Genomic DNA, 482,824 nt, shown 5'->3' with positions numbered 1-482,824 from the left:
TCAATGTGAATGTACTATGGTCATTGTTTTTGAAAAGTCAAATTACTGATTTATAAGTATATACTAGAAACACTTTGATTCCTCTTTTTATTTGGAAGTTCCACGAGGGCAGAAACCATTATTAATTCATCTGTAAATTTTTTAGCAGTACTTGCTTTTTCTACCTTCCTTTCTTTATTAGAGAAAAGGGATTAAGTTTGAGAGCCCCACTTTTTTCAATTTTAATGTTTACTAATTTGTTATTTTTATATTTCCTTATGGTAAACCTTTTAGAAATATTAATTTTTATAAAATATTATACAAGCACTGGGTACAGTCAGAAGTGCGGGAGGGTGAGAGAATTCACCAGAGCCAGAGCGGGTAACAGAACAGGCAGACTGACGAAGTACACTGCTGAGGGGAGCAGCAGGCGCTGCAGGAGAGGTCTGTCGCGCCATGTGGGACCCTCGCTGGCGGCTGGGAATCGAACCGGCGCTGCAGAGGCTGTGGGCAGCTTTTGCAGCCCAGCGCTCAACTGCTGTGCCACCAGGGAGGCCCTAGAAGTATTATTTTTTTAGGGCCTCCTGGTGCTCAAGGGGTTAAGACGCAACCTATGAAGCTGTCCACAGCCACTGCAGCACGAGTTTGATCCCCGGCCAGGGAGCAACCCACATGGCACAGCAGACCTCTCCTGTCACGCCTGCTGCTCCCCTCAGCAGTGCATTTCAGTCAATCTGCCCTTTCTGTTCCCCGCTCTGTCTCTGGTGGATCTCACACCTCCCCCCCGCCCCACCTCTGACCTGAACCCAGTTCTTGTATGCATAAATAAATCTTTAAAAAATTAATATATATAGAAATCTTTAAAAATTAATACTTTTTTTTAAGATTTTATTTATGCATACAAGAACTGGGGTACAGACCAGAATCACGGGGGTGAGAGGATTCACCCAGAGACAGAGTAGGGAACAGAACAGGCAGACTGAGTGAAATACACTACTAAGGGGAACAACAGGTGAGACAGGAGAGGTCTGCTGCGCCATGTGGGTAGCTCCCCGGCCAGCCGGGGATTGAACTGCTGCTGCAGAGGCTGTGGATAGCTTCATAGTGCTGTGCTTAATTAACCCCTTGTACCACCAGGGAGGCCCAGAAATATCAATTTTTCTTAAAGGAGGGGAAATTCACCATAACACTACCACCCAAAGATCACCACTGTTAGCAGTTGAGTGTGTATTTCACATATTCAAAAGACTCAAAAGTAGTAGCTTTCTTTTTTAAATCAATTTCTAATACTCACAGAAAACTACACATTTAGTAGTACACAAAAGTATGATAAAAACAACTTAGCCCCATCTTAGCCACTTAATTCTATCCCACTCCCCAGAAAGAACGTATTTTGTAGATACTGCTTTCCAGACTGATTGCCTTCATAACTCTTGATCTGTGCTGTCCACTGTATGGGCTAATAGCCACTTGTGGCTTTTTAAATGAAAATGAATTTATTTATTTTTAAAGATTTATTTATTTATACAAGAACGGGGTATAGGCCAGATGCGCGGGAGGGTGAGGGGATTCACCAGAGACAGAGTGGGGAAGAGAACAGGCAGACTGACGAAATACACTGCTGAAGGGAGCAGCAGGCACGACAGGAGAGGTCTGCTGTGCCATGTGGGTTGCTCCCTCGCTGGCCAGGATCGAACCAGCTCTGCAGAGGCTACGGACAGCTCACAGAGCTGCACTCGACCGCCTGTGCCACCAGGGGAGGCCCAGAAAATGAATTTAAATTTCAGGGTTTTTAGTCTCAATAGCTTCAATTCAAGTGTTTAATAGCCACATGTGACTGGAACCTACTGTATAGAATAGCACAGATAAAGAACATTTATCACAGAAAGTTCTAATGGTCAGAACTACTGTAGATAAAAATATGCTTTAGGGCCTCCCCGGTGGTGCAGTGGGTTGAGCGCAGCGCTGTGAGGCTGTCTGCAGCTTCTGCAGCGCCTGTTCAATTCCCAGCAGGCCATGGAGATTCCCACATGGTGAGGCAGACCTCTCCTGTCTCACCCACTGTTCCCCTCACCAGTGTACTTCGGTCCTTCTGCCTGTTCTGCTCCCTGCTCTGTCTCTGGTGAATTCTCTCAGCCTCCCGTGCCTCTGGCCTGTACCCCAGTGCCTTACATAAATAAATAAATCTTAAAAAAAAAAATGTTTAAAAAAATATGCTTTAACCTTAGTTTTTGATTTATCAACTTTAGTTTCAATTACCTTGTTTCTGTTTAGATATAGTTTCATAAATTTAAAGACACGTGTAATATCATTAAATAAATAATATGTGTATTATATGTATATTCATAATATAAATGTGGTGTCACAATAAATATGCTAAGTATATCTGTTATAAATTTAAATTTTTAAATGACTTATTGACAAGTAACCCAAATTTCCTCATGCTTATTCCCAGTTGCTAACCCCTCCCTCTCTCAGTCTCCTGCCATCAGTCATCATGGATTGGTCTTGTCTGTTTGTAGCCTTTAGTATCTGAGTTCTTTCATGACAAGTATATATGTGGGATTCCTCTACTCTATATTGTTGTGCGAGAAAGAAGTCATTCTTTGGAATAATGTTACTGTATTGTACGAATAGGCTATAATTTCTTTTTTTTTTTTTTTTTTTTAAAGATTTATTTATTTATACAAGCACTCGGTACAGTCAGAGGCGCGGGAGGGTGAGAGAATTCACCAGAGCCAGAGCAGGGAGCAGAGCAGTCAGAAGGACCAAAGTACACTGCTGAGGGGAGCAGCAGGCGGCAGGAGAGGTCTGCGCGCCATGTGGGACCCTCGCCTGGCGGCTGGGGATCAAACCGGCGCTCCAGAGGCTGCGGGCAGCTTTGCAACCCAGCGCTCAACCGCTGCGCCACCGGGGAGGCCCTAGGCTATAATTTCTTAATCTATTCTACCATGCAGAGACATTTGAGTTGTTTACAATATGTGGCTATTATGAATAATGTTTCTGTGAACATTCTTGTACAGCAATTTTACATTTCAGTTGTGTAAACTAGGAGCAGAACTGCTATGGAGTATGATTAAGTTCAACTCTAGTAAATCCTCCTAAAGGAGTTGTTTATACCTAGCAGATAGTACCTGCAGTTGTTCCACATCTTCAACACTTGGTAGTCTTAACAATTATGTCATTATGTTTTATATTGCATTTCCCTGATAACTAATGAAGTGTAATGTCTTTTATCTGTCAAGTATTTGCAGATTTTCTTTCTGTCAGCTGTCTAAATTTCTTGCCTATTTTACTACTGGATTTTGTTGGCTTGCTTTTTTGATTCATTTGAAGGCATTATCAGTATTTTCTGGTTTTGAGCCCCCTTTTAGTTATATATTGCTAATATCTTCTCAGACTGTACCTTGACACCTTTTAATCAACAAAAAAATTGTAATAATTTAACCCAATGTACCTTTAGGTTGGTTATTACTTTTTGCATCTTCTTTATCTCAAGGTTAAATCTTTCATTACTTCAAGTTCATGAATATATCTTATATTATTTTCTAGATGCTTTATTATTTGAAGAACTTTTTTTTTTAAAGATTTATTTATTTATGCATACAAGAGCTGGGGTACAGGCCAAAGATGAGGGGGTGAGAGGATTCACCAGAGACAGAGTGGGGAACAGAACAGGCAGAATGACTGAAATACACTGCTGAGGGGAGCGCAGGCAAGACGGGAGAGGTCTGCTTCTCCATATGGGAGCTCCCTGGCTGGCCGGGGATCAAACTCGTGCTGCAGAGTCTGCGTATTGCTTCATAGTGCAGTGCTTAACCCCTTGCGCCACCAGGGAGGCCCTATTTGAAGGCCTTTCATTTAAAAGAAATCTTTATTTTGGAAAATTTCAAATTTATAAAAGATTGGAAGACTAAGCCTCCCTGGTGGCACAAAGGTTAAGTGTCAGTATTAAGAAGCTATCCACAGGCACTGCAACATGAGTTCAATCCCTGGCCTGGGAGCTGACCCACATGGCACAGCAGACCTCTCCTGTCTGCCCACTGCTCCCCTCAGCAGTGTATTTCAGTAGATCTGCCTGTTCTGCTCTTCCCACTCTGTCTCTGGTTAATTCTGTTACCCACCCCCACCCCCCATACCTCTGGCCTACACTGCAGTTCTTGTATGCATAAATAAATTTTTTAAAAATAAATTTTTCTTTTTTTTTAATTTTTTTTTTTTTTAAGATTTATTTATACAAGCACTGGGTACAGTCAGAAGCGCAGGAGGGCGAGAGAATTCACCAGAGCCAGAGCGGGGAGCAGAGCAGGCAGAAGGACCGAAGTACACTGCTGAGGGGAGCAGCGGGCGGCAGGAGAGGTCTGCGCACCATGTGGGACCCTCCTCTGGTGGCCAGGGAGCAGCCGGGATCAAACCAGTGCCACAGAGGCTGCGGGCAGCTTCGCAACCCAGCGCTCAACCGCTGCACCACCGGGGAGGCCCAATTTTTCTATTTTTTTTTTTTTTTTAACATTTATTTATGCATACAGGACTGGGGTACAGGCTAGAGGTGTGGGGGTGAGAAGATTCACCAAAGACAGAGTGGGGAGCAGAACAGGCAGACTGACTGAAAATACACCACTGACGGGAGTAGTGGGCGAGTCAGGAGAGGTCTGGGCACCATGTGGGTAGCTACCTGGCCGGGGATCGAATTTGTGCTGCATGCAGCTTCATAGGTTGCGTCTTAACCCTTTGCATCACCAGGGAGGCCCAAATCTTTTTTTAAAAATGTCATTTTTTTTTTTTTAATCTTTATTTTTCTGAGTGCTTCTCCCTGATATTAACATGTTCCTCAGACTCTATCTTGCCTGTAAATTGGTATTTCTATCTAATAAATGGTCAAAAAGAGACTTGACTTTCGGGAGGGGAATGAAGAGGTAGGACTATTTTCTAGGTTGTGTGTATGGTATATTTCCATCAGAGGGCACATAATGTTTGCTTGTCTTTTTGTAATGTCATACTCATTGATGATATTGTCGAGCCATTCATTCAATTACATTTGAAAAATACTGGTATTCCAATTCTGTCATTCTTTATTATATAAAAGTATTTTTATAAAAAGAAACTTTCCTTTATCAATTATTTGTTCACCCAAGGTCTGGTTCATATGGTAAAGCCAGGATAAATACTTGATTCTTTTGTTTTATTTTTCAATTTTAAGAATAATTTGGTGGCTTCCTAGCATCTCTCAAAGAGGGTGGTTTAATTTTTGTTTTGTGCTTGTTTGTTTTTTAAATATTACTTGTTTTGTTTTTGTTTTTATGCATACAAGAGCTGGGGTATAGGGCCTCCCCGGTGGCGCAGCGGTTGAGCGCTGGGTTGCGAAGCTGCCCGCGGCCTCTGCGGCACCGGTTCGATCCCCGGCTGCTCCCCGGCCACCGGAGGAGGATCCCACATGGTGCGCAGACCTCTCCTGCCACCCGCTGCTCCCCTCAGCAGTGTACTTCAGTCCTTCTGCCTGCTCTGCTCCCCACTCTGGCTCTGGTGAATTCTCTCACCCTCCCGCGCTTCTGACTGTACCCAGTGCATGTATAAACAAAACAAACAAATAAAATAAATAAATAAATAAATAAAAACATGCCTCTATAAAAAAAAAAAAAAAACCTAAAAAAAAAAAACATATTTAAAAAAAAAAAAAAAAGAGCTGGGGTATAGGCCAGAGGTCCAGAGGGTGAGAGGATCACCCGAGACAGAGTGGGAGCAGAATAAGCAGATCTACTGAAATACACTGCTGAGGGGAGCAGCAGATGAGACAGGAGAGATCTACTGTGCCATGTGGGTCACCTCCCTGCCCGGGGATCTAACTCGAGTTGCAGTGGCTGCTGATACTTAACCCCTTCGCTCCACCAGGGAGTCCCTAATTTTTGTTTTTAAAGCATTGTAAACTCATAGATAAAACTTTAAATTTTTCAATCCATTGTACTAATTATCTTTATTGGTATACTGGTTGTGTCCCATCTGTGGCCATGGGAAATTTATTCAAGTTGACTCCTGAAATTTTTTATCATGACTAGTGGTCTTCAGTAGCTTCCTTGTTTGCTCGTATAGCACATTGTTCCTGGCTTTTATTTTTTTTCTGTCCCAGACCTGGAATCAACCATTTCTCCAAGGATATCTGGTTTGTTTTTGGTTTTTTTATTTTGTTTTGTTGTTTGTTTGTTTTTTTTTTAAGATTTATTTATTTATTTATACATACAAGCACTGGGTACAGTCAGAGGCGCGGGAGGGTAAGAGAATTCACCAGAGCGGGGAGCAGAGCAGGCAGAAGGACCGAAGTACACTGCTGAGGGGAGCAGCGGGTGACAGGAGAGGTCTGTGCGCCAGGTGGGACCCTCCTCTGGTGGCCGGGGAGCAGCCGGGATCGAACTGGTGCTGCAGAGGCTGTGGGCAGCTTTGCAACACAGTGCTCAACCGCTGCGCCACCGGGGAGGCCCGATATCTGGTTTGTTTTAATGGGAAATGTTATTTAGAAGTATGATATTGATCTGGGCACTAGCTTGATCATTAATGGGCTCATCATTGTTGCTGGCCTTTCTTATTTTGTAGAGGTTGGAATTAATTTCTTTTTAAAGATAAAATATCTATTTCATGCTGATACTTTATAATCAGTTTCTACTTATCATTTGTTTATAGCTGCCATTCTAAAATTCCATGCCACAAATCTTAGTCCTCAACCCTATTAATATAATTACTCATTTGTTTTGATCCATGACACCACAGGTTTCAAAAATGACTTGTGAAAATAGCAATTATGTTCTTTTTTGTCCTTATTCACTATGTCATGATGAATTTTAAAGTCATTTGGAATATTTCCTCCTTGTGGATTTATGCCTAACTATGGCACATAGTTAGGTTTGTTTGTTTCATTTTACTTTATATTTTTAGGGACCACTGTATTCATTACTTAATTTTGCTTTATGTAAAAGATTTTCACATGTTTTTCAAATCAAATCTAATTATATATATAATAAAATCAAATCTAATTATATATATATATAATCAGAAAGCTAGCTTCTTTCTCTTGTCACTTTGCCCTAATCCTTTACTTCTCTGTAGGTTACTACTTAATGATTTTACATTTAGCACAACAAATGAAAAACAGCAATTCAGTTTGTTGGGGATGATTTCAGGAGATTTTAAACACATGTCAGGTTAAGATAACTATGGAAATGCCTACCAAGCTGTTAATAAGAAAACTATGTCCTTACATAGCAAAATATTCAGTTTACTTCATGGCAGCAGAGTGACGGGTATTTGAATAAGGCACAGTCCTGAGATAGTGTGGCTGCCTTTCTAGTGTTACAGAGCAACCCCGATACAAAACGGGTTGCCTGACAGCGGGTCCTTACCCACACACTTATAGTGCACTTATTAATGCTAAACTGCAGACACACACAAAAGGTTGATAAAAGGTTTGTTTACAAGGGAAGGGGAAATGGGGAAATGAATAACTCAGGGAGAAAAAGAGGGAGATAAGTTCATAAATGCGTCCTACCCGTTCTGCTGACCAGGTGAAGAACCAAGCGAGCTGCATGGCCAAGAGAGCGACACCCCAGCCACATGGCCAGTAAAATACTCAGTGAACATAGTTGCTTAACCCCACCCTCAGGTCCTCGCAATCTTCCCTTTGGTGATCATAGGATTTGTAGTTCCCAGTGTCTTGATGGAGTGGGGTTGGAGTACACATAGCCTGTATGGAGTTTGCTCAGGACATCCTTTACCCCTAACACTAGCACACCTGATGTCTGTCAGTATTAGCTGTGAGATATCATTGTTGGCCCCTTGTCTCCAAATAATGATAGCCTGTACTGACTCTCAGCACCTAGGCATTCTACCTGTTTTTGGAGGCCTTGCAGCAGTAGCCATTTGGAGGATGGCATGGACCCCAGCCAATGGCTAGGAGCACTCCTACCCCCTCAAGACCATTCTAGAAGCAGCTTTACCAAAACAAGGGTGGTGTGGCTTCTTGCTCAGATGGCCTTCAGTGAGTGACTCTGCTTTTCCTGCAGATGCTAGAAAGAACTTAATGATTTAATGCAGCTTGTGGCTTTGTTGAAAATTTTTGCTTTTGCTTTAGTTCACAGCAGAGCTTTGGCAGCATAACAGATGCTACATTTGTGTCAAGTTACACCTCATCTGAAATTCTCTTGACTGCACCACTGAGATCTAGAAATTAAAGTAAGAACTGGGATGTGAGAAATTTATAGACAGACCTGCAAGCTGAAGCATATTTTAAAATTTAAGAATGATTTTGCCCACTGGTTTCAGTCTGATGTGTTTTTAATAATGCCACAAAATAACACTTAAAGCACACCCCCCTTTTGATTATTATGCATTGGATACTTTCTTAAAATTCAAAACCCCTGTAGGATTTGCAGCTCTCCACCAATTTTTCAAGTTGAATTTCAGTTGAATTTCACCTGGGTGGTGTAGTAGTACATTTTCTATTCTTAAATAAGTTGTAAATTCACCTTCTGGCTCTTTGCATTAATTAGCCATTATAAATGATTGATTTTTTTTTAACACTTTGAAATGTTGAATTATTTCTGTTGCCTCGATTGCTAAACTAGATTATGACAGTTTGAGTGTAGCACTCTTCATTTAAAATATTTGTGAGGGTCTCCCTAGTGGCGCAAGGGGTTAAGACACAGCCTATGATGCTATCCACAGCCACTGCAGCATGAGTTCGATCCCCAGCCAGGGAGCTACCCACATGGCCCAGTGTAGACCTCTCCTGTCTCGCCCACTGCTCCCCTCAACAGTGTATTTCAGTCAGTCTGCCTGTTCTGCTCCCCACTCTGTATTTGTGATTTGAGATTATAAGCATATTAGCAAAATAAGATCATCTCTATTGAGGAAAAACAACTTGTATTTTCTAGTGTTGTGGCAAGGTATGAAATTATCCTCTACTAGAGATCTGGAGTTAAATTTACCTATTAATTTCTCAAGATCTCCTTTACTTTACTCTTTTTTTTTTTTTTTAGGCATGCTTTATTTATTTGTTTGCTGGTTTCTTTGTTTGTTTTGTTTATACATGCACTGGGTACAGTCAGAAGCGCGGGAGGGCGAGAGAATTCACCAGAGCCAGAGCGGGGAGCAGAGCAGGCAGAAGGACCGAAGTACACTGCTGAGGAGCAGCGGGCGGCAGGAGAGGTCTGCGCGCCATGTGGGACCTCCTCCGCCGGGGAGCAGCCGGGGATCGAACCGGCGCCGCAGCGCAGCTTCGCAACCAGCGCTCAACGGGAGGCCTACTTTACTCTTGACCCTGCCATGTTAACTGTTGCAGTACAAACAAGATGGGGAGAGGAATAATTGCTGTAAACCAAGCTTAAGTTAATCTTCAATCATTTAAGAATGTTGCCTGGGAATTTCTAGATTATAAATTGTCTGTCTCTTGAGTGACTCATTTTCTATAGTAGAGTAAAATCCTAAAGCAATCCTGAGATTATGTATGTGTACCTGTGTGTTAAAACAGTTAAGTAAAAATCTTCAGAAATACCAAATTTGTTGATTGGCAGTTGTATGTAGAAAATTGGCACTCAGGTGCCTTTTTTGAGATAGGGAAGTCTTCATTTTCCTCCAGGGATAACAGGGTAATAGTCTGTGTTGTTTCTGACTCCCTCAGAACTTGGAAAGTAGAGTCTGATAGCACTCTTACTAGGTTTATCTCTCCTTTAAGTTCTAGACATGATGTTGAGTCTTTTCTAAACTTTCGGAGAACGTATTGCAGGCCAGCTTTAGCACAACAAATGAGAAACAGCAATTCAATTTGTTGGGTGGAATTTATGGGCACAAATGACTGTCATCCTCTGTCAGAAGAGAGATGGGGTGTTATATCCTTTTAACCATATTTGTAGATGACCTTTGGTATGCTAGGATGGCTGTTAGGGATGGCCCTGTTACTGTGACCTCTCCAAGGTAACAGCCTCGGGTGTTGGTTAAGTGAAATTGGAAATTTGATTCTTGTCCCCCATTCTTCTCTTACACACCACCATCTTTCTTCCTCCCCACCTTAATAATCATATTTTAAGCTCCTTAGTGTAAAGTCTTCGGCTCTTAGTGGACTGTAGAAATATTGTATCTTAAGTTGGATGATTGAGTAATAACAATACTACTGTGTTAATGTCAATGTGAATTTGTATCATCTTGTTTGAAACATTAACTGAACAAGTTCAGGCTCAGACATGGCTTAGAGTCCACTATTAATTTCTCGAGCAGGTTCTTATACCCTTTGTGTTTGATACTATTCTAGTTTCCTTTTTTTCCAATTAGTTGCTTTCTGGTATAAAGAGGAGGTATACATTGTTTCTTAGAAATTCTGTTTCTGGGCCTCCCCAGTGGCACAGCAGGTTGAGCACAGTGCTGTGAAGTTCTCTGCAGATTCTGCAGCGCTGGTTCAACTCCTAGCCGGCCAGGGAGATACTCACAAGGCATGGCAGACCTCTCCTGTCACGCCTGCTGCTCCCCTCAGCACTGTATTTCAGTCAGTCTGCCTGTTCTGCTCCCCACTCTGGTGAATCTTCTCACCCTCCCACGCCTCTAGCCTGTACCCCAGTTCTTGTATAAAAATAAATAAAATCTTTTTAAAAAAAGAAAGAAATTCTGTTTCTGATACTACTTTACAAGCTTTCTGGCATGGAGCCTCCTGGTGGCACAAGGGGTAAAGTCTCAACTCTTTCAAGCTATTGCCAGCCACTGCAGCATGAGTTCGATCCCCAGCCAGGGAGCTAACCCACATGGTGCAGCAGACCTTTCCTGTCTCACCCACTGCTCCCCTCAGCAGTATATTTCAGTAGATCTGTCTGTTCTGCTCCCCACACTACCTCTGGTGAATCTTCTCACCCCCTGCACCTCTAGCCTACACCCAAGATCTTGTATGCATAAAGACATAAAAATAAATCTTTGAAAGTTTTCTGGCATGGAGTAAGCTTTTTTTTTTTTTTTTTAAGATTTATTTACTTTTCAGGCCTCCCCGGTGGCGCAGTGATTGAGTGCTAGGTTGCGAAGCTGCCCGAAGCCTCCGTGGCGCTGGTTCTATCCCCTGCTGCTCCCCGGCCACCAGAGGAGGGTCCCGCATGGTGCGCAGACCTCTCCTGCCGCCCGCTGCTCCCCTCAGCAGTGTGCTTCGGTCCTTCTGCCTGCTCTGCTCCCCGCTCTGGCTCTGGTGAATTCTCTCACCCTCCCATGCTTCTGACTGTACCCAGTGCTTGTATAAATAAATAAATCTTTTTTTAAAAAAAAAAAAAAGTAAACATCCTATTAAAAAAATTATTTACTTTTATTTATACAAGCACTGGGTACAGTCAGAAACGCGGGAGGGTGAGAGAATTCACCACACCAAAAGCGGGGAACAGAACAGGCAGATGGACGAAATACACTGCTGAGGGGAGCAGTGGGCGTGGCAGGAGAGGTCTGCGCGCCATGTGGGACCCTCGCCCAGTGGCAGGGGATCGAACCAGTGCTGCAGAGGCTGCGGGCAGCTTCGCAACCCAGCTCTCAACCACTGCGCCACCGGGAAGGCCCTGGAGTAAACTATCTTATGTATTTATGGAGTATATGGTGTTGCTGGCTAATTCTTGTAAAATCTTACCCAGTAATTGGACTTTATTGTGTGTATAGGTGCATGTACTCTGTCTCTGTTTCCAGGTAGAATTGTAGGTAGCAGCACAATTATCAGATGCCCTTTTTTCAAGAAAAGATCTTCAGAATTGATTGATGTTTTCTCTTTTGGGAAATTTATCCTTTTAATTCTTACATGCTTATTTTGAACCTGACCTGAGAATTAATATTTAAATGTTTTGATAAGTTTTATCAAGCAGGTACAAGTTTATCTCTTAAAACAACGTGCCTATAATGTATCTGACATTCACTAACAATACTTACAAAAAATGTTTAGTAAGTTTAAACTTTAAAGAAAGCAATTGTAAAAATAGTTGTGTCATTTGATTTTTTTAATGGAACCTGAGTCCCCCTAGTGGGGAGAATATAATTCACTTTTCAAGCTTGAAATAGAAAAAAGAAAGAAAGAAAACAAAATTTATGTGGAATCAGCTTTTATATCCATTGTTCTCATTAGTACTGATATCCTCATATCCACTCTCCCTGGCTGAGCTGCAATGCTCGGCTAGCCATTGACTTGGCCCTAACTTTAGCCAAGATTCAGCAATCTGCCTCTCCCCTGCTCTCCATCCTAGTGGCTGTTGCCATTCCTTGCTGTGATCTCACAAGCTGTAACTGACTGCTTCTGTCAAGCCTCAGCAAGTATAAACTCATACTAGCAGTTAGTGGTTTTTAAGCCATGCAGTTCTTTATAGGAGAGAACACAGTGCCCCCCAGAGGTTTCTAAAGTTGCTACAGAAAAGAATAATTTTAAGGGTCTGCTTTGGGCAGAGTAGGTAAATTAAGAACAGTTAGTAATGGGAGGAGGTACGTACTGCTGGCCAGAACACGGGCAGCATGGTATGGCAAAGGGTACCTGGGTTTTGGGTTCAAATAGTAATTTTGTAATTACTAGCTGTCTGACTTGGAACCGATTATATAACCTCTGTCTTAGTTTTTCCCTCTGTAAAGTGGGAAGATGGAAAGCTAGTTTCCAGGGTTGTTGTAAGTTTTGAAAATAAATGTGCAAAGGATTTTGTGTTTTTAGTGCTCTGCATTTGGTAGCAGAAATAGGAAAATTTTTTTCACTGGTGAGTTCATCATAATGCATGAAATTTCGTTAGTTGGATAACTTTCTCTTCTTCATGCCTTTTTCTTTCAGTCACCACCAAGTAAGCGAAGAAAATTAGAGAAGCCAAGGAAACCCATTACATTTGTAGTGTTGGAGTCTGTGATGAAAGAATTATCTCTCAAAGCCTCATCCTTGGGTTCTGAGACAGTGGAAGGCATAGTAGTTGTGACAACATGGATTGAAAAAATTCTCACCGATCTCAAGGTACTTGGTTTAATCCCAGTGAAGTGCTAATAAATAATCTTCACTGTGTGAAGAAGTACTTACTATCTTCCTTTTATTCTCTTCTTTATTTAAAATAAGTTTCGCAAGGAGAAAAGTGATTTTTCTATAAATTGTGTTTTTCCTCCAAATAGGTCCAACATAAAAGAGTTCCCTGTGGAAAAGAGGAAGTTAGCCTTTTCCTAACAGCCATAGAAAACTCCTGGATTCATTTAAGGAGAAAGAAAAGAGAACGAGTGAGACAATTGAGAGAAGTTCCCCGAGCTCCTGAAGATGTCATTCAAGCCTTGGAAGAGAAAAAGTCTACTCCCAAAGAGTCTGGCAGTAGCCAAGAGTTGGCCAAGGGCCCCCCGGAGAGTGCCCTGTGTGGGCCTGCTCCACTGGAGGGCGAGCCTGTCACAGTTGAGGGCCACGGCCCAAACCAGGATTTGCTTTCCCAGGATGAAAACCCAGAAGTCATGGAGGATGAAAGGAGTGAGGAGAAGGGAGGGATGGGGGCTTTGGAAAGTTGTAAAGGCTCTGGCAGTGGATCCCAGGACCGAGAGACTTTTGAGCAGCTCAGCAGCCCAGTGTCTGAAAAAGGGAATCATCTCCAGAGAGTGGCTGGACATTACCTATTTAAGTGTTTGATAAACATTAAGAAGGAGGTGGATGATGCCTTAGTTGAAATGCATTGGGTTGAAGGCCAGAACAGGGATTTGATGAACCAGCTTTGTACCTATATACGAAATCAAATTTTCAGGCTTGTTGCTAGTTAACTCCAATTTTTTTTTGCGTAGTTGGGAAGGTTTCTATGTACAAAACAGTTTGCTTTGGAGTTACCAGTGGGGTAGCAAGAGGAATTCTACCATTGGTCCATTGGTAGCATTATATGGAATTACCTTAAGAAAAAAATGGAAACAAATTAGTCCATTTTAAATATTTGTATTCTCCCCCTCGCCCCCTTTTTTTTTTTTTTTTTTTTTTTTTTAAGTTATAGAGCATTGTAGTATGGCAGTTCAGGAAGAATCGTGGTTGTCAACATCAACAAAAACCATCAGTAAACTTTTAAGGGATTTAAACCTGACTTAAACTGACCACCTTGCCTTGAGACTGATTCTCTGAAACTAAGAAGATTGTTTTTGGAATCTGGTCTGAGTTAGAACTGGGCAGAGCATCATGCTCACTCTTACCCATTGTTCCTCCTTCAAGAAGGTGGAGTGGCTTTCCCATCCTCCAAATGGAGGCAGTGTATCCCAAGACTGAAGACTTTCTGTGGGTACATATGATTGGTTACCCCTGCATCAATCTTGAGAAAGGAACTGACCTAGAAGTAGGTGGTAGGAGAGAAAATCCCTGCTATTGCCAGGAAGAAGTATTGGTGAGCACCTGGCTGTATCACATACCTGACTCATCTCTGTTTTAGTGTTCCTTATTTCAGAAACAGAATTAAGTAAGCAAAACTCCCAGATGTATTTGAAATACAACAGAATGAAACCATACCCTTACCTCCACCCTGTCAAAAGTATCATTTTGTAGCAATTTTCCTGCTGTATGACTTAATTTGTTTTGACATTTGAAGTGGAGATCAGTTTTGTTTTTAATATGAGAGTATTGGAATTGAAAACTCTTAGTCCTTTTTGAATCCAGGGGTAGAGGAAATATTTTTCTTGGCATTGAATAGGTAATGATCAGCGATAAAAAATAAGAAATGAAGCAACAAGGGTGTGTGCTGTGGGTTGCTTAAGAAAGTTTCATCAGTTGGCAGATAAGTTGTAACTGATCAAATACTACTTTTTTCTGGGTTCTGTTGTAATCTCCTTTGTTAATGCTTATCATTAACAGAGAGTACTGAGGCCAAGGAAATCATGTTCTTAAAACATGTTTTTAATTGGCTTGTCAGAGCTCAACAGGAATGCCTCTGGAAAAGGAATTCCTTTTCTTACTCTCTTAGTCACTCTCTGCCATGCTGACTTTCACAGCTTGATTTTACACCAGCAGCCTAGGGTTCTGTTTAGACTGAAATCTGAGTGTGGTACCAGAGTTCCTTGCCATTTTCAAGGAAGCCTGGGATTGAATAGATAAGCCACTTTGTTTTTTTTGAGAGGTGGCTATCCGTTAGAACAGAAAGATGATGACTTGGCCATATCTTGGCAGCAGCTAGAGCTGACCTTAAACAAAGATAAAAGAAATGAAAATATTTCCCTGAATATTGGAGACAGGTGTAAAAAGAGAACATGTGACCAGTCAGTGTTTATAAACTAGCCCATGCACCTTCCAAGAATCCATAAACCTCTGGCTCTGTGAGCAAGGTGTTCAAGCCCTCCCCTCCACCCTCGAAATAAGGGTCTCTGTTTTAGAGAGGGAGTGTCACTAACCAGATGAGGACTAAGAACCATTGTACTCTACAACCTCTCATTTGATAGGATGAGGAAACCAATACCCAGGCGTACATAGAACTGAGATTCAATCCAGGGCCCTGGATTCCATTGTATGCGTGGAATTATAATCTCTACCCACCTACACTGTACCAGCCGTGCTTGCCTATCATGACTATCACGTTTTGAATCATGCTGAACCCAAATCTATTTTCTATCTTAATAAAATTTGAGGATGATTGAGTTTAAGTAGCAACTATTCATTTGATAAGTAGTCAATAAGAATTGTTTGCTTAAAAAAAAAAAAAAAGAATTGTTTGCTTATCTGACTATAAAAGAATGAAACTGTACCCTTACCTTGATACCCATGCTCAGTAGATACTGGGAAAATGAAAGCTGAAGGCAAAAACAGTAATGAAATCACTCTTAGCCTCAGTCTTCTCATATACAAGCACTGTTGGTATTTCAGTGTTTCCTTCTAGTCTCTCTTTCTATAGATAGGGTGTGAGAGTGTGTGGACTTAACTTTGGTTGTACAAATGCTATATGCTCGGTTTTACTTCATTTTTTTTCATTTAACCTTTTGTATTTTTCCAGGTTATAACAGTAGTATATTTATTTACACTCCTTGCCTGTTGAAAATGTTCTTTAGATGTGATGTTAGCCTTTGTTTAATACTTAGAGATTCCCAGAGAATATTCTGCATAATTAGAGGCAAGAAAGATGTGTTATTTCTCTATGTGTTTCACTGCCTCAGGTTTAAGACTTGCTATTATGGAGGATTTTTGTAGGTGTTACCCTAATACTCTTAAAATTAAAAAGGTATGTGACAAGGGAATTTTCTACTACTAGAACTAGGTACTATCTTTTCATTAGATATCTTCATTTCCTTGCTGAAAAGATTAGCTTATTACTATCTAATGAGGGAGCCTTGAAAACATTTTTTTAAAACATTTAAAGGGCCTCCCTGGTGGCGCAATGGGTTAAGTCCCAGCACTCTGAAACTATCACCAGCCACTGCAGCAAGAGTTCGATCCCCAGCCTGGGAGCTAACCCACATGGCGCAGCAAACCTCTCCTGTGTCACCCAATGTTCCCCTCAGCAGTGTATTTCAGTCAGTCTGCCTGTTCTGCTCCCCACTCTGCCTCTGGTGAATCCTCTCACCCCCCACACACCTCTGGCCTACACCCCAGCTCTTGTATGCATAAATAAATAAACTTAAAAAAAAAAACCTTTAAAATTTCTTTTGGTTATGCATATACTTTATAATGTGATGCAAGACAACATGCACCTCTGGGATAGGGGAAAAGGAGCAGAACAGGTGAATCTACTGAAATACACTGCTGAGAGGAGCAGCGGACGAGACAGGAGAGGTCTGCTGCCCCATGTGGGTTAACTCCCGGGCCAGGGATCAAACTCATGCCATACTGCCTAGCAATAGGTTAATAGTCCTGAGACTTAACCCCTGCACCACTGGGAAAGCCCAGGAGTTAAATATTTATGGTATCATTGTAAATCCTTTTATGTTCCCTGGCCTTGGCTTCTATCTCTTGATAATGACTAAAGTAGGAACAGAAGTTAACTTGTTTTCCAAGGGGGACTAAAGTTTTGGTTCTTTGGAATCTGCTTTGCTTCCAGCAATTTGGTTCCTTCACTCTATGTCCTTGCCCAATATAATAGCATCACCACTTGTCAGGGCTAGCATCTCTGAGGTCAAGTTTCAGCTAATCTTTTCTTTTTCTTTTTCTTTTTTTTTTTTAAGATTTATTTATTTATGCATACAAGAACTGGGGCACAGAGGTGTGGGGGTGGTGGGTATTCACCAGAGACAGAGTGGGGAACAGAACAGGCAGACTGATCTAAGTACTGCTGAGGGGAGCAGCGGGCGAGACAGGAGAGGTCTGCTGCGCCAGCCGGGGATCGAACTCGTGCTACAGTGGCTGCGGATAGCTTCATAGGTTGCGTCTTAACTCCTTGTGTCACCAGGGAGGCCCTAATCTCTTTTTTTTTTTAAGATTTATTTATTTAGTAGAAGATCTGGGGTGTAAGCCAAAGGTGCTGGAGCAGAACAGGCAGATTTCTAGTGAAATCCACTGCCGAGGGGAGCAGCAGGAGAGACAGGAGAGGTCTAGTGCACCTTATGTGGATTAGCTCTCTTGCCAGTATGGAACTCAGGCTGCCATGGTGGGCCCATCATGGTGATAATGCTGAGACTTAACCCCTAAGCCACTGGGGAGGCCCTCAGCTAATCTTAAGAGTTTATGTTGATGACTGAAAATATTATATTTTTTAAAACATGAAACCTCTTGTCTTGGTGTAATTCAAAGCTTTACCATGTGAGCTTACCAGCTTCTACATTCTGACAAGTAATAAACTTCAGGGTGTGGAAAAGATGCAAAAGAGCCTGTGGGAAATCCAAAGCCTTTTAAAAGGGAAGAACCTGTCTGTCTGGCTTACACCATAGCGTTTTTCTTTCTAGCCACACGGGGGCATCTTTGGCTGTTGTATCAAGTGCCTTAATTGTGAGCACATAAAATGTGCCCTTGGTATTTTCTTGAAATATCCACTAGCTACTCATATAAATATTTTCATGTAAGCAAGTATTTTCACATAAATAAAATTTGGAAAATAATGGTAGGAAAAACGGGGGAAAATCACCCCCTTTTTTTTTTTAAATCTGGGCATTGTCTTTCAGTGTTTCTATGTTTATGGTTCCAGTTGACTGTTTTTTCTTTCCACCTGTCCTGCTACTGTTGAGTATATCATGTTGGGTTAGGTTGGGTCAGTACTTTGGATCACTTTCTTACTGGTATCTACTTAGTGAGGGTACTGGAGCGGGAAATGTTTACTAATCTTAAACATTCATTTTTCAAGGATCTATGTTTCAGGAAGAATGATTTAGAGAGCTTAAGGAAGAAATTGGTTTTGATATTCTCTTGTCTTTTAATTTTTGTTTTGGTGTATTTTCCTGGCTAACAGGCATGTGTGTTAATATGTGTTGTTCACATCAAACATTGGCACAGTTGGTTCTGTGTTGTGTATATAACATAGGTTAGCTGGGTCTGGATTCCCACAGGGAGTGTTTCTGTGTAGAACATGTATTATTACTAAACCTGGGAGTGTGTGAATTCAAGAAATTCCATTTACTCTTATTTTTATGGCACAGGACCAATGTTATGAGTCCAACAGATTTGCACATTAGGAGGAAGAAGGACCAATTTGGAAAGCAAGGATCCTGTGAAAGAAGGAAAGTCTCAAAGGTGCAACAGTTTTACAGCCATCGAGGAGGTGGGAAAGTTCTGTGACCACATCCTTTTTAGGGACATCTTTTTTAGGAAAGTTGGTACTTAGGAGATTGGATCGAAGCATGGACACTAAACCAGTAAAACCCAGAAGAGGCTTACTAGTGAGAATGAGTTGACTTTTGCTTCTGGGAGCAGGGTATTATTGGGCCTGAACCTTTCTATGCAAGTGCACAGAACCTCTTGGTGCCAGTGCCAGCAGTGTTAGAAAGCCCTGCTTAGGGCTCACTGTACTAGCAGCAGGGCTGCAAACACACACTAGAGAGATCCTGCTCTGTTCTGGAAAGACATTCAGATTCTCTGCTGTGACTCACCCAAATGACTAAAACAGCGGTTGGTTTTTTTAATTGCTGGTTGGAACAGTTAATGCTCCCTTTCGGAACAACTCATGCTGCCTTTTGGAGGCTGAGCTTTTACTCTGGAGATTATGTTGTGACTGGGTGAAGGCCTTACACCTCTGAATGAATACCCCTTGAGGTATATATAGCCTGTCATCCTATCTTAGTTGAGCCAGACACTTGAGGGACTCTACTTTCTTCAGGGAAGTGTAGGATCATGGGTCTGGGTTCTGGGTTATGCATAATCCAGAAACACATAGAAAAAGTAGACCAGAACCTGCAGAGGAACTTGGTAGAATTAGCTTGTATGTGATAACTCTCAAAAGGGCAAGTGATGTATAAATCCAAGATGCTTTTCAAACCATGCCAGGGGAATGAAAATCAGGAAACAAAGCTCAGACTTCACAGTTCATCACATCTGGGTTTACATTCCATTTCCACTTACAGGGTAAGTCAATTTCACTTAGCTTTGGCTTCCCCATATAAGAGATGAGAAATATTTATTTCACAGAGTAAGCAGTTAAGTGAGAGAAGTACTTAAATAGCTGGTAGGCATCTCAACTTGCTTATCTTTTATTCTTTGAGTTCTCAGTTTCTGGTCAGAAATCTACCAATGACTCAAATGAAAAAGCTGATTCCACAAGTGTGCATCTGCAGGTATAGAGAGTCACTTACCAATAAGAGCAAAATCCAAGCTTCCATGTAATGGAGGAATGAATAGAGAACCGTTATTGATATCTTGTGTAGAAATCGTCTCATTTGGTGCTCCTGCAAAATTCTGATGTCCCTGTTTGATAACTTAAAGAAATGAAAGCTCAAAAGCTTCAATGTCTTGCCCTAAGGTTATTCACAGTTAAGTCACAAGCAGGATTTGAACTTAGCCCCAGTGATCCAAGACTTGGATCTTGTACCAAATCTCAAGATTCATAGCAAGTGCTGTAGGTGGGTTAGAAATGGACTCCATTCTCATTTGACCAACTTCTAGGGAAGGAGACTTCAATTATATGACACAGGTAAGAGAGAATAAGAATCTCTCACAAACTTCACAATTTAGATTTTTTTCCAGCCTGTGATCAATGAGCAAGATTTAGTAAGTGAAATTGCTTATAATTAGTTTTTAATTTATGCTACCAAATCTTTTTAGAATTTTGTGTTTGGCAGTAGTGGAGATAATTAAGTAGTTAGTGAAACCACAAAATAAAATGTCTAGTGCAAGCACACGTTGGATCAGAATCAATGTAAAATAACATAATTAGGTAATGACTCTTTGACAATACATAATTGGGACTCTTTGACAATACATAATTGAATAGTAAATGGAAGAGAGGTTTTATTTTTTAATAATAGACTACTCAAAATATTTCACTTATAGAACAATACAAAATTGATGTGCTTTTTTAGAGAAGGTAGCAGTTGTCAGAAAAATACGTCGTCTTTCCCCAGGTAGGTTGAATGAACTCGTGTAAAACTGGAGAAAAGAAAAGGCTGCCTGCCATCTGGTGGACCCATTCAGGGAGTGTGGCCCGGGAGTCTAGAAACTAAAGCCAGGAAATTCCCAGCTGAGGAAATTGGCTGACTCCAGCAGCCCGTCAGCCCCCAGGGAAATGGCAACCAGAGCTACTGCTGCCCAGAGAGAGAGAGAGAAGGCTATCCAGAGAGCAGTGCTGAGTTGGACCCCCTCCTGCGTCAGTGGGTGAGCAAGGGCCTTCTCGCAGATGTCTCTTAGTGGGAAAAGAGGATTCTAGTCTGGTCTCACGTAGGTAGGATCCTTAATTCAGATGTTTGCCACAGGAGTCACCCCTTTAAGGCCAGATATGGGAATTCATGGACCAAACTCTGGTCTGTATTTTAGTGAATTGTAGGTGAACACTAGCAATGATCCTATTTGTTCTTTTCTCTAGTTGGCTGACCTCATCGACTCATACACTGTTCACCGATAATATATCCATCATAAACAAATCTGGACCATTCCTGAGCTCTCAGTTTCCACATACCTAATCACCTATTGGTGGGGTGTCTTAAATTCCACTGTGGGAAAAAAAAATATCCACTGTAGCTGTGTCAAACACAACTTATTGTCTACTCCTGTTTCTCTCTTGTATTCTGGAACACCATCTACCTAGCTGTCCAGCTGGAACTCTGTACCTCCCTCTCCTCAAACCAGAGAGTAAAATCTTCCACTTCAGAAATATCTCCAAAGTCCAGCCCAACTTCTGTGTCCCTAGTGCCATTGTCTTAAGGCTTTTTCTCATCACTTGCCTGGACAAAGGGTAGCCTGATCTTCAAAGTTAAGCAGTGAGGGCCCTCCCTGGTGGCCTAGTGCTGTCACCGCTAAGGCCTGAATTCGGTCCCCAGGCAGGGAACTAACCCACATGTGGTGAGCAGACCTCTCCTGTCTTAGACAGTGCTCCCCTCAGCAGTATATTTTAGTAAATCCACTGTTCTGCTCCCCACTCTGTCTCTGGTGAATCCACCCCCCCACACCTCTGCCTACATCCCAGTTCTGCTATGAAAAAGTACAAAACAAAGCTAAGCCATGAAGGAGCAAATTTAGATAGATGGGGAAGGGGGAGTTGGAGAAATCTGCTTCATCTTTGGGAGTGAGGCGGGGTGAAACATCTTCCAGAAGAAAGATCAGGATGGGAAGTAGACCCATGGCAACAGGTCACATTAGTTACGATGAAGAGAATGAGGCACTACCTGATAAAGCACAGGAGAACTTTCCCCTTTCTTTCATTTTACAAAAGTAATGCATTTGCCTAAGAACTTTGGAAAAATAAAAATTTACAGTTCTGCGCATTTTTTTATATTTTGTTACTTTTAAAATTTTTTAAATGCATGTATTTTATTTTTATAGAGATTTGTTTTTATTTATTCATACAAAAACCGGGGTGTAGGCAGAGGTGTGGGGTGGGTGAGAGGATTCACCAGAGTGAGTGGGAAGCAGAATAGGTGGATCTCCTGAGATACACTGCTGAGGGGAGCAGCAGGTGAGACAGGAGAGGTCTGCTGGGTCATATGGGTTAGCTCCCTGGCCAGGATCGAACTGTCCTCCTGTTGCAGTGGCTGATGATAACTTGATAGGGCTGAGACTTTAACCCCTGCACCACGAGGGAGGCCCTGCATTTATATTTTTATTTCTTTTTTTTTTTTTTTTTTTTAAGATTTATTTACAAGAACTGGGGTACAGGTCAGAGGTGCGGGAGGGTGAGAGAATTCACCAGAGACAGAGCAGGGAGCAGAACAGGCAGACAGACCAAAAACACTGCTGGAGGGAGCAGCAGGCGAGGTAGGAGAGGTCTGCTGCACCATGTGGGTTTCTCCCTGGCGGACTGGGAATCAAACCCGCACTGTAGAGGCTGCAGACAGCTTCACAGTGCAGTGCTCAACCTGCTGCGCCACCGGGGAGGCCCTGCATATATATTTTTAAACAGCAAATGTGGAATCATATTAGTTACGTTCTTCATTTAGCAATGTAATTGTGATATAACCTTTATTCTAAGTATAAAATTTATGTCAGAAAACTTGCAAAAATAAAAATTACTAATAATCACAGAACATGAAAACAACCACAGTTAATATTATGGTTTATTCACAACCCTTTTGCTAAAACTGTGAGGGTTACCTCAGTAAACCAATTGTTCCTGGCTGGAAATTCAGGTTTTCTCGTTTTCACTATTGTAAATCATGCTTTAGTGAATATCTTTGTTTTTTCTTACTGTTTTAAGATAAATTTATATATAAGAATTACTGCAGCAGGAGACTGGACTCTTAAAGACTGTATTTCCATTTTGCTCTCTAAGAAGGTTGTGCTAGTTTGTTTCCACAAGTGCCTGTTTGGGTTTTTTGTTTCTTGTTTTTAAAGATTATTTATGCATACAAGAACTGGGGTACAGGCCAGAGGTGTGGGGGGTGAGAGGATTCACCACAGAAAGAGTGGGAAACAGAACAGGCAGATTGAATGAAATACACTGCTGACAGGAGCAGCGGGCGAGTCAGGAGAGGTCTGCTGCGCCATGTGAGTAGCTCCCTGGCCAGCCAGGGATCAAACTCATGCTGCAGATATATATAGCTTCACAGTGCTGAGTTTAACCCCTTGCGCCACCAGGGAGGCCCCCAGTATGTTTGTTTTGTTTTTTTTAAGCATACTTCTGCTAGCACTAGAAGATGAATTTTTAAAAATCCTTTATCAACTGATAGCCAGAAATATTTTTATTGCTTCACTTTTATTATGATAGTCAAGGTGAAACTTTTTTTAATATTTAGATTAATTATTCATATATGTGGATTTAACTGCTTTCATTTTTCTATCCAGTTTTTTTTTTTTTTTTAAGTGAATTGGAAGGGCACATCTTACCAATATTTCCTCCATTTTTTCACACATCTTTTCCTTTTATTTATGGTGACTTTGTTTTGTTTTGCATTTAGGAGCCTTTGGAGGGTTTATGTAATCAAATCAGTCATGCTATGCCTTTGTATTTTCTTTGTTTGCCTTTAGTGGTAGATACCTCCTTCATCACTCTTGGAACAGAAAAATGTCTACCTATGTTTTACTAAGACTCTGACTCTTTTTTTTAAAAGATTTATTTATTTATACATAGAAGAACTGGGGTACAGGCCAGAGGTGTGGGGGGGGAAGAGGGTGAGAGGATGCACCAGAGACAGAGTGAGGAACAGAACAGGAGGATTGACTGAAATAGACTGCCAAGGGGAGCAGCGGGCAAGTCAGGAGAGGTCTGCTATGCCATGTGGGTAGCTCCCTGGCCAGGGATCGAACTCGTGCTGCAGTGGCTGGGGACAGCTTCATAAGTTGCGTCTTAACCCCTTGCACCACCAGGGAGGCCCTCTTTTTGACATTGTTTACATTCAACACTTGAATCTATATTGGTGTATGATATGAGGTTTAAGGGCCTGTGTTTTAACAAATAGTTGAGTTACTACAGAGTAACTCTTTGGCGAGATTACTGGTAAACTCTAGCACTGCCTCTGAGGTGTCTGTGTTGGGAACAGGGACTCTAGCAGGGTGGGGCCTGGGAAGGGTTGTATCTACTATCCTAGACCCCAGCCTGGAAGGGGAGGAGAGGCACAGACAGGTATGTGGCTCCTAGAGTGTTTCTCAATACAGATTCTATAGGTGTTGGGGCCTTGATAAGAAATTTGGTTGTAGTTGTGGAGCTGAGACCTCGATCTAGGTAATTCAACCAGTAACAGGACATTCCTCTGGACCTTACATACTCTTCTGAGAAGGCATCGATTACTAGCACAGATAGCTGATCTCTTGAGTTTCAAAGACTTGATTCTGTAGCTTTGCATTTAGGTGTGAGCTTGGGTTGCTTGGACAGTAGACCTTAGTCCTTTCTGTGGGACACTGATTGCATTCGAGCCCTCTGCCCTGGGTAGGACCTTCCCTATCATCAGTAGCCCCCAACTTCCCGCTGCTCAACTGGCTCTGCACTCTCATGGCAAGACTCCACCTCTCTCTACTCATATCTTTGCTCAGTCTCCCTCTGTCCTGAATTAATTTACTTTCATAAAGCCAACTTTTTTTTCTTCAAAGGAATAATTGAAATCCTCCTCATTTCTCTTGTGCCTTTCCACTTTGATCTACTTTCTCCTACCCAAGTCATCCATAGCTCCCACTCTAGCTGCATAGCTTGACTAGCCTCTTTCGTTTCTCAGAAAAGCTCAGAGTACAGGACTCCTCCCTTTTTCCCCTCCCCCTGAACTGCATTTCTTTGCTTATTACTCAGTGTTCACACCCAGGGTGGTTGCTTGGATAAAAATCTGCCCCTTTAACCAGTCACTTTTTTTCAGGCTGGACATAAAGTGAGGCATGGCTATCTACCCAGGCCCAGAAGCTCGTACAGTAAGTTAAGAAGCTCTAAATTTTCAGAGTGGCCTGAGGTCTTATAGTGTCCTCCAAGTTCTTCTGAGTACCCAGACCATAAGCCTGATTCACTTTCCTTACCTTCTCACTCATCTGCTAAGCTTGTTTATTGGGCACCACTATGCAAAGTTAATGATTATTCCTGTCTTCATCCAGGAGGGGAGAAGTGATCTCCTTACTATCACCCATTTCTGTGAGCTTTTCAAGGACTCTGATCCTACTTTCCCAGGCTGGACTATCCCACACAGTCAAAGGAGGAATAGGCTGACACTAAGCAACTTTGTGACCATGGATAAGACACTGTCTTGGACCAGGTGATCTCAACTCTTGAAGCTGTGACATCATGTGAGGCAAAGAAAAGGGAAAGGATGTGATGGAAAGGTGGAACTTGATTGTACCAGTTTTGTAGGTTCAGGAGAACCCCTTTACTCACTGGGAATAGAGGAAGGTAGGTGCTGACAGGTAGAAACCTTTGGCTCTTCATTTAGGATTTTACTTACTTATCAAAGTAAGTAAAAAATCTTGCTCATTCATTCACAGTGGGCTTGTCAGGAATCAGGTTCAGTTGGTTAACCCAACCTTAAATTCACTTATTTCTTCTTGACCTTAGAAAAATAGGATTATCGGGCATCCCCAGTGATGCAGCGGGTTCAGCGCAACACTGTGAAGCTGTCCACAGCCTCTGCAGCGCAGGTTTGATTCCCGGCCGGCCAGGGAGATACACACATGGTGGCGACAGACCTCTCCTGTCTTGCCCGCGCCTCCCCTCAGCAGTGTTTTCAGTAGATCTGCCTGTTCTGCTCCCCACTCTGTCTCTGGTGAATTCTCTCACTCTCCCACACCTCTGGCCTGTACCCCAGTTCTTATATAAATAAATAAATCTTTATTTAAAAAAAAAAGAAAATTAGGATTATCTGACAACCTAAAATGAGTCAGCACCTTTATGAGACTTTGTAATCAGTAGTACATCCTCTTGTGCTACATCCATTATGGTGGTAGAGAGCAGAGCTACCTTTTGTAGGTATTACTGTGGAACTGAGTTTAGCTCTGTGATCTTTTACCCTCACCAAAGACCTTGTGACCTTGACTACAAGGATATCTAGCCCAGCTCCTGGCACACAATAAATATTTGTAAAATGAATGTCATCTGGTATGTCCCTGAGTATACTAATCTGTCCCTTCCTCTTCATCTCATAGCTAATTTTCTCTTTTTGGTCTTGCTTTAATTGTTAAGTAAGAGTGACTTAAAACCACTTGCAACTTTTGAGAAGTTAGGCCTGAAGAGTTAGGACATCTGGGAACTAGTGTAAATGTCTGCACGTTTGGCTTGGTAGCCGCTTTCTCCCATATCATGGCCTGTACTTTGCAGGGATCACACAACTGATTTTCATAGATCTTTAGAGCTGTGGCCCCTCCATGCTCAACCACAGATGCTGGGCCATTAAATATGCAGAGATCAGGACCCTATATACTATGTACTAGTAATGCTCCATTGGGGTGAATGGTGGAAGATGAAAGATAGTCTCATTAAAGGAATGTCTCTAGTTAGCATAACAAAAAATTTGAGGGACTTAAACTGGGTGTTGAGGTGCACAAGACTAGAGGAAGAAAACTGAAAATAGAAACCCACTCATGAGAGCCCACAATGATGGAAGGCCCAGGGTTCCTTCTGCCCCAAAGGTACTAAGCACCTAGAAGCCATAAAGGAACTTTATGACTTTGATCATTACCAAGACATGCCAGCCTTTCTCCTGAAACATCAAAAAGACTTCTTTTCCCTCTCCCTTGAATGAATACAATGGCCAGCTTCTCCAGTTCCACCCCCTCAGAACAAGAAGCTGGGCTAAAATAAAATGATAAGCAGTCCTATTCATTCCTTTCTCATTTGTTTCCCCTTACAGATACCTCCTATCTCCATTGTCCATTCACCTAGTGGGGAAATTTTGGTTGATGAAGAATTCTGTTTTGGCCACGGTCAAGCTCCAGTAGGCAATGACAGGCCCAGAAAGCCTCCTTTCTAAACCCTTGCTTTTGCCTAACATCCCCTGGCTGCTGTCCCCACATGACCCAAATAAACAGATGATCATGTGAAGCCAGTAAGGCTGTTTGTTTTAAATAGCAAGCATCTCCACTAAGCTCTGTAGCAGATGGGGTATTGCGGGCAAGGGAGAGGCTGGCATTTGAATTTGTTCACCCCACTTTTATCTCCCATTCTCCACCCTTTAAGGAAATGGTGCCTTCAACGTGCTAGTTTTCAAAGGAGTGTGTTCTCTTTTATTTTTTTTAAAGATTTATTTATGCATAAAGAGCTTGGGTAAATGAATGTCATCTGGGTATAGGCCAGGGGTGCAGGAGGTGGGGAGGACTCACCAGAGACAGTGGGGAGCAGAACAGGCAAATTGACTGAAACACACTGCTGAGGGGGGCAGCAGGTGAGTTAGGAGAGGTCTGCTATGCCATGTGGGAAGCTCCCTGGCCGGGGATGGAATTTGTGCTGCAGAGGTCGTAGATAGCTTCATAGTGCTGTGCTTAACCCCTTGCACCACCAGGTAGGCCCAGGAGTGTGTTCTTAATGTCATAGAGTTGGTCTCTGACAAGAGTCAGAAAAACTGGACTTCAGCCTCTAGAAGAAACCTCAGGGCTGTACCAGTGCCATGACCACTTGGGAAAGGCAAAAGGGTTGGGCCAAATGGAGCTCTCTGCATCCTGGACCAGTAGGCAGAATGCTTCCTTGCTAACCCCAAACAAAACAACTTGAACAAGAACCTTATTTCAGTCACTATGTATATTGTTTAACCACACACACACACACACACACACACACACCTATATATTGCATTTAAACTTCCCATTCCCTCTGGTTGTGCAGTGAAACACTCATCCACCCTGATAAGAGGCAGACACCTTAAAGGAAGCAACATCAGGACCTGCACAAATCTAGCCCTCCCAGGAAAAGGGCGTTCCTCCTGTGGAGAATTGACCTATTGTGCTCTAAACCTGCCTTCCCCTTCGCTTTCCAGCTTCATAAGCAAGGCCAGTGGCAGCCTGGCACTTAGGTATGTAGTGGCCTCTCCATGCTCATCTACAAATGTGCAAAGATCAGAGACCTGTGTAGGCTGGTCCTGGGTAACAACCCTGCCAACACCACCCCTTCCTCCTGTTTACTAGGTTTGTGATTTCTAGGATCTGTGCAGATTTTATTAAGACGCACTAGGCCTTAAAAAAAAAAAAAAAAAAAAAAAAGCAAAGTCAGCAAACATGCATTTATACCAACTCTACGCTTCTAGTTCTTCTTTAACTAGTCTCCGCAGTAGAAACATACCCTTCTGATGTTGCAGTGGGCATGGAATGGATGCGATGGATTGACAGGATGCTCTGTCACTCAGCCATCCTCAAAGATTTGCTTTCTGGCTTTTTTATATGGCTGCAGCATCCTTGAATGCAACTGTCATTGCCCCACTCTTTCTATTAGCAAAAAAAGGAAACCTGAGTCAGGACTGAGGGGCTCCAGACTTGCTGGCATTGGAACAGCCATGTTCAAGTGCCCCAAATATGCTTTGAGTCAGCCGGTGCTTGTCCCTATTAAGTCCCAGCGGGGTTTGTGCAGCCTCCACCACAGAAGCTGGCCAGCAGGATTTCAGATAAAAATTTTGATGACCTCTATCAGTATGTTGTTGCCAGACTACCTCCTGTGGGAGCAGTTTGGTATTTCGCCATGACATTCCCCCCCCCCCCCCCCCGCCAATTGGGCAACCTACCCCAGAGCTGCCCTCAAAAGGGTCGTCCATGGGGTGAGGGCTAAGTGCTTCTTCCCACTGAAGAGCAACAACTGAAATACTGAGTGTGTCCTTTCTCGACTATGAGCCTCAGTTTACTTATCTGCCAAAGGAGAGGATTTGGGTGAGCTGACCTCAAAGGTCTAACTTTCTGGTTGTATCCCCAAGCGCCCCTAAACACCAGCGGTAGGGCGAGCCCACCGGGGATCCCCGCCCGCTAGGTGCGCGCTGTAGAGGTCCAGCAGAGCCGCCGGCCCCTGCGCCCCGCCCACGCCCTCTATCGCCCCGACGCTGGCAGGGCCAGGCTTCCGCTCTCCACGCTGTTGTTCCCGATTTGGGCCACACCCCCCTTAGTCCAGGCGTCGGACGCTTCGCCTTAGTCCCCCCCGGCCCTCGAGCCCAGCGCGGCCTCTAGGGTGGCACTGTTGGAGTCTCCGCCCACATCAGAAAAGCGTGGACAAAGACTAGAGTTGAGGAGAAGGAAAGGGAGAGCCTTGGTTTTCACGGGAGGGTGTAAAGGAAAGGGCTGTCCAGGGCATAACTGCAGAATTTCCCGCTCGGGGTGCCGCCTATCGTTAACACTGGCCCCACCGGTACCCACGAATGTGACCCGGCTAAACACGGGCCCTTTAAACGGAAGGCTGGCGGCGCGGGGTGTCCATGTGGAGCTGCTCCATGCCGTGTTGTCCTGCCCGCCCATTGGCTCGCGGCCCGATGACGTCGCCTAATAGGATGCGAACGCACTGCGGGGGGAGGAACGGAGACAAAACGCGGATCCGGATTCCCGCTCCGCTCCCTCCGCAGGCTCCCCGGCCGCCTCGGGCTATCAGCTCCGCCTAGGGGGCGTGTCCCGGGGGATTTGCGACAGCCGGGTGGTTGCGGGAATGAGGTCACGTGCAGGTCGGGCGCGGAGACCGGGGCTTCGGGTTGGCACCCACCTCCCCCAAGCTTCCCCGACCGGGGATATCCTCGTCTGAGGTAATTCGGGTCCTGAGCTGTCGGCCCTCCCTTCCTCCTAGCAGGACGGCTTTCGCCGCGAATGACCCACACGCGCCCCCTTGCTCAACTTGCGGCTCGCAGCCGGGGCGGGGCGAGGCGGGAAAGCGGAAACGCGGGCGGCGAGCCGGGCCGCGCTTGCCCCACCCCCACCCGGGCCACGTGTCCGCGCGCCTTCCACGGTGGGCGGGGCCGGCGCGCCCGGGACCCCGCCCCTCCCCTCGCGAGACGCCGCGGCCCTGCGGGCGGGGGCTCCGGTCCGGGCTTTGGCTGCGGCCCCCGTGTAGTAGCGGGGGCGGCGGCCGGGGGCAGCGCGGCTCCTTCCCTTGTTGTGTGTGTCGGTGCCTCCTCGCCATCTTGTTGCAAAGCCTTTTCTTGTCGGCGGGACTCCCGGGGGCTGCGGGGCGGGAGGCATCAGAAGGGAGGAAGAGAGGGAGGGGAAGGAGGGAGTCAGTGCCGCCTTTTTTTTTTTTTGCATCAGAATTTTTTTGAATTTGCAGATTACATTTTGCAAATATTTGGGGAGACATTGATTTTTCTTCCGTGCTCCCCCGTTCTTCCCTGCGGAGTGCGCTGCGCCGCCCAGCCCTGTCGCCCCCCGGAGGTAACCCCTCCCTCCTGCCTGCTCGCCAGCCTGACCTGTGCCCGGCTCGCGGGCCGCAGCCTCGGCCCCGGCGCGCCCCCGGCCGCCCTCGGCGCGATGAGCATAGAGACGCTACTGGAGGCAGCCCGCTTCCTGGAATGGCAGGCGCAGCAACAACAGAGAGCACGTGGTGAGCGGCCGGGCTGGGCCCCTGGGGCGCCCGGGGAGGGCGGCGAGCGACCCCGGCCCCCGAGCCCACGCGGACCCGCGGCGGGCAGGACCGTCCCCCGGCCCGCCCGCGGAGCCGAGCCGCGCGGGGCTGCGCGCGCGAGCCGCCGCCCGGGAGGAGTATTGTGGGCAGCGGAATTATTTAATGAATTCATTAGCATGCAGCGGGGGGACCAGCCCCTGCAGGCGCCTCCCCGGCCGCCCGCCGCCCCTTGTGCACCTTCCGTGCGTGGCTCCTGGCGCGTGGGCCAGGGACGCCCGGGGCGGCGCGGGGAGTGTGTGAGTCGGGGGATGGGGTGAGCAGCGGCGCTGCGTGGGGGTGCAGCCCCGCGTGTGCGTGCGTGTGTGCACGGGGATGGGAAGCGCGCCTCGAGGAGAGCCGAGGAGCGGACGTGTACACGGGCGAGTGTGGAGTGCACACAAGTGGGCGTGTGTGTAGCCGGGGGGGAGTACTCTACTCCCGGCAGCTCCCCGGTGTCCCCGGCCCCGTGGGGAAGGTGCGGGGGCGCTCCCGGCAGATCTACTCGCCGCCTGGGGCGGAGGCGGCCTTTGCAGAATGAAATGACATCGCGCGTCTTATGATCCTGGCCAGCCCCACCTGACCCCGCCTCCCAGGGCTGGGCTGGGTCCGCGGTCGCGGCTTCGGTCCAGAGCCGGGCTGATTGGGCGTCCGGGAAACCACCCGCGGGTCGCCGGGCGCAGCCCCCAGGCTCCCCCTGGCTGCGCCCCACTTTAGCGGGTGTGGAATGTGGCGTGTCTGCGCGCTCCAGACCCGCTCCGGCTGGAATGCTGCGTGCGCCTGCCGCCCCAGCCCGTTGGTTACACCGCGCGGTGACGTGGCCGGGCCCCGCCCCCGACCACGTGCACGGGGGACACTCCCGCTGGGGACGGCGCGGCCCGGCCCCTCCTCGCTGCCTCGCGCGCGGCCAGGGGCGGGGCCTGGGCGGGGCTGGCGCCGGGCCTGGCGCCGGGTTGGGCCCTGACTCCGGCCGCTGGGCATCTTCCAGGCTGAGCCTTTGCCGGGGAAGGAGGGTTGGCGCTCACCTGTCGGTTCTGGCCCCGGTCTCCTGTGTTTGATCTCGGGGCGAGGGAAATCCTCAGAATCCCTGAGCGGCGAGACACTTAGAGTTCACGTATTCCCACTGACCCTGAGGACGTTCTCATCAGACCTCCTGGCAACACCCCTGGCCACTTTGTAGAGCGAGCCAGACTGAAAGGGAACAAACTTTGTCACGCTCTCGACACGGGGAGAGGAGGGCTCCAGATGCCTCCCGGCCCCACACGCCCTGCTGGTGGCCCCCAGCTTGTGTGCTGCAGAAACAGGGACTGAGGGGAAGACCCCCGCTTTCCCGGCGGTTGCTCGGGCCTCCGCCCTGGATCGTTGTGCCGTATCTGGGCGCTCCTGTCCCCTCCAACCTCCCCCTTTCCACCTCTTCGGCAGGGTTGGTTTTGGTGCTTCGCCCTCCTTTCCTTTTTCTCTGCCTATTGTTGCTTCAATGATGAGTCATGCAGGAGGTAGTAGTGAGTGTTGTGTGTGCGCGCGCAGGCGCGCGCCTGCAGTGTGTGCTGCCGCTGCAGCGGGCGGCGGGGGGGGGGAGGGGGACAGCCACCGGCGAGGGGCTGGCGGACCGCGGGGCTGCTGTCCTGGTCGGTTTGACCTGCCTGTCAAGGTCAAGAGTCACTCGAGATATGTGAGATCTAGATGTAAGGGTTTTTCTGAACTCATGGGCTGATGTGTCACCCTTTCCCCTTGTGGCCCAGGGCAGTCAGGCAGTGGACCTAGAGGGACCAAGAATGGCCCCATGCTGGCCCCGCAGGGGGAGGGGAAGAACATGCACAACATTTGGAGAGGCTGGATCACCTGCTGCCACCATGGACACAGTGTGATGAAAGAGCAGCTATTGTGTCCCCACTGTGTACCAGGCACTGTGCTAGGAATAAGCAGATTCACCCTGCTGTTACCCAGGGGAACACACTCACTTCACCTTCACTTTAGCCACAGGCTGGTTGGCCACATGGGAAACTGGGGAAGACCCCTCACTATTATCTCCCCGTACCCCTTTCCAAAATACGACTGGCGCTGTGGTCAGTAACAAGGACAGGGGTTATGATGTACAACGTTGTGAAGGAGCCTGAAATGATTCCTAAGAAGTTGCAGAGCCCTGTCCCCTCCTCCAGGTGGTGAGAACTGGGGGGCAGGGAGCTGAGTTGAAGGCCGGTTAACCTGCCCAGTCAGAGCTTCTTGGTGGGGCAGGGAGGCCTTAGAGGATGGATAGATGGTGGAAAGCCAAATCTACTGCAAAACTCCTGTACAGATGGCTAGACCTGACCCTGGCAATTTAATCTCCACTATTCTTTTTTTCCTTCTTTCTGAGGTTCTGACCTCTGATTTGCAGTGGGAAGACTGGGAGAGAATGGGTGGTACTGAAACTTGCTGACCACAACTACTTTCCCGGGTCTGTACATGATGAGCAGCTCTGAAGGGGGATCCTCTTGTCCATGCCCCAATTCAACCTCAAAGGTTGCGTTCCTGACCTAGACAAGCCAATTTGCTCACATGATGAAACTGTGGATGTGTGTGCACGTGTGTGTGTGAGGGAAGAGAGGAAATGGCCAGGACTGGACACTGCCAGTCAGTATTCATGAAGGTGACCCTGACGGGCCCCTTTTCTATCTTGATTGGAGGGTGTTGGCTGGAGTGTCCACAGACTCCTGATCTGGGTGCACCCTAACCCTGCCTTATCCTCCAAGCTCCCTGTCAGCGAGTAGCAGGGGAGCATTAGCAAAAACATTCAGGGCGCCTGGTGTGGACTCCTCAGAGCCCACCCTTTGCTGTGTCCCTGAGCCACAGTGGCTTGGAGAGGCTGCAGGGGACGTCGTGCCCATACGTAGTGCCCCTGTGACCCATGGGTGGCACCGGGGGTCCTGCTACATTCTTTGTGGGCTCCCTCTGGGCAGAGCCCAAAGGAGGACCAGAATATGTGTGTGCATGTATGGGAGTGGGAGTCATTTGGGGGAAGTAACACATGTTCTTCAGGGTAGCTCCTGTGACCGCCAGTTTGCTCCTCCTACTTTGCTTCCCCCTCTCCAGGATACAGGGAATAGGTCAAGGGTGGGGAGGAGGCAGGACGTTTTGATGGGCCAAGCTGGCCTGGGGCACCCCCTCTCCTTCACTGGAGGTGAAGCCTTTGCATGCTGATCCACCTGTGACAGAGCTTGGCCATTCACCTGGGGCCTTTCTGGCATCTGTGAGGTGTACCTGGCTGAGTGGAAGAGAGGGAGGTAAGAGGGAGGTTGCTATCTTCTGAATGAGCTTTGAAGATTTTTAAAATATGGGGAATATGCGATTTGCTTTCAGTGTGGGTTCCCAGGGTACCTGTCCTTGAGACCTGGGGCTTTGTGTGTCCCTGGCTCATGGGAAAGTTGAACTCTTGCCCCAAGACCCATGGAAGTTTGCGTCCTGGTACGGTCAAAGGAATAGAGGTAGTAGTGGTGATGGGGCTGTTGGGTGCTGAGCTCAGGGCCTTGATTTGGAAGAATGGGGTGGGGAGCAGGGATGAGGAGTGCACTGGGGCTGTCCCCTGCTGGGGCTGATAAGGGCTCCAAAGCTGGAACTCAGTAGGCTTTCCGCTTGGCTGTGAAGAGCTGGCGCTCAAGAGCTGGTTTTGTCTGGGATTGGAACATAAGCCAGTGCTAACTGGAAACGCCTGGGACATCAAGGCTTCCCCTCACCCACGCAGGCCTGCACCAGCCTGGCATCTCCCCTTCCTGCAAGGCAGGGGAGATAGGGAAGAGGCCCAGACCAAGGCCCAAGCTGACCCGTCCAGCACTTGAACTCTGGCTGCTGGGAAACCACTGAGTGCTTCCCCTCTGAGAACACTCCCCTCTACTTCCTCCTTTGCCTCTTCTGCTCTGTGGGAGGGAGGGCCTCAGCAAGCCTGGCTCACACTCAAGTTGTGGATTGGGCAAAGGGCCCTGAGGCCTCAGGTTTTCTGGGGCCCCTGAGCCCAAAACACAAGGGGAGGGGGGGTTGCTAATGCACATCTTTCTATGAGGCACTTAGCTCACCTTGGGCCCCAGCCCCACCCCTTGTGGGGTGCTGTGTTTGAGGCGTATCCACCCAGTCAGTGCTGTCAGTGCTGTTAGTCAGCAGTGCGCTGAATCCGGGACAGGAGGGGAAGGCAGGTTGACCAGCCTGCTCCCTGGCCTAGGCACCGCAGCCACTCCCTGGCCCAGCCCAGTAGCCAGAGAACCACAATGGTGGGACCAGGGAGAGGATGGAGCAGGGTGGAGATGGGAGAGACTTCTGGAGAAGGAGGGGCTCTCCCAATTACCTCCTGTTCTCAACCAGCTCCTGAGTAGGACTTTCAACAGAGCTACAACCAGGGTGCAAATACACCTGAGCTCATTGCTCTCCAGCTCTCCTTTCTGCTTCTTACCTTCCTAGTGTGTGCTGCTGCTGCTGCTGGAAACACAGCGGGTTGAGAGAAGTGAGTTCTAGTATGACAAAAGGCAGAGAAGGGCCTGTATTTTTTTGTATGGTTCCCTGAGGAAACCAGAGACGTGAGGCCTAGCCTGGGAGCCATGAGCTTGGTTTCCATGTGTGAACTGAAGGTGATGTCCCTGCCCTATCTGGCGTAGGACTCTTGTGAGGATCCAGGGTGTGTGTGTGTGTGTGTGTGTGTGTGTATGTACTCCCAGTGAGCATGTGTTGGATAGCAAGTACAGGTGTCTGCCAGGCTGGGCATAGCCTGCTTTACCTGTGATGTGCTGTGGGCAGCCAATCACCTTGCCTCTCTGAACTAACATATCTTAATTAACTGTGAAATGAAGGTGTTTATCCTCCAGAAGTTATTTGTATGGTTGAAGATCTTCCTCCGGAGCTATGAACTGTCTGGCCCTCTCCATTGTCCTGTGGTGGCCTGTAAAGTATTTTGTGGGCTGGCCTCTGCCCACTTTATCTGTCACACCACTGCCCTCTGCCTTGTTGTTCCTGGCCCTCCCTGCTTGTGGCCTGCATGACCACTCAACCTTAGGGTTGCCAGGCCTCCAGCATCCTCTCTGACAGCTGCTGCTCCTCCTTTTCACAGCTCCTTTCCTTCCCCAGCCTGCATTATTATCCTTTTACTTTGTCCCTCCCCTCTGCCCTCCAGGCCCTGGGCTCCCCAAAGGCTGGGACTGGGTCTATTTCATTTGTTCACTGCTGTGTCTTTAGCTCTTAGCCCAGTGCCTGGCTGAGTGTGGGTGGCTATTTGTTTGTCACTGAGCACTGACTGGGTCAGGGTCAGAGGATGGGTTACAGTCAGAGGACAGGTGAAGCTGGGACCCAGGATTGTTGGCCCTGCTGAGACACCCCTTGTGTTCTCTCTGTGTAGAGGAGCAGGAGCGGCTTCGCTTGGAGCGAGAGCGGGAGCAGGAACAGAAGAAGGCCAGCAGCCTGGCCAGGCTGGCCCATGCCCTGCCCTTGGAGGAGCCCCGCATCGAGGCACCACCCCTGCCTCTGTCTCCCCCTGCACCCCCGCCGGCACCTCCGCCACCGCTTGCCACCCCCACCCCACTGACTGTCATTCCTATTCCAGTAGTGACCAATTCCCCCCAACCATTACCCCCGCCCCCCTCACTGCCCCCTGCAGCCCAGCCTCTGCCCCTGGCGCCTCGCCAGCCAGCTTTGGTTAGCACCCCTGGACTCAGCATTAAAGAATCTGCCCCCCTACCCACCAGGCCACAGGTGCCTACCCCTGCTCCCCTGCTGCCGGACTCCAAGACCAGCCTTCCACCCACTGGCAGCCCCAAGCCTTTGCAGCCCCTCTCCACGCCCATCCTGACCATAGCACCACATCCTGGGGTCCAGCCCCAGCTGGCCCCCCAGCAGCCACCCCCACCCACTCTTGGGACCCTGAAGTTGGCACCAGCTGAAGAAGTCAAATCCAGCGAACAGAAGAAGAGGCCTGGGGGGTGAGTGAGGTGTCGCAGAGTCCAGGCTGGAGGGATGGAGACAAGAACTGTCCAGCCCTGGGCTGTATGTGCAAGATAAAGTTCCTCTCAGGCTAGCCCTCAGAGCCCTTCCTGCGTCCCCAACCGAGAAGGGCCCTACTATGTTTGGACACATTCTCACTGTGCCCATTCCCACACTGAGGAAGTGGGAAATTGTTCCCAGGCGTCTGTCTTCTCTGACCCCCACCTTCAAATTTGGGGTTGTTGGCATTTCCAGACCCTTAGACAGAGTATTGGATTATGGGCCTCAAGAGTGAGGTCTGAGGTCAAGTGACTAGTTTGCGGATTCCCAGGAGCCCTTCTGTCTCCTTACAGGTGGTCTGATGGGATGGAGGATTAAAGGGGTGAATTATGGGCACGCATGTGCCCTCCAAGGGGTGTGTGCACCATGACACAAGGCAAACATACCAAAGGCTTCTTTAATAAAGTATGGGATTTAAAAAAACAGTGGCATTTGGGGTGGGGGGTAGGAAGGCCGCCTAAGCTGGCCCTCCTCCCTGAGCCTCCTGTCTGTCTGGGTTTCAGGATCGGAACCAGAGAAGTCCACAACAAATTGGAGAAGAACAGGTGTGTGTGTGCGCGCGCGCGCATGTGCGAGTGTTTGGGACTCTGGTTCCGCCCTTGGCCCCCCAAGCTCTCCTCGGACCTTCCCTCCTTTTGCCCACCCCCTGCCCTCGCCACCCCACCCCACCCCCGGCGCTGGCTGACCAGCGCTGCTCCCTCTCCCCAGGCGGGCCCATCTGAAGGAATGCTTTGAGACTCTGAAGCGCAACATCCCCAACGTGGACGACAAGAAGACGTCAAATCTGAGCGTGCTGCGGACCGCGCTGCGGTACATCCAGGTACGGAGCGGGGGAAGTCGGCCCAGAGGAGGGCGGGCGGCGCTGCTGGGGCCGCGGCGGCTGCTTCCTCCCCGAGGCCGCGCGCGCCCGCCCGCCCGCCCGCCTCCCGCGCCGCCCCGCCCCGCCCTCTCCGCTCCCCGCCGGCTCCCCCGCCCACCTCCACGCGGGCGCTGAGCACATGGCCCGGCTGACGTCAGCGGGGCTCCCCGCCCGGGAGGGGGCTGGGGCAGGGCGCGTGCGCCGGGAGGGCGGCGGCGCTCCCCTCCCCCGCCCGCGGCTCCGCGGAGCCCCACCATCTGCGCTCCACCCCCCGCGCCCGCGGGTGGGTGTCAGGCCGAGTACCCGGGTACTTCGCCGCGTTAGCGCGCCCGCGGCGGGAAGGGCGTGGGGCGCGGGGCCTCCACCCCGCCCGCCGTGCCGAGCGCGAACCCGCGTTCGGCCCGAGTGTGTAGGTGTGTGAGGAGGGGGGTCCCCTGGGCGTGCCGCCGTGCGCTCAGCAGCGCGCCAGAGGAGCCCCGCACTTTCCACCTGAAGGGTTTAGCTCCTGCCGCGCAGCGTTGGGGTGCCACGACCCGAGCCCGGGGGGAAGCCCGCGTTGGAGACGGGCGGTGGCATGACTGGGTCGCAGACAGCCCCGCGGCCCCCGAGCCCGAGGAAATCACGGTCCTTCCGTCTGGGATTTTTTGTTTAAAAATCCTTTCTCTAGGGGCCCTCCTGACCTTGTGTCCCTTCCCTTTGGGCATAGACTTCCCCCTGCAGTGGGGGGGGCGCCCTCCAGATAAGATCGTTGCCATGGCTGCCTGAGTTTCGGTTTCCCTGGAAACCTCGGAGGGTTCCGCGTGCCGGGAAGGAGGCTGTGGGGGTGGGGCGGGCGGCCACGCTCGGCTGCCGCGGAGACGTAGTCGGAACCGAGCCGTTGGGGAGTGGGAGGGACTTTGGCTCCCGAGCCGCGCTGGGGGCGGGGGGAGGCGGGAGCATCGGGGTCCCCCTGGCTCTCGGGAAGCTTGTGGGCCGGGGGGCGGCACGACCCCCGCGGGAGCGAGTGGCAAAGAGGCCCACTGGGCGCGGAGCCAGCGGCGGGGCGCCACCCCTCCCCCCCGGCCTCGACCGCGGGGGTCACAGTCCTGAGGTAACCGGAGCCTGACTTGTTGAGGGGCGGAGGCGCTGCTGCGCGACTGCTCCCAGCCAGCCGGCGGCTCCCTCCCCGCCTCAAGCAAACGCGGGCCCTTCCGCCCGCCCTCCGGGCGCGCCTCCAGACCGCTTCCCGGCACCCGGGGGGCGGGGCCCTGCTCGCGGATTGGCCGGGCCCGGCGGGCGGGGGCGGGGCTCCGGGGGCGCGGAGGGAGGGCGCGGACGCGGGAGTGACGCAGCAAAGCCCGGGCCGCGTGGGTGCGCGTGTGCCTCGGCGGGGGCGGGGCCGCGCCTTCGGGCCCCGACGGCCCGGGAGGGGGCAGGGATCGGGCTTCGGGTTGGAGAAGGTACCCGGAGGCTTGTTTCCGGGAGAGTTTTGCAGACTATGAGCGTCACTGTTAGTTCCTGGTCCTTCAGTGATCGGACCTGGGAGCAAATCCTTGTCCAGGTGCTGTGTGTATCAGCTTTCTGTCACTACGCTGATGCTAAATGGGGAAAAGATAAGAGGGATGATTGGGAAATAGGATGTAAGTGATAACTGTAGTAATTATAGAACATTAGGAAGGCTAGAATGGCAAATTTCTCTTTGTAATCACATACCTTAGGGAGAGGAGCTTTGTATGATGTAGAATCTGCAGATCTGGACACCTGGGCTGAGTAGGAAACAACACAGACCCAGACAGTCTATAAGACATACTTGTCCTGGTGCTGGTAATGGAAGCAGAAGCAGAAAACTTGAAAGACTTTCAGTAAGTCCTCAGCCTTGCTTATTTATTTAGTCATTTGGGTACTTTTTTTATAACCCCGTCTGATTTTGTGGGTAAAGCAGGGAACAAAAACAAAAGTATGGGTCTGTGTCCTCATAGGCTTGGTCTTTCAGCAGATCATAAACAAGTAAACAAGAGGACCATGTAAGGAGGCCAGAGTAGGAATAGGAACAGCAGGGTCTGTTCTGGGGAGTTAGGAGATTTGTCCTGAGGAAAAGATGTTTGATCTTTGACCTGCACGTCTCAGGGTGTGGACTAGGCAGAGCGGAGGGCAGAGACTCCAGAGCAGACCAAAATTTCTGCATCATGAGGAAGCAGGATGCAGGTTTGGAAATTGGAGATGGCAGGATGGTTGCCATGTAGAGATGGGGCAGGGAGGCGGTTGCCACAGAGCAGCAGGACCATATACACTGAGGGCTTTAGGTGGGAAGCTGTGGAAAGGTAGTAACACCCCACCCCCACCCCCACAGTCTCAGAGTTTGATGAAAGGCACATTGAAGTACTGAGACAGGAAGAGGAGCAGGCAGTTACCAAGCCATACTGAACTTTACATCCATGCACCTAAGATTAAGGTAATCTTAGAAAGCAAATGGGCTTAAAATGAAGCAGTGTGCTGCAATCAATGTTCTGCCACTGAGCTATATCCCCTCTTAAAATGAAGCAATGTGGACTAAAGTTAGACCTGTGAAAGCTTTCCAGGGGCTGCTAGAGAACTGGGCTAGGTGCGAGGAGGTTTTGACCTCTGGCATTCTTTCTCCCTGACCTAGAAGCCTGGCCTCTCTGCTAGCAGAGTTAGGACAGCTGCTTCCAACTCCCAGCAGCCAGGTATGATTAAGGGCTCACTTACCACAGGCCCCATCATTGATGTGGCTTGACAACTGATGTCATGTTGAGCACTGGCCTCTTAGGGTTGAGCCAGGTGAGAAGCCAGACTGGTCATGGTGGTGGTGGTGGTGGAGTCTTTCCTACTGTCTTTATTACAGAAATGGGGGAGGAGATTAACCTCAAAGCCAGGATGATAGGGAAGGCTGTGTGTGAAGTATATATGTAGAAGTATAAAGCTATCAGGTTTCAGGCCCATAGAGCATGGTTGCATCTGGACTGTGTGTTGCGCTAATGGTTTGAGACATCTCTTATTTTTCAGGTGGGAAATACAAAGAGTTTGGGACCTCCCTGGTGGCGCAAGGGGTTAAGTCTCAGCACAGTGAAGCTATCAGCAGCCACTGCAGCATGAGTTTGATCCCCAGGCAGGGAGTTAACCAACATGGCACAGCAGACCTCTCCTGTTTCGCCCCACTGCTCCCCTCAGCAGTGTTTCAGTGGATCTGCCTGTTATGCTCCCCACTCTGGTGAATCCTCTCACTGCCGCCCACCCCCCCCGCCCCATATCTCTGGTCTATACCCCAGTTCTTGGGTGCATAAATAAATCTTTACCAAAAAAAAAAAAAAAAAAAAAAAATGCAAAGAGTTTGGGCAAGTTGGACCTAGTTGTTGGGTGGATCTGAGGAGACAGCCTTGCCCAGGAAGGGCAGCTGAATAGTGAAGAAAGGCTGCCCACAGAAAACAGAATCCAGGGAAATTCAAGTCTAATGGGCGATTGATTCTCCTGTGATGAAGGGGATGGGTGGAGGGAAATTAACATGCTCACATCTTCACAGATTCTTCCTCTGGCGCTAAGATGGCTTAGCTTTGTCCTTGCCATCAGTAGAACAAAGGGATATAAACTAATTATAGAGCAGTCTTTGCCTTCACTCATAGGGTTGGATAGAAACTATGTATTTAGATAGAAAGACAAAACACGAAATACTTTTTTAAAATATTTATTTATGCATAGAAGTGCAGGGGGTAAGAAGATTCACCAGAGACAGAGTGGGGAGCAGAATAGGCAGGTCTGCTGAAATACACTGCTGAGGGGAGCAGTGGGTGAAGGAGAGGTCTGCTATGCCATGTGGGTAGCTCCCTGGCTGGGGATTGAACTCGTGCTGCAGTGGCTGTGGATAGCTTCATAGTGCTGAGCTTAACCCCTTGCGCCACCAGAGAGGCCAAAACACAAAGTATTTTGAGGGTTGTATGATCCAGCATCTGATTAAATACTATTTGACTGTCATTAAATGCTCAGGTGTGTGGTGCCAGTGCGGAGAAGGGCCTGGAGGACAGACAGGAGGTTGTACTGGTGAGGGTGTGGGCCCTGTATCTGGCCATTCCGGCAAGACTTGGAAGCTAGGAGCTCAGGAACAGGACAGGTGAGACTGGGGAAGCAGCTGGGTTGGACTGCCCGTCGTGGCTAGTGGACTTAATAGTCACAACGCGCCTAGGCTGAGGCGAAGCCGACGACAGCGGAGCCTGCAAAACTTAAAACGGTTTAGTTTAAGAGTCAGAAGGTGGTGGTAAGCCAGAGACGTGTGGTATGGAAGCGAGCTAAGAGCTGGGCTTTTCACAGCGGCTGATACGCCTGTGGGAGCGGAAACTGGAGCCCTGCGAGAGGGAGCACAGCCTGCGAGGCGTGGTGTCCCGCACCTGTGTGAGGGGCCAGTCTCAGGGGCACAGGGTCATGTGTGGACCTGGAATAGTTGGGAGGGACATGACCCGGGGGTAAGGATGTCTCCCACCCCCGCCCCCCACCCCATGTTCTTAACAAAGTGGCTGGTGGGCTCAGCGTCACGGGGGTGGGAACAGCCTGGAACCTGTGCTGAAGGACAGACGCCTCTCCAGGCGTGCTCGGTCGGGGGCAGTGCTGCTGTAGCGCAGCCCAAGGGCCACTTCTCACTGGCGTACAGGTGTGGAAGGAGGGGCTTGTTCTGCACCCTGGGGAGCCTGGAGGGCTGCAGGCAGCGTGAAACTGGAGCATTGTGGAGGCGGCACAAGTGGGCACCGTGGCAGTCGCCCGGCTTGGAGAGGAGATACAGAGCCAGCAGCTGCGGGTACTGAGCCGGAGGTGAACTCGGGGGCAAAGGAGATGTCACCAAGTCTGGCGGGTCGTCTTCAAGGACACCGCACACCCAGAAAGATCAGGGAATGGCGCGGAGAGAAGGGCAGGATCGTCTGGGTTCTTGGGGAATGGGTTCCCGTTCCCAGGAGGTCACTTGTGACTGTAGTAGTGACTGACAGAATGGCACGGGTGCTGGCCTGGGGCACGACCTGAGAAGCCTGTCGCCCTTTTTGTCTTTCTCTACATGGAGGGCGAGGCTGGGTGGGGAGTGGGTGGGGCAGGAGATGGTGATGCCTCTCAAGACACAGCTGATAGGGGAGAGGGTCTCCATGCCGGGAGGGACTGACCTGGATCTCTGTTTTCCTTCACTGGCACCTCCCCCAAGCCCACAGTCCCCAGCACACTGAGCCTCACTGGGCAGAGGCATGACCACAAGGTAGGTATGGTGTCCAGCAGCCGGTTGGTTTGAGCCCCCTGGACGCTGCCTGCTTGTCCCTGTGTCCTGGGGGATCTGGTGGTGTGAGTGGCTATTGGGAGATTCTGAAGTTCCCTGGCTGCTGCTCAGGGAGTCGTGCTGTCCCTTGCCCTGTCCTCCAGTCCCTGAAGAGGAAGGAGAAGGAATACGAGCATGAGATGGAGCGGCTGGCGAGGGAGAAGATTGCCACACAGCAGCGGCTGGCCGAGCTCAAGCACGAGCTGAGCCAGTGGATGGACGTGCTGGAGATTGATCGTGTGCTCCGGCAGACGGGCCAGCCCGAGGATGACCAGGCCTCCACCTCTACTGCCTCCGGTGAGCCTCTCTGCCACCTGCTCCGTGTTGCCCCTGCCCCTCGAATGCGAGTCTCCCTTTGCCTACTGGAAAAGATGCCCTCCGCCCCAGCCCCGCTGCCTCCCCAGGCCTCAGGGGCATCTGCTCCTCCAGCCGTTTCCCAAGCCCGTCTGACCTGCCCCTGTCCCCGTGCCCCCCACAGAGGGTGAGGACAACATAGACGAGGATATGGAGGAGGACCAGGCCGGCCTGGGCCCACCTAAGCTGAGCCATCGCCCCCACCCGGAGCTGCCGAAGCCACCGCCCAGCACCGCCCCCGCGCCTCTGCCGCCCCACCCACACCCTCACTCCCAGCCTGTGGCCCTGTCTCCTGCCCACCTGCCTGGGCAGCAGCCGCCGACACAGCAGAAGACACCTCTGCCGGCCCCTCCTCCCCCGCCAGCTGCCCCTGCCCAGACACTGGTGCCTGCTCCAGCCCACCTGGTGGCCGCAGCTGGGGGAGGCTCCACGGTCATCGCCCACACAGCCACCACCCATGCCTCAGTCATCCAGACTGTGAACCATGTTCTACAGGGTCCAGGCGGCAAGCACATTGCCCACATCGCCCCCTCGGCCCCCAGCCCTGCTATGCAGCTGGCACCTGCCACACCCCCCATTGGCCACATCACAGTGCACCCAGCCACGCTCAACCATGTGGCCCACCTTGGCTCCCAGCTGCCCCTGTACCCGCAGCCCGTGGCGGTGAGCCAGCCGGTGGCGGTGAGCCACATTGCCCACACCCTCTCACACCAGCAAGTGAATGGCACAGCTGGGCTGGGTCCCCCGGCCACCGTTATGGCGAAGCCAGCCGTGGGGGCGCAGGTGGTACACCACCCCCAGCTGGTGGGCCAGACAGTGCTCAATCCTGTGACCATGGTCACCATGCCCTCCTTCCCAGTCAGCACACTCAAGCTGGCTTGAGGATGAGGCCACTCAGAGGCCCCCAGTGGGGGCAGCGAGGGGGACCTATCCCCCACTTTCCCACCCACCAGCTCCACACATTCCAGCCAGGCCCAGGCCCGCCCCACCCACACCCACCCCCAGGCCTCCTAGGGGAAGGGGGTGCAGAGACTCTGAGCCAGGGGAGGGAGGGGCCGCCCCAGGGAGCTGGGCACAGGCAGGGGATTCCCTCACTGCACTAGGACTTGATAAAATGAGAGACTGATGAACAGGCTACCCATTGGCCTGGTGCCAACTCCAGTGCTATTCCTGCTTCCTCACCCGATCCCCCGAAACCAGTTAGACGTGGATGTCATGTTTTCTGACTTCCCCTACCCTGTCCGCCTTCCTGTGCTGCTGCTGCTATTGCTTTGTCTGGCGAGGGGGCCCTCCCCTCCCAAGCCTCAGCCTTCTCTTCCCAGACCTTTGGAGGGCAAAGGGGGAAGCCGAACTGAAGCAACTTGGCCCAGAAAGCTGGGGACCATGGGCGCCCTGCTCTGAGTACAGGTAACAGATCCCAGGAAGTGGCTGGTCTGGAGTTCCACCCAGCCCGGGGCGCTCCAACCCAAAGCAGTCACCGTGATTCGTTACAGCAGAAACTAGTTAAGACGCTTCTGCCATCAGCCGACCAAACGCAAGCTGTTGCCAAGCTCCCGAGCCCGCCAAACCTTGCCACCAGACTCTTGTCCTCAGGAGGGCAGGCTGAGGGTGGGGTGGAGGAGGGGCTTGCCCCCCCCCTTCCTCCTCCCTATGGGCATAAATTTTGGCCTCTGGAAGGCAGAGGGGAGGGGCTCTGTCTGGTGTTCAGTCCCCTGGCTCCTTGGCCTGTGCTTGGTACTGTGCACACCCCCCAGCCCCCAGGGGACGTTGCCTCCTGCAGCCAGGGTGACATGGACCAGCATCTGGCCTTGGTTCCAGAAGCCTGCAGCCACGCTGTTGAGACAGTCAGGAAGCTGAGCTCCAGGAGCTTGGCCAGCCCCTTCCCCAATGGCCTGGGAAGCTGTAGAGAGGGAGCAGGGAGCCCTCCAGACAGCAGAGGGCTCGTGCCTCTGTCTCTACTCATCTTTCTTCCTCCGGAATACCCTTTCCTCCCGTGGGCTGTTCTGAGTGTACCCACCCTGGTGGGCTGCTGTGTACCACTGCCTTCCTCTTTAGCTGGGGGCAAGGCTGAGCTTGGGGTGGTGATGGGGGAGGGGCTGTGTGTGGGTTGCTTGCCCTGCCTCTGCCTCTGCCTCAGCCTATGACTTTGGCTTCTTTTATGTGGGTATTCCTTACAAGTGACCTTTGTGTCAGACACTCAGTTACACACACATGCACACTCAGCTCCCCACCCGGACACACCAATGGCCTTTCAGTGTGTGGGGGGGAGGAAAAAAGTGTCCCTAGGTGTGAAGTCTGCGTCGACAGGCTGGGGGAGGTGACCGTGTAGGGGCCCAGAATCTGGAGTGTCCAGCAGGATGAGACAGAAGTCAACAAAGATCTTGAATAGATTTAAACACCTAATAATTCCCTTTCATTTTCTTCCTGGTCCTGGAGACTTCCCAGGGGACTGTTTTCTAGTCTGTTCTCGGGGTGGGGGAAAAGGAAGGCCTTTTGATGCCTTAGAGGCCTCTAGAAGGGAGCCCTGTGCCCAACCCAACTCAGCACTCCCACCTCATAAGCTTGCTGCCTTCCTGCACCTGCAGCCACCTCCACCCTTGTTCTTGGCGGGAGCTGGTTTCACGAATCCCAGTGATTATAGTGAAAAGGGCAGAGGGGGAGATGGCAGGCTTGGCACCCAGGGAACAGAGACGCGTTGGTGAACTTGCCCTCTCAGCTCTGTTCTCCCCGCATCTCGAGGCAGTTCAGAGTGCCCCTGGGCCTGCACAGATACCTCATCTGCCTGCCGCTGCCCCCTCCCCGCGGCAGTGGGGGGCCTCCGACTCTAGTGCCGAATGACTATGTCCAGATTGGTGACAATGGGTGTTGTTGCTGTTGTTTCGTTGTGTTCGTGAATGCTGTGACACTGTGTGCCCAAGAGAGGCAGCCTCCGGCCAGCCCATCCTTGGGCATCTCCCCTCTGAGAGCTGTCCGGACCTTGAGCGTCCTCGCCCTGTGGGACCGCCTGCCCCTCCCCTCTCTAGCCCTTCCAGCCTGGGGGACTCGAGTGTGCGCGCATGGGCATGCACACGCACACACACACATCTTACCTCTCATGCGTGTTTTACTTTTTTGATGTTCAGAGTGGCTCACTGGCTGGGAATCTTTACCTCGGGGAGAGGGGGAGGCTGGTTCCTTGGGGGAGGCCAAAGAAGGGCAGGGAATGCCTGGAGGGGGATGGGGGGGTCATCATAACCCCTGTACTCTCTAGGAGTAGCTTCTCTCCCTCCCAGGGTTCCACCCCCATCCCTCAAAGAGGTGGCCCTTGTTTACAGTGAGGACTCGGTCACTGTGTCTCCGTTTCCTGAAATATAAACTGTAGCGACCCCAGACTGTAGAGGTTTTTATGTGTTTGGATACATCTGCTGTGTGGGAAAAAAAACTACAAAAACCCTAATTTTGTACATATTGTATTTTTACTATTGAACTGTATTCTAGTGGCTGTTCATGCTCCAAGACTTTAGGTATTGAGACATGAATACTCTCCATGTAATAAGCACTTGCCTGGAATAAAATATAAAACTGAAATAAACCTGCACTGAAACCTGAGCTGGAGCTGCCAGCCGGCAGCATCTGGGTCATTTTGTTGCAAGAGGAAGCAGAGACTTTAGCAGGAGAGTTCAGCACACAGCAGGGTCCTTAACCGGTTATGGGGGGCACGGTCCTCAAGCAACGTCCATGTCCGTCTAGAAAAAATTCAGAACCTGTTCCCAAGGCCCAGTGCTCAGCAAGCCCTGAGAACTCTGGCTCTGTTCTTCCTTACACTTCTGCAATACTTTGTACTTCCTCAAACCGTTTTACAAGCAGTATCTTGTTTCATCTCCAGCAGCGCAGTGGGGTAAGTAAGCCAACTCGTCCATTCTGGCAGATAAGGAAACAGGTATGGGGTGGCGGAGTGACTAGGTCGCGCAGCTAGCAAGCTGGGGCCCTGGTGGTGCCGGTCAGACCTCAACCGTGCAGTCCTTTCCCCAGGCCCAGGAAGTGAGTGCCACCCACCCAGCCCTGGGGTCTCTAGTCAGGATCCTGCTGTGCGCAATGGGTGAGGGGCTTCTCAGAGGGGATGTTCTGCGGCTGTGAGAACAGGCCCTATGGGAAGTGCTTACTAGCTGTCTTTTCAGGGAAAGGAACAAGAAGAGGAAGGACTGAAGGTCAGGGCCCAAAAAGCCATGGTCTAAGCTGGGTCTGGAAGACTTGGCCCTCTAACATCTCTGCCCAGTTTAGGGTAAACCAGTTCTTTGGGAGGCTGTCTCTGGAGCAAATGGGGGAGGTGAAAGAACGGGGTCAGGAGCTAAGCTAGACTGGGCGACACCTGGCAGGCCACCTCTCCTGCCTTTTCTAAGTTCCTGACACCTGCTGTATCCCTCCTCTCCCCCCCCCCGCCCCCAACCCGAGGAACTGACTCAGCTTCTGGGAGTGGGTCTGCAGCTGTGGGGGGGTTATCCTTAAGGAAGGAAACAGTAGCCACCAAAGTCTTAGGGTCCCATTCTCTGAAGAAGACCAACCTCAGGAAACCTAGGCCCAGGGCCCCACCCTGTTGCCCCACAACAGCGCCAGTTCCTTTCACTTGTGAGATGCTAGCTCCCTCTGCTGGTAGTTTCAGGAAGAACTGGGTCCGTTCCACTTCAGGGAAGGCAGAGGGTTAGGAGTTAGTACTTTCTGAGCACCTACACGGTGTCAGCACTGTGCCCGGTCCTGGGACAAAGATGAAGACCATGTCCCTGGCAGGAATGACCCCAAATCACCTGAAGGCTACCACTGTATCTAAAGGGTAAGCAAAGCTCCCCTTCCTGTACTCAAAGCACAGTCCCTCAGCACAGCTGAAGCCTACAAAAGAAGCACCTGTGATCAGGGTAATGGAACAAAAATCCCAAACAGGAATCCAGGTGCTTCCATGTGCCAGCTCCTGCTCTGTAAGAGAGGAAGTGTTACCTCCAGAGTAGAGGGTTCCCTACTGGAACCCTCTGGTGTAGGGTTCCAGTGCCCTACACCAACCAGCACCCTAGCTTGTGCGTCCTGCTCTCTCTACACCCTGCCCTCAGCTGCTCCAGCATCTTGGCTGTGCCTGAGCAGGAAGAGGTGGGAGTGTGTGAAGAACCCCAACCACTTCCAGGCTGTTCTATTAAGGGCATTTGGTGAGCTTTCAAGTGGAGTCACCCCTGAGGAATGGGAAGGTATTCTACAGGGCTTTTAAGGTTCCCTGGCTCCAAGATTCCCGACATCAAATGGTTTCCTAGCTTGGGCAGCTCTTAGTGAACTGGCAGCAGGGCCCTAAATGCCCAGAAAGCCAGTGTCCCCGATCCCCTGGCCATAGGGCCCTTTACCTGGAATATTGCACGATGGGGACAGTGGAGCTGAGGGGTGGGGGAAGGCAGCAGAAAGCCCATTCTACTCAGGCCCTTTCCATGCCCCAGCAGTTTTGACCCCTCCTGACACCTCCACCCCCTTGCCCCAGCCTGAAGCAGGCATCTCAAGGCAGTGGTCAGCGGTCAGGAGTCAAAATCAGAGAGACAGGGTCCTTCACTGGCTGGCAGGGCCAAGAGGCTCCTGCAGATTCCCAGTCAAGCGCCAGCTCGCTGTTGCAGGAGGGCAGGCGGACAGGGGGAGGGGCGGGGAAGACCTGCACATCAAGAGGCTGTAGCCACTGCTCGGTGTGTTAGGACCACTGGCTCTGGGTGAGGGGCCTCCAAGGGCTCTCCCTGAGTACTTGGGATCTGGCTACCAAGCTCCCCTCATTCAGTTCATAACTGAGGTCCCTCTCTCCTAGAAACTGGCTCTTTCTGCCGTCCTTCCGCGTCGGGCTGGCCCTCTTGCCCTCCATAGTGTAACTTGCAGAATTCCCCAACGCATAAAATTACTCACTATCCAACGCCAGCCCGCAAGTAGCCCCCAGAGCCTCAAGCATTGCCAAATGCTATGTTTATTGGTCTGTTACATTGAAGAGTATAGTTTCTGAGCCAAACAACAAAAACATACACATTCTGCTCCTCACAAAACCACTGTGTCACTAAGGCAGGTGCACAACAGCCACCGTGTTTGGCGGAGACAGGGTGGGAATGGGGCAGGCGAGCTCCCAAACAGGCCGTGTGGTGCCCCAGGAGCAAGGGCGGGCTAGGGAGGCTGTGCTGGATGCAGAGGGCTGTGGACCCTTCCCTTTTCCAGATGCAGGAAGTCTATACCTTAGCGGCAGGGTGGCCTTGCCCTGGGGCCTAGCCTGCATGTGTTGGTGGGGAGGGGTGGTAGGGAGGGAAGGAAGTGGGGATGACAGAGCAAGCAGTGTGCCTAGGCCTGGGGTCAGGAGCTGGGCCCTTCCTAACACTTCCATAAGTGAGGCTCCTCCAAGAGGGTCTTTGGGTCCCTTGGCCTCTTAGGCATCCTGAGAAGCATGTGGAAGGCAGAGCTAGCCTTGCTTCTCGTCAGAGACTCACCCTCACCTTCCCTTAGCCCCAGGGACTCAGAAGATGCCTGGGCTAAGCAATGGGCTGCCCCCACCAAAAAACTTTGGGCCTATCCCTGAGAGGAGGCTGTGACAGGATTGACTCCCAGAAGAACCATCCTGAGATTCCTTGTGAGAGCAAATGCTCCCACCAGATTCCAGGCATCCAGCTGGCAAAAGCGTCATTTACATTTTCAGGGATGCAGCTAATGCGTAAAGCAAGAGCAGGGTGACAACAGTGAGACTGTACAGATACACGTGGGTGCACTGTACAAGCTGGGGGGTGGTGCATGGGGTCATCTCAGGTGGCAGTGGCAGTGCTACTGAAGTGGGCACTTCCCACCCAGGGCCCACACTTGGCTGCCCGGTCTTGGGAGGGCCCAGAGGCAGCCCAGGTCCCCTGAGGTCCCTGGGACACAGGCCCAAACTGGCAGCAGTCCTGGCTGCTCCAGCGGCGGCTGGTGCGCGTACACGCACAGGACTTGCAAAGGGACTTTCAGAAGAGACAGTAGAGTCCCCTTGCCCCACACCACCCTCGTCAGGTGGTGGGGCCCAGACAAGTACAGCCCCGCTAGCTGCTAGACTGACCTGGGAGATGACATGGGCAACAGTCCAGGCCAAGGCTACAGGTGGCAGTAGGGCTATTCCCAGGCATTTGAGGGGCACAGAGAAGGGGGGTCCCCCAAGAGCCATTCCCTGAGGCCAACCCCTCCCATCCTGGCCCTGACCTGAGGGCATCCTGCTCCCTTACTCGCCCTGCAGGGCCAGCACTGCCCGGAGGCGGATCCCAGGCTCACAGCACTTTGTTAGGAACAGAGATGGGCAGGCAGAGTGGCTGGGGGTTAGGGCTGTCTTGGCTGTGACACCCCTGCATCTCCCTGCAGGGCCCAGAGACCTGCAGCCCGGGCTCTGGCAGGCTGCTGCCTCCTGGCTACAGCCTTCACTTGTTCTCTATGAGCATCTGCACCTTGTGGACGAGGTCCCGGGCAATCCGCAGGATCTCCTGGGCGTCGTGACGCTCAGCCCGTTCTGGGAGAAACAGATAAACTGTGGGGACGCTGGGGCAGGACAGTCGTCTGGGGTGGGGGGTGGGGGAGGCCCTGTGGTGCCCACCCTATTCCATTTCCATCTGCTTATGCAGAAGCAACCAGGCATTCCTGAGAGTCCCTCCAGCCCAGCTCAGGCCAAGAGTAGAGGTTCCCACGTCCCCACCGGGACAGCCAGAATGGCTGGACCAGCTCCTACCATTGAAGAACTTGATAATGTCGGTGAAGTCCATGTTGTTGTCACGGATTATCTCACGGTAGGCCTCCACCAGGGCCAGGGCAATGAACAGGACAAAGTGCTCTGATGAGATGTGCTGGGCCGCCCAGATCACCTCCCACACAGCAAACACATCCTCATACAGCAGCTCTAGGGACAGGGAGGGCCTGAGGTGAGCCTGGCTACCCACAGGCCTCCGACAGAGCCACGTGTGGAGACAGAGCTCCAAGGGCCAGAGTCCTGGGATACTCCCCATTACTCACAACCTGGCCCAAGGTGGGGGAGGGGGCCCATGCCCCAGTGCAAGACCCCACCCTCTGCTTAGAATTCCTGCACAGTGGGCTCCTGCAGACGCCGCTCCTGCATTCTCATCAGCCAGCGCAACCCCAGCACAGGACTTAGTACTTGGGGAAGATTTGGTTTGAAACATGTTCCCAAAACTAGTGTTTGGAACTGCTTTAGCCAGGGCAGTAAAGGTTGAGAATCTCTGACTCTGGGGAAGAGAGACCTCCCCTCTGCCCCTCTTACCTCTCTTAAAATCCAGCAGGAACCAGCGGTAACAGAAGTAGAAGTGGGTGTAGTCTCCATTCTGATGCATCAGTTCAAACAGCTCTGAGTCCAGGATCTGGTGTGCACAGAGACAGGGGGTCGGACCAACCTGATGCTGCCTCCCAGGTGGTCTCCCTCTCCTCAAGTCCCCCTACCGGGCTCTTCCAGGTGGTCTGACAGCTGCACATGTGCCCCCTCCATCACCTTGGGGTGCACTCTTTTTGGAGTTACAGCATTTTCTGGGTGCTTGATTTCATCATTGACCCCACTACTCACCAGAACTTTCTTGAGCACAAGCATTCACAAGCCGGCACTCCTTAATTTGTAACATTGAAAACAATATCTTTTTTTTTTTTTTAAAATGAAATTCAGTTTATACATAAAGGACATTTTTGAAGCTCCCTGGCCTCCCTGTGAACGATGAACAAGCCTGGCGGTGCCCAGTCAGCTGTGGAGTTTACCTGGATGAGGGAGCGCATGTTGGCAAAATGGGTGTCCATGGCACCCCCATTGGGAAAGTTCTGGCTCATCCTCTTCATGAGGTGGCTGAAGCAGCTGTAGGCCAGCTGGTCTGAGGGGAGACTGGAGTGAGATGGCAGCACAGGAGGCCCTGACACCTCACTTCACAGGGGGTGGTGTCCTATGGCCCAGAGGTCAGAGCTGCTTTTTCATCCCCACCCTTCTGATCCTCGCAGGCTTCTTTTCCTGTCACCAGCTATGTCAACCCAATCCCAATCCCACTGGGGGAACCCCTCTCCCCCAAGTCCCTCACCATTGTCCAGGATGACCAGGAGAGGTGCCAGCAGGTCGCACATGCCCTGCACATAGCCCACGTCCAGGTGCTCCCACACGTAGCTGAAATGCCAGGGACAGAGTCAGCGTGGGTGTGCACCGCCCCCTCCCCAGAGCAGCCTTTCACTCGGAAGGCAGACTTTCCTTAAAGCGCTGGGGCAGAGAACAACCCACAGCCCAATGCTCCGGGGACGCAGGGGCTCAGGAAGTGACAATGACCTCCCCTGGGAATGCTGCTAGACTCCCCTGGGAATGCTGGGACTGAGGATCCCTGGGCTGAGGGAAATCAGTTAGGGCTTCCTGCAGAAGTAGGGCAGGAACTGAAAGCTGAAAAGCCTCTAAGAATGAAGAGAGGTGGGGATGTGGCATTACAGGGAAAGAGCATTCCATAAAGAGGGAGCTGTTCATGATTCAGTGGAGGAGAGCGCGGCAGGGCCCCTGCCTCCCGCCGTGAGCCGGGCCCCACAGTGGCACCTGCACATGATGTCTCTGAGCCTCTCGAGGTTGGGGGATGTGAAGTACCAGTAGTTGCGATCACATCGCTGCACATCTTTGTCTATGCGGTGCAGGTTTAAGGCCACAGTGTCCAGTAATTCTATCTGGAAGAGCGGAGGGCCCTCAGGGGTGAGCTGGGGGCTGGAGGTGATGCCCAAACAAAGGAACGCAGCAAAAGCAGGAGACCGAGGGACTCGGGGAAGAGTCCTCTGGGGAAGCTCAGTGCTGCTCTCCAGGACAGTCAGGGCACATCCCCACTCTGCACCCCACCAGCCTATCCCCAAGCCTGGGATGTCAGAAACGTCCACATACAGTGTAGGCAGCAGCACACACAGCCGCAAGCTCCTCCCCTGCCTCCAGCTCACTGGTCCGAGAGGCCTTCTCTTGGGTGGGATCGCCAGGCGACGAGAAAGCGTGGGCAGCAGGGCCCAGTCCGTTGGAGCCTTCCTCTGCACCGCAGTCCTCCTCCTCGAAGCCCACACTCTGGCCCTCGTCTATGCTGGACTGGATGCCCGAGGTCACGGAGTAATTGCGAGAGGAAGGCAGTCCTGAGTCTGGAGAGTCAAACTCTACTGACTGCTGCTGTTCTACCATGGCGGTTCCCAGGGAACCAGCTCCCGCTTCCTGCTCAAGCTCTGGTCTGGAATCTTCAGTGCCTGGGGGCTTTGGGGGCTCCAGTTCATCCACAGAGATAAACACCTGATGGAGGTGAACAGATGGCAGGGCTCACACCTGCACGCAACACCTTCCCTCAGCTCCCACCTCCCTTCCTGGAGTCAGATCTGAGAGGAATGGAGAATTCTCTTCACAACCCCTACTCTCAACCCTTGGGCTCTGACACTGCTTCCCCGGGCACCAGACCTCCCCTTCTGGCCCCTTCCTCAGGCCTCTCCCTAAGGCATGAGAAAAAGTATAAAGCATTCCAGGGCTTCCTGTGGCTACTGCAGGGAAGGAGGACAACGAGCTGGACACGTGGGGGCCAGTGAGAGCGAAGTGTCATTCACAAACACCCAAAGTCACCAAGCAGGGCCTGAGGCTGCCTTGAGTCAGAAGAGTGTGTCGGTGGTTGGTGTGGCTGCTGAGGCAGACTCGGAGGACCACAGGCTAGAGGTGTTAAGAAAAACAAGTTCTTTTATTTTTTTTTCCCCCCAGTCTAATTGTTCAGAAGAAAGGAAAACTTCTTCAGCAAGTACCTCATCAGTTACATTAGCTTCAGAGTAGCTGAGGAAGGGGAAGAAATAAACGGAAACATTCTACCAATTGGAAACCATCCACCACCACGCCACTATGGAACAGTCACAGGGAACATAAGAGATCTATAGACTATTATTTTCTTTTCTTATTTAGGGAAAAGGAAACTAAAAGTAGTTTTCACTTTGGGCAAGCCGTCGTCAGTGTTGCTGGATTTGTATCAAGGGAGGCTGAGAATCTCAGGCAAACCAGAGCCTCAGGATCATGCCAACAAGGAAAGCTACTGCTGTCCCAGCTGAGCAGCTGGGGCACTGGTACAGACTCAGGATTTCACAAATACCCAAAGCCAGAAAGAAAGAGAACAGACACACAAGTGGGAGATGAAGAAAAAGTTCATGGAAAGGAGTATGCCTTGTTAGTTGTATTTCTTTAAGTCTTGCTCCAGCTTAAGTTTTCCATTTACGTTAGCAAGGATTTAGTAAAGTAGCAAGAACATACCCTAGCTAAACTAGCAATTTTAAAGGAAAAGTGTAAGTTAATAGAAGAGTGTCTTCAAAAGTGAAACTTCATATTAGCTCTGCTTGGGCTCTAGTTGGGGACTTGCCATTCACAAAAGAAAGGCAGGGACAACACCCAGAAGAACCAAGCAGGCTCTGAGCTGACGTTGCAGTCAACCCTGAGAGGTGATTAAACACTGTGGTGGGAGGGAGACCTTGCCAGTGGACACCGATGGATCTAACTGCTCCCTGGTTTCTGGTCAACAGCTCCGGGTGAAGCTCTACAATCAGCACAGTAGAGCTGAGAGGGACATTAAGGCCCAGGGGTAACAAGTCAGTCATCTTGTCTTAGTGGACCTGAGACTAGAACCCTGCCTGTTCCAGGCCTTGAGGAGACCTCAAGGAGGCAGGAGGAGGACTTTTTAAAATACCCATAAATCCATTGCCCTTCTAGTCCATTAAAACAGAACACAATGTACTATCTCACGTTATTCCTGCAACACCAGAGCAAGGGGTCAGCCCACTTTCTGGGGGAAGAAATGGGGCACAGACATATTAAGCCATTCTCTCAGGGCTCCGCTGCAGGGCGTACTAGAGATTATGCTGGTGGTCAGGATTCCTGTGAATAAAATGCTCGTGACCCCCACCCTGACCCCCCAGGTTCCATCTGGCTCACGTCATTGCTGATGGTAGAATCTCGGTGGATGAGGCGCTGCACGTGGCTGTCGATGCTGCTGCCTGAGGAGAACTTGGTGAGTGTGGCTGGGTGAGCCTCCCGCTCCCGCTGTCTCACCACCACCTCACAGGCCTTCCACTCTGCCAACACCTGCTGGTACCTCGCTGCCACAGCTGCGTCCACCTGCGCTTGGATCACACCATGACCATCGGGGGAGGTGTACTCCAGCCCTTCTCTGCAGGGTCTGGGACAGCTGGGGACTATGGTCAGGCCCAGGGGTGAAGGGAGCGGGGCTGCTCTACTGACATTTTCTTCTCATTTCTTTCCAGCTGGGAAGAAACTGAGGTTTTTAAAGCCCCCCTCCCTGAGGTCCCTTGGTCCAGTTCCCTAGCTTTTCCTCATGGGAATGGGCTACCCTTACCTGCTCCATTTCCTTCTTGGTCATGCCAAACTTGTAGTGGCCAAGCAGAAAGGGCCAGACTTCCTTGCGAATCTCATGCTCCACACCTCCGTAGTAAACTTGCCGCAGCAGCTCCAGTTCTTTGTAGTTCTAAGGAATCAAGACAGTAAAGAATGTCCCCCTGGTCACTGCAGCCCAGCTGTGTGGCCCAATCCCATGGGTAACTGAGGGGGACGTTAATACACTCCACCAAAGCCCAGGCAAACCCCACTTTGGGGTGGTCACGTCCTCTCCACCCCAGACTAGTGCTGGATTAACTTCTTCAACCCTCTTTCCTTCCAGGGCAGAAAACAGAGCCCAGAGAGATGCAGAGGTTTGCCCAAGGCTGCAGAGTAATGCGGAAGCAAAACAGAACCAGGCTGGGTTCCATGGAAACCCACAGATCCAACTGTCCGAGAGTCTACCGTGACCCGAGCCATGGTCATCAGCCCCAGCCTGCCAAGCTGACAGCTACTGTGTTTTATCCGAATGCCCATTTGGTGTGCAGAGCTGCTCCCGGAGCAGGCTGCTCTGCACTGACTGGCCCCTAGAGTGCGCACCTTTTCATCCTTCTGGTACTTGCTCCACACATCCTTGGTGAGGCCCCCAGAGGCTCCTGGGGGCCGGGCAGGTGGGATGATGTTGTGATGCACTAGCGCTGACAGGTGGGTCCGCACTGTGGACAGGTGGCGGCAGTAGGCCAGCCCTGCGGGGAACAGGGAGAGCCAGGGACCTGTGGCCACTGTGCCTGCCCCTCCCCCACCCCTCACAGCCCCACCTCACCCCACACTCACAGCCATAGAAGGCCCGGGAAACGATCTGCCTCTTCATGCTCTCACATAGTAGCCTAAGGGGCAACCTGCAAAGACAACCTGGCTCAGAGGGGAGAGAGCTATGGCCTCTCTAGCAAGAGGAAGATGAGAAGGGCATTCTAGCCAGGTTCTCAGGGTGGCAGAGAGAGCAGGATCCACGGCCCAGCAGCACATAGCCAGCTCCCCACCCCTGCCAAGCACCTGGATAGAGCTGCTTGGGGCCCAGTGTAGCCTCCAACCACCCGAAGGACCTCAGGCAACTAAATTCACATTAGTGAATCTGGGTTTCCTCATGTGAAAGTGGAGAGAATCATCTCGGGGTCATCAGGAGAACAGGTAAAGAGAGCGCCTAGCAACAACATACACTGGCAAAGGATCCTCACTCAAATGCCATCACACACGTCTCCTGGCAGGTGCCCAGATCGCTACTGCACATCCGCAGATGAACAGTCTGATGGCAGGATGTCCACATGGACAGATGTGCTTACAAGTACTGATCACCTCCTATGGGCCAGGTAGAGCTCTAGGCACTCACATGAGTTACGTGTATCATTCAGTCTTCACAAGTATCTTAGGGAGCAGGTATTGCCCCTATTACACAGGTGAGGAAAGTGAGGCTCAGGAATGTAGAGGCTTATAAAGACTCAAAAACTGAACAAAATCACATGGTAGCAGAAATGAAATTCTAACTCAGACCTGTCCACCTTGAGGCTATCCTGCCAGGCATGTGACACAACCTCTAAGGACAGAATGACACATGCTTATGGACAGACAAACCCAAGAGGAGTTGGTGCTCTGGGCCCTGCCCACTCACCGGTCGGGCACACAGCTGCAGTGGCTGGGGGTTACATATGGAGAGCTGCTGGTAGAGCAGGAGAGGCAGGAAGAGCCCTGGCTGCACAGGGGCTCCAGGTGCCAGGCTGGCAGGCTGGGCCCAAAGCCCTGCATCTCTATCATGTCGCCAGCATCTGAAGGCAGAAAGGGGACACAGTTAGGACCTGGCAGGTCTCTCCCCGAAGCACGCTGTAGTATGCCCACCTCTGTACCCAGAGCTGCAGCATGAAGTCACCATTGGAAAACCATGCCTGGTTCAGAGCCCGGAATGGAAATGGTAGAAAAAGAGGGCTCTTCACACTTCCCAGCTTCCACCTGGCCTTTCTGCCTGTGACAAAATACTTTGAGTCATGGATGATTGTCTTTCCATCTTGCTATCAGCAATGGAATAAACATTAACTTTTCTAGAGGGAAAAGAAAGAACTGAGCCTGAGGAACAATAAAAACCTGAGTTCTCTAAAATGCCGCCAACTAGCTTGGCCCTCAAGGATTCAGCCTGGTCCTTTTGAGCAAACTGAGATGCACAGGCAGGTGCCTGGAATGCTGCAAACTTTGAACCTTCCTATGCCAGGGAGTCTCCCTGAGGAGCCCTGAGCCATCTGTCCTGGTCTGCAAACCTAGCTTCTCTGAGGGGTTCTAGAGTTGGTGGCGAGTTGCTAAGCAGAAGCAATGCGCCCAGGTCAGGCACCCCTGCTGCCAGCTCGGTGAGGACTTCCTGGGTTTACCATCCCCACCTACTCTAACTGCATGGTGGCCTCCCACAAACACATAGGCAGCCAGTAGCAAGGGCTGCCGAACTGCTGTGAGGATGAGGGAGAAGGCTGAGCACACAGTTCCACCATCCAGAAGAATGTGCCCTGGTGCAGCCTCAGAAGACAGCTCCTTGGACATAGCTACACCAGCAGAAGATGGAGCCTGCTCACCCAGCTCAGCTGGTCTGACTTAGAACTCAAGACCCTGAGAGCTTCCAAGGCGGGGTGGAGCAGGGCACTGCTCACGGGAGATGCTCCCGCAGGGCCAGTGAGTCACGAAGGTGAAGGAAAGTGAGGGCAGGAAGTAAAAGGACTGGGAGATGATGCCAGGAGGGAGGAGAGAGTAGCAAGGAAGGAAGAAGAAACAAGCAAGAGAGCTATGTGAGGAATGAAGAGATTTCTTACAAGCAGTACTTTTCCCTGTGAATCCTGGCCTGGGCCCTGGCCTGCTCTGAGTCTGGAGCAGACCTAGCCCCGGTTTTTGTAGGAGCAAGACTCCAGCTGGGTGTGTGTTAATGGAGAGGGCTAGGCTGAGGCCCTCAAGTCCCCTTGGGGGCTACACTGTCTTGGTCCTGGGGCTCTATTCCCAGACCCCGTGACTATAATTGTAAAGATTTGGTCCTTCAGCTCCACCAGGAAGCAAATTAAGGGAACACACTTGGTGAGGAGGGACTGTGGCTCTGTAGTGAGGGCGTGCAAGCCATGCCCGAGACTCTGGGAAGAAGGCAGGGCGGTGGGGCGGGGGGCGGGCGCAGGGAAGATAGGTGAAATGCAGGTGGGGTAGGGCAGGAGCTCAGCTGAGGCCCCTGAAGCAGGCAGGAGAGGCCAGTCCTGGGAGGAGCCAGGTAGGAGCAGGCCCAGCCAGGCAGGCAGCAGGCAGCAGGCGGGCAGGCAGGACAGGAGGGAGGGGCACCAGTACAGAGAGTGGGCACACGAGGAAACAAGCTCATGCCCAGAAAGCAGGACCCAACCAAGGCAAGTCTCCTGGGTCAATGCTCTTCACCTTAATTCTCCAGGAAGGAGCTGAACCAATCAGCACTGAACACTGCATGTCTGAGTTAACCCGGTGCAGACAGCTGGAGTTCTGGAGTGACTGGGCTAAGGGAAGCAGGCTGGATGGGAGATGGGGGTCTGCTGGGCCAGCTTTGACTCTGACTCTCTCCTCTGAGCATGAGGAAAGTTTGAAGCAAAACCATCAGGGTGGTTGAACCCCACAGCCCCTAACACTCCGAGTGAAAGGTGTCTGGCCTGAAGCAGAATTAGAGTGAACAGCATTTCTGCTCTGGGAGTGGCAGCAGGAAAAGTGGGGAGGGGAGAGGAGAGTCTGGACACCCGCCACTTGATTCACATGCACAAGTCAAGCATGTCGCAGGCCTGAAAAGCAACGGCTAGCAGAACGGACTCAACAGTGTTGTCATTATGGACTGGAGTGGAGGTGGAAGCTCACACACCATCCACCTGCTGATTCTGCTCTCCTCCCCTTTCCTATTATTGGGGGTTCAGGGGCTATATACTTGGTTTGCCTAGCACCCAAGTTCCCCAAGAAGATACCCCAGACAAGCCTTGAGGTCTCTGGGCCTGAACGTTTCTCTGGCCCTAGAGGTCATAGCTCTAAGACTACTCAGGGATGGCTTGTTTTCACCAAGTCTGCTGAAACAGGGGCTCTGTTTGGATCCCACAGTTTCCAGCCTGGCTACCAGTTCATGGGGCAAGAAGGGTTCCCTGGCTCTCTTTAGATTCAGCCTTCCCACAGTATTCAGAGTCAGTTAACCTAAGCATTAGCACCAAGCCCAGGTCTGCTTGGAACCAGATGGCAGGCTGTGTGCAAGCAATGAACACCACCAGTGAGGCTCTGCTGTGTTCCTAACTGGAACTGGCCTTCAGGCTCCTATCGGCAGGGCTGGGATACAAGGGCAGGTATGTGGTGGAGAACAGGGCATCTGGCAGGGTTGTGCTGAAAATGTAGGTGGCAGATGTGTTCTAAGCCACAGACCTAGGTAGGTAGGTTGCTTAGGGACTGGGAGACTCATTACTGGCTTGGTGGCTAAACTAAGGAAGTGGGGTTTTTGGCAAAACTTTGTGGATACATAAGGAGAGTATTTGACATATTCTTTAGATGCCCTCTGGAGGGAGAGCAAAAGGGGAGAAGAAATTAATTCTGTGGCATGAGAATGGTTAGGGATGGGAAGTTCCCCTAAACCCAAAGAACTGCCTCAACTCCTTCATAACCAGTCTTCCTTCAGGCATCCCAGCCTAGCCCTCATTTTCTAGACTGATCACTCCCCAAGAAAGAGTAGGGCTTCCTTTCTACCAACCTAGCTCTGTGCAGAGAAAGACAGGCAGTGGACAGAGGAATGAACACTGCGGGCCCTGTATTGTGTTGTCACAATGAAGGGATGGGGGACTTTGAGGTCGATGAGGGTGGGAACACAACTGCTTATAGCCTCAGCACAGAGGGTTCTAGATCTCATGCTAAAGCACTGGGCAGTGCCTACTGCAGCCCTCAGGGCTGTGGGAAACTGCCTTGGGTCTCTTTCCATGGTGACCCCAACTCTCATATGACCCACAGACTCATCCTCACAACCTGTCCAACCCCACCCCTGTCCAGGAAGGATCTGGTACCTCTGTCCTGCCTCAGTTAAGCCAGAAGTCAGAGGAACAGGGTCCAGAGGCTGGTTTTTCCAGCCAGCAGGACAGAAAGAGACAGTCTTGGATTTGCCAGCATGGCCCTCAGGAGTGTAACTAGGGCTGAGAGAGCCATTCAGGGTTCTCTAGAAACAACCTAATAGCCAGAACTTCCTACTGCTGGGTCCTCCCTCAGATGTGAAGCCCTCTCCTTATAGACCCACAGAATTAACAGGGAGCCACAGAATTAACAGGGAGCCCACAGCCAATTGCTCTTTGTCCCGTCTCCTCTGCTTGCCAGCACCTCCTACCACTCACCCTGACCTGCCTCCTATTAGAAGGAACCGCCCCGGTCACAAGTCCCATAATGCCAACACTGCCGTTGGAGCCCCTGCGATGGGTGGCAGGTGGGCCCAGGGGGTGGGGTGGGAAGTGGGGTGGAGCAGGGAGGGGGATGGGATAAAAACCTTTCATCGGATTGGGAGCTGTGAGGTTCCGCGAGCAGATCATTGAGAGCATCGCGTGCAGTTTATCCTCCTCTTCCTCATCATCGTCCACCGAGGCCGCGCGGCTGGCCGCTAGGTGGTGGTAGTTAATAGTGACTGCTCAAAGAGAACAGCGAGAGAGGCAGAGGCATGAGGACCCTCGTCCCCAGACTCCCTCCTGGGGAGCAGAATAGAGTCTGGGTCTCTTTGAGCCTGCAGGGCATGAAGAGGGCATCCTGAGAGCTCTTGGATGATCCATTTGGCAAGTGAGAATTCTACCTGCACCCACTCGGTGATTTATCCGGGAAAGGAGGGAAGAGAGGGGCAGGCAGCGGCCACAGAGCTCCACTCTTAGGGGGCCTCTCTAGGAAGAAGGAGAGAGAGAACTGATGGGGAGGGAGAGTGAAAGGTGGGCACTGCGTGTGGCAGGCGGGCAGCTCAGGAGCTCACCAGGCCTGGCTGAGGCTGGGCACAACTGCCGGCAGATGAGCCTGACCATTCAGCTCCAGTCATGGTCAGACTCGATCAAATCTGAAGACTACTCCAAACCCTCCCTTCAGACTATAAATCCAACCTTCTCCTCCAAGGGTTTTCCCAGAGCTGCTCGTGAAGAGCCTGAGTCACCCACTAGGTGTCAGCTCCTGGGTGCTCTGGCTGGCCCTCCGGGGAAGCGGCTCTTGAAGTAAAATGACCAGAACTGGGAAATGCCAAGGTTTGAAGAGAGGAAGTACAGACTGAATAATCAAAGCCAAGCAAAAGCCTGAGATTAAATGGCAGGTTTGCAAATACATTCTGACAAAAGATGTGTCTCCTAATCAGGCACGTCTGGCAGGGGAATGGGATTCTCCTCCCACCCATGGGTCCTCCAAACTGCGAGGCCTACTTGTGCTGTGGTTAAGTGTCTGCCTTCTAGGGAATCTGTCCATTAATACAGACACAACTTGTTGACAACTTATTGGCACAAGTTAGGAAATTTAGGGAGCAGGTGGTCTAGCAGGCAGTAAGTGATTGCTCTGGGCTGGCAAATTCCCTGGCCTTAACCCCCAGCTCCACAAGTCTGACCCAGAGCAACCCATGAGTAAGTAGCAACAGCATGCTGACCACACAGGGAACTCTGGTGTTGGTAGATACCTAGAGACAGGCCCCTCGGGTCTGGAGATGCGAGTTCAGGGCGGACAGGACCATGAGGGCAAAACCATGTTTCAGTCTCCATACCCCCCAAATCCCCCGGCCACCGCAAGTCTCATCCTCTGCAGATGTACCCCCCAACTCCAGTCGAAGGGCCTCTCATCAGTAGCCGGGATGCGCTACTGTTTCTGGCTCTAGTGGGGTCAGAGGACAATTTGTACTGTCAAAAAAGAAGCACTTGAGCCCACGCCTAGGCTGCCTTGTGGAGGGCAGGAGGAAGGCCAGGGAGAAATGGAGAGCTCTCCACTTTCTGTCTCTAGTCTCCCCACATTTTTTTTTCCTGAGGAGGGACACAAAAGAATGACTAAGAGAATATTGTGATGCCTAGATCTGTGGAGCCAAGAGCCTCAGGGTGAAGAAGCAGGGGAAGAAGCTAGGTGGAAGAGCAACTTTTCAGAAGGATGATTTTTGGGAAAGAGGTCCAGTGAGGGTCTAAGTAATGACCCTCTTGTCTTAAGCTGGCCTGTTCAGTGGGCCTGCCGCCTCCCCTCCTGGGTGACGCTGTGCTCCCCCACCTCCCTGCATGCCTTTCTCTTCTCCTCCACGGACGAAGCTCGGACACTCACTGTGCTCGTGCCTGTGGCCGGGGTAAATGATCCGGAACACGTAGTCTGTGGCCCGCCCCATGCCCATCTCCTCCACGTCTACGGACCGCATGCTGCTGCGTTTCCGGAGCTTGGGGAACACCTTCCCCTGTGGAGGGGGAGGATGGTCAGCTATTCAAGGCAGAGTCTGGCCCAGGGTCCCACCCAAGGCCACCCTTACAACTTCAAGTAGGGAGAGGAAGGGAGGTAGCAGAGAAACCCCCTCACACACACATCTGTCCACTCAGAGCCCCCCAAACCCTGTGGTACCTTTCCCTGCTGGGTCCAGAGTGGGGGCTCAAGCTGTCCTCGAGGCAGAAGCCCATTCTCCAGGCAGGACAGAAAGGACAGGAGATGTCCTCCTTGGGGAAAGTGCAGTGGTGGCCTCTGGATGCCATCCTGGCTCACCAGCACGAGTGTGCCACCGCTCTCTGGGGGTGAACATGGCTGAGTGAGGCTGGGGTTGCCCCGAGATCCCCCAGCCATCACTGCAGCCAAGTCAGTCAGGCACTGCTCAGGCTGAGTAGGAGGACGGTGGGGTTGAAGCATGGTGACAGGAGGAAGACAAATGTCTGACAGGGCATGCACTTTGCACAGCTGGGAGAAGGCGTCTCTCTCCCTTCCCTCCAACGCCAGGACAGGGGAGGCTCACTTTGCTGGTGGCAGTGGATGCAGACGATCTGACTGAAGGGCACAACCAGGGCATAGTCCCAGTAAACACTGGAAAGGAACCAGAATAGGTATGGCTATATCCCAAGACCAGACATCCTGCATTCCACATTTCCCAGCCCCAATACCCACGATACTACCCTGAAGACAGGATGACCATAGCCAAGACAGGACCCCTGCCAGCCAAGTCCCTCTGGACTTGTGCTGTCCTCATGGCACAGTGCCTGGCAGTCTCAGCTGCCTAGAGGTTGGCTCAGAGAAACCTCTTCATGTCCAGGCCTGGCTCAATCTCAGATAGTTTGGGACTCTCTCCAGGTAGCCTCTTCCTTCAATTCTTGGCATTTGCATGAGGAGTGAGGCCTGCTTCCTAGACCAAGCTGGGTCTCCCTAGCCCCCTGCCTGGGGAGGAGGGGGGCATGCCCCCACTCCCCTCCCTGGATCCTGAAAGTGAGTCCCAAAGCCCCCACCTCTTTTCCAGCTCAGAGTCACCCAGAGTCCCATTCATGAGCTGGTTGGGGGTCCACTTCAAAGTCAGACTGTCTGCAGACTGGTGTAGGGAAAGGTAGCCAGGGACGGCCTCCATGTCTTCCTTCTGTAGAGAAGATACACACCCAAAGACAGAGACAGCAAGGAACAATAAGGCTCCTGGGGATAACTGAAGGACGGTAAGCTCTGGGGGCAGCAGGGAGCCCATCTAGACCAGCAACAGAGTCTTGGACTGTGGCTGGGTAGCCACCACAGGAGAGAACACGGGCTACACACAGACTTGGGCGTCTCCCTTCCCTGGCTGACCTGCTGTGACTTGCCCTATCCTCTTAGGCTCCTGCATGTCAGGTGTGTTCTGAGAGAGCCATACCCAAGCTGGGCACTCACCCTGCCTACTGGTCCCCCCGGACACCTGGATCTCAGCTGGCCAGAGAAAAAGCCACTCGTGGCTCCCACCAGCTCAAGGCTGGGCATGAGACATGTGAAGCAGGGGAGTGGCAGAAGGTGCTCATCTCCCTTTCTTTCCAGTCAAACCACTAAGGAAAGGGGTGAAAGTGGCTGGAAGGCTACAGTCCTGGGGCCTTCAGAAGAGAGAGAGGCGTGGGCTTTCCTACCGGCTGCACCAGCACGTTGTTCTTGCCATAGAGCAGTCGCGTCCTTGAGTTCTGATGCAGGGACTCCACATACTCACGGGCGCAAGCAGCTAGTCTGTCCTCCGACGCGCTGCCACTCGAGTGCCGCTTCCGGATCTGCATGTAAAGGCACAGCTCAGTCCACAGCCCTGGGAAATCAGTCCTGGGTGGTGAGAACTCTAGGTTTCCATGCAGATCCTCTCTGGCTGACCTGAGGGGTTTCCTCTCAGCCACCCACTATCTGCTCCTTAGCCGCAGACCAGCTGTGTGCCTCTGGCATTTACATAAGTACCAGTGTAGGGAAAAGGCCATTCTCCCCTCCCTACAGACCCAGGGGCATGGCCTGGAAGAGCATAAGGGGTGGGGCGAGGGGTACCTACTCCTAAGGCTGGGCGCTTTGCAGGGGAGTCCTGGCGATTAGGGGGGCCCCGGATACGGTGCCTCTGGACCAGCTCATCAGCAGAGGGGTCAGTCCAGTAGTGATCAGCTGTCTTGAGCTTGGTATACTCCAAGGCACAGGGTCCCACTGCGGAGACAGGGACAGCCAGCTCAGATGGTGCCCCCTCAGCACCGGCCCTATTGTCCTCACTGGCCCAGCATAGGCCTCTCCACTCCCAGGCTCACCTAGAAGAGAGGCCAAGATGGGGCCAAACACAGGGTCTGCCAATAATGCCTCCTTCTCGTAGTACTTGCTGCCAGGGGGAGAGAAAGACAGGTGACTGCTAAGCTCCCAAACTTGCTCCAGGGCAGTCAAGCTCACCAAGTGTGAACATCACACAAAAACCAAATTCATGCCAGTCACAAAGAAGAAATGGGAGCTTGGTGGGATGCCTGGTGTGGCCTCTGCTTTGGGAGTGCTGTGGGGCCGCCAGGGCAAGCCTACAGATTGTATGGACAGTCGTGCATGATGTGGGCTGGGCTGCTGGGGAGATGGGTGGTCACCTGCAGTTCTCCACAAGGTACTGCACGACCCTATCCAGCACCTTCTCGATGAGCGCTGTCCGTACCCATAAGTGTTTCAGGGCCTGTGGGCTGAGGGCTGGGGCCCTGTTGCTGGCAGAACCCTGTCTTCTCAGGACCTCCTGGTTGCCCCCAGAGGTTTTCCTGCAAAGAAGGAAAGGGCTTCAGGGGCTAAGTCCTAGACAGGGTGCACTGGGAGTAGGTTTGGTGCTACAAGACAAGAACCAGGGGAACTGACTGGGAAGGAGGGTTGAAGGTAAGGGGTAGGGTCTATAGACAAAAGGAGCCAACTCCAACCCTTAGGCTGGTCCCTCATCTAAAAGGCCCTGCAAGAAAGGGGCCCAGGAAGTCAGCCTGAAAGTAGCAAATGCCAAGCAGAGAGAGCAGCAGGGGAAGGAGGGAGGGGCTGGTCCAGGGCTCACCTGCCCTCTGCTTGTTGCTGCAACTCCTGTACCTTGTGGCAAATCTCCCCAGTCACTGGGCATGTCTTCCCCACCTTGGTGAACAGGGCTGCCATCTTGTCACTTCGCAGGAAACCGGCGGCCCGGCGTCTCAGCTGATGCAGGAGACAAGACTCCACTGCACCTGGGCAACAAAGGGAACCAGCATTTTAGCCTGACAAGATCTTCGGCAGGGAGCTATGCCCTGACCTCGTTCCAGAATTCTCCCTCCCTATCCCTTTGCTCCTGTAGAGGGTGGACATGTGGGGGCTCTGACCTGCCACCGAGTCCCCCTCCCTCTCCCACTGTGGCGTACACACGCCTCCTGTGTGCAGCATCAGTCCTGGGTCTGTGAGGACCAAGGCTGTCAGTTCCAGGTGACATGGGGGATCATCCCCTGACCACAGAGAAGCACGGACAGCACCTACAGTGTGGAAGCACAGGGAGCATGCAGCCCGGTAGTCCTCATGGAAAGCAGGGAGAATGTGGTTGCTAAGGAACGGGGCTCTGAGAATGAGCTAAAATATTGATGAAGTCAACTGCAGAGATTGGACTAGATAACCGTCCTTGAATTATTGATGAGTCTAACAGCCAAAAGTTAGAGATTTCAATTTTCCATGCGGGAAGGGCATCCCTTCATTCATTCATGATTTTGGGGGCTAGTTTGATTACCTCTGGATCCTGCGTACCACACAGATGCTGCAGGATGAGGGGTTTGGTAGGATGGATGATTAGATGCCCTGGGCACATACAGACTGAAAATATTAGTGTGCACTGTGGGGTAAAAGGTGTTTGGCCATTACTGAGGCCAAGCTGATTTGTTTTACAAAGGCCGAGGAAAGCCTAGAAAGGGGAAAGGCTTTGATTATGTCCACATAGTGGCAGGGCAGGGACTACAGCCCAAGCCCCCAAACCCTGGCCCAAGTCTTTTTCACCTCTTCCAGGGGAGTTGGGGGTGGGGGAGATGGGAGGAGGTGCACCGGTCACTTCACAGGTGTTTTTCACAGGACCAGTAAATGGTGCGTGCTAGGGGCAGGGAGTCAGACGGGACAGGCATGGGGGAGGTACTTCTGTAGTCACTTGCTATCTCTGGGAAACTGCAGGTGATTTAATGCTCTGAGCCTTAGTATTATCATCTGTGAAATGAGGAATATTGATTAGGATTGGTGTGAAATGTTACTAGAGATAAAGTACTTTAGGTCCTCACTTAACATAGGGGTACGTTCTTGGGAACTGCAACTTTAAGCAAAATGATGTATAATAAAAATCAGTCCTTAAATAATGTTTTGTTCAACATAGGTGGGGATTGTTTTTTTTCTCATCAAAACTATAATGAAACGACCTTGAACAAAATGATGTCATTCAAGGACCAGCTGAATACCAAGGGGACAGCATCTGGCATGCAGGACGACCTCCATCCATGTGGGTTCCTTTTTTGTGGAGATCCTGTTTCACAGCTAATGGTAAGGGATGGGATTTCTATTCTGGCGGGAGGAAGGGAGGACACATTAGGGGAGGATCACAGACTGCCACACAGGAGGGTGGAGATGCTTCTAAAAGAACTCTTAGAAGCAGGGGAATGGAAGCCCCATCAAGTTTATTTTGACTGGCGTTGTGAGAATATGAAAACTGGACTTAAGAATAAATCATGGAAAGCAGTTCTTACCTGGTTTTGCCTTCATTTTAATAACTGTCCTATCAAAGAGTTTTGTTTGAGGCCCTCCCTGGTAGCGCAAAGGGTGAGGTTTCAGTACTATGAAGCTATCCGCAGCCACTGCAGCAGGATTTCGATACCCAGCCTGGTTGCTGACCCACACGGCGCAAGCAGACTTCTCCTGTCTTGCCTGCTGCTCTCCTCAGCAGTGTATTTCAGTAGATCTGCCTGTTCTGCTCCCCACTTTGTCTCTGGCAAATCCTCTCACCCCTGACCTGCACCTCTAGCCTAGATCTCAGGTGTTGTATGTATAAATAAAAATAAATAAATAAATCTTGGGCCTCCCTGGTGGTGCAAGGGGTTAAGACACAACCTATGGAAGCTAACCACAGCCACTGAAGCACGAGTTCAATCCCTGGCCAGGGAGCAACCCACATGGCGCAGCAGACCTGTACTGACTCGCCCACTGCTCCCCTCAGCAGTGTATTTCAGTCAGTCTGCCTGTTCTGCTCCCCACTCTGTCTCTGGTGAATCCTCTTACCCCCTGCAACTCTGGCCTGTACCCCCATTCTTGTATGCATAAACAAATAAATCTTTAAAAAAAATAAATCTTGGGCCTCCCCGGTGGCGCAGCGGTTGAGCGCTGGGTTGCGAAGCTGCCCGCGGCCTCTGCGGCGCCAGTTCGATCCCCGGCTGCTCCCCAGCCACCGGAGGAGGGTCCCACATGGCGTGCAGACCTCTCCTGCCGCCCGCTGCTCCCCTCAGCAGTGTACTTCGGTCCTTCTGCCTGCTCTGCTCCCCGCTCTGGCTCTGGTGAATTCTCTCACCCTCCCGCGCTTCTGACTGTACCCAGTGCTTGTATAAACAAAAACAAACAAATAAAGAAAGAAAGAAAGAAAACATGCCTCTATATAAAAAAAAAAATTAAAAAAAAAATAAATCTTTTAAAAAAAAGGTTTGTTTGACCCTCAAAATATTAAACATAGGTCCTCCCTGGTGGTGCAAGGAGTTAAGTCTCAGCACTATGGAGCTAATGGCAGCCACTGCAGCACAAGTTCCATCCCCCACCAGGGAGCTAACCTACATGGTGCGGCAGACCTCTCCTGTTTCGTCCGCTGCCCACCTCAGCAGTGTGTTTTGGTGGATCTGCCTGTTCTGCTCCCCACTGTGTCACTCACCCCCACCCTGTACCTCTGGACTATACCCCAGATCTTGTATGTATAAATAAATATTTTTTAAAAACATTAAATATAGATTGAGCAATCCCATTCCTAAGTATCTACCTAAAGAATGCAAAGACACTAATTTGAAGGACAGATGCACCCCTATTTTTATTGTGATACTATAATAGCCAAGATATGGAAACAATCTAAGTGCCCAAGGGAAGAGGAGTAGATTAGAAAAATAGGGTGTGTGTGCATACACACACACACACACAATGGAATACTACTCAGCTATAAAAAAAGATGAATCCTTGCCATTTGCAACAACATGGATGGAACTGGAGGGGATTATGCTAAATGAAATCAGTAAGGAGAAGGACCAAAACTGGATGGTTTCACATGTATGTGGAATATGGGGAAAAAAAACAAAGGTCAAATAAAACCATACCAAAAATAAACCACAGAAAACTGACTGGAATGAGGGAAAGCAAAGTGGGGAAGGGGAAATAATGGCTACGTGGAGGAATATAAGTGCCTTTGTGGTGAGTGTGAGGACACGCATCTAAGGAGATGTGATCCTGTACCTCTGAATTACACACAATGCTATAAACCATAGCAGGAATTTAGAAAACCTAAATAAGGGACCAGGAAAAAGACTAATTATAATAAAGAAAAAAATCAAAATCAACAAGCAACTATAAACCAGAGACACAGTACGGTGGGGGTTGGGGGGGGAGAGGGGCGGGGAAAGGAAGGACTAGAGTCAAAATAAGGGGGGGGTGCAATTGTATGGGGAATATAACCAAAATGAAAATGCATACATTGTGTAAAAATGAAAAAAGATGTAAGAATTATATAAAACAAAATATATTAAACATAAAAATAAAATAAAATAAATAAAATCTTAGAAAAAAAACAAACAAGTGGAATACCTGTAAATGGAATTCCAGTTCCTCAACGTGATTTCAACCCTGTGCAACTAGAGGACAACTTAGTTGCTGGTTCCTGTGCAGGTGAATTATGGCTTCAGGAATAACAAAACACTTTGAATTGCTAAATGACTTATAAAAAAAAAGTTAGAGAGTCCCTGGAGGCCTCTAGCCCAGTGAGAACACCAAGGGAAGAGGAAACAAGTCACAATCTTCCCTATGCCTGGAAGCTTCCTATCAGACACTCCTCCTTGGGCCTTGGCAGACTTTACTTAAAAAGCACAGGGCAGGACCTCCCTGGTGGCGCAGCAGTTGAGCGCTGGGTTGCGAAGCTGCCCGCAGCCTCTGCGGCACTGGTTCGAATCCCGGCTGCTCCCCGGCCACCGGAGGAGGGTCCCACATGGCGCGCAGACCTCTCCTGCCGCCCGCTGCTCCCCTCAGCAGTGTACTTCGGTCCTTCTGCCTGCTCTGCTCCCCGCTCTGGCTCTGGTGGATTCTCTCACCCTCCCGCGCTTCTGACTGTACCCAGTGCTTGTATAAATAAATAAATAAATCTTTAAAAAAAAAAAAAAAAAAAAGCACAGGGCATGTTCACACATCTCTGTGCACATGTGTATGCAGACAGGTGTCTCTACAAGTGTATGTGTGGATGGGGGGCATGTGGGAGAATCTTAAGAAAGAAAGCATTCAGATTCCTTTCCATGGCAGTCCCCTTGGATCCTGGAGGGCTCGTGTGGCCCTGGAGTGTCCAAGTGAGTGACCCTTTTGTCCTAGTCTCTAGAGCCTGGGGCTGCTACAGGCACAAATCCACACCTTGTGGTGTGGACAAGCCCAGCACCTTGTGCTGCAGGCACAAGTCCACACCTGTAGGAAGGTGGTGCGCATTTTCTGGGGTTGCACTCCCATCCAGAATGAAACAGAAGTAGCACTGAACAGGCCAGAATGGCAGCAGGTGGCACCAGTCCTGCAGGGAATCATATGCCTCGGTGATATGACTAATTGCTGGGATAATGAGTCATTAGCCTTCCCGCCTTCCCCAGGCGATGCAATCACAGCCAGGCTGGGAGCCTGGGAATGGCAGCAGTGGCACTCCCATCCCACTTGGCCTCAGCCTGTCCTCCCAGGCAGCCTCTGAGCACAGGCCTCGGGGTTCTTGAGGGTGAGCGGAGGCATTCCTCAGCAATTACTACAAGCAGGGAATATTGAAAGAAGCCCAAACATCACGCCCAGTCCCCCTGCTCACCCCACACCCTTAAATTTCCTTCAGTGAAATCCAGGCAATGTGCCAGACAATGTCTGGGCAAAAAGAAATCCCTCTCACCTCTCCACTTTCCAAGCAAAGTAAACAACCTTCCATGCCAGGTATTCTTAGCTCAGTTCCATCTCTAGTCAGTGATCAGACAGACATTTGTCATTCCCCATACCCACAGGGTGGTCGCCCACAGAGAATTAGCACATGCAATGAAAGATGTTATTGTGTGCAGCATGTAGACAAAACAATGAGGAGGAGAAATACACAACAATACTAATTAAGAATTACTCCTGGGGCCTCCCTTCTGGTGCAAGGGGTTAAGTCTCAGTACTATGAAGCTATCCCCAGCTACTGCAGCATGAGTTCGATCCCCGGCCCACCAGGGAGCTACCCACACAGCACAGCAGACCTCTCCTGTCTCGCCCACTGTTCCCCTCAGCAGTGTATTTCGGTCAGTCTGCCTGCTCTGTTCCCTGCTCTGTCTCTGGTGAATCCTCTCACCCCCCTCACCTCTGGCCTACACCCAGCTCTTGTATGCATAAATAAACAAATCTTAAAAAACGAAAACAAAAACAATTGTTGGGGTGCTCCAGAATACTTAGGTGAATGTTTGTTGTTTTTTTTTTAACTAGATGAAAGTTCCATCATTTTTAGCTTTTAAAAGGGGTATCTGATCCCATAAGGCTTAAGAACCCTTGCTATAGTGTTCGGTTGAACAGAAACAGAGACAGTCCCACTGACAGAAACTCAGGAGCTATAAATAAAAGACTCTCCCTGCCCCGTAACCCTGCCCTCCAATATAGAGTGAACCACACTCAGAACGGCAGTTGCAGAGCCAACAGCAGCAACATCCAAGTCTGCCATACTTGCCTCCCAGCGGGGGCAATCACAGACTGTCAACACTGTTCCCTGGGGCACATGTCTGCCTAGAGCTAGTGCCTCTCCTCCTCTGTTGACTGAAGGCCCAGAGCACCAAGCCAGGGAACTCTAGGACCTCACTCCTTTTCCTGCCTCATCTCCAGAGTGGAGGGTGTGGCAGGAGACCCATTATGGCTAAAGCACTCAGCTGAGCCTGTCCCCTTTCTAACAAAGCTGTCTGGGCCCTTTTGTCCCCCCACCCATTTTGAGGTTTTCAGGATTCCCTTGCCCCATGGGAACTGGCACCACCAACATCAACTCTGAATGCACCAGAATAGAGTGAGAGAACTCTGATATCATTTGGCTTATTTCACATGGGGAAAATGCACACTAATAAAAATCAACACTGTTTTTGAAGATTGGCTGCAGTTACCACCACTGGTTAGGGTTTGAGTAAAAGAATCAAAACAGAGAGATACATGACTCAACATGTTTGCCCCTCTTTCCCCATCCTGTCCTTCTGGTAGCCTTTGGAATTATGATGCCAGATGAGCCCAGGATACCCCTCTTCTCTGTCATTCCAGTGCATCCGATCCCACTAACAGTCCCAGAGAATGGCAGCTCTGAGTGGGCAGGAATGGAACTATTTCAACTCCAGCACTTTTCTGTGACTATCTTTCCTCCCCAAAAGATCTGGCACCATCTCCATTTCCCCAGGAAAAGACTGGGAACTACACCTCAGAGGCCCTCCAGCCTCTGACATGCCCCCGAAGTCTACTAAGTTATGTGGATTAACAAACGCTAAATGGATTGGAGACCACAAGTGCTAATGGAATCTGATAATGGAATCCCACAACAATCTAACCACTCCAAGGAGTTCAATTTAGAATGGAGAAGACATTGGTAAGATAGAGATGGGACTTGGGAAGTTACTGAACTATCTTATACACTGCCAGAGTGACTGGCTGCTCAACTCAGCACTTCCCTTACTTGGGTTCTCTATGGCAACTACAACTGAACTGCCCTGTTGCAGAGAATCTAGTCTATAGATACAACTGTAAAGTTACTTAGTTATAAAAGCAAAAGATTGAAACCATCCACATGTTCATCAATAGGGGGGAGATTAAGTAAATATAGCACATTCATACGGGAGAATAATATATGAATATGAAAAAGAATGAGGATACTGTCTAGGAAGTAGTAATTGACTCCAAAAGCAAGATGTGAGGCAGTATGATTTCATGATACCCTTGATTACAAAAAAGGGTAAACAGGGCCTCCCTAGTGGCACAGGGGTTAGTCTCAGCACCATCAAGCTATCGCCAGTCACTGCGGCATGAGTTTGATCCCTGGCCAGGGAGGTGACCCACATGACGCAGCAGACCTCTCCTGTCTTGCCCACTGCTCCCCTCAGCAGTGTATTTTAGTAGATCTGCCTGTTCTGCTCCCCACTCTGTCTCTGGTGAATCCTTTTACCTCTGGTACCTCTGGCCTACACCCCAGTTCTTGTATGCATAAGTAAATAAAAAACAAGTATTTTTACAGGGGTAAATAAAGAATATAATTTTTTAAATGAATATGGGAGGATGCACAAGAAACAAAAGTAGTATTGGTTACCCATGTGAGAACTGGTGAGTGGAGGAGAAAAGGGTGAACAGGGGTAGGGAGGGAGTGAGACTTTTCACTGTATACCTTTTCTATCCATTTGATTTTTTTTTTTTTTATAGAGGCATGTTTTTTATTTATTTATTTGTTTGTTTCTTTGTTTATACATGCACTGGGTACAGTCAGAAGCGCGGGAGGGTGAGAGAATTCACCAGAGCCAGAGCAGGGAGCAGAGCAGGCAGAAGAACCAAAGTACACTGCTGAGGGGAGCAGCGGGCGGCAGGAGAGGTCTGCGCACCATGTGGGACCCTCCTCTGGTGGCCGGGGAGCAGCCGGGGATCGAACCGGCGCCGCAGAGGTCGCCGGCAGCTTCGCAACCCAGCGCTCAACCGCTGCGCCACCGGAGAGGCCCTATCCATTTGATTTTTGAACCAGGTAAATATATTACCAATTCAGCAAACTGGTCCAACCACTATGGAGAGCTGTGTGGAGATTTCTGGACCTACTAAACATAGAGCTTCCATATGATCCAGCAATTCCACTCCTAGGTATTTACCCAAAGGACACAGAAACATCAATTCCAAAGAGCACCTGCACCCCTATGTTTATAGCAGCACTGTTTACAATAGCTAAGCTTTGGAAACAGCCCAAATGCCCAAAAATAGATGACTGGATCAAGAAGATGTGGTACATATATACCATGGAATATTACTCAGCATTCAAAAAAGATAAACACATGCAATTTGCAGCAACATGGATGGCGCTAGAAGGGATCATGCTCAGCGAAATAAGCCAAAAAGAAAAAGAAAAATACCGGATGGTCTCACTCATAGCAGGAATCTAGAAAACTTAAATAAGGGATCAGGAAAATGAATAACTATAAGAAAGTGAAAATCAAAATCAACAAAAAACTATGAACCAGAGACACTTTTTGGGGGGGTGGGGCCGGGAGGGGAGGGATTGGGGTCAGAATGGGGCATGTGCAGTTGTATGGGGGAATATATAAAAATAAAATGTATTATTTAATAAAAAAATATATATATATTACCAATTCAAATATATATATATATATTACTCTGCTCCCCTCAGCAGTGTACTTCAGTATATCTGCCTGTTCTGTTCCCCGCTCTGTCTCCGGTGAGTCCTCTCACCCCCCCGCATCTCTGGCCTGTACCCCAGCTCTTGTATGCATAAATAAATAAATCTTAAAAAAAAAAAAAACAAGATATATGCTCAGTGAAATAAGCCAGAAGGAAAGAGAAAAATATCAGATGGTTTCACTTATAGCAGGAATATAGGGGAACCAAATAAGACATCAGTGTAAAAAAAAAAACAGTACAAAACACAACAAAACAAAAATGGACAATTATAAACCCGAGACATACTGCAGGGGAGGAGGAGGGAGAGGGATCAGAGGGAGGGAGGGAGGAGCACAGGGAGGTGATGGTGCACGGGTGCACTGGTGAAGGAAACTCTATGGGGACTATACCTGAGGGGGTGGGGGGAAGCAAATATTGTTTAAAAAAAAAAGAAAATTAAAAAAAAAAAAACAAGATAGGGGCCCTCTCTGGTGGCGCAAGGGGTTAAAGCACAGCACTGTGAAGATATTGCAGCCTCTGCAACACCAATCTCGGCCAGAAATCTACATGGTGCAGCAGACCTCTCCTGTCTCACCCACTGCTCCCCTCAGCAGTGTATTTCGGTCAGTCTGCCTGTTCTGTTCCCTGCTCTGTCTCTGGTGAATCCTCTCACCCTTACCCCTGCACCTCTGGCCTGTACCCCAGTTCTTGTATGCATAAATTAATAAATCTTTAAAAAAAAACAAGATAGGACCTCCCTGGTGGCACAAGGGGTTAAGCACAGCACTGTGAAGCTATCCACAGTCTCTGCAGCACTTTTTTTTTTTTAATATTTTATTTTATTTATTTATACAAGCACTGGGTATAGTCAGAAGTCCAGGAGGGTGAGAGAATTCACCAGAGGCAGAGCGGAGAGCAGAGCAGGCAGACTGACGAAGTACACTGCTGAGGGGAGCAGCGGGTGTCAGGAAAGGTCTGCGCACCATATGGGACCCTCACCTGGTGGCTGGGGATTAAACCAGCATTGCAGCATTGCAGCATTAAACCAGTGCTCAACCGCTATGCCACCGGGGAGGCCCTCTGCAGCACTTTCAAATTCAACCCCCAACAGGCCAGGGAGCTACCCACATTGTGCAGCAGACTTCTCCTGTCTCACCTGCTGCTCCCCTCAGCAGTGTATTTCAGTCAGTCTGCCTGTTCTGTTTTTCATCTGTCTATGGTGACTCTTCTCATCCCACCCTCCTCCACCACACACCTCTGGCCTGTACCTCAGGCCATAAATAAACCTTGTATGCATAAATAAACTTTTAAAAAATAATTAAAAAAATAAAAATAAAAATAAAGGGCCTCCCTGGTGGCACAGCGGGTTGAGCGCAGCGCAATGAAGCTGTCCACAGGCTCTGCAGCACCGGTTCGATTCCCAGACGGCCAGGGAGATTCCCACATGGCCAGGCAGACCTCTCCTATCTCACCCGCTGCTCCCCTCAGCAGTGTATTTCAGGCCTTCTGCTCTGTTTCTGGTGAATTCTCTCATTCTCCCCTGCCTCTGGCCTGTAGCCCAGTGCTTAAATAAATAAATAAATCTTTAAAAAAATTAAAAACAAGATAGTTGCTCCCCCTTGTATAAAATTTATCAAGAAAATTATCTGCTAGCTATTGCAATCTCTTCCTCCTATGCATTCCTCCTCCACCTCCTCCTCTTTTTAAACTCACTTTATTATGGAAAATTCCAAACATATAAAAAAATCAAGAGAATAATAAACAAAGCTCCACATACTCATCACTCAACTTAAACAATGATCAAGTCACGACTAATCTTGTTACAGCTATACAACCTCCAGCCACTTTTCTGTTTATCCCTAGGTTATTCTGCAGGAAATTTTATTTATTTATTTTTAAAGATTTATTTATTTATTTATACAAGCACTGGGTACAGTCAGAAGCGTGGGAGGGTGAGAGAATTCACCAGAGCCAGAGTGGAGAGCAGAACAGGCGGACTGACGAAGTACACTGCTGAGGGGAGCAGTGGGTGGCAGGAGAGGTCTGTTCACCTTGTGGGACCCTTGCCCGGCGGCCGGGGATCGAACCGGTGCTGCAGAGGCTGCGGGCAGCTTCGCAACCCAGCACTCAACTGCTGCGCCACCGGGGAGGCCCGAAGGAAATTTTAGACATGCATTTTTTACCTATAAATATTTCAGTGTGTATCTCGAAAAGATAACTTATTTTTCCTTTCTAAAAATTTTTACTTTTTTGTACTTTTTATTTTACAGATGACTTTTTGAAAAATATTTATTTGATGCATTTATGCATATAAGAGTTGGGGTATAGGCCAGAGGTGCGAGGGTGAGAGGATTCACCTGAGACAGAGTGGGGAGCAGAACAGGCAGGCGGATTGACTGAAAGCATAGCTGGTGAGACAGGAGAGGTCTGCTGCGCCACGTGTGTAGCTCCCTGGCTGGGGACTGAACTCCTGCTGCAGTGGCTGCCAATAGCTTCATAGTGCTGAGCCTTAACCCCTTGTGCCACCAGGGAGGCCCCTTTACAGATGACTTTTAAAAGAACATGTACATAACACCATTACCGTACCTACAGAAATAAATTTATTTATTTATTTATTTATTTATTTATTTTTAAATAAATTTTATTTTTATATTCCCCATACAATTGCAACCCCCTTATTTTGACCCCAACCCCTCCCCCCGATACCTCCCACCCCCCCATAGAGTGTCTCTGGTTCATAGTTTTTTGTTGATTTTGATTTTCACTTTCTTATAGTTATTCATTTTTCTGGTCCCTTATTTAAGTTTTCTAGATTCCTGCTATGAGTGAGACCATCTGGTATTTTTCTTTTTCTTTCTGGCTTATTTCGCTGAGCATGATATGTACATCAAAGACATCTTTATGGACACATCACCCACAGCAGTGATAGTGAAGGCAAAGATCAGCAGCTGGGACTACATCAAATTAAAGAGCTTCTGCACAGCAAAAGAGACAATAACAAAAACAAAGAGAAACCCCACCAACTGGGAGAACATTTTTGCACCCAACTCTAGTGATAAAGGACTGATCACAAAAATCTACAAAGAGCTGATGAGACTCAACAAAAACAAAGAAAATAATCCAGTCAAAAAATGGGCAGAAGAGCTAAAAAGAAACTTCTCTGAAGAGGAAATGCAAATGGCCAACAGGCATATGAAAAAATGTTCAACATCACTTGTCATCAGGGAAATGCAAATCAAAACTACCATGAGATACCATCTCACACCAGTGAGAATGGCACATATTAAAAAAACTAGCAACAACAAATGTTGGCGAGGATGTGGAGAAAAAGGAACTCTTCTGCACTGCTGGTGGGAGTGCAAACTGGTCCAACCACTATGGAGAGCTGTGTGGAGATTTCTTGACCTACTAAACATAGAGCTTCCATATGATCCAGCAATTCCACTCCTAGGGATTTTCCCAAAGGACACAGAAACATCAATTCCAAAGAGCACCTGCACACCTATGTTTATAGCAGCACTATTTACAATAGCTAAGCTTTGGAAACAGCCCAAATGCCCAAAAATAGATGACTGGATCAAGAAGATGTGGTACATATACACCATGGAATATTACTCAGCATTCAAAAAAGATAAACACATGCAATTTGCAGCAACATGGATGGCACTGGAAGGGATCATGCTCAGCAAAAATCAATTTTTAATATTATTGGATTCTCTGAATGAGTTTGTAGAGTTCAAATTTGCCCATCAGAGGCTCCAAACTCCTGGAAAGATGGTTTCTAAATGGAATCCTGGGGAATTTTCTAAGAGGCTTTATGAGAAAGGTTGTAAGATCAATTTCGAGAGCAAAGCAGAATGTCATAGGTGGTGATGATGAAGAGCAACATTTATTGAGCACCTCCTGCCTACCTGATTCATGCTGTGTGTTTCCCTTCCCCCACCCCACCACTCTCTTAATCCTCACATCAACCTTAGTGTAGGTTCAGAGTTACTGAATAACTGGCCAAGGTCACATGCCTAGTGACACTGTCAGGATGTGAAATCAGGTTTGTCGGACACCAAAGTCTCAACTACAGTCCACCATCACATGCCCTTAGTCACGCCCCAACCCAGGGCAAGGGGTGCCACTCCCCCCTCTGTAGGGAAAGGGGTGCCAGTCCCCACAGGGCAGGCCTTCCACTAGATTCTTTCCAGATGAAGCAGAAGTCAGACATCCTGAGCATCAGCTGTTCATTCAGAGCAGGTGGGAAGAGAAGGAATTCCTTTCACGGAAGAGACAGACTAAAAACTGCCTGGAGTCTGAATCTCAGAATGTGCTAAAATATCTCTGGAGGCACAATCCCAGGTGGGCTACAATCCTTCCATAGCACCTGCTTCTCTCCCAGCACCTCTTCTCTCATTAGCATCTCCTTGCCATTCCCCAGAGAAGCTTGCAGCAACCGACCTTCCAGGCTAATGAAAGCTGCTTAGCAACAAGGAGTGGATTCATAAAGCCTTGATGTTGTTCCCAGCGCCAGACTCCACCCCCACTCCCTCCCATTACAGCTCATCCTCAGCCAGAAGCAACCCTCAGGTTAACCAATCTGCAAAAGAGGGGAGGGAGGGCAGGGAACCTGGAGATTGAGGGGCAGGGCTGGCCTGGTCAGTTTTCTGCTCTGCTCCTGATGCCTGGGTTGGGGGGAAGAGACAATTATGAGTCTGAGAACCTGCTCTGCCAGAGGAGGAACCTCTGTAGGCCTTGTAAATCAGCTCTCCCCACCAAAGGTTAAAATCCAACCTCAATTACCAATCAGAATAAACAGAAATACTATGCAGACGGGCACTCCCAGACCTGAAGGGAGGCAGGCTCAGAGAAAAGATGGCTTCTCCAGGGATCTTGAGTACTGTGCCTCTTTATACACATAAATAACTACTACAAATGCAGAGTTCAAAGGGGAAACTTGGGACAATTTGCTATTTAACCCTGACCTTGAGTTTCCCACCCAGCAAGCATTAAAAGCACCTTACATTCTAGGGAAGGGATAGCAGGAAATATAGCAGCATACGCCGGTGGGTTCAAGAAGCCACTGGGAAAACAGAAAACACTAATTTGATTCAACAGTAAGTCTTTTTTTTTTTTTTAAAGATTTATTTACTTTCATACAAGAATGGGGGTACAGGCCAGATGCGCAGGAGGGTGAGAAGATTCACCGGAGACAGAGCGGGGAACAGAACAGGCAGACTGAAGAAATACACTGCTGAGGGGAGCAATGGGCGAGACAGGAGAGGTCTGCTGCGCCATGTGGGATTCTCGCCGGCTGGCCAGGATCAAATCCACGCTGCAGAGGCTGCAGACAGCTTCGCAGTGCGGTGCTCAACTGCCTGCACCACCAGGGAGGCCCTCAACAGTAGTCTTTGTTAAAAGTTTCAAAGACCATATTGTGGAGTAAACTTGACATGGATTTTTAAAAAAAGATTTATTTATTTATGAGTAGAAGAACTGGGGTACAGGCCAGAGGTGTGGGGGGTTGGAGGATTCACCAGACACAGAGTAGGGAGCAGACCAGGCAGATCCACTGAAATACACTGCTGAGGTGAGCAGCGGCCGAGACAGTTGTTGTCTGCTGCACTATATGGGTTAGCTCCCTGGCTGGGGATCAAACTTACGTTACAGTGGCTGGCAATAGCTTGATAGTGCCGTGTCTTTAACCCCTGCGCCACCAGGGAGACCCTGGACATGGATTTCTAAGATAAAAAGAAGATACCAAAGATACCTCTCCACAGTGGTAGATTTGGGCCTATTCTCCAAGCCCTACCCTCTGTCAGTAAGAGGGGAAGTCACGGGGATCCTCTGACCTAGGGGTTCAGATGGGGTTGGCTCTGGCAGGAGAGTAGCACACTCTCCCTGCCAGCAGCAGCTTGCCAGCAAAGCTCCTTCATAAGGTTCTACCTGCAAGGGCCTGATCAGCAACTGGACAGAAAGGTTTAGGAATAACTTCAGCAAACACACAAGCAGAAGTCTGGCACAACTTTCTTTTCTCTCCCATGGTCATGGATTCTTCAGTTCCATTTCTAAGGCTCTCCAGGAAGGTTCTATTTTTGGTTCCATTGCCTCTATTCAAAGTAAGCTCAGAGTGGCTTATCTTGTCCAGGCCCTGCCCTCCTCAGCCACCCCAGCCCTTCTCTGCTTAGCACAGAGAAGCCACGCCAGAGAGGAGGGACCCAGGATCCCACGTTCCCCAGAATTCTAGGGAATATGCTCACTCCATGGTTAATCCAGTCTCTATAGGCTTCACTCTGCTCCTATCTCTCAGTACTTGCCCTGAATTCCCATTTTTCTTCCAGAATAAAGCTGAATTCTGGACATGACTAGGATAACAGCAAGGCCCAGTATGAGACCAGATCTGCTTGAGACTAAAAATGCATTTCTGAGCATTTTTCCAGGGGATGAAGGAGACTCACATATCAGACTCTCCAAAAAGCCAGAGGGGTGGAATGGAGTTTTCCATCAATTCCCTTGCATCATGCCTCCCCTCCCCAGTCCACCAGAATTCCTGATTATGATTCTACTCTGTGATGACGTAAAAGGATCACAGGCAGAAAAACAAAGGTTGATAATCGTTGCTTTGAACCAACCTTATTTTGAGCCCAAATTGGGATTTAACTCACTACTCAACACCAATTTTGACAAGTATGAGGATTCCTTTTTCTGTGGGTGTCAGATGCCCCAGTGTGACCTTGCTGTGTACTATTGGCAGCTCCTCCTGCTATCGGTCCCCTCAGTGACTGTGCACAGAGGCCAAGGCAGAGGCAGCAAATGGGTAAAGGCTTGCAGATGACTTTTTTTAGGCCCACACAATATTTTTTTAAATGGGAATTATTATCAGCATTTAAAAATTGGGAACTTAAATTTTAAAAAAACCCAGACTTCTGCCTTCTCTTGGAATAAGGCAAAGGCCATTACAAGCTTTCCTGCAAGACCTGAGTAACAGCTGCCCTTTTCAAATAGGGCAGAGCTACTCAGTTCACCCCAGCCCCACCACACTGCTCTCTCATACCCAGGCAGTTTCTGTGAGGACCTTTCATCCGACTGTGTGACCTTTAAGTGTGCACTTCTGACCAGTCACTTCCTAAGAACCAGTATTCTAGGGCTCCTCATGCTGCTGGGAGGACTTTAGAATCCTGGAGACTTGGATTTATTTCACTGATCCTTATTCTACTTCAGCAGCTGAAATGGGCTGAAAGCACAAGGATCATTCCTGTTAAGTAGGATATCCCTGCCTGCTGGAAAGAGCCCTGGGTTTCCAGGCAGAAGACAAAGGCAAAAGTCCCACTGCTTCCTTGGGGCCCCTGGGTCTATCAGGGGAGCGCTGTCAGTTTCTTTTCACCCTAATTGGGACACCCACACACTTCTCCTTGTCTCTCTCCCCCTACTCCCTGACAGCCACCTATGCACAAGCTGTCTGCAGTATTTTATTATTGCTGTGTGTGCTCTGGATGAAGTCTAGCACCAAGCCATACATAATTTGGCCACCAGCAGCACCCTTCTCGTGACAATGATGGCCAATGGCTGACATGAGAGAACACAGCAGAGGTGGAAAGGAATAGCATTCTAATAAACCTCAAAACCACTTACTGCAAGGCTAGCATACTTTTTCCCTTGCCTTGGTTTTGCCTGACAAAAGGTGAGATGGGACTGCTCCTTGCAAACCTGGGAATCATTACATCATCTCAAAGAACTGGGGAAATGTACCCAAAAGGGAGATGATGAGAACTTAAATACCGCAAACCTAGCTTCAGTCTCAACATCCAAAGGGGAAGGAAAGACATTTTCTGCGCTTTTACAATGCTAGCAATATTCACATGGATCATCTCAATCCCCCCCCAAATTCCTTGAGGTGGGAATCTTTACCCTGTTTTTAGAGGAACAAACCAAGGGTGACAGAAGAAACCTGACTAAGACCACTTAAGATGTAAACAAAAAGTCATATACAGTATTGTAAAACAACATCACCACAATGAAAAAAAAAATGGAAAAAGAAGAAACAAGCAGAGCACCAGGATTCATATGAATCATCCATCTGTCACTCAGGCATTGCTCAAAGGCCTCCTTTTTCAGCCCACCCTCCCTCATCTGGGTTACCTTTCTTTCTAATTACGATCGTCATAAAATAAATCTGTGTGTGCATTTGATTCCTGTCTGTCTCCCCACAAAATGGAAGCCCCTAGAGTGTTGGCCCTCAGTGTTTATTGCCAATGGATGGAAGGACACTTCTGTCTCACTAAGCCATCAAAAAGTGCCCCTTCCCATATCTGCTCCTTGTGTTTCTTCCCCTTAGAAATGCACAGCCCTTCTATGAACCCCAAACACCAATCTCAGAGGCCAACAGAGATGGGAGATGACTGCTTGTCCCTTCAGAAAAGGCACTGAAAAGAAGGTCAAATTCCTGGACATCTAAGAAAACTGTTGTGTGTGGAGACAGGATTGCTTCTACAAAGGTAAAAGTCTTCACGCTGAGGCGGAAGTGAAGGCTTATTATGAATTTTCTCCCGTCTAAGGCGGCTTTGGCTATCCTTTCTCTCCTGTACTTATGTCGTTTTGCCTTCAATCCAGTAATTGGAGAGTTAGGATGCTGGTGCAACACAGGTAGGTTAATTAGAAAACAGATGTGACAAAGAAGACTTCCAATAAGTGTAAATCCTTCCCCAAAGTTAAAGGAAGGATAAAAAGCAATGTTCCCAAATCCAAGTTCTGAAAGTGTGGTCCCTGGACCAGCAGCATCAGCATTATCTGCCCACCCGTAACTATACAAGTACCTCTCTTTTCCTTTCTCCTCTTCATAATAACCTGTCCATTTAAAATGTAAAAAAACCCCGCTCTGGCTCTGTTGAATTCTCTCACCCTCCCCGCGTTTCTGACTGTACAATAAATAAATAAATAAATAAATAAATAAATAAATAAATAAATAAATCTTAAAAAAAAAAATGTAAAAAATAGAGGGGCCTCCCTTGTGGTGCTATCAAGCTGTCACCAGCCACTGCAGCACAAGTTCGATCCCCAGCATGGCAGGGAGCTACCCACATGGTACAGCAGACAGCTCCTTTCTCACCCGATGCTCCCCTCAGCAGTGTATTTCAGTCGATCCGCCTGTTCTGCTCCCCACTCTGCCTCTGGTGAATCCTCTCACCCCCACACCTCTGGCCTATACCCCAGTTCTTGTATGCATAAATTAATAAATCTTTAAAAATAATAAAATAAGGGCCTCCCCAGTGGCGCAGCGGTTGAGGGCTGGGTTGTGAAGCTGCCCGCAGCCTCTGCAATGCTGGTTTGATCCCGGGCCACCAGGCAAGGGTCCCACATGGCAGGCAGACCTCTCCTGACACCCGTTGCTCCCCTCAGCAGTGTGCTTCGTCAAGTCTGCCTGCTATGCTCTCCGCTTTGGCTCTGGTGAGTTCTCTCACCCTCCTGCGCTTCTGACTGTACCCAGTGCTTGCATAAATAAATAAATCTTTAAAAAATAAATAAAATAAAATATGAAAAATAGAAATGCAAAATCTCAGACCCACCACAGCCTCAGAAACTTTAGGTTTGACACCCAGAAATCTATTGTAACACGCTCTTCTGATGCACACTAAAATTTAAGAATTACTGGGCCTCCCCTGGTGGCGCAGGCAGTTGAGTGCAGCGCTGTGAAGATGTCTGCAGCCTCTGTAGTGCTGGTTCAATCCCTGCCCGGCACAGAGCAACCCACATGGTGGCAGCAGACCTCTCCTGTCTCGCCCGCCGCTCCCTCAGCAGTGTATTTCATCAGTCTGCCTGTTCTGTTCCCCACTCTGTCTCCAGGGAATCCTCTCATCTGGCCTGTACCCCAGTTCTTGTATAAATAAATAAATAAATCTTTAAAAAAATAATAAAATAAAAAAATTTTAGAATTACTTTCTAGGGAACTAAAAGCAACCTACGTAAGCTTCTTGAGCCCTGGAGATCCTGATTCAGTGGGTATGGGATGGGCCTTCTGAGTTGATCCGATTTGTAGCCAGATTTGAGAATTATTAAGCCTGAGGACTCATCTTTCCTGCCCTCAGGGCAGTGTCCTCAGTTCTTTTTTTAAATTTTCTTTCCTTTTTTTTTTGCATAGAAAAACTGGGGTGTAGGCCAGAGGTGCAGGGAGTGACAGGATTTACCAGAGTAGGGAGCAGAACAGGCAGATCTACTGAAATACACTGCTGAGGGGAGCAGTGGTTAAGACAGGTCTGCTGTGTTATATGTGGTTTAGCAACCTGGCCAGGGACTGAACTCAGGCCATAGCAGTGATAGCACTGAGACTTAACCCCTAGGCCAACAGGGAGGCCCCAGGGTCTCTAGTTCTAAACCAGCCTCCCATTATCCCCCCAGTCACTCACTCACCACACAGAGCAATGATGTGGCTGCTATCCTCATGCACAAACTTCCTGGTGACAGCCTCCTCCATGATTTGCTTCACCTGTCAACAAATGAGAAGCACTGCATTGTTACAAAGGCCTCTGAGCAAGTAGATAGTTAGCTCTGCTTTCCTGGTCTGGGTTCAGATACTTGCAGAATAGAGGACAGGGTAGGAGGAATGGGGTCACAAAGTTTCTTCAGCTCAGACAGCTACAAGCATCTTGGAAAGAGATTCCATAAACCCAATCAGTGCAGATGTTCCGCCTAGGAAGAAACGCCCTGCTGAGGAGATCAGGGACAGGGAATTATTTGCTCATGTGTAACTGGGTGGAGAAATGTTGTAGGCAGACATATTGTCCTTCAGGGACAAAATGTCTCTGTAGATAAACAACCTGCCCCTCCTTTTCTCCCCCTTTTCTGGTGCTAGGGGTAGGTTCATCCAGACCTCAGAGACACTCTTCACACTCTTCTTTGTGTCTAGGTAAGAACTTGATGCTTGGGTTCTGTGTGGATGTAAATGCTTCCAAATAGCCTACAAGGTGAGCAGTTTCTTTAAGAAAACAAAGAACCCTGAAGCATCTTTTAACTAATGTGGAGCAAAGATATAGCAAAGGTGATAATTATACAGCATGATGATGTTTCACAAACTGAACACATTTGGGAAACCAACATCCAGATTAAGAGAAACCCTCATTCTGCCATCTTTCTAGTCACTACTACCACTCCCTTCAGCGGTAACCATTATCCAGACTTCTAACATCAGTAGTTTTGCAAGTTTTTGTACTTTTTATGACTGGGTTTTTTCTGCTCTCTGATGTGACTGTTAGATTTGTTCATGTTGCGTGTAGCTGTGAATTGTTCATTCCGCATTGTGTGAACCCACCACAACTGCCTAGCAATTGAGTAGCTTCTGATTTGGAGCTGTTATGAATAGTGCTATTATGAACATTCTGGACCTGTCTTTTTTTTTTTTTTTTTTTTTGAAAGATTTATTTATGCATACAAGAACTGGGACACAGGCCAGAGGTGGGGGGGGGGGCGGTGAGAGGATTCACCAGAGACAGAGTGGGGAGCAAAATAGGTGGATCGACTGAAATACATTGCTGAGGGGAGCAGTGGGTGAGACAGGAGAGGTCTCCTGCGCCATGTGGGTTACCTACCTGGCTGGGGATCGAACTCGGGCTGCAGTGGCTGGCAATAGCTTGATAGCACTCAGACTATAACCTCTGTACTACCAGGGAGGCCCTCTTTGGATTTATTTCTAGGCTAGGAATTTCTGATGTATATGTTCTGCTTTACTGCTTTACTAGGTTTTGCCAAAATATTCTTCAAGGTGATTTATACCAATTTATAGTCCCATCAGCAGTATATGACATTCTAGCTGATCTTTTTAACACTTAAGCCAAGCACGTTTTTCTTTTTTTTTTTTTTTTAAGATTTATTTATTTATGCATACAAGAATTGGGATACAGGCCAGAGGTGTGGGGGGTGAGAGGATTGACCAGAGACAGAGTGGGGAACAGAACAGGCAGAAGGACTGAAGTACACTGCTGAGGGGAGCAGCAGGCGAGACAGGAGAGGTCTGCCGCACCATATGGGTAGCTCCCTGGCTCGGGATCGAACCTATGCTGCAGTGGCTGCAGACAGCCTTATAGGTCCCAAGCACTTTTTTCCTTCACTTTTTATTAAAGTAACACTAGTAACAACATTGTATACAGTTTCTCACCTCAGCAAGTACACAAGTAAATTACTTTTGCTGTCTTAGAGAAAAATACCAACAGACAGATATTTAAGAATAGAGGGGTGAATAACCTCAAACCCAGTGTAAAATCTTACAGATAAAGGGCCTCTTTGGTGGCGCAAGGGGTTAAGCGTCAGCACCATGAAGCAATCCCCAGCTACTGCAGCATGAGTTCCATCCCGGGCCAGGGAGGTGACCCAGGTGGCGCAGCAGACCTCTCCTGTCTCACCCGCTGCTCCCCTCAGCAGTGTATTTCAGTCAATCTGCCTGTTCTGTTCCCCTCTCTGTCTCTGGTCAATCCTCTCACTCCCCACACCTCTGGCCTGTGTCCAGTTCTTGTATGCATAAATAAATAAATCTTTTTTTTTTTAAAAAAGTGAGCTTTGGGCAAAGTGAGTCTTTGCCATTCTTTGGACAAAACATGCAGTATGTTGAAGCTACCCTTATGCCCAAGACCCTCACCTAAGATGGTAGAGTTTGGGAGCATGACGGGCAAAGGATCTAAAGGCTCTTTCCTGCTGGGAACTGCTCATAGTTAGCAGTTAAAGTAGGATCATGTGGATCCTGTACTTTAAACCACCCAAGATTACTTCTCAAGGGATATTTGCATTAAACACATGTCGCAGCTCAAAGACCTGCAGTCATTTGAAGCAAGCTAGTGGGACAGATTTCTGAGATAGGAGGACCTAAGATGCCCCCCTGACTTACACCAGTGGTCCTTTGGGAAAGGCCAGCCCTGCTCACGATTATCCCCACTTTCTCCACTCGCAGGAGAGGAAAGGATGTTTCTTATGTAATCTCCACTGAAAGGAGGAAGAAAACTAAGAGTTCAGGGCAGGCAACCTTCATCAGGTGACATAAGTACTTGTGGCATAATCTGGACATTTCTCACATTTGCTTAGAATGGTACAGTCTTCTAAGTACTTGCACTGTTGGTGCAAGCACTATTGAGCTATTGCCAGCTACTGTGGCATGAATTCGATACCTGGCCAGGGAGCTGACCCACACACATGGTGCAGCAGACCTCTCCTGTCTCGCCCCCTGCTCCCCTCAGCAGTGTATTTCAGTCAATCTGCCTATTCTGCTCCCCACTCTCTGATGAATCCTCTCACCCCCTCACACCTCTGGGCTACACTCCAACTCTTGTATGCATTAAGAAATAAAAAATAAATAAAAAAATTTTAAAAATCAATCTTTTTAAAAATCTTTCCAATCTTCCCTTAATAAGCCCAAATTGGGCCTCCCCGGTGGCGCAGCAGTTGAGCACTGGGTTGCGAAGCTGCCCTCAGCCTCTGCAGCGTTGGTTCAATCCCCGGCTGCTCCCCGGCCACCGGAGGAGGGTTCCACCTGGAGCGCAGACCTCTCCTGCCGCCCGCTGCTCCCCTCAGCAGTGTACTTTGGTCCCTCTGCCTGCTCTGCTCCCTGCTTTGGCTCTGGTGAATTCTCTCACCCTCCCGCACTTCTGACTGTACCCAGTGCTTGTATAAATAAATAAATCTTTAAAAAAAAAAAAAAAGCCCAAATTTTGGTGACACCAACAATCCTAGCAAATCCATCCACAGTTTGAGTAAGGCTACTTTTTTGCTCTTGTTCATAGAGTTTTATATAAATCTCTGTCCCTATATAGCTTGTTTCCTGAGGAGAAACGCTGAAATTTAAGATTTCTCTTTTCCTTGGTGAGATGAGGGTTGGGGTTTAAATGCTCTTCGATATACCCCTAAAAAGGTCTTTCTTGGTCACCTAACAGCAAAGGTATGATGGGGTTTCTCACAGCTGGAAAGGTGATCGCTTCAATTACTTCTTTGCCAATCATAAGGAACAAATATAGGACACAATAGCCAGGCCATATGCAGTTAATGCAGAAGAACCTTTAGTCTTCCAGAATCTTATGAGAACCCAGAATCACCTCCAGTCCTGAAACTCTAGGAAGTGCTAAAAGAATCAGTGTGGTGAAACGTTTATAAAAAATAGGGTAGATATAATGATCCCTATTTTAAAAATGAAGAAAATAAAAGTCAGAAAAGTTAAGTAACTTATTCAAGGTCACACAAAGCTAAGTTCAGACTATTCCAAGATTTATGCCTTCCCACCAGACCTTGCAGTTTCCAAGACGAGTGGACTTATTTACCCAATGGTCACTGAGTGCCTACTGTGTGCCAGAGTGGATAAGTCAGCCTGGCAGCTACAACTACAGAATAGGTAGGAGGAGTTCATGGCTTCAGAGGCCTTAATCCATTCTAATTCACTGTGTGTTTGAGCAATGGGGGTGAGTCATTCATATGGGTTCCCCCCCACAATGAAACTGAAATTGGCTTTAGGGGAGGGACAAGGTAAAGGACGTTCTCGTAGAGCGGACTCTTATCCTTCTGACATGGGGGTGATCCTTCCTCAAAATGGGTAAAAAATTAGTCTTAAAAACCGTTCCCAATCCCCGCCCTTCCCCCAAAAAACCCCCCACCAAATCCTGGTCCCTAGATAAGGAGGTGGGCATGGAGGGAGAAGCAGTGAGGTGAGATGTGCGGTGAACCCTTCTGCTGCCGCGACTCAATTCCCAGAGATACCCCTAGGAGCTGTACCGCAAACCGGATCTAAGCCCCGTATCACCCGTTCAGCACCGTAGGAGGTTTGCGCCGGGCCCCGCCCCCTCCCCAGGCAGCGCGGGCAATGAATGGGCAGCTCTGCTTCTCCCAGAAATCGCCGTCACCCCTCCCCCGACCTCGGGTCTCCCAGCGCTGCTGCCGTCACAGGGCGGGGAGCTGCGGGATCGTGGAGCAAACAAGCCCCAAACCACCAGCCTAGCCCCCCAGTGGTGCTCTCCTCCGAATCCCGAGAGAGACGCGAGCAGCAGCCAGTTCAGGACCCCGCCCCCGCCCGCCCCAGGCCCCGGCCGGCGAGCGCTCGCACCTGCGGGTGGGCGCGGACCTCCACTCGCCCCGGGCCGCGCGGACCGAGATGCGCACCCCGGGGGTCCTCGCCCCGACTTTACCTCCTTTTTCACGTTCCACAGCAGTTTCTCTTTGACTGAGTCCTCCGCGCTGCCCATGGTGCGGCGGGTGGCGGGGAGGTGGCACCGAGCGGCCCTCCCAAGCCCCCCGCGCACACTCGCCGCCTCCAGGCTCAGCGCCCCACGCGCAAGGCGGAGCCCCCGCCCGCCGCGCTCCCGGCCCGCCGCCGCCACCGCAGCCCCTGCCCGGTGCTCGGCTCCGCAGCCATCTTCCGAGCCCCGCACAGACGTCAGGAGGCTGGCCCGGCCCCTTCCCACAGCCGGGGGCGGGGGGTGCGCTCAGCGATCCGCGAAGGGGGGGCGTCGGGCGGGGGAGGGGCTGCGCGCTCCTGGGGGCGGCGGGCCGGGGCGCGCGCCACGCGAGCCGCTGTCATGGTAACGCACCGGCACCCGCCCCGAGGGCGCGAACCCGCATTGTGAGCGCCCGCGGCACAGCCCCGCACGGCGCCGGGGCGCGTCCTGGAGCGGGTGGCCGAGGGGGGAGTCGGGCGCGGCGAAGCCGGCCTCAGCTCGGCTAGACGCCCCGCTGGCTTCTACCCGCCAGTTTTCCAGACGGGCAAGACCGGGGCCCTTTGAGCTGGCGCCCGGCCACCGGGAAACCAAGCGCTAGACTTCCAACTTCCCGGCCGGCCTGCGCCCTCGGGTGCTGAGACTGTGGGAAAAGGCGTGGGGGCGCAGCCGCCCAGAAGCCGAGGAGGTCGCGCTAGCCCCGAGGGCTCCCGCCCTTCCAGGGGGCGTCGTCCGCCCCGTCCTGCAGCCATGTGGGGCGGGGGCGCAGGGTGGGGGAGCGGGACTTGTACGCGGCCCGTGGTGAGCCAATCGCCCTCTACGACACTCGCCCTGTAGGCTTAGGCCGCCTCCCGGGGGAGCTGAGGGGGCGAAGGAGGCGCCAAGCGCTGAACACCTGCTGCTGCCGCGCCGAGCAGCCGCGCGCTCGCGTCTTGGCGAGGGGAGGGGCCCAGCCCTCCCGGGCTCGAATGGGAGCCTCGTTTAGTATCTCGTGATGCAACCTGATAGTGCAAAAGACGAACGCCCAGGGAGCGAAAACGGCCGTTTGGGACGGAGAGCCCGAGTCTCGAGGCTCCGCCCGGCCTTTTAAAGCCCCCGACCGCAGACGGCGTCACGGGAAAAGTTGCCGCCGCGGTTTCGCCGAGACGCCGGCGGGCAGACCTCGCGAGAGGACGCGGGGCGCCCCGCCCGCTGCGGGAGCCGGAAGCGCAGGTCCCGCCCGGAAGTGGTGCTGACAGTACACGTGAGCCGAGCCATGGCGGCCCACCGCTCCGGCCCGCTGAAGCAGCAGAATAAAGCTCACAAAGGCGGGAGGCATCGGGGTCGAGGATCCGCGCAGCGTGATGGCAAGGGTGAGGAGAGAGGGGGTGAGGAGAGAGGGGTGAGGAGAGAAGGCTGTTTAGTAGGCATTAGCTGCTTTTCTCCATGCCCAATCTTGAACCTCGTCCTACCTCCGGCCTGTTCCAAGGGGGCCGGAGAGGCGTCGCCCTTCTTGACCTACTAATGCCAAGCTCGAGAGCCTTTTTCTCATTTTTCTAGGACGCCTAGCACCGAAAACCCTAAGCAAGAAAGTGAGAAAAGAGCTCAGCAGGGTAGACCAGAGGCATCGAGCCAGCCAGCTCCGAAAACAGAAGAAGGAGGCGGTGAGAGGATCGGGAGTTGGGGAATGGTGTGGCCTCACAATCCTTCTAGGAGGGGAATGCCACCAAGTAGAGACTATGTCCCCGGGAAGGGACCGGTATGGATACTAACCCCAGAACACATGTCAGGTAGCATACAGGTCTGTTCATTAGAGCATTCTTTGCTTTGGTCCACGCTCCAGCCTACTTCCTGGCATACATGTGGCCTTTTACAAAAAAGATGCTCGTTGTGGGAGACATCTGTTCTGCTGGAAATGCAACATGGAAATGGAGTGAAGTCCTGAAACATTTAGATGTTCTCTAATCCTTTCTGTTTTCAGGTTCTGGCTGAGAAGAGACAGCTGGGCAGCAGGGATGGCCCTCCTCATCAGGTACTGGTGGTGCCCTTGCACAACAGGATTTCCTTGCCAGAGGCCTTTCAGCTACTTCAAGACAGAGATACTGGAACGGTACACGTGAATGAGTGGGGAAGCACCCATAGCTTTATGCTGTTATGCCCAGACTTGAAACATCGGTGGTTTTTCACATCAGCAAGACCAGGTCAGAGTTTACAATAATATTTCCTATCATTGTTCTGAGTAGTAGTGATTTTTTTTTAAGTGTAATATGCTTGTGTCAACCACTTCTTTCTACTTTGTCTTCTCCAGGGGATCTGCACACTGTGTTAGATATGGCTAAAGTAGCTGATACCATCCTCTTCCTCCTTGATCCACTAGAAGGCTGGGACAGCACTGGAGATTACTGCCTTTCCTGCCTCTTTGCTCAGGGCCTTCCCACCTATAGTAAGTGAGTTGGGAGTATTGGAGGCCAGGGAAGGAAGTGAATTAGTATTTATTATGCACCTATAATTTGCCAAACACTCTGTCTGATACTTGATGCAGGAATACAACTGTTTGTACTGGCTCGTATTTAGCTGATGGTGGATAATGCACCTATGGCCTAAATTTGGTCTGTTATTTACTATTTCTCTATTAAGATGCTTTTCTATTTTGGGATCCCCTTTGCCCAGGGGAAGAAGAAGAATATGAAATTTGTTTTACTGTGATTTTTTTTTTTTTTTAAGGTAGCTGGGTGTTGGGTTTGCCAGTGGTTTCTGGGCTCACAACTGAACTGTTGACCTGCTTGTGAACTGGAGGGGCAATTTCCAGGGGACATGTAGCACAGGGCACAAAATCCTTTCTTTTGTTCTCAGCTCTAGCTGTCCAGGGAGTTTCTGGCCTCCCACCAAAGAAACAAATAGATGTCAGAAAGAAGCTAAGTAAAGCAGTGGAGAAGCGCTTTCCTGATGACAAACTCCTCCTGTTAGACACTCAACAGGAGGCAGGGCTGTTACTCAGGCAGTTGGCTAACCAAAAGCAACGACATATTGCCTTTCGAGATCGGCGGGCCTATCTGTTTGCCCATGCTGCTGACTTTGTGCCCAGTGAAGAAAATAATTTGGTGGGCACCTTGAAAATCTCTGGCTATGTTCGTGGGCAGACTCTGAATGTAAATAGCTTGCTGCATATCGTTGGACATGGAGATTTCCAGATGAAGCAGATAGATGCTCCGATGGACCCTTTCCCCTTAAATCCTAGAGTGAGCAAATCCAAAAAGGATCCAGGCGTGGCAATGGAGGTAAGACTGATGTTCTTAGAGACTGCATTGTAGATTTAGTCTACAATGCAGTGTAAGCTGGTGCAGGATAGGAATTAACCTCAGAGAAACTAGTCTACACACCTGGATAACTATGAGTCCCTAGAGGTGAGTGAGGCTAGTTCAAAATATGACTGCAAATACGTTGATACATCACATATTTGTCCCACTTTGGAGGTACATGGCATGACAGCTGGCTCTTGATTTTATAAAAGACGCATAAGATGCTTCTCCCCCGCCCCCCGCCCTTAGACAACTTAATTAGTTTAATTAGTTCAGGAAAAAATAGCAGTCATGAAGAAAAAAAAAAAAAAAAGATTGAGAAAGTGTAGTTGAGGTACGGACCTGTCACAGAAGTTGAGAAGGTTGTGATTTATGTGTTGAAATGAGATGTAAAAATATCCTAAAAGATGGAAACATGAACTGAGGCACAGGGATGGGTCAAGGGGTTTCTTTGTAGAAGTGAGCCTGATGGGAGTAAAGTGTGTTAAAAATGGATAGGAATGGAACCAGATTATGAGAGGCCTCCACCCAAGCAGAGGTATAGATTTAAAATGCTAGGAAATAGAAACATTTGAAAATTTTTGGCAAAGTTCTAGCTGTCTGTTTATTCATTCAGTTTCTATTTGAGAACTGTGCTGTTTCCTTATTTTTCTGGTTTACTATGTCTGGGTTAGTAGATTCTTAGTAAGTGTTTAACAGACCATCCACTTTTGTTTTTCAGATTTGTGCTGCAGATGCTGTAGGTGGTATGGAGGAAGACATTAAGGTTCTGATGAAGGCAGACCCTGATAGGCAGGAATCTTTGCAAATAGAAGTGATTCCAGATTCAATGGAGGGGGAACAAACCTGGCCTACTGAGGAGGAGCTGAAGGAAGCCAGTGGTAGGTACCAACAGACCTGTGTCCACCTGTGCTGGCACTGGGCTTGTCCAGCTGCTCGCAGGCCTGTAGGTGGAGCGGAGTGAGGGTGCATTTGCAGGTCCTTCTTGTCCTCTTGTCCCCCAAACCTGTATGTTTACACTAAGCAAACATCAAGCACAGCTTTGCTCCATTTCTTAAGATCATTTATTGTTTTCTAGTTTACAGGATTTCATTGTAAGGGTCAATTAGCTGTGTCTGTATTGCTGCTTTTGAGAGCAGAATTAAACTTGCAAATAGACTGTAGCGTCTGCTTGAGTTTAGAGTGTTGGCAGTAATATCGAGTGTCCTGCCTGCGTGAGAATACCCAGAATAATAGAAGAGAGAAGGTACATAATTTACTTATTTGGATTTTTGTAGACTTCTTGAAGGAAAGACGCAAGGTGGTAAAGAAAGTCCCCAAAGGAACGTCCAGTTACCAAGCTGAATGGATTTTGGATGAGGGTGATGAAAGTGGTGGGGATGATGAATATGATGATACGGAACATGAAGATTTTATGGAGGAGGATTCTCAGGTAAGGAAATGGGCTGGCTACTTCTGTCTACAGTCCTGGATACAAGAAGGCAAAGTGTCATCCTGACCTTGATGGATATGTGCGATCAGTTTCTTAGGACATTTTAGTTGCCAGAAATGAAACTTGTTTTATATCTCAGTCTCTATTAGAATTGATACTGGTTTGAATTAGGTATCTAGTAAAATTTACTTTATTAACTTAGTCATCTTTTTTAGTATAGAGACATATATGGGTTTTTTCCCCAAAACTGTAATCCTTACTCTACAGGATGAAAACAGTGAAGAAGAGGAGGAGGAGGAATGTGAAACTGTAACTATAGGAGAGTCTGTGCATGATGATCTGTATGATGAGAAAGTGGATGAGGAGGCTGAGGAAAAAATGTTGGAGAAATATAAACAAGAAAGACTAGAAGAGATGTTTCCAGATGAAATAGATACCCCCCGTGATGTGGCTGCTAGAATTCGGTTAGTCAGCAAATCTAAAATCAGTCTGTTTTCATTTAAAACTTAAGGGCTGGGCCTTAAGGCTGGTGGTGCAAGGGGTTAAGCACTGCACTATGAAGCAATCCACAGCCTCTGCAGCACAAGTTTGATCCCTGGCCAGCCAGGGAGAAACCCACATGGTGAGGCAGACCTCTCCTGTCTCGCCTGCTGCTCCCCTCAGCAGCATATTTCAGTCAGTCTGCCTATTCTGCTCCCCACTTTGTCTCTGGTGAGTCCTCTCACCCCCCGCATCTCTGGCCTGTACCCCAGCTCTTGTATGCATCAATAAAATCTTAAAAAATAAATAAATAAATAAAAATAAATAACATTTACTGGCCCAAGGGCCTCTCTGGTGGCATAGGTGTTAAGTCTCAGTGCTATCATGCTATCACCACTGCAGCCTAAGTTTGATCCTTGGCCAGGGAATTAACCCTAATATGGCACAGCAGACATCTCCTGCCTTACCAGTTGCTCCCTTCAGCAGTGTATTTTAGTCAGTCCACCTGTTCTGCTCCCCACCCTGTCTCTGGTGAATCCTCTTCCCCTCACCCCCCCTACACCTCTGGCCTACACCCCAGTTCTTCTATGCAGAAATAAATCTTCAAAAAAATAACAAAACTTAAGAGCTCAGAACTATGTTAGTGTGGTATAAAAGAATACATGGTTCTTGCTTCTGAAGGGGCTAACATTTTACATGGAAGACAGGACATGTATGCTGTAAACAGTATATAGAATCAAGTTCTAGACTGCAGTAGAGTAGTTTTACAGTACTTTAATGAAAAAAAAAAATCAGCAGATTCTCCCTGTAAGAGCTAACATTCAGTTGAAATATACAATGTTTGAAATTTGGGGGAGTTGGAGTAGAATAGCAAGAATAACAGCATGAAGATGTAGATGAGCATGTCTGCTCCATAGGTGAGTTTGATTAAAGTTAGAGTTTATATTGAATATTAGAGAGGTAAGACCTTGTTAGGTAAAAGAGCCCCTCCCTGATAGGAACCAGGGGCCACTGTAAATACTTTGTCCTTTGTCAGTGAGAATCTGGAGTTTTTTTCTGAAATACTTGTTATTACAAGCTATTTTGGATTATGACTTTGACTTCTGCTATTAGGTTATTTTGAGAAATCATGATGCGTTTTTTGATCTACAGACAAAACATTTCTTTTTTAAAGATTTATTTATACATACAAGAACTGGGGTGTAAGCCAGAGGTGCAGGGGGTGAGAGGATTCACCAGAGACAAAGTGGGGAGCAGAACGGGCAGATCTACTGAAATACACTGCTGAAGGGAACAGCAGGCAAGACAGGAGAGGTCTGCTGCGCCATGTGGGTCAGCTATCTGGCTGGCCCAGGATCGAACTTATGCTGCAGTGCCCAGCGATAGCTTGATAGCACTTTCTTTAATAACTCTGTGCCACCAGGGAGGCACTTAGAAGTGATTTGAGTGAAGAAGTTGTGTCACATAGATTTGACTGTTAATGTTTTAAAAATCTCCTGTAATTTAGATTTCAAAAATACAGAGGCCTCAAGAGCTTCCGGACATCTCCATGGGATCCTAAGGAAAACCTTCCTCGAGATTATGCACGGATATTTCAATTTCAGAACTTTACTAATACTAGGAAACGCATCTTTAAAGAGATTGAGGAAAAAGAGATTGAAGGGGCTGAGGTATTTGTCTTTCTTTATCTGTTCCTATAATTTGCTTTTGTTTTATGCTGCCCATAGCTGAAAAGAGGAGCCATTGAGTTGTTGATAAGTGATAGTTAGGAACAAACAACTGTCAGATATTAACTGAGAAAGTTTAATCTGGGTAGTTGAGGCATCTATGAAAGGTAATTTGGAACAAGGGTGGGCTTCAGGGTAGTCTGAGAGACTTAAAATTTGGAGAAATCCATCATTGAAACCTTATGGGTAACTGCATGATTGTTTTCTTCTGGCAGGTTGGCTGGTATGTCACACTTCATGTCTCTGAAGTTCCTGTCTCAGTGGTTCAGTACTTCAAGCAAGGCACACCTCTGATTGCATTTTCTTTACTACCTCATGAACAGAAGGTGAGCTAGTGTCTCGTGAAAAATGGGAAGTTATGAAACTTTCCAAACAGATTTCTCTGACATTCTAAAATTTTATTTATGTGACTCACCATTTGCTCATTTAGATGCAAAAAAAAAATTTCTTTTAGGGGTAGGAACTGGAGAAGTCAATGATGGTTTTTCCCAACATGTCTGAACCTGTCTGAAGCATCTCAGTGATGCAATCTCTTTTTGGCTCTGAGACTTCTCTGAGATAAGTTTGCCAGATCAGATTTTAAACAACGGTTGGCAGCCTTAAAAATAAAGAGGGTTTTGGGCCTCCCCTGGTGGCGTAGTGGTTGAGCGCTGGGTTGCGAGGCTGCCTGCAGCCTCTGCAGCGCCAATTCGATCCCCAGCCACTGGCGAGGGTCCCACAAAAATAAATAAATAAATAAATAAATAAAAATTAGTTTTAAAAAAATAAAGAGGGTTTTGGGCCTCCCATGGTGGTACAGGCGGTTGAACACGTGCTGTGAAGCTGTCCGCAGTCTCTGCAGCGCCATTTTGATCCCGGCCGGCCGGTGAGGGTCCCACATGGCATGGCGGACCTCTCCTATCACGCCCGCTGCTCCTCTCAGCAGTGTATTTCTTCAGTCTGCCTGTTCTGTTCCCAGCTCTTTCTCTGGTGAATTCTCTCACCCTCCCATGTATCTGGCCTGTACCCCGGTTCTTAAATAAATAAAGAAGGTTTATTGCCTGCCCCCTTGCCCTCCCCATGATACAAGGGTTAAAGGCAGCGCTATCAAGCTATTGCCAGCCACTGCAACAAAACAAGTTCAATCCCTGGCCAGCCAGGGAGCAACCCTGGTCTCTTGTCTCACCCGCTGCTCCCCTCAGCAGTGTTATTTCTGTAGATCTGCCTGTTCTGCTCCCCATTCTCTCTGGTGAATCCTCTCATACCCGTGCACCTCTGGCCTGTACCCCAGTTCTTGTATGCGTAAATAAAGTAAATCTTTAAAAAATAAAGAGGGTCTCCCCGGTGGCGCAGCGGGTGAGCGCTGTGTTGCGAAGCTGCCCGCGGCCTCTACGGCGCCGGTTCGATCCCCGGCTGCTCCCCGGCCAGCGGAGGAGGGTCCCGCATGGCGCGCAGACCTCTCCTGCCGCCCGCTGCTCCCCTCAGCAGTGCACTTCGGTCCTTCTGCCTGCTCTGCTCCCCGCTCTGGCTCTGGTGAATTCTCTCACCCTCCCGCGCTTCTGACTGTACCCAGTGCATGTATGAACAAAACAAGCAAACAAACAGATAAATAAATGAAACATGCCTCTATAAAAAACAAAAAATAAATAAATAAATAAATAAAGAGGGTTTATGCCAAGGTATAGGTCTTTTTTTTTCTCTTGGTGGCCAGCAAACATGTTGGGGGGGTAGTAAAATGTGAGAGCTCTGGGCCTCCCTGGTGGCTCAGAGGGTTAAGACGCAATCTATGAAGCTGTCTGCAGCCACTGCAGCACAAGTTCAATCCCCCGGCCGGCCAGGAAGCAGCCCACATAGTGCAGCAGACCTCTCCTGACTCGCCCGCTGCTCCCTTCAGCAGTGTACTTCGGTCAATCTGCCTGTTCTGTTCCCTACTCTGTCTGGTGAATCCTCTCACACACACGCCCCCCACACACACACATCTGGCCTGTACCCTAGCTCTTCTATGCATAACTAAATATATCTTCAAAAAATGAGAGCTCTGGCCTTTGATCAGTGTAAGGGTGGAGGAAGAAGGGGCTTGAGTGAGTATAGCTTTGAGACATGTGATGAGCAGATGACTTTAGGGCCACTAATTTTATGGCAGATGTTGAGTTCTTACATGTTAGACACAAATAAGTCATTGAAGCTCAGAAAATCAGCCTACGTGTGACTCAAAAACAGTCTCTGGTAGAGGTTAAAGATGAATCTGTATCTCATCATCTATGCTCCACCATAAATTAGCACTGCCACTTCTTAAAAAGTGAAACTGAATCAGCTAGTTTTGTATGCCTTCTTTCAAGTTAGGCTATTAAATTTGCTTCTATCTATCTACTTGACCTCCAGATGTCAGTACTAAATATGGTGGTGAGCCGGCACCCTGGCAACACTGAACCTGTGAAAGCCAAAGAGGAACTGATCTTCCACTGTGGGTTCAGGCGCTTCAGAGCCTCACCTTTATTCTCTCAGCACACTGCAGGTAATTGTATTACACTGAGGGATTATGACTTTTGGGGTGAAGTAGAGGGGATTTGGTACTGAATGTAAAAGGGTCAGAGGTATTTTTAGTACTCTGGTTAGGAGCCAATGATGTTTTCATTCAAAATGTCTGAACCTGTCTGAAGCATCCTAGTGATGCAACCTGTGTGGTACTGAGGCTTCTTTGCCATGAGTATTTGTTCTAGTGTGGGTTTTGAATAGGGACTGGCAGCTTTATAAAAATGATGTGTTGATGTATGGAATCTTAAGTGTCTGATAATGCCATTGGCAGTGTTGGTAAAAGCTGGGGAGTGGACCACAGTTGGGTCACCCATATTTTGGCTTCTGAGATGTTGAGACTGGGTGAGAGTTAGGAGAGAAGTAACAAGAGACACTTCTGTGGCAAAAAGAATTGTATCTCCCACATATTGGAACGGGAAGATGTGTTGCCCAGCAAGGACTAGAGAGAAATCAGGAAGACAATATTAATGCATGCTCTGGATAATTTCTCACCCATGGGAGATTAACTTCTTGTTCCTTATAGTAATTTACTTCCCTAGATCTTCAGTCTTTAAAAAAGGATAGGGTTTCATTGAAGGTAAAAATGGAAACTCCCCATAGTCCTCAAGACACTTGTCCATCTGCCAGTTTTTGTTGGAACACAGTCATGCTTCCTTTTTTTTCCAAATGTATTATCTATGACTTTTTATTCTACAGTAACAGAATTGAATAGCTGCAAGAGAGACTACATATGGCCATGAGATCTAAAATACTATTTGCCCCTTTATAGAAAGTGATTGTCAATCATTGCCAAAGACTAAGAGCTGTTGATTTAGTGGAGATATTCTTTATTAAAGCAATGATTCTCAAATGAGATAGGGTTGATGAGTGTCAGAATCACCTGGATAGGGGCCTCGCTGGTGGCGCAAGCGGATAAGCACAGCACTATGAAGCTATCGGCAGCCTCTGCAGCACGAGTTAGATCCCCAGCCAGGGAGATACCCACATGGCATAGCAGCCCTCTCCTGTCTCAACCGCTGCTCTCCTTAGCAGTGTATTTCAGTCAGTCTACCTGTTCTGCACCCCACTCTGTCTCTGGTGAATCCTCTCACCCTTCCACACCTCTGGCTTGTATCCCAGTTCTTGTATGCATAAATAAATAAATTAAAAAAAAAAAAAAAAGAATCGCCTGGAGAACTTTTTCAGACCTCAGCTATATAGTCCAAGCTCCAAGATTCTGCTTCTAGTTGAAAAATCACTGGTAGGCTTAGATAACATCTTTCAGTTGTATTGAGGCAGGAAAATATTTTGAGAAAAGGTAAGGTAAAGAAACACAAGGTGAGGGGCCTCCCTGGTGGCGCAAGGGATTAAGACACAGCTCTATGAAGCTGTGCGCAGCCACTGCGGCACGAATTCGTTCCCCAGCCAGGGAGGTGACCCACATGGCACAACAGAGCTCTCCTGTCTTGCTCACTGCCCCCTCAGCAGTGTATTTCAATCTGCCTGTTCTGCTCCCCACTCTGTCTCTGGTGAATCCTCTCACCCCCCGCATCTCTGGCCTGCACGCCAGCTCTTGTATGCATAAATAAATAAATCTTTAAAAAAAGAGAGAGAGAGATAGGACCTCCCCTGGTGGCGCAGACGGTTGAACGCAGCACTGTGAAGCTGTCCACAGCCTCTGCAGCGCCTGTTTGATCCCGGCCGGCTGATGAGGGTCCCACAGGGCAAGCAGACCTCTCCTGTCTCCCCCCCTGCTCCCCTCAGCGGTGTATTTTGCCAGTCTGCCTGTTCTGTTCCCAGCTCTGTCTCTGGTGAATCATCTCACCCTCCCACACATCTGGCCTGTACCCCGGTTCTTGTATAAATAAATAAATAAATAAATAAATCTTTAAAAAACAAAAAGTGAGAGAGACACAAGGTGCTTAGGTTTAAGAGTTGCAGTGATACAGCTTTTCATAGGTCTATTGATTACCTACGGCTTCTCAAAACAGTTTTGATTTTTATTTTGTAACCCTTATGGCAGCGGACAAACATAAATTTCAGAGATTCCTGACAGCTGACATGGCCCTGGTGGTGACAGTATATGCCCCAATCACTTTTCCTCCTGCATCGGTGATGCTTTTCAAACAGAATAGCAATGGTAAGTTGAGTTCACACAGGTGAACTGGTTTGTATATCCTTTCAATAGGTTTAACACTGTTTTCTGCATTTAGATTTGGGTGCCACATGGTATGAAAAAGGTAATGATGGTTTTCAAAATATCCCAGTCTCAACTTTTCATGTTCTAAGGCTAGAACGACAGATGAGTTTTTCCTTGCTTGCAAACCTTAGCTAATTAGTGGGGGTTGCTCAGAGGACTATATCTAGGATAGATTCTGGGTAGGTTCATCAGAAATAACATTTAGTGATTTTTGCCATTTACCCAGGAGGGTAGGGTAGCACATTCTTTTAAGATTCTCTCAGAAGCTCTTACATAGGTGTTTAAACGGACTAGAGCAATAGATGAAGGCTTTGGCCTCGAGACTCCTGAACAACTGCTCTGCTTTTGCCCCGTAGGAATACACAGCCTCATTGCCACAGGTCATCTACTGTCAGTGGATCCTGATAGACTGGTCATCAAGAGAGTTGTTCTGAGTGGTCATCCTTTCAAAATTTTTACTAAGATGGCAGTAGTGCGTTACATGTTCTTTAGTAGAGGTAGGTATGAATAATGGGATCTGATTGCCTTTATGGGGTGAAAGTTGGGTTTATATTTTGTGGGTAAATGTTTCATTTGGTCTTCTATGTGTTTCATTCTAAGAGGATGTGCTGTGGTTTAAACCAGTGGAACTGAGAACAAAGTGGGGCCGAAGGGGGCACATCAAGGAGCCTTTGGGTAAGAGAATGGGATTTAGGATCTTGTCTAGATTTCCCCATTAAATGACAATTGGGTTAGAAAACCTGCTTTAAATGTTTCTATTTCAATAAAACCAACTTAATCTATTTTCCTTCTAGGTACTCATGGCCACATGAAGTGCAGTTTTGACGGGAAGCTAAAATCTCAGGATACAGTACTGATGAACCTCTATAAGCGAGTTTTCCCCAAATGGACTTATGATCCTTATGTACCAGAACCAGTACCTTGGGTGAAAAGTGAGATTTCTTCAGCAGTACCTGACGTGGACATGGAGTAATGGTTTCTGTGGAATTCTGTCTCATTGCTATGACCTAGCACGCTAGGAATAGGAGCCTACAGGTTGTGATTGGGCAAAACTTGTTTTCTATGTTAACCTGGAGGTCTGCTGCCCCTTTTTGCAAGGCTTTTCTTGACCTTGATAGAGTAGCTCAGTAAAGTAGGGATATTTTTCTATTGCTACTTATTCCAAAAAAATTATTAAATTTTGCTGAAATATCCACTCTCCATTAGGATTTTGAAAGCTATTTAAAAGGGGAAGATGGGAAGGTAACCAGAAAACAATGTTTTCTAGTGTCTGGAGACCTGAACCCCATCTCTTCCTTTTGAATAAATTAAACAGAAAGTGATTGGTAAGGAGCTGGCTTTTCAGCCTGCTTCACCCAGGTTAGGGAAGTTAAGTCTACATTTCCACCACTGAGCACAATACAGATGTTCTTTACTTCTGGCGAAACAGTTTGAAAATGCTGAGACAGCACAGCAGCCACTCCAACACCAGCTGTCGGTTCAATAAGCAGTTTCATCCTCTCCCACACTAGCTGGGTTGCATACTGTTGGTACAGAGGGAGCAAGAATTAGTGAAATGAGAGTAAGAGAAAGCTCCTAGTTAGTCGGCCTTTAAAGTTGAAGACCAGGTGAAGCTATATGCCCAATGTGGATTTTCTTGCTGTTACATGCATGTGCTTGCCAGTGTAGAGTGGGGCTTTTTTCCCCCTCTAGCTTAACTCTGCTTCTACTTTCCAAAAAGGGTTATCTTAATACACCGAGGGCACTGCCCCACCTGTCTGTCCTGAGGTCACTCACACCAGTCCCCAGTGAGTCATTTGCTAAGAAGTTTCTCCATTCTGTTATTTCCTTTCCTTTTGGAATCTCACCTTAATTTCATCTTCTGTGACAGTGAAGACATCATCCACAAGGTCCCTTATAATAGGCCAGGTGTTTAAACCAACACTCGATTTGACACCATCTGCTACGGTTTCTGGAGGATGAGTATTAGGAGTCAGTTCCCCTTTCAGTTTGGACTGGTAGCAGTCATCTGCATTTAAGGGTTCAGCAGCATATATCTTCACACTGGGTTTCAGAGCCTGGGAAGAGGAATATTAAAAACATCTCACTTCTAGCCATAGCATTTGCCTGCATGCCTGCAGTAAAATACACAACAAAGGTAACACATTACTATCCAAATATAATCCTTTTCTTTGATAAACATAATAAAAATATGACCTTTAAGCACTTTAAATTGCATTCACAATGCAGGTCTTCAGTTGCCTAAGTTGTTCTACTGGTAACGGGAAAAAAGCACTCCCTGGCTTGGCTAGTAGATTGGTAAGATGGAATTCAGGAAAAGGACTGAGAGTGTCACTTATAACTTTACTATCAAGTTGAGTAAGAGTAGTTAGACAGGGGCCTCCCTGGTGGTGCAAGTGGTTAAGACACAGCACTATGAAGCTATCCGCAGCTACTGCAGCACGAATTCAGTCCCTGGCCATGGAGGTAACCCACTGGCACAGCAGACCTCCCCAGACTCACCCCTGCTCCCCTCAGCAGTGTATTTCAGTCAATCTGCCTGTTCTTTCCCCACTCTGTCTCTGGTAAATCCTCTCATGCCCTACACCTTTGGCCTGTGCGCCAGATCTTGTATGCATGAGTAAATCAATTTTTTTTTTTTTTTTAAAAAGTAGTGAGACAGAAGGACCTTCATCTGAAGTGTAAGGGGTGAATGGGGAATTTGAACAAGTATCCACAATGTACACTGTCAAATAAAATGCCCTACTCATGAAGTGGGAAGTCCTCCGTAACCTGTTCTCTTACCTTAATTGTAATTGCTATTCCGGCGACCATTCCTCCTCCTCCTACAGGTACCACCACTGCATCTACCAAAGGAACCTTTAATGAAAAGAATATAAATATAAATAGGCCTATTAATAAGCAGTGTTATGTGTACATGTAATCAATTGTACTGCCAAACAAAAGCTATACCAGTAGCTAAACAAGAACTAACTAGGCTTTTACCTGGTTCAGCACTTCAACAGCAATTGTTCCTTGTCCAGCTATCACTGCAGGCTCTTGGTTTGGATGTACCATGATTCCTTCTGTTTCTTCCACAATTCTTTTTGTAACACTTTCTCTGGACTGGAAGAGCACATTAAGTTTACTTGGTTCCTGTTCACTAGAGTTCACAACCAGTTAGATTCAATCATTTGACATTGTATGGACCATCTGCCTTTTTTAGACTTTGTTAGGGTATTGGGGATATAAGAATGAACAAAACAGTCCCTGTGCTCAGTGAGGTTTCTAATGGTCACTACATTATGATCCAGGGGACAATACTTCAAGAAGAAATAACACTCATTAACATATACTCACCAAACGAAGGAGCACCAAAATATATCAGACAACTCTTGTCCTCTCTGAAAACAGACATCAGAGAAAACACATACGTAGTGGGAGACTTCAACACACCACTATCAACAATGGATAGATCAACAAGACAAAAAATAAGTAAAGAAACCAAAGCTCTAAATAAGGACCTAGAGCATTTGGGCTTAACAGACATCTATAGAACACTAAACCCCAAAAAAACGGAGTACACATTTTTCTCAAGCGCACACGGATCATTCTCCAGGATCGATCACATACTGGGGCACAAGACAAATATCAACAGATACACCAAGATTGAAATCATATCAACCATCTTTTCTGACCATGAAGGCATCAAACTAGAAATAAACCATAAAAAGAAGGCAAGGAACTTTCCTACCTCATGGAGATTAAGAACCACACTACTGGAAGACCACTGGACTAATGAGGAGATCAAAGAAGAAATTAAAAAATTCTTTGAATTGAACGACAAGGAGGACACCAATATCCTAAATGTATGGGATGCAGCAAAAGCAGTAATAAGAGGAAAATATATAGCAATAGAAGCTCACATCAAGAAACAAGAAAGAACTCAAAGAAGCAACCTAATCTCGAAGCTCAAAGATCTAGAAAAAGAACAACAAAAAAAACCCAAAACCAGTAGAAGAAAAGAAATAATAAAAACCAAAGCAGAAATAAATGAAATTGAAACTAAAAAAACAATCCAAAAGATCAATGAAACCAAGAGCTGGTTCTTCGAAAAAATCAATAAAATAGACAAACCCCTAGCCAGGCTCACAAAGGAAAAAAGGGAGAAAGCACAAATAAACAGGATCATCAATGAAAGAGGAGAAATCACAACGGACACAGCAGAAATCAAAAGAATAATCAGTAACTACTATGAAGAGTTATATGGAAACAAGTTTAACAGTCTAGAGGAGATGGACAAATTCCTACAACTCTACAATCACCCAAAGCTAGATAAAGAAGAAATAGAACACCTAAACAGACCAATTACAAGCAGCGAAATTGAAATGGTAATCAAAAATCTCCCCAAAAACAAAAGCCCAGGACCTGATGGATTTACAAATGAATTCTACCAAACATTCAGAGATGAATTAGTGCCTATCCTTCACAAACTCTTCCAAAAAATTGAGAAGGAAGGGACAATACCAAACACGTTCTATGAAGCCAACATTACACTAATACCAAAACCGAACAAGGACAACACAAAAAAGGAAAACTACAGGCCAATCTCCCTAATGAACTCTGATGCAAAAATCCTCAATAAAATTTTAGCTATCAGAATCCAACAATGTATCCATAAGATAATTCACCACGACCAAGTAGGATTCATTCCTGGAACACAAGGATGGTTTAACATCCGAAAATCAATCAACGTTATCCAACACATCAACAAAAAGAAATATAAAAACCATATGATAATATCAATAGATGCTGAGAAAGCTTTCGACAAAGTGCAACACCCATTCATGATAAAAGCCCTTGAAATTCTTGGGATACAAGGAACATACCTCAACATCATAAAGGCCATCTATGACAAGCCAACAGCCAGTATTATTCTCAATGGTGAAAAGCTGAAAGCAATTCCATTAAGATCTGGAACAAGACAAGGATGTCCACTCTCACCACTGCTTTTCAATATAATACTGGAAGTCCTAGCCAGAGCAATAAGACAAGAGAAAGACATCCAAGGAATCCAAATAGGAAAAGAAAAGTCAAACTATCACTATTTGCAGATGATATGATAATATACATAGAGAACCCCAAAAACTCCACAGAAAAACTAATTCAACTCATCAATCAGTTCAGTAAAGTGGCAGGATACAAAATCAACACGCAAAAGTCAGTAGCCTTCCTATACACAAACAATAAATCTGAAGAAGAAGAAATCAAAAAAACCATCCCTTTTTTTATTGAAACAAAAAAAATCAAATATTTGGGAATAAATCTAACAAAAGAGGTAAAGGACCTATACAAAGAAAACTATAAAACACTGTTAAAAGAAATAGAAGAAGACACAAAGAAATGGAAAGACATCCCCTGCTCATGGATTGGAAGAATAAACATTATTAAAATAGCCATCCTCCCAAAAGCAATATACAGATTCAATGCTATTCCAATCAAAATTTCAATGTCATTCTTCAAAGAAATAGAACAATTATTGATGAAATTCATATGGAATCACAAAAAACCTCGAATAGCCAAAGCTCTCCTGAAAAAAAAGAAGGGAATGGAGGCATCACACTCCCAGACTTCAAACTATACTACAAAGCCATAATCATCAAAACTGCATGGTATTGGAATAAGAACAGACATACAGACCAATGGAATCGAATAGAAAATCCAGAAATAAACCCACAGATTTATGGTCAACTAATCTTTGACAAAGGAGCAAAGACTATGCATTGGAGCAAAGAGAGTTTGTTCAATAAATGGTGCTGGGAAAACTGGGTCGCTACATGCAAAAGAATGAAGCTTGACCACTACCTCACACCATACACAAAAATCAACTCAAAATGGATTAAAGAACTAGACATAAGACCTGAAACCATAAAATATATAGAAGGAAATATAGGCGAAACACTACGTGATTTGCACATAAAAGACATCTTTACAGACACATCACCCAAAGCAGTGAGAGTGAAGGCAAAGATAAACAGCTGGGACTACATCAAATTAAAGAGCTTCTGCACAGCAAAAGAGACAATAACAAAAACAAAGAGAAACCCCACCAACTGGGAGAACATTTTTGCACCCAACACTAATGATAAAGGACTGATCACAAAAATCTACAAAGAGCTGATGAGACTTAACAACAACAAAGAAAATAATCCAGTCAAAAAATGGGCAGAAGAGCTAAAAAGAAACTTCTCTGAAGAGGAAATGCGAATGGCCAACAGGCATATGAAAAAATGTTCAACATCACTTGTCATCAGGGAAATGCAAATCAAAACTACCATGAGATACCATCTTACACCAGTGAGAATGGCACATATTAAAAAAACTAGCAACAACAAATGTTGGCGAGGGTGTGGAGAAAAAGGAACTCTCCTGCACTGTTGGTGGGAATGCAAACTGGTCCAACCACTATGGAGAGCTGTGTGGAGATTTCTGGGCCTACTAAACATAGAGCTTCCATATGATCCAGCAATTCCACTCCTAGGTATTTACCCAAAGGACACAGAAACATCAATTCCAAAGAACACCTGCACCCCTATGTTTATAGCAGCACTGTTTACAATAGCTAAGCTTTGGAAACAGCCCAAATGCCCAAAAATAGATGACTGGATCAAGAAGATGTGGTACATATATACCATGGAATATTACTCAGCATTCAAAAAAGATAAACACATGCAATTTGCAGCAACATGGATGGCGCTGGAAGGGATCATGCTCAGCGAAATAAGCCAAAAAGAAAAAGAAAAATACCGGATGGTCTCACTCATAGCAGGAATCTAGAAAACTTAAATAAGGGACCAGGAAAATGAATAACTATAAGAAAGTGAAAATCAAAATCAACAAAAAACTATGAACCAGAGACACTTTTTGGGGGGGGGGGGTGGGAGGGGAGGGATTGGGGTCAGAATGGGGGGGCTGCAATTGTATGGGGAATATAAAAATAAAATTTATTATTTAAAAAAAAAAAAGAGTTGTTTGCATGGAGTGTTTGGGAAAGAGTAACAGTGGAAGATGAAATCAGAGAGGTAGGAATGAGCCAGACCAGTTAATCTCAACCTTAGATGATTTCAAGTGGTTTCCACTGTATATGAAATGGGAAACCATTGGAGGATTTTGAGCTGACAAAAGACAAGTTCAAAAATACTAAATGGGGTCTCCCTGGTGGCGCAAGGGGTTAAGTGCCACACTATGAAGCAATCCGCAGCCTCTGCAGCACGAGTTCTATCGCTATCGCTGGCCGGCCAGGGAGCAACCCACGTGGCGAAGCAGACCCCTCCTGTCTTGCCCTCTGCTCCCCTCAGCAGTGTTTTTCAGTCAATCTGCCTGTTCTGTTCTCCCCTGTCTCTGGTGAATCTTCTCACACACACCCCTTCCCTGCATCACTGGCCTGTAACCCAGCTCTTGTATGCATAAATAAATAAATCTTTAAAAAAAAAAAACAAAACTAAATGGAGGGCCTCCCTGGTGGCACAAGGGGTTAAAAGTCAGCACTATGAAGCTATCAGCAGCCACTGCAGCACAAATTCCATCCTTGGCTAGGGAGCTAACCCACATGGTGCAACAGACCTTTCCTGTCTTGTCCACTGCTCCCTTCAGCAGTGTATTTCAGTGGATCTGCCTGTTCTGCTCCCCACTCTGGTTAATCTCACCCCACACACACCTCCCCAGCTCTTGTATGTATAAATAAATAAATACTAAAAAAAAACAAAACAAAACACAGGGCCTCCCCGGTGGCGCAGCGGTTGAGCGCTGGGCTGCGAAGCTGCCCGCAGCCTCTGGAGCGCTGGTTCGATCCCCGGCTGCCGGCGAGGGTCCCACATGGCTCACAGACCTCTCCTGCTGCACCCGCAGCTCCCCTCAGCAGTGTACTTCGTCAGTCTGCCTGTTCTGTTCCCCACTCTGGCTCTGGTGAATTCTCTCACCCTCCCATGCTTCTGACTGTACCCAGTGCTTGTATGAATAAATCTTTTTTTTAAAAAAAAACCACAAAAATAATAAATGGATAGCTTTCGTTCTGAAAATGAGCAAGGGTGGAAACAGACCAGATAGGCTACTGAGTTTAGGGGAGAACTAATATTTGAGTCTAAGAGGTAGAGGTAGTTGGATTATGGAAATTTTGGGGCAATTAGGACTAAACTTTGGATATGAAGTATGAGATAACAGTAATGAAAGATCACTCCCAACACTGAACTACTAGAAAAAAGTTGCCATTAACTGATATGGGAAAGATTGGAAGAGGAGCAACACAGAGAATAAGATCAGGAGTTTGGTTTTAGAAAGTAAACTCGAGGGCCTCCCTGGTGGCGCAGTGGTTGAGCGCTGGGTTGCGAAGCTGCCTGCAGCCTCTGCAGCGCCGGTTCAATCCCCGGCCCCTGGGTGAGGGTCCCATATGGCGCACAGACCTCTTCCTGCCACCCGCTGCTCCCCTCAGCAGTGTACTTCGTCAGTCTGCCTGCTCTGCTTTGGTGAATTCTCTCACCCTCCTGCACTTCTGACTGTACCCAGTGCTTGCATAAATAAATAAATAAATCTTAAAAAAAAAAAAAGAAAGAAAGAAAGCTTGAGATTTACTGAGCTATCCAAGTGGGAGAACCATGTTGTATATTTGATACCCAAGTTGGGGTTAAAGTCCAAGGTCAAAGTTAGAGTGTAGGTAATGTAAGAGTGAGGCTAATGAGATCATCTGAATGTAGATACAGAGAAGGTTGGGCATGCCAGCTTTTAGAGATGAAGAGGAAACGGGAGACAAAAGTGGCCAATGAGGAAGAGAAGTTTAATTTGACAATGAAAGCATTTCTTACCTCATCACTCTGCTCACTGTATACTATAGAGGCTCCATAGGCTTGTATTGCCAGTTTTTTACAGTTGGGAGCTGTTTGGGGCACCACAATATAAGCAGGAATTCCTGGGAGGGAGAAACATGTTTAAAGCAAGGAGAATTTAGGATAGAAACTTCTGCTCAAAGACAAAAGAGATGGAAAGACACTATGTTTATGGATGGGAGGAGTCAATATAGTCAAAATAACTTGTACCAAAAGTGATGTGTAGATTTAATGCACTCCCCATTAAAATCAAATGGTGTTCTTCAAAGATATATATTATTAAAAGATTAATATTTATTGGGCCTCCCTGGTGGCGCAGCGGTTGAGCGCTGGGTTGCGAAGCTGCCCGCGGCCTCTGCGGCCCGGGTTCGATCCCTGGCTGCTCCCCGGCCACCGGAGGAGGGTCCCACATGGCGCACAGACCTCTCCTGCCGCCCGCTGCTCCCCTCAGCAGTACTCTTCGGTCCTTCTGCCTGCTCTGCTCCCTGCTCTGGCTCTGGTGAATTCTCTCACCCTCCCGCACTTCTGACTGTACCCAGTGCATGTATAAACAAAACAAACAAACAAACAAACAAATAAATAACATGCCTCTATTAAAAAAAATTAATATTTATTGCTATATGGAGCCATAAAAGGTCTCAAATAGCTAAAGCAATCCTGAGAAAAGAGAAAAATGGGTATGTCACGTTACCTCATTTTAAATTGTATTAAAAAACAACAATAATTAAAGCTATGTGTTTGGAATAAAAATAGGCACATGGATAAGTGGAACAAAATTGGAAGCTTAGAAATGGTGCATATGTCAATAATTCATGATAGGGCCTCCCCGGTGGCGCAGCGGTTGAGCGTTGGGTTGCGAGGCTGCCCGCAGCCTCTGCAGCGCCGGTTTGATCCCCGGCTGCTCCCCGGCCACCGGAGGAGGGTCCCACATGGCGCGCAGACCTCTCCTGCCGCCCGCTGCTCCCCTCAGCAGTGTACTTCGGTCCTTCTGCCTGCTCTGCTCCCCGCTCTGGCTCTGGTGAATTCTCTCACCCTCCGGCGCTTCTGACTGTACTCAGTGCTTGTATACATAAATAAAAATAAATCTTAAAAAAAAAAATTGTTAAAAAAAAAAAAATAATTCATGATAAAGGAGCCACAGGCATACAATGGAGAAAGAAGAGTAATGTGGCTCTAGGAAAACTAGATGGCCACACATACAAGAGTGATTATATTCACACATTATATCACTCTTAACTCCATGCACAAAAATTAATTCAAAATTAAAGGCATATATATATAAGACCTGCAATAATAAAACACATAGAAGAAAATATTAGCAATGTTTCATGATATCAATGCTAAAGATGTTTTTGGAGGGGCCTCCCTGGTGGCATAGGCGGTTGAGCGCAGCGCTGTGAAGCTGTCCTCAGCCTCTGCTAGTGCTGGTTCAATCCCCGCCAGCCACGGAGCAACCCACATGGTGCGGGAGACCTCTCCTGTCTCCCCCAAGCTCCCCTCAGCAGTGTATTTCAGTCAGTCTGCCTGTTCTGTTCCCCGCTCTGTCTCTGGTGAATCCTCTCACCCTCTCACACATCTGACCTGTACCCTGGTTCTTGTATAAATAAATAAATCTTAAAAAAAAAAAAAAAGATGTTTTTGGAGACTCCACTCCTAAAGCAAGGGAGATAAAGGCGAAAGTAAAGAATTGGGATTATCTCAAAAAGCTTTCATAACAGTGAAAGAAAATAAAAGCAGATTAAAAAACATCTTACTGAATCAGAGAAAATAATCACACATTACACAACCAACAAAAGATTAATATCCAAGACATTAAAGAAAAAGCAATAACAACAAAATCTAATAAATGGGCAGTAGATCTGAACAGACAGTTCACTAAAGAGGATGCCCAGAAGCCTAATAGAATTATAGAAATGTTTATCATCTCTTTTAATAAGTGAGATGCATGTAGAAACCATGAGATATCATCTCACTCATGTAAATGGGACATATTTAAAAAGACCCCCAACAATATGCAATGGAAAAGATGTGGAGAAAGAGGAATGATATAAATTGTTGGTGGGAATGTAAACTGGTGCAGCATTTTTGGAAAGTGGTTTGGACTGATTTTACAAAACTAAAACTGGAAATACTATATGACCCAATGATCTCATTTTGGGGCATCTAAAGAACCTGAGGGCCTCCCTGTGGCACCAGGGTTAAAGACACAGGGCTATCAAGCTATCACCTGCCACTGCAGCACCAGTTCGATCCCCAGCCAGCAGGGAGCTAGCCACATGGTGAGGCAGATCTCTCCTGTCTCATCCGCTGCTCCCCTCAGCAGTGTATTACAGCAGATCCACCTGTTCTGCTCCCCTCTGTCTCTGGTGAATCCTCTCACATATACCCCAAACCTATGGCCCAGTTCTTGTATGCATAAATAAATAAATCTTTAAAAAAATAAAGAAAGAATATGAAACTATCAACTCAAAAAATGATATGCTCTAAATGTTTATTGAAGTATTACAATAGCTAGGACATGGGGCCTCCCTGGTGGCATAAGGGGTTGGGACGCAACCTATGAAGCTGACCACAGCCACTGCAGCGCAAGTTCGATCCCCGGCCGGGAAGCAACCCACATGGCACATCAGACCTCTCCTGTCTTGCCCACTGCTCCCCTCAGTCGGTGTGCCTGTTCTGTTCCCCATTCTGCCTCTGGTGAATCCTCTCAACATTCCCCCCACCTGCCCCACACATCTGGCCTATACCCCAGTTCTTGTCTGCATGGAAAGATAAATAAATCTTTAAAAAAAAATAGCTAGGACAGGGAAACAACTTAAGTTCCTACTAGCAGAGGAGTGGATTAAGAAGATTTGTATATCCACACAATGAAATACTGTTCAGTCATCAGGAAATACTGTTCATTGCATCAGGAAAGACACAACATTACCAAATATAGCAAAACAGGAGTTTGAGGGAATTATGTGTAATAAAATAAGTCAGAATGACAAATATTGGACATTTACATTGACAATTCAACAAAGCAAAAATACTTGGGGAATAAAACCTACTGGACACTAAGAGAAAGCGAGGTATCTGAGGTTAAGAAGGAAGGGGAGGGTGAAAGTAACATAAGGGATGGTGGTGGGGTACAAATTCTGTGTAAAGATACATATTTTTAAAAAACCTGTTCAGTTTGCTTATAATCAAATAGGGACTAGGAAATTTGCTTGTTATAGCTTTACTAATCTCACTGATAGAAAGGCTACTTTCCCATTCCTTTCTGATTATCCTACCCAGTACCTTGAGAAATTAGTCAAGTACCTTCCAACTTGGCAGCATAGGCAAGAGCCTGGCCATGGTTCCCACTGCTGTGAGTAACAACAGCTTTGGGCTTCTCTTCTGAAGTGGCAGGAATCAAGCCTCTGATTGCATTCAGGGCCCCACGAATCTGGAAATGATGGATGGTGAATTAATACATCGACTTCAAAGTATCTTTTAAAAAATCAAAGAGGGCCACCCAGGTGGCGCAAGGGGTTAAGATGCAACCTATGAAGCTATCCACAGCCACTGCAGCATGAGTTCGATCCCCAGCCAGGGAGCAACCCACATGGTGCAGCAGACCTCTCCTGACTTGCCTGCTTCTCCCCTCAGCAGTGTATTTCAGTACATCTGCCTGTTCTGCTCCCTACTCTGTCTCTGGTGTCCTCTCACCCCCCACACCTCTGGCCTATACCCCAGCTCTCGTAAGCATAAATAAATAAATCTTTAAAAAAGAGATTTATTTATTTAAGCATAAATCAATCTTTTAAAAAGATTGATTTATTTATTTATATAAGAGCCAGGGTACAGGCCAGAGGTGTGGGAGGGTGAGAGGATTCACCAGAGACAGCCGGGAATAGAGCAGGCAGACTGACTGAAATACACTTCTGAGGGGACAGGAGAGGTCTGCCTTGCCATGTGGGTTGCTCTGCAGCCGGCGGAGAGAAAACTGGCACTGCAGAGGCTGCAGACAGCTTCACAGCGCTGCACTCAACTGCCTGCGCCACCAGGGAAGCCCAAGTTCCTGTATTTTTATAAAAATTCTCAGTTAATGGGTGGGGAAAAGGGTAGATTCTTAAAATCCTAAAGTGACCACTTTACAGGTACCAATACCTGTCAGGCACAGTGCTAAGTGTACCTCTCAGATTCTTACCTGAAAGGATCTTAAAGCTCGGGCCTCCTTGGTGGCGCAAGAGGCTTAGACACAACCTGTGGAGCTGTCCAGAGCCACTGTGGCGAGGGTTTGATCCCCCACTTAGCACAGTGGACCTCTCCTGGCTCGCCCGCTGCTCCCCTCAGTAGTGTGCTTCTGTCAATCTGCCTGTTCTGTTCCCCACTCTTTCTCTGGTGAATCCCCTTGGCCCCCCGCACCTCTGGCATGTACCCCAGATCTTGTGTGCATAAATAAATAAATCTTTAAAAAAAAAAAAAAGAAAGGATCTTAAAGCTCAACCAATGGTCAGAAAAGTCTGGTAAAGAATCAACACAGGGGGGCCTCCCGGGTGGTGCAGCGGTGGAGCCCTGGGTTGCGAGGCTGCCCGCGGCCTCTGCGGCGCTGGTTCGATCCCCGGCTGCTCCCCGGCCACTGGAGGAGGGTCCCACATGGCGCGCAGACCTCTCCTGCCGCCCGCTGCTCCCCTCAGCGGTGTGCTTCGGTCCTTCTGCCTGCTCTGCTCCCTGCTCTGGCTCTGGTGAATTCTCTCACCCTCCTGCGCTTCTGACTGTACCCAGTGCATGTATAAACAAAACAAACAAATAAATAAATAAATAAAACATGCCTCTATTTAAAAAAAAAAAAAAGAATCAACACAGGGGCCTCCGTGGTGGTGCAAGGAGAGTTAAGACGCAGCACTGTGAAGCTGTCTGAGTTCAATCCCCAGCCTGGGAGGTGACCCATATGGCACAGCAGACCTCTCCTGAGTCTCCTGCTGCTCCCCTCAGCAGTGTATTTCAGTCAATCTGCCTGTTCTGTTCCCCACTCTGCCTCTGGTGAATGCTCTCAACCCCCACACCTCTGGCCTGTACCCCAGTTCTTGTATGCAAGAACAGACAAAGAAGTCTGTCTTTATGATTGCAAAGGAGTTCACATATTTTGTGGAAAAAGATCTTATATGAGAATTTAGCTAAGTTTAGATCTTTTATATTCACAAAAGCTACCAATGAATAGTAAGTTGACTCAAAGTGAATGCTTAAATTTGGATATATAGATGGTGATCACACCAGCCCGTTATGCCTGCAATAGTCCAAGTTGATGTCGGTTGTCTTGATTTAATCACTACAGTTACCCACCCCCCTTTCATTCTCAAACATGTCTGAGATTGGGTAATAAAAAATTATATGGAATTTTGAGATTGTATAAAGGTGGCCTACAATCAGCAAAGGAAATTTTCTACAAGTCTTTTTCCTGCTGAAAAAGGTATTAGTTTACTTCTACCTACCTCACTGGGTAGTCAGAAGGATAAATAAATTTTATGTGAAAAGGATTTGAAGGGCCTCCCCGGTGGCGCAGTGGTTGAGCGCTGGGTTGCGAAGCTGCCCGCAGCCTCTGCAGCACTGGTTCGATCCCCGGCTGCTCCCCAGCCACTGCAGGAGGGTCCCACATGGTGCGCAGACCTCTCCTGCCGCCCGCTGCTCCCCTCAGCAGTGTGCTTCGGTCCTTCTGCCTGTTCTGCTCCCTGCTCTGGCTCTGGTGAATTCTCTCACCCTCCTGTGCTTCTGACTGTACCCAGTGCTTGTATGAATAAATAAAATATATCTTAAAAAAAAAAAAGGATTTGAAAAGATAAATGATACACTATCAAAAGTGATTGTTACCTTAAAAGATCCAGTTTTCTGGAAGAGTTCACATTTGAAGAAAAGATTGCGCCCTGCTACTTGATTCAAAACGGAGCTTGTTAGCACTGGTGTGAGGTAGATAAAATCTTGAATGTTGACATGAGCTTTTTCAACATCAGCAAAGGAAATGCAGTACTGAGCACACATGGTTCTGAAACCCAGGAATAAGAAAGGAGTCAAAGCAAAGCCTGAGACAATGTGTTTCATGAAGATTTTGAAAATGCAGATGTGTGGACCTCCCTGGTGGCTCAAGGGGTTAAGGTGCACCCTATGAAGCAATCCACAGCCACTGCAACACGAGTTCAATCCCCGGCCAGGGAGCAACCCACATGGCACAGCAGACCTCTCCTGACTCGCCCGCTGCTCCCCTCAGCAGTATATTTCAGTACATCTGCCTGTTCTGCTCCCCACTCTGTCTCTGGTGGATCCTCCCACCCCCCATGCCTCTGGCCTGTACCCCAGTTCTTGTATGCATAAATCTTTTTTAAAAATGCAGATCTATAGGAAAACAAAGATGCAGATCTAATGCACAAAACCAAGAGTGAATCATAATGTAAACTATGAATTTCAGGGCCTCCTTGGTGGCGCAGGGGTTAAAGCCTCAGCACTATCAAGCTATCAACAGCCACTGTGCCACTGTGGCATGGCAGGAGTTCAATCCCTGGCCAGGGAGCTAACCTACATGGTGCAGCAGACCTCTCCTGCCTCCCCCACTGTTCCCCTCAGCAGTGTATTTCAGTAGATCTGCCTGTTCTGCTCCCCACTCTGTCTCTGGTGAATACTCTCATCCCCTGCAATCTCTGGCCTACACCCCAGTTCTTGTATGCATAAAGAAATAAAAATAAATTTTTAAAACAACCAACGAAAAAAACTATGCCTTTCAAGTGATTACGATGTGTCAATGTAGGTTTACCAATTACCGCCACTCTACACTCTGATTGGGGGAACGTTGATAATGTAGTAGACTGCATGTTTGGGGGCACAGGGTGTGTGGGAAATCTCTGTACTTTCCCATGAAATTTGCCACGAACATTAAACTGCTCTATGAAAAATAAAATCTTAATTGAAAAGAAAAGAAAATGTATACCACAAGAGGGTAGACCCAGGACCTGTAGTGTTAAGGTGGGAACTGTCCTCATTACTGTGGTTCCAGCTTTCCTACATAGAGGGAAACTTGCTTTTGAGGCTGACTTTTTTTTTTCTTCTGGTGAAGCTTTATAGGAAGTAACTAATGGTGATTACAGAAGGCTTTAATCTCACCCCCAACCCATACCACCCATCCCTTGGCTCTGTCACTCTGTCTCCACTATTGTCGTGAAGCTGCTTGAATGAACTGTGTTCAAAATCTGCTATAGATTTTTACTTAAAAGATTATTTAAGGGGCCTCCCTGGTTAAAGTCGTCACTACCAAGCTATTGCCAGCCACTGTAGCATGAGTTTGAGCCCTGGCCAGGGAACTACTACCCCACATGACATAGCAGACCTCTCCTGTCTTGCCTGCTGCTCCCCTCAGCAGTGTATTTCAGTAGATCCACCTGTTCTGCTCCCTACTCTGTCTCTGGGGGATACTCTCACCCTCCCCCCACACCTCTGGCCTGTATCCCAGTTCTTGTATGCATAAAAAAATAAATCTTGGGCCTCCCCGGTGGCGCAGCGGTTGAGCGCTGGGTTGCGATGCTGCCCGCGGCTTCTGCAGCACCGGTTCGATCCCCGGCTGCTCCCCAGCCACCGCAGGAGGGTCCCACATGGTGCGCAGGCCTCTCCTGCCGCCCGCTGCTCCCCTCAGCAGTGTACTTCGGTCCTTCTGCCTGTTCTGCTCCCCGCTCTGGCTCTGGTGAATTCTCTCACCCTCCCGCGCTTCTGACTGTACCCAGTGCATGTATAAACAAAAAACAAACAAACAAACAAAGAAATAAATAAATAAAAACATGCCTCTACCCAAAAAAAAAAAAAAAAAAAAAAATCTTAAAAAATTATTTAACAGGGCCTCCCTGTTGGTGCAGGGGTTAAAGACTGCGCCATCAAGCTGTCGCTAGCCACTGCAGCATGAGTTTGATCCCAGGCTGGCCAGGGAGCGCAACCACATAGTGCAACAGACCTCTCCTCCTAGCCCGCTGCTCCCCTCAGCAGTGTATTTCTGTTAATCCACCTGTTCTGCTCCCCATTCTCTCTGGCAAATCCTCTCACCACCCCCGCACCTCTGGCTTAGACCCTAGTTCTTATATGCATAAATAAAGCTTTTAAAAAATTATTTAACAAGGAAAAAAATTGCCTATATTATCTCTTAATAAGATAACTTTGTTTATTTTCTGTTTCCTTGTTTTTTAAATATACACATATAACAATAGCTAAAAATCAGATATTTTATTTACTCCTATTCCATTTGACCTGGTTTCTTCAGTCTTCATTATTGTAATTTTCAACACGTGCAATATGCTTCCATTTTAGCTATTTTTATTGTAGTAATTAAATATGAAGTTTTTATTTTTCCTTATTACAAAAGCAGTTCATGTTCAATAGAAAAACAATCTGCTTCCTTTACAAAGACAATTGCTATCTAAGCCTTGTGTTTCTCTCTTTGGGCTCACATATATATGTAGACAAAATGTTCTTGACAGGATTGGTAACAGTTTTATCAGAAAATACTATGCATATCTATGAATTAGTTTATCATAGAGGTATTGATGCAACTTTTAAATGACTTAATATTTTTATAAAAATACCATAGTTTGGCATAATTTTTGTTGATCATTTAGATTTTCTACTATAATGATATAATGAGCAGCCTTGTTGCAAGATCTTTGTGAATTTCCATATATCCTTAAGGTAGATTCCAACAAATGACATTTTGCATCAAAAGTCTTGCATGTTGGGCCCCACTGGTGGCGCAAGGGGTTAAAACGCAACCTATGAAGCTGTCCGCAGCCACTGCAGCACAAGTTTGATTCCCCAGGCAGCCAGGGAGAAAACTAGATGGCACAGCAGACCTCTCCTGACTTGCCTGTTGCTCCCCTCAGCAATGTGTTTCAATCTGCCTGTTCTGTTCCCCACTCTGTCTCTGGTGAATCCTCTCACAGACACCCCCACCCCCCCCCCCCACAACCTCTGGCCTGTACTTCTGCTCTTGTAAATAAATAAATCTTTAAAAAAAAAAAAAAGAGTCTTGCATGCTGCTGGGCCTCCATGATGGTGCAGGCAGTTGAGCACAGCGCAGCCTCTTGCAGCATGGGTTTGATCCTGCCCGGCCTACAAGATGCCCACATAGCGCGGCAGACCTCTCCTGTCTTGCCCGCTGCTCCCCTCAGTGGTGTATTTCAGTAGATTTGCCCAGTCTGCTCTGCTACCTGCTGTCTCTGGTGAATCCTCTCACCCCCCGCCCCGAACTTCTCACCTGTACCCCAGATCTTGTATGCATAAATAAATAAATCTTAAAAAAAAATTCTAAATCTTAAAAAAAAAAGTATTGCTCGTTGCTAAGCCATTTGATACCCATTGCAAACAGATTCCCAGAAGAGGTGTAGGGTACATCAGTTTATATTCCCAACAGCAGTTTCTAAGGAATGTTCACTTTCCTTTACCCTTACGGTTTCATTTTTATCGATTGAATCAAATGGGTGTAATATTTTGAATTTACATTTCGTTAATTATTAGTGATTAGATGTTTTTGCTGTGTAATCACTGGCTCTTGTTCTTTAGTGAATCTTGTTATTTTTTTAAAGATTTATTTTTATTCATGCATACAAGTTCTGATTACACTTTGTAAAATCTATTTTTTTTCCTACACATCAATTCTTCCAAATGAAATTTAGAATATCTTTATCAAAGTTGCCAGAAATTCTGCTGTAAAATGTACACAAATAAATGGGGACATAGTTGACATTAAAAATGTTGTTGGGCCCCCCGGTGGCACAAGGGGTTAAGACGCAGCACTGTGAAGCTATCTGCAGCCACTGTAATACCAGTTTGATTCCCCACCTGGGAGGTGACTCAGATGGTGCAGCAGACCTCTCCAGCCTTGCCTGCTGCTCCCCTCAGCAGTGTATTTCAGTCGATCTGCCTGTTCTGCTCCCCACTCTGTCTCTGGTGAACCCTCTCACCCCGCATCTCTGGCCTGTACCCCAGCTCTGATAATGCATAAATCAATAAATCTAATAATGCATAAATCAATAAAATTTAAAATAATCTTCACATTCATGAATATCTTTCAATTTAGTAAAATATTTTAGGTTTCTCAGTAAAAATTTGTTTACTGGTGTCCTGTCTAGATCTGATTAAATTCATGTCCAAGTATATTTTTGGTTCCTTGGAGATTTTTTGAAATGCTTTTAATTACTGATGATGTCTATGAAAGCAAACAATTTTTTAATATTTATCATGTATAAGGATACTAGATTATTGTATTAGATATTTTATAGCTCATTTTCCTTATCCTTTTTTTTTTTTGTGGGACCCTCACCAGCAGTGGGGAGGCCCCTCCTTATCCTTTTCAAGAAAATAATGATGCCATTTGCAAGATATGCCTTTACCTTACCAATATACCTCTGGTAACTTTTTCAGTAGCTTCTTAGTTATTGGTTTATGTAGATTCACCACCTTCTCCTGAATTAAATTCAGTAATTTATATTTTGGCAAAAATTATCTAATTTCAAATGTATTAGCATAAAGTACATCTTAATACTTGTAAGTATTTTCAGTTGTGGTATTTGGTATTCATTCAATCAACAAATACCAAACCCCTTCTATATGTCAGATTGGTCAATAACTGGTTTATAATTGGACATAGTGCTAGAAAATGATTTGTTGCTACTCTTACAAAGTTTACGGTCTAGTGGGAAGATGTACAATATATAATAAATAATCCAAAATAAATGTATTTATAAATATTGATAACTAGGGAAGAGTGTTATGATAGCATACTATGGGGAGAGGGAGAGGTTCATTTAACTGGAGGGAAAGTTAAAGAAGCTCCTCTATTGAAAAGTGAAATTGAGGGCCTCCCTGGTGGCGCAGCGGTTGAGCGCTGGGTTGGGAAGCTGCCTGCAGCCTCTGCAGCGCCGGTTCGATCCCCGGCTGCTCCCCGGCCACCGGAGGAGGGTCCAATATGGCGCGCAGACCTCTCCTGCCACCCACTGCTCCCCTCAGCAGTGTACTTCGGTCCTTCTGCCTGCTCTGCTCCCCGCCCTGTCTCTCGTGAATTCTCTCACCCTCCCGCGCTTCTGACTGTACCCAGTGCTTGTATAAATAAATAAATAAATCTTTAAAAAAAAAAAAAAAAAAAAAAAAAAAAAAAAAAAGAAAATTGAAGTTGTGACCCATAGATGAATGGGCAGAGCAGGGGTGTTTCATGTAGAGGGAATAACACATGTGAAGGAGAAGTTTTGTATATTTCAGGAGCTGAAAGGCCAATGTATTTGAACACTATTATTAAAGGGGATGGTGACAAGAGAGGAGCGAAATTGGCAGGGTCCAGATTATGCAGGACCTTAATTCATTGATTTTCCTTAAGAGGAATGGAATGCTATTGAAGAATTTTGAGCAGGTAAATGTCATGTCAGAATTCATGTTGTCAGAAAAAGACTCCAGTCACATTGTGGTAAATGAAAAGAAAAAATAGTGGAATCAGGAATCTAGTTAAGAAGCATTGCAGTTTTCCACAAGACAACAGGGTTTTGAATGGCAAAGGCGGAGGTAGAAAAAAATAATTCAAGATACATTTTGGAAAAACAATTTAAGAATGATCAAAGGAGTTAAAGACATTTTTCCAAAAAAGATATACAAATGGCCAACAAACACATGAAAAGATATTCAACTTCACGAATGAACAGGGAAATGTATATCAAAACCATGAGATATCACCTTACAACTATTTTTTTAAAAATTTTTTTAAAAAGATTGATTTATTTATGCATACAAGATCTGGGGTACAGGTCAGAGGTGTGAGGGGTGAGAAGATTCACCAGAGACAGAGTGGGCAGCAGAACAGGCACATTGACTTAAATACACTGCTGAAGGGAGCAGTGGGTGAGTCAGGAGAGGTCTGCTGCGCCATGTGGGTAGCTCCCTAGCTGGGGATCGAACTCATGCTGCAGTGGCTGCAGATAGCTTCATAGGTTGCATCTTAACCCCTTGCGCCACCAGGGAGGCCCCCACCTTACAACTATTAAGATGACTGCTATTAAATACAACCAAACAAACAGAAACAAAAACAACAAGTGTTGGCAGAGATTTGGAGAAACTGGAACTTTTGTGCACTCTTACTGGGAATGTAAAATAATGTAGCTGCTATGGAAAACAGTATGGAAGCTCCTCAAAAAATGAAGCAAAAATAGGGGCTTCCCTGGTGGTACAAGGGGTTAGGTCTCAGCACTATGAAGCTATCAGCAGCCACTGTGGCATGAGTTTGATCCCCAGCCAGGGAGCTAACCCACATGGCACAGCAGACCTCTCCTGTTTTGCCCACTGCTCCCCTCAGCAGTGTATTTCAGTTAATCCACCTGTTCTGCTCCCCACTCTGTCTCTGGTGAATCTTCTCACCCCTCCCATCTCCCTGCACCTCTGACCTACACCAGCTCTTGTATGCATAAATAAATAAAATGAATCTTTAAAATAAAAATTAAGGAGAAATATATGATTCACAATTTCATTTCTGGGTATATACCCAAAAGAACTGAGAGTAAGGTCTCAAAAATGTATTTATTTATGTTCATAATAGTATTATTCATGCAAAAAGTATAAGCACCACTTACAAAATGTGTTATGTACATACAACAGAATATTATTCAGCCTTAAATAGGAAGAAAAATTCCGATACTTGCTACAACATGGATAATCTTGATATTAGGCTAAGTGAAATAAACTAATCACAAAGACAAATGCTGTATGGTTACAGTTATGTGAAGTACAGAGTAATGAAATTCACAGAAATTAGAATAAAAAAATTAAAAGAAAAAGAAAAGAAAGTAGAATGGTTGTCACGGGTAAAAGGAAGGAGGAATGGCAAATTGTTTAATGGGTTTAGTTTCAGTTTTGTAAGAGTTCTAGGGATTGATTGTACAACAATGTGAATGAACTTAATATTCAACTATACACTTAAAAATAGCTATGATGATAAATTTTGTGTATTTTACCATAACTTAAAAAATATAAAGGGCCTCCCTGGTGGCCTAAAGGTTAAGTTTCAGTGCTATCACTGCCACCGCCTGAGTTTGATCCCCAGCTAGGGAGCTAACCCACATATGGCACAACAGAACTCTGCTGTTTTGTCTGCTGCTCCCCTCAGCAGTGTATTTCAGCAAATCTGCCTGTTCTGCTCTCCACTCTGTCTCTGGTGAATCCTCTCACCACCCTTGTACATCTGGCCTACACCCAGTTCTTCTACAACAAATATTTAAAAAATAATAATAATAATAAAAAATATATATATGTAGAGAGAGAGAGAGAAAAGGAAAAGATAGATGTTGGAAAATACAATTAGATTGACTTCCAGATTATATGTGATAGAACCCAATTTTGAACTGGCTTAGACACAAGTTGGAAGTGATGAAATTTAGTGGCTCATGGAGTCCAAGGAGGAGGAGAACCATGGGAATGGCAGAAATACGGAGCTTCAGGATCAACTGGAAAGAGGAACTTGAGATTTTCCAAGACTCTCTCATTGTTTCTCATTTCTGCTGCTTTCTTCATGTTGGCTTCATTCTTTTTCATTGCACATCAGAGGGTTCCACATGTATGGCAGGATACATAGTTGCTGACAGCTCCTGTATTTTACATTTTTATGATTTCCACACTGGACTTTTCTTTCTCAGTTTCAATGAAAAAAAATCTGGGTAAGGATTCTGATTGGTCGACCATGGCCCAGTACCAGTGACAAAGGGCATGAAGTCATGTAAGATAATACTACGCAATATCCAGAAGTATTTACAGAAACATGAAAAAGAAACAATGATTTCTGTAACAGTATCAATTATGTACATTTAAAACACATACATACACAAAAGTACTATATATTTTTCAAAGATACATGTATATCCAAGGACATATATAAAACATATTAGGGTGGGTCCCTAAGGGAGAAGCATGAGTGGAAACTGGAATGAAGGAATAAAAAGATAAAATTGAGCAAGTCCTTGATATTGTTAACCAAATAGTATGACTGCTTCAATTCTTGGTACCTGAGGGAAAAACAGAAGCAAACAAATGAAGTAAGGGAAGAAAGAAGAAAAAAAGGAAAGACAAAGTATTTCTGAGAGAGAGTGAAGGGAAATTTGCAAGAGAAAAGGGAGAATGTTGAGGTGATGAATTCCATACTTGCCTACTACAGACACAGAAGAGACATATACTGATATGGAGTTGAATGTGGAGAGTAAGAGAGATGGGGTGTCAAGGACAACTCTTGGTTTTAGATGATGGTATAATTTACTGAGATAACAAGATTAGTGAAAAATTAATATTTTAGGGGAAAATTAGAGACTGAAGACTAAGTTTGAAACTACTTATGAGATAACTGAGAAAACTGAGAGAACAGTCTTTGGGATTTCCCCTCCCCTTTCCTACTTTTTGGCCAGAAATGTGTCCATTTTAACATTTATTTTATTTCTGAAGAAAAAACTCTTCAGTATCTCTACTGTTCTTTCTTCCTTATTAAGTACTGACTTTATCTGGATTTTTTCCTTTTATTTTCTTTCTCTACCTTTGTTGAATACCGAATTTATTAACTTTCATTCATTTAGAATAAAAGCACTCAATGCCACAAATTTCTCTGAGTATACCTTTAACGTAGGTTCTGTTATAAAGTACTTTCATTAATCTTATAATTTCTAGAGAATACACAATTTTAGGTTTACATTTTGATCCATGAGTTATTTAAAATTGGCATTTTAAAAAACGTCCAGGGCTTCCCTGGTGGCCTAGGGGTTAAGTCTCAGTGATACCACCATGATTGCCTGGGCTCTATCCCCAGTCAGGATGTTGACCCACACATGGTGCAGCAGACCTCCTCTGTCTCTTCGGCTGCTTCACTCAGCAGTGTTTCTGTTCTGTTTCCCCACTGTCTCTGGTGAGTCCTATCATCCCCTGTACCTCTGGCCTACATCCCAGTCCTTCTATGCATCAATCAATCAATCTTTAAAAAAAAACACAAAATTTCCAAATTCTAATGAATTTTAAAATTATATACATTTCTAGCTTTATTTAATATTTTGTGCTCAGCTAATGTGACATGCACGATTTTTGTTTTTTAGAAATGGAATTTTTCCCTCCTCCATTACCCAAGTTTGCTTGTTGTCTTTTGGATTACCCACATAATATGACCAAACCCCTACTGTAACAATTTAAAACACTGCAGATATATAAAGCACTTTCACTCTCTGCCATCAAATCTCCCTTTCATAAAGATAACGACTTTAAAAAAAAAAAAAAAAGATAACGACTTTTAAAAAGGTTTGGTGTGTATTCTGCCACACCTTTTTGATGTACTTAGATAGAAATTTACATCTGCAATAAATGGTTTTATTGAGTTCAGCTAAAACAACACTATAAATCCCACTATAACAGGTTTTAAAAACAAAATTTTAACAATGCAACATGAAGACTCTTTCATGCCAATACATATCACATATTTATTTATTTTTTTATAAAGATGGCTTTAATTTTTTTTAAAAGATTTATTTATTTATTTATACAAGCACTGGGTACAGTCAGAAGCACGGGAAGGTGACAGATTTCACCAGAGCCAGAGCAGAGAGCAGAACAAGCAGACAGACGAAATACACTGCTGAGGGGAGCAGTGGGTGGCAGGAGAGGTCTGCGAGTCATGTGGGACCCTCCCCCAGGCGGCTGGGGATTGAACCAGAGCTGCAGAGGCTGCAGGCAGCTTTGCAACCCAGTGCTCAACCACTGTGCCACCGGGGGGAGGCCCCGTATCACATATTTAATTGTGGTACAGGTCTAACTATGGTTGTCTTTTCATTAATTTTTATCCAGTATTTTCAAGAACCCTTTAACCTCACGGTTGTTCAAAAATTTTCATCACCTTAGTAAATTTTCTTCTATTATTTCTTGCTTATTGCTCCTTTTCAGTTCTGTTATCACCTTCTGAAAAATGTATATGATGATTTGTTTTCTGGGTCCATTCTCCATGTTTTCTATCCTTACATCTCATATTATTTACCTATTATCTTTTCCTTTGGAATTCTGGTAAGTTTTCTTGAGCTGATTTAACTTCTGGTATATGTCATCTGCAGTTCACAGACACACTGTTGAAATAATATGGCAATCATACTTTTCCTCTTTAAGATGTTTTTGTTTCAGATTATTTTTCTACCTTTAAAAAAATTATGCAGGGACCTCCCCGGTGGCGCAGTGGACTGAGTGCAGTGCTGTGAAGTTGTCTGCAGCCTCTGCAGCTCGGGTTCAATTCCCAGCCGCCTGGGGAGATACCCACACGGCGCTACAGACCTCTCCTGCCCCGCCCGCTGCTCCCCTCAGTAATGATTTGGTAGGTCTGCCTGTTCTGCTCCCCACTCTGTTTCTGGTGAATCCTCTCACTCTCCCGTGCCTCTGACCTGTACCCCAGCTATTGTATAAATAAAAATAGATCTTAAAAACAAAAATGCAGGGGGCCTCCCCGGTGGCGCAGCGGTTGAGCGCTGGGTTGCGAAGCTGCCCGCAGCCTCTGCGGTGCCGGTTCGATCCCCGGCTGCTCCCCAGCCACCGGAGGAGGGTCCCACATGGCGCACGGACCTCTCCTGCCGCCCGCTGCTCCCCTCAGCAGTGTACTTCGGTCCTTCTGCCTGCTCCTCGCTCTTGCTCTGGTGAATTCTCTCACCCTCCCGTGCTTCTGACTGTACTCAGTGCATGTAAACTCAGTAAATAAATAAATAAAGCATGCCTCTATTAAAAAAAAAGATTAAAATATAATAAAAAAATAAACAAAAAAAATGCAATGTCCTCTCCAATTTCAATGTGAAAACAAATTAGTTTTTAATCTTTTTTTTCCTATTTTCTTTCATATCTATTTAAAAACTTGCCTTTTGCTCTGACCAGTCAACTTACTCCCCTTCTTTTGAAGGGCTGAATCTTTTTATGCATCTATTTTACCACCTGCAGGTGGTGAAGGGTCTGTCACATAAAAGGAATGAGTTCTGTCAGATTGCCCAGACTAAGGAATACACTGGTAAGTATTCTTTGATGAGGTACAACAGACTGCGTAGGACTTAAAGGGAGCAACAGGTGGAGGGAGCCCTTCCGGGAGGGTGTTTCACCACAGTTCAGAACAAGGGTTCATGAACAAGAGGTTAAAGTACCAGTCTTCTCATCCAGTTACTTTTTTTTTTTTTTAAAGATTTATTTATTTATACAAGCACTGGGTACAGTCAGAAGCGCGAGAGGGTGAGAGAATTCACCAGAGCCAGAGAGGGGAGCAGAGCAGAGCATGCAGATTGACGAAGTACACTGCTGAGGGGAGCAGCGGGCACGGCAGGAGAGGTCTGCGCGCCATGTGGGACCCTCGCCGGTGGCCGGGGATCGAACCTGCGCTGCAGAGGCTGCAGGCAGCTTCCCAACCCAGCGCTCAACCGCTGCGCCACCGGGGAGGCCCTCATCCACTTACATTTTAAATATGGGAAAAACAATAACAACAACCTGAGATCTAGGGAAGTCAAGTAATTTTCCTACGAAGCTACGTGATACAGAAATTCCCGATCGATTTAGAATGCCTCCAGATTTACTTCCACACAACCCCTTCTCTCACCGAGTCAACTCTACTGTATTTAAAAAGGACGTCAGGAGATACTCCAGTACTTATCAACCATCTTGGATTCCGTTTCCTCATGCTAAAAAGGGGAATAATAACAACTACTCTAACAAGGTCTTTCAGGTCCGCAGTAAAAGCCTGGGGCACTGGCCCCGGCCTGCGGCGGGGAGACCATGGCCTATGACGGCTGAGGAGGCCGGACAGTGGGGTGTCTCTGTCAACCCGCGCCCCAGCCCCGCACCAGTGTCCTCGATGGCTACCACGGAAGCAACAGTAGCTACCTTCGCGCCTGGCCGCGCCTGGCCGGGCCCGGCGCGCCAAGCCTGGCCTCACCTCACCTCGCAGGCGCCGAGCCTCCAACTCCAGCCTCAGCTCACCTTCCCGAACACACCTCTGCGCATGCGCGGCGCCGGCTTTTTTTTTTTTTTTTTTTTTTCCCCGCCCCCCTCCCCTCCGCCCCCCTCCCCCCGCGCCCTCAGCCTCGCTCTGCGGCTCTTCTCCCTAGTGGCCGAACGTGCGTTCGGCGCTTTTCCTCCCAGCGCGGCCACCGTCGTTTGGGGAGGAAGGCGGGAGGGGCGGGGAAAAGGGTGGGAGGTGGGTGAGCGCGCGCGCCGCCCGTCCGTAGGTCGTGGTTTCCTGGCTGCGCGCGGCGGTGGCGGAGTAGCTGCAGCTTTAGCAGCAGCCACGAAGATGGCGGACGGGCTGGAGCGTGTCCGGATCTCCGCGTCGGAGCTGCGAGGGATCCTGGCCACTCTGGCTCCGCAGGCCGGGAGCAGAGGTGAGTCGCGCCGCCCCGCTCCTGGGCCGGGCCTGCCCGCCCCGCCTCCCTCTCCTCCTCTTCCTCCGGCTCGGTCTGCGGAGCTCCGGTGCCTCCGCCCCTTCCCCCAACAGTGGGGGCGGGGGCCTGGGCGGTCCTCGCAGGGCCCCTCTACCTGCCCGGGGGCCCAGGTGGGGTCGGGCGCAGTGGGCCCGCTCGGGAGAGCCCCTCCACAGTTCTTGCCTACGCCCCCTTTCTCACCGCGAAGGTGACTGTTCTCATTGCCCCAGCCCTCCTAGACCAGCTCGTGGGTTCTCAACCCTGTAGAGATGCGAAAACCCATGAACGCCGGGGTCTGGGGGAGGCCCCCGAGGGTACCACTCCCAGAGGAGCCATCCACGGCCTGACCTTAGCATTAACAAGAAGCAACTGGAGAAATTGAGGAGAAAGGTTTAATAGCTTGGGACTTCCATGCTGAACTTTCCCCGCCCCAAGGCAGGGGTAGGCTTCTTTCTGAAAGGTGCGCCACTGGAGGGATCCAGACCTCAGAGAGTTGACTGCTCTGGCTTGGCCTTGGCATGTGTGGGAGTAGTTTTTATCGGAATGCTCAACTTGCGAGTTAGTGTCCTGCCAAACCAGGGAAGCTTTGAAAAAGAGTCCTGTGTCTCACCTTTCCTTTGTTAGCAGTAGAGTTGTGTAGAACGGTAGCTATGCTTCTTAAGGTTTGTGGTCAAAATCTGTGAAATTGGTTTTCAGAGATTAACTGGATTGGATTATTCAGGTTGTTTCTCTCTGTGCCCCCCCTCTCACCCCCCCCCGGAATGTAGTGGTGATTCTCCCTGTGCCCCCTCACCTAAGTTACAGAGTCTCCTGAAGGTGCGCTCCTGTGGAGTTAAACTGCTTTACCTTTATTCATACTTGATGAAACTGTCTTTTATTTATTTTTTTTTGAAACTGTCTTTTAAACTTATGAAATTACTGAAGTAGTATCTTAAAATTCCAGGGGAGGTGGTGTTTTTTACAGTTTTATTGCACCAATGGATGGAAATGCTGGAGCGTATGATTCCTGTAATGGGCTTGTTTCCATTGTTGTTTATAGAACAATACTAGGATTTTACATAGTATTCTGAGACTGTATAATCTCAGTGATTCCTGTCACTTGCCCACTGAAATGTTTAGTGACTTTTTGTAGGAGTCTCCTTTTCATAAAGGTAACAGATGCAAATAGAAGCTTGCTTATCTATCATTCAGTAACTTCACTGAGCCTAAGGAGTGGTTTCTAAAGTCCTGTAACCTGTTCTTGAATGCCCCTGTCCTTGGTATTTTGAGAGCATGTCATAATACTTTCATCATCTCCCAGAGAAAGCTCTCTTATGGAACTTTTTCTTACTCATATTCCATCATCATAGTAGCAGTTATTCTGAGTATTCTAATGATGATAGTCTGAGCAGTTTTTCCTTGGAATGATTCTGCTGGCTGCTGTTAGAGAGTTGGTGAGCATGAGTGGAGTTGAAGAATGTGAGAGGAACTGCTTCCTGTTCTCTTCAAAAGGAGGTATGTGATTGGATAAATGGTATACTAAAAAAGAGGATTGTCTTGGCCAAGTTCACAGACTGGAGTTGGAAATTTTTTTCTTCAGAAATGTCCAGAACTGTGGATTATTGCATACTCCTCTTTTTCTCTTCCTCCACTCCCTACCCCTGCTAGTATGTTAAAAATACCTAAACATCCTGGAAAAAATGCTGGAGACAAGATTAAGATGAATTCAAGGGCTCCATAGCTGAGAACAGTGTAATGCTTAAACAGTTTGGGTCTTGGTCTTAGAGATATGAGTATGACTTTGCTAACACAGAAGAGTTTGTTTTCTTCCCCTGTTTATCTAAGCCAAGTGTAGGTAGTTCCAACACAAGTTCTTAGCCTTGCCAGTTGCTGACAAATATTGTAAACCTTGTAGAATTTCTGCTTCTAAATTTTTTTTCCTTGCCCACTAATATTAACATTTCGATGTGTAATTCTTTTATTTTTTTTAAAGATTTATTTATTTATGCATATAAGCCTGGGGTGTAAGCCAGAGGTATGGGGAGGGGGTGTGTGTGAGGAGATTCACCACAGAGAGTGGGGAGCAGAACAGGTGGATTGAATGAAATACACTGCTGAGGGGAGCAGCGGGCAAGGCAGGAGAGGTCTGCTGCGCTGTGTGTGTTGTTCCCTGGTGGCCTGGGACTAACTTGTGCTGCACTGTCTGGCAATAGTTAGATAGCACTGTGTTTAGCCCCTGCGCCACCAGGGAGGCCCTCGATGTGTAATTCTTTCTTGACTTCTCTGTTACTTTGCCAGAATGACATTTTCCTTCTTTTCCCTCCCCCTTTTTTCCTTATTTCTACTCTCTGCTCCTCAACACTCTTTTCATTATCACAGAAAACATGAAGGAGCCCAGGCAGCGTAAAGATAATAGGCGTCCAGATCTGGAAATCTATAAGCCTGGCCTCTCTCGACTAAGGAACAAAGCTAAATTCAAGGAACCCTCTGGGAGTGATGAATTTAAGGATGAAATTGTAAATGACAAAGATTCTTCTGCTATTGGAAATGGTACCCAGCTCATTAAAGATGTCTGCAAGGAATTGGACAATCAACAGCAAAATGGTCCTGTAGACCCAGAAAATATTCGGGCACAGGAGTCCTTTCCTAGGACTGCTGGGTCAGAGGATAGAAGTCTAAGAATTATCAAGAGAACAAAAAAACCTGACATGCAGATCTATCAGCCTGGAAGGCGTTTACAGACTGTTACCAAGGAATTGACTAACCGGGCGGATGAGGAAGAAATCCTCAACCAGGTAGAACGACTGAGAGTAGAAGATGATGAGTGTAGGGGAAATACAAAAGAGGAGGCTGTAAATAAAACAGACAAAGGTGCGGCAGAAAAGAGCCTAAATGGTGACAGAGTAAGGGCTTCAAAGGGAGAAAAAGGAAAGAGGACTGAAAAAGGAGAGGGGATGAAAAAAGTAAACGATGAGCCTGCACAGGGGAAGCCCGGTTCTGCAAGGAGGTATTCCCGCTCAGACAAACGAAGGAACCGATACCGCACTTGCAGTACCAGCTCTGCAGGTAGCAACAACAGCGCTGAAGGGGCTGGCCTTACTGACAATGGATGTCGTCGTAGGCGACAGGATCGGACCAAGGAGAGACCACGATTGAAGAAGCAAGTATCTATGTCCTCTACTGACTCTTTAGATGAGGAGAGAATTGATGAGCCGGATGGGTCCCGGAGGAGCTCTGAAAGAAAGAAACATTTAGAAAGAAGCTGGTCTGGCCGTGGAGAGGGAGAGCAGAAAAGCAATGGCAAAGAAAATCGAGGAACTCTTCGTGTCACCTTTGATGCAGAAACCATGAACAAAGATTCCCCCACGGTGAGGTCAGCCAGAGAGGATGTGGATAGGATAAAGCCTGATAAAGCCTTGAGCAGTGGGACCAAAGGCGGTGAGAAGCAGGAGTCCAAAAACCTGAAACAAGAACTTCGGGGTCGGGGCCGAGGCATTCTGATTCTGCCTGCCCATACCAGCATATCTGTCAATTCAGCTGGTTCTCCAGAGTCTACACCTTTAGGACCTCGGCTTTTATTTGGATCTGGTAATAAGGGATCTCGTAGTTGGGGCCGTGGAGGCACCACTCGACGATTATGGGACCCTAACAATCCTGATCAGAAACCTGCTCTAAAGAGCCAGACGCCCCAGCTGCATTTCTTGGACACTGATGATGAAGTCAGTCCTACATCTTGGGGTGACTCACGCCAGGCCCAAGCATCTTATTATAAGTTTCAAAATTCTGATAATCCCTATTATTACCCCCAGACTCCAGGCCCTGCCTCCCAGTATCCTTATACAGGCTATAGCCCTCTGCAGTACCCAATGGGCCCTACAAATGGTGTGTACCCAGGACCTTACTACCCAGGCTACCCAGCTCCATCAGGGCAGTACGTTTGTAGCCCTCTCCCTGCCAGCACAATGAGTCCTGAGGAGATGGAACAGCACATGAGAAACATGCAGCAACAGGAGTTACATAGACTTCTCCGGGTGGCTGACAACCAGGAACTGCAGCTCAGCAATCTGCTCTCCAGGGACCGCATCAGTCCTGAGGGCCTGGAGAAGATGGCTCAACTCAGGTATGGTGTGTTCCATTCTCTCTAGAGGGAGATGGGGATAAGCTGGAGGTGTGTACATCATAGCTGAGGAAGGTAGAAACGTTTTAGGTAAGCCTGAATGAGCACACTTAGTGTTCTCTCCCTTTGACATGGATTTTTGTAAAGGAGGGGCAACTGGAAAAAGAACAGAACAGAAAATTTCATTTCTTTTTTTCAAAATGAACTTCCCACTTTTTCTTTAAGAAGAAAAAAATCTTTAAGAGAGCATGGAATCTGGAAATGGTAAAGGAAAGACTCCAGAATGCCAAGAAATGAACAACATATAACTTGTGGTGAAGATCTTATTTCAATGGTTAAATTTAGGTAGAGGCATATGGGGAAAAACTACTTTGCTAGACACTACTCTCTTTAGAATGACAGTCTGCTGTGCAGAATGGAAACTAGTGTGAGTACTATACCTGATGGCCTTTTGGATTTCCTGCCAAGAAAGGTGTTTAATTTACAGGAAGCTCAAATCTTGGGTTTAGCCTTTCCTGTGGTATATTTGGAACTAGAAGTTGCATGTATTTTATTCCAGAGCTGAACTGCTGCAGCTGTATGAGCGCTGTATTCTATTAGATATTGAATTTTCTGATAATCAGAATGTGGATCAGATCCTGTGGAAGAATGCTTTCTATCAGGTGATTGAAAAGTTCAGGCAGCTTCTCAAGGATCCGAATATTGAAAACCCAGAACAGATTCGGAACAGACTTTTGGAGCTCTTGGATGAGGTAAACCATCATCTAGCATCCTGTACAGCATCCTGTGCGTGTGTTGGGTTTTTGATATTGTAAATGCTATGTTTTGTAACAGAACAGCCATACAAATTGCATGTTGCATGCTAATTTCTTGGGTGTAGGCCTACCCTCCCCCATTGCTTCCTTGTGACCGTAAGTTGCTGACAACTAGAGTTAGTTATGAGCTTAGAAGCTTTCTGAATATCTTTGTCGGGAGAAGGGGGCAAGAGTGTGAGAGTGTGTGTGTGTGTGTGTGTGTGTGTGTGTGTGTGTGTCTTTTAAACTCGGCAGAGACTTATGCCATGAATTTGTCTTGTGTTTAGTTTGTGACCACTGTATACTGTATGTGCCTCCCTTTACATGAGATGGCTAAGCATTAACAAAACTGTGAAATGGTCGCTTGCCCCAGTTTTCTTGTGGGTAGATTGGATCAGAAGGGGTTGATTCAGCTGTTTCTTATTTTTCTCTTTATAGGGGAGTGACTTCTTTGATAGTTTGCTTCAGAAGCTACAGGTTACTTACAAGTTCAAACTTGAGGACTACATGGATGGTCTTGCCATTCGCAGCAAGCCATTACGCAAGACAGTAAGCCAGATTCTTTATCTTAAATTTATTAATTTAGTAAGTGTTTATCTACTGTTAGGCAGTGGGCTGGTATTGAAGATACAGAATGAAAGATGCAGAGCAGTAGGGGGAAACAGGTTAAACCTGCAGTTGTAATGTCTTAAGTACTATGGTAATGGTAAACACACACACTCACACACACACACACACACAACCATAGAGAGAGTTGAGGGGGCAAAGAGGGATGTGCGTTTGATTCAGTCTGGTGGAGTAAAGGAAGGCTTCTCAGAGACTTTTTTTTAAAAGATTATTTATGCATTCAAGAACAGGGGTATAAGCCAGAGGTGTGGGGGGGGTGAGAGGATTCACCAGAGACAGAGTGGGGAACAGAACGGGCAGGTCTACTGAAATACACTGCTGAGGGGAGCAGCAGGCGAGACAGGAGAGGTTTGCTACGCCATGTGGGTCACCTCCCTGGCTGGGGATCGAACCCGTGCCACAGCGGCTGAGAATTGCTTCATAGTGCTCCGTCTTACCCCTTGTGCCACCAGGGAGGCCCCTTCTCAGAGACTGTTAAGTGGAGTTTTCTTTCTTTCTTTCTTTTTTTTTTACAGATTTATTTATTTATGCATACAAGAGCTGGGGTACAGGCCAGAGATGCAGGGGGTGAGAGGATTCACCAGAGACAGAGTGGGGAACAGAACAGGCAGACTGACTGAAATACACTGCTGAGGGGAGCAGCGGATGAGACAGGAGAGGTCTGCTGCACCATGTGGATAGCTCCCTGGCAGGCTGGGGATCTAACTCGTGCTGCAGAGGCTACAGATTGCTTCATAGTGTGGTGCTTAACCCCTTGCGCCACCAGGGAGGCCCTTTTTTTTTAAACACTTTGAAAGGACAGATTTATTAGGAAGAGGAGAAAGAAAGAAAGAGAGGCACCTGCATAGTTACAGTTGGGCAGGAAAGCTGCTTATTAAGTGAAGTCTTGAAATGTGACTAGAAGTGACACTTTTTTTTAAAGGTTTATTTTTGTATGCATATAATAGCTGGGGTGTAGGCCAGAGGTGCAAGGGGTGAGAGGATTCACCGGAGATAGAGTAGGGAGCAGAACAGGTGGACTGACTGAAATACACTGTTGAGGGGAATAGCGGGTAAGAGAGGTAAGTAAGGTAAGTAAGTAGGTGAGTAGCGGGTAAGGAGAGGTCTGCTGTGCCATGTGGGTCACTTCCCTGGCCAGGGATTGAACTCGTGATTCAGTAGTTGTGGATAGCTCCATAGTGCTGATGCTTAACCCCTTGTGCCACCAGGGAGGCTAAAAGTGATATTTTTGATACAGGGCACAGGAAGAGAGAACCAGACCTTGTTGGAAAAGCATAAGAAGTTCAGTATGCTGGTGTGTGTAATGTGGAGTTGAGGAGTAGGAGGTAAAGCCTCATGGAGTAGGAGGGGTAGATCATAAGCTAATATGCCATGATGAAGAGTTTGGACATTATTCTGAAAGCTGTGAGAAGCCATTGATTGATTTTTTTAAAAAAGATTTATTTTTATTTATGCATGCAAGAACTGAGGTATTGGCCAGAGGTATGGGGGCAGGGGGTGATAGGATTCACCAGAGACAGATTGGGGAGCAGAACAGGCAGATCTACTGAAATACACTGCTGAGGGGAGCAGTGGGTGAGACAGGAGAGGTCTGCTGTGCCACATGTGAGTTAGCTCCCTGGCAAGGGATCGAACTCTTGCTGCAGTGGCTGCTGATAGCTTGATAGCGCTGAGTCTTTAACCCCAGTACCACCAGAGAGGCCCCATTGATTGATTTTTAGCAATCGGATCGCATAGATTTGTTTTTAGAACAAATCACTCTGACAAATATATGAATTTGGATCAATCAGAGTTGGGTAAGAGTGAATGTAGGAGAGTAATGGGGAGATGTAAAAGAAGGGAAAGATTGGAAAAGTGGAAGGGAAATAGAATTGAACTACTAACTGATTTGGTGTGAATGATGAGATTTGAGACATGAGGAATCTAGATCATCTCCCAGTTTGTGGCCTAGGAGACTGGCCTGGAAGAGCTTATTTCAGTTTTGGGAAATCTTATATAGAGGAACTTGAAAAAGAATAAATGAATGTTGGTCCATTTGGAGGAAGAGCTTAACTGGTGATACGCCATCAGGAGTCAGCAATGTAAAGGTGTTAGTAAAGCTGGGAGGCTGGAATATTGGGAAGGCTGGCCAGAGAGTGGGAGATGAAATTTCAAGGTGGTGGTGGGTAAAATTGTCAAGTGCTATGGGACATCAAATGTTAAGGCCATTAAAAAGTATTCTTTGTATTGCATGACCTTATCATGTTTTACAGTTTTAGTTTGAGAGAATGAAAGCCAGATTGTAGTTTCTGAAAAGTGGGGCAATAGATAATAATGAGAGAGTAACAATAGACCATTCTTTTAAGAATCTGGGCTTTGAATGCAAGAAACAATGTAGTTAAAAGAGAATATGGGATCAAGAGAAGTTTGTTTTTAAGTTGAGATAGACATGAGTATATTTATTGAGAGAAAACGGTTGGGGGAAAGGAAGAGGTTAAAAATTCATTAGAGGAAGAAGTATGATTGGGCCTTCCTGGTGGCGCAAGGAGTTAAGACGCAACTTAAGAAGCAATCCACAGCCTCTGCAGCACAAATTCTGTGTCCTCAGCTCTTGTATGTGTGGTGCTTAATCCCTTGCGCCACCAGTGAGGCCCAATAAATAAATCTTTTTAAAAAAAGAGAAAGAGGTATGATTTATGGAGCAGAGTATCCCTTTTCCTCGTGATGAATTGCTATGCACAAGTCTATCACAAATTGGCATGTATGGGGGTCTCCCTGGTGGCGCAAGGGGTTAAGCACCGCATTATGAAGCAATCTGCAGCCTCTGTAGCATGAGTTCGATCCCTGGCTGGCCAGAGAGCAACCCACATGGTGAAGCAGACCTCTCCTGCCTCGCCCACTGCTCCCCTCAGCAGTGTATTTCAGTCAGTCTTGCCTGTTCTGTTCCCCACTCTGTCTCTGGTGAATCCTCTCACCCCCCCACACACACCTCTGGCCTGTACCCCAGTTCTTGTATGCGCAAATAAATCTTTTAAAAAAAAAAACACAACAAATTGGCTTTTTTTTTTTGAGACCCTCCTATATGCCAGTGCCATTCTAGGTACATGCAGCCAAATGTGGAACAGGAAAGCCATGATCAGGAATGTTCAATAAGGGGTGTGATGTTAGATCAGTAATTGCAGATGCAGTGGCTTCTGCAAAAGATGGTGTTGGGGTGTATATGATAAAGGGGCTGAGGGGATCATGGAAGGCAGAGGAAGTCACAGTTAAACTGAGACCAGGTGAAGGTGTACTAAAGATGTGAGAACTACCACATTGTGGAGAGAGGGAGTGGAGTGGGAAAGGGCATGATGTGTAGGGGAACTGAGAAGTGTAGTCTGAGTGAGGCACGAGAGAGTGAAGGGGAAAATGGTGCTGAAGAGGTCAGCCGAAACTAGGTCATCTAGAAGAGGGACCTTTCGGGGAATTTAGTTTTTCCTTCCCCTCATTGTAGTATGAAAACATAGCCAGTTAATAATGCTGCTTTGTCATTTTTGACTCCACCCTTGAACTTTGGGATTGAAGTTAGAGTTTCTTAGGTATTATACTAACTGATTGTTTTTCCTGAAGGTAAAATATGCCTTGATCAGTGCCCAGCGATGTATGATTTGCCAAGGAGATATTGCTAGGTATCGGGAGCAAGCCAATGACACAGCAAACTATGGGAAAGCACGCAGGTACTTTTTGCCTCTTGTTCATTGCTTCTCTTGCCTGTGTAGCTTTTAAGATAATCCCTGTTAGGAGCAGTAGGCAACCTGAACTGCCTACCTATGGATGACCTCTAGTTGTCCCTGTTGGTCTCTGTAGTTATGCTTTACTGCTTTAGGGTTATATCTGAGGCTCCCACTTATGCCTTAAAGCGAGAACTATCAAGTGATGAATTGGAAAAGAGTTGATACAGAGCTAGCACTTCTTTTTTATTGTTTTTCTATTTTAGTTGGTACCTGAAGGCCCAGCACATTGCTCCCAAGAATGGACGCCCCTATAACCAGTTGGCTTTGCTGGCAGTGTATACGGTAAGATGAGAAACGTTTTGCAGGTGGTAACTTAAGGATTAAGGATTTTGAAATAAGGATTAAGGATTAAGAAATAAGGATTTTGATAGCATCAGCTGCTATCAAAGATTACATGTGATTACTGTAGCCCAAAGAATATCTCCTTCTGCCTATCATCCTCAAACTCCTTTTATAACTGTTATTTTCAAGGGTAAATTGTCAGGGCTCACTTTAGTTAAATCTGTACTTTGTCCGCTTTCACTGCACTTAAGTTTCAAAGGCAAGGCTGATGGTCTAGTTAAACACCATTCTTTATTTTTAACCAAGGATTCTCCTCTGAACCTTACCTTACTTCCCTTCCCTATCCATTAAATTAGGTTACTTATTTCTAGGCATAAAATAAGATTCCCTTTACCTTTTTCCCTTAAAGTCCTCAACTAGCCCTCAGTAGTCAGATCATCCCCTTATTCTTAGCTTTTCCCCTAATAAGCCTTCTTAGCAGAAACACAGTATCTCTCCAGATCTTATCAAACAATTCTAAATGTGCCTCTAACAGAGAGCAATAGGTCTTGAAGCCTGACTAGTGAGAGACCTGAATCAAAGGGGGCTAATGGGGCCTCCCTGGTGGCACAAGGGTTAAGACGCAACCTGTGGGGCCACCCCTGGTGGCGCAGGTGCAGGTGGTTGAGAGCCACTCTGTGAAGCTGTCCGCAGCCTCTGCAGCACTGGTTTGATCCCGGCCAGCCGGTTTGCTCCTAGCCAGCTGGCGAGGGTGAGGGCCCCACATGGCGCGGCAGACCTCTCCTGTCTCGCCCGCTGCTCCCCTTGGCAGTGTATTGCGTCAGTCTGCCTGTCCTGTTCCCCGCTCTGTCTCTGGTGAATCCTCTCATCCTCCTGCACATTTGGCCTGTACCCCGATTCTTCTATAAAATAAATAAATAAATCTTTAAAAAAAAAAATAGACACAACCTATGAAGCTATACACAGCCACTGCAGCACGAGTTCGATTCCCAGCCAGCCAGGGAGCAACCCACATGCGCAGCAGACCTCTCCTGACTCGCCCCACTGCTCCCCTCAGCATTGTACTTCAGTCAATCAGTCTGCTTGTTCTGTTCCCCACTCTGTCTCTGGTTTCCCACTTTGTCTCCTCTCCCCCCACCTCACACCTCTGACCTGTACCCCAGCTCTTGTATGCATAAATAAATAACTCTTTTTAAAAAAAGGGGTGGGGGGGCTAAATGGTAGGTACCAAACATTTAAATATAAGAAGCAGGTAATGAGATTAGCAGGGAGAAAGTTTTTTTTTTTTTTTTTTCAGTGTAGAAGAACTGGGGTGGAGGCCAGAGGTGCGGGAGTGAGAAGATTCATCAGAGACAGAGTGGGGAGCAGAACAGGCAGATTTACTGAAATACATTGCTGAGGGGAGCAGTGGGCGAGAGAGGTCTGCTGCGCCATATGTGGGTTAGCTCCCTCCCTGGCCAGGGATTGAACTATAGTGGTGATAATGCTGAACTTTAACCCCTAGGGAGGACCCTAAGAAAGTTTTCTTAACGCTGTCAAATTCATTGTCCAAATAAACAGTGCTTGAATTGATATTTATATTTCCCTTTATTGCATAAAAAATTAAAAAAAAATCTCTAATAATTATGGATTGCAATTGTTGATTAAGTATTATGGTTTACTGACCCATGTCCTTCTGAATGTATAGAATTTCTCTTTTTTTTTTTAAGATTTATTTATTTATTCATACAAGAGCTGGGGCACAGACCAGAGGTATAGGGGGTGAGAGAACTCACCAGAGACAGAGTAGGGAACAGACCAGGCAGATTAACTGAAATACACTGCTGAGGGGAGCAGCAGGCAAGATAGGTAAGGTCTGCTACGCCATGTGGGTCTCCTCCCTAGCAGGGGATTGAACTCAACTTCAGGGGCTGCCGACAGATCTATAGGCCGCATGCCAACCCCTTGTGCCACCAGGGAGGCCCTATTTTCACCCTTTTGAGACTTTTTTTCCTTATACCTCATCCATTTTTCCTTCTTTTTTCTTGACTCCAGTGTTTCTTTTTTTTTTCTTTCTTTTTTTTTTTTTTTGTTAAAAATTTATTTAATTTTATGCATATAAGAGCTGGGGTACAGACCAGAGGTACGGGGGTGGGGGTGGGGTGGGATGTGGGTGAGAGGATTCACCAGAGACAGATTGGGGAACAGAACAGGCAGATTGACTGAAATACACTGCTGAGGGGAGCAGTGGGTGAATCAGGAGAGGTCTGCTGTGCCATGTGGGTTTCTCTCTGGCTGGGGATTGAACTCGTGCTTGCAGTGGCTGCAGTTAGCTTCATAGGTTGCGTCTTAACCCCTTGTGTCACCGGGGAGGCCCTTTTCCAGTATTTCTTCTTGGTAATTATTGAATGAATTGTTACATTTCTTGTTAATTAGAAAACATTTAACTTCCCCCCTTTAAAGAATTTAAAAAATTGTGGTAAAATTCATATAACATAAAATTAATCATTAGTTATATGTATAATTTAGTGGCTTTGTATGTTAATAGTATTGTGTAACCATTAACTCTGTCTAGTTCAAAGACATTTTCATTACCCAAAAGAAAACTTCATGCCCATTACTCCTGTTCCTCCTTCCTACCTGCCTCTGGCAACTACTAGTGTGCTTTCTGTGTTTGGATTTTCTTATTCTGGGTGTTTCATATAAGTGGAATCATATAATAATGTAACCATTATGTCTGGCTTTTTTCATTTAGCATATAGTTTTTTAAGGTTTATCCATACATGTATCAGTATTTCATTTTTGTGTCTGAATAATACTCCATTGTATGAATATATCACATAAAAAATCTTTCATCAGTTGATGAATATTTTGGTAGTTTGCACCTTTTAATTATTGTGAATAGTGCTTTTGTGAAATATAAGCATTTGCTTGAACGTCTGTTTTCATTCTTTTAAGTTTGTACCTAGCAGTGGAATTGTTGGGTTGTACAGTAACTTTCTTGAACTTTTAGAACAAACTATTTTTCATAGCAGCTGTATCATTTTAAATTCCAACCAGCAGTGCATGATGGTTCTAATTTCTCCACATTCTGGCCAACATTTGTTACTTTTCATTTCTTTGATTATGAGTAAGCTAGTGGTTGTGAAGTGTACCTCATTGTAAAAGGTTTTTTTTTCCTACTTGGAGATATTTTTAAACATTTTACCTTTGGTCAGCTTTAGGTTTATTTATATCGAGAGAAAATTTGAGCAAGTCCTTCCTCAACCCCTCCCCTCATTTTTTTCTATTTACATCTTGCATCTGTACATTTGTTGTAATTGGTGAGCCAATATTGATACATTAACTATTGATACATTATTAACTGCTGTCTATATTCATTCGTGTTCACTTTTAGATTTGTACATCTATGGGTTTGAACAAATACATAGTAATTACATGTAGCCATACAGAATAATTTCACTGCCCTAAAAATACCCTGTGCTCTACCCTCTACTTACTCATTCCTGCTCCCTCCCTTGAATGTTATGCAACCACTCTCATTTTTCATGTCTCTATAAGAGTTTATTTTTCTTAGAATGTCATATCATATAATTGAGACCATACAGTATGTAGCCTTTTGAGATAGGCTTCTTTCACTTAGCAGTATGCATTTAGGGTTGTATTTGTGGCTTGATAGCTTATTCCTTTTTGTTGTTCAGTAATATTCTATTATATGGATGTACACAATTTGTTTATTCATTCACAATGAATTCATTCACAACAGGACATCTTGGTTCCAAGTTTTGGCAGTTTTGAATAAAGATGCTATGAATGTTGTGTATTGCTTTTTGTGTAGACAATTTTTTTTAAAGACGTATTTATTTATGCATACAAGAGCTGGGGTACAGGCCAGAGGCGTGGGGGATGAGAGGATTCACTAGAAACAGAGTGGGGAGCAGAACAGGCGGATTGACTGAAATACACTGCTGAGGGGAGCAGCGGATGAGACAGGCGAGGTCTGCCGTGCCATGTGGGTCACCTCCTGTCCAGGGATTAAACTTGTGCTGCGGTAGTTGCAGGTATCTTTATAGTGCTGACACTTAACCCCTTGAGCCAACACTGCGGCCCCTAGACAAATTTTCAACTCACTTGGGTAAATGTGAAGAATGTGGTTGTTGAGTCATATGGTAGGAGTATGTTTAGTTTTGGAACTAAAAAAAAGAAGCTGCAACATTGTCTTCCAAAGTGCTTGTACCATTTCACAGTCCATCAGCAATGAATGAGATTTCCTTTTGCTCTGCATTCTTGTCAGCATTTGGAATTTTCAGGGTTCTGGATCTCATTTCAGTTTGTAGTTCCCTAATGGCATATCGTGTTGAACATCTTTTCATATGCTTAGTGGCCATTTGGAGAAATGTTTATTTAAACCCTTTTCCCATATTTTTTTAAAGATTCATGTATTTATGCATACAAGAACTGGCGTACAGGCCAGAGGTGTGGCAGGGGGAGAGGCTTCACCAGAGACAGGGAGGGGAACAGAACAGACAGACTGACTGAAATACACTACTGAGGGAGCAGCAGGCAAGTCAGGAGAGGTCTGCTGTGCCATGTGGGTCACCTCCCTGGCCGGGGATCAAACTCATGCTGCAGTAGCTGTGAATAGCCTCAGAGTGCTGTGTCTCAACCCCTTGCGTCACCAGGGAGGCTCCCCCCCCCTTTTTTTTTTAATTAAAGAAGTCATTGTTGGGCCTCCCCGGTGGTGTAGCGGTTGAACTCTGCGCTGTGAAGCTGCCCGCAGCCTCTGCAGCACCGGTTCGATCCCCAGCCACTGGCGAGGGTCCCACCTCTCCTGTTGCGCCTGCTGCTCCCCTCAGCAGCGTATTTCGTCAGTCTGCCTGTTCTGTTCCCCGCTCTGGCTCTGGTGAATTCTCTCACCCTCCCATGCTTCTGACTATACCCAGTGCTTGTATAAATAAATAAATCTTAAAAAAAAAAGTCATTGTTGTAAAATACACATAAAAGGAAATTTATCGTCTTACTAAGTAAACTGTTGAATGGTATTAATATCTTCATATTGCTGTGCAACAAATTTCCAGAACTCTCCTCATCAAGCTTAAACAGAAATTCTACCTTTCTCGGGTTTTTGCTTCCAAGATGACCAAGAAAAGATGGAATAATTGTTGTGCCAAAAAGGGCCATGGCCACGTGCCTATTTGCTGCACCAGCTGTGTCCCATGTGGGCCCAAGGACAAGGCTATTAAGAAATGTCATTTGGGCCTCCCTAGTGGTGCAGGCGGTTGAGCGCAGCGATGTGAAGCTGTCCACAGCCTCTGCAGTGCCAGTTTGGTCCCTGCAGGCCTTGGAGCAACCCACCGGCAAGGTAGACCTCTCCTGTCTCCCCGCTGCTCCCCTCAGCAGTGTATTTTGTCAGTCTGCCTGTTCTGTTCCCCGCTCTGTCTCTGGTGAATCCTCTTACTCTCCTGCACATCTAGCCCGTACTCCAGCTCTTGTATAAATAAAATAAATCTTTAAAAAAAAGTGTCATTTGAGGGGCTCCCCAGTGACACAGTGGGTTGAGCTCAGTACTCTGAAGCTGTCTGCAGCCTTGGCAGTGCGGGTTCGATTCCCAGCTGGCCAGGGAGATGCCCACATGGTGCGGCAGATCTCTCCTATCTTGCCTGATGCTCCCCTCAGCAGTGCCAGTATCTCTTCCTTTCTACTTCCCACTCTGTCTCTGGTAAATCCTCTCACTCCCACTCCCCAATCACGACCCCCGCCCCCCGCCCTGCACCTCTGGTCTGTACCCTAGCTCTTGTATGCATAAATAAATAAATCTTTAAAAAAATTAAAAAAACAAATTCTATACCTACTAAACATAAGTCACATTCTCTTCTGCCCCCTAACCCCTACCACTGGTACTTTCTGTGTGTATGAATTTGTCTATTCTAGGTACCTAATACAAGTAGAATCTTTTCATAATTGACTTAATTCATTTAGCATGGTGTCAAGTTTTGTCCATTATTTCAGCCTGTGTCAAGATTCCCACCATTTTAGGGCTAAATAATATTAAGTTGTATATATACCACATGATGTTTGTCCATTCATCTGTCAATGGACAATTGGGTTGCTTCCATCTTTTGGCCATTGTGATAATTCTGCTGTGAACATCAGTATACAAAATCTCTTCAGGATCGGGCCTCCCCGGTGGCGCAGCGGTTGAGCGCTGGGTTGCGAAGCTGCCCGCAGCCTCTGCAGCGCCGGTTCGATCCCCGGCTGCTCCCCGGCCACCGGAGGAGGGTCCCACATGGCGCGCAGACCTCTCCTGCGGCCCGCTGCTCCCCTCAGCAGTGTACTTCGGTCCTTCTGCCTGCTCTGCTCCCCGCTCTGGCTCTGGTGAATTCTCTCACCCTCCCGTGCTTCTGACTGTACCCAGTGCATGTATAAACAAAACAAACAAACAAACAAACAAATAAATAAAATAAAACATGCCTCTATTAAAAAAAAAAAAAAAAAATCTCTTCAGGATCCTGCTTTCAATTTTTTGGATTATTTATCCAAACATAGAATTCCTGAGTCATATGGGAATCGTATTTTCAATATTTTAAGGAACTGCCATACTATTTTCCAAAGCAACTCCACATTATTACATTCCCACTGAGAATGCACAAGTATTCTAATTTCTCCACAGCTTTGCCAGCACTCATCATTTCTGTTTTTGGTTTTTGTTTTTTTTTTTTTAAATACTACTTATTCAAATGGCTATGAAGTAGTATGGCATTGTTTTGACTTGAGTCAGTGATAAGTGATCTTTTCATGTGCTTGTTGGCCTTTTATGTATCTTTCTGTTTTCCAGTTTGGGTCGTTGTTGATTTTTGTTTGTTTTATTTAATCTTATTATCCTCATTTTATTTATTTTTTATTTTATATATATTTTATATCATTGTTCATTTTTATTTTTTTTTTTTAAAGATTTATGTACATAAGAGCTGGGGTATAGGCCAGATGCGTGGGAGGGTGAAAGGATTCACTAGAGACAGAGCAGGGAACAGAACAGGCAGACTGGCGAAGCACACTGCTGAGGGGAGCAGCGGGGGAGGCAGGAGAGGTCTGCCGTGCTATGTGGGATTCTGGCCTATGTGGGATTCTGGCCGGTGGGCCGGGATGGAACCCCTGTTGCAGAGGCTGCAAACAGCTTCACAGTGGGGCACTCAACCGCCTTCGCCACCAGGGAGGCCCCATTGTTCATTTTTATTTTTATTTTTTATTTATTTTTTTAAAAGATTTATTTATTTATTGATTGATTGATTTATACATACATTCATACAGGCACTGGGTACAGTCAGAAGTGCGGGAGGGTGAGAGAATTCACCAGAGCCAGAGCGGGGAGCAGAGCAGGCAGAAGGACCGAAGTACACTGCTGAGGGGAGCAGTGGGCGGCAGGAGAGGTCTGCCCTCATTGTTCATTTTTAAATGATGTTTGCTTGCCTCCTCACCCCCGCACCCTGTATAGTCTTCATAGAATTTCCTTCGCTGGTGCACCATCACCACAGTCCCCTGTGCTTCTCCCTCCCTCCCTCTGATCTCTCTTGTTGATTCTTTAAAAAAATTTTATTTATTTATGCATACAAAAGCTGAGGTGTAGGCCAGAGGTGTGAGGGGGTGAGAGGATTCATCAGAGACAGAGTAGGGAATGGAACAGACGGATCTACTGAAATATACTGCTGAGGGGAGCAGCAGGTAAGGCAGGAGAGGTCTGCTGTGACATGTGAGTAACTCCTTGGCCTGGGTACAAACTCCTGCTGCAGTGGCTGGGCATAGTTTCATAGTGCTGAGACTTAACCCCTTGTGCCACCAGGGGGGCCTGGGTTGTTGTTTTTGGAGGGAGATGTAGGAGTTCTTGATATTTTCTGACCCTTAATCATATATATGACTTGGAAATATTTTCTCCTAGACTATGAATTGTTTTTTCACTCTTGTTCTTTGTCTTTTATGCACAAAAGTTTTAAATTTTGATTAAGTCCAATTTTCTGTCTTTCGTAACTTGTACTTTTGGTATTAACTATGAAATCATTACCAAAGTCAAAGTTGAGAAGATTTGTAATATGTTCTGAGAGTTTTTATAGTTTTATGTTTTATATTTGGGAGGTCTCTGATCCATATTGTTTAATTTTTGTATATGGTGTGAAGTGAAGGTCCATTCTTTTCATTCTTTTGCATGTACATATCCAATTCTCCTAGCACCATCTATTGAAAAGATTATTCTTTCCCCATTAAATAGTCTTGGCACCCTTGTCAAAAATCAATGGTATATAGATTCTGGACTCTTAGTTCTCTTTTATTGATCCATATGTCTTCTATTGATCTATATGTCTATTCTCATGCCAGTACCGCATTGTTTTAATTACTACAGCTTTCTGGTAAGTTTTGATATTGAGACATGTGAGTCTTCCAAGTTTGTTCCTTTTTATCAAGAGTATTTTAGCTGTATGGAATTCCTTGTAATTCCATCTGGACATTAGGATTGACTTTTTCATTTCTACAATAATTGTCTTTGGGGGCCTCCCCTGGTGGCACAGGCAGTTGAGCACCATGCTGTGAAGCTGTCCACAGCCTCTGCAGCGCTGGTTCGATCCCGGCCTGCCGGTGAGGGTCCCACATGGTGCGGCAGACCTCTCCTGTCTGCCTGCTGCTCCCCTCAGCAGTGTATTTCGTCAGTCTGCCTGTGCTGTTCCCCACTCTCATGAATCCTCTCACCCTTCCGTGCATCTGTCCTGTACCCCGGTTCTTGTATAAATAAATAAATAAAATTAAAAAAAAATTGTCTTTGGGATTTTGATAAGGATTGCATTGATTCTGTAGATTACATCTTTACAATATCAAGTTTACTCCACAATAGGGTATTTTCCATTTATTTAGGTATTTCATTTCTTTCAGAGATGTTTTGTAGTTTCAGTTCATAAGTTTTAGTTAAATTTATTCCTTAATATGTTATTCTTTTTGATGCTTTTTTTTTTTTAAGATTTATTTATTTATACAAGCACTGAGTACAGTCAGAAGCTCGGGAGGGTGAGAGAATTCACCAGAGCCAGAGCGGGGAGCAGAGCAGGCAGACTGATGAAGTACACTGCTGAGGGGAGCAGCAGGCGCCGGCAGGAGAGGTCTGCGCCCCATGTGGGACCCTCACCCGGTGGCATGGGATTGAACCAGCACTGCAGAGGCTGCGGGCAGCTTCACAGCCCAGTGCTCAACTGCTGTGCCATCGGGAAGGCCCTCTTTTTGATACTATTGTAAATGAAAAGTTCCCTTTCGTATGATTAATTATTAATGACTACAAATGCAACTAATTTTGAAGTATTGATTTTATATCTAGCAGCTTTACTGAATTCCCGTAGTGGATTTTCGCCATTTCATTTAAAATGGACTTCTTACCCAAATCAGTACTTCTTTTGGGCTCTCTTCCTCTGTCCCTTTTTTTTTTTTAAGTAATTTATTTATTCATGCATACAAGAACTGGGGTACAGGCCAGATGTGCGGGAGGGTGAGAGGATTCACCAGAGACAGAGCTGGGAACAGAACAGGCAGACTGACCGAAATGCACTGCTGAGGGGAGCAGCGTGTGAGACAGGAGAGGTCTCCCACGCCATGTGGGTGTCTCTGCGGCTGGCTGGGATTGAACCCGCACTGCAGAGGACAGCTTCAGAGTGCTGCGCTCAACTGCCTGCGCCACCCAGGAGACCCCCCTCTGTCGTTTTTTTAAAAAAACATGTATTTAGGGCCTTCCTGGTGGCGCAGCGGTTGAGTGCAGCGAGGCTGCCCGCAGCCTCTGCAGCGCCAGTTCGATCCCTGGCCGCTCCCCTGCCCCGGAGGAGGGTCCCACATGGCGTGCAGACCTCTCCTGCTGCCCGCTACTCCCCTCAGCAGTGTGCTTCGGTCCTTCTGCCTGCTCTACTCCCCGCTCTGGCTCTGGTGAATTCTCTCACCCTCCCGTGCTTCTGACTGTACCCAGTGCTTGTATAAATAAATAAAAATAAATCTTAAAAAAAAAGATGTATTGGGGGCCTCCCCGGTGGCGCAGCGGTTGAGCGCTGGGTTGTGAAGCTGCCCGAAGCCTCTGCTGCGCCGGTTCGATCCCCGGCTGCTCCTCGGCCACCGGCGGAGGGTCCCACATGGTGCGCAGACCTCTCCTGCCGCCCGCTGCTCCCCTCAGCAGTGTACTTCGGTCCTTCTGCCTGTTCTGCTCCCCGCTCTGGCTCTGGTGAATTCTCTCACCCTCCTGTGCTTCTGACTGTACCCAGTGCATGTATAAACAAAACAAGCAAACAAACAAACAAATAAATAAAAAAAATGCCTCTATTAAAAAAAAAAGATGTATTTATGTGTACAAGAACTGGGGTGTAAGCCAGAGGTGGGGTGGGGGAGAGGATTAACCAGGGAGACTGGGGAGCAGAACAGGTGGATTAACTGAAATACACTGCTGAGGGGAGCAGCAGGTGAGACAGGAGAGGTCTGCTGTGCCACGTGGGTTAGCTCCCTGCCAGGCTGGGGATCTAACTCTGGCTGCAGTGGCTGGTGATAGCTTGATAGTGCTACCTTTAACCCCTGCGCTACCAGGGAGGCCCCTTTGTCCTTATTTTTTTGTCTCCTCCTTATACTACTAATACTAGTCTGATTAAAATCACTTTCTCAACTTTTGTGTTTCCTTCAGTTATTCAGTGACTCTGAGGTAGTTACCAAGAGTATACTTATGGACAATGCTTTGCTACATGCTATGTGTGATAAGTAGGCGATGTGGTTTCTGTCTTGAAAAAAATTTTGTTGAGAAGACAAGTGAATCATATAGACAAGTATATAAATTAAATTTGATTAAATATGCAATTGGTTGCTTTATACTATTATTTTCTGTACTGCTCAGGGAGAAGAATGTGAATTAAAATAAGTCATAATGGTAGATATTGGTTGTAAGTTGTATTTCAATTTCACATGTTAAAATGTGAAAAAAAATCAATATGGGCTTGATAAAATAGTCTAAAATAAAATGACAGGTAGAGGCAGAGATTAGTGTAGATTAGAATAATATTAAAACCAGTTACCATTTAAGGGCCTCCCTGGTGGCTTAGGGGTTATGTCTCGGCCCTGTCACCATGATTCCCTGAGTTCGAGCCCTGGCCAGAGAGCTAACCTAAATATGGTGCTGCAGACCTCTCCTATCTGGTCCCCTCAGTAGTGTATTTCAGTAAATTTGCCTGCTCTGCTCCCCACTCTGTCTCTGGTGAATCCTCTTACCACTTGCACCTCTGATTTAAACCCCAGTTCTTACATGTGTAAATAACTAAAATAAATAATCAAAAAAAAGTTAACATTTAACTGACTCTAATGGTATGCTAGATAATAATATAAACTATTATATATACTTTTATGTACACAATTATATGAAAATCTTTAATTTTCTTTTAGTCATGTGTATGTAGATATCTCTATTTTACTAAAGAGGAAACTTCCTCAGGATGGCTTACTTAGATTTATACTAAGGCTTGGGCAGTTGACCTTAGAACACTCACCTTTAACCATGTTAGTTGAATACAAGATAAGACCTTTTTTTAATTAAAATTTTTATTTTTGTGTAGAACTAGGGTGTAGGCCAGAGGTGTGGGAGGTGAGAGGATTCACTAGAGACAGGCTGGGGAGCAGAACAGGCAGATTTACTGAAATATACCCTTAAGGGGAGCAGCGGATGAGACTGGAAAGGTGTGCTGTGCCATATATGGGATCAAACTCATGCTATCACAGTGATGGCGCTGAAACTTAACCCCTAGGCCACCAGGGAGGCCCATTCATTTTTTTTTTTTTTTTTTTTAATAGAGGCATGTTTTCTTTGTTTGTTTGTTTGTTTGTTTGTTTTGTTTATACATGCACTGGGTATAGTCAGAAGCGCGGGAGGGTGAGAGAATTCACCAGATCCAGAGTGGGGAGCAGAGCAGGCAGAAGGATCGAAGTACACTGCTGAGGGGAGCAGCGGGCGGCAGGAGAGGTCTGTGCGCCATGCGGGACCCTCCTCCGGTGGCCGGGAAGCAGCCGGGGATCGAACCGGCGCCGCAGAGGCCGCGGGCAGCTTCTCAACCCAGCGCTCAACCGCTGCGCCACTGGGGAGGCCCGAGGCCCATTCATTTTGAAGAATGTATAAACTTGGGAGAAAGTAGTAGGTTTTTTTTTTTTTTAAACAAATCTTTTTTTTTTTTTTAATTTTTTTATTTATACAAACACTGGGTACAGTCAGAAGTACGGGAGGGTGAGAGAATTCACCAGAGCCAGAATGGGGAGCAGAACAGGCAGAGGGACCGAAGCACACTTCTGAGGGGAGCAGCGGGTGGCAGGAGAGGTCTGCGCTCCATGCGAGACCCTCCTCTGGTGACCGGGGAGCAGCCTGGGATCGAACTGGCGCTGCAGAGGCTGTGGGCAGCTTCGCAACCCAGTGCTCAACTGCTGCGCCACCGGGAAGGCCCGAAAATAGTATTCTTGATGCAGTTTGAGAAGTTAGGAAAAATGTTAAAAAACGTATATGAAATTGGATAGAAAGACTTTTTGACATTCTTTCCTCTTTTGTTTCAGTGTTTTTCTTTCTCTCTCACCCTTCCCTTTTATTTCTTTTGTGTGTGTGTGTGTGTGTGTGTGTGACATAAACTTGAAATGTTTTAGTTGCTGAATTCTTTTGAGTAGTCACATTTTCTTTTTTCAGCAGTCAGTATGGTAAAATGAAAACATGAACTTAGGAATCAGGCCTTTCTGACTTACCCAGGATTTGTTTTCAAGATCTTGTTGGACAAGTTATGTAGTTATCTTCTTGAACTCCCATTTCTTCATCTTTAAAATAGGAATAATAATCCCAAAGGGGCAGTGTCCCTAGGTTTAGAGACAGCTAGAAAGTGCTAATCGCTTGCCTTATACTTAGTTATGATTAATGGTATTGTTACTGTGATTTAGAATGTTTAAAATAGTACATAGCTAAAAGCTGAGTTGAACATTTCTTTCTCTATAAACAAACATAATTGCTTTATATATTTAAGAGGCTCTTTATTTTTTTTCCTCCCCCTTAAGAGTACTTGACTCAGAATACATCTGCATACAAGATATAGCACTATGCATGAAGAGATCTCTTGCATGACTTTTCCCAAGGTTCTGATTTTTTTAATGGAATTGCTCACATCTTGGGGCACATGTTGGAATATATGTAGTAGGGTTTCCTGGGTGAGCTTACTCAGGTTAATTCCATGTCTCTGGTTTCTTTCCACAGAGGAGGAAGCTTGATGCTGTGTATTACTATATGCGCAGTTTAGCTGCCAGCAACCCGATCCTTACTGCCAAGGAGAGTCTCATGAGCTTATTTGAAGAAACCAAACGAAAGGTGAGTAGGGATGCTGGCAGAACCATTCCTTCCTAGAAGAATGTTTCTCATAGTGCCTCTGTTTCCTCAGCGAATGACTGATAATGGTCTTAAAGGGTCCCATCAGGCTCTGCTGATGGGGAATCAGTCAGCCCCTGTGCAGAAATAAATTCGTCTTCAGAAGGACTCTCATGGAGCCCTTGGGCATGCCTGTTCTACAGTATCTAGTTTATAGAATTAATAATTTATGAGACAAAGCAGATGACATTCTACTTTGGAAGTGTGACAAAAAGTCTTTTTATTTTATAGTCCTTGGGTAACAAACTCAGGTGAGGTGAGTGCTTCTCTTTATTAGCTAAATCCCAGGACACTCTGAATTTATGTTTTTTGTGTTGTATAGGCAGAACAGATGGAAAAGAAGCAACACGAGGAATTAGAACTGAGCCCTGACCAATGGAGGAAGGGAAAGAAGTCTACTTTTCGCCATGTTGGAGACGATACCACTCGCTTGGAAATCTGGATTCATCCATCCCATCCCCGGTCCTCTCAGGGCACTGAGTCTGGAAAAGATTCTGAGCAGGAAAATGGGCTGGTCAGCTTGAGCCCCAGTGATGTAAGTTCCTAAGTGTGATGTAATGAGCCAGACTAGCTAAGTAAGCGTGGGCATCTTGGTACTTAACTGTGTGGCACGTTTAAGACCTTTCCCACTAATCACAGAGAAGGCAAATCACTTCATGCTCCCTGATGTCCTCGTCCAGTCTCTTTCACCTGTGCTGCCTTTGTCTTAACTATGCGTGTTGCTTTCTCACCACTATGTGGCACTGTAGAATTTAGTAAATCATTTTTCTAAATGAAGATTTAGTTAGTATAGGATGAGAAGTTTTGCTGCTTTGGGTTTGAAGTTCTCATTATAATGTTTTAGAATTATGTGTGGGATTTTTGTGACGCTAGTAAGAGAGAACACAGTAGTGGGAAAACTGTAAATGGCTGGTTCTTTGTGCCTTGAGTAGTGAAATTCATAGTGGAGTGGGTGTTGGGGTGAGCTGATATCAGATCTTGAAGGTCAATAAGTAATTTTGATTTTTATCCTGAATGTGCTGGGTACTGTTGAATGCTTAAATAAGGGAATTCCAGATGTGTTTTAGAAATACAATTCTTTTTGCTTTGTGAAAAGTTTGAAGAAGAACAAGTTTAGAAATAAGAAGAATAAGAAAATGCTATAGTAATTGAAGATAGATGTGAAAAGGCTTTGGAGATGGGAAGAGGTAAATAGATACGAGTATATTAGTAAAGTGGAATCCAAAGGATTTAATTGAAAATGGGAGCTAAGGGAAAAGGAGGAATGAAAAGTAATACCTTGGTTTTTGGCTTGGAAACTGGGTAGATGGATGATGGTCCATTCCCTGAGATAAGATATATAGATGGAGCTGGTTTAAGGAGTAAGACGGTAAGTTTAGTTTTGAACATGTTGGGATTTGGCACTTCTGTAGGACATTGAAGTGGAGATATTCAGAGGCTAAGAGATATATCTGAAGCTGAGGAACAGATTATCTGAAGTCTAGGCCAGGGCATAAAATATTTGAAGGCATTTTCTTATATTAATATTAAAGTCATGACAATTGAGTCTGTAACTCAAGGAAAACATATACATGATAAACTTGTTGAAGACCATTGAAAAAAAGGAGATATGGCATATGGCATGGCAACTCTTCATATGGCATGGAGAGTTCTTGCAGAGGACTATAAGTTATTCGCTTGAATGATGGTGAGACATCCTTCTGGTGCTTGAGGGAAAGGAGGAACAGATAACTGGATGCTGTAAGTTTGTGGATGTTATAGGAAAAAGATACAGAAGGGCATTTTTAAGGATTTCTATTTTCTCTTTGAAATTAAAGCCATAGTTGTCTGCTTAGAGTGAGTCACAGGTGACGGGATAGGATGACTTGTCCTTTGGGATTTAATTTAGAATTTCCATCTATCTTCCTATATCCTTAGTCTTCATCTGTTTTCTGGATGACTTGGAGAGCAGTCATTGTTTATAAATGAAACTACCAACCTCCTGTGTGCCATGGTGTGCATGGGGTCTAAACATATCTAGGTGCTTCAGAAGAGTTGCTGAATAGTAGAAATGCTCACTGCTGCCCTCCTATAGTTTAGATAATACAGTCCTAAACTGGAAGCTTGTATGAATAAGAAATAAATTGTTTTATTGCATTAGCTCCACCATCTATCTTTAAAGTAAAAAAACATCAAAAGAGGGGCCTCCCTGGTGGCACAGGGGTTGAAGTCTCAGTGCTATCTAGGCTATCAAGCTATCACCAGCCACTGAGGCATGAGTTTGATCCTTGGCCAGGGAGCTAACCGACATGGCGCAGCAGACCTCCTATTTCACCCGCTGCTCCCCTCAGCAGTGTATTTCAGTCAGTCTGCCTGTTCTGCTCCCCACTCTGTCTCTAGTGAATCCTCTCACCCCCTGCACCTCTGGCCTACACCCCGATTCTTCTGTGCAAAAAGAAATTTACATCTTTTTGGTCTTTTAATTGTAGACCACCAGCACTTGAGGAAGAAGTCTGCACTTTGTTTATCCAGTCAGGCAATGACACTGCCTTTTTTTTAACCTGCTTTCTTTTTTCCCTTGCTTTTTTTTAAAGATTTATTTTTATATTTATTTATGCATACAAGAACTGGTGTGTAGGCTGGAGGTGTGGGGGGTGAGAGGATTAACCAGAGACAGAGTGGGGAGCAGATCAGACAGATTTGCTGAAATACACTGCTGAGGGGAGCAGTGGGCGAAACAGGAGAGGTCTGCTGCGCCATATGTGGGTCAGCTCCCTGGCCAGGGATCGAACTCAGTGTGGCAGTGTCTGGCATTAGTGCTGAGACTTTAATCCCTGCGCCACTGGGGAAGCTCTCCCCCCCCCCCCATTTCTTTTAACTTGATTTCTTAGGCCCAGATCAGCTTCCCATATTCTTTTCTTTCTCGCAGTAGGCCCCAAGAACTCAGCTTGCTTTCTCTTTTCTTGTAGCACACAGTTACAAAGATGAGAAGTGAAGATTTATTCACAGATGTTTAAGTGATTAAGTATTGGGGGTATAAAGATGAAACAACCCCAAAAGATCTTAAACTTCAGGGAACACTCATACTTGCAAGGAAGACAAAAACATAAATGTGTGATTATAATATAATGTGTGTGATTATAATTATAATGCAGTGTGCCAAATACTATGATAAAGGCAAAAATATGAGTCTTTGGAGGCATGCAGTTACAGCACCTAATCTGGGCATATAAAGCTGGATACTCAGGCATTTTGCAGCTAAGGGATGATGTAAGAGCATTTCCACTCCTAGGCTTGAAAGTTTGAAGAGGCATGAAGGTTTAAGGAACTTCAAGTAGTTCAGTATTACTGACAACTAGAGTGTGAGAAGTGTTCTTGCTTAGAGACATGACTCATCCTTTACTCTTCCTTTTCTATATCTCTGTCTCCAGTCAATACCAAGAGCTATTGAATTTACTTCCTACACATAACTTGAATCAATCCACTTTTATCTATTTCTGTTACCACCCATCCTATTCAAAACTGTCATTGTTTTGGTAACCCACATACTATTGAAAAACATACCTATTGGTTGTTCACATTTATTCTTGGTCTTTCTTAGACATTTTTTATTTTAGACAGTAACCCAAATGAACTTCTGGATCATATCCTTTTCCCTGCTTGAAATTATTTATTTGTTTCTGTGTGCTCTTAAAATCAGGTCCAAAATCTTTAACATAGTCTCCTGGGCCCCACTTGATTTGGCCCTGGCTACTTCTAACTTTGGTATACCTCTCTTCCTTCCTTTTGTTCTCCAGCCATACTGGCTGCTTCCTTGAAGGGCTCAAACTCTTTACAGGCCCTTTCTTCCTTCATTGTTCTTCTCTCTTTATCAGTCCCATTCTTAACCTGAAATTCTCACCCTAAATATCACTTTTCCTGATCCCTGGGACTGTTGGTCTTTTATAATAATTTTTTTAAAGATTTATTTATTTATTTATTTTTAAAGAGTCACCCATTTATGCATATAAGAGTTGGGGTACAGGCCAGAGGTGTGGGGGGTGAGAGGATTCACCAGAGACAGAGGGGGGAACAGAACAGACTGCTGAGGAGAGCAGCGGGTGAGCCAAGAGAGTTCTGTTGCACCATGTGGGTAGCTCCCTGTCTGGGGATCGAACTTGTGCTGCAGCAGCTGTGGATTGCTTTGTAGGCTGCGTCTTAACCCCTTGCACCACCAGGGAGGCCCTAAAGATTTATTTTTATATATTTATGCATACAAGAACTGGGGTGTAAGCCAGAGGTGGGGGGTCGGTAAGAAGATTCACCAGAGATAGAGTGGGGAGCAGAACTGGCATATTTACTGAAATACACTGCTGAGGGAAGAAGTGGGTGAGACAGGAGAAGTCTGCTGTGCCATGTGGGTTAACTTCCCAGCTGGGGATTGAACTCAGGCTGTAGTGGTTGGCAGTAGATTGATAGTGCTGAGACTTTAACTCCTGTGCCACCAGGGAGGCCCCAATTTTGTTTTTTTAAAGGAAATATTTTAAATTACGGAAGTAATACCAACATATTATTTCTAAGTTAAACAAAATATATATGAAGCTTAAAGTGAGAGACACTTGTATTCTTGCTTTCAGAGCATCATTTTATTTTTTAAAGATTTATTTATTTATGCATAGAAGAACTGGGGTACAGGCCAGAGATATGGTGGGTGAGAGGATCCACCAGAGACAGAGTGGGGAGCAGAACAGGCAGATTGACTGAAATACACTGCTGAGAGGAGCAGCGGGCAAGACAGAAGAGGTCTGCTGCGCCATGTGGGTCACCTCCCTCTCTGGGGATTGAACTCGTGCCTCAGTGGCTGCAGATAGCTTCATAGTGCAGAGTCTTAACCCCTTGTGCCACCAGCGAGGCCCAACATCACTTTTTACTATTTGATGGAGGTCCTTCCAGAACGTTTCCTAAGCTTTCATAATACACACATAACTGTAGACACATGAGATGTACTTTTTAACAAAAATTGGATTGATAGATGTATGTGTACATACTTACATATGTACGTATATTAATCTACGGTTTGCTTTTTAAAATTAACAATTGGACATACACATCTAGTTCTGCTATAAGGTAACACATGCATTCTTAAAAATCACTGTGGTGTGCAAAACTGCACCAAAAAAACCACAGAACTTATGGGGAAATGAGGTTTAGGGGCAGAGTACTCAAACTTCCTCAGTTCCCTATTAAAAAAGGGGAGGTAGGAACCTGATAAATTGTTCATTATAGATACTCAGTGGTTAAAAAATATACATAAATACTACTTTGAAAAAGACATGAAGTTTTCTTGTGGAAGTGGGTTTCAGGAAGATTGCAGCTTGTAAGTTACTGTGAAGTGATGGAAGGAGGATTATTTGAAATTGAACAGGCAGGTGCAGCACCAGATGTATATAGGTGTGGCTCATAACATGAGTTAACATGGTGAATTGTGGTAGCTGGGAGATGTTTTTTGGGGTGTGTGTGTGTGTTTTGTGTATTCCTGTGTGACTCAGTTGAGCTGGGTACAGTTTTCTGTGTTCATCTGGTGTTCCTTGTGAACACAAAATCATTCATAAGCAAACACAAAATTCATGTTATGCTGAAATTGTTCGTTAACATATTGATCATGATGGAACAAACTGTTCAAAACAAGCACTAGAGTAGAACTGACTATATTTTCTATTGTCTAACATTATCTTACTATGTTCTTAGTTGACTGTGATAATTCATTTTAAAGACATATATCATTTATGTCACTTATTTATGTAATTTAAATATTTTGCTGGGCATTCCTTGATCATTTTATTTTATTTTATTTTTTTACGCATACAAGAACTGGGGTACAGGCCAGAGGTGCTAGGGTTGAAAGGATTCACCAGAGACAGAGCAGGGAACAGAACAGGCAGATTGACTGATATACACTGCTGAGGGGAGCAGCAGATGAGCCAGGAGGGCATCTCCCTGGCTGGGGGTTGAACTCGTGCTGCAGAGGCTGCGGACAGCTTCATAGGTTGAGTCTTAACTCCTTGCGCCACCAGGGAGGTCCTCCTTGATCATTTTAGTTGTTCTTTTTGGGTGATTAACCTTAGTAAGATTTGTTCCTTTGACAACTCCCAAGAGAGTTTCTAGCCCAAACAACTAAAATTCAAGTCCTTGAATTTGGTGCGTTGGCTTCAGGTGTTGTTTGTAATGATAGTAAAGTTCCAACTAGTTTGTTCTCTCTGCTGAGCATGGCTTTTGGATCTCTCTCTGAATGGCTGCAGGGAGTTAGATTGTGGGTTGTTGGTTTGCAGCCTTGAAATGTGGTTTGGGTTGAACATGCAACCTGGGGAGGGACTGCCAACCTCAACTGTAAGTGGCATCCTCTTAAACTATTAAACTTTTCCCCCAGCAAAACTACCCCAGCTCAGGCCACTAGGGTTTTAAACATTCTTTATTTAGTGGATGTGCCTTCTGCTATGCCTCAGCACCCTTTGGAAATCAGAAAAGCATAATGCTTAGCAAATGAGTTGTTGCTGATAGTGAGTTAATTTAGGATATTATTGCATCAGAAGTGTGAGCACACTCTTTCAGCACAATGAAAGGTGAGGCCCTTTGATGGAACTGCTAAGGATTTTCTCAGACCTGATTGCTCTTATCAACGTCTAAAATAGAAATGCAGGATGTATTTGTTTGCTGGCAAGGATGAACAAATGAGAATGAGAACCATCGACAGATGTTTATCTCTGAAACTTTAGTGAGTTCTCAAGTTCGACATGATTTGGTTTACCATTCCCAGTATTTTCCTCAACCTACTGTGACTATTATACGTATAACATACTTGGTACTGTGTGCAGAAAATAATGTATTTAGATAAGTGTAACGTCATTGTATATTTTGCAAAGCTCTTGCAAAATCTTCCTTCTTTTTGGCCCCTCTGAATGTATTTTGGGGTTCAGATTGGACTATATCTCAGTAACTCCTAATACTTGTTATTTAGCCTTTCCTTATTTGACTCTCATCCTATTTCATCCACCCAGTGATCTTGATCTTTTTCCTTAAATTCCTTTTCCTTCTATTACATTCCGTTTTTCTTTTTTTTACACAGTATGTTTTTTGGGGGGAGATTTTTTCAGGTCTGGAATTTAATGCATTTGCTCCTGCATTGTTAATTTAACAAAAGCAATACTGTTCCTTTCATTACATTTGATAGTATGGCAGCTAACTGAATTTCCCCCCTCCCCCTTAGTTTGCTGATTAAAGTTCACAGTTGACTCTTTTAGGTTGTTTTTTAGGCATTCTGAACACAAACATGAAGATACCAGTGTGTTTGGGTCTTGGTTGTAGGAGGAAATTACAAATGCTTTCAAAAATTAAGTAGGGCAAAGCCTTTTCTTCATTTTGATACTTTGTTGTTTTTAAAAGTTTACAAAAGCAACATACATTGTAAAAATGTTGAAAATGCAGATTAATAATATGTTTTTGCCATCTAGAGATAACCACTGTTAACATTTTAGGGTATGTTCTTCCTGCATATATTGGAAATACCTAATACCCATTAATTAACCTGGGGAATGAGAAGAGGAAATCCATTCCAAAATATTAACCCAGAATCTGATTGGAAACATTCTGATTTCTTCAGTCAACACTATTATATGTTTTTTTTTAAATATATTTTTTAAAGATTTATTTATTTATACAAGAACTGCGGTACAGGCCAGATGTGTGGGAGGGTGAGAAGATTCACCAGAGACAGAGTGGGGAACAGAACAGGCAGACTGACGAAATACACCGCTGAGGAGAGCAGCGGGTGAGACAGGAGAGGTCTGCTGCACCACGTGGGTTACTCCCTGGCCAGCGGGGATTGAACCCGCGCTGCAGAGGCTGCGGACAGCTTCACAGTGTGGCGCTTAACCGCCTACGCCACCAGGGTGGCCCAACACTATTATATGTTGCTGTTTATGCAAGTCATATATTTAGAATGACACTATAATATCTTCTCATCTCAAGTAAAGAGAAACTTCTCAAGTCACACGAATAAGGAAAGAGTTCAAGAAAGGTTAGCTGTAATAGGACTGATTATTATTTTGAAAGATTGAGTCTGAAAGGGTCCATTTCATGAGTAAGTATATTGAGTTAATGATAAATTGGGGCATGAAGGATTCATTTGAAGCCCTTTAGGCATAGAAAGTATGTGACCTTATTTAGAAAGCCGGGCTCTTGCTGGAGAAGTTTCCTGGTTAGAAATGTCAGGGTTGGTTTCTAGGTCAGTGGGAGTAGAAATCAAAAGGAATGGTTACCTTTTTGAATATTTTAATAAAAATTTTTTAATAGGAAATATTTGTGTTTTTATATATACATAAATAAATGTCTCCCTTTTCTTACCTTAGTTGCATGTCATACAAACTGTTATTCATCTTTGGGTTTTTTACTTTTTTCATATTTCTATTGGACTTAAGAAATTCTTCCATAAGGTATTTCCTTCAAGAAGATGGTAGCTTGTGTAGCTTTCATTAATTTTGTCCAGTGTCTTATATTTCAGAGGCAAGATAGTGTAGAGGTTAAAAACATGGCTTTGGAAAGTCTTTGTTTTATTAGTTATCACTGTGACACTTTGGGTATGTCCACCTGGCTGAGCTTGTTTCCTCCTCTGTAAGATTGTGATATGATAGGCTAAGTGAGATAGTGCATGTAAAGAACAGTGAGTGGTGTAGTGTAACTTCTTATGTGTTGATGGTGATAGTTATGTACTTGCAAGTTTATGCTTTAGTGATCTTTTAAACTTTTAGATTTATTTTTACATTTTTCACTGTCTAACCAAAGTGAACAGTGAGACTTGATCATTCACAAACTGATAGCCCACTGTCTAAATGCATACCTGTTTTGTTAGACTGAAGAGATTTTATTTTATGTTTTCTATTTATTTATTTTTTATTTTATATATTTCTTACATCATTTTTCATTTTTGCACAATGTATGCATTTTCATCTTGTTTATATTCCCCATACAATTGCACCCCCATTATTTTGACCGCAATCACTCCTCTCCCTGCCCCCCCATTTTATTTTTTTTAAAGATTTATTTATGCATACAAGAGCTCAGGTACGGGCCAGAGATGCAGGGGGTGAGAGGATCCACCAGAGACAGAGTGGGGAGCAGAACAGGTAGATTGGCTGAAATACACTGCTGAAGGGAGCATTGGGCAAGACAGGAGAGGTCTGCTGTGCCATGTGGGTCCTCCCTGGCCAGCCGGGGATCGAACTCATGCTGCAGAGGCTGCGGATCGCTTCATAGTGCGGTGCTTAACCCCTTGTGCCACCAGGGAAGCCCCTGAAGAGAATTTGATAATGAAAAATTTCAAACATAAAAGATAATGAAACCTCCATATACCTGTTACCCATATTCAACAGTTATCAAGATTTTTCCACATTTGTTTCAACTTTTCCTTTTTTCTTTTTCTTTTCCCCCTCTTGGTGAAAGTATTTTAGAGCAAATCCTAGATAACAAGTCATTGCATTCCTATGCATTTTGCTTATATACACATTTTTAAAAGCATGGCCTTGGGGCCTCCCTGGTGGCACAGGGGTTAAAGTCTCAATACTATCAAGCTGTCACCAGCCACTGTGCTACTGCAGCATGAGTTTGATCCCCAGCCAAGGAGTTAACAACCCACATGGCGCAGCAGACCTCTCCTGTCTCGTCCGCTGCTCCCCTCAGCAGTGTATTTCAGTCAGTCTGCCTGTTCTGCTCCCTACTCTGTCTCTGGTGAAACCTCTCACCACCCACTCCGCCCACCCTCTTCTGGCCTGACTCCAGCGCATGTGTGCATAAAATAAAATAAATCTTTTAAAAAAATAAAATTTTAATCATTATCAGCTAATTTGCAAAAATTCAAGATCTGACAACAATGTGCCAGAGCTGAATAGCAGCAAGCCATTTAATGGAGCTTGTATTCTCTAGTTTGCCTCTAGTCCCCGCAACTCTTAGGGCTCACTTACATCATCTATCTTGCTTATGTAGGTATTTAATTTTGTGATCTATGCTTTGAAAGTGCTGCCAGAGTGGGCTATATCATTCCAGGTTTTTAAGACTTAGTTGTTTCTCAGAGAATCTGTTTGGATTGTTAAGTTCCTCCAAAAAGGCCTGACTTCGGACATAGAGAATTGTATTAAATTTTGGACCATCGGTACTTTCCTGGAATTCATGTGGCATTGTCATTTGGTTGACCCAGAAACTAGGTGAGCCCCCTAACATACTGTTCACTCTTTGTCTCTTTCCCAGTAGTGAGCCTAAGGAATCTGAAGGTATTACTTTTGTTCCCTGTTGAAATTTGTACCTCTGGGAATTGAGGCCTACATAAAGAGCTTGGGACATCTGCTTTCCTCAATATCCTGTTGCAGTCAAACTTGGTGAAAAGTGAGAAGTTACACTGCCTAAGTGTGTGAACTGAAAAGTATCAGGCTGTTTGTAGTAAAGTTTGAATGTCACCTACCAAATGAGTTGGCTAGAGAAAAGCTTTCCTTGTCTCATGTTATTTTTCCCTATCCCTAGGCTTTTTAATAGTTACCTGAAATCTCTGACAGAGTGAGAACCTTGTTTCCTTAGTTTTGGAATCTTAATTTCTGCCTAGACCTCTGTGTCTATGTTTCTGTGGTGTTTTTCTTAAAGACTCTGAATTCTGTAAAACAGGACAGTATATGAGTGTATTTTTTCTTACATTTTATCAAAAGTCCAGCAAAGTAAACATTGGCTAACAAAGGAACGCAGCTTCACCAACTAACTCTTAAATCCAGTGGCACAGAGCTTTCATTTGCTCAGCATGTTATATTTGCTTAAAGGCTTTTTTTTTTTTTTGAAGGTGTTAGGCGGGTGGCATTTCTTCACACCCATCATTTGTCTTGTTTGTCAGTGCCCCTTGCATTTGTGCACCTGAGCTGCTGCTGTTGCTACTGCTGCTGCTGTTCCCACAACTGCCACCACTGTCCTGAAGAAAGCTGTGTTGTGTGGGTGGTACACATCTAATGCCTCCTCCCCCCATTTGCTCCCTCTCCCGCCCTTCCCATGGTGGGAGAGATCAGAGCATGGTTTTGGAGGGCATGCTCTCTTGGGCACAGTGGCTTGTCTTGTGTTGGAGTGAGTTCCAAATCCTAGAGTGTATTGTGAACTTTCAGGTTGGCAATTCTAGAACTAGTGCTATCATTAAGCTCAAAGAAGCTTTTAATTTTTTAAAGATTTATTTATTTATGCATACAAGAGCTGGGGTGCAGGTCAGAGGTGCAGGAGGGGTGAGAGGATTCACCAGAGACAGAGTGGGGAACAGAACAGACAGATTGACTGAAATACACTGCTGAGGGGAGCATTGGGTGAAACAGGAGAGGTCTGCTGCACCGTGTGGGTTGCCTCCCTAGCCAGGGATCGAAACTCATGCTGCAGTGGCTGTGGATTGCTTCATAGTGCTGACACTTAACCCCTTGTGCCAACAGGGAGGCCCCCTCAAAGAAGCTTTTGACCTAAATTTTTCTGCATAGAGTAGGCATTGATTTAATCCACAGTGAAAGAGAAGAATTGAGTTCCTATGCTAGTAGGTAAATACTTTATCTGTGATAACGTGATTGTTTCATTATCCCATAATTATAACATCATGGCAGAGAAAGTTAGCTTAATTCTTTTGCCTTATGAATTTGAAGATTTACCTATCTGTAAATGGGTACCATGCAGTTTTTCAGGGTTACCATGAGGATTAGATTAACTTTATATATCTACGTATCTATATTTATATCTATATATCTATATATAGATAGTTCTTTACTTTTATAATATCGTTTGTAGTATGTACCCTCGAAGATTTTTGAAATTATATTTGAATCTATTTGGATTGAGATTTGGCAACATGTGATGACAGAAATTCATGAACGCCTCACTACATAGGGAGAGGCCATAGATTGGCTCTTTTTTCCTTAGACGTTAAGAAACAGGTTAGTGAGATTATGTTCACAGAAAGGCAGAACCAGGGCTGGGTTTTTCAGACACTGATTAAGTACTGTGAGGCATCAACCCTTTCAGGCAAGTACTGGGACTGCTGACCTGGATCACTTCTGGACTATGGGGCTTATGTCTGTCTGTCTTTTTGTGGCTGGCAGTGAGTGGAAGTTTCTCAAAGTACACTGGTCCTACCTACAAACCCTTAAGGCCCCATATGACCTTGGTCACCAAACCACTTCAGGGCTTTATTTTTATCCTAGCCGTTTCGATTCAAGATGTGAGGTTGGTTTCTTTCCTCTAACAGAGCAAAGTTCTCTGGGGGAAGAAACAGAGTGCCAGGGTGCAGTTGAGGCTGGTTAAACACCAAAACCACACTCTTTGTCTTTCTGGGCTTGAGACGTGACATAAGCCATGCTGCAAACAGCAGCTTCCACACTGTGAAGAAGTCTTGTCAGATACTCACTTCGTTTATTTTTTGTTCGTTTTGTTTGTATTTTTAGGCAAGCACAATGTGAAGGAAGGATAGGATATATCTGCTCATTCTGTTTTAGCCGGAAATCTAGTTGTAAGAATGAATACTTTCTTAAAATCCAATATTTCCCAATTTAAGGTTTTTCATCATCCTCAAGGGTGTTGGTGAGAACTCTCACAACTCACCAGGTCTCAGGAAACCGGATTACCAACATATCCTGTTCGCGTGCATGTGTGTATTCTGTGTTACCCACAGGCCACTTTCCACCCCACGTGACCTTTAGTTACCATCCGGAAAGTCAGGACCCAGATACCAGTCAGAATTTCCAGGCTTTGGTTTGGTTTAGACATTTTAGAAAATGTTGACAGTAGTAATTTTAAAGAGACTCTTTGAATGGCATTCAGAGTGAATAGGAAGTAATCTATCCTGAAGAGAGAGGGAAAGGCAGTGCCTATGCTCTTTCCAGTAATATGTTTGAAAATGAACTTTCAGAAGAAGGCTTGTGACAGAAATGCTCTGGGGAGGCAGTAGAAAATAATTAACTGATTAGAGGTCAAATACATGCCCCTGTCTTTAGGTTTTTAAGACTGAATTCTAACTCTCTTAGTTACTGCGTTTTTTAAAATTGTAGTATACATTATTGGAGTTGTTTATAACACTCCATCACATTTTATTTTAATCAACATATCAGTATAAACAGACAGTAATGAGTCATTCATGCTCTAGAACAGGGATAGATAAAAGACTGCCAGTGGTCTGTAAGCTAAGAATGGTTTATTATCTTCTCACATAGGGAGTTTCTTAAAAAGAATATGTGACAGACTTACATGGCCTATAAGGTCTAAACTATTTATTATTTGACCATTTTACAGAAAAAATTTGCCCACTGCCTGCTCTAGAAGCTGGGAAGGGGGTGAAGGTAGTTAATGCCAAGGTGTTTCACTTAGGACATTAATTTTTGTGGGTTTTTTTTTTTTTTAACATTTTTAAAGGACAGGTTTATTAGGAAAAGGAGAAAGAAAAAGAGAGGCACCTGCAAAGTCAGAGGTAGACAGAAGAGCTGCCACTGCTGCTTTGCAAAGGGAAAAGGTTTGTGAAAATAAATGCCTGCAAAGTCAAAAGCAGGCAAGAGAGCTGCTAGGACATTGATTGTTAATGAGGGTGTTATTGCCTTTTGGGAGGTTGGGGAGAGAGGGTGAGGGGATGTAAAGGGGCAGGTTCTTCATTGTGCGGGCCTATCACTACAGGATATTTAGCATTCCTGGCCCCACCCACTAGAAGAAGCCAGTAGTGGCCCACACACTTTTCCAAGCACCATTTGGAATGGGAGGGGCAGTACTATTCTGGTTGAAAATCACAGATTTAGAAGCTTAATGAGGTCAGAAACACCTTAAGATTTTCTGCCTCCCTGGTGGCCCAAGGGGTTAAGCACCACACTATGAAGCAATTCGCAGCCTCTGCAGCACAGGTTCGATCCCTGGCCGGCCAGGGAGCAACCCACATAGCAAGGCAGACCTCTCCTGTCTTGTCTGCTGTTTCCCTCAGCAGTGTATTTCAGTCATTCTGCCTGTTCTGTTCCCCACTCTGTCTCTGGTGAATCCTCTCACCCCCCTCATCTGCGGCCTGTACCCCAGCTCTTGTATGCAAAAATAAATCTTTAAAAAAAAAGAGAGATTTTTCTGCTTCATTTCTTTTTTTTTTTTTTATAGAGGCATGTTTATTTATTTATTTATTTGTTTGTTTGGTGTGTGTTTGTTTTGTTTATACATGCACTGGGTACAGTCAGAAGCACGGGAGGGTGAGAGAATTCACCAGAGCCAGAGCGGGGAGCAGAGCAGGCAGAAGGACTGAAGTACACTGCTGAGGGGAGCAGCGGGCGGCAGGAGAGGTCCGCGCGCCATGTGGGACCCTCCTCTGGTGTCCGGGGAGCAGCCGGGGATCGAACCGGCGCTGCAGAGGCCGCGGGCAGCTTCGCAACCCAGCGCTCAACCGCTGCGCCACCGGGGAGGCCCTCTGCTTCATTTCTTTTCAGAGAAACAGACTTGGGATTTGGCTCTTTGTGGCATAGGGATCAACCTTAGAGAGAATTTCAGTAGCTAATGGAATAGGGAGCTTTCATTCGGGTAGACTGAAGTGTTTTAAGAAGGCCATTTTATGAGTGTTTGTTGCTTATTCACCCTTCAGGAATTTTTGAAATTGATATAAAATTTTGACAAGTTTGTTTTGATGTCCATGCTTTGATAAGCATGTCCCCCTTTGTATGAGAGGAAGAGTGGCCATCTTTGGCCTTGACGTCCAGATATTTTTGTGATGTGTGGGAATCTAAGGTGTACCTGAGAGACTTGTTCAAAGCCAATGTAAAGATGTAGTTTTGGCATCTTGTGAATAACCTGATATCTAGATTTAAGCCAGAAGTTTGGGGTTTGAGAATTTTCCAGCCTGGGAGAGTTGACTGAGAAAAGTCTTCCTTTGGCTTCTTACCAAGTTAGACAAGGGAGCAATCAGCTGTTGAATTTCAGCCAACTAGAATGTATGGGAGGGTGTGCTATAAATTGTCCCTTAGGATTTAGCTCCTAATCTGTGACAACCTTCTAAATAAGAATTAAACCATTATATTGGAACAGGGGTTCAATCTGTTGTTGCTGTAGGAAGGAATAGAGTAGTGGGGTGATGTTATTGTGGGAGCGGTTCATTTATATAGCGACATACTGCTGTCGTATGGGGTAAGAGATTGTACCAACCTTTTGGTTTTCCCCCTATTGTTTTCTCATCAATTTCCTATATTGGCTTTTGTTTCTGACTGTGCTGTTGGGGAGATGTATTCGTAGTTCTGTCATCCCACAATCCTTCTCTTAAAGGCTCCAGAATTTCATCTGTCTACTCTGTTTTCACTCTCTTGGATGTGATGTTTGGACTAAGATAGAGAATATGAAATAGTTGTTTTCTTGGCTCATTGTGATCTTTCCCCAGTCGGCACACTGGCTCCAGGGGGAACTCCGGGTTTTTCCCCTCTTGGAAGCCTTTCACTTTGCTCATGGATACTTAATATTGAAGTTACAGCTCAGTTTTATTTTCCCTAGTGTTAGTGCAACGTAGACCAGAAGGAACTTAATGTACTGTATACTTCTTCTAAATGTTTGAGTTCCTGTAAAATGTATTGACCACAGGGCCTCCCTGGTGACACAGGGGTTAAAGACAGAACTCTATCAAGCTATGGCAGCCACTGCAACACAAGTTCAGTCACCAGCCAGGGAGCTAACCCACATGGCACAGAAGACCTCTCCTGTCTCGCCCACTACTCCCCTCAGCAGCGTATTTCAGTAGATCTGCCTGGTCTGCTCCCCACTTTGTCTCTGGTGAATTTCTCACCTCCTGCACCTCTAGCCTACACCCCAGTTCTTGTATGCATAAATAAAGAAATCTTTTAAAAAATGTATTGACCACACATTTTAATGTTTAAGAGCTTCAGTAATTTTTTCCAGTTGTTTGTTTTTCATCTATCTACTGATCCAAAATTTATTGAGTGTCTGCTATGGAAATCACTAGACATCTCTCCTGTTGTACTTTCCATGACATTCATACCTGGGACCGTCATAGAGCTGTATATCTAGGAGACATATTTGGTCCATATAATATTGCTTTGACAAAATTGTATTTTGAAGCAAGATCGTTAGCTTATATTAAGACAAATCATAATAAAGAGGTAGAGAATCATTGCTATTTGCATTTGTGGAAACCTATGGGAGAAATTTCTGCTTTTAGTATTAGATAGTTGTGTTGTATACATTTTTCCCTTAATCTCATATATATTTATGAATTTGTTACTCATAATAATTCTCTGTTTTAATTGTTTCATAGATTAGAGTTGAATTAGTAACTTCCTTTTATAAGTGTGAAGGACTTCCTGGCATTTTTTATTGACTTTACTACTAGTGACCTCTAATCTTTTTTTCTCTGACTCTTGTTTTAAATTTATCTTGTGGTACAGCATACATACCTTTGCATGCTTCCTTAAATAACTAGCTTCATAGTTTTATATCAACATTTTTCTCCTTTTTTTTCCCTTGTGCAGTTGTAAAATCTCTTTCTCAGGTCACCTAATTGTCTCCGAGGAGATCAAGCTTCTTGATTTCTTTCATGTCGTTTCGTTTAAAATCTAGTGAATACTTCTCTTTATTAATCATTTTTCTAAGCTCTGCATATAGGAAGATAGTGATATTGTTACTTCCCTCAAAGATATAGTCTTGTAGGAAAAATGGATGTATAAATAAATACTTGCAGTGAAGTGTTAGAAGTGTAATAATAGAAACGTACTCTGTACAGAGTTAATAACAGAGGAGAAAGAGATTAACTCATGAACAGGGAGAGCTACCTAGAAAGGTGATTGTCCTTAATTGAAGGGTGAAAGAAGTCCTTTGGTTGTGGGTAGCAGGAGAAACAACATGGATGAAAACATGGTATGGTTAGAAACTCTGAGCTGTTACTTCTAAGATTCCTAGGCAGGCGTTTCCATTTTTAGAATACCTTAGGCTGTGGTACAGACTCTGTCTAATTACTCAGCTGGAAATGAAGATTCATCACAAAGTAGATGCTTTTGGACTTTTGTTTTGGCCCAAGTGTAGAAGTGTATCCTTCAAATAGTTCTTCTCTGCTTTATTTTATGCATTAGCAAAGGTTGAGTCATCCTAAAGTCATGCCTTCCATCATTCTGGAAAGCTTTCTGAGCCAAGCCCAGATTGGTTTAGGAATAAGTTATGCTTTGTGTTGTAACCATTGGCAATAAGTCCTGTTATTACCCTTCACACACACAGTAGGACTGCGACTGCTGAAGCAGATGGGAGAGAGGAGTTGGGTAACAACCTCAGAAGATTTGCATTTTCTGGTGTGTTTGTTTCCTAGTGAAGATGCTAAAACCTTATTCTATCTAATGAGATTTTGAGCTGATTTGTGCCACAAATCTCTGAGATGCTAGGCCTAATTTGTAAAGCAAGCTCTATGTAAGTCAGTTGACATTTTCTCTGAGGAATTTCTTTGGCAGATTTTCCTTTAGACTTCTGGACAGATCTGTAAAACAATATGGCCTTTTAAATACTTCAAAGTGACATATGTCAAAAAGATTGACTAAGGCACTAATAGATGCCCTTGCTGCCCCCAAGAAGCTGTCCCTTGTGGCTATTGTAGACAAGGAGTCAGATCTTCTGGATTCTATTCCTAAATTTATTTTTATTGCCATGAACATATTTCTTAATCTCCTTTTTTTCTACTTCTGTAAAATAGGGTGATAGTCTACTCAACAGATCCAGTGTCTAGATGAAGTCCCAAACTTTTGACACAGCCACTTTTATTTCTAAAATCTCAGAGTTAGAGTCTTGGTGGGGTTTAGGACTTAGGGGGCAAAGGGTGTTATCTGTGGAATAAAGTTTTTTTGGTGCAACATCAGAAAGCACTGTGGTAGTATAAAAAGCTTTGTTATAGTATATTACACATACAGAAAAGTACATGTCAAAATCATTCAGATTGATAAATTGTCACAAACTGAGCATACTTGTGTAACCAGCAAAATAATTGGTTTTTGATTTATACAACTTTCATTCTTTCTTTTCTTTTTAACTCAAAACTCAAATTTTCCCTATACATTTTGTAGTAGCAGTGACAAAGACAAAGTACTGTAAGTAAATTAGGAAGAAGTTAATACTCATGTTTTCCCTGCTTCATGGTATGCCTGTTAAGACTGATTTTCACTGTTAAGGGAAGACTGAAAGAGACTGAAGAGTAGAACTTGGAAGGAAGAGAATTGGATCACAGGGATTTGAAGGTGTTTATCATGTCTTTTGAACTAGGTAGAGTCTGGGAACCAGCACAGAAAAGATATACTTGACAGAAAACTAGATGGAAGCAGACCTTGTCTCCAGTCACAGTGAAACTGAGTCTCTCACCTAACGTCTGTGGTTTTCGACTTTAATGTTTAACTAGGTAGCTGGTGGGGGAGCTGCCTGCTCCTGGAGATGCTTTGGGCATATCTGGGATGTCGAATTTCAGAAGTTCTGCATTGCCATGGCTTTGGTGTCCAGGTAAATGCCAGGCTGTACCAGGTCACGTTGTCTGTGTGTCATCCATTTTTCTAACAGTTTCTAACAGTTTTCTTTTTGTGCTGCTGCCATTGAGGTGGAGGTGCTCTGTTGATAAAAAACAGATACAGAAGTTCACATCCAAACCTGAATAACCATTTTTAACTTTTCCTGGGAGTTGATGCGCCAGAATCCTTCCCTTATTTGGTGCCTTGTTTAAATCTGAAGCTCACACAAGGTTGCCAGAGGTCCCTGTATGCTGGTTATTTGCTTTTTGGTGCCCACAGAAGAGTGGTTTATGAAACCTTTGTGACCACATCTTTCTTAAACTGAAGCATCGTTCTCCTTTGGGTTCTTAATTAGTTTTTGTTCCTCCCTTTCCTGAGAGATTTAGGGATTTTCCTGTATTGTGGTAGGTGGATAGGCAGAGGGGAGGGTATGTTTTCACATATTTTTTCTGGACTCTCACAGTCCCTTGATTATGCGTATATGTTCATTTTCCTTTTTTAATCATGCAGATTGTGGATTGTGAATTTATCTAGAAAACATGTTAGAGTTTTTGTTTTATTGTTGCTATTTTACTGTTATGGAAAGTGAGCTATTTACTTTTTTTCTCTCTTCAAGCTGGCATTATCCTAGGGTGCAGTTGTTAAGTGCTTCTACCTACTTGCATGAATATGATATGGAGTAGAAGTATTTACCTCTTAATTTGGTAGGCTTTTCAGTTGGTTTGGCCTAGTCATCTCTCAGTAAATGATAGGTGGAACCATTGGGTTTTTGCTTGGAGTTGCTTTAGATTTTCGCCTTTGTATATACCTTGCCTGTCATTCTTGGGTCTGCCAGAAGGTTGCCTTTGCTGAAAGTGAAAGATTAAGAACTCACACTCTGGAGCCAGACCTCCTGGGTTGACCTTGGACAAGTCTATCTGCTTAGTTTCCTCTCTCTCTGCTTAGTTTCCTCATCTATAACATAGAAATACTATCTTACAGGATTGTTGTATGGTTAAATGTTTTAAAAGGTACAGTGTGGGGCCTCCCCGGTGGCGCAGCGGTTGAGCGCTGGGTTGCGAAGCTGCCCGCAGCCTCCGCAGCGCTGGTTCAATCCCCGGCTGCCTGGTGAGGGTCCCACATGGCGCGCAGACCTCTCCTGCTGCCTGCTGCTCCTCTCAGCAGTGTTCTTCATCAGTCTGCCTGATTTGCTCTCCGCTCTGACTCTGGTGAATTCTCTCACCCTCCTGCGCTTCTGACTGTACCCAATGCTTGTATGTATGTATAAATAAATAAATAAATAAGTAGATAAACAAACAAACAAATAAAATAAATCTTAAAAAAAAATAAAAGGTACAGTGTGCTTAGAATAATACCTTACACGTAGAAGGGACTGTGGAAGATATGACTATTAATAATACTGTTTTTATTAATAATACTGTGTTTATTACTTGTTTTGTTCAGCTGGGAAAACTTGAGCTTATAATGCTTGAATTGTCTCTGAGTAGTTTGGATGATACTTTAAACTCCTAAAGTACAGAGCTAACTCTGTAAATTCAACTTGGGTTGGGAACTGTCCCCAAGCTTCTGAGTGGTGCAGTCCAGGTTAAAATCAGGTGTTAAGCTACACTCCCCACTTGTGTGTGTTATAAGGTTGGGCAAAAGAGTAGAATACCAGGTAATTTCTTTCAGTCTTTTGTTCCCATTAACTGAACCTTCTTTGTGCTTTAGAATGTGTCTTGCCCCCACCATAAGGATGAGTATTAAATCTTTGAAGCCAATTCTTGCACGTTCCATTCATCTCTCCATTCACGTATTCTTAGGCCCTAGGATATAGAAATGAATCAGTCACTGAAAGAGTTTACAATCTAGAGCTGTTGTTGATCAATATGGTAACCACTGTATTGCTGTCGAAAGTAATTAAAATGAAATTATATTAAAAATTCAATTCCTCAGTCACAGTAGTTACCTTTCAAAAATACACATTACTAATATGTCAGCAGTGGTTGTTGTTATTGGTCAGTGAAGATAAGGAACATTTTCATTATTATCAAAAGATTCTGTTGAATAAAGCTGTCTAAAACCAGACATGGATGTCTGTAACTAAGATGTACTGTGATACCCAGTATATCACAAAGGTATATGAAGTAAATCTCTGAGCTTGGTGGATAAAGTATCAGGTTCAACCTGAGGTAGAAATGGTTTTTGAGGTTTAAGCAAAGAAAAGTAGGATTTTCTTAGATATAGGGAGGCATACACAAGAAGACTTTAAACAGAGAAGAGGGTAATGCAACAGAAAGAACATGGTGGATTTAGAGCACCACAAATAATTCTTTTTTTTTTTTTTAAAGGATTTTTTTTAAGATTTATTTTTATTTATTTATACAAGCACTGGGTACAGTCAGAAGCACGGAAGGGTGAGAGAATTCACCAGAGCCAGAGCGGGGAGCAGAACAGGCAGAAGGACCGAAGTACACTGCTGAGGGGAGCAGCGGGCGGCAGGAGAGGTCTGCGCGCCATGTGGGACCCTCTTGTGGCCGGGGAGCAGCCGGGGATCAAACCGGTGCTGCAGAGGCTGCGGGCTGCTTCGCAACCCAGCGCTCAACCGCTGCGCCACCAGGGAGGTCCACACAAATAATTCTTTCTTAGCAAGGGATAGGCTGTGTCAGCAAGGGTGCAGGCTAGAGGAGCAGCCAACAGCCAGAATGGAAATGCTATTTGCGCAAATATTTATTGGTCATTTTGATCAGGAGAGGTTAAGGTATTCTAGTTATCATTCACTGAGAGACCACTATGAGCCCTCTATGGTGGACAGAATATGCAAATATGCACAGGTTGTGTGTGTGTGTGTATGTATAAAAATTGGTGATAAATGCTATAAAAAGCAGGACAAATTAGAGTAGTGATTCCCCAACTTTGCTGCACAGTGCTATATCACCTAGGGAGCTTTTAAAAATTCTGAGCCCAAGTCTTACCCTCATGCCAATTAAATTAGAATGTCTAAGGCTGAAAGCCAAGCATTTATATATGAAAAAAAAAAAATTGCAGGGCCTCCTAGTGCGCAAGGGGTTAAGCACCGCACTGTGAAGCAATCTACAGCCTCTGCCTCAAGAATTTGATCCCCGGCCGGCCAGAGAGAAACCCACATGGTGAGGCAGACCTCTCCTGTCTCGCCCACTGCTCCCCTCAGCGGTGTATTTCAGTGTACCTGCCTGTTCTGTTCCCCACTCTGTCTCTAGTGGATTCTCTCACCCCTGGGATCTCTGGCCTGTACCCCAGTTCTTGTATGCATAAATAAATAAATCTTTAAAAAAAATTGCAGGCAATTTCAATGCACTGTAAAGTATGGGAACCACCAGTCTAGAGTGTAAATACAAAAGCCCCTGAAGTGCAGGTGTGCTTGGCACATTCAAGGAACAGGAGGCAGCAGAAATAGAGTAAGATTTTACATAGGCTTTTTTGGGTTTTGGCTTTTATTCTGTTAATTGTGGTTTCTCCTTGTCTATTCTGTAGGACTAGAATGTAACAGATGGAACTATTACTACTCAGGATCAGAATCCTTAAATCCATCATGTTAGAACTCTTGTTTTCAATTGAATACTTCTTGTCTGGGTTTTGCTAAATTATCCTCCAAAAGATATAAATTCTCATAGATAGTGATGACTGTGTGATTTTCCTACAACATTTAATTAGTACATACTGTTTTTCTTTCTCTTTTTTTAAGATTTATTTTATTTATACAAGAACCCGGGTACAGGCCAGATGTGCTGGAGGGTGAGAGGATTCACCAGAGACAGAGCGGGGAGCAGAACAGGCAGAATGACTGAAATACACTGCTGAGGGGAGCAGCAGACGAGACAGGAGAGGTCTGCTGCACCATGTGGGTTGTTTTGCAGCTGGCGGGGATAGAACCGGCACTGCAGAGGCTGCGGACAGCTTCACAGCACTGTACTCAACTGCCTGCACAACCAGGGATGCCCGTACTGTTTTTCTTGTAAATTGTTTATGTGTATTATCTGGTTAATCTATTTTATCACTAGCAAATCTATATATGTTAAGAGATTCTTCAGTACTTATTTAATATGTACTAAGTACCAAACACCATGTTAGACTATTTAAATTTTAATATATGTGTACACATACATTCATTAGGTTGTTGGAAAAAGCATGACACATTTTTGCTTGAAAAACAAAAAAAATACATGACTTTTACAACAACTATATATATATATATTTTATATATATATACATATATTTGTGTGTGTGTGTGTGAGTTAGAAATGAAGCTTTATTGTAGGTGAAAGTACACACTTGAAAGTGAGTGCAGGCAGGGCCTCCCTGGTGGTGCAAGGGTTAAGACGCAACCTATGAAGCAATCCGCAGCCTCTGCAGCAGGAGTTCTGTTCCTGGCCAGCCAGGGAGCAACCCATATGGCGCAGCAGACCTCTCCTGACTCACCCCGCTGCCCCCCTCAGCATTGTATTTCAGTCATTTTGCCTGTTCTGTTCCCCACTCTGTCTTTGGTGAATCCTCTTACCCCCCACACAAGAGTTGTACCCCAGCTCTTGTATGCATAAATAAATAAATCTTAAAAAAAAAAAAAAGAGAGTGAGTGCAGGCAGATTCAGAGTAGAGTCACTCATTTAAAAATATTGAAAGGAAATAAAATAATATCTAAATTATTTTTAAAAATGAAATCCGTGGTTTTTTAGTTTATTTTTTTTTTAAAGACTGATACTTGGTTCTGGGCCACTGCTTAGAAACATGGGATTGCCTTCAGTATAGGGTGATTATTTCCTTTATCTGTTTTACCCTCTCTTCTCTGTTTCCATTGCCATTGGATGATGGCAACACTCTCTTAACTGGTCTCCTGGCCTCCTAACACTTGTTCTATCTAGCTGTCCCTCCCCCTCCCCCCCCCAAATAAAAGTTCCCTGGAATTTATAAACAGAAGCCAGAATGACATTTTAAAAATGGAGGTTTGCTCATGTCATTTCACTGACTTAAAGATGAAGCTCTTTTTATTTTTTTTTTTTAAAGATTTATTTATTTATGCATACAAGAGCTCAAGTACGGGCCAGAGATGCGGGGGTGGGGGGGTGCGGGGTGAGAGGATCCACTAGAGACAGAGTGGGGAACAGAACAGGCAGACTGACTGAAATACACTGCTGAGGGGAGCAGCGGGTGAGACAGGAGAGGTCTGCTGCGCCATGTGGATTTCTCCCTGGCTGGCCGGGGATCGAACTCATGCTGCAGAGGCTGTGGATTGCGTCACAGTGCGGTGCTTAACCCCTTGTGCCACCAGGGAGGCCTGATTAAGATGAAGCTTTTTAAGAAGGACTTCTGTGGACCTCCCCGGTGGTGCAGCTTTTTAGCCCTGGGCTACGAAGCTGCCCACAGCCTCTGCAGCGCTGGTTCGATCTCCGGCCATCAGTGAGGGTCCCACAAGGTGCACAGACCTCTCCTGCCTCACCCGCTGCTCCCCTCAGCAGTGTTCTTTGTCAGTCTGCCTGTTCTCTCCCTGCTCTGGCTCTGGTAAATTCTCTCACCCTCCTGCGCTTCTGACTGTACCTAGTGCTTGTATAAATAAGTAAATAAATCTTAAAAAAAAAAAAAAGGACTTCTGCAATTCAGCCCAGCCTGCTTCTCCAGCCTCCTTCCTGCCTTGCCATTCCTATCTACAGTGTAATCACTTCTCAGACCAAATTTTTATAATTTATTCAACCTTCAGGTTTTGACTCGAGTGTCTTCCTCTGAGATCTCTGATGTTCCTGCTGTGGAAATACATAGCATTCTGTAATTTTCCAGTCATGATACTTTATAATTGTGTTACCCACAGAGCAAGGATTATCTCTGCCTTGTTCCTAGTTTGTGTGCAGTGTCTTCTACCTACAAAGTGTCCAGTAAGTTTTTGTTGCATTAATAAATGAATGAGTGGGCAGTGTGAGAAGAGCCTCATCATCCTCACACACTGCCCATTCATTCAGAAGATGGGTTGAGTTTTTGTATGTGCCTTTGGAGAACTATTTTCTAGTTGCCCACCTGATCACCAAGTGGGAGTTTCAGCAGTTTCCTCTTCTCTTTTACTTGGTACGGTTCAGACATGGGGTGTCCCATGGGTGGGTGGGCATAAGAGTTCCCAGGCACTGAGAGAGATGAGTCAGAAAGAAGAATCATTCAGAAAGTAACCTAGTCAGAGCAACAGTGTTGCCCTTTGGGTGAACTTTCTTTATATACCTTGAAATGCTAAACTGGTGGCACTTTATAACTGGTTGGCTATAGATTGTCAGACTGTAACACGGGGATTAATTTACCTCAATCTGACACTTTTCCTTGATTAGGGGTGCTTTGGGAAATGTCTGGCCTAAGTGAAATTTTCTGTTGGGCTTGGGTGTAGTTTTTATTCTCACTTGAAGTCCCATAGTGGATTATAAAGTTGAAAACTATAGAGCCCTGTACATATTTCTCTGTTGTCTTTGGAGACATTTGAGTTCAAAAGCTTTGAGGGTAACAGTCTTTTGGCACTTAGTGTTTTTTGCTATATCATAGGCTAGGATGGTGCTTGCTCAGAAACTGGCAAGAAAGGTTAGATTTAATTAGAATCATTCATTTGTGTTTTTTTTTTTATTTATACAAGAGCTGGGGTACAGGCCAGATGTGCGGGAGGGTGAGAGGATTCACCAGAGACAGAGCAGGGAGCAGAACAGGCAGATGGACTGAAAGCACTGCTGAGAGGAACAGTGGGCGAGACAGGAGAGGTCTGCCTCGCCATGTGGGTATCTCCCTGGCCTGCTGGGAATCGAATCCACACTGCAGAGGCTGCGGACAGCTTCACAGCATTGTGCTCAACCTTCTGCGCCACCAGGGAGGCCCTGTGGGGTTTTAAATTGGAAGGGAACACCATAGATTGATGAGTCTCCTGAGGTAGTAGGAAGTAGGTAGGTATCAGAATATCCTGGGAGGTGGGAGTTATTTTAAACCACGCTCCTCTTTACTGCGCAGCCCATGAGAATCTTTGTTGTGTGGGATAGATGTGTAGGAGAGCCCTCAAGTATTGTTCAGGTAGAAAAATTTTTTGAGACACCACTGTTTTAGATGATCTAGCCCAGTGATCAGCAAACTTTTTCTGTACAAAGTCAAATAGTAAATATTTTAGATTTGTAGGCCATATACTGTCTGCTGTAGCTACTCTGCTCTGTTGTTAAGGGAAAAGCAGTGTCAGACAATAAACAAATAAATGTGGATATATTTCAGTAGAGCTTTATTTATGGACACTAAAATTTAAATTTCATGTTGTTTTCATCTATCACGAAATAGTCTGTAAATACTTTCCAACATCAACCATTAAAAACATAAGTAGCATTCTCAGCCCATGGGCCATATAATATAAAAACAGGTGGCAGGATACGTTTGACCGATGAGCTGTATTTTGCTGCCCCTAATTTAGTGCGGTGGTTCCCAAATATAGCTGTGTGCTTGAAGACCTTTTAAAATGCTGATTATCCCCTTACCGTTCTCCTTGTGGGTTTTGTTTCTGAAGGACCAGGATATCTGTATTTTTTACAAAAGCCCCTCATATACATCTCAGTTACAGAATCAGTAATACTGATCTCACTTAATCTTCTCATTTTATACTTGAAGAAATAGCCTTGATGCGATTTGCTGATAAGTAGCATAACCAAAATTTGAACCCAAGTCTTTGACTCTCAGATCAGTGGCCTTTATTCATACCATTCTATCCTACTTGCAACCCCCAATCCCCAATAAATGAATGAGCAATAAATACAGAATACTTACACATTTGTTACTCCTTTTCTTTGTCTAGTGTGTTTCCCCCCTGAGAACCAGCCAGGTACTCTAAGTCAGCTGTGTCTTTGCTTGCTGGCTGAGTTTTCTGGAGCTGACTGCTGATTTGACATTTAGCCCAATTTCCTTCCAGTCTGCTGGCTTTAAGTAGGAGATATAATGAAGAAATAGGAAGTAAATTGCTTTAATGTTAAGACTTTGTTGAGGCAGCACTAAATTGAAGTATGAGGGTGAGAGCTGTTGTTTCAAAAGGTGCATTAGTTGGAAAAGGTGGTTTTAAGAGACACATTTTACACTTGAATTCATATGACTCAGATCCAGCTGTCTAAGTAGGACATCTCTACATGGAACTTGTGATTAATTAGAGCTAATTGAGCTGTCATTTTGCTCAGAACAGTTCAGGAGTGGAGAAACGAACGGTAAAGAGAATCATCACCATTCTTTCTTTACCTTAGCTGTGGTATAGCTCTGTGTCCAAGAAAAGGATTTGCGAGCTGATTTTGATTTGATTGGTCTTCTCATAATGCATTTGAATTTTGTTTGCCTGAACTTCTTTTTTTATATCCTGGAAAGAGGAACACAGAAAGTCCTAATGAATAATTTTCATCTCTGCTAAATGACTATTGTATTACAACTTACTGATCCAGCTCCACATTTTGCATGCCAAGCCTCCCTTCCTCCATTTTTAAAAAATATTCTTCTTAGGCCTCACCTCCTCAAAGACTCCCTGACTGAGGGATAGTGCCAGTTAAGGCAACACCCTGCCTTCTGGCACCCTCATAGCCAGTAGACCTTGTCTTAGGTTTTGGAGTATAAATGGGTAGTTGGCAAGTTGGTATGTTACTTGTTTATCCTTTGTTCTTGGACTACATGTTCCTTGGCATTGGGGACCGTGTCTTGATGCTTCACTCTTGATTGTGCCTGGCACAGGGATGACGTGCACAGCATCACTTCTATGTCTTTCACCATGTGATCTTAGTGCTTTTGGGAGTGTGTAAGTGGGCTTTGACTGCATACTCTGAATGTTCTGGACATTTACTAACAGTACTGTTGAATTTTGATTTCTGCCTCTGTTGTCTTATATTTAAGAGGATAGAGTCTTCTATTTAAGACACAACAGAGTTGTGTTGTTTTTTTTTTAACAGATGTATTTATTTATGCATACAAGAACTGGGGTACAGGCCAGAGGTGTGTGGCGTGAGAGGATTCACCATAGACAGAATGGGGAACAGAACAGACAGAACAGAATAGAACAGTCAGGCGGACTGACTGAAGTACACTGCTGAGGAGAACAGTGGGTAAGTCAGAAGAGGTCTCCTGCGCCATGTGGGTAGCTCCCTGGCTAGGGATCGAACTTGTGCTGCAGTGGCTGCGACTAGCTTCATAGGTTGCGTCTTAACCCCTTCCGCCACCAGGGTGGCCCACTGTTGTGGTTTTTGATTTTTTTTTTTTTTTAAAAAAACAACTTGGTATATGAAAGTAAAAACATTCCAGACAGAATTATTAGACTAACTTATGCTCCCCAAAATATTTCTAAATTTTTTAAAGATTTATTTATTTATTTATACAAGAACCGGGGTACAGGCCAGATGCGTGGGAGGGTGAGAGGATTCACCAGAGACAGAGCGGGGAACAGAACAGGCAGACTGAAGAAATACACTGCTGAGGGGAGCAGCAGGCGAGACAGGAGAGGTCTGCCATGCCACGCCGGCCGGCCGGGATCGAACAGGTGGTGCAGAGGCTGTGGACAGCTTCACAGCGCAGCGCTCAACCGCCTGTGCCACAAGGGGAGGCCCACCCCAAAATATTTTTTAAATGTATGTTGGGATTCCTTTAAATACTGTGTACTCTTGTATTCCTTAAAATGTTTCATGTTTCAGAAATTTATTTTTCCATGTAGTTATTTAGAAGCAGGAACACCTATTTAGGAATTGAGATTTGGTTTATTTCAGAAGCCTCTCTCTTATGTTATATTGCTGCTTCTGAGCAGCTTCTTTCTCCTTCTTTGCTCCATAGTTCACAAAGCACTTAGGCTTTGTTTAGAATGATAATTACCAAATAACAGGCAAAACATTTACTCCTCAAATGTGGAGAAAAAGGAACTCTTTTACTGGTGGGAATGCAAACTGGTTCAACCACAGTGGAAAGCTGTATAGAGGTTCCTCAAACTACTAAAAGTGGAGCTACCATATGACCCAGCAATTCCACTCCTAGGAATCTACCCAAAGAACAGAAAAATATTAATTCAAAAGGAAACGTACACTCCTATGTTTATTGCAGCACTATTTATAATAGCTGAGGCATGGAAACAACCTAAATGCCCCAAAACAGATGACTGGATCAAGAAGATGCAGTACATATACACAGTGGAATATGATTCAGCAATCAAAAAAAGATAAACTCGTGCCATTTGCAGCAACATGGATGGAGCTGGAGGGTATTATGTTCAGAGAAAGAAGCCAGAGGGAAAAAGAAAAATATTGGATGGTTTCACTTATAAGAGGAATATAGGGGAACCAAATAAGGGATTGGGGTGGAGGAAAAAAAGACAAAACTAGCAGGCAACTATAAATCAGAGACATTTATCAGGGAAGGGGGAGAGAGAGGGATTAAAATGGGCAGGAAGAGCTGAAGAGACTATGGTGATAGTTCATGGGTGACTTGGTGGTGGGAATTTTATGGTTTGGGTACTACCCAAACCATTTTACGCATAATCCCACATTTAATGGTGGGGCAGATTTGATTGTGAGTTTCAAGAGACCTACTCACCCAACTACTGCCATTAGTATCTCTTTAGGTTATTGCTTTTAGATGGTACAAAAGGTTCAGGAGTCCACAGTGAGTTGGTTTGGGACTTGAACTAAAGAGCCAAGGGCTTTTTTAATAATTCCAACACTGTCTTTCAGGGCTATACCCAAGAAATATTTTTAGTTTCTGGTGAACAAATATGTAAATGTTGGAGGAAGATCTGGAAGCAGATAGTCTCACCATTTGAGAAATAACATTTTTTTCTCTACTTGAGGAAGACCATCTGGGTTTATATTAAGAATTAAATAGTTGCAAAAATGAAAGCTAATCTATGGTGATATGTCGGAGAGGGAGGAATTTCAAGCTAAGGCTTTGCTTACTGTGGTCTTATATCAGGTAAGAGTTTTTCAAAAGTTCTTCCTCACTTCTTTCTGACTTCATATTGTTACTTGCAATGTTTCTTAGGTTCGTTTTGATGAACATGTAACAAATCTACTTCCTCAATATAACATACCTTACCTCTTTCTAGGATGTGTCTATATTTTTAGCTCCTTTCCTACTTAAATGTTTTCAGTGACAAAGAGAAAGTAAGTTTAGGATGACATATACTTCCAGACTAAAAATAAAGCAGCAGTTGTCATTAACCATTGTCAGGGAGAATGTGTGCGAATTTTGAAAAAGTTCCCTAAGATTCCCTTCATTCTTGCTAGTTGAAAAACAGTGTATTTAAATCCACTTTTTACTATTGATAGAGTAAAAATTACAGAAAAGACAAGTGTGGATTCAGGTAATTAAGTAGGCTTTAATCCTAAAGGATGGATCTCTGGGAAATATAGATAAATCTACAATATTAAAAAACCTCTTGATTTTCTTATTTTACTCCAGGAGGTATTGTGGGCCACACAGTATGAGATTCCTACCTAATTGTTAAGGAAAACCTTAAGTAAAACTTAAGGATTTTAGTTGCTCTTATTTTCTCACCAGCCCTTCAAGAATAATCTCACCAGTTTTCTTCCTAAGATAAATGCAGTATAAGGGAAGGAGAATTGTATTTGGAATCAGAAGACCTGGGTTCAGGTTCTAACTGCCATTTACTAGTTTGAGTTACTGAAATTTCTGAGCTACCTTGGGGCTAGGGGCTGTTCCTGTTCCTTCCTTTTTTTTTTTTTTTTTTTTAAAGATTTATTTATTTATTTATACAAGCACTGGGTACAGTCAGAAGCACGGGAGGGTGAGAGAATTCACCAGAGCCAGAGCGGGGAGCAGAGCAGGCAGAAGGACCGAAGCACACTACTGAGGTCTGCGCACCATGTGGGACCCTCCGGTGGCCGGGGAGCAGCGGGGGATCAGCCGGGGATCGAACCGGTGCTCTAGAGGCTGCGGGCAGCTTCGCAAGCCAGCGTTCAACCGCTGCGCCACCAGGGAGGCCCTGTTCCTGTTCCTTCTAAAGTACCTTGTATACATAAATATAACCAGCTATAAAGAGTTCCTCCTGGTTATGGGGTAACCAGTTATGCTTGACAACTGTGGAAAAGGGATAATTGGGTTAAAATAGAATATAGAAGGAATATATTCACACACATATATACATCCACTTTTTTATTTTAAAATAATTTCATACATGTAGAAAAGTTGTAATACCAATACAAAGAACTTCAATATATCCTACACCTGTGTTTTCCATTTATTAGCATCTTACCACTTGCTTTATTTCACTAGGGGAGCCTGTTCAACTAACAATTGAATATTTAAAGCATGTCAGACATTTATTTGCCAATCCTATGCACCAACCATTAATATTAACATTTAGATCAGTTGCCTTAGAGAATCTGTAGCATAAGTTAAGTGAGAGGCAGAATTTTAAACCCAAGTCAATTTTATGGGAAATCCACATTTTCCAACACCTTCCTCTACTAGTAGATCTAGCAATGTGCATCCTAGCCCAGGTTTTTCCATCCAGTGGTATAATCATTGGTAATTTATTTTGCAGCAGTTCCTTATCTTTCCTTTGTATTCATTGAACCCATAGTCCCTGAACCTAATTTACCTTACTGTAGAGACAGGTTACCTTCAGTACAGCACCTGAGCCTTTTAACTAATAAGTCAATGTTTTCTATTATTGCTGATTTAGTGTAATTGGTTAAGCAAAAATAGTACATAGAGTTTGGTATTGAAGTCATTAGTGAAGTGAGAATGTACCCTTTTTGCCAAGCTTAGCTTCCATATGAAGTAGATTGGTGTTCGGTTTTGCAAGGAGATAAATCTTACCTTTTGGACAGTTTCCAGGGGTGCTGGACTGTTGCTTGCCCTAACCAACCCCTAGAGATCAAGATTTTGACTTCTCTTCCTATCTGGATACAGGGTCCTGAGCATATTACTTCTAGCAGACCAGGGAGGATGATAAAAAGTTTATCCTTAGATTATCTCCATTTTATTGGAGTCGCACTTTACCCACCATTTTTGTTTTGTTTAGGGGGCTCTCTCCTCTCAGTTTTGATAGATTTTTTAGAACCTTAAACTGAGATTGTCACTTGGTAACTCATGAACCTGATATGACTGACAAATGCGTTGTTTTTGGCTTGTGTAATGTTTAATCTTTTTGTGTTAGTAGCCAACATTTAAAAGAAAGAGACTTTCACATAAGAACTCCCATCTTTTTTTGAAAAGAAAAAAAAAAAAAAAGGAAAGAAATAGCACAGGACTCTCAAACAATGTTTAGTTGGAACTGGAGTGGAATAACCAGACATTGCTACCGTCCACATCAGCTTATTTCAAACCTGGCCCCAATAGACACTTAGATTTTCAACTCTAGATCTATAAGTTTTCCAGTTTTAAAAGCTGGAAAAATCAAGTTTGATGAGCTGCAGAGTGATGGGTAACTTTGTCACTGGTGTTGACCAAAGAAAAGTCCTGCTTTCTTGGATGAGGAAATAACTACCTCATAGATAAGATTGGGGACTTCTCCAAAATCAGTATTATCCCCAGCCCTCTCTCTGTTTCATTTCCATAATTATGGAACTAGAGTGGAACTGTCATGGCTCCTAGATCTCAGAGAGCTGTGGGCTTCTTCCTCTGGCTTAGTTTGAATTCACAGCTTCATTCCCTGCACACAGGCACCGTTGCCAGCAGAGGGTGCTGTCCACTCACCGAGTCTGCTGTCATCTGAGCTCAGCAGAGCAGCAGCTGTTGGGCATGTGCCCTAGGTCTGTGTGAGAGTTTGGGCATGTCCATTTGGTTCCCATCCCTAGTGCCCACCCCTTAGACCCTGGCCAGGTTATTGTGTCACTAGGGACACTGTTCAGTAACAGGAAACTGGGGAAAGTTTAATTGTTTTCTCCTCTCTCTTTTTCCCATGCAGCTGAACAAAAGGTTCATCCTCAGTTTTCTCCATGCCCATGGGAAGCTGTTTACCCGGATTGGGTAAGTGTGCAGGATGTTTATTTTATTTTCCTACATTACAAGTCATTTTGGAATTTAATATTGTTAGCAACTAGACTGTGTTTGTAACTGAGGGCACAGGGTGTGAATTCTTAGAGGCCTCCACCTTCTCTTCCCTTCACTCACTCTCCTACTGTGTTCATGAAGTTTGGGAAACATTACTCTCCATTCCTCTGTCTCTTTATTTTTCTACCTTTACTAGCACATTCCCTATATATATGATCTTTTCCCAACACTCACCCCTGATTCCTTTGTTTCTCTTTCCTCTGCTTTTTGGCTTAGCCCCTAGTGAGCTCCTCAAGAAAGTCATGCTTAATCTTTGGGTGAAGCTGCCAGGGATCCTACTTGGGGAGAATAATGTCTACCAATTTTCCTTTAAAGAAAAGAGTGACATTTCCTTTTCCTCCAACATTTTGTCTCTTCTGTGCCCAGGCTCCTGTACCGTATTGCTGATCTCAGTAAATTCCAAGACTTTCCTATGGTTTCACCATCCATTATGGATTTACATATAAATTTCAGGGAAAGTGGTATATGCAAAACTCTGTTACTTCACCCATTAAATCCCTGGAAAGAGATCAGGTTTAGAGTATTCCTGTGTTGGATCAGTTTTTTTCCTCACTATGTAAAACTAGTGATGCTGAAACTTGAACCACTGTGCACACTGGGCAGAGTATGTCCTGCCTCCTTAGTCTAGGATAAGGATAGGTAGTGATGCTCACAGACGGGTCTGCTACTGCATTTGAATATTTTCTGGGATGGAGGTTTTATTGTGAACTATCCTCTGAGGTTATTTGTTTTGGATTATTCTCCCAGTCTTATCAGTGTTTCCCTTTTACTTTCTGTTATAACTGTGTAAGTTGATCTGTAATAGGTTTCCTTAGTGGGAAGGGAGTAGGAGCTATGTCAACTTCCCTATACTTTTGAGAAGTAACTTTTTTGAGAAGCTGAAAAGCTTTGTCCTGCTTATAAGGTAAAACTGTTCCATGAATGGTGAATTAGAAAGTATGTTTATGCTTATTACATATTCATTTGTAATCATCCAGGGCAAGAGTACAGTGATAGCCATAACATGGGAATTCTTGATTTAAAATAACTTATAATACCAATCAATGCATCTCTATTAGTAGAAGTAAATGCAAAGTAATTCACTTAGGAAAAATAAATAAATGTGCATCAGCAGCTCCCCCTCACCACTCCCCCACTTCCCCATGTAAACTCTGGCACTTATATCCTTAGTGCCTGATTTACAGTAGGTACTCCATACTTACATTGTATGAATGAGTGAATCATTATAAGAAATGAATAGATTATGAAAGACTGGAGAGAAGGATCTAGTATTCTAGATTATAATTAGGTTATAGTAGACCCAGGTCAATCACTAGTGAGTAATGTCAAGTTGGAACTATGAGGTGGGTTAAGTGGATGTCAGTATCATTTCATAAAATAATGCATCACTGCAGGAAATATTGTGCTGCATTATCTAAGTCCTGTGGTTCATTTTTTTTTATTTAATATTTTTTAGTTCTCATTTTAAAGAAATACATATATTTCTTTCCCTCACTGTCTTTCCACTAAGTCCCTCACTGTCTTTCTACTGTCTTTTCTCTCCTTTTCCCCTTTTCCTGTCTTTGTTCTTTAAATTTCATGTTTCTCTAAGTCATAATTTCTCAACCTCTATTACTTAAACAATTCTTTTTTTGTAAGGGACTGTTCTGTGCATTGTAGAGTGTTTAGCAGCATCCCTGGCTTCTGTCCACTACATGCCAGTAACACACCCTTCCTCCATCCCCATTTGTGACAAGTGAAAATGTCTCTAGATATTGCCAAATATTCCCTGGGGGGCAGAATTGCTCCTGGTTTAGAACCACTGCTGTAGGTATTTTTTTTAGCTCTGTTAGAGACTTTTGGAGCTAAAGAAGTATAAATCTTGGTCTAGAATGTAGAAATATTCAGGATTTTTTTTTTTTTTAATAGAGGCATGTTTTTATTTATTTATTTATTATATTTGTTTGTTTTGTTTATACATGCACTGGGTACAGTCAGAAGCGCGGGAGGGTGAGAGAATTCACCAGAGCCAGAGCGGGGAGCAGAGCAGGCAGAAGGGCTGAAGTACACTGCTGAGGGGAGCAGCGGGTGGCAGGAGAGGTCTGCGCACCATGTGGGATCCTCCTCCGGTGGCCGGGGAGCAGCCGGGGATTGAACCGGCGCCGCAGAGGCCGCGGGCAGCTTCGCAACCCAGCGCTCAACCGCTGCGCCACCAGGGAGGCCCAGGATTTTTTTTTTTTTTTAAATCAGATTAGTATTAGTTAGAATCCTATTTTTCTCCCTTTTAAAATGCTCATATTTCGATAAATATATTTTGGAGGAAGTTTGGGAGAGAAACACAATAATTGTTAAAAAGATGAAAAATGGGATTTGAGAGAATAATATGTATCTTAAAAAATTAAGGTGAAAAAAGTTTGTTTAGCGATAGCTGTGGGAGCCCTGTGTTTAAATATTTGTCATAACCAAATAGTCTTGATTTTTATGGAATGATAGCAAAATAGGCTTATGTTACAACTGGAGAGATTTGGGTTAAGTGTATGAAAATTCTACAGAGGGAAGATGTTTGGGAATTTCCTTCTTTAGAGGCCTTTAAAAAAAGAATAGATTATCTCATTTGTTAGAGGTGGTTTGTTGTGGTCCAGATTACTTTTCAGGATCATTTCTATTCCTTCATATAACATGTTCTGTTGGCAAAAAGATAAGGCTAGTCTAGTTTTACCTTCATAGAAAATGAGTTATAGTAGTATTCACAAAAGACAATGTATGTACATTCTAGGCACTCCAGCCCCTTGATGAGAATTCCTCTGATGCTCTCCTGGAGGTAAAGAGAATTGAGCCTCGTATTTATTCTGGAAGGCAGAAACAGCAATAACTTTTTTTCTATTGGAAAAAAAAAAAGTATAGAAGTCTGTAAGACTAGAAAAACAGTCAGCCCGAGCCACACACAACATCATGGACTGTTGCCTAATTACTAAGAAGATGTGAAATATGGGAGGCGTTGAAAACGAATTAGGAGTGAGGAGATTGTAATGGGGAGCAGCTGAAGACATGTCACTGTCCTGCTTGCCTTTTGAAAAGCCCCAGTATTGTTCTCTTGGTCTTTATTTTTTTTCTGGTGTTGCAAGTTGCATCAGTATATGCTTGAATGCCTACTATGTGCAAGATGAATCTTCTACTGTCAGAATCCAGTGAAAAAGAGGTTAGGAATGTTAGGTAGGATCAAATGCCAAAAGGAGTTTGTTCTTCACTGCTGACTAGTTACAGGACCTCAAGAGTGAGCAAGTAAAAACCTCTGGGGCTTCAGTTTCCTAATCAGTAGTTCAAATAGATGATCTCTAAGGTCCATTCCAGTGCTTGTGTTCTGAAACACTGTGATTTTTTTCTATTTCTACCCTGTCATACGACTCAGTTTTTTGATTTGTTTGTTTTTGCTACTGGGTTGCTCCTATTGTGTTCAGTCTTTAAAATTAAGAAATTAGGAAACCTGATTCTTTTTTGTAGAGACTGTTGTCTAGCCCAACTATGTTCCTTTGCATCTGAGAAGTTGGGTCCTGCCCCATTAGTCACCATCTGAGTCACTCCCAGATTTAGGTCCCAGTGTTATCTGAAAGATTGGTTTCTTAAAACTGCCATTCAAATGAGGCAAAGTGTCTGTGGAGACCACTTTGAAAAGAAGTCACATAAGTAGGTGAAACATAGATCCTGAAAATGATTGCGTTTTCTACAGTTTTAAAGGATAAGGAATCCTCTCAGGCTCAGGACGAAAAATCTGTCAGTAGCTGTATGGCTCCTGACAGGCACTTGCTTTCTAGGTGAGAGGCAGAATCAGACTTATGCTTAACACTCCACTGAGAGAGGTTGGGAAGCCGGCAGCCTGGAGACTTTTGATTTGTGGCGAATAAAATCATTTTGCTTTCCATTATTTGCTTGGTTGAAGTTACCACTTTTGTTTTTTGCTTGCTTGCCTAGTCATGCTATTTGCACAGTTTCAAGGTCTCTTGGTATTGAAAGACCTATTTATTTTGGACTTTGAATTTTTTAGATATAATGTTTTGTCCTGATTTATTTTTAAAAATATAAATGTTTTAAAATATAAAAGCCAGAGTTATTCATTGTAAGGGAAATCTTTTTAATGTGCATGGCGCTCTTTGTAAAATATTTAGAAAAATCAGGAATAAGAAGAAATAAAGTTACTCATATTCTTACTATCTGGAGATAACTATCCACTGCTAATACTTGGGTTTTTTCCCTCTGTCTTTACACAAGTATTTATTCTTTATGAGTTTGTGTAAAGGAAATCACATTAAACTACTTTGAAACTATTTTCATTTAATGTATGTTGAACTTTGCCCACATGATTAACAAATCTAATACAACTTTTAAAAGATAGAACTCAGTTGGATGGCTTGGCCATCTTAATCATCTGCTGTTGTTACACTGCTTCCAAATTACCATCTTCTTATGCTTTCTCTCTTTTCTTCTCTTCGACCTTGCTGTTGCTGCTTCTTGGTGAAAACTTTTATAGTTATTACATAAGTAATATACAAAATTTCCTTATGAAAGTATAACATTACAGCTGATGCTAAAATTTCTTTTAACTCTCTCCCCAATTCCTGTACCCTCTAAAGAGATAATTCTAGACATCAGATTATGTATTCTTCCAGACTTTTTTTAGCAGTTACATACTTATGTATGTACCCATGAAAATATGTTTATTTTGTGGATTTTTCCAACTATAATTGAATATTATCATTATCTCAGTTTTAGTATAATTTTTATTTTGTAATGTGAGGTGGAGCAAAGTTTATTTCTCAAAAGAGAAAGACATAAAACTACTTACAGTTAACGAGGCCAAAATCAGGCAGCATTTTGGTTTTAAACCTGGAAATCAGAAATATCATTTTTGAACTCTGAGGATGAGTCTTTAATCTTTGTATCCGTCAGCAATTGCCTAACAGAGCTGGCTTTGAGTAAATTCATTTCTCCTCATATCTCAGAATTGAAGTTTCTTTAACACATCCATGTGATTTGATTTTTTTCTTTTGTTTTAATCATATTAGACTAGTTGAAAAGCAAAGGGAGGATTATTACATTAATAAATATTTTTTATTAAGTTAATTTTGGTTTATGTCATTTCCATAATAAAAGTGTAGGATCCCCAAAGGGAAGATTTTTTTAAAAACTTAAAAAAAAAAAAAGATGTGGCCTGGTGCTTGTTTGAAACTTCAGTCTGACCTGGGGAGTGTTAATGGATCTGTTTCAATTCCCATTCCAGGGGAGAGGCTTCCTCAGACACAGCTTAGAAGCAAAATTGTCCCACGTGACACTCTGTCATGTCGTTCTGTGCTGGCTCTCCACTGCCTTTCAACACGGAGACACATGTCTCTGAAACTTGCCCAGTGTGGCTGCTTTTCAAGCAGATTGAACTCTGCTATTCTCGTAATGAGAAGTGCTAGCCCCCCTCCCCACCTCGACCAGAAAGAGTGCTGCACAGTGTCAGGATTTAAAATGAAACCTTTGTTATAGTCCGTGGGGAAAAATGGATCCATTCCAGCCCCAAACATATCACTCCCTGCCATTCCAAACCTACTAAGACTTTTAAAGGTTCTAAAACTTTTTAAAAGGAAAAATAAAAAGTGGGTTTTGTTGTTACTGTTTTCATATTTATTGTGGGGTTGGGGGGGACACTTGAAATGGCATGCGTATTGGGGGGGGTAGGGGGGAATGCATGGCCTGTTTTGTGCCAGTGAAAATGAGCAAAACTCAACAGTGAAGGGAACTGGAATACAAACTGTAATTGACCCATAGTTGTGGCATGACTCCTGGGTACCAGAAGGTTAATCATAGGAATTATTATCTGAGGGCAAGGAAGGAGGATTGCCAAGATGCCAGAAAGTTCAGGAATTTCTAACCTGGGCAGATATGGGGAGGAGGGCAACTATGTGGTGAGGTAAGGGCCAAGGTTCAGGTGAAAGTAGAAGCACCTTTCTGTAGGACTTAACTGTCTTTTATCTTTGAGAAAGATTGCCTTCCCTGTGGCTTTTCAGAAGCTATTTATTAATCCAGCCTGGAGCTGTTCCTCACCCCATGCCCCATTGTACCATAAAGAGTTTGTTTGTTGAGGGGTAGGGTGGTTTAAAGATGGATTAAAGATACTCTACTGACCATGGATTGTTCAGCATGGTCCTAAAGCCCATGTGCCTGGTTTCTCTCTAGCACCAAGTTTGAATTTGCTTTTTATTTCTGAGGGCTTCAGCTGTGGTTTGTCCCTCTTGCCAAAGGAACTGCAGGCATGCACTACTCTTTGGGAGCCAGTGGCCACATTTGGCAGGCAGTCGTTTGAATGACCTCTCTTTAGGAGCCCTAGGTCACTGGCTGGATTTCTACCTCTCTACATTACAGACTCTTCCTGTATTGGGAGTGGCATTTGGCCAGGGCATTATATTTCCACTGGCCTGAAAACATATAGATTCTGATGAGTAGAGACCTGTGAGAGGACAGCCACACAAGAAAGACTGAAACAAGTCTTGGGGGCCCTCGATCTAGGGATTCGTCGAGGGGAAGTTTAGGATCCTTAGGTAGAACAGTTAGTGCGATAATACCCAAGAAGACAGCAGCAGAACTATGTCTTGTTTCCTGAAGTAAAAGTCTTCAGTAAAGAATCTTTAGCTTCATGAGCCTCTTTTTATGGAGTACAGTTTTCACACCAGAGAGTTTGGGGAATATAGGTCTTAGAGCTTTAAGGAAGTTTGTTAGCTGCTTAGAAAAACTGATTGTTTCAGGGAGAAACTTTGATTTCAGCTGGAATATAGATAATGCCAGGAGTTAGGAAATAGCATACCAAAGTATAATAACTCATAGTGATTTATCCAAAAATTGAGTTGAAACCGAACCTTGAAAATGTCTTTCTCTTAAATTTGTGTACAATCATAGGATACCAGGAAGGTTTGTGAAAGTAGCAAAGATATGTCCTAGGCACTAGCTGTCTGCTTTTGAGGGAAGGGGGAATGGAAGAGGGAGGGGAGATAGTGAGGGTGGAGAGGGAGAAAGAGAGAGATAGAGAGAGATTGAGTGAATGAGTGTGTGTATATATACCAAGTGTTCTTGTGTATGTGCCTCATTGATGGACTGGCTATATTTGTAGGATGGAGACATTCCCTGCAGTAGCTGAGAAGGTCCTCAAGGAGTTCCAGGTGTTGCTGCAGCATAGTCCCTCTCCTATTGGAAGTACCCGCATGCTGCAGCTAATGACCATCAACATGTTTGCTGTACACAACTCCCAGTTGAAAGGTAAGGGACCTCTAGTTTTTTTTTTTAATGTAGACAGATAAAGATTAATGTAGCTTCTTTTTTATGCTGTCATACACACCCACACACACACACACACACACACACACACACACCCCACCCCCCCCCTTCCCCACCATTGCCTCTCAGATCTTTACATACTCTGAAATCTGTATGACTCTCTGGTGCTTGGGTGGGATAGAAAGAGGGAATCATGGGTATAGAGCATAATTTGCAAACCCAGAGATGCTGTTGCACATCTGGCCATGCTAAAGGCAGCCGTAAGGCCTCTTGGAGGCTGCAGACCCAGAACCTCTCCCAGGGGAGAGGCATTGCTGAAATGTTTCATTGCAGAGACCATACGCTTGGCAGGGATAGGGAATAGCTGTTTCTGGACTCATGTACCCTGTTTGTTCAGTATGGAAAAGTCTAGTTCCCTACGGGATATCCCTTGTGGGAGCCTGCCAGAGAGTAAGAACAGAGAATTGATGAGCTTTGGTGACTCAAATCTGGAAGCACAAAAATCACCAGGCCTAGAATTTGGCTAATATACTGATTTACATTTTAAAATGTTTTTCTGAACACACTGGGGTTTTTTGATGTGAGGTTGGTGGGGCTGGTGGGGTGGTGGTGGTGGGGTTGGCTGAAGGGGTGCGACTGATTGGCAGAATTTTTAAATGTTCTGATGACCAGGTCAGGAAAGGATGTCACCAGGTTCCCTTCCCTCCACCCCACTTAGGTAAGGATGATGTGGTTTTACTTAATGGAAATATGTAGCATGGGGGTCACATCATTTTGTGTTGTTTGCAAGGGAGATTTGGTCCATACTGCCAAAGAATCATTTCAGAGCATTGACATAGTGTTTGGTCTCAGGGCTGGAGGGTTATTATCTGCAATGCCAAGAAGTGGGAATTGCCCCATGGAGACTGTTGTTAAAACAGACCTGGCGTTTCTGGACAGTGTAGCTTGTTCTCTTGTTGCACCTTTTCTCAGTGCTTTCTCTCACTCTGAAGTTGATTTATTTCCCTTCCCATTTGTGTTTTATTTGGGGGGGTGGGGGGTTATGCTTCAGCTTACTGGTAATGTGGGAATTTCTCCCCTGATGAGTGGGTATGCAACACTTTCCCTTGAAACTTGTCTCCTCCCGGGACTCTGCAAGGTCTTCTGCTAGTTGGCCTGGGTTTTCAATCACATCTGAATTCTAGAGAATTTTCTCCTCTCATACTGCCTGCTACAGTATTTAAGAATTCCCAGCAGAAAGTGAGATGCAGCAGCTTTGGTGCTGTTTTGAACTTGGTTGATTATTCCTAAGATGGCTATTTATTTAATCAGCTTTGAGGAAACCTGAAGTCCTGAGGGGCAGTGGTGGTTTCCAGGAAGGAGGAAATAAAGTTTTTAAGGTGCCATTGTGGTGAGACTGTGAAGTCCAAAGGGGAGGGAGATTGATTCCTTCATCATCACTCTGCTAGTTCTGCTACTAAGAGGGAAGCTCCCTGGACTCAGGAAATGGGACCTCCTGAGGTGCCCTCCTATTCATTTTCCTGCCTCCCTCTAACAACAACCCGCAGAGTTCAGTGAGCTGCCTGTCACAGAGCTGCATACTCTGCCAAGGTATTGTTCCAGCATCAAGTGACCTGTAACCTCTGGAGATGTAAATGTAAAGGACCTGCAGTTCTTGCCTGTGAAGCATCTGTTGTCAACAGCTTTTGCTCCATGAAAAGGAATACCTTGGCCTTTTCACAGGCCACCAGTGTGTCCTTTTCTTATAGCTGCTGTTAAGTAAAGGTTAAGAAAATATGGGTGAAAGGAAGATGAGATGGTGAGCACAAAGAAAGAAGGAACTAGGTACTTCCCCTTGAGGCCAAGATACTTTTTCTAGTACTCTTTTCCATGGTTGGTCATAATGAGGACCTGCTAGCCAGGTCCTCATGTTAAGACCTGTGGTTGAGCTCTCACAACTCATTCTGGCCTTGTCCTAATGCTCACTTCCATGAGGCAGCTGGAGTCAAAAGGAGTATGAGCTGAGATGGTCAGAAGTTCCAGGGGTGTTTCAGGAAAAACAGCCTAGGCCACAGGATATAACACTCGACTAGGACAGAGAGCTCTGTGGACGTGCTGCCAAGTACCCGGTGTGCAGCTGAGGCGGCCATCCAGACCCCACTGTGTGGGCTGCCATTGGGAGAGGGGTGAGCAGAGCACTCAGCGGGGTTGGTTGGTGGGAAGATGCACTTTTCCATTTCCCAGCACATGAGTCATCTTCTCTAGGCCCCTGTGCTGTGCTTCCATGGACAGTGGCAAGAGGGGGTGTTGTGGCTGAGTAGCAGCATCTGTGCCGGGGGTGGGGAGGGAAGGGGGTTGGGGAGAGGGTAAAGATTTAAATCCTTCACTAATCAGCGGCAGTTTGAATCACATTTTTATGAGTAAGGAAGTGATAAATCAGCCTTGAATGGTCAGTCCCCAAGTCCTGTCAGCCAGTGCCCTTCTAAAGGCTTCTCTCCAGGCCAGTCTGCATGCTGTCAGAGTCACCACCCAGCCACGCGGGTCCCTGACTGTCTGAAACCAGGAAGCAAGGGCCTGATGTTGCCTGGCCCTCCCAGGTGCTTGAGGTCTGTAGTGATTTGGCAGTCACTGCAAGTTACAGAACATCTGGGCCATCATTTTTCTTTCCATTTCTTCTTGGACGTGTCCTTCTGGGTGGGTGTTTGCATAAGTCAGTTCCTGGACTCTGTGGAGAAGGAGCATTCCAGCCTGAAACAGAGTGATCTGTGACCCCCAAGGCACAGTCAGGCTCCTCTCAGTCCATGCCTGGGCCTTCCCTGTAGATGTGGTACTTCAGGAGTGATTTGGAGAGTAACAGGGAAGTCCTTACTAAACTCCTTTGCTGATGCTTGATTCATTTTTTTCTGTCAGTGCTATCCTTGTATGGTTCGCTTCTTTTCAAAATACCATCTTCACACTAAGGTGGAAATAATACACCTTAGTGTGATTATTTTTCAAATATACTTTGCTCAGAAGAGACAAGAAATACTTGAAAGATTTGGGCACCTACAATGCAAAATGGAGGAAAAAGCCCTAGATGGTGATGATAGAAAACCATCTTCTTTTCCTAGGTTATAGTTTTCCCTGCAACTCAGGGAGGTAGAGGTTGTGAGGTGAGATTTGCCCCCATCCTTTCTCTTAGAGGAAAATAAGTCAAATTGTACTACATCACATAGCCATGTAAACTTTCTGGTCTCAGCACCTTCTTAAAACTCAGGATTCAGGGCTATTGCTGGGGAGACCTTTAACTCCTCATCTCATAAGAACCCTGTGCTATTACCCTACTTGGACTACAGAGAGTCTAGAATCTTAATACTCTACATGGAAGTGCCTATGGACAGATAAATCTGAGGGATATGTAGGGGTCCTTAACATAGTGCCTGGTATTTATTAAGCACTCAGTAAGTATTGAATGCATGGATGAAGAAGGCCACAGTTTTGGGCAAGTATGTTTCTTACCTGGCCAGTGTCCAAAATCTCCTTTAGTGAATGATGGGTGGTGGTGAGATAGGTGGTTCCCAGAGTGATGTCATGATTGGTAATCTCTCTGCGGCATTCCCAAGCCTGAAGGGAGAAACGGGCCTTCTCCATGTGCCTCAGCATTTAACACTTCAGTAGCCATCTGATTGGTTGACATGATGCTGGAGGGTGAACTCTTGATCTAAACCACAAGCGCTACAAGAATTTTAATTTTTTAAAAATTCTGTAATTTAAGGAAATAAAACTCAAGTTTCTAGAAGAAGAATAATTGAAGCAACATTTGTGGTAGGGCATCACTGAAACCCCACTGCATCCCCCATCTGTGCCCAATTTGCTCCAATCTGGCCCTTTTTTCCCCCTTCCTTTTACTCTCCCCCCTTTCCTCTCTCTTTTTAAAAAATATGTTTTATAATTCCTGGAATCAAAACCATCTCAGGCACACACTGTTTTATTTTACTGTATTATTGGATTATACTTCCTATAAATCATTGGATGTTATTCATTGGCCACCACTGGAATAACTTCCCTTTTCTGTGCCCTGGCCTCCTCTTTTTCCTCCACTTCTTCCGCCTCAACCCGTTCATAGTCAGAGTATGCCTCCATTTCAGCCTTGCAGAAAATCCCTCGTGGCAGCAAGAGGGCACCCAAGAGACACCTCTTGTGTGTGCCCTTGGTACTCCCTGCTCTTAGAGAACATTAGGGACTGGGATTGAGGTAGGTAGACTAGCATTCCTTTCTTTATCATTAATGATTGCTTCTATGGTTTGGTTAGTAATTCTAAATTGCAGGAGGTCAAAGGAGTACCATATATACACCTCTAGAGGGATAGAAAACCATGACCATCTACATAGGCCAATAGAGCTCAACTCAAGATGTGTGGGGCATTTGAGATGGGGACCTCACCTCTGTGCCACTGTTGTGTATGGAAATTGACTCTAATTGAGAAGTTCAGTTCACAGTAAAAATTTCCTTGTCACACACCATACAACAATCTTCAGACCTTCATTAAAACAGTTTGCTCCACTGTGGCACTTCATTTCTGTCTGAGTCTCTTCCCAAGCAGAATGTATGATGTGCCTAATCCTCCTCTTGTCAGTACAGTTGTATAGGAAATCCACCTTTCATCACAAAGGGGTTAGGTTTGAGGTTAACCTTATAAACTGTCCCTTTTACTCTTCCTTCTAAATCTCTGGTAGAAAAAGCCCTGAAACTTTTTCTCCACAATGATCCATGAGTAGATTTCTACAGGTAATCAGTACTGTCACACCTTTATTTATAGAACTGCTCCATTTAGAGTAAATTGACAAGAGCCAATCTGGCCAACAAATTTTGTGAGAAATAGATTCAAGGGTCAGAAGAGGATAGTCTTTGGAAGGCAGGCTAAGGAGGATACATCCTGAGCTATGGCCTCTGTCCCTCTGGGGGAGATGTAAATATCAACAGGCTGCTTAGCATAGACTTCCCTCACAGTTTCCTGGAAAAGAAGAAAAAGTTTAAAAAGTGACTGTGTCAAGTGACCTTCTTTTCTTTCCTGACTCTGTATCCCAGGGTCCTCCTTGTTCTCAGAATGAATCTGTTACTGTAGACTGGGACAGGAGAAGCCATTATGAAAAACTAAACAAATGAAAATCAGTCATATTAGTTCAGTCATACCTGACTATAAAGTTAAGCCACGTTATCATACCAGTTGCAAAAATGGCCTCTTTTCTCCCCAAGGTGACAGACTGTATGCTTTGTTGTCCATGGCTACTTTGTCGTGGAGTATAGAAGTACAGTTTTGCCTAGTAATTTTATGTGGGCAACATACTTCATCTCCATTGCTATTTTATAAGTTCTCAATTTGATTTTGTTTTGCTCCAGAATGAGCATATTCTAAAAGGAAGACATTGAGGGGAGTGTTGGCAGAAGTACTCTCAACTGCTTTTTCCAAGGTCTTTAAGCTTTTCCAGAGGAGTAAAATCTAAATGTGTGCTTACAGGGGCTCAGGCCAAATATGTACTGTTGAATACACAGAGAAAGTAAGTATGGACTAGGAGTGTGGGGGGGGTGTATTGCACTTTGGGCCCTAACCAATTAAATCGTTGGTCTGGGAAAGAATTATAGCTTTCAGAGGTCATGGCCAATAAAGACCATCGAAGAACACTGTGATACTACCAGATGACTTTTTATAATTGCTACATACTCTCATTTGATTTCTCCTGTCAACCTTCAGAGACAGGTAGGATAGATATTTTCTGTTCTATAGATGATGAGAAACATATCAGAAGATTAAGTAACTTAAGCAAGATGTACAGCTTATAAATTCACCCAGCTCTCAAGTGTCCAGCCTTCTATATCAGAAGATACAAAAACTTCTTTGGACTTAATTGAGAGCCAAACAGTGTAGGCAGTTCCTACTCCCCACCCCAATCTGAGCAGCTGCTATTCTCTGATCGAAAAAATGATCCTTGAATCTGATCTGAAGAGGAACAGAAGTGGAAATGAACAAGTTGGGAGAATCAGAATTCTCCCAAGTTGCTTCAGACTCAAGTGGGCTCAGAGGCAATGAACTGGCAGAAAGAATGGTTTGGGGAAATCTAGGCTTTCTGGCTGGGGTCCATATTTACTGTTGTGGGTGAGGGTGACCACTTGGTAAAAGAAGTGTTTGCCTTTCACTTGATTTGGACTATGTAGTGTCTCTTTTTTCAAAAGAAAGATATTTTAGGAACACTGTTCCTTATTTCTACCATCTTTTTTAGTATCCCTCTTATTTTAAAAAAGAGGCTTTCAGGTGCCATTCTTTAGATGAGACGGTGATTCTTTTTTTGGCTAGAGGTATAGGGAAGGTTAAGAAATATACCCAGGTTAAGAAATATGTTATTCTTAGTACCTTAGATTCCCTGCGTGTCTTCTGCCTTCATAGCTCTCCCTTGACCTTATAAGTAATTATCCTTACCTGTGGAATTAATTTTCCCTTGCTTTTTACCCTTTATAGTATACATCCCTGAACAACACAAACTTTGGTTATTGCCTGCATGTAAGTGGAATCATGCTAATCAGACTATTTATATTCTTTTTTCTCTAGCTTATTTTTTTCTCTGTGTAACCTCTGTGAGTTCTGTCCATGTTAATGTGTACAGTTACAGTTCATTCATTTTCATTGCTATAATACTACATTTCGTTCATCTGTTACAGTTTATCCAGTCTGTTTATTGATATTTGAGTTGTTTTCTCTTTGGGGGTTCTTATGGGCATTGAGTTCATTGACAATTACTGAATTACTGGTATATTTGGATTTATATGTACCATCCCATTTTTAAAAATCATTTTTACTGAGGTAAAGTTTACATATAATAAAATGCACCTAATTTAAGTGTGCATTTCAATGTGTTTGACCAATTTATGTACACATGTAACTTATTATCATCACAATCAAAATGTAGAACATTTTCACCACCCCAAAAAGTTCTTTTTGTGCCTATCTCAGTTATCTCCATCCTGTCCTTGGCCCCAAGCAACCACTGATCTGCTTTCTGTCACCACACATCAGATGTGTCTTTTCTAAAGTTTCATATGAATGGAACCATACAGTGTGTATTCTTTTGTGTCTGGCTTCATTTGCTCATTGTAATGTTTCTGAGATTTATTTGTGTTGTTACATGTCATTCCTTTGTATTACTGAGCAGTAGTAGTATTTTGTTGCATGGGTATACTACAGGTCGTTTACCTAGTTACCTGTTGATGAACCTTTGAATTGCCTCTAATATGGGGGTATGAATAAAAGGGTCTGAACATTTGTATGAAAGTGTTTTGTGAATATGTTTCATTTCTTCTTGGGTAAATAGGATTGAATTTCCTGGATCACATGGTAAGTATATGTTTAACTTCTTAAGAAACTGCTAAACTGTTTCCTAAAGTGGTTGGACCTTTTTACTTCTTTCCAGCAGTGTGTGAGTATTCCAGGTTCTTTGCATCTTTGCCAGCATTTGATGTTGTCAGCCTTTTTTACTTCAGCTATTCTAGTTGATGTGTGGTGCTATTACATTTTGATTTTAATTTGTATTTCCCTAGCAGCTGAGAATGAGGCGTGACTTCTCATGTGTTTATTTGCCATTTGTATATCTTCTTTGTTAAGCGTCTATTTACATCGTTTGTCAATATTTTAAATTGTCTTATTATTATTTTAAGAGTTCTTTATATAATCTGGATATAAAATATTTAGCAAATATTTTCTCTCAATGCTTTCTTGTTACCCTACCTATTCAGGTTTTACTTTTTCTCCTTACCTTCTTTTTTTTTTAAGATTTATTTATTTATGGGCCTCCCCTGGTGGCGCAGCGGTTGAGCGCTGGGCTGCAAAGCTGCTCGCAGCCTCTGCATCGCTGGTTCAATCCCCGGCCACTGGCGAGGGTCCCACATGGCGCGCAGACCTCTCCTGCTGCGCCCGCTGCTCCCCTCAGCAGTGTATTTCATCGGTCTGCCTGTTCTGTTCCCACTCTGGCTCTGGTGAATTCTCTCACCCTCCCGCGCTTCTGACTGTACACTGTGCTTGTATAAATAAATAAACAAACAAACAAACAAATAAATAAATAAATCTTTAAAAAAAAGATTTATTTATGCACACAGGAACTGGGGTACAGGCTAGAAGTGTGGGGGTGAGAGGATTCACCAGAGACAGAGTGGGGAACAGAACAGGCAGATTGAAATACACTGCTGAGGGAAGCAGCAGGCAAGACAGGAGAGGTCTGCTGCGCCATGTGGGTAGCTCCCAGGCCCTCCCTGGCCAGCCCAGGGCCTGGGATCGAACTCATGCCATGGTGCGGATAGCTTCATAGGTTGTGTCTTAACTCTTTGAGCCACCACGGAGGCCCCTTACTTATCTTCTTTTGGATTCCCCTCCTCTCCCCCCATTTATTCTCTATCCCTCCTCATTAATTTCCTCTTCTTTCAGAGGTTACCCTAGGAATTCATTTATGCATATATACCTTGCCAAAAGTCAAAAGTTTTCTAGTATGTTTAGTCTCCTAAATTATACAGGGACTACAGAATACTTAAATTCTATTTATTCTCTTCCCAGTTTCTCTTTTCAGTTTATTTGCTGCTGTTCTCAGGTATTTTAATTCTTTTTTTCCTTTTAAATCTTAAAAGACAAATTTTTTCATTTTCATTTTTTATTATTTTTTTTTAAAGATTTATTTATTTATTTATTTATACAAGCACTGGGCACAGCCAGAAGCGCGGGAGGGTGAGAGAATTCACCAGAGCCAGAGCAGGGAGCAGAGCAGGCAGAAGGGACCGAAGGACACTGCTGAGGGGAGCAGCGGGCGGCAGGAGAGGTCTGCGCACCATGCGGGACCCTCCTCCGGTGGCCTGGGAGCAGCCGGGGATCGAACCAGGGCCGCAGAGGCTGCGGGCAGCTTCGCAACCCAGCGCTCAACCGCTGCGCCACCGGGGAGGCCCCATTTTCATTTTTTAAATAGTTATTTATTTTGATAGTAAATGTTTAGACTCATCACCCATACATTTACAACTTTCTTTTCATTCTGTTTCGTATTTCAGATCCTCCAACAGATCATTTTGTTTCTGAAGTGTATGTTTTTTTGATTTATTTATTGAAATTCTTTTGATGACAGGTTTTTTCAGACAAAAACTGAATAAAACTTTTTTGTTTTATTCCTAAAAGCTCTACATTCTATCATAACAGAATTTTAGGTTAGTAGTTACTTTCCTTTAGCCCATTAAAGATATTTTACTGTCTTTATGCTTTCACTATTGCTGATTAAAGGTCAGCTGTCAGGTTGTTTGTCTTTCAGAAAGTAATCTGTTCTCCCTGGTGCTTTTCAGGTCTTTTGTCCCCTCCCTCCCTCTTCCCCCCTCCCCCTCCCTCTCCCCCCCCCCTTGCAGTTTTAAAAATTTACCTGGGTTTGGATTTATTTTTTATTTTTCCTATGGATTTGTTGGGTTTCATGTTGTGAGTTGATTTTTTATTTTCAGTAGTATTGGGAAATTTTTAATGTTCTTTTAAAAAATAACTGCATATACTCATGCTTTCTCTTCTTTATGACTCTGATCAGACATATATTAGACTTTACTCTGTCTTTATGTTTTTTAAACCTCTTTCATTTTCCTGGCTTTTTGTGTTATATTTCAGACTTCCAGTTCTCTGAGTATTTCCTTAGCTATCTCTAATCTACTGTTAAGAATGTCCCTCTTAGTTTTTATTTCCAGGTATTTTTTTAAAAAAAAATCTGCTCTTTATAGTTTCTTGTTCTCTGAACATATTTGTGAGTTTGGCTTTTTTTTTCTTTAAAGTAAAAGTGGCTATTTTAGTGATTGCATGATGAAGTGGTTCTTTTTAGGTGAGTTTCTGCTAATTTCTTGTTTGTGCTGGTTGTTGCTCATGTGCATTGTTTCCTGTGTAATATAAAACTTTTTCTGTAATCTTATTTTCTGCAGGATTTCAAGTGGGAGTTCTTGGAGGTATGGGTGAAAATTGAGAAATAATTTGGGTTTACTTTTGTTCACAGCCTGGTGCAGACAGTCTAAAATAATCATTCTAAAATATCTGCTTGAGGATTTTATTTTAAAGATTTATTTTTATTTATGTATACAAGAGCTGGGGTACAGGCCAGAGGTGGGGGGGGGGCGGGGTGAGAGGATTCACCAGAGACAGTGGGGAACAGAACAGGCAGATTGACTGAAGTACACTGTTGAGGGGAGCAGCGGATGAGTCAGGAGAGGTCTGCTGCGCTGTGTGGGTTGCTCCCGGCCAGCTGGGGATTGAAATTGTGCAGCAGAGGCTGCGATTGCTTCTTAGTGCGGTGCTTAACCCCTTGCGCCACCAGGGAGGCCCTGTACTTAGGATTTTTTGACCTCCCAGGTGATGTGAATTTAGGCTGCCCATCCTTGTAAAGCTAGTGTATAGTTCCTATTTTCAGTGCCATATTTTTTTCCTCTTCTAATCAGTCCTTGGGTTTGACATACTCAACTTAGCTGTCTTTTTTTTTTTTTGAGATTTATTTTTTTATGCACACAAGAGCTGGGGTACAGGCCAGAGGTGTGGGAGGTGAGAGGATTCACTAGAGACAGAGTGGGGAACAGAACAGCAGACAGAATGAAATACACTGCTGAGGGGAGCAGCGGGAGAGTCAGGAGAGGTCTGCTGCGCCATGTAGGTTGCTCCCTGGTCGGCCAGGGATCGAACTCATGCTGCTGCAGTGGCTGTGGACAGTTTCATAGGTTGTGTCTTAATCTCTTGCACCACAAGGGAGGCCCTCTCTAGCTGTCTTTTCAAGGGGCAAACGGTTATTTCTGATTCGCCCTTATATTTTGGATGTAGCCTATGGGATTCTAGCTCTATGGCTGAGACCTTGGGCATCCTCTTATGTTAGGGGTAACTATGAAGCCTTAGAAACCAACGTTCAAGTTCATCAGGGTGCCAATGTTCTGTAGTCTACATTTACATCTCCCACCTTTACTCATTCCTGATCAGAGGATTTCTTTTTAATTCATTATCTGCTTTTTAAAGTACTTTTCCAGGATAATTGTCTCATTGAGAGAATGGATCTGGCTACCTTACTACTAGAGGAAATGCTATGATTCTTTTTTTCTTTTTACCCTCAGACTGGAACATCAGTAAGCTCTTCCTGTGAGCGATGTGACCTGGGCATCTGTATCTAGGGTGGCAAGGACCTGTAGAGTGCTCTTTCAAAGGGTAGCTCCTGCAACTTTGTTTTATGGCAGGTGGTGTTATTAAACTCACATTTAAAATTTTCCAAGATGTTCAAGGTATAGACTACTTAGAGGACTTGATCTATGGGGAAGAAAGATAAAGAAAGGGTGTGGGAAGGCCTATAGCTGAAATGATAGAAGTCATTTATCACTCAAAAGCTATGAACTAGAGATCTGGAAAAGCATGTTCTCTAGTTTCAGTCACGTTGTATTATATATCTGGTGAACCCTGTTGTCCCCTAAAATCCTTTCCATTAGTCAGGGTGCTCTTTTCTTTTGTTCTTGACTACTACTATTCTTAAAGCTTGCTTGATTTACTTGTATCTCAGTTTCCTAGCGCTGGGTTGCGAAGCTGCCCGCAGCCTCTGCAGCACCGGTTCGATCCCCGGCTGCTCCCGGCCACCGGAGGAGGGTCCCACAGGGCGCGCAGACCTCTCCTGCCGCCCGCGGCTCCCCTCAGCAGTGTACTTCGATCCTTCTGCCTGCTCTGCTCCTTGCTCTGGCTCTGGTGAATTCTCTCACCCTCCCGCGCTTCTGACTGTACCCAGTGCTTGTATAAATAAATAAATAAATATTAAAAAAAATAAAATAAAAGACTGTCATATATTTAGGGATTTATTTACTGCTATTGGAGTTTTCTGGCTGCTTTAGTCCCCTCTTTAGATATAAGACTTCCATCTTCAGGCTTGTGTCAGAAAATGCCCATGTGATCCCGTGCCCCAAGTGCCAACAGCAGATGCAGCAATTGACACGCTGCAGGGAATTTCCAACTGCTGGGCAGGTTTCTGAAGTCCAGACACGTGCTGTTCACACTTTGGCTACTGAAGCAAGGATCAGTGGTTGAAAGAGGGGAGGGGCTGGCAAGGGACTGGAGGGGGAAAGATCTTATGATGCCTGCCCAGGGCTTAAGGCTGTGTTGGCTTTCTTCATCTCTTCTCCAGCTGGTGTTGGCAGGGTAGAATAAATCACTGTAGAGTAGTTATGAGCTGAACTCACTGGGGGCTTCTTTGAGGCACATTTATGACGTCATCCTGTTATCACTGCTTGTTCTTCATAACCTCTTTTCACCTCTCCCCTGAGAGAGGGTGATGCCCAAAAACTCATGTCAGGGCAATAAGCAGAGAAAATGTTTGGTAATTATTATTTTCAGATGCCTGCTAAGGACACAGTTGCAAGCCATTGACACATTCTTCAAGATTCTACATTGAAGAGAAACTCTCTTTGCAAATACTGCCTAAATACCCCTTGTGGAAAAACTTTAAATACAGAGAGAAAGAGTCAAAATTCCTAAGTGGTTTCTGTTATTCCTCTTATCCCCACATTCAACCCCTAACATGCACACTCACATATTCATATTCTCTCTCATTCTCTCACACACACACACACACACACACACACACACACACACACACTCAATCTGCTTTCTATACAACAATGATTCTTTTAAAAACATTAGATCATGTCACTGCTCAGAATCTCATTTCACTCAGTAAAAGCCAGTCTTTACAAGGCCTTCTTATATGGAACTTCCCCTGCTTCCCCAACTCCGCACCCCCATACATTGTCTCTTTCTGACCTCATTCACTACTGTTCTCTCCCTGGCTTACTTTGCTTCAGTCACACTGACCTTTTAGGTCCTCTGATAAGCCAGAGCCTCTACTACATTTGGGCCTTTGCATTAACAATTTTTTCTACTTGGAATGCTCTGCTTCCAACTATCTTCAAGGCAAATAACTCACTTCCTGTAACTCTCTACTCCCTGAGGCCTACCTTGACTATCCGACACTCACTACACTCCTACCTAGTTCTCCTCGTCTCCCTTACCTGCTCCACCTTTGTTTTTTCACTAACTTTCTAAATACTAGGTAATTATATGCTGTGCATACGTTTATTTATTTTCTCCTACATCTTCTCTGCAAGAGTGTAAGGTCCCTGCAGATAGAGATCCTTGAACAGCTTTATTCACTGATGTATTGTGAGCATGTAGAGCAGTGCCTGGTGTGCTGTAACTTCTCAGTAAATGTTTTGAATTGCGTTCAAGTCAAGAATAAAGTTTGTTAGTAAGTTAGTCTGGGCAGTAAAGATTGAATGGCAAGCCCAGATCTCTTATCTGGGTCATTATTCATAATATTACTGTCTTTCCTTGTTTTATTTTAGGTAGAGAGACATTTCTGAAAATGTAATTTCCAAAAGCAAATTTTATATCCTGATACTAAATTAAAATACATGAAGCATGCTTGATATTTACTATTAATCCTGGAGTCAGTGTCTTCACGGCTCTGGAAAGCAAAATTTCTTTGACAACAGCCTAAGTTCCATTCTTTCTCCTCTCCTAAATCTTTCATTATTTGTTCTTTGTCCTTTATTCCTGTTCATATTTACTCCCTTATTTCTCCTTTTCCATTCATTTAGCATATTTTTACTTTTGCAGTACTGGAACAACTGTCCTTTTTATGTAAACTAAATAATTTTTTAAAAAAGAAATTAAGGGCCTCCCCAATTGAGCGGGTTGAGTGCTCCGCTGTGAAGCTGTCCGCAGCCTCTGCAGTGTGGGTTTGATCCCGGCCAGCAGGCGAGAATCCCACATGGTGTGGCAGACCTCTCCTGTCGCACTCGCTGCTCCCCTCAGCAGTGTATTTCGTCGGTCTGCCTGTTCTGCTCTCTGCTCTGTCTCTGGTGAATCCTTTCACCCTTCCGTGCCTCTGGCCTGTACCCCAGCTCTTGTATAAAAATAAATCTTTAAAAAAAAAAAATTAAAATTTTTTGTTTTGGGCCTCCCTGGTGGTGCAGCGGTTGAGCGCTGGGCTGCGAAGCTGCCCACAGCCTCTGCAGCGCCGGTTCAATCCCCGGGCGCTGGCGAGGGTCCCACATGGCGCGCAGACCTCTCCTGCCTCACCCCCTGCTCCCCTCAGCAGTGTATTTCATCAGTCTCTCTGTTCTGCTTCCTGCTCTGGCTCTGGTGAATTCTCTCACCCTCCTGCACTTCTGACTGTACCCAGTGCTTGTATAAATAAAATAAATAAATCTTTAAAAAATTTTTTTTTTGTTTTGTTGAGAGTACTAAACACTTAAAAAAAAAGAGGAAAAGTAGAAACCAACGATAAACTGATAAATGTCAAAAAACAATGACATTCCTTCTAATGTATATATGTATATATGAATATACAAGGTTTTATTTTTACACTTGAAATGATACTGAACATAAAATGTTTGATTTTCCTGTTTTTATTCATTCTGGGTATTCTAAGTTATAAAACTTATTGTAAACATATTTAATGACTGAATAATGTTCTCATATATATATATATGTTAACATTTGATTAATCATTATCCTGTTTTGGATTTTTCTCCTCCCACTTTTCTAGTCTTACACTGATGTAAACATCTTTGTACATAAGATCTTTGTCTGCATTTCATAGCATTTTATTAGAGTGTATTTTTAGAAGCTTGGTTTTGAGGTTGAAGGATTTAAAGTCTCAACACTTGATACATAATGCTGGATTAGTTTCTTAAGAGGTTGTGCCAATTTACACTCTTAACAGCAGTGTTTGAGAATGCCCAGTGATATGCCACCTTTTGCTAGCATTGAATATTTTTGATATTTTATAGTCCATAGTATCATGTAGGCTTTCTGTGTTTGTAAAACAAATGATAGAAGAAAATTATCATTTTTAAAAATAGACTTTGTTTTTTAGAGATGTTTTAAGTTCATGGCAAAATTCAGTGGGAAATACAAAAACTTCCCATATATACCCCTATTCCCAAACATGTCCAGCTCACTTCAAAATCTAGAACCAGAGTACGACATTTGTTAAAATTGGTTGAGCCTATATTAATACATCATTATCACCTAAAGTCTTTAGTTTACATTAGGGCTCACTTTTGGGGTTGTATATTCTGTGGTTTTGACAAGTATATAATGACATGTATCCACCATTGTAGTATACAGACTAGCTTACGCTGCTCCAAAAATCCTTTGTGCTCTGCCTAGTCATCCTTCCCCTTAGCCCTTGACAACCACTGATCTTTTTTTATTTTCTCCATAATTTTGCCTTTTCCAGAATGTCATATCTTTGGAATCATAAAATTATATAGTAAGTAGCCTTTTCAGGTCAGCTTCTTTCACTTAGAACTATGCATTTAAGTTTCCTCCATGTCTTTTTGTGGCTTGGTAACTCATTTCTTTTTAATGTTAAATAATAGTGCATTGTCTAAGTGCACTAGTTTATCTGTTAACCTACTGAAGGATGTCATAATTGCTTTCTAAGTTTTGGCAGTTATGAGTTTAAACTGTTGTATAAACACCTATGTGTAGGTTTTTGTATGCATGTAAGTTTTCCAGCTAATTTGGGTAAATACCAAGGAGTGCAATTGTTGGATTGTATGATAAGACTGCACTTAATTTTGAAAGTAACTGCCAAACTGTCTTTTAGTCTATCTTGTTTTAACTTGTATTTATTTGATTATGTGAGAATGCATTTTTCCTCTGTGATTTATTAACCATTTGTAGTTCTGTAGAGTCTTATTCTCTGTTCATTTTACTATTCTAACCTATTACTGTGTATATCAGTATATCAGTATACAAAAATTTAAATTTTTTTTATATTTAAAAATGTTTTTCTTTTCCTTTTGTGACTTACTCCGCTACTCTTAATCTTGAAAGAGCTAGAGACTTTTTAAAAAATATTTATTTATGCATACAGAGCTGGGGTGTAGGCCAGAGGTGCGGGAGGGTGAGAGGATTCACCACAGACGGAGTGGGGAGCAGAGCAGGTGGATTGACTGAAATACACTGCTGAGGGGAACAGTGGGCGAAATAGGAAGGGTCTCTGCGCCATGTGGGTTAGCTCCCTGGCCAGGGATTGAAATCGTGCTATAATGGCTGTGGGTTGCTTCATAGTGCTGAGACTCAACCCCTTGTGCCACTAGGGAGGCCCCTCCACTGAAGAAGTTTTTAACTAGCTCTGCAATATATTTTCATTTCCATCAGCTAAGAGAATTCTAGCACCATTTGTTAGGTGATTTTATTCAGTTGGTAAGAGATATGATTTATGTTGCCTTACCATTTCAGGCAGCAAAGAAGATAGTTGCCTTTTTGGCGATCCTATTTTTCACTAGTGAATGAACTGTCTGTGTGTAACAGAATGTTATTCAAGAAATACATCTTTATTTTGGAGGAAAAGCTCTTGGAGTAAACCATTTATTGAGCGAACAGCAAGGTAATAAGGCTGGGTCCACAAGCCACCAGTGCATGCGACACTACTCAGCCAGAAGCCATTTGGATACAGATGTTTCTCATAATCTCTGATAACCTTTTCATTGGTTAGCCTTGACTTGGGAGCACTCTGGAAGGTGTACTGACGGCAGCATTTGGGCTAGTGAGTTATTGTGCGTATCTCTTTTGAGTTTGGGGTAGTATGCAGAAGAAGGATAGAGAATAATGAGATAGCTTTGAAATTTGTTCCCTTTAAAGAATTCAAAGAGAAGTATAGGGATGGAACAGATGCATACTGCCCAATTTGGAGAGTCAGGCCATGACATTTCTCTTTTCTGGGTGATTAACACTTGGGAGTGGGGGTCAGCTCCCAAAAATGTGATCTTTCATTTCTCTGAAGAAATGTGATCTCATGATTATGAACTTTTCAGTAGGAAACACTTTTTTGTAAAATAATACCTATTACATTTATGTTCATTTAAAAAAAAGGCTGATGGATATACATCAAAACTTGAATCATGGTTCTCTAGGATGATAGAATAATGGGTATTTTTAATTTTCTTTTTTCTCCATATTTTTGTACCTTTCTATAATCATCACAATATTTTTAAAAATTGTAATGAAAAAATTTTGAAGTTAGACAAAATTAGTTTCTGACTTGTTTTAATACTCTACAAGTCTTTTAATTTTTCCTCACCTCTCATGTCATGAATTCACAGGGAATGGGCTTCTGGCAGCTTAGGTAGGATCCTTTCCATGGCTTTTCAAAAAGTGTGCTTTTATGGGTGGAGGAGGCTAGCACTTGAACCCAAGTACCTTTCTCTTTTGGCTTCCTATTTTTTGTGGTCTTCTTCCTTTCACATATCAGGAAGCACTCTTGGCTCTTAGAGTACTTAATATGCTCAATATGAACATTAATTCTCTTGGCAAGAATCTTGCCCTTATTTGTTTACAGCAATGCTAACTGCATGGCGGGTAACAGACTCTTCCAGTTTTGCAGTGCTAATGTGTGGGGCATACCTTTTTGAACAGTGTCCATTCCCTTGATGCCTCAGTATCACCTTTCTTACAAATGGCCAAAAGAACAACTCTGTGTTCTCTAAAAGACCTGGAGAACATATAGCGGGTGCCTCACCTCAAGATGAAAACTAGGTGTTAATTCTGATTGTGTTATTTGCTGTATCATACACTTCTAAATCTGTTTCTACAACTAGTACCTCACATTAAGACATTTAATAAATATTTGTTGAATTAAATCTTCTCACCATAATATGTTTGCCATTGATTGCCACTATTTCTCTCCACCCCTTAGGGTAGAGTCTGTTTCCTCCCTTGAACTTGAATTTCAAACAAAGCAACTTTGGGCTGAGGCTTTACCAACTGTTTTGCTTTCTTTTGACATTGCTGATTCTTCTCTCCTTTCATTCCAAACAAACCAACAACCCAATAGACCAATACTTTACATTGTAGTTATAAAATGTTCATAAAATGTACAGATCCCTCAATTGGAGTATGTACTCTAGGAGGACAAGAGACTGTGATATTTTACCAAAACCCTAACAGTGTTCAAGACCCATTTTAAGGGTCTTCCTGGTGGCACAAGGTATTAGGTTAAGCATAGCACTTGTAAAACTATCCACAGCCTCTGCAGCACGAGTTTGATCCTCGGCAGGCCAGGGAGCTACCCACATGGCGCAGCAGACCTCTCCTGTCTCGCCCACTGCTCCCCTCAGCAGTGTATTTCATTCAGTCTGCCTGTTCTGTTCCCCGCTTTGTCTCTGGTGAATCCTCTCACCCTCCTGTGCATCTGGCCTGTACCCTGGTTCTTGTATACATGAATAAATAAATCTTTAAAAAGAGAGAGAGAGAGAGAGAGAGAGAGAGAGAGAGGAAGAAAGAAAGAAGACTCACTTCAAAATCAGCAGTTATTTAATAATAATTAATTGATGAATAACTTAACCAGGACTGTGGGTTGTATGAAATAAATTTAGGCATATGAGAAATTAGCAAACTTAATAAAAAAAAAAAGTCTTTCTTGTAGCTAAGTAATTGTGCCCGGTAAGATGCTAATATGTTCAAAAAAAATTCTTCTAAGACCATCTCATGCAAGTTCCCTGATGATAAAACCCTTTGATATGGTGATGCACAGTAAACTGCTTTGAGAAACCATGATTAAAATCTTTGACATATTTCCCCCTTTTTTTCTTAGCCTCAAATTATGGGGGCCTCTTCCTCTGAAGAGAGTAAAAAGCAAATTTATAAAGAAATTCCTGGTAATTAACTAATGCTCCTTAGCCGGTGGATGCCCCTCTCCAAGGGAGAGTAGAACAGTTCATTCAGTCATTGTGGTACTTGCTGTCAAGAGTTTTGCCCTTGCTTTGAGGCCCTTAAAGGCAAAGAGAGTCCTGTTGGGAAGTGGTGGATATGCCTCCACATGTGTGTGCTATTTCTTTAAAAGAAAGTCTAGCGGAAGTGATGCTGTAGGGAACATCTGCACTTGGGACTGAGGGGAGAGAGCGAGATGCGCTGCAGCTGGTGTAAGGCCCTGGCAGGCTGAGGCGCTGCTGTCTATTGGGGTTTACTTCTGTCTACATTGAAACATGGCTTGGGAGGGGGTTGGTGGCCTGCTGCCAGCCTCAGTTAGCCTGCCCTTCTCTTTCCTCTTTCCTCCTCAACGCCGCCCCCTCCAGCACCCCTCCCTCATGCTTTAAAGTCACATTTCCAGGCCAGACGTAGAATTAATCTCTGGGCACTTCACATTGCTGGCAGCTGAAAGCAGGATGTGGGATTCTTTTTTTTTCCCTCTTTCTCTCTCTGCGTCTTGGCTGACTTTTTTACCTCTCGAAGAATTTGGAAGGCCGTGAGATTCCTCCCCCCCCACCCCCCCAAGTACTGTGGAGTTTTTCAGCACGCTGATCACCCTGCTGCGGCTTCACCCTAATAGACTTCATATGTTGATGCAGTTGACATCAGTATCAAACTATTTTACATGTGATCTGGTGTATTTCCTGAGGAAATCTGCAAGATATTTATTAAGAACTAATAAAATAAACCTCTCCATGAGTTTTTAGGTAGTTTTCAATTTTTCATGTCTCTCTCGTTTCCTCTTATCAATGAGTTTCTATTTTCTCTCTCTACTCTGACCATCGCAAAAGGAAACAAAAATAAATGTTTTAAACTGTTCCTGAAGGGACAGAGAGAATAGTTCTGCCATGATGTATCAGCCGGGGCTGTATTTTTAGTGCAGCATTGTAGAAACTAAAAATATCCTGTTATAGTGGATCCTTTTTATAGGTCTGTGTGTGTGTGTGTGTGTATGTGTATGTTTATAATGTGCGCACAAGTGCCTTTGTGCATCGGCAGCCGCTCTTCCCATTACAGCTGGACTCCATTAGTCCTTGAAAATTAATGTAATCCCAGTTAAGAAAAAAATTAATTACTCTACCAGAACTGCATTTTATCCAAAGCTAGTGTTAGCTCCCTAACTGGCAGCTTATTTTGAGAGGCTCCAGGGGCCCATGGAGCTGTGGCTTTGGTATCACAGCATTTGCTGCTGTGTTTTTCTCGTGGAGAGCATTCCTCAGTTCTTTAGGGTTAGACATGTAGCATGGAGGGACTAACTGCACACCCTCTGCCTCAGCAAAATGCCAAGTTCCAGTCTGGTCATCCCCCTAAAGATTGTCCACCACAGATTTAACTCACCTGTCATAGCATGTTTTCTTCTCAGGATTCTTTTAAAAAGCAATTTTTTGGCAATGGTTGATTTTCAGTGCTCTCCAGAGGAGAAATGCCATTTATCAAAGTACAAGACATGCTTGGGATTGACCTAGTAGAGTTCTTCGTGGACAGTTAAGAATGACAGTCACATTTTGTCCTTTTTGTCTAAACTCGGACTAGTTGGTTTCATACGCTTTTTTTTTATTATAAATGAGTGTGTCAGAGTTGACTGTTGGTTTCTGGTCAGACTTCTCAGCACCAGCCCTGGATGAGGGGCTGATTGGCTCAGCATGTGAGTAACATTTCCAGCTTTGTAATCAGTGTTCTGGGATGAGGTGCAGGGCACAGCCCAGAATTGTTGCAGGCCGCCTTGCTCTTGTGCAATTGCTGCATTTGTTGTTGTTGTTTTGTTTATTTTTCCTCTTTGGGGGCCAGGATTGGGGTGGAAGGACAGAGTGGGATAGGTGGGAAGGACAGTTGTTTGTTTCCTTACTGATCAGACTCTCCAGGCTCTCTGCTGAGAGTCCGGCCAGAATCCATCTGTCTTGGACCACAGTTCTCTTTTTCTGCTGAGCTGGGGCGTGGGCAGCACAGGCCTGTGTAACTCGTGACAGGCCTCCCAAAATGCCATGATGGCATGGATTCTCATAGTGCTGTTGAGAACAAAAACAGGGTTAGCGCCCTTTTGTTTCTTTTCGAGTATGGGCTCGGAGGTTTGGCTATGAACTGCATGTTCTCTACTGCTGGTGACTTAGTCCTCCCCCATCCCCTTCCATCATCCCCTAGCTGACAACTAGTTGAGCCCTGGGCTTCCTGTACTTGATCCCCAGGCAATGTACTTCAGTAAAAGTAGTAATTAGACTTTTTACAAATTTATTTTATTAGTGAAGAGAGTTGGTAGGTAATGGGCTGTAATTCTAAAACAGCCAGTTTGGAGATTAATAAAAAATTTAAAAAGAGCAGTTTTTACCAGAGGCAGTGGGCCTGTTATTTCAGGTTCTCTTAGCTGAGCCGAAATCAGAGCAGCGTGGGACCCATGGTGGACTGTGCTGCTGGGAGGATGCAGAGCCACGTTCCTTGTTGTTACAGTCTGTGCAGTGCCCGTCCTTGAGGGTGTTTTACGCTGGCATTGGAAAAAAGGAAACCTTGTTTTCCAAGAACTCTGCTCTCTCTCAGCTTGATAAGCATTTAAAAATAAAAGCTGCACAATTGAAATTGGCAGTGCATCCTCATTCTTTTGTCTCTCTGTTTATTTTTTTCCCTCATCCCTCAACATGTGTGCTACAGCCCATGGTTATTACACCCTTAAGAATGATGGCCTGGAACTCAGCAAACTTGCACCAAGGTCTGCCCGCCCTGTACTCGGCTGTTTGATGCTGGCTGAGGCATCAGGGCCTAGCACTGTGAGGCCTGGTGGATCAGCCTCAACAGCTCCATCTGTGGCACATTTCCCTTTTCCCCTGAAGCTGCTGCCTGGAATTTTCAGCTTCTCCAGAATCCTGATTGTCAGCTCAATCTTTCTTGTTAGTTTTTGCAGTTAACTTAATTGATTTGTTTACCTCTCCATTGGAGGAGCTCAAAAAGAAAGTGCTTTGGCACTAATCAGGAGCAGTCCTGCTTTTTAAAAAGATTCCTCTGAGCTGAGACTTGATAATACCGACCTACGGAGAAGAAAATCAGCTATGGGCTTAAGCCAGGGTAATGGTAAAGTCCTGGTTTTCCTGGGAATGGACCCTGTTTATGAATTATTAGTAGCACACCCTTTTATTCTCACAAGTATCCCAGTTTAGAAGGTAAATTACACTAGCTTAGAAGAACATAGTAAACAAACAAACAAAAAGCCTATATAGTCTGTTGATTCTTAGTCTAGAAGTGCAATGGCTTTGTAAATCAACACAAACCCCTGCCCTAAGCATTGCATGCAGATTCCACTGGCGTTAATACACATGTGACTTCAGAAAGAATTGTATCTCTGACTCTGTGAGCCAGGACTGGCCTTCCTGCTTGAGTAGGTTCTGGTAAGCCAACTTTGAAACACCATGTCACTTGTTTTAGCATTTCTGGTTATCATTGCCTAGTTGATTGAGTCAGAAGCTGGAGTTAGTTTTTGGTGGGGTGTGGTTTCAGGTTTGCAGACTTCCCAGTTGATGCCTGTGAAGGGTTGGTGCCTGATGTAACTAAATAGGCTGTTACTTCAGGTTAGTAGTCCTTGTTTTTGCTTGGCTGGTTGGGCTGAACCTGGTATTACTGTTTTCCAAAGAATATTTTTGGTTGAAAACTGAAGGTCAGCAGTTCGCAAGTGCAGAGCTTAAAGCCAACTCTGTGGTTTGTCTTGTGCCACTGGGCCAGCAGCACTGCAACCCTGATCAATTGATCTGCAACAATATGAGACCACGAACAACAACTGCCAGACAAAACTCCATCTCACCCCATTTCCCTGTCCAACCTGTGTCTCTGCCCAGATCCCCTTTCTTTTTCCTTGTATGTCTGTCTCACTCTTGGGTTATGTATTTCACTTTTTTGGGTCTATCTTTTTCCATCTCCCTGTCTCTTTCCATAACAGTTTTTAATAATGTTTTAGTTAGTTCCAGCCTTTTCCCTGAATGGATCCCATTGGAAAATGCATTTGAAAGGAAACAGTTATACACTTCCCTTCCTTTGAAACTCTGTTGGCACCTTTTCCAGTGCAGTAAACCATACAACATGTATTTTCAAAGTTTCCAAACACAGACACGCTGGCGTTAAATTTATGAAAAAATATTTTATTCAGCTGTATGCTAACTGTGACTTTCAGAGATGCTGATCAGGTTTTAAATTGGTGCTGACTTTCAGAACTCTGACAGGTTTTCAAATCTCTGCAGGAAATAACTGCCACACTGACTTTTGGGGAGTCTACTTGTGCCTTGGCCTTTGATTGAAGGGTGGACAGGAGGAGTTGGGACAAGATAATGTAGATGTGGGATCCCCTAGCCACACCCAGTGGAAAGCAGGGAAAGTCAGCGGATCATTGTCTTCTTATATTGCATAGCTGTGTTAGGCACAGAGACAGAAGACAAATTGCTTTCTATGTACAGAAGTTACGTAAATTCTTTCTGTTTACTCTAACCAAGACTTGGAGATTAAATAACACCTGTTTGTGTGGTATATTATTTACCTTAGGGTGCCATGGCTAAAGAGTTAATTTGTATTCAAGCAGTGATGATGTTGCTAGTGTCCATAAGTTATTGCCTTACTCCTGTTTTTATACATTTTGTCTGGTGACCAAAAAAAAAAAAAGTTTGTTAGAATCTGACCTATTTGAACATCATAGATTTGAATTTGGTCCATAAGGACATTGATTCTTCTCAAGGATTCCAGCTGTTTGTTCAGAAGAACCTTGGGAAATGCTCTTGGAAAAAAACCTTCTAGAAGGGAGTTTCTTCCAAATTGCTCAAGCAGCTGAACTCTGTCTTGGCTCACTTAGGTTTATGTACTGCCCCATTTAAGCTTCTCTTTGCTTACCAGTCTAACAGTGGAACTGCTATAGGACATTCAGATAGCTTCAGTCATAAGACGGAAGCTGCTGAAGACAACCCAACAAAAGCTGAGCATCCTGTAGGCCATGTGTCCTTCTCAATTCAATTAATAAGGGTTGCTAAGCATTTGTTGTATGTCTCATTTCAGGTTTTTTTTTTTTTTTTTTTTTTTTTTTGGGTAGCTTTTCCCTTTGTTGACTGCAGACTTTCCAGAAATGCTTTTAGTGTTCACAACTCTGTATTCTCTCTGTCTTCCTTTCTGTCAGCTTCTAGGTCTTCCCTTTCTCACCCACCATCCTAAATATCAGCACCCACTAAGATATTACCTTGGCTTTCCCGCCTTCAGTCTTTCCCCATTAGTGTATTGTAAAATCTCATGACTTTAACTATTACCTCTATGTGTATCATTCCCAAATCTCTTTCCTCCCCAGTTCTTTTTCCTCATCTGCATTTCTAGCTACTTGTTGGACATTTTCACTTGGAAACCCAAGCTTATTAAAAACCCTGTTTTTCAAACATTAAAAATCCCATTTCTCACGTGTTGCAGGTCAATTTCCCCAGAAAGCAAACTTTTAAGGTGGAGAGTTGTATCCCCCAGAAAGCTGGTGGGGAAATGCTTTCAGTGTTGACTTCTGAGTAGAGGTGAAAGAAGTAGCCTGGAGCAGAGAGAAGTTCAGCTGCACTGAGCTCTAACAAAGGCCTCAGCCAGTTCTATAAGGAGCTCTATTGCTCAGCTAATTCTTTACACTAGTAATTGCGCCAAAGAGCTGAATCTTACACCCCCTCCTAACCTCATCAACCAGTGAATGGATGTGAGTTACCCCTAGGAAGAGGGGGAATGATATTGGAGAGATGCTTTTCTCTTTTTTAAAAAATTTATTTGTTTATACATACAAGAGCTGGGGTGTAGGCCAGAGGTGTGGAGAGGTGAGAGGATTCACCAGAGATGGAGTGGGGAGCAGTAGAGGCAGATCTACTGAAATACACTGCTGAGGGGCACAGTTAGCGAAACAGGAGAGGTCTGCTGTGTCATGAGGGTCAGCTCCCTGGTTGGGGATCAAACTCAAGCTGCAGTGGCTGCTAATAGTTTCATAGTGCTGAGACTTATAACCCCTTTGTGCCACCAGGGAGGCCCTGGAGAGATGCTTTACTTCAGCTGAGAGAAGTCTGGGAGAGGGATCTGCTGAGATCTGCTTCTACCGTGCTCCAAAGTTGAAAGATTGAGTGCTTTAGTCCTGGGCAGTGCACCAAATCATCAAGTGTACCACCAGAATTGTCCTTTTATGTAGAATTATTTCTGTTTTTGCTACCAGTGTCATCCATATACCCAGGCTGTCTCAGCCTCACCATTTCTATTTTTAAGTTAAGGTATAGTCACACAAAACAATAATGTACAGATTTTAAATGTTTAGTTTGATGAGTCTTGACAAATGCCAACCCCATATTTTATCCTTTTTTTCTTTTTTTTTTTTTTTTTTTTATTTTTAAAGAGGCATGTATTTTTATTTATTTATTTGTTTGTTTGTTTGTACATGCACTGGGTACAGTCAGAAGCGCGGGAGGGTGAGAGAATTCACCAGAGCCAGAGCGGGGAGCAGAGCAGGCAGAAGGACCGAAGTACACTGCTGAGGGGAGCAGCGGGCGGCAGGAGAGGTCTGCGCGCCATGTGGGACCCTCCTCCAGTGGCCGGGGAGCAGCCGGGGATCGAACCGGCGCCGCAGAGGCCGCGGGCAGTTTCGCAACCCAGCGCTCAACCGCTGCGCCACCGGGGAGGCCCTTATCCTTTTTTTCTTTATCCTGTGTTAGAAATGTTTTAAGATAACATGAACTATCTCAAAATAGCTTAAACAAGAAAGGAAATATATTATAAGGAACTTGAGGACAGGGATATTGCCAGGCCTGCAAAGGGAACTGGAACCAGGAAAACTTTTTTCTGTTCTTCTGCTTCTATGGCATATGGCTTATCACTCTGCCGTATCCCCACCTCTGGCAAATAGTAAGGACTCAGTAATTAGTACCTTTAATTATTATATAATTTTTAAAAAAGATTTATTTATTTATGTATACAAGCACTGGGTACAGTCAGAAGCGTGGAGGATGAGAGAATTCACCAGAACCAGAGCTGGGAACAGAACAGGCAGACTGACGAAATACACTGCTGAGGGGAGCAGCGGGCGCGGCAGGAGAGGTCTGTTGTGCCATGTGGGACCCTTACCGGCGGCCGGGGATCGAACTGGTGCTGCAAAGGCCGCAGGCAGCTTTGCAGCCCAGCGCTCAACTGCTGCGCCACCAGGGGAGGCCCTAATTATTATATAATTTTTGTATACATGTATTTTTACAAATAGTTGAAAATATTTTTAATGGCTGTTTCACTGTATGTATGTTCCCTTATTCATGGACCTTTAGCTTGTTTTCAGGCTTTTTCTGTCTCCACTATGAGGCAGTGAATTTCCTCATATCATTTCACACATTATTTTTACCTCCTAGGATACTTTTCAGTTTTCTTTTTGGTTTATAATTAACTACATGTGTGAATCCTATTTGGACTTTAACTAACCTTGGTCAGTTCATGTCTGATTCTTCTTAGTAAGCTAAATTCTTAGCACAAGGCTTACATGTAGTAACTGCTTAGTAAATGATGACTATGTGAATAAGGAAATGAATTGATCCAGCTGTAAGTGAGCTACTACTCAGAACAGATCAACTCTGATGACCAGGCACTGTGGTAAGTGCTTGGGATTTACTGGAGTTTGCACTGAAGACCCTGCCCCTAGTAGGATTTCCAGCCTACTAGGGGAAGCCTGCTGGGTTATAAATCCTGTGTGAGAGCAGCTTTGAGCCACATGCCTAGTATGGGTTATGGATAGAATTATTTGTAGTTCAGAGGAAGAAGGCAGTCGGGTAGTACAGTGCAAGTTTAGCACTTGTTGAGTCTTGGAGAAAGGACTTAGGGAAAAAGTTGGGCTTTAGAAAATGGAGGGGGAAGAATGACCATTCAGGGCCACAGAGGCAGGTTTGCTATTTTATTCTTGGCTGTTGTCATTCACTATCTTTCGGTATGGGTCCTATTTAAGAAGCAAGGCAGTAGTCTCTAAAAAAATTTGTTGGCTTTTTTGTGCCAGGCAGAAGCAGGTCAGTTTTGTCCTCCGAATGGAGGAAATGTCACCAACAAAATGAAATTGACCTAGTGCTTAAAAACAGTTTGGCAGAAGGTGCTAAATTCCAGAATTATAGAGCTTTGTTCTCTGTACCAATGTTCAAATATAAATTTAGCTTTTAAATCTCTGTGCTGGGCCTCCCCAGTGGCGCAGCGCTTGAGCACTGGGTAGCGAAGCTGCCCACAGCCTCTGCAGCACTAGTTTGATCCCCAGCCAGCGTGCGAGGGTCCCACATGTCACGCAGACCTCTCCTGCCGCCCGCTGCTCCCCTCAGCAGTGTACTTCGTCCCTCTGCCTGTTCTGTTCCCCGCTCTGGCTCTGGTGAATTCTCTTACCCTCCAGTGCTTCTGACTGTACCCAGTGCTTGTATAAATAAATAAATAAATCTTTAAAAAAAACCAACTCTATGCTTTATAACATGCTGTTGTACTTTTTGTTTTAGAAATATCATCCAAAATGTACATAAGTTGAACTTCACAGTTTAGACTAGTTCCTTTTCGTATCCATACATCTGTGTTCATATATATATATTTTTTAATTGCCTATACATGTATTAGTATATCATTTGGGTATTTAAAACAAGAATCTTTTATAGTATGTAACTTTCTCATTTATCTGGGTTTTTCTAAGATTTTAGAATACTTCAGTCCTTAGTGATCAGCTGCGCGTATAGCACTTGTCATTTGGGTTTCTCTGACCCTTCATCTCTTTTTTTTTTTTTTTTTTATAGAGGCATGTTTTATTTATTTATTTGTTTGTTTGTTTGTTTGGTTTATACATGCACTGGGTACAGTCAGAAGCGTGGGAGGGTGAGAGAATTCACCAGAGCCAGAGCAGGGAGCAGAACAGGCAGAGGGACCAAAGTACACTGCTGAGGGGAGCAGCGGGCGGCAGGAGAGGTCTGCGCGCCATGTGGGACCCTCCTCTGGTGGCCGGGGAGCAGCCGGGGATCGAACCGGCGCCACAGAGGCCGCGGGCAGCTTCGCAACCCAGCGCTCAACCACTGAGCCACCGGGGAGGCCCCCTTCATCTCTTTTTAACATGCAGAATATTATATAAACACATGCATTAGACATCAGGGATCTCTCTGTTTAAAGAAACCCTTTATGGATTCTTTTGAAACAAGAATTATCTCCTAATTCAATAATTTTTAAGCTTAGTTTTAAAGATTTTCTTAAAGCTCTCCCTATACCTATCAATATATAAAATATCTGTTTTTGAAAAAACATTCTTAGGTTGTAATATATGTGTATTTTGTAGATAACTATCTTGGGCTACTTATCTTGGGTAATATTTCTTGGGTATCTTTTCACAGCATGTAATATAAAGCCATGTATCATAAAGACCTTTTGAAGATTATTGTTCATTTTTAAACACAGTATCCCTTGCATAGAATTCATGTTAAAACATTATTTTAGAACTCAGTGCTGAGAAAAGGTTTATTTTCCCTGAAGAACTGATGCACTTATTCCTTTCCAATAATGACAACTATACACTTGTTTGTGTTTCCTTTTTTACTTTGACTGCCAGGAACCCAGGCAAAGTTTTAAGTTCATTCATAGCAGACCATTAACCCACATGATTGACATATTTCATTTTCCTTTTAGTTGTTTCTGGTCTTCTACATCTACTTTAATGTTATTTTAGTGTAGGTGATGTTGTCACAAATCTTTTGTGGAATGAGATAAAAGAGTGGCTGTATTAATTCCTCACTCTTTCTAGATTGACTAAGGGACATACCTATTAGGAAGTCTACTTCATTTCTCCTCTACAGCCTTGCACAACTTCTGACATAAGTCACCCCAGAGCTAAATCCCAGAGGGACTTGTCCATGGGAGCTGCCATCTTTTCTGTTCTTTCTTTACTTTTCCCAAAAGCTTTGCAAAACCTCTGTCACGCAGTATATAAGCAGAAACTCTGTACTACAAGATCTGCTTGTACTCCTCCAAATGAGATACTGGAATGTCAGATTCTCTTCTGCTGATCCCCATTCTTTTTTTTTTTTTTTATTAAAAAATAATTTATATATTTTTTACATCATTGTTCATTTTTGTACAATGTTTGCTTTCTTTTCTCAGGTGTAGTCCCCATAGAATTCCACCACCAGTTCACCCATGCACCATCACCATACTCCCTTGTGCTCTCCCTCCCCCTCCCCTGCAGAATGTCTCTGATTTATAGTTGCCTGTTAAATTTGTTTTGTTTTTTATTGTTGTTATTTTTTTCCCCTGATCCCTTATTTGGTTTCCCTGTATTCCTGCTATAAGTGAAACCGTCGAATGTTTTTCTTTTTTCTTCTAACTTATTTCACCAAGCATATTTCCTTCTAGCTCCATCCATGTTGGTGTGAGTGGCATGAGTCTATCTTTTTTGATTGTTGAATAATATTCCATTGTGTATATATGCCACATCATCTTGATCTAGATATCTATTTTCGGGCATTTGGGTTGTTTCCAAATCTCACATATTGTTAATAGGGATGTAATAAACATCCCTATTTGAATTAATGTTTTTGTGTCCTTTGACTAGATCCCCAGGAATGGAATTGCTGGGTCATATGGTAGCTCCATTTTTAGTAGTTTGAGGAATGATCCTTATTCTTGAGGGACTTATGAATGCTGGCACCTGCTCCTCTTGCCCCAGAGGGGACATGTATTTGAATAACACTAGAATCAGGCAGGAAATTCTGAGTGATAAAATATTAATTCTGGAGACACAACTAAGATGAAAATAGCCAGTATGGACTGGCTGGTACACACTTGCTTTCGTGTTCCCCTTCCTCTGCCCCTCCCCTTCTTCATTCCTTCCTTTCTGTATCTTCCTTCCTAGGAAGCTTATAGAAGTACCTTTTTTTTTTAAATCATATATATATTTCTATAAAGAGCTAAGCACTCACTTTGGAAATGTTTTCATTTTTTCCTTGTATAGAGAGTAGAAATGGTTTGCTGTCAGTCTTGCCAATATAGTTCAGTAGAGGGCCTCCCCGGTGGTGCAGCGGTTGAGCACTGGGTTGCGAAGCTGCCCGCAGCCTTGGCAGCACGGATTCGATCCCAGCTGCTCCCTGGCCACCGGAGGAGGGCCCTACCTGGCGCGCAGACCTCTCCTGCCGCCCGCTGCTCCCCTCAGCAGTGTACTTCGGTCTTTCTACCTGCTCTGCTTCCCGCTCTGGCTCTGGTGAATTCTCTCACCCTCCCGCGCTTCTGACTGTACCCAGTGCTTGTATAAATAAATAAATAAATCTTAAAAAAAAAAAAAGATACATTAGTAGAGTCTCAGGACGATACTTGACCCTAGAGCTCTGTATGTACAAGGGGAGAAGACCAAGCTATTCACAGGAGAGAACCTAACACTTCTGGAAATCATTTTCTCACCTTCAGAAGGTAGCAGTTATGTTGTAGTACTATAAAGAACATTGGAATTAACCAGATCAAGGATTTGAATTCTCCACTCAGCCATTTATCAGCTATGTGTGAACTTAATGAAGAAAGTTAACTTACCCCTCTCTAAGGCTTAGTTTCCTTGTCTTTAAATTGGGGGTATCATGCCAGTTTGCAGGGGTTTTTTGTGTGTGGCAAATTGGAAAACATGTGAAACTTTGAACTGGCCCTTGGTATATTCTGGGTACTTAGTAGATGTCCAGTTTTCTTCATCAAATTAGCCTCTAAGTTATGAACTCTTAAAATCTGAAGTGTAGAATCCAAATAAAGACCTTTCAAATGTCATTCCTCTTTTTAAAAAAATATTTCTCCCCGCTTCTGTCTTTGTCACTCTCTTGACTGACTTGTTTTACAAGAAGATTTTAATTTTCATTTTGTTTTTGAGTAATTGTGTGGTTTGTTCTTTTGTTGCCAAGTAGTCTTCCATTGTATGGATATGCCAGTTTGCTTATTCATTTCCTTGTTAATGGTATTTGCTTTTTTTCCCAGTTTTGCACTATCATGAATAAAACTGCTATGAACATTCAAGTATAAGTCTTTGTATGGACATATACTTTCATTTCTCTTAAATACCTAGGAGTGGTATAGCTAGCTCTCAAATGCGTTTTAGCTTTTTAAGAAACTTCTCAACTGTGGCTGCATCATTTTGTATTTCCAAAGCAGGGTATAAGACTTCTAGTGACACTTGTTATTGTCTGGTTTTTTAATTCTAATCATCCTAGTGGGTGTGCAGTCGTATTTGGGACTTTGATTTGCATTTCCCTAATGATTAATAATGTTCAATATCTTTTCATGCTACTTATTTGCCATTTATTTTTCTTCTTTGTTCGTTTTTAGAGCTTAGTATTAAATTGAAAGGATGTTTCATACACTCTAGATATGAGTCCTTGGATACCTGTTTCACAAATATTTTCTCGCAGGGAGAAAACTTTTTGGTTACTTTCCCCCTCATTTTTGTCTTTTTAAGAGCAAGTATTTTTTATTTTGATGAAACCTCCTATTTTTTAATGTTTAATTTTTATTTACAAATTTATTGGCTAGTGGGCAGCTTACCATGTATTAGAGTTGATGCTGCCAACTTAAAATCCTTAATAATCCATATGATTACCATTTTGTAATGTATACAACTATGAAACCATTATGTTTTATACCTGAAACTAAAATAAAAATTATCAGTTATGTTTCAAGTTTTAAAATACCCATTTCATTAATGACCCACAGAAGTGCAGCACTGAAATGCACAATTTCATTTATGAAGAAAACTGTGCTAAGCTCACGCTTTAAGCAACCTTTTCCCCCTCACTGCCCTTGTTTGAAAAATGCGCATACCATTGGTTTGAGATTTATACCTTTACTTATTTTTTGAGCAGCAAAAACGTGTTTAAACAGCTCACTTAGCTTCTGCAAATCGTTCTTCTTGTCATCTTTCTTCACTTTCTCATCACCTTCACTTTGTGTTGCTTGACATGGATTTTACTGATCCGATGAGTCATAGCCTTGATGATGACGTTCTCTTGCCTTACTCATGTTCTTTAGACAGAATTTCTGTCTTCAGTGAACTTTCCCTTATTTTCTTATTTTTTTTTTTTGGTTGTTCCTAGCAGTTTCTTGCTCAGAGTAGATAAGGAGCCACACAACAGGGCATCTGTTGCAGCTCAGGGCAGGCAGCAAGATGAGATGCTGCATCTATACAGAGAAATGAACTAAGAGAGAAAATGTCCCCAAAATGTAAATTCTATATAAATGGGAAATTTTCTAGAACCCTATGTCATATGTTACTGGTTTTTGTTTGTTTATTTTTATTTGTTGCTTTAAATTTTTTATTTTGAAATAATTGCAGATTCATGGGAAGTTAAAAAAAAGTACTTAGAGATCCTGTGCATTCTTCATCTTCCCTTTCCCAGTGTTAGCATCTTGTATAACTTTAGTACAGTATCAGCACTGTGAAATTAACATTGTCAGGCTCTACAGACCGTATTCAGAATTTGCTGGTTATATATTTCACTGTGTGTGTGTGTGTGTGTGCGTTCTAAGCAATTTTATCACACAGGTAGCTTCAGGTAATTATTACCACACTCAAGATGCAGAACTGTTGCAATACTACAAAGCTCTTCATGCTACTCCTTTAAAGAACCATCCCTGTTCCCTACCTCCTCAACTCTTGCCCATTTTCACATTATAATCACATTATTTTAAGAATGGAATATAAATGGAATCATATAGTATATAACCATTTGAAATTGCCCTTTTTTTCACTGAGCATAATTCCCTGATGGTCTATTCAAGTTATTGCACGTATCAGTTCTTTTTTTATTGCTGAGTGGTATTCCACAGTGTGGATGTTCAACAGATTAACCATTTACCCATTGAAGGATATTTGGGTTGTTTCTAATTTTATACTATTTTGAATAAATCTGCTGCAAAAGTTTGTATACAGGCTTTCATGCAAATGCAAATTTTTATTTCTCGGGATAAATGCCTGAGAGTAAAAATGCTAGGTCATATGATAAGTACCTTTTTAGTTTTAGTGGAAACTAAAACTTTCCAGAATGGCTTTACCCTTTTATATTCCCATCAACAGTGTATGCGTGATTCAGTTTCTCTTCATCCTCACCACCTTTTGGGTGTTATTTTTTATTTTAGTTAGTTTCATATACACACACATACACACAAATAGGTTGTTTATATAACCTTTCATATATATATTTATATATATATAAATAAAATATATTTATATATATATATATATAAATAAAATGCTTTTAGTTGCTATTTCTGCCCACAGTGGAATCATATCCTTTATGGTTAGGATACACAAATGAGAGCAGGTGTACCTTCTATTATGAGCAGTGATTGTTTCTTGAACCCCCTTCCTGGTGCTAATTTTCAAGAAGGTAGTGTCTTGGCATATCTCTTGTCCTCAAGGAGCTTATTGTGTTACTGTCCTCAAGGAGCTTATTGTGTATATACATATACACACACACACACATATATAAATTCTAAGGCAAGGAATCACTTGTTAAGTTTCAAATGCAGGGTGCAGACAGTGGATGTATCAGAGAACTTTCTCTTCTAGGTTTTGTTTGCCCTTTTATACCTTGTTCAGTTAGGTGACTTCTGGATGTTGTTGATGAGGGAATGTGCAGGAGTGGGAGGGGGTGTGTACAGATTTAGGGAAGGGGGGTCATGTGGGAATATGTAATTAATTTTTATACTTTCCCCAGTAAACCATCGACCCTTTTTATGATGTCATGAGGGATTCCTTAATTTTGCAGCTGCTTCCTGATTACGTCAGAGAGGAGCCTCTCACCCCACAGCCTGGAGCTGCATTCATACAAGAATTGGAAACAAATGAAGTGCTGAATATCTAATGGCTTCCACAGGGAGAGCCAGTTCAAACTTCCCAGGCCTTCTTATGCAAGGTCTTCCTCAAGTATTTCTGACCCCCTGAAGTGTCTTTGTTCTGGAAAGTCAGAACTGGCCTAGAGCCAAGCGGGTGGGAGCTTGGGGGCTCTTTGATAAATACCTCCCTCCAGGTGTTCTGTAATCCCAAATTTCTGCCCCTTTCCTGGATCTCATTTGGTGGTGTTATAGCCTTCTTGTGGTCTCAGGATCCTCTGGAACCTGCCGAGATCATCAGTGAGAGCCCTTGACCTGTTCCAGTTCATCTCTTCCCTTCCTCACATCATCTGAACCTTTTCATGAATTTCTTTCTACAGCATTCTCACCTCCATGCACTCCTTTCATACCCCTTCCATCTCTCTTATAAGAAGGATGTTAAATTTATTTCACATTATAAAGTTTATGAAGTGCTCTACTTCCCTTAATTCAAGCAAGTTCATGCCTTTTTAGCTTCCCAACTGGTCTCACTCCTTATTACCTTTTTCCAGCTATCCTCATTTGTTCTAAATGCTCTGATTAGTTTAATCTTCATAAAATACTCACCTTTGCTTTGTTCACAAACCTTGAGCCAGGGCTGTCTTCCCTCCCTTTCCAGTCAAGTCTGTGTTTTTGCTATGGCATTGCAGACCCTGTGCTTTTGGTTCCCATTATGTACTTGGTGGTCAAGTCTAGTGCTTGTCATTTGGGAACACTCCTGGTATGTCCCTCCCTGCATTTCTCCTTAGCACACTCAGTAAGTCCCTCCTTTATCCTACCAATTCCATCCATGTTTGGTTTGCAGCCCTTGATTAGTGCTCTCTTCCATGAAACCACCTCTGATATATATTAGTTGGAAATGATTTCCTTTTCCTCTGGTGACAGAAAGCATCTAGTTTCATCTTCCTTATGGCATGTAATATTGTCTTGAATTATAGTTACTTGGTTATCTATGTATTCGTCCTGTCCTGTGTAATAGATCATCATCTTCTCACAGACAGGATCCTATTTTCCTTTATAGTCTCCATAATTGGTCACCCAAATAAATATATTTAGAATAAATATTTTTTGAGAAGTTACTTCGTTAGGGGGCTGGGATTTCTTTGCCTCCCCACATCTACCCACTCAAAGAAGTCTTACAATCCTAAAAAGTGTAGAGGGGATGGCTGGCTTGACAGAAGGGACACTTAAGAAGGAAGCAGTACCTTCTGTGTCCCTCTTTCTTCTCTTGACTGTACCAAGATATGACTAACCTTACACTCTGCCATTGTACATGAATAATTTGCTTGGGTGTATTGATGCCTTATTATTCTGACTCAATTCATTCTCCTCTTCAGGAAATAAAATATTGCCCCAATGGCAAGGACATCTCTGCTTTTGCTCTGGGATTTTGTCTGACTCCTGTCAGTGCCTGTCCTTCCCTCCTCCTATTCAGCCAGTGACTGCCACAGGGAACTCTGTGGCTCAAGTAGCAGCAGCTGATAGATGCTTACTCTGCCCACTTCCTGTAGTCAGAGAGGTTTGGGTGAACTCCTCAGGATCGGTGCCAACCCTGTGTCTGACTAGTGACTGACTCATGAGAAAAACAGTCTTATGTCTGAAAGATAAGAACCAACAAATCACCTCCAGGTGGTGTTAGTTTGGAGGTGACTGACCATTTCCTTTCTTTGGGAGGGAATCAGTAAATAAGTGGTCTTGGCTGCATTTTTCTCCAGCTATTAGTGAAGCAACCAAGCAAATAGTTGGTTCTCTCGGCTGTAATGGCTAGTAGACCCCAATGAATCCCTTTTGCTGCTGTCAGGGTATCAGACTTATGTGTCATCCATCCTGTATCTTCCCTTCATTACTCTTCTCATTCTCTTGCCAGGAAGCTGGCTGTGTGCACAAGGGGAACTCTGCTTGTTCCATTGCTGCCAGATTTTTCTGTGACCAGCCAAACCTCATTCCTACTGATGCTGGTTTCCTCCAAAGCTCTCCCTGACCCAGAAGTTGATCAGAAGCAATGGTTCTGAACTACTGTCCCTTGGCTGGGCTTTTAGAGGACCAGACAGGTGGGCCTTCCTCTCTTCCCCTCCTCTTCCCTCTCCACCCCTCCTGCCTCACTCCCATTTCCTGCAGGAGGATGCTTTGCCATCCTGGAGCCGTCAAGCACAGCTTTGCTTTGGCAGCACCCTAGCACACACACTGGTGGGAGAGGGGACGTGTTTATCACTTTTCCTGGAGATTATCTGTTTAAGCACTTCTCTGACAGTTACAATAACAAGGGCAGTGTGTTGTGTTTCCCAGCAGAAGGACACTTGCTGTTGAAAGATGTATAGCACTAATTAGAAATACATAACATCCGGCCACATGGCAGCCTTCTCCCGGCCGCTCCATTTCCTGATTTCATACAACTTTGACGACAGTTGGTTTATGTTTTCCATGAATATGTTCTCAGAAAAATGAGAAAGTCTCCCTGTTACACAGGAGTGAGAATATTTCTGCATGAGCAGGTATATGGCCATAGGAATAGTGGGGGCTGTGGTTACTTGCCTACCTGATTGCCCTTGGGAAAGAGCTGAACCAAAGTCAGGAGACTTTAGGTAACTTTCTTGGTAAGAAGTATTTCTGTCTTACTTCCTTAGCCAAAACCATCCCCCTAAATCCTTGAGCAAGCCTGCTTTTGGAAAGAAGGGGAAAGGCTGTTTCACATTGTTAATGAGTTCCTCAGCTCATGTCAGGCTCCCAGTACCTGACACAAAGCCAGAGGAACCCAGGCAAATACCAAGACAAACAATGCTTTTTCCTTCCCCACCCAGCTCACTTGTTAGCCTGGTCCCGCCCAACTCTAGGAATGGAGATATATATATATATATATATATATATATATATATATATATATACATACATACATATATATACATATACACACACACACACACACACACACACACACACACACACACACACACATACTCACTCAGGCATTCAACAGCACCTAGTTTCCTAGATCTGGACCCAAAGTGGGTGGTCTTAGGGAATCTGGGTGCTGTTTCTTACCCATTTGTATAAGATGTAATACTTTTCTCCAGGAGTGGCACCTTATGGCTTCTAACTCAGAAGCCTAAGTGAGGTGAAGAGCATTCTTGAAGATACCATAGCTCTTACTGTATTTCTCACTGGGGGCATACATTACCACTGTTACTTGGATTAAAAAAAGAAAAAATCAAAATCAACAAGCAACTATAAACCAGACACACACTCCGGGGGGTGCGGGTAGGGGGACAGGAAGGATTAGGGTCAAAATAAGGGGGGTGCAATTTTATGGGGAATATAACCAAAATGAAAATGTGTACATTGTAACAAAAATGAAAAATGATGTAAGAATTATATAAAATAAAATATTAAAAAAAAAGTTGAAAAAAAATTTTTTAACCAACTGAAAGATCCTAGGGTTGCAGGGATCCTGTATTATTTGTAACTGTGTTCTCCACAATACCCACATAGGGTCAAGCACATGGCAGATGCCCAGTATGTGCTTGTGGTACCACTGAGTCATGAGGAAAGGCAGGTCATCATCAAAGTACTCCATATAAAATGATGACTCAGAGGACTGTCCCCCAGATAACTATGATATCGCAACCTGCTTGATCAGAGCAGAACAGCTTACTGGTACATCCCCATCACTTGGACCAGATATCTAGCGGAAACATTATTAGACCCTTCTCGGGGAGTGAGGAGGCTATGAAGAGTTGAGGTGACATAACCGTGGCCAAGAATAGAGCAGCTATGAAACTACCTTCCAGCTGCTGCTCTCAGAGCCCTTCCAGACCTACAGCAGACAGGGTCCAGTTGTTCCTGCGCTCTTGGTCCCCAGATCTGATTGCAGGAGGCTTACAAAAGAAGCCAACCTGTGCTTCCCAGTGGCCACGGATGTCATTGTTCTTAAGCAGTTCATTTTATCCCTTGAACTCTGAACTCAGGAACTCTTAGAAGTAGTCTAGTGTGATATTACCATTTGTCATAAAAATAGAAGTAGACTTGGTGAAAGTAATTTCCCTCTGCCTCCATCCTATCCTTGTCCAGGCTTGTTGAAGCCTGTGCTTCTCGAATTGCCAGTCTCTTGGAGCTAAGATATCCCCCTTCATCAGCCTCTCAGTACCTTCTGTGCAAATGACTTATGCCCAAGATACCCAGTTGATGAGGGAACACTGTATTCAGATTGTTAACTACTAGGATGTGGCCTCCACTAGTCCTGCCTTCACTTCTCTCTGGACTTACTCCCCCATTTCAGGTTTTGTTGCTAATTAAAGGCAGGCTGTTGGCAGTGCTGGCAGGGTCCTGGGCTGAGCTGAGGCAGTAAAGACACTGCAGTGACCTATTTAGGGGGGTGAAGGGGAGAAACAACTTTTCATAGAATGGCTTACACATCTTCCCCTTCCTTACCTTCCACCTTGATGTTTGGATGCTTGTTTTTTTCTCTCTCTAACAGGTTTAGAGCTTTACCAGAGGAAGAATGAGAGTGGTGATCTGTTCTAATCACATGGATTGTTACCACTTCCTACTGGCTGCCACAGTTGAATTGGAAAGTTAGAGGATGACATTTAGGCCTAGTGGGCATCTGGAAATATGGTGGGAAAGCCACAATAGAGGAATTGCTACACTGATGCTATTCAAATGTTGGGAACTTCCTAGCAGCAGCCTGCTCCTTCTTACTCCCATGGCTTTCTAAAGTGGTTTAGGGCTGACTTTGTATACTCCAGTCATGTTTGTTCCTGTGGCAAAGACAGTTAGAAATAACTGTGGTTGTGTAGCATCTCGTAGAGTAAAGCTTTAATTAGGCCCCATTGACAAGACTAATGTCAGTGAGGAAGAGGGTTCCCCCCCTTGGCTATTGAGGTTAAAATGCAGGCATGGACAGAGATCAAACTTGTGGCTAATTATCCTTTTAACACTTGGAGAGTCTGAGTGTTCTTCTGGATAACAGAGGGAATTAGCAGATTAGCTGCTGCCAGAGTGAGCGAGCTTGGCCCTTGATTCTATCTCCTGTGTGTGTGGAGCTTCTCCTCCTCCTCTTCTGCAGGTTGGAGCGCTGCCTTGTGTTTGTCACCGATTTCTCCCAAGTATGGTTGAAGTGGCTTTCAGGGAGTACTGTGACAAAGAATAGGTACAAGTATTGTTTTGGGGTGTATATAGCTCCTGCCAAAGAATAGTTCTGGCCATTGCTCCTTGCACTGACCTGTAGCCAGAAGGAAGTTAGCCAGGCTGAGGAAGTGAGGTAGAGAGTGCTAGTACTAGGAGCCAGATTTATTTTTTAGCCCTAGGGGAAAGAATTTGTGACAATAAAAGCTAACACTACTTAAGTGCTTATCATGTGCCCTGCATTATTCTTTATAAAATTAACTCAGTGGAAATAAGTGTCACGTATGTTCTCTTAAGAGGAAGAACATAGAGGCAGTAAGGAAGGATGGAAGCAAAGGTTGATAATTCAAGAAGATAACTTCCAAATTTGTATTCTTCTGATCTTAATTGATAGTTGAACTCCTGCTGTCTATACCTTAGAGAGACTGCGTTCATTAAATATAATTTCATGTTACCATAGCTTCACATCATCAGTAGCCACGTGAAGGCAGAGAGCTTACAGCTCCAGCTCAAACTGTCACGTTAGGATAAGTGGTGCTGGGAAAGTGATGTGATGTAGAATTTATGTAAATGGTCCCTATAATGACATTATTGGGCACTTACCATATGCCAAGCATCATGGTAAGTGCTTCATGAGCATTATTTTATTTAACCTTACAACCTTACCCTTGAGAGAGGGAATATTACTACCGCCAGTCTCAGGTGAGAAGGATCTCAGTAATGTGACCTACTAATGGAGGGAAGAGTATCTCCAGGGTAGTGATGGAGTTCTGTTTGTCTCTCCTCAGACTGCTTCTCCGAGGAATGTCGTTCTGTGATCCAGGAGCAAGCTGCAGCCCTTGGCTTGGCCATGTTTTCTCTTCTAGTGCGGCGCTGCACCTACTTGCTGAAGGAATCTGCCAAAGGTAAGCAGATGAGGAGCGCTGTGGCTGGTGGGCTTTGTAGCTGCCTGGGTCCTGTCCAGACAAGACTCAGAATGCCAGGCTGCTTTCTCAGTGTCTTCTTTCTTTTCTGTCCAGTCTTCCTTTTCCAAATTTCCCCTCTTCCTTTTGCTCACCTAACTAGTCCCACCTCCTTTGCAGTCTGGTTACTTCTATTGTCTTCTCACCTCCTGGTGGAACACCTCCCTCTTTTCTCCTTTAGTAGTTAGGATTTTCACTGTACCTATGAAATGTGTGTTCCTGCAACTTTCACAAACCAGAAAAATGAGTTTCCTTTTTTGTTTATAAGTGATGTTTTGGTCCCCACCCATGTCCCTCTTTGTCTAGTATCTTGTGGGTGCATTAACCTCTGTGTATCAGCCATATTGAGGGGCTCACTGGATCAGAGCAGGGGCTATTTTTAGCTCTTGGGTTGAGCAGTGTTCCCACATCCTTTAAGGCTGCCCTTAGGATTCCTAGCTTGGAATTCTGAGCATTATAAGGTAGGGCTAAAGGTTTTCAGCTCCTGGGTCAGTCCTGCTGAGTATTGAGTCCCCTTTGCTGCCACATCAGCTTTGTGAATTCCTCTACCTTCTAGAACTCCTTTGTTTTTGGAAGGAGGGTAAAGATAAATTTGTTTTGAAACAATTTCAAATTTATAGAAAAGTTGGAAGAATTATAAAAAGGACTCTTGTATACCCTTCACCCAGATTCCCTGATTGTTAACGTATTACTATATTTGCATTAATTTGGACACACACACCTACGCTTTTTTTTTTTTTTTCCCTGAACCATTTCATTGTAAGTTGCGGACATGATAATCCTTTACCCGCAAATACTTGCCTGTGTATTTTCTAATAACAAGAGCATTCTCTTATATGACAGGATAGTTATCAAAATCAGAAAACCAACATTTGTAAAATATTATTATTGAGTCTACAGACCTTGCTTAGTTTGTATCATTTATCCTGAAAAAAGGTTTTTCTAGTCTTGCATCCAGTTTAGGATCACATGTTGCATTTAGATATGATGTCTCTTTAGTCTCCTTTAATCTGGAGTGGTTTCTCAGTCTTTCTTTGTCCTTTATGACCTTGACATTTTTTAATGGAATAAGGTGATTTATTTAGAATGTCCTGCAGTTTGGGTTTCGCTATTTCCTCATGATGAAATTCAGGTTATACTGTTTTGGCAAGACTCACATGCCATCTTAGTAGGAAAACTGAAAGGGTGGGCTAGATGCCAGAGTAGTGACTTCAGCCAGGCCACAGGTGAAGCAGAAACAGCTGTCTGCAGGGGCAAACCCAGTACACTGGTTCTCTCTTTGTCCTACTTTTCAGAATCCTCTTAGGTGCTGGCACTTGTCCTTCGCTTCTGGGCCCAGCTTTCCTGTGGACTTGGTCTCCCTTCCCTAAGAGCTTGCTGCCATCCCAGCGCCCCAGGCCTGATTCGGGGGCCACAGCAGACATAGGCCCAGTTTTCACCCTTTGCCTCTGCAGCTCAGCTGTCCTCTCCTGAGGACGAGGATGACCAAGATGACATCAAGGTATCTTCCTTCGTGCCGGACCTGAAGGAACTGCTTCCCAGCGTGAAAGTCTGGTCAGATTGGATGCTCGGCTACCCAGACACCTGGAATCCTCCACCCACATCTCTGGATCTTCCCTCACAGTGAGTCAGCCTTTTCATTCCTGTGGCACTGCTGACCATGGTCTACCTGTGTACCCACAGCTCCTCTCCTAGTCACTCTTCTTTGTTCTCACCCACACCTGTTTGTTTCTCTTCCTTCCTCATTTGAACTTTGTTTTTTCCCTTCCTTCACACCTTCCTTGTCTCCTGATGTTTTGGGTTATTTTTGCCTAGTCTCTGGTCTATACCTCTCCTCTCCTCTCAGTCTCTTTTTTTCTCATTCCATAGCTTGTTCTCTTTTGTTATCTGTCCTTGCTTTTGTTATCTCATTCTCACTTCACATTGTTCACATTGTCTCTGCACCTGCCTTTTGAGTTTGGGTGTGTGAGGCTTTGTCTCTTTCTCTCGCTTTTAGTTTATCTCCATGCACCTTTTGGGCTATGTATGCCCCACTACTTTTTGTGCTATCTGAAGCTCTATCTCCATGCCTTCCCCTTATGACATTGTAGTATCTGAGGAGGGGTCAGTACATGTACCTTTATCTTCCATTCACTTTAATCCCTGTTTCCCCAGCGTGCCCTCCCCCCATATCCTGTCTCTGTGTGTCAGCATGGTATCTGAGCACTTGTCAGTGTAGGTGTGTCATTCCAGGGAGTGTGTGTCTGTCTTGGTGTGTCTGTATAGATCTGTTCTCTGTATAATTTTTTCTTTTCCTTTTTGAAATATTGGTTATATATGTATGTATATATCTTTGTATACACCCCCCCCCCCGTATGTTTGCCATCTTAACTATTTTTAAGTACAGTTGACCCTTGAACAATGTGGAGGTTAGGGGTGCAGACCTCCCCCCATGCAGTTGAAAATCTGTATATAAACTTTGACTCCCTCAAATCTTAAACAACAGTTGTCCCTTGTTATTGTGAGTCATTGATTTTAGAAATCCTCCATAGATACTAAAATCCTTGATGCTCAAGTCCCCTCCTCATCCATGGATTCTCATCCATGGATTCAACCACAAACTTCTGCAGTATAAAAAAACATGTATATATTCTGCAGAAAATTTCCAAAATCAAGAGTAATAAAAAGCCCTTTGAATTTTCCATTATTCATCTGATGAGTCAAGATATACAAAGTACAGTATATGCAGACGTGCCTTTCTCTGAATTAATCTAAATTCAACTCTGTTCAATTTAGGTTTAACAAAATGCAATTCCCTTGTTTCCAGTGCAGGTCTTAGCCTGGCTTATTATTACTTTTTAATATATTTATTTGTTTTGCTTATTTGTAAAGTTGTAGAAATCACTAAAATAAAAATCTACAAAGTAAAAAAAGAAAAAGATACATGTGTAAGTGGCAGTTCAGCTGTATGCTATTCAGGGGTCAGCTGTATATGGCTCAGTGGCATTTTACAGTTCCGCTGTTGTGTAACCATGTATGGCTGTCCTGTGTCCCTCTCTGTGTATAGGTTGTTTCTCTGTATGAACCTGGCTATGTTAGCTTGTTTGTGTATGTCTGAGTGTCTGTGACTGAATGTGAGGATCTCTGGGTATTTGGGACTTTGGGTACCTGTCCATATTGGTGTATGTGTTTCCATGTGTATTTCTGTCTATCCTTGGATTTGTATGGTCCTCTTTGTGGGGGTTCATGTGTCCCCATGAGGGTTCAGTTTTATTCCATGTGTCTCCACATCTATTCATGTCCGTATCTGTATCCATCTGTGTCTTGTCTGATTCAGGATCCATGTCTGCTTTGGTCCTGTCTATCTCTGTGTGTGTGAGACTATTCAGTAGAAGTGTGTATTTGTACATGTTTGTGATGAATGTCTTTGTATCCAAGGCTTCCCATGTCCATATTTGTCCATGACTGTGGCTCTGTGTCAGTCTGGATCTCTCAGAGTAGGGTTTTCTGACTACGTGGGTCTACCTGTATCCACCTGCCTCTGCCTGCCTCACCTGTGTCTCCTTGCCTCCCTCACCTATTGCCTGCCTGACTTGGCTTGTCCCCATTTCTCTCTGTCTCTTTGCCTGCCTCTACTGTTTGTGAGAGTCTATATTGGTGGTCAGCAAACTAAGGTCCATGAACTAAGAATGGTTTACATTTTTTAAATATTTGTTGGGGGGCAAATCAAAAGAATAATTTTTTATAACTTGTTAAAATTATTTGAAAGTCAAACATCAGTGTACTGAAAAACAGCCATGCTTACTTGTTTACACTTTGTCTATGGCTGTTTCACACTGGAACAGCAGTTGAGTAGTTGCAACAGAGACCATATGGTCTGCAAAGCCTAAAATATTTACTATCTAGCCCATACAGAAAGTTTGCTGACTCTTGATTTGTTCTTGTTCCATGTGTCCCTTTATTTGTTAATGCTACTCTGTGTGTGTGTGTGTGTGTGTGTGTGTGTGCGTGCAAGTGTTTCTTTATATCTGTGTAGGTAGGCACCTGTCTTGAGTCAGCTCTGTAACATCCATCACCTCCCTCCCCTCCCCCTTCCTTCTACTCCCTCCTCCCCCCTTTCCCTCCCCCTCCCTGTTAGTTTGCTGGCTCTTCCTCCCTTCCTATTTCTCCTTTCTCCCTCCCTTCTCCCTCCTTGCTCCATCCCCCATTCTCTCTGTGTTGTGGTCTCTGACAGGTATAGTGCATTCAGAGCTCTTTCAGGCTCTGTGTTGTGTATATATGTGTTCTTGGGAGCGAGGATCCATAACCAACATCTCATTATCCTTCCCCAGTGGACTTTGTAGGAGGGACTATACTGGAGGATAGGGTATAGAGACACCTGGGCTCCTGCCAGTGACACTTCTAGAGAGGGAAGGGGTGCTTCTCTGGGCTGTGGGCCTGCCCATGTGAATCTGCTAGACTCTCGGGTGACCAACAAAGTGAAGGAGCAGAGATATCTAGTCAGCAGTTCCTGATCTTTCTGTGTGGACTGTGTAGTCTCCTTCCCCACATTCCTTCATCAGATTTCTTCCTTGTTGCTTACCCCAAGAAGCAACCCTGGACTGTTAAGCCCGCTCTCCCCATGTTCTCCACCTCTAGCTCTGTAACTGTGTCAGTGATACAGCAACAAACAGGTCTCTTTATCCTTACTGTGAACCCTCCTAGGTTTGCATCATGCACTCCAGGCTGAGGCCTCGTGAGCTAGGGTTGAACCCTGAGCTTGGCAGCTGGGGCCACACAAAGGAACTGACCGATCTGCTGGCAAGGGACAGCTGTTTCCCAGCAGTGTTCCCAAAGAGTTAACATGTACAGCCTCAAACTTTTCAGGCCATTAATCTATAATGCCGACTAGGCAATTTGCAGTTTTGGAAAGAAAATGACAAGGGAGGGCTGAGCTCTCCAAGTTGCTGAAGCCACTGCTTCTGAGCATGTGCAAGGGTCACAGAGGGTTCCTCCCTACCTCTCGGGGGTTGGGGAAGCAGACCATCTGTCCTTAGTCTGCTTGGGCCTTCCCTGGGTCACCTCACCTCACAACCACAGGTCCATGACATATGATCCACCCAGGTCCTATTCACCCATATCCTGGGCCATCAGGCCTGTTAACTCTCATGTGCAGCTTGTCTCCTTTCATCCCTCCTCCCTCTCTCATTCCCTTTGGCTTTTGTTTGAGGAAATGGAAAACTCACACAGGAATTGCTGGGCCTCGTTTGCTTGAGGTGCTGATCTGTTTTCTCTTTGGATGTCTTAGCAAATGGCCTGTTGCCCACTCATGCGAGCTGCTGCCCATCTTTGGGCTCAATCTTCATCTGGGCACGTGGTCCAAGCTCCAGCTGTCCCAGCTTGGTTTCACCTTCTGGACTATAGACAGGCAGAGGGGTTGAGACACTTGGTTCAAATCTGCTGTCTTTTCAAACTTTTTTTCACATGGAGAGTGATTCTGACAAAATAATATATCGAATCTGATTTGCCCAGTAATCAAATGCCTGTCGCTGTGGCCACCATATCCCCCTATTAATCTAGTCTAGGCTAGAAAAGTTAGGGTGGTAGGGAACAGAGTCCCCTTCTGTGCTCCCTCTCTTTGCAGTCAGGATCAGCAAATTTATGCATAGAGAATATGCAAGTTTAAGCATAGAGGAGGAGCTCTGCTGTACTGCGACTGGACTGTAAGGCATGGTAGATTGAGGGTTGGTGCTACTGTTGGACAGAGCAAATCTGACCGGACAACCATTCACCTCATAACTTTTAGATCCAAACACTGAAAAAGTAGAATAAAAATTTACCTCCCTCATTTCCAATTTCTATATAGATGCCTAACAGTCACTGAGTAAATTCTATGGTTGAGAGATTAGCATGGTACAGTTATTCTGTGGGTTTTAAAGTTGTATCTTATTCTTCCTCCACCGGTCTTCCATGCTATAGAGATTTTTTTTTTCTAAGGTGGTAGGAAATAACACATTCCAGATAGTTCTGTGGATGTCAGAACAGTAATCCTGCTGACACGGTAAGGTCCGCGTACTGATCCTCATTTTGGAGGGATTGATTGGGAATGCTCTCGAGAGTAGGAAGGAAATGGCTTCCACTTAACGCCTCTCCTTTACATGCTTCCTTTGGTCTTTGCCTGCATTTGTCCTCTGCAAAGGCAAATTCCTCATTGATCCAATGATAAAGTGACCACATAACCTACATTTCACTTTGCTTCCCCTCCCAGAATTCCTACTCTCAAAGTGTCTCCCTGACATATTTGGACCCTTATGTGACCTTCATCTCTTTCTTTCATTTTGTTGCTCTCTTTGCTTGAAGAGTTAGAGAATCATTTCAAAGTATCCTCTGCCTTCTTGGTGGGGGGGGTGTGGTTCAAAGTTCATCATTAGGGTCTCCCTGATGGTGCAAGGGTTAAGTGTCAGCGGTATCAAGTTATCACCATACTCCGCAGCACGAGTTTGATCCCCAGCCAGGGAGCTAACTCACATGGCGCAGTAGACATCTCCTGTCTCTCCCGCTGCTCCCCTTAGCAGTGTATTTCAGTAGATCTGCCTGTTCTGCTCCCCACTCTGTCTCTGGTGAATCCTCTCACCGCCCCCCATACCTCTGACCTACACCCCATTTCTTGTATGCATAAATAAATAAATCATTAAAAAAAAGTTCATCATCCGTTTTCTTGAGTCTCTCCTCTTTTCGCATATTCCTCTTTTTTCTGGTCAAACTACTTTTCCTTGACAATAGCCACTTAGCCACATATTGAACACTTAGGATAATGATGACAGAATATCTTTGTCACTGCAGCACGACAAGGGCAGGATTTCAGGACCATTTGTGCCTTTCCACGTGGTGGCACATAGTAGGCATGTATGCTGGAGTCAGCATGTGATAAGCTGACTTCCCATTTGTACCTGTTTGGAGTTGTAATAGGATAACTTTATATCTCAGGAGATTTTGCAGGGGACCACTGTAGGAGGGTGTGGAAAGTTGCCTTGGCCCACTGTAAAGACAGTGTAGAGTGTTTTGGTCTATTTAGAATAGACCACAGTATTTGGAGAAGCCATCTACTTGTGAGGATTTGTGGAGGTTGAATGCCGTTTCTGCTCCAGGCCTCTTGTTAGGGGAAAAGGCAACTACTCCCTACTTAACCAAATGAGCATGAGAAAAAAACCGTGAATGTCAGGTGATGGAGAGGAGCAGTGCAACTGGCTTCCATGATCCTAAGCATAGTGACCCCTTGCATCCCAGGACCTTTGGCAAGGCTAGGGCAGTGGGACAACCTACCTCATTTCGTAGTCTCTGCTGAAGCCAAATCTTCCCTCATCTTGATCTCTAGTTCTCAGTAAGTGAAAGAGTCAGGGGACTTTGAGAACATCCAAACCTAGCCCAGCTGTGGCAGTTGGTTTATTGCTTTCAGCTGGTACTTGAACCCAGGTCCTGGTCTTGGAGGCTTTCCCAGGTTTAATCCCCAGAGCTTTCTCTGCAGCTGTATGACACTGCGCTGACCCCGAATGAGGATAGGAAAATAGAACCAGTGCCAAGCCAGAGTCTCTTTTTCATTTGGAGTCTGGCTGTCTGCCCATGACCAGGGTTACATAATGGGAAACATAGCTGGGGCTCTGGAGAGCCCGCGTTTCACCAGGCTGCCCAGACCTTCGCATTCTGATGCTATATATCTTCCTAATTGTAGCTCGGATGCATTTATCACACTGTTGGATTGGAGTACTGTTAAAAAAAAAATCCAGAAATTCCTGGACTTGCTGCTTTTCCATGGCTTGTCTTGTATAGTCTACAGAGTATGCTGGATAAGACTTGCGGGGAGCCCTCTGAGGTACTGTCACATAGGAAGACAGGGATATGTATGGAACATGCAGTAAGTTAATTTCGTCAGGGAGCCTACATGTGTTCACCCTGTAGACGAGATAAAAATTCTCGAGTTAAAAAACAGCTAGTTTACTCATCCACATAGGGCAGCTCTGAAATAAGAACTAATCCAAGTCTAATCGGCACCCCTTCAAGGACTCTTAATACGTCTTCCCAAAAGGGCATTTTAGGAGGTCACTAAGTAATAGTCCATCAGCACTTCCCTGAAGGAAGTGGTGGTGACTGTGGGAAGCCCCTTTGCTACCCTGGCTCTCCACCCTGTCTCCTTGGCTCCGGGTTGGGGCGTCAGCACTACAGCCTGGCACCAGGGGGTTCCTCTTCCTCCAAAGGCTGAGTATAGGGCACATGTGATCTCTCCCATGGCAGGAGCTTTGGTCCCCTCCCCACTCCTCCCACAGGACTCCTTGTGAGAGGAAGGGGTGTTGGCCTAAGGCTCCAGTCTGACCCCAGCAGGGTAAGGCAGCTGACCCCAGGGAGAGTACTTTCCAGCTCTGGACTGAGGTTATTTGGGTCCAGTGTGTGCTAAACTAAGAAGACGTGTTGGAGTGGTTACAGCTAAAATTTAGAGAGGCAGGAACCGTGAGAATCCGCACCAGGGAGGCCACGGAGGGCTCTACTCATGCCGTGGAGATGTCGAGATCCCCTGGGGGGGCTGCTCTTTCCCAAACACACAGTGCTGATGGGTTTAACACACCATAGGGATGTGACAGAAGCTATACATATGACTGTAACTTGGGAGAACTGAAATTAAGGCATTGACTAGACAGAGGTTGTGGGAAGGCACAATAGAGGTGCTTCAGTACTTGAGAAATCCTGGAGTGAGGTTACCGTGACCTGAGATTGGTCATAGAACTTCAGCTGCACTACTTAGGACACGGAGAAGTTTATATTCTTGGAATAGTGCAGGGTGACTGGACTACAGATTTTGATTTGCCCTACTGGACAGCATTAAGTTAGACACTCCCAGGGGCCCCAGTTGACTTGCTCGTATAAACTAGAAAGGCAGAAGGGATCTTCTTTAGTTGTCACCTAATAAACAGCTGTTATTCATAGAAGAGGGTGTCTTGCTGCCCATGTCTTAACGCAGAGAATCCTGACTCTTTTGTATCCTCTTTGCACTGTGGTAGCATCTGGAAGAGATACTAAAGTTCCTAAATCTCCAAGAGAATTTAGTAGATTTCCCCCCATTTCCAACCCACCCCAAGCACCTTTTGAGCTGCCTAGCACTGAGGTACTGGAAACAGATCTTCAGCCCACTGAAGAGAGTTGGTATGACACCATGACTTACCTAGGGACTTAACTAAACTATTTTAAGATCAGATATTATTCTTTTAACTCTACCTGACTTGTTGTATTTGCATCCATAGCTGCTCACCTTTTATAGTTTTTTCCAGTTGGGTGATAAGTCTTCTAGGGCTACAGTGGTCATATGTTGGTCTATGTGGAAAATTGGGGCCTAGAACATAATAATGGTTCATAGGCAAGAAAGTTTTAAAAAGAGAACATTTTATCTCTTAAGAGCATTCCTCTTGTTACAGCCTTTTGTCTTTCCCTTTTGTGTCTATAGCCCGTGGGTGTTCTTTGGTTCAGCTTCCTTGTGCCTAGTTTTTGTGCCATCTTGGCTGTATTTCAGAGCTCTTCACCCCAGGATCCAAAAAACCCAACTTGTTTCCCATCTGTACTACTCCTCTGATCTTCCATAGCTCTGAAACACAATGCAGGGCTTCTTCTCACTCAACTCTTTCCGGGTTTGTTCTGCAGCTGTGGAGTTTGAATGTTAGTGTTTAAACAAGCTGGTATTACACAGGAAATGGCCACCTCCACAGGCCCCTGCAGGCTTGTAACATGGGGTCATTGTACTTGATATTAATCACCAGTCAGCCTGTTCCCCCAGTAAAAATATGAAAGGGTGTGTGAGGGCTCAATCTTCCTTAGATTTGCCAGAAGGATGTCCTGAGCCCTTGTCAGGCCTTAACACTTACTCTTTTCAGATTGTCTACCTCCCTCATCCCACCTCCGTGGAGCTTACAGAAAAGTTCTACCTGACTTCCTCCCTATAAAGCTGGCAGATCACCTTTCTTCCTAAGTTCTCGGAAGGAGCTAGAATTCTGTGGTATAACTAGCTTCACTTACCTCACACTTTAATCTTTCAGATCATGTTGTAGTTGAATAACATCTCATATGAGAAAACTCCAAAATTGTAGAACTACAGAAGCCCTCTAGTCCATCTGAGACCAGGGTTTTTCAGTTTCTTGGACTGAAGCTGCTTATCTAATGCTGTTTGCAGAACTCACCCTTTGACTGAAGGGTTAATCTGATTCGCCAAGTCAATATCCCCCCAACAACCAGCCAAAAGTGTGTGTTGGTTCATTTCTGTGAAATGTGTTTCCCCAGTCACCTGGGCTGGCCTGGGCTGCATTGTATCGGCCAGCAGCTGCACTACACTCAAACTGACAGCTACATTAAACCTTGGAATTCTGAGGCAATAAAAAGTAAATTAACTCTTATTTTTTTCCTTTCCTGCTGGAGTAAGTGAATGCATGTCTGTGGGGGGAAGTGAGTGAGCCTTAGTCCTGAGTTCATACCTCTAGGTAGCCAATGCAGGTCTGTCCCAAGCCAGGATCTGGTGTTCAGACTCCAGCCAGGGGTCTGCTTTCCTGGTGTGTGGTGTGTTCTGTGGGGTTGGGCCACTGGGTCACCCTGCAACTGCTGATCCCTGCTCACTAATCACATCACAGCTGCTGAGAGGCTCCCTTGCCACCATTCTGAGAGTCATAAACGGACTCATTGGACACAGTTTCATTCTCTGACTGCTTTGTGTCTGCTTGGTGAAGAGTGCACCCTAATTTTAGTAGACTCTGGAAGCTTCCCCAAAACATGTGTTGAGACCAGAACAAGCCAAAGGGATTTGCCCAAGCCTATAGCATTCTGGAGGGTGCATTTAGGACCAAAGGTGATTTGAGTTTGCCCAAGCGTTTCCAGAAGATTGGGAGCTGTCTGAAACTTCTCATAGCCACCCAGGACTAGACTTTGGCCTCCTTAGCCCAAGCCAGCCTTGAGTCCTTAGACCCCATGGGTTGTTGTGGGGTAAAGTTTGGGTAGGCTCGCCTTGCTGGGATAAGGAAGTTGGGCAGAAAAGCTAAGTTAAGCTACTCAGACGGGAAACCCTGTATTCACCCTTGGAACTGACCTCTCAGCCCAGAGGCCTGATGGGGTAAGCCTAGGTGATGTTGTCTGAGTACCATGAATTATCTCATCTTTTTTGCAAATATCTTAGCTTTGAATTCAGGCACCTCACCTAGTTTTTTAAAGTACCCCTTTGTTTTAGCATTAGTTTCCTTATACTCCCATCTCTCTCATTCCCTGTAGAAATTCACTGTATAGCCCATGAGTGCCTAGTTGTGTTCATGTCTGTGTTGCCTAGTTGTGTTCATGTCTGAGAGCTGATGAAATGTGAGGTGAGCATGGGCAACTCTCTCTGAGATACCAAAAGAAAAAAAGCTACTCAGAAGCAGAGTTCAAACACAAGACCAGTCTGAAGTGACCTTTCAGTGAAGCATTTTTTCATACTCCTATTCCCTTGGTTCTGCTCAGTCTGACTTGACATTGAGCCACTTAATTTTTCTGAGTTGGGAACTCAGGACACTTCCTATGTCCTTTGGCACCAGCTGCTGTTTTATAGTCAACACTGGGTTAGGAACTCTCATTCACTTCATTTTGGCAGTAAGTCTTAGATTTTGGCACAAGGTAGGTGGTAATGGGCAAAAGGCAGATGTGGGCAGGGGTGCCTAGTGGTGGCCACCATTCTCTGGGAGGAGTCATTTTTGGTTTATCTGAGCCTTCGGGGACAGGAGAGCATGATAATGAGAACCACATGGTACCACATATTTCTTCGTCTTGGATCCAAGATGGTAGGGGTGGGAGGATGAGAGAGGGATGTGGGCCTCCCACTGTGGCAGCCGTGGGTAATTTTCTGCCCCCCCCCTTCCCTGGCTGGGGATGCTGCTGCCCACACCCCCCTCCCTACCCCCAACAACGTCCTGCAGCAGCCTTGACCTGCCCAGCACCAACCAAGGCCCCCAAGCCAAGAATTCAGCTGGGAGACTTTTCACCTTCTTCCTTCTCACTGTCGTCTTTCCTGTTTATTTTCCAAATTGCTGCTCTGCAGCCGAGCAATGCCTGTTGGCCAGAGCTCATCAGCGCTGTGGGATCAGACTCAGGCAGTGGGCTCAAGTGGCCAGCAGGGCACTGGGGGAGGAAGCGGGGAGCTGGAAGAGCCTCCCTGTGCGTCTCCCATGGGCAGCGCTAACCTCGGAGGCGGCCCTGAGCAGCCCTATCACATCCGGTGCTTGTCTCTGCAGCCGGGACTGGAGGATAAACTATCAGAGCTGTGGGGCAGTGCATCATTCCTCTTATTATTTTCTTCTCTGCAGATGGGGTCGTGGAAAGTTCAGTTCCTTTTAACCCTCAAAGTTCTGTTTATTCTACAGCTGGTAGCCTGAATGCTGCGTTTCCCATTACATCACAAAGGGGCTCAGGCAGATCTCTGCACAGAAACGTGTTGCAACTGTTTATTTTTTTCCATATTTAAACATTTCTGACAGCCAAACCCGGCTGAGCCAAAAGATGGAGCTTTGTGAATGAGTCTGGTTGTCGGTGTCTGTGCAGAGAGAGGCTTTAGAAAACTCCCATCCCTCTGTCCCTCCAATGATTCTTCCCAAACATGTGCTTTTTCCTGGGCAAAGCCTGTGAAGTGAGTTACTTCTGCCATACACGTGTGTTGATTATGTGCCGTTGTGTGATTAATGGGATTGTATTCCGCCTGGTTCCCAGGACTCTCTTGAAAACAAGATGTTTCATTTCATTGCCTTTTCCTAGTGCAGTGATTACAGTAAATAAACCAGTGCTGCCTCCTTTCACCTGGATGCAGGTGAAAGTCTGGGAGTCCACACACTTTTATCCACTTCCTACACCAGCATCACCTTCAGTGGCATATCCTTTGAATGCCACTTTTCTGCCATCTCCTAGAGATTCCTAGTCTCCAGGAGAAACAAATTGCTTAGGTCTGAGACTCCTCCCTGGGAGATTTGGCTCATGCGCAGTAACTCTTCTGGGAAGATTCCAGGATATAGCTCATTCGTATAGCTCTCTGCTGGTTTCCTCTTGCTACTCCACCTCTTGAACCTAGTTTTAAGCTTTTCTGTGTATTTCTCTTGTGCATCTTACTTTTTCTGGAATACAACTTCACATCCATCGGGTAATGCCTGTTCCACGCTCCCTAGTTAGGTGGTCTTCTGGAGAAAAAGCCAGAGTTTATAGACTGGGCAGGCCCTGGAGCTGACCACAGTTTGGCTAGTTGAGCTATGTTTTGGGAAGACAAAAAGAAAAAAAAGGCTCCTTAATACCCACCAAAATTTGGATCTGAACCACTGTAAATTTTTTTTTTTTTTTTTAAGATTTATTTATTTATTTATTTATACAAGCACTGGGTATAGTCAGAAGCACGGGAGGGTGAGAGAATTCACCAGAGCCAGACCGGGGAGCAGAGCAGGTAGAAGGACTGAAGTACACTGCTGAGGGGAGCAGCGGGCGGCAGGAGAGGTCTGCGCACCATGTGGGACACTCCTCCAGTGGCCGGGGAGCAGCTGGGGATCGAACTGGCGCTGCAGAGGCTGCGGGCAGCTTCGCAACCCAGCGCTCAACCGCTGCGCCACCAGGGAAGCCCTAAATTTTTGACAAATGATGGTGACAGAGAAATGAATCTTCATTTTATAATTCTGCCCTGGAGTTTGAAGTGGGGAGAACCAGACCTTGCATTCTCAAGTTTTCTTCTTAGCTTCAATCAGAATCTGGTAATGTGTAATTAGCATGTTCAGCCATCTTGGTTTATCCAGGAGGTGTTTCTGGAAAAGTGGGGCTTTCAGTGATAAAACTGGAACAGTCCTAGACAAACCAGAATGGTTGGTCACCCAACCATCTAACCTTCCACAAGTGAGGGGATGGAGGGGGGCATGGGGTGGTAAAGACAGCACTGATACTGGTTCATCTGCTAAAAGGCATTGGAAGCTTTACCTTCCTGAGAGGATCTTGGCAGGTCAGGAATGAGGTTTTTGTTGGGAAAGTGTTTGATTGTTTTCCTTCTTATATATAGGAAAGTTCTAGTGCATTGTTGGTAGCGAATGGGGACACCTGACTCGGCAGTGGTGTCACTGGTCCCTCTGACTGTGTGGGTGGAGGGGTAGTTGGTACTCCATTGCTATCTGTGTGGCATATACTTGACTGGATGGGAGTTGGGGAATTCTGAGAGATGCCTTAGGCCCTATGTATCTAGTGTTTAAGTAAGTGACTCAAGCACACTGTCTGGAAGGGTGACAGGACCTGCATTAGGCAACTGATTCTCTAAATTCCTTTTCTTCTCTGGTTAGGATTAAAAACTCCCCCTAATCAATTCAACCTTGCAAAGATGAACAAGCATGCACCAGATTGCTGCCATAGGGGTAATTTTGTATCCTAGTTTTTTAGGTAAGATTTCTGGCAGATTATCAGCCACAGACAGTATTTGCCTACATAAGTATCTCCCTGCTTTAGAATACTTTAACTGGTCCTTCTTTAGAGCTGCTCTTCTTTTCTTACCTTATTTCTCACAGGGTTGCTGTGGATGTGTGGTCAATGCTGGCTGATTTCTGTAACATATTGACTGCGGTGAATCAGTCTGAGGTGCCACTGTACAAGGATCCGGATGATGACCTCACCCTTCTTATCCTGGAAGAGGATCGGCTTCTCTCGGGCTTTGTCCCCTTGCTGGCAGCCCCTCAGGACCCCTGCTACGTGGAGAAAACCTCGGATAAGGTCAGCCCTAGGCCAAACATCCCTCCCCATTCACCCCTCCTCTTAATTCTCCAGACTTTTTTATTCTTGGGAAGTTTTCTGTGCAAACGGAACATGATTAAGTCATTGAGAAGGGTGTTAAGGGAAAATATCGACCTTTTAGCCGCTGACATCCAGCTCTGTGTCCTGAAAAAAAAAAAAAAAAAAAAGCCCTCTCAACTTCCTTTGGTGTGTGTGTGTGCTCGCTGGCATGTTGTATATACGATCATTTCCTCACTTGTTTAAATAGTGCAGCTTGTGTTGGCAGTGCTCTCACTCAACTCCAAATGGTTTGCATCATGCTTAAAGCACCCTCCCCCCCCAACCTCCCCCTGTACCTCCTTCCCCCAGCCACAAAACTCTGCACTAGGAAAACAGCCAGGGCTTTTTCCCTTCTCTAAGGAGGAGAGTGATAAATAGGTGACTGGAGAGATGCAGACACCATGTGTTAACTTACAAAAAAAGCTTTTAGGAATATGGAGCATTCCCCGCTGCCTGGTTTCTATTTTTCTTCCTCTAAGGATGTGTTTTAACCTGAACTTTTTCTTGACTGTGTGTTTATAGAAAACAAAACCCATTGCCTGTTGCCCTGGTGGGGACTGTGGAACTCTTAGTCTCTGCTTAACATTTGGCTCTTTGGCCAGGTGTGGAGAGTAGGACTGACCCTTCTGCTTCACTTCACATTCTAGTGCAGCAGTTGTTAGACTGGGGAAGTAGCACCCACAGACCCTGGGAGCAGACTCTCCTGTGCTGAACCAGGCAACCCTGTGACTGACCTTTCTGCAGAGTTTTTAGCATCACTTTCCCCAGGGAAGAGGCCTATGGGGAAGAGTCTGCAAATGGCTTCTCAGGAGGAAGTTTTTTGACCTAGATGAAGTATATAGAGAGATATAGGTAGTTTTTTTTTTTTTTAAGTTAGATAGTAAAGAACTAAGTTCTAAACATTGATTGCAAATAGGACATATTTTATATTTGATATAGAAATTTTAAGACTTTTTCTTGTTAGAAAAGAGTTTATGTAATTTGTAGATAATAAAAAGAAGAAAAAAATTAGCCGTAATCCCTCTATTCAGACTTACTTTTGTAAGTCATACATACTAATGTTTAACCTATAACTTCTAAAATATGTACACACATACTTTAAAAAAAATACTGGGGTCATATTAAGCATACTATTTGTAATCTGCTTTTTTCACTTAAAAAAATTTTTTTAAGATTTATTTATTTACTTATACAAGCACTGTGTACAGTCAGAAGCGCGGGAGGGTGAGAGAATTCACCAGAGTCAGAGCAGGGAGCAGAACAGCCAGACTGACGAAGTACACTGCTGAGGGGAGCAGCGGGCGTGTCAGGAGAGGTCTGCGCACCATGTGGGACCCTCGCCTGGCTGCCGGGGATCAAACCCACTCTGCAGAGGCTGCGGGCAGCTTCGCAGCCCAGCGCTCAACCGCTGCGCCATCGGGGAGGCCCTTAAAATTATTTTTGATAATTAATCATGTAGAATCATTTTGGGTGATTGCTTAGTATTCTATATGCCAAGATTTCTTTAGTCTTTGCTTTACTGATCCAAATAATAAGCTAATTTTTACACTATAAACTGTGAAGTGTTTCCTCATAGCACATTTTTTTGGCATATATTTCCTTTGGTTAAATTTCTGTAAGTAGGTAAAAATTCTAGACATTGACTTATCAAAACTCCATACTCCATGGTTGCATTTAATAGCTAATGAATCTTCAGTATGTGACAACCTCTCCTTCCCAAGAGGAATACTCTTTTTATGCTTTTCCAGCAAAAAAGTTGAATTCTTGCTCTTCTAGTCTCAGAAGGGTATAATAATAGGGGATAGTAGACTCTTAGGCTGAATACAGCTAACATAAGATACTTTATTGAAGATGTTCAGTTAGAAGTTATGAGAGAAATTGACTAACTATGACTTAGGTCAGAACAGGTACTATTCTTTTGTGATCACAAGATGGATTGACTTCACTTGGTGCTTTCGGGAGTTGACTGTTGGGCTAGAGGTCTTTTAATGCAGAACAGGTAAGAAGTCCTAACTAGTGTCAGGCTTCCTAAACTCTTATCTTCTCATCAACTCTCCCAGCTTCAGTGTCAGTGTATGTTATATACATCCATACAATACAGTATATGATTTGGCCAGAGAAGAACACAGAGCCAGCATCATGCCTTTAGCCTGTAGTAATGATTCAAAGGCTCTCCAGGGCACTTGCTGCTCATTGAGGCTAAGGTAGATCTCCATTTCAAGGACCATGAAATAGGTATGTCACACATAACATCTCCAAATCTAAGTCCTTGAATTTCTCTTCCCCAAACTTTGTTTTAGTCTTCCCTTATTGATAATTGACATTTGCCTTTTGGATTGCCCATTCAAAATTCTTGGTGCTCCTCTCTTTTTCCCTCACACCTCCATATGTAATCCATCAGCAGTTTTGTCTTTTTTGCCTTCAAAATAAATACAGGTACAATTGTTTCTTACTGCTGCACCTTAATTAGAGTCATTGAAATGCCTTCCAGCTGGTTTCTATAGTTCTTCCTTCCTCCTACTCTGCAGTCTATTTTCAGCATAGCAACTGGGATTGTCTTTTAAAACATCAATAAGATGACATCGTTTTGCTGTTCAAAACCTTTAATGACTGCTCTTCTCACTTAGAGTAAAAGCCAAAGTTTTAACAATAACCCTCAATACCTTCAGTAATCTGATGCGACCTCTATACCCTTAACTGACTTCAGTGCCTACTGCTCTCCTCTTACCCACTGTGCTTCAGTCATTTTGGCATCCTTATTGTTCCACAAACAAGCCAAACACTCATGCCTAAGGAGGATCTTTGCACTTGCTTTCCACTTAACCTGGTATACCCTGTCCCCAGAAAGCTGTGTGACTTTCTTATTTCCTTCTAAATGTCACCTCGTTAGAGAGGTCTTCTCTGGCTACCCTAACACTTTTTAAAATGATACCTGCCTTTCTTTCCTTTTTTTTTCTGCTTTATTCTCCATGACAGGAAAAAAATAATGTATCTTGAATATCTAGCATTTATCAGATCCTTACTAGGTACCTCCCTACAATAATTAACTTCTCACAGTAATCCTGCCAAGTAAGTATTAGTACCTTGGTTTTATAAAAGAGGTGATTAAGGCTCAAAAAGAGAGTGAAGAATGATGATAAACCCATGTAGGTCATTTCCGTGACTGACCTAGATTACTATGAATGTGTCAGAGGAAATCTTTAGGAATTCTTCACCTTTTAGGAATCTCAAAAAAAAGACATTTTCTTCAGCTTCTAGTATTCACCACTAAGATATGTAAAATATCTTGAGGACTCATCAGTAGCAGCAACATGAGCAGTTTTGTTGCTGGTCAGTACTAGTCACATGTCCCATCCAGTCTTGATATTCATTCAACAGATATTTGCTGAGATTATGTGTATCACACTGTTGTCCTGCACGTGCAGCATGTGAGATCCAGACTTGCATTCTCTTAGTTTGGAAGACAGTTTGTGGCATAGATAAAGATGTGAGAAGCAACATAAGTCATTTTGAACCTATAATAAGGAGGACTTTTGAAATTTTGTTGAACTGGTAAGTATCTACATGAACGCATTGCTAAGGATCACAGATATAGCATTAACATATCATTGTATTTCCTACACATTTTCTAAGGAACTCTAATTTTATATGTTCTTCATTGATAGGTGAAAAGAAGTATTTTTATGATCATTTAAGTTAGGGTAAAGCAATGTTAAATAGAACCCATTACTGCAAGACTTCTTGGAGGGCCTCCCCGGTGGCGCAGCGGTTGAGCGCTGAATTCTCTCACCCTCCCTCACTTCTCACTGTACCCAGTGCTTGTATAAATAAATAAAAATAAATCTTTAAAAAAAAAAAAAAACTACAAACAAAAAAAAGACTTCTTGGAGCTTTTAATGTAGTGATATTGTAAGAAGGTTAGCCTTTGCAATGTTTCCCAAATTTAGGTCACCTTTGATCATTTTGACTTACTTGAACATCTTGCAGGATTAGTATTCTTATAGGGCAAGTAAGAGGAGAGAAAACAGATTGCTATTGGGATTGTCCAGAAATGAGATAAAAAGTACAAATTAGGGTAAAAGTATAGAGTGGAGCTGGTTGCATTTTGGGAAGTCCATCACAGATGTTGAAGCCAATTAGAGCCAACCAGGGGAAAGAACGTGGCTGCTAAGTACCTAAATTCGGAGGTTAAGTAGTTTATCTGAGGTCATGTAGTTAGTAAGGAAGTACAGGATTAGAACCCTTGTCTGTATGACTTTAAAACTCATGTTCAATTGAATGATTTGCTGTCTGGGATTTACTTCAAAATAATCTATGGGGTAGAGGGGCAGTTAACGGTTTAAAAGAAAGAAAATAAAGGTCAGAAATCAATCATTGTGAAATCTAAATAGTGGATACATTGAGTTCATTATTGTATTTTGCCTTGTAAATGTTTGAAATTTTCCATAATAATAAGTTTTACAAAGAATGGTAAGTAGTCATCCTGAAAACAAAATAAAATTCTTCATCTTTTCTGCCACATTACAGTGCTTAAGTGAAAAATAATCAAACCATAATAATAACAAAGTTAAGCTCTCACAGTTATATTCCAGGCATCATGGTAAACTCTTTACTTGTATTTTCTCATTAAAACTACAACAACCCTGGGCCTCCCAGGTGGCGCAAGGGGTTAAGATGCAACCTGTGAAGCTAGCCGCACACTGCAGCACGAGTTCAGTGCCCGGCCTGGGAGCTACCCACATGGCGCAGCAGACCTCTCTTGACTCCCCTCAGCAGTGTATTTCAGTCAGTCTGCCTGTTCTGTTCCCCACTCTGTCTCTGGTGAATCCTCTCACCCGCACCCCCCAACTCTCCCCTCTGCCCCAGCACTTATATGCATAAATAAATAAATCTTTAAAAAAAAAAAAAACAAAAAACTACAACAACCCTTTAGACATATATGGATGTGATGAAAAGGAAGTTGTTTTACAATGTTGTGCTTTAGTCAGTATCAGAAAGGCTTAACTATCCGGCCTCCCTGGTGGTGCAAGGGCTTAAGTCTCAGCACTGTGAAGCTATCCGCAGCCACTGCAGCATGACAGGAGTTCACTGGCCAGGTTGCTGACTAACCCACATGATGCAGCAGACCTCTCTGGTCTGCCCATTGCTCCCCTGAGCAGTGTATTTCAGTCAGTCTGCCTGATTCTGCTCCTTACTCTTGTCTCTGTCTCTGGTGGATCCTTCCCACCCCCCACCCCTCCGTACCTTTGACCTGTTCCCCAGCTCTTGTATGCATAAATAAATAAATCTTTTTTAAAAAAAAGAAAGGCTTAATTATCATCTTCAAAATATACTCATGTGATTGTGTATCTATAGGTGATACTAAATAAGAAGCTATCTAGTGAAAGACCCTGCCTTTTCTTAGGCTCTAGAGCTCTAGTTATTCAATGTATACCACAGCATTAATATCATAAATAGATACAAACAGTCCTCATTGTAACACTCCCCTGTAGATTAACCTGTGATCTTTGTCTTCCTCCCCATATTGTCTGACCAAAGACCAAATTGGAGAACTTTTCAACAAGCTAATATGGGACTGCTCTTTGGCATGATTAGAAATATATGTCACATTATAAGGTCATATTGTAAGTCTCACTTTACATCCCAATTATATTTGCTTTGTATCTGAATTTAGGATCCCAGAGACTCATTAAGAAAAATGTCTTGCTGGGCTTCCCCTGGTGGCCAGGCAGTTGAGCATAGCGCTGTGGAGCTGTCCGCAGCCTTTGTAGCGCCGGTTCGATCCGGCTGGCGAGGGTCCCACGTGGCAGGGCAGACCTCTCCTGTCTGGCCCGCTGCTCCCCTCAGCAGTGTATTTCATCGGTCTGCCTGTTCTGTTCCCTGCTTTGTCGCTGGTGAATCCTCTCACCCTCCCACACATCTGGCCTGTACCCTGGTTCTTGTATAAATAAATCAATCTTTAAAAAAAGGAAAAGAAAAATGTCTTGTTGAGGTTAATATAAGACTTAAATTGTCCAATTTTTGGATCTACTGGCTTGTCTGCTTGTTTATTTGTTAAGTGACATTTCTTGATGTTTGTTGTGCATATAATTACTAAAAAGCTTTTAAAATAGAAAATACGCTTTGCTTTGTTTTATGTTTTTTATATATCTTTGTGGAGATGGATAGATGGATGGAGAGACAGACAGACATACAGGGGCGGGGGGCGAAATATCTTTCTTTGTTCGTCTGGAAAATATTTAAGTGCTTGTTACCTGTGACTAATTTGTTGAAAAACATGCTTGATCCTCTGTTCTCAAAGTATCAATATCAAGCATTAAAAAAAATTGATTATTAGTATCCCATATTTAAGATGTGGAAATTAGAACTGCTTACAATATATATTTGCTTTTTACACAATTGCATTATGTTTCTAGAATTATAATAATTATTTATAGTTAATTTCATTTTTTTTTTTTTTAAATTTTTTAAAAGATTTATTTATTTATACAAGAACCAGGTTATAGGCCAGATGTGCGGGGTGGGTGTGAGAGGATTCAACAGAGACAGAATGGGGAACAGAACAGGCAGACTGACTGAAATACACTGCTGAGGGGAGCAGCAGGTGAGACAGGAGAGGTCTGCCATGCCATGTGGGTTGCTCCGTGGCCGGCAGGGATCGAACCAGCACTGCAGAGGCTGAGGACAGCTTCACAGCACTGCGCTCAACCGCCTGTGCCACCAGGGAGGCCCCTCATTTTATTTTCAATGCTCACCTTCAGTCTTTATATACTGTGACTTCCCCATTCTTATGTTATTTATGACTTCATTTTTTATTCAAATGCAACATGAGAATTTTTTTCAGCAAAGAACATGAGAATTTTTTTCAGCAAAGATATGGTTACTTCTTAACAAGATAACTTTTTAAAAACACACCAATAATATGCATACTACACAAGAGAATCAAACAATTCATAAAATATATAAAGACAAAAACTACCCTTCAGGGTTAACCTATGGAAACAATTTAATATTGGTCTTTTGTAGATCAGTTGAGACATATATATATACACACACACACACACACACAAACTATTACAATGGCAGTGTGCTAACATTCTCTTCCTTCCTTTGCTCTTTTCATTTAAATTGCATCAAGGGCATTCTTTTTTTTTTTTTTTTTTTTTTTTTTTTTGTGGGACCCTCGCCTGCGGCTGGGGAACAAAGCAGCACTACAGAGGCTGTGGGCAGCCCCGCAGCCCAGCACTCAACTGCTGAGCCACCAGGGGAGGTCCAAGGGCATGCTTTATGACTACTTTTTGAATATTTATGTTTTGAAATTTTTCTTAATTTGCCCTTCCACATGTGTGTCAACTTGACTCAGGTCAACATTCTGCCTCCTTCCTTGCCCTTGAAACAATAGGTAATATTCCATTGCATGAATGGTTAGGAAAAATTGGCCAGAAACCTTATTTTCCTTCCTTTTTCGGTAAACTTTTGTCTGTTGTGGTCCAGCATGGGTAACGTACAACTTTTTTAACTGTGAATTTCATACTGTGTGAGAATTTGTTTAAATGTTGGGCTCTGTGTTTGATTTTTCATGTTACCTGATGAGTTTTTTAAATATGCAGACCCAGGGGCCTCCCCGGTGGCGCAGCGGTTGAGCGCTGGGTTGCGAAGCTGCCCGCGGCCTCTGCAGCGCCGGTTCGATCCCCGGCTGCTCCCCGGCCACCGGAGGAGGGTCCCACATGGCACGCAGACCTCTCCTGCCGCCCGCTGCTCCCCTCAGCAGTGTACTTCAGTCCTTCTGCCTGCTCTGCTCCCCACTCTGGCTCTGGTGAATTCTCTCACCCTCCCGCACTTCTGACTGTACCCAGTGCATGTATAAACAAACAAACAAATAAATAAAAAAAAAAAAAACTTTTAAAAAAAAATAAATAAATAAATATGCAGACCCAGATCTATCTTTGGACCAGAAAAGTTTTCATACGATATATCTTTGATTGCTAATATTCTGTTTATTCTATTCGTTTTTCATTAATTTCTGTTCTAATATATTAGGTCTCCTTTGTCCTCGGTATCTCTTGTCATCATTTTAATCTCTTTTTTCTCTGACTCTATTCTTAGAGGACTTTTCTGTGTAATTGATTCATATTTTTACACTGCCAATTCTACTTTTTACTGCTTCTAATTCAGCTTTTTAAGATACTGTTGCATTGTTTGTTTTCTTACATTATTTCCCTTTTTTATCCAGTAACCTTTATATTTTTGTCTTTTATTTAGGTCCCTCTTACCTATATTTGTTTTATCGTTGACAACTTTTAGCATACTTCATAGAATGTTATGATTTAAAAAATTTGATTGTAAGACTAAAGCAGATACTATCTTTTTGTGTAACATTCCCCCCCCCCCAAAAAAAAAAAGCTTGTTTCTCTCTTTGCATGCTGTTGGATTTCTACAATCTGAGTCTGACCATTTGTATTTCTTTGAACAAAAGAACCTCCAAAACAGGTTAGGTAGGTTCTCACTGGGTGCCTTCTTTGCCTGCAAATATAATTTAGAATTCCCTTCTCTAGTCTATAGCTGGTTGATACAAGTTTGTATTACTGAGTCACCACCCTGAAGGGAGTTAATAGGCGGCCAGGTAGTGTGCAATCTCAGTAAATTAATTTGTATTCTACACTTTCTGTTCTGTATATAGCAGAACTATATACCTAGAGTTAGTCTCCTGTGCCCCGTCTCTCTTTCACATAAATAATATAGCAATTTCTTATCTTCTTCCTGGAGCCATGGCCTACCATGTCAAGAGGGAATTCCACCTTCTGACCACTTCCCATTTAGTATGGTAATGTAACTTGGGCCTCTCTGAACTGATTATGAGAGGTACTGACTTGTAGTTGTGAAGAAGCTTCCAAATGGTATTATGTATCTGCCCCATGTTCTCACCCTTTGTGGTAAGCATAATAATGGTCCTTCTAAGAAGGTTCGCATCTTAATCCAGCAAATGTATTAACTTACAAGGCAGTAGGCTTTTGCAGAGGAAACTAAAATAAGGATCTTGAGATAGAAGCTGACCCTGGATTATCCAGATGGGTTTAATGTAGTCACAAGGATCCTTAAGAAAGCAGAAGTGTCAGTCAGGAAAAGGAGATGTGATTGATGCTGGAATCATTTGGGGAGGAAAGAAAAGGAAAGGAAAATGGGAAATTTGGAGATAGTATGCTGTTGGCTTTGAAGATAGAAGAAAGGACATTAGCTGAAGAATGCAGGTGACCTCTAGATTCTGGGAAAGGTAAGGAAGCAGATTTCTTCCATAGAGCCTTGAAAATAAACGCCTACCAACACCTTCAGCTTAGGACTTCTGATCTCCAGACCTGTAAAGTAATAAACTGTAATTTTTTAAAGCCCTTAAAAATCAGGTATTTTGTTACAGCAACAATACATACTTTGGACCTTCCTGGTGGCCTAGGGGTTAAGTCTTAGCACTACCGCTGCTACGGCCTGAGTTTGATTCCCGGCCAGGGAACTAACCCACATATGGCTCAGCAGACCTCTCCTGTCTCATCTGCTGCTCCTCTTAGCAGTGTATTTCAGTAGATCTGCCTGTTCTGCTCCCCATTCTGGTGAATCCTTTCACACCCTACCCCCACACCTCTGGCCTACACCCCAGTTCTATGCAAAAAAAAAGAAAATATATACTTTAAAAATCCAATGAGGACAAATTATAAGATTAATAAATGAATTTCAAAAAGTTGCTAGATATAGAGTGAATATACAAAAATCAATTTCATAGCTGTATACTAACATCAAACAAAATGAAATGTTTTTAAAAATTGCCTTCCTACATGTGAAAGCTAAATGCTTCCTTCTTACTCAGTTTGATCACCTCAGTTGGGATAGTGTAAGTAGAGTCATTTTATTCAGAAATCTATGTTTTTAAAGATGTTTTTCTAAAAAATTTTTAAAAGATTTATTTATTTATACATACAAGAACTGGGGTACAGACCAGAGTTGTGGGGGGGTGGGAGGATTCACCAGTGACAGAGTGGGAAATAGAACAGGCAGATTGACTGAAATACACTGCTGAGGGGAGCAGTGGGTGAGTCAGGAGAGTTCTGCTGTGCAATGTGGGTAGCTCCCTGCGGGGGAATTGAATGTGTGCTACAGTGGCTGCAGCGAACTTCATAGGTTGCGTCTTAACCCCTTGCGCCACCAGGGAGGCCCCTAAAAATAATTTTTGTTTTACAAAATAGTCATTCATTTTAGAAGTATTAGAAAAATCTAGATTAACAAAAAGGAAAAGATTCCTTTATCTTTCCATACTGCTTGAGTGGGTGGATGGATGGATGAATGAATGGGCATATGTGACTTTTTTTTGCATCTTAAGAGAAATAGAATTAAACTATATATACTGTTTTGTAATCTGCTTTTTGTTCAGTTAGCAATCAATATAACCTGAATAGATTTCCCATGTTAACCCATGTAAATTTTAATGGCTGCATTATATTAATTTGTATGGACTTTACCATATTTGTTTAGTCCTCAGCCATTAGACATTTTAGGAAGTTACTGACTTTGTAGTTTTATAAATGATGCCATCTGAAGCAACCTTATACAGAATTCCATATATATATATATATATATATATATATATAATATTTCATTAGTTAATTAAGGTAAAATTTCAAAGCAGGTTAAACAGGGTATGTAGATTTTTAAGACTTTTGATAGATAATAGTAAATTATCCTCCAAAAATCTTTCTAGTTGTTCAAATTGCAGAATAGAAAATTGTTTTCTAACATTCTCACCAATCCTGAATAGTAAAATATTTTGTAACTTTGCCAGAGATGGCCAAAAAATTGTCATCTCATTGTTTTTATTTTTATGCTTTGATTACTAATAGGATTGATTTTTTAAAGTATTAGGTTTATTGGTTATGTGTGTTAGTATTATATTCTTTGTAAATTGCCTTAATTCTTTGCCCATTTTGCCATTTGAATACGCATCCATTTTTTTCTAAATGACCTATGAAAAGTATTTATGAAGAGCTTTTGAACTTTCTTTGGTTACCCTGTACAAGAGTTTTTTAAATCAAATTTTATTGATTTATCATTCATTTACAAAACAGTTTTAACATTTTGGGAGTATAACTTCATATCCTGGTATGTGCACATTACTTTTCTCAACCACCACCAAAGCTCCACTACTCTTATCATATATACTCTCTACCATTTCTTCCCACTCTCCCTTTGGTAACCACCATATTTTTCAGAGTCTAAGAGGGTTTTTTTAGGTTGTGATTTGCTAGTTTGTTTTCTTTGGTTATTTATATTTCACAAATGAGTGAAACAATCTGGTAATTGTCTTTCACTTTGACTTATTTCATTTAGTATAATCACTTCAGGTTTCATCCATAATACCTGCAAAAGGCCCAATTTCATATTTTAAAAAGCTGAGTAGTATTGCATTGAGTATATATACAATGTCTTTATCCAGTCATCTGGGAATTTAGAATGATTTTAGGTTGGGAATTCAGGTTGAATTCATGTCTTGGATATTGTGAATAATGTTGCTATGAGCATAGGGGTACACTACCTTTCTGTATTAGTGTTTCTATATTCTTTTTTTTTTTAAAGATTTATATATTTATGCATGCAAGAGCTGAGATGTAGGCCAGAGGTATGGGGCAGGGGTGGGGGAAGGAGTGAAAGGATTCACCAGAGACAGAATGGGGAGCAAATCAGGCAGATCTACTGAAATACACTGCTGAGGAGAGCAGTAGGTGAGACAGGAGAGGTCTGCTGCACCATGTGGGTCACCTCCTTGGCCGGATATCAAACTCATGCTGCAGTAGCTGGGGATTGCTTCTCAGTGCTAATGCTTAACCCCTTGTGCTGCCATGGAGGCCCCATGTTTCCATATTCTTAATACCTGGAAATAATATTGCTGGATCATATATTTCCATTTTCAGTTTTTTAAAGGCATCTCCATACTGTTTTACATGGAGGCTGCTCCAGTTTACTTTCCCACCAACAGTGAATGAGAGTTCCTTTTTTTATATACCCTGGCCAACAACTTGTTATTTCCAGTTTTTTTTTTTTTAAGATTTTATTTATGTATGCATTCAAGAGCTAGGGTACAGGCTAGAGGTGTGGGAGGTGAGAGGATTCACCAGAGACAGAGCAGGGAACAGAACAGGCAGACCAACCGAAGTACACTGCTGAGGGGAGCAATGGGCGAGCCAGGAGAGGTCTGCTGCACCATGTGGATAGCTCCCTGGCTGGCCAGGGGATCGAACTCATGCTGCAGAGGCTGCTGACAACTTCATAGGCTGTGTTTCAACACCCTGTGCCACCAGGGAGGCCCTATTTCCAGTCTTTTTGATATAGCTCATTCTCACAGGTGTGAATTGATTCTCATTGTGATTTTGATTTGTATTATTCTTATTATAAGTGATTTTGAGCATTTTTTCTTGTGCATATGGTCCATCTGTATGTCTTCTTTGGAGAAGTGTCTTTTTCCCATTTTTTGACTGGGTATTTTTGTTGTTGTTCAGTTGTTTGAGTTCTTTATATATTTTGGAAGTTAACTCTTTCTTGGACTTAATGTACAAATATCCCAATCCATTGACTGCCTTTTTATTTTTGTGGTGGTTTCCTTCATGGTACAAAAGTTTTTAGTTTAATGTGCTCCCATATGTTTATTTTTGCTTTTGTTTTCCTTGCTGTTGGAGTTGAGGCCCCAAATGCCTTTCTGAGGCTGATATCCAGCAATAAATGGTTTGTTCTCCATGTTTTTTATAATTTCAGGTCTTATCTCCAAGTCTTTAATCCATTTTTTTTAAGATTTATTTATTTATACATACAAGAACTGGGGTACTGGCCAGAGGTGTGGGGGGTGAGAGGATTCACCAGAGACAGAGTGGGGAACAGAACAGGCAGACTGACTGAAATACACTGCTGAGGGGAGCAGCAGGTGAGGTCTGCTGCACCATGTGGGTGTCTCCCTGACTGGGGATCGAACTCGTGCTGCAGTGGTTGCCTGTAGCTTCATAGGTTGTGTCTTAACCCCTTGCACCACCAAGGAGGCCAATCTTTAATCCATTTTTAGTTAATTTTTATATATGTGGAGTTAAATAATGTTCTACTTTTTATTTTTTTGCCATGTGGCTGTCCCACATTTCCCACAACTATTAGTTGAAAAAACTTCCCTTTCTCCCATAGTTGTGGCTCTAATGTCATAGATTAGCTGTTCATATATATGGGGGTTTATTTCTGAACTCTCAGTTTTGATTTGTTGGTCTGCATTTCTGTTTTGTTCTAGTGCCATACTGTTTTAAGTACTATTGCTTTGTAGTATAATTTTAGGTCAAAGTACATTATACTGCCATTTTTTTCCTTTTCTCTCAGGAATATCTTTGGCTATTCTGGGTCTTTTGTGGTTCTATACAATTTTAGAATTTTTTGTTTGTTTGTTTCCTTGAAACATGTCATTGGGATTTTGATAGGTATTGTGCTGAAATGCTGTAAATTGATTTAGGCAATATGGCCATTCAACAGTGTTTTATCCTTCTATTCCATGAACACATGATATCTTTCCATTTCTTTGTGTCGTCTTTTGTTTCTTTTAACAGTCTTATTATAGTTTCCAACATGTAGGTCTTCATCTCTTTTTTTAAGTTTATTCCCAGATATTTCAACTTTCTTGTTGCAATTGCAAATGGATTTATTTTTCTTTCTTTAATTTTCATTTTATTTATTTTTTGAGTAGAAGAACTGAGCTGTAGGCCAGAGGTGCAGGGGGTGAGTGGATTCATCAGAGACAGAGTGGGGGGCAGAGCAGGCAGATTTACTGAAATACACTGCTAAGGTGACCAGCAGGTGAGACAGGAAACGTTTGCTGTGCCATATGTGGGTTATCCCCTGACCAGGAATTGAACTCAGGCCACAGCAGTGATAGCACTGAGACTTAACTAGGCTACTGGGGTTGCCCCTGGATTATTTTCTTAATTTCCTCAAAAGACTAATCAATACAAAGTAAAAATCAAAATCAACAAGTAACTGTAAATCAGAGACACACTAGGGGCAGCGGGGAGGGAGGGGTGGGAAAAGGAAGGACTGGAGTCAAAATAAGGGGGGAGATGCAATTGTATGGTGAATATAACCAAAATGAAAATGCATACATTGTGCAAAGATGAAAAAAGATGTAAGAATTACATAAAATGAAATATTTAAATTTAAAAAAATTTCTCTTTCCTCTAATTCATTATTTGCATATAGAAATGCAACCTATATTTTATATTCATTTTGTATCCTGCTACTTGTCCATTTTCATTTATTACTTCTAGTAGTTGTTTTTGGTAGAGTCTTAAGAATTTTCTATGTATATAATCATGTCATCTGCAAATAGTTGTAGTTTTACCTCTCCTTTTCCAGTCCTTACTCCTTTTATGTCCTTTTCTTGACTTAATTTTCCTAGCTAGGACTTCCAATACTGTGTTGAAAAGCAGTGGTGAGAGTGGCCATCATTGTCTTGGTTTTGTTCATGGAGAAAAAGCTTTCAGTTTTTCACCACTGAGTTTGATGTTACCTGTGGGTTTGTCACTAATGGTCTTATGTTCAGGTATGTTCTTTTTATTCCCAGTTTATTGAGTTCTTATCATAAATGGGTATTGAATCTTGTCAAAAGTTTTCTCAGTATCTATTGATGTGATCATGTGTTTTTTCTTTCTCCTTCATGCGATGAATTACATTGATTGATTTGTATATGTTGAATCCATCCTTGCATCCCTGGAATCAATACCACCTAGTCATTATGTATGATTCTCTTAATATATTGCTTGATTCAATTTGCCAAAATACTGTCTAGGATTTTTGTTACTATGTTCATTAGAAATGTTGGTCTGTAGTTTTCCTTTTTCGTTCTGCCATTGTCTGGTTTGGGGATTAGGATAATGTGGCCTTGTAAATTGTGTTTGGGAGTGTCGCTCTCCCTCCTCCCAAGATGTTTCTATATTGAGAATGGGATGAGAACCTTGGAAACTTTGAAGGAGAGGTATAGCACTCTGTTTTATAGGCAGTAAGAACATGTGTGGCCCTGTGTTATACCATGCTAGAAACAGCTTTGTTTGTTTTCACCCTTGGAATTAGTTTGTCCTTCTTACAACTCCCTTTCTATCTTTCTATGGAAAAATCATTTCTAATTAAATACTTAGAAATGAATTATGAGCTGTATTTTTTTTTTCATTTTGCCTGTTTAATTGAAGGAGTCCTTGATATGGATATAGTTAAACTTAGTAAAAGTTACTGTAGCGTTATTGGAAAGTCCTCCGGTTTATATCTAGAAAATCTTAAAAATTCAGATTTGGAGTATGGGGAGGACTTCTCACTTCTTCTCACTTGATGGCCACTTTGTTTGATGATTCTTTTAACCACAGTGACCCTTTGGTTCTGAACTGACAATTTATGGTTTTCTCTCTGCCTACCTCATTGTTGCCACCTTTTTTGTGTTCTGTCTCACCTCTTTACTAATTATTTATAAATTTATAGAATTATTGGGCCTCCCCGGTGGTGCAGCGGTTGAGCGCTGGGTTGTGAAGCTGCCCGCAGCCTCCGCGGCTGCTCCCTGGCCACAGGAGGGTCCCACATGGCGCGCAGACCTCTCCTGCTGCCCGCTGCTCCCCTCAGCAGTGTGCTTTGGTCCTTCTGCCTGCTCTGCTCCCCGCTCTGGCTCTGGTGAATTCTCTCACCCTCCCGCACTTCTGACTGTACCCAGTGCTTGTATAAACAAAACAAACAAACAAATAAATAAATAAAACATGCCTCTATAAAAAAATAAATAAAATTAAAAAAAATAGAATTATTAATTACCACTTCCTTTTACTCCAGACTGTTCCTTAAGATCCTATTAGTTACTGCCTAATTTATAAAATTGATTCCCCAAATAGGCCCTGTTGAATTTGGTTATCTTTATATAAACCTATACTATGAATAGGTCAATGACTAGGTTTTCTTTTTGTTCTGGGATTGTAATTATCACACCTTAGTGTTCATCAGAATCACCAGGAGGCCTTGTTTAATTGCTGGGCCCCACCCCAAGAGTTTCTGATTAGTGAGAAGGAGGGGAGACTCAAAAGTTGAATGTCTAATGAGTTTTCAGGTGATGCTGTTGATAGGGGTTCCACAGTTTGAGAATCACTATTTTTAGAAATTTGGTGACTACTAGGGTTGCAGGCACTAGGGAAGATTTTGGCCTTTGTAAAAATAATAAAATAATAATACAAGATTATTAAAGATTCTATTTTTAGTTTCGGCTTATAACACACATTACCTTGAGTGTTCATACCCTCCATGTTGCCAGGCAGCTTTCCAAAGAGAAATATATTCAGGATGCTATAAATATATTTTTCTTGATTATGTTTGAGAAGTCACATATCTGGGTTTCCTTTCCCATGAAACAACTGATTTTTAGTGAGTGTTTATCATGTACAAGGCTTGTTATAATGCTTTGCATTATCTCATTAAATTTCATAAAAGCCTTGTGTGAATTTCATGTATAGGAAAGACTTGCCCAGAATGACACAACTAAGAATGAAGGAATCAAACCCAAGCAATCCAAGTCTAGACAGAGCACACAACTACAAAGATAGTAATATGGTGATTGAACAAACTGTTGCTTAGTACTTCCAGTTCTCCTCCCAACTTTGACAGTTCTTTTATTTTCACTGGGAGTTTGATTTCTCATGTGTTGCTTCGAAACTATTAACCTGGTTGAGGGAGATTATCTCGTCTTCCATAGTAGTTCTAAGGATAAACAAAGAAATAAAAGTTCATAGTAAGGTAATGGATGCTCAGATTGAATTCTCCTTCCTTCTCTCTGGCTTAGATGTTCTTCTAATATTGGGATGCTCTGGTAATAAGGATACTAGAATATCTAGAATATGAGGCTTAGGCGAAAGAACTTGATTTGGGGGGACAAACCGTTGAGAATGCTATAATATATAATATATAGAACAGTGATTGAATATGCACAGGATGACCTACATTGTTTTAGAAGTGTATCTAAGAGCAAAAAAGTCTTGAGAGTAGAGATAGTGCAACTTCCAAGGATCAGAAGATAGGACAATGTCCTGGACTCTACACTTTGCACACAGGATTGGTTACAGATGAACAGTGACCCAAAGTTGGCTGATAGAGATAAATGATGCATAAAAACCTAAAGGTCAGTGATGTAAGCATGTCTGTGTGGGTGTGTGGGTGTCTATCTACAGTATATAGCTGGTCCTCTAATGATGTAATTTTGTTCAGTGTCATTGCATTATAACATTAATGAAAGAAAAGCAATCCTGGCTGACAATAAACAAAAACAATGTTATTCAAAGATCTAATTTATAATAGCAATATGTCATTTCACATAGAATCGTGGTTTCCAAGTACATATCAATGACAACTTTAAGTGAGGACTTACTTTGCTTAAAAACCTTTGGTTCAAGACTTAATTCTTGATGGTTGCCATCAGTGTTAGGTGTTAAAATCTCTTTACTCTGGCAGTGCTAGAATTCACACATCCCGGTCCCTAGGCAGTACTCTTTCTCAGCACTGCTGTACTTCTAATACTTCTCTGTCTCACTCTGAGTCCTGTAGCAACTGTCATCTGGTAAGCTTCTGGTGGCCTTGGCCTGCATATGCACAGTTCGTCCTTCATCTCACATGTACTTGATGTCCTTTCTTTACACAGCTTCTTTCTGTTTCCTTACTCACAGATTCCATCCCTTCACCTGCCTCAGATCCTATTCTCTGCCTCCTCTCCTTGACAAGATCATTGTAATGTCTTTTGGGTTCAGCTTTCTGTGTTGAGACATTTCAAAGTTGAGATATTTTCCCCAAGCAGGAGACTAAGTGATCATAGGCTCATTTCATGAGTTTCTTTTCTCTCAGGGACAAGTCTTGCACTGCCTAAAAACAGTTGTCTCATATATTTTATAGCTATTTATGGTGGGATGTTTAGTTTAGTACCAGTTACTCCCTCATGGTCAGAAATGAAAGAACTGTTTTTCCTTTTTAATTACAAAAGTAACCCAAAAGTAACCTATATTAAAATAATGTAGAATATAGAAAATGAGAATATAAGTGTCTCCTTTCCAAAGTTGATTGCTGTTATCAGTTTGGCAACCATCCTTGTGTGTGTGTATATATATATATATATATATATACGCACGAAGTAATTACTATTTAACTAAAAATACATGCTACATATACATACTTGGGGTTTTTGGTGGTGGTGGCGGTAGGTTTTTTTGTTTAATATACCTTGGAACTGTTTCTAAATTAATACATTTAAGTCTGTACCATTCTCCAAGTTACATCATATTCCTCTGATAGATAATAATTTATCTGTCTTACAGGTAGATATTTAGTTATGTTTTTATTCCAAGCAGTGCTGAAATGAACTTCCTTTTATTTAAATCTTTGTACACTTTCAGGACTGTTTCTGTGGAACAGATTCCTACAAGTAGAATTGCTTTGTTCCGAGGGGCCGCCCCTGTGGCGCAGAGGTTGAGCGCTGGGTTGCGAAGCTGCCTGCAGCCTCTGCAGCGCCGGTTCGATCCCTGGCCACCGGGCAAGGGTCCCACATGGCGTACAGACCTCTTCTGGTGCCCACTGCTCCCCTCAGCAGTGTACTTTGGTCGTTCTGCTCCCTGCTCTGGCTCTGATGAATTCTCTCACCCTCCCGCACTTCTGACTATACCCAGTGCTTGTAGAAATAAATAAATCTTTAAGAAAAAAAAAAAAGAATTGCTTTGTTCCAAGATTACTTGAATACTATTTTGACAAGTACTACCAAATTACCTTCCAAAATGATCATACCAGTTTACTCTCCCATTAACAGTCTGTGTCTGTTTCTTCACACCATTATAAATACTATGTGTTCTTATCAATATTTTCAATTTCTGCTTATTTTCTAGGTTAAAAAATGTATCTCACTTCAACTTGCATTTGTTTACCAGTAGAAGAAAAAAACCTTTCTATGAATTTGTTGTCTGTTTATATTTCTTCCTCTCTGACTTGCATATTTTTGGTCTTACCCATTTTTATATTGAGTTATTTATTATTCTTATTGATATATAACAGCTCTTTTTTTTTTTTTAATAGAGGCATGTTTTTATTTATTTATTTGTTTGTTTGTTTTTTGTTTATACATGCACTGGGTACAGTCAGAAGCGCGGGAGGGTGAGAGAATTCACCAGAGCCAGAGCGGGGAGCAGAGCAGGCAGAAGGACCGAAGTACACTGCTGAGGGGAGCAGCGGGCGGCAGGAGAGGTCTGCGCGCCTATAACAGCTCTTGATATACTATAGTTACATTTTCTGTGTTGCAGATATTTTCTTCTGTGTGTAGCTTGTTTTGTAATCATACTTATTTTTTTACAGTGTACAACTTAAAAGTTATAGAATGAAATCTGTTTTTTCCTATATGAGCACTGGGTTTTCTTGTCATGCTTTCCTCATCTTTGTCCAGTACACCCTCTTTCTTGCTGATCCTTTAAATTGATTTCTCTGAAAAGAAAGGTTTATGATCAACAAGATATACTGTGATTTACCCAGACTTTATTGGAATTTTGGCTGTAAAATTGGCACTGCCACTTTTAACTGCTCTAAGTTTTCTAGAATTGCGACCATTTAGAACAAAGGCTTTTGAAAGTTTGATGTTTTCATGTATAATTTTTTGTGATGCCATTATTGTCAGTGACAGGAAAAATGGATCTTTAGCTGCCTGAGAGTAAATCCAAATGTTTCTTAACTACCAGTAAACTCAGAGATAACCAGATGAAATAATATAAAACTTCATTTGTAATGAATGCTTATTAAGCAATTGATTTTTTTTTTAGCTCGTGCATACACACCCCTCTAAAGTGAAGAAGAGAAAAATGAGAAATCTTAATTCTAGAGTGCAGTGGCAAACATGGTTTGCATATGTGCAGCAAAAAGCTTTGGAAGGTTGGAATTGCACAATGAGTGTAGGTTGAGCAATTGCTTAACGAGACATACACATGGTGGGGGGGGGGGAGTGTCCTTTGCTCTTGTGCAATTAGGGAACTCCAGAGCTGCCTGAATAGGGGATTTCCTTTTATTTCTTACATGCCATTTTAAAAATCCACTTTTCCTCTTATTTCACTGTTATTCTTAATTCTCTTGAATTCTTTCTTATTTGTGGTTTTCCTTTCTATTTTCTTTTTTAACAGAAGACATTAATTAGCCAGACAGCCACATGTCCCCAGTTCTGTGACTGATTAGAAATGAACCTGGGCCAGGTTCTACAGGTGGTGGGAGGATGATTGCTGATGGTTTAAGGGTTTCTAGTTCAGCTTCTTCTCGCAAGTGCAGTACACAGCTGGTTCTGAGTGTTTGAAAATAGGTTACTAATCAGCCAGCATTCCCTGATTTCTCAGTACAAGAGTTTTGCAGACTTTGTAATGAGTTTTCTGAGGTTTTTGCCTGTTTTGCTTTTAGTACTGACCAACACCTCCTGATGAAGATCAGCTGCAGACTTTACTAGAAAGTAAAGCCAAACTTTAAGCTGAAAGCATAGGCGCCAGCCAGTAAGAGTCAGAGCTATACAGTACTTATTTTTCTCTTGGCAAAGAAAAAGTCCTTGTTTTCTCCCTTCTCTTTCGCCTGCTCAGTCACATCCATGCTGGGTGGTACTATGCATGCTTCTGATCCTGCTTTTTTCCCTTTACCTTTTATACCAGGGCCACAGAAATCTCTTCACTCTCAATTTTGCTGTGTTCCAGAGGAATAGGAAAGGTAGTTAGGTTAGAATGCCAGAAAAGCAGAAGTTAAGTATGTGGATTTCATAGCCACATGCATGAGTGTTTGTGGGGCAGGGAACTTCTAATGGAAAACATTTGTGTTGCATCTAAAACAGAGTGAGGCCTGGTTAGAGTCTGTCTGCTCTGTCTGTCAGTCTGTTCCCTACCAGCACTAGTCATTGTTCTCCTGGGAGTCTCTGGTGTATTGTGGTTTCTTCTGCTCTTGCTATCCCCTAATCTTGCCAGAGTTTTTGTGTCACGGGTGGCCCCTTTCACAGTTTGGAGTGAGACTGCAAGGGTGGTGACTAATGGCTTTGAAGGCACTCAAGCTCACATACTGACTTGGAGATCCTTTTAGGGTGAGCCTGAGGAGGGGGCAGGGTCTCTAGCACAAACAGTGAGAGAGCATGCTTAGATGCGCTTTTTTAGTCCCTGCTTTTACTGCTAGCAAAGCACAAACCAGAAGCAAAGACTTGCTGTTTGGGCTTGCCATTTCATTTGTGAGTGTTTATAAGGGATGCACCTGGGTGCCCAAGCTTGTATCTGACAGGCTGATGTCAGTCAGGTTGTGTGGCTGAATCCCCTTTGGGAAATACAGAAGAGAAAGTGCTAATTTCCCTGAGGGTAGTGTCACTCCAAGATATGAGGGACCTGTAACTTGAACTCTATCTTTTTTCCCTTTCCAATCTCCCTGAAATTCACATTTGTTCATCAGTTTTAAAAAAGTGGGGAGGGAGGAAAAAGAAAACAATAAAAAAGCAGCAGCTCAGAGTTTTCTGGGTCCCCAAGAAGGCACTTCACCAATGTGGTTTTCACATTTTCAGGTTTTTTGGCTGGTGAATAAGATTGAGCAGAAATGCTCCTTCCCCTGATAACAATACATTCAGATGCAGGATCAGGAGTGGGTGGATTAAAACCAGACGTTGGATGATTAATATTTTTGCTTATAGAGGTAGACATGGCAGCTTCCTCCATTTAAATGAAAAAACCCCTTTTCTGCATTTATGTGTGTGCTTGTGCTTACATGCTTGTCCTCTTCGAAGGTGAGAACTAAGAGTTTCTAGCTTAGTTAGTTTCCAAGTACCATTTCCTTCCTCTCACTTGTAGCACCCAAAGAGTACTGGAAGGATTAAGCTATGAAGCAGAGGTTGGAAGATAGGCCACTAAAATGAGAGTGGGAATATATACTCTTTTTCAGGCTAACTACTTTCATAGCACTCCAGGTACTGCTACTGTAACATACATCTTTATCCACTCGACCTTCTTGCTCCCTGTCTAGGACCTCATCATAGGAGGTATAATTTTTCACTCAAGAATTATATCTTTGGAGGTGCGCCCATTCCCATTATTTCATTATTATTCAATAGATAATAATGATAGTAAAAGAACTTTTTTTTTTTTAAGATTTATTTATTTATGCGTACAAGCGCTGGGGTATAGACCAGAGGTACCCAGGGGCAAGGGGTCAGTGAGAGGATTTACCAGAGACAGAGTGGGGAGCAGAACAGACAGATCTACTGAAATACACTGCTAGGGGAGCAGTGGGCGAGACAGGAGAGGTCTGCTGCCCCGTGTGGGCAACTCCCTGGCTGGCTGCCGATAGCTTCATAGTGCTGAGACTTAACCCCTTATGCCACCAGGGAGGCCCCTATTTCATGTTTTTTGACCTCACAGAAAACATGACAGAAATCTGTTGAAGAATACTTTTTTTTTGAAAGATTTTTTTAAAGATTTATTTTTATTTTTTTAATAAATTTTATTTTTATATTCCCCATACAATTGCAACCCCCTTATTTTGACCCCAATCCCTCCCCTCCCCGCACCCCACCCCCCATTTTTTTTTGTTGATTTTGATTTTCACTTTCTTATAGTTATTCATTTTCCTGGTCCCTTATTTAAGTTTTCTAGATTCCTGCTATGAGTGAGACCATCCGGTATTTTTCTTTTTCTTTCTGGCTTATTTCGCTGAGCATGATCCCTTCCAGCGCCATCCATGTTGCTGCAAATTGCATGTGTTTATCTTTTTTGAATGCTGAGTAATATTCCATGGTGTATACGTACCACAGCTGTTGAAGAATACTTTTAATTAGAGGTTGACAGGTGTTTATGATTTCTAAAAATATGTTTCAGCATTTGTTTTAATTAGATTATATGCACATTAACCCATTCCATCCGAGAGTCCAGTAGCCTAGACCTGTGATTCTTAAACTTGCATACATTTTGCCCTTTGTAGAAATAGAGACCCTGCCCCAATGAATAAGGACATGATAGGTGAGTAGGAAAACCAGGCTGGGGCACAGTGGTGTTGGTTTTTTTTAATCTGCATCAAGACAATTTTATTGTTTCTGCAACAATGAAAAGTTTTAAGGACAGAGGGTACAAAGCCCCTTTTAATACAACAGAAATTTAGCTCTGTTATAATGTTGCCTCAAATTTCAGGGTAAGAATGTGCTCTTTGTCAGCCCTATGGCACTCTAGCTGTGTGTATTCCAATCCATCCATTCTCAATCATAGAATAGCTGATCTTTCTGCAATTCATGCCCTGCCCAGAAACCTGGGTTTGTTTATTTGTTTACATAGGCTAAGACCTATTCTTTGTATGTTTTTTTTTAAAAGATCTATTTATTTATGCATACAAGAGCTGGGGTACAGGCCAGAGGTGCTGGGTGGGGGCAAGGGTGAGAGGATTCACCAGAGACAGAGTAGGGGACAAAACAGGCAGATCCACTGAAATACACTGCTAAGGGGATCAGCGGAAAAGACAGGAGAGGTCTGCTGTGTAATGTGGGTTGCTTCCTGGCTGGTGGGGAATCGAACTCGTGCTGCAGTGGCTGGTGACAGCTTGTTAGCGCCATCTTTAACCCCTGTGCCACCAGGGAGGCCCTATTCTTTGTATGTTTTGACAAACATAAGCCCATCACCACAATTTAGATACAAAAACTCCATCATGCGAACAATCCTTACTCCTATTCCAGTCCCTAGCAACTTCTAATCTACTTTCCGTCCTTATGACTTTGCCTTTTCCAGCATGTCATATAAATAAAAGCACCTACTAATTAGCTTTTTGAGTCTGGCTTCCTTCATATAGCATAATACATTTGTGATTCATCTGTGTTGCTTTATTATTGCAGAGTAGTATCCCATTGTTATGGGATACCACAATTTGTTTATTCATTTGCCAGTGGATGAACATTTGTATTATTTGTAGTATATGTGATTATGGATAGAACTGTTAGGTTTCAGTTATAACATGTGTAGGTTTTCATGTGAACTTAAGTTTTCATTATCTTGGGTAAATACTTAGGAATTAGGGCCTCCCTGGTGGTGCAAGAGTTAAGACACAACCTATAAGGCTGTCCACAGTCACTGCAGCACGAGTTCGATCCCCGGCAGGCCAGGGAGCAACCCACGTAGCGCAGCAGACCTTTCCTGACTTGCCCGCTGCTCCTCTCAGCAGAGTACTTCAGTCAGTCCACCTGCTCTGTTTCCTATTGTGTCTCTGGTCTCACCCCCCACACCTCTGGCCTGTGCCCCAGTTCTTGTATGCATAAATAAATAAATGTTAAAAAAAATACTTAGGAATGAATGGATGGGTTATTAGGTAAGTGTATGTTAGAAACTGCCAGGCTGTCCCTGGTGGCGCAAGGGGTTAAGCCCCACGCTGTGAAGCACTCCGCAGCCTCTACAGTACAAGTTCGATCCCCAGCCCGCCAGGGAGAAACCCACATGGCGAGGCAGACCTCTCCTGTCTCACCTGCTGCGCCCCTCAGCAATGTATTTCAGTCAACCCGCCTGTTCTGTTCCCCACTCTGTCTCTAGTGAATCCTCTCACCCCCTCCCCACCTTTGGTTTATACCCCATAAATAAATAAAAATCTTAAAAAAAAAAAAAGAAAAAGAAAGAAAGAAAGAAACTGCCATTCTGGTTTCCCGAGTGGCTGTACTATTTGCTGTTTTGCATTTTTTTAAAGTCACTTTAATAGGTATTCCACTGTAGTTTTAATGTACATTTCTCTAATGACTAATGGTGTTAAGCATATTTTCATGTGTTTGTTTGCCATTTGTATATCTTTGGTGAACTATCTTTTGCCTTTTTAAATTGAATTGTTTTCTTACTGGGTTTTGAGAAGTCTTTATATTTTCTGGATGCAAATATATATGTGTTACAAATATTTTCTCTCTGTGGGCTGTCATTTCACTTCAACATCTTAAGTTTTGACTGACAAAATTCTTAGAGCTTCTAGGCTCTCTTGTAGAATAAAGTAAGGAAATTGAGACCTTAAGTCAGCAGAAAGATGTGAGGACCACCTCTTCGGAAATTGTTTATTTAAAATAAAAGAGAGGGTTGAGGCCAAGATTGACCTGTGCAGACAGATGTCTGAAGCTTTTTTTAATTCCATCTCTCCTGTCCCACCTATAATAGGGATTCTGGGTTCTTACCTTCAACTGGGTTCTTTACTTCCTGCCATCAGTCCAAACCTATTAAGGCCCCTCCAGTGTGCTAACTCCAGTAGAATGCATGAGAGAACAGGCCAGCTTCTTGCCCAGAGTATACTCCAGACTGAAGTTGTTTTTGATAAGTAATCATTCCCAAGCCCTAAAGTGATAGCCTCCAAGGAGTCACCCACTTTGAAGAGAGTCTTTCATCTCCAGCTGGACTCTTTTTCCAAACAAGCATCGGCAGAACCTAGTCAAGGCTCTGCCACACAGAGTTCTGCCATGAGAAGCAAATTGGCAGCAACAGGCAGCCCCCTGAGGCAATGGAATTCAGTTCTTAGAACATACATTAAATGTGGATGAGATATTTATTTATCATGGGACTCTTTCATGTTGTCTGGAATTCTTTCCACAGGGCAGCCCACTTAGGTACAGGGAAGAAAATAGGTCCTTCCCCATTGGATGAAAGTCAAGAAAAGATAATATATGGAATCTGTCACTTTTTAATTGTTGACATTCTGAAAGTGTTTTTCTTGAACAGCATTTGCCACTTACTAGACACTAATAAGAGTTTTTCTTTCTGCACATGACTTGGGTCACTACCACTGCATGTGATGGTGAGGAGACCTGCTTAGTCCTAGAAGTCTGTCCATTTTTGAAAGATAATCCAGTCTAGTCAAGGCTTTTTTGCTTCTGACTCCAGTAGGAGAGATGTGATACATCACTAATCTCAGTTTTTTGAATGCCTTTTTTTGTAAACAAAGCTTCTTTTGGGTAGGTTTAAAACTTTCCCTTTTTTGCTCATGTAGGTACACATTTCTCACTTTACTGAGTACAAATTTAATTAAAGGGGCCTCCCCTGGTGGTGCAGCGGTTGAGCACTGGGCTTTGAGGCTGCCCACAGCGTCTGCAGCACCGGTTCATTCCCCGGCCACCGGCAAGGGTCCCACCAAAAAAAAAAAAAAAATTTAATTAAAGATTAAACAGTAATGTAATGTGGAATAATGGTTCAAGCTTTAAAAAACAAGAGGAGGGGTTAAAAACAAGTTCTGCAGTAAATCTGCAAGTGTGGAATCTAAGGGAAATGATCCCATCTGGAAAACTCTGCTAGTGGTGCCACGGCTGGTTTGTGGAGCAATGCGGATCGCAGAGTGAAAAAAGACCCTGCAGTCTTGAAAGATGACAGGCTCCTTAATTGATGTCCATTTCAGCTGGTGCTGTGCCAGCTTATGTTGGCCCCAATCCAGCGTTCCTGTAATTTGGGAGCCAGGTGTAAAGCATTTTTGTTTCGTCTTGTTCCCCAGTATCTACAGAAGCCTCACGCATCTCATTTGAGGCAGCAACATTCTGTAGGAAACAGATGTATAGGTAGAGGTGGAAGGAAGTGTCACAACTGGGTATGATTATTAAAAAAAAAAAAAATTCTCCACACTCAAATGAGATCTAGGCTTGAGAGTTGGGAGAAAGGGTATTTCATAGCCTCAGATAAGGTGTACCCTACTTGTACTGCCAAGTAACCTTAATGATTCTTATACTCAATTTGTGATTTTTTTTAAAGTCTCATAACTTTAGAGTTATATTTTATGTAGGTAGAGATCTGTAGGGATTTGCTTCTGTCTACTCAGGGAACTCTAGTGCAATATAAAGAATATTTCAAGATGGCCATCAGAATTAGGTCCGATTGCATCCATAGCTTCAGAGGTAGCATAACCTTCTGACTAGGTGGGGGACATAACAGTGTTCTTTGTAGTATCTCCATGAATACAATGGAAAACACCAACATCACATGCCCAGTGCATTAACATGGGACCCTTGCTGCTTAAGAGTATGGACACAGTTGGCCCAAGAAGTCATTCTTCTCAGAATCCAATGTGTATCTAGTCAGGCTAAACTGAACATTAAAGAACAGGCAGTTCTGCCTTTGAAGATTACAAAATGATGGAATCTTCCCTGTGGAACATTAAAATCTTGTGGACATAGAACTTAAATATTGCAATTGATGCTTTGTCACTGACTTGATTTTGACAATAAAGCAAATTTTAGCCTTCAAAACTAAGAATTAATGCTGTTTTCTTGGAGGTTCCAGTGCATAAGCAGTCAACTGAAAGAATCCTTTGTTGTTTCTTCCATTAACTCAGAATCTCACACAGACAGAGATGATGGTAGTCTTCTGCCTTGAAAATCAGGCCATGAAGGAAAGAGTAACTACAAACCTACCTAGGTTGCTTTTTGTTCTGAATGTGCCATGGTCACAGGGAAGTCCTTGGTTCACTGGTAGTTTTAATCTATTCTTTATCTTGTCAGTACCAGAAACTGTGAAATGCCTTTACAAGATGGTTCAAGAAGGCAAGGAGCTTAGAAGGAAGATTTCTTAAAGTTGTATTCTTTAAAATAGATGCATTCCATTTTAAAAAATTATAATTATGAAAACGTACATAATGTAATATTTACCATCTTTAAAGGTACAGTTCTATGGCATTAAATATATCCTTTTTTTTTTTGTCCCAACCATTACCACCTTTCATCTCTAGGAGTTTTTCATGTTCTGCAGCTAAGACTCCTTCAGCCTTTGGCAACCACCATTTTACTCTCTGTCTCTGAATTTGACTTGTCTATGACTCTCAAAAAGCAGAATCATACAATATTTGTCTTTTTGTGACTGGGTATTTCAATTAGCATAATGTCTTTAAGGTTCATATTGTTGTATGTGTCAAATTATCTTTCCTTTTTAAGTTGAATAATATAGCGTATGTATACACTGCATTTTGTTCATCCATTCATCCATCACTGGACACTCAAGTTTTTTTTACCTTTTGGCTATAGTGAATATTGCTGCTGTGAGGTATAGAAACATCTGTTCAAGTCCCTGCTTTCACTTCTTTTGCATATATATATATACACGGAGTAGGTTGCTGAATCATATGGTAGCACTATGTTTAACTTCTCAGAAAATGTATTGCTTCCCATAGTGACTATACCATTTTATATTTCTGGCAGCAGTGCACAAAGGTTTTCACTTTTCTACGTCTTCACCAACTCTTGTTAACTGGTTTTTTGATAATAGTCATCCTGGGCCTCCCCGGTGGCGCAGCGGTTGAGCGCTGGGTTACGAAGCTGCGCTCAGCCTCTACATCGCCGGTTCGATCCCCGGCTGCTCCCCGGCCACCTGAGGAGGGTCCCACATGGCGCGCAGACCTCTCCTGCCGCCCGCTGCTCCCCTCAGCAGTGTACTTCAGTCCTTCTGTCTGCTCTGCTTCCCGCTCTGGCTCTGGTGAATTCTCTCACCCTCCCGCGCTTCTGACTGTACCCAGTGCATGTATAAACAAAACAAACAAAAAAATAAAATAAATAAATAAAGCATGCCTCTAAAAAATAAAAAAATAAAAAAAAAAATAGTCATCCTAATGAGTGTGATATGATATCCCATTATAGTTTTGATTTGCATTTCCCTAATGACTAATGATGTTGAGCATCTTCTCATGGACTTATTTATTATTGTATTTTAAAAATATAATTTCTACTTTCTCACTGACTGGCCTTAGGATGACTGAGCATTAACTTTGCCTTTGAAGGAAAGGAACAGGGTTGAATGAAAAGGATTGTCACATGGGTTCTGATCCTATCTCTGCTATAGGTTAGTTATGTGACCTTGGATAATTCATATAACCTCTCTGGCTGGGCTTCTCTTTTTCAATGAAACCAGGAAATCTTTTTATCTGCCCTACTCAACTCTCAAAGAACTGTTGTGAGGAAAAAACAGATTTGTGAAAGTACTTTGTAAATTTTTTTTTTTTTTTTTAAGATTTATTTATACAAGAACCAGGGTACAGGCCAGATGCGCAGGAGGGTGAGAGGATTCACCAGAGACAGAGTGAGGAACAGAATAGGCAAACTGAAGAAATACACTGCTGAGGGGAGCAGTGGGCGAAACAGGAGAGGTCTGCTTGCCATGTGGGACCCTCGCTGGCCGGCCAGGATAGAGCCAGTGCTGCCGAGGCTGCAGACAGCTTCACAGCGTGGCGCTCAACCACCTGCGGCACCAGGGGAGGCCCACTTTGTAAATATTTTATAAAAGTACAATATAGATAATATCATTTGGGGCCATTAAGTCTGCTGCTTTTAAAAACCTTCATCAAACCTGAAGGCAAGACAAATAATACAGTCTTCTGTTTTACACCAAAAATTCTAAGTTTCTTTGGTAGGTGAAAGTAATAAGCATGGGGGAATTTTTCATAGCTTTTCATCTCCCAGCATGGAGTTCATGATCTCCCGAACTAAGGTAAAGGTCACATGGTTCGCCCCCACTTCCCAAGTAACCACAAAGTCTGATCTGCTTTGTTTCGGAATAGGAATGCACTTTCATATAAAGTAAGTTATTTTATAATCTAACAGACACTGTGTGCTAAAAAGTAACATTCATGTTTTTCATTTACCTCATCAGATTTTAATTACATTTTTGCATTATTGTCCCATTTGGAATTGTGAGTTTCCACATATATTATTTTATTTCATTTAATGATGTCTTCTAGGTTTTTATCTCCTTTTTGTTTCTTTGCCATCACAGAGAGACTTGAATCTGAATAACTAGAAGACTTTAACATATATTGAGATTTATATCAGAACATCATTCATATGTTGATTAGCAGTTACAGTTTAGAATCTGTCCAGATTCTAAATCTAGAATCTCTCTAGACTTCCAGGTGAATGTGCCCTTTAGAACTTTGCCAGTTACCTAATTAAATTCAGTATGGGGGCCTCCCTGGTGGCGCAGCGGTTGAGCGCGGGGTTGCCAAGCTGCCCGCAGCCTTGCAGCGCCGGTTCGATCCCCGGCTGCTCCCCGGCCACCAGAGGAGGGTCCCACATGGCGCGCAGACCTCTCCTGCCGCCCGCTGCTCCCCTCAGCAGTGTACTTCGGTCCTTCTGCCTGCTCTGCTCCCCGCTCTGGCTCTGATGGATTCTCTCACCCTCCCGCGCTTCTGACTGTACCCAGTGCTTGTATAAATAAATAAATAAATCTTTTTTAAAAATAAATAAATAAATAAAATAAAACTTTGTCTCCCACTTTAAAAAAAATAAATAAATAAAATAAATTCAGTATGGGTAAACAGAGCTGGATTTTCCTTCCAGTGGTTTCTGACCCAGAGGTAAGCTGTGTGCATTGTTCTCTAGAAAATTTTAGAGGAAAACATCAATTTCAGTAAGACTTCATCTCTTATAGACTTGGGGTTTAAGTTATAGTAAGCATGGTACTCTTGGTATAGTCTTGCTTCTGAGCTATCCAAGTTATCTCAGTTCACGTGGTTCATTTTTGTTCACAGAATAGAGAGGTTTCTTTAGGTAAACCCAGGAGCTGCTACAAAATGACAAAGCAAATATCTCCTTTATTTTTTTTAGTTTTGTGATTTTTGGTGACTTTGTTTAAAGTGCAATACTCATTTCTAGAACCTATAAAGGTCTTTTTACTTGATCCTCCTTTTTCCTGTAGTCTGTCAGTCTTTGAATTTTATTATTATTACAACTATGATACTATGTTCTCACTTTGTGCTAGCCACCATGTTAAGTACCAGTACTTTCCATTGTCGTTTCCTTTCATCTTCACAGTACTCCTATGAAAGATATGATTGTGCTATCCACATTTGTAGAGTGAGGAAACAAAAGCTCAAAAAGTGATTTTCACAAAGTCATACTTTACTATTACATATTAATAATTTGAATTTGAACCCAGCTCTATGTGACTCCAAAATCTATGATTTTTAACTACTACAAATATATTCCCCCTCTTGAGAAAGGTGGTAGAGCTACCAGTATTGACCAGGGAAGACGTCCAAGATAGATTATTTCAATAAAAATATGTGTGAGAGAGGGGAGAGAGAAAGAGAAATAATTGTATTTGTGTTTAAAAAAAAAAAAGAGGAGAAAAAAGAAATGTGTATATGCATGCATATAATTATATTATGAAGATTTTTATTTTATTTTTTGAGAGTTACAAATGAGACCATCAACAGTGGTTACTCTAGAAAGGAAGTAGGGACTTCAGAAGAGATGTTTTACTCATCTACACTGTTTGATTTTTCTTTTTCACTCTAAATATATATTGCTTTTATAATAAAGATAGCTTTCAAAGAAGAACCTATTCCAATTCCCCTAATTTTATATGAATTTGAGACTTGAGTTTAATGGGGTCTTCCAGTTTTAGCAGCATGGTGGAATTAGATACACTGACTTGACTTCCTCAATTGAAACAACTAAAATGCTGAGTATAATATAATGGATCCTTAGCGGGCATGCAAACAAGAAATACATAGATCTTAAAAACTAAATGAATAAGGCGTGGCAGACCTCTCCTGTCTTGCCCACTGCTCCCCTCAGCAGTATCTTTGGTCCATCAGCCTGTTCTGCTCCCTGCTCTCTCTGGTGAATTCTCTCACCCTCTCAAGCCTCTGACCTGTACCCCAGTTCTTGTATAAATAAATAAATCTTAAAAACAAACAAAAAAACTAAATAAATAAAAGATTCCTGACAGGTGAGTGAGTGTGAAAGCTGACTGTTGCTGCTCACCCTAAGGATTTCTGTCAGACCCTGAAAACTCTGAGCTTACACTTAAAAGCTGCTTTGGATATCGGGATAGACATAAAAGCTTAGGACTTAGCCTAGTTAAGGAAGCATGTAGGAGACTCTGCCTGAAGTTAGGTTTCCAAAAGAACTAGATCCTCACCCTAAGGGTGATTGAGGAATGAGCTTCACTCAGAATTCATGACATGAGCTAACCCTCACGTGGGTTTTTAGTCCAAATTCATACCATGTACTTGAAAAATCTTGAGCAAATCATTTAAAGTGATTTCTGTCAGGTAGTGTCACAATGTGACTGACATAGTAAAGATAAATCCTTGCTGGAGAAATTTAGCTTCAATTTAGGCCACAAAGAATTCCCATGGTTAAAGCTCCATGTAAATGAGCCCACATCTTTAATAGGCTGAAATAAAATGATTATTGCCTATAAAGCTATCTTTTAAAGCAAAAATGATGAAACAAAAACAATTCTGCACAATGACTTGTATGCAAATATTCATAGCTGCTTTATTTTTAAAAGCCCCAAAACTAGAAATAACCCACATGTCAATCAATAGGTGAATGGATAAACAAGTCTATATATACATACTATATATACATAGTATATATAGTATATATACTATGTATATACATAGTATATACATAGTATATACTATATATACATAGTAGGGAATACTGCTCAACAATAAGAGGAATGATAGAATCTCAAAATCATTATGTTGTGTGAAAAACAATTAAAAACTAGTATAATGTGATTCCATTTATATAAAATTTTAGAAAATGAAAACCAGGGCCTCCTTGGTGGCACAAAGGGTTAAGTCTCAGCACTATGAAGCTACATGCAGACACTGCAGTTCTATCCCCAGCCAGGGAGCTGACCCACATGGCGCCCACTGTCTCAACCTCTCCTTTTTCACCCGCTGCTTCCCTCAGCAGTGTGTTTTAGTCCGTCTGCCTGTTCTGTTCCCCACTCTCTCTGGTGAATCCTCTCACCCCCCACACCTCTGACCTGTACCCCAGCTCTTGTATGCATAAATAAATCTTTGGGGAAAAAAAGAGAAATGAAAACTAATCTATGGTGATTTAAGGTGGTTTGGTAGTTGCCTGTGGATGGATGAAGGGAGGAATGTATTACAGGATATAAAAAGGGATAAGGAAACTTTTGGATGTGATAGATATGTTCATGTTCTTGATGAAGATCATGATTTTTTTTAAATGTTTAACTTGTTTATATGTAATGTACAATTATAATTTGTGTAGATTATATATAAAGAGTAAACTTTATGAGATATACATTTAATATATATGTAAAGTTTTAAAGCTTTTACAATTCAGTGGTTTTTAATATATTTATAGAGTGGAACAATGATTACCACTATCTAATTGCAGATCATTTTTATCACCTCAGAAAGAATCTCCATGTTTACTATAAGTCACTCTACTTAGTTCCCTTTTTTTGACTGAATAGTATTCCATTGTGTCGAAATTCCATGATTTGTTTATCTGTTATCAGTTGCTGGACAATAGGGTTTTCACTTTTTGGCCATTATGATTAATGTTACTATGAGCATTGATGTCCAAGTTTTTGTGTGGACATGTTTTCATTTCTTTTGGGTATATAGCTAGAAATGTAATCATTTAATCATATGGCAAACTCTATGTTTAACTTTTTGAGGAACTGCCAGATTAGATTGTTTTCCTAAGCAGCTGCAACATTTTATATCCTCGCCAGCAGTGCATCTGTAAGGGTTCCAATTTCTCCACATCTTCACCAGTTCTTTTTTCTTTTTTATTCCAGCCATCCTTGTAGATTTTCGTTTGCATTTCTCAAAAACTAGTGATGTTTAGGGCCTCCCTGGTGGCGCAGTGGTTGAGCGCTGGGTTGCGAAGCTGCCCGCAGCCTCTGCATTGGTGGTTCAATCCCCGGCTGCCAGGCGAGGGTCCCACATGGCGCGCAGACCTCTCCTGCTGCCCGCTGCTCCCCTCAGCAGTGTATTTCAGTCAGTCTGCCTGTTCTGTCCCCGCTCTAGTTCTGGTGAATTCTCTCACCCTCCCATGCTTCTGACTGTACCCAGTGCTTGTATAAATAAATAAAAATAAATCTTTAAAAAAAAAAAAAGGAAAACTCCTTAAAAAAAAAAAAACTAGTGATGTTTAGTGACATCTTTTTATATGCTTATTGACTATTTGTGTATCTTACCAGATCATTATTTGCAAATATTTACTCCCATTCTATGGGATGACTGTTGTTTCACATTCTTGAAATTTTAAATTTTGGTGAAACATAATTGTTATTTTCTTTTGTTACTTGTACATTTTTAAACTGTAGAAACAAGAAAACTTATCACCAAAACACCCTTATAAAGGAAGTTCCTACTGCCTACAGGTTATACTTTAGGAAACTATCCCACAAGCAAGAAGGAATGATTTGCCATGACAGTAGTAAAATTGAATCAGATTGATTACAAAAGAATCATGGAGTTGGGAGGCCCTTTCAGTCCATCTTTTTCCCAATGTCCTCATAACCTCTGCTTCAGATGGTTCCCAGATCTGCTATATCATGAGACAGTCACTAGTAAAAAGTTCTTTTTCAAACTGAACACTGTCTGCTTTTCTATAATTCCCACTTACTGGGTTTAGAGAGATTCACAAAGAATTCACTGTTTTTTCTGTGCCTGACTTAATATACATGAAATTCTCTGTTGGTGTTTGTTTTCTCCTAGGTGGAACATTCACCTGTATAATCGGATTCTTGGCCAGTACTATCAAATAGTAGAACTTTCTATGATGATGGGATTGCTCCATTTCTACACCATCTTATATGGTAGTCACTAGCCACTTGTGATTATTGAGTACTTGAAATGTGGCTAGTGCAACTGAGAAACAAATTTTAATTGAAATATCTGCAAATGCTAGCTGTTACTATATTGAACAGTTAAATTCTAGATGATTCTTCAGGCCAGATTCCTCTCTGCCAGTGATTTTCAAATTGTGGTACCAGGATCAGCAGTGTGAGATTTATCTGGGAACATGTTAGTTTCTGTATTCCAGAAACTAGAACCCAGCAATCTCTTCTAACAAGCTTTCCTCAGTGATTTCAGTGCACTAACACTTGAAATTCAATTCTAGTTTTTCAAGGGTCATGTTAAGACCTGTATTCAGATATGGTCTGATGTGCATGGATCTTGTCTGAAGAAAGTTTCAGGGCCTCTCTGGTGGCATAGGGGGTTAAGTCTCAGTGCTATCACTGCCACAGCCTGAGTTCAATCCCCAGCCAGGGAGCTAACCCACATGTGGCACAGCAGACCTCTCCTGTGTCGCCTGCTGCTCCCCTTAGCAGTGTATTTCAGTAAATCTGTTCTGCTCCCCAGTCTGTCTCTGGTGAATCCTCTCACCCCCTGCACCTTTGGCTCCAGTTCTTCTATGCAGAAATAAATTTTTTAAATCATTTTTTAAAAAAGTTTTAATAGCTTTTTTAAAAGTTGAAATAATATGACCTAGGTAACATACTAACTGTATGTTATAAATTAAATAAAATGTGGTAATGAAAAAAAAAATTTTTTAATAAAGTACTAGCTGTGGTTCAAAAAAAAGAGTTAAGGAGAACTTTCCTCTAAATCTCACACAGACAATTACAGTGCTGGAATTAGAATGTGGGGCTTTGATTCACAGCCTAGTATGATTGCCATTTCTCAGGCTATTTCATGAAATAAACCCCACTGTTTAGTTTGGTATCTCCCAGAAGAGAAAAATCTGGTTCCTTGGCCTGTATTTCACGCCACCCTTTTTGAGGATATATGTTAGGAGTGGGGTGTGTCTTCCTGCATGCCCTGTGTCACTTCCCTGTTGTTAGGGTGCCTCCGTGGTTACACCTGATGCCCTGGGAACATCACCCTTGTTAAGGTTTAATAGACTTCAGCTATATAGTTAGCTTTGTTTAATACGATTTTCCTTCTCTTATGCTTGAAACTTAGAAGAGGAACTGACTTGTTCTGTTGCTGGCCTTGAGCCAGACGTCATAACTTCAGGCAGTGCCACGCTACATATCTCCAGCAGTTTGAAATGGAGAACGTAGTTAGAGATAAGATCAGCAGCTTTAGGTGATGGCATTGTTTCAAATAAACCATGCATGACCCAAAGCTTCCACTTCAAATGGGGAATGAAATTGCTTCATCCTTTGACAGCTTGCTCCATGAAAGAAATTTATCTTTAGTTAATTGCTTTAGATCCCAGGAGGCTATATACTGTAATTTCTAGGAGATAATTTTATCAAATTTTTAAAATATGTTACTGTGAATGTGAATATGCAACTGAAGTGGACAGGGAGGAGGGAGAGCAGTGGCGGATCAAAGGTCCTAGTGAATTTGCTGGTACCTTTCTGTTCTCATTCTTGGAGTCCCCTTGGGTCCTAGACACTTACACTCTGATCTGATTGAGATGCAAGGTCCTTGATAGAGTCCTGTGCTGCTAGGGTTAAACTATCTTGTCCACTCAAGTAGCTAGGTAGCATTTTGCTCATGCTCCTCCCGAAGCTGGGAGGGGTCAGGCTGGCTGGCTGACTTCCGGCTGTATGTCTTCATCTGTTCCGGCTAGGCACAGTCTGTCTATACTGTGGGCCAGAGCCACTGGGGGTTCCGGTCAGTGGCAGCTGAAAACCAGTAAACTTGTTGATTTTAAAACATGACTATTTAGATGTTAGGGATAAACTTCCTGTAAATGTGGACAGGCTCCTTAATCTATGCTTGTTTTAATTTCCAGACCTCTTTTTCCTGGTCTTTACATTTGAAAGAATCTGAAGTTTCCACCCTGTCATTTTCACTAATTCCAACTACTACTTGCCTGGCCCTACATTTTTTTCTCTCATTTCTGAAATTTCAGGGTTTCCCCCTGAACTACAAGCTAAAGTATAACTGTATTTCCTTGTTGTGATACAATAAACCCTAGAAAGACCAGAAGTATTTTCTGAGTATAGACATGCTTGAGGGTGATCTCACCCCTTTCTGTCCACATTTGCCTTTAAGGTAACACACTGAACTTTAGTTTGTGAGCTACTTGATCTACCCTCTTACAGACATTCCCAGGTGTCTGGTGTGGTGCTCTTGATCTCATGAGGGCTTGATAAAAACTTTCTATATGAGTATGAGCCAGTGGGGCATAGCTGGATGATATGGTTTATGGGCACTCCTGCCCCAAAGAAAAGATGGGCCTGACTTGGAGGTCTGGGAGACTTTCAGACTTAGTAGTACGATCAGTGAATACCTGAGGCCACACAACAAGAGGGGGTGCCAAAATCAAGGTAACCCAATCAAACAAGAATCTGCAGAGCCAGAGATTTCCATTTCCCATCAATTCTGTCCAGGCCAAGTATTATGGAGATTTCTGCTCATTGGGGTCATTCTCCAGGTGTTCTTTGTCCTGACTTCTCACTTAACCTGGGGTCAGTCATACTCCTCATATCAGTCAAAGGGGAGCTTTGTTTTTTCTTCTGAACTCCTCCCCAAGAAATCTGACAGCTATAATGAGTAAGCTAATTTGCATTTGAAAAAGGTCATACTGGTATGCCTCTAAGGGAAATCTGCAGCAAGTACTGTCACATCATTTCTTGGATTCACATCAAGGAGTTTTTAAAAGAATTACACTTTTGCTCACATCTAAAACACAAGCACCTGAGTAGCAGCATGGAGGGGTCAGAGGGTCATGGTGTTTGTTCTAGCGTTTGTCTTTCGAGCTAGAAAAACATGTGTCTGCACTATCACCAACTTCTTCTGGAACTTCCTCTGTGTTCTGCCTATCAGTCTGATAGGAGAAACCTAAGAGAAGTTGCTTTATCCTGAGCTGAAATGCAGACATCTTAATTAGAATGTATTGGGTTGTCCAGGCAACTGGAACAGACCACTTGTCCTTCATGGTGTTGGGTTAGCATTGTTAAGAGGTATGGGCCCTTCATTATTCAAGTATTATTTTAACCAACTTTTCACCCCCCATCATGTAGTTACTAATTCCTCAAGTTGACAGATTGTGTATTTTGACAACTTTATTATAACTTGTTTTCCGTGGTCAGTAACCTTGCTTCAGGCCATTTCTCTTAGTTTGATCTTTTCCTAGGAGTAGAACATATCTGTTTCTCCTCTTGTTTTATTTAATTAAAAAATACTAGGTTTATATTGAACACATAAGGACTTACAATAGAGATAATTGAATTTCTGATGTCTTTACACCAAATAGCCAAAAAGTGTCTGGCTTTTCAGGTATTAATTATCTTTGGTGCATTTTTGGTGGACTCCATGAATGTAGATATTGTGGTGTGTTCAGTAAAGCTTTGCCCTGAGAATGGAATGTCTGTTTCACTCAGGAGTGAGTGAGAGAGAGAGAGAGAGAGAGAGAGAGAGAGTGTGTGTGTGTGTGTGTGTGCGCGTGTGTGTGTAACAAATCTATCTATAGCTCTGGGAAGGTAATCAACCCAAATAGGGAAACTGGGACTCCCCAAGGACTTAGGGCCATATCAGGAATAGGCTAAGAGAAAGTATTTTAGCATAGGTATTGAGAAGAAATGAGATCGATCAGATAGGAAAGAGGAAATTACATGTAATTTTCTTCTTTTTCCTGTAGCTTGCTCTGTATAGACGGCAGTGTCCAATAATAGTAGCCACTAGCCATGTGCATCAACTTAAATTAATTAAAATTAGGTAAAATTTAAAATTCAGTCCTCAGTCACATTAATCATATTTCAAGTGGTTAAATGACACATATGGATATTGGCTTGTCTTATTGTCTGAGTAGGTATAGAAAATTTTCATCATTAGTAGAAGTTCTATTAGCCCACTCTGCTTTGTGGTAAATGAGACTTGATTATTAAGGTTGATAATAATGACAGGAAAGATGGGGGGGGTGACACTGGAATATGAAGGACAGAAGTCATGTAAGAATCAGAGGTCATATCTTTGGAATGGACTCCAAAAGAATATAAAATTATGAATTCTAGGGCCTCCCCGGTGGCGCAGCAGTTGAGCTCTGGGTTATGAAGCTGCCTTCAGCCTCTGCAGCGCCAGTTCGATCCGCGGCTGCTCCCCGGCCACCGGAGGAGGGTCCCACATGGCGCGCAGACCTCTCCTGCCGCCCGCTGCTCCCCTAAGCAGTGTACTTCGGTCCTTCTGCCTGCTCTGCTCCCCGCTCTGGCTCTGGTGAATTCTCTCACCCTCCCGTGCTTCTGACTATACCCAGTGCTTCTGACTATACCCAGTGCTTGTATGTATGTATGAATGAATGAATGAATGAATGAATGAATAAAATATTAAAAAAAGAAAAGAAAAGAAAAAAAATAAAAGAAAATTATGAGTTCTATTGAGATAATATTATAGTGTATTTACCAGGATTCAGATAACAGGGTATTGTCTCTCAAAAGTGCTTACTTTTCATTATCTTCTCTAAGAAATGTTTTCTACTTTTATAAGAACAATGTCTTTTCCCAGACTTTTTCCTAATCCTTTTCTTAGTCTTTAATTTGTGCCCCTCATCATCATCCCCTGCTTTTCCTGAGTGTGTCTCTTGTTTCCATTGATTAAAAATTACATAAGCATTCTGGGCCTCCCCGGTGGCGCAGCGGTTGAGCGCTGGGTTGCGAAGCTGCCTGCAGCCTCTGCAGCCGGTTCGATCCCCGGCTGCTCCCCGGCCACCGGAGGAGGGTCCCACATGGCGGCAGACCTCTCCTGCCGCCCGCTGCTCCCCTCAGCAGTGTACTTCGGTCCTTCTGCCTGCTCTGCTCCCCGCTCTGGCTCTGGTGAATTCTCTCACCCTCCCACGCTTCTGACTGTACCCAGTGCATGTATAAACCAAACAAACAAATAATAAATAAATAAATAAGACATGCCTCTAGAAAAAAAAAATATATATATAAAAACAAAAAAAACTTTATAAAAAAAAAAAAATTACATAAGCATTCTATGTAATGTTATTACAATGTCTTATTTCACTTAATTCCCAAAAGTCTGTGAGGTATAGTCCACATGTTAACATAGAGAAAATTAAGATTTAGAGAGACTTATTTACCTGATATCATATAGTAATAATAGGCAAGAATGCAGATATGTCATTAATGTTGAGTTGAGTATATATGAATGAACCCTAACTATTGACACCTAAACACCTGAGGTTTGATTCTCTCAAATTAGAGTCCAAAGCAGTCCAAAGCTAGTATGGTAGCTCCAAGTTGGCACGTGCTGCAATCTCTTCTAGCTCATGACTACAACATCCTAGCACGTGGCCCCGTCCCAGGAGTGCATCATAATGGAGGAGGACAGATGAGGTCTCCTTAAAGAGACTCTGAGGTTTTATATAGAACTTCCACTTACATCTCAGTCACATGGCTACCCTTGCTGCAGAAAGCTGGAAATACAGTCACCCTAGTTGGGCAAATATTTTCTCAACTAAAAATCAAAAGTTCTTTTACAAATGAAGAGGATATGGATATTAGGAGGTAACTGACAAACTGCCCTAACAGACATTTTGATTTTTGGACTGATGCTTTCCCCCTGCTTTTTGATATCCAACAATCTGGGTATAGCAGTTTTTCCCAAGAATTAAATGTAAGTTTTCTCTCTCCCAGATAAATAATTATAATAAAAGCTACCAATTATTTAAGATTAGAAGCTTTGCATATATTAAAACATTTACTCCTCCAATATCCCTTTGGATGTAACTCTTTGGGCTATCATTATTAGCTTCCATTTTATGTTTTAAGAAACTGGGGTAGGGCCTCCCCAGTGGCGCAGCGGTTGAGCGCTGGGTTGCGAAGCTGACCGCGGCCTCTGCGGCACCGGTTCGATCCCCGGCTGCTCCCCGGCCACCGGAGGAGGGTCCCACATGGCGCGCAGACCTCTCCTGCCGCCCGCTGCTCCCCTCAGCAGTGTGCTTCAGTCCTTCTGCCTGTTCTGCTCCCCGCTCTTGCTCTGGTGAATTCTCTCACCCTCCCGCGCTTCTGACTGTACCCAGTGCATGTATAAACAAACAAATAAATAAATAAATAAAAACATGCCTCTATTAAAAAAAAAAAAAGATTTAAAAAAAAAAAAGAAACTGGGGTACAAAACTTTCAAATGACTCACCCAGAGTTACACATATAGTCAACGGCAGAATCAGAGATCAAGCCCAAGAAGTCTAATCTCAGAGCCCATCCTCTGAACCACTACTTCTCTACACGGTTTCTTGGGAAAGTGCTGTGATCACCTACAGGTCAGTGGTGGCCTTTACTGCCCAGAGGAAAACTCTTTCCAGCTACCTTCCTCCCAGCTTATCATTATCATCGTAGGGATTATTCAAAAGCTATCTTGAAAACAGTAAAGTATTTTCTTGTTTTTCTATTCCCTATTCCTTTCTGGCCTCCCAAAACTGAGACTGAGAGGAGAAATTAAAAGTGACATGCTTTAGGTATTTAGAAAGTTCATATCCTTACTCATGTCAGAACTTGCATGAGAGGATTGTGCTAGGTAATTAATTTGGTGTCTGTAAAGAATCCAGAGGTTCAAAGTTTCTGTATCTTGTTCATAGAAACTTTGTTCCAAATGTAATTTTTTATTTTCTCTTCATTCCCACTACTCTCTGCTTTAGTGTTCTGGTTCTAGCTGTGGCTGGTTAGAGTACCACCTATTCATCATTTCATGTCTTCTTCCCTTGGATACCTAACAGAAAACTAGTGCTGAACTTTATAGTCAGTGAATAGTATAATCTTGGCTTCTCTGCAAGAATTATTTATCCTTAACTTATTATGGTAGGCTTGATTTCTGTCATTTATTTAACACTGAATATTTATTGAGCATGGACTATTTGCCTAGATGCTATTCACAGTGCTAGGAATCCTGTGGTGACTAAGACAGTCCTCTAGCTCATGGAGCTTATGCTTATTCTACAATAGTTAAAGGAGACAGAAATAAATAATAAATAGGCAAATAATAAATAGGCAAATGTAGGGTAAGGTTAAAAGTATCAGGCTTTTCTGCCCTTCCGCCATTAGGATAGACGAGGGAACCCTGTGGTCCTGAATGCATGCCTGATGGCGGGCACCTGAAGTGGGTACACCTGGGCTGAGAGACTGAGTTTATAAGGGCAGCGTCACAGGGACGCCAGCAGAAGCCAAGAACAAACGGAAGCTGAGAGAAGAAGAGAGGCAGAGAGAAAGCCAGAGAGCCCAGATAGAGTGAGGATTTGCTGGGGGATGGGAGGACTGCCAGCCTTATGGCCCCCCAGCACCCCTGCCTGCCATATGCCTGCTAAATCTAAATAAAAGAACTACAAAAGCCACTGAGGACTCTGACTCCTCCTTTACCCGGTCTGCTGGATCATAGAAAACCTGCTCAGTGCCTGTTCCTGCCCTTACAGCAAAATAAGTTCAAGTTATATTGAATAAAACAGTTTGGTAAGAGACTAATTGTGGGGCCTCCCTGGTGGCGCAGTGGTTGAGCGCTGGGTTGCGAAGCTGCCCACAGCCTCTGCATCACCGGTTCGATCCCCGGCCGCTGGGTGAGGGTCCCACATGGAGTGCAGACCTCTCCTGCCGTCTGCTGCTCCCCTCAGCAGTGTGTTTCGTCAGTCTGCCTGCTCTGCTCTCCCCTCTGGCTCTGGCGAATTCTCTCACCCTCCTGTGCTTCTGACTGTACCCAGTGCTTGTATAAATAAATAAATAAATCTTTAAAAAAAAAAATCCTAAAATTAAAAAAAAAAAAAAAGAGAGACTAATTGTGAGAGTTGATTGAGTCAGTCACATAACCATGTTCAAGCACCTACTGCATTTGAGCTACCATTTTATCCTCCTTAGAGTAGAACTGACACTGAATTATGGTCATAAACAAAGGTGGACTCTATCTACCCTTGTAAAAATTAGAGCTGTGTCAGTAACTGACCTAATCTCTGCCCAGTGGTTTGCGTGTGTGTGCGTGTGTGTGTTGTCATGAGTCTTAGATAAAGAGAAACAAAACACCAAACACCTGTATGTATTCCACCCAGCTTTAAAATAAATAATACACTATAAATACATTTGAAATTATTTTTGTACCCTTACTAAGTATCATTTCTCTTTCTCCTTCCCTAAAGGTTATCACCATTCTGAATTCATTTTATCTATGCATCTTTTTAACATCTGTGCGTCCATAAACAATATAGTATTATTTTCCATGTTTGGACTTTATACATATGGCATGCTATGATTATCATCTGCTTTGCTTTCTATACTCAACATTACAGTTTTTAGCTGTATCTGTGTTGATGTATTTAGTTCTGATTCATTTTAGTGGATGTATAATAGTCCATTGTATAAATATGCCACAATTTCTTGATCTTATTGATGCACAATTTTTTTACCACTACCAATGATACTGAAGTCTACTAATGTGTGAGTTTCTCTAAAAAATGTATCTAGAGGGCCTCCCCGGTGGCACAGCAGTTGAGCGCTGGGTTGCGAAGCTGCCCACAGCCTCTGCATCGCAGTTCGATCCCTGGCCACCAGACGAGGGTCCCACATGGTGCGCAGACCTCTCCTGCCACCCGCTGCTCCCCTCAGTAGCGTACTTCATCAATCTGCCTGTTCTGCTCTCCGCTCTGGCTCCGGTGAATTCTCTCACCCTCCCGTGCTTCTGACTGTACCCAGTGCTTGTATGAATAAATAAATAAATCTTTTAAAAAAAAATGTATCTAGAAACAGAATTGCTTTTTTATAAGATGCTATCAGTTTTTGCTAGCTTTTGCCAAATTGCTTTCCAAGGTGATCAATTTACACGAATTTTTAATTTTTGCTAGTTTGTGAGTTGTATATCATGTTTTATTTTTAATTTTCCTTATTCTGGAGAGGTTAAGCATTTCTTCATACATTTATTATCCATTTTTTGCGTTTCCACTTTGGGTTCCAGGGTCTGTCCATTTTCTCTCATTTCTTCTGATTGGTTCTTATTAATTTGTAGGTATGGATATGACTCCTTTGTCAGCTGTGTGTATTATAAATATCCTACTCCATAGCTTATTTTCTTAATTTATTTGTAGTGTTTTAATATTTCTGACAAATTTTCCTGATAAATTTGGTTTATATATTTAAGAAATTCTTCCTAGGGCCTCCCCGGTGGCGCAGCGGTTGAGCGCTGGGTTGCGAAGCTGCACGCAGCCGCTGTGGCGCCGGTTCGATCCCCGGCTGCTCCCCGGCCACCGGAGGAGGGTCCCACATGGCGCGCAGACCTCTCCTGCCGCCCACTGCTCCCCTCAGCAGTGTACTTCGGTTCTTCTGCCTGCTCTGCTCCCCGCTCTGGCTCTGGTGAATTCTCTCACCCTCCCGCGCTTCTGACTGTACCCAGTGCTTGTATAAATAAATAAATAAATCTTAAAAAAGAAAAAGAAAAAGAAGTTTAAAAAAAAAAAAAAGAAAAAAAAGAAATTCTTCCTAGATGTGTGTGTGATATTGGCCATGTATTGTTAATTGTTGAAGCTGGGTGATGACAGTCAGATTTATTTATTACATTAGACTCTGTGTTTGAGACTTTCCATAATTTTTTTAAATTAAAACAAGTCCACTGGAATGCATTTAGCAGCAAATATACTTAAAGCTTTATTATACAGAAAAATCAATCACCCTAATAATAAACCAAAGGTTATAATTTTGTGGGATATATGGATTACTTTTATCTCTATGTAAGACTTTGCCATTTGATAATTAAAAAAAAAAACCTACTTTTTGTTAGGTTAAAATGTTACCAAGAATTGCAATTCTGTGGGACAAGGGAAGGGGAAGAAAGAAAGCCTTACCTACTATCCTGAGGCAGCAAGGAATGTATCCCTACATTTTACTTTAAACATTTTACATCTTTAATCCATCCATAACTTGTTATTGTAATCAGATGTGAGTCTGTTTCTTAGTTCTCTCTGTTCTGTTCCATTGATCCAATGGACCAGTCACTACCACCATTATGGTTTATAAACCTTTAAAACTAGTAGAGTAACTGTTCCCACCTTCATACTGTTTTACAGAAATGTCTTGGCTCTTTGTCTTTCTGCCAAATGAGATCAACTTTTCAAATTCCACCAAAAACTCTGTAGGGATTTTGTTTGTAATGGTACTGAATTCAAAGATTAATTTGGGGAAGACTGCCATGTTTACAATATTGAGTCTTTCCATCCGTGAACATGATATGCTGTTAATTTATTCAGGTCTTCTTTTATTCCCTTAGTTGATGTTTGTAATTTTTCCCTTAAAATCCTTGCACAAGTTGTTTTTCTTTTTTTTTGGGGGGGGGGGGAGCTAATTTTTGTATCATATTTTCTAGTTGAATAGTAATGGTATAAATATGAATGCTATTTTTTCTGTTGATCTTAGATCTGCTTACGTTTTATAAGTTGTGATTTTAGTGGCCATAGTAACAGAATTTTTTACTTTGTTTCTGACCTTAATAAGCAGTGCTCCTAAAATTCGCATTATTAAATGTGATACTTGCTATAGATTTCTGGTAGATATCTTTTATCGGATTAAGAATGTTCCCTTCTATTCCTAGTTTGCTGGAGTTTTCATAATCATAACTAAAATGAGGGTTGAATTTTATTAAATATATTTTCTTCATCAGTTGATCTTAATGTGGCCTTTTTTGCCCTGTTAATGTTGGGGTAAACATTAATAAATTTCTAGTACAGAATATCATTTCCTTCCTAATATTACCTAATGTGTTCTTATCCTGATCCAACTACCCTCAAGATGAAAATATTCTTATCCATAGTTATTTTGCAGGAGATACATCCTATTTTTCATTTATTTTCTTAAGTGTTTTTCTGCCACTGCCTGTATGCTACTTATTCTTTCTGTATACATTACAGATGTTTGTAATTTTGTCCTAAAGCTCTGTGTGTTACACCTTTTGTTGCGTTAGAGAAACACAAAAGAAGAAACTCAGAATCAAATCTGCTACACTTAAAGGACAGTCTGACCTTAATAGAAGGTTGTGGGAATTAAATTTTTTAAAGTACTTAATAAAAAAGTACTTTATAAATAAGTACTTTATACTTTAAAATTTTTTGTGTTAAAAAAAAAATCTAAGGTAATATGATAGGACAGGCTCCTTAGATATTATTAGGTGGTATAATTCAAGGACTTAGAGAATAACGTAACAGAATTGGAAATACAAAGGACTATTTTGGTAGCAACACTTCAGAGGAGACAACAGTTAGAGAGCAGCTGTAATGTCCAAGATTGTGGTGAGGAGAACAGTTCATACTAGCAGCAGCAATAATGAAATAGAAAGGACTGCTCTGAGGACAGCATTAGAGTTTGACTTCATATTTAATTAAATATAAAGAGGGTAAAGGAGGGGAGAGTTGAATATCTTTACAAAATTTTGAGGCTGAGGAGCTAGAAAATTTGAACTTCTGCTGATTAAATTGGGAAAACTAGAAAAGGAAGACTTTGAGGATACTACATGTTTGAGGTTGAAAACTCCTAAGGAAATGGTGACCACCTCTGTACAGCCTTTAGGACATTATCATGTGCTGCTCAGTGAGTGCTTTTTTGATGATGTCAGTGATAGTGAAAATGACAAAACCCTCTGAGATGCAGTGTGATGTAAGGATGAAAGGAATACAAAATTCAAAATCAAGAGTTTGAATCCCAGCCCCACTTATAAAACTATGGACCTTAGTTTTTACATCAGGAAAAAAGGAACGTTACACCAGTCAGTTGTTTTGAATGGCACATGAAATAATATTGTAAATTATAATTTTGTAAATTTTTAATATTGTATATTCCAGTGGGTATATATACCATATTTTGTCTCTTCACCTGTCTGTTGATGGGCACTGTCATTAGAGAGGCTATTAGAGTGAGTAGGTAAAATTGTTATTCATGCACTAGAATAAGGGAAAAGGCAGCTAGACGCAGCATACAGGATGACTCCACTGAGAAAAGAATCAGGTGGTCCTTAATAAAGCTGTACAGTCCAATAGGGCTTTCTGTAGTGATGAAGATGTTCTACTTTGCACCACCAGTTATTGTAGCCACTAGCCACATGTAGTTATTGAGCACTTGAAATGTAGCTGGTACTGGGCTTCCCTGGTGGCCTGGGGGTTAAGTCTCAGCGCTAGCACTGTGAAGGCCCACCACGTTGGCCTGAGTTCTATCCCCCAGCCAGGGAGCTAACCCAGCAGACCTCTCCTGTTTGACCCGCTGCTCCCCTCAGCAGTGTATATCAGTAGATCCACCTGTTCTGCTCCCCACTCTGTCTCTGGTGAATCCTCTCACAACCCCTCCACCTCTGGCCTGTAACCCAGTTCTTCTACACAAAAGAAATAAAAATCTTATAATAAAGGAATATTTTTTATATTAGAAAAAAGAAGTGTAGCTGGTACACCTGAGGAGAAATGATTTATAAGTTTTTCTTTTAATTATGTAAAATACATATAACAAAATTTACCATTTAATCATTTTAAGTGTATAATCATTACCATTAAGTGCATTCACAATGTCGTACAGTCATCATCACTGTTTATTTTTAGAACTTTTTCATCATTCCAAACAGAAATTCTGTGTCAAAGTAAACAAAAACTCCCATTTCTTCCCTTTCCCCAACCTGGCAACCTTTAGTTTACTTTCTGTCTCTATGAAATTGCATATTTGAGGTACTTGGATAAGAGGACTCGTGTATTTGTGTCTGTCTTAGTTCATTTAGCAGAAGGTTTTCAAGGTTTATCCTTTTTTTTAACCTGTATCAGTTCCTTTTTATGGTTAATTAATATTCCAGTGTGTATATATACACCATATTTTGTTTTTTTACTTATCTATTGATGGACGCTTGGGTTGCTTCCACCTTGTGGCTTTCGTGAATAATGCCATTGTAAACAAGGATCGCTGCTTTCAGTTCTTTGGGTATGTACCTAAGAATGGAATTACTGAATCATATGGTAATGCTGTTAAACTTTTTGAGGAACCACCAAACTGATTTTCACAGCAGCTGCACCATTTTACATTCTAACCAGCAATACACAATAGCTCCAACCTCTCTACATCCTCACCAAAACTTTTTTTTTGTTTGTTTTCTTTATAATAGGTAAGGTAGGTAAGGTAGGTAATCCATTGTGGAATGGATTTACATTTCCCTAATAACTAATGATGTTGAGACTCTTTTTATTTGCTTGGGCTATTTTCCTTTTTTCTTTGGAGAATTGTCTGTTCTAGTCTTTGCTCATGTTTTAATCAGGTTGGGGTTTTTGTTGTTGAATTGTAAGAGTTCTTTATTCTCGATATCAGTCTCTTAGCAGATACATGACTTACAAGTATTTTCTCCCACTTAGTGGTTGTCCTTTTACTCTTGATAGAGGCCTTTGGTATACAGATGTTTTTAATAGGCAAGTCATTTTATTTGTTTTTTGTCTTGTCTGTGCATTTAGTCCAAAATATCATTGCCAAATCCAGTAGCATGAAGATTTCCCCTTATGTTTTCTTCTAAGAATTTACTAGTTTTAAATCTTATATTTAGGTCTTTGATCCATCTTTTGTTAGATTTTGTATATTTGTATTTTGTATATGTCATTCTTTTGCATGACAATATCCAACTTTACCAACACCATTTGTGGAAGACTGTTCCCATTGATGGTGTTGGCACCTGTACTGAAATGAATTGAAAATAAATATCTTTATTGCTCAGCTTTCTATTCTAGTCCATCAGTCTATATGTCCTTATGCCAGTACTGAACTGTTTTGATTATAGTAAATTTTGCAGTAAGTTTTGAAATTCGGAAGTGTGGCCCCTCCAAATTTTGTTTTTCACTTTCAAGATTGTTTTAGCTCTTTGGGTCCCTTGAGATAGTCATTATGATTTTGATGGGAATTACATTGAATTTGCAGAATGCTTTAAGTAGTATTGTCATTTTAACGATATTAAGTCTTCCAATCCATGAATATAGGCTGTCTTTCTATTTATTGCAGCAGAATATTGAATTGTAATGAACTTTAGGTCATTTAAGTTTAAGTTTAAATAACAACTTACTGCTCTTGGCTACCATATTGGATAGACTAGCTCTAGGAATCATCCTCAGGTTTTCTTTCTAAAACTTCAGTATGATAACATCTGCAGAGATTTCATAGTACTTGAATCATCATTGGACTAAAAATGACTGCACCATATGAAAAGCATGGTTAGATAGGCATGCATACAGTAGGTCCTTCCAGGTGAAATCCCTGTCAGAGATCTGAGATGACAAGTCATACGGTACCTTGTCTTCTGAGATTTCCTTTTGGAAATAACTAGCTTCCTTCAAAACCAAAAAGTACCTGTTTGCATAAAAAAAAAATAGCAAAAGATAGATTCTCCCTCTGACAGGAATGAAACTCCTTCTGCCTTTTCTTGTTTCCATATAAGCAGAGACCATGGTACCCCAAAATGGGGCAAGTGTTTAAAAAAGAATTTCCTTCTCTAAATGAAAATGGATTTTATTTTTTACCTTTTTTTTTTAATTGGGGATTGGGGAGCATTTCATGTCTAATTTCTTTTTTATTGAAGTAACATGCATAGAAGTTTGTAACATAGAAGTTTCCAGTGAGCGTCATTGAAAATCAGAATATGGGGCATCTCTGGTGGCGCAGGTGATTGAGTGCAGCACTGTGAAGCTGTCCGCAGCCTCTGCAGTGCTGGTTCAATCCCCGCCGGCCGTGGAGATACCCACATGGAAAGCAGACCTCTCCTGTCTTGGCCCACTGCTCCCCTCAGCAGTGTCTTTCAGTTGGTCTGCCTGTTCTGTTCCCCGCTCTGTCTTTGGTGAATCCTCTCACCCTCCCACACATCTGGCCTGTACCCCGGTTCTTGTATGTATAAATAAATAAATAAATAAATAATCTTAAAAAAAAAGAAAATCAGAACATGTATATTTGTAATTAAGTTCACTTCTTTTTTCTAAAAAAAATTTTTTAAAGATTTGTATTATTTATTGGGCCTCCCCGGTGGCGCAGCGGTTGAGCGCTGGGCTGCGAAGCTGCCCGCAGCCTCTGCGGCGCCGGTTTGATCCTCGGCTGCTCCTTGGCCACCGGAGGAGGGACCCACATGGCGCGCAGACCTCTCCTGAAGCCTGCTGCTCCCCCCAGCAGTGTACTTCGGTCCTTCTGCCTGCTCTGCTCCTGGCTCTGGTGAATTCTCTCACCCTCCCGCGCTTCTGACTGTTCCCAGTGCTTGTATAAATAAATAAAAATAAATAAATAAATCTTTAAAAAAAAAAAGATTTGTATTATTTATTTATACAAGCACTGGGGTACAGGCCAGAGCACGGGAGGGTGAGAGAATTCACCAGAGACAGAGCAAGGAGAACAGGCAGAAGGACGAAGTACACTGCTGAGGGGAGCAGCGGGCAAGACAGGAGAGTTCTGCCTCGCCATGTGGGAATCTCCCTGGCCGGCCGGGAGTCAAACCTGCACTGCAGAGGTTGCGGACAGCTTCACAGTGCTGTGCTCAACCCACTGCGCCACCGGGGAGGCCCTTAAGTTCACTTCTAAGATGGTGATTATTTTAAAGCACTTATACCTTGTTCGTCACTATAATGCTTTTCTCATGGGAATAAATTCATTTTCCCTGAGGATCAGGAGTCCAAGAAATACCAGTACATCAAAATGTACACTTTAGGGCCTCCCCGGTGGCACAGTGGGTTGAGCACAACGCCGTGAAGCTGTCTGCAGCCTCTGCAGTGCCAGTTTGATTCCCGGCCGGCCAGGGAGATTTCCACATGGCGAGGCAGACCTCTCCTGTCTTGCCTGCTGCTCCCCTCAGCAGTGTATTTTGGTCCTTCTGCCTGTTCTGTTCCATGCTCCATCTCTGGTGAATTCTCTCACCCTCCCGCGCTCTGGCCTATACCCCAGTGCTTGTATAAATAAATAAATCTTTTTTTAAAAAAGTACACTTTAATGCCATCTGTGTCCATTCTCTCTTTGCTGCCAGGTCAGAGGCAATGTTAGGGTGCAGTAGAACTCTGTTCACAACAGTCTCCCTGCTGCTTCCCTCCCAAGCATTTCTCTAAAGACTTCCTAGGGAGATTTGTAGATCTGTTCAGAGTAAACAGGAAAAACTTTATAAAATTGAAAGCCTTAGAACCTAAAGGCTCTCAGAGATAGCTTTTGAGAAAGAAGATGCCTTTGGCTTGAGACATTCAGGAGCAGTGGGTTTGTGGTGTTTTGTATAAATATTCTATTGACTCTCCTGCAGAGTAGTCCTCCCTCAGCTTCTTGCCAGAAATGGAACTTCTATGTCCTGGCCTGCCCGTAACCTGCCCATTAGTCCTCCTGAAAAGAAGATTGAATATCACTCTCTGTTTAGAATTGAACTAGTTGAGCAGCTACTTGGTTCTCTAAAGATGATTTCTCTACGTTACTGCCCTGTAGCTCTCACACCCACCCTCATTCTCAACTCTATCCTCAGATGGAGCTAACTTCTTTAGCATTTGGGTTTTCCCACACAGTTGCTCTATCACTGCTCTACAAAAATGCCTGTGCTAACCACTTGGGTGTTCTGGTGTCAGAATTTACAAGTGTCCCAACTGTCCCACCCAGCTTCCTCAGCTTTCCTCTTTCTCTCCTGGGTTGTTGTCCTGAAATGCTATTCCTCTTGAATTTCAGTGTGTGCAGTCTTATTTGGGTGGAGCCTGGAGCTGTTCACAGGAGTGCTGGTAATGTCTGGCCTTCAGTCCTGCCAAAGGCAAAAAGCTGGCTTCTTCTCAGTTAAAAGCACATAGTTGGATTGCTGGGGCAGTGTTCGATGGAGGGTGGAGTGAGCAAATACCACTCTCTTCCTACTGTGTTTTCAGGAAATGATTATAGAGCAGCTATAAGTGTGAATGAAGTCAAAAGAATGGATTGGCATCTCTCCTTCCCCCTCACCCCCACCCCCAAGATGAAAACTCTCTCCCCCCACCTCCACACTCTCACTCCTAAACTCCTCCTTTAGGCTTCATCCCAGATCCACACCCTTATTGTTCTGCTTGCCTTAACTTTGGTACTATTTCAGAGCAAAAGGACCTTTGTTAAACTATCTCTGTTCTTTTCCCTGGAAGAGAACGCAGCCATAGTCTGTTGAACTAGAGCTGAACTTTCCCTTTAGGCAACTGTGGGTTCCTCTTCTCTGTCCCTCTACCCTCCCAAGAGGAGTGTGGGCAGAGACATATAGATGGGAGGAAATCCAGTGCCAAGATTTAATTCCTCAGTTAGGGGTTTTCAGAACTACTAGTAAAATTGCTTACTGAGACCATTGTCAGTGAAAGTAGTCTCTATCATCAATATACCTTAGTTCCTTTCTTCTAGCCGCCTCCCTTGTACAATCTTTTTGCTTGTAGTTTAAGTCACATGGCTCTTTTGAACTTTGTCTGAAATCTCCTAAAGTAGCAAATTTTGCTGTGTACTACACAGCATCCCTGGGTCTGCCCCTCCCCTCTTAGCAGCTGTTTGCAACTGACTGAGGTGGCGACTGAGCCTGTGTGTGTGGCCAGGGTCTGTGACGAGCCTCCCACCCAGGCCTGGGGAAGCCCTCAGCCAATGTGGTTCCTGTGGCAGCATCCAAACACGCCAGAGCTGCTCATACCTTCAGGGCTGTGGTGTAACAGCCAGCTTTATGCGGTGGCATTGTTTAGTATTGGTTGACTTGACTTCTCTGTCCCCACCCTCTGTGTTTAAGGGAATCTGGCAGTCACCCATCCTGTAGAGAAGCTGGCATTTGCAGAGTGACTTCCTGTTGCCTCTCTTGTAGTGGGAAGTCAGGATCACCTTCTGTCTCTGCCTTCCTGTCCATGTGGCAAAGGTACTCCATGCTCAGCCTCCCATTGTAGGGTTTCAAGTTGCCTAAGATCAGGACATGGCTATCTGTCAAGTTATCTGCCCAGATAAACATTTATTGTTTACAGGGACGTGTTTCAGCTACTCTGGCTGATTCCACTGGTGAGACCTACTAGTTTATTGAGGTTTTAAGCCAGTATATGGTGCTCTTGCCCAGATACAGAACTACTGGAGCTTGACAGGCTCTAAGTGACCTGCCACTTCTAACTTAGCTCGGCCATTGTCCCCTCCCCATTCACTGCCATAGCCAAATTTATATCAGTTCCCAGACCTGCCTCCTGTGTATTGAAACTGCCTTGATATTCTTAATATTTCTATCCTTCAGAATTTGGGGGTTTATGTGAAAGCCAATGTTGTGCTACAGCAGCTAAAGACTTCTTTTAGGTAGCAAAACCAGCATTCAGACTTACCATGTTTTCCTTAATAACGAGTAAGACAGCTGTTTAGTGAAGGTGCCAGGGATAAGGACAGGTTTCTTCTTTAATCCAAGTAACTATATCTACTGCATCCAAATGTACATCCTTTTTATTTTGTAGTGATATAATTGATTTCCAACATTTTATTATATGGCAAAGTTGAAAGAATTTTATAGTGAGCTCACATATCCTCAGCTTCTAAATTCTGTCATTCCCATTTTACTGTACTTGCCACAGGAACCAGATTGTATGCTAAAATTATGTTTAGGTTTGTAAGAAACTGCCAGACTGCCTTCAAAGTGACTATACCATCCTCCTGCACTGACTGGAAAGTTCCTGTTGCTCCATAGCTTCACTAGCATTTGGTGGTATCTGTGGGTTTTTTTAGCCATTCTAGTAAGTGTCCAGTAGTGTGCATCTTTTCATATGCTTTATTTGCCATCTGTATATTTAGTTCAGTGAGGTGTCTGTTCATATTTTTGGCCCCATTTTTTATTTGGGTTGTTTTCTTACTGTTAAGTTTTGAGAATCACTAATGGATTTTTAAGCATTAAAACAATCTTGCATTACTTGAATAAACCTTGCTTTTTTAGAGCTCTGTTTGCTTGCCAATATTTTGGTAAGGATCTTTGTGTCTTTGTTCATGAGGGGTACTTATAATTTTGTTCATTTGTTATAGCTTGTCAGGTTTTGGCATTAGAATTATGCTGACCTCATTAATTGACTTGGGAACCTCCTTCATTTGCTGAAAGAGTTTGTGTAATATCAGTGTTAATTTTTCCTTAAATATGTGACAGCATTTACTGATAAAACCACCTTAGCCTAGAATTTCTGTTGCAACTTTTGATAATGAAATCATTTACTTAATATACTTAATTATTATTCATATTTTGTTTTTTTATGTTTGGATAAGCTATAGTTTTCAAAGTATTTGTCCATTTCCTCTAAGTTGTCAAATTTGTGGCATAAAGTAGTTCAGTAATAATTACCTACTATCATTTTTGTATCTATAGGATCTGTGATGATATAGATTATACAAAAGCATGTTAATTTCCAAATTATTGGGATTTTCCTGTATATCTTATTGTTATTGAGTTGTAATTTAATTTCATGGAAGTCCCAGCATATTCTACATTATTTCTTATTTTTTTAAGATTTATTTATTTATGCATACAAGAACTGGGGTACAGGCCAGAGGTGTGGGGGGGTGTGAAAGGATTCATCAGAGACAGAATGAAGAACAGAGCAGGCAAACTGACTGAAATATACTGCTGAGGGAAGTAGCGGGCGAGACAGGAGAGCGTTAGCTGTGGGTCAGCTCCCTAGCCTGGGATTTAACTCTTGATTGCAGTGGCTGCAAATAGCTTTATAGTGCTGAGACTTAACCCCTTGTGCCACCAGGGAGGCCCTGCGTTATTTCATTTCTTTTCAAATTATTAATAGTTTTATGGCTTAGCATTTTTCTATCTTGGAACATAATGTGTACTTGAATGTATTCTGTGGTTTTGGGTATAGCATTTTATCAATACCTACTAGGTCAAGGTGGTTGATACTGTTGTTTAGATACTCTATGTCTTTACAAATATTTTGTATAGATGTTCTATTAATTCTGAGAGAAGAGGGTTAAAATCTCCAAATATAATTGTGAATTTTCTATTTTTTCTCTTTAATTCTGTCATTTTTGACTTCCTATATTTTAGAGCTCTGTTTTGGGGCACATACATAATTTTGGTTGTTGTATGTTCAGATAAATTGACCATTTTATCAATTTGGAATGCCTTTTTATCTATAGTTATACTTAGCTTTGAAATCATCTTTTTTTCTGATATAAATAGAATTCATGCCAGCCTTCCTTGTGTTTATTGTTTGTAAGGTATATCTTTTCTTATTGTTAGTTTTTAACTAGTCTGTATCTCTATACATACAATGTGTCTCATTGACAGTATATAGTTAAATCTTACTTTTTATTTCATTCTCCTTTTAATTAGAGTGTTTAGTTTGTTAACACATATAATTAATCATATGATTAGATTTAGGTTTACAATTTTATTTGTTCTGTTTGTCCCTTCTGGCTTTGTTCATCCTGTCTTTACCTTTCTTTTGTGCCTTTCGTATTTCCTTTTCAGACATATTTTAGATTTCTTTTTTTTTAGAATTCCATATTTATTTATTTTTTAAGCTCTGTTTACAAGTTTTTTCTGGTGGCCCTGTAGATTATAGTATGCATGCTCAATTTTTCAGTCTACTTAGAGTTACTGTTGTACCATCTCACTTAAAATACAGAAAAATATACAGTTCCAGCTACCCATTTCTCTTGTATTATTGTACTTTGTTATAGTATACCTTCTATACTGTAACTTACTATTATACACATATATACATATGTGTGTATACATATATATATAACGTTATAAACCCCATATGACAATGTTAGTGAATTTTTTTTCCTTCAAGTTTCATTACTATTAACATTAGCAAACAAGTTGAATAATGCTAAGGTCCTATGTTTATAAGATTGTGTATGTGGTAAAATATGCATAATATAAAAGTCGCTATTTTATCTTTTTTTTCTTTTATTGTATGTGCCTTTGGTAACATGTACAAGAATCATTTCCAAATTCAGTGTCATGAAGATTTTCTCCTGAGAGTTTTATAGTTTTTAACTCACTCAATTAGATCTTTGGTCCATTTTAAATTAATTTTTGTATGTGTGTGGTGTTAGGTAAGGATCCAACTTCATTCTTTAGTAATGTGACCTCCCTTACCAGTTTTTCCCAGCACCATTTGTAAAATATGATTTTTGCTGTAAACAAACCTGTGTATCTTTTTAAATTAAAGGACATAGAAAAGTTATTTATATTTACCCAGGTATTTACCATTTCTTTGTGAAGAGCCAGCACCCAAGTGTTTTAGTTTTCCTTTGACTTGAAGAACTTTTAGCTTTTCAAGTAGGACAGATCTGCTGGCAACAATTAGTATTCTTTAATTGGAAAATATCTTTATTTCATGTCCTTATTTAAAGATGTTTTCACTGGATATAAGAATTTTTTAGTACTTTCAGTGTGTTTACTCTTTGGTCTTTTTTTTTTTTAAGATTTATTTTTGCATATGAGAACTGGGGTACAGGCCAGAGGTGTGGGGGGTGAGAGGATTCACCAGAGACAGAATGGGGAAAAGAACAGGCGGATCTACTGAAATACACTGCTGAGGGGAGCAGTGGGCAAGTCAGGAGAGGTCTGCTGCACCACATGGGTCACCTCCCTGGACGGGGATCTAACATGCTGCAGTGGCTGCGGCTAGCTTCATAGTGCTAATGAAACCCCTTGCGCCACCAGGGAGGCCCCCAGTCCCTGGTCTTATGGCCTCTGTAGTATCTCATTAGACTTCGACACTCATTCAAATAATTGTTGTCTGTTTGTAATGTATCTTTAGTCTCTGACTGCTTTCAGGATTTTTCTCCCTATCTAGTTTTCAGTAGTTTGACTATTATTTATCCAGGCATGATTATCTTTGTGTTTATCCTGTGTGGGGTTCAGTGTGTTGTTGAATCTATAAATTGCTTTTCACTGATTGGGGAACCTGAAGGCATTATTACTAAATTTTTTATTTTTTTCCTCTAATCTATCTTTCTGGGATTCAGTTACACATATGTTAGACCTTTTACTATTATTTATCAACTCTCAAAGGCTTTATTCATTTTTTTCTTTTTTCCCTTCTGGTCTCAGGTTGGATGAATTTTATTGTTCTGACTTCAGATACTTCTTTGTCATCTCCATTTTGTTTTAAGCTCTTTCAGTGTCTTTTTTATTTCCAATATTGATGGTTGCTTTTTTTTTTTTTTCAGTTCTAGAATTTCCATTTAATTCTTTTTCATAGTTTCTCTGCTGAGACTTATCTTTTTACTTCAGTTATTTTCCTTTGCCTCACTGAATACAATTATAACTTCTTTGATAATCTTGCAGTTAATGCTAACATTTGTGTCAGTTCAGATTTGGTCTCTTTTATTGTCTTTTCTTTTATAACTAGGTCACATTTTCCTTTCTTTTATATACTGAGTGATTTTTAAATTTTATCCTGGAATTATGAATGTTATGTGGATTTTGTTTTATTCCTCTAGAGAAGGATTGATGCTTCATTTTAGTAGACCATACAGTTGGTTCTACTTAAATTGCAATAGATCAAACATCCATTCTGTTCATCTGTTTTTTGGTTTTGATTTTTACATTTAACTTGAGGGTGCACAATTCAAAAGTCACCAGAAATTTGGGGCTAGTAAATTCATAAAGTATAGGACTTCCTCTCTCTGGCTACCTCTTTTATGGGATTTTCTTTTTTGCTTTCTAGCAACTGTGATTTTCCCCAACATTTTCCTGTTTCTTCATGCCATTAAAGACTGGGTTTTCTAGCAGGGTTTTTTAGCTGTCATATTTAGTACCATAAATGTAGCCTACCTTCCACCTATAAGTTTGGGGTAGAAGACAAAGTTAATTGTCCCCTATTCCTTCTTTTAAGTGTGAGTACCTCTCTAGAATTTGTCAGCTTTGATTCACTCTCCATTGCCTGCAAGTATTTGTTTTTGTAATTTTGCCCTAAGTTTATCATTGTTATCCATAGGAAATTTGGTGGGAACTTACTTGGTCATATTGGAAGAACAACTTCTGCACTGGCAAACTTAGGAATTTGTACACAATGGGGCTATTTTTGTCACTTAGAGTTTTGGGGCCTCTGTTTCTGGACCCATGACACATTCTTTTGAATATCCTTTAAGATGGTAAATCTTAGACTTTAAGTCTAGCTTTGTGTTTTTTTTTTTTTTTTTAAGAATACAACACTTAGAGTCAAGAGTAGTAAATATATTTTATAGTGCACATTATATTCTAAGTGAACAATAAAAATGATGAACAAGTTCAGTTTTTCCATCTTAAGGTAAAACAAAATAAGTCTTTGAAAAAATAATAATTACCTCTCAAACTAAAAAAACTGATTTTGAAAATATTTATAAGACAAAGACAAGTTGTGAGACACTTTTGAGCACTGATACTTGTATACCTTTCTAGTGAATTACCTTCTCATGTCCTTTACCCATTTTTTTTTTAATTGGAATATTTTTCACTTACTTTCTTAAGAGATCTTTATTGCAAGGATTGTAACCCTTTTCAACAATTTATATTGAAAATACTTTCTATAATTTGACACATCTTTCATGAATATCAGTGAAATTTTCTCATGCAAATTATTTAAAATTTTGTATAGTCAAATTTTTCTACTTTCCCTTTATGAAGTATATTTTTATACTTAGATAGGTCTTCCTAACTTCATATCAGATGAATGCTATTTTCTACTCATTGTTTTACTTTTTGAAAAATTATTATTAAAACTTAAATCTGGAATTTATTTTGCTGATGTAGAGATCTAATTTAATCAAAATGGTAAAATGGTCTTGGCATCATCTACTGAATAATTTACTTTGTCCTGATTTAAATAAAAATTAAGCTTCATTGGGGCCTCCCCTGGTGGCGCAGTGGTTGAGCACTGGGTTGCGAGGCTACCCGCAGCCTCTGCAGCGCCAGTTCGAACCCTGGCCACCGGCGAGGGTCCCACCAAAAAAAAAAAAAAAAAAAAAAAATTTAAGCTTCATCATATACTAGAAGATAGAAAATAGTACTAGAACATACATATATATATATATGTATATATATATATATATATATATATGCAGCTGCACATTGGCATCTTTTCCTGGGTTTATTTTTCATGTTTGTCAATTCTTGACACCTGACTACTGTTTTAGTTACTGTAGCTTTGTATTGTGTTTTAATACTAGTGATGAAAGTTTATATACACCCCTTTATATATATTATTGCAATATTCCATTAACTTTTCCATCTCCTTAAGGTCCATGCAGGCTTCAGAGTAATTTAAATCCCTTTGACAACCTCCCACTCAAATTCTCATTGTATATTATTTTATTTTATAAAATATTTTTAATTTCTTTTTTGGGGGAAGATTTATTTATTTATACAAGAACTGGGGTACAGTCCAGATATGCAGGAGGGTGAGAGGATTCACTAGAGACAGAGTGGGGAACAGAACAGGCAGACTGATGAAATACATTACTGAGGGGAGCAGCGGGCAAGACAGGAGAGGTCTGCTGCGCCATGTGGGTAGCTCCCTGGCCAGCCGGGGATCCAACTCATGCTGCAGAGGTTGTGGCTTGCTTCACAGTGTGGTGCTTAACCCCTTGCACCACCAGGGAGGCCCAATACCTAAATTTTCATGTCCAGCTGTCGCTTCAAACTCTTCTGTGCTTTCAGTTGATCATTTTGGATTTTCTGAGTATATTCACTTCAAGTAATGACATTTTTAGCTCTTTTCAATGTTACGTAGATTATTTTCTGATTTTTACCTCAGTGCTTGACTGACTCTTTTAGAAATATTAAATAATGCTGATAGTAAGGATTATTTTCTTGTTTTTTTTTAAATAGGAATACTTAAGTGTTTTAAAAATTTGCACACTGCTTTTGTTTTAAAAGACATAGTGCTTAGTGTATTAAAGAAGTGTCTCCGTTTTTGATTTACTGAGTGTATTTAAAAACAATATATGCTAAAGTTTTACCTTCTCGTGCCATCATTGAAATAATCATTTACTTCTTTCTGTCATTTTTCTGGTGAGTTACATTAATATGTTTTCTAAACTTGATTTGACCTTTCCTCACTGGTGTAAGCCATATCTGGACTCAATATAGTTGTATTTTAATGGCCTGCTAAATTTAATTTGCTATTAATTTACCTAGGATATTTACATACATTTCCATAGTGGCCCTGGCCTCTTTTTTTCTGTCTTTGTTGGTTTTTTCTCTGGACATTTGATTATTGGGATGTGCTTACCTTATAAAAAGAAATAGGACACAGGACCTCCCCTGGTGGTGCAGCACTTGAGCACTGGGCTGTGAAGCTGCCCTCAGCCTCTGTGGTGCCGGCATATGGCTTGCAGACCTCTCCTGCCGCCAGTTGCTCCCCTCAGCAGTGTACTTCGGTCCTTCTGCCTGCTCTGCTCCCCACTCTGGCTCTGGTGAATTCTCTCACCCTCATGCGCTTCTGACTGTACCCAGTGCTTGTATAAATAAATAAAATAAATCTTTAAAAAAAAAAAAAAAGAAAGAAATAGGACACAGCTTTTCTGCTTTCTGTGACCTGGAAAGTATGTATTATTTGAGGAATCATTCTTTTTTTTTTTTTTTTAAGATTTATTTATATAAGCAGTGGGGTACAGGTCAGAGATGCAGGAGGGTGAGATAATCCACCAGAGACAGAGCAGGGCACAGAACAGGCAGAAGGACCGAAATACTGCTGAGGGGAGCAGCGGGCACAACAGGAGAGGTCTGCCTCGCCATGTGGGAATCTCTCTGGCCTGCCGAGAATCAAACCCACACTGCAGAGGTTGCGGACAGTGTGGCTCTCATCCTGCTGCGCCACCGGGGAGGCACTGAAGAATCATTCTTGACTTACTCTCATACTCTTACCTTTGAAGTATATACTGAATCCAGCCATTTATCCATTTCCTCTAGCACCAGCCTATCCAAAATGTTTTTCTTTTTGTTTAGACCATTTTCAGTAGAGTTGTTCTGATCTTTGACCCAGCCCCCTTTCCATCTTGTCCCAACACAGCAGCCCAACACAAATAAATTGCATTATTTAACGCCACCTCTTCAAATCTTTCCAGAGGATTTCTGTCTCACTTAAAAAAAAAAAAATACCAAGACCTTAGTTAAGAGTTCCTGTATGATCTCATCTTCCACCACTCTCCTTTGCACTTACTCTTCACTGGCTAAAGCTGCCTCTTCATTCTTCAGTCATGCCAAACAACTCATGCCTCTGAGCCTTGGCTTGTCTATTCTGCCACATTCACTACTTAGCCCAATGCAGAGTTTACTTTCTACTGTCCTTCAGATATCTATTCAGGAGTCATTCTAATCAAAAGTTTTTAAATGCGATCTATAGAAATGAGCCTATAGAAGTGAGTGCCTCTACCCCAGGCATTCACAGTTCTCAGCTAGACTTTTTTTCTTCTTAGCATTTACCATCCTCTAATGATTGTTTTTGCTTTGATTGCTTATTGTCCTTCACTAGAATGTAAAAACTTTGTCTTTATTTACTCTTCTAATCCCCAGTGCTTAGAACAGTTCCTAGACAATAAAGTCCTTAATACTACAAATATTTATTGATTGTGAATACATGAATGAACTGAAGGAAATTCCTTGTAAATTTCATCTCAGACTATAGTAGTTTTGGAAAGAAACACTTTGACACCTTTTTCTATTTTTTATTTCTTTCAAGTTTTTCAGTTCTTGTAACAGTTTTTTAGCTAGAATTATTGATATTTTATATGTACACACATAATAAATTTACCAATTTTAAGTGTTCAATATGCAGTAGATACCACCATAATCAACATATGGAACGTTTCATACATGAATAGCTTTTTGGGCTATCTTTTGTTAACATATTATTTTTTTTTAAAGATACCTCTTCCTTTAAGCACCTATTCTGGGAGTTTATAAAAACACTTCTGCCTACATTCTGTTGGCCAAAACTAAGTCACTTGGCCAAATCTAGCCATACTATATAGACTGGGAAATATTCTTATTCTAGGTAGCCATAGGCATAGTTAAGAATTTTTTTTAATATTTTATTTTATATAATTCTTACATCATTTTTCATCTTTGTACAATGTATGCATTTTCATTTTGGTTATATTCCGCATATAATTGCACCCCCCCTTATTTTGACTCTAGTTCTTCCTCTCCCCGCCCCTCCATAATCCCCCACCCCCCAGTAGTGTGTCTCTGGTTTATAGTTGCTTGCTGATTTTGATTATTACTTTGCATTGATTAGTCTTTTTCCTGATCTCTTATTTAGGTTTTCTAAATTCCTGCTATGAGTGAGACCATCCAGTATTTTTCTTTTTCTTTCTGACTTATTTCGCTGAGCATGATCCCTTCTAGCTCCATTCATGTTGCTGCAAACTGCATGTGTTTATCTTTTTTTTTTTTTTTTTTTTTAAAGGTATTCAGTTTTTTTTTAAAGATTTATTCATTTGCTTATTTATTTATTTATTTATTTATACAAGCACTGGGTACAGTCAGAAGCGCGGAGGGTGAGAGAATTCACCAGAGCCAGACGGGGAGCAGAGCAGGCAGAAGGACCGAAGTACACTGCTGAGGGGAGCAGCGGGCGGCAGGAGAGGTCTGCGCGCCATGCGGGACCCTCCTCCGGTGGCCGGGGAGCAGCCAGGGATCGAACCGGAGCTGCAGAGGCTGCGGGCAGCTTCACAACCCAGCGCTCAACCGCTGCGCCACCAGGGAGGCCCTGTTTATCTTTTTTGATTGCTGAGTAATATTCCATTGTGCATATGTACCTAGCAACAACAAATGTTGGCGAGGTTGTGGAGAAAAAGGAACTCTCCTGCACTGCTGGTGGGAGTGCAAACTGGTCCAACCACTATGGAGAGCTGTGTGGAGATTTCTTGACCTACTAAACATAGAGCTTCCATATGATCCAGCAATTCCACTCCTAGGTATTTACGCAAATGACACAGAAACAGTAATTCCAAAGGGCACCTGCGGGCCTCCCTGGTGGCGCAGCGGTTGAGCGCTGGGTTGCGAAGCTGCCCGCGGCCTCTGCAGTGCCGGTTCGATCCCCAGCTGCTCCCCAGCCACCGGAGGAGGGTCCCACATGGTGTGCAGACCTCTCCTGCCGCCTGCTGCTCCCCTCAGCAGTGTACTTCGGTCCTTCTGCCTGCTCTGCTCCCCACTCTGGCTCTGGTGAATTCTCTCACCTTCACGCGCTTCTGACTGTACCCAGTGCATGTATAAACAAAACAAACAAACAAACAAATAAATAAATAAAACATGCCTCTATTTAAAAAAAAGGGCACCTGCCACGCCTATGTTTATAGCAGCACTATATACAATAGCTAAGATATGGAAACAACCCAAATGCCCAAAAATAGATGGCATAGTTAAGAATTAAGAGTTCTGGGGGCCTCCCTGCTGGCGCAGGCAGTTGAGCACTGCTCTATGAAGCTGTCCACAGGCTCTGCAGTGCCGGTTTGGGAACACTCTGTCTCTGGTGAATCCTCTCACCCTCCCGCGCATCTGGCCTATACCCCGGTTCTTGTATAAATAAATAAATCTTTAAAAATAAATAAATATTAAAAAAAAGAGTTAAGAGTTCTGGGGCCTCCTTGGTGGCGCAAGGGGTTAAGCACAGCACTGTGAAGCAAGCCACAACCTCTGCAGCACGAGTTTGATCCCCGGCCGGCCAGGGAGAAACCTACATGGCGCAGCAGACCTCTCCTGACTCACTTGCTGCTCCCCTCAGCAATGTATTTCAGTCAATCTGCCTGTTCTGTTCCCTGCTCTGTCTCTGGTGAATTTCTCTCACCCCCCACATCTCTGGCCTATACCCCAGCTCTTGTATGCATAAATAAATAAATCTTTTTAAAAAAAAAGATTTAAGAGTTCTGGGCCTCCCCGGTGGCACAGCAGGTTGAGCACAGCGCTGTGAAGTTGTCCGCAGCCTCTGCAGCATGGGTTCGATTCCTGGTGGGCCAAGGAGATTCCCATATGGTGCAGCAGACTTCTGTTGCGCCTGCTGCTCCCCTCAGCAGTGTATTTCGGTCGTCTGCCTATTCTGCTCCACGCTCTGTCTCTGGTGAATCCTCTCACCCTCCCACGCCTCTGGCCTGTACCCCAGCTCTTGTATAAAAATAAATAAATCTTTAAAAAAAAAAAAAGAATTAAGAATTCTGCTACAGAGGGAGAGAAGGAGTACAGGTAATGTGAAAATAGGAATATACATGCCACATCTCCCCATGTGTACATGTAGGACTTTCTGCTTTCTCCTTGTTATCTCCTCCAATTTTCCAGTTTATATAGATATCAGTGGGATTTTAGATAATAGTAGCTATATGAAAGGCTTACAGTGTGTCAGTCTTTAATCTTTATAATGACCTTATCTGGGGTTTATCCCCATTTTACAAAGACCCAGAAATACTAAGTACTTTGCCTATGGTCACACGTTCAGTAGTTCAAACCCATGCTCTAATGTCCAAATTAACTGCTATATACCATCAATCCTATTATCATTAAATGTTTTTAAATTGTGTATCTTTTCTTTGAAGAATAGTATGTAACATTTGTACTATTTCAGAATCTTGTTAACATCATTTATATAGAATTAGCTATCTTTTATTCTTTTTGCTTTTTGCCATTTGTTTTTAAATACAATTGTCTATTTTGTTCTTGGGGTTTGTTTTGGGGGTTTTTTGTTTGGTTTTTCTGTTGAAATTTTCAAACATACCAAAAAAAAAAAAATAATAGAATAGTATAATGAATCACAGTGTAACCAGTTTATTGGTTGTTTTTTTTTTTTTTTTTAATCATTCTCCTTGTTCCCCTGCCAAATTTTTGTTCTTGGGGGTTTTAAATCAAATACTATTCATCATACTGAAAATGCTCAAGTATCTATCCCTAACTTGTAAAACTTTTCCCCTAACCTAACCTCTATAACATTATTATAGGATCCAAAATTAATAATTTGTTAATTCTGTATAGTCCATTTTCAAATTCTCCAGATTATCTCAAATTTGCCATCTCACATGGGCCTGTTAGAATTAAGATCTAAGCAAGCTCTATACTCTATATTTGATTGATATGTCTCTTAAGGCTCTTTTAATGTCTAACAATTTCCCCACCTTTCCTTTTTTTTTACATTTAAACAAGTCCTTGAATTTTTTTTATTAATATCTTATTCTACTAGGAGACATATTTAAGTAATACTTTTTCTAAAAATAAACATCTTTTAAGTCTTAGTTTATCTGAAGATTTCCCTCTTTTGCCCTTCATCATGATGGACTAGTTTTGGGGCAGAAAAAGTCTGAGAGTTTTCAAATTTGTGTATATTGTGGGTTTGTTGGTTTTTTTTTTTTTTTTTAATATGTACAAGCACTGGGTACAGTCAGAAGCACGGGAAGGTGAGAGAATTCACCAGAGCCAGAGCGGAGAGCAGAGCAGCAGAAGGACCGAAGTACACTGCTGAGGGGAACAGTGGGCGTGGCAGGAGAGGTCTGCATGCCATGTGGGACCGCTGGTGGCCAGGGATCGAACCAGCGCTGCAGAGGCTGCGGGCAGCTTCGCAGCCCAGCGCTCAACTGCTGTGCCACTGGGGAGGCCCCTGTGTTTTTTTTAATGCTTATAGAACTTTTTTTTTTTTTTTTTCATTCTCCTTGGAAAATAAAGACTGAGCCCACATTAGTCTGGGACAAGAATGGCAAATGTTTAGTAGGTGTACTTTCATTCTCTGCCAAAGATAGGAATTACTAATTATCACATCATTCTTTCCCACTGAACGTAAATGGAGCCTCAGATTCCTTTAAAAAAAATATACCAAGTACCCACTTTTTTGCCATTCCTAATTGAAGGTGTTCTCATTATTAAGTTTATTATCATGCCCTTTGAATGTTCAGGCTTTAAATCCTGTTCTTTCTCAGCAAAGTTTTCTTTTTTCTTTTTTTTTTTTTAAGTGAGGGAAGGGAATGCACGTACATGATAGCAGAAACGGCCACTCCCTGGAGTTTTTTGCAGCATGGTAGTAGCATTGACTGAGATTTTTGATACCATGTCTTCTTTTTCTTGTTTTTAGAGACCCCTGTTTGACTAGGGGTTTTTAACCTCCCATTTTGCTCAAACAGCTGCAAAAGAAAATGATGTAGGGAGACCTCATTTTCCCAGAAATTTTTTTTTTTTGACAAGTATCTTTAATATTTTTTCCCCCACCACCATCCCTTTTATCCCCTTGTCCCTTTACATTCCCTCTTCCTTTACATTCCCCCTCCCACTTAACTTCCAAGCCCTCAGGATGTTTATCAATACGAGTTTTTAAAAATGTTTTACATTATCAAATTGTGTGCTGTGTAAATGTCCAGTATGTCCAGTATTTGTTCCTATCATTATGACTTCCTTTGCTACACATAATTCTCTCAAATCCCATTGTGTTAAAAATGGCTGTATTTCATCTTTTCTTAGGGCTCTGTAATACTCCATGATTTGTATATAACACATCATCATTTTTTTTAAGATTTTTATTTATTTATGCATAGAAGAACTGGGGTACAGGCCAGAGATGGGGGGGGTGAGAGGATTCACCAGAGACAGAGTGGGGAACAGAACAGGCAGATTGACTGGAATACACTGCTGAGGGGAGCAGTGGGCAAGTCAGGAGAGGTCTGCTGCGCCATGTGGGTAGCTTGCTGGCCAGGGATCGAACTCTTACTGTAGTGGCTGCTGCGAGCATCATAGGTTGCATCTTAACACCTTGTGCCACCAGGGAGGCTCCTATAACACATCTTCTTCATCCAGTTATTTATCAGTGTCTTTGCGGTTGCTTCCATGTCTTCGCTATCATAAATAATGCCACTTTGAACATTGTGGAAAATAAGGCCATTTTTATTGATGGTCTCATATTCTGTGGATATATGCCCAAGAACGGGATTGCTGAGTCATACAGTATGGAAAGTATTCTTTCCCTTTTTTTTACACATCTCCCCCCTCCTTTATATTTTTTAAAATTATTGTACTTTCATTGACTTTGATATTTCTAAAGTAGCTTTTTAAAGATTAGGGTTCCACATTTCTGTTTCATTATTTTCTTCTATGTTGTAGAATTTGAATCAAGCAAGTCATCTATTTTATAATTCAGTTTTCTAATGTATTTAACTGCTACTTATGGCAATTTTTCCTGATTGTTTGCTCATATGACTGCCTAATTGAGGTTGAAGTGTAATTTTTACTATGTTTTTGTTTTAGTTACCTCTTTACTGAGATTTAACCTCCATATAATAATGGAGGTTATTAGTCAAAACACTATTTTGACATTTAAATTCAGTACATTTTTACATATGACTATATTCATACTGTCACCCAGATCAAAATACAAAATATTTCCAGCATTCCAGAATACTCCTCTTTTATTATTAATCTTCTCTCTAACTCTGGTGACCATTATCCTTAGTTCATTCACCATCAGTTTTGTCTTTTTGAGTTGTATATAAATGGACTCATATAGTATATACATTTGTATCTGACGTCTTTTGTTCAACACAGTCTTTGAGAGATTCACCCATCTTATTTCATGTAAGAGTAGTCATTCTTTATTGCTGTATAGCACTTTGTTATATGAATATGCTACAGTTTATTTGATGAAAGTTTCTTTTACTAGTCTTTGGCTATTATGAATAAACCTGCCATGAACATTTTTATTATATCTTTCAATGGACATACGCTCTTAGTCAATTAGTCTTTGATAAATACCTAGAAAGGGGATTGTTAGATCATAAGGTAGTTGTTATGTTTAACTTGAGTAGATATTACCAAACATGTTTCCAAGGTCTTTGGGCCAATATACATGACTATCTGTAATATAAGAGAATTTCAGTTTTTCCGTATTTTTGCCAATACTTGATTTTGATTTCCATTTTAGCTGTTTTAGTAGATAGATAGAAGTACCTCGTTGTGATTTTAATTTGCATTTCCCTAGTGATTAATGATGTTGAGTACCTTTCCTTTTGCTATAGATCATTTATATATCCTTAAGGGATATCAAAGTGCCTGTTGCTGATTTTTTTTTTTTTTAATAATTTTTTTTTTTTTTAAAGATTTATTTATTTATTTATTTATACAAGCACTGGGTACAGTCAGAAGCGCGGGAGGGTGAGAGAATTCACCAGAGCCAGAGCGGGGAGAAGAGCAGGCAGAAGGACCGAAGTACACTGCTGAGGGGAGCAGCGGGCGGCAGGAGAGGTCTGCGCGCCATGTGGGACCCTCCTCTGGTGGCCGGGGAGCAGCCGGGGATCGAACCGGCGCCGCAGAGGCTACGGGCAGCTTCGCAACCCAGCACTCAACCGCTGCGCCACCGGGGAGGCCCTGCCTGTTGCTGATTTTTGCCCATATTTTCCTTGGGTGATTTGTCTTTTCTTATTGATTTGTAGAATTATTCTGAATATGTTATGTGTTGGATTTTTTTTTTTTAAGATTTATTTATGCATACAAGAGCTTGGGTGTAGGCCAGAGGTGCCAGGAGTGTGGGGAGGAAGTGAGAGGATTCACCAAAGACAGAAGGGGAAGCAGAACAGGTGTATTTACTGAAATTGCTGAGGGGAGCAGTGGGAGAGACAGGAGAGGTCTGTTGTGCCATGTGGGTCACCTCCCTGGCTGGGGATCGAACTCCTACTGCAGTGGCTGCCAGTAGCTTCATAGTGCTGATACTTAACCCCTCGCACCACCAGGGAGGCCCTTTTGGATATTTTTATTGAGAATGTCTTCCCTCAGTCTTTGGCTCATGTTTTTACTCTTAGTAGTGTCTTCTTATAAACACAAGATCTTAATTTTAATGAAGTCAAATTTACCAATTTTTTTTTTGTGGTTGGTGTTTTCTGTGTCCTATTTAAGAAATGTTTGTCTGCTCCAAAATCATGAACATATTCTTCTGTATTTTCTTCTAGAAGTTATATTTTACTTTTCATGAACATTTAAGTCTGTAATCAAAGCCAAATTAATTTTTGTATATGGCATGAAATAGGAGTAAGGTTAATTTTTTTCCATACAGATATTCAGTTGACTCAGCACCATTTATTGAAAGAACAGTTTTCCCCATTCCACTGCATTGGTGCGTTGTCATAGTCTGGTAATAATGTATGTTGGGGTTTATTTCTAAATTTTCATTTTTCTGCTCCAGTGATTTCTTTATCTGCCTGTGACATTACTGTTACATCTTTTTTTCTAGTTGTGGTAATTGACAGAAAACATTGTATTAATTGCAGATGTACAACACAATGATTCAGTACTTATATGCAAAATGATCGCCTCAGTAAGTCTTGTGAACATTCAAAAACATAGAATGCTTCACGAATTTGTGTGTCATCCTTGCACAAGGCCTTGCTAATCTTCTCTATGTGGTTCCAGATTTTGTATACATGCTGCTGAAGCAAGCACTAATAAGTCTTATTGATTATTAACATTAAAGTTTCCTAAGTTCTTACCTGTCTTCACAGTGGCTCTCCTAGAGAGGTATTTATTGATTGTAGAGTGATATCCTTCTGTTCAATTGTAATATCTTTTCATATGTCAAGTGTTTTTGATTTTTTTTCTATATTTGAGAACTTAAATTAGATAGGTCTCTTTCAAGATTTTCAGATGCAGACAGAGAAGAGGAACATTTCATATATGCACATATTAAACTCCTAGAGGAGTGTAGAAAGGAAGCAAGAGCTAGGAGCTCTGTTTACTGTAGTAGACCAAATTTTTCAATTTGGTGTTCTTATTCTGGATTGTTTTTTGCCTTTTAGAAGACAACTTCAGCTTTGTTTTCCTTCTGCATTATATGGCCACCCACACCAGGTGTACGCCAGTTACCACCAAGTTTTTTTGCTACCTTGATGGGATCCAGTTGTGCCCTTCCAACTGTGCCACAGTCCACCTTATCTCTTGTCTCAGTTGCTCCAAAATCAGGGCATTGGTGGAATACTTCTACTAAATCATGTACAAACTTATCAAGCAAACTAAGTGTTGAACATCATCTTTTTCCTCATTCCAGTCCCATTTGCAGTTTGTCTGGCAGAAAATCCTTGTTTCTGGTATGTGGTTGCCTAGTACTGATAGATGCTTTCTTCATTTTTTCCCCCCAGTCATTTTAGTGGAAAACTGGGAGGGTGAACAAAAGTAGAAGCATGTACTTAAAATCATTCCAACTACAAGTCAATACTAGATTTTTTAAAATGAGTTTCTAGCCTTCCAAGCTGAATATTTTGAAAGTGATTGCTCATGAAGGTGAGAATTGTTCTTAAAATATTGCTTGCATGGATTAATGTATGTGACATGTAACTTCATAATAAGTAGCTCTGCTACTCTCCTATAAAACTCAGGAAGGAATAATCCTGTAATTCATGAAAATACCCCTTCAGTCTTTCTGTGTTGTCTCAAATCAGCAGCTTGATATTTTCCCGACCCTAGCCCCAAAGCCCTACCCCTGTAGCCAGAATATGGCTGTATCCCTGTACGACATAGTCCAAAAGTCTAGAAAGATGAAGACAAGACAGCTATCCAGAATGGAGTAGGAGTAATTTGAACTCATGAGTTTCAGACAATCTATGCTTTCCATAGCAATCTTGGCCAGCTGGGTAAGAGAAATGGACCCTGGGATTGGGGATCATCCAGAATATTGTACTCTTCTGAAGCCAGAGCCCTTTCTCAAGCCAGCTTGTTGAACATCCAGCTCGGGAACCTATATTCTTTGTAACGTTAGTGCACATTATAATCTCAGGAATTGTAAGTACATAAAAATATACACTTAGAAGCTTGGGAATCATTACACCTAGCTGTTTTATTTGTTTTGCTTTTTAATGTAACTAATGCAAATGTATTCAACTTTAAATTTTATTCTTTGTGGAACATTTTATTTTCTCCACCATCATCCCTTATATCCTCTTGACCATTCTTCCTTCCCATTTCTTCTTAACTTCAGAAACCACACTTTGTTTGTTAACATCCACTAGCTTTTGGGCCTCCCCTGGTGGCGCAGCGGTTGAGTGCTGGGCTGCGAAGCTGCGCGCAGCCTCAGCAGCGCCAGTTCTAACCCCTGCCACCTGGCGAGGGTCCCACATGGTGCGCAGACCTCTCCTGCCACCCGCTACTCCCCTCAGCAGTGTACTTCGTCACTCTGCCTGTTCTGCTCTCTGCTCTGGCTCTGGTGAATTCTCTCACCCTCCCGCGCTTCTGACTGTACCCAGTGCTTGTATGAGTAAATAAATAAATCTTTAAAAAAAAAAAAAAAAGAAAAGATTAACATGTAAGAAAATAAAAGTTTAAAAAAAAAAAAACCGTCCACCAGCTTTTGTACTTTTGTTGAATTGCCCACTATGTAAATGTGCGATTGCCATTCTTACTTGCTTTACTACACATAATTCTTCAATTCCTTCCATTTTGCTATAAATGGTAACATTTCTTCTTTCCTTATAGCTGAATAGTATTCTGTTATGTGGCTATATCACATCTTCTTGATCCAGTCTTCTATCTGTGGGCATTTAGGTTGCTTCCATGTCCCAAGTATTGTAAATAGGGTAAACAGTGTTTACTGAGAGGATTCACCAGAGGCAGAATGGGGAACAGAATAGGCAGATATACTGAAGTACACTGCTGAGGGGAGCAGCGGGCAAGTCAGGAGATGTCTACCTCGCCATGTGGGTTGCTCCCTGGCTGCAGTAAACACTGTGAAACATATTGTATTTTGAACTGATGGGTTCACATTCTTTGGATAAATGCCCAAATGTGGAATTGCTAGTTCATATTGTATTTACATTTTTAGTTTTTGTAAGGTAAATCGAGATCACTTTCTATAGTGTCTGCACCAGTTTACATTCCCATCAGCAGTGTTATAGGGTTCCTCTTTTTCTGAATCCTCCTCAGCACTTGTTGTTGGGGTTTTTTTTAATAAGTGCCATTCTCATAGGTGTGAGGTGGAATCTAATTGTGATTTTAACCTGCATCTCTCTTATTGGAAGCAGTGATAAAATTTTTTTACATATCTGTTGCTTTCTGGATACCTTCTTTGATGAATTGTCTGTTCATATCAGTTGTCCATTTATTAATTGTATTTTTTATTGAATTGTATAAGTCATATATATGTATGTATGTATGTTCTGTATATCTTGGATATTATCCCTTATCAGTTATGTAATATGTAAATACTTTCTCCCTTTTGGTAGGTTGTCTTTTTACTCTACTTATATTTCCCTGTGTAAAAACTTTTAATTTGAGGTAATCCCAATTGTTTATTTTTGCTTGTATTTCCCTTGCCATAGGTGTCAAGTCTAAAAACATCTTTATCAATGATATCTTGGAGCATATTACTGCTCTTTTCTTCTATTTATTTTTATTGTTGCAGGTCTTATATCCATTTGAAATTTATTCTTAATTTCTAATGGGGGAAAAAAAAACAAAGCAACTGCAAAATTCTTAAATAGTAATTCAAATATAAGAATTTGGTACAGGGCCTCCCTGGTGGCGCAAGGGGTTAAGCACCACACTATGGGGCAGTCCACAGCCCCTGCAGCATGAGTTCAATACCCGGCCAGCCAGGGAGCTGGCTGGCGAGGCAGACGTCTCCTGACTCACCCGCTGCTCCCCTCAGCAGTGTACTTCAGTGTATCTGCCTGTTCTGTTCCCCATTCTGTCTCTGGTGAATCCTCTCACCCCCTGTATCTCTGGCCTGTACCCCAGCTCTTGTCTGCATAAATAAATTAATCCTTTTTTTAAAAAAAAGGATTTTGTACAGCCCCTCCAGTGATAATTTTTTTTTTTTTTAAAGATTTATTTATTTATTTATACAAGCACTGGGTACAGTCAGAAGCACGGGAGGGTGAGAGAATTCACCAGAGCCAGAGTGGGGAGCAGAGCAGGCAGAAGGACCAAAGTACACTGCTGAGGGGAGCAGCGCGCGGCAGGAGAGGTCTGCGCGCCATGTGGGACCCTCCTCCGGTGACCGGGGAGCAGCTGGGGATTGAACCGGCGCCACAGAGGCCACGGGCAGCTTCGCAACCCAGCGCTCAACCGCTGCGCCACCGGGGAGGCCCCTCCAGTGATAATTTTTTGAAGAGGAAAATGGTTCTAGGAAATTTGACTAGGAAGACCCTAAACCTTCGATTACAAAGATATATCCTTTTTCCAAGAATTAAGCTTGATTAGGATTCAGACCCACTAATATGGAGTGGGAGGGCTAAGTCACAACTAAAGACCTTGGCACTTCTGTAAGAAATTTAAATAACAGGCAGACATATAGAGATTCATAAATATGTACTCAGTGCCAACTAAACCACAGAGAAGATACTGCATTTGTGGTTCAGGGAAGTTAAATATTTGTGGTCAACTTAAAATTCAACATAAAATTCTCATCTGTGATGGAAACTCTCCAGAAACTGCAGGGAAGGCGTGTAAGCTACATAAACTCTCCAAGGCCTCTTCTCTCACCCAACTAAGCTGGAAGAGCCTGTTCTTTCTTCACACTGTATAGCTGGCAAATCTTTCTAAGAGAGAAGGGACTTGCTGTGCTCCAGTTACCTGCCCAAGAAACTCACTGTAAGACCCTCTCTGCTTTGCTCTCACTCCTGATCAAATGGCACTTTGCCATTCATCATCCATTTATATAAAATAACAACACTCTCCCTTACTCTGTTACTCTCTAGCCCCTTTACTCTACTTTTTTCATAGTACTTCCCACTGCTTACCCTATATTTGCTTATTTGTTTCTCAGTTTCACAAGAATGTGCTGCATGATAGCAGGAACATTGTTTTATTCACTGCTGTATTCCGAGAGCCTTGAATAAAGCCAGCCACACAATGCAGGTACTCAGTAAATATCTCCTGAATGAAATTAGTGAACTACATTAAAATGTTTCAGCAAGTACAGACTTGGGGGGGAGAGTTATACCCTGCCCCCTGCAGTTACATGGTAGAACTTCAGACTCTGAGATCAGAGTATATTTGTGGTATATTTCTGGTAGCTACATGTGGTCCCTGATAGGGTGACTGGAACTTGCAGGTAGTGCCTAAACCTTCAGATGTACAAGGTATCTCCTACAATAGTACCTAGGGTTGCAAGTGTTTCTGATCTTCACATTTGTTGAAGACCTGCCTGACCTTGATTGCTCAGGTATGGGAGCTCTTTCTGGGCAACATGCAGATGGAGTACATACATATACTTTTCACATTCTTTTCTGATAATTAATGAAGTTCCTCTCATCCAGCCTGCTGTCATTTGAGAACTGGTTGAGGGGTCTGTTTTGGTGACCACTCCCAGGCTTATTAGACTTGATGGTGACTGATAAACTTGACTGGTGGATAGGGTTTTTCTCCTGTTGTTCTGTTGCTGCCTTTGCTAGGTCTTTCAGTCCTCCCTATACAGAGAAATGCTGTTGCAGTAAACATACTAGGTTTTCTGGATCTGTTCCAAAACCATATTGTTGATGATGAAATGTGCTTCACAAATAATCTTAATGATATGTAAGATATGGTGTGAAGTTTTTTTTTTTAATGGCAAAATATATCACTATTTGTATGAATATATTTATAAAAGGAATAGGGAGAGCCCACAGTTAATAATATATGGCTATGTATATACATAAATATCTCTGAAGAACATACCAGAAACTGATAGCAGGACTGGAGTACGGAGGGTCAAGAAACCAGAGGTGAGAAGATTCCTTTTTTAAATTCAGCCTTTTGTGCTGTTTGTTTTTGCCATGTGTTTAAAGTACATATTACCGAGCAGTTTCAGTTTGTCCTGGTACTTGAAGCCACAGTGCCACCATGTGTGTGTGTGTGTGTGTATGTGTGTGTGTGTGCATGTGCGCGCGCACCTTCTAGAAGAGATGCTCTCATTGAACTTCTTTTCTACTTTGTCAGTAGCAAGAGTGACTTTAACCTAAATGACAGTAGCAAGAGTGACTTTAACCTAAATGACCTAAATTCAGTGACAACTTTTAGTTCAGTGTTGTCAACAAAAAAAAGTTTAGGCTCTGTGTAGACTTTCCTAGTACACACTGGTACAGAAATTTTGTCTCTCTGTATGACACATTGAAGCTATACTTTAAAATAGTTTATAATTGTTTGCATGTCTTTCTCTGTGTGTGCTTCAAAAGTAAGCAGCACTCGGGCCTCACCGGTGGCACAGCGGTTGAGCGCTGGGTTGCAAAGCTGCCAGCGGCCTCTGTGGCGCTGGTTCGATCCCCGGCTGCTCCCCGGCCACCGGAGGAGGGTCCCACATGGCGCACAGACCTCTCCTGCCGCCCGCTGCTCCCCTCAGCAGTGTGCTTCGGTCCTTCTGCCTGCTCTGCTCCCTGCTTTAGCTCTGGTGAATTCTCTCACCCTCCCGCGCTTCTGACTGTACCCAGTGCATGTATAAACAAACAAACAAACAAACAAATAATTGAATAAATAAATAAATAAATAAATAAATAAATAAATAAATAAAAGTAAGCAGCACTCATTGTAACTGACTTTCTGTCTCAAAGCTTGTTCTTAGTCTAGCGACTTGGAAAGACTTAGTAAAAAATCAAAATATAATTCTACCACTTTTGGGTCTCTTTCTCAAAATCTGTGAGCATATACTATATAGGCTTGGTGATCAGGAGTGGATCAGAGAAGATACCATCAACTCTAATGCCATTTTGCCAGAATGACCTGAAAAAATACAGTTCCCTGATGTAGATAAAAAGTACAGTCTTCATTATGCTTTATTCTGGTCATTAAAACTCTCCAGATAAGTTATTCGGTCTAGGTTTCAGTTTACTCTCTCAAATGGGAATGTCAGTAGGGCCTCCCTGGTGATGCAGCGGGTTGAGTGCAGCGCTGTGAAGCTGTCCGCAGCCTCTGCAGCACAGGTTCGATTCCCGGCTGGCCAGGGAGCAACCCACATGGCGCAGCAGACCTCTCCTGTCTCACCTGTTGCTCCCTTCAGCAGTGTTTTCAGTCCATCTGCCTGTTCTGCTCCCCACTCTGTCTCTGGTGAATCCTCTCACCCTCCTGCACTCTGGCCTATACCCCAGTTCTTGTATAAATAAAATAAATCTTTAAAAAAAAAATGGGAATGTCAGTAGTGCCTTCATAGGATTTCAGTGGAAATGGAAGTAACATAAGTGAAAATGCCTAGATTTTAAAATTAAATCTCTTATATATGTTCTTCATAGTGAGTAGAGGGGAAGACTGCAAAGAAAAGATCATTTCCAGTTCAGTGCTACACCAGATTCCCATATATCTTCCCAGGTCATCCTGCAGCTTCTACATTCTGCATCCTATAGTTGCTATTTTCTGTAGTTCATAAAGTTCCTCATTGATCCTCCAAAATCTCCATTTTCTACCTTTTGACTATTGGCATTATCTTGTGGTTGTAGGTGTAGAAAACTTAATCAATTTCCTCTTTAGGCTGAAATTCAGACCCAGCAAGAAATTAGGCAGGATTAGGGTTTTTGGTTTGTTGTGTTTTTTTCCCCCAAGAAGACAAGGCTGGTGTGCTTAAGTTATATTGTCCCAGGACTCTCGTATGATGGGTGAGGGTCGGTGACCCTTGAAGGAAAACAGCAGAATACCACTTTGGAAATACAGTCATGCTATCCTAGGCATTCCAGTGCTTCCCATTACTGGCCTTTCTGCAATCTCACCCCACTCTTCAGCCCTGGCATTTAGTCCCAGGAACATGCCACCTGCCCTTCTCTCCCCCACTTTCCTCAGATCTCCCGCTCTCCTCTCTTCCTCCCCTTCTCTCCCCCAACCCCCCCAACTTTTGGTGGCTCAATTTATTTTTTCCACATCCTCACCCTCTTCTAGTTCCAAGCTAAATAGCTCAGATGGCTTGCTCCATCAGATCTGTTTAAGAACACAGGACAGTGAGCTGGGGTAGAGAAGGAGCTGCCAAAGCCTGAGGCTGCCCTTTTTATGGAGGCCCAAGACAACTTTGTCATTAGCTCCCTTGGATCCAAGGACAGTGAGCAGAAAGGCTGGCAAGTCAGGTAGTGTAATGTCTCTTTAACACTATAATCCTCTAGCAACTAGCAACTAGTTCTCACTTAGTTTTACAAGTCAGAACCTGGAGCTGGATACATTGCGTACTCCATTTTCCACAGAAGACAGAGCACTTGGTAGTTGGCATTTCTCCTCCACTTTTTTACAGCATGGAAACCCTACAGGAAATGGCAGTCCCATTTGTGTTTTGGATCGTGGTTTGAGTCCTTACTGAACTTCTTTGTGAACTCCTGGAGAGGTCTAGATCCCTGCCCTGCCTGACCTGAAGGGCAGTATTCCCAGCTGTCAGCACATCCTTGGGAAGAGGGTGAACTTCAGACGCCTATTAGAAATCCTGCAGATGAGAGAAGACCCAGAATTTCACTCTTTCTTTCCTGTCAGCAAGGACATGTAAGTTTCCTGTCTGCCTTGTCATCAACTTTGGAACACTTTTCTCCTATATCCACATCTCCCTCCCCCCATGTATGCAGTGGTCTGTAAGCTTCTGTCCCACTCACTATCCCAGCACCCTCCTTCCCTCTGTCATAATCAGATGGGCCTGGTTAATTTTGCTCTCGTGACAAGACAGCCTTTTTCTTGTTCATGCAGAGTTATTCCTCTGGGGCTTAAGATCTCTCCGCTCATAGTCCCCCTCTCTTTCCTTTCCTTCTCTCTCTAATTGTAGCCTGTGTAAGTATATTCCTCTGAGGTTATTGAGGAAGGGCAATATATGCCGTTTGCCACTACAGGAGTGTCTTTTCCCTCTGTAAGCCGAGTTCCCTTGAGAGACCCCCTCCCTTCCTCCCTTAAAAGCTCTGTTGGAGGCTTATCTGCCTGAATTCAGGCATAATAAGGCTGGGAACAATGGCATGTGTAAAGCAGTCTGGCCAGGCAAAGGGAAGTTAACTCTCAGTCAGAAAGCAGACACTGAGGAAGCTTCCTCTAGAAAGAAGAGAAAAGAGAAGGAAAGGAATGGGGTATAAAGAGAAAATTCTGTGGCAGGGAAGTGCTCCCTGAGAACTAATCCTCATTCCCTGAGCCTGGTCTTTGTACTGAAAAGTAAACTTCTGTTCTCTCTTTTTTCCCTCATATCTTGCATCAAGGATTGCTAGATGAACAACACATCCTGGTCCTTGAAAAATAAAAGTTTCCTAAATTAACAGATTTGTAGAGCTTCTGGGTACCCAGTGAAAGAAGAGAGCTTTGATTTCATTTGTCTTTTCCCATGCTGTCTAATGGACTTTTCTCCTTACACTGCACCCAGAATTTAAGACTCTGTAGTGCAGAAAACTTTCTGGGGACATTCCTGTATAGACCTTAACTTGGCAAGTGACTAGTCTCCCATACGTATTCAACTTATTAAAAGATTAGTTCAGGTCTTGCTATATAATGTCCAAGGAAGTGAAATGAATCAGAAGAATGAAATTCCTTTCAGGGCAAGTACTCTGAGAAATACTTAATTTTAGTTTCTCCCTTCTTGCCTTGTAGCTTAGCCTTGCAAGCACCCATTTGGTTTGTGTTCACCTAAATGCAAATTCATCGGAACTGTTAATTTTGTTATGGGGGCGGGCCTTGGGGTTGCTGCAGAGCCTGAGGAACTGTAGTATCCTCCAATGAGGACATGAACTAGGTCCCTTTCTCCAGAAGTGCCCTCTGTTCTTTGCAAAGTGTCATTACCTTCCTAAGAGGTCGTGGATCATAGTGACGGAGCTTAGACCGGAGTAAGAATCTGAGTTCAAATCCCAGCTTCACCACTGACTAGATATTTTCTTTTCTCTGAGCTTCAGCTTCCTCTTCCTCTTTCTATCTCATAGGATTGCTGTGATAATAAAATGAAATGACTTAAGGCCTTTCAACCATCAGTCACTGCTTCATCTCCACCACAGTTTTCCCAGTAAAATGGGATATTTTAGGCACCAAAAAGCTGTGACCAGTGAAAACTGCAGAGGAAGTAAAATGCTGACTTGTACTTGCCACTACCCTGCTTGCATGCTCATGAGTTTTTGTTTCTAGAATGTACCCTGCCCAGAGTTTGTTCAATATTCTTTTTCACTTGTGAGGACTTCTTTCATGCTCAGCACCCAGTGGTTTTAATACATCTTGATGGTGGTTCTCTTGGAAGGCAAGCCTGTCTCCCCTATGCCTCCTCAGAGGTTTTACTGGCAAACTGGTCTCCAGACACCACTCCTTACCTCTGTACCTTAACTATTCTTAAGGTGCCCTTCCTGGCTTCAGATTTGGTGAGACGTTATCTGAAAACTTGTCCTCAGTCCCCTACAGGGCTCCCAGGTTTGGCTTGTACCCTCCTGGTGGCCTGGAGGGAGATACAGGGTGTCCGATGTAGCCATGGGAAAGAAATAGCTCACAAAAAGAGCACGGTGTGTGAGCCAGCAAGCTCCCCACTGCCTGCTGGAGCAGGCTCAGTGAGGCCGCTGACAAGAGTCTTCAGAACACTAAACAGGTGATTAAAACATCAGTATAAGTCTTTCCAAGCCTCACAGAAAGCCAAAAACTTCGTTTGGACACCAACAGAAATTTTCCGCTCTGGAGCTTTACAAACTGGTCTGCTGTTTCTTCCTCTGCTCTGTGGCCAGAGGGGAGTTCTGTGCTAATGATTCCATAAAACTCTCCAAGTCTTCCTGAGTGGCTTATCATATGAGAAGAACCTATACCACCTTTTTCCATCAGGCATTTATCCAAACTCTCATCGTTAGTTCAGATTCTGAATTTTCAGCTTCTCTAGAAAGGCAAAGCCCAGCTTTTGGCACTGTCCCCTGTAACAGAGCTGAGCTCCAGCATCAAGGTCAGCAGCAGAACTGTCTTTCCTCCTTTCCAAGATGACTGCCCAGAATCATAGAAACCTTTAAGAATGGAAAGAGACATCCAGAATCATCTGCATTTTGCAAACAAGCTTCAGTAATTTGCTCAAGATGGCACCCACGTTAACAGAGCATGAAGTGAACTTTCCTCTAGACCCTGCTTTCTCCTGACCCTTGACTTGTCAAATGCTCAGGAGAAGTGCAGAATGAGTTCAGTCTTCACAAAGTCAGCAGTGAGAGACTGTGCCCTTTGAATCTCTGTACTAGGTCAACTCTTTCCCCATGTGGGGAATGTTGTACCTGCCCAAAGCACAGGTAAATGCTCTGGATTCATTGAGAGCTGAGGACAGTTGGAATACTGATAGGGGCAGAAGCTCCTCTGCTTACTTAGCTCCATGACCTTGAGCAAGTGACTTCTGTGCCTTGATTTCCTCATCTGTAAAATTGGGATAATGGCAGTACCTACTTCATGGAGTTGTGGTGAGGATTAGATGAGTCAGTGCATGTAGAGCATTTGACACAGTGCCTGGCATGTAGCAGTTACTCAATGTGTTATCTGCAGCTATTGAGGGTGAGTGTGGCATGCTGTGGGTTTTCTTGTTATGCTCTAGAAAAGACCCAAGGGAGCTGTCCTAGCTATTGTGAGGTGGCAAGAACATTGGACTAGCAAGTTATTGCATCTGGCTTCAAATCTCATTTGACTTACTGATTTTCATTTCCTTGTCTCTATTATTATCTGAATGTAATAGTTACTGTTTCATAGTGTGTGTGTGAGGGTCTTCTAGATCCTAAAAGTGCCATAGAAAATATAAGGTATTATTTTTTGTATTTTTGCTACAGTAAAGTTGCATTGCGAAGAATAGACTAAAATTGACCACCTTCATTTTCTTAGCCCTCCAAATTTTAAAGCAGTGAGTGCTCAAACTTCAGTGTTGGTATCTGGAACATTTGTGGGGTTTTGGGGGTTTTTTTTTTGTTTGTTTTTATATATATTTTTACATCATTTTTCATTTGTGCACAATGTATGCATTTTCATCTTGGTTATATTCCCCATACAATTCCCACCCCCCTTATTTTGACCCTAATCCCTCCTCTCCTCGCCACCCCTCCCCGTAGTATGTCTCTGGTTTATAGCTGCTTGTTGATTTTGATTTTTACTTTATTATAATTAACTTGTTTAACGTGCACGTTCCAAGGCCCTAGCTCCTGAATTGCTAATTCATTTAGTCCAAATTGGAGTCCAGGAGTCTGCATTTATTTTTTTAAGATTTGTTTATTTATGCATTCAAGAACTGGGGTGTAGACCAGAGGTGTGGGAGGTGAGAAGATTCATCAGAGAGTGGGGAGCAGCACAAGCGGATGTACTGAAATACACTGCTGAGGGGAGCAGCAGCGAGACAGGGGAGGCCTGCTGCGCCATGTGGGTTGCTCCCTGGCAGTCTGGGAATCTAACTCGTGCTGCAGTGGCTGAGGATAGCTTGATAACGCTGTCTTTAATTCCTGTGCCGCCAGGGAGGCCCCTGGGAGTCTTTTGAAGGACATTTTAAAAGAGGCTTTTTAGTGTTCAGAGGTGACAAAAAGGGAACTAATATTTAATGAGCTGCTTCTGTGTGCCAGGGCATTTGCTTTACTTACTTAAATCTTATCTCAAATGATGGATAACTTTAATTAGTTAGCAAAGTTTGTCTTGTCTCCAGCTATGAGGCTCCTGGACCACATTTGAAACTCAGATCTCTAGAGACAGGACCTAAAAATGCAACTTAAGTGACTTTAGACCTCACCCCAATCTGGACAATTTTTGTTTACTTTTTTTCATTTTTTAAGTGTGCTGTGGGGATTCTTGCTGTATGGGTAATAATTTTTTTTCCAGAACATTGACATTGGTGCTTTTGGAGAGCAGAGTAAGCCTCACCTCTTGCTTGGTGAGGTGTGTAGTACCTTCCTCTGTGAGTGAAGGTTTCTGTTAAGACAAGACAGCTGCCCAGAGCTTGACTTCTTGCTGTATCTTAGTTCAAACTAAATCTCTTTAGACAACCTGTCTCTTATTGAGCCCAAACATCCATAGGGAGCATCACCCAAAGCAGAAAGTAGCACCTCTGAGTCTATCCAGGGTATCTGTGTCATATGACACAAGGAACATGATTCACATTACACAGTGTACCCAGATATACCCAGGTGTATTTTAGATGCTGCAGGCAGTTCACCCCCCCTAATACATACACACACCCTCACTGAATGGATGTTGTAAAAGGGGATAGATGGTAGAATCCTGCACTCAATGGTAAAGATACTGTTTAGCCACATCTATAAAACCAACACCTTTTGAGGTGTCCAGAATTGAACAAGGTGATGTTACACTTGTTCTCTGCTGCCAGATCATACGTGAGCACACACTCTGGGAGACATACTGGTCTTAGTGAAAGTCTTAATGAGAGACTAGGCAGGATGTTGAGGAGGCAATGAAGGAAGTAGATCTGTTTAGCCTTAGGAAGGTATAATACAATTGACTTCATGTAACTTGAGGCCGGTGAGATAGAGGAAGAATTAGGTTTTTTGTGGCTCTAAGAACAGAATTAGAAGCAACAGGAGGTAGGTTTGAACTTGAAAGGGACATATATTCCTACCAATTTGAAAATTCCAAAAATAGAATGGGCTTCCTAGTAGAAAATGAACCCCCTAGTAAGACAGTTCAGTTACAGATCTTTCATACAGCATGGTCAGAATTGGCAGTAAACGGCTCAAAAATCTGTTAGTGAAGTTAATAACAATTATATATTTCTTAAACATGTAAGTTTTATTTTTAAGATTTTATTTATGCATACAAGAACTGGGGTATAGACCAGAGATGTGGGGTGGGAGGAGTGGGGTGAGAGGATTCACCAGAGACAGAATGGGGAGCAGAACAGGTGGATCTACTGAAATACACCGTTGCTCTCTCGGAGCTACACGAGAGACATGAGAGGTCTGCTGTGCCTTATGTGGGTTAGCGCCCTGGCCAGGGTCAAATTCATGCTGCAGTGGCTGTTGATAGCTTGATAGCACTGAGATTTTAACCCCTGTGCCACCACGGAGGCCCCAACATTAAGTTGTCTTTTCTTAAAAGATTTATTTATGCATACAATAACTGGGGTACAAGCCAGATGTCCAGGGGGTGAGAGGGTTCACCAGAGACAGAGTGGGGAGCAGAACAGGCAGAATGACTGAAATACACTGCTGAGGGAAGCAGTGAGCGAGACAGGAGAGGTCTGATGTGCTGTGTGGGTCACCTCCCTGGCCGGGGATTGAACTCTGTGCTGCAGTTGTTGCGGATAGTTTCATAATGCTGATGCTTAACCCCTTGTGCCACCAGGGAGGCCCCCCAACATTAAGTTTTAAATAGTCCTCGAGGGTCTTAAGTCCCTTTCACCTGAAATATTGAAGAAAGGGAAATGTTGTTGAGGAGGTTCTAGTGTGTTTCTGAATGGTGGTTGGTGGTTAACTGTATGGCATATAAGCAATATAGATGTTGAGGGCTGCTAATGAGACCAGGAAAAATGAATGAAGTGTGGGCCTACCCCATAGATGCTGAAGACATAGCTGTGAACTGGGAAGGCATTTGTGGGATCCCTCGGGACTAACGGTCCCATTGCGCCAAAGACTGTGCCTGCCTCCTCCTCTCATGTGCCCAGGATATCTGGTATAGTTCCTGTCACTTAGAGTCTTGGGAAAAAATTGTGAACATAGGCTGGCCACCTATATACAAAGGTTTTTTGAAAAGAAAGACTTTTTCATCAATCTTAAAGAAAGGTGAAGGAATTAATTGATTAGTAAAGTAATTATAGACTGGAGGAATCCTCTCTAATGTCTCAGAGATACCAGAGGGAGCAAATGGCATGAGGGGAACTATGGAACAGGACTGCCTGGGGCCTGGAGTTGAGGAACACAGAATAATAGCAGAGTCTTGAAAGGTAGTGGTGGGGGAGGGGGGTCGAGGAGGTTTGCGCAGATCGTGAAAAGCATTGAGAGAGGTTGGAATTTCATCTTGAAGCAAGACTGATCCAAAGGGAATTCTCTGTCCTGACTGCCTCTGACTGTCCCATTAGCCTAAAAGGAATAAAAGGCAGGTAACTATAAGGAGTTTTTCTGCTCCCTTGGACTGTCTCTTCCTCCTCCTATGAGGGAAGAGGAATGAGAATTCTGCTCTGCTTAGTGCTCTAAATAAGGTATTGGAGGGGTAGGGGGGATTAATTTCTCTCTGGATACAGATGTAGCTGATCTGAATGTGACAATACCACCACCACCCCCAAGCTGGAGTAGGAATTTTGCTTTGTGCTCTACAAAATCATTGAGATCTAGAACAGTACCTAGTGCACACAGTAGACACTTAGTAAATATTTGTTGAATCGAATGTTGATTAAATATGTTGAATGTGGCAGTTATCTCAGAAGGGACATTCTCATACACACATATATAAAATAAAACCAGCAACAAATCTGGAGAAGGAACCTGAACACAAACCTAAGGAATGGTATCCTTTTCCTGGTTGCTCAGAGTGTCGAGAGTCCAAGATACAGTGCTCTTGGCCCACATCTAACTGGCAGTGTAGAAACATACTGAGTGTAGATGTTTGAAGACTGAGACAGATCTGAAGACTTTCATCCCCAGGGGCTAAGCTTGTAGCCTCCCCTGCTGGTTTACTAAATGAGGGCCCCAGCGCCTGTGTTCCAGGTTTCAGACCAAGTGAAGCCCGCCAAACCTGAAAGACTTGTGCTGGCAGTGCCAGTCCACAGCCCTAATTCCTGCCAATGTGGGTGGCTGCTCTTCAGGGGAAACATATTGGACTGCAGCCCATGCTGCTGCTGCCTGTAGTTTACTTTCCATGATAAACTCATTGTTCAGAATACACCTTACGCGACAACAAGCTCAGAGTTTAGAAGAAAATAGTTTCTTTCCATGAGGAAACAGTTCAAGAAAAGCAAGCTCCATGCTCTTCCCTGGAGAGCCCAGACATCCCTCTGACTTTGTTTAGGATGTCCAAGCTCAGGAAGTTCAGGTGCACAGAAAATGCCACATGCCAGGTGCTTCTCATCATTTCTCTTACATTGAGTGATCGGGAGGGAAGATGCAGATAGATCTTGTTTAAGGAGGATACCATTAACAAAAGCAAAGCCACCACTCACATCCCAGTATAAAGGGATCAAATTGGCATTGTGATATTTACTAAAGGATTTTATTTCTGATGTGTGCTTTAGTGGCATGCTTATCTTAAAGCCCAAACCCTTGGGCTCTCTGGAGAGCTGTACTGTGCATGCATGTCTATGGTTAGATCCAGGAATCCTTATGGAGAATCGGAAGAGAAACAGCTGAAGAGTATCTGGGGCTTCCCTCCACCAAGCGATCTGCCTAGCAGGCTGGATCCAACACCTTAACTCTGAGCAAAATACTTTAGCTGCTTCAGCAGCAAGGTGAGCATTCTAGGGCCTGTGCCATCCCCTTCTGTACCTCTGAATCTGGCTTCCACATGGCTTAGTGGGGTGGTTAGACAGGATATCCCTCCTGCCTCCAAGACTAGTGAGGCAGCACGGAGGAAAAAAAAAAAAAACAGCCATTCATTTGTTGAGCATTTAATGGGCCCAGGCACCTTGCTAAATACTTGATATGCATTCTCTCTTAAGTCTCACAAACAACTTGAGCAAACAGGGTCTCAGAGACATTGAGTAACTTGTATAATAACACACAGCTAGGATGAGACAGTTAAGACTTGAACTCAGGTCTATCTGTCTGTGAAATTCAGTCTCTTGACCAACACCCTTGTTTTGCCTTGACTTGCCTTTTCCAACCGTTTTTCCTACTGTACTTAGTCTCCCACTGCCAGTATGTGTTCCACAATTCCTCTGTTCTCTGGACTCTCCCTCTAGGGTGGACATATCTCCCTCTCAGTAACCAAGTACCTATACCTTTTGGAATCTTTAATAAAACTACTGAAGTTGCCTCCTTCTCCAAGTCTTCCCACCTAACCAATTGCCAGTTCCCACCAGCCACTGTCTAGAAACTATAGGCCAGCACATGTATGCATGCACACACACAAACACACACGCAGAGCAAAGATGGGTGGAGTGAGCAGGCTGTTATACCACTCTAAAACATCTGTGCATGTCCAGCTGATTAGCAGTGGCCCACATTGCCTCTGCTAAGAAGAAAACACACCTGTTAGGACCAAATGAATGGAAGTGGTGTAGCTGCTGTGGGTTGGCCAGTGATGTTAGCATTTCATCTTGTGACCCATTGATCCCTCAGCACAGATCAACCCTAAGAGTAGGGAGGGCTGAGTCTGGACATTGGAATCAGAAGTGACTGAGGCCTATACTTAGCTGCTTTTGTTTAGTAATGAGGTCCTGCTGCAGCAGGGATAGGAAAAGAATGAAATACTGATTGAGTTGATCCCCTTGAATAGTACGCTCAGGGATTGTCAGGATATGCATCTGGCACAAAGACCTGTACCTTGTTTCCTTCTGTCCCCTTTGTCATTTAGCACCTGACAGGTGCTTCTCCTTCCCCTATGAACCATGACCCTCTCTAACAATTCAACACCAGTTTATTCCGATTCAAGTAGGCTACAAATATCTGTCTCCCATCAAAAGCTACTGCTTCTGTCTCCAGAGTGATTGTGCATCCTTGTGGCCAACTTCCCTCCTGCCTGTGGAGTCTGCTCCCTGTCTGGAAGCCCCTCCCCCTAGGAATGTGAATAAACCATTTCCTCTGTCCACCCAGCTCCAGAGGATTCCCTGTGTCTGAACTTTCATTGGCAGACCTTTTCTCAGACTGACCCACCCTTGGCCACTACAGAATTGTCCCACCCACCCTTTGTGAGGGTGAGTTGTACATAACTAGAGCTTCCCAATTTGTGATAGTTTCTTATAGCCAATCCTGTATACTTGGCTCATTAAAGATGATAATTAACCCATTGCTAATTGACCTCAGAAACCAGCCACGCAGCCTGTGTTTTACCAGCGTTAGTGGTGGATTTGTAGGCTATTTTAAGCTTTCTTAATAATCTCAACAAGACTTCACTTTTCCTGTCTGCATCCTATTTGCTCTAAGGACATTCTGTAAAATTAACAAGCTATAAAGTTTGATTGAAGGTTTCAACAAATGTGAGAATAATTGGCTCCATTTAGAGAAACAAGAAAAACAACCTGTAAACTAGAGTTTGTAGGGGAAAACCCGTGTGAATTTTCTCTTTAACCAGAGGAGCAGTGGCAAACAGGACTTTTTAAGACCAGAAAAAAATAGAACTGGCTGATAGTGCAAGTTTAAATTCTGATTCTCCGAAACCAAAAATTCAGAAAAAGAAATTTTGCAAAATCTAATCAGCCACTGTAATGCTCATGCCTTCCAAGAGGCCTGTTTGGAGAAAACAGGGACCCAATAATGATGGGGTAAGTCCCTCATTCCGTAGAACTTACAGCCAGAGGCCTGGTTCAGCTCTCTGATTCCTTCCTGCTCCCTGGCTAGAATGGGCTTTTCTCCTTCCTTGTGGCTGCTCTGAAGTGTAAATCTCACAACCCAGAGTACCAGGCTACATCAGTCTGTGGTGCTTGGTGCTCCGTTCTCATTCATTCTCATTCTCTGTCTCTCTGTCTCTCTCCCTGCCCGCTCTCCTTCTCCCCCCTCTCCCCCCACCCCCAGCTTTTTTCCCTCTGTCCCTTCCCCACCTTCCCAAAGCCTGCTTAAATCTTTCTGTTCCTTCCTGGGCATTTCTGTCCAGGCTGGACTTGTCTCCTGCTGAATAGCTGTGGAAAGTCACCAGTTTTCTGAAAACACCATTGCTTATCCACTGCCCCACCTAAAATACTCCAGACTAGTAACCCAGTCTGCCTTCTTCTCTTGACCTAGCGGTTTCTTCCTGCTTTCCCCAGGACCTAACCTTCCTCTTAGCTCCAACCTCCACTTAACCCATGCATGCTCACATTATCTCTCTCTAAGGAACTGAGCCTGGGACAGGACAGACTCCTATATCACTCTGCCACATCTCACTTTCAGTTTTCCTTTCTGCTTTGGTTCTTTGCGTGTGGACCTGATCTGGGTGATAACTAGAGCCCTGAAGCTAGAGGTTTCAGTTCCCACTGATGGGGCACGCTGCCTCAGATGGTCTCCAGGGGAAGGGGAAGGGGCTTTCTCTGACTGCTTTTCTTTTGGCTCTTCCATGACTTAAAGTTCCAATTTTCTTTTCAAAGCTAACCAGAATGATTTGTGTGAAACATTTTGCCCCTTAACTGTGGCATTCCTGATCTCCTGCGCAATGAACCTCCCTTTGAAAGGGCCACAGCTGCCACTGAGAAGGTGCTGAGTCCCAAGTTTCCGGCATATTCCCTAATCAGCAATTCTTTTACCTGATCCTAGCTCCGGTCTAACCCATCCTGTTGCAGCCCAAGAAGAAGGCCTCTCCTGCCCACCTTTCTGTTGTGGACAATCTAGAGTTGCCCAGACCTGCAGTGCACATACCCCTTATATATTCTCTGTTTTGCACCAATATAGAATGGGCAGGTATACTCAAGAACAGCACTGTTGTGGGGATTATGTCACTCACTTCATCTAGACTCCTTCTCCAAGCAGGGAGCCTAGCTTAGAACCCCTTCTCACTCCCCCAGTGTCCTTTAGATACCTCGGAGACTGTACAGCCTTAGTGGTTATCCATGTTAGTTGGATTACAGAAGAGAGGACGCTCTGCAAAAAATCCTGGGTGCCTTTTCTCTAAATAGGTAGAATCCTTTTCAGACCTCTTAGCAGACCTTCCAGCTGAGCGCTCACTGGACTGAGCCCTAAAACCCTTTTGAGAATCATCTAGGAATACCACTACCCTACCAGGGGGAGTAAGGGTTGTACAGACAAAATCCCCAAGGAATCCAGGTTGTTGGAGGAAGAGGGATGACACAATGACAACTCCTTTTTGTTTTTTTGTCCATGTGAATGACAGTCCCCAATGGTCCTCAAAGGATGTGCTGCAGGCAGGCTGAGGATGTCTGCATCCCTAGATCCCTGCTGTGCCCTGGAAATCCCCATCTCCAGGAGTCCCACGTCCACACATCAGCCCTTCCTCTTGGCAGGAATCACACCTTCTTCCTGAGCCATTCAGCATGCCAGCCAGCTCATGCTCCAACAGCGGGGATTCTGCCTGCCTGTCAACACACACAGCCATGGGCACACTCTCCTCTTCTGGGCAGATTTCTGCTGCCTACTCAGCAGCAGTGCCAGTATACCTCTCACTGTACAGGTGACTCCAAGAACCATCACAAGCTTTTTGTCTGGCCTCTCAACACTTAACCTCCACCTCCTCTCCATTCAGTGGCAGCAACCTCACACTGAAAAGGAAAGTCCTGGACCCATTACATAATTCTCCATAGTGTAAGCAGTAGCTGGGTCATAAGGTCAGAGGTCATAGTGGGGTCAGGTGGCTGACACACACTGTAACGACAAGGTGGTTAAAATTAGACCACAGAGAGGAAACTGGCAGTCTTGTGGAAATGCAGAAGTTTCCTCTGCAAGTGAGAGGCTGGGGATGCAGGGAGGCCACTGTGCGTGCTGCCTGCCAGGCTATTACTCATTTCAACTCTTTTTTAATGCCTTTTAGCCCCTGCTTCTGTATTTCTAACCTTCCTCATCACATGTTTGAATACACGCGATAGAACCCATGGTTACCTGCCCTGACTCAGGGAGAGCCTCCTTCCTCCTTCAAAGAGGCTGGTAAACCCGGGGCCAGACACCCCAAGCTCAAGACAGCTATCCTTTCTTAAGTCTTTTCTGGGTACCTGAGCATGTTTCAGTCAGCCTCTCAGATGGAGGTGGTCGAGATACTTAACCACTCCTGGTTAGCGAGAATCAAGTTTGGCTGGAAGAGGTGGCAGAGGATGGAGTCATGGAGCACACATTTGACAGGATTGTGCTGCGTTTTCCCTGGCCAGCCAACTGACAGAGGTGTTCATTTCCACGGTGTCCTAGAGGACATGGATCATGCCTGCCTCATCTACTTCCTGTGGTGCCTGTACTGGCCCCCTGCCAGTAGGGAGGAGAGGACCCCAAGGGCTGAAAATGAAGAGAGGGTGCAAGCAAAGCAGATGGGTTTGCAAGTGAGGGCGTGTGTGTGTGGTCTCATAGGAGAAGGACCCCAGACAGAATGACTATGGAAATTTCATCTGAAACACTTACAAATTTGACAATTGCTCAAGATACTGAATTTCATTTTAGCTAAATCAGCCCCAGCTTCTCTGACAGCATTGACTTATGTGCTGATGTGGCCACATGGGAACAGGATAGCATGAACCCCTGGAGGAGCAGAGCTTTGGTGAAACACCCCCCACCTGCTTTGCCTGTCTCCCTTCTCCTGACAACAATTTCCTGCCTGACCCCAGTCTTTTGAGCATGGGAAGCTCTTAGGTGGGGCAGGAACCTGTCAGGGGAAGCCTAAAATGATCTGACTGAAATGAAACAGCCAAGAAAGCCTTCATCATTCATTTTGCACTCAGGCTAAAGTTTTCCTTTGGGAGTCTGGAGAGAGGAGAACTGGGAGAAGAATGGAGGGTGGCAGTGAGGGGTACCAGAAGGCTCTGTGCTGCAAACACTAGTGTTTTGTACTTCACCCTTCCCTCTGCCAATAAGATACCAAACTTCGAAGAATTTAATGTATTCTTTTTTATAGTAGGACTTTAGTAAGAGAAAGATAAAACCCCACAGGTCACTATCGTTGGTTCTAGAGTCTTCTGCTGCTCCAGAGATGACCTAAGGAGAGACACTGGTGACTTTCTTCCTTCAAAGATGTTTGTTTTCAACCCACCCTTGGCCCTCCTCACTGGCACACACACTCTTGCTCGTTCACCCTGCCTCCCTTACCCAGTACCCAGTACACATTTCTCATTTGCCTCTCAGTCAGTAAGCTCTCATGTTCATCTTCCCTTTCATAAATGCTGTTTTTCTTCTCTCCCTCTCGCCCTGTAGGTTATTGCAGCAGACTGCAAAAGGGTCACGGTGCTGAAGTATTTTCTGGAAGCCCTTTGTGGACAAGAAGAGCCTCTGCTGGCATTCAAGGGTGGAAAATATGTGTCAGTGGCACCCGTCCCAGACACCATGGGAAAGGAAATGGGAAGCCAAGAGGGAAAACAACTGGAAGATGAGGTACTATGCGGGAAGAGCCCGCTGTGGTAGAGGGAAGGCTCCCTTCCCCCCTTCCATCCCTGCTCTGCCCGAGGCTTCAGTTTCTACCCCTGGTTATTTATAACCATTTAGAACAGTGTCGATGTTAATGTGACTAGCCAACTTCTCAAGAGTGCACTCTGCTGGTGCCCCTTCCTGCCAGTCCCACCCCAGTGCTTCCATCTTTGCTACGAGTTCCAGATGCTTCTTTTTAATGTTGCACTGGAGGAGAAGGGAGGGAAAGAAAGAGTTTAATAATGTGCAGCTCTGGAGGCTTAGGAAAGGGGGGGGGGTGTTAGGGTTCAGGCTGAGGATCAAGTTTATAGATGTGTGGAGCTCAGTGCAGCACAGGCCTGAACTCCAGCCTCCAGCACACGTACAGGAAGAGCTGACATTGCTGGCCCCATGTGGAAAATCACCCCCTCCCCCAGTTTACCCTCCCTCCTTTGCTCCCTCCCTCTCTCTCTCCCTCCTGCACATCCTGATGTGATTAAGGAATTCTCCTCTTATTTGTTTGCCCTTGGTTGTTCCTGTAGCCCTTGCTTCACTCCAGAGCATGTGCACGTGTGTGCGCACACACAACTGTATGCCCACCCCTGCTAAGCCCCACTAACAGTTGCCCTGCCATGCATGTATGTATCTTCCTGGGAGTGATTGTTGAAGTGGGTCTGTATGTGCTGGATTTGTGTGTCAGTTTAAGTTGAACTCCGCTGCCAGCTTCCCTGCTGTCTGAGTTTTGAGTAAATGTGAGTGTTTGACTGTGTCGGCACATATATGCATTTAATATCACTGCCAGCTGCCCTGCTGTGTGTCTGGGTGTGGGTAACTCTGTCTGGATGTGTATGCACATACAGTTCGCTTTTGCCTGAAGATTGACTCTTTCCTTCTTTTTATCTCAGTGCTGAAGATAGAGGGACCTTAGGTGGGAAGGAACGTGGGACTTAGGGAAGGGACGGAAGTGATTCTAGCCAGAGGCCAGGTCACCCATAGGCCAACATAGTCATTTGGCCCACAGCAGTCTCAAGTGCCTGGTGGAGCAGGGTGGGGCGCACAGGGATGAAATCAGCAACGGGCTGGGGAAGCCAGATGTCAGCTGGAAGCTGTCATTCGTGATCTGAAGCAGTGATAGAGTGGCCACCTTTGGTTCGGAGTCTTCAGAGCAGTCTTGGACTGGCTGCAGTAGAATAACTGGAGAACCCCACCCACCCCTGATGACACAAGGCTTTAGCTTCCAGGATAGGGGTAGTTTCAGGGATAAAACTGAGCCTGTGATTCCAGACTCTACACATGAAAGCTGGGCAGGGAATAATGGGAAAGAATGAGCTGTCAGTGTGGGATGAGACAGTGGGGTTGCTAAAACCATCGGGGTGTCAACCAAGCTATGCCAGCCAAGCCATAGGCACCACGTTAGGAAACGTGGGTAGAGTATGGCCTGTGTCAGTTCTTGCACCATTCATTAGGGATGAGGCAGGCAGTGGAAGGTCAGTAAGGCTAGCTCTCCAGAGTTGCTGTAAGAGAGATCATCTGGCCAGGGAACTTGTAGCACCAAATCCAGTTAGGCGGGTGAGGTCCAGAGAGAGGGGCACAATGTAAAACCAAGGTTAGGGTTTTTTTCTACCCTTTCAAGGAACAGACCAGCCCTCAGTTTCCAGATCTTGGCTGTGCCTCATTCTCCCTCCTTCTAAAGCTTACTGACCAGACAAAGGTTGTGACCCACACCGTGCTGCCCACTTCTTCCTTTTCCCACGAGCTTCTTGGGTTCCTTTATGTTAGTGGCCCCTGGGAAACCCTACCTACCCTGGTCTGTGTAATTTCATAACCCCGCACTTCCCTGTTTGCTGTGAGAGCTTAGTGAACCTCAGACAAGCCTCACTGACCCTCTTTTGACCTCAGTCAAGCTCACTCCAAGCCCCATGATAACCCTGTATATCCCTGTTCTGAGCAGGCAAAGGCTGTGTTCCCCCTTGGGCCAGTCAGGCATCCTATTCCACTCACTCTGGTTCAGGTTAACCCCATGAACAAGGAAGGAAATGTGTAGAGAAAGAGTCTTCCTCCTTCCCATGGCCTGGGCCTCTCTGGAAGTGAACCCTTATGATACTGTAGCCTGTGGGTTGTCAGATGCCTGGTGACTATGGACAGCACACCAGACCCCTAAGACATCTTAGGGTAGTAGCAGTTCTGCCCCATCCTGAGATCTCCTCTATCCCCAAACTGCGGGGTTGAATCACTTAGACTGATTAGGAGAGGAAAGGGGAGATGTTTCTTCAGACATCATTCTTCTTGAACAGAGCAGAGTCCAGTTTCGTGGGGATGCTATCAAAATAGCTTTCTTCCCACCCCTGAATTTTGATCCCAAGACAAGCAGCATCAGCTACCTACCCACACTTTATCAACCATTTTCAGCCAAGAAACTATCAGAGTATCACCTTAAGATGGAAGAGAGAGCAGTCTGTAGCGAAGCAAGGTTCCCAGCAAGTCTCTGGGAGGTCTGATAAAGCTGAGCCGCTGTGAGTTGGAACTGAGCTCACTGTCTAGATTTGGGACCCCAGCTCCGTGCTGCCTGCCCTTTAGTACTGGTAAGAATACAGACTTGGGAGTCAGATGCTTGGGGTTGTCTGCCACTACCTTTGTGAACTTGAGCACATTATTTAGCTCTCTAAACCTCAGTTTGTTCATGTATGAAATAGTGATGATAATAGCACTGGCTGTTGTATTAAATGAGTTAACATGAAAAAAATTTAGCCCAGTACCTGACAGATGATAAGCATTCAGTAAGTGGTGTTACTGTCATAATCATTGTCATTATTATCCAGTTAGAAACACAGGAATCTTCTACTAAATCATTCCTCATTACCCTTGCTAACCCTGCTGCTCAAGGAAGCTCCCTTGGGCAGCTGTATGTTCTCTACTGACCAAGGCCAAAAGTGAGAGAGAGAGAGGAATGGAGGCCGGGACCACCCAGGGAGTGGTGGCTTCTGAAAGCTAAGGCTACAGGCAGGGAGGTGGCAACCCTGGGGAATGATCCACCAGCATGGCATTACACTTCTTAAGCTAACCAGCCATCTAGCCTTCCCTTGCCCCAGGCGGGCAGCTGAGCAATGTCATGTGAATTCCTATAATGGGGCCCAGCAGCCCCCACACCGCCAGGCTGTGGTCTTAAAAAGAAACCAGGGCAAGGTCTGCTGAGCTACAGCATCTGCTCCCTGACGCCATCTGGGGCAAAGGAGCTTCCACGCCTAACTCCCAGCTGTTGGCCAGAGTTGATTCCTATCAGATCATTAGCATGAATTGGATTTAAATTGGGTAGTTTAACTTTCTCTGTTGTTTTTCCCTTTGGTGATTTTACAATGAAAATGGTCCCAAAGTTTGACTTTGTGAGTGTGTACCAAGAAGAATGTATGCATGGAAGTGTGGATGACTTAAAGTGTGCCTCTATGACACTTTTAAGAGGCAAGAGCCCTAGCATGCAAAGGAGAGTGATTGGAGGTGGAAGGTAGGAGTGACAGCTTCTCTCTACTCTTTACTTGAGTTGAGGGAAGCACCTACCTTGGGGCTTTTTGCAATGATTGGTCCAAATAAATTTGGAGTGTGGGGGTTTCTGGGAAGGACAGAAGAGTGGGTAAGTGTCACGGTCTCACAGTCTCTTCTTTCCTCTGGTCTGCTCTACTACTCAAAGGAGGAGGATGTAGTGATTGAAGACTTCGAAGAAGATTCAGAAGCTGAAGGCAGCGGGGGCGAGGATGACATCCGAGAACTTCGAGCCAAAAAGCTGGCTCTGGCCAGGAAGATAGCTGAGCAGCAGCGTCGCCAAGAAAAGATCCAGGTGGGCCCTGGCTGGGGAAGGTGGTTCCCATCAGGGCAGTGACTGTATAGGGCATGAGGGGATGTAGGCAGGGAATAGGGATGAGCAGGATTCTCTCAAGAATCTCACAATATCCTATCTAGTTTTACCCTGTTTTCTTTTTTAGTCACTAAATTTGGTGTCTAGAATCTTCCTCCTGGGCTCCAAGACGAAGGCAGGTTTTCAGAAAATCTGGTGGGAATTTTTCCCCTGGCAATGATTTATGAGTATACACCACACATACATGAGCTTTCAGGTGTTTCAGAGTTCCCCCGAATCTTGTCCCGACTCTTCTGAAGAAACCATGGCGTCTCCATTGAGAACCCCTGCTGTCAAGGAGCAGGCTCCCATGGCCACAGTCTGATGGTCTGGATTCCCAGGGTGATGGCCAAGCCCTCCCAAAGAGAAGCTGTACAGTCTCCACACAGGGATCCCTCCAGCCTCGGCCCTTTTGTGGATGCATACCTTCATTTTCAGCAAGTTTTTCTCATGGGTCTATCCTCTCGAATTAGAGGCTCACTTTCTCTTTTCTGGGGCTCAGGGCAGACAAGGAAGAACCAGTCATGCTCTCCCCTTTCAAGACGATAGGAAGCATCAAGCCTCTTCAGGAATGTCTGCTCCAGCCCTCTCCTCATCCACCCTTCTCCTTTGACATAGGGCTTAGTGCATGTGGTCAGGAGACCTGGTCGCAATCTGGGCTCCACCTCTTACTAATAACTCTTTTGACTTTGGCCAAGCTGTTTAACCTCACAAAACCTGTTTCCTTATCTGTGAAATGAAAGTGATAACAGCACCTATCTCTTAGAATTGCTGTGAGACCTACAGGAGACAGTTCATGTAAAGAGCTTAGCATGGTGGGCGCACACATCATGTGCTTTAAAAAGGGTCACTCGTGTTTTACGTTAGTCTAACCTTCCTAGAGCCCTGCTCTGTAAAGGCGAATGAGTACCAGTTGGGATCCATTGTTCTTTAGATATATTCCTGCCCTCCTGCCAATTGGAATCAAGTATGTAATATGCCTACCAGCAGCATCTAACATGGTGTGACTGCCTCCTTAGCCCTTCCGTGGTCTGTACGTAACGTCTGTTACAAAGCAACTTCATTCTCAGACTGTTTTTCTTTCTCAATGGCAGTCCTCCTAAAAGTTCTATCTGTACTTAACTACCTTCATTTCTTGACATTCAACCCAGCAATTAATGGAAAGTGTTGTGTCAGAAGTCACCAGCTACCTGTCTTTTTATCAAGTCTGTGTCCCCGTAGAGGTTGGCTTCCCTATAGTTTTGGATCCTGAAGTCACCCTCCTCCAGTTTCACTGTAGCATAAATGAACCCTCATCTTTCCTCTCTCTCTTTCTCTATCACATCACTCAAGCACCGTTCTTTTTTGGTCTCTTTCCTTTCTCTTATTTTTTTAGTCTCAGCACTTAGAGTTGACACTGGGCAAGTCTTTGCTCAGCGACTTAATAGACAGTAGCAGCTAGACCATCATCTTAAATTCCTCACTGACTTTTAACCCCTTGTCTGATTTCTTATAAAATCCTATTTATTCAATTATTCCCTTCTCTCCCTTCCCATTGCCACTACTGCTGTGCTAGTCCAGGTGCTGACTCATGACTCAGATTGTAGCAGTCAAGGTCCTCACCCTGCACAACTCCAGGGGGTGCTATTTCCCTCATAACCTGTGAATGGCACCTTCTATAGCTGGGCTTTACACAGTCTGTATACTGGACTCTGCCAGTGCATCTTACGTGTTTTCACCATTCTCTTCTCAAAAGAGCCACTTAGTGCCTTTGCTTGGTTAATAAAATACAATCTAACGCCTTAGTGTATGAAGGCTTTCTTATCTATGCCCAGTCTGTTTTTCCAACCTCTTCTCCCATCCCCCACGAGCTAAATGACATTGGGCAAATTACTTAACTTCTCTAAGCCCGTTTCCTCATCTAGAAAATGAAAGTAGTAACAGCATGTACCTCAGAAAGACAGTGCGTGTATAGTGTCTGTCCAGACACTAAGGCCTTTCTGCCTTTCCAACTCGAACCTTCCCCTTCACTCTCTCTCCCCAGATATACTCTGTCCTTTCCCTCTCTTGGGGCCTTGTTCATGCTTTTCCTGCAACCAGAGTACCCTTTTTCTCCTACACATTTTCTGTTACCTTTTGAAATTCTATTCCTTCTTCAACCCTCAGATGAAACTCCATCTCCCCTATGAAGCCTTCCCTGATTTCCCCCAGGAGGAATTCATCTCTGTGTTCAGTATCCCTGTGGCACTGATTTATACCTCATTTGTGAAACTTATGTCATGTCTCCGATTACAGTTATTTCTGGACTTATTCTCCCCATCATAATGTGAACATCTTGGAATCAGGTACCTTGTCTTCAGCTCAGATTAGTAAGTGGTGGTCAGGGGACATAGGAATGAACAAAAAAATCCCATCCCAGAGCATACAGTGAAGTGGAAAGGCCAGTGATTTGAAGTGTGAACGTTGTTACAAAAGGAAAGTACAGGATGCTGTGGGAGCACATGCCACAGAGCACTGCCTCGTCTAACAAGTGTTCCACTCGACCTCTCCAGCGACAAGCAGTACCTTGCAAATAGGAGGTCTTGATTGAGACTTGACTTCCGGTGGCTGCCCCTGCTTGGGAAGCCTGTTTTCCTCTGAAGGAGGCTCCTGTGGCCCAGGCGCCTAGGGTCCTGTTGGGGCTTGGGTTGCTGTGGCCCCTTTAAGAACAGGCCCCACATGCACCACTGCTGGCGGCCCTGCCTCCTGTCAGCCTTCTTCCTCCAGCCTCACAGCCACAGGAGGATTTCTCAGCAGAGGAAAAATTCCCCCCTTCCCTACTCCCCTCCGCCCTGCTTTAATGCCCGGGGCCCTTCACTTCCATAATTCTTCATTTTCCAGCCTTGAACGTAAGCCAGACACATCTGTCTGGCCATATGCGTGAACCCTGGAGTCTGTGCCGAGGTGGCTGTAAAACAGGGCCGGTGAAGGCCCTTCTGGGAGAGCACACACATGTGTGTGCCCTCGGGCCATTGGCTCCCTGCCCAGAACCACGGGGCTGCAGTGCTCCAAACCCATGTTAACCTTTTCTTATTTTTCCTCTTTTTGTTTAATTTAAGGGGGGAAAATCCCAAGGAAAAGGTATAAATTGTCCTGGGAGTGGGGGAGAGGCTTCTAGCTAGAGAGGCCATTATTGTTGGCAGGTACCTGGGTCACACTAATACAATAAGGAAGAGAGGAGCATCGAGTGAATTAAGATCGGAGAGATGGGCTATAAATTACACTATTCTGAACTCCATCAGTCTCCAGGGGTGTTAACCGAGAGGTGTAAGGCAAGTCCCCAGCTCCCAGCACTTTTTACAGATGCAGCAAAACAGGAACCACACATGTTTGGGGAAGGGGATATGAAGATGGGGTTGAAAAAAATCCTCCTGGCCCCCATGATGGCTATAAAGTCCAGCTGAGATCTAGAGCAGCAGACACGCCCCCCACTTCCCCACATCCACCTAGACCCCTGGGCCTAAGCTCATCTGTGGAGATGGGGGAGGTGAGGCCTGCCCTCCCTCTGCATACAGCCTGTCCCTCCCTGCTTCCGGCCTTGCCTGGAGGCTGGTGAATGGGGCCGAGTGGAGGTCAGAAAATGGGTGTGGGCTGCTTTTAGAGTCTGTGCAGCTTGATGCTAGGGGTCCATGTCCACTCACCTGGGGCTTTGAGGCCTCCCTATCCAACTGAGCCTGGGCTTTTCCCATTGCTATTTGCGTATTGATTGAGACAGCTCTTCATATTGGGTTGGTTGTGCTCACCTTGCTGCTTGCCACCTGGGTTCTTTTCATTCCCATTGCCGTACTTGGGAAGTGTCCAGAGTCCTGAGCAGGGTACATGGTTTGTCTGGGAAATTGGTCAGAAGTGTTCTTTCCTAACCAGGCCCCCAGAGCAAAGCAGTCACTGAAATCCTCCTCCAGGCATGAGGTGTGTCCTCTTGGCACCTCATACTAACCCTGGCCCTGTGAATCCCCCGCCTCCACCAGACTTTACTGTGATTTGTGCTGCTGTCGGGTGGGGTCAGGTTTCCTGAGCAGTTGCAAACATCCCACCTGAAACATAACAGGCTCTTCCTCTGGCCACAGCTATTGTTTCCCTCGGCATTATGGCCACAGTCTTGCTCTTTAGCCAGCAATGACATGTGTTCTGAAAATAGCTACACTCCCCTGTCCCCTTCCCGCCCACCCACCCTCCTGAAGATGCAGTCACTCCTTTGTGGTGGCCCCAGGAGTTTCACTCTAAATATAGCTGCAGCCCATTCACACTGCCACCCAGCTGGGGGGGAGGGAGGGTGTCGCTGTGGAACAATGGGGCATGCACAGAGCCCCCCACACCTGTATGGAAGCTAGCGGAAGGCAGACACTCAGCCCTGGCTCCTAGCTGTCGGAGGCAGGGTGGGAGCCAGCACACTACCAGGTCAGGGGCACGTTCACGCCTGGGCAGGAAAGCACATCAGCATGTGCAACTGGGCAAACGCCCTCCCTGCTCAAGCCAGTTCCAGAGCTGGTTCCAGCTTCTCTGCAAACTGTGGTGCTGGGCCTCCACTTTGCTCCAGCTGCTCTCACCTCCCTGGCTCCTGCAGCATCCTGTCCTCCCGCACAAAGGTTAGGCTGTTAGCTGAAACACACCTTAGGCTGCTGCTTGGAGCAAGCTTAGAGGTATCCCGCCTCACCCTGCCACTCCCTCTCCATCAGAAAAGGGCACACTTCTTGGGCATTCTCAGAATTAGAAGATAAAATTTAGATTACCTTGAAAGTGCCCTTCAACTCTGAGATTCTGTGATTTAGCTCACAGACCTCTTAGGAGGAATTAAACTGTGTAATAGATATAGTCAAAAAAAAGGAGCAGGGCCTCCCTGGTGGCGCAAGGGGTTAAGCACCGCACTGTGAAGCAATCCGCAGCCTCTGCAGCATGAGTTCAATCCCTGGCCGGCCAGGGAGCTGCCTACATGACGCAGCAGACCTCTCCTGTCTCGCCCACTGATCTTCTCAGCCTATTCTGTTCCCCACTCTGTCTCTGGTGAATTCTCTCACCTCTCCCCCCACCCCATATCTGGCCTGTGCCCCAGCTCTTATATGCATAAATAAATAAAAATCTTAAAAAAAAGTAAAAAGGCAGTACCCCTTGAGCTCACTATAGCCCAGTTTGAATATGAGACCAATTCTCATCAAGTAACTTTTATAAAGAAAGCAAGTATACATTAAACTCTGTGGTACTGAATTTGGACATGAAGAGAAGGGATCCTAAGTAGAAACTTTGCCGTGAGCAACTGCATCCAAAATGTTAACGATACTGCTGCCAAGGAAGCTGGTGGGCCCTGCTGCATTCTGGAGCAAAGGCAGTGTCTTCTCCCTTTGGTCTATGTGGCTCAAGAAGGAACAGCCTGGCTGCACTATTGGTGGTAATCTCACCAACTATTCCTATTTTTTCTTTCATTTCTATTTTTCTGTTCATTTTATAAATATATATTCATGTAGTTAAAAAAAAGCAAACAGAGTACAGTGGCTCTTATGATAGAAATCAACAGCCCTCTGCCTCACCCCTCCCCACCTCTCTTTCTGGTCCCTAGTGGTTTCCCCAGATAACTACCTTCCTAGATATATAGAAGATGACAAATGGAATTGGACAAGAAAAAAAGAAACTGACACCAAGTCACTAATCTGTGTTTTCAGGCTCTTTGCTAGGTACTTTCACATACATGGTGAATGTGGAAATTTGCTATGTTACAAAGCTTCTCACTTCTGATGAGGACATTGCTCTGGCCAGACAGACCCAGGGGTAGGTGATCCCATCACTCTGCAAAGGGAAGGAAGCAGCCATAACTCCCTGAGAAACCTAAGCAGCAGGAACAGTTAAACTGACCTTTTCTTGATCTGACTGCTTCATGACATGGGTTCTTCAAGTTCCACAACTCCCATGTGAACCAGTTGCATTACCTTTATTTGTAATTTTCAGTGTCTCAATTTTCGATGGGTTAGCATCCCCACATCATCCCCACTAATCAAAAGAAGGAACTTAACCTATAAAAGACCCCTTCCTGCTAGCTTCCTCATCAGATGCTATTGTGTATTCTCTCTTTCCCAGGTCTCCCGTAGCTTGCTCAAGGATGCTCCTGTACTTCAGAGAAAGTCGGTTACTTAGCATTTTCCAGAAACAGTTCTTTTCTCTCCCACACTTTATGACAACTTGATCTTTATTGCCGTTGGTCTCAATCAGAGGGTTCCTGCTTTCCTTGGATTCTCAGCTTATTGTCCAAGGAACATTGTGGCACAGCCATAGCTGTAATGAGAAGGGTTCCTATGGAACTCTCCTTCCGGGTCAGCACACTTGACTCCAGGCCAGGGCCAGTCTGTTTGAATCACAGCATTCCAAGTGCACCCCCCTCACCCCCACCAGAGGCTTCTGCAGCTTTTTACTCATACAAACAAAAATAAATCTCACTACCGGCCTCTGAACTCCACAGCAGCATGCTTCCCCCTTCTCCCCAAGCGTCCCATGGCTGTGAGTGGGGACTTGGCACTCTCCCCACCGACATCACTTTTTCACTCCCTGCGCATCCTGTGTCCTTCTCTCACCGTGCGACCCAGAGATCGGAATGGGACGTGACGGCCGGCACAGGCGCCGTGCACAGCTGCCAGGAATCTGACGGGTAAAATCTGGAAAAGTTGGGAGGGCAAATGCTAAGCTCGCGCGCACACACACACACACACACACACATACACATACACTAGCGTGCACACACCACCACTCAGAGAGAGCCAGGAACAGACATCCATAGAAGAGGGCCTGCAGACTCTCAACCCTGCCTTGGTCTGCCAGTCTTATGAAGGGGTAGGGACTGGACCAGTCTCATGACCCAGGTATGACCCCCCTGCAAGCCCACTGGTACCTCAGGAGAAGGGGCAGCTTCATTTACTCTCCTGAGACTCTGTGAGGGCATGTGGGGAACAGGAAGCAGTTGTGTGGTGACTCACTGGGCAGAGCCAGGTTAAGGGAAGTTGTCTACAGGCGTCCCTGGGACCGGATGATGGCAGCACAGCTCCGACCACCCTCACACACAACTTGATCCCACCCCAACCCCAGGGAACCAACAAGGCTGCCAGCTCCCCAAGAGACTGTGGCCTCTGTTCACCTTTCTGGCCCTGAGCCAGAGCTCAGAGAAGTCAGACAGTTAGAGCTTCCTGGACTCTGTTTCTAGATTTTTCCTCCATCCCGCCCTCACAACACACAAGTAGACTAGTTAGTAACCTCTCTTGACCACTTGGCTTAAAGACCTTTCTATCTACTGTAGGTTCTAAAGCTAGTACGATACAGGTTTAGGAACTCGTTCACACAGGGTAAAAAGTGGCAGCCAGTTCCACTTCCTTAGAGTCAAACCAAGGCTGAAGTGTCATTTCTTGAGACTGAAAACCAAGATGTGAGAGTCTTGGGGGGTGGTGGCAGGAATGTAATGTTCAGTTAGGACTCTCAGCCCCTGTCAATATAGGTGCCCATGACTTCAGTCCTTCCCCAGCCAGTATCAAAGATTTGGGAGCCTATGGTACCAAAAAAGATATTCCTGGCAGTGGAAAATTGACTAGAGAATACCAAAAGCCAAGGAAATGGGGAACAGGAATGCTGGTGCTCCCTCTGTGTTGAGAGAAGGACTTAACCTAAGTGGACACTGTATCCTGACCTTACAAAAAATACCAAGCCATTGCATAATTTATATATAAATGCAATATAGATATATATACAATATATACATAGTATATATGTATGTCAGTTATACCTCAATTTTAAAAAATTGTTTTAATGTCCTAGTAAATCCGGTCAGTGTGTACCCTGTAGTTGGCAGTTCTGTGGTATGGGACAATGACCCAGGTCCCCTGGGAAAGTGGCCGGCAGCAGTGGTACTTTCCCCTAAATGAGGTGAGATCAGTATGGAGACTTTAGCTGTCTGGGCCTCTCAGCCAGATTTCTCATGCCTGCCAGCGTCTTGTGGCCTGTACCTTCCACCAGCTGTGGTGGCAGTGGCAGCAACGACTTACTCATAGGGAAAGGTCCCCGGAAGGTCACAGAGAAGCCACCCCCAGCATTGGAAGGCATGCCCTTTCAGTTTTACTGTCATTGCCAGTGAAACCAAACAGCCTTCCTCACTAACTGTTCGTGGCCAGGACTCAGTACTGTGGCCCCATCTCAGTTGGCACGCACATCTCCTCCCCCCACCTCATGTTTCTGTGTCCCTGCAAGTTGGTATGTGGCAGTAGGCCATAAAGAAGATATGACAAGCCTGGGACCAGCTCACCTGGCCCTTGGTAGATTTGTGTTACCACCCTCAGCTCCATATGCAAGGAATACACTGTCTGAACAGATGCCAGCAAGTCAGTTTTCTTCTTGGCCATGGTCCCCTGAAGAGGAGGCAGCAGAAAGTGACCAGGTTCTTTAGTGACATACTTACCCAGAGCTAGTCTCAGCTACAAACATGAGGCTCTGTGAGACTTAACAAAATTGGGCTTTCACAGAGGTGCCTTGGAGCCTCCCTGAAAAGATGTGAGCATCCGTAAAACTTACTAGCATAGGCCATGTGTTTCCCAAGATGTAGTCCCCAGAATACTGGTGCTCCCTGAGGGGGTGCCTTAGTAGTATAAAGGAGACACTTTGACTGTTTTAATATGGAAATTTAGCTTGTACTAGTAAGCATAGGACTAAATCCTTGATATTGTGGAGATAATTGCTTGAGAAAAGGCTAAGCAAAAAAAAAAAAAACCCATTTTAAGAAAAATGTCAGATAAATAATGGCACAGAATCTCATGGTTGTGTGACAGAGGAGCACAAGTAGGACACAAAAGACTAACGTTTAGGGAACACTGTTGGTGGTGGGGATGGCGACTCTGATCAGTCTGACTGGTGCTCATTGCATACATGCGAATGCAGTCCTGATTCATCACACCGTCTGGACTCCTGCTGCCGCAGGAAATTTTATTAGTTACCAGCATCACTTTTGTTGTGTAGCCTTTGAGTTTAGTTTCATCTTCTTTTTTTAACTACAGTGAAGTAAACTGAAATAAATTGCTTGGGAAATAAATTTCTATGAAATAGAAAATATAGGTGTACCCCTCTGTATTTTGCACAGTGTATATAAAACCATTTTCATACCCAATGAACCTAACTCTCCCTTTCTCAGCCCAAAGTCTTTCAGAGACCTGTTTTTACTGTTTTTTGTTTTTTTTTTTTTAAATACAATCAAGGGGGCCTTCCTGGTGGCACAAGGGGTTAAGGCACAACTTATGAAGCAATCTTGACTGCAGCACAAGTTCAATCCCCAGCCAGGGAGCTACCCATATGGCACAGCAGACCTCTCCTGACTCGCCCGCTGCTCCGCTCAGCAGTGTATTTCAGTCAATCTGCCTGTTCTGCTCCTACTCTGTCTCTGCTGAATCCTTTCACCCCGCCCCCACACCTCTGGCCTGTACCCCAGTTCTTGTATGCATAAATAAATCTTTAAAAAAAATAAATACAATCAGGGTCCTTTCCAGTCCTAGGCAGAATTTTAGTCAGTGTCCCATCCCCCAGGCCATTGGTCTAGTTGATTTTAATTGCAGTGGTTTGCCCAGCCTTTGGGCCTATCCCTTAGGCCTGACAGGAGCTGACTTGCCCTGGAGCAGGAGGAGATTCACAAGGCAGGATGCTGACCCACTGTGGAATCAGGGCCTTGGCTCACCCACCACTTGCCTGCCCACTCTCTGGCTCACTCACCATTCTGCTTTCCTGTAGGCTGTCCTGGAGGACCAGAGTCAGATGAGGCAGATGGAGCTCGAGATCAGACCCTTGTTCCTTGTACCAGATACCAACGGCTTCATTGACCACCTGGCCAGTCTGGCACGGCTGCTGGAGAGCAGGAAGTACATCCTGGTGGTGCCCCTTATCGGTGAGTCAGGCCAGAGCAGCCATGCACGTGCATAGAACCCCCACTGCACATATGCCCCACGACCCAAGGGTCAGGCAGGCAGAGCCCTGCTGTGTGTGTAAGACAGGATTTGCAGGGAAGTAGAGAATGTGTGGGGCAGGGAAAATTGTTTAATAATCAAAGCAGTTCAAATTATTATGGCTGATCCGTGGCTTAAACTGCTTGAGCAAATGGACTCCTGTGTCCCAGCAACCAGAGGCTGCATGAGCCCAGCCCTTGTTTTTATCCTTATAAAGCTTGCAGTAAAACAGCAAAGCTGGTTCCCGTTATTGGTAAACACTCAGCCCTGGCAGATAACGGCAGTGCTGCTGGGTGGTCTGGCAGGGAGGCTGGGAGGATTTTGAAGTGGTTAGATGCCTTTGGTCTGATTGTCTTGTAGCTTTTCATGATCATTCTGTTGGTTGGAGGTAGCATTCTTCTGGCTAGTGTCACCCTAAGGCCAGGCCGACGGAAACCCTCCAGAATAAGCCCTTGGCTCATGCCTGTGGATTCCTGCCACTTGGGCCCTTATGACTGTCTGGTCATTGGTGCTGGTGCAGGGTCAGCATCTCAGGACCCACTAGCTTGCTTCTACCCTCAGACCAGAGAAATCCAGCCGGCTGTCTCGGGGAACTGTCTAGGCACCCTTAGTTCTTGGAGCTCTGTTACGGTCTCAGGATGGGCTTTGGGCTCTGGGCTGCTGACTCATATAGATGCTATACTAATATAGTTGATGACTGCCCCATGGAGGCAGAGGATTTAGGAGGTGATTGAGAAGCCCGGGCTTTTTAAATGTCCCTTCCTCAGCAGCCCCTTGGAGCACATTCAGGAGCCCTGTCCTCTGGAAAAGCTGCCAGACTGGCAGTGTGCCTGCCAAGCCACCTCTGACATGCATGCCAAGATGTTCCATTGGGCCTTCCCTCCCAGTCCCAAGTGTCTTAGTGCCAGATGAGGGTGGAAACAAAGGGCAGGAAACATCCGCCCCTGCAGAGGCTATAGAACCCTGGGGGGTTGTGGGAAACACGTTAGCACCACCTGAGAATGTTGGCACTGAAGCAGCCCTCGTCTCGCCTCCACCCTCCCTGTCTTCCTTCCCCCTCCCCATGTGGCCTGGCCAGAACCTCTGAAACCCAGGCCCTTAGACCTAAGGGAAGATTCTCTGTTCTTCAAAAGTAGAGCGGCTTCTCTTCCCAAGGCAGAGCAGCAAGACCATCAAGCTGTACAGTTTCCCTCTTCCCTCACCGGGCTCAGGGGTGTGGTGGTTTTCAAGATTTTCTACCCAGGAGATTTTCAGGGGAAAGAAAGTAAATGGGTCACTTTTTGCTAGATCATCAGGAAATGTTGTAACTGATGGAGGGTACGGACATGTCAGGAGTCCCAGTTGGAAGGGGCCAGTACCATCCCAGGCTAGTAGGGCTTTTGGTTACCAGCTCTTACTGTGCCCCTACTGTGTGCTCTCTCTGTTCCTGAGGGATCAGTGAAAGGCAGAGTTGCAGTCCTTGGCCTGGAGGACCTTTTGGTTCAGTGGGGAAAGCTTGATTTAGAGGGAACAAATATATGAGAAAACCCACAGGATACATGCAGAATAAATAGATGACCCCCCAAGAGTGTCGGGAAATGACAACTGTTACAGCAATCCAGGCCAGCCTCTTTGAACCCTCCTCAACTGAACAGGGACCTGGATTCTCAAGCACTGTAACGGGGACTCCTGTTCAGTGAGGCTTCCTCTCTGGACCCATGCCTGTGTACAGAGCATGAAGGGTTAAGCCAACAGCCTTCCCTGCTTATTTCTTGTGCTCTTTAACCTACTCCATGTTCCTTCGGCCTGACCCCAGCATCAAGAAGCCCCGCCTGGTGCAGAAGCACAAACAAGCTTCCCCTTTGAAGCCTGTTTAGTTTGGAAGCAGGAAAGCAGATTTGGGGATGAAATACCAGTTTTTCCTGTTTGATGTTCTGTTTGCTGTACCACACACCCATCCACCGCTACTTCCCAACCTCAGCTATATGTTGTGTGACCACTGCAGCCTCAGGTTGCTGAAGGCATTGGGGGGAGAGAGAGAGAGAGAGAGAGAGTATGTGTGTGTGTGTGTTTTCCCACATGGACCTTTTCCAGAAAGTGTCTCTGAATACCCAGACAGTGAGTGCCAGGCTCACCATGGAACAGCATGCTCATGCCGACTCCTCGAGCCATGAATCATTGCACTGAGGAGAGGCCTCAGACCCCAAACTCTCCCGGAGCCCCCAAGGAGTGCATATTTCCCACTTGACCTCAGGCTTTTGGCTGTAATTTTGGAAAGAATCTTCACCAGAAAATGAAGCCATGTCCCAGACATAGGCAGGCAGGCAGATAGACAGACACACACAGACACACACACACACACACGCACACATGCACACATGCACACACACAGCATCAGAGGAAGTAGATGTGCCAAGGGCATGGTTTTGGGGAATACCAGGGCTATGGCAAATGAGGCTGTGACTACTGCTTCCTACTTGGTGACCTCCCTGCACTTTGTTAGGAGTGGGGTATAGGACTTTGCCCATCATGGACTACTGTGGTTGGGGGACTCAAATGGATGAGGGAGAATGCCTCTTTCCCTTTAGCTGCTACATACCCTTACCTCTCCTGAGGGACTCTTTCAATTTGATCCTATAACTAAGGAATGCAATAGAGGGGCCAGGTTTCTTCCTCTGAGTACAGCAGTTTCAGAAAATCCCTGTAAGATTCTCCCAGGAGGAGGGAAGGGGAGTAGAAAGTCTGGGATACTGCTTTCCCCCTCCCCCCAACACAGTTCCCTAATTTTTCTGGAAGACTGCAATGGGGCAAGATGGATTATATGGAATGGGGAAGGGTGAAGGCAGACAATGCTGAAGCTGATAGCTTGTGGGTCTGTGTCTTATCAGTGATCAATGAGTTGGATGGCCTGGCTAAGGGGCAGGAGACAGACCACCGGGCTGGGGGCTATGCCCGCGTGGTGCAGGAAAAGGCCCGGAAGTCCATTGAATTCCTGGAGCGGCGATTTGAGAGTCGGGACTCTTGCCTACGGGCCCTGACCAGCCGTGGCAATGAACTTGAATCCATCGCCTTCCGCAGTGAGGACATCACTGGCCAGCTGGTGAGAACCCCGACAAAAAGGGAGAGCCCACAGTCAGCCTTCAGAACAGGGTCTCCAGGAGGGAGGAGCTAAGGAGGGAAAGTCAGTAAACCTGGGCATCTGTGGGGCAGCTCACCATCCAGGCCCAAGAGTGACATCCCCTGCATCACTCTTGGCTCAGTTGGACCTGCGAAGCAGGTATGGGAGGGACTCTGGGGTTTGATCCCCCACCCCTACCCCAGTGGCAGAGTATTCCTGTTGCCTCCTCTGCATGGCGCCCCCTCCTGCCCAGTGGCACTGCTCACACTGTCTTCCTCCAGGGTAACAACGATGACCTGATCCTCTCCTGCTGCCTCCACTACTGCAAAGACAAGGCTAAGGACTTCATGCCCACCAACAAAGGTACAATTCTGTCTCTGCCTTCGGATCAACCATTCCCCCACCTTCCTTCATCCAATAGCCTCAGTCTAAAGGGAAGAGTCCCTCTACCAACTCTGGCCAGGGGACTTTGAGGAATCAGGGATCAGACCTGATGGAAGTCTGAGGCCAGCCCAGTGTCCTGCCCTCCTGAAAGTCAATCCTCTTGTCACAATGACTCCACCCCCACCCCCAGAATATGTCATATGTACCCTGTCATATGGAGCAACTAAGGATGCAGCTAGCCCAAGAATCATGGCTCTAGGCAGTGAGCTTTCCTACTGAGCATACATCCTTTTCCATTCTTGGGTCCTCAGTAAGTTCTGACAGCAAAAATGTTTTTATGATTCAACATAGTTTTTTCTAGCCGTGGTCTCCTTTCAGCCTTGTGCAGCTCTGAGAAGGACAGGCCTACCTCCCTTTTCTCAGCCATTCTCACCCTCTTCATCCCAGAATAATTACCCTGTATAGGCTGGAGATGGAGGCAGTCCCCCAGTCAGTAGTGTACCTTTTCTTCCTGTCTCTACATTTGTGAGCTGTAGCACTTTGCAGGTTCACCCAAGTCGGAGGCAGGTGAAAGCTGAGAGCTCAGTCCTCAGACCTTTTTGGTGAGCAGAATCCCATCTCTGCTCTCACCCTAGGGACTTTCTTCCAGTTGTTTGAGCCCCTCATCCTTAAACCAGAACTGTTTGTCCTGCACAACTCCTTGGAGTCAGCAAGTCTCAGGTGCTTTCTGCAGCAGTGTGACATTTCTTTTGGAAGGAATTCCTAGTACCTCCTAGTTCGCTGTCATCTGCAGAGCTAATAATTCTCACCATTTGGTTTCAATCTATACATGTCACGTCATTTTCTCTGAGTCCTTGTCACCCATCTCTCTTCTTGGCTCATTTTCCTAACCCTGGCTACCAGGCTGGTACAGTGATTGTCTTCTCTGCTGCTGCTCCTCCCACCTACTTTAACGCAGCCCCTCACTCTGAACCAGGTTACAGGGTGTGTTTCCTGAATGAACTAGTTTCTGTACCACAACAGCTGTTTTTCCAGGGGATCCTGCTGTGAGGCTTCCATGTACACCCCAGACGAATTTGGGCTCTCTTCCCATGCAGCCTCCTGGAGGGGTACCTTCTGAGGGAGAGGTAGACTGGATAGCAGAAGGCCTTGTTGGGAAATATCATACTTGGTTCAGATACTGCTGTGACTCCACCCAGCCTCAGAGCTGTTTCTCGCTTAGCAGAGACACATTTTGGCTTTGTCCCTACTATATCCCCATCCCCCACCTTAGCCCCAAACAGCCTACAGGAACCCATTGCGATTCTGGGGACCGCCCCTATCAGAATTACATCAGCAACGGCTGGTGTAATCAAACCCCATTTCTCAGTGTGAATTCTTAGCAGATTAACTTGTCAGATTCACAGAGAAACCGTCACCAAATGTTTATGTGTAAACGATGTTGAATTTTAAAATCATGTGGATTATGGCGGATGGGGCCTGACAAGATGACAGTCTCTGGTTTCTAACAAAGTGAAGTTACCAGTGTCAAAACAGAGGATGTTTATTGTTAAAAATGTCTCAAAGTATTCACAGAAACCCCTGCAGACCCCTGCCAGCAATGCTGGGCCTTGGCTGGCTGACCTAAGTCCTGGGACTCTCCTGGTCTAAGTCTCAGGGCAGAAATGGTGGGGCTGCAGACAGAATCAGGCAACCAGCTGGGAGGCCCACAGAGCACCACCACCACCACCACCCCACTCCACACTCACACAGCCCAGAAATGCCAGGCCCAGGCATTTGAATGGTTTCAAAGCATCCCCTTTGCCCATGGCCACCACCAACACAGCCCTTCTCCTCCATCACATTCTCCTTCCACCTCTACCCTTCTCTCACCATCAGCAATCCCATGAACATCTCCCTCCCTTTGCCCCCAAACTCCTCCAGAGACTGATAGCCAGTTTCGCAGCCTCCCTGCCCAGAGCTGGCACACCTGAAACTGCTCAGGTTCAGTGTAGTTGTTTGCAGCCCCCAGCCCTGCAGGACACTTCCTGCACCTCACTTTCTGCTAGACCTCCGTCAGGAAGTGCCTGGCCAAGACTGAGGAGTAACCCTCCACCCAAGGAGCCTTACTAGGGCGGGGGTTTGTCCCTTGTGTGAGCACATGGCCATGGTTTAAATTCTCCCCATACACTAAAAAGGGGAATAGGGGTAAAGAGATGGTAGGATATATCCTGCTTTAAAAAGTCATAGAAAAAGAATGAAGACTGTCTGTACCGGCATAGAGAGATCTTTAAAAATACAGAAAATTTGGATAAAGTAAGTATGGCTAGTATGATCATAATGTGGCAGGACTAATGCTTACATAACACCTATATATACTTACAAACATGCGGGGAGACATCTGAAAGCCTGTACAGCATTCCCCTGGGAAAGAAGACAGACACAGGGAGGGGGAGGGCGGGAAGGATGGCCGTGACTACCTTTGCTGCTCACTGTCCTGTACTGTCGGAGAGTCCACCACGTACATGGGTTCCTTTTATTTCACAGGAGAGATCGTTTGCCCCTAGCCCAGGGCTACCTTGGCACAGATCTGCCAGGGACCCTTGCCCTCTACTACTCCTCAGAGCCCCCTTGATCTAGAAACCCACTCCTCATGTCTGGAAGCTTTGGCTATGCTTTTCTATTTCATCTTTAGTTCTACTTCTTCATACCTAAAGTGTTGGCCTGCTGACCTTGGAGGGAGAGGATGTGCGAAAAGAGCATAGTATTGTGAGTCTAGGACCAGCAGAGGGATAGAAGGACATAGAAGGGAGAGAAGGAAAAGGGCTTCTCCTACATTCAGTTCATAGTGCTGAGAGAGGGGTCTGTGGAGGATGGCGGGTTTGGACGGCTCTCGGGGCACAAAGCAGCACAGGGGTCTGTGCTGGAGGTGGGTGAGGGGGGTCCCAAGCCAGAGGCCATCCCTGGCCCAGCATGACTCTGTCTAAGCCAGCAGGGGAGGTCCACCGTGGCTGATTGTCAGTGTTAGGGAAAAATCTCCAGAGAGGGAAGGGGCAGCTGCTGCCGCCTCTGTTTCCTGCCCTCGGTGAAGTCCTGTTCTCTCACACCAACAGAGGAGCCAATACGGCTACTGCGGGAGGTGGTGCTGTTGACAGATGACCGCAACCTGCGTGTGAAGGCGCTGACAAGGAATGTGCCTGTGCGGGACATCCCGGCCTTCCTCACGTGGGCCCAGGTGGGCTGAGTGGGCCACACCGGGGCCCACCCCCCATGGAACCGTTCCTGAGAGGCCACCAGGCGCCCAGTGTAGCACAGAAGATGCCCACGTGCCACGTGCCTGAGCCACCAATCCACCCAGACAATAAACCATCCTCTTCCAACCCACGCCGTGGCCATGCTGTGGGGGAGCTGCTCCTCACAGAGCCCCTCCCAAGGGTCGGGCGGAAGCTGCTGGGACCCTCGTGGGCTGCCAAGATTTAGCAGGGAAGTGGCTGGCTACAGTGACAGCAGGTGGACCAGCCAGATAGGCTGTCCATGCTCTCAGCCTTTCTCCCTCCCCCTGTCTAGTTCCATTGCTGGGGGAAGGCCGCCTCAGCCCGAGACTCAGCCACTTTCTCAGGTGGAGATGAGGCAGAGGGTTTAGAGTTTCCATCAGATACAGGTGAAATCACAGGTCCCTTTAATCTTCTCAGTAGCCCTGTCCTGAATGTGTCCAAGAAGCTTTAGTCATGACATGAAGAGAGTGCCCAGGGTGTGTGTCTCTCCCTGAGGCCTGGATTCCCCTGTGGACCCGAGTTGGGTTCTGGACACCATGTCACTAACAGCAGACCTAGACTCCCTTCCCCCTTCCACCCCAAACACACCCATCCTGCTTTTCTTCCTTCCCTGTCAATCTGGGTTCATTGCACTTTGCTACTTGTTTTACCCTTGGTTGGTCATGGGTCTGGAGGGAAAGGGCATCTGGTCTTGGGCCCATACTTCCTGGGTGGCCTTTGCCTGCTCCCTCTCTCCTCATTGACCTTCCTTTTGTTCAAGTTTCCCCAAGAAGTTTCCTCAGAGTCTTCTCAGTTCTGCCCTCTCCTCTCCTGGCCTACCTCTCTCCCTCCTGTGTCATCCCCCTCACCCTCTTGCCCATTCTAATCCTCTTAACTGCCCTAGTCCCCTCAGTTTCCTCAACTCAGTTCTTTGCCATGGGGGTTCTTACTCCAAAACTTCCTCCTCTGGGACCTGTGGCAGGAAGCTAATAAAACTGTTCCACCCCTGACCTTCTTTCCCAGACCCCTATGGCCCAAGAAACTTCCAGGCTTGTACAGCCCAGCCTGAAGGTAGGGTGGGCCAGTGCCATTGCCTAGCCTGGAGTTTTCATTCACCCTGTTTCTAGCTTTGCCTAGAAGAACTTAACACAGGGACCCTTTAGCCTTTGAGTTTTTTGTTGCCTCTTTAACTGGCACCTGTGTTTAAAGCCAGGATATGTGTTCTCCAAACCCAGGGACAGGAGTGAGGGGGACTTAAGAGAAAGAGGGTTTTGAGGAGGAGTAAGGAGTAGGTTTGGATGAGCCCAGTGCGGGGAATCTCCTAGCACCCCTGTCTTCTGACTGTGGACTGTACCTCCCCTGCCCAGAGGATAGGAGCAAGTCTGTTACACCCCTCCCCACAAAGCCCAAGATGATGCCAGAAGGAGGGGAGACTACGGGAGAGCCATGACCAGTAGTTTAGGGTATAAATCCCCGGGGCCTCAGAAGACTGGGCTCTATGGAGTAAAGGTTCCCCTGGCCTCCTTTGAGATCTTCCCTCAATGAAGGCTGATGGGTCGGTGGGAGGGGTGGGCGGGAGACCTGTCTCTCCTTTTTGTTCCATTTGCAGCACTGGTTTTGTTTCCTTAATAAATTTTAGTTATGAAACATACTTGACCTCTTGCTGATCTGTTTCTGGGGCTGGGTAGGGAAGAAGGCCCAAGCCTCTGCACCTGTGCGAGGGTGCCAAGTCTGGCCCCCCGCCGCTGACCCAGCGGGGCCCTCCCAGGGCTTTGTGTAGGGTGGAAGAGAGCAGCAGGGTCCAGGGTCCTTGGTTACTGCTTTATTGCTGTTTGGTTCGAGTATAGAAAATGGAAGCGGCTCTGGAAGAGCCTGTGTACAACGTAGGAAATATACAAACGAGGAGGAGGGAGCTAAAGAGACCGCAGTCCCAGCCCAGTCAAGGGCTCGGGATGGGATGGGGGCCGCCCTGGGCGCATGCAATAAATATGGTCCGGGGCCCCAGGGAAGGGAGAGGGACACCTGGGGGGGAGGGGGGGAGAGACCGGGCGTGCCAGGGCTGTCTCAGCCTTCTGACTTAGGAGGGAGGGAAGGGTTGGCCCTGGGGCTAGTGCCACTTGTGCAAAATGAGGAACTTCACATTATCAGTCCCGGGGCGGGCGGGGGCGGGGGCGGGGAGGCCCTCCGGCCGGCTCAGTCCCCTCCCTGCTCCCCAAGTCTGCCCGACGCTCCGACCCCAGCGGGGAGATTCACAGTGAGAAAGGGTGTGGTCGCAAGGGCCGGAGGTAGGGCCGGGAGCTCCCCAACAGTGACACCCCTCCCCCCAGGAGCAGCACGGAGCCAGGGGAGGGGGCCAACGAACCACAGGAAGAGGCGGAGAAGGGCTGGGGGTCTCCTTTGGTCAAAGCTGATATCAAAAATATAAATCTCCCTTCCCCCATCCCACCCCCGTCCCGGGGTTTTACCCCTACCCCCACCCCGGGCTAAGGCACAAAGCAGTGAGGCCAGGTGGGGCCGCTGCCACTGAGGCGTCGCTGCCGCAGCAGCTACTACAGTTCTCTCGGCGCCCGCCGAGAGCCAACTCGCCGCCGCCGCCGCCGCTCGGGGGCTGCAGGTCGTGGCCAAGCAGCGGCGGCGACGGGGCCGGCAGGCGGGGCGCGCCCTAGGTGGGGGAGAAACGGTCGATGGTCCGGCCGTCGGGCCCGGCGGCCAGGTGCGCTCCCTGGCTCAGCACCTCCGCCGCCTTGTCGGGGCTGAGGCCCAGCTCCGCGGTGAACTTGGCCAGCGGGTAAAGGCTCTCGAGCGCCACCTTGGGGTCGTGCAGGAAGTGCGTGGTCTGCGCCAGCAGCTCGGCCGCGGCCGCCTTGTCCTGCTGCTTCAGGCTCAGCTGTTCCGCCGTGAGCCGGGCCACCGCGAAGACACCCTCGGGGAAGTCCAGCTTGCCCTTGCCATCGGGGCCGGGGACGCCGGGGAGCCCCCCCAGGCCCGCCAGCGCCCCCGCCGCGCCGGCCGCGCCCCCCACGGCGTGCATCTTCATGTGGCTGATGAGGTTGCGTTGCTGAGCGAACTTGCCGCCGCACACCTGGCACTCGTAGGGCTTCTCCCCGGAGTGGATGCGCATGTGCTCGGTGAGGCGGTACTGGCGCGTGAAGCGCATGCCGCACGCGTCGCACGCGAAGGGCTTGAGGCCCAGGTGGCTGCGCATGTGGCGCGTCATGGTCCCGCGCTGCGTGAACTTCTTCCCGCAGATGGTGCACGGGTAGGGCCGGGTCAGCCAGTGCGTCTTCTCGTGCTGCCGCAGCGTGGCCGGGTCCTTGTAGCTCTTGTCGCACGACGCGCAGCGGTAGGGCCGCAGCAGCTCGCCCAGGCCTCCCGCGGCCCCGGCCACCTTGTCCCCGCCGCTCCCAAACGGGGGCCCAGGCCGGCGGCCCCGGCGGCCACATCAGCGGCCTCGGCCCTGCCGTACAGCGCCTCCTCCTCCTCCACGTGAGCCTCTACGTGCGCGTTCAGCTGCTCGGAGCTGGGGAAGCCCTTGCCGCACGGGATGCACACGTACAGGTTGTCGCCGAAGCTCTCGGGTTCGCCGTAAGCCAAGTGCGGGCACGGGTAGCCCTCGAGGTGGCCGCCGGGCGGGCTGGGGTCCTCGCTGCTGCCCGTCTCCTCACTGCTGCTCTTGTAGTCGTCGCCATCGCCCCCCGCGCCGGGCCCGTCCAGGCTGCCGGGGTAGCGCGGCGGTGGCGCCAGGCCGAGCGAGGGCACCCCGGGCGAGGCGGCCGGGTCCCCGCCGCGCTCCTCGCAGCGCTCGCCGGGGGAGCCGCGCTCGCGGCCCAGCTCGTCTCCATAGCTGCCCAGGCCCGGCTCGTGCTTCATCCAGCGGTAGAGGAGGCTGGGCCCGTCGGGGCGGCCGGGGGGCTCGGGTCCCGGGCTGCCGCCGCCGCGGAACGGGTCCGGGGGTGGCAGGGCCTCCTCCAGCTTCTGGAAGGGCAGCGGCGGCAGCGGCGGGAGGGCGAGCGGCGGCTCCTTGTAGGCTGCGGGGCCGGCGCTGGGCGGGCTGTCGGGCCGCGGGGGCAGCTCGCGCTCGCCCAGCGGCCGCTCGGGAGGCGCGGAGCCCGGCGGGCTTTTCTTGGACAGATCCAGGCCGCAGAGCGGGGAGCAGCGGCGCTCGGCGGCGCAGAGGGCGGCGGCCGGGCCGGGGCCCGAGGCGTACATCTCCGCGCAGTGCGTGCTCACCGCGGCCTCGGCGCCCGAGGGCGGGTCGGCGGCGGGCGGCGGCGGGGGCCCGGCGGGCGACGAGTAGCAGGTCTGGATGACGGGCGTGGCGGCCCGCAGGCCCCGGCCGGGCCGGCCGTAGGGCGCGTAGCCCCCGCCGCCGCCGCCGCCGCCCCGCAGGTGACAGTACTTGCCGTGGCGCTTGAGGCGCTTCTTGCACAGCGCCACGAGGTCGGGGATCTGCAGGTAGCTGGCGGCGGCCAGCACGGCTCCCAGGCTCGGCTCCGCCCCGGGGGCCACGGCCGCCGCCGCGGCTGCCTCCGCGCCGTCAGCCAGGCGGCCGGTGTAGATGAAGTCCAGCACCAGGCGGAAGACGGCCGGGCTCACCATGTCATGGTCCAGGTTGAGCAGGTTGTCATGCACGACCAGGGACTTGAGGTAGGCGCTGCTGGCCGCCAGCACGTTCTTGTGCGCGCGGAAGAGGGCGTTCTGCACCACGATGATCACGTCGCACAAGAAGCCTTTCGTGCGCTGGTTGTTGAGCTGCAGCAGCAGCTGCCTCGAGTGGCCAGGCGCCTCCATCGTGTCCAGCATCGTCTGCCCAGCACAATCTCCTGCGGGGACACACACCGGCCGAGTCAGAGCCGCACCGAGACTTCACTGCCGGTACCCGATCCAGCCCGGCTCCCCTCCACTTCCCCTTCCCCTCAGCTAGGCAGGGGCATGCAGCACCGCGGCCTGGGCACTGCCAGAGAGGAGGCGGCCTCCCCAGGGTGGGGATCTGGGCCGAGCCACCCAGACAAGAAGAAGGAGCAAGGGACTGGCTGGTGGAGAGGAGACCACGCTGGTCTGCGCCCTCAGGCCCTGATACCCCTGGGCACCCAGGCTGGTTTCTGGGGGTTTCCGAGGAGAAAACTGTTGGGGCGAAGTGACCCTTTCGGAGAGAGTTACCGGATTTGAGGAAAATGTCCGCTTCAGGAAAAGTCATTCAAGGACCGAGAAGTTTGCCCCAGTGGAGAATAAGAAAGCTGAGTAAAAAGGCCTCCCGCCTCAGGAGAAGTTGCCCCAGTTGGGGGAAGTGATCCCGAGGAGAGTGCGGTGCCCGCCGTGGCGCCGCCCCGGCCGGGGGCTGTCAGGCCCTCACTTGTGGGCCCGGGCGGCGGCACAGGGAGCGGAGGCACCGGCTGCGGTGGCGGGCAGAGCGCGAAGGCCGGCCCCGGCGCGGGGAGGGCGTTATATCGGGGCAGGAGGCTGAGGCAGGAAGCAGGTGGGGGGGAGGGGGGAGCCACGCAGCTCCCAGGGGAGGGAGGGGGCAGCGCCCCGGGCGGGCACGGCGCGCTGCCTGCTGCGGCCCTGACCCCGGCCTGCGCCCCACCCGCGTCCCGGCCCGGGCCTCCTCGGCCTCAGCTCTGCCTTCTCCGGCCAGGCGTCTCCCTCCCCAGCTCCTCTCGGCCCCCTCTTCAGGGGAACTCCGTAGCCCCAAACTTGGGGGAAAGTTTCCCAACTTCAGACTGGCCGGGAGGAGCGCGCCCGTCCCAGTCCCTCGGCTCGCAGCGTTTATCCTCGACCCCGGGTTCGGAGGCCAGGCGACCGCAGGGCCGGAGCCGAGCCCTGAACTTCTCAGCCCGCTCGCTGGCCTGCCCGACCGTGCTCCCCGCCTGGCCCGCAGGGCCCCGTGGCCCGTTACCTGCGGCCACAGGCCTGCCGGGCTTCCCTCCCCGCGGCGATGGCAGTTCCTAGCCGGCGCCCCACCCTCCCCGCTGCCAGGCGCTGAGCAGTGCCAGGGCAGCGCCCCTGCCAGCCCCGCCCGGCAGCTCCCCTTCTCTTCCCCTCGCCTCTCCAGCCCATGTGCGGGCAGAGCCGGCCCCGGGCAGCTGACCCCGCGGTGAACCCGGCGCAGAGCAGTGGTCTGGCGGGGCTGAGTCCCCTCGGGGTGACACCCGCCCGGAACGCCAGCCGCGCCGGGGCGCCCGCGCTGGAGGATGCGCCCGGGGCGGCCAGCACGCGAGGACCGGGCTGTCTGGGTCCCCTGTCCCTCACGGTCCCCAGCCCAAGGACCCACCTGGGGGGCATGTCGGAAGCCCCGGGCCCGGCTGCCGGCGGATCCAGGGGGGACGTGGCTGCGCTGCGCTGCCCTCCGCCCGCCGGGCCCCCGGTCGGTCTGTCTTGCTGGTCCGTCCTCCCCGCGTCCTGGTCGCGTCTCAGCCCCGCTGCGCTTTCCGCACACTCTTATCTGGAGCGGCCCGGGCCGACCGGCGCTGCCGAAACTACATCGCCACCTAGCGGCCTCGAGGGGCTTTGCACCACACAGCGACCTGCCTCCGCGCACCTGGGCTGGATGCGCAGCTGGATGCGAGAATCGGGAGTGGGAGGCTTTCCGCAGGCTCGCACTCCCAGATGTGCCCACGTAGGGGCCCAGGCCCGATACCTGCGAGTCCCACAGCCTACTGGGTTTTGAGTCGAAAGCTCTCGCGTACATTTTTAGATTCTTGTATTGGCCAGATTTGGAGAAATCTTGCCCACAAGGAGGGGGACTCAATTTGAGTAGATAGTGGGAACAGGTTACAGAAATCCCAAGGGAGAAGGTAAAAAGGGGTCTTGGGAGACTCTCCTTAGGCGTTCCTCGATGGGACTGAATATTTGCTCCTACTCCCAGGTATCCACGGAATAAACCCATATGCACCCAGACCCTCTCCAGGCATTGATATCAAGTGTTTGCACAAACACGCCAGTCCTCTTCCGAAATCCAAGTCCCACTTCGTGAACCTGGGCAGAGACGTCATCCAAGCAAATTTACAGGACTCTGGAGAAACCTCAGGACAGTCTGCTGGGAATGGTTGGACAGCGCCCCTGAGGGGGTCCCGCAGCAACTCCAAGCCCCAGGTTCCCCCTGTGAGCCGTTTTGAGGCCCCACTTGGACGACTAGTCCCCAGCCCACCGACTGGAGAGAAAGGTGCCAGGAGAGTTTGCAGTCTGTAATCCCCTACCAGGCCCTGCACCCGCACTTGAAAGTCCAGTGCGTGCAGGTGGCGCCCCTTCTGGTAGGGAGGGAGGGGACCCGCACTGGTGCTGGCGAGGCTACTCCGGAAGTGTCCTCGCGCGGCCCCGCCGCCGCATCAGGCCTGTAAGCGAGCGCCGGGTCTTCTCGACCCACGCTCCGCCTCCTCCCCGCACCTCCTGACCCCCGCCCACACGTGGGGGTGGGAGTGGGTCCCCGAGAACGCCTGCAGCTTCTGATTGGCTGCGACTTCCTCGGCGGCAGCGCGCGAGAGGCTGGGGCGCAGAGTTACCATAGTAACCGATGAGGTTCGCCCAGATCTCTTTTTTCCAAGGTCTTGGAGAGCTTAGCAACCACGCAGGGCCACTGGGCGGGTGGGGGCTGCGCTCGCCACCCACCTCTCGGTCCTCTTCCCGCACGCCCCCGCTAGAGGTAATGTCTGAGTCACTGAGCCGGGGGCCGCTGGCTGCGGGGTTCCTGACAGACACCAAGGTCTTGGGCGCCCCCCAGAGGTTCCCTCTCCTCCGTAGGCGACTTCATGTCTTTGGGTCCAGATGGTGTGACTCCTGGCCCACTGTAGCTCCTTCTGACTCCCACCAAGTCCTGAGCCCGCCCTCACCCTGCTTCCACTCCGAGATCTGGATCCATCTTTCCTCCTCCTCTCCCTCTCCTAGTGTCCTCACAAGAGAAGTAGTGAGGTTCCAAGAGTGCAAATGTGGGTTCTGCAACTGGCAGCCACTAGGGAGGATGAACCCAAAAATGTTAGCTGAGGGAGATGCTGTGGACTGAGGTAGAGTGCTAGAACTGAGGTGGAGTGCTGGGAGAATGCAGGAGGTATCCTGAAAAGAAGTGTTCTCAGAGCTGGGCTTTGATGGGTGAATAGGAGTTCTTCCCCAAGGCAGGAAGACATTCCTGGAGAAGAGAACAAAGGCTGGAAGTCCAAAAAGGGGCCCCGGGAGGTGGGAGGGACTATAGGAGGCCAGATCCTAGAGGGTGTGCAGGGTCTCTCTGACCCCATTTCTGCTATAATCTTTCTTCTCTCAATGGGGCCAGATCCTAACCCAAAAGGAGACCCTCAGTCCTGTCTTTTCTGTGCACTTTCTGCTGTGGAAATAGACCCCCTCCAAACTCTGTTGTGCCCACTGCTTTTGTTTTTTTCTGCAACACTCTCCCTGGGTTAATTCAGTGCTCCTAGACCCTACATTCAGGCTGTCCTTACATCTGTATGGGAGGGTATCACAGATCTGACCTGAGTAATACTTAAGCTTCAAGACCTCCTTATCCTCCTGTAGACTTCACTCTTCTTCAGACTTTGGCTTTTTCCTCCCTCCCTCCCTCTTTAGTTCTACCTGCCTTGACCTGACACTGCCCCCTCCCCAGGTCAGTCCAACTCCTGTCTCCCAACACAGTCGCCCTCCCCCATTTAGAGTCTTTCTCAGGTAGTGGTGTTCGGATGGGCCGGGATCATGCTATACTCTGCTTCTGTCAGGAGCCAGTTCTACATGGCATGAACCCTTCCTGCCAATTCTGACCTCCAGAAACTCTAACTCCTCCAGAAAATAGTCTCTGTCCCATCACTTTCTGGATGCTCCTCTCTGCCAAGTTGCTAATTCCGTGGTCTTCTTCATCACCACCCTCACATGAGCTCTGTTTATGGTCATTGTTTTCCAAATGGGTCCGAAAAGCAGTTCACTGGGTGCCAGGCTGGAAAACTGGTCCCGCTGACTTAACCTCCCCTCCACTTGCTGAGGCCTCCTCCTCCTCTTGGGCGCCCTTCTCCTGCCTCCTTTCCCTCTATTCCCCCCACGGAATTCCCTCACTTTCCTTTGCTCATTTGAGGGGAGTCACACCCACCCTCCTCAACTTTTCTGCCTTCTCTCGGTCTCCAGTTCCAGAAGGGACCTTCCGCCACCTTCTTCCAAGATCCCTGGGCTCCCCCTTCTCTCCTCCCCATTCCCCCAAAGCCACAGCTCTAGATGCTGCCCCTCGTCCCCGCGCTGGTCCAGCTGCCTCTACTAACCCCTCCCCCTAGTGATGCTGACCCCGAAACGGCCACTGGGGCTAGAAACCGCCCGGGGGCCTCATGTGACGTCACAGAGCTGTCGGGTCCGGGGCTGAGGCGCGGGAGTGGGCAGGCGGCCGGGCGCGGATCTCGGGAGGCTCGGCGGGGGTGGGGCGGCGCCTCCCGGTGTCCCGGAGTGAATAAACAAGCCACGGGCCGGCCCGCCCCGCGGCGCTCTCCCTCGCCAGCCCCCCGCCTGCAGTTCCGGAAAGTTAACCCCTTGCGGGCCGGCGAAGGGGGCGCGGACTCCTCCTCCCCACTCCGCTTCCGCGCACCCTCCTCTCCCTTCCAGTTCTCCGTTGCCTCGGTCCCCACCCCCCCCCGCCTCGACACTATAAATAGCCCCTTTTCCCGTTTCCTAAATTCCCTGCTGACGTCGGCAGCGCGTCAGTGTGTAGGAGCTGCGGCCGCATGAATGAGCCGCCGCACGAGTACTACGCGCGCCTATAAAAGCTGCCGCGCCAGCCCGACTGCGGGAGGCGAGCGGGAGCGGGCGCCGACGCGGTGCGGCCCGACAGGTAAGCGGGACCGACCGACCGACGGCGACAGATGAGCCGATGCACGGACACGTCGGGAGGGCACGGAGACGGGCAGCGGCAGGTTGGAGGGCCCTTGCGGGGTGGGGCTGGGACTGAGTGGGGCCCGGGACTTCCCTCGCCGCTGCGGGAGCCGGGCGCGGAGGCGTTCGCAGAGCCCGGCAGCACCTGCCCGCGCCCAGAGGAAGAGGCAGCCACTTCGCAGGAGCGCGGAACAGAGGCACGGACCATGGAGTTACCGCGGCTTTTCCCGGGGGCTCCTGCACCATCCTCCCAAGAAAGTGGGGTGAAGGTGCTGGTGCCCCAGGAGATGCGCCCCCTCCCCCTCCCCACTGCGCGGTGACTCAGCCTCGCTGCCCCCACCGGCTGAGCGGGGGCGCCGTAGAGGGACCGACCGCCACCTACCCACCGTCCCGCCGCGGCTGTCCCGGGACCCTCGCCCGGCGTTCAGCCAGGGCGCCCACCCCGTCCCGGTCCTGTCCAGTTGGGCAGGTCCCACAGCGCCCCCGACTTCCCGCCTCTGCGCGAGGAGCTGTTCTCTCAGGACTAGGCGGAGGCGGGGCCTGAACCGACCGCCCCGCCCAACCCCCCCCCCATTGACAATCCCACCTCCCCAAACCATCCCCCCTCCGCCGCCGGAAGTGCCTCTCCGCAGGGACATCTTTGACGTCACAGGGCTCTGACGTCAAAGGCCGCGTGCCTGTCCGCGAGCGCTGGGGCCAAGAGGGGCGGGAGACGAGGGGGAGGAAGAGCTGCAGCACCCCCAGCTGCGGGCTACCGAGGCACCCCCGCCCGGGCAGCGCGCCGGCACCTTGGCTCTAGACTGCTTACTGCCCGGGCCGCCCTCAGTAACAGTCTCCAGTCACGGCCACCGACGCCTGGCCCCGCCCCAGGACCACACCCCCGACCGCCGGCCGAGTCCCCGGCCCTCGTCCCTCAGGGTCCCGCAGCCCCTTCTCGCTGCCGCTGTCCGCGGTGCTGATCCAGCGCCGGCGCCGCGCGGGGCCCTCCAGTCCCCGGCGCGCAGGGGGCCGGCCCACACGCGAGCTCGCCGCAGCCCCGGGGCTGCCCCGCGCCGAGTCCCGGCCGTGCGCGTCGCCCCCGCCCGCGCCGCCAGCGCCCCCCGCCACCAATCCCGCGATGCTGACGTCAGTCGGACTGGAGCTGCGGCGGTGCCGTCAGCGGCGCGCGCCCCGCCCCCGCGTCTCCAGGGCAACCGTGGCTTTCGATTGTTACTGTGGGAACCGGAGGTAACAGTCTACAGCCATGGTCGCCCCGCAGCACGCCCACGCGCCGCGCCACGCTACGCACTGCCGGTCGGGGACTGGGGACACCAGCAGCAGGAGGAAGCGGGGGCCGCGAGTCAAGCTCTCATGTGTGTGCGGGGGTGGCGGGAGGTGTAGTTGAAGGAGCTGGGCTGCTACGGGGGTCTGACTACTGCGCGTCCACCGAGGCGAGAAAAGTGTGGATAATGTCTGACCATCATCTGTAGTGACTGTCCTGTCCTAGCCGAGGTATTGCAGCTAAGGGATGGCTTAGGGAAAGGGTAGTTCTGGGACTTGGTTCTTTTTATTCTTCGGTGGAAGTGAGGCTGCTGGAACTTGGAAGCATGGGGAAATGTTTGATTCCCGGGGACTGAAGGGGGGTAATCTGAGGAGAGTTGCTGTTGTTGTTGTTTTTTAAATATGCCACACCTCATTCTTCCAGGATCTCCTAGCCCAGTAGGCAACAGGCAAAGAGAACCCATTTCCTTGAACCCGTTTCCTTACGAAGTTACAGCCTCCTCTCTCTCCTCTTCGTACGTTTTGGCCCTCTGGGCCATATAGAATGAGACGGGTACCCAGTTCTCATAAGGCTGATGGGTTTGTAAAGTTAGCCCTCTCCCAAAGAGTTGTCTAAATATATCAACATCCTAAATCCAGTCTACCTCTAAGGGCTAGATTCCAATTTGAAATGGTCTCAGATTAGCCCTAAGAGGAGTGGATACCAGAAGGGCCGAAGTTCTGAGGTGCCAGCAAAGTGTGGACATAATTCCTTCAAAAACAGTTTGTCAACTGCCAGCAGCTACTGCGGGGACTGTTGGATATTGGATGTGTCATTTCCATGGAACAGTGTTGAGAATGGTTGATGCAACCCTGTCCTGCCCATGATCCAAATTTACTTTAACCCTCCTTTTCTTAACTACTTCTAAGGTAATTGGTGCTGGTATCCCAGCTAATCAACATCCACATGCTGCCTCCCTCTCACCCAGGGCCCCTGAGGTCTTAGATTAATATGTACTTGTTTCTGGAATCCAGTGAACATCCATGGGTGGATTGTAGTTTATTATTTTTTAAAGATTTATTTATTTTTTTTGTGTGTACAAGAACTGGGGTGTAGGCCAGAGGTGCAGGGGGTGAGAGGATTCACTAGAAACAGTGTAGGGAGCAGAACAGGCAATCTATTGAAATACATTGCTAAGGGGAGCAGCCAGCAAGACAGGAGAGTTCTGCTACACTCTGTGGGTTAGCTCCCTGGCCGGGGGTGCAATTCAGGCCATTGTGGTGACAGAGCTGAGACTTAACCCCTAGGCCACCAAAAAGACCCCTGGGTTGTAGTTTATGCATGTGGGAGGCCCAATCTGGCTTCATCACCAACTAGTTATTTAGGGGTCATGTTCCTGAGCCTTCCGGAAAATGAAATAATTCCTTCTTTTTGGCAGGTCTGTTGTGAGGATCAAATTAGCATGATGTAAGTTAAAACCTTCAAAAAAAAAATCCAAGATGCTATTTTGACCTTAAGTGTTCTATTTAGGGCACTATTTGTGTGTGGGGTGGTGGTGTTGGGAGACCCAGATTCTGGGCACTTGGGCAGAATGAATAGTGGAAGACAGAATGAACAGCAGAGAGGGTATATTTCTCTGTGCACAAGCTCTGGGCTGGGGCTGTCTTGCTGTTATGGGTGTCCCCTCCCAAAAGCTCTAGAATCTAAAGCGGAGTGAGAGATAGTAGTAGGGATAGTCTCCAAACCAGTCTTGCAGTTTGAACCTATGTGGGGAAGGTAGTCAGAGGGAAGGAAAAAAAAAAAAAAAAACACAGATGGCTGATTATGTAGTTTTTCAGTATCTTGGAAATCATTTCATGCACTTTACTCCCAATCTATTTTATGGTTTAATAAGGTAAAGGCCAGACAGGACATAAAGCCCAATAGCAGTGCTCATCTTCTACCTTTACAACTTAGTAAAGGTCAAAAAAGTGAGCTTTTGTATCTGTTGCTTCACCTCTCTGCTTTTTCCCTCAATTGTAAAATAAACTTAACAGTACCTACCTCATGAAGTTGTGAGATTAAATTAGGCAACTATAAAGCTTCTGCTTATCAGACGGTCATAGTTAGCATTCAATAAATAAATGGCATCCTTATTTCTATCCTTGGGATCTCATTTTCCTTAGTTATAAATTGAAAATTTTACATCAATGATTCTTTTTTTTAAAGATTTATTTTTACTTATTTATGCATACAAGAGCTGGGGTGTACGCCAGAGATGGGGGGTGGTGGTGGTGGTGAAAGGATTCACCGGAGACAGAGTGGGGAGCAGAACAGGCAGATCTACTGAAATACACTGCTGAGGGGACCAGGTGTGACAGGAAAGATCTGCTGCGCCATGTGGGTCAGTTCCTTGGCTGGGGATCAAACTGCAATGGATGTGGATAGCTTCATAATGCTGAGACTTAATCCCTTGGGCCACCAGGGAGGCCCAGATCCATGATTCTTCACTGGAGTTTACTTTTTTTTTTTTTTTAAAAGATCTATTTTATTTATTTATACAAGAACCGGGGTGCAGGCCAGATATGTGGGAGGGTGAGTGGATTCACCAGACAGAGCGGGGAACAGAACAGGCAGACTGAAGAAATACACTGCTGAGGGGAGCAGCAGGGGAGGCAGGAGAGGTCTGCTGCTCCATATGGGACCCTCCCTGGCCGGCTGGGATTGAACCGGCACTGCACAGGCTGTGGACAGCTTCATAGCGCGGTGCTCAACTGCCTGCACCACCAGCAGAGGCCCACGGAGTTTACTTTTCCTCCCTAGTGGAGTATATGAAAATCACATGGCCTTTTTTTTTTTTTTTTTAAAGGATTATTTACCAGAGACTTACATTCTACTCTAAGGCAGTGACTTTAAAATATTATGTTGCATGAAAATGACAGTATGGTTTGTCAAAATGCAAAATCCTGGGTCTCGATGATGATTGACTCAGTAGGTATGGAGCATGATCCCCAACATGATCCTAATGCGAGTGGTTCACAGAATCTGTTGGGGTGGTTAGGGTGAAGAAGGGCAGAACTCCCAAAGATCTATTTCTGGAGGGCATCATGAGAGTTGGCTTATCTGTTATTGAGAACCAGTGGACCACATGATTCATCTCCTTTTAGCTTGGAAATTTTGGGATTCCCAGGGAGTCTTTGCCTTTACCCAAGCAGGAAGACTTCTGCTCCACCCAACACTGCCCTGCTCTATTCTCTTTCTGATTTTAAGTCTTGTCTTAAAATCCACACCCCTCCCCCTCCCCATGTCTCCTTCTCTCCCTTAATCCTCACAATAACCCCAGGTATACAAGTTATCTTCATCTCTTGGGACCTTGCTAAAGGGGCAGCCTATGATTGCTATGAGGGCAGATGAGCCCTGAGCAGCAGATCCAGAGTTCATTCTGTTTATTTCCAGAGAAGCTAGCAATCATTTTTTGTGTGAAATTATAAACCAAATTTAAATTTTCTAAAACATATATTTTTCAAAAACTCGGGCCAATTCCAACAGGTCTGTAATTCAATGGAGTATCTCAGTCCATTTCAGTCTCCTACTTTGGCCAAGGGAACAAATCAGCAGACTGTTGCAAAATAGCTTTCCTTCCAACCCCACTTTATCTTTTTTAAAAGATCTGTCAAAGAACTGGGGTGCAGGTCAGAAGGGAGGAGAGAGGATTCACAGAGACAGAGTGGGAGTAGAACAGGCGGATCTAATGAAATACACTGCTAAGAGGAGCAAGAGGTGAGACAGGAGAGGTCTGCTGTCACATGTGGGTTAGCTGGGGATGGAACTCAGGCAGTTGTGGTGATAGCTCTGAGATTTAACCCCTAGGCCACCAGGGAAGGCCCCCAACCCCACTTTTGCTGCAAAGCTCCTAAACCCTATACTGGGGATTTGTCCAAGGTTAATTCCAGCTTTCTTTTTTTTTGAACAGTGTCTATCTATAGTGAAGAACTCAACTTCAGTTAATTTAAGGGGTATCAGCCGACTGTCTCATAGGATAGGTCGGAATATTTACATTGCACCCCCTAATCCTAATTCCTGCCCAGTTACTAAATTTCCTGGTGTTAAACGTACTTGAGAGCTAAATAGGATCTGTTGTGAACTTCCAAAAAAACAGAACAGACTGGTAAACTGTCCTGCAGAAGCAGGGGAGAAGAGACCAATGTGTGTTGGTGGGTGGGGCACTGGAAGTAGGTGGAAATTAGCTAAAATGGGTAGTTTTTAAGGAAGTGCCTAAACTGACTGCACTCTCAAACTAGGTGGGCTGCCTTTGGGCTTTGGCTGTAATTACTATAGGGTAGCATAAATCTCAGAAACTTCACAAATGGGGTGCAGTTTGGAAAAGGGTCCCTTATGTGTTATCTTCGGCCTCCAGCCAACTCATGGGTCAGAGGGCTAACACAGTTAGGGAGGATAAAGTGAACACAAGAAGCCAGGGTTGGACAAAGGTCAGGACAGAGGAAGCCTAAACTCAATGTGGCCCAGGCAGGGCCCTGCCAGGTGACCCCTTCCCAAAATGTCTGAGATATAAATTCTTCTGATTCAGCCATGGAGGCCTTTTTCCTTTGGGACTTCCACCAAAAATGTGTGAATGCCTGTGTGCACAAATGCATGAGTTTGCCCTGGGGGCCTGTAAGTGGAAATACCTCCCTGCTTGGTGCTGCCCAGGAGGCTGTGTGGATGGCCACAGAATCCAGACTTCTGTTATAGTAGATTTTCCTGTGTCAGGAAATAGATGCTCAAAATCCAAACCACCACTTTATTGTGTGGCTCTAACAGTGTCTCCCATGTCAATCTCCTCTTATTCAGGGATCCACGGCTTTTTTCATCAGCTGCTAAGGTCAAAGTCCATTAAGACCTCTGATTTCCCTTTTTCTTGAGTGCAGAGCTGGGCTTATATCATTTGAGTCTTAAGAATTGATACTTGTCTCTTAAAGGGTGACGGTGAGGAACACTTAACAGTAGAGGAGGTCCCAGGGTAGGGGAGAGGGCAGGGATTTTAGAGGAACAGACATATTTGTTCTTTCACTCCGCAAACTGGTCCAAGAACTTGAGATAGGCCTGGCGCTGGGGTGCAGCTGCTGGAATGAAGTGGCCACCAGAGTGGGTGAGAGTGACAGCTCCAGGGAATCGGCTAGCCAGTTGCATACTCTCCTGAGAGGGGATGACACGGTCAGTGTCCCCAAAAATATGGAGTGAAGGCAGTGACAAGGGGCCCTGCAGGAGGGGTTCCTTGAGGCCAGGGCCCCGTGGACAGAAACCGGATACCAGGATGATAAACCGAGGCAAAGGGAAGCGGGTATCGCCTGCTTGGCCGAGGGCACAAACAAGAGCAGCTAGTGCGGCGCCCTGGCTGAAACCAAGGAGTCCATCAAAAGGCCCCAGCTTGTTCAGTGCCTGTGCCACGGTTCCCAGGGCTTCCTCCAGACCTCTGCATGTGGTGGGCTCTTCCAGCGCGGAGAAAACGTCTGCCTCTTCGGAAAACCACCAGCCTCGGGGTTGCTCCTCCGGAGGGCGGGGCCCTGCAGCGACACGGGGTAGAGGATGGGGTTAAGGGAAAGAGGAAGCCAGGGGGAAAGGAATGAGCAGGGGGGCAGGATTACGAGTGACAGAGAGGGAAAGAGACGGCTGAAGAGTGGGGGATAGGAGGGGCGGGAACGGACTGGCAAGAAGGGGACACAGGGCGCACAGATCAAGGTGGGAGCGCGGGAGGGCAAGACTGGAGTCTGAGTGCGGGCGGAACGGGAGAAATGAAGGCAAGGGCGGAATGAAGGAGGAGGACGGGAGGAATGAGGGGAGGATACAGGGTGGGGTAAGCCGAGGATGTCACGGGGACCGGGCAAGACAGACTAAGGGTGCCTTTCCAGGGCTGCGCTCGCCTCACCGGAGTCTGGCCCGGCGCCTTCTGGGGCCGCCGCGTCCGGGACCGGGTGTGGGCCGCTGAGGCACACGAGCTCGGCGCGGCCCCGCAGCGCTTTCCTCAGCGCTCCAGTCTTCTCGCGGAAGCCCCGCTCGCTCTGCCGGAAGCCCGCCAAGCACAGCACCCGCAGAGGACGCTGCGCGGCCATAACGCGGGGCCTCGCGGCACGAGGCAGCGGAAGCGGCCTTGCCCCGAGCGGAAGTTGAGAGCGCGGGGGCGGGGCCGAGCGCGGGCACCACCCGAAGGCGGGCCTCGGAGCGAGCGGGCGTTCCCGCCGCCGCCGCCAGGGTGCGGCGCGCCCGGCGCAGGGGCGGGTACCTGGGAACCCCGAGCGACTCAAGTTGCTGACGGCTCCGCTTTCTTGTCTCTGCAGCAGTGACTCTCGCCTGCCGTGGCCGGAGAGGGGAGCGTGGGCCGCTCCTGCACCTGAGGTGACAGACTCTGGTCAGGGTCCCGCTTCGGCGACGTCCGCCGCCAGCTCTCGTGCATTTCCCCTGGCGGCCGCAGGGCGGCGGCCTCGGCTCGTGTCGTCAGGGAGGTGGCCACGCGCCCTGGGGTAGCCTCTCCCTCTTTGGAGTCCCGCCCTACCTTCCCCAGCGCCGGTCGGCCCCGACCCTCGGAGGCCCGGTCCCGCCCATAGTTCACGGTCCACGGCCCCAAGGAGCTCGCGGCGTAGAAGTCCATGGGGTAGGGCTCTTGCCAGGGAACGTCCTTCAGGGCCACGGCCGCCTAAGGGTGGAAAACCGGACAATAACATCTGCGAACATTTTCTGGGCAGGATTAGTCAATTCAGCCCTCACAGCGGCCTACGAAAGTTCTATTATCCCCATATCCAGAAAGATTAAGGGATTTGCCCAAGGCCACACAGCTGTGAATGCTTCATACGTAACTAAGTGCTGCTCCCCCACCCCATCTACTTCAGGCAGAACCAGGTACAAGGCCGCTCTCCCCCAGGCAGCTTCAAAATTTGGTGTTACCTCGTAGGGTGTCAGCAGCGGTTTGGGAAAGGCAGTGCCCCAGTCAATGGAGAGGCGTGGACATGCCACCTGCACCCACCTGAGAAGACAGATCAGACTCAGGGTGGAGTCCTCCCCGCCTCCTGGACAGCACGTTGAAGAAAGTGACTACTCCGCGACAAACCCAAGGAATGCTTGATATTAATCTAAAGCAATGACTGTCACCTGCTGTTTAGAATAACACTATCGTGTTGCTTGTTTTCTCCTGTTTCCTCCACTGACTGACCCTCTGAGGGCAAAGCCTAGGCAGTTCACTTATGATCGTATCCCCAGAACCAAATTCAGTGCCAGGTACAATGCAGGTGCCAACCACCCCTCACACTCATCTGATGTAGAACTGTGATGTTTCCATTGCCTATGTGCCCCCAAGACAGGCAAAGTAGGTATGACCATAGCCAGGGGTAGTCCTGCTGGATGAGTACTCTGTAAATATTAAAATTTCATGACCGTAGAATAAATTCCCATTGACTCTAAACTTCAGTATGTGCTGGGCAGGACCCAGATCCTAAATTTCTTTAGCTAGAGTCACAGCTAGGTTGATAAGGTGGAGAAACTTACACCTCTACCTCCGGAAGTAGGCTTAGCTTGCTGGGGAAGATCTCAGAAAGCAGCAGCCTCACAAAGGGGAGTCCCAAGGCTTGGAGCCGAGATTCCAGGTGCTGTTGGGAGACGGGGGCAGAGCTGGGCTAAAGCACCCAAGGCTAAATCTGCTAGCTGACTGCTCTTCCCAGCTGGGTCTTCAAGCAGTCCCCACCTCCAGAGGCCATCCCAGTCCCTCTGACCTCCAGAATCTTGGGGCTTCCCTGGCGACCCAAAGTGCCCAGGATAAGGCCCCAGAATTTAGCTGAGCGGGCGGTGGCTATGGCTTCTTGGCGATTGGCCTGCATATGCTGATGGTCATACTGCTCTCTGGACAGAACTTTGCTGTATGGGTCATATCTGGAAAAGAAGCATCTGTCAGGATCGTGGTGACAGCCACTTAAGAGACATGCTGCACACCCAGCTCTGACTCAGCCTTTGGTCTCCTGAATCTTCAGACTACATGCAGGTAATCAGGGGCAGAGGCAAGAGCAGAGCACCTATTAGGAAGATCAGACCCATAATTGGAGCAGGCAAGAGTGGGAAAGGATGTTAGGATCTCACTGAATCCGAGGGAATGGATGGGTACTGTGCAGCAGCAGCTCTGGGTCTTATAACCAAAGTCAGGACCCAACTGACCAGATCTTTAGGGATGGGGGCTGTTAAGGGCCAGGGAATGGAGATGTTTCAGCCCATTGAACTCCTCAATGGAAGGGGATCCCTCCCTCATCTCAGCTGGTCCACCCAGTTCAACCCATACCGGTAAGAGGGAACATTGGGATTGGCAATCATGACAGACTCCAGATGGAAGCGGCCATCTCCAAGATATCTGCGGGGAGTAAAAGGGGGCTGTAAGTACAGGGCAGGGCAGAAGATACAGGCATTGGCTTGCAGATCCAGAGAACTGAGCACTTGTCAGGCTGTGCTGCTGATGGTGTGTGTGACCTGGGACAAGTCATCACTTCACCTCTTGAAGCCCTGGTTTTATTACATGTAAATAAATTTGAATAGGAAAACCTTAAGGTTCCTCCTGGTTATATAATGCAGTAACTAAGAACTGCCCCACCCCAATCTTGGGGAAAGCAAAGGGTCAGTCAAGAGCATGTTAAGGGGCCTCCCCGGTGGCGCAGCGGTTGAGCGCTGGGTTGTGAAGCTGCCCGCGGCCTCTGTGGCGCCGGTTCGATCCCCGGCTGCTCCCCGGCCACCGGAGGAGGGTCCCACATGGTGTGCAGACTTCTCCTGCCGCCCGCTGCTCCCCTCAGCAGTGTACTTCGGTCCTTCTGCCTGCTCTGCTCCCCGCTCTGGCTCTGGTGAATTCTCTCACCCTCCCGCGCTTCTGACTGTACCCAGTGCATGTATAAACAAAAAAACAAACAAACCAGCAAAACAAATAAATAAAGCATGCCTCTAAAAAAAAAAAAAAAAAAAAAAAAGAGCATGTTAAGGCCTCTCAGGGCTCTAGAGATCCTAACTCGGTAGGCGGACAGATTTCCCCCTCACCTAGCTCCACACAGACATGGCAAGTAGTGTTTGAGGAGTCACCTCGGCTATAAATGAGGTTTCATTTATCTGGATGGCTACTTTCTGTCCACACTGGCTCTTGGGTCCAGTAGTGAGTTGTCACAATAGCTACTATTTATTGGACTTGTGCCTTCAGTGTACCAGGCATGGGCTAAGCACCTGATGTGTATGACTTCATTCACTCCTGTCAGTCCTCCAACTACCTATAATATCCCCACTTTACAGAAGATACAACTGAGGTTTAGGAACATTAATAAACATGCATAAGGTCCTCCCTGGTGGTGCAGCAGTTGAGCTCTGGGCTGCAAGGCTGCCCGCAGCCTTTGCAGCGCCGGTTCGATCCCCGGCTGCCGGCAAGGGTCCCACATGTTGCGCAGACCTCTCCTGCCGTGCCCGCTGCTCCCCTCAGCAGTGTATTTCATCAGTCTGCCTGTTCTGTTCCCCGCTCTGGCTCTGGTGAATTATCTCACCCTCCTGCACTTCTGACTGTACCCAGTGCTTGTATAAATAAATAAATCTTTAAAAAAAAAATGCATAAGGTTACACACTTATTAAACAGTATATACTGTTCACACAGCAGCCTTATAAAAAAAAAAACAAAAAAAAAAACCAGTATACCTGGAACTTGACTCTAGGATTAACAGCAGGCCATACCAGACGTGCCTGAAATGCTGTCCCTGACATACCTTCCCAGATCATGGAGAGGTCAGAGCAGGAACCCACCTAAGCAGCTCCTTATCTCTTGGAGGTCACACCAAATTTTGACAAATGGAATCAGGGTGTCCCTCCCTCCAGCATACACCTTGAAGCCCCCAACGTGGCATCGATGAGGTCAGACTTATCAGGTGTAGGCACAGGGGGAACATTGCTCCAGGAACAGGACAACCAGGTCAGGGCGGGGAAGCCGTGAAGTGGGCCTGTCTCAGGGCAAGGGTGTCCTGTGTGTGTGCAGCAAGGCCTGTGGAACTAGCATCCTCCCCTGAGGTGAGGCTGAGTAAAGGGAGTACCCTGCCCTCTTTCCCTGCCATTAGCTGGGAACAGAACTCCCCGCCCCACTTCCAGCCAGGGAGAGCTGTTGGCTCTGAGGCTGGCTGCATTCACACAACATTAAGCATTTCCATTACCTAAAATAATTAGGCGGCAGGAGACACGCTGCTCCTGCTTGTTAGCTGTCCGGATGCTAAATTAATGGGGCTGCAGCCTGGGCGTGCCCATCCATCTTCTCCAATTATATTCCCACCATTTCTAGCCCACCTGCATCCTCCATCAGGCCCTCTGATTCCTTCCCCACTTAGGGTATAGCTTTCTGGTATACAGAGCAACGGAGAGGGGGTCAGGAAACCTGAAATCATATCTGTCCTCATTCTGCAGGATGACCTTGAACACACAGGTAAGGAACTTTAGTTTCAATTTCCTTTCCTATATAGTGAATCTTAGGTTCCCTCCTAAGATCCCCCCTTTTTCACTTACACAACAGCCTCCACCTCTTTGGGCAGGCGTGGGGATGTGCAGCCCAGAATCTCCCCAGGAGACAGGGGTTTGCACTGTGGGACACTCACACGATACTCAGCTTTCAGTTCCTGGGCCACTGCCTGTAGGGATAATGAGGGAAGGAAAGCAAGTGGATAGGGAGGGAGAGTCAGGACCAGAGGACTAGGGTAGAGCTCATGACTTAGGGATGCAGGCGTACCCTGGGTGCTATCTGCCCACTTACCTGCAAGGTTGACACAAACTGAATGGTGCTGACCAGAGCAATGGCACTGGCTGGGGGAAAGGTGAGGCGGATAGAGTCCAGTAGGTGGGCCGTATCTATTCGAATGTCCACAAAGACATACAGCACTCGGAAGTCTCGGGCCAAGGTGTCCATGGGAACTGGGAAGAGTTTAGGAGACCTTGTTTTGGAAAGTAGGAGAGGCACAGGGTCTGGCTTATGCATAGTCCCTGAGCAGCTTGGGACACACAGATCCCTTAGAAGCTCTTTTTCTGTCACTCAGTCAGGGGCCCAGCCTGCTCTACCACCAACAGCCTTTCAAACACCAGCATCTGGGACAGCAGCATGGTTTCCAAGGCAACCAAATCCAAAGGAAAGATTCACCTCTGAAGCAGGAAGGCCAAGGCCATCCCAGTAACCAGGAGGGATCTCATGCCCGCAAGCAGGACAAGAGTGTACTGTGATGGAGGTGGGCGTGCAGTCCTGCCTCCCTGCCAGCCCTGCCTGGTCTGTCTTACCCAGGCAGCTGTGTCCATAATGCACCAGGAAGTCAGCTCCTAGGGCCCTTGCAGTAAAGTCATCCACACAGCAAGCCCCATAGGTCACGTCACCCATCACCATTACTTCAGCCTCAGTGAACCTGTGTGGTGGGGGAGGATGGGGGAACAATGCGACAGTGACAAAGGAATGAGTTGGGGGAGAGACCTAACCCTATGGAGGTATCTCACGGCCCAGCTCCTCTTTCCCTACCTCTTCCAATCCCTTGGGTTGGCAGCTGCCATTTCTGCCAACAAAGAGTAGGAGGGGCACAGCTGCTACCTCCCCCAGCCCTGGCAGCAGTTCCTGGAACTGTTGCTGTATGAGGATGGTCTCTGTAGCGTCCTGATTCCTCTGCCTTGGCTCTTACTGTGAGAGCGACCCCCAAGCCTAAGCCTGGCATGTGGGGGTCAGCCACAGACCCCTGATGTCCAGACTCATCCCACCTGGAGCATTGAGCAGGTGCACACATGCAGAGGCCCCCACTCCCATGGCCTGGCTTTGTGGTGTATGTGGCTATGTAAGTGTGGATACACACAGCCTCTCTGTCATCAAGACCCCCACTACCACCCCACCTTTAGCTAGGGCCCTCTATGCCCAGGATGGGGGGACCCATGTACAACTCCCCCACAGCACATGGCACCACCCACATGCCTCATGTATCAGGAAGAGTAGGCTCTGGCCAGCACATTGCCATGGAATCTGCTGCCAGGCCTGAATCACTGGGGGGACCAAGTTGAGAAGGGAAGACCTGGCACCCCTGAACTCACCACAGGAATGGAGCTGGAGGAAGAGCTCCTCCTTGAGAGGCTCACCCCTGGGGCAGGGGGCCCAGCTCAGTGATTGTGGTCTCCCCATTCCTCTCCTGGGGGTGTGCTGGAGGAAGCTGAGCTACTGCCAGTCAATTCCCCTCCTCCTCCCCCTTCCCCAAATCAGGCTGTGCACAGAAGCAGATTATTCAGCTCCTTAGAATGCAGCCCAGGCATCTGAGTCAGCCAGAGCACTTAATTTTTTATAGATTAAAATGTATGCAAATTGGCCTGAGCCCCAGAGAGCATCCCCAAGGGGCAAGAGGGTGGGAGCAGGGAAGAGAGTGGCAGCAGGCTGAGAAGCAGGGTGGGGGGAGGGCAGCAGCAGGGAAGTAGGAGGTTCCCATCACAAGATGACCTCCCCTTTCTCCATGCCCCCTCCTTATTCCTGTGTGGGTTCCAGATGGCCGAGCACTCTCCCTCCCTTCCCAGGATGGCTCATTGTATTGAAGAAACTTAGATGGCTGGGGGTAGAGGAACTGAGTATCATCTCCTAGGCACTTCTATCCCTGCCGAGTTATTCCTTGGCATGCAACCCCAGATGTGTCAGAGAAAACGATTCCCCTAGCGAGACCTCATGCTGACCACCAGATTCATTCCAGGGGCTGTTCTGAGGAACCTTAGGTTCGTCTGTAGGTCCCACCGCCTGCTCTGGGTCCAGCTTTGGAGATACTGGAACTGATTCATTCCTCCCTTCCAAATATCTTAGAGGTGGCGGGGAGATTTATTTGAATAAGCAGATAGGGCTTAATTTAGTTGGCTGGATTTTCCCTGTGTGTTTTTATGGTTGTGGAAAGGGGACTAAGGCAGAGATCCAGAAGGGAAGAAATGATGCCAACAAGTAGAATTGTGATGGGCATGGGGAAGATCTTGGTAAGTTTCCTCTCCAGTGCCCCAAGCCTTACCTTTCCAAGATATCCACAATGGTGCAGGCAAAGAGGAGGAGCCCTTCAGGCATTTGCAAGGCCACTGCAAGACAGAGCAGAGACATGGGAGAGAAGGGCTAGGAAGAGGATGGGATGGGCATCTGCCCCACCCCAATTCAAAGCTTGGAGGCTCACCTTTCTTGGCCTGAGCCTGTTGGATCCTCCAGATTGTCTTGGGAATCTCAAAGTTATAGTTGGAAGGCAGGACTTGGATGGCTGCCTGCAGTTGGGGGTTGTTCAGGATCTCAGGGGGTATCTGATTGGCCAAACGGGCCCGAGGGGCTCGACCTAGGGTGAATGCAAGGTCCGAGTTAGTGCCTGACTTAAACCACAGCCAAACCCTGCTAAGCTGTTAATGCCAACCAACTTTAAGGCCCAGATCCCAGAAGCCAAGAGAGTTGGGCCAGCTGTGTTTCCCACTGAGTTCATCCTGATGCAGAAAAGACAACCCATTAAGCAAAGAAGAAACTGGCATAATTAATTTTCACTTTGTGAGATGAATAGAAATCAAACACTTGAGCCCATGCATGGGACAGCGCTCACCCTTTAACTTGGGAGAGCAACAGTGACACCAGGGGACTGAACTGAGGGGCAAACAGAAAGTCCATACAACTTCTTGGTAAGAGAACAACCCTGAGGAAAATCCAAGAACCTAGATACCCCAATCAGTCTGGGAAAATGTGCCCAATTCCCCAGACTCCTGAGAACACCTTGGAGTTCTGAGGTCCGAGATATGACAGCTGTAGGCAAACTTTTATACTCATTAATCTAAAAGACTGCCCTCCTTACTATGTCTACACTGGTTAATTCCTATTTTCTTTTTTCTTCCCTCTTCTCATTTAAAAGGGAAATAAACACCACACATTTATAACCAACTTAACAAGTTCCCCGGTCCCATTACTCCATCCCACCTCCCACCCTAGGAAAGATGTTAAGAACACACTCTAGTCAGGACTGTGGGCAAACAGGAGAGGACAGAAAATGGACCTCACACTATAGGAGCTAGTTGTCTAGTGGGGGCAAACATTGTAGCCCTTAAATTAGGTTGCAGTCCTTAATCTGCTTCCTACTCCCCACAATTCTGTTTAGCTCAATTCCTAGTTATCTCTTTAGGAGCCAGATGGAAATGTGACATGCCAAGAAATTAACTTATTGAACAAATAGTTACTGAGCCTGTACTATGTGGCAGAACTTCTGGTAGGATTCATTACTATGATAGCAGATATCCACCCAGACCTGAATCTGCACCTTGGGGATGGGGAGAGGGCCAGTGGTGGTGTGGTGATGGTGCAGTGGAGAAATAGCAGGCTGGGATCTTGAAACCAAATTTGAATGTTATCACTATTGTGGTTTTTCTCCAGTTGTTTCAAAGGCCTTGAAACAACCAGACCAACAGAAGCTCCTCTGAAAAAGCCAAGTTCCCTGCGTTCCTTAGGGTGTGGGAGCTGCTAGTCTTAGAAGCTCAATTTGTCTCAAGGGCCAGTAGGTGCCTCCTCCTGTATCACGTGCTGTGATCTTCTGTTTACACCTTTATTCCCTGGTAGACTGAGATCCCTGAGGGCAGGGCTATATTCTAGTCCCCACACGTAGCACAGGCCTGGCATTCAGCGGGCGCTCAATAAGTGCCTGGTGAATGAAACCATGTGTCTCTTCCCAGAAAGCATTCCCTGAGGGCCAATTTGTGGAATGCCAGCTAAAAAGCGCTGGCCTCCTTTCCATCTGGTCGGGTCCGTCTCATCCGTGAATCTTCCCGCGTCAGTCTACCAGCTAAGGCAGGGGGCAGCCTTCCCGCTATTGGACTACAAGTCTCTAGGAGGGGCTGCCGGATCGCTCCCTAAGGCTGCAGAAGAGAGACCGATCCCCCCGGGCTCCAGGTGACAGCCGCCAGAGCCAGAGACGGCGAAGACTCCCGGATCTGGAGGAGAAAGGTGCCGCCGTCGTCAAAGGGGACTGGTTTTGTCCCTGACTTGGGGGCCCTACTCGGAAACACGAGGTCCGGAGGCCGCTCCGTGGTAGCACCCACCTCTGCTTGGGCCGTTTCGGCCGCCCGGCTCCGCCGCCTTGGAAGCAACTAGCGCCGCCATCACCGGCCTGCCCACGTGGGGGTAAAAAGACAGAGCTAGAAGAGCGCGGAGAGAGCAGACATCGCGATCGATCGCCGATCGGCCAGCAAGGGGCGGGGATTTGCTGGGCGGAGACCCAGAAGGAAGAGATAAGGGCCGGGCTATTCGTAGTCCGCTTCTGCGGGAAAGGTCGGGACTCTCGGGAGCCCCTAGTGGTCCTCGACCACCGCGATTGCGCTCTCCCGGCGCTGGGGTCGCCTCCTCCCAGGACACTGCTCCTCTATTTGCCGACTCCTGCTCAAATTATGAGGGCCAAGTCTTGTGAATGGGGACTCCACCAAGTCTTACTTCAGCTCCACTCCCTGCCTCTCCTCCAGATATACAGTGGACGCTGCGAGTTTGGGAACACATAAGCTACTTTGGAGTGCTCCCCCCACCCCCTTGAACCGGACAAAACTCAAAGTCCACCAGCCCAACTCCAAATTGAGTCTTGATGCTGATTGTTCGAAGCACCAAGATGTCCTTATCACCTTTAGAACCAATAGTGTGGAAGGTTAACCTGTGAAACTGCTATCGGGATATGCCCCCATCCTGAAGATGCTTTCCTGAGGAAGTAGGGCAGTCCAAAACACGTTGTCAAAATTGTCTAGGCTGCTCCTGAGATCTAGATAACCTTTCTCTTCACCAGTGGTCTGAGCTCCTGGGATCCCAAAAAGAAGGCAGGGCAGCTAGTGAGACAACCTTGACCTTTGGAAGAGCAAAGTAACCTCTTCAGCAAGGCCTGCCCATAGAACAATAATCCACCAGGGCCATTTGCCCACCAGCCCCCTGGCACCATCTTCCTTTCCCTGCTGTGGTGAAGTGAGCACAGCTGGCCCTTTAAGGCGGCTCTGTGGCCTCGGGCTCCCCTGGAGGCCCTCCCTGCTTGGAAACTCCTAATTAAGGTGCATAGAGAAGTGAAAAACAAGCAGCCAGGGACAGGCCCTTGCCTGGGAGGCAGCCCAGAGACAAGGGATGGCTGAGCAGGCTGGGAGTGAGCAGCCAAGGGGAGGATCAGAAAGGGTCAATGCTCTTTCTGCCCCTTGGGCTATTCACTGACCGCTGCTCTTAGGACAGTCACAGCTTTGGATAGGAATGTGGCCAACATAGGTCCCAGGAACCTCTCCTCTCACCTTTAATGAGAATCTCACCTGGAATTTCCCATCTTTCCCATGTTCTTTGGACCCCCAGGTTGTGGGATTTCAGTTCCAGGATCCCCCTGAATTCAGCCCCTTCCCATTTAGGACACTAAGGCTCAGCCTGTGGGCAGCTTTAGCTCTGGTTGCAGCTGTGAGATCCATGGGAGAAAGATCTGTTGCGGCAGAGCAGTGGTTTCTCCCTGGCAAGCACCTTACCCCTTGTGGCCTTTCCCTAGGAAAAAGTAGGGACAGTTGATGGAAGGCACCTATCCTCTCATTACATTGCCCCACAGCCTCCATTCTGAACGAGCTGCCCAGGACCCCATTAGAAAACCAGGTGTGACATTGACCTAGACATCAAGAACAGATGTGAGCATGTCTCCCAAGACCCTGCAGTGCAGGGCATTGGGGGCTATCATTCAGTTTGGTCTGAGAACACCTCCATCTGTCCGCGGGGGTCTCCCTGCCTGAGTTACTCAGCAGCTGAGTAATTACTGCCTGACAAGAAGGCGGGCACTGTGCACCCCACATTACACCACAACACCCGCCTACAGTCGCCTCCACCCCTTGGCTGGACTCCAAAGCAGCACCCAGCCCTCCCGAGGCCTGAAATAACTCTGCTTTTTACACTCACGCCCAGCCCCAGCCAACATTCCCTAAGATGCTGGGGTTTATGGGGCAGGGGGTCACGGGGAGGCGTCTTGGGGAGGTGGAAGGAGGATTAGTGTTCCCTGATTCAGGCCCACACTTTGACATGGATCTGCTGCTGCGTGACATTGAGCAAGTCCCTCCCTGGGCCTCATTCTACTTGTGGAGGGCCTCTGCAGCTCTGTCATAGAGTTCCACTTAGCTTCTGACTGGCAGGACTCAGGCAGGTGTGGGATCAGCCCAGCCCTGCAACTGGTTGAGGCTGAGAGAAAGGTTGCCTTTCTTTCTGTTCCTGTCCCAAGATGGGCTAATTTTATTAGTCTTCAGAACAAGGTTATGTTCTCAACCTCCAAGCATTTGCACATTCTCTACTGCCTGGAATGGTCGTTTCCCTCCTAAGGCTGATGAACTGAGGCCCTGACATAACTCAGGACCTCCCTGGTGGCAGATGGGTTAAGTCTCAGCGCTATCACCTCTGCATCTGAGTTTGATCCCTGGCTAGGGAGTTAACCCACATGGCTCAGCAGACCCCTCCTGTCTTGCCCACTGCTCCCCTTAGCAGTGTGTTTCAGTGGATCTGCCTTTTCTGTTCCCCACTCTGTCTCTGGTGAATTGTCTTACCCCTGACACCCCTGCCCTACATTAGAGTTCTACCCAAAAATAAATATTAAAAAAAATAAAAAAGACATAGGGCCTCACTGGTGGTGCAAGAGTTTAAGTCGCAGCATTATGAAGTTATCCACAGCCACTGTAGCATAAGTTCGATTCTGGCCATGGAGCTAACCCACATGGCACAGGAGACCTCTCCTGTCTCTCCCGCTGCTCCTCTCAGCAGTGTATTTCAGTAGATCTGCCTGTCATCTCTGGTGAATCCTCTCACCCCCCCGCACCTCTGGCCTGTACCCCAGTTCTTTTTTTTTTTTTTTAGATTTTTTTTTTTTAATAGAGGCATGTTTTTTTCTTTATTTATTTGTTTTGCTTGTTTGTTTGTTTTGTTTATACATGCACTGGGTACAGTCAGAAGCGCGGGAGGGTGAGAGAATTCACCAGAGCCAGAGCGGGGAGCAGAGCAGGCAGAAGGACCGAAGCACACTGCTGAGGGGAGCAGCGGGCAGCAGGAGAGGTCTGCGCGCCATGTGGGACCCTCCTCCGGTGGCCGGGGAGCAGCCGGGGATTGAACCGACGCCGCAGAGGCCACGTGCAGCTTAGCAACCCAGCGCTCTACCGCTGCGCCACCGGGGAGGCCCAGTACCCCAGTTCTTAATGCGTAAATAAATCTTTAAAAAAATAAAAGACATAACTCAAATGGCGCCACTTCTTGTGAAGCCTTCCCTAATGGTCCTTTACTCCCTCACAGAACTAACAGAGTCCCTTCCACACTCTCCTCCTGTCATCTTCTAAGATGGCTTATGAATCTTTCATTCCCCACTATGCCATAAGCTTCTACAAGCCCAAACCTATTTAGTTAGCTCAAACCCAGAGCCTCAGTGTCATCAAATGCATATATGAATGAATGATACTAGCCTTTTTATTAATCTTCCTCTCATGTCAGGTTTTTCTCCAAGGAATCACATGGCTCAATTTCTCATTTCAATTAGATCTTCGCTTAGATGTCACTTGCTCAGAGCAGCTTTTCCTGACTTCGCATGTCAACTCCAGAGCATTCCCTGCTTGTTATCTACCAGACACCAATTCATCTGAACTTTTCTCATTTTTGTCTTTATTAGATTGTAAACTCCATGAAGACAGAGACATTTTCTTTTTCATTGGCTGAATCTCCAGGACTAATTGTGCTTCACATATATGACCCTCAAAAAATGTGTGGAATGAGTGACTTGACCCACTCTTTTTCCTCCCCCAGAACCCCACTTATCCTAGGCCAGTAGGGGGTGCCGCCTCCACCCAGGATCTCTCTTGACCTGAGCTTTCTCTATATTCAGCCCAGCCAACCCCCTAAGAGACCTGCTTTCTGGGCGGTGCCTCCTCTATTTTCCACGGATTCCCGGGGCAGGGTCTGTGAACGGAGAGAGATCAGAGGCCTGGTGGGCTGAAATGGCCCATTCTGAGTCCCGGATCCATCCTTTATTCTATCTCTAGGATTTGCAGCTGGGCCTCCACAAAAACAAGCTGTGTGGTCTAGTCCAGCCTGCCACCGCCCACCCAAAAAAAACAAAAACAAAAAACAACCAAAAAAACGTGTCCTGGGACACAGGGTAAGAGGCTGCTGAATTCGCAGGAGCTGGGAAGGAAGAGCCGTCGAGTCTCACAGGAGGAAGGCTAGAGGGTCAGAGGGGAGATGGGCAGCAGACGTGGACTTGTGATGGGGCTCTGGGCGGCAGTCCACCCGTCCCAGTACTCAAGCCCGCAGAAAGCACGCTTCCAGCCGCTTCTCTCGGTGACCTCCAGCCGCGAAGGGCGAGCGGGCGGGGGTTGGGTTGCGGATTGGAGCTCCGGGAAGCCCACAGGGCCTGGGAGGGGCTTTCGAGTGGCCCGACGACCGGCCAGGGGACCGAGGCAGGTACTTGGACAGACGGGGGTAGCAGCTCTTCCCCCGGGGCGGGCGCCACGAAAACACCTTGGGAGGCGGCGCCGCGCGGTTGAGCGCCGCTGTCCTGGGAATAGGACGGCGCTCGGCACCGCGAGCTGAGAGCACTTTCATAAATTTTGTATGGGAGGCGCTCCGTGAGCGGGGGCGGGGAACGGAGCGAGAGGGAGGGAGCTAGCGAGGGAGGGAGGGAGGAGGAGAGGTGGGGGAAAACTGGGGGGAGGAAGGGAGGCGCCCCGCTCCGCCGATCGCTCGGTCCTGCAAACGCGCGCCGGGCGCTTTCCCGGGAGCTCGGCGGTGCGTGCGAGCGCCCTTTGCAGCAGCCCCGGCGCCTGCTGCCCGAGGGGGCGGAGAGGAGGGGGCTACGGTCGGGCGGCCGAGAGGGGGGCGGCGTCCCCCCTCAAAACCGCCTGCAAAGTGCTCTGGGCTGCAGAAGCAGGCCGCCGGCTCAGAGGAGCAAGCCGTTCGCCCCGGGGGCTGAGCGGGCGCGCGGGGCTGCTGGGCAGCACCGCGGTTGCTGGTGGGCTCTGGTGTCCTCCGCGCGGGGCTCAGGCTCATCATGCCCCTGCGGGGCCTGGCCGCCGGGCACAAACGGATCCCCGGCTTGCCCCCGCCTCGAAGCGCTCGGATTAGCTGCAGCCGGCACCCAAGGATTTGAATCGGGACCCCGGGAGGAAGCGCGCTAGGCCGACCTCGGAGTGGCGCCCCGTGGCCAACATGCTTCGCAAAGGTGAGTTGGGAGCCGCAGGGGCAAGTTGGAGTGAAAGATCATGGAACAGAGCCCCGAGCCCGGGAGCCGCCCGAGAGCTGCCGGGTGCCGGTGCTCCGGGCCGGGCAAGCAGTCCTTGGCGGGTTGGCGGGCTTTGTGGGGACGCACCCGCCGTGGGGTTGCTGCTGGATCTCACCCCTCGTCGGTGGCCGGCGCGAGACACATTTGTTCCGCGGATCAAGCGGCCAGGCCGAGGGGTCTGACTCCACGAGGTCATTTCGTGAGCTGTCAGTGATGGAAGGGGAGCTAGCCTCCTGGGACCCTTGCTTTGTCATTATAAAGTTTTGCACTCGCGGGCTCTATCCCCTGCTCTGGCACAAGCCGCCGGCTCCTGCCGCTTTGGAGGGGCCGGGTGCAATCGAGCTCCAGTGCGGTCGGCGGTCCATCACAGCGCGGCCCGAGCGCTCGCTGTGCGCTCTAGTTCCCCAGGCGGGGCCCGGACGCGGGCACCTTCCCTGCAGACCTGCCCTGGTCCTCGGGGACGGGTTCTGGTCACCCGGCGGCCGAGGAGGACTGGCTAGCGCCTGATGTTCGGCTCCTCAAACTTTCCTTATGCCTGGAGCCGAGGGATGCGAAAGTGGAGGCCGGACCCGCAGTGTGCGCGGCCCGTGCCAGGCTCAACTTAAGGGGAGACGGCCCGGCGACCACCTCACTACAGCCCGCGGCGGGCCGGCTCACTGCCCAGCGCTGCAAAGTTGGCTTGGGCGCTGGGGAAGTCCCGCCGCGCCCCCACGTGGCTGCCGCGCGGGGAGCCGTCCCCAGGGCCCGGGGCGGGCAGGCGACCACGCCGCGATCCCGCGGGCCCCGCCATCCGCGGTCCGGATCTCCACGTCCGCCTCTTTCCCCTCCGGGTCCGCGCGGAGGGCGGCGCCCCCGCCCCTCCCCGAGACCGCCTCGCTCTGGCCGGGGCCGGGCTGCTGGCGACCCGCGGCGCCTGCGGCTGGCGGCCCCCGCCCTGCGGAGCGAGCTGAGGCTGGAGCTCAGGTAGCTGAGGGGCCTGATCCCTGCGCTCCGAGCTCCAGCCTTAATCCGCCCCTGTTTCCATGGCAACAGACCGAGGTGTCGTAAGCACAGGATTCTGACCTCACAGTAGGATGGGGAAGGAGAAAATGGGCAGGGGGAGGTGGCGGAGGAAGGGAAGCTAAGCCTCAGAATGTGCGAAGGGGAGCAGATGCGGGGGCCAAGGGAAGCCGGGGGGCAGGCCGGACAGGTGTTTGAAGAAACCACGCCTTTGCCGGAACAGCAAAGGCCGTGTTGATCTTGACTCGCTCGGTCTAGCCTCGGTTGTCCCATCGTGTCAATAGTCACAAACTTGTGTGTGACTCGTCCCCTCCACGTGGGTCGGTGCAGTTGTGGGGGGGTGGGGGAGGGAAGGCTTGGAAACCGCTTACAGCCTTTCACCGTGGTGTGGGCAAAGTCTCTGCCGCTAGTTGGAGAACCCAGTTCACTGGTAAACCCCAGGTCCTCTTCCCTGCAGAAAGAGACTAAAAGTCTCTTCAGCAAACAGCAGTGCCGGTTAGATGTCTCTGCAGAGTGTGCTTTTTACAGAGCTCAGCACAGGCCCAGGTCTGAGAAACTTGGGCCTGGAGCATATGAACTTAACACAGTGGAGAAAGCTTCCCAGGCAGTTTTAAAAGGCCGCCATGTCTAGGCTGCAGGTCTGTGATGGAGATAATAGAGAGGAGCTGACATCTCATTTCCCTTTTGGTCTTTTGTCTTTTGGCAGTTTACAGTTAAAAATGAGCCATGAAGCAGCCCACACACTTTATTGATACGGTTTAGGTGCCCAGGGAGACTTGAGCAGCCTCCAGGAGCCAGCCTTCTCCCATCCTTGCAAGCCAGAGGCACAGCTCGGGATGAGCCCAGTGCATTCTGGGGGCCGCTCCCAGGAGGGGGAGGCTCACTTACCCTGCTCAAGAGGTGGCCACTGGAGGCTTGGCAATCACGTGTGTTTGCCACTCGGTCTATTTTTCCCTTCCTGCACTGCTTGGTTGGCGGGAGAGGTTCCACCAACAAAGAGGTTTCCACCTGAATTGGCCCGAGGGAAACAGCAAAGAAGTACTTTGCTAAGCTGGGTTTGGCTCCAGTGGCCTAGAGCCTGCTGCTAGGACGTTGTGTGGGCAAAGGACTTTTATTTTGGTCCTTTTCTGGGCAATTTTTTCCCCCCGCAACCCCTGATCCTGAACCTTAGGACTTGTCATTTTTGCACATACATACAGGACACTCAGATTCTCCTTGTGGATTCTAGGTATGTGCCCAAAGCCAAAGGTATGCCTGAGGCTAATGCCAAGGGAGGTGGCCATTGAAGTTTCTGCTTCTTGGATTATTCCCAAAAGTTCCAAGCAAAAATGTTACAGCATGGGTTCAGATAGCTGTTGCCGGTTCCCTGCTTGTCAGATGCAAAGCCTGCATGGGGGCGGGGGGTGTCCCGGGCCCAAGGGAGTTCATAGTTTAATTATGATTTGGAAAGTGTTTGAAAGATGAAGCTCTCTCTACATCCGGGGGTGGGGGTGGGGGAGGGGAATGAGAAAAAAATGTACCTTATTTTTTATTTCCTTGTATCATTTTTCATTTTTGTACAATATTTGATTTTTCCCCTCATGTGTAGTACCCATAATTATCCCACCACAGCAGCACTCGTGACCATCACCATAGTCCTTTGGGCTCTTCCCTTCCCTGTTTTGACCCTTCTTTTTTTTTTTTAAAGATTTATTTATTTATTCATACAAGAACTGGAGTACAGGCAGGAGGCGTGGGGGTTGGAAGGATCCACCAGAGACAGAGTGGGGAACAGAACAGGCAGATTGACTGAAATACACTGCTGAGCGGAGCAGCGGGCGAGTCAGGAGAGGTCTGCTGTGCCATGTGGGTAGCTCCCTGGCCTGGGATGGAACTTGTGCTGCAGTGGCTGTGGATAGCTTCATCGGTTGCGTCTTAACCCCTTGCACCACCAGGGAGACCCTTGACCCTTCTTTTTAAAAAAAAAAAAAAATTTATGTATACAAGAACTGGACTGTAGACCAGAGGTGCAGGGGGTGAGAGGATTCACCAGAGACAAAGTAGGGAGCAGAACAGGCAGATCTACTGAAATACACTGCTGAGGGGAGCAGCAGGCAAGACAGGAGAGGTCTGCTGTGCCATGTGAGTCAGCTCCCTGGCGGGATGGAACTCACATTGCAGTGGCTGCAGATAGCTTCATAGTGCTGTGTCTTTAACCCTTGTGCCACCAGGAAGGTCTCTGTTTTGACCCTTCTCCCTCCCCCTCCCCTGCTGTGTGCCTCAGACCTATGGTTTACCTGCAAGTTTTGTATAAAAAATAACATATCTTTCTGCAAAGAGAAGAGCTCATAGTTTTGACAATGGAGTGGTTTGTGGAGTTTGGAGATTCAGTGGTATGAAACCCCAGAGGAGAAAGAAGGTAAGGGAAGGCGTCAGACCATGAGGGTCATGTCTCTCATTTCTGGTTATTCATTTACGGAGGGCTTGGCGCTGTCCCTGGTAGAACATTTTGGGAACTGGAGTTGCTACATTGCATCTCATAATGAACTGACTCTACTGGCCACAGCCCTACCTCTGTGAAACAGAACAGCCTGGACTCCTCAGTGGATCTTGTTGCTGACAGTGCTAAAGTCTTCAGCAGCTACTTGTCTGCGTTTCCATCTCCTGGCCTACCCTGGCAGAACCAGGGATATAAAAAGCCATCTGGTCAGAGATGAGAAGCGGGCAGGGTCACTGAGGCACCCAGCACCATTCAGGGAGAAAGGGTGGCATGCTGGGGGTTTAGCTTTGCCAGAAGTGGGGCCTGGTTAAGGTCAGGATCTATGATTTTCATTTTCAGAGCTACAAAAACAGAATGCAAATCAACAGCCTCTGGGCTAATACAGAACCTTAAAGTTTTTGTCTTGTTAAGCAAGGAAATAGAGTGCCAAATAGGCTTTGTTAAGTGGCAGTCTAATTAATAATTTAAAATCTTGTAGCTGTCTTTCATTAGAATTTATCTGTACATCAACCACAAAATCAGTCAAACACACTCATTTATAAGTTAATGCCATCTCTGAATAATTCAGCAAGGCCTAGATTAGGGCCTGCAACCCAGTAAGATGCATTTTGTTCTTTGGGTTTCCATAGCTAGACGAACTGGCCTGGTGGCTAGACTAGGTCTTTTCTGTGGGAAAAAGGGAAGCTAGATAGAGGAAGGGACCATAGGGTTGTCAGGTGCCTGGTTGAGTTGAATCCAGAAGTTCCCCTGTGACCAGAGTGTTTCCTGTGGTCAGGGGTGAACAGATTCCACCTCTTGAACTGTTGCTCATATGGCCCACCTAGGCCCCAGTGGAGAGAGCAAGACGAGTGTGTTCTATGATGCCAACTCACTCTTCTTCTGCAGAGGAAGTGTAGAGGGGGACTAGAGTCCTGTTCGAGAGGGTTGAGTAGGAGGCTCTTTAGCCCAACTCCAGGCACAGAAGAAGAATTTTGATCTCCCCTGCCCAATTTTGTCTCGCTCAAGGAGTGCATCCTGTTGGAACCAGTCTCTCTAAAACAGCTTCTTTAATTGGGAATTTCTGTGCTGCCTTTCTCTAGAAATCTCCTAGTCCTTATGCCAGAAAATAGAAGCCCAGAGGAGGAATTTTAGGGGAGCACCAGGACACCCCAACAGAGAGGAGAGGCAGAGTTGCTAAATAAAGTCTATGCAAGCATTTTCTCACCAGAAGCCAGAATGAAAGCAAGAAAAGCAATGCAATGTGCCCCTTGTGAGTTAGACAACGTAGAAAATGTGTTTTGGTTCAGTTCCTGTCATGCCAACATGGGGCCAATTCCTCAATGCAGTTTTCAGGTTTATTTTCTACAGGGAAGCTATTCAGAACCCAACTTGGGCACATTGGCTCCCCGACAACAGGAACGGATCCCAGAGTTTCTGGTCTCTGTTTCAGCCCACCAACCCAAGCCCTCTGTCCTAAAGGGGTGTATTTGTGGAGACCAGGTAGATAAGTGAGCAGACGGTGTAGCTGATGCAGGAGAGGTTCTTGGCCAAGTCTGAAAAGAGAACGTCTTGTTAGGAAAAGAAAAGGGCACGGGAAGGGTAGGTATTTGCCCCCTGACCCCCTGTGACTGAGTTGACAGCAGATGGGATTGAGGAGGGAAGCTTGTGGGATGAATCCAACTCCAAGTTTGCAGTCCGAGCCTGAAAAAGGACAGAGCAGAAGTTCACTTGCGGGAGAGGAGAAGGAGGGGGCAGGCATTGTGAAGGATGTCAAGAACGGATCTGTTTGGTACCATCTGCAGTGAAGTAGTGGTTAAGGTTAAAGCAGAGAGGAGATGACAGGGAGGGAACAGATGGCCAAGGAAGCAAAATAGCTGGCGAAACGGGAACAAAGCCTCCAGGGACAGCAGAAGGCAGGACCTCCGCGCAGAGTGCCGGAAGCAGCCCGTCCTCGGGGTACTCTGGCCAGGCCATTCTGAGTAGCAGTGAGGAGTGGAGCAGGGACCCTAGAGAGGGGACTTCTTCAAGGCCTGGGAGAAGACCTAAGGAGAGGCCAACTTGAAGGTTAGAGGGCCCAGGAGCAGCTCCCTCCTTAGATGTTGCAGAACTGGAAACAGGATGCCCACCTGAGTTGGTGTCCATTGCCACAGCAAGGTGACGCCACCTTGGGTTTCAGAGCATGCTTGGTTGAGCCTGCTGGGAGAGGAGGTATGGGAGCTAGCTAGCTGGAAGCTAGCTGGACAGCAGGGAATGAACCAGTTTTCCCAAACTGCCTTGGATCCACGTATGCCAATCCCTGTGCAGGTGCTGACAACAACTGCTTATAATTGTTGATGGACCCAGCAATTATACTCCAGGCCTCATCTCCTGTAATCTCCACAACCACCCTGCAGCTGAGTCTGTGCTTGTCCCTGCTACACAGATAAGGAAACTAAGGCACAGAGAAATGAGGTCCTTTGCCCTTGGTCATGCAGTTGGCACACTGTAGTGTCAGGATGCAATCCTAGGCCCGTCTGCCTCTTCCTTTTTCTCTTAACCTCTGTGTTTCACTGTCTCACCTACCCATCTGCCTTGATTTATATGACATTTGTTTTGTGGGGTGCTGGGCACTGCTGAATCATTTATGTCTCGTTAGAGTTCCCTGGTAGTTTCCATGCACACCCCCCTGGTTTCCCCTCAGGAATGCCTCTGGCTGGGATGTGGGGTTTCTGGAACCCTAAGCCACTATCTTATTGTCCTCTTCTACCCTATCTGGACACACCCTTCACCTACTATCTCCTGCTCTGATTTCATTACATCCATCCTACCTGCTTTCAGTCCCTGAGAAAGGCAGGGTCGTGGTTTGAGGGCTGGAGCCCCTCCATGCATTGCTCTCTCCCTGGCTTCCCTTCTAGGCTGATGTTGTAGACTGATCAGTGGTTGTCTGGGGGAGCACCAGCCCCAGAACATACTGTCCCAGATGGGTAGCAGTTACACGCTGGATGGGACCCATCCACCTGGATCTGCCCCTCCTCTTCGAGAGCCCTCCATTCCTCCTGGTGGGCATCCCTATGGCCAGTGTGAACGAGCCTGTTAGCTGGATGGCAACCGCTAAACCCAGAGAGAGGCCAATGCTGGCTGTGATTTGGAAAGAAAGAAAACTAAGGTGGAGAGTTTAGCTGATCTCACAGTATAGAAGAGCAGATTTTCACCTTTGAGTGAGGCGCTCCCCTCCACCTGGTAATGGATCTAACAGAGAATCTGTGATTACTGTCTAATCTGTCAGGGAAGTTGGGATCCTAAACTGCAAACAACCCTGGCTCTCTGATTCCGAGGAGTCGCTCTGGAGGCCTCCATGCTGGCCCAGCAAGAGGGTTGGCACACTACAGTGTGCATGTGAGTGTGTGTGTATGCCTGTGTGTGCACGAGCTCGCGTGCAGAAACACACCTGGTAAGCATGCAAAGGGCTCAGCAAGTGTGAGTGCCTTTGGCCCTCTATCGCAGAGCAGAGCACCCTGAGTGTACTTGCCTAGTCTGCGGGCCCTGCAGCCTAGTCGGCACCCACGCCCAGGTCCACTAGCATGCTGTTGGCTCCGAGGCAGGCTGCTGAGCCACACACCGGGGGGCCTAGGAGTGGGCGGGCTAGCGCTTATGTGCCGCATGTCAGAGCTGAGCCTGGTGAGTGGGTGTGTGGCTCACGTTAAGGAGGGTGGGCCTGATTCATCACATCTGCCGGGGCAAAGGCCACTGTAGCCATGAGAGATGGTGACTGTTGGCACTTCCAGGACTGATTCCATAGTTGGTGTGGGTCTGCAGGAAATTGAGCAAGTCTCCCCCCAAGTCAGAAGAAAAGCTCTCAGCCCACTGAAGTGGTGTGAAAGTTTGCTTCTGTCTCTAAAATTGTCCTAGCAAAGTTTGTCATCTCCCTCACTGGGCACCCGAGCCAACACCTAGTGAAGGGGGCTTTTACATATGCTTATATAGATTCATGAGGCCCTAGGGGGAAAATTGGCATTCTTTCTACCATGATTTATTTATAGGGCAATTGGATGATGGAAAGGTGGAGGCTAAGGTGCCTCCATTAATGAGAAGCACACAAGGCAGGAAGCCTTGCTCTGCATTTGACATTTAGTGGGGTGACTCCTACCAGGGAGCTGCTTCTTCTTTTAGAAGGTTTTGCCTTTAATGTTCTATTCATGGGCTTGTCTGAGCAGGCTGAGAGAAGGAAGGTGCATGCCGTGAGGTGGGCTTTGGGGTTGAGGCTGGCCGGTCTTGGGGGAGGCAGGGCCTGTAGGTCACTGAATGGGGAATCAGTTGGAGTCTGGGGAAAGTGACTCCGCCCCTGGGCCATGGGCAGCCTTGTTGGAATGTGCCGCATGCAGCATGATGTGGGTGTTTGCTTTTCCATCTGTGTCTGTCTTTACTGGCCGCCAGGATCTGCCTCATAGCTGCCCTGTATGGCCCTGGTTTTGCCTGGCCACGGCCCTTTTCTTCCTGGGCACTGTGGGGTGGTGGCAAGACCACCAAAATTGGAGTCCAGGCTGCATTTAGTTCCATCTCTGTGACTGACTCATGAGGATCCTGGGCACATTTTCTCCTCTTTGGGCCTCAGTTTCCTCCTCTGCAATATGACTAGACTGATGACTTTCCCATTGTTGTTCAGTGGGGAGAGTGTCTTCAAGTGCCATCTGGTGTCACAGCCCAGAGTAGAAAACAGGTTAGTGCAGGGCCTCCCTGATGGTGCAGGGGTTAAAGTCTCAGTGCTATCAAGCTGTCGCCAGCCACTGCAATTAAGAGTTCGATTCCTGGCCAAGGAAATAACCCACATGGCGCAGCAGACCTCTCCTGTCTCGCCCACTGCTTCCCTCAGCAGTGTATTTCAGTAGATCTGCCCATTCTGCTTCCCACTCTGTCTCTGGTGAATCCTCTTACTCTCTGCACCTTTGGCCTACACCCCAGTTCTTGTATGCATGAATAAATAAGAATAAATCTTTTTTTAAACAGATTTATTTATTTATTTATTTATTTATACAAGCACTGGGTACAGTCAGAAGTGCAGGAGGGTGAGAGAATTCACAAGAGCCAGAGCGGGGAACAGAACAGGCAGACTGACGAAATAGTCTGCTGAGGGGAGCAGTGGGCACGGCAGGAGGTCTGCACGCTATGTGGGATCCTCGCCAGCCTCCGGGGATGGAACTGGCACTGCAGAGGCTGCGGGCAGCTTTGTAGCCCAGTGCTCAACCACTGTGCCACCAGGGGAGGCCCAAGAATAAATTTTTTAAAAAAAAAGAAAACAGTTTAGAGGTGGAACAAGGGACCCTCTCTGGACAAAATGCCACCCAGGCAGCCCCTCCACTTGGGAGACTGGGAGGCCTCTGTGGCCTCCTGGCAAGAAAGTATACACAGGAGGTCCACTGGCTATGTGTGTGTGGTGTGCACAGGGCCTGGGGTTTGAGCATGTGCCTCTGCAGTGGAACTGGGTTGTTTCTTCATCTCCTTTTGGTGCCTCATGACCACTGAGCTCTCTGAGAGGAGCTGTCTGCCCTTGGAGTCTCCTTGCTCTCTCCTCCCTCTCATTCCTTGGAATACTGGCTGTCTCCCCCGTCACCCCACTGTCACAGATCTGGCTTGATGCTGACCCAACCGGACATTTTTCTTGTCTCACCTGACCTCTGGGGACTTTGCCTCTGTCGGTCATAGTTTCCCCGTGGCTTCCCTGCCTGCAGCTCTCTTGGTCTTTCTCCTATCTGTGGCAGCTCCTTTTCAGTCTTCTTTGCCAGCTTGACCACTCCTTGCCATCTCCTAAAGGTGGCGCCTCCCTAGTCATTGTTCTGGTCCTCTGACACTGGGCTCTGGGCAGCTTCCACACACAGCATGACGGCCATGCCCATTGCTGACTCCCCTCATATTGCCAGCTGAGAGGTTGCTTTTGATGCCCAGAGACAACTTCCAATGGACATGCCCCCTTCTGCCTCACCCAACATACCTCCACTCCTGCCAGACAGGCCTCATAGTTGGCTTGCCTGAAACATTGATCCCAGTTAGAACCTGAGCTGGCAGCACACATACTTCCTCCCCTTTTCCCTCACCCTGACATCTGACACCATCATCCTCCCAGGTTCCCACAACCCAAGAACTGGACACACAGATGACTCCTCCCCACCCCCACCCCACAGCCTTCCCTATTAGTTTATCATGAAGTGCTGCTCGTTCTCCCTCGGTATCCTTCACACCTCCTCTTCTCCCTGCCTCCACACTAGCCCAGGCCACCACCACCTCCCCTACCATCCCAGCAGCCTCCCTGCCTCTACTTTGGCCTTTACCCAATCCAGTGGTCAAATTCTATAATGCTACGTGATCTCATCCCTCTTTTGCTCGAAAACCTTCAGTGACTCTTTCTTCAGGAGATGGCCAGACTGCCTAGCTTACGGTCAGATTCTTTTGCCCATGCCTGCCTACTGTTCTGGCCTCTTCTCTTCACTCTCCACTTTGAACTCTGAGGTCCAGGTCTAATGAACTTCTTTGAACCGAATCTTGCTCTCTCTCGTTCTGGGGACTTACACAAACAGCTCATTCTGCCTAGAACACTCTGCTGTCTCTCCCCCTTCACTCCTCCTCTTTAGGACTCAGCTTATACATCATCTCCTCTGGGAAATCTTCCAATCTCCCCTGGACTAGGAAGGTGGGTTCTGACTGTCCCATAATCCTTTGGACTTCTGTCATTGTACTCAACCTATGGTGTTGAAATTACTTTAATATTATCTGACTTCCCTGCTAGATGGAAACTTCCACAAGGAGAATGGTTCCTCTTTATCCCTTGTCCCTCCAGACTCTCTCTCTTTCCCATTCTCTGTCCTAGGATGTTGGCCTGTCCAACTTTGACAATAGGCTCTCACACCCTCTTGCTTCCAGTTGGGTTTATCCAGTGTTGAGTCACTAGGGACTCTCTGTGTCTCTCCACTACATTTCACCCAAAGGTTTTCCCAGAAGTACAACCTGAGACAAAGATTCAGGTGTAAGTCACTCACTTGGGAGGTGTCCCAGGAAACACCAGTAGGGAAGTGGGGACTTGAGATAGAGAAATGAGGAAGCCAATATGACTGCTTTGTCAGTAGTTATTGCTGTGGGCAACCACAGCTCAATTCCCCTCAGGCACTTTGGGATAGGTCTAGAACATGCACCTCAAAGTTATCTCACCCAAAGGGGTATTAATACACAACTCCCACCGGCCATTGGCTAAGTGCCATTCCTATGGGCGTATTAATTCCCCTGAACTTTTGGCCTGCTCTGTGGGCGAGCAAAGGTAGTTCCACTGCTAGAGAAAGAGTTTCTGGCATTGAAAGTCAGGCTGGTGTGTGCAGAAATGGTTAAATCAAGGGATCCAGTCAGGGCCTCACCGCATCATCAGCTAGGCACTTGCCAGGCATCTCCATAGCTCTGTCTCAGGTTCAGTGGGTGCTCCTGCCCCTTCCTCAGTCCCCAGGAGGGGGAGACTGATTATCTCTTAGAGGTTCCCTCCCCCCTATTCTCACTTTTATTATACACTCATCAAATTACTCAACCTCAGAGTGTTCTCTGTTTCCTACCAGGACGTGATTGAAACAGTGTCCTCTCCCAAATAAAATGGCCGCACACTGACATTTGGTAAACAGTATAGAATCGATAACCAATGTCATGTCTTTATGAGTTGATTAACAATGCTGATCGAATGATTGTACGTTTAAGTTGGGGGAAACTGGATACCAAAATCTAATTTTTTAATTGTTCTGTAACCATAAGAACAATTAAATCATGATAATCCAGGGTTTAAAAAAAAAAAAAAGACAGAACAGAGAAACTTACTATCAGGTACCGGGAATATTTTCCATGAGGAGGACATAAAGATGCCACAGTTTTCACTGTACAATGCCTCAAAGCAGAAAAGGAGAAAAGGCAGGTAGGTTTATGAACCTCAAGTTACAGATGAGGACACTGAGGCTCAGAGGGGCTGCATGTGGCTTCTTATTTTATTTATTTATTTATTTTAAAAGATTTAATTATATGCATACAAGAGCTGGGGTGTAGGTCAGAGGAGTGTGGGGTGAGAGGATTCACCAGCGACAGAGTGGGAAACAGAACAGGTAGACTGAAATACACTGCTGAGGGGAGGAGTGGGCGAGTCAGGAGAGGTCTGCGGCTCCATGTGGGTAGCTCCCTGGCTAGCCAAGGATCGAACTCGTGCTGCAGAGGCCGCTGACAGCTTCACAGGCTGCATCTTAACCCCTTGCACTACCAGCGAAGCCCTCTTACTATTTTTAAAGATTTATTTATTTATGCATACAAGAACTGGGGTACAGGTCAGAGGTGTGGGGGGAGGGGGGAATGAGAGGATTCACCAGAGACAGAGCGGGGAACAGAACAGGCAGACTGACTGAAATACACTGCTGAGGGGAGCAGTGGGCGAACCAGGAGAGGTCTGCCTCACCATATGGGTAGCTCCCTGGCCAGCTATGGATAGCTTCATAGTGCTGACTCTTAACCCCTTGTGCCACCAGGAAGGCCCTGCGTGTGACTTCTTGAGGGCCCAGGCTACTGCCACCCCAGCCCAGCCTGACTCTACTCCTCTGTGGCTCCAGGAATCAAGCAAGCACAGAAAGACTGGAGCGCAGAGAATGCCCAGCAGGGTAGGAGGTATGGGGGAGAAGAAAGAGCACTCTCACTTGGAAAAGTTTAGGGTTGTACTAGGCAGATTTTTACGGAACAAAATTTGCACTATTGATTCCGTGGCAAATGAAAACCTCTTGTGGGCACTCTAGGCTTCAGAGATTTGAAATGTTTAATGAGGCTGGACTGAACAAGAGGAGATGAAATTGCCAGACGAAACTGAGCTCAGGTGGTGCCAGGGGTGAGAAGACGCTGCGTCTTTTGTCTTTTCTCCCATTTGTGAAAATGGTAAAATTCGTTACTTTGAACTGCTTTCTCCGCTCACAGGGAGGACTCCCGGGTTGTTGCCCATGACTGCGGTTGAAATAGAACCTCTGGGCAGAGTTACAGAGGCCAGGGCAGTTCATAGGGCCATACTCAGAAGAATATGCCAGCCAAAGGGGAAATTTTACCATGAAATCATGGGAAGTGATTGGCCCTGGGGCTGCCTCGAGGTAGCAGTGGTTAGCATCTTCCTGTAAATGGCCTTCTGCCTCTGATGGGCAGTATTTCTGTCTTCCTTGACGGATTCAAGGTAGCTTGTTGGAAATGGGGGATTATTGCAAGGAGATGCATGACCTAGAAGCCTTCAGGGGAAGGGGTAGCTCTAGGGTCCCTGTCATGGCCTTACTGCCTTCCTCCCCCAGCCCAGCTCTCCTGCTCTGCCCCACTGCCTGCTCCCTGACTTTCCACCAGGCGGCCCAATTTGGCTGCCCAGGACTGCTTGCTCTTCCAGCCAGCCTGTCATCCCCTCCTCCCACTGCTAATTGTCTCATCCTCTTGGTATTCCCAGCTTTTTTTTTTCCCCAGAAGGAAGACTCCAGTTGAGGCAGCAATTTTTTTCCATGTCAAAGCATTTTCTAGGTTACGGTCACCTATGGATTGTTTATCCATGCCTGAGCTAGCTGTGTTTTGTTCTATCAGCCCAGAAGCTCTCTCCTTTGTCAAACATTTATTTAACAACTACTGAGTGCCTGCCTACTCCTGGCTTGGCATTGAGGATGAAGCAATGAATAAAAACCAAGTTTCCTGTTCTTATGGCACTTACATTCTAATAGGGGGAAAGAAACAATAAATGACGAACTATATTCTGTCAGGTGGGGATAAGTGGTTAGAGAAAATTTACAGAAGGTTAATTAAGGAACAGAGAGCTGTTATTTACAGAGGTTGGCCAGGAAGCATTTCTTTGAACAGAGACCTAAGTGAAGCGAGGGAAGGCTCTCTTCAGCTCTCAGAGTACTTCTGCTCTGAAGCAGAGTTCTCCAGGCAGCGGGAACAGCAGGTGCAAAGGCCCTGAGGCTGGAGTTTGCTTGATATGATAACTGCCTACCTCTGGTGCTGGGGCTGTTGTCAGGGCAGGAATTATGAGGAGTAGCCCATAGAATAGTTTCAAGTCCTTTGGCGAGGACCAGCGCATGGGGTGAGTCCCAAGTCCATTACCACTTGGTCAGAGGAGGAGCCAAAGCACAGACTGAAGCAACATCTATGGGAAGGGATGTGCTAAGCAATGGGCTTTCTGGGGGCGGGGGTCTCCCTTCCCATTGAGGGCAGCCATCTCTCCTTGGCTGTTAATGTAGCTATAGCCTGAGTACAAGGTCAGAGATCAGTTCCCACAAGCACCCCCACCCCCGCCTCAATTTTTTTTCCAACATGTGACACATGGAATTTAGTTCTGTGTATGGGCTTATTTTTTTCACTCATTTGTGTATCAGCCTTTTGTCCCTGGAGTACAGTTTTTGAACTTCCCAAGTAACGTGTGCACACATGGCAGAAAACACTGGGAAACCATAAATTGGCAACCAGAAGAAGAATCACTATAATCTCACAACTCAGAGCGAAGTGAGACTATGCAGTAGGTGCTGTCTACACTGCTTCCCTGCATGCACACATGTATGCCCTGCCTCGCTGAGTTAACAGCGTATCTCAAACACCTTTGTAGAGGGATGATTCAAAACCTGTTTTGTTTTTTTTTTATCTTGTTTTTCTTCTTTTTTTTTTTTTTTTTAAGATTTAATTATTTATTTATACAAGCACTGGGTACAGTCAGAAGCGCGGGAGGGTGAGAGAATTCACCAGAGCCAGAGCGGGGAGCAGGCAGAGGAACTGAGGTACACTGCTGGGGGGAGCAGCAGACAGCAGCGGAGGTCTGCGCGCCATGTGGGACCCTCCTCTGGTGGCCGGGGAGCAGCCGGGGATCGAACCGGCGCCGCAGAGGCCGCGGGCAGCTTCGCAACCCAGCGCTCAACTGCTGCGCCACCGGGGAGGCCCTCAAAACCTGTTTTAATGTCAGCAGAATGCTTTGCTAAATGACTGCCAGGCCTCTTGGGGTGTGCAGTTGGAGACTAGGCCACAACCAACACTTGTGCACATGCCTTGGCCCATGTGCTGTGTGTGGGCTTCTGGGCAAGGGAGGGAGGATAGGGGAGATGTCAAGGCCCTCACAGGGAGGTGGATAAGTGGAGGCTATTGTGGGAGGACACTGCCTCTCAGGCAGGCAGGCTTGGTCCACCCCACACAGCAGCCAGCTGGACCTGAAGCCTCCAGTAATTTGGCTCAGAGGTGTGTGCTCATCATGAACATGGCTTAGGCGTCCAGTGAAGCAGGCTGTGCGCGAACCAGAGAGGAAGTGAATTTAGAGGCTTTGCTTTTCCTTGAGGTTGGGATATCTATGGCACCAAAAGCTCCTGAGGATGGGGAGAATAAGGAAGCACTTGTCCCTCACTTCTGATTTGGACCAGGGGGTATGTATGGTTTTGACAGATTTGTAGGCCCTTTCAAACTTGGTGCTAGAAGAAACACAATAACTCAGTTGGGAAAACTGAAGCTCAGAGTTGTGGTAATTTGTTCAACAGCACACAGCAGCAGGGGCAGTGCAGCTGATATGTTCCATAGAATTTCCAGAGTATGCTGCCAGGTAACATGCCCCTTATCCTGGACCCCACCCCTCGCCTCTCCCTGTGCTTCTACCCCAGAGAAGCCCACACTGGTGGCCTTTCCAGCTGTGCTAGTGGCTGCTCTGTAGATCTTCCCACAAAAGGGAAGAGTCTGGTAGGACAGGCTCATTCTGGAAGTTATGGGCCAAGTTCTTTATCTCCAAATGGGTTGGTTAAACATGTAGGATCTGGCCAGTTCCAGGTTCAAGTCCTGGAAATGACCTTTTTCTCTGAACTTGAATTTCTCCATCTATAGAACAGGGATAATAATGGGGCCTCCCTGGTGGTGCAGGGGTTAAACACAGCACTATCAAGCTATCTGCAGCCACTGCAGCACAAGTTCAATCCCCCACCAAGGAGCTGACACACATGGCACAGCAGACCTCTCCTGTCTCTCCCGCTGCTCCCCTCAGCAGTGTATTTCAGTCAGTCTGCCTGTTCTGCTCCCCACTCTCTCTGGTGAATCCTCTCACCCCCCACACCTCTGGCCTACACCCTACTTCTTGTATACATAAAGAAATAAATCTTTAAAAAAAAAAACACAGGGGTAATAAGAATGCCTCTCTTGCAGGTTGTGAAGATTAAAGGAGACCATGCTGGTAAAGCTCTCAGCACTTTCTGGTACCCTAGAATAGGAGCTCAGTGGGTGCTGCCCTCAGACTTAGTGGCAGTAACTTTTTGGGCATCCTTCCTGCAGGCTGGACCAAACTGCTCTTTGGAGCCTCTTGTGTTCAGGCCAGCCCTGGCCAGGGGCAGGATTCTCAGGAGCAGCTGGGACAGGTCACCTTGGGCAAAGAGGGACCCCCTGTTTGGCCAAGACTGACTGTCTTGGACTCTCTGCCCCCCTGTACCCAGAACTAGGGAGAAGGCCCTCCAAGTGCCCGGGGAGCTGTGGGAAGCATTCCCAAGTAGTTGTCACTAAGAAGAGTGAGATAAGCCTGAAGTTCTCTCCCCAGAAAACTGGTGCTTCGTCCTCCAGGTGCTGGCCCAAAGCCCTGCCTCTGCTCAGCTGCCTCTTCCTTCTTCCAGAGACAGGGGCTCTCGGGTTGCAACGCCCCAGCCCAGAGCCTCAGTCTCTTGGCCTGTGAATCAGACATGGCTTCTTGACTGGTTCCTCTTCGACTTATTCCTGGTCTGCTCAGGCTTTCCTGCTGCTTCTGTGTGTTGAGCAAAGCCTATGAGAGCAAGGACTGTGGATCCAGGTGGGACACCTGGAGCCCTGCTCTACCACTTACCAGCTACCTGACCTGGGACAAAGGCTTTCCATTCTTTGGGCCTCTGTTTTGTCATCTGAAAAGTGGAGCCAATGCCAGTCGCCTCGTGGGGTTCTGAGACTCACCACCAAGTGGATATAACGTGCCTTCCTGGTATGTAGCTAGGCCTCAGTGCAACCTGCTATTGTGTCTTCATCGTCCTCTGTTGCTCAACAGCCAAGAACCGAGGACTATTGTGTACCAGATTCTGTGGGGACTCCATGTCCCTAAATGAAAATGCCACAGTCCTATTCTTGCGGCTAACCTCCTTGACTGTAGCCTCCTTGTAGATGCCTTTGTTCCAGACCCCACCCGTCCTGTGGGAGGATCCACAGCAAAAGAGGCTGTTACCTGCCTACCTGAAGGATCAGACCTGGCTGGCTTTCAGACCCTTGTGGGTTCTTTGGCGTCTTTGCACCAAACTGACAACCTGCCCCCTTTTCAGCAGGCAGAGAGAATCCTGGACCACTGAAAAGGATGTGTCTAGGGAGTTGACAGTGCCCCTGGGTGAAGCCCTCAGAAGCCTGGGGCAAGAGCTCTCACCCCCCGCCCCCAGGAGGAGGAGCCAGAATCGATTTCTGTCTTAACACTCTTTTGAAAAGAACAGTAACATGGGGAAGGTCGGCTATGGTAGAGGGTTTGTCCTGAGGGAGAAGCTGGGAGAGAAAGGGCTGGGGGGTGCATGCTGCAGGGCTCTGTGCAGCCCCAAATGGGGTGAAGACCCTTCCCACCTCTCTGCTCTGCGGACAAGGGCTACGGGCTCCTCCCTATTTCTCTAGTGTGGAGGCTCCATGGCCGCAGGCTCTGCTTGCCTCTCTAGTGTCCAACCCTTCCATAAACCCGCTGGAGCTGGCCAGAGTGATTTTACTAACAAGCTAGCTGTGGTACAATCTGCACAGAATTAACCAAAAGAAAAAAAAAAAAGAAAAAAAAATGAAGCAGAAGACGAAAGAAAGAGGAAAGAAAATAGTGCTTGCTTGAACAAATGCCTCTGCAGTGTCTTCCAGGACCTAAGATCTGGTACTATCTATTTTTTAATAATTGAGGGTAATAAATATGTATTTCTCTCTCCTCATCCCCCCATCCTCTGCAGCTTGTCAGCTCCCTGCGTCTCTCCTCTGATCAGACCAAGTCTTCCCCAAGCAAAAAAAAAAATCCTTTAAGCAAAAAGGATTAAAGCCTTGAAAGTAGGTTGCCTGAGTTGTCCCACCCCCTCTTACCCCCTCCCCCAGAGTTGGTGGAGAGAAGTCCCTGGGGGAGCTAGGGATGGGGTGGTGGGGCGTGGGATTGGTTGATGCAGCAAGTCCCAGGTGGGGTCCTCCGGAACAGAGGACCATGCTGCCTGCCCTCCCTGTGGCCCATCCAGTTCTAGTCCAAGGCTAGCTTGATGGAGGCAGCCCAGCCCATCTCCACTGGCCCTGAGGAGGGGCTAACCCGAGAACCGGAGTCCTCCAGGCCCCCACAGTACAGGACACAAGAAAGAATGGCTTTGGTCTTGGTGCTGACTTGGCTTTGCAACCTGGCTTTGTCTTTTAAGGACCTGTGTGCCTTTGTAGCAGGAACCCAAAATCAGTTTTCCATCTGTATAATGGGAAGACAGTTTCCTTTAACAGCAGTCTAGAACAAAGAAAAGAGGCATCTACAAGGAGGTAAAAGGCCAGCATCAAATAAACTAAAGATGGTGCAATTCTCAGCACATGGCAAATATACTGTAAATGAAATGATTTTTTTAAAGGTTTATTTTTTTATGCATACAAGAACTGGGGTGTAGGCCAGAGGTGCTGGAGGTGAGAGGATTCACCAGAGACAGAGTGGGGAGCAGAACAGGTGGACCTACTGAGATACACTGCTGAGGGGAGCAGCCCCCGAGCCAGGAGAGGTCTGCTGTGCCATGTGGGTAGCTCCTTGGAGGGGCATTGAACTCATGCTGCAGTGGCTGGCGATAGCTTGATAGCCCTGAGACTTGAACCTCTGTACCATCAGGGAGGCCCTGAAATAATTTTCATCTACTTCTGCTCAGATGCAGATGGCAGTCTTTCTCTATCCCAAGGCCCTCCACAGTTCCCAAGGGCCTGCCCAGCATACTGTTTTGTGCAGTATTCCTAGTACCCTGTGAAAAGGAGATTGAACTAGAGGCTGAGTGGTATGAATAGGGACTTCACCCAAGTCTAGTGGACCAGCAGGTGAGGATGACAGAACTGGATCTCAAAGTAGAATTTTTATCCCCTCTCCCACTTCCTGTCCTGACACAGTTTCTTCCACCGATTTTAGCTCCCTGACAGGGCACGCAGTATCCCAGACTCTGGGCCCAGGAACCAACCCAGGGAATGCTGGCCTGGATGGGAAGAGAGTGCTTGGGGCAGCTGTGGCTGCTGCTTGGCTGATTGCAGAGTGGGGGTGCCCACAGCTGCCAGCCTTTGCAGTCCTGCTGAGACAGCAGCCCTGGCCAAAGTGGGCCTCCCTTCCCCCTTCCTCTGAGCTGGGCACACCCAGGGTTGGCTGCTGTAGTGGGCCCTGTGCCTCTGCACCCACCCAGGCCCAGAGCCTCTGGCCTACCCCAGTCATCAGGGCTCACCCACATGGCTTCTAAGCCCCCATTGCCCACCCCAAGGGGACAGGCCTGCCCTGACGGTTCTGGGCCTGAGGCTGGAAGGGAGAGGCAAGGCCGCCAGGCCGGAGGGCAGGGAAAGTGGGGAGGGAGGTGGCTATTTATAGCCAGCTTTGCTTTTGTTCCTTTTCCAGCAATGCTTCTCTTTAAATAGGAGCAAGGCTGGAGGCTGCAGCTCTTCCCTAGCTGCCTGTAGTCTATGCGCACGCGTGTGTCTCTGTGAGTGTGTGTGCGCAGTGGGACATACATGTATAGGGGTGGGGTGCATGTATGTGCTTGCATGTAGAGGGGATGAGGGGGTGCTTAGATTTGTGTGCGTTTGCACATCAGCATGTGTGGGGTTGGGGTGGGTGTTCTTTGGTGGGAATGTTTGTGTGCCAGCACATACACACACATGTAGAGGGATGGGGCAGTTCTCTGCATGCATGCAAATTGTGTGTGTGTGTGTGTGTGTGTGTGCGTGTACAGTAGTGGGCACACATGTGAGCGGTGGAGCAGCCACTCCTTAGTTGAAGACATATGTGTGCTTATGTGCACACATACATGCAAATGCAGCTGGGGTTGCCAAGTATGTATGAATTTATAGGTGAGGAATGTGATATGAGCAGCTCGTTAGGGTGCGTGCACATCCATGTAGCGTGGGTGTTGGGAGCAGTCGCTGCTGTGTGCCTGTGTGTCATCGTGTACCTGTGAGTAGAGGGACCGGAGGGGATGACTGCTCTTGTTTTAGGTACACCGCACTGTTCACGAGGGCCAGGGCTTTGTCTGTCCTGTACTCTGCCCCCAGCGGGGCTTGCTCCGTGTATGGATGGATGACTTGGAGTTGTGTGCGGGCCCCAGTGTAAAAGGGCTCCTGGGTGCTCTCTGGTGGCTGGTGTCAAGCTTGCCCACCCAGCTGATGTTTTTAGAGCACTCACAGACCCCCACGCCACCCCTTTCCTGCTTGAAGTCCACCAAGTGGGTGGGCAGAGCACCCCAGGGCCTTGGGTAGAAATGTGCCAGGGGCCAAGTCAACCATCAGCCACCTGAGTGAGCCTGGTGAGGAGGCTCTGGGTTTGAGAGGCACACCCTGACCCAATATAGCCCTGCACCTGCCCTCTCCTCCCCCGCTTCCACTTTCACAACTGTAGAATAGGGTGGGAAAGCCCTCTTAGGGCTGCTGTTAGGATCAGATGAGATGGCACTAGTAGTGATTCCACTTAGCAGAACCTGGGGGCTGAGGTTCGGTGCCTGTGGTGTTGGGTGGCCTGGGGCACAGGGCCGCCCCTTTCCAGGTCTTCAGGCTAAACCAGAGGACTGGATGATACTGGATTGGCATAAAGTCTGCTGGAGGTGGGGTGTGTGTCGCGCAGCCCTCATCCTGGTCTGGTCCTGGGCACGAGGGAGGTGGTAATCTTTTGCAGGGCAGGCAGCGGCTCCCCGCATGCACCACCACAGTGCTGTAACCTAGATCTGTCAGTGCAGCAAGAAATCCCCGCCCGGAAGGGGGGTCTTGGGGGCCCTCTTGGACCCTGGCTTGCCGGTGGGAGGCTGGAGGTGGGCATCAGGCCTGGGCACTCCCTCACTCCGTAGCCTGCACTGGCCAGGCCCACAGTTCCCATCTACAGGACAGTCCTCCCTGCCCTCCCCCAAAGGCCAAACAAAACATGGTAAATATTTAATCTGGGCCAGGGAGCCAAGGAGGCCTCCCGCCCCCTCCACAGTCGTCTGGCTCCGCTGCCAGCCCCGGCAGCTCTCCCTGGTAATGAGGCCGGAAAGGCAGGGATCGATGTTGGCCTGGGCTGGGTGGGGATGGGGGCCCAATCCTGCCTGTGATATCACTGTCCACCCTCAGACCCAGGAAGTCTGATCTGACCCAAGCCCCCACTTTTCTAAGCAAGGCTTGGGGGAGAGTGCCAAAGGGCTTCCCCACTGCCAGTCCCTGCCCACGTTGTCTCAGAAATCAAGTATGAGTTTGGGGGTGGGAGGAGGCAGATTGGGGGAGGAAGACTATCCAAGGCGGGGGACATTCCCATTTCCCCTCTGGTGCCTGAGCTTCTGCTCCCAGATTCCATCTGCTCTCCAAGGCCTGGTGGCCCAGAACTCCCAGGGGCCTGGATGAGACCTGGGTGGGGCAGGGGCCTCTGGGGAGGCCAATAAAGAGGCTGGCAAGGTATTTCTATGGTGCTATACTCAAGGCCTTTTGAGCATTGCCCTGGAGGATGCCTAGAGGGAGTGATGACATTCTAGCTGCTCATTCATTTATGTAGTAGATAATTATTGAGCGCCTACTGTGTGCCAGTCATAGGCTGCCTGCAAGGAGACACAGAGTTGGGTCCTGCAGAGAGATTGCTTTCCGCAGGAGAAAACAATAAGTAAACACATGAGGTGTTCTCAGAGAGTCGTTGTATTTAGCGTAAAGAATAAACTGTGACGTGATCCTGTGTTTGGCTGGGGAAAGGATCAGCACCAGTTGGGGCAGTCAGAGAACTCAACGGTGATATTGGGTTGGGGCAAAAGCATCCCACACAGTTTATAACAAGTGCAAAGGCCCAGAGGCAGGAAAGAGATTGGTGTTCCAGGACTGGGAAGAGGTGTCTGAGGCTAGAGTGTGGTGAGTGTGGCAGCAGTAGGCAGTGGCAGTTCCCATAGGGTTTTGTAGGCCACAGGGGGAGGTTTGGATTTTATTCTAAGTGCAGTGCAAAGACATTATGGGTTTTAAGCAAAGGGAATGGCGTGATCTGATTTACATTTTTAAAAGCTTCCGCTGGCTGCGGTAGGGAATAGAGGTAGGGAGTTAAAGGCTGAGCTCGGGAGGCCAAGTTGTGGGGTGGTGGCAGTGGGGTGTGGGAGCGAGGCTGGTGCCCTGCCTGTCTTGAGCAATGACTGTGAAGTGGCCATTTAGGTGTCTACAGCCGACAGGGACCCCCTGGCAGCCAGAACAGCTTGCTTCTGTCTCACAAAATCCCAGGGGGCCTGAGCAGAGGCCAAGACCCCAGGTTGCACCATACTATTTCCCCGACCCAGACTCCACATTGGGCAGCCCAGGAAGTTTTTTAGGAGCATTAGAAAATGTTGACACGTTTTTTTTGAAACAATTTCAGATCTGATATCTCCGCCAGATTGAGTTTGTAACCAGCTTTATTGTTTAAGCCTGCTGGGATTTCATCAAAGGCGTCTGCTGTTTACCCAGAACCATTTCATTGGAGAAAACAGCAAACAAACCTGCATTTCTATCTGATTTCACTTTTTCCCTTTTCTCATGAATTTAAGTGCTTGTGAAAAGCAAGGCTGATAAGGCAAAGCAGCAGCAAGGCTTAAACCCTGACGAGGGGTTAGATGGATCTCAGCTGCAGTTTATTAAAAGAGCAGCAGGAAGTTAGGGGTGGCTGACCACCACCCTGGCAGGCTGTGAGACACCGCTGGTCAGCCCCTAGCCCTCCAGGGGAGGGCCCTGGGGGCGTCAGGAGAGGCAGAAAAAGTTGCTGTTCGCCCCCACCCTGGCTAAGATTTCTAGGCCATCTCCTGGTGTCTGGTGTCTTTTCCAGTTTCTAGACTATTTCAGACACTGGCAATAATAAAAGACTGAACATCAGCTCCCACTTGGAAAGCAGCAGTGACCCAGCCTCAGAGATGGGTTCAGTGAGACTGACCCAAGTTTTCCTGGGAAAAAGGCTGAGTGAGGAAACAGAGCAAAAGGCAATGGAAGCCAGATCATGTGCGTGCCAGAAAAGTCACTCTCCCTGCTCTTCTGCCAGCTCTCAGGACACAGCCCCTTCTTCTGCCAGTGGCCTGAGCCAGGGCAGGGCAGGGTCCAGAGACTCCTATCACAGACCCAGCCTGCCTCTGCCTCCCCAAGGAATCCGCCTTCCTGTTATCACAGGCGGCCTGAGAGCATCAGTGCCTTTAAGCAGGCATGTTGACCCAGCAAGTGTTTTAGCCCAGCGGGGGAAATGCTGGCTCTGCAGCCTAGCAGGAGAAGTTGTTCTGAGAAATTTGGGTTAATGTGCCTTGTTCGGTTGCTTGAGCGACAGCTAGTTGAGAGCATGGGTTGCTTGGCATAGGGGCCATCGTTTACCAGTTGTCCATTAGACTCACTCACTTCTAAGGTCAATCGATTTGAACTAATTAGTAAGAGGATAAGGACTTGTTTAACTGATTGTAGATCTTGCAGCAAAGCATCTAAGAAGGACCATGAAGAGGCAGAGGTCTCTTTCCATTCCTGAGTACCAGGAATAACCACTGTGCTCCCCTGCCTTCTGGCAGATGGTGCCTCTCTCCACAGCCTGAGTTCAGCTCCCTCATCTCTCTGGGATGCGGCTATGAGGAGGAGAGTGAGGGCAAACCAAAGGGTCTATCCTCACAGAGATAATTCTAGGCTATCCTTTTGTTTTTATTTGGGGGTGGGGGTTCCCTCCTGCCCTCCTTTCCCAGACCTGAAGTGAGAGCTCAGCGGGCTGTTGGGGCCTCATCCATCATCCCTGCAGGCTCAGCGCATAGTCCCAGGCTCCCTGTGGGGGCAGTGGAGCTACATACTCCAAAGGCGGGGTCTTGGCATGGCCGCCATCTGTGGAGCCCCTCCCTCATCTCCTTCACTCTTTTTTTTTTTTTTTTTTTTTTTATAGAGGCATGTTTTCTTTCTTTCTTTCTTTATTTGTTTGTTTGTTTATACATGCGCTGGGTACAGTCAGAAGCGCGGGAGGGTGAGAGAATTCACCAGAGCCAGAGCGGGGAGCAGAGCAGGCAGAAGGACCGAAATACACTGCTGAGGGGAGCAGCGGGCGGCAGGAGAGGTCTGCGCGCCATGTGGGACCCTCCTCTGGTGGCCGGGGAGCAGCCGGGGATCGAACTGGTGCAGAGGCCGCGGGCAGCTTCGCAACCCAGCGCTCAACCGCTGCGCCACCGGGGAGGCCCCTCCTTCACTCTTTATAAGCCCCCTCCTGGCTGCTCTGCACCCGAGCCCAAATAGGTGTTATGTCGACAAGGAAACTGAGGCTTGGAGGTGGGTGGAGTCGACTCGCACTGCCTGAGGGATTGGACACAGGCGCTGCGGTCTCTGGAGGCCTGGGCCTTTCCACTGGGCCGTGCTGCCCACAGCCTTGTCTGAGCTCATGTAGGGCAGGGGCTTCTTCCAAATTATGGATTTGGGAGGAACGAGCTCACAAGCTGGCAGGGAGAGAATGGAGTGGGCCCTTGGCATTTTTTTTTTTAATTTTGGGGTTACATTTTTACTCTCCCATCTGTGCACATGTTCCACTCATCCTCTACCACAGGAGACTATCTGGGGCTAAGAAGGGGCCAAGTGGGTGTCTCTCTGGCTAGGAGAGCCAAGGGGTGCCTTGAAAACAGTGGGTGTGGTCACAGGGGAGACTGTCCTCTGCTCCCTGATGCATGGCATCGTCTACCCAGAATCCTGGGCTCCTTTCTCAGTATCCCCATAAAAGACGGAAGGAAGGCCACTCCATCTGCTCACTCTTGCCCACCACTTTCCTCTCAACACCTTATCCTCACACCCAGTGTCTATGAATTCCACCGGAGCACTCACTTCTCAGAGGCAGCAGGCAGCAAGCAAAATCTGCTTTTACTCAGAGATGGGGCAATGTGATCCAGAGAGTGGGCTGAGGAGCAGCAAGGCAGATTTTCCTGCAAAGGGGTTTCAATATAAGTGTCCCCAGGAATGGGCCAATTCAGAGTCGCTGGAGGGGTTGGGGGGATGTCAGTTAGGAGGCTATGCTCTTATTCCAGTTCTGCTGTGCTAGCTCAAAACAGTCGTCGAGTTCTTTGGAAATTGCTTTAGATCTCACAGTGTTTTCCTCTTAATAGCCTCGGCGGTGGTGAATCCTTGACCTTTGAAGGGTGGGTTTGATTTTTGGAAAAGGCCAAAAGTAATTTGAAGCTGTGTGTTGTGAATAAAGGGGATGAGCCATTTGCAGAATGTGGTTTGTTTTGTTTTTGGGGAATTTTATGTTTTTAGGTTCAAAGGAAGCTGGGACTGTAAAGTGATGGCAGCACCTTGAAATGAGGGGCTTGGATCAGAAGGAAACCACTTTTGACAGAAGGGCAGGAGCAGGGAATTGATACTTTATTGAGCTGCTACCATGTGCCATACACTTTACATACATTATCTCAACTGCCTGAAATCATTTTTGAAGTAAGGCCAGTCTATAAAAAAATTCATAAATAATACATTATCTTGCTTACTCTTCACAGTAATCCTATTAGAGGAAGCTTTTAGTCCATTTCACAGGTGAGGAAATTAAGGATCTAGGAGCTTAAATGACTTTCCAAGGTCACAGAGCTTGTAAGTATCAGGGTTTGGATTTGAACCCAGGACTGATTGATCCCAAACTCAAGGCTAATTCTTTTTTGAGTGTGTAAGTCTAATGTACCTATCCTACCTCTCCTTGCCCCCAATTAAACACAAATTTAGTTTCCTAATGTCATAGTGACATCATTTCAGACTGCATTTGCCACTTAAAAAAGAAAGCAGGTCATAAAAGAGTCATGTGCCGGGTGAAATGCTGACTGTGTGCAGCGGCAGACGTCGTCAGCAGGCATCAGGGGATGTGTGGGTGACGATGGTGAGGCATGAAGTATGGTGTTTATTAGGTGCTGGCACAGGCTCGGGAGTCCCAGATGCCAAGTGGTGATAAGTGGGAACTGCCTGTCTCAGCTCTTGCCCGGTTCCAAATGCTGAGCAGGCTTCCAGTTCCTACCTTTGAATCAAATGGACTCTTGGACAAACGAACCCTAGGAATTTTCTTGGTGACTGTCAAGACAGGACAACCTCTGAATGATGATGATGACGACCATAAATACACTATATGTTAAGATATTACTATGTAGTATATATTGTTATTCCAACCTCTGAAGAATAGTCATTTTTATTATTCCAATAGAGCTCACATGGATGGAGCACTCACTGTATGCTAGACATTGTGCTAAATGTGCTGCCTTAAACTTTGATCCCCCTACATACTCATAGTCTCCAACTGGAGCTCTACATAGTCTCAGCTCCCAACTAGGTCCCCAACCATACAGGTTGACCCTCTGAATCCAGAGGGGGACTCTCTCCCTGCATGCAGTTCATATCCTTGCTCCAATGTGGCTGGATGGACTGGGAGCCTGTGCGTACAGGAGATGAGGTTGGGTAAGGCTCACTCCTGGAGACACAGCTTCAACTGGACTTCTTGGTCACTGTCACAGATCGATAAGTATAACACAGTCCAGGAATTTATCTTACTGATACTCTTGCACCTGTAGGCAAAAATGCACACACAGGAGCATGCATGTTGTCACTGCTTGTAATAGCAGAAGTTGGAAACAACCTAAATGTCCATCAGTAGGGGATCAATTGGGTAGATGACAGCATCCCCATACAATGGGATTCTGTGCTCCCAGGAATGGGTGACTCTGTATGCGCTGGTATGGGATGGAAGCCAAGATGTATTGCTAAGTGAAAAGGCAGTGGTAATATACTGTACTACTATTTGGGTTTTAAAAAGAAAGATACTTGTATGTGATAGAAATTTTCTGGAAAGACACAAAAGAAACCGTTAACAGTGGGATGCCTCTGAAGAAAGATACAAGGGACTGGCGGTCTGGGAGAGGAAAGGAGATTTATTTTTCATTGCATACCCTTTTGTATTCTTTGAAAACATTTTTTTTTTTTTTTTTTTTTTTTTTTACTATGTGCATGCATTATCTTTTCGATTGAAAAAGAAAGTAGGGGAAGGTTTAAAAAAAAAAATCCCCAGGCTTTATCTAAAGGCTTCTTAGTCTACTTTTTCTTCTCGGTCTTCAGCCAAGTCCTGCTGCCCAGTCTCACAGGTCATTTCTCAGTTTCTCTCCTCAGCCCCATCCTATGCCCACCCCTCCTCAAGGCACCCATTACTGCCTCTTACAGGTACTTAAAATCTACCTTTTTTCCTCTTCAAATACAAATAACTATAATCTGGTATGAAGGCTGAGCTCCATCACACTTATAGAACAGACAATCAACAGGCACTGAGATGCTTGATAAATGTTTGCAGAATCGAATTGAATCTGTGACTCGGTTGGTTACACTGAGCAAGGTGCTAATTGGCCAAGGTCAGATATCCAAATCCCACACAGGTTGGCTCTTTGAATCCAGCGGGGCTATTTCCCTGCACACCGTCCAAATCCATGCTCCAAAGTGGCTTGCACAAGGGGGTAGGGGCTTGTGTGAGCAAGGAAGGAGAGTAGGTGTGGGGCTTTCATCTGGAGACACAATTCAGAGTGACTTTAGAAGCAGGATGCAATGACGACAGTGTGATGGGGAGGAAGATCCAGTTCTGGAAAGAGTCTGACTCGGAGAGCATCTGCAGTGGGCTCCAAAAGTTCCAGGATTTTTTTTTAAGTCAGTTTGGTTTTATTGTAAGAACTTAGAGACAGAAGGGAATTCTCTGCTAAGTATGGTAGTGAATGGCCTGCTTTGTATGGGTGCAACAATAGGCTAGAAGACAACCACTCAGCAGGTATTTTCTTTTTTTTTTTTTTAAGATTTATTTTTATTTATTTATGCATACAAGAACAGGGGTATAGGCCAGAGGTACAGGGAAAGGGGGGTAAGAGGATTCACCAGAGACAGAGTGGGGAGCAGAACAGGCAGATCTAATGAAATACACTGCTGAGGGGAGGGAGCAGCGGGTGAGACAGGAGAGGTCTGCTGCACCATGTGGATTAGCTCCCAGCTCCCACCCCAGCCCTAGGGATCAAACTCTTGCCTCTAGCTGGAATATTGAACTCAAGCCGCAGTGCCTGCCTTGCTGACAGCTTGATAGTGCTGAGACTTAACCCCTTGAGCCACCAGGGAGGCCCACTTAGCAGGCATTTTGTAGGAGAACTTGAAGCATGAGGTAGTTGTGTTTTTCTTTTCTTTTTTTTTTTTTATAGAGGCATGTTTTTCATTTATTTATTTATTTGTTTGTTTGTTTTGTTTATACATGCACTGGGTACAGTCAGAAGCGCGGGAGGGTGAGAGAATTCACCAGAGCCAGAGCGGGGAGCAGAGCAGGCAGAAGGACCGAAGCACACTGCTGAGGGGAGCAGCGGGCGGCAGGAGAGGTCTGCGCGCCATGTGGGACCCTCCTCCGGTGGCCGGGGAGCAGCTGGGGATTGAACCGGCGCTGCAGAGGCTGCAGGCAGCTTCGCAACCCAGCGCTCAACCGCTGCGCCACCGGGGAGGCCCGGTAGTTGTCTTTTTCAATGGGATTCTGTTTATTATTTATGTTATACATAACAAAATTGACCATTAAAACCATTTTAAGTGTATAGTTCTGTGGCATTAGGGTGGGTAAGGTTCACTCCTGGAGACACAGCTTCAACTGGACTTCTTGGTCACCATCACAGATCTCTAAGTATAGCACAGTCCAGGAATTTATTTAACTGATACTCTTGCACCTGTGGGCAGAAATGCACACACAGGAGCATGCATGTTGTCATTGCTTGTTATAGCAGAAGTTGGAAACAACCTAAATGTCCATCAGTAGGGGATTTTTTTTAAAGATTTATTTATTCATGCATACAAGAACTAGGGTACAGGCCAGATGCACAGGAGAATAAGAGGATTCACCAGAGACAGAATGGGGAACAGAACAGGCAGACTGATGAAATACGCTGCCGAGGGGAGCAGTGGGTGAGACAGGAGAGGTCTGCTGCGCCATGTGGGACCCTCGCCGGCTGGCTGTGATCGAACCGGCGCTGCAGACGTTGCGGACAGCTTCACAGCGCTGTGCTCAACTGCTTGCGCCACCTGGGGAGGCCCCCATGATGACCATTTTTAATGGTACGCCTCTCTCAGTTGTTAAAAAATAGAGAAAACCCGAAAAACATCTCCCCATGACCATTTGATTACTAAGGAGCTCATCCTTGCTCAGACTTGGTCTGTGTCCTGCTTGTATCTTCCAGACAGAGATTGACTTTCACTTTGGTGGGTTGTTTTTTTTTTTTTTTTAAGATTTATTTATTTATTTTATACAAGAACCAGGGTACAGGGCCTCCCCGGTGGCGCAGCGGTTGAGCGCTGGGTTGCGAAGCTACCCACGGCCTCTGCAACACCGGTTCGATCCCCGGCTGCTCCCCAGACACCGGAGGAGGGTCCCGCATGGCGCGCAGACCTCTCCTGCCGCCCACTGCTCCCCTCAGCAGTGTACTTTGGTCCCTCTGCCTGCTCTGCTCCCTGCTCTGGCTCTGGTGAATTCTCTCACCCTCCCGCGCTTCTGACTGTACCCAGTGCTTGTGTAAACCAAACAAATAAATAAAGCATGCCTCTATAAAAAAAATTAAATTAAAAAAAAAAAAAAAAGAACCAGGGTACAGGCCAGATGCATGGGAGGGTAAGAGGATTCGCCAGAGACAGAGCGGGGAACAAAACAGGCAGACTGATGAAATACACTGCCGAGGGGAGCAGCAGGCGAGGCAGGAGAGGTTTGCTGCGCCATGTGGGACCCTCGCTGGCCGGCTGGGATTGAACTGGCGCTGCAGAGGCTGCGGACAGCTTCACAGACGCTCAACCACCTGTGCCACCAGGGGAGGCCCTCGGCCCTCCTTTGAAAAAAAAAAAAGATTTATTTATTTATGCATACAAGAGTTGGGATGTAGGCCAGAGATGCAGGGGTGGGGGTGGGGGTGAGAGGATTCACCAGAAACAGAGTGGGGAGCAGAAGCAGAACAGGTGAATGTATTGAAATACGCAGCTGTGGGGAGTAGCTGGTCAGATAGGAGATGTCTGCTGCACCATTTGGGTCACCTACCTGACCAGGGTCGAACTCATGCTCCAGTGGCTGTGGCTAGCTTCATAGTGCTGTGTCTTAACCCCTTGCACCACTAGGGGGTCCCTGGTGGGTTCTCAGAAATCACCCACAGGCACTGACATGCCAATAGAATGTGGGGGTCGTAGTCATGGAAGTTTCTAGAAACAGAGATGTAAGTAATAGTGTTGCCATTTCTCCAAGGATTTCTTTTTAACCTAAAGGAAGAAGAGCAGATGTATCCATTGCCCATGACCCCTTTCTCATTCTCAAAATGAATCCCCCCTCACTTCTCTGCCTGGTTCTCAGCTGGTGTGTGATGCCCTGGCACCTTTCTCCAGGCTGTGATCCAGTAGCTTGCCACAGGCTCCCGGGCTCTTCCAGCTCACTCACAGTAGAGACTTCTTGTCCCAGTAAGGGTTATTATGATGAGGAAGCTTTTGCCTGCAAGCACAGTGAGTCAGAAAGTTTGATGTGCCTTCTAAAAAAAAAAGCATCTATAATCTTTGGGCACATTAATAGAAGTATCCAAATCTAGGACGATGAGGGACCTGCTTTGCTTCACGCTGAGCACCCACTGAGTCATCCTCTCCCTTGTCATCCGCCACCAATCGAGTCTTGCTTGCATGCTGCTTATACGCAGCCCTCTTTTTCCCATTCCCCTCGACCTCTACCATCTTAAATCCGAGTCCCAGTCTCTCTCGGACCATTGCCCCAGCTTTCTGGTCAGTGGTCTAGCTTCTTCTCTCGTCCCCAGGCTGCAGACAGGCGATGTTAGGGAACACAATCTGATCACATCACTTTGATCACTTCTGCAGCATCCCACAGATCTGGAAATAGAGGTCCTGGTTTTTAACACAGATTTCAAGGCCCCTTGTGAACTGGTCTGGCCTACTCTCTCCACCTTGCCTCATACCATTTGCCCCCCATGCTGACTGACATTCCAATCCTCACGTGTGTCAACCTCCCTCCTCATCAGGGCCCTCACACAAGTGGATTTGCTGCTTGTGGTGTTGTCCCTTCCCCACCCCCCTCATTTGGATAGTTCCTTCTCTTCCAGCTCAAATGACACTTCCTTAGGAAGTGGGCATGAACCCCCCAGACAACATGCCCACAGCATCCAAATCTCATGTATTCATCTAGCAGACACTTAACTGGGTGCCAGGCATGCTCCTGGGTGTAAGTGGTGAGCAAGACAGACGCAGGCCTGCTCTCATGGAACTCACACTCCAGGAGGGTCAAGGGCAAGAAAGTAATGCCAGGGCTGATGAGGACAGTGGGGGTGAGGACACAGGAAGTAAGGAAGACAGTTGGAATAAGGTGTTCAAGGAAGTCTGGGAAGGAGGCGATGTTGATCAGACTTGCACGAGCAGAGGGAGCATGTGGCTGTTCCGGAAGGAGAGGAGCTGGACGGGGGGAGTGACCTGAGAGGGCACGAGCTTGGTGCATTGTAGGAATGGCAAGACAACCCCCAGTGGGCTGGACTCAGGGTGGGGGCAAGGGAGGCAGCCTGTGGTCAGATCACGCACTGCCTTGCAGGCCAGGATGAGATCACTGCATTTTATTCTCAGGGTGAGCAGGATCCACAGGAGAAATTGGTTTACATTTTAAAGTGATTCCTATTTTTGGAAGATCACCCTGACTGCCATGTAGGGAAGAGACTTTGGGGATAAAGAGGTCGAGAGAAGAGAGAAGTTGAGATACTGCAGCGCCCCAGTGGAGGGGGGTTCTTGGCCTAGGGTGGTATCTAGAGGTCAAAGGACTGTGTCAATTAACTACTCAGTGCTGTGACTAGGCATGCACCTCTCTGGACCATAAGTAGCACAAGGACAGGGTTACATCTTCTTTTTTTTTTTTAATTTTTTTTACAGATTTATTTATTTATTTATACAAGCACTGGGTACAGTCAGAAGCGCGGGAGAGTGAGAGAATTCACCAGAGCCAGAGCGGAGAGTAGAACAGGCAGAGTGACGAAGTACACAGCTGAGGGGAGCAGAGGGTGGCAGGAGAGGTCTGTGTGCCATGTGGGACCCTCGCCTGCGGCCAGGGATCAAACCGGCGCAGCAGAGGCTGCGGGCAGCTCTGCGACCCAGCGCTCAACCGCTGCGCCACCAGGGAGGCCCGGTTACATCTTCTTCTTGACTTTGTATCCCCAGCTCTTACCTATGCATGAAGTATAGTAAGTGCTCAGGAAATAACCTCTTGAAAGACTGTGGGTTATGAAGTAGTGAAGATGCTTTGAAAAAAAAAAAAGATCATGTTAGGAACTCATGAAGGAACCAAGTGATTTCTTGCCCTTAAGAGGAGATTTTGGGGGCCTTCCTGGTGGCTCAAGTGCTAAGACACAGCATTGTGAAGCTATCTTCAGCCACTGAAGCACGAGTTCGATCCCTGGCCAGGGAGCTGACCTCTCCTGACTTGCCAGCTGCTCCCCTCAGCAGTGTATTCCAGTCAATCCGCCTGTTCTGCTCCCCACTCTGTCTCTGGTGAATCCTCTCACCCCCCCCCCACACCTCTGGCCTGTACCCCAGTTCTTGTATGCATAAATAAATAAATCTTAAAAAAAAAAGAGATTTGGGGGACCATCCTTAGATGCATAAAGAGGCTTAGAAAAATCCATGAAGAGATTGATGAGGCTTGACCCAGACCCTCATTGGACCAGCAGCCTCCTTAGAGAGTTATCAAGCAGTGGAGGCTGCCCGATCTTTTGTCATTGATGTGGGGGGATCCTCTGTGGAAAGGACACACGGTCGGGAAGGTCTGCGAATGTACACTGATATGCATTGCAGGCAGTGCATGCACAGTGGATTTTCTGGGCCTGAAATCACCATGTTTCAGAGCTAGAAGGACCCTGAAAGATGGTTATGCTTGGTGACCTGAGGCTTGTGAGTCTCTGGTCAAATGACAAAAATTCAAACAATCGGACAAAAAGGGAATCTTCAGGCTCACGACACTACAAGCTTCACCTGCAAGTGTAACTTGACCACACAGAGTCCCAAAATTTGGTTTCTTCTTTTCATATTTCTTGGCATGACTTCCCCTGAGCTGACATTGTGCTCAGAAGGCTCCTGCAGCTCCAGGTTCACATCCACCCTCCCCCTGGAAAGAGAGAGCTTCTCTTTGCTTAATGCTTGGAACAAAAGCAGGCCTGATGTTATCACCCAAATTCAGTCTTGAACCAGTTGCTGAGGCCTGGGAGTGCGTGCTGATTGGATACAAGCCTGCCCTGTGGGAGGGGACTTATGTCAGCACCATCAAAGCAGTGGGTCTGGAGAGTTGGGGAGGACTAGTTCTCCCAAAGAAAAATCACGGTGCTGTTTGGCCAGAATGTATTGCAGGTGGCCAGAAACCCACCAAGCTGTAGTATACAGGTGGTCTGCTAAGCCTGTTTTCCTTCTTTTTTTTTTTTTTTTTTAATAGAGGCATGTTTTATTTATTTATTTATTTATTCATCTGTTTTGTTTATACATGCACTGGGGACAGTCAGAAGCGTGGGAGGATGAGAGAATTCACCAGAGCCAGAGCGGGGAGCAGAGCAGGCAGAAGGACCGAAGTACACTGCTGAGGGGAGCAGCGGGCGGCAGGAGAGGTCTGTGCGCCATGTGGGATCCTCCTCTGGTGGCTGGGGAGCAGCCGGGGATCGAACCGGCGCTGCAGAGGCTGCTGGCAGCTTCGCAACCCAGCGCTCAACCGCTGCGCCACCGGGGAGGCCCTGTTTTCCTTCTTGCACCTGACTATTACTCAGAACCCCATTTGTCTTTCTGGCAGTGGCAGCCCCTGAGACAGCCCATGTATCTTGTCGGCCACCCTCATTTTACAGATGAGTAGGTTGAGGCTTAGCAACTTTCTCAAGGTCACACAACTTATTTATTTATTTATTTATTTATTTTTTAGAGGCATGTTTTTATTTATTTATTTGTTTTGTTTGTTTGTTTATACATGCACTGGGTACAGTCAGAAGCGCGGGAGGGTGAGAGAATTCACCAGAGCCAGAGCGGGGAGCAGAGCAGGCAGAAGAACCGAAGTACACTGCTGAGGGGAGCAGCGGGGCGGCAGGAGAGGTCTGCGCGCCATGCGGGACCCTCCTCTGGTGGCCGGGGAGCAGCCGGGGATTGAACCGGCGCTGCAGAGGCCGCGGGCAGCTTCGCAACCCAGCGCTCAACCGCTGCGCCACCGGGGAGGCCCAAGGTCACACAACTTGACTGCAGTGGAGCACCTGGGCCTTGGAGCCAGGCAGCATTACCTGGTGGGCAGAGCGGGCGTTTGGGGTCAGATTTGAATCCTGGCTCTGTCACTTGTTAGCTGTGGGACTGTATTAGTCACCTAGAGTTGCTGTAACAAATTGCCACAAATTTAGTGGCTTAAAACAGCAGAAATTTATTTCCACGTTTCCGGAGGCCAGAACTCTGAAATCAAGATGTTGGCAGGACTGTGCTGCCTCCAAAGGCTCAGGGAGGAATCTATTCCTGGCTGCTCTGACTTCTGCTGGCTGCATCACTCCAATCTCTGCCTTTGTCTTCAAGAAGCTTCTCCCTTCTCTGTCTTCTCTCTGTCTCTTCTAAGAACATCTGTCATCAAATTTAGAGCCCATCTGGGTAATCCAGAATGATCTCATCTCAAAATCCTTAACATAATTATATCTGCAATGATCCTTTCTTCAAATAAGTTCATTCACAAGGACTCGAATGTGGACATTTCTTTTGGGGGGGACACCATTCAATCTAATCCAGGGACCTCGCACAGTCACTTAACCTCCTGGAACCTCAATTTGTTATTTGTAACCAGTACAGGGGGTGATAATAGTACCCATGTCCTCACTGAGTTCTTCACAGAGTGCCAAGCACTTAATAAGAGCTCAGCAAATATCACTGTTATTCTGACCCCAGAGCCATTCTGGTCTTCCTGTGGCCTTTGCCCAGGTGACTTTCTTCATTGGTAGGCCCTCAGCCGGTACCAGCCAAGCCAAGACAAGACAGTTGGCATGTTGGTGGAGACGGAGTTGCCAAGTGTCTTCCTGCTTGTTTCTCGCCAGGGACTGCTCTATTGTGCAGCAGGTCCAGTGGGTAGGGCTGTGACTGAGAGCAGGGCAGCCCGAGGAGGTCTCCTGCCCATCAACCTCTCCCCTGACTCCAGGAGGGAGGCTGGCACTGGAACCCTGTGATTTAGAGTGATGAAATGTAAATTGCAGAGATCCTTGCTTCCAGTGCAGCAGAGATCCTATCAGCGTCTCATTCTCCTTACATGGGCCTCCTCAAGGTATCATTTGGTGGATTTTGTCGGCAGAGCACCTCCTCAGCGACCACGACGATGGCTCGCTTCCTACATCTATCACACCTGCACTGTGACAATGTAATTTTTATCTCTAGTTGTTTATTTCTCAGATGGAACTACTTGTAAATTCCAAGAAGAAAATATATCCCTGTGTGTGACAGAACCAGCCCAAGGCGATTAATCTGGGCTTTTAGGCTGGGAATTCAAACCTGGTTGATACTGCTCATGCCTAAGTGTCCAGTAATCAACCGTAGCTATTATGTGTGCCCCAGCAGAGCAGTGGCCCCGGGAGGGGTCGGGCTCAGTAGGACTTGATCCCGATCCAGCTGGATGGGAATGTGGCCCTCATTTCCCATCTGCCGGGCGGCTAGCAGACCCTGGGGACAGAGAGTGGGAGGCAGGTGGCTTGAGGCCAGGAGGTACAAGGGATGGAGGAAAAGATGCATATTTCAAGGCAGAGTTGACAGTGGGTACAAGAGGAAGGAGGGACCAGGAGCTGTGGTTCAGGCCATGGGAAAGGCATAGGCTCCGTGCAGTCCAGCCGACCCAGGTTCAAGTCTGAATCCCGCTGTTTACCATGAAACTTCGGGGAAGTTCCTTGATCCCTCATCCTGACAGATGGGTTTCTTGATCTGTGAAAGGCAGCAAGGAATATTTGCTCTGTGGGGTAGTCAAGATCATTAAATGGGCAAAGAATGAAAAGCTTGCTGCGAGTCATGGTTGTTCATATAATCTAGTGCAGCCGAGATCCTATTCCCTCTTCCAAAGGCTGGCGGGGTAGGAGGTGTTCTCAGGCCTGCAGAAAATGAAAGTTTTCTGCAAAAATAATCAGAATTCTAGAATAGGATGGAATTTAGAGAACATCTAATGCAAAGTCCAGTAGAGATTTAGGGGAGTAAAGAGACTCAGATTCTCAAAATGTTCCCCCATTCAAACAGACAAGACTTTTGGGGAGCTCTGTGATATTATGACTGATTGGGAGGTGCATTTGGTATATAAATGGCCTTGATTGTGATCTAGATCTGACTGTAATCTGGGAGTTTCCTCGGTCTTAGCACCCCCACCAATCCTTCTCATTCTTACCTGGTTCTAGTTCTTTGTCCCCTGGGGAACAGCAGCTCACACCTGAGAGCAGAGGGGAGCTGGGTGTGAGTGGAGGGAGGTTCTAGGTTTTGGCATTCTAGTCCGGACCCAGATTTTCCTCAAGCTTATAAAATTGGGGGCGTCTTTTATGAAAAAGCATAACAAGTCATGAATACAGCTTTGGTACAAAGCCTTGTGTGTGTGTGTGTGTGTGTGTGTGTGTGTGTGTGTGTGTGTTAATAGCACTATAAATTGACCTCCAGTGATGTTGTAACTGGTCAAGTGTCCTTGAGAAAAGATAAAGAGTCAGCATAGCTTACCCACTGAATGGTTTCCCAGGACGTATTGTCCCTCCCAATGCTCAGAGGTATTTGCCCAGTTTTCTGTCACTGCCCTACCCTCAAGGAGCTCCTAGGTAAATACTGGCATGTCTGCCATTGGCCCTCCCCTGCTTTCACTTTGTTGCCAGCTGAGCCACCCCCTGCCCTCACACCATTTTTGGGTTACCCAGAAATAGGTCAGCCCTCGCAGTGTCCCTCTGTGCAGGAAGAGGAGAAGGCGTCTTCCAAGGTGTCCAAGGAGGAGCTCAGTGCTGTGGCGCTGCTCCCACCAATAGCTTCTGCTGAGAAGAGCAGAACATGATGCTTTGTCCAGGCCTAGGCTTTGGGCAAGTCCATTGGCAGATGGAGGGTTGAGGGCACAGAAGATATGGGTGAACTTGTCCCTGCATTATTCATTCATCTAGTATTTGTTGGGTATTTGCTGTGTGACTGGCACTGCTCTGGAGACAGGATGCTGAGAAAGATGCTGTTGTGAGCAAGAGGCTGACGACAGAGGACCCTCATTTGGCTCTTGCTCTGCCATTTCTACTTGTGGGTTTGTTGCAGCCTCTGACCTTCTTTGAGCTTCAAGTTTGACATCTAGAAAACCGATAATAACACCTACCTTGGGGTGCTGGGAAGGTTAGGGATTTCACACATATGAGGCTGAGCCCAGCCCTGGTCCTGTGGTCCCCACCTGTAGATTCTCACTTACTATTAGTTTGGAAGAGCCAGCCCAGTTCCTTGGCATTTATCTCCTTTCCTCTCTACTAGCATGCTGGCAAAACTCCTTTTCTGCCAGATCCTAGAGCTTCCCAAAGAGTGGACAGTGCTGAGCCATCAACAGAGCTCCTGGGTAGTGTTGGCGGCATCAGGCTGGAAGCAGGTGAGCTAGACGGAGGCAGTGACTTGTGCAGGGTTGTGTCAGGGTGGGCAAATGTGGCAGCTGCAGGAATGAGGGAGGGACAGCCCCCCCAACACCCCACTTGGAAAATACTTTTGGCACATGGACACACTTTCTTCTGTACCCAGAGAAGGTGATAATGGAACAGAAGATTAACTGGATTTGTTGGACTCCCAAAACAGCCATCCAGGTAGAAGCACCCAGGTGGGCTCTGCTGCCTGCCTCTCAGCAGCAGCCAGGAGTGTGAACATTAGGCCCACAATTGGATTCCAACTAGTGATTGACTGACTGTGTGACCTTGAGCAAGTCACATAACCTCTCAGTTTGCTCATCAGCAAAACGGGGCAAAAAACAAGGCCCACTTTAAAAGCTGCTGTAGAGATTGAATGAGGTAATACATATAGAACATTTAGTGCAGTGCTCGGCATATTCTTAGACCTCAATTAATCTCAGAATAGAGTTAGCTTTGCTTCAAGGCCTCACAAGAGGGCAGTTTCTGGTCAGTGCCCTGGGCAGATGACTCCCAGGAAGCTGCTGGCCTCTCGCTGCCCACTCTGACCACAGCTATTTCCTGGAGGGGGTCACAAGGGGCTCATCTGGAGCACTTTGTCTCATCAGTTCCTCCCTGCCCTTCCTGCCCAGTATGGCTCCAGGAAGCAGTCTGGAGCCAGGGACAGGGGCCAGTTCTGGTCCCCCGGGAAACCCTGCTACACTTCTGATAAGGATTTAAACAGGTTGCTGAGCAGGCCCGCTAATTAATCTTTTGTTTGTTTATTTTTATTTTTTACTGTGAAAGTAATACATGCCATCTGTGGAAAATTTGAATAGTATAGAAAACTATAAAGAAGCAGGAGGGAAAAGCCCAAACACCAAAGCAGAGTCAGGCACAACTGTTAACATGTTAATATATTAGCTTTGCATTGAAAATCAGAAGCTTAAAAAAAAACCCACGGAAACATCAATGTCAAAGGCTGCCTGGGATTCCATGGAATTAATCTTTTAAAGAAAACACTTCTGAGCCAAGTGGATTTGGAATGCAGGGATCTGGAGGCACCCTCAGGCCAGAGACTGTGGACTGAGTCTGGGTCCATGGGGTTCAACAAGGCTCCCCAGGAGCCTGCCAGAACCTGGATTAGGGGTTGTGGCAGTCACAGAGATTTCCCTCTCCACACACTTCCCGGCAGGAGAGCTTTTACACTTGGCCTGCCTGCCTGGCAGTAAGTGGAAGGCAGTGAAGGGTAGAGGACAGAAGGAAGGGCCAGGGAAGGCACTCTCCAAAGAAAGGGCTCCACCAGGCTGGAGTTGCTGGCTTGCCTTTCCCTCTTCTTCCAGGGTGGGATGTGTGTGTGTGTGTGCACGCGCACACACACACACACATGCACACGTACGTGTGCATGTGTGTGTGTATGTCTGTCTGGGGGTGCCGAATCTGACAAATTACATGTTTGTAAAAATAGTCCTGGGAAGGCGGAGTTCTTAGTGTAGGCTGTGGAGACTCCATGAAGAGTGCTGCCTTAGAGGGAGAGAGCTTGAGTGCCCCCCCACTGCCTACCCCCTCACTCAGCATTTCTTCAGATGGCTGAAAATGGTGTCAGGAGGCAGCAGATGCAGGGGCTGAGTCATCTGCTGTCTGGGCAGGGTGGCTACGTAGGGAGCAGGGTGGTCCACCATCCTTCACTGCACCCCACCCATGAGAGGCCAGCTGCACAGGTTACTGGAAGTAAGGAGTTGTGACTCCCTGGCTCTGGGTGGGAGTCTCACCAGCACGTCTGTGATGTGTGCTTGTTGGCAACAGCTGTCTGGTCCTAATGGAAACAATTATTTTTCTGAGATTAATTGAGGTCTAAGAATGTGCGGAGCACTGCTCTAAATGTTCTATACGTATTACCTCATTCAATCTCTACAGCAGCTTTTTTTTTTTTTTTTTAAGATTTATTTATTTATGTATACAAGAGCTGGGGTACAGGCCAGAGATGCGGGAGGGTGAGAGGATTCACAAGTGACAGAGTGGGGAGCAGAACAGGCAGACTGACTGAAGTACACTGCTGAGGGGAGCAGCGGGTGAGTCAGGAGAGGTCTGCCTTGCCATGTGTGTGCTCCCTGGCTGGCCGGGGATCGAACTGGTGCTGCAGAGGCTGTGGATTGCTTCATAGTGCTGTGCTTAACCCCTTGCCACCAGGGAGGCCCCCTCTACAGCAGCTTTTAAAGAGGGCCCTGTCTTTTGCCCCGTTTTGCTGATGAGCAAACTGAGAGGTTATGTGACTTGCTCAAGGTCACACAGTCAGTCAATCACTAGTTGGAATCCAATTGTGGGCCTAATGTTCACACTCCTGGCTGCTGCTGAGAGGCAGGCAGCAGCGCCCACCTGGGTGCTTCTACAGGATGGCTGTTTTGGGAGTCCACCAAATCCTGTCAGTCTTCTGTTCCATCATCACCTTCTCTGGGTACAGAAGAAAGGTATTCAGAGAGAAAGGTGCCACCCCGATCTTTGGTTTCTCTGAAATGCCAGGTTTGGGCGAGAGTGGGGGGCAGGTGCTGGGTCGGGACCAAGAGGTTGGCGAGCACCCGGTCAGGCCACTTTGGTTACTGGATAGGAAGCCGAGCCCCAACACCTGCCAGAGAGCGTGGTGGCGGCAGGGGCACGGGTGCCAGGGTCTGGCAGCCGCCCAAACTTTGACCCCTAGAGGCAATGGCGGCTTCCCGCTCGTAGCTGGGAAGCGGGGGGCAGCGAGACGCACCGCGGGGCGCGCGAGCGGCTGCGGGGCCGCCCCCACCCCCCCACCTGGGCCAGCCCGGGGGCGCTGGTTGGCTCCCTGGGAGAGTCGCGCGCCCTATCACACACCTGCACGGTTGCCAGGCAACAGGGACCGCGTAGTAACACCTCGGCGGCGGCGAGCGGCGGCACGGGGTTTTTATACCCCGGCTAATCCAAGTCTCGCTTCAGAAGTTGTAGAAAGGAAGCTTTTGGTTTCCCTTGTCAGAGGGTCCACACCCAGCGCCCAGGGTCTCCGGTCAGATGCACCTTGGGGCGTCGGCGGCTCAGTCCCAGGACCCACGCACCAGAGGGAGGTGGCTTGCAAGGGGCCTCCGCGGGCGCGCCGGTCTCCCTCATTAGGGGAAAGTCATCATCGGGGAAATTGGGGACTTCCACCTGAGACAAAATGGCGGACCGGGGAGGAGGCCCCCAAAGGTGGGGAAGGGCAGGCGTCAAGGTCGCTGGCCTCAGAATACCCTTGGGATGGCGGTGGGATGGGTGTTGGGGCATCTCTTGGGTCTGGCTGCCTGCTTTACACATGTTAGTATCTGGGTGTTTCCCCAAACTTCAGTCTCTGCCTCACACCTTTCCAGTGTCTCACCCATCTGTGTGCCACCTGCACTGCTTTATCCTCTTCTTTTTTCTTCTGTATATTGACCCACTTTCGCTTAAATAAATGTATTTAAAAAGGAAACTTGATAACACTTCTGTAAAGGCAGACTCAGTATCACTTGCCATAAATAGAAAGTAACTACAGAAATAAATACAAAGAAACAACATTATTAAATTTTAGCACATGGAGTCTGATCTGGGAGCGCCATAATAACTGCTTATTAAGCACTTACTCTATGCCAGGCTCTAGCTAAGCAGTTTACATGGATTAGCTCATTCAATTTTGTATTATTAATGTTGCCATTTCACAGAGAAACTGAGGCTCAGAGACCCCGAGGGCTTTAGCTAAGGGACACATAGACTCTACGTGATGAGCTAACATTCAAAGTCAAGTTCCTTCCAAAGTCTGGACATTCAGCCATGGCCTGTGCTGTCTCTCTGCGTGCTGGCAGCTCTGAATCCCTGACCTGCTGACTGGTGGTGACCCTTTCCAGGAACGGGGCTATGTGCTGAATCCCTGCTGGGTGCCCTTGTAGACAAAGTACATGTCTTGTAGACAAAGCACATGAGACACTGTGAAGTGTCTCATTTTATAAATCTAGGGACTGAGGATCAGGGAGGTCAGGTTACCTGCCCAAAGCCACACTGTCACTGAGTGCCAGGGCTGGGATGTGAGTCCCATCTCTCTCTGTACTGCTGACTCTACCTTGCATCTCTTTGTAGCTCACTCAACCTCATGTAGAAAGAGGAATCTTTAATTCTAGCAAAGGTTATGGTGGGCCTGAACCTTCTCCCTCATGCAGGGAGTCAAATCTCCACCTGGGGAAAGTGGGCATCTGTCCCACCCAGCCACAACTGTGGGTAGACATGTCCTCAGGGTCAAGTCTGATCTCTGGGACCGCGATCTTCTATGACCAGTGGGGTCGGTACCAGACCTGGGCTTCCCTGCACCTCCGCAAGACTCCTGCACCAGGGAGCGGGGATGCATGCTGGGCTTTCTTATCTGCCTTCCTGAAAACACAGTCCATCATCTCCTATCAAAATGAGCAGCTGCATTTCTTACTCCAGAGCCGGTTCATTCTTACCTGGAAGAGAAAGAACAAGGGAGCCTTTGGAGAGAGAGGAAAATCATGTTATTTTTAAAAGGCAGTTTGAGTGAGTGGTGAATAGAGTTCAAGAAATTGCCTTAAAGACCTGCTCTCCACAGGGATGGTGTTTCTCATGGCTCCCAAGTATTTGGAAACTTAATTGCACATTTGTACAGGCTACTGTTTTTATTTCTTTCTGGTCTCAGAGGTGGGCTTTGAAGATTGTGCTCTCTCTATAATGGTTTTCTTTATCTCAAATAAATTTTGCACACCTGCAAGGAAGAACTGCTTGAAAGAAACCATGTTAGAATTGGCTCTTGATTTAATAAATCTGCAAATGGAGCAGGGTTTGATGAGATGATGTGGCCTTAGCAGCCCCTGAGCCTCCTATCACAGGGGTGCAACGTAACCCTGTCCTGCACCCACAGGGGCTGTGCTCTTGGCTGGTGCTCTGAATTTTGAAGCCTCAGCACACATCTGTTTGGTTTTTTTTAAAGATTTTTTTAAAAAAAAGATTTATTTATTTATTTATACAAGCACCGGGTACAGTCAGAAGTGCGGGAGGGTGAGAGAATCCACCAGAGCCAGAGCGGGGAGCAGAGCAGGCAGAAGGACCAAAGTACACTGCTGAGGGGAGCAGCGGGAGGCAGGAGAGGTCTGCGCGCCATGTGGGCCGCTCCTCCAGTGGCCGGGGAGCAGCCGGGGATTGAACTGGCGCTACAAAGGCCGCGGGCAGCTTCGCAACCCAGCGCTCAACTGCTGCGCCACCGGGGAGGCCCGTCAGCACACATCTTGATGGACACCCTTTCTCTACCCCAGGCTAGAAGCCATTTGGCATGGGGGAGACAAATTTTTGTGTGGGTATTTGGGGCCAACATGCTAATAAGAGAGTTTTAGGTCAATGTGGAATCTCAACTTCCCTGCTGGATACTTCCTCCAGCTTCCCTTAACATGCTTTCTCAAGGAATGAGAAGGTCCACTTTGGGGTTAGACTGTACAAGCAAGGTGGGAGTCAGATTACAATTCTTGGGGTTGACAGGGATGCCAAAATGTGGGGCAGTGGGGACACCCCAGACTGTGTGCTACCCCTCTGTGGAACTATGGTAGTGTACAGGCTGAATGTGTGGCCTTTGGAGGTAGAGTAGGCTGAGTGTGAATGCAAGCTCACCCACTCTGCAGCTAGGGAACACAACTGTCCTCCCCCAACACACACCATGCCAGAACAGACCTGTGTGTTGACACCTGTGGGCTCTTGCCCTCTAGCCTCAGGAGGCCTCAAAAGGCCAACGGGAAAGTGGGGAGTGACTGCTGGGTATTTCTCCCCCTCTTCTAGGCAGACTCCATCCCTGCCTGTAGGGCGTGGGCTCTCATCAAGGGGCTTCTCCATGCTGCTGCCCTGCTGGGTTCTGATTTCCCCTCCCTCCCCTCCCACTTCAGATCAAGGGTGAGGCCATTGGTGGTTTTATTAGGGGGAAAGGATGTCCTGAGCTAATCCCATACAGGCTTTGTGGACTCCACCCCTACTCCAGACTAAAGCCATCAGGACATTGGGAAAGACAAATCCCATCACCACCAAAGGGAGGGTGGCTGGGACCTGAGGGTGGAGTTGGGCAGCCAGGTTGGATATAAAAACCAAACACGTGGGCCTTGGGATGGCTCGCTATCGCTCGCCTCCCGGTTACACAGCTCCTGGCTCGCGGCCAGCTCTCAGAGTGCTATTTTGGGATTCCTGATCGGTGAATCGGGTAGGACTCCTTTAAAACTTTGTCTCCCACTTTTCTCCCTGAGTTGTACATTTCCTCATTTCCCCTTCCCTTGTAAATAAACCTTTTATTAACCTTTCGCATGTGCCTGCAGTAGAGCATTGATAAGTCCTTTTACGCGCGCGGGTGAGGACCCACAGCCAGGCACCCCGTTTTGTATCGGGGTTGCTCTACAACAGCTTCTCCCTCTTTTTTTTTTTTATTTAAAGATTTATTTATTTATACAAGCACTGGATACAGTCAGAAGCGCAGGAGGGTGAGAGAATTCACCAGAGCCAGAGCGGGGAACAGAACAGGCAGACTGATGAAGTACACTGCTGAGGGGAGCAGCGGGCGGCAGGAGAGGTCTGCGCACCATGTGGGACCCTCGCCCGGTGGCCGGGGATCAAACCAGTGCTGCAGAGACTGCGGGGCAGCTTCGCAACCCAGCGCTCAACCACTGCGCCACTGGGAAGGCCCGGTTTCTCCCTCTTATTCACCATCCCTGTGGATTTCTTGGTCCTGTTATAGAGCAGCCCCGATATTGAACGGGTTCCTGGCTGTGGGTCCTCACCCGCACGCTTAAAAGGGACTTATTAATACTCCACTACAGGCACACACAAAAGGTTAATAAAAGGTTTATTTACAAGGGAAAGGGAATTGAGGAAATGTACAACTCAGGGAGAAAATAGGGAAATAAAGTCTTTAATGTGTCCTACCTGATCCGCTGACCTGGAAACCCAAAGTCACTCTCAGAGCTAGCCGGACGCTGCTAGCTGGTGGAGAGCCAAAATGGGGGACCCCCCAAAGCCCACGTGTCTGCCTTTTATATCAACCTGGCTGCTTAACCCCACCCTCAGGTCCCAGCCACCTTCCCTTTGGTGGTGATGGGATTTGGAGTTCCCAGTGGCTTTGGCCTGGGGTGGGGGTGGAGTCCACAAAGCCTGTATGGAATTAACTTTAGGACATCCTTTTCCCCCTAACAGTCCTACCCACACTTTTGTCCCTTTATTAAACTGCCCTCAAATTACCTAATGACAGACATCAGACACAGTGGTCCTGCGCAAGTCATTCACTTCTCAATTCCCTCACCAATAAAATGAATTTTATTATTAAATGGTTTGCTTGTGTGCATGTAACGAGTTGCAAAGTACTCAACCCAGGACCTGGAGGACAGTAAGCTTAGCCTTCAGGCTGGCCTTGAGGTTCAGGGGCCAGCTCTAAGGGACAAAAAAGGGTGGGGACAGGTCAGTCACCTCTGTCCTTGGCCTGTGACAGTGTTACAAACTGCTCTCTGCTTCCCGTCCATGAGCCAGGCACTGCTGATCTGGCTTGGGGGAGTGGAGGGCTCCAGGAGAGCAGAATCTCATGGAACTCAAGAAATTATAATTCTTTTGTTCTGTCATCTCCAGTAGAAGCTGTCCAGCTCACCCATACACGTACACTCTATTTAGTCTTTATTCTTTTTGGGAAACAAAGCAGCCACAGCTTCATGCAACATGGTGTCCTCTGAGAATGCAGAAGAAAAAACCCCACAAAAACAGATGATACTAGATAGCCCTGCTGGACACCAGGTAGGGGTGGGATCCCGGGCTTGGTTTTGAACCTGCACTGCAGCTGCTGCTTCTTGACATAAAGGAAAGTCCAGTCCCTAACAGCTCCCCTCCAGCCCATTCTGGAGTCTTATTCAGTCTTTGGGCTTGAGGAGCCAGGAACCAAAACAATAGCAGGGAAAGGGGCCTGGGAGGAGTCTGAACCATTAGTGATGATATGTGTGTCTGCTCGGGAAGATGAGAAAGCATGAGGGTGGGCCTCTGGTCCCAAGGGGATGGGCAGCTAAGTCGGGCAGCTGGTACTTACTTAGGAAATGGTGAGAGCTCTAAGTGGGAGAGGGAATAAACTTTGGACTTTCAGGACAGCTCCATGAGAAAGGAATCTTGTTGACCCTTGGGTGAAGACGAAAGGTAGAGAGGATATTTCAGAGGATGGACTACTATTAAGAAGTGCTGGAGGTGAAGGGGGTGCGGAGGGCAGGTAGCTGGGGGCAGGCTGAGGGAGCAACAGATGTGTTCTAGGAGCAGCTAGAAATCCAGTGGGGAACTTAGGATCATCTGACTTGGCGAGGTTCTTAAAGCCAGGACATGGGCCTCCCCGGTGGCTCAACGGTTGAGCTCCGCAGTGCGAGGCTGTCCACAGCCTCTGCAGCACAGGTTTGATTTCACGTCAGCTGGGGGGAACCCCACATGGTGCAGCAGACCTCTCCTGCCTCCCCCGCTGCTCCCCTCAGCAGTGTCTTTGGTCCGTCTGCCTGCTCTGCTCCCCTCTCTGGCTCTGGTGAATTCTCTCACCCTCACACGCTTCTGGCCTAGACCCCACTTCTTGTATAAAATAAATAAATAAATTTTTAAAAAAAAGAAAAATAAAGACAGGACTCTAGGAAGGTGCCTCAGGATCCCTTAGAGAAGGAATCTCAGCCTGGGCCTGCATGGTGCTGTGATTGGGAGTGTATGGGCCTGGTGGTCCGTCCTGATTGCTCTGAGCCCTGTGCCACTTTCTGGTTATTCCTTAGCTGTTCTGAGCCTCAGTTTTCTTGTCTATAACATTGACAGCATCTACCTCACAGGGTGTTTGGGGCAAGAAGGCAGGTAGTGGACATGTCGCACTACGCAGTTGCTGGCACACAGCAGCTGTCATGAACCTGGTGCAAAATTGTGAGTGATTATAACAGAGGCTCCCTTCTCTAGGGAGAGGGTCTCCTACAGCTTTGAGAGATTCCCTAAAGGATCCTGGTTTCAAAAAATGTTAAGCACCACTTACGCTTGAGAGGTTTAAAAATAGAGACGTGTTAAGCAGTGGAGAGCAGTGTTTGTGTGAACGAAAAGGTAACATGGGCCCGGGGGCAGGGAAGTCGGTGAGGCCCTTCTGACCATCTGTTGGACCCCATCCTTCCATCCACTCACTTGCGCAACCTATAGGTAAGGGATGGTTTCTTGGACTGGCTGCAGCAGATTGGAGGTCAGAGTCCCATTTTTCATGTGGTCTGACATTGCCTGTTTGTAGTTCGGTCTCTCACCTAACTCTAGACACTATGTGCAAATCGACAATTAGGAGGCCATTTCGAATGAACAGAGCACCTAGGTCAGCCCAAGGTGGGAAGGATCCCCACTAGTCAGCACCAGGCTTGAAGAGCAAGTGAGAGTCAGTACAGAGAGGGGGTGTCCCAGGTGGAGGGAACGGCACATGCTGAGGCCACGGGAGAGGAGGTAGCATGTGTGGGAGAGACTGCAACAGACTGACGTGGCTGGCTCGATGGTAGGTAATGTTGGCTAAGGCCCCGGGGCGCTAGACTAAGAGCTACATCGCCTCCTGCAAGAAAGGTCGCAAACATTTGGGGTCATAGAATCAGAGTCAGGTCTTAGAAAAACTGTTCAGATGGAGAAGATAGAGGGGGCAAGGAGATGAGTGAGGAGGTGGCTTTAACCTTCAGGAGGGGTTCTAGAGGCAAAACCTATAGGATTTGGTGAACTGGACTCGAGGGAATAGGGCAATGCAGAGTCTAGAAGGAGAGCTATGTCCAGGGTGCTTGGGGGGAAGGCCGAGGAGGTGGTGATCCCTGGGAAGGTGAGCCAGGAAGACAGGAACAAGTTTGGAGGGGGTGATGTTTGATTGGGGAATGCTGGATAGGAAGGGTCTGGATGAGTCCAGGGACCATGTGAGGGAGCCTTTGAGGGTTTGGATAGGAGAGCTGAAAGGAAGATGAATTTGCAGGGGTCATGGTGCCCCCTTTGACCCCCCCCACCTCCGACCAGGACTGGGGGTAAAATGAGAGGAGAAAGAGATGGCTCTGACAAGAGTGTCCCAAGTAGACCCCAGTTGGCACAGGCACAGGAGAGAGTTAAGGAAACCTGGAGAGGAGCTGCCAAGGGGTACTTTGCTCCAAGGGCCATTGAGGCAAGCCGGGGACTAGAAACTTAGATTTGGGCACGAGCAGGGAGTTTGCTTGTGAGAAGGGGGTGGGATCCCAGGTGCAGGGGCTTGAAGAGCAAGTAGCAGGAGAGGAAGTGGGCCTACCCCACGGAGACAGACCTGACAAGGAGCTACCTGTGCTGGGAAGGGAGAGGCGGTAGCTGCAGGGAGATTTTGCTTGGGAAGACAGGGTTCTCTTTCAATGTAGAGAGTGAGTCTACAAGCAGAGAGGGAGCTGTGGATGGTGGGGGCAGGGGGAACTAAAGATCAGAAAGAGGGGGCATACCAGACAGGGAGGCAGCTGTCAGAAAGCACGGCCTGAGGCGGAATCAGGCTGCTGGTTGTGTTGGCCCACACAATGTTTTGTTTTTGCTTTTGTGTTTTGTTGAATTTGCTGCCAACTGATTAGATGTAGAAATACTGTTTATTGGCCTCTGGAAAAATCAAATGACCCCTATAACCCAGGAGCCTCCTTCCCAGCAGTAGCAGGAGGAGCCCGGGACCCTCCAGAGGGGCCTTGTTATAGGACAAGGAGAGGGGCAGCCCAAACCCTGCAAACCTGCCTATTCTAAATGGGTTCTGCCATCTGCCGCATCAACACAAAACATATGAGACTTTAATGGGAAGGATCTTTAATAAAACTAGGAAACAATACAGGTAAGGCAAAGAGTCTAGTTTCTAAATCAAGAACCCAAAGTTCCCTGTCCCCTTGTGGGTAAAACTCCATCCAAATGGGATTGGCCCAGAACAAGGCCCCAAAGCCTGCCACAAGTCTAAAGCATCTTCCAGTGGGGACCCTCAGAAAAGGGTCACAAACAACCAGACAAGTCCGGAAGGAAAAGAGCAAAATCAACATCAAGATAAAAGCTGCCATGGTCCCCTCCCCACGGGTCTCACCCACATCTGCGTCACCCAGTCCACGACCAAAAGACAAGCGCAGTTTCTTCACGTGTCTCTAGGCTCCATGCGCCTCCTCCAGGTCTCCTGGCTCCATCCTGCTTCCTTCCTCAGTCTCTTCTGCCGCTTCTCCTCTTCCTGCTCAGCTCCACCCTCCCTTGGGTGGGGCAGGGAACCTCCCCCTTTCCTGGGGACCACCCTGTTACAGCCTGACTTCCCAATTACCCTCCTACCCCATCCTACTTGCCCATCTGCCCCCTTTCTGTTTCCTGTTTGGCCCCTGTAGCATTTAAATTGAAATCTTGAGGTGAGGAGGGTGAGAAGTCTGGACCAGAGTCAGTTTAGGCAGGAGACCTAAAGCCTGTAGCTCTGAAGCCGCAAATGTGAGGACAATGTGGGGGGTGGGAGGGGTCAGACCAGGGGCCCAAGAGTGGGAACTTAAGGGAGAGGGAAGGTTTAAAATGGCCTCTGAGGGAGGGTGGAGAAAAATAAAATAAAATAAAGTAAAGTAAAATAAAGTGGTCTCTGACAGGAACCTTGAAAGCCACACAGAATAATGCAGGGATAACCACAGTGCCGGGAGCAGCTACAGTGCCGGGAGCCTGATTGTGAGCCAGGTTCCCATAGCCGCCCAATTTACATTGTTGGGTGACAGAACAGGGGCCGGAGGGCAAGGGGTGAAGAAGACTGCTTTACCCTCTAGAAGCTCCCACACCTAACTCAGTGTCCTCCACTCTGTTAGAGGGTGAGGGCGGGCTCCGAGATTGGGCCCACACACAGAAGGCCCCAGAAGACAGAGCCTGCCCTCCCCCATCCCAGGGACTCTCCCAGTCTGGGAGAGGGAAAGAATCAGTCCAAGGAGCCACTTCCAACAATCAGAGGTTGGAATGTTCCTAAATTCCCATGAGAAGCTCGAATCCTCTCCCACCCCTTGTGGCAGACCCTTAAGAGAGCACTTTCCTACACACACCCCTCCCTGCAACTGTCCTTCCTTTGAAGGCTCTTTTGAGTGCCTCTCTGTGGCCTCAGGTCTAGTCCTATCAGCGCCCAGGGTGCAGCTCCCTCTTGACTAGAGAGGAGGTCCATCCTGGGCCGCCCCAGGTAATAGCTCTCAAGCATGTCTCAAGATTAAAACTCCCCCGTCCACACCCTCTGTGGGAATGCTCTCCTCTCGCTCCTATGGGGACTCGTCTGCGGCTTGGACACATGTCACTGTATCACGTAGAGCTGGAATGTAATTAGGCCATGTTGGGGAAGATTCCGTCCCCTGGGAATGCTGGAATAATGAGCCATCACAGAGGACTGAGGAGGTTGATGGGGGGCTGCTGACCTGAGCCAAAGGCGAGGATCATTCATTAGCTCTGGAGGTGCTGGTGAGTTGTTCCTCATTGTGGCTGCCTAAACGAGCCCGCTCCATTCTCGAGCAGGAAGTGGGAGCTTTATGGAGAGCCGAAAGGGGCACTTTGGGCTTTGAAGCAGGGAAAGTGAGCCACTTGGTCTTTCTGGGTGGGGAGACAGAAGCCACAGTGCTTCATGGTGTCGTGCTATTTGATAAACCAACACCCCCAGGCAAAGGAGCCAGACCTTCTGAGAGAGCAGATTTGTGGCCGCCAGGGCTAAGGGCAGGGCAGCAGTGGTCCATGGTGCAGCAGTGTTCAGGGTCTTCACTAGGAGAATGAACCGCGGGGTCCCTGAACTCCTGCCCCTCTGCATGTGAAGCTCAGCCAGACCCCTGAGAAAGGCTCCCAACCAGCCCTCCCCACAGTGACACATCCCTTCAGAGGGTCCTGCGGGTGTTGGAGAGTGTCAGAGAAGAGACACCAGTGGGACAAGTGGTGGTCTCAGCCTCCCAGAAAACCCACTTGAGCCCCTTCCTCCTCCATGGGGTACCGCTGGGCCACACGAGGCTCCCTGGGGCTGAGAGGGCCTGTTACTCAGGGCAGCCTCCTACCACCCCAGACAGGAGCCTCCAGTTGCCTTCTCCAGTCCCTTGTGGGCATACTCCTCAGCTCACGCCCCCCCATTCCCCACAGGCACCTCTCATTCTTTGCTTTCTGCACTGTCTCCTTTCTTCCATCTCCCTTTGTTTCTTTTTCCTCTTCTCTCTCGCGCCCTCTCCCCTCTCCTTTCTGATCTGTGACCTTCCAGGTTGGAGGTCTGCCACGCTAACTCCCCAGAGCTCTGTTTGCTCTCTGCTCAGAGCTACCCACCTTCTGGGGCTCTCAAAATTCCTGGGCACACCCCAGGAGTGCTCCTCACTCCCCAGGATACAGGAAGCTGTCTGTGGGTCTGCTGCCCCTCAGGCAGCCATGGAATCCTGCCCATGGCAGTGCCTGTGCAGCACCTGGCACCAGGTAGGTGCTCACCTGTGCTGGAGGGATGAGGGAATGACAGGCAGCCCTTCCCTTGCTTTCCACCCCAGGCCATGCCCCTCAGGGGGCTGCCTCAGACCTTCAGGAGCTCTCAGGGCACACCCCTCCAGCCAGCACATTTAGGGAAACCTTTGAGTAGGGGTCAGGGCTGGCTTCCTTCCAGTAGTACATCTTGGAAGACCTAATCTGGCCCTCCTCCTACTGCTCCACTCCCCAAAGAGCAAGCTAGGGAGCCAAGGAGACGTGGCCACATGTGCTTCAATATGTCTAGTGACCGCATTAAAAAAGTGAAAAGCGACAGGTGAAATCCATGTAAAAACATTGTTATTTGAGTGGCTAAATTCAAAGTGTCACCATTTTAGCATGTCATCAACATGGTGAACATTCCTCTTCCTGAAGTGGCCGTGTGTTCAGCCACCAAGTGGCTACTGTGCTGGACAGCAAGGCTCTAGACCACGTCTCGGGCCTTGAGACCTCAGAATTCTCTGCTGAGAGGGAACAGCCTCCTTCTGGGGCTCCTTCCCCACTAGGGATCTAAGAGTGACTTGCTGGAGGGATAGGAAAGTCCCGGAGCCAGGCTTGCCTCTGAGAATGGGGCAGACTCCACTTGACTCTTTCTTTCTTAGCTCAAAATCCACTCTGATCCCAGAAGCGGGGGTGATGGGAGCTACGGGGCACCATGGGACAAAGGAGACTACGGGGCACAGCCCAGGGCAGCAGGGAGACCGCATGTGGTGGGAGGCTGGGAGCTGGCAGGGGCAGCCTGGACAGGCCCGGCTGGGAGAAGAGAAAGAAGGTGGGGGCCCCGCGGTCCACAGACAGGTTAATGGCCCCTGCCTTGTGCACAATTGAATTTTCCCTCCTGAGCCTCCTGGCTTTGGGGAAGGGCCTCTTCTCCTGGGAGCTCAACTGGATTCCCAGAGCCACAGGGCCTGGGTCAGCGGGGCCTGATTGAATCAGGAGAAATGAAGGACACAGCTCACAGACAGCCCAGCGCCCAGAGGGCTGATGGCTCAACCCAGAGAGACAAGGCAGAGAAGGGGCCTGTGTGGGAGGCCCCTCCCCAAATTCAGCTGACAATTGCCTATACCATGCGCATCCTCCCTCCCACCTTCCCATCTCTCTTAAAGGTGATTTCAGGATGACTCAAAATCAGAAAACTTGGAAGCCGTCTGTGCGTCTTTGTGTCTGTGGGGGTGTCCAGCACATGCGAGGACCAGGGTGGAGGGAGAAGAAACAAACAAATGAGACTGTCATTTTTCTCCTCAGAACCTTACATCTTGTATCAAACCCAAGCCGTGGACAGATTGTGTCACCTCTGTGGGAAGCTAATGGGACAATTGCAAACTAGAGGAGACATGAAGGACTCCAAAGTGGATGTGCCCTCTGGTGCCCCCAGGCCTTTGACCATGCGCTTCCTTCCACCTGGAATGGCCTCCCTCTCCCCGTGGAATGGCAGCTGAGCTTCTCCTCAGCTTCAGTGGCTGCCTTCCCTGTGAGGCCCACGCCCCAGTAGCTTGGCTTTCTCCCTCCCTCATCCATGTTTCTGTAGCTTTATAGGTGGCTGCATCACAGGCCCGATGGTGTGCTTGCTCACTCTGTCCTCAAATCATTGCTGAGTGCCTCCCAGGTGCTGGTGTGTCCTGGGGGCTGGAACATCACAAGGAGTGGGGGGCACAAGCTGACAAGGGGAAAGACAATAAACATGTAAACAATGCCTAGAATGAAATAGAGCAGGGTATTCAGGTCATCAAGACTGACTGAAGACCAGGAGGCGATGCCTGAGCTGAGGCTTGTATGCTAAGAAGAAGTTGGTCCTGAGAGGCCCAGGGCAGAGTGGTCCTTGCAGGAACAGCCTATGCTAATACCCCAAGGCCAACATAGTGTATCATTCCATTTGTATGAAATATCCAGTATAGGCAAATCCACTGAGACAGAAAGCAGATTAACAGTTGCCAGGGGCTGGGGGCAGGGAGGGTGGGGTAGGAGCGGGAATAATATGGGAGTGACTGCTAATGGGTCTGGGGTTTTCCCTGAAAGTACTCTAGAACTGGCTAGTGATAAGGGATGCTCAACATTGGGAACCTATCAAAAATCACTGAACTATTTGCTTTTAAATGGTGCAAATGGTACATTTTATGTCATGTGGATTTACCATAAAATAAAACAAACCTGCCAAGGCAAGAATGAGCTCAGTGTGATCTAGGAATAGTGAGGCTGGTGCCGCCAGTGATGGAGAGAGCGATACAGAATGGGCTGGAGCTGAGGGGGGAGGGGGCAGCCATGAGGATGCTTGTGGGTGGGTAAGGTGTTTATATTTTATACTGGTGCAATGGGAAGACTGAAGATTTCAAGCAGGAAAGTAATATGACAGCATTTCCACTGGGTTTGAAGATCCTCGTAGCGGTGGTATGGGCTGTGGATGGTGATGGGGCTGAAATAAAAGTGAGAGACCAGTTAGGGAGGCCATTGCAGTGGTCCAGGGGAGAGAGGATGGTGGCCTGGCACAGGCTGTGGGCCATAGTGATGGAGTGATGTGGGCAGACTTGGGATCTGTTTTGAAGGTAGAACCAACAGGACTTGATGGATTAAACGGAGAGAGAATGAAGGAAAGGGAAGAAGGAGAAAAACATCGACATTCTTAGCTGGAACAGCTAAAGGAATGGAGTTATCAGTTACAGAGACAGGGATGCCTGGGCGGGAAGCACCTGCAGGACATGTTAAGTCGGAGCTGTTTACTTGTATCTACGTGGTTGTAGAGGTGGGTGGTTGGGCAGGATGGTCTGGCATTCCGGACCTGGACACATCTGATCTCCAGCCTCAAGGTGTTGATATTAAAACCCCGGATTGGGATGAGCTCACCTGAGGATTGTCGCTATGGATGAGAGAAGGTCTAAGGGCTGAGCCCTGGGGAATGAGGATACATAGAGAACAGACAGGAGGAAGAGTCAGCAGAGCAAGCCAAGAAGAGCAGCCAGCAAGGTGGGAGGGATCAATGGCAGTTTCCTATCTCTGAAGTGAAGAAACGTGTATCCGGAAGGGAGGCCGACTGTGTCCAGTGCTGAGGGTTTGGACTTGAAATCAGGTGTCCAGGGGAAGTAGCTGTGGGGCGTGGGCTCCCAGGAGCCATTGCCTGGCGCAGCTGGGGAGCCCAAAGGATTCCAATTCGCCCACTGGCATATTTTGAGAGGGCCTTCCCTCCACTTCTTTCCCCTTTTTCCTCTCAGGAGGTGATTCATATTTCAATATATTCCAGCTGAAAAAGGATCAGATTTTGAGCAGGTGGTAAGTCAGTACACGGAAATTTGATATATTTTGACTAATGCAGTTTGAAATTTGAAAACTGCAGACAATTTTATTCAAGATCCATTTTTATACCAACTCATTATTGGGGGAAAAAGGCGAGATTTCTGGTTTCCGGGGGAGGATGTGTGAACCCAGGCTGTCACCACCAAGTCCCACTAAGCAGGTTTGACCCGGCTGGCCGGTCTGCGCACTGCCCGCTGCCTGCCTCAGCTGCCTGGCATTCCTGCTGGAAATGCTTTCTTTAGCAACCTCTTTCAAGTATCCCCCTGGGGTTACTAGTCCAATTTAATCTGACCTTCAGCCCCACCTCTGTCGCACCAACTCCAGCAAATCCCTGGGGCTGGCACTTAAGACAAGTTTTGTGATACAGACGATGGTATTACACAGAATTTCCACTTCCTTCCCCGTCTGCCTTGTCCCTTTCGCAGGCCTCATGAGTGTGAAGCACAAGGACAGGAAATAGATAATGAAGAAGAGGGAGGAATGAAGTTACTGGCTAGGGAGCAACACCGTTCGTGGGAAGTGGGGGATACTGCCTGGACTACGAGGGGTGGGAAGGGGGAGGGAGAGGGTCTCTGAAGGGGGCAGCAACCTCAAGGGAGAAAGCTTTCCTGGACGCCTGATCAATCTTGGTTTGAATCCTGCCTCTGCCATTTTGGGCTTATCACCATACTTTGTTGAGTTTCATTTTTCTCAACTGTAAAACGGGCATATGAATACCTTGGTAATCAATTTGGGAGGCATATTCAATGAGTGTGTGTGGATGCCCCCAGTTATGGGTAGTTCTGGTACATAGAAAGGATTCAACACACGTTCATCTCCTTTGTCCTGCCGCAGAGTCCCTAGTCACATGAGACACACAGCCTTGTCTCTGAGTGGCTCACAGTCTAGTTGGAAAAGCAACCAGAGGAAGATATCAGGTCTTTAAAGCTCCCGTGGTTGGTGACTTTGGGTGTAGAACTTAAAACTTTATGGGCCTCCCCTGGTGGCGCAGCGGTTGAGCACTCGGTTGCAAAGCTGCCCGCAGCCTTTGCAGCGCTGGTTCGATCCCTGGCCACCAGTGAGGGTCCCACATGGTGCGACAGACCTCTCCTGCCATACCTGCTGCTCCCCTCAGCAGTGTGTTTCGTCAGTCTGCCTGCTCTGCTCCCCACTCTGGTGAATTCTCTCACCCTCCCGCGCTTCTGACTGTACCCAGTGCTTGTATAAATAAATAAATAAATAAATAAATAAATCTTTAAAAAAATAATAAAACTTTAAGGGCAGGGCCTCCCTGGTGGTGCAGGGGGTTAAGTCTCAGCACTATGAGGCTATCTGCAGCCTCTGCAGCACAAGTTCAATTCCCAGCCAGGGAGCTGACCCACATGGCGCAGCAGACCTCTCCTGTCTCGCCTGCTGATCCCCTCAGCAGTGTATTTCAGTAGATCTGCCTGTCCTGCTCACCACTCTGTCTCTGGTGAATCCTCTCAACTCTTCACACTTCTGGCCTGCACCCCAGCTCTTGAATGCATAAATAAAATAAATCTTAAAAAAAAAACACTTTATGGGCAAACTTTCTGGAAGGTGGCTAGTCATTGTCATCGGGCATCAAGAGGGCTTTTAATCAATTAATCTGATTTTAGGGAAAGAAATTTGGATAAAGCTTTGTGTAGAAAGATGTTCGTCCCAATATTTCTAGTTTTAATGTAACTGACTCTTAAAAGAATCGATAGGTATGTTCCCATGGTAACAAACCAGAAGTTCCTGACAGGTGTATAGGGAAGTTCCCATCATCCCAGTCCCTGAGCTTCCAGTAGCCCTCCCAAGAGTCAACTAATATTACCAATTTCATCATGAAAATTTATAACAGTGAAAAAGGAGAAATGATCTAAATGCTCCCCAGATAAATAAAGGATGGTCTGTCCACGCAGTAGGCTACTCTGTCGTCTCTAAGAAGCGTGCCTATTCTTTGTTACTTAGTGGTGCGTTGCCTCTGATTTTAAGTCCTCAGCATATGCTGTTCCCTTTCTCTGGAAACCCTAACCCCTGGCTCCCCCACCCTACACAACTGGAGTTGTCAGTCTTCAAGACTGAGAAATCTCCCAACCTCTTCACCCCACCCAACTAGGGGAGCCCCCCACTGACTAAGGGAGCCCCCATTATTCTCATAGCTATTCAGATCACTCTACTCCCCTTTTGCAGAGTGCAATTATGTATGGATGTGTCACTTTGATGAATGTAGGTTTTCCCAGCAGGCTATATTCTCCTGGAGGGTGGGTCCCCCTGCCCGCAGGGCTCCCCATGGCTGCCTTTGCCCTGAGCCCTACTGATGGAAACAGCTGGAGAGATGCTGAATGAATGAATGGTCTACGTTAAGCAGAAAGCACAATCTACAGAGCTGCTGTACATCTAGCTGATCCCAATTTTATTTCTTTAAATAAAAATTTTACTTACATTTTATATATCCCACATAAATGAAGGAAGTATTGAAAGAAAGTACAGCCAGGCAGTGAGGATGGTTGTCAAGGGAATGGGATTGTGGTGATTTTTCTTCCTTTTTACTTCTATACTTTCCACCTTTTCTCACAACTGACAAGTATTGTTTTAATATTAAAATAAATGATAAAGAATGACTTTAAAGAAAAATCTAATGAGGAAAAGCAGAGTTTGGGGACCATATGAGAAACCTGCGCTTAGTGCTACGTGGGCCAAAGCTCCCTGGCGGGGGATCACAGACTGGCCAGTGCTGGTGGTGGGCCAGGCATGGGCCCTGGAGGCGTGCAGGATGGGGACCTGTTGGGAGGAGGAGGCAGTTCAAGGTCTGGGGCCTGCAATTCTTTTTTCTTTCAAGTTGGGGTATATCTCCCCATTTTCCCCAAGAGACTAAGAATCGAGGTGAAACAAGTTGTAACTGGTGATCAAACAGAATAACGGATGGCGCCTAGCACGCTGCCATTAGTGGTCGGGAGACACTCCCCTAGAGCAGTAGTTGCTCTGCCTGCAATTTCATGATCTGCCACTTACGATCTTTTTTTTTTTTTAAAGATTTATTTATCTGTGCATACAAGAGCTGGGGTACAGGCCAGAGATGCAGGGGTGGGGGGATGAGAGGATTCACCAGAGACAGTGGAGAACAGAACAGGCAGACTGACGAAATACACTGCTGAGGGGAGCAGCGGGTGAGTCAGGAGAGGTCTGCTGCGCCATGTGGGTTTCTCTCTGGCTGGCCAGTGATTGAACTCATGCTGCAGAGGCTGCGGATTGCTTATAATGCGGTGCTTAACCCCTTGCGCCACCAGGGAGGCCCCCACTTACGATCTTGAACCCAAACAGTAATCAACATGCTGCCAACACACAGGGAAATGACTTCACTAACACCACCCCACTAGGACTGAAAAGAGCACAGTTTGGGCACCCCAGTTCCCCGTCACAGATGAGGAGGTTAACCACTCCCAGGGCCAGGTCGCCTCTCCAGGTCATTGAGAAGGCAGAAAACTTCAGTGACTTTCAAATCTGTTTTGGCCACAAAAGCTATTTTCTTTTTTGTTCTATAGCTCTATTTATTTGTTTGTTTATTAATTTATTTTTCCCCACCATTATCTTTTATACCCTCTTGATCCTTCCTTCCCCTTCCCTCTCCACCCCTTAACCTCAAAATCCTCACTCTGGTTATCAATGTCCAATAATTTATAATTATTTTGCTTTGTCTGCTCTGTTTCCTTATATTACACATATATGTGAATCGTCCAATATTTGTCCCCATCGTTCTGACTTCACTTTCTATAATCCCCTCAAATTCCTTCCATTTTTCAATAAATGATAACATTTCGTCTTTTCTTACAACTAAATAATGCACCATTGTGTGACCTTACCATATCTTCTTGATCCAGACCACTACCAGTGGGAACTTAGGTTGCTTCCATAGCTCAGCTATTGTAAATAAATGCCCCAATAAACATCCTGGAGCATTTAAGTTTTTGAGTTGATGATTTTGTGTTCTTTGGGTAGATAGCCAAAAATGGGATTGCCGAAACACATGATATTTCCATTTTCAGCTTCTGAGGTTAGTCCAGACTGCAAAATGACCGCACCAGTTTACATTCCCACCAACAGTGCATAAAGGCTCCTGTTTCTGCACATCCTTACTAACACTCACTATCAGGAGTCTCGTTGCTGTGTGTCATTGTCATTGTGATTTGCATTTCTTTTCTTTTCTTTTTTTTAAAGATTTATTTATTTATTTAGACAAGCACTGGGTACAGTCAGAAGCGTGGGAGGGTGAGAGAATTCACCAGAGCCAGAGCAGGGAGCAGAGCAGGCAGAAGGACTGAAGTACACTGCTGAGGGGAGCTGCGGGCACGGCAGGAGAGGTCTGCGCGCGTGTGGGACCCTCCCCAGTGGCCAGGGATCGGGCAGCTTCGCAACCCAGCACTCAACCGCTGTGCCACTGGGGAGGCCTGTGATTTGCATTTCTTTTAGTAGCAGGGATGATGAGCATTTTTTCATATATTGGTTGGCCTTCTGGATATCCTCTTTGGAAAATTATCTATTATCTATTCAGATCTGCTAGCTATTTTTTAATTGGGTTGCTTTTTTTCTTTGAGTTGGATGAATTCTTTGTATACCTTGGATAGTAACCCCTTGTCAGTTGTGTGATGTGTGAGTATCTTCTCCCATTCGGTCAGATGGCTTTTTAATATATTAATAGGGGACCTGAGATTCTTAGTTAGATTCTGCAGGGGGTCTTTTTTATGACTTATTACTTTTATTAAATAGTAAAGGCATGCATCAAAATATAGTATGTGCCGGGTGTAGAGAATAAGAAAATCAATATCCCTGAGCCCACTGCTCACTCTAAGACACAGAATAGCACAGAGATATTTGAATCATTCCCTGCAGGTTGTGTCAAATGATCCCTCAGGAAAGATTCTGCACTAGGGTCAAAAGAGAAAGGTCTGTGAGGTGAGGCTGGAAGTGCTGGTAAACTCATTTATCGTCTTAGTCATGAGGGTCCTCCGGCTGTAACACTTATTATATATCTATATTTACCCACAATAAGGCCACTTTGGCTAGCTGAAGCACTGGCTTTCTTTGTTTTTGGCTAGAATTACATCAGTTAAATCACTCACTCACTCACTCATACACACACCAGATCACCTTTATGGACCAGGCACCTGCATTTCTTTTTTTTAAAAAAAAAAAAGATTTATTTATTTATGCACACAAGAACTGGGGTACAGGCCAGAGGTGTGGGGGGTGAGAGGATTCACCAGAGACAGAGTGGGGAGCGGAACAGGCGGATTGACTGAAACACACTGCTGAGGGGAGCAGCGGGTGAGTCAGGAGAGGTCTGCTGTGCCATGTGTGTAGCTCCTTGGCCAGGGATCGAACTCATGCTGCAGTGGCTACGGATTGCTTCATAGTGCTGGGTCTTAATCTCTTGCGCCACCAGGGAGGCCCACACCCGCAGTTCTGAACCTTAGATTAGAGGTGACTCGAAGAGAGTTGTAAGTGCCGAGTGGTGAGAGGAAGTGTCACTAAGGAGAGTGGAGCATCTAACCCAGACGGAAGTCTCTGCGGAGGCTTTCAGCCACGTCCTACAGTTACTTGAGTTAAACTACTTTGGTTGTAAGCAAGAGAAATCTAAGCCAGCTGACTGAACAAAAGAGGAATTCATTGGAAGGAATGTTAGGACACTTGACTGTAAGTAACTGAAAACCCAAGTCAAAATGGCTTAAATAAGAAGAAAATTTACTGTGATATAACACGAAGCTTGGAGGAGCAGAGGGTGGACTCATCGGCTCAATGTGGTCCTCATGGACCCAGGTTCTCACCGTCATCTCGCTCTGTAGGCCTCAGCAAGCCTTTACACTGTCCTTTCATGGCTGAAAAATGGCTTGTCAGCACCATGCATTTGATCCTCACCCAAACTCTCAGAGGCTGGAAAAGAGAACATTGCTTCCTTGTGTCCCTTTTCAAGAGGAGGTCAAGTTCCCCAGCAGTCTCCCGATTCTGCCACAGCCCCCGTCCTTGTAAGCCTGGGTCCTGCTGGGTGCTGCTCTGTGTCTCAGTGATCAGAATGGAGTCACACGTGCCAACTAGTCCTATCACTGACACTGGAGTAGGCAAAGAAGACCCTTTCCCTGGGCAGGAGAGGAGCCCAGCTTCTATAGAGCATAAGGCCTCCTCAGGGCTGCAGGAAGTTTGGATCCCAAAAGTCAACAAAAGGGGCGTTGGGTCGACCTCTGCGGAAATGGGACCCTGAGGGAGAAGTTGAACTGTCCAGCTCTGGGAAGGGCAGGGACCAGGGTGGCTTGGGGAGGAGGGAGTCTTGATGGAAAGAACTACTGAGGACAATGTCCTCAAGGGGGCCCCACAGGGTGAAACCCATGTCACTCTGCTTCCCATTTACCCTCCTGGGAGAGAGTCCAACTGTGACTGGCTGTACTCAGTCACTCCATTAACAGCCCTGCCTTGTGAATCACCTACAAGGGGCAAAGGGTGGTCTCCCCAAGGGAACTGGGGAGTTGCTCCCGCATGAAGGCAGGGAGAGGGGCGTGGGAAGCCCCTGAGTGGAGATGATTGTGGGAGAGCAGAAATGGGAGGAACTGGACTGAACTGGGCCAACCACAGATGGACTTGTAAGCCGTGCACAGTGGAGGGAGACCACGTCTGTGAGGATTCTTATTTACGTGCAACAGACACCAGCCTTAACTAACTTAAATAAAAAGTAGATTTATTTAAGGGATATTGGGCACCTCACAGAATCTCCCAGAGTGTTGGGAGCTCTACAGCAGGAGCAACACCCCAGATGAAGGCAAAGACATCTCTAGCCTGTACCTCTAGTGCCTGCTCCCCACTCCCCGCCCCCCCAGCTGCTGTCCCCAGTGGCTCTGCCACATCCCCCATCCTTGCAAGCCTGGGTCCTGCTGGGTTGCTGCTCATTTGCATCACTAACTCCTAGTTCAGAGCATGGGTCAGGATTGTCAAGTGGCAGAGCCCAGGCCACATGCCTTGCTGGAGCTGCAAGGGAGGCTGGGGCCTTTTCAACTTCAGCTCAGGAGGGAAGTGCTTATTTACATGAACTGGGGGATCGTCCTAATACGGGAAGTTGGTTTAGTGGCTGGATGATCAAGAGTAACAAATGTCCAGAGCGTACTGTCCTGAAGGCATTTGGGGAAGACTGTCAGCTCGTGGGAGTCAGGAGCTGGGTCTTTTGTCCCCAGAGCTCTCCTGGCTTGGCGCCTGGCTCAGAAGAAGGGGTGGAGCAAATATTTGCTGAGATAATAACACTGTCAGTGGGGGAGTGACGTGATCAGACTTAATTGGAAGCCAGACAGCCCCCATGGGTGAGGAGATCTTGGGGAGAGGCTGAGACTCTGGGCACTGGAAACTTGTTTGCCAGCACCTCTGCTTCCTTGCCTGCCTCGAGGCTCTCGTTAGACAAGAGTAGCTCGCTTCCCCACCACAGAATGCGTTTCATCCTGTCTTCTTTCTCCTAGAGCTTCCGCCCTCTTCCTTCTCTTCACTCCCACCCGATGACCCCTAGTGTTTTTGTGGAGAAAATAGAAGCCACCAGAAGAGAGGCTGACTCCATCCTCTTCTCACCTGCGTGCACATCTCTTCCTGTTAAACTGGGAGCTCTGCGTCTAGCTTTCTTTTGTCCTCTCTCACTGCATTGGCGACTCCCCTCACTCAGAGTCTCTCTCTCTGCCCCCCCTCCCCAAATCCTGCTCCTGAGCTTGCAAACAGGCTCTAGTTTCTTCCATCTTAAAAAGTAAACAAACGCCCTGGATATCCCGTGCTCCTCCAGGTCCTGTCCCGTTTTTTGCCCCATTCACAGTAAAACTTCCCGCACAGTGACCTCTGGGTGCTTCTTGAGAGGGCTGCCTGACCCTGGGGATACACTTCCCCCTTGCATTGAGGACAGGCTGGGCCATGTGACTGACTCTGACCGCCAGACTTGAGCCAGAATGATGCGGGTGCCCAAGCAGAGCCGCCACTGTCCTGTGAGTGAGAAACCAGCATTGTTGTCGCAAGTCATTGAGGTCCTGAGCCCCTTGTTCTATCAGCGCACCCCAGCATGCCCTGTCCTGACTGCCCCTTCCTCCCCTCCCCTTCTCTCCTCACCCCACAGCCCAGTGTGGCTCCACCAATGCCCTCCTGTTGCCAACTCAGTTGGACTCTGCTCTGTCCTCACAGAAACCCTCAGCAGCCCTCCTTAGAGCCGACCCCTCCCTCCTCAGAGCACGCCTGCCCCGGGCACCACACACACCGTGCCCCTCCACTGACCTCACTGGCCAGCCCTTCTCCCGCACGCTCCTTCAGAATTGTGGTGTCACCAGAGGCCTCGACCCTGCATCTTCTGTCCTGACCCCCGCCGGCCACCTCATCCATTCCTGTGGCTTGAAGTGCCGTCTCTGTGCTGAAGACTCCCAAGTGTTCCTCTCGCCTCTGGGCTCCCGTTTGGTACATCCGTCCAGCTGCTGCCAACTCACCATCTCTGCCAAGCTCCCCAGGCTGTATGTTTGAGCACGAGCTCTTGTTGCCCTTCTGCCTGTCCTAGAGGGCCCCTCCGGAGGCCCCCGTGGGTCCGCCACCCCCTCTGCACACTTCTTTCCATCTGTATGGCCTGCAGTTCTACATCCTGGACATTTCTCGGTCTGTCCACTGTTCTGTCTCCATGGCCCCTGCCCTCTCTGGGCCCGCAGCATCTCTTATAAGTTACAGCCACAGGAAAGCCCTCCTGCTTTCCCCTCAATCCACCCTCCAAGAGCAGCCCCCCCCCCCATTTGATCATGTTGCTCCCAGTTTAGAGCCTCAGTGACTGCTTGCCACATTCAGAATTAGATCCAAGCCTTTTGCTGTGGCTTTTAAGGTTCTTCAAGGCCTGGCTGCTCCCTCTTTCACCACATTTCCTGCCCCTCTTCCCTCCTCCACACCAAGTCCCATCCTGTCTCAGGGCCTTTGCACCTGCTTTCCTCTCTGGAAGGCTAGTCCTCAGTGCCTTCCTGTCCTTTAGGTTGTAATTCAGATATCATCGGTCAGGGAGGCCCTCCTTGGGCACGTAGCTAAAGGTGGTCCTTCCATTCATCTCAGTCTTAACCCCATACCTACCACCTTTCAACAGTTTGGGCTTGTCTGATTCCTTGTATTTAATCACCTCTCCCCTCTCTCCCACCCGCAGGAAGCAGGCTCTTTGTGGGGAGAAACTCTGTTTCCTACTGTTGCAGCACTAAACATGGGGTTTGCATGAACGAAGGACTCGGGGGACAGATTCACAATGGGGCGGCCAATGCAATAGGGGCTGTGCCCAGAGCCTTTTACTGACAGCAAGGTAGGAGAGGTTGTTCTGGGATGAGGAACAGGGCTCCTGGGGAGGGTCCTGCACTGCTTCACAAAGGTAGACACCTGTCTCCTGTTCTGTGTGGCCCAATGCCAGGGCTGCCAGGATTTGATAGATCACTACACCATTCCCTCACAACCCTTGATTGTTTGTGCCCGGGCCCCCTGCAGGCCCCTCAACAGATGTTTGCCTCTGAAAACTGTCCCACCCCCATGGAGCTCCCGGCCCCATTAAGCACACTTAAGAGCCCACCAGATTCAGTGGGCCTGTCTGGTGGCAAGTGGGTCACAGTCTACTGTGCTTTGGGAGGGATGGGGTTCTGAGGAAGGAGGCAGGGCCCAGAGTCTTCTCCAAGTGTCCCGGGAAGGAATGACTCTCAGAGGCCTTGGAGTCTCGGCTGCCACAGCCCAGTTCATCCTCAAAGCTGCAGCTTGGAGTAACACGGGATACATTTCACTAAAGGAAGATTGAGTGCTTCACAAAAGGAAGATTGAGTGCATGGGCCCTGGACTTCCTGCAGAGAGCTGGCAGCTCCAGAAGGGGACTGGGAGAGGGGACAGAGCAGAGAGAGGTCAAAGCCCCCACCCCTACCTGCTGTGCTTATGGGGATGTCAAAACCCAGTGGGGAACTTGAACCTCAGGTTGAGCCCCAACTCAGCATCAGATCTGTCAGGTCTCTGGGGCCTGGGAGCATCAGCATGCGGTGGGGCTTGGAGAGCACTCTAAGGGTGGGGATGTAGCAGCTCTCTTTGATGACAAGGTAGCAACACACTCATCACCCTTACGAGTGCCTCCCATGCAGCCAATCTGGGGCTAAGTAGTTCAGGGGCACAGTCTCACTGAGTGCTTCCAATACCCAATAAAGGAGGGGTTCTGACCCCTTCCCCCCCACCCCAGTTCTGGGGCTAAGAAACTGAGGCTTGAAGGTCTAGTGTCCCGCCTTGGCTGCCAACTGAAATGTGCTACCTCTGGGGCTGCCAAGAGCCAGTCTCTAGCCCCCACCCGTATGCAGGGACCCCACAATGAGGAGGTGGCGTTCCCAGATAGGCAGAGGATAGAGGAACCCAGTGTTGCTCTAAAAAGACCCCTCGTTGCTTGAGAGCCCCATAAGCACAGCGGCCAGGCTTACTGTGGGGAGGCGGGAGGAGCCGCAGCAGATGAGAGCTGAAAGGTTATTTCAATAAGGGGCCGCCCACTTCCCAGCTGAGAGTTGTCCTGGTGTGCCCGAGGGCTCTGGAGTGGGCACATAATTCAGCGTGTCAGGACCAGAGTGGGAGCCAAAGGCAAAGCAGAGTGAGTGCGGAGATAAGGCGGGGCTGTCGCAGGCCGGGAAGTGTGCCCCTCCTCAGAAGGGATGGGGTTCGGGGACACCGCAGATGAAGGGCAGCCTGCCAGCCCCCTTGATGGTCTCAGAGACCACCATGTGCTTACATATGCACCCACATGTCCTCAGGTACATGTCTACACACACGGATGAACCTGGGCACACACAGGCTCCATCTAGGCCCAGACCTAGCCTGAGGTGAGGGTGTCTGGAGAACACACATCCTGCCTGCTTGTTTTGTCCTCTCCCCCTCCTGCAGCCAGAGGTTATTGGGGGGGGAGTGTCACTGTCTGGGTCGCAGGGTAGAGTGATTAACTTGCCCTAGTTTGTTTGAGACTCTGGTTTTAGCACTGAAGATCCTGAGTCCTGGGAAACTCCTGAGTCTAGCACCTGAGCTGTTCGCCCTGCCTCAAGCCTCTGGAGGTCTGTCCCTTCCTTCCCAGAGTTCTCCTCACCATATGCCCCCTCCTCAGTGGCCCTTGGAACAGAGCCAAGGCCAAGTCTCTTCTCTCACTTGGCGGCCTCAGTGCTAATAAGATCAATTTGGTAAAAAAAAAAGGAACCACTTGGTACCTGCTGTGAGCACCTACTATGCGCCAGTCCTGGGGCCTAGGGTTTTGTTCTTGAGCACTGTGTGTCAGGCACTGTTCTAGGACCCTGGGGCACAACAGGGGCCACCGCAAGCAAAATCACGATCCCCATGGAATTGACACTTTTTTTGGAGGGGGCAAAATAAGATAAATAAGTAAAACATATAGCTTATTAAATGAGGATGATGTTGGGCCTCCCTGGTGGTGCAGGGGTTAAAGACAGCACTATCAAGCTATCGCTAGCCACTGCAGCGTGAGTTCGATCCCCAGCCAGGGAGCTACCCACATGGCCCAGCAAACCTCTCCTGTCTCGCCCTCTGCTCCCCTCAGCAGTGTATTTCAGTAGATCTGCCTGTTTTGCTCCCCACTCTCTCTGGTGAATCCTCTCACCCCCGGCACCTCTGGCTTACACCCCAGTTCTTGTATGCATAAATAAATAAATCTTTAAAAAAAAAAAAAGAAGAGGATGAATGTTTTGGAGAAAAGTAAAACAGGGAGGTACTATTTAGAGTAGGCTGCTGGGGAAGTCCTCGCTGAGCAGGGGACTTGGGGAGAGGTGACTGCAGGTGTCCTGGAGAACTCCTGGGAAGTTCAGCAGGGGAGAGGAAGTGCTTCGTGACCTCAGAAGATGAGGAGATGAAGTGGGCCTTGGAGGTGTTAGCAAGGACTTGGAGGGCTTCTACTGAAGGCGCTGGGAGCCACACACTTTGACTCAGACTTCTGCTGCATGTTAGCAGAGATGGGGGGGCCAGGGTGGGGGCCCAGGACCACGCAGGTTATTGCAATGATCCTGGCAGGAGATGATGGCAGCCCAGCCCAAAGTGATGGCTGTGGCCATGGCCAAGAGAAGCAAGTGGATTCTGGTAAGTTCTGCGGTTGAGCTGAAAGGATTTCACATAGACTGGGTGTGGGGTGGAGAGAAAAGCAAGGAGTCGATAGGACTTGGAGGTTCTTGGCCTGATCATGGAGATGAAGGAACGGCCTTCACCTGAGACGAAGCTGAGAGTGGAGGAGGCTGGGGGTGGGAGGTTGAACAGCAGAAGCTCGGCCTTAGACAGCTTGTGTTTGACAGGCGGAGAAAGGGAAGAGCCAGTGGGCACAGGCATCTGCAGGCGAGAGAGGGCCAGGCTCTCTTGGAGCGACCCATTTTATGGGTGAGAAAAATGAGGTCCATGCAAGCAGAGACACACTGTTAAGTTGGGTTGCTGACAGATCTCTGGCTCCAAAGCAATAGCTCTTTCCATCGCCCTGGGCCTTGGTCATGGAGCCACCAGCTGTCCTGCCCAACCCCCATGTCCATGTCCTGCCATAGGGACAGAGGAGGGAAGCCCAGCACTGCCCTGGCTGGCTTCCTCGTCTCAGGGCTGGACGAGGCTGGGGTGAGGGGATGCCCACCAGGAAGTGGCCTGTGTTTGGGTGCAGTAGAAAGGGACGGTGCCAAGTGGCCTCAGGCGCCAGTAGCCCTGTGAGTACTACCGGCCTGGCCTGAGGCCATTATCTGACCAGCAGAGCCATTTGGTTAGCATCGATTGGCTTGGAGAGGAGCTTCTGGCAAGGCTGGGTCAGGGGGAGGGGGAGAACTCCGGCCTGTGCAGGGGAGAGGCAGGCTGCAGAGTCAGACAGACTGACCACCAGGCTGGTGAGTCTCCAAACCTCAGAGAGCCCCACAGAGCTACTTGGGGCTCACGGGGATGTCAGCCCATGGGGAGATGTAGGGAGGAGTAGTGCCTTAGGTGCCGGCAGGCGCCAGACTCAGGTGGAGTGAGGCCTGAAACCCTGGGACAAGGCGGGGCTGCCAGCCTGCTCCACTGGCCTGCTCACCACCTGTAGGCCTTGACCAGGCAGGGCCTCCCCCTGTGTGCTGTGTTTCCGCCTCTGAAATGCTACAGCACCCATGGGATTATAGAGAGGATTCCATGTAAAGAATCTGGTGCATGCGTAGGGCCTGGTCTTTCTGGGCTAACTTCCTTCCAGGGCTGGGTGGCCATGCTGGCCATCTGGCCCCGTACTGGAGCAGGGGCCCCGTCTATGCTATTTCCAGCGGGGAGCTCTCTTGCCTCTCTGGCATGGGGTGTCCCATCCAGATGAGCTGGTGCTATAGCCTCCTTGGAAATTCTGGCCTCTTGGAGGCTGAAAGAGGGAGGCTGGGGTAAGATGGGCATGCCTCCTGCTTTCCTGCCACAGTGTCTTTGCACATGTTATGCCCACTGCCTGGCATGCCTTTGCCATCCATTCCACAGGGTCCAATTCTGATAAAACTATTCATAAGCACATCCAGGGGCTGCTGAGTAGACTGGGTAAATGCTCGACCATGCTCAGGTCACTGAGCCCTGTCCCCACAACTCCCTGCCCAACAGGGGAGAGGTTTGGGTATTGGCAGGATGGAGGATATGAAAATAACACCGTTTCTCCTTTATTGTGTATACTGGATGCTGGCAGGGAAGCCGAGGGCTTCATGGAGGAGGGAGCACAGGGGCAGGAGGGGCCTTCCCTGAGCTTCCCTACACACCCACCTAGCTATGCCCACAGCCTGGCAGAACTAGTTGCCTATTCAGGCATAAGGCCAGACTGCTAGTATTGTGACACCCCCTGTTAAGTGCCCTTCCCCAGGCCCCGCCCTGCCCCGGCACCTTGGACACCCCAGGATTCTGGCAGCAAGTGTAGAATGGCAGGAGGAATGAATGAGCCTGTGGAGACAGAGAGATGTGGGTGGAAGGAGATTGGGTATGTGGAGCAGTCACACAGGTGCATGCCCCTGGGGAGGAAGGGGAGGAGGGGAGCCCGAGGAAGTCTGGGGTGGGAGCAGGGAGGGCCAGCCTTGCTCTTTTTAGCCCCCTCAGCCAGAGCAAGCGCTGCCCACCTAGGAGGGGGCGCAGGAGGCTGAGGGGAGGGGTATACAGTTCTTCCACAGAGACTTAGATCCCCGCTAATTTGCAATCTTAAAACCACAGCGAAGGCACAGGCCTCATTGTTAGTGCATTAATCAGCAATCAGTGGGTCAGGGCTCCCCTGGGCTGCTTGGAGGGGGCACAGGAGGAGCAGAGACAACCTCCCTAGAAAGAAACCTGGCAGGTGATGATCTAGGACTGGGCACCCCCTGGCTGGAGGAGGGGACAGAGGTGTGTGCTGTTGGCTAGAAGGGCAGGTTCAGGGCCTTGGAGGTGGGACCAGCTTTCAGACTTAAGTTTCAGTTGGAACCCGCCCCAGTGCTGGGGGCAGGGGGAAGGAGTAATGGCAAATGCAGCTTCCCTGGCTGAGTCCACTGGCCTTTGAGCAGTAGTGAGGGATGGGAGGCTCCAAGACTCAGCTGGGGGTTTCAACTTTGGGTCCTTCTTCTGAGGTCCTGCTTTCACCTCGGCCCCCCACCCCCCGGCCCTCCCACCCGCCAAAGTATGTTTGCATGCCCACTGCTAAACCCAAGCCTAGATTTTTGGGCAGTTGACCTGTACAGGACTTGGTCGGGGTTCCCCTCTGCCCCAACACCCCCAGAGGGCACCTGCTTTCTGCCTGAGGGGGCCCCCAGCTTCTCTGGGGATCATTCCAGAAAATCCCGTTTCAGGGCCTTATGGAGACAAAGCCACAACAGCGGTCTGCTCCCCCCAAATCAGGGGCAGGAGAACCCCCTCCCCCCCTCCTCACCACAAAGGGTAGTTCTGAGGATCAGAGGAGCTTGAGCAGAAGCACTTTGTAAACTCCATAAGCTGCACAAATGTCGAGTGGTATTAGCGCTGAGCCGTGCAGCTGCCCCGCCCCCCTACAGCGAGCTCGTTCTTAGCTGCCAGACTTAAGGGACAGAAATGCCTTTGTCTTTGCAGGCCCCCCCCCAGGGAGTGTCTGGTGTGCCACTGTGTGTCCTGCAAGCACAGCTGGTGGTGTGGCCTTGCCCCCTCAGCACAATGAGCTAAGAGGGGCGCCCTGGGCTCCCTCAGAGGGCCAGGCTGGGGCCTCCTCCCTGGGGCAGGGTTTCCAGCAGACATCAGCCTGAGCAGGGGCTGAGGAGTGACAGCAGAGAGCAGGGAGGGAAGTGCCAGCCAGAGAGGGCAGGACCCACCTCCTGGTCCTGGGGGTTGGAGACTTAAGGCAGTAAGCAGACTCCCCTAGAGTCAACTAGGGTTTGGGGTGTAGGCTTGCCTCCCATGTGGGGCGGAGGGTCCCTGGCCAGCCTGAGGTAGTCAGTGGAGCTAGAGGTCAGGCCCCAATTTTCACCTGGGGAGGTGTCATTTCCTACAGAGGGGGAAACTGAGAACTCAGGCTTGGCCCAGGGGCTGTTCTATGGTCAGGGTGATAAAAGGCACCGCAGGGGCTGCTTAAAGTGCAGCCCGACCCTGTCAGGGTCCTCACAGCTGCACTGCCACCACTGCTGCCACCACCACGGAGGTCATAATTGCTCTGAAATCGCAACTGAACCAATTATGCAAAAACCAAATTATGTACGATGATTTTTATGTGTTGGAAACGTTCGATCGAAGCTTGGTGATTACAGGGGGACGGGAAGCAGCTGCCACTCTCTGGGAGCCCATAACTCCCAACAGCTGGGAGCTGTCACTTATTTACAACGCCGTTTCTGCCAGAAATGAGGGGATGGCAGTGGCACGAAGGCCCACTCGGCCAGGAGCCTGGGACGGTGGTTGGGCGTCCCAAGAGTGGCGGGGAGGCCTGGTTCTCTCATTCTCCTTGCTCTGGGTACAGCTAGCAGCAGAAAGAATCAACCAAGCTGCCCCAGGCCCCTGACTCTTCCAGAGAGGCCCGGCTGAACAAACTGGAAGGGAAGAGGTAGGAGGCCAACCCTGTCAGAAAAGAGAGGGCTGCCTGACCCTGCAGGGTGGGGGGCCACAGTCCTGGAGCCTGTCCCCCCACCACAGGCGCACCCACGGGGCTGCCTGGGGCAGCTGCAACCCTGGAAAAAGGCAGGTAATGACGATCGTCCATAATGAGGCTGCTCCGATAATGAGCACGGGGCTATTATCAGACCACAGGCTGGACACATCCGAAAATAAATTATTTTAAGGATCCATTAACGAATGCCTAATTAATGCCCAATTAGAGAGACGCTACAGAGGAAATACTCTGGACAGTCCAGAGGCGAGGACTGGTTTGCAGCCACACAGCCTGGGAGCTGGTGTGAGCCGGGGACGGGGGAGGAGTCCCTAGGGTGGACTGGAATGGGGGACAGCCTCAGTCTGGCAGCTTCCTGGGCCTCAGAGCCCACCAGCCTGGCGCCTCCCTGAGCCTTCACACGTCTCCTCTCGATACATCTCACAGCTCTGTAAGGGACACCCATCACAGATGAGAAAGAGGGTGTGGCGTTGAGCACAAGGAAGGCACCGTAAATGAGATATCTTTTGAGATGAACTTTGGGGTCATGTATGCATGCTTCACTCACTATTGGGGGGTGATTGAAATAAAGAGACTCCTTGGGGCTCCATAGACGATTGCATTTACTTTGTTAGAACAGGAGTCTGCCCCGCTATCTGTTCACGCTGATCATGGGGAGTAAGTGGCAGAGCTGGGACAAAATCTAGAGGCGTCTGTGTCTGTGGGTGTGAGCCCTGCCCACCATGGCTAAGAGAGCCTGAGAGAGTGGGGCTCAGCAGCTGAGGGGCAGGGTTAGGGGTCTTAGGGTGGGACTAAGAAATATAGGGGTGATCAGGGCCTTCAGCTCCTGCTCACCTCACAACCCAGGCTGGGGTGGAATCCCCAGCCAGGGGCCAGCAGTATCTAGCCCCAGATGGGGCCCAGGCATGGGCCTGACCCCTGCTTTCTCATCAGGAGCCAGGCTCTCAGGGGGCTACCATCCCAGACTGTTGAGCCCCTGTGAGCTGGAGAAGGTGATGTGCCCTGCCCGCCCTGCACCGCACAGCCCCTGCCTCCCACCTCCCTGGCAGACCCTGACCTGACTGTACTCTCTCCCCACCAGGGTGCTGTGTGGAGCTGCTGCTGCTACTGCTGGCTGGGGAGCTGCCCCTGGGCCGTGGCTGCCCACGGGACTGTGTGTGCTACCCGGCGCCCATGACTGTCAGCTGCCAGGCGCACAACTTTGCAGCCATCCCCGAGGGCATCCCAGAGGACAGCGAACGCATCTTTCTGCAGAACAACCGCATCACCCTCCTGCAGCAGGGCCACTTCAGCCCCGCAATGGTCACCCTGTGGATCTACTCCAATAATATCACCTACATCGACCCCAACACCTTCGAGGGCTTCGTGCACCTGGAGGAGCTGGACCTCGGCGACAACCGGCAGCTGAGGACACTGGCGCCTGAGACCTTCCAGGGCCTGGTGAAACTCCACGCCCTCTACCTCTATAAGTGTGGACTCAGTGCCCTGCCAGCGGGCATCTTTGGTGGCCTGCACAGCCTGCAGTACCTCTACCTGCAGGACAACCACATCGAGTACCTCCAGGATGACATCTTTGTGGACCTGGTCAACCTCAGCCACCTGTTCCTTCATGGCAACAAGCTGTGGAGCCTGGGCCAGGACACCTTCCGGGGCCTGGTGAACCTGGACCGGCTCCTGCTGCATGAGAACCAGCTGCAGTGGGTCCACCACAAGGCTTTCCACGACCTCCGCAGGCTCACCACCCTCTTCCTCTTCAACAACAGCCTCTCTGAGCTGCAGGGCGACTGCCTGGCACCCCTGGGGGCCCTGGAGTTCCTCCGTCTCAATGGGAACGCCTGGGACTGCGGCTGCCGGGCGCGCTCCCTGTGGGAATGGCTGAGGCGGTTCCGTGGCTCCAGCTCTGCTGTCCCCTGCGCATCCCCGGAGCTGAGGCAGGGCCAGGACCTGAAGCTCCTGAGGGCCGAGGACTTCCGGAACTGCACCGGGCCAGTGTCCCCGCACCAGATCAAGTCGCACACGCTCACCACCACCGACAGGGCCGCCCGCAAGGAGCACCACCCAGCCCACGGCCCTACCAGGGACAAGGGCCACCCACACGGCCATCTGCCTGGCTCCCGGCCAGGCCACAGGAAGCCAGGCAAGAACTGCACCAGCCACAGGAATCGCAACCAGGTCTCAAAGGCAGGCTCCGGGAAGCAGGCCCATGAGCTGCAGGACTACGCTCCCGACTACCAGCAAAAGTTCAGCTTTGACATCATGCCCACAGCACGGCCCAAGAGGAAGGGCAAGTGTGCCCGCAGGACCCCCATCCGTGCCCCCAGCGGGGTGCAGCAGGCCTCTGCGGGCAGTTCCCTGGGGGCCTCACTCCTGGTCTGGATACTGGGGCTTGCGGTCACTCTCCGCTGAGGACCCAGGGCACCAACACCCAGCACTGCCACATGTCCACCGAGGAACAGAGTTTCTTTTCTTGTTTTTTACAAGTGGAGGATCTGCTGGGTTTCAGGCAAAGGCTGGTAGAGGCTTTGGTTGCTGTCTGGGCCCTGCCCGATGGATTATAAACCCAAAGTGTACAGCCCCGAGTGAGATGGTGTCGGCGCATCTCACCCAGCCATCCCAGCCAGCCCTGCCGAGCACCCACGGACGGCTTCTCTCCAGCAAGGTGGTGAAAGCGAATCCTTCATTAGCAACGACGGGGAGGAGCCCCACGGGAGCTGGGCTCTGTGGAATCCTGGTCATTTGAAGAGGCCTCAAGGGCCCCCGCCATTCCTAGAGGAAGCAGGACTCAGAGGGGGACAGACGAAGCTTACCCGGGAGGCTGGGCTGGCCAGCCGTCTGGGGGCACGCGAGCAGGTGGCATTCTGGCTCTTGCCTGACGTCACTTAGTCAACCTGCCCTGGATCCAACCGTGTGCCACCTTCCGTCCCTCCCTCAGGGGTAACGCCTCTCATTCCTGATGTCTCAGGCAGCCCTGGCAGCCCCAGGCCCAACTGCTGGGCTCCAAGAACCAACAACCAAAGGAAAGATCATCAGAGGCTGAAATTTAGAACTTCACTGTGGAATGAAGTTCTCACAGAAGGTGCAGTTTTATAATAATGTCCACTTATATATATATATACACACTCTCTACATATATATATATATACACACACACACGTGCACAGCCCCCACCCCCACTCCATACCAAACTGTATGTCTTCTCATGTTTATAAACTATACGGAAAACTATATCGGCTGAACTAAGGATTGTATTGGTGATTTCTAGCAAAAAAAAGAACTCTAGGATTTTTGTCTAGAATCCAAATCTGGCAAGGATAGTCCTCATGTAACCTGGGCTGGCCAGGGGCCTGAGGCGGAGTGTCGGTGGGGTGAGTCAGGGAGAAGGGGAGGCAGCAAGAACCACTTCAGGGGACCAATATTCTTAGGCACGGAGAGCATCACCTTGTTTTTGCGCCCAACACGAGCCCGTGTGCCTGAAGCGCTCAATCTCTCCCACTGTGCTAGCCGTTGGTGTCAGGGTCGACAAGCAGCTTGTTGGACGTCAGGGAGCCAGGCCTGGAGACGGGCTGGGTGCGACAGGAAGGAGGGGGCTCTGGGGTTCTCAGGCGACAGGCAAGGCGGCTCCCACAGTGTTAGTCCAACAGGCTAGGCGATGTCATCAGTCTAGCGTTTTGCCAGCGACGATCTGGACAGGCCAGGGAGACTCTGGGCATGAACCCAGGCCTCCAGCACAGCTCAGCTGCTGAATTTTTCCTTGAGGCTCTTTGATGGGCATCCAGGCAAAGGCCCTGTGCAGGGTAGCGGGAGGGAATGCATCCGGGGGCCTCAGCAGAAGGGGAAGAATGAGGGCATTTAAAGAACCATCTCAGGCACTTCTGCATTATGGAGGCCCTGGCCCTCCTGGCCCTTCTGAAGATGCCTGGGGATGGCAGAGGTCGGGGGGGCAGACTCAGGGGTCACAAGTTGGGGGGGGGTGCAGGGAATGGAACAGGTAAACCCAGATGGGGAACAGGGAAACCGGTCAAGTTCGGCTGTGCTGCTGGCTGGGGCCCAGGCGGGCACAATCACCTTTGTGTGCTGCACAAACCTGAATTCCCCACCAGAGAGATGTGTGTGAGGAGCAAGAAATGCTGATTTCAATTAAGAGAGAAAAATAATAATAAAAAATTCCCTTGGACGAGAATCCTGTTTCTCATTTCCTAACCCCGTGTTCCTGAAGGGGTAGCAGACACTAGGCCTGTTCAGGGCAGGTGAGCCTGGCTGGCACAGCTCTGAGGACACAGCATATTTGTAGGTGGGAGGAGCTGTGTGGGGCAGTGGCATGCTGACTCACTGGGACTCGCGTGCATGTGCACACTCCTATGCACGCATTTGCACATGAGCACGTGTGCACACACACGTCTCCGTTCTGTGGTTCTTCCCTCACCCGCATACACCATGACTCACTTCCCACACTCCGGCTGCTCTGGGACGGTACCATCTCTGTGCCTTTCCCTAGAGCAGGATGGTCTGGATCCTGTTCCCAGGAGCCTCAGCAGCAGCCGCTGAGTTATTGATTTGTAGGGTCTGTGGGGTGGCTAGAAGGAAACTGCTGATTCCTGGGGCCCAGGAGGCCAAGGGGCCAGCCCAGATAGCAAAGGACAGGGCCTGGAGGCTGCAGCTGCTTCCCTAGTTTCCGAGAAAGGCAAGAGTTCCCAGATGGAGGGAGGAGGGCAGTGCTTTCAGGCCTGGCTGGGCAAGTCCTCTGTGCAAGACTTGAAATGCACTAAAGGGAGTCTGGTGACGGCAGAACAAATCGTCTTTGGCCTGCAGTTGCTCCCAATGGTCGGCCCGTCTCACCCGGGCCAGTGCCAGCTCGCAGCTGTCCCTTAGAACCCGAGGATGTTGCTATGTTGTTGATTTCATTTCCAACTTTAGACAGCAGAGGCCTCAGTGGGAAAATCAAGAGTCCAGGCACTTTATTAAATTTTTTTAAAAAGACTTAGTAAGTCCTGTAATATGGAAGTGAAATGTCAGTATGAGAAATGCTAATGTTTTATAAATGGTCCCTTCCTGTCATGTGCAACAGTCTCTGGCTGATGACTGTTCTTAGAGGTGAGGCAAAGGTGCCCAGGACGCCAGGTGTATTTTTTTCATAAGCATATTTCTTTTTTTTTTTAAGGTTTATTTATGCATACAAGAGCTGGGGTGTAGGCCAGAGGTGCGGAGGGGTGAGAGGACTCACCAGAGACAGAGTGGGGAGCAGAACAGGCAGACTGACTGAAATATACTGCTGAGGGGAGCAGCGGGCGAGACAGGAGAGGTCTGCTGCGCCATGTGGGTCAACTGCAGATCGCTTCATAGGGCTGACACTTAACCCCTTGCGCCACCAGGGAGGCCCCCACCAGGTATATTTTTAAAGTAGTTTTCTCCTCTAAGAGGCAGAGGGAGTAAAAGCAGCTGCATTGTGTATGACATCACTTATCACTCAGCCGCTTGCGGGCCATGCAATTTCATAGTTATAACGGCAACGTTGTCCAAAACTTCAGAGCAGGTTGACAAATCAGGGGTGAGCAAAGGCTCTCTATTCATTAGACCCAGCGTCCCTCCTGGGACAGGAGGCAGGAATTGTGGGTCTCAGCCCCAGGGAATTCTGCCCTCCTCCAGGGGCTGAAGCTCCCCCCCTCTGTTCCTGATGGGGCCAGCCCTCCGCCATCTTTGCTCAGCACTTTCCCTAGGACCAGGGAGGAAGCCTCATCTCTTTTCCCTCTCTCCCCTGCTGCCATAGCCCACCACTCTGGGGGTAGCCTCAGCAGGGCCTGAGTGGCCACCGGTAGTCTCAGAATCTCTCCATACCTGAAGGCTCCCTACCCTTCATCCAACAAGTGCTGATCAAGGGCCTGCTTCTGTCAGTCATTGGTCCAGACTCCAGGGACATAAATGAAAAGTTATAGCTCTCCCTCAAGGAGATCAGAGACTAGATATGGAAATAAGTATGAGATTGGTGAAACCAGTCCCTACTAGCTTTCCTACCACCCAGAATGAGAATCGGTTGGCATATAGAAGTCAGGGAGGGCTTCCAGGAGGAGGTGATATTTCAATGGCTCTCAGAAGATAAGGAGGTGGCTGGAGAAGAGTATGGGGGACATTCCATGCAGCGGGCTGAAGGTATGCAGTAGCACCATGTTTGGGGCATCTGCAAGATCTGTGAATTGAAGACAGGGGACACTGGGGAGGTGAGGGAGGAGAGTCTGGCAAGGGGAAGTACAGTCACCAGGGGCTTGGACTCTACTTTGGAAGTGACGATGTGACACCCCCTTCTCTACCCCACATCCCCAACCTCTCTCCAGGCACATGGTCCCCACCATGGCACGCTTGCCAATGTTCCTTAATTGTGGGTTTCATCGTTGCAACTTGCCTCTTCTGCTCAGCCAGATCCTCTCTCGTGCCAGCAAGTTGCAGCGTTCCCTGGAAATGTGCCTGGGCCAGAGTCCCATTCCCAGACACCTGCTGCTTCCAAGCTCGGAGAGGGTCCCACAACAGTTTTGTCTCCCACGCGCCTTCCCTTCTCATCTACATGGGCTCTGCTCTCAGCCCCTTTCCTGGCTCTCCGTATGGCTGCCCAGAACCTCCTCAGCCAGCTCTACATGTGCAACTCTGGCTGACCATCCTCAATCCCCAGAACCTCCCCCAACTGCATCCCCTCACCCCCCTTCTCTTCTGCTAGGGCTGTTCTTTACCAGGGAGCCAAGAATCCCATTTAGCAAATGTTTACTCATCACCTAACTAATCACCCGGCACATGGCAAATGGGGTTCTAGAAGCTGTTGGCAGATTCCAGGTGGGCCTGGGGGGCTAGGAAGGCTTTTTGGAGGAAAATCTGCAAGGCCCCGGGTCACAGAGAATGAGTTTGCTGGGAGGGCTCCCTGGAGCTGGCTGGAGCCTCAGGACCTCAGGTAGCTCGAGGCAAACCCTCCCTCCTATTCTTACCCCCACCCCCAGGCCCAGCTGTTCCTGCTTTTGGGATCCAGCTCCTCAGAGCCCCTCCAAACCTCAACCCAGGGGACACCAGCCTCTCTCTGGCGTGCTCTTTGAGTCACCTGAGGACTGTGTACATTCTCATGGGGGCCAGCTAACGTCTATTGTGAAGCCTCCTGACCAGCCGCGGTCGCTGTCTGGCTCATGTCCCAGGCTGGCTCCTCGGCCTCACCTTCCTCCAAGCAGGAGTTTAGCCATTACTCCATTCTCTGTCACCATCTCCCACTATCAGCTTGTAATAGGCCAATTTTCTTTTACCTTCTGTCTACTTGGGAAATATTTCAAGAACCTTTGATTGTGCATTAAAATATCCTTTACAACTCTATGCTCCATATCTCTTTCTGCTCCTCTAATTGTCCCTTTTAACTCACTGCGCTTTCAGTATAAATCTCCCAGCCTCCTTCCTTTGCAGTCTGTTAATAAATACAAGATCTGAAAAAAACCAAAACCATAAACATCTATTGTTGGCTAAATAACTCGTAGCACAATCAGAAAACCAGGGAAAAAGGAAACTCAGCTTAATGACATCCCCCGGTGCTCCCTCACTCAGGGGTGCCTGTCTGTTTCTTCTAAGAGGCCACAGGAATCAGGGCAGTTTGTGGCCCATAAAAGTCCACTGGGCCAAAGGAGAAGCATGCCCCAGAGGAGATGGAGGAGAGGTGCCTTATGGTGTTTGTTTTTTAAGATTTTATTTATTTTTGGGACCGCCCTGAGGGCCCAGGGGTTAAAATCTCAGCACTATCAAGCTATCAAGCTATCACCAGCCACTGAGTTCGATCTTTGGCCAGGATCCTGACCCATATATGGTGCATCAGACCTCTTCTGTCTCACCCACTGCTCCCCTCAGCAGTGTATTTCAGTACATCTGCCTGTTCTGCTCCCCACTCTGTCTCTGGTGAATCCTCTCACACACACCCTGCTGCCCCCCCGCCCTCCCCACCCGCCCCTCTGGCTTACACTCCAGTTCTTTTTTTTTTAAGATTTATTTTTTTTTATTTTTATGCAAGAACCAGGGTACAGGCCAGATGTGCGGGAGGGTGAGAGGATTCACCAGAGACAGAGCGGGGAACAGAACAGGCAGACTGAAGAAATACACTGCTGAGGGGAGCAGCGGGTGAGGCAGGAGAGGTCTGCCCTGCCATGTGGGATTCTCGCCGGCCGGCCGGGCTCGAACCTGCTATGTAGAGGCTGCGGACAGCCTCACAGCGCTGTGCTCAACTGCCTGCGCCACCAGGGAGGCCTCCCACCTCAGTTCTTATATGCATAAATAAATAAAATCGTTTTTTTTTAACGATTCGATTCATCAGATTTACTGAAATACACGCTGTGGGGGGAGCAGCGGGTGAGACAGGAGAGGTCTGCTGTGCCATGTGGGTCACCTCCCTGGCCGGGGATCGAACTCAGGCTATCGTGGTGATAGCACTGAGACTTAACCCCTAGGCCACCAGGGAGGTCCTTTATGGTGGTTTATTGACAGGACTCCGTGCAGGAGCAATGAGCGAGGGCTGAGGACAAAGGATGCTCTGGTGTAGGCAGCAGTGGCTAATCTGAGTGGCATTTCAGTGGGCTGGTCCACGAGGCCCCTTACCTCCAAAAGAAGTGGGTCAGCCTGCTCCGAGATCCAGCCCAGCCCACACTGCTGTGGCCTGCCTCCTCTCTCCTTTCAGCTCTCATTTCTCATTAGAGCCGTTAGTTTCTAAGCACTGGGAGGGTGGGGAAAGCTGTGCCTTTTGTGTCACCGATTTCTGTGTGGCAGCGTGCACATTAATGGCATGCCTGAACTAACTGCAGGATTTGACATTCTGCTGCAAAATGTGCTCAGGTCACAGTGCTTCCCCATCCACTGGGGCTCCATACCACCCCCTCTTGCTCCTGCACCCAGGCAGCTCGGGGCCCTGCCAGCCATAGCATCTCTGCTGCTTCTCAGAAAAGAGAGGAAGTGAAAGGTGTATTAAATGCTTCAATCTCTGTAAGTACATTTCCCAGGAGACAGACTGGAAGAAAGAAGACGCACAAGGCCTCCCCGGTGGCGCAGCGGTTGAGCGCTGGGTTGCGAAGCTGCCCGCAGCCTCTGCAGCGCCGGTTCGATTCCCAGCTGCTCCCCGGCCACCAGAGGAGGGTCCCACATGGCGCGCAGACCTCTCCTGCCGCCCGCTGCTCCCCTCAGCAGTGTACTTCGGTCCTTCTGCCTGCTCTGCTCCCCGCTCTGGCTCTGGAGAATCCTCTCACCCTCCCGCGCTTCTGACTGTACCCAATGCTTGTATAAATAAATAAATAAATCTTTAAAAAAAAAAATTTAAAAAAAAAAAAAAAAAAAAAAAAGAAGACGCACAAATCAGGACCCCAACAGGCAGAAGGCTTGGAGTTCAGTGGCTCCATGTCATCACTATCCTTACCCCAGACTCAGGGACAGTCGCCAGAAAGATAGTGATGTCCTCCAAGAGACTGAGATGTGGCAGCTTTGGGGGGGTGCGGGGTGGGGGGAGACACCCACTTCACCAGAGAGATATTCAAGGGATCATCACCAAATGAGGTGAGGGACAGGGTCAGGGAGGGTGGTGTCTGAGGGAGACCCACAGGGCACACACTGTCTGGTGGAGAGATCGCAGCCTTCAGGCTGTCCTGCGGCCAGGGCCAGGACAGCGCAAGGTGTGCACAGACAGCAGACACGACAGGGAGAGCCTCGTTGCACACGTACTCACATCACTCAGACATCGTGTCCTGTCCCTGTCCCTCCTGAGTGTGGAGCATTCACACCATGCTGTCCACAGGTTTGCTCACCTTCCAGCTAAGAGCATTGCACAGATTGAATCCTCCTGTATTTGATGGCAAATAAAGGGGGCTGGGCAGGTAGAGCGGTCTATAAGTTGCGGGTAAGTCCTGCCCTCCCCACATGCTGGTGAAAATCCTTTGGGAATACTAGCGGGTCAGTGATGAGGGCCCGACTCAGGGTCACGGTGTTTCTCACTGAACCTTGACCCTGGAGGGGCCTGTCAGCTCTCAGCATCACGGAGGCCCCACGCCCTGCAGGTCTTGGTGTGCATCTCAGCTCTGAGCTCTGGGCCAGCCAGGCCAGCCACGGGCCACATTGACATTCACCCCCCACGGTCCAGGTCACAGGGTCTCCAAGGTGTTTTTATTCTTATCCCCGCATAGGAGCCTCAGAGGCCCTGAGGTCCCTGACCCCTCATCTCCCCTGCCACCTGAGAGTCTCTCACTCTTTTATCTGTGTCATTTAAAGTGCCACTGAGCGTCTGGCACTTTGCAAATCTAAGGTACAGGCTCTTCTGAATTTCACACCGGGTGCCCTTTCCTGGAGGCACCTCCAGGCTGCCTCTCCCTCTAAGAGCTGCAGACTTCATCAGGAAAGAGGCTCACCCTCGCCCCCCAGGGCCCACTTTGCTCTCAGCTGGATGCCCTCAGAGCAGTGAGGGCAGGAGACTGGGTGTCTTGGGAAGCTGCTGTGCACACACAGCTGCTGAGGAACCTGCATCTCCAAGCCAGGCCCCAACCCCAGACCTGTCCTGCTGCTGTCTGCCCTTCCCTATCTCCTCCCCACCACCAGACAGGCAGACATCTCTCCCTTGGCCTCCTAGGAGCTCATGCAGGGGGAGTGCTCCCTGCAGTCACTTCTGCTGCCTCACTCCTCCTCGTTCCTCCCCACCAGAAGCTGTCTCCTCTGGCCCACTCCCCTTAGCCTTCTCGCTCAGAAACAGCTTCATTTCTCTGGGCCCAAGACCCACAGCTGCCCCAGAGATGCTGCACCAGGCCCTGGCCCTGTCTTCATGCACATCTTCCTCCGCATCCGTGTTCTCTCCTAAGGCCAGTGATGAGTGAAGATGAAAAAGCAACTTAGAACTAGTAGTATTTCAGGCCTTTAAGGCCCCCTCATAGACACACATAATGAACTGGAATGACCCCCTGAGGAGATTTGTCACCCCCATCTTGCAAATGGAAAAGTAGACTTCCCAGTTATTCACACCTGGGCTGCAAGTCCAAGAAAGGGCATCACCCAACAGAACTCTGTGCTTCCTTCCCCTAGCAGTGTTATAGGACAGGGAGAGGGGTAGCCCAAGCCCCGCAAACCTACCTATTCTAAATGGGTTCTGCCATCCGCTGCATCAACACAAAACATATGAGACTTTAATGGGAAGGAACTTTAATAAAACTAGGAAACAATACAGGTAAGGTAAAGAGTCTAGTTTCTAAATGAAGCACCCAAAGTTACCCGTCCCCTCGTGGGTAAAAGTCCATCCAAATGGGATTGGCCCAGAGCAAGGCCCCAAGGCCTGCCACAAGTCTAAAGCATCTTCCTGTGGGGACCCACAGAAAAGGGTCAGAAACAACCAGACAAGCCCGGAAGGAAAAGAGCAAAATCAACATCAAGATAAAAGCTGCCATTGTCACCTCCCCACGGGTCTCACCCATGTCTGTGTCACCCAGTCCACGACCAAAAGACAAGCGCAGTTTCTTCACGTGTCTCTAGGCTCCATGCGCCTCCTCCAGGTCTCCTGGCTCCATCCTGCTTCCTTCCTTCCTCAGTCTCTTCTGCAGCTTTTCCTCTTCCTGCTCAGCTCCACCCTTCCTTGGGTGGGGCAAGGAACCTGGAACCTCCCCTTTTCCTGGGGACCACCCTGTTACAGCAGGAGGAGCGGGGCATTTGGGGCCAGTTGCAGCTTCAGGCTGTCACAGTGGAGACCTTCATCCCTTAGGCCAGGGACTAAGAGTGGGAGCACACAAGGGAACCTAACCCTTCCCTCCCACTGAGGAATTTCAGGCTAGGAAGAATCAATTTGCAAAAGCCCTGAAAGTCAGAAGACCTCACTTCCTATTTTTCCTAGAGGTTATCTCTGCTCTCCTGACCCCTTTAAACACCCCCAGGCTAGATCACTGGGACCCCTCAAATGGCTGCATCTTTTTTTCAACACCTTGTGCTTCAAGCATTTTTAATAATTAATGCCTGATCTCTCCTCAGAGTTTTTGTGAGCCTTGGAACTGTTCTGGAAACTTGTATTTTCTTTTCACTATTTTTGTTTGTTTGAAAAATTAACTTGAGAGCACCATCACAATTTTCAGTAAAATATGTCTGCTTTGCTTGTTTGGAATATTTTCATAAATTTTCAAAATTGCTTTCCAATTTTGACTTGTCTAATAGAAAATTGGCTTTAAAATGAGCAGGCCATCACTAGTTCACATATTAATTTGTGTTAAATGATGTTATAACTTTTATAATTTATCATTGTAATTTTTTCCATTAAATTTTTTTAATATTTACTTTTTTTCATTGTTGTTAATTTTTTAAAAAAGATTTCTTTGTTTATGCAAGAACTGGGGTACAGGCCAGAGGTGCAGGAGGGCAAGAGAATTCACCAGAGACAGAGTGGGGAGCAGAACAGGCAGATGGACTGAAAACACTGCTGAAGGGAGCAGCCGGCGAGTCAGGAGAGGTCTGCCGCGCAAGTGGGTATCTCTGTTGCTGCCTGGGAACCAAATCCGCGCTGCAGAGGCTGCAGACAGCTTCAGGGCTCTGCACTCAACCCACTGCGCCACCGGGGAGGCCCCCATTAACAATTTTTTATTTAGAAATATAGGTTCACAGGAAGTTGTCTGCCCCCACGCCCCCCCCCCAAAAAAAAACAGGTACAAGGAGGGAGTTCCTTCACCCAGTTTTCCTCGATGGTAACATTTTGCAAAACTGCACATTATTTATTTGCTTTTATTTATTTATGCATGCAAGCACTGGGGTGTAATCCAGAGGTGTGGGGGGTGAGAGGATTCACCAGAGACAGAGTGGGGAACAGAACAGGCAGACTGACTGAAACACACTGCTGAGGGGAGCAGCAGGTGAGACAGGAGAGGTCTACTATGCCATGTGGGTTGCACCCTGGCCAGCCCGGAATTGAACTCATGCTGATAGCACTGTCTTTAACCCCTGCACCACCAGTGAGGCCCAAAACTACACATTCTTTTGCTTTTTTACTTATAAATATATTTTTTGTTAAAGATATTTACCTATTTAGGTAGAGGTTTCTTTTAATATTTAAACAACTTTGATAAGGAAAAAATAAAACTTCTGATAGGGATAAAGATATAAGTGGTCATATTTTTGCTTGGATATTTCTGAATGAAACATTAGGGTGTTGTTTTCTTTTTTATACATATACTGGGTACAGTCAGAAGTGTGGGAGGGTGAGAGAATTCACCAGAGCCAGAGCAGGGAGCAGAGCAGGCAGAAGGACCCAAGCACACTGCTGAGGGGAGCAGCGGGCGGCAGGGGAGGTCTGCGCGCCACGTGGGACTCTCCCCGGTGGCCAGGGCAGCCCAGCGTTCAACCGCTGCGCCACCAGGGGAGGTCCTGAAACATTAGGGTTTTAAGTATATATTTATCATCCAGATAAGAAATGATTGCCTAGTTTCAGGGTTCTCAACTAAGGTCCATACGAGGGTTGGGGGCGGGAAAGGAAGGGGTGTAGTTAGTCCATAAGCCTCCTGGAATTTGAGGCAAGACTTTATGGGAATGTGCAGGTTTCAAGAAAGAGCTTATCAGATACTTACAAAGGTTAAGAACTAGGGTCTAGACGTCCACGAATTTAACCTTCAGGTGATCCCAGGTGTCGCTGCAGCTCCCCACCCTGACCCATAGGTGGCGCTCTGCCCTCGGGATGACATCATTGGCCGCCAGGACAGCGCAGCGGTTGAGTGCTGGGTTGCGAAGCTGCCCGCAGCCTCTGCAGCGCCGGTTCGATCCCCGGCTGCTCCCCGGCCACCGGAGGAGGGTCCCACATGGCGTGCAGACCTCTCCTGCCGCCCGCTGCTCCCCTCAGCAGTGTGCTTCGGTCCTTCTGCCTGCTCTGCTCCCTGCTCTGGCTCTGGTGAATTCTCTCACCCTCCCGCGCTTCTGACTGTACCCAGTGCTTGTATAAATAAATAAAGATAAATCTTTAAAAAAAAAAAAAGAAAAAAAGAAAAGCTGTAAGGCTGTGGGGAAACCGTCACTCCCGGTTAGTTCGGCTGTGACCAAAAGTGACTTCCCCATTCTTTTTTTTTTTAATATTTATTTATTTATGCATGTAAGAGCTGGGGTACAGGACAGAGACGCGGGGGGTGAGGGGATTCACCAGATGCAGAGTGGGTAGCAGAACAGGCAGACTGATTGAAACACACTGCTGAGGGGAGCAGCACGGGAGTCAGGAGAGGTCTGCTGCGCCACGTGGGTTGCTCCCTAGCGGGGATCGAACTCATGGCTGCTGCTAGCTTCATAGGTTGCGTCTTAATCCCTGTGCCACCAGGGAGGCCCTCGACTTCCCCATTCTCTCACACAAGCGAAATGAGTATGAAAAAAAGGATGGCGGGGTTACCAGAAGACAACAGCATGTTGAACCCAGTCTCTCTGCTTCCTCTCCGTTCCAAAAGCTGTGGCAACTGGCAGCAGCAGACTCCCTGGGAGCAGAGGTTTCCAAATGCCACTTTGAAGACAAGGTTTGCCTGTAATTGGGATTTTACTGATTTGCAATGAAACATTAATGTAGCAAACTTTTCACTATGCCAAATTTATTCAATCTAAAGATAATCTTTTATTCCGAATCCATGTCCTTGTTTTTTGGTTGGGAGAGAGGTATCTTAAGAAGATCTCTTTTGGGGGGCTTTGCCTAGTGGCACAAGGGGTTAAGCACCACACAGCACTGTGAAGCTGTCTGCAGCCTCTGTAGCACGAGTTTGATCCCCGGCCAGGGAACTACCCACATGGTGCAGCAGACCTCTCCTGTCTCATCCGCTGCTCCCCTCAGCAGTGTGTTTCAATCAGTCTGCCTGTTCTGCTCCCCACTCTGTCTCCGGTGAATCCTCTCATCCCCCGCACCTCTGGCCTATACCCCAGTTCTTATATGCATAAATAAATAAATCTTTAAAAAAAAAAAAAAAAAAGAACTAATGGTGCACAGTAGCTTGTTTCTTTTTTTTTTTAATAATAAATTTTATTTTTATATTCCCCATACAATTGCAACCCCCTTATTTTGACCCCAATCCCTCCCCTCCTGCCCCCTAGTAGCTTGTTTCTTAATGTCTCCAGTGGGTCGAGTCAGTGCTGGCGACCCCAGGGAGGCCCTCCAACTCTTCTTGGATTTCTGTTGTTCTGGGGAACCTCAAACCCTGGGAACAGTGGTTTTAGAGGTGTCAGACAGTGTAGTCCTTACCTGTGCCCCCTTGGTTCCAACCCCACTGAGGTCCAAGGGCCTGCGTACCTGTGCCCTTCTCTCAGTCTCCTTCCTCTGTATTGTCTACCTCTCCATTTATTTGCAGACAATTATCTGCAATAATTAGCCAATTACCCTTAAAGACAAGTATACTCTTCCATCAGCAAACATTGATGTTCTTTTCTTTCTTCTTTCTTTCTTTCTTTTTTTTTAATGAAACCAATATTAAGGAGAGGCTTTATTTACATAAAGTCAAATGGTTCCGTTCCCTTAGAGGAGGATTTGGATTCATAATTAAAGTTTTAAATCTGGACTAGGGTTAGGGTGCTTGGAGCTGATGGTCGAGGTAGAAAAGGAGGCGGGAGGCCTTTTGCCTCCCAAAACAAGAGGAGCAACTTGAAAAAGGTAAGACGCCCAGGGGACCTGGGGCCTACCCTCCCCAAGCTAATGACATCTAAAAGTATCAATGCGATGAGCTCAGCCCTGCAAGTAAAACCATTCAGAAGTGCTGCCCTCATCTCTGTGCCTGCCTCTTACTGACCACAGCTCAAATTTTCCCAGCCACCTCTGGGGACCTCCAGAGCTAATCGCTGCAGGGAGCTTGATTGAAATGTGCTCCTCACCCTTGGCTGCTCATAAACGTTTTATCTTGGGCCAAGACTGACCCGGAATAAGTGGAGGCACCTCCCAAGTCAGGAGGCCAAAGGTGCTGGCTGAGGCAGGATCTGGGCGTACAGAAGTAACTCCATTACTGCTGTGGTATTAAAAAGAGGGGGAAGTTGTAATTTTCTCTCCTTGCAAGTACCCCTGTCTTTATGGTTTGGACCCTACCTGGTGGCTATTTGTATTTGACTCGTCGTGGGCAACATAAAAGCAAGAAACAATTTCTCTCAAAATTAGAATTAAAAAACACCCTAAAGTCTGTTCCTGCTGGGTTTATAAAGAGTTGTTTTCTTCCTGAGTGCTGTGGCATGGTGGCTCTAATCTGAAATTTCTTTTTAATCATAGCAGGAGTCCCAATTAGCGTGTTGGGTAATCTTTCTACTAGAACTGGGAGTTTCACGACCAGAGAGCACAGGGACTATTCTGCGGGAAGCCCCAAGGAGCAGGGCAGAGAAGGCAGAGCCATCAGGTCTATGCATACATCTGTGCGAATAAATGTGTGTATTTTCTGGCTTTACACTCATAAGACCTGGTTCATGTACCCTGAGTCCCCTGAACCCCAGTACCAGAGCAAATGTGTGGGGTGCTGCCCCTGGTGCAGGAGCCCCCTGTGAACCATTATGCAAACATAAGGTGCATTTGCATGTATCTACTCTCCCCCCTAAGAATACAGGGGGGAGCTCCATTAGTAGGGCATTAGGCACGGAATTTGGGGTGTGCCTCTGCTCTCTGTGAGATGGGTCTCTCTCCCTGACTCAGCTGGCACCAGGGCCCTGTTCGACCTGGAACTGCCAGTGACCTACTTTCCTTTGTTGTTGTTTTTGGAAGTGCTGATGTCAATGCAGAATTCAGCAGAGAGGCAGGGTGAGAACAGAGAGAGAAGGGGGAGGGTGGGAGGAGAAGGGGCTGAAGGGAGGGATGGCAAGGGGGGACCGAGAGAGCATTGGCTACAGCTGTAATGGCGGCAGGTACCTGCAGCAGCGCTAAGCACATACCATTACGTCCCATCAGGCCTGCCAGTATAGCTGGGATCAGGCCGGGCCCTGTGTCTTCAGGCTAAGAAACAGGGACTTCCTCCCGCTTCCTCCTGCTTCCTCTCCCTGTCAGAGACACACAGAGGCGGAGGTGATGCCCAGGCAGGCATGCCCAGATGTGCCTTCCTTCGGAGAAGGAGCCATGCTCTTTCCCTGGTGCCTGGAGGCGCTGGGTTTGCACCCGTCTGCCATACCTTCAGTGAGACACGGAGCAGCGGCCACCCTGATGTGTGGGACTTGGAGGCTCTGCACACTTGCTGGGCTGGAGGAAATTGGTCTGTGGGGACCCACAAGGCAGTTTCCTCTGCTCACCCGCTCCTTGGTAACACACATGACAGAGCTCCTGCGGCAACACGCCTGCTCTCACCTCCCATTCTCAGCTGCCCTGGGAGAGCAGTGGGGCTTGGGTACAGAGAAGCTCAGAAGGTCCGATGCATGGCAGCAGCACTGCAGAGAATTCTTCCAAAGCACTGCCCCTCTGGGTCTGAATCTCACCCCCTTCACTGCCTGTCTTCCCAGGCTACAGTCAGAGTTGAACTCTGGACCTGGGATGACAAAGGCTCATGCACTTTCCACCTATTTGCAAACCCCAGCTGTTGCTCCACTGCCTTGCACGGCCTGCAGAGCAGAACCCACGGCTGAAGCATCTGGCAACCTCACCCAGGCTGAGCCCTTCCTTGTGACACTTGGTCAACACATTCTTAATGAGAAAACAAATTTGTATCCACATTTTCATGAAACCCAAGGCTCATGATTCCACCCAGACCATTCATTTCCCCTCCCAAGGTTTTCCTCCATGTGCAGAAGGGGCTGAGGAGGGTCAGCATGAGCTCTCTCTCACTTGGCCGCCCCAGACAAGCTTGGTGCATGATTAAAATCATTCTTTCCTGCTCCATAAGCTCATACACTTTTCAGGTAAAGAAATATACAGAGGAGACAAAGCCCTCCTCATATGCTGAAATTAGCCCCCGAAAAATAGGTTAGCTGACAATTACTTGCTCCTAAGTGGAGCATGATCTAGTGGCAGAAGCACTGGATGGGCTGCTGGGACGGCTGTCTCCTGCTCCCAACTTACTGCCTCTTAACCTCTCTCAGTCCCTTGGTTTAGAGTCAGGATAATAACTCTCTCCACCTCCCGCCCTGGGTGGGCTGGTGGAAGGCGTAATGAATCAACGTCTGAAGCACTCTGAAGAGGCCAGGTTCAGGACGCGTGTAAGTACACAGCAGCACCAGCCACCTCTCCAATCTACATCGAGCTGATTTATTTACTTCTCGTGAAAGAGACAACAATCATCATATTTACACTTCAGGCTGCAGCTTCCAGCGGCTCCCTCCAGCACCCCTCCCCCACTGCCGCTAAGGACTCCATTAGAGATGCCTCCTTTCTACAGAAGAAAGGAGATGATCCTCTCCTGACATCTCTCTGCCTTTCAGATCATCACCTTCTCCCCCAAATCACAATGTGTTGCCACACAGTGCGTCGCCACTCTGTATCCGTGAGGCCACAGCATCTTCCCGGGAAGGAGAAGAAATGGATTCCATGGGCTTCCAGAGGCTTCCTCGGAAGTCAGATGCTGCTGGTAGTTAAGAGGCGACACAGAGGTGCATGGAAGGTAAATGGATGTCCTTTCAATGCTGCGTCGTTTACAGAGGGCCCAGTGCTGGCTTCCTGTCCGGCTGGTGCAGGCCTCACCCTGCTGGGAGCCAGGCACTCAGCATGCACCTTTCAGCTGAGGCTGATAAAGGGTAACATTTCATTTCCCCCTTCCTTTCTGACTTTTGACAGCTCCCTTCATTTTCAGCAGCACTTGGTGCTGCGTGCCTTCACACAGACAGAAAAGAATATTAACAGGACAAAAAGAAAAAAAAAGAGAGAATAGAGAAAAGGTTTGAAAGGTTCTTATTAGTTCTGAGAACAAGAAAGGCCACTGCTCCTCAGTCACCCCAGCCTGGCTGGGAGAACCCCGACGGCCAGCGACAGGCCCAGTGCAGGTGTTCCATGGTACCACCTGCCAGGAGGCAGGATGACTGTCTCCTCCCTCCTCAGAGCACAGCCCAGGGACTGATTCCCCAACACTGATTTGTGAAGGAGATGTCAACAGAGGTCCCCTAAAGAATGATATCTCTATTTCCATGCTAATCCTGGGCTGTGCAGTGAAGAAACGTGTCTTTCTGAAAAGCAGAGAGGCTGCCATAGCTCTCAGAAGCTCAGGGGTCTTCCCAGGAGAAAACAGAGGGCTGGGTGCACTTGGGACGGTGGGGTGAGCCAGTGTTCCCACCCTTGGCACCACCCGCCTCCAGAGCCCTTGCCTGCTGATCTGCAGCTCCGGGGAAAACGGTATTGGTCCTGCTTGTTTCCCAGCATGTCATTGCTGGACCTTCCGGCTTATATCCCTAGTGCTTTCCAGATCAAAACCCCAGACTCCTTAAACTAAAAACTTTGCTGAGGGACCATACCCAGTGAGGTGCAGAGCACGGTGCCAAGTCTTTCATGAAAGCATCAAGGGGCACTTGGCCTTGGTCACCTCAGAATACGATGCTGAAGAAGAGAGGAAGACAGCGCGTCCAGGTCAAAACAGATGACATTTGTGGCTGGCAGCTGTTGATAGCATACTCGGTGTTACCTTCTTTTTCTTTTTGGTTATTTTCAAAAGGTGCTTCCTGTTTGGCAAGGAGCCTTTTTTGCATGGGGCCCGAGGACCCTGTGTTCATTCATGCTGTGGCTCAGGCGTCACTAAGCAATAAAACGCCAGCCACTGGGACTACGACCCAATTGTGCCTGATGCAGAAGGAAGCAGATACCAGGAAGCATTTGGGGATGGAGAAGAGTGAGGTCTGAGTTGAAAGACCCAGCAGAGCAGCTCAGGAGTGAGGGATCACAGTGGGGTATGGGATTCAATGCAAACTTGTGTAAGCCCACATCTCCCCACACTGACCCAGCTGAGAGAGATTGCAGAACAGCAGCTGTACCCATCCCCTAGGGCTTCCGAAACAAATGACCACAAACTAGGTGACTGAAAACAACAGAAATTTATTCTCTCCAGTTCTGGAGGCTGACTCTGCAATCTAGGTGTTGATGGGCTTGTTTCCCTCTGGAGGCTCCAGGGGGGAATCTCTCCCAGGCCTTCCCTGTGTGCCCTCATGCTCCTCAGCTTAGAGGGGCGCTACTCCAATCTCCACCTCTGTCTCCACAGCGGCTTCTCTCCCATGTGTTCTCAACCCTTCTAAGGATACTGGTCCTTGGCTTTAGGGTCATGTAACTCAGGATGCTTTCATCTCGAGGCCTTTAACATAATTACATCTGTAAAGTCCCTTTCTCTTTCTTTCTTTCTTTTTTTTTTTTAGAGGCATATTTTATTTTATTTATTTATTTGTTTGTTTGTTTGTTTGTTTATACATGCACTGGGTACAGTCAGAAGCACGGGAGGGTGAGAGAATTCACCAGAGCCAGAGCCGGGAGCAGAACAGGCAGAAGGACCGAAGTACACTGCTGAGGGGAGCAGCGGGCGGCAGGAGAGGTCTGCGCGCCATGTGGGACCCTCCTCTGGTGGCCGGGGAGCAGACGGGGATCGAACCGGTGCCGCAGAGGCCGCGGGCAGCTTCGCAACTCAGCGCTCAACCGCTGCGCCACCGGGGAGGCCCATTTCTTTCTTTCTTTTTTAAAAAGATTTATTTAGGGCCTCCCTGGTGGCCCAAGAGGTTAAGACGCAACCTGCGAAGCTCTCCGCAGCCACTGCAGCACGAGTTCGAACCCCAGCCAGGGAGCTACCCATATGGCGCAGCAGACCTCTCCTGACTCACCTGCTGAGGGGAGCAGTGGGTGAGACAGGAGAGGTTTGCTGCACTGTGTGGGTCATCTCCCTGGTTGGCCAGGGATTAAACTCGTGCTGCAGTGGCTGGCAGCAGCTTGATAGTACTGTCTTCAACCCTTGCATCACGAGGGAGGCCTCTTTACAGGCCCTTTTTCCAAATAAGGTCACAGTCATAGATCTTGTGAGATGTATCTTTGGGGGGGCCAACATTCAGCTCACTGTGACAGCCAGTACCCTCTGGAGAACTGCTCCCAGGGCAGAGTTCACTACCCAAGTTAACTACCCTGCCAGTGGCACTTTCCCAGCAGACCTCAGGGCACCCGTGATTTTGATTTTGTCTCATGAAGCCTTTTCTCAAACCAGAAGGGTATTAACGTGACCATTAATCCAACTATGGAAATCAAGATCCTTGGGCTCCTGGGTCTTATCACAAGGCATAAGACCCAAGCAGGAATCAGACTGCTGTAGGAAGTGTCTGGAGCACAGATACCCTGACCTGAGGTTAAAGATAGGGAGACTGAGCCCATTGTGGAATCTCCAAGACTATCTCCGGGTCTCCAAAATCAGCAGCAAACAGGTCACGCACCTCCCAAAGAGAAGACTGTGTCAGTGCAGTCTCTGCACAAGCTCGGGGCAGCAGTCCTTCTGCCCCCCTGTGACTAGGCAGCTGTTTCTTTTCACCAACTCTCTCCTCTACAGGGCAGCAGCTTCCTGCCTGCCCATGACCTGTGTCTTCCAGGACTTCTCTTCACTGACCTCCCTCAGCGGAGGCTGCTCTCCTCAAGGCCGCCCGCCTGCAACCACACAGGCCGCTCTCAGCGAACCTGTCCCTTTTGGGGCAGCTCTTCCTGCCCGCTGGTGTCTATGCAAGTGTCCTTCATTCTTCTGTCCCCTCTTCCTAATAAGTCTGTTCTTTAAATATAACTAACGTCTCTGTCTCCTGGAGAAATTCGCCTGGGAAACTCGCTGCCTGCCGCTGAGAGGGGAGCTCTGGTGAAACCTTTCCCAGAGTGAACCCAAGGACCCCACACTCCAAACCCACTGACTCCAAAAACGACATCAACACCTTTCAAAACCACTTCCTCTCAGAGAGTCACTCAGTCCCTAGAACCTTCTCTTGGCGGTATCTCAGATGGCAGGCCACAGCAGAGTGTCTTGCCCAGAGACACCCCAGTGAGGAAGGAAACCCAAGAAGAGTATTGAGTCAAAAAGCAAAGCCAGGATGTTCTTCCTCCAAGTCTGTCTCCACCTAAAGCTCAGAGTTGCAAAGGCTGATCATAAGGCTCCTCTCCTTTGGGGGCTTCACAAATATTTACCAACCTTTTCCTAATGGAAAATGGATGGATGCTCATTAAATTCTCAAGTGACCTATGTTTCTGGTAATTAAAAAACATTTTCTTGCGTTGAGTCAAAATCGACCGACCGACCTACCAGTAGTGATGTCTACCACTGTCCTGGGCTTGCCTTCAGGATTTCTAGAAAGGAAGATCACTACCAGGTGCCCAGAGCTGCCTCATTCTAATCAGTAAGGGAATTAAAATATTCCCAAGATATCACAGGGCAGTGGCAGCTCGGCCTTACTGACCAAAGGCATTCACTGCAATCTTTGCATGGAGCCCACTATAGGTTAGATGCTTTATGTATGTTCTTTCTTTTAAAGATTTATTTATTTATGCAGACAAGAGCTGGGGTGTAGGCCAGAAGTGCAGGGGGTGAGAGGATTCACCAGAGACAAAGTGCGGAACAGAACAGGCAGATCTACCGAAATACACCGCTGAGGGGAACAGCGGGCCAGTCAGGAGAGTCTGCTGCACCATGTGGGTTGCTCTCTGGCCACTGGGGCTCAAACTCATGCTGCAGTGGCTGGTGATAGCTTGATGGCGCTGTCTTTAACCCCTGCGCCACCAGGGAGGCCCTATGTGTGTTATTTCTAATCCTCACAACAGATCTGAAAGACATGCTTGTATTATTATCATTTACGCTTTATCCATGAGTTCTGAAGTCGGGTAAGTGGAAGTTGTAGGATCTGAGCCCAGATCTTGCTAACCACAGAGTCCTCGTATTGCCTCCCACCCCCAACACACACTGCCTTCCTCCTGAAGGAACTGTGTGCTTCCTGTGCCTGGAGCTAGAAGGTGAGGAGAGGACAGAACTCCTCAGAGGAGGGTGAGAGAGAACGAAGCAGAAACTCCAGCATCACATCTCAACCAAGCAATAATGTTTTATATCAATTTCCCTGAAAATATAGTTCAGTTACACTCTTTAATTTTTTTTTTTAAAAAAAGCACAACTGGTGCTTGAGAAATGTCAAGTATTACATTTCAGTGGACGTGTACAGAACAATCAAAATGTTGAACATTCCCAAGCAGATGCCAGCCTTCGCCGAAGTCTCTTCCAGAGGCACATCACTGAGGTTTGAAAAGAGCAGCTCGTGTTGCCAACCTGGGTGATTTTTCTAGAGAATAAGCTCCCTACCGCCAATCACACAAGGAGGAAATAAAATAATTATTATCACTTGTACATTTATGGAATGTGTCATGCTTTCTCTTTCCTACAAACCTTTGTATTTTGTTCTCATTTCTGCCCTATGAGGTGGAGGGACAGACATTTCCCTCACTGCAAAGGTTAGGACGCCAGCGTGGATTCCTGGCAGGGAGAGATGTTGGGCTAGGGATCAGAGTCCCTCTCTCTGCTGTCTTCCTTGCAGGAATTCTGTGCTCTCTTTGTGAATTTCAGAGTCCCAGAAGAGTCACCACAATTTGAGATCCCACCAAAGAGTTGGGGGACAGGGAAGGAGGAAAGATGAGAGGAGGAACCGTGGCAAGACCAGGAAGATGGGCTGTGGTCACTGATGCTGTGGCAGGTCAAGTCAGAGACCTGATTTCAGCTTCCACCAGGGACGCAGGAAATGAGCAAGGATGGTCAGTCTCCTTTGCGGAGATAGGCCAGAAGTCCTTTGAAATTAAATTTTCTTCCCACTTGCCAGACCTTTTCTTTGGGATCACAATATGCTCTCATCAATGACCAGGTTGGCGCCAGAGATATCTGGAAGGCTGGCAGCAACTAGTCCCTTCTGGGGTGCCTGTGGCCAAAAGAGATCTGAGATGCAGGTGTTTCTCTGAGGTCGTATTGTCTAATGAATTAAGGTTAACAGCTAAACAGCGAAAGAAAGGGCCCTGAACTTTACTCTGCTACCACTTGGCTTCTAAGTAAATACTTGGGGGATTGCCTCACTCAGTTGTCAAATGCCAGTAGTTCCACCGAAGGACAGGTTGATGGCAGCCGACTGGCCTTCAGAATACGTGTGCGGGCACATCTTTCTTTCACAGGGTCTTTGCCTATGCAAACCCCCCAGGACACAATGAAGCCAAACAGTCTCACTCTGAAAAATTCTGTTGGCTTAATAATTCCCAACCAGAAGGGTACTGGGTCCTGTAGCAAAGGACCCCTAGAACTTCTCCTCTGCCTGGGAAAGCTGTCTCTATAGAATTCTCTAGGGCCCACCCTTCTATTTTGGGGGACACTCCAGACCTGTACATGGAAAAAGGAAAAGTTGAGCTTTCCATGGTCATTTTTGTTACAGTAACGAAAGCTTTGAAATGATCACAAAAGGAAAATAGGAAAATATGCCTCCTAAAAAGAGCTGAGGCAAATTATTATAGCAACTGAATCCTAAAAGGAATTTTCAAGTAAAAATATGGCTCATGTGAAGTTGTTATGGCAACTGACATTTAAAAGTAACTGGATTTGGGCAAGTTTCTTCCTCCACCCTCTCTGCAAAGTCTTGCAGGAACTTCATGCTAAAATTATGCTTTAATTTTAATTAGCCAAATAGGTCATAAATATAGCTTATTCCCAAATCCTTACA

General features: G+C 46.4%; 10 protein-coding genes, 2 long non-coding RNA genes and 3 other non-coding genes across 19 annotated transcripts in view; 9 read left to right on the top strand and 6 right to left on the bottom strand.

Moving 5' to 3' along the window:
- METTL16 (methyltransferase 16, N6-methyladenosine) overlaps positions 1–25,972 on the top strand; it is a 96,688-nt gene extending 70,716 nt beyond the window's left edge. The window contains exon 10 of the mRNA XM_037491635.2: positions 13,105–25,972. Coding sequence (XP_037347532.1) covers positions 13,105–13,728 — 624 coding nt within the window. The 3' untranslated portion in view covers positions 13,729–25,972. The remainder of the gene's footprint in view (positions 1–13,104) is intronic.
- A 3,994-nt stretch (positions 25,973–29,966) lies between these two features.
- On the top strand, positions 29,967–46,981 carry MNT (MAX network transcriptional repressor). The gene is made up of 6 exons (XM_037492521.2): positions 29,967–30,398; positions 35,812–36,391; positions 36,956–36,997; positions 37,161–37,272; positions 42,697–42,889; positions 43,071–46,981. The coding sequence occupies exons 1-6, from the start codon at positions 30,326–30,328 to the stop codon at positions 43,826–43,828; spliced, it is 1,758 nt and encodes a 585-aa protein (XP_037348418.1). The 5' UTR covers positions 29,967–30,325; the 3' UTR covers positions 43,829–46,981.
- A 1,879-nt stretch (positions 46,982–48,860) lies between these two features.
- Positions 48,861–89,702, bottom strand: SGSM2 (small G protein signaling modulator 2). Of its 2 annotated transcripts, XM_037492476.2 has the most exons (24): positions 89,459–89,702; positions 84,717–84,792; positions 65,770–65,932; positions 65,330–65,491; positions 65,012–65,079; positions 64,768–64,913; positions 64,370–64,504; positions 63,737–63,861; positions 63,253–63,320; positions 62,871–63,031; positions 62,583–62,709; positions 60,811–60,945; positions 56,947–57,100; positions 56,115–56,179; positions 55,881–56,026; positions 55,303–55,431; positions 54,882–55,064; positions 52,830–53,216; positions 52,497–52,621; positions 52,003–52,085; positions 51,692–51,801; positions 51,210–51,306; positions 50,664–50,831; positions 48,861–50,447 (listed from the first exon to the last, which is right to left on the bottom strand). In XM_037492476.2, exons 1-24 carry the CDS (start codon positions 89,513–89,515, stop codon positions 50,359–50,361), a joined length of 3,159 nt encoding a protein of 1,052 aa, XP_037348373.1. In that variant the 5' UTR covers positions 89,516–89,702; the 3' UTR covers positions 48,861–50,358. The 2 variants fall into 2 exon arrangements, with proteins under 2 accessions (XP_037348373.1, XP_037348374.1); XM_037492477.2 differs by lacking the exon at positions 60,811–60,945.
- A 968-nt stretch (positions 89,703–90,670) lies between these two features.
- On the top strand, positions 90,671–103,895 carry TSR1 (TSR1 ribosome maturation factor). The gene is made up of 15 exons (XM_037491997.2): positions 90,671–90,837; positions 91,025–91,128; positions 91,446–91,665; positions 91,773–91,907; positions 92,318–92,742; positions 93,485–93,644; positions 94,041–94,195; positions 94,463–94,659; positions 96,183–96,345; positions 96,618–96,728; positions 98,764–98,896; positions 100,919–101,035; positions 101,452–101,592; positions 101,696–101,770; positions 101,890–103,895. The coding sequence occupies exons 1-15, from the start codon at positions 90,741–90,743 to the stop codon at positions 102,066–102,068; spliced, it is 2,412 nt and encodes an 803-aa protein (XP_037347894.1). The 5' UTR covers positions 90,671–90,740; the 3' UTR covers positions 102,069–103,895.
- LOC119233181 (small nucleolar RNA SNORD91 family) lies at positions 96,867–96,961 on the top strand. Its single transcript, XR_005122331.1, has one exon. It is a non-coding gene; the product is annotated as a small nucleolar RNA SNORD91 family (small nucleolar RNA).
- On the top strand, positions 98,993–99,085 carry LOC119233180 (small nucleolar RNA SNORD91 family). Its single transcript, XR_005122330.1, has one exon. It is a non-coding gene; the product is annotated as a small nucleolar RNA SNORD91 family (small nucleolar RNA).
- SRR (serine racemase) lies at positions 102,399–127,967 on the bottom strand. 3 transcript variants are annotated; one of them, XM_037491999.2, is made up of 8 exons: positions 127,895–127,967; positions 115,789–115,960; positions 113,257–113,383; positions 109,933–110,036; positions 104,081–104,200; positions 103,880–103,954; positions 102,943–103,152; positions 102,399–102,618 (listed from the first exon to the last, which is right to left on the bottom strand). In XM_037491999.2, the coding sequence occupies exons 2-8, from the start codon at positions 115,954–115,956 to the stop codon at positions 102,403–102,405; spliced, it is 1,020 nt and encodes a 339-aa protein (XP_037347896.1). In that variant the 5' UTR covers positions 115,957–115,960; positions 127,895–127,967; the 3' UTR covers positions 102,399–102,402. The 3 variants fall into 3 exon arrangements, with proteins under 3 accessions (XP_037347896.1, XP_037347895.1, XP_037347897.1); XM_037491998.2 differs by having other exon boundaries at positions 127,900–127,967; XM_037492000.2 differs by lacking the exon at positions 127,895–127,967 and adding an exon at positions 127,843–127,888.
- Positions 127,968–128,163: 196 nt separating this feature from the next.
- Positions 128,164–358,452, top strand: SMG6 (SMG6 nonsense mediated mRNA decay factor). Of its 2 annotated transcripts, none has more exons than XM_037491791.2 (19): positions 128,164–128,339; positions 130,737–132,477; positions 133,034–133,226; positions 133,707–133,817; positions 137,484–137,590; positions 137,851–137,929; positions 151,179–151,289; positions 151,669–151,881; positions 183,741–183,802; positions 191,010–191,155; positions 230,711–230,827; positions 232,339–232,507; positions 245,413–245,614; positions 336,100–336,276; positions 339,971–340,117; positions 349,931–350,084; positions 353,010–353,221; positions 353,521–353,602; positions 356,716–358,452. In XM_037491791.2, exons 1-19 carry the CDS (start codon positions 128,252–128,254, stop codon positions 356,844–356,846), a joined length of 4,242 nt encoding a protein of 1,413 aa, XP_037347688.1. In that variant the 5' UTR covers positions 128,164–128,251; the 3' UTR covers positions 356,847–358,452. The 2 variants fall into 2 exon arrangements, with proteins under 2 accessions (XP_037347688.1, XP_037347687.1); XM_037491790.2 differs by lacking the exon at positions 128,164–128,339 and adding an exon at positions 128,541–129,872 and having other exon boundaries at positions 356,716–358,451.
- On the bottom strand, positions 314,647–314,752 carry LOC119233091 (U6 spliceosomal RNA). The gene has a single exon (XR_005122257.1). It is a non-coding gene; the product is annotated as a U6 spliceosomal RNA (small nuclear RNA).
- A 211-nt stretch (positions 358,453–358,663) lies between the features above and the next one.
- Positions 358,664–362,242, bottom strand: HIC1 (HIC ZBTB transcriptional repressor 1). Its single transcript, XM_037491793.2, is given in 3 exon segments — positions 358,664–360,276; positions 360,279–361,679; positions 362,017–362,242. Coding segments are annotated over 3 exon segments (2,196 nt in total). The 5' UTR covers positions 362,054–362,242; the 3' UTR covers positions 358,664–359,518.
- Positions 362,243–368,059: 5,817 nt separating this feature from the next.
- LOC129144826 (uncharacterized) lies at positions 368,060–375,592 on the top strand. Its single transcript, XR_008549533.1, has 3 exons — positions 368,060–368,175; positions 374,239–374,296; positions 374,850–375,592. It is a non-coding gene; the product is annotated as an uncharacterized LOC129144826 (long non-coding RNA).
- Positions 370,125–374,015, bottom strand: OVCA2 (OVCA2 serine hydrolase domain containing). Its single transcript, XM_037492677.2, has 2 exons — positions 373,830–374,015; positions 370,125–373,467 (listed from the first exon to the last, which is right to left on the bottom strand). The coding sequence occupies exons 1-2, from the start codon at positions 374,011–374,013 to the stop codon at positions 372,971–372,973; spliced, it is 681 nt and encodes a 226-aa protein (XP_037348574.1). The 5' UTR covers positions 374,014–374,015; the 3' UTR covers positions 370,125–372,970.
- On the bottom strand, positions 373,430–383,057 carry DPH1 (diphthamide biosynthesis 1). Its single transcript, XM_037492676.2, has 13 exons — positions 382,988–383,057; positions 381,100–381,252; positions 380,944–381,007; positions 379,211–379,332; positions 378,696–378,853; positions 378,452–378,573; positions 376,221–376,289; positions 375,664–375,820; positions 375,440–375,540; positions 374,843–374,921; positions 374,454–374,594; positions 374,184–374,291; positions 373,430–373,467 (listed from the first exon to the last, which is right to left on the bottom strand). Exons 1-12 carry the CDS (start codon positions 383,046–383,048, stop codon positions 374,202–374,204), a joined length of 1,317 nt encoding a protein of 438 aa, XP_037348573.1. The 5' UTR covers positions 383,049–383,057; the 3' UTR covers positions 373,430–373,467; positions 374,184–374,201.
- On the top strand, positions 375,644–379,002 carry LOC129144827 (uncharacterized). Its single transcript, XR_008549534.1, has 3 exons — positions 375,644–375,929; positions 378,277–378,371; positions 378,976–379,002. It is a non-coding gene; the product is annotated as an uncharacterized LOC129144827 (long non-coding RNA).
- A 4,872-nt stretch (positions 383,058–387,929) lies between the features above and the next one.
- On the top strand, positions 387,930–462,174 carry RTN4RL1 (reticulon 4 receptor like 1). Its single transcript, XM_037492471.2, has 2 exons — positions 387,930–388,128; positions 459,324–462,174. Exons 1-2 carry the CDS (start codon positions 388,116–388,118, stop codon positions 460,646–460,648), a joined length of 1,338 nt encoding a protein of 445 aa, XP_037348368.2. The 5' UTR covers positions 387,930–388,115; the 3' UTR covers positions 460,649–462,174.
- The last annotated feature ends 20,650 nt before the right edge of the window (positions 462,175–482,824 follow it).

This window comes from Talpa occidentalis, unplaced genomic scaffold (assembly GCF_014898055.3).
Source record: "Talpa occidentalis isolate TD23 unplaced genomic scaffold, MPIMG_talOcc4v2.1 talOcc4.7, whole genome shotgun sequence".
NCBI lineage: Eukaryota > Metazoa > Chordata > Mammalia > Eulipotyphla > Talpidae > Talpa > Talpa occidentalis.
This window is presented reverse-complemented; position numbering and strand designations above follow the sequence as displayed.

Excerpts from the sequence above, each read along its gene's own strand:
- MNT (XM_037492521.2), top strand. The coding sequence starts at position 30,326 with ATGAGCATAGAGACGCTACTGGAGGCAGCCCGCTTCCTGGAATGGCAG. Across the intron at positions 36,998-37,160 it reads AACAAATTGGAGAAGAACAG|GCGGGCCCATCTGAAGGAAT; the intron begins GTGTGTGTGTGC and ends CCCTCTCCCCAG. Across the intron at positions 42,890-43,070 it reads CTCCACCTCTACTGCCTCCG|AGGGTGAGGACAACATAGAC; the intron begins GTGAGCCTCTCT and ends TGCCCCCCACAG.
- SGSM2 (XM_037492476.2), bottom strand. The coding sequence starts at position 89,515 with ATGGGCAGCGCGGAGGACTCAGTCAAAGAGAAACTGCTGTGGAACGTG. Across the intron at positions 56,027-56,114 it reads TTCCCGGGCCTTCTATGGCT|GGCTGGCCTACTGCCGCCAC; the intron begins GTGAGTGTGGGG and ends TGTTCCCCGCAG. Across the intron at positions 53,217-54,881 it reads ATTCTACCATCAGCAATGAC|GTGTTTATCTCTGTGGATGA; the intron begins GTGAGCCAGATG and ends CACCTCCATCAG.
- TSR1 (XM_037491997.2), top strand. The coding sequence starts at position 90,741 with ATGGCGGCCCACCGCTCCGGCCCGCTGAAGCAGCAGAATAAAGCTCAC. Across the intron at positions 93,645-94,040 it reads GGAGCTGAAGGAAGCCAGTG|ACTTCTTGAAGGAAAGACGC; the intron begins GTAGGTACCAAC and ends GGATTTTTGTAG. Across the intron at positions 101,036-101,451 it reads TTTCAAACAGAATAGCAATG|GAATACACAGCCTCATTGCC; the intron begins GTAAGTTGAGTT and ends TTTGCCCCGTAG.
- SRR (XM_037491999.2), bottom strand. The coding sequence starts at position 115,956 with ATGTGTGCTCAGTACTGCATTTCCTTTGCTGATGTTGAAAAAGCTCAT. Across the intron at positions 104,201-109,932 it reads ACAGTGAGCAGAGTGATGAG|TCCAGAGAAAGTGTTACAAA; the intron begins GTAAGAAATGCT and ends GTGCTCTTCCAG. Across the intron at positions 102,619-102,942 it reads TCACAGAAGATGAAATTAAG|TATGCAACCCAGCTAGTGTG; the intron begins GTGAGATTCCAA and ends CTGTACCAACAG.
- SMG6 (XM_037491790.2), top strand. The coding sequence starts at position 129,782 with ATGATTCTGCTGGCTGCTGTTAGAGAGTTGGTGAGCATGAGTGGAGTT. Across the intron at positions 133,227-133,706 it reads TTTTGGAGCTCTTGGATGAG|GGGAGTGACTTCTTTGATAG; the intron begins GTAAACCATCAT and ends TTCTCTTTATAG. Across the intron at positions 191,156-230,710 it reads ACACAACTCCCAGTTGAAAG|ACTGCTTCTCCGAGGAATGT; the intron begins GTAAGGGACCTC and ends GTCTCTCCTCAG.
- OVCA2 (XM_037492677.2), bottom strand. The coding sequence starts at position 374,013 with ATGGCCGCGCAGCGTCCTCTGCGGGTGCTGTGCTTGGCGGGCTTCCGG. Across the intron at positions 373,468-373,829 it reads AGGCGCCGGGCCAGACTCCG|GGCCCCGCCCTCCGGAGGAG; the intron begins GTGAGGCGAGCG and ends GTGTCGCTGCAG.
- DPH1 (XM_037492676.2), bottom strand. The coding sequence starts at position 383,048 with ATGGCGGCGCTAGTTGCTTCCAAGGCGGCGGAGCCGGGCGGCCGAAAC. Across the intron at positions 381,253-382,987 it reads CCGAAACGGCCCAAGCAGAG|GTCGAGCCCCTCGGGCCCGT; the intron begins GTGGGTGCTACC and ends CATTCACCCTAG. Across the intron at positions 379,333-380,943 it reads ATTGTGGATATCTTGGAAAG|GTTCACTGAGGCTGAAGTAA; the intron begins GTAAGGCTTGGG and ends CCCACCACACAG.